The sequence below is a fragment of the Mirounga angustirostris genome, unplaced genomic scaffold (assembly GCF_029215605.1).
Source record: "Mirounga angustirostris isolate CCGP_5_RB_7025 unplaced genomic scaffold, mMirAng1.0.hap1 SCAF_9, whole genome shotgun sequence".
Taxonomy (NCBI): Eukaryota; Metazoa; Chordata; class Mammalia; order Carnivora; family Phocidae; genus Mirounga; species Mirounga angustirostris.
The window spans coordinates 129314565-129891280 of NW_026991717.1; the positions used below are offsets into that span (position 1 = coordinate 129314565).

A 576716-nucleotide genomic window follows, 5' to 3' on the forward strand; every position below is an offset into this window, starting at 1 on the left:
TCTCCATGCAAAGCTACAGATCCTTACAATGTTTATATTGGCAGTGATCCCCAGTCCATCAAACAGAGATGCAGTTGCTTTAGAAATTCTGAGCTTGGGGCGCCTGAGGGGCTTAGTCTGTTAAGTGTCTGCCTTCGGCTCAGGTCATGATCCCAGGGTACTGGGATCGAGCCCCACGTCGGGCTTCCTGCTCAGTGGGAAGATTGCTTCTCACTCTCCCTCTGTCTGCCACTATCTCTCTCTGTCAAATACATAAAATCTAAAAAAAAAAAAAAGAAATTCTGAGCTTACTCCAGTGAGAAAGCTGAATCATAGAATGTAACCATTAGTAGAAGCAACTTCAGAGATCATGTAGTGAGAGCTTTCCAAACTTTCCTGGTAACAAAAAGCAGATTCCATGGTCCACATGCTTCTGGAAATCCTGTTTCAATGGATCTAAGATGGCTGTCAGGGGATTTACTTCTTTAACAAGAGCCCCAGGTGATTCTTTCAGGCAAAGTCTGGGAACCTCCCTGCCCTAGAGCCAGTGAAGTCCTGAAAGGTAAGGTGACTTTCCCAAGGCCAAACAGCTGGTCCGTGACAGAGCCAGGACTGGAATAGAAATATCCTGACAGGCCTCAAGTCTTCATAAAATAGAATAATGTGTTTGAGAGACATTTTCAACCATTGTAGGGGTTGTGGCTTGTGGGGGGGAAAAAAAAGCAAAGGTACATAATCAGAAATTTCAGTTATCTGAAACTCTTTGCTTCAGATGCATTCTGGTTAATTGAGCATTTGTGACACTCTTGTCCTTTATTTCCTGAAAACACATTCCTCCAACCTTTTCTCTGATTGGACCCACATGCCTGCATATGGTTTATGGTATTTTTGTACCTATCATCACACCTGTCTTCTTCATTGCCCTTCTTAAAACTTTTATCAAACCAGATGTGTCTCCCCCGACTCCCACTGCAAAATTCCTTTCCCATATCATTCACTCTATCATCCTTCCATTTTATTGTCTATTTCTGCATCTAACTTTAGTGCATGCTTGTTCATATGATGTTACACTTTTTGCAAAGAGACAACTGTCAGAATGGGAAGGCCACCATGATAGAGATTGGAACTACTAATTTTTAGTCCTAGCTCTGCCATTAATAAGCTGTGTGACCTTGAGCAAGTCACTTAGCCTTTCTGAGCTCTTGTTAATGAATGGGTTAAACTCTGAGATTCTGAGTCCTCTCTTTCTAAGTCTGCCCCATGTCTTTCAGGGAGAAAGGAAATATCTTTTCTAATTTATTTTTCTCTTTGCACTGGGCCTATTTTTATAAAGCTATATAGAGTGCTCACTCATTCAATAAATGCTGACACTTCCTTCCTTGGGCTAGTTTGACTTTCCTCCTCCCATCACAGATGGTGTATGAGCCACATATCTGATGACAGTTGACCTTTGTATTTGGTAAGGACTGAATTTTTTAAAAATAGTACAAACTGTGTATCTTTCCAGTGCCACCATTCCTTTTCATGAAATGGCACATCCTGTTCCTTGGTTCTCCATATTTTCCATTAAAACAAAACATTATTTCCACCTGTCCCTCTTATCTTATAGGTTTTTATTTTATTTTATTTTAAATATAGCACTCCTGGTTTTTTAGTTTATCATACTATTTATTTATATTCCTGATGACCTGGTCTGCTCACCTCTTTCTTTAAAATTTCCATTTGTAATTAGGTCTCTATTCAGCTGTGGCTTGGGTCATGTTCATTTATGTTTGAAGATACTTGGTCTCACAATCAGAACCATAAGCACGTTTATTTGTTTTGGTTATTTTTTTTTTTAAGTAGCTCTTAAAACATATGGCACTCTATCACATGTAAAATTGCTCTATTCAGTCAGCTGATCCACATTCAAATATACTAACCTTAGAAAAACAAACATGAAAGAGGTCATAAAGAAGTATGAAATGATAGAAAGTCACTCAGAGTTCAAAATAATACACAAGGTTTTAGAATAAAAATATGCAAGACTTCAGGACCTTGGACAGTTAAATGTATTCCCACTGTAATCTGGGGCATCACAGCATAAGCAAGCTTGCTGTACACTTGAAAACCTACTGCATCATATCAGACATGGTGCTTTGAAATACCATGAATGATTTTCTATAACTCATATCTTACAAGAAGAAAATAAAGACATCCCTAATGAAAACAATAAAGCCCAGACTATACGCTCAGATACACAAGGATGAACAGTTTCAAGGCTTTGATGGAATGCTAACACCAGGGCATGGTGGTGGGGTCTCTACAAAGCAGTGCAGAGTGGCTCACATGACTCTTTCTTATATAGTTTGCTATTTCTTTTTAAAATGTAAGCAAACACTTTTAATTACACAATTATGAAGAACTACAGGTGAGCAGTATCAGAAACAAAAAAGTTCAACCTCACTACCATCCAAGAAATGCAAATTGAAACAACAATAGGGTACTGTGTTTCATCTCTCAGATTGGCAGAGATTACAAAAATTTCCAGATATGTAGGGAAATGAGCACATTCATGCACTGCTGGTGGGAATGCAAATTGGTACAAGTCTTTGTTTGGGATGATGTGGAAATATGGATCAAAAGCCTAAATAATGATAAAGCTATATATGTAATAAGATGAAAACAGATTCTCAATTCATTGTTAAGTAGAAAAAGCAGGCTACCTAGTTATACAATAGCATACGTATGATATTTAAACACACATTCTGAAAGGATATAACCCAAAATGTCATTATCTTAGAGAGTAAGGTGGGGCGGGGGTGAGAGCATTTACATTTTGTTTACATGTTTTCTAATGTATCGGTTTTCAATATAAATTACTGTTTCTGTTTATAAAACAACAATTTGGGGTACCTCAGTGGCGCAGTCGGTTGAGCGTCTGACTCAGTTTTGGCTCTGGTCACGATCTCAGTCAGGGTTGTGAGATCAAGCCCCATGTCAGCTCTGAACTCAGCATGGAGCCTGCTTGGGATTCTCTCCCTCTCCCTCTGTCCCTTCTGCTCATGAGTCCGCTCTCTCTAAAATAATAAATAAATCAATCTTTTTTAAAAAGTGAATTTATAAACAATAATTTACCCAATTATCAACAGAATTCTAGTGGTCAAGACTGTTTGGTTTCTCCTTTTTAGGAATTTCATTTGGTGGAATTGGCTTTGGCATGTTTAAGGGAAGTCAGGGAGGTAGATAGTCATGAGCAAGAAAGCGAATGTCCCCAAATAAGTGTAGACAAAGAGTTGTGGTCTGAATTACTCCCAGCTTTGAAGTTATGATACAGAGTTTGGATTTTATTCTGGAAGCAATGGACCACCATTTCAGGTACTGAGCAAGGAAGGAACAATGATTAGATCTATGAAGTTTTTATTTTCTTTTGTTTTTAATTACTCTGGCCTCTTCATGAAGAATGGAATGAAGTGAGGCAAGATTAAAAGCCAGGAAGATCACTAAGAAAACCACAGTAAAGGCTATACTTTCAGGGATCATTTCTATAGTAAGAAGACTACTGTAGAATATGGCAGATGCAAGAATAGAAATCATTTAAAAATGAAATAGATTTTATTTAAATTTTGGAAGTAAAAATCATAAAACTTGCCTATGTGGTAAGGTGTAGAAAGGAAGAAACCAGAATACCTCACATATTTGGAATTAGGGAACTCTGACAGTTATTTTTTAAGTAACCTCTACACCCAACATGGGGCTCAAACTTACAACCCCAAGGCACATGCCCTATTGACTGAGCCAGCCAGGCACCATCTGACAGTTATTCTTTAATATCAGATTTAGAAAGACTAAACCACTCCTTTTGGTTATTAGTTTTCAAATCTTCTTATTGAAGTCTGTCATTGTAAGGGGTTGAATGGTGACCACCAAAAAGATACGTTCATGTCCTAATCTTAGTAATTTGTGAATATTACCTTATTTGGGAAAAGAGTGTTTGCAGATGTAATTAAATACCATATGATTTTTACCCCTATGTAGAATTTAAGAAACAAAACAAATGAACAAAGGTGGGGGGGCAGAAAGAGAGAGAGAGAGAGAAGCAAACCAAGAAACAGACTCTTAACTATAAGGAACAAACTGATGGTTGGGGGGATGGGTTGAATAGGTGACGGGGATGAAGGAGGGCACTTCTTGTGATAAGCACCAGGTGTTGTATGGAGCTGTTGAATCACTATATTGTACACATGAAACTAACATTACACTGGCATGTTAACTAACTGAAATTTAAATAAAAACTTTAATAATTAATTAATTAACGATTAACCAGGATTATTTGAGTGGGTCCTAAGTCTAATGATCAGTGTCCTTATAAGAGTGAGACAGAGGGAGATCACAGAAGAGAAGACAGTGTGACCATGGAGGCAGGAGATGGAGTGAGGCAGCTCCAGGTCAAGCTTTGCAAGCACCACCAGAAGCTGGAAGAGGCGAAAATTGGATTCTCCCCTAGAGCCCCTGGAGCGAGCACAGCCCTCCTGAATTTCAGACTTCTAAACTCCAGCACTGTGAGAGCAAACTTTCCTATCATTTTAATCCACCCAGCTTGTGCTAATTTGTTACCGCAGCCACAAGGAGCTAATAAAAACATAGATCCAAAACCTGTACAAATCATAAGTGTACAGTTTAATCAGTGTTCATTACTCTTTCCTATTTAAAAAAAAAAAAACATTTAATTTAGGGAAATCTTCAAACACACATGAAAGCAGAGAGAATAATATAATGAACTTTAATTTTTCCCAAACCCAGTTTCAATAATCGTCAACACACAGCCAATCAGGGGGAGCCTGGGTGGCTCAGTCCGAGAGCCTGCTTCTCCCTCTCCCTCTGCCTGCCACTCTGCCTACTTGTGCTCTCTCTCTATCTCTCTGTCAAATAAATAAATAAAATCTTTAAAAACACACACACACACAGCCAATTGGGTTTCATCTCTACTTTCACCCATCACCGTGGCACTCCATTACTTTGAAGCAGATCCTAATCATCATATTTTCCATCAAAAATACTTCAAAAGATTACTTTTTACTTAACATAACAAAAGGCCATTTTTCACTTAAAAGTTAACATGTCCTTAATAATATCAGATATCTAGTCAGTATTCAAATTTCCCCCCAATTGTCTCATACACAGTTTCTTCTTTCACTTGATTGTTTGAAACAGGATCCAAACAAAATGTGCATTCTGTATTTGGTTCAGACCTATTTTAACTCTCATAATCTATGAGTTCCCTCTCCTTTTCTTTTTCCTTCCAGTTTGCTTATTGAAGAAACCAGCTCAGGCCATTGCATGGTAGAATTTCTGGGATTTTAATCCATCCCTGGGTGTCTTCAATATGCTCCTATCTCCCTTGTTTCCTGTAAACTAGAAATTAGATCTCGAGCAGATTCAGCTTCAATAGTTGGGGCAAAAATACTTCGTAGGTGGGGTTTGGGACTGCACTGCATCGCATTAATGCCTGGATGCCTTTTTGTGTGACACTAAGATTGACCAATGGTTTCAGGAGTTATCAACTTGATCTACCCATTATAAACTTCCCTATTAGCTTGTCCCCTAACCATTTTATGCTCATTCATGATCATTGCCTACAGTCATCGTTTGGGGTTACAAAATGACAATATTCTAATTCTACCACTCTTTTTGGATTTATTAGCTAGAACTTTTGTGGGTTTTTTAAAGATTTTATTTATTTATTTGAGACAGAGAGAGCATGAGCAGGGGAGAGGGGCAGAGGGAGAGGGAGAAGCAGACTCCTCACTGAGCAGGGAGCCTGATGCAGGACTTGATCCTAGGACCCTGGGATCTCGACCTGAGCCAAAGGCAGATGTTCAACCAACTGAGCCACCCAAGTGCCCCTAGCTGGAACTATTGTATAAAGAACTTTCCCTCACAAACTATGTGATCACCTTGATGTAGAGACCATCAGGAAAGACAGGATAGATGCTCAATTCTTTCTCTTTATGTAACAATTTTCACACTAAGAAGTTGTTTCCCTAACATCCTTCAAAGATGACCAATGGGTTTTATTTTGTCTTGTGTCATTAGGAAATAATAGATTTTCCTTTAGTTGTTTTATTTCTTATTTTGGGGGTTCTAGTGCCAGATTTATAAAGTAAGTGATTTTAATAATCATTTATTGAGCACCTGTCCTATCATTTAAGAACCAAGCCTAGAGTCTTTTCACATATAAAACTGTATTTGAAATCAACATGTGGCCTTGAAGTAACCCTTTATATCTATATTATGTTTAGTATATATGGTGTGTATGGTAATAGACTTGAAGGAACTAGAAAATTCCTAGAGAAGACTAAAAATCAGTGTTTTCTCATCTATCATATCAACAGCTAAATAGAAAGTGGAGTTGATGTCTTCTTTGTGGCTCCATACAAATACCTATGTGTGCAAAATACAATGACATATTTTGACTCAGATATCACAGGAAAGACAGCTAGAACGACCTTCTCTTCATTCTCTTCCCCATAAGTGAAGCATCCAGGGAGGGAAGAAGAATACACATACACCTTCACATTTCCAAATCAGTTTGTTTTTATTTCTAGAAAACTCTGATTTAAAAAAAAAAAACAATATTAATATAAGTTCTCACTTTCCTCCACCAACTCCACCACAGCAATCTTCAATCCTTTAGCAGCTACGTTTCTCTAACAGCATCTCTGCATCTCTCCCATCTCTTCCTCTCCTGCCCCTTGTCTTCCCTTGCTTGGTTCCAAATTCTTGGAAGAAGATTGGGCATCAGTGCCCCAGAATTAGTGAGGGAAATCCTGTAATATAGCACTGGTTCCCCAATCTTGGAGTTTGTTTAAAAATATAGATTCTAGGCACCAACCCACATTTAGTGATCCAGATCTTCAGGGGTAGAGAACCAAAATGTGTACTTGCAACAAGCTCCTCAAGGAATTCTGACAGAACAGGTCTAAGGACAGGTGTCTGGGAACCACTCTCGTGAAGCACAATGATTTTTCATGACTATAGACAGGACACACATTTGTCTTTTCCCATCTACCTCTACCCAATGAACCCTAACCAAACATTACCACTATAATAAACTTTTAATTCTATACACAAGTGCTATAAGAAACTTAAAATTCTGGTACCTAAATTTTAAAACTATTACTTGAAATACTTTCCTTTCAGAGAGAAGGCTTTCTTTGTTTAAGACCATATCATCACCTTACTTTGTATAGTACACATAAGATTGAAAACCCCATCTGGGCCAGCTATTTGCTTCAGCAAAGGCTCTTTCAGTCTCAAGTGTCAGAAAAAAACAATCCAACCCATCTTAAGCAGACAAGGAATTTACTGGCTCATACTACTGAAAAGTCCAGATATTACTGGCTTCCATCATGGCTTGATCCAGGGGCTCAAAATATTTTTTCAATTCCATTTCTCTTTATCACTTAGCTTTCCTTCTTCTGGTCTGGCTCTGATTTCAACAGAATATCTCCTCAAGTTTGCAAGATGGTCACAGCAGCTCCACTTCACATCCTCCTAAAGTCAAGTCCAGCAGGGAAGAAGCTTCCTTTCCCTCTGCAGTCCCAGAACTGATCTCAGTATATGTCATTGGCTCTAATGAGTTACATAGCCATCCTGGAACCAATGACTGTGCCATGAGGAATGTGGTACTCATTTGGCCAGGTCTGAGTCAGTGGCCCCTGCTCTCTGCTGAAGCTGGTGGTAGAGTCAACACATACGGACCAACTGTGATCAGGGCAGCTCTCCAAAAAGATACTGGACAGCCAAAAATGACAAATGTCCTTCCAAATATATGATTATTTCAAGACTACTTCGACGAATGTAAGAAACACTGGTAGGTTGCAAAACTGAAACCCAAACCAGAATTTTTAATCTTTCTATGAACTTCATCATAGATACTTCCCAAAATGAGACATCACGGTGTATTTTAACAAAGTCAAAGCAAGATCATTATCCCCTACATTTCAGAGGGGAAGGTGGTCTTTCTTATCTCCATATTCAATTTTTTTTAAGATTTTATTTATTTTTTTTTTGACAGAGACACAGAGAGAGAGGGAACACAAGCAGGGGGAGTGGGAGAGGGAGAAGCAGGCTTCCCGCGGAGCAGGGAGCCCGACGCAGGGCTCGATCCCAGGACCCTGGGATCATGACCCAAGCCGAAGGCAGACGCTTAACGACTGAGCCACCCAGATGCCCCTCCATATTCAATTTTATACAATGAATCAAACAATATGAAAAGCTAAAAATAAAATATAGATCATGAATGTAAAACGTCATTAAATAATAATGATGCATTTCGTGGTAGCTGATTGCATGCAGTACTTTCAATTCTGGAATAAGGTTACTTTTTCCACCTAAGTGTCATTAGAAGCTTTTCAGACCTGAATATACAGTGATCTGAGATGCATATAGAGGCATAGTCTGCATAAACAGAATACCTGAAAACATGAAAAACATACCTAGCATAAACCAAAACACTTAAAATCATATCATACATAAGAAAATATCCAGTCTATATAAAGAACACCTACAAATCAATAAGAAAAAGGTAACCAAGAGAAAATTGGGCAAAGACCCTGAACAGACACGCTTCACAAAAGGAGCTACCCAAATAACCAATACACATATGAAAAGGTGCTCAACTTTCTTTGTCATCAAGGAGATGCAAATTAAAAGCATAATGTGATAGCACTCTATGGCCACTAGAAAATAACAAATGTTGGAAAATATATATGGCAACTAGGATTCTCATCCATCACTGTTGAGAGTGTAAATTGATAACAACCATTTGGAAAACTGGCAGAACCTATTCATGTGGACATGTGTTTATTCTATGCCAGTAATTTCACTCCTAAAAATATACCCAAAAGACATGACCAAGGATGTTCATTAGAAGCACAATTCGTAGCAGTCAAATGCCAAAAACTACCAAAAGGCCCATTAACAGTGTAATGGATCCATAAATGGTGTTAAAGCTGCACAATTGGATACTGTGTAGCTGAATGAACAGCATGGATGAGTCTCACAAACATAAAATTCAATCTAAGAAACCAGCCACAAAAGAGTACATACTGTAGCACTCCACTGATATAAAAATTAAGAACAGACTAAACTAATCTGTGCAATTAGAAGATAAGACACCAGGTAACCTTGGCAGGACGGTGACCAAAAGACTCAGGGGTTTTGTAATACTCTTTTCATGTAGCTGCTAGCTACATGAGTGTGTTAAGTTTGTGAAAATTCAGCCGACACTTACCTACATTTCTCTGAATATATATTACACTTTAAAGGTTAAAAATAGAAAAGGAAGAAATCAGTTAAGTCTCCAGCCTGTCATTTCCAGCCTATCCTTTCTTTCCATTACCAATTCCCTTGCTGTTCTGTAAGTTGCCTTTGTGTTAAAATACTTGCTCTGTTTTAACATGTGGTGGGTGGTTGATGTGATTTTTCTATAAATAGTTTGTAGAGAAATTATTTATAACCACTATAATGGTTTGGGAAGTACAATATTAATGTTAGTTTTAAGCATCTGGGGATGTACACAATATTTTGTTCTCATAAAAATCACATTATTAAGTCATAGTACTTTTACTCAGCTTTATTTTATCTGTGCAGCAAAGCACCCAGAAGCACTCATGACTTCCAGCTGCAGATGACACCACATTTGATTCCTACACAGATCACAGCTATTAGAGACATGAAATCAAGGCAAGAGTCAGAGAAAGCCTTCATGGTTGATCCTGTTGAATCTTGTTTGAGATAATGAAGAAAATCTGAGATTTGCTGCCCTCTTCATTCTATTGCTACTTCCCATCAGTAGCCCTGTATCTAGTACACAAAGAATAATTAATGGTCAGGTTTTCAACAAAATCTTCATTTCTCCAGGCACCTGGATGGCTCAGTCGGTTAAGTTTCCAACTCTTGATTTTGGCTCAGGTCATGATCTCAGGGTCAGAAGATTAAGCCCCACGTTGGCTCTGAGCTTAGCGTGGAGCCTGCTTGAGATTCTCTCTCTGCTGCTCCCTCTGGCCCTCTCCCCCCAACTCATGCTCTCTATCTCTCTAAAATAAATAAATAAAATCTTTTTAAAAAAAAATCTTCATTTCCCTAGCTTTCTCCAAGTGAACCCACATGTCATTGATCCCACCAGAGCTCTTCTCACTGTTGCAACTTCCTCTGTAAATAAAAGCAGAAGAGTTCTGCATAAATAAAAGTAGAGGCTGGGTTAACATTGACAATAAACCAGTGATCCTTATAAGCAACATTCTGTTATTCAGGATAATGGAGTTTGTGGGCTATCTAGCACCATAAAAAAAAAATCAAAAAGAATATAAAAATGTTTTAATTGTGAAACAATGAGTTAATGGGTAGACATTTGGAAACAGACAAAATAACAAAAGGAATGCATCAAGCAGTGAATCATTTTACTGTGAGGTCTCATAACAAATAGGCAGCAGAAGAGAATTCACATCTGTATCCCTTGAGGTCAAATATTAGGAAAATCAAAGCAACTTTTTTTTTTTTTTCTTAAGCTCCACACCCGAAGTGGGGCTTGAACTTACAACCCTGAGATCGAGAGTCTCATGCTCTACAGACTGAGCCAGCCAGGCACCCCAAGGCAACAGCTTTTCTAACCTATAATGTTGAAAATAATAACTACTATCTTTTGGAAGTTGCTATACTTTATTTTTGTTGGTATAATATGAGGACTCAAATCCAAAGATTCTTAGGATATTATCTTTTGAGATTTCTTCTAACTATAGACTGACTTCTAAAGCTGAATGAGACATGAAATTTTACCTAACTCAATGGTCCTCAGATTGTGCCCCTGAGGAGCCCTGGGGCATCCTACCTGATATGTCAAGAGTGCCCAGGAATTGGTTAGATAAGGACCAAGAGAGAAATACTCAGGACTCTCCCAACCCTGGACCAAATTTAACAAGTTGAACTCCACATTTTCCGTTTCCATAATGGGCTTCCACATGTTTTGTTTTGGTTTTTAAGATTTACTTATTTATTAAAGAGAGTGAGGGAGCAAGCAGGGGGAGGGACAGAGAGGAGAGAGAGAATCCTGAAGCAGACTCCCTGCTGAGCACTGAGGCTGACAAGGGGTTCAGATCCAAGGACCCTGAGATCGTGACCTGAGCTGAAATCAAGAATCAGACACCCAACTCACTGAGCCACCCAGGTGCCCCTGGGTTTTATTTGAAGAAAGCATTCAACTATTTAAAAATCAGAAATAGGGGTGCTTGGGTGGCTCAGTCAGTTAAGCGTCTGCCTTCAGCTCAGGTCATGATCCCAGACACCTGGGATCAAGCCCCGCATCGGACTCCCTGCTCAGGGGGGGATTGTGCTTCTCCCTCTGCCCCTCACCCCGCTTGTGCTCTCTCTCTCTTTCTCAAATAAATAAATTTTTTAAAAAAGAAATATTTCTAGGGGCGCCTGGGTGGCTCAGTTGGTTAAGCGACTACCTTCGGCTCAGGTCATGATCCTGGAGTCCCGGGATCGAGGCCCGCATCGGGCTCCCTGCTCGGCAGGGGGTCTGCTTCTCCCTTTGACCCCCCTCCCTCTCATGCTCTCTGTCTCTCATTCTCTCTCTCTCAAATAAGTAAATAAAATCTTTAAAAAAAAAAAGAAATCTTTCTAAAAATATTTTTAAATAATTTAAAAAATAAGAAATAATAAAAATTTTAAAGTAGATAACTTATCTGGTGCAATATCCTCAAAACTGAAGATTTTACAAAAAGGAAAGTGAGGCCCAAACATATTAAGTGACTTGCTCCAGATCCCAGAGCCAGTCAGGGGCAGGACTGGAGCTGGACCTTTTGTTTACTGATTCTGGTTTGAACGGACTTTCCAAACCACCAAGGGCCCATCAAAGAGTTTCCACAGTTCTCAAAAAAGAGGAGTTTTGGAAATCTTAAGGGGAAACTAGCATCTGCTTATTTATCCATCCTTTATAAATTCTTCTATTTTCAGTGTCAAAACCCTTGATACAGGGGCCATTTGCATTTTTTAAATAATGCATAGCATGCCACATGAAATAATACGGACAACAGAAACAAGGATGAGAGTCCACTGTTTACTCCAAAGTGCGATTTGCAAATGGAAAAAGAAATTAGCTGCTAAACATGTTACTCTGGTTATAGTCTGGAATCCTTCAACAGAGTAAAGCTGCCATGGGAACTGACTAGCTGATTTTAAAGCTTAAAACAGGCCTTTTACATTTACATATATATACATATACATATACATATACATCAGGGGTTTTTTTTAAATATCAGGATGTTTGTTCAAAAGTGCTATATAATTAGATGCCGGCCGTCTCTGTATCATGCCAGCTGTATTTTCTAAAGAGAATACACTGCAATTAATTTTTTTATCCAATTTGGTAGCTAACGGGTTAATTAAAGAGATGCCCCTCTATTTTTAGCTGTTACTACAGCAAGACTCCCATTCAATCTAAAAACAGCCATGCCTTCTGCACCATTTTTAACCCTGCAAAGCTGAGACTCATGCTTATCCAAATTAAGGATAAGCTTAAATAGTCCATCCTCAGCCAAAACCATGGCAACCAGTACACGGTACACATCCTCCATCTTGCCCATCTTGCCTGGTAGTCCTTAACATTCTTTCATCACAAGACAGGAAATCTGTTTTGTTTGGTTGTCATTTAAGGACACATTTACACTGTAAGATGGCTAACCCTTTGCTTTTATTTAGGAAAGAAATGGATTGATGATGCTATAAGCCTTATAGTTAGGGAAGGACAGGAATAATTTTCATCATTTATTTATGTGTTTCTATATCCGCTCCCTTATTTCAAAAAGTAACTCCCAAAGGGAAGATGGCGAAAGTGAGAAAAATAACTGGAGTGTGGGCTTTCTATACTTAATGACCATGTACACAACCGGTTCTTACGTGAGGTTAAATAATAAAAATAAAATTGGATTCTGCAGAGTGACACTCCCAACTATCCCGCAGGTACCCACGGATCAAATATGGAGGGAGCCTTACTTTTCTAACTTGTTTCAAACTGAAAATAGCTTTCCGATTTTCTTCTGATAATAAGGTCAGTGCGTGTTCAAGTAGACAATCCACGCATTTGAGAAAGGTATTAAGGAGGAAGTAAAAATCAGCCCAGATCACCCAGAAGCAACAGTTACAATCGTGGTGACCATCCTCCCAACATCTCTCTGTACACAGACACATGCATGCTTTAATAAATGTATATAAATGCAGCCGTACTCCCGCATAAGTACAGTGACCTGCTTTTCCCCTGCTTTTCCAACTCATTGTGAAAATCTTTCCATACCAATTAATATAGAATTGTTATACACTCTACTATGTAGAGGTACTGTAATTTATTTAATTAACCAACTATTAAGGAATAGGAAGAGTGTTTCCAGCATCTTGCTATTATGAACAACACTACAATGAAGATCCTTTTATAAACATATCTTTGTTTAATTGGTCAATTACCTCCACAGGATAAATTCCTAGATGTAAGATTGCTAAGTCAAAGGTGATATATTTTAAAATTGGGGGTCCATATCATCTGCACAGCACCCTGGAAAAGTTGAGTTAATCTAGATACATACTTGTAGGAGATGTGAATAAAGTTTCTCCACACCCTCACCAATATTTGGCATCTCATTCTTTTTTAACTTTTTCTGTCAAGTAGACAAGTTGTCTATGTTTTGATGGTAGTAGGTCTTCTCCCATCAATTCATAACTCCAAGAAAAGGAGCAATATAGTTAAATTAAATGAAATAGTTGAACTACATGATTTTGAAAGGCTCTTCCAGTTTTAACATTCTATAATTCTAGTAGTGCAATTGCTGGATCGTAGGGCATTTCTATTTTTAACTTTTTGAGGAACCTCTATACTGTTTTCCACAGTGGCTACACCAGTTTGCATTCCCACCAACAGTATAAGAGGGTTCCCCTTGCTCTGCATCCTCACCAGCATCTGTTTTTTCTGTTGTTTCCTGTGCTGTTAATTTTAACCATTCTGACTGGTGTGAGGTGATATCTTATTGTAGTTTTGATTTGTATTTCCTTGATGATGAGTGATGTTGAACATCTTTTCATGTGTCTGTTGGCCATCTGTATGTCTTCTTTGGAATTTGAAGGGATACATGAACCCCGATGTTTATAGCAGCATTATCAACAATAGCCAAATTATGGAACTAGCCCAAGTGTCCGTCAACTGATGAATGGATAAAGAAGATGTGGTATATATATACATAATGGAATATTATTTCACCACAAAAAAGAATGAGATCTTGCCATTTGCAATGATGTCGATGGAACTAGAGAGCATTATGCTAAGCAAAATAATTCAATCAGTGAAAGACAAATACCGTATGATCTCACTCATACCTGGAATTTAAGAAACAAAATGACCATAGGTGGAAAAAAGGAGAGGAAAACCAAGAAACACTGCATGTTAACTAACTGGAATTAAATTTAAGAACTTAAAATAATACATACATACATATTACAATTAAAATTTTTAAAAAGATTATTATCATCATTAACATTATTGCTATCAATCACTAAACATAGGTAACTCATATTTTCTATGGTTCAATGTTGGTTTAAAATGGCACTTCTCAACCACTACTATTCTAGCTTAGTTACTGAGTCCTGAGAGCTAGTATATGGTATGAGCAAAAGCCTAGGACTCAAAAGTTACTGAGTTCTGATTGTTTGTGGTCAACAGGTCCAAATGTTGGTGCCGATGTGCATTCACAATATCTAGGATCTAGACTCAACATAACCACTCTTGCAAAGAAATCATATAAGGTGCATAATTTTATATTTCACATAGCTTTTTAATTTGACTTGTGTAAATATATGACAAGCTGCAATTCAACACTTTCTGTAGATGAAATATCTTCAAAAAAACAGCTGGAAAGACATGTACATTTACATCGTAAAATTCCTGTAAACCTCACCTTGTACATGAAGCTGGGCTACATGTCCATAATGACTAAGTATTTCAGGTGCTTTGGGTTAAGCTAAGAAAATGTTTATTTTTTCTTGTATTCAAACAATACATCTTTATTATCTTATGTCACAACTACAACTTTATATTTATTTTTTGAACTTTTTAAAAAAGATTTTATTTATTTATTTGACAGAGAGAGAGAGAGTACAAGCAGGGGGGAGCGGCAGGGAGAAGGAAAAGCAGACTCTCTGCTGAGCAGAGAGCTCAACATGGGGCTCGATCCCAGAACCCTGGGATCATGACCTGAGCTGAAGGCAGACACTTAACCGACTGAGCCATCCAGGTGCCCCAACTTTTTTTTTTTTTAAGTAGGCTCCACACCCAGCATGGAGTCAAATGTGGGACTTGAATTCCCAATCCAGAGATCAAGACCTGAGCTGAGATCAGAAGTCGGACACCTAACCAACTGAGCCACCCAGGCGTCCCTACATTTAGTTTTATGACTTCATTATTAGACTACTAAAGTAGTGTTCTAACTACTCTTTTTGCCTCTGTGTTTTTAAAATACCTGCAATGCCACTACCAACAAAAATGACAGCAGTAATAATAAAAATTATTAATAATTAGTGTTCATAAGGTGCCAGATACTTTTCTAAGTGTTTTATAGAGATTATCCAAGTTGCTCTATACAGTGGCCTTATATGGTAGGTAATATTCATACACCACTTTATAATAAAAGAGATTGAGGCAAAGAGAGATAAAAGAACGTGTCCGAATCATCTATTTGGTAGATGGATGAACATCCAGTTCCCTGCAATAAAGAATTGTCTTCCTAAAATACAGCAAGAAAATGTTTACTTTTATCAACGTCTATGGTTTTTCCAGGCTCTTGGATATGACTGCGGCCTACCTCACTCTAAGACTAGCTTCTCTGTAGGAGAGACAATGGCCATGGGCAAGGATGTTTGGGCCTACAATGACAGCCCATTCTCAGGAAGAAGAGAATCATGCTCTTCCTTCTGATGTGCCATCTTTTTTTTGTTGTTTTCAAACAAATGTGTTATTGCCCAACAACAAAGGGCCTGACAAGATGCCACAGACCTCATACTACCTAGCTACATAAAGGCAGGAGATGATGAATGTTAAGTACGTTCTGGCTTGATTTGATTTAAAGAGATCACTTCCAAGAAACACTTGGAAACAGTACTTGAGGAATCAGAGATGTGCCCTGACAGCTGGGGTTTATTGGAACAAGGGCGGCTTTGTTCTCTTTTATGTCTATTTGTTCACATGCATTTGTGGTCAGTAGCTGCTCATGCACAGGGCAGAGCAGAAGATGACACAACAGAGCACAGCAAAGAAGGGGGAGGTCTTCTCCCACTAATGCTAAGAAGGAGGGATTGGCTGTCACGAGTCTATTTTTAGTAGTTGCTGCCATGGTGCTGAGTACTGAGTCCAGCCTGTCCCTGCAAATGACTTCATGTTTGGATATCAACAGGCATGTGTACAACCAAACCCATAACCTCTTTCTCTTGTGCACATAACTAGACTGTACTTCTCAACCTCCCTGGAGAATAGAGCTAATGGAATGCACGCAGAAGCGATGTGGGCCACTTCTGCCTCTGACCCATTAAGATTTCCATGGGTAGTTCTCCTCTTTCTTCCCTCATCTGCCAACTGGATGTCCATGCCCAGGTCACCATGAAATCATGTTTGACGAATGGAGGAGCCTCCATAGCCAGATCCTTGAATGATTGTGTGAAGCTAAGCTTGCCAGTACCAATACTCCTGTTGTTTGGAATTTATGAAAAGAAAATATAAACATCTAAATATCAGGCTCCTAAAATGTGGATGGGGAGTTGGGGGAAATTTGTCACAGCAGTTAGCCTACCCTGACCAATAGAGCATGCTAAGAGCCCAGGGAAAGAATGGACGACAGTCATTCTGAATGTGCTATAGTTCTGGCTGCCTTTCTCATCACCTCTCCTTTGACCTCCCCCTCTGCTTGCTCCCTGACAACTGACCCTGAGCTGGGGAATGATGAAGGAAAACACACTGGGTCATTACACACAAGCATGTGGTATGACTTTGGAAAAGACTCTGTAAAGATAGTGAAGAACCCACCCTCTTGAGGAAAGAAATGTTATCCCAACGAATGAGTGTTTGTTGGACATTTCCCCTAAAGAAATATTTTTCTAGGTGCTGGGAATACACAGGTGTCAAACTTCACCTCTACCTTGGAATTGAAACAAAACAAAAAAGATACAGTCCTATCCTTCAACAAGCTTGCAAACTGTCTGGGGAAGCATGATTTAAAAGATAGTTGAGGCACCCAAAGAACAAAGAATCCAATCAAGAAATGGGCAGAAGACATGAACAGACATTTTTCCAAAGAAGACATCCAAATGGCCAACAGACACATGAAAAAGTGCTCAATATCGCTCGGCATCAGGGAAATCCAAATCAAAACCTCAATGAGATACCACCTCACACCAGTCAGAATGGCTAAAATTAACAAGTCAGGAAATGACAGATGTTGGCGGGGATGCGGAGAAAGGGGAACCCTCCTACACTGTTGGTGGGAATGCAAGCTGGTGCAGCCACTCTGGAAAACAGTATGGAGGTTCCTCAAAAAGTTGAAAATAGAGCTACCATATGATCCAGCAATTGCACTACTGGGGATTTACCCCAAAGATACAAAGGTAGGGATCCGAAAGGGTACGTGCACCCTGATGTTTATAGCAGCAATGTCCACAATAGCCAAACTGTGGAAAGAGCCAAGATGTCCATCGACAGATGAATGGGTAAAGAAGATGTGGTATATATATACAATGGAATATTACACAGCCATCAAAAGGAATGAGATCTTGCCATTTGCAACAACGTGGATGGAACTGGAGGGTATTATGTTGAGCAAAATAAGTCAAACAGAGAAAGACATGTATCATATGATCTCACTGATATGAGGAATTCGTAATCGCAGGAAACAAACTGAGGGTTGCTGGAGTGGGGGGTGGGGTGGGAGGGATGGGGTGACTGGGTGATAGACACTGGGGAGGGTATGTGCTCTGGTAAGCGCTGTGAATTGTGCAAGACTGTTGAATCTCAGATCTGTACCTCTGAAACAAATAATGCAATATATGTTAAGAAAAAAAAAAAGAAGAAGAAGAAGGTAGCGGGAGGGGAAGAATGAAGCGGGGGAAATCGGAGGGGTAGACGAACCATGAGAGACGATGGACTCTGAAAAACAAACAGGGTTCTGGAGGGGAGGGGGGTGGGAGGATGGGTTAGCCTGGTGGTGGGTATTGAGGAGGGCACATTCTGCATGGAGCACTGGGTGTTATGCACAAACAATGAATCATGGAACACTTCATCTAAAACTAATGATGTAATGTATGGGGATTAACATAAGAATAAAAAAAAGTGAAAAAAAAATGTAAAAGATAGTTGAGGGGTAGGGCGCTTGGGTGGCACAGTCGGTTAAGCCTCCAACTCTTGGTTTCAGCTCAGGTTGTGATCTCTGGGTCCTGGCATGGAGCTCTGAATCGGGCTTCACACTCAGTGAGGAGTGTGCTTGAGATTCTCTCTCTCCCTCTACTTCTGCCCCTAACCCCCTTCACACTCTCTTTCTCTCCTCTCTCTCTAAAATAAATAAATAAATCTTTAAAAATAATAATAAATAAATAAAATCTACCTTCTTACTAGCTGTTTTCTATTTGTTTCATTGTCTCTTTTTTCATTTTCTCCGTCTACTGTCAGTTTCACTGAGTATTTCTTAGAATCCCATTTGATCACTTCTATAGACATTACTTATATCATTTTTTAAAAATGTTTAGTGGAGGGGCACCTGGCTGGCTCAGTTAATAGAGCATCTGACTCTTGATCTCAGGATTGTGAGTTCAAGCCCCACACTGGGCATGGAACCTACTTAAAAAATAAATAAATGAAATAGAATATTTAGTGGATGCCCTAGTTTTACAATATGCATCTTTAGTTAGTGAGAGTCTACCTGCAAATTATACCACTTTACTTGTAGTATAAGGAACTTCTAACAGCTTATCCCCTGCTGTACCTGAGAATCACCAGAGGAGATGTGGAAAAATATACCAATGCCCAAACTTAACCAAAAATAATTTTTTTAAGTGGGCTCTATGCCCAGCATGGAGCCCAGCACAGGGCCTGAACCCATGACCCTGAGATCAAAACCTGAGCCAAGACCAAGAGTTGGACACTCAACCGACTGAGCCACCCAGGCGTTCCCCTCACCCCGAAAATGAATTTAATCAGAATCTGTGGTGGGAGGTTGAGGAGAGAGTACAAGGCATCAGTGTTTTTCCCAAAATTCCCAGGAGATTCTTAATAAGCAGCCAGGTTGGACCACCAATCCCTAATGATCATGTGTTACCACCTACTGCTTATATGCGATGTATAGCCTGGGGATGAGTTTGATTATATCTGTCATTGGAAAGGCAAAGTACATGAGCAGTGCTCACACTCGGTAGCAGTACCAATGACTGAGCACCTATTGTCCTCATACATTTATGTCAGCTGCCCACCCCCAGCAGGCTTTTGTGATTTCTGGTTTAGACTGTAACCATTAGAAGACACTGAATTATGGTGTAAGGAATGTGTAGAAGCATGTTTAATGGAAATGGGTAAAAGAAATTAATTTCTTATAAGTTTGGTATAACATGCCTCACTCCAATCCATCAAGGAAGGACCAGGCAGAATAATTTACTTCCTCACCCTGAAACTCTTCAATTTTTATAGATGGTAATGTCAACAATCCGGAAGTCTGAACATGATTTAAGACCACGAATAATTTTCTAAGAACAAAATATCAGTGAAATCACTAACACTAAATCTGCCATTTTCCATAAGCAGCTTGATAGCATAAGTCCTAATATAAGTCCAAAGTTTAGAGGTTTGGCCTTTCTCAGAACACTAAGGAAAGGCTATCTTTAAAAAAAAAAAAAAACAGTTTTTCACAGAAGAAGGACTAGAAGCAACATTTATCGCATTTTGACCCTTTTATTTTAAAGGTTAGGAAACTGAGGGGCTGCCAGGTGGCTCAGTCGGTTAAGCATCGACTCTTGATTTCGGCTCAGGTCATGATTTCATGGGTGGTGAGATCAAGCCCCTGATCGGGCTCCCGCTCAGCAGGGAATCTACTTAAGATTCTCTCCCTCTGCGCCCCCCCTTCCTTGTACACATGCTCTATCTCTCAAATAAATAAATAAATAAATAAATAAATAAATAAATAAATAAATAAAATCTTTCAAAAAATAAAGGTTAGGAAACAAGCTTGGAAAAGTGCTTTGTTAAAGTTCACACAACTAGTCAAGACCACGCAGCCCAAAGATTCTGATCTCATAAGTCTTCATTCTATAATATTTCCATGATCTCATAAGATAAGCCTTCAGAACTGTTAGAACAGTTATTCTGGATAACCCCAGGAGTAGAGAATACAGTGGGGAAACAGTAACCTTTATATAAAATTTGTATATAGGTTTGATTTATTTCAAGTCAGTTTCCAAATTTCTCTGATTAGATTTTAGAAAATACCCATTTATAACAGTAAAAGTACTATTATATTTTTGTTCTGGCCATTCTGGTAGGCATTTCTGAATTGACTGACTATTCCAAGTGGTCAATAAAGTTACTTTTAGGAGGATCCATTTCTGTAGTGTAGTTTGAGGACTATGAAAATCGTAACTACGATTGGTTAATACCATGTATAACACCGAATAATAGAAAACCCAAAGTTTAATTTTCTCTTTTATAGAAGTCTGACAGAAGATTGGTGTCTACCAGGTCAATTCCAGGATCGCTATGAAACCCAATAGTGTCAGAGACTCATGCTCCTTCTACCTTGTTACTATACTGAGCATTGCCTTCATTCCCAGGACCAGTTCATGGGCTGAGATAGCTGCTCCAGGTCCTGCCATCATATCCACATTCCAGTCAATAGGAAGAAGGAAAGGGGAAAAAGAAGGGCACACTCCCTCTTTTACGGACACATCCCTAATGTTGCATACATCTCTTCTATTTTACACGTTAACAAGAATGTTGTCACCCGTGAATGCTTCTTGCAAAGGAGGATGAGAAATGTTTTGATTCCCGATGGCCCAGCCAAAAATTGGGAGTGCAATTATTTTTTTAAGGGAAAATAGACATTGAGAGCAAGTAGTAGTGTCTATCATAACTTGTGAGAGAATCTTTTGTTTTCTATATATAAGTGAAAACCAACATTCTCAGTTGTTGAGAAAGCAAGATTTTTTTTTTTTTTCTTAATGACCATACTAGTGGTTAATGGTGATGTTCCTTTTTGGAACAGGATCATGGTAAATGTTTAGTGGGATTTTTTTGCTGGGCTCCCTAAATTGTAATCAAGACCCAAAATCAAAACAAAAAGAGATGGGCACTTGCACTGTTATTTCTGAGAAATGCTTGTCTTGAACACAGTCATTGAGAGACATCATTTCAGCAAAAAGGGTCCTACTCCACTGTATTAATTTCCCAGGGCTGCTGTAACAAATTCTGGTAGTTGAGAACAACAAAAGTTTATTCTCCGACAGCTCAGGAGGCCTGAAGTCTGAAATCAATATCACTGGGCCAAAATCAAAATGTCATCAGGTCTTACTCCCTCTGGTAGTTCCAGTGGACAATCCATTCCTTGTCCCTTCTGGTTTCTGGTGGCTGCTGACGATCACTTGGCTTGTGACCACATATTCCAATCTCTGTTTCTATACTCACATCATCTTCTCTTCCATCCCTGTGACCTCCCTCTGCTTCCCTCTTACAAGGACACTTGTGATTGTATTTAAGGCCCACCCAGATAATCCAGGATCACTGTCCCATCTCAAGACCCTTCATTTAACCACCTCTACAGAGATCCCTTTTCCTTATAAAATAATATTTATAGGATCCAAGGATTAGGGCCTGATATCTTTGAGTGGCCATCATTCAGTGTACTACATCTGCCAATAAGAAAATGTGAAGATGACCGGGAAAAATGAAGTCATCACCTTTTGGTGGAGGGCATTTCTTCTAAGGAGAAGTCATTTCCTGCCTCTCTTCTTTGTCATGGGGAAGAGAGCCGCTTCCCCTCCTGGAAACTAAGGGAGGAAGATGCCAAGAGAATCATTCATTGCTGGATTCATAGGTGCCTAGGAAAAGGGGAATTCAGGGGCGCCTGGGTGGCTCAGTCGGTTAAGCGTCTGCCTTCGGCTCAGGTCATGGTCCCAGGGTCCTGGGATCGAGCCCCGCAGCGGGCTCCCTGCTCAGCGGGAAGCCTACTTCTCCCTCTCTCACTCCCCCTGCTTGTGTTCCCTCTCTTGCTGTGTCTCTCTCTGTCAAAAAAAAAAGAAAAGGGGAATTCTGATTCCACTCCCTGGTTACATACATACCTATGTTAGCCAGTGGTTCTGCTCACCTGCCCCAGTGATCCAGGCAGAGGGGAATGAATTAAGGAGACAATGCAAAGTAGAGGGTAGTCCCACAGAGAGGGGCCACTCCCCTTCCCTGCACCACTCCCATGGTTCTAGTTCCCAAAAAGCACAGAAAATGATTCCCCACACACCTGCAAGTCAGTAAGTCTGGGGTCTACAGTCTGGTTGGGGATTGCTAATGCAGGTACCTTAAAGCCGTGGGGAGCAATGCAGACAGTGGGGTTCATTTGGAGTCAAATATTGCAACATATTACCCACAACATCTGCGGAAGCCACTTTTGGCACTGAGACGCCATCAGAAGGGCACTCTTCCACACTGAGTTCACAGACAAAGAGCTAGAAGAACAACGTGGACCGCCCATGGAGAGATATGTAAAGGCATCAAATCAAATAAAGCGCTTGGTCTATCTTATTCCTTCTTCCTCTCCACCTTAGCTACAGAGTATCCAGGACAAGGAGGTAAGGAGAGGGGGGGTGTGAAACCTGATCCCAGGCACCTCCAATACCAGCCAGCAGAACCCAATAGTCTGACCAGTGCTACAGGAGGGAAAGAGAAGAGCTTTAGATCTGACAAAAGGTTACATTTTAAGATAAACATAACTGAGTCTTAAAAACAACCGAAGGTGCTTTTAATTATGGAAAATGACCAAAAAACTAAAGAATCAGGCTGAAGTGTCCTTAAGAGCCCCTATGACCCAGTGGGAGGGGGACTTCATTAGAGCACAGGTGAAAGCAGGGATCTGGAAAAATAAGTGTTCTATGTTTTTACCCCCCACTTGAAACTGAAACTTTCTAATAAACCCATTTTGTCTTTTCATCAAAATCACAACGGAGCATCAGCCTCTGCAAATCTGAGTGTGGCCTTGTCTACCAAGTCCCTCTTTTACCGTCCCCTGCCACCCTGTGGAGGCAATGACACTGTTATACTAAGCTGGTGATTTCCAAACTTCAGTCTTTCAAGTGTCATCTGCATGACATTTGCCATATTGTGATATCAGTAAACGTTATTGTTCCCTTTATAGCTTTCCTTCGAATTTGCTCACTTTTTAAATTAACCATTTTTAAAAGAAAAACTATGCCTCAATTATAACTGGAAGAATGGTAGTAATTGCCATAAGCACCACAAAGATAAAAAAGGATGTCCTCAAATACTATGGCCTGAGACTGAGTTTCAGCCTTTGTTTAAAAAGGAAGATTAGCGGGGCGCCTGGGTGGCTCAGATGGTTAAGCGTCTGCCTTCGGCTCAGGTCGTGATCCTGGAGTCCTGGGATCGAGTCCCGCATTGGGCTCCCTGCTAGGTGGGGAGCCTGCTTCTCCCTCTGCCTCTGCCTCTCTCTCTCTCTCTCTCTGACTCTCATAAATAGATAAATTAAAAAAAAAAGGAAGATTAGCAAAGGTGACAGGGGCTACAGCCATAGTAGGATCATAATGAGACTTCTTGTAATTAGGGGTGAAAGAATTGCAAAGGGAATAACTTTCTCACGGGGTAATCGGAAGTTATTCAACACTGTGACTGAGCAATAAGGTATGAAATGCCAAAACTTCAAATGAGAGGAAGGTTATTCCAGAATATAAAGATACCATCAGGGGCACCTGGGTGGTTCAGTCGGTTTGGCATCTGCCTTCCGCTCAGGTCATGATCCTGGGGTCCTGGGATGGAGCCCCGCATGGGGTTCTCCCCTGCTTCTCCCTCTCCCTCTGCCCCACCCCAGCTCGTGTTCTCTCTCTCTCCCTGAAATAAATAAATAAAATCTTAAAAAAAAAAAAAATACCGTCAGTACGTAGCTGTCTCCACCATCTTGCTAGCAGCTTTTACAACTACTTGGGAATTTACACTGGAAGGTGAGGTGTTAAAAGATGTCCTAGAATTTTAGAGCATGAAACGCTACAAATGTGCCCATTAGGACTCTCCCCTTGCAAGTGAGAGCAAAGAATTTATTGGTTCCTCTAGCTGGTAGGTCTGGTTCAAATACTGCCACCAGAGCTGCACTGGGGGACTCTCCTCTCTCTCCTTCCCTCTGTTTCCCTCTCCCTCCCATCCTCCCTTTCTCTCTCTCTTTCTCTCTCCCTCTGTTTCTGTTTCCCCTTACCTGTCCTACATGTGCTTTCCACAGAGAACAAGGTAGCTGTCAGCAGCACAGCAGAGCTGAGCAAACCCAGCAGAAAGAGTCAGTGCTAATAGCTCTAGCAGCAAGGTCCCGATGAGGATGCTGATAGGGTGGCATGCTGACTAGGTTTCTGTGCCCGTCTTTGAATCGATCCCCATAGCCAGCTGGCTGGACACATTCTGGCCAGGCCAGAGTCACAGTCCCCCTTCCAGTGATAAAGGAGGGGCAGGAGAAGAGAGGGGACTGGGAAGATGGAGACTATCACCCGAAGGACGAGGGCTGTGTTTCCCACAGGAAGACAATGCTGGGCAGACAGAAATAACAGGTATTCACAACAAACGCCTTCTCTGTGCCAGGTGTATGCAATTTGAAAAGAACCTAAAAGGTCACTTAATAATAATAACATTTAAAAATACAACGGGTAAATGTGTGTTGAATGGCTACTGTCTCCACGGGTGTGGACCCTGTCAATGTCCCTTCCTTGCATGCCAATCCCAACTTCAACACTGAGTCCTGCACCTTATCGCCTAGAGCTTTCTCTGAATGCTGAAGCCCACTTCACCTGCCCATTGGGAATTAACCACCCACCCCCGGCGGCCCTTAGACACGGTCTGATGGTAGGTGATGGATAAATACCCCAGCTCCCCAGCCTCAGGTAGGGGAGCTCCAGAGTTCCCTGGAGGGACTGAGCTCCAGTTGTGCACTAATTGATAGAGCACTTTACAGCTTCCTTCCCTTCTCTGTCTCACTTATGTAGTCCCTACTGGTGTTTCCTGGGATGACCTCCTTAATAAACAGCTGTACTTGAATCCTTGTCCCAGGGTCTGCTTCTGGGGAACCCAAACTATAGCAGCCAGGAGGCACTTAGATAAGCTATTTTTTCGTATTGCCTCTGAGCATTCTCACAACAATCACATGGACACTATTATTATGCTATGATATCTTACACACAAAGAAAGGGGGTCCTTGGTCAAGGCCACACAGGAAACAGCAAAGCCAGGATTCAAAAGTAAGTAGATTCCAACACACACTTAATGGCATCCCATGCTACCTGACAGTTTACAATATCTCTATAGCTGTCCAGCTTCCAGGATTACTGTAAATGAACCAGAGAAATTATGGTTATGTCCTGTAGAATCTGAAAGTAAAATGTGATGGGGCGCCTGGTTGGCTCAGTCAATTGGGCGTCTGCCTTTGGCACCCCCATCTCGTGTGCTCTCTCTCTCTCTCAAATGAATAAATAAAATCATAAAATAAATAAATAAATAAATAAGTGGGAAATGTGAGCTGAAGAGTCATGGGTCTTGCACAGAGTAGTTGCTCATCAATGAGTTGGAATAACTCATTACTAAATTAATGGTTGAAATAACAGGTGGCAGTTTTCAGTTTACGGGATGTTATTAATGTTGTTCTTTTCTGCCATCCTTGAAAAAGAGAAGCTGCCCCTTCTCAGAATTAATTCTCCAGCATAAAAATGTTCCTAAACTCAATGTCAGTGACAGTCTCTCTGGATTATGGTAAAGTAATCATCTTCAGGGTGGGAGAAAAACCGGGCTCAACTGAGCTCTATTTCATTTTGGAAGAATAATACATGTTGGTCTTTTGGGGAAAAAAATATGACTTTAAAATATGCATACATTTATCTTAGACAGCTTAGACACAGGTTTGCCTAAGAAAAAGGATTTAGGTAAACTCTCATTTACCCTTTCCATTTTATATGTCTATGATTGCACATGAAAATAATTTTTCCATCATTTTAGGTAGCACGTGCATAAAAGTGCAAACAAGCATAATGAAATGTCACTGAGATAATTGTCTATTTCCTGATTTAGCGGAATGAGCATTAAATCAAGAGTTGTAAAGCTGAGTTGTGGGAGCTACTTATTTATCTTTTCTGTGCTCCAGTAGTCTTTTCTGCAAGATGAGGGCTTTGGTTTAGGGATTACCGGCATCCTTCTAGCCCCCAAATTTTCTGACATGCAAGGAGAAATATTTGTTCACTGCCAGCCTTATTTAAGAAGTAAATTAAGGAGGCTTGGGGAATTACTCACTCTACCTTATTTGTCTATTTATCATACATAAGCATCTGCTTCACATGTTATAAATGACACAAAGGAAGTCCTTCTGTGCCCAGAGCACAACCAAAGTTTCTAGACAGTGTCCTCATTGTGGGAAATGCCTCCTGAATTTACTTCCTGACTCAGAATGTTTTTCTTTAATCTGAGGTTGCCCATAGGTATATACTTCAGTGGACATTTAATGTTACATGGCAAGAAGCTATTTTCATATTGTTGGTCAATTTAGATTTTGTTTAAAAACACGAAACACAATGAGCACTGAATAATTGTTTGCGGGCAAGGAAATGGAAGAACTCAAAGAGGGTAAGGGAAACCTCATATCTGAGCCAAGTCAAGTCAGAAATTGAGCATATCTGAGGGGGTCAGGAAACCCCCCACCCTTATTAGCTAAGCCTACTTGCTCGAATATCCTAAAGAAATAATTAATGAAGTGGAAATCTGCATCTAAGTTTCCAATGGTGCTCTCCAAACATTTTAAGTTATTAAGTCAAACCAAATGGCTCTCTCTCTTCTTTGGTGCAGCCTGCAGGGATGACAGCCATCTCCTACTCAGCATCAGACCTCTGGTGAAGCGCAAGATTGTTAAAAAGAGGACCAAGAAGTTCATTCCGGACCAATCAGACTGATATGTCAAAATTAAGCGCAACTGGCAGAAACTCAGAAGCATTGACAATAGGGTGCTCAGAAGATTCACAGGCTAGATCTTGACACCCAGCATTAGTTACTGGAGCAACAAGGAAACAAAGCACATGCTGCCCAGTGGCTTCTAGAAGTTCCTCGTCCACAACGTCAAGGACCTGGAGGTGTTGCCGATGTGCAACAAATCTCACCGCGCAGATTGCTCACAGTGTCTCCTCCAAGAACCACAAAGCCACTGTGGAAAGAGCAGCCCAGTTGGCCGTCAGAGTCGCGGATCTCAATGCCAGGTTGTGCGGTGAAGAAAATGAATAGACAGCTTATGTGTATGTCATATTTGTGTTCATAAAACCATAAAACTAAAAAAAAAAAAGAAAAAGTGGCATTGTCTGTATTTGACCACTTTTGATTTATAAAAGAGAAATTTTGTGTCATTCAGCCTAATAATTTAAAGTGTTTGAGGAGTATATTGAAGGCAGATATCCTAAAAGACAAAGCACTAAAGGATGCCTGGAGGGGAGATTGAATTCCTAAGGAAAGCTAGATAGGGCATCAATAAAGGATGGTTTTCATTGGTGGCTTACAAAACCCAGTTGTTGTTGTTGTTGTTTTAATTGATCTGTGCGTGGCAGTTTGTGAATCATAGATGTACTTATAAGAGCTTTACTGCAGCATCCCAGAAATCCATTAATTCTTAAAACTCCAAATTCTGCTTTTTTTAAGTGAAACAAATATTACCAGGATAGACTAACAACTTGGTTATGTTTTTTTGGTTTGGTTTTGTTTTTAATGGTGAAGCCACCTGTAAACAAAGAACACATTAGGTGGAGATTATCAAACCTTTAGGCTGAGCATTGCCCCTGATGTATTGTGGCAACTGATTGGCAGGGGAAGAACAGATAAAATGCTCTTCCTAAGCTATGGGGACAGGTTACCTAGTAACCATAGAATGATTAAATTCTGTTCACAGAGCCTTGTTCTCTTAATTGGACAAAAAGATTTAAAGAACACAGCTGGAGAGCAACTGGAGCCATGGAGGACTATCGCAGGTGTCAGTGGGCCTCATATCAGCAGTTCTAGCAGCCTTCACTTAAGGGCCACAGTATGTGATTGAATCCTTTGTTAGTAATAAGCGGCTAAGCTGCCTACAGAGCCAGAATTCTGTGCTCTTCTCACCTATAGGAAAAATGAAGATAAGCTATGGAATGGAACACATTAAATGCAGTGCAAACTCCACATGGCATTATAGTTCTGAGAGTGATCACTTTCTGTGTACAAGATTGTGTTTGTGCTCAGATATCAAAGTTCTATTCCTTACTAGAACGCAGAGTGGTCATTTGGGGTCAGTATATCCTGTTATCGCTCTCTTTTGTCTGTTAGGCACATACTGCTTTATAGAGAATTATGGTCATTCCATTCTCCCCTGCTTTGACAGTAAAACTAAGAAAAACCAAGTTCTAGGTTGACAATGATTAAGATTTTTTTTTTTTATCTGTTAAGGACCTTTAGGTAACACAATAATTTTTTCCTGTGCTCAAAAAAGAACTCAACATGCATGTCACTAACTGTAATTGGAAAAGCTCTACCTGTGAGTCACTTTTAAAAATGTTTTCCATGGGGCACCTAGCTGGCTCAGTCGGTTGAGTGCCCGACTTTTGATTTCGGCTCAGGTCATGATCTTAGGGTTATAAGATTGAGCCCCAGATTGGGCTCTGCGCTAGGCGTGGAGCCTGCTTAAGATTCTCTCTCTCTCCCTCTGCCCCTCCCTTCCCCGCTTGTGCTCTCTCTCTAGGAAAAAAAAAAAAATGTTTTTCAGGTATACCTTATACTCCTTGAGTAAGATTTATAAGTTAATATTACCTCGGTTTGGCAGCTTTCCTAACAGGGATGCAGCTTAAAATTTTCTTAAAGCCCCCCCCTAGTAACAAACAACAAATTAATCCATAACATGCTAATACCTCCAAGCTGCAAGTTCTGTTTTCTCTTTTAGTATTAGATGAATCAATAGCTACAGTACTTTGATTGGAGAATGACTAAGAGATAGTCAATAGCTCACAGTGTCAAGTGCTCTTCAGTCACCAAAACCTAAGGGATTTTGTTTTGAAACTGAAGTCAACACAAAGTGCACACCCATCCTGTAATTCTACCTCTCTTACTCTGCCCTGTTATCTATTTCTTTTAAAAATTTTTTTCCTAAATATTTGTTTTTGTCCTTCAGGGACTTTAGGGATTAAAATATGTTCATAAGAACTCAATGAATAGAAAAAGGTTATCTTGGACTTTTACATCTTGTTGCTTTTATTGCATTTATTGGATAATTTTCACTGTGGTGTTAAGCATGTCCCAACAGACAAACATGAGTTCCAGGAATCCTCTGAATTATGAAACTAAGGGTTATCTATAAATATATAGATTAAATGTATAAATAATAATATAATATGTTTTTAAAAATGTAAAATAAAATGCAATAAACAAACTATGTATTATATGTATTAGACTATATATTATGGTATGTGTGATATATAGTTTATTTTATCATATCTCTAGTTCCAAAGGGTTTAGAGCTCCTCCAATAAAATATAGGTTTAATTGAGCCATTAAAAAAGCCACCTGCCTAAGAAAGGGAATTAGAGATAAATAGAAAAATAGGCTATGAATAATGATTGCAACTGAGCATAAATCTTAGTTTCAAGCTTCCTGTCAGCTAAGACAAAAAGGGAAACCCAATAATAAAAGTAAGCATGCCAATTCATTAGGGAAGAAAAAGATTTTCCATCTAAAATATATAAATTTCTAGATATCAATAAAAAATACATCATTGGAATAATTTAGTAACATGAAATTCATATTTAAAAATACAATAAAAGGTCTTTAGGCATGCCAATTCTCCAAGTCTATTGCACCTGGTAGTGATCCCTCACCAATGGAAGGGTGTTTCTGGGAACTAACTCTACCATAAGCTCATACTGGCTGCATGCATCTGCCTACGATAACAATTGCCTCTTGGGAATAGCAACCAGAAAGGATCCTCTCTCGTTTATACACACCGAGTGAAAGCCAAAGACAAATTAAATTGAACTTATGATAATATGTTCGCTGCTAAAATTGGAGAGAAAAAAGTAAATTCTTGAAAGAATTGGAACAAAATACTTAAATAATGAAAGTAGATGGCTTCAGTTGAAGTTGGATACCAAGCAATGTTGTCTCCAGAACACTCTCCCGGTCTTGGAGATTCTTTCCTAGTCCAAAGCAGTATCTACTTTTCATCCTAAATTTTACTTTCATAAGAGTAGCTGGCATCACCTTTATGTGAATCAAGTCACTGTGTTACCTCTCCCAGGGGTGTTTGCCCTTTAAGCTTTCGCTCTAATTCGATTTAACAGATGCTTACTGGAGGCCTACTATATGCAAGCAAGGTACTTTCCAGATGCTAGTAGTGCAATAAAAGGCTTCATGTTCTTAGATAGGGATTTCAAGCATCAGTGAATAGGTAGGCAAGAGAGTTTTCATTCTCTGGGTAACATCTTACTCTCTGCCCCTGTATCCTTCTAAATGACCTTTGTTGTTGGGGCCACAGAGCCATCACACATACTTACACATTCCTCAAATTTTTAGTCTAATTTTCTCCTTTTCCTAATCTTAGAGAACCAGGAGTTCAGGTGTTACTGTAGCTGAATTTCTGGCTTATTCCCCTTTCCTTGTCATAGGATTCCTGACTTACTCCCTTATGTCTGAATTTTTCTGATACCCCAGTTTTTCCTTAGAAGAGAGAAAAATATTATGTGTTGAAAACTTCATTTTAGGGGTGCCTGGGTGGCTCAGTTAGTGAAGCATCTGCCTTCGGCTCAGGTCATGATTCCAGGGTCCTGGGATCCAGCCCACATAGGGCTCCCTGCTTAGCAGGAAGCCTGCTTCTCCCTCTCCCACTCCCCCTGCCCGTGCTCTCTCTCTTGCTGTGTCTCTCTCTCTACCTCTGTCAATTAAATAAATAAATAAAATCTTTAAAAAAAGAAAAAGAAAACTTCGTTTTATTTTCCAGGCAGTGTACACAGTAATCCCTGCAACTACAATGTTAGTAGCATCATTTACATTTAAAAAAGGAGGGCCTGAGGCTCAGAGAGGTTTCCAAACAAGGACCCAAGCTGGGAGGTGGCAGAAAAGTTCCACATATCTGACTCCAAAGCCAGTTCTTTTTCCATCACAGCAGCCGTTCTCAAAGGGGGTGCAATTTTGCCCCTTCCCCAAGGAAATGTGGCAATATCTGGAGACATTTTTGTCACAACCAGAGGTGGAGTGGTGGGTTACTACTGTCATCTAGTGGGTGGAGGCCATGGATGCTGCTAAACATCCTACTATGTGCAGGGCACCTCCCACAACAAAGAATTATGCACCCAGCCCAAAATGTCCATGGTGCCACTAAGAGAAGCCAGTGCAACATTACAGAATGCTCCCTGCCCTACTCCGATCTTATTTCCAAGGATCCAAAGGTAGGTAACTGCTTCAAAATTAAACAAATTGTAGAAAGCGACAGACCAATCAACGCCTTGTTCATACTACAACTCTCTTCCGGAATAAAGAAAAACAGATTGGAGCCTTAAGATGAAAATGCTGGGTGTGGGGAGAGAAGAGGGGTAGAGCGCAGTAAGCAGAAAGGAAATGCAAACTAGTTATTGAGTTTAAAAATCAGGATGTAAATGTATAGCTTTTTTTCATCCCAGGATTTTCTTTTTTTTCTTTCTTTTTTTTTTTTTAAGATTTTATTTATTTATTTGAGAGAGAGAGAATGAGAGAGAGCACATGAGAGGGGGGAGGGTCGGAGGGAGAAGCAGACTCCCTGCCGAGCAGGGAGCCCGATGCGGGACTTGATCCCGGGACTCCAGGATCATGACCCGAGCCGAAGGCAGTCGCTCAACCGACTGAGCCACCCAGGCGCCCCATCCCCAGGATTTTCAATAATAATCCGAATGTTCACACACTGCTTTGAAATTTAACTATTTGGACCTGGTTAAATTTACCCTGACCTCAACCAACATTTGCGTTTGATTTTTTTTCCGGGACCCAGGGGACGTGGATGCCAGATGAGGCCACCTTGTCTCCTCTTCCCGCAGGGACAAGACCTGCCAGGTGCTGGTGACTTGGCGCCTGACAAGAGCCCGCTCTGTGGACGACTGGCAGGATCCCAGAGCCACAGACGCGTTTGGGACACTTTCCCAGCCCAGGGCCCCTACGCTCAACTGCTCCCGCCCTCCCTCCGGGTACCCCCGGGGGCGGGGCTGCGGGAGAGCACGTCCCTGCGCCGTGACGTCAGAATCCCAGCGCCTTGGCCCCGGCCCTTAGCAACCGGCCTGGCGACGGTCTCCAGCAGCTGCGGCCCCGCGCGGGCTGCTGCGCGGCAATCGTGTGCTGCGGGGCCCGGCCCGGCCCGGCCCGGGGAAGGACCGAAGGGGACCTGACGTGTCCCCACGGCGGCTGCAAGAGAATCTAAGCATGGATGGCAGCCGGAGAGGTAAAGGGAGCTCTCGTGGTGACGGCAGCCTCGCGCCGGCCCTCACTCCGGGCCTGGGGTCCGGGATGCGGGTCGCGGGTGCGCGGGTCCAGGCAGCGCCCAGGGGGCTTCCGGTCGCCTGTTCAGTCGCCACTGTTGATCCAGGTGTTACCCCGCGCACAGGAGGAGGCCCTCCTTGCTCAGAATCTGTGGCCCTGACGCTGGGACCCCGGTCGCCTGAACTCGGGAGCATGCAGCCTTTTTTTTTTACCTCGGTGGCTCCGAGGCAGAGGAACTAAATTTGGTCTTTGGAGTCAGACCTCCCAGAGCCCCAGATCAAGCCCCGCTGCTCTCCGCAAGGGTGACACCCAATTTCCTCATCTCTCGAATGTGGCAGTAAAACATCCATGTCAGAGTTCTTGAAAATTAAATGCAGATAATATATAACTCCTGGCATATTTTAAGTAATCAGTAAATATGAAATCGTCCTTCTGTAATCACCTCCCTCCCCACAAAACAAGTAACCCAGGGATTCTCTAACTTTAATGCGAATAGGAATCCCCTGGGGATCGTGTTAAAATGCAGATTATGGTTCAGTAGGTCTGGTGGGGGCTGGGATTTTGCATTTCTAATAAGCTGCCAAATGATACAGTGTTGCTGGCTACAGTTTTAGTGGCAAAGGACTAATCCATAATCACTGTGTACACCTGCACTTTCCTGAATACTCTCTGGGTCAAGTGGACGTCACGGTGGAACTCTTGGGGCCATATAACTTTAAATCTCTGTGAATTGGCTCAATCCAAATAATTTGCATTTTCACATTTTCTCAGCAAGTGGAGTTCTTGCCTCAAGCCAGATAAAGTAATCTCCAGATCCTCCCCCTCCCAATTATCACTTTTAAAAGTATCTTTAAACCAAGCTGCTGGATGGTTCCTTGCAATAAGTCTTGCTTTGAATATGAGTGTGCCTTTATTATGTAACCATTGGTCAAAATAAGTGCTGTTCTGAATATAGGAGATTACTATCCATTGATAGCAAACTGTATATTCTGACACTCTATCAACCTACACTCCAGAAAAAGCAAACCAACATGCCTTTTTGGTTTTTAGAAATTTTGCAACATAAGCTACCCTTGCTGTGTACCAGAAATATTTCTCAAGCTGTGTCTTGATAGGTATTATCCTCATTTCAAGCAAATAAACTAAGAGATCATAAATAACTTGCCAGGGTCACAGTAAGTGGCAGAACAAGCTTTATATCCAGATGAGGAACGTGAACCCCTAAAGCCATTGTTTTTTTATTTACTATCCCATGGCAGAAGTGGGAGTATGAGAAAGGACGTATGTAAAATTTCAATTATACAGGCATACCTCGGAGATATTGCAGAATCTGTTCTACTGCAATAAAGCAGGTATCTCAATAAAGTGAGTCAAATGAGTATTTTGGTTTCCCAGTGTATATAAAAGTTGTGTTTACCCTACACTGTAGTCTATTAAGTATGCAGTAACATTATGTCTAAAAAACAATGTACATGCCCTCATTTAAAAATACTTTATTGCTAAAAAATGCTAACCATTATCTGAGCTTTCAGCAAGTAGTAATCTTTTTGCTGGTGATGGGTCTTGCATTAATGTTGATGGCTGCTGACTGGTCAGGGTGGTGGTTGCTGACCATTGGCGTGACTGTGGCAATTTCTTAAAATGAAACAACATTGGGGGTGCCTGGCATGCTCAGTGGAGCATGTGACTCTTGATCTCTAGGTCATGAGTTTGAGCCCCACGCTGGGTGTAGAGATTACTTTTAAAAAATGAAATCTTTAGTGCTCGCTTCGGCAGCACATATACTAAAAAATGAAATCTTTAAAAAAAAAAAAGAAGGAAGGAAGGAAAAAGAAGACAACATTGAAGTTTGCCACATCGATTGACCCTTCCTTTCATGAATGATTTCTCTGTAGCATGTGGTATTGTTTGATAGCATTTTACCCACAATAGAGCTTCTTTCAAAACTGGAGTTAATTCTGTCAGCTAAGTTTATGTAGTATCCTAAATCCTTTGTTGTCATTTCAACGATCTTCACAGCATCTTTACCAGGAACAGATTCCATCTCAAGAAGCCACTTTCTTTGCTTGTCTTTAAGAAACAGCTCCTCATCTGTTAAAGTTTTATTGTGAGATTGCAGCAATTCAGTCACATCTTCAGGTTCTACTTCTAATTCCAGTTCTCTTGTTATTTCTGTCACATCTGCAGATACTTCCTCCACTGAAGTCTTGAACCCCTCAGTCATCCATGAGGGTTGGAATCAATTTCTTCCAAATTCATATTAATGTTGATATTATTACTTCTTCCTACAAATCACAAATATTCTTAATGGCATCTAGAATGGTGAATCCTGTCCGGAAGGTTTTCAATTTACTTTGCCCTGATCCATCAGTGGAATGACAGCTCTAGCCTTATGAAATGTATTTCTTAAATAATAAGACTTGAAAGTTGAAATTACTCCTTGATCCATGGGCTGCAGAATGGATATTGTGTTAGCAGACATGAAAACCTTAATCTCATTGTATATCTCCATCAGAGCTTTTGGGTGACCGGGTACATTGTCAGTGAACTTAGTAATATTTTGAAAGGAATCTTTTTCTGAGCAGTAGATCTCAACAGTAAGCCTAAAATAGCCACTGAGGGGCACCTGCGTGGCTCAGTTGTTAAGCGACTGCCTTCGGCTCAGGTCACGATCCCAGGGTCCTGGGATTGAGCCCTGCATCAGACTCCTTGCTCAGCAGGAGCCTGCTTGTCCCTCTTCCTCTCCCCCGGCTTGTGCTCTCTCTCTCTCTTTCTCTCTGTCAAATAAATAAAAATAAAATCTTAAAAAAAAAGAATCCATTGAGCCCACCCAGAGACACCAAAAACAACAACAGCAAAACACCCTATTCATTAAACTGTGTTATAAACAAATGTGCTGTTACATGGGCATTGTTGTTCTATTTATAGAGCACTGACACAGCAGATGTAGCATAATTCTTAAGGGCCCTAGGATTTTCAAAAATGGTAAATGAGCATTGGCTCCAACTTAAAGTCACCAGCTGCATTAATCCCTAACAAGAGAGTCGCCTGTCCTTTGAAGCATTAAAGCCAGGCATGGACTTCTCCTCGGAGACTATGAAAGTCCCGGATGACATCTTCTTCCAATATAAATCTGTTTCATCTACATTGAAAATCTGTTTAGTGTAGCCACCTTTATTAATTATCTTAGCTAGATCTTCTGGATAATTTGCTGCTTCACCTTATACTTTTATGTTATAGAGATGGCTTCTTTTCCTTAAACCTCATGAACTAACCCCTGCTAGCTTCAGACTTTTCTTCTGCAGCTTCCTTACCTCTCTCAGCCTTCATAGAAATAAAGAGAATTGGGGGCTTGCTCTGGATTGGGCTTTGCGTTTTTTGTTTTTGTTCTAGTTTTTGTTTTTTTGGATTAGGCTTTGGTTTAAGGGGATGTTGTAGCTGGTTTAGTCTTTTATCCAGACCACTAAAACTTTCTACATGTCAGCAATAAGGCTATTTCACTTTCTTATCATTTATGTGTTTCCTGGAACAGCACTTTTAATTTCCTTCAAGAACTTTTCTTTTGTATGTATAACTTGGCTAAGTGTTTGACACAAGGGACCTAGATTTGGCATATCTCAGCTTTGAACATGCCTCCCTCACTAAGCTTAATCATTTCTAACTTGATTTAAAGTGAGATGCATGCAACTGTTCCTTTCACTTGAACACTTAGAGGTCATTGTAGGGTTATTAATTGGCCTAATTTCAATGTTGTTGTTTCTCAGGGAATAGAGAGGTCCAAGAAGGAAGAGATGTGGAGGAATGGCTGTTCGATAGAACAGTCAGAACATACAACATTTATCAAGTTCCCCTGGATTCAGATCCAAAATCTGAGTCTATTACACACAATTGTCGTGTAATCTTGGGCAAATTACATGCTTTACCTCTTTGTGCTTCACTGTAAAGTGGGGATAATGATAATACCTATCTCATAGGATTGTTGTAAGGATTAAATGAATTTATAGCTACCAAGTGCTTAGAACAGGACCTGCCTGGCACAGTTAGTATTCAGTATATTAGCTTTTGACTACAAGTGAAGAAACCCAATTCAAACTGGTTTAGAGATTTTCAGCTCCTGTAAAGAAACATCTAGTAACGTCTAGTAATGTCAAACATGGTTAGATTCAGGGACTCAAATGAAATTACTGTCTTCCATTTCTCTCTGTTAGGCTTCATTCTCAGACAGGTTCCCTATATGGTACAAGACAGCCACTAGGAATGCCAGGCTTCTTTGTCTTACGCTGGGCTCCAGCCCAGTAGAGAGAGTATCTCTTTCCTGATAGTTCCAGTAAAAGTCCCAGGATTGTGTGTCATTGGCTGGATTTGGATCACATCCTTATTCCTGATTCACTGAACATAACTGGTCAGATTTGGGTTATATGCCCACCCCTGAGCTGTGGAATAAGCTCTACTTGAATTACTTGGGCTAAAAGTAAGGCAAGAGCGGTTCCCCAAGTACAAGTTGAAGGTCCTATTTCCAGATAAAGGGACATGGGATTCTAGGCAGGCAAAATGTGAGACACTTTGTTTTCCCCCAGAGAAACAAGGTTTTCTGGAGAGGTTTTATTGGTCATTTTGTTTTCTTTGTGTGTTTAGGTCTCAGATTCCCTTCTTTCCTTGTAGAAACAAACTATGCTAATTTCATGACTGTCATTACCAACTCAAATGGTATCACCTTGATCTCTCTTGTTCTAAATAATAAGTTAATTTTTTTCCTTCCTGTCCTCTAGCCTGTGATAGAGAAGGATCTTCTCAGATAATCAGATCTCAAGTATTTTTTATTTTAGTCTGTTCTAGCAGGCTTTGTTCTCTGGTCCTGGATTTTAGTTCTATCTCGATACCTCTCTTTCCATTTTCAATCATCCATATTTCTTCCAGACTTTGTGTCCCTTCCACACCTTAGCTTATAGCAGCCCACCTCATAGCAGACTGACCATTTTACCATCTTAAAAACATATCTTAGGGATACACTATTCTTATTTTGCGTGTTAAATTCCATTAAAATCTATAACTCAGCCTTCTTATCTTGAAGGTTACTCCTCAAAACACAATTCACTTTTAGGGGAGAGAAATTAATTTTGTGATGAGGTATATATCTAATTTTCTGACATTCCATCTTGTCTGAAAGATGAGGCGCTGACTTTTGGGGAGATAGCAAGGATCCAAACAAGAGCGTAAGGGGTTGGACGAGATGAACCTTACATCTTATAATAATTAAGTTCTGATTCTGACATTTTTATACATATATTTTACATAGAGTAACATTGTATAATTTCTAATTTACTAAACTACTTTGTGAGAGGATTACTTTCTTAAAATTATTTTTAAGAACAGACTTACTTATGATTAACTGAAATAGTTAATGTATATGTGTTAACTCAAAATCTCACTTCTATATCTCAGAATCATTAAAAAATCTGGTAGGTCAGTGGTGTACAGAATAAAATTAATATATATCAAATAACATAAGTGAGGTATTTGTCATTTTATCCAGTGAAACTAAAGTCTCAGGGTACAGCTGTTCTGAGAACAACTTATTTTCTTAAAAGAGAAAGCTTTTTATCTTCTACAGCAATAGAATTTTTGTCTGTCTGATGTATCATTGCGATTTAGTATCATGATTGAATAAAATTTTAAACAATTGTGATAGTTAAAATCAAAGATAGTTATTATTTTTAAATATTCAATATTGTTTCTGTACAAGTTGTGTTTGATTTATCCTAATTTATATTTTTTTGTTAAAAGTCAGAGCAACCTCTGTCCTTCCCAGATACGGTCCACCATGCCTATTTAAAGGACACTTGAGCACTAAAAGTAACGGTAAGTGAGGTATTTAAGTGGTAAAAGATTACGTGTTAAAAGGTTGACTGTTTCCTTTATTTGTAAAGTGTAAGACATGATGAAAAATTACTTCATTTAATCAGTATTGAACTTCATATTGTTAATTACAATTAAATATTATAGGAATTCTTGAGATGAGGGAATTTAGGAAGCCATCCTTTCAAAGTAGTGTTGTGCCCAGGATGTGGCCCTGGCCTCTGCCTGCTCCCTCTTGCGGCTCCAGCCCCGCTCTCCTTTGTGCCGGCAGACCTCCCTGGCTTCCGGCATGCCTTCCTTGGTGAAGTGGTGATTAGGGGGTTAGTTAAAGACACTGGCACTAAAAAGGAAAAGTTGTGCAGAGAAAAAGAGCACTTGAAAAATACATTTTGTATCAGGAGTAAACACCTGTGATTTTACTTTTCCAACTGGATTTCTGGATTCTATGAGAAAGAAATCTGTATTTTCTGTATTTTCACATTTTAAAGCCTTTAAATTTTTAATGGGAACTTAAAATATATTTTTATAATGATAGATTCAAAATTTAAACTCTGGGTTTTTTAAGGCAAAATAATTGAAAGTCTTTTTTTCCTTATTTACATGAAAAATCTTTGATACTGGTTCCTCTAAAAGTGAAAGAAGGATCACATTTTCAGTTAACTTATTTCTTGTAATAAAATATATGTACACATAGATCAGAGTCATCAATGTTGAAAAATTATTTTTAACTAAAAATTTAAAACTAGATGTAAAGAATACATACATTAGAAAAGCAGAAGGAACAACAATAAGTAGTTGGCTAACTTTTTTTTTAAGAATATATGTGCAACTACAAAAAAAAGAATATATGTGCAGAACTGGTACAGTTTTAGTGGATCTAAGTAGGGAGGCTGCCTGGGTTCTCGTCAGCTGTGGGACCTTGAAGACCTTACTCACATCTCTCTACCTTAGTTTCCATTTCTATTAAATGGTGATAATAATGACTAAATGAGTGTTTACCTGTTAAGAGCTTAGAACAATGCATGCATGGTACCTAGTCAATAAATTTTAATAGTAGTAATAGTATCAAGCTTATCATTATTGTACATCCTTGTATTATGCATAGAATTTCCCTAGAAGGATGCATAAAGTTAGTAGCAGAGTATACTTCTGGGAAGGGAGGGGAGGGGTCATGGCAGGAAGTTCACTTATTTTTCAATCTTTTTATGCCGTTTTAGCTGTTGACTTTTTAAAACTGTATGTGTGTATTCTCAAAATCAGCTTTTAATGTTTAAAAGTTATGCCTACATTTATTTACATTTTATACATTTATACTTACATAAATTTCTAAGATTTCTTTTAAACAGTTTAGATGAGATTGAGAAGTTTAATGTCATAGAATTTCTATGTGACTGTATTTGTCTTAAGATAGTCCTAATATTTCAAGAAGAGTGCGGTAAACTGATTGTGTTTTCAGGTGTAAAATTAGAAGTTGCCTCTCGGAAAAGAATCTTTGCATAGTATTTGAGTTTCAAATTTGATTTATTCAACTATTAACAATGCTAACATTTTACAATCAGGCAAGTGGCTAAACATTTTTACGAGATTGAGGCCTGTCAATAAGAAACAGTTTTGTAAATACAATGATAGATTATATTCTAGAATCTCTTCCCAAACTCTCAGTCTTAGAAAGGTTTGAACCCAAGTAGTCAATAGCTTGTCAGTTATCAGTGCAAGATTAAGGCTAGGACATATTCAGCATCACAGATACGTCAGTATGTTCATTGGTTAATTTTCAGAACATTTTATAAAAATGAGCTTAATAATCAGTATCTTGTTTATCTCATGATGATTTTTATATTCTAAATACATAATGATTAAATATGTTTTAATTTTTAGCTTTTTGCACTGACTCCTCCTCTCTCAGACTAAGTACTCTCCACCTGGTCAAGAATCACATGGCTGTTCACTATAATAAAATCCTTTCAGCCAAAGGTAAAAATGTGCAAATGTGAACTTTCTATACCCAGTTTAAACCTTAGCTTCCTTTCTAATTAGGGTAAATCTGTAGCAAAAATGAATATATATATAAATGGATTTGTGTTTGGTGTGGTGAGATATCAACTGTTAACTCTAACTTTTATATGTAGAAAATTCAGAATGCCATTTTTATTGACTATATTTGATATCTGTATAATAACTACATTATTTCATTTTACCTGTGTTATCCGTAACACATTTTTGTGGTTAGATATTGATCTTAATATAATAAGTTTGTAATCTGCTTTTTTGTTTTCAAATCTACTATAGAAATCGTACAAAGAGGATGCCAGCTATTACTTTTTTCTTTTTTGTTGCTTTATTGAGATAATAATATACAATAAAATGCACTAATTTTAAGTGTACAGTTAAGTGTTTTGGAACATATATACATTTGTATAATCACCACAACAGTCATCCTATAACAGGGATTGGCTAACTACAGCTCGTAGGCCAAATCCTCCTGCCACTTATTTTTGTACAGCTCTTGAACTAAAAAATGATATTTATATTTGTTATTAAATGGTCAGAAAAAATCAAAAGAACAATATTTCGGGGCACCTGGGTGGCTCAGTTGGTTAAGCGACTGCCTTTGGCTCAGATCATGATCCTGGAGTCCCTGGATCGAGTCCCGCATTGAGTCCCGCATTGCATCGGGCTCCCTGCTCAGCGGGGAGCCTGCTTCTCCCCCTGACCCTCCCCCATCGTGTGCTCTCTCTCATTCTCTCTCTCACAAATAAATAAATAAAATCTTAAAAATATATATATTTCGTAACATGTGAAAGTCACATGAAATTCAAATTTCATTGTCCGTAAGTAAACACAGTCATGTTCATTCTCGGATATATTGTCTGTGGTGGCTTTTGCTCTAATGAGCAGAGTGGACTAGTTGTGACAGAGGCCATAATCACTCTGTAAAGCCTGAAGAATTTACCATCTGTCCCTTTGCAGAAAACATTCACTGACCCCTGATACAGAACATTCCCATCACCCTAAAAAGTTCTCCCTAGTCCTTTGCAATCAGTCTCTTCCCCCAATCCCTGGCAACCACTTATCTGCTTTCTATCACTATAGTTTTGCCTTTTCTAGAATTTCATATAAATGGAATCATACACTGTGTATCATTTTGTGTCTGGCTCCTTTCAATTAGCTAATGTTCTGGAGACTAATCCATGTTGGTATGTACATCTGTAATTCTTCCTTTTTATTGTTAAGTAGTTTTCCATTCAATGAATATACTACAATTTGCTTATGAATTCATCAGTTGGTGGGTATTTGGATTGTTTTGACTCAATTTTGGCCATTAGGAATAAAGCTGCTATAAGCATTCGCATACAATCTTTGAACATGTGCTTCCTTTTCACGCTGATAAATGTATCACTACGAGTGGAATTGTGGGGTAAAATGGTAAGTATGTTTAACTTTATAAGAAACTGCCTGTTTTTCCAGAGTGAGTGCCATTGTGTGTTCTGTCACTTCCACATTCTCACCAGCACTTCCTTTGCCAGCCTTTGGCAGTCCTGCAGCCATTCTAGTTGAGATTTAGGTCGCTCATCAGGGCTTTAGCTTGTATTTCCCTAATGCCTAATGATGTTGAGCAACTTTTCTTGTGCTTATTTGCTATCTGTTCAGATCTTTTGCCCATTTTTAAAAATAAGTTCTTTCTTTTTTTAAAGATTTTATTTATTTGACAGAGAGAGAGCATAAGTAGTGGAAGCAGCACGCAGAGGGAGAGAGAGAAGCAGGCTCCTGCTGAGCAGGGAGCCCGACCTGGGGCTCAATCCCAGGTCCCTGGGATCATGACCTGAGCCAAAGGCAGACACTTAACTGACTGAGCCACCCACGCATCCCAAGTTGTTTGTTTCTTAATGTTAAATTGTGAGAGTTCTTTGTATATTAAATACAGATCCTGTATCAAATACATTTTCTCCCAGTCTGAGACTTATCTTTTCATTTTCTTTTTAAAAATTTTTTTTTTTAAGATTTTATTTATTTATTTGAGAGAGAGAGAATGAGAGACAGAGAGCATGAGAGGCAGGAGGATCAGAGGGAGAAGCAGACTCCCTGCCGAGCAGGGAGCCCGATGCGGGACTCGATCCCGGGACTCCAGGATCATGACCTGAGCCGAAGGCAGTCGCCCAACCAACTGAGCCACCCAGGTGCCCTAAAATTTTTATAATGAAATAATTTTAGACTTATAGAAAAGTTTTGAAAATAATATGGTGTCACAGAAACCCTTCACCCAGCTTTCCCTAATGTTAAAATCTTATATAACCACAGTACAGTTATTAAAACTAGCAAATGAATATTGATAGAATACTATTAAGTACAGATCTTATTTGAATTTCATCAGTTTTTCACAAAGGTCTTCTAAAAATTTTTGTTTTCTCATTTGAAGAGCTAAGTTTATAAATCTTAGTTCGCATTTTATGAAGTTTATATTTTTAAATGACTGAGAAATCTAAAGATAAGTTGTATTTTGTGACATGTGAAATCAAGTTCAGCTTTTCAATTGCTTTAATAGTTTATACTTTCCATATCCTGTTTAAGAAATCTTTTCCTAATCTTAGGTCAGTAAGATTTTCTTATGTGTTTTCTTCTAGAAGTGTAAGTTTTAGCTCCTACGTTTAAGTTTGTGATCCATTTTGAGTGAGTTTTTATATAAAGTATCAGTTTTTTGCCTATGAATATCCAGATATTCCCAGTACCACTTGTTGAAGAGATTGTCCTTTCTGTGTTGAATTGCCTTTGCAGTTTTTGAAAGACAGCTGACCCATATTGGAGGGTAAATTTCTGGACTTCTCGGTTCTGTTCTAGATCTTATATGGGCACCTGGGTGGCTCAGTCGGTTAAGCGCCTGCCTTCAGCTCTGGTCGTGATCTCTGGGTCCTGGGATCAAGCCCCACATCAGGCTCCTTGATCAGCGGGGAGCCTGCTTCTCCCTCTGCCTGCCATTCCTCCTGCTTGTGCTTGCTCTCCCCCCAACCCGCATCAAATAAATAAATAAAATCTTAAAAAAAAAATACCATACTGCCTTAATTACTGTAGCATTACAGTAAGTCTTGAAATCAAGTAGTGTAGAGCCTCTTATTTTGCCTTTTTGGGGGGGGCTTGTTTTGGGACTCCAATTACAGGTATGCTGAGTGCATGATAAAGGTAGGTTAGGTCACTGATGCTCTGTGCATTTATTTTCCAATCTTTATTTACTCTGTTTCATTTTAAGTAGTTTATAATGCTATGTTTTCAAGTTTTCTAATACTTCCTTCTACAGTACCCAGTGAGCTATTAATCCCAACCAGTGTATTTTTTATCAAGGGTATTATATTTCTTATCTCTAGAAGTACCATAAAGATCAAAACAAGGAACTGGAAATTCTGGAACTTTTTGTGCTTTTCACATCTGATATTTGTTCATTTATAACTATTAAGAATATTACTAAACAACTGATTTTTTTTTTCTTTCAGCTGCGGTAGACTGCTCGGTTCCATTAAGCGTGAGTGCCAGCATCAAATGTAAGTTATTTTTCACATACTGACTTTTAAAAACACTAATGGTTAGATGAGTGATGGAGATGAAGGAGGGCACTTGTTGTGATGAGCGCTGCGTGTTATCTGTAAGTGATGAATCACTGACCTCTGCTCCTGAAAGCAGTATTTCACTGTATGTTAAATAAATATTTAAATAAAACATTTTTAAAAACCTTGTGGTAAACTATACATAACATAGAATTTACCATTGTAACCATTTGTAAGTCTAACCATTTTAACCATTTCAGTGGCATTAGCTATGTTCATACTATGGTACAACTGTCACCACTACCCATTTCTAGAACCTTCTTATCTTGCAGAACTGAAACTCGTACCCATTAAACCGTAACTACCTTGTAACTATCATTCTGTTTTCTGTCTCTGACTCTGACAACTCTGGTACCTCATGTAAGTGGAATCATCAGGTAGTTTTCCTTTTGTGACTGGCTTATTTTACCTAGCATAATGTGCTTGAATTTTATCTGTGTTGTAACATATGTCAGAATCTCCTTCCTTTTTAAGGCTTTTTTGTTTATACAATCGTATAGACACTTGGGTTGTTTCCACCTTTTGTTTATTTTTAATAATTCTCCTGTGGAGGGGCGCCTGGGTGGCTCAGTCGTTAAGCGTCTGCCTTCGGCTCAGGTCCTGATCCCAGGGTCCTGGGATCAAGCCCCGCATCGGGCTCCCTGCTCTGCGGGAAGCCTGCTTCTCCCTCTCCCACTCCCCCTGCTTGTGTTCCCTTTCTCGCTGTGTTTCTCTCTGTCAAATAAATAAATAAAATCTTTAAAAAAAAAAAAAAAATTCTCCTGTGGACATGGATGTGCAAATATCTCTTTGAGACCCTGCTTTCCATTCTTTTGGGTATATGCCCAAAAATGGAATTGCTAGATCATACGGTAATTCTATTTTTAATTTTTTGAGAAACCACCATAGTATTTTGTACAGCAGCTGCATCATTTTGCATTTCCACCAATAGTGTGCAAGGCCTCCAGTTTCTCCACATCCTCCCCAACACTTGTTATTTTCTGTGTTTTTGATTGTAGCCATCCTAGTAATGGATGTTGATATATTGCCTTTTGAGGAAGCATTTTCTAACTTTTAAAAATTATCCATAAATAAAAGAAGCTTGTATTTCTAAGTTTAAGAACTTAGAATTGAACCCAGGCTTTGCCACTAAATTGCTGCATAACTTTGGATAAATTATTTAACTTCTCTGGATTTCATTATTCCTACATATAAAAATTTGGATAGTACTAAAAGGCTTGCCAAGGTAAAGTTCTAGGATTCTGTGATTCTAACTTCCCTTGGTTTATTAAGGTTACTGAATGATTCATTAAAACTACCATAACTGGTACTTTTCTTCAGATAAATACTGTCTACTATTTGTATCCTAATAGCTAAACTGATGAACTTGATAGTATCTGGAAATCCATATTGACTGAAGTTTTCTAAATAACCTCTACTAAGGAAATAATCAGACTCCAAAATTTGAAATTCCTATTTTAAAATGTTCTAAAAGATACCATTTGAGGCCTTTGTTTGAGTTCAAGTCAGGAAATACATACTTAAAAATAGCAAAAGGACATAGATATCATAGCCTAAGAGAGGATTTCTATATTAGAAAATAAGTATCAGCCCAACGTGTAGTGCATGCTAAGTGGTGAATGAAAGAGAGAATAGGTAGAGAAATGCCCCTTAGGTGCAGTCTGGGAAAGATCAAAGACAGCAGGATCAGTTGAACCCGATCTCTTCTTATAGACCTTCTTAGTGGAAGAGCTAGGACTTTTAAGCTGAGCCAGTTGCCCCCAGCTGCCATTCAGTGAGCACGGTGTCCTCGTAGGCCCCATGCTTGGCACTTTGTATTCCCCCCTTTTGTTCCTTTATTTGTAACAGGCCCTAGTGTGGGCTCTCATATCTGTGAAGGAATCTTGGAGGTCAAATAATTTTAGAAGAGGGGCAGAGGCATTTTAGGCAAGAGTCCAGACTTAAATATATATATTGAAAGACCAGATTGACCACAGCATAAAAGTTATGTGGGCAAGTCATTTTACCTCTTACCCTCCTTTCTTGTAAAATGAAAGGTAATTAGATAATCTCTAAGGATTCTTCCAGATTTTTAATTTCTGTGGTGTATTCTTTTTCTTCTGTATCATATTAATGATATTTTTATAGCACAAAAAACTGGTTCAGTGTTTACCAACTTAAAAAATCTGAACCATTTGGGGCGCCTGGCTGGTCCATCAGTAGAGCATGTGACTTTTGATCTCAAGGTTCGTGAGTTCGAGCCCTATGTTGAGTGTAGAGATTACTATAAACAAACAAACAATACATAAATAAACAATACATAAATTTAATCTTCAAAAAAAATCTGAATCATGTCAATTAAGATATTTTTACCCTTTGCTGTTAGATTGTTTTGATAAGGAATAAAGGAATTCCTAACTAAAAAAAAAAAAAAATGTTTTTACCCAATTGTATTATCAGATAATCTTCTTTAACTAGGATCACGTCTAAATGGGAAAGTTTTGCTAAATTTTCACACTGATATTAATTTCCTAAACAATAAATATGTAAAATAAGATTATCTCTTTTTTTATTTAGATTGAGTAATAAAAAGCCTGCCTGAATGTATGTATTAATCCTCTTACTGAACCAAACCCTGGGATCTAAGATCCATGTTCACCAATTTAAAATAATGAGGCATTTTGCATAATATTTTGTTTAGTTCACTAGAGTTTATTCATTGATTAATTCAGCAAATATTAGGCACCTACTATGTGCTAGATACTGTTCCAAGGGCCCTTAGAACAAAAGGAGGTGGAGGTGAAAAAAGTACCTGCTTTTATAGAGCTTACATTCTAGTTGAAGGAGACAAATGATGAGAAAATACAAAAAAAAAAAAAAAGTAAATACAGAATATGTCAGAAAGTGACAAATGCAATGGAAAAAAACCAAGCAGGATAAGGGAGATTGAGAGTCGTCTTGGGAGAGAAGGCCTCACTGAGAAAGTGAGCAGAAACCTGAAAGAATTAAGGGAGAGGCAAGTGGGTTAGATGGGGGAAGAAGAACAATCAAGACCAAGGAAATAGCAAGTACAAAAGCCTTGGAATGGCATTGTGATTGGTGTGTTCAGGGAACAGCAAAGAAAGCTATCTAGCTGATGTGAAGTGGGCCAGCTGAAGAGTGTTAGGAGAAGAAGTTATTGAGGTGGGACAGAGAGAACAGACTTGGTGGGCTGTAATCAGTGCAAGTGCTTTGCCTTTGACTCTGCATGGAATTGGAAGCCACTGGAGGGTCTTGAGTAGAAGAGTAATAGAGCCAGTTTAACTTTTAAGAGCATCTCTCTGGCTACTGAGTTGAGAATAGCCTGTAAGGGGCAATGGTAGAAGCAGAATGACTAGTTAGGAGACAGGAATGCAGATAAGAAGTAATGGTGAGTTGGGGCACCCAGCTGACTCAGTCAGAGCATGTGGCTCTTGATCTTGGGGTTATGAGTTCAAGCCCCACTTTGGGCATATGTTACAGGATTTTTGTCCCCTTAGTGCCCACGGTTCTTGGTCCCGCCACTTTGAAGAATGAAGAGGTAGACCAGACAGAGTGGTGGGCAGCAAAACAAAGTTTACTGAACAATAGTAGTACAGAGCTCCCAAAGAGGGAGGGGACCCAAGAGGGGTGCCCTTTGAGCTTCTAAGTGTAGGGGTTTTTATAAACTCATGAAATTATCGTAAGCATCCTGAATGTGGGCCCCTGTGGATTGGCTGCTTAGGTGTGCCAATCAGGGCTTTGATCATGCACCCATCCACCAATCAGGTTATTGTTCACGTGCTGGTCATCTTGTGGGCTGACATTTGGAGACGAAGTGATAGTGACCAATGTTTTATGGTTAATTGTTTTGTTTCAGGATGTTTTGCAAAAGCCATTTTTGCAAAAGCTGCTAGACAGTGTGCTCTTGTAGTCTTGTCTAAGCTGCAAAACAGGTGGTCTTGTCTAAGCTGCAAAACCGCAATAGTGCAGTTTTGTCTTAGCTGTCCCAGCTTTTTGCTTTCTTTTTGGGGACCCTGGCTCTGACTACCTAAGTGTCCAACTAACTCCTAACACATAGAGCTTACTTAAATTAAAAGAGGGAGGGAGGAAAGGAAGGAAGGAAGGAAGAAAGAAAGAGAGAGAAAGAAAGAAAAGAAAGATTTGAGAATTGACAGCATATAGGTTGTATTTAAAGAATTGCTCCTATTTTTTGTTTTTGCAATTTATTTATTTTTTTTTTAAAGATTTTATTTATTTATTTGAGAGAGAGAGAATGAGAGAGAGCACATGAGAGTGGGGAGGGTCAGAGGGAGAAGCAGACTCCCTGCTGAGCAGGGAGCCCGATGAGGGACTCGATCCCGGGACTCCAGGATCATGACCTGAGCCGAAGGCAGTCGCTTAACCAACTGAGCCACCCAGGCACCCTGTTTTTGCAATTTAAATTTAGCTAGTGCTTATTTATCCAGGGTACTGTCTGCTTTCAGTCAGTTGAGACAAGAGGTTTTCTTTTTTTGCCATGTAAATGAAGAAAATTGTGATGGCTAAAAGAATTACAAAGATTGTTATCACCAAACTAAAGTGTAATTAATAATCATTATTCTTGTGTTATAGAGCTGATGTTCATTATAATTAATATAACTAACTTAGAAACAGATTTTATAGACACTTAAAAAAAGAAATCTCTGGGTTTGAGCCATCTGTTTTTATAAGATACTCTTCTAACAGACTACTGACTCAATCATTTCAATCTTCATAGTATCTAAGCTAGAATAGCTCTACATAGTTTATTGAATTGTTTAAATAATGCCATATTCGAGGGGCACCTGTGTGGTTCAGTGGGTTAAGCATCTGACTCTTGGTTTCGGCTCAGGTCATGATCTCAGGGTCTTGGGATTGAGCCCCATGTCGGGCTCTGCGCTCTGCAAGGAGTCAGCTTGAGGATTCTCTCTTTCCCCCTGCCCCTCCCCCAGCTCGTGTGTGCCTGCTCGATCACCCTCTCTCTCTAAAATAATCTTTTTTAAAAATCCCATATTCGAATGCATTAAAAGACTTTACTTTTTATAGCAGTTTTATTGACAAATGATTTGCATACCTCACTATTTTAGGGGCTTCTGGCTGGCTTACGTCGGTAGAGCATGTGACTCTTGATCACAGGGTCATGAGTTGAAACCCCATTGGGCATAGTGCTTCCTTACTTAACTAACTAGATAAATAAGATTCACTGATTTTTACTAAGTTTAAAAATTGTACAGACATCATGACAACCCAATTTTAGAACATTTGTGTCAGCCCAGAAAGATCCCTTATAACCATTTGCAGCTGCTCTCTCTTCCCACCCCTGGCTTCAGGCAATTACTAATCTACCTTTTTTCTCTATAGATTTGCCTTTTCTGGACATTTCATATAAACTGAATATGTGGTTTTTTGCATTACAGTTTTCACTTAGCATAATGTTTTTGAGATTCATCTGTGTCATAATTTGTCAGTACTTCATTCCTTTTAATTGCTAAATAGTATTACATTGTATGGATAATACTACATTTTGTCTATTCATCAATTGATGGATATTTGCATTATTTCTGGGTTTTTTGGCTATTATGAATAGTGCTGCTAAGAACATTCAGGTACTATCTTTTGTGTAGACATAAGTTTTCATTTCTTCTGGGTATATACCTGAGAATGGAACTGCTAAGTCTTATGGGAAAATTATATTTAATTTTTTGAGAAACTACCAAAGTCTTTTCCAAAGGGGCTGTACCATTTTACCGTCTCACCTCCAACATATCCCTGCTAACACTTGTTATTAGCTCCCTTTTTTTTTTTAGTTTATTTTTTTAGTAATCTCTACACCCAGTGTGGGGTTCAAAGTCCTGACCCTGAGATCAACAGTTGCATGCTCTTCCAGCTAAGCCAGCCAGGTGCCCCCCCCATTGACTCCCATTTTGATTTTAGCCATTCTAGTGGGTGTGAAGTGGTATCTCATTATGGATTCAATTTGCATTTTCCTCATGACTAATGATGTAGAGCATTTTTTCGTATGCTTATTGGCCATTTGCATGTTTTTGATAAATATTCAAGTCTTTTGTCCACATTTTTTAGAGGAGGTGGGGGCTGGCAAGAGGGAGAGGGAGAGAGAAAATCTTAAGCAGGCTCCACACCCAGCATGGAGCTTGATGTGGGGCTCAGTCCCACGACGCTGAGATCATGACCTGAGCAGACATCAAGAGTCGGACACTTAACTGACTGAGCCACCAGGCACCCCCGTCCATTTTTTAATTGGGTTGTCTTATTATTTGAGTTGTGTATTATTTATATATTTTACATGGAATCCTTTATTAGCTATATGACTTGCAAGTATTTTTTTCCCCATCTACGGCTTGCCTTTTTATTTTTTTAAGGATGTGTCTTTAGAAAAAGTTTAAAAGGCACCTGGCTGGCTCAGTCTGTAGAGCATGTGACTTTTGATCTCCGGGTTGTGAGTTCGAGCCCCATGTTCAGTGTAGAGATTACTTTAAAATAAAATCTTTTTTAAAAAGTATAAAATTTTTCGGGGCGCCTGGGTGGCTCAGTTGGTTAAGCGACTGCCTTCGGCTCAGGTCATGATCCTGGAGTCCCGGGATCGAGTCCCGCATCGGGCTCCCTGCTCGGCAGGGAGTCTGCTTCTCCCTCTGACCCTCCCCCCTCTCATGTGCTCTCTCTCTCATTCTCTCTCTCTCAAATAAATAAATAAAATCTTTAAAAAAAAAAAAAAGTATAAAATTTTTCATTTTAAGTCTAATTTTTTTTAATTGCTTGTACCTAAGAAACCTTTGCCTCACCCAAAGTCCTAAAGATTTACTCTTCTTTTTCTAAGAGTTTTATAGTTTAAGCTCTCACATTTAAGTCTGTGATACATTTAGAGTTGATTTTTGTGTATGGTATGAAGAGGCATTACTTAAACGAACAGGTTGGACAGATTTGGTAATATGAAAGTATTTAAAAATTGATAGTCTTGAGGACTCTGTTGAGGATTTTTTTACTCACTTGTTTTACCTATAAGTAAGATAATAGATTTTTTTTAATAATTTTGTATTTTTCTACCATTATTTTTTTTAAAAGATTTTATTTATTTGACAGAGAAACAGCAAGAGAGGGAACACAAAGAGGGGGAGTGGGAGTGGGAGAAGCAGACTTCCCGCCGAGCAGGGAGCCCAACGCGGGGCTTGATCCCAGGACCCTGGGACCACGACCTGAGCCAAAGGCAGACGCTTAACTGACTGAGCCAGCCAGGCACCCCAAGATAATAGATCTGACAGAGAAAATTCTATTTAATTCACTCCACAGATATTATCTGTGGTAATGTAGTTAATACATTAACAATAACTAATAATTAATATGTAATATTTTGTATTATATATTACATATATAATAGTTAATAACTAATCAGGCATTTGAGGATAGAATAAGCTGAAAGTAACACAGTTGACACCAACAGTTGACACAGTTGGGGCACCAACCCCCCCACATAGTCAAAAATCCCTGTATAACTTTTGACTCTCCAAAAACTTAACTACTAAGAGCCTACTGTTGACCTTACTGGTAACAGTCATGTAATACATGTCACACACAAAGTATGTATATATGTATATATTGTATTGTTACAATAAATTAAGCTAGAGAAAAAAATGTTATTAAGAAACTCACAAGGGGCACCTGGCAAGCTCCATTGGCAGAATATGGGACACTTGATCTCGGGGTTGTAAGTTAGAGTACCATGTTGGCTGTAGAGAATACTTAAAAATAAAAAATCTTTTTAAAAAAATGGCCAAGTTACTAATTAGGTTTAGAAAAAAAAAATCACAAGGGAGAGAAAATACATTTACAGTACAGTGTTGTAAAAAATCCACATATAAGTAGACCCATGCAGTTGTTCAAGAGTCATCTATATTCAGTCCACCTTTTAAAATAATAAATATATTTACTTTATCATGCTTATTTTTTAATAATTATAGTTCAAACTTTATTAGTTTGTTTTTTAAGCTTATAGTAATTTATATAAATTCTGATTCAAATCAAAGTGATTTGAAACTTTAAATTATCTTGTCCATTAAATTGGGATAAATTCCAATTTTAAAAGTATATGATAAATTTTTAATTTATATGAAAATACAAGTCATTTTGATTATGGTTAACCTTACATTTAACTTTGAAATTTTTTTTTAATTTAATTTAATTTTATGTTATGTTAGTCACCATACATCACTAGTTTTTGATGTAGTGCTCTACAATTCATTGTTTTCGTGTAACACCCAGTGCTCCATGCAGTACGTGCCCTCCTTAATACCCATCACCGAGCTAACCCATCCCCCAACCAACCCCCCCCCTAAAACCCTCAGTTTGTTTCTCACAGTCCATAGTTTCTCATGGTTTGTCTGTCCCTCCAATTCCCCCCCTTCATTTTTCCCTTCCTTCTAATGTCTTCCATGCTATTCCTTATGTTCCACAAACAAGTGAAACCATAGGATAATTGACTTTCTCTGCTTGACTTATTTCACTTAGCATAATCTCCTCCAGTCCCATCCATGTTGATGTAAAAGTTGGGTATTCATCCTTTCTGATGGCTGAGTAATATTCCATTGTATATATGCACCACATCTTCTTTATCCATTCGTCTGTTGAAGGGCATCTTGGCTCTTTCCACAGTTTGGCTATTGCAGACATTGCTGCTATGAACATTGGGGTGCATATGGCCCTTCTTTTCACTACATCTGTGTCTTTGGGGTAAATACCCAGTAGTGCAATTGCTGGGTCATAGGGTAGCTCTATTTTTAATTTTTGGAGGCACCTCCACACTGTTTTCCAAAGTGGCTGTACCAACTTGCATTCCCACCAGCAGTGTAAGAGGGTTCCCCTTTCTCCACGACCTCTCCAACATTTGTTGTTTCTTGCCTTGTCAATTTTTGCCATTCTAACTGGTGTAAGGTGGTATCTTAGTGTGGTTTTGATTTGAATTTCCCTGATGGCTAATGATGATGAACATTTTTTCATGTGTCTCTTAGCCATTTGTATGTCTTCTTTGGAGAAGTGTCTCTTCATGTCTTCTGCCCATTTTTTTGACTTGATTATTTGTTTTTTGGGTGTTGAGTTTGAGTAGTTCTTTATAGATCTTGGAAATCAGTGCTTTGTCTCTGGTGTCATTTGCAAATATCGTCTCCCATTCTGTGGGTTGCCTCTTTGTTTTGTTGACTGTTTCCTTTGCTGTGCAGAAGCTTTTTATCTTGATGAAGTCCCAAAAGTTCATTTTTGCTTTTGTTTCACTAGCCTTTGGAGATGTATCTTGAAAGAAGTTGCTGTGGCTGATGTCAAAGAGGTTACTGCCTATGTTCTCCTGTAGGATTTTGATGGATTCCTGTCTCACATTGAGGTCTTTCATCCATTTTGAGTTTATCTTTGTGTATGGTGTTAGAGAATGGTCGAGTTTCATTCTTCTGTATATAGCTGTCCAATTTTCCCAGCACCATTTATTGAAGAGACTGTCTTTTTTCCATTGCATGTTTTTTCCTACTTTGTCGAACATTATTTGACCATAGAGTTGAGGGTCCATATATGGGTTCTCTGTTCTGTTCCATTGGTCTATATGTCTGTTTTTGTTCCAGTACCATGCTGTCTTGGTGATAACTGCTTTGTAATATAGCTTGAAATCAGACAATGTAATGCCCCCAGCTTTGTTTTTCTTTTTCAACATTTCCTTGGCAATTTGGGGTCTTTTCTGATCCCATACAAATTTCAGGATTGTTTGTTCTAGCACTTTGAAAAAAGTCGTTGGAATTTTGATCGGGATGGCGTTGAAGGTATAGATTGCTCTGGGTAGCATAGACATTTTAGCAATGTTTATTCTTCCAATCCATGAATGTCTTTCCATCTTTTTGTGTCTTCTTCAATTTCTTTCATGAGTGTTCTGTAGTTCCTAGAGTATAGATCTTTTACCTCTTTGGTTAGGTTTATTCCAAGGTATCTCATGGTTTTTGGTGCCATTGTAAATGGAATCGTTTCTCTAATTTCTCTTTCTACAGTTGCATTATTAGTGGATAAGAAAGCAACTGATTTCTGTGCATTGATTTTGTATCCTGCCACATTACTGAATTGCTGGATGAGTTCTAGTAATTGGGGGTGGAGTCTTTTGGATTTTCCACATAAAGTATCATGTCATCTGCAAAGAGAGTTTGACTTCTTTGCCAATTTGAATACCTTTTATTTCTTTTTGTTGTCTGATTGCTGTTACTAGGACTTCTAGTACTATGTTGAACAATAGTGGCTAGACTGGGCATCCTTGTCGTGTTCCTGATCTTAAGGGAAAGCCTCTCAGCTTTTCCCCATTGAGGATGATATTTGCTGTGGGTTTTTCATAGATGGATTTTATGAACTTGAGGATTTTTCCCTCTATCCCTATACTCTGAAGAGTTTTAATCAGGAAAGGATGCTGTATTTTGTCAAATGCCTTTTCTGCATCAATTGAGAGGACCATATGGTTCTTCTCTCTCCTCTTATTAATGTGTTCTATCACATTGATTGATTTGCGAATGTTGAACCACCTTTGCATCCCAGGGATAAATCCCACTTTGGTCGTGGTGGATGATCCTTTTAATGTATTGTTGTATCCTATTAACTAAGATGTTGTTGAGAATTTTGGAATCCATATTTATCAGGGATATCAGTCTGAAATTCTCCTTTTTGATGGGGTCTTTGCCTGGTTTGGGGATCAAGGTCATACTGGCCTCATAGAATGAGTCTGTAGGCTTTCCTTCTGTTTCTATTTTTTGAAACAGCTTCAGGAGAATAGGTATTATTTCTTCTTTGAATGTTTGATAGAATTCCCCAGGGAATCCGTCAGGCCCTGGACTCTTGTTTTTTGGGAGGTTTTTGATCACTGCTTCAATCTCCTTACTGGTTATTGTCCTATTCAGATTGTCCATTTCTTCCTGTTTCAGTCTTGGCAGTTTATAGGTTTCCAGGAAGGCATCCATTTCTTCCAGGTTGCTCAATTTATTGGCATATAGCTGTTGATATTAATTTCTAATAATTGTTTCTATTTCCTTGGTGTTAGTCGTGATCTCTCCCCTTTCATTCATAATTTTATTAATTTGGGTCCTTTCTCTTTTCTTTTGGATAAGTCTGGCCAGTGGTTTATCGATCTTATTCTTTCAAAGAACCAGCTTCTAGTTTCATTGATCTGATCTACTGTGTTTCTGGTTTCTAATTCATTGATCTCTGCTCTAATCTTAATTATTTCTCTTCTAATGCGTGGCTTAGGCATTGCTTGTTGCTTTTTTTCTGGTTCTTTAAGGTGTAAAGTTAGTTGGTGAATTCGGGATTTTTCTATTTTTTTTGAGTGAGGCTTGGATGGCTATGTATTTCCCCCTTAGGACTGCCTTTGCAGTATCCCATAGGTTTTGGACTGATGTATTTTCTTTCTCATTCATTTCCATGAATTGTTTAAGTTCTTTGATTTCTTGGTTGACCCAAACATTATTGAGCAGAGTGGTCTTTAGCTTCCAAGTGTTTGAATTTCTTCCAAATTTTTTCTTGTGATTGGGTTTTAGTTTTAAAGCATTACGGTCGGAGAATATGCAAGAAATAATCTCAGTCTTTTGTATCGGTTGAGACCTGATTTGTGACCCAGTATGTGGTCTATTCTGGAGAAAGTTCCATGTGCACTCGAGAAGAATGAGTATTCTGTTGTTTTAGGGTGGAATGTTCTATATATATCTATGAGGTCCATCTGGTCCAGCGTGTCATTCAGAGCTCTTGTTTCTTTGTTGGTTTTCTGCTTAGATGATCTGTCCATTGCTGAGAGTGGAGTATTGAGGTCTCCTACAACTAACGTATTGTTATCAATATGACTCTTCATTTTAGTTAACAGTTGGCTTATGTAGATGGCTGCTCCCATATTGGGGGTGTAGATATTTACAATTGTTAGATCTTCTCGTTGGATAGACCCTTTAAGAATGATATAGTGTCTTTCTGTGTCTCTAACTACAGTCTTTAGCTTAAAATCTAATTTGTCTGATATAAGAATTGCTACCCCAGCTTTCTTTTGAGGTCCATTGGCATGGAAGATTGATCTCCATCCCTTCACTTTCAGTCTGAATGTATATTTAGGTTCAAAATGAGTCTCTTGTAGACAGCATATGGATGGGTCCTGTCTTTTTATCCAACCTGTAACCCTGTGCTGTTTTATGGGAGCATTACGCTGTTCACGTTGAGAGTGATTATTGAATAATACAAATTTATTGTCATCATGTTGCCTGTGAAGACCCTATTTTTATAGGTTGTCTCTGTAAATTTCTGTTCTATATCACTCTTGGGGTCTTTCTCCTTTTATAGAACCCCCCTTAATATTTCTTGCAGGGCCGGCTTAGTGGTCACATATTCTTTCCGTTTCTGCTGGTCTTGGAAGCTCTGCATCTCTCCATCCATCCTAAATGACAGCCTTGCCAGATAAAGTATTCTTGGCTGCATGTTCTTCTCGTTTAGTACCCTAAATATGTCTTGCCAGCCCTTTTTGGCTTGACAGGTCTCTGTGGATAGGTCTGACGTTATTCTGATGTTCCTTCCTCTGTACATAAGGAATCTCTTCCCCCTAACTGCCCTTAAGCTGGTTTCCTTGGTTCTAAGATTTGCAAGTTTTACTATTACATGCCGGGGCATTGGTCTGTTTTCCTTGATCTTGGAGGGGTCCTCTCTGCCTCTAGGACATGAATGTTTCATTCCCCAGATTAGGGAAGTTCTCAGCTACGATTTGCTCAAATATATCTTCTAGTCCTCTCTCTCTTTCCACCCCCTCAGGGATCCCAATAATTCTGACATTGGAACGTTTCATAGTGTCACTTACTTTTCTGATTCTATTTTCATGGATTTTGAGTTGTTTTTCCCTGGCCTCCTCTTTTTCCTTCTTGTCTATTAATTGGTCTTCTAGATCACTAATTCCTTCTTCTGCCTTGCTTACCCTAGCTGTTAGATTATCTCGATTAGATTGGATCTCATTGATAGCATTTTTAAGTTCTGCCAGTTCAGCTTTCATTCTGCCCTTAGAGACTATGTTGCCATTAATTGATTTCTCCATTCTAGCTATTGTCTTCACAGTTGCTACCCTGAATTCCATCTCTGACATCTTGGTTATCTCTGTATCCATTTGTAAATCTGTGGCAGAAGTCACAGAAGTCTTTCCTATTTTGGGGGTTCCTCCTCCTAGTCATTCTGTTGAGGGGTAGTTGAGGGAATGTAGAGTGTCCAAATTATTGACCAGAACCCAAGCAAGATGCACCTGTTTTCTAGGGACCTTAGGGTTGATGGCCTCTCATTCTCCCAGCCTGTCTTATGGGGGGAGGGGCCTGCCACACTGTTACTCAGGCAACCCTGTTTGGGTAGAGTTGCCTTGCTCCTGTGGCAGGGGATGGGCTCAGTGAAAACCAGTTTTTTGGGGCTTTTGTTCTCTGGTGGCTTTCCCTGGCGGCTTTCCAGGTCTTTTCCAAGAGTCAGAGCAGAAGAGATCGTTTCCAACCCTCTGCCTCAGAGCAGAGAGATCACACTCTGTTCTTCAGTGAGCTCTCCAGGCCACACTATCTCCGTTTCTGTCTGTGGTGCTATAAACTGCAGCGTCCTGGGTTGTGCACCCCTCCGCAGCGCTCCCAGTCCATGCCTCCAGGTCGGGCACGGGGGCTCATCTCTGCCCTTTGTGCTTCTAAAACTGCCAGCCACCCCAAATTTGCTCCCGCAGCCCCGCAGCTCCAGGTTTCAGTCTGGGGGGCTGCCCTAAAGTCCTTTCCCCACGCTGCTGGTCTGTGAGTCTGTGCCCTGTCCCCAGCATGGGAAGCTATCACTCACCGGCAGTGTAGGATCACCACGGCTCCCTCCCCCTTCCATTTATCCTCTGATATCTGCCTGCAGGATCACGGCTTCCCGCTTCGTACCTCAAAACCAACCGCCTGTGATAGTCTGCTTGTAGGGATCCAGATCTGTCTTCTTACATCTCAGGCTGATTTTGTGGGTTTTCAGAGTGGTCTGGTAGATATCCAGCTCAATTCTGGGGACCAGCTGGAATAGGGTCCCCTACTCCCCCACCATCTTTTCCTCTCCTCTTAACTTTGAAATTTGACTAGGTTTCATTTCACCATTTTTAGCCTTCATACAATGATAAATTTTTGATAACTCATACCTGACCTAAAGCATTCTAAAGTGCAAAACCACTTTTTTCATTTACATTTCCAAATGAATAGCAGTTAAGAGAAGTAGAAATCAGTTATCCTAATTGAAAATGTTATCTTTTTAAAGTCTGTAAAACTTAAATTTGAATGACATGTGATATTACTGACAATAATATTGCATTTGGGGGAGAGTGTATGGACTAATTCAGACTCTGCATTTGGTGATGACAGAGTCACAAAAAACACATCAAGCATTTCCCACCTTCAGTATCTCTGAATATCTGCTAGGAATTGCTTTTTTGAGCTCTTAGGCTTAGCCAATTTGTCACATCTTGTTTACGCTCTTTAAATAATGCACTTAAAGTTTCTGTAAATTAAATATATGTTAGCTTCTCTTTATACAGAAAAGTATGTGGATTTTTATTTATATATCAATAGTGTAAACATTTTTAGCAAGAAAAAAAATGTGTTCTTTATTAGGCTTCCAAGACCAAAACCTTAATTTTTCTGTTTTCTTTATTTTAAAAGATTTGTTTTCCCCATCAGATGCAGACCAACAACGAAGAGAGAAACTCAAAAAGGAATTAGCACGAGGTGAAAGGGATTTGAAATTAAATAAAACAGCAATGCAGGCCAATTCTAAAAATAATTCCAAGTCACTATTTAACACTCTACAAAAGGTAAGATAGTATTTTTACCTGTTAAAAGCAGATGTTTCTAAGATATTTCATTAGTGGCACAACCTGACTTTGTGGTAGAATGTTTACTGTAGGTCAGAATCAGTAAACTTCTCGTTTAAAGAGCCAGGTAGTAAATACTTTAAGCTTTTCAGGCCCCACAGTCTCTCACAATTCTTGTGCCCTTGGGCAGTAGCCACAGACAAGATGTAAATGAATGGGCATAGCTGTGTTCCAGTAAAACTATTAAGAAAGACAGTAGGCCAGATTGGCCTCCAAGCTATAGTTTACTGACCCCTGCTCTTGGTGTTTTGTGATACCCTTTAACATCTGATTGAGGACGTTCTCTTACTCTGTTATTCCTAGTTCGCTAAGAGGATTTGTTTTTCCTTTCTCATGAATGGATGTGAATTTTATAAAATGCTTTTTCTGCCTTTTTTTGAAAAGATGGTATCATTTTTCTTTTTAATCTGTGTATGTTGTGAATTATAGTCAAGTTTCTTTTTTTTTTTTTAAGTATTTTTTTTTTAAAGATTTTATTTTTATTTATTTGAGAGAGAGAATGAGAGAGAGCACATGAGAGGGGTTAGGGTCAGAGGGAGAAGCAGACTCCCTGCCGAACAGGGAGCCCGATGCGGGACTCGATCCAGGGACTCCAGGATCATGACCTGAGCCGAAGGCAGTCGCCCAACCAACTGAGCCACCCAGGCGCCCCTCTTTGATTTTTTCCTCACCAGAGATTTGTCAGGTTTTTTTTTTTTTTTTTAATCTTTTTAAAGAGCATTTGTTTTACTTCATTAATCTTCTCTGTTGTATTTTGTTTTCTGTTTTTTAATGTCTGTTCTTATCTTTCTTTTCCCCTTTTGGTTTTCTTTGGGTTTATTTTGTCTTACTTTCCTACTTTTGCTTAGCTTATTTTCAGCCTCACTTCTGGACAGTATAAGCATATTTTAAGGTTATAAATTTTCCTCCACATGCTGCTTTAGCTGTATCCCACAAGATTTGCTATATGGTATTTTTATTATGATTCAATTCAGAGTATTTTCCATTATAATCTCTTTTTTAACCCAAGAGTCATTTAGAAGTATTTCTTAATCTCTGTGTGTATTTTTTTCCCTAGGAGTTTTCTCTTTGTTCCAGATTTCTAGCCTAATCATAGATTTATATGATGCTAATTTCTTGAAATTTGTTGAGAAATTTGCTTTATGGCCCAGTAGGTAGACAAATTTCTTAAAATGCACTGTGTCATTATGTGTTTGGAAAGAAAATATACTATAGTTGTTGTGTATAGTATTTAATACAATGTATTCATTAGATTAAACTTCATATATATTCAAATCTTACTAATTTTTTTTTCTGATCAAGCTATCATTTATTAAGAGAAATCTTCCACATGATTATGTATTTAGCTATTTCTCTAAAAGTTAGTACTACCAATTTTTGTTTTGTAGATTTTGAGTCTATATTATTATTTTATAAATACAGATTTAGAGATAATATATTTTCTTGGTGACTCAAACCTATTGTCACTGCTTTGAGATTCTTTATCTTAATTTTTTTTGTATTAAAGTGTTTTCTGATAGTGATATAGTTAAACCAGTTTTCTTTTGATTAGTACTCCCTTGGTATATCTTTTTCCATTTTTTAATCCTAATGTTTTAGGTAGGTCCTAAAGTTTGGGTTTTGTTTTGGTTTTTTTTTTAAGATTTTTTTTAAAGATTTTATTTATTTGTCAGTGAGAGAGAGAGAGAAAGAGAGCACACAAGGCGGGGGAGCGGCAGGCAGAGGGAGAAGCAGGCTCCCCCTGAGCAAGGAGCCCGATGAGGGACTCGGTCCCAGGACCTGAAGCTAAAGGTAGATGCTTAACCAACTGAGTCACCTGGGTGTCCCTAAAGATTTTATTTTATTTTTTTTTAAGATTTTATTTATTTATTTGACAGAGAGAGAGAGAGCACAAGTAGGCAGAACAGCAGGGAGAGGGAGAGGAAGAAGCATGCTCTCCACTGAGCCTGACGTGGGGCTCAGTCCCAAGACCCTGGGATCATGACCTGAGCTGAAGGCAGTCGCTTAACCAACTGAGCCACCCAGGCGCCCCTAAAGATTTTATTTTTAATGAATCTCTGTACCCAATGTGGGGCTCAAACTCACAACCCCAAGATCAAGACTCACATGCTCTACCGACTAGGCCAGCCAGGTGCCCCGTAGTGATTATACTTTTTAACTGAAAGTTTAAAATATTTTTCTATCATAATATAAATTAATAATTATATTTGGGGATAAAAATGGAGTTTGTTAAAAATATATAATTAAATCTATAAATGTAAGATGTTTTCTTTCATTTTTCCTTTAGCCACTGTAACCTATTCTGCCTCCATAAAGTAGTTCATTTATGTTTTATATGTGTGTGTGTATTATATATTTTTTTAAACTTGCCTACACGTTTTATAAGCCTTGATGATAAATATTTATACAAATTCAGATTCAAATTATTATTTTAGGTATATTTCAATAATTAGGATTTATGGTTAATAGTCACCTATCTTAATTATAATCTGCATTTACTGAAAACTTTGCTACAATTAAAAAGAAAATGCTAACTTTAGGGGCACCTGGGTGACTCAGTTGGTTAAGCATCTGCCTTTAGCTTGGGTCATGATCCCAGGGTCCTGGGATCAAGCCCCATGTCAGGCTCTCTGCTTGGTGGGGAGTCTGCTTCTCTCTCCCTCTGTCTGCCGCTCTGCCTGCTTATGCTCTCTCTCTGTCTGCTAAATAAATAAATAAAATCTTAAAAAAAAAAAAAAGAAAGAAATGCTAACTTTAGCCTCTGAGCATATTAGCCTTTTATATACGTGAGATCATATAATCAAAAACCTTTTCTTATAATTGCCCATACACTCATGCTGTTCTTTCTCTCACACTTTGACTCATCTCAGGGGCCTCCAGTACCTTTCCAGTCTGAACCCTGTAACCTCCACACAATTATTCCCTCACATCACTGGTATAGCACTTACTACATGCTATTAAGATTAATTGAATATGTGGATGTGACCCATATTCCTAATTAAATCTATGAAACATTTTTAAAGTAGTATAAAACCATGAAAAGCAAGAGCTATCAATTTCTTTTATAAAATATAATTTGAAACGTTTTTGCAAAACAAGTGTTAATTGAATTTTTAAATAATTTGTACCCACCCTATTCTGCAATTGAATTGATTCCTCAGCTGCTTTAAAATCTGACAGTTGAAGGAGGTTCTGGTTGAGTGTCCTTTGGGCTCAGGCCATGGTCTCAGGGTCCTGGGGTCAAGCCCTGCATGGGGCCCTGTATGGGGCTCATGCTCTCTCTCAAATAAATAAATAAAATCCTTTAAAAATTAATTAATTAATTATTTTTAAAAATCTGACAGTTGGAAAAATCTTTGTATACTATTTCTTCTGACATTATCCCTGAAAAAGATTTAGTACTCAGTTCTCTGATTATAAACTTTGATGTGTTCTTGACATGAAAACCTTATGAGTATATAAACTATGCAGTCATTATCACTTTACATAAATTCTTAAATCACAGAAACAGTTCACAACAAATTGCATTGAACTGTAAAGCTGACTTAAGAAAGTGAAAGTGGTCAAATTACCACCAGAATTTTTGTTCCATTCACATGTAATTGATAAACCCTTTTCTGATTTTAGAACCTTACAGTTATCTGTTTTTCACATTTTGGTGAATTTACCAGTATGTTACATATTTTCTGTGAAAATTATATCCAAGCTTTCTGATATTCATAGCTATAGGAAACAATAATATAATCTCAAAAAAAGCAGATTGGTACAATTGATTTCATACTATGTTCTACTGGTTTCCAAGGAAACAAGAAGTATAGGATACAAGATAGGAATTATGAGACATAAAAATACAGGAAAGTTTCTTGCTTTTAGTCAATTCAAAAGCAATTTTTCCAGCCCATTTCAGATAGATGAGAGTATATTTCTGTCTTTAAAGACTTTGGTGTTTTATTTTGTTTATTAAATAACCATTATTGATAAGAATTTTCTTACAGGCTGGGCGCCTGGGTGGCTCAGTTGGTTAAGCGACTGCCTTCGGCTCCGGTCATGATCCTGGAGTTCCGGGATCGAGTCCCACATCAGGCTCCCTGCTCAGCAGGGAGTCTGCTTCTCCCTCTGACCCTCCTCCCTCTCATGCTCTCTGTCTCTCATTCTCTCTCTCGCAAATAAATAAAATCTTAAAAAAAAGAATTTTCTTACAGGCAGTCTAATGCCTTGTGCATTTCTGCCTGCTCTGATCTCAGCTTGTACTGTTCCTCTAAGTGTAAATAATTCCTGTGATTATTATTTAATAACCCTGTAGGATTTTTCAGATCCTACTTAGAAATTTTTCTCCCGGGAGCCAAACTTTTGTGGTATATAAGCTACAAGTCTTGTTTGGGAGCACTTTTTAAAACTAATATATTGAAATCATTAAAAAAGTGCCCTAGTGATTCAGAATTTAATGCCAAAATATTTCCTTGCCTTGAGTAATTTTGCCTTGTATTTGAGATCAGCTTAGAAAGTACTTGGAAAGGAAATGGTAGGTGACTTGACCTATTTTAGGCTTTAGTTACAGTATGCAGTCTAAGTAAGTCATCTGCATTTTTCTTACTTAGATGAATCAGTACTTCGATTAGTTGACAGTTTCACCATCAGAAAAAGAGTTAAAATCAGTTTAAAATTCCTCATGGTGTAAAAAATCTAAAATACAGGGACACCTGGCTGGCTCAGTCAGTAGAGCATGCAGCTCTTGATCTTGGAGTCAAGTTTGAGCCCCACATTGAGGGTAGAGTTCACTTAAAAAAAAATCTAAAATATATAATTTTCAGATGCGTCTTCATAATAGACAATATGATGTAATGAAGAGCATAGGCTCAGCCTGGTCTGACTCTGAGACCCTGCACCACCTGAGTTTCTTCATCTATGAAATAAAAGTAGTATTTGTATCATCACCACCCAAAAGTTGATGTGAGGATTAAATGAGTTGTGCATGTAAATTACTTCGAACTATACCTTATACATAGCATAGTAACTTACTAGTAGCAGTGATAGAAGTTCTTAATTGTCCTCTTTTATCCTACTCAGTGGCAAGAACAGTACCTTTCACACAGGAAGCACTCAGCCATTCTCTTACTCAGCTTGTTCATCTTCCTCTTGTTTCTCTCCCCATGAGCTTGGAGGGCAGAGGCAATAGCTAACTCCTAGCCATGTCACCTCAGAATCTGTAACTTCCATGTAACTTCCCTCTACCTAATAAAGTGCCTCAAAGTCCTTTAAAGGATACACAGGTGTTTGGGATGCCTGGGTGGCTCCGTTCGTTAAGCGTCTGCCTTCAGCTCAGGTCAGGATCCCAGGGTCCTGGGATCGAGCCCCGCATCGGGCTCCCTGCTCGGCAGGAAGCCCGCTTCTTCCTCTCCCATTCCCCCTACTTGTGTTCCCTCTCTCACTGTGTCTCTCTCTGTCAAATAAATAAAATCTTTAAAAAAAAAAAAAAAGGATACACAGGTGTCCATAAAGCCTGGAATCATACTCATTGCATCTTGGGCATCTAATCTGTAAAAGAATAAAATATTATCTATGTTTTAAGACTTTGTGGATACCCTGTAGAAATGGTTCTTCCAAAATTAAACCAGAAGGAAATGGAGCAGTCCAAAACGTCTTCCCTTTCAGCTTTCCCCACTCATGAGGAGAAGTTGAGAAGTTCCTTTTCATTTTGCCACCACCAACAGCGTGATTGAGAAGGGGATTGGTGTTCAAGAGTGGTTTGGAAATTTTCAGATAAAACTGAGATCTACCTGATCTCAGTACACAAGTTCAAGACCATAAATGTAGGTAGATGTTAGTAATTATTTTTTTTTAGTTTCAGAAAGAAAAATGATTGCTGGGGCACCTAAGTGGCTTCAGCTCAGGTCGTGATCCCAGGGTGCTAGGATTGAGCCCCGCTTTGGGCTCCCTGCTCAGTGGGGAGTCTGCTTCTCTCTTTCCCTCGGCCCCTACCTCCCACTTGTGTTCTCTCCCACTTTCTGTCTTACTCACTCTCTCAAATAAATAAAATCTTTAAAAAAAAATGATTGCGGGGCGCCTGGGTGGCTCAGTCGGTTAAGCGACGGCCTTCAGCTCAGGTCATGATCCTGGAGTCCCGGGATCAAGTCCCGCATCGGGCTCCCTGCTCGGCGGGGAGCCTGCTTCTCCCTCTGACCCTCCCCCCTCTCATGTGCTCTCTCTCTCTCTCATTCTGTCTCAAATAAATAAATAAAATCTTCTAAAAAAAAATGATTGCTATTACTTATATTTAGAATTATATTTTTATATATTAATAATTCAAAACCGTGAACAGAACTTCATATATAGTGCTAACATCTTCAGGAATATATGATCTCTAAACCCACTAAGGCAACTATTTTTGGTGTATAATGTGGAGATTCCCAATTAGGTGAATTTGTAAACATAATTGATGACAATCAAACCAAACGTTCTTAGCCCTCAGGAGAACCACAAGATGAAGATGTGTTAATTGGAGAAGTGAATGGATTTCCATCCTTTACAAGGTCACCAAGGTCACCAGTAACTTCTTCAGAGAGACTACACCTAAATCTACCTAAATCTGATAAAGTCCTCACAAATGGTACCGAGAAGAACTCCAGTTCCTCCGTGTTCAACATGGATTACACTGCCTCTGGGCCCAGGAGAGCATGCTCTGGAACTTCATACGGCAAAGGGCCCAAGAGCACATTCCCAAATACCCATCGGTTTCAGTTAGTTATTTCAAAAGCACCCAGTGGGGACCTTTTGGATAAACATTCTGAACTCTTTTCCAACAGACATTTGCCATTCACTCCACGCACTTTAAAAACAGAAGCAAAGTCTTTCCTGTCACATTATCGATACTATACGCCTGCCAAAAGAAAAAAGGATTTTACAGACCAGCGGATAGAAGCTGAAACCCAGACTGAATTAAGCAGGTATGGCACATTCACAGCCAGTAGTAAGTCCTTCAGGGTGTTGTAGAATTAAATAATATTTCTTATTTTATATCATGTACCTAATGTGTCAGACTTAAGGTCTGGTAGTGCCCTTTTGAACTGGATGAGATTAATGTCACTTTTCCTTTTGTATGTATCACTAGAACTACCTGAGTAATGGTTGAAAAGTAGTTATTAAACTTGTCAAGCTCCTTATAAACAGGAATATTACATATTTTAATTTATTGTTTCAAACATGGTATATGCTTTTAAATATACTTTCAGAGAATCCTTAAAATATGTCATCAACTAGTATTTGTGTAAATATGTCTATAGATTTGTGTTAAAAACGGCAAAACAATGGGCTATCAAGGAAAAAAACACTGTTTCTCTGACTCTCCCTGGGTTCCCTTCCTGCAAATATTCAAACCCACTCTTACATAGCAACAACTCCCCAGGAATAATTTAGCCAAGTGGGATAATTTCTGGAAATTAAGTATAATTTGCCTCAATAATATTTTCATATTTGATGGTGCCTGACACATAATGAATATTCAGTAAAAGTTTGCCAAATGATTAAAGAAACAAACAAATCTTATAAAGTATTAAGTGTTAACTGATTTGTGATTATTGCTCCTGGTGTTATTTAAACAACTATTTACCTGGTCCTAGGTTTTAGTTATTTTTAAGAAAGCAAAAAAACAATTTAGGACTAGTATTCTTTTCTCTGGGTGTAGATAAGAGGTACAGTAATATCAGATGACTCTGCATTCATTTAATCCCAAGAATTAAGGAATGGGGAGAAGTAAGGAAAGCAAGCATATGGTATCCTTTTCTAATTGTATGTATGATAGCTTTTGAGGATTAATAGTTCCCATTTCCCTAGTCCCATTCTATCCAGTGGAAATCTAGCTGCTATTCAAAAAAAAAAGGAAAAATAAGCTGTGTAATCCAAACCATGTCTATTTCCTGATTATATAATTAGAAATTACACATTTTATAAGAATAGATGGATTTCATCTCTTATGTGTGAGAGGTTTTTTAAGACTGTAAACTTATCAGGGTGTTTGTATTTTGAAGGCTTGACAATTGCTCCTTTTTAAAATATTACAGCTTTAAATCTGATTTTGAGACAGTTGACACCAAGAACTTCACAGATTCAGAAGAGAACACAAAGCAGGTAATAAAAATGAGATCTCTTTGTGTGCCACATTGGAATTACAGCTGCTTTAATTTAATAAAATATATATAGCTGTTTGGACTTGAATAATCTTCTGGTGACACTTCTTGCAGATAATGTAGCCAGTATAGAGAAGGACTACCTATTTATACATGGCTGTAGCTCTCTTTGAGTGGCCAGATGGATCCTGCCCAGTCTGGGAAATCATCTGATGCTAGCACTTTTTCTAGATGGTTGGTTGGCTGGCTAGAGAGATGAATAAATGAATAAAATACCTTAAACGTTGCTTTCAAAGATATAGACTTGGATCACTGAAGGAGCCAGAAAAGCTATACGGAAGTTTTTAGTTTCTGTGCCTGTATTTTTTTTTTATTTGCCACTGATTATTGGAAATTATATAAGAATAGATGGTATCATTCTCTTATATTTGCTTTTACTTTTTTCTAGACCATAAGGCTCTTTTTTTATAGTGTTTATGTTTTGAGTGGTTAGCAGTCATTTCTTTTAAAATATTACAGCTTTAAGTCTGATTTTCATATATTATTTTTATTTTCGGTGTATTAATCATACACTTGTGTCCTATTTTAAATTTATGGTTTATAAAAACAGTTTGTCTATTAAAATATCAAACACAGGGGCACCTGGGTGGCTCATTTGGTTAAGCATCTGACTTCAGCTCAGGTCGTGATCTCAGGGTCCTGGGATCAGGAGTCTGGTTCTCCCTCTGCCTCACCCCCCACTCATGCACACTCTCTCCCTCCCTTTCTCTCTCTCTCATGAATAAATAAAACCTTTTAAAAAGAAGTATTTAATAAAATGTCAAACAGATTTCGGGGATAAAAGAATATAATCACACTGAACTTCTGTCTTCTCTTCTGAATGTGGGTAGAGAATTGTCGGTTTCCATCTCAGCCATAAATACCTGTTTGACATGGGCCCTGCCACTCAAAGCTCAAGGACAAATCGCTTATCCTCTGAGAGCTGAATTTTCACATCTAGAAAAACTACTCAACATGTAGGCTCATTGGAGGCATAGGCATAAAGTGCCTAGCCTGAGAAGGCCTCAGTCATGATGGCTATGACTAGCTTGAGATTTAGGAAGACAGCCAGCTCTCTAGACAACTAAATAAACTGAAGCCGAAGTCCACGTTCATGGCATTGTGATCCAAATGCCGATCCTAACCCTGTAAGACTCCGAAGGCCGTCGCCCAACCAGCTGAGCCCCCCGGGTGCCCTGTATCAGCCCTTTTTCCTATGGGATATCTCCCCTCTGCTTCCTTGACTTTTTTGAAATTTGCTATTTTGCTTTATTTCCGCTTTCATGATGTATTTTTGAAGCAAAGCAAAGATTGAGTCTTCTCATTACATCCCCAGGCATCTAATTGTATGACATATGATATCAGAGGAAAAATAGCTCCTTTACCCTTACAAGGGCATGACTTACCGTGGGATGAGAATAAAGATGGCACTCTTCAGCGTTCCTCACCAAGGTAAGCGGGTTACAGAAGTCGCTACAACTGTCTATTTAACTGCTTTCCTGTGTAACAGACATATAATATTTGCAACATAAGTACTACTCTAATTACATGCACTCCAATCTATTTTAGTGTTACACAGTTCAGCGGCAGTGTTAGTTTCACTAAGGAAATTGTACAAAGTAGGTACTCAAGAAAAGTTTAAATGAATTCATTTTGCTAATTCATTAAGAAAGAAAAAGGCGATACTGGCTTGTATTATTTGCCATTGCTATTCCTATGAAAAAGGATTTTCCTGGAGCACCTGGGTGGCTCAGTTGGTTAAGTGTCCAACTCTTGATTTCAACTCGGGTCATGATCCTGGGGTCATGAGATCAAGCCCCGCATTGGGCTCCGTGCTGGGTGTGGAGACTGCTTAAGATTCTCTCTCTCTCCCTCTGCCCCCCCCCCCCGCCCCCTGTACACTTGCACACTTGGAAGGGAGGGAAGGAGGGGGGGAGAGAGGGAGGGAGGAAGGGAGGGAGGGGGGGAGGGAGAAAGGAAGGGAGGGGAAAAGAAGGAAGGGAGGGAGGGGGAGGGAGGGAAGAAGAAAGGAAGGGGGGGGAGGAAGGAAGGGAGGGAGGGGGAAGGGAGGGAGGGAGGAAGGAAGGGAGGGAGGGGGGAGGAAGGAAGGGAGGGGAAAAGAAGGGAGGGAGGAAGGAAGGAGGGGAGGGAGGAAGGAAGGAAGGGAGGGAGGGGGGAAGGAGGGGGGATGGAAGGAAGGGAGGGGAAAAGAAGGAAGGGAGGGAGGGGGAGGGAGGGAGGAAGGAAGGGAGGGAGGGAGGAAGGGAGGGAGGGAGGAAGGAAGGGAGGGAGGGAGGAAGGAAGGGAGGGAGGAAGGGAGGGAGGGAGGAAGGAAGGGGAAAAGGATTTTCCTGAAGACAAAATCTGTGGCAGAAATAATACTGAGGAACCTCACGATTTGAGGATTCATAATTCATGATTTTGAACATTCACCATATGCTAGTGTTTTATCTGTCACTGCCGTGTACTGGCACTGTTTTTAAAAACTATGCATCATATTTAGTAATTACGGAATACTACACCTAGATAAAAATAATAGGTTAGCAAAAATGCCTCTGGTAGTTTCAGCTGTCAAATGTATGTCCAGTGTCAGAGATTGTATATGAGATGAAGAAGGTGTAAATAAAGGACTAGAGATTAAAAAGAGGGCAAGAATGAGGTGTCATAGAGCAGACCAGAAGGCCAGCACATGTGATCCCTCAGAGCCTGCCCAGGGAGACGGCACCTGGCAGGGCTGTGGGCGGTTCACTGCTAACCTCTCTTGTCTTGAAATTCATGATGCTTCAGTACTCATAACAAGATTTATAAGCTAACTCTTGAGCCACTCTGCAAATGAATATAAAGAATGGCCTAAAGAAAGGAATATTTATCTTTTCTAGTAGTTTCTATCTAAAAGAAGTAAAAATATTTATAATCGAGCATACCTGAATAAAAAGATTGGAATTAACTAATGATGACATAACTAAATATTGACAAAATTTATCATGATGACCAACTTAAAACAGTTTTTCATGGGGAAGTAATCTGTTTCCCCCATTATTTATATGTTAACCTTAGTCAAAGTGAAATTGTGTGTACTAGGTAAGTGCTGTAGTCCAGTTTGGAAAAGGATTGTGGGAGCACCGAGGTGGCCCAGTCAGTTAAGCATCCCACTCTTGATCTCAGCTCAGTTCTTGATCACAGGGTGGTGAGTTCAAGCCCCACACTGGGCGTGGAGCCTAGTAAATACATACATACATACATACATACATACATACATACAGTGAATTTGTAGTCAGAAGACTAATTAAAAATATCTTTGCTACTTACTAACACCTGTCCTTGGCAAGTTAGCCAACCATTCTGCCCCCTGGTGAACTCATCAGTCAGTGGAAAAAATAATACCTACCCAATATACCAGTCGGGGTTGTTCTGAATATTAGATCAGATCATGGATATGAAAGTACTTTAAAAATTCTAAAATACATTATTACTAATATATAATATTATTGAATACTTATTGCATGCCAGTCATTGTTTTGTTCAAATATTGTAATTTTCTCTTTCCAGGGCAGTACGTCAGTATTCCCTGCAGCTTCCTCCAGAGAGAAAACTCCACTCTGAGTAAGATCTTTTTGACCTCTTCATTTTGCTTAGTGGAAATCAAGAATTAAAAATCACACAAACTATTATTAAATAAGTCTGGACTGAATACTGATTTCTCTTACAACTAGCTTTGGAGTTCAATCATATAATATACCCTAAATTTGAGAATGATCAGAATTTTCTGAAGTAGTCATCAATCACTTCATCTTTATGTCCAGGGGAAATTTGTCCCTAAGTTAATAATGCCTGCTGGTTGTTTTTTTATATAATTAGTACCCATAAAAATAAATAAGAATAACAAGAGTTTTAGAGAAATGCAGACTTTGGATAGCTCAGGATACCCTTCCAGGAGTTTCTAACCACCAGGTCTTTACAGATAGCATACTTCTATGTTTTAATGTCGTTTTAGTTAAGGTACACTTTTTCAGGGAATATCATCTATTTTATAGAGTTTCATTTATTCTCAAACTTGCTGCTTAAATATTAGAGCCTGAAAATCAGTTTGAAAGTGTAACTTTTTATATAACATTTTAATCTTCTATTATCTAATTTTCTTAATTCTTCCCCTTACATTTACTTATTGAGTAATTGTGTGGTTGCTTGCTACTTACATTTCTATCAATTCACTGATTTCAGCTAATTAAAATCAAATTTATAATAATGTTCCATTTTCTTGTACTAGTTATTAAAATATAAAGAAATGTGCCCACATAATTAAAAATTATCACTGTATTTATATACATAAATTTCTCTACTATCATATTTTTTTTCCTCTCCATACATTTTGAGAAAAAAAGAATAATTTTTTCTGCTCAATAAATTTCCCAACCTTCAAACAAGATGCTCTTCTAGGAGCAGAAGAGGATTTCATACTTGAAGTTCTTGCTTCTCTGGATGAGTTTCGTCTTTCCCCTCCTCTAAGTGCCATGCACAGGGCTCACACCTCTGCTGCTTGACATGGTCAGGAGTCAGGACCTGTAAAATGCTTGTCAAGAACACACACCCCCAGTGGTTCACATTTGGTTGCCCTTTTGTCCTTGGTTGCTCTGTTTTGTTTTTTGTTTGTTTTGTGTGTGGGGTTTTTTTTAGTTTTTTTTATTGGTTTTTGTTTGTTTGCTGTTTTAATTCCTGCTTGTCTGTTAGTACTGAATGGATGCTATACACATCTATGAAATTTTACTTGATTAGGGAACATTTTCTCATCTTTCTTTGCATAATTTAAGAATGTAGACATAAGGGTTTTTTTTATAACATTCCTCTTAAATGTGAGATAGCAGTATATTTGTCCTAGTAGTGGTAGATACTTTTAATTAGGTACTCGTGTTTCCTATAGTTTTCAGTGTAAGTAGGAAATAATTTTTATGCTGTGTACTGCTTTGTTTTCACAGTGAAGAAGAACTGTTATATCTGAGTTTCATTGAAGATGTAACAGATGAAATTTTGAAACTTGGTTTATTTTCAAACAGGTTAGATTTTTTAAATTATATTATGGTGGTTGAATAGTACATTAAATATTCTTCCTTATCATGTTAATTCCTTTAAGTTATTTCTACATATTAGGAAATGAAAAATTATATTGCTTTCTTGGGGAGGACGTATTTAAAAAAAAAAGATTTATTGGGGCACCTGGGTGGTTCAGTCGGTTGAGTGTCTGCCTTCGGCTCAGGTCATGATCCCAGGGTACTGGATCGAGCCCCACATCGGGTTCCCTGCTCAGTGGAGAGCCTGCTTCTCTCCACTGCCTGCCACTCCCCCTGCTTGTGCACTCTCTCTGTCAAATAAATAAATAAAATATTTTTTAAAAATAAAAAATAAAAGAAGATTTATTTATTTGAGAGAGAGAGCATGCAAGTGGGGGGAGGGGCAGAGGGAGAGGGAGACAAACTTCTCACTGAGCATGGAGCCTGATGTGGGGCTCAATCTCACGACCCTGAGATTGTGATCTGAGCCAAAACCAAAAGTCGGATGCTTAACTGAATGAGTCACCCAGGCGCCCCTTAGGGGGACATATTCTTATAATTGATAGCAAATTATAAAGAATGTTTAATTCTTACCGTATAAGGCAAGTTCACAGTTTGGGGGAGTTACAGAAAAGAACAGATTTTATTCATTTAAATACTGTTATTTCTCTTAGATGCAGAGAACAGATTGGTGGTTGCCAGTGGTGGGGGTAGGCGAAATGGGCAAAGGTAGTCAAAGGGTAAAACTCTCAGTTATAAAATAAATAAGTCATGGGGATGTAACGTATAGAATGGCGACTGTAGTTCATAGTACTCTGTTGCGTATTTGAAAGTACTTTGTGAGAGAGTAGATCTTTTTTTAAAAAAAAAAAAAAAGATTTTATTTATTTATTTGACAGAGACACAGCGAGAGAGGGAACACCAGCAGGGGGAGGGGGAGAGGGAGAAGCAGGCTTCCCCCCGAGCAGGGAGCCCGATGTGGGGCTCGATCCCAGGACCCTGGGATCATGACCTGAGCTGAAGGCAGACGCTTAACGACTGAGCCACCGAGGCACCCCTGTGAGAGAGTACATCTTAGAAGTGCTCATCACAAGAAAAAATTCTGTAACTGTGTGATGATGGATGTTAACTAGACTTATTTGGTGATTATTTTACAGTATAAACAAATATTGAATCATGTTGTATACCTTACACTAATATAAGGTTAGTGTACACCTCAATTTAAAAAATCCATCACGGGGCGCCTCGGTGACACAGACAGTTGGGTGTCTGACTCTTGGTTTCAGTTCAGGTTGTGATAGCAGGGTCGTGGAATCAAGCCCCGTATCAGGCTCCCCACTCGTCATGGAGTCTGCTTGAGATTCTCTCTCTGCCCCTCCAGCTCATGCTCTCTCTCTCTCTAAAAATTAAATAAATAAATCTTCAAAAATCTATCACAAAAAAAAGAAAAGAAGAAAATGAGGGTTGCCTGGGTGGCTCAGTCAGTTAAGCATCCGCCTTTGGCTCAGGTTATGATCCCAGGGTCCTGGGATCCAGCCCCACATCGGGCTCCCTGCTCAGTGGGGAGTCTGCTTCTCCCTCTCCCTCCCTGCTCCCCCTCCTTGTGCTCTCTCTCTCTCTCTGGCAAATAATGAAATAAAATCTTCAAAAAAAAAAAAAGAAGAAAATGATATCCATATTTGAAAGAAAGATGTAAAACTGTCTTTATTCACAGACATTACATCCATGTAAAAATCCCACAGAGCCTACAAAAAAAAAATTATAACTATGCAAAAACAAACACTATATCTCTTAGTTGTAATAGACTGGTGAACCAAATTTTTGCTTATTTGCAAAGATCCATCATCTTATTTTACTATTTGAAACTTGTCATGAGAATCAAAAGCAAGCATTTTTGTTAAAACTGTTACTAGTAAAGTGAGAACAAATTAAAAACTAGGTTTATACACTGTAAGTGAAATGGGAAGTTTGCAAAACCAGATTAGATATTGCATATCTTAAGGAAACTATGTGGTCCTGAATCAGCTTGAACATTATTTATCTAAAGTTCACTGGGCACAAAGGTGCACTTAACATTATGTATCATAGAACTCCATTATTTATACTACATGCTTTCCCTGTTGAAATATGTCAAGTACAACATTTCTAATGAATTATTTCTATTCTTATGTGAAGTTTTTTTTAATTAAACATTTGTATTATTGCTATAAAAAGATACACTAAAAGACCTAAGTTTCGGGGCGCCTGGGTAGCTCAGTCAGTTGAGCGACTGCCTTCGGCTCAGGTCATGATCCCAGGGTCCTGGGATTGAGTCCCACATCGGGCTCCCTGCTCTGCGGGGAGCCTGCTTCTCCTTCTCCCCCTCCCCCTGCTGGTGTTCCCTCTCTCGCTGTGTCTCTCTCTGTCAAATAAATAAATAAAATCTTCAAAAAAAAAAAAAAGACCTAAGTTTCTTGTTTTTTGTTTTGTTTTATTTTTTAAAGATTTTTATTTATTTATTGAGAGAGATAATGATAGAGAGAGATCATGAGAGGGGGGAGAGTCAGAGGCTGAGCAGGGAGCCTGATGCGGGGCTCAATCCCGGGACTCCAGGATCATGACCTGAGCCGAAGGCAGTCGCTTAAACAACTGAGCCACCCAGGAGCCCCTAAGTTTTTTTTTTTATAATAATTCTGTTTACTACTTTTGTTTAAAAAAGGTGGCTAAAAATGTTTTCATAATGGTTATAGAGTTTCAAATTTGCAAGATGAAAAAGTTCTATTGGTCTGTTTCATAACAATGTGAATATATTTAACACTACTTGACATTTTAAAAATTGCTGAATAAAGCAGAACTACTAAATCTAAGATTGGCTTACTTCATTGATAATAACAAATGGTAACAAAGGAGTTGTGTTTCAGCAAAGGTATTGATACATTCATGTGATAACAAGACAAGCATAGTGCAGTTGAAAAATAATTTCTCTGGAGCCAGACACATCTGGGTTAAATTCGCTTAATGGCTTGTGACCTTAGGAGAGAGGAAGTCATCATCTTCGATCATTTTCTCATCTTTAAAATGATCTTTACAATACCTTTCTCTCCAAAAACTGGTCGTGATTAGAGGTATAATGATTGTGTATGTGGCACAGATGTCTGGCCCTTGGTGGTATGTGATGAGTGATGGCTTTTAGGTTATTATGTGGATTTACCATCAGTGGAATTTTTTTTCAAGTATAATTGAGGAAGCATTGTAAAATAACTGTAAGAGAATTTCCTTTAGGGTTTGGTTTGGGGGGTTGTGTATGTGAAAGAGAAGGGGAGGGAGAGGCTTTTGGTGTTTGCATAGATGCGTGAGAGGGAAAACATGCTTTTTGGTGTGTGGCAGGGGTATTGTTGGACCTCTTTTAAAATATTTTCACAGAAATGTAAGTGTTATATAATCTTTCAGAAACAATGGCATCTGTTACAAAAGTTAAACAAAAACAAAAGCCATACTAGCTCCCAAATTGGAGAACTTGACAGAACAGGGAAGGATTAAGTGTTTAGCTTTGGAAAGAAAATACTCTTCAACCTTTAGTAGTTCTGTTGTTGCATGGCTATTTTGTATTTAATTGATTTTCTGATTTTGAGACATTAACATTTCTATTTATCATTTTTAGGTTTTTAGAACACCTATTTGAGCGACACATAAAACAAAATAAACATCATTTGGAAGAGGTTTGTCTTTCTTTAGACATTCATTAGAAAAAATTCTAATATGGAAAGAATTTTAAAGTTTTTCCATAGCCTCAAAAAATGCATTAAAAGCAAGTGCTGTTTTTCCCTTGTACCTTTTGTGTGTATGGTGGGGTGCGGGGGGTGGGTGATGAAAGAAGTATTAACCCTGCTGAGATGAGCAGCACTGCAGACAAAAGTAATTCAATTTGACGAGCCTAATTAATGTAATTATTCCCGTCTTGCTTAATCCTAGGAAAAAATGCGCCATCTGCTGCATGTCCTGAAGGTGGACTTAGGCTGCACATCCAGAGAAAACTCAGTAAAGCTGGATGATACTGATATGCTGAATTTACTTGATTTTGAACAGGCTGAGAATTCAGAAGAAAATGAAGATAAAAGTAAACATGATACCACAATTCAGCAGGAACGTCAAGAATACCAAAAAGCTTTGGATATGTTATTGTCTGTACCAAAGGATGAAAATGAGAGACTGTCTTCACCAAATGAATTTTTCCTACCCATCTATAAATCAAAGTACTCAGAAGGGGTTATAATTCAACAAGTGAATGATGAAACAAACCTTGGACCTTCAGTTTGGGATGACAAAAATCCGAGTGTCTCTGACAGCTTAACGGACCAAGAGACCTCTGTGAATGTCATTGAAGGGGATAGTGACACTGAAAAGGCAGAGACTTCAAATGAATTATGTTGTCTTAGCACAGAACTCTCCCCAGCTCTTCAGCTTCACAGTGTCCAAGATGACAACAGTCATGACATGGCAGGACCGACTCTTAAAATCATGGAAATGAGCATTGAGGACTGACCTTTGGATGTGTGATCTTCATTAATAAATATCCCAAATGGCCAGTAATTCAATATTCCTTTTCCTTTGTTTTATTCTTTCATATATTAAGACTTCTGTATTTGCTTTCTATGCTCTATAATAAAGTACCTTAAATTAGCAGCTTAAAACTACACACATGTATTATTTATCCCACAATTTCTGTGTATCAGGAGTCTGGGCATAACTTAGATGTGTCTGCTCTGGGTCTCAAGGCTACAAGCCAGTGTCATTTGGGGCTACGGTCTCATCTGGAGACTTGACTGGGGCAAGAATCTGCTTCCAAACTCTTTGCAGGTTGTTGGCAGAATTCCTTTCCCTGAGCTGTAGCTCTGAGGGCTTTTTTTTTGCAGGCCATCGGCTGCCCTCAGCTTCTAGAGGCTGCCCACCATTCCCTACCACTTGGTAAGCAGCCACAGCATCGCTGCTTGCTTCTTGAAGGCTAGTGAGATATTACATAATGTAATCACAGGAACGACTTTCCATCACCTTTGCTACCTTTTTTTAGTTAGAGGCAAGTCACAGATCCTGCCCACACTTAAGGAGTAGAGATATTATACAAGGGTATGAATGCCAGAAGGTGAGAATCACGGGGTCCCCCTACGATCTGTTGGCCACGATCTCTAAAGTTGCTTTTCAGGGGACAATACTTTACCCAGACATAAGTGATTTTGTATGCAATGGGAAATGGTTTATGATCTGGCATGGATCTTGAAACATTAAGCCTTATCTGTAGTATCTTTAATTTCTTCTGTCTCACTTTCCTGCAATATCTAAAGCTTCAAGGCCTTTCTAGTTATCAGTGAGCTAGGCAGAGTGTCAGCTCCGAAAAATTGTCCCTTCTTAATGAGGGCAAACATTCTATCAACCCAGTTTGATACTCTCTTGGCCTTGTAGTTCATGAGTGGGATATTTACTATTAAGATATGTCTCAGCAGGGGCGCCTGGGTGGCTTAGTCATTAAGCGTCTGCCTTCGGCTCAGGTCATGATCCCAGGGTCCTGGGATCGAGCCCCACATCAGGCTCCCTGCTCAGTGGGAAGCCTGCTTCTCCCTCTGCCCCTCCCCCTGCTTGTGTTCCCTCTCTCACTGTGTCTCTGTCGACTAAATAAATAAAATCTTTAAAAAAAAAAAGATATGTCTCAGAAGACTTACCTCTATTCATATTTTTTCAACTGCTTACGATAATGGAATATTCGAGTCCCAGTTTCATGCCTAGGGACTATGAAGGATAAAAAGATGAAACAAAATAATGATGATAACCCAGATGTTCTAGAAACTTAGCAATGGCCCCCAAGTATTCCAGTCTTCAACTCAGGCTTTTATCATCCCCTGCCCACACCAGTGTTTCCACAAAGGTAGTGCATACCACTGGAGGTATTAGAGCTGATTTCTGGTGGTATATAGGTGAAGATCTATCTCACTCATGGGAAGCTGACTGTCACCACTGTGTTCAGGATTCAGGCTCAGGGACAACCTGCAAAGTACAGTATAGAGGGGCTGAGCACCCAACCCACTTCTCCCCCAATATCTTAGGCCCCAAGTCACCCTGCTGCAGCCCTTCCTCAGCCCCACCTACCCCTCAGCTCCCACCTGTGGAATTCTCCGCCCCTCCCAACTTTCTGAGCAACCCCCTTCCTTTCCCATCCTACAATCCTCTTCAGTCTCCTAAAAGATCCTCAACCCTATGCTTGGCTCCCAGCCTGGGTCTCCCCATCAGTCACCCCTCTCTTTTTGGGCTCCATCCTTCTCTCAGCCCCCAGGGCTCCTTTCTTCAGTCCCAGCGTCACTTTTCCACAAACCCCTTACCCTATTATCCATGCAACTACCTCAGACTTACTGCCCTGGCTCCGACTTTCCTCCCTTTCCTGGAGCTGCCATCTTGCTTAAGGGGTTCTCAGTAACTGGCTTCTTGCTGGTTCTCCACACTTTGGGCTCAGCCTCAGACCCGCCATTTCCTGCTTTGCCATGTCTGGGACCCCTCTAACTCTGGGTACAGCTTTTTGTCTCTAGGACCATGACCCATCCTCATTTTTGTACCTTTTAGGGTATTTTGTTGTGGTGGTTGTCGTCGTCATCGTTGTCCTCAGGTTTCCCTTTAAAATTCAAGCGTAGATGTGTTGGTTTAAAGAAATATCAAAAGTGGTTCTTGGTTCTGGCAAAAGTGCAAAGGTGGGGTGTGCATGTTAAGTTTGGGAAACACTGGCTTAGAGTCTTCCACAGCGTCTTACTCTCTCCCTCTCCTCCCTCCTCCCGCAGTCCATCCTTCGCTCCGCTCTCTGGAGGCGTGAGGAGTGAGCCTTTGAGACAGACTGCCTGGGTTTGATCCTTGCGAGCTGTGACCGGAAGCTGGGTCACCAGCCTCTGTGGGCGGCCTCGGCTGTTGAATGTGCGTAATTTTCGGAGCCTTCACTGCTGGGCTCTAAGAACTAAATAGGTTGTATGTGAATTAAATATTCACAGCTGCTGTTCTAACGCAGATCATGTCACCACTCCCTTCAAAAACAACCACATTTGAGAGTTTCCTCTTGCTGACAAGATAAAGTCCAGGTCCCTTTCCATTCTTTATTAAGTCATTCTCCTTCCCAGCTCATCTGCCATCCTCCCCCAAACATCCTAATTGTCTAGCACATCGAATTACTTGTTCCTTAAACATGGCAGAGGTCCTCTCTCCCTCTCTCTCTCTCTCTCCACCCCCCACCCCTTCATACTTGCTACCAGCTCAGAATATCGTTTCCCCTGTACCGCCCTCTTGGGCCTTTGCTGACAGCCCAGATTGTAACACCATGAGACCTTGTCTGATTGCCCTAACATTTGTCCCACTTGCTCTGGGATCTGGGATCTCTCAGATCTATAGTATGAATTATAATATTGTTTATGTGCCTAGTTTCTCTCTGGTCTAGACTATGGGCTTCTTAAGATGAAAGACTTATTTCTCTTTGGATCCCAGGTCATTGTCTGCTTGAGAATGAATGCATTTGTTCATGGAGGGAGATAGTTGAAGCTCGAGGAGAGGCTTAGGCACAGGGGAGGTTAGGGGGAAAACACTCAAAGTGCAAATTCCCCCATGGAAGGGAGAATGTAGCAAACTGCTAAATTACAAGAAAATTTCCTCATTTGTTCACATTTTACATGGTATAAAATATAAATTAGCATCTTCCTGAGAAGCCTTACTTTTAAAACTCACATTTTTTTTTCCCCCAGTGAAGCCAACCAGAAAAGATCAGAGCAGCTTTTACAGGGCAAGACAATTTGCCAAGTGGATCAATTAGTTGCGCGGTTGCCTGTGAAATTAATTTACCCTGGGCCCTGGTTTAAGGGTTTGGACTAAATGATCCAAAGATTTTATTTTTTTTAAGATTTTATTTGAGAGAGGAGAGAATGAGCAAGAGAGCACGAGCAGGGGGAGCAGCAGAGGGAGAGAGAGAAGCAGAGACCAACGTGGGGCTCGATGCCCTCACAGCTGGACCAGCGCATGAAGGGTAACCAGCTACTTCTAGATCTTCATTAGCTCAACGATAATTTCTAAAGCCCCTAGGAATTAAGCCAAGGCTAACTTTGGCATATTAAAACTAAAACCTTGGGACACCTGGATGGCTCAGTCGGTTGGGTGTCTGCCTTCGGCTCAGGTCATGATCTACCAGTCCCCCTGCTTATGTTCCCTCTTCGCTGTGTCTCTCTCTGTCAAATAAACAAAATCTTTTCCTGCAAAATCCCTTTTGCCACGTGAGGTGATGTTCACATCTGGCTGTGTAAGGAATCCCAACTTGAGATCTCTGGAACCCCTGTGGCTTTTTAAGTTACGGAAGCAGTGGTTCTCACGCTGAATGCACGTCAGAATCACCTGGAGAACTTGTGAAGGCCGATTTCTGGGCCTCCTCCCCGCTAGCTTTGGATTCGGAATTTTCAGACCTGGGACAACCCTGGAGAATTTGAATTTCTTTTTTAAAATATTTTATTTATTTGAGAGAGAGAGAGAGAGCAAGAGAGCATGAGAGGGGAGAGGGTCAGAGGGAGAAGCAGGCTCCCCACTCAGCGGGGAGCCCGATGTGGGGCTTGATCCTGGGACCCCGGGATCATGACCTGAGCGGAAAGCAGACGCTTAATCCCTAAGCCACCCAGGCACCCCCAAGAGAATTTGAATTTCTAACAAGTTTCCAGTGCTGTTGTTGCTGGTCTAAAAAAAGCTCCACTCCAGGGCTGGGGGTGTGAGGAGTTCTCCTCTCCCCTCCCCTCCTCTTCTCCTCTCTGATTTTATTTATTTGACAGAGCGAGAGAGCACAAGCAGGGGGGAGGAGTAGAACGAGAGGGAGAAGCATGGTCCCCACGGGCTCGATCCCAGGACCCCAGCCGAGGGCAGACGCTTAACCATCTGAGACACCCAGGTGCCCCAGATTATTTAAAATAATCCAGCAGAGGGGATGCCTGGGCAGCTCAGTTGACTTAAGTGCTCAACTCTTGATTTCAGCTCAGGTCATGATCCCAGGGTCGTGAGATGGGGCTCTGTGCTAGGCGTGGAGCCCTGCTTAACATTCTCTCTCTCCCTCTCCCTCTGCCCCTCCTCCCATGTGTGTACCCGTATGCTCACACTCTCGCGCTCTCTCTCATAAATTAATTATTTAATATAAAGAATAATCCAGTGGGGAAATGGGACTAATTATATGCCTCCATGCAATAAGATCTAGAGTGAAAAAAACACAAGCAAAATAGCTTTAATTGTACTAATATATTCACACATGAGTTATATCTTCAATATTTATTTTTATGGCAAAAACTAATACATTCATTTCACATATATTATATACAGTCATTCAAACTTTTTTGCCCATTAAATGTACACAATTTTACAAGCCAATGATGGTTTTTAGAAGAATTAAGTTCTTCTGATTATACATTTTTACATTATTAATCTTCAGACAGCACTTAAAATTTCTTTTTAAACTAGAAAATACTACTAGACAATTCTTTATACTAGCATGTCGAAAGGTAGAATTCCCAGTGCATTGCTTGAATTATAGGGCAACTTTCTAAGAAAATGTAATTCATATAAATTTTCTCCAAATTTTGGGTTTATTAGGCCTGTTAAATCATATCAACTTCTGTTGGAATTTTTACTTAAATAGACTTGCTATCTAGATGTTGATTTTTAAACTATGCTCTGCTAAATTCACTGTGGGTAGGGTTTGTATTGCTTCAGTTTTTAACCAGATCATACAACTCAGAAATATACAACAAATTTCTGGTTTGTTACAGTGTAATTCTTCATCTGAGCCAAACTGCATCTTTATATCTCAGAATATTTCCTCCATTTAAGCACAATAGAATGAAACATTGAGGTGTTTTCATAGGAAAATATTCAACATTTGCATGATAAAAAATGTTTTATATCGTAATATAAAAAATTACATGAGAATACAGTAAAAAAGCAAAAATATATTCCAATGGCCCCGTGCCAATCAATCTGTTGAGTAAGGTAAATATCCAAGCTTTTAAAAAGGCTTGATATACTAATGAATATTTTTATTTTTCCCCTCATTTTGTGTAGCTTAGAAATTGCATATACTTATAATTGCATAATAGCTCAATTCTGTAAGAAATTAAGCTGCTTACTTTAATACAGAATTGAGAAACTCTAATATGGAAGGGTCCACGCTGGTATTAACAGAAAAGTTGCAAAAGCATTAAGAATCATCCCTACACAATAACTACTGCTTCAGTTTCTCTGTCCTGCCATAAAAAACAAAACTATGCACCTAAAACCCATTAGAGCTCTACTGGCCTAAAACTTGTTACAAATTCTAGTTTATTTGTTTTCTTTCACCTTTTAATTCCTGAGGGTTAACCTGAATTTTGTACGATTTTTTAACCTTGTTTTAAAAAAAAATATGTTCTGGAAATAAGTTTGTCACCTCTGGAGAATATTTACTTTCTCAGGCGACTTGGGCTGAACCAGTATTTGCACTGGTTTTATTCCAGTAAAACCGCAAAACCATTAGATCCTTTGGGGATAGTTAACTCTAAGATCAAATTACATTTTGAAAAATAGCAATATAAAATAAGGAAAAAGATCTTGTCTCATTCAGTGGTCCATTAACTTCAAGTGATTTCTAATAAACTTCTAGGACAGTCTCCCAGCACTTATGATCGCATATGACCTATGACATTTGCATTCTTCTAAAAAAATGAGTGACTGAGCTTCTATCCCTCATTCATTTGTTCAGATTTTCTCAGCTGATGAGTGAGCAGGTTGAAACGGAAAGCCAGTCATCATTAATTCCGTACTAGTCTTATCAACCTACCCCCCAAATTGAGGCCAGATTCATGTTCTGGTTAACCCAGATAACCCGACCTTCTGAATTTCTTGCTCCTAGGAGTGAATACTGTAGATTTTTTTCCCCACAAGTTTTTAGAGTGTGACTTTAAAATATACATGCACACTTAAAATGCCCATCGTGTGGACATTTGACAACTTCTGTAGAGTACTGATATTTTTACACAGCTTAAAAACCAACCAGCTCGGTTAAAATTGTAGATTGATTACAGCAGCATCGTGTTCTCCTATAGTGAGTGTGGAGACGCTATATTGTAAGTTCAAAGCCAGGGATTTTAGAGATTTTCAAAGTCTTTTTATATGACACGCCACAAAACTAAAGAAATAACTAAAGAATAATGATCGAGATTTATACAGCTAGTAATTTTCAGAAGTCAACATCCACACTGTTAGTTCCAGTTAGAAGTTCGAAGACAATTATTCCTTTCTTGTCATCCGTCGGTACTTATCGATACTACTGAAGCATAATTTAAAATAAGTGGCTACTGGGGCGCCTGGGTGGCTCAGTTGGTTAAGCAACTGCCTTCGGCTCAGGTCATGATCCTGGAGTCCCGGGATCGAGTCCCGCATCGGGCTCCCTGCTCGGCAGGGAGTCTGCTTCTCCCTCTGACCCTCCTCACTCTCATGCTCTCTGTCTCTCATTCTCTCTCTCAAAAAAAAAAAAAAAAAAAAAAAAGTGGCTACTACCCCTTAATCCATCAACATATTGGGAAAAGTTTATGTTTACTCTAGATTTTTGAAAACTATGTTGATTTCCCAAATACGAGGGGTAATTTAAACATTTTGGAAACACGATGTGTAGCCAGACTGGACGTTCTGTGCGTGTGACCTAGATACCCTCTGCGTGGGAACATTTGCCTTGGGCCTGCAAGGCACTGCGGACCTTGAACCTCCTTCTTGGCCCATCCCCTGCTTCCCATGTGATGCCAGTGCCAGGAAAGGGAGGGTAGTTCAGGGGCGACAGGAAAGGTAAGGGAGTTAGTGCCAACTCACCCTCCTTCACCCCGCCCTGCCTCACGGGTGCTTTCAGAGGAGGCATCCCCGCTCACGTCATCCCACGTCCCGATCCGTCCCCTGGCCTTCCTGAGCCGTTTCTGTAACTCATGATGGGACCTCCCCTGATGCGGAGTTCTCTCAGCAAACGCTGATCTAGTCGACCAACTGCTTGCTGAGCCTCAGTCCCTCCCACCAGGCAGAGAATTCGTTCTCCCACCTCACCACCAGGGTGCAGCAGAGAGAACATTGGCGTATTTTCCAGAGTTCAGATTACCGCGACTTGGTTCTACACCGAACAAGCTTTGGGAGGACAAACCAGGAGCGTTAACACCCACTTGGAATACTGTTTACACGGGGAAGTATTACTGTTTTTCTCAATAATTCCACACACATACATATGAACTTTTAGAGCATAATTTTTATTTGGGAACTGCCTGTAATATACAGAAAACTATGCCACTTTAACCACCCCAGAACCCCTTCAACAGTTTCCTAAAATCCTCTATCCACTCATCCCCACACATGCAAATTTTAAATAACTGGACTTTCGGATTTTTCCTCATTTCTCTATAATTGTAGATACTGGAACGTGAAAAACTCATGTTCTTTTGAGAAATGTTTTTCCAGGCAAATTCCTAATGTACCTATTCCTCTATTTTTGAAATGTCTCTCAGCTCAATAAAGAGCCCCCTCCAATTTAGATCTCTTTTTTAAAACAAACTTTAAACTGGGGGGAAAAAGATAGTTTTAGCTTGCTCCACATGAAATCTTGATGGGAAACAAGTTCCCTAAATTTATATCCTAAAGAGTTCCTTTAAAAAGTCCGATTTTAGGGGCACCTGACTGGCTCAGTCAAAGGAGCATGTGACTCCAGATCTCAGGGTCATGAATTTGAACCCCATGTTGGGTGCAGAGATTGCTTAAAATGAATAAATAAATTAAAACTTTAAAAGTCTGATTTTAAAAACAATTTACAACAAACAGCAATTCTTGCTTCCATTTGTTCATGCAAATCTCAAACCTGTTCCTACAGTGCAGCTGACCTCCAGTTGTACATTTTAAAACATGAGGTTTTATATTATATATATAGTATATACATATATATCTTCTAAATGTTGTGAATATTAACATATAAACCCATCCTAAAGGGGTTGTTTTCTTCTGACGACGAAAGCTTCACAGAAAAGTTGGCCTTGATTGCTGTCATCACTCAGTCCTCCCCACTGACACACTCTTCCTCTGTGTTTCTGCCTAGACCTTGCTCTTTCTGGAAGCTTCAAAGGAAGGACAGGTCCGTCCACCTTCTGTCTTATTTCTGCCAAAGGGTTTTGAAGGCTAAATACTAGGGTTTTCAGAATACTTCACAGTAGGTGTTCCAGAGGGAAGTAATTAATAATGACTGCACTTAACATTCTAAATGAACATTTTTCTGTGCTCAAAACTCTCAGCTAGAATATTTCATCAAAAGACCCCACTAATCAGGAAGACTGATGCCAGAGATGCCAAAATCAATCCATTGGAAAACAGTGGTTTGTAACCTACTTTTTGTGAAAATGTACATTTTGGTAATTTTGCTATGAAATTTAGAATCTCAAGGAACTAAAAAGACATTGAGATAGTGAAGCATTGAATAACTTTGGCAGACAGCAACATTCTCCATTCGGTGGTGGTAAACCTATGAAGCCTAAATGTTGTACAGTTTGCTCTTGAAAATCACATTATTTCAAAGTCCAGTAATGTCGATTTTTATTCAGAAATACTTTCATATTCACTAACTGAAAAAGTTTAAATATTCAAAAGGGACAAAAAAATTACATGGGTCTTAGAAGCTGGTCAAACATGCGACATTTTAAGAATGACATTTAAATAGTGTAATTTAGCCCTCAGAAGTAATCTACTTATAATTATTACAACTGGAACACAAATATACCATATATTACTCTTTAGATTTTTGTTTTACAGTATGTTCTTGTCAATGGAACACTTCAAAATGTTTAAACCTGACAGAAAAGCATTTTTTAAAAAACGTACCATGGAAAGAAAAAAACAAAACAAAACACTGAAAACTCTCCCATCCTTTATTCGGTGTGGAGATGGGAAATATGATCATAAAAATCCTTAACCCATTCTTCTGGGAGCTCTTTCTCAATATTTACACTTGGGTCTACTGTTACTTAAACAGGACTCTTAAAACAATTTCAGGTTTAAAATTAACATCTTGTCCCTAAGTGAGCAATGTGCCCACTTCCAGTAGTCGTTTTCATTACTATCTCCTGAATGACCCTCTTAAGGGTTGGTTTCTGGGTAACCCAGAGATAGGCAGATCCACACCGTATGAAGCAAATCCTGTCTCCCAGCTGACAACACACACTCAGTGGTCACGTTCAACAGTGAGTTAAACTGCCTTCGGAGTGAACGTGGGAATCAGAACCACCCCTTGGACACTGTCATTTGGGGAATAGCCCTGGATGTGGCATTTTGGAAGCTCTGCATTTTAGAGAAGCAGCCTCAGAAGGAAAAATGAGATGGCTCCTCAGTGAAACATACCCAGTAAGTCCTTACCTACTCAAGTCCCTCGTAGCCCTGACCCAAAGGCCACACTCTCCCTCTCCAGCTCAGCCACCGGGATGCGATCAGTGCACGGGAACAGGGTGGGGGCGGGGAGGAACCAAGAAGCTAACACTGACCTCAGGGGTGAAGTTAGGGGATCAGGGAGCTAGAACCCCAGCACCTCTTGAACAGCACAGCGATCTCTGGGGGCCCCACAACTAGTCTGGGCTGCAGTTTTGGGAAATGAGGTGAAACTATTACTAACTCTTCCCTTCTTCCAATCAGAAGAAAATAAAGCCTCTTCAAGGCTTCTTTTCATGGTAATATAAACCTGACTTTATTAGAAAAGAAGAGAGGTTTAGGTATAAGAACTCTAAGGAAACAAAGTGAGTCACGGAGAGTGACGAGAACTTCCCGGGGGTACCTCCCCTCTGGGGGCTCAGCCGCCACCCCCCGGGTCCCCTCTCTCCACCCCAGCCTCTCAGTCTGAGCAGAGTTAATACTGTACTTCTGTCAAAGGCATCCTGCGTTTGCCATCTTGCATTTCCACTGCACTTACTCTCGCCCTGACCACCCCACATACACTTAGCCCTTATCTCTTCCAAACATTTCTGGATACTCACTGTTACGGTCTCATCTATCAAGCAACACATATACTAAAATTCAGATTTGTCTTTAACAACAAAGTGCTTAAAACCAACCTATGCAATTGTTTTTCACTCCACTTTCTACCAATAAGATCAAACTCGTTGAGGTTTACAATACTGAAAAAAAATAGTGACTCTGAGTATTGTCTCACATTTCCAATAATGTGCCTTCATTCCCAACTTTCTCTTACAGTAACTCATTCATTTCAGTACCTTAATGAGCTGAACTCCTGTTTGGAAAATAGAAAAGGTACAAATATATAGAATATTTTAGGATAAAAATTTTCTGAATATAAAAATGCTTCTATGTTTCAAAATAACACTTTTAGATTCTTCTTGTAGTTCTGGGTTTGGTAACTAAGCTGTTAAGGTTTTTTAAAAATAACAAGAGACAGTAGCATGGTTTTTAATACAAACTTACATAGGAACCAATCACACCTGTGGACCATCCCCATGGAAAGTTCAGTTTCTCAACAAGAAAACCCCAAATACTTTAGCCATAAAATAAAATTCCAAGATGTCCAAGATAGAAATCGATACGCCTTATTGATTGCCAGAGCTGCCCAGCACAGCTTCGGTACAACAGAGAACTGTCTGGAAAACAACCTCTACAAAGTGTGCAAGTGCTGCAAATCGGAGAGATGGGAGGGGCCAGGCCCTGGGGACCGCGCGCGTCCCCTTCAGCCCTTCCCCGGCCCCGTGCTCGTGGCCCGCGGCCTCGTGGCCGCAAGGAGGCACGAGTCAGGCGAGCGCTCTTGTCAGCTGTCAACGCGTCACACCATCGGGTCCCCATCACGAGCCGTGGATGCTTATATGAGCCTCGAGCTCTTCAGGAACTGAATGAGAACTCGGTACACGAACGTGTACTGGCAGAGGGTCTGCACCATCATCATCCTCTGCTGCCGCAGCATGTCCAGCACCCGGGGGATGTCCAGCACCTGGATGGAGAGACGGCGATGAGCGGGACGCAGTCCCCTGCAGAGAGGGGAGCAGTCCCAGCAGAGCTCCGGTCAAGACACAGACACTTTCCTACCTTAGCATCTTCTAGAAGCCTCCGGGGAACTTGTTCAGAGAGAACTGGTAGGCCACCAGTTCCTTTCTTCCCCAGCCTCGTGCCCGGCCCGCTTCTCCCCCCGACCAACAAGGACCTCGTACCTCATTGTGTTCCAGACAGGCGATCATGATCTCCGACAAAATGACGACGCCAGTCCTTCCCACCCCAGCACTGCAATGGACCAGCAACGGAGGGTTGGGGCTTCTTGGTTCACTGGTACTATTTGTATGGCGTCGAACAGACTGGATCTCCTCAAGGTATGCTGTGGAGTATCAATGAAACAAAATTATGCAGGGATTAAGGCCCATCAAAGTGATAATTTCCAGATTATCATCACTGATTGGGAGGTCTCTGGATAAAGAGCCCTGGGTGCCAATTAACCACCCCCAACCGCTAACCAACAGTGTGACCGTCACTGCCTCCACCCCCCTACAAAATGAGGTGGAGGAGACAGTCTCTAAGGGTCCTTCTACTCTCCACCAAACCATACTTTAAAAACTTTTTTTCTGTTAAGCCTCCTCTAAACACTTAAAGCCTTTACTTTAAAGCAAGTCCAGCGGCGCCTGGGTGGCTCAAGTCGGTTGAGCGTCTGCCTTCGGCTCGGCTCATGATCCCGGGGTCCTGGGATGGAGCCCCGCATCGGGCTCCCTGCTCAGCCGGGGGGCCTGCTTCTCCCTCTGCCTCTGCCATGCCCCCCCAGCTCACGCTCTCAATCTCTCTCTCTCTCTCTCAAATAAATGAATAAAATCTTAAGAAAAAATAAATAAATAAAGCAAGTCCAAAGCTTCTATGAGACATCATACAGGCAATATTTTCAGGAGCCCAGGTCTTCCTCCATGTGGATGATTTAAGCAGAGGCTGTGCTGGTACGAAGGCACTTACATAAGAAGCCCGTGAGGCCCTCGGGACAGCCGTGCTCGGGCCAGTCTGTGTACTGGAGATGCCAGACAGTCCTCTCCTGCCCCGTGAGCAGGTGCTTCAGCTTCAAGCCCGTGGTGGCGTAGCAGCCGGAGTCGGTGCGGAACCGCGTTGTGATCTTAAACCTCCCGTAGGTGACGGTGTTGTGCCGGGAACCCAGCCGTGGCCAGTACCTGAAGCTCTTCTCCCTTCCGCCCTCCTGCGAAGGACACGTGCGGTCAGAACACACCACCAGACCCAGCCGCGGAGGCCCTTTCATACAGAGCGCACGTCCGAAATGCCAGACCCCAACCCCACCCTGGCCCTCCTCCTTTAAAGGTCAGGAGCCCCCGGACCAACACAAACTGTTCTCAGGCCGAGAAAAGCAGTTAAGGGAAATGAGCACTTACCTCTTCTGCGGTCACCATTGCTATGATGGCAATTCCCTGTTCCCACACCATCTGCCAAAAGTCCTGACAGGTACTCGGTAGTGGCCCCTGTGTGGCAATGTAATCCCACTCAATTCCACTGACAGAGACCTGCAATCAGAAAAGAGTTTTAAAAAAATTAATGTGCGGGGCATCTGGATGGCTCAGCGGGTTGAGCGTCTGACTCTTGATTTCGGCTCAGGTCATGATCTCAGGGTCGTGAGATCGAGCCCCATGTTGGGGGCCGCGCTCAGTGGGGAGTCTGCTGGGGATTCTCTCTCTCTCCTTCTGCCCCTCCTCCCCCGCTCTCTCTAAATACTTTAAATATTAATTATTAATTAATGTGTATGTGTATATACGTATGCATGTATGCACGTATACGCATTTGTTTACAGCAGTACTAAAAGATGAACTGAATTATTCAGAATAAAGAGTTTTCTCTTATCCTTTTTCCTTGTTAATACAATTCCCATTACTACCTATTTATAAACTTACACACTCTGAATTCACATAATATCTGTGTGACCTGGGACAATTTGCTTAACCTCTTTGACTCTCTGCTCTCATCTGTAAAATAAAAATGTCATGTACCCTCATAGGGCTGTCGGCAGAATTAAATGAGGCAATGTATGTGGTGCCTGTACGTAATAGGTTCTCAATAAATAGTTCTTATTGCTGTTGTTATGATTCTTTTTCTTATAAAAATAGTATCAACATAAGAGTATTGCTAAATTTCAAACCCAGTTTCCCCTCATGAAGTATTAAACACACTGGGAGAAGTAGGAACAATTAAGCCAAAACCGAGGTTAAATACCAGATTTCTAGGGCAGAAAAAATATTCCTGCTTAAAGTGGTCTCACCTCTGAACTTGAGTCAAGATCACCCCCCAGAACGGATACTAAGTTTCCACCTGAGGCTGCACCTCCTTGAGAAGGGGCTAAGGTAGCAGAGCGGTCACTGGATCTGTAGTCAGGAGATCTGGGGTAAACCCACGCCTGCTGACATTTGGGGACCACAGTGGCTGCTTCCCAAGGGCCCCGTGCTACTCCGCCCACAGCCGCATCCAAGGCTGTCAGCCCGGAGTCTCGGCTGCATCCCCTCACTGACGGCAGGCTCACTCAGTGGCCAGCCCCGGGTGCTAGCAGCGAACAAGGGAGAGGGCTCTGTGGACAGGCCTGAGGGGAAGGTGTCAGCGCTTTATTCAGAGGAAAGCACAAGGAGGCCCCACGCTGGTAAGCAGTAGGTCTAGGAGTTCTGAGGCTCAGCCGCCTTGCACTGGTCTTCAGTTGGCCCCTGAAGATTCTGCAATACCCACATAGGACGACGACTTTATTCAGTTCTCATCCACCCCATCATGAGACTGGATGAGTTATTCCACCGAAACGTTCGGTTTTTAAATAAATTATACCCATATTAAAAAGCGCATGCACAGATTCCCCAAGACCGCCAAGGGCACCCACGTTTGCAGGAAGACTGCCAGGTCTCTGGAAGCCCCAAGCGTGAACCCGCACTCATCAAATACCACTTGCAAATGAAATAGAATGTGGGAAAGAAGAAAAACTCCTGACCGTGGATACTTCCTCATTCACTCCCAATAAGGAAGCTTCTCCTTCCCAAAATGAACGCACTGGGTCTCCAGCCAGCACACACAAAAGGTACAATGCTGCAGAAGACAAACCACCTGTCTCCTCACCTCCCAGTTGGGGATCAGCATCACCTTTTCCCATCTCACTGGGTGTAACATTACCCCAGTTAAATGGCATGACACTGTCTCCAAGGAAAAAGGGGTACCACTTCTCCAAAGAACAAAACGATGCTGAGAAGTGATCACAGGGAAAAAGCAAAAAGAAGACGTCACCATCCTAAGGAAAAGCTTTGGTGAACACCATTAAAAAACCCAGACGGGGCACCTGGGTGGCTCAGTCGGTTAAGTGTCCCACTCTTGGTTGTGGCTCAGGTCAGGATCTCAGGGTCGTGGGATGGAGGCCCTGGGTCGGGCTCCGCGCTGAGCTGGGAGTCTGCTCTGGACTCTCTCCCTCTCCCTTGCCCCTCCCCTGCTTGCTCTCTAAAATAAACAAACCAACCAACCCAGACCCCTTTGTCACGTAAGAATCAATGCAGGTTATGTGATAACAGAAAACTAGCAATTCTGCCGTTCTGGAGAGAATTTATGCCAGAAAGAGATCTTCAGATTTAGAAGAACAAAGCCCTAACTAAGGTCAGGCAGAAGAGTGCTCCCTGAGTCCTGGCCACAGTGCTGGGGGCAGAGGGGCTTAGCACATGGGAGGGGAAGGCGGCTTCGGCTCTGCTGGTCAACACCTCCTACCCAGCCGCGGCGTACGGGAACGTGAGTTCTCACAAAGGCCCCAACTAGGCTGTGTTTACACTGCAGACAAGAATACAGTTATCACTCTCGTAACTGAACTCGCAACTTCACACCCGTCACGGCCTCACCACTGCTCTTACCTTAATATGTGACGCGTTGATGTAGCCCGTGTTGTTTTCTTTCGTTGGGACCAGCTCCACTCTGGCGTCGTCATAGGGAAGGACATCTTGGAATCGATTTCTTTCTGCGTTTTCAGGGAGTCGTGCTGTTGAGCACTCCCCATCAACTAGCCGTTTTTTAAGAATTTTTTCATATTCTGTGAATACCATTCCCTGTTCTAACCTCTGTTCCAGAATTTTGCACTGTAAAATGGAACACGTGGAATAATGAGTATCGTCACATGTCCAAGCTGCATTCCGATGGCGCATCTGAAATCTTGTTTTCTGCTTCAAGTTTAGCATTATCTAGTACTGAAAACTCTAGATGACATCAAAACTAAATTTTCAACAAGCCGTAACAGTAAGATTAAAATAACAAAATCACCTTGTTGGTGAGAAGCAGAATGGAGAGTTCTGTTTAAGGGTGAAAACTGGCAGACAATAATTTGAATTCATTTTCTCTAAATCTATGGTCAGTTTTGTGACTCCTAAGGAAGAGAAAGTTCTCCTGAAGAACAGTAAACCCTAGAGTAGGAGAATCAGTTCCAGTCTCTATGAACAAATGCTTCAATTTTCTAATCTATGATATACAAAAACTGAAAAAAACAGTAAATATTGAAATTATCTCCAGAATCCTGTTGTAAGCAAATTTTTACTTAGCATTAATTCATGCCTGTCTGATTTTGATATAATAAAACCTCACAGCAAATATATCTTGGTCACAAAGAAAGTCATGAAAAATTCAGTAACTGTTTACACCTGAGATAAATTTTCAATACAATGAAGGCAGTCAATGTCTGCTCTTTGCCGGTTGTACTCATATGGAGTAGAATTCCTTGTAGAATTCCTCTTAACTTAAAGCCACCAAAAATCAAGACTGCTGCAGATGGCCGGAAGAAGGTAAAGAACATTCAGGAACAAAGAAACAAAAAAATCAACATTTACTGTAAAATTACCTATTAACAGATTTGCCCCAATTTTTTACATCCACATTATAAAATGCCTTAACACTCACGATAATTAGACGTATTAGCAAATTCACTAAAATCTGAAGGCATTTTTGTAGCGTGTTAGGGACTGTCCCAGGGAAAGCATACCACTCGCTCCATACGTCTCATACGTACCCTCTCGTCATTGGTGGCTCTGGCAGGCACTTCCTTTCCTTCATCAGGCAGAGGCAGTCGGGATAGGGAGAGTCCATTTAGGGCAGCCAATTTGAGAGGACCAATTTTTTTTGCATCTACCCGGCTCTTTTTCATTCCCTATAAAAATATTTATATGTATATATGAAATATACACAAATACACCCCCCCTGGAAAAGACACTTCAGGGGACTGAGGACTGGAAACAAATGGAAGGAGTGTTCTTCGCCAATACCCACAGGAGAGGTTACAGCCACCCAAGACATTCCTTTCAAGGCCAAAGCCCTGATAAGTCTTGCAGATAGAAGATTTTGAAATGCAATTCAAGTCCCTGCCGTAATGAGAGGTGAGGCTCCAGGCAGACAGCATTCCTTCACAGAACTCCCCAATTTCAAAACATGACACGCACACAAAAATCAGCGGCAGTCCACAGAAAGGGTTTTAAATGCAGTCGCATGACCGCCATAGGCTTTTGTGATTTTTTTTTTTTTTAAAGATTTTTATTTATTTATTTGACAGAGAGAAAGCACAAGTAGGCAGAGAGGCAGGCAGAGAGAGAGGGAGAAGCAGGCTCCCCGCCTAGCAGGGAGCCCGATGCGGGGCTCGATCCCAGGACCCCCAGGGATCATGACCTGAGCCGAAGGCAGACGCTTAACGACTGAGCCACCCAGGCGCCCCGGCTTTTGTGATTTTTTAAAGATATAAACTAGTTCTTTAAGCCGAATTTCTGAAAAAATGCCACGTTTTGGGGGTCGCCCTCTCTATCCTGCCCTACGTTCTGTTGCAGACTGGGGTGACCTGGGTTGGCTCACGACACCTCAGAACTGCCGCATTTTCCACCAGGGACAGACAACAGGACTGAAATCTCCATGGGGACACCAGGACGGCAGGGTACAGGACAGGGTGTGAGTCGCCTGAAAATGTGCGTCTCCTAACGTGACTACGGAAGTAACGATCTTCCCGCCTTCGGCGGACAAGCCCGAGAAGGCGGAGTCTCCTCGGAAGCCACAGTCGCTAGGACAGTGGCCCTTCCTTGTTGGCCAGCAATGGTTTTCTCGGTTCCGACTCACAAATGCAGTCAGCTTCACTCCGGCCCTACCAGCCCGGGCGCGAGAGGCTCAAGCGTCACGATTCTGCCCTGCGCCCAAAACGCCCAAAACGCCCAAAACGCCCGTACGCTGCCGGTTGCCGACCGGCCGGGGAGGGGGGCGGGTGGTGTCCGACGCGCAGGGCTGGCCAGCGGCCCTGGCGCGAATTCTCCCACCACGGCCAATCTCAAGCTGCCAATGTGCCACCAAGCGGCTCACAAGGCGCCTGGAAACTCAAGCCCGCCCTCGCCCCCCAGGACAGGGTCAGGGGGCGGCCGCGCCACGGGCCGGGGCCTAGAGCCCGCGCGGGAGGGCAGGCGCGCCGGGCCGCAGTACCGCCGCCCGAGGACGCGCGGGCTTCAGGGCAGCGCCCCACAGGGATTTACGCGAGCAGCGCCGGCGGGACTAGGGGTGCGCCGGGAACTCTGTACCTCGCTGCGGGAGCACTCCAACCAGCCCACTCTTTTTCGGATAACAGTCAAGTCCCCGGAGGTGGAGAAGGGTGGAGAACTCTAAAATGTTTCTGCTTGTCTGCACTTCAGTTCACTGTTTTTAATACTAAACTCCCATAACCTGGATTCGCATTAGCATGTGAACTCAGTTTGTCTGTGGTAACAGTGAAGGTCATGGCAACCCCATGTCACTATGAAGAGTCCCAGGGGCTTATTAGCAGGGGGTCGAGCTCTTCAGTTCTCGGCAAGTCAGGATGACGCAACCGCACAGTAAGGAGCTACCTCCGTCGGAGCATTTTCTGTGCGCCAGGACCTCACTTACCCTGCCACAACTCTCTGGGGTCGGCTTCCGTTACAACTGAGCGGAGTCAGAGAGATGGGACAGCTTGCCCAAGGTCACACAGCTGTCTCGTTATAAATGGTCATCAGTGTCAAAACAGTAAAACACCTTTCCTTAAAGTCAGCTACGCCCCATCACAGAATTTACAAAGCATTTTTCCTGCCTAACCTTCTGTGGGACTTACCACAGCAGGCAGAGCAGGGGTGACCGTCCCCATGCTACAGACGGAGATGTGGTTCTGGTGCTGCCAGGTCCAGCCCACGGGGCAGAGAACTAATACATGGGAGGGTCTAGCCTCAGACCCAGGTTCTTCCATTCCTAGGTCCTAGACCTTTCCCCCAAGCCCCAGCTGCCATACACATTGGTCAAGCAAGGGGAATCCATTATGCCAAAGAAGGGGATCAAGAGCAAAATCTAATCACAGAATTGTACTAATACTGTGGGTCTTAAAAGTCAGCAAGGGAGAAAACTTGTATTTTTAGAGAACCAAACTGATCAAAAGCCTCAGATTTAGGGGATCTTGCTATATCCCATTCAAAAGGTACAGGGACAATATGCTTGAAATGGTGGACTGTACTCAAAACAAGTATCATTTGGGGAAAAGACTCAGGTCATACATAAAAATGATGGCTAGTTCTGGGACACTCGGGTGGCTCAGTTGGTTAAGCGTCTGACTCTTGATTCCGGCTCAGGTCATGATCTCAGGGTGGGGAAATTGAGCCCCATGTCAGGCTCCATGCGCTTAAGATTCTCTTTCTCCCTCTCTATCTGCCCCTCCCCCTGCTCACACACTTTCTCTCTTTCTAAGAAAACAAAAAACCAAAAAAGATAGTTCTTGATGTGATTAGGGAAAGAGTATTAACTATGAAAAGGACCCTGTCCAGCTGGCTCAGGGGCTCAGGTAGAATTACCTTTCAGAGACCTATTCACACCCTGTTTCTACCCTGAATCATTGATCATGAATCCATACCTTCCACTCCAGCCAACCTAAGACCCTGGTCTTTACTTTTCAGGTAGGTAAGAATGTTACCAAGAATGTCAGGTAGGTAAGAATGTTTACCAAGAAAAAGTAAAAATAAACTTAAAATTCAAAGCCCAAATTCATTAAAAGCAAACACACTTAAATCCACGGCACTGTTGTTAAGTGGTTTCAGTCTACCTCTACCAATCAATTGCATACTCACTGTAAAATTGTGTGAATTTTCTTCCAGTTTTTGAAGATACTACTATACTTGTGATGGGTCCTCAAGTCTGAGTATACAGGCTATCAGAGATGGGGGAGGAGTCCTAGCTGCTAGGGCACTGGGAGTAACTGGGAGACAGAATGGATAGGCTGATTAATCACTTCAGCTCGATCAGAGGGCAGGGCTCCGGGTGTGGAGACATGGGCAATAAGGAGCCAGAAGCCTGAGCAATGCAGCAAGGTGACTTAGAGTGGCCGCGCTTAAATAACAAAGGCATGAACGCATGGCCAGTGCTTGGGGACTCAAAAAGTTTCGGTGGAAAGACAGAAAACAGCAAGGCTTAGACAAGCAATAACTACTTAATAAAATATCATATACAATATACCTCAATGCAGAACAGTGCAGATGATCAGAGAGTAGGCTGCAGAGATAAACGTGGCTTTAAAATTCCAGTTCAGTCACCCACTAGCTGTGTGACCTTGGAAAAGTTACTTAACATCTCAGAGTCTGTTTTCTCTTCTGAAGGAACAATAGGCCTGTTGTAAGCTGGACATGCCTTGGAACGTGGTAAATGCTCCAGGAATGGCAGCTAGAGATGATGTTATGCTTTTATATTTTGCCCCAAATAAATAAGAAGTGTGCAACTCATGGTTATTTATTATAATGAGTATCAAAGAGCTGCGTTTTCTGCAAGGAACTTCTTTGGGCTCTCAGCTCACTTAATCTTTCTTTTAAAGAGACCTGGAGCTCTCGGGTGTTTTGCTTGACAAAGTGCCACCTTCCCAACTCCAGAATCCCTCTGCGGCTCTCAGAGATCCTGGCCAGGCACTTCAAGCTGTATCCACACACTCTGACATCAGCAACTCTTCCCTTCGGGGAATGCTCCTCTCAGACAACACGCGGCAAGCGGAACAACGCAGCCCCAAACCGCGGCACCACCACACGGTGTTTCTAAACCGGTTGCTCAGCAACCGTACCTCAAACCGGAGAACACTTCCCTCCCTCCCTCCCTTCCTTCTTTCATCCATTCCACCCCCATCCACATCCCATTGCATTCCATTCACAGAGCCTCCTGAGTTTACCTTTTCGCTCCCTCTAATTTATTATCTCGCGCAAAACCACTAAAAGTCTAACCGATCCCCCTTATTTCCATAGATAAACTCAAAATGTTCCAAATACGATGGCAATACGGGGGGCGGGGATGGGAAGAGCTCGAAGACACAAAAGCTGCAAGGGCCAGAAAGGAGAGTCAAAGAGGAGACGCACGGAGCGGGCCGGCGCTCCGCACGCGCCGACGACCGGATGCGGGCACAGCCGCACGCTCGCCTTACCCCTAGCGGCGGAAGGCCTTCCACGACGTTCTTCTTCCCCGAGAGGAGATCGGACACCGGCCGCTGCTTCAGGGAGTCCCTCCTGGCTCGGTAGCGCCCCGACGTGGTGAGGTCGGACTCGGACACGGAGGGCGTGAGCAGCCCCTCTCTGCGGGGCCGGGGGGCCTCCGCGAGCGGGAACGCGGGCTCGCGGCCGTGCAGGGGGCCCGGGCCCGGGGCGGCGGCGGTGGGGGCGCAGGGGCCGCGGGAGGGGCCCGCCGGCGGCTCCGGGGAGTGGCGGCCCCGGGGCGTAAGGGCCTGGGGAAAGGGCACCGCCAGCGAGGCGATCTCCTCCTCCAGGTCCTCCTCGTCCTCGCTGCTGTGGATCAGCATGGTGGCGTCGGAGAGAGACTTCTTGTGGCCGTAGCCCAGGCCTCCGCGCTCGTCCGCCTGGTCCCGCTCGGCCCTTTCGGGGCAGCCGCCGGGCTGGGAGCCCGCCGAGACGGGCCTGGGCGGCGGGTCGGCGGCCGACGCGGACAGGGTGCGCTCCTTGAGCCGCAGGCCCTCGAGGCTGTGCGCCAGCCCGGCCACCTCGATGCTGTTCCTCTTGTGCAGGTGCGCGCGCCGGGCGGCCGTGAGCGGCTCGCTGACCTCCTGCAGGGAGTGCGCCACGGGCAGGCTGGCCTCCTGGAACGTCTGCACCGAGTGGTGCACGCGCCTGGTGATGAGGTCGGGGTTGCTGCTGCTTATGGACAGGTGGCGGGACAGGTCCGGGGTGCTGTTGGCCGGCCGCGGGGGCGGGTGGGGCGGGGGCGGGCGATACACCTGCGTCCGCATGATGTTGGGGGCCGGGTAGTCCTGCGCCTGCAGCTGCGCGTTGGTCAGCTCGGGCACACTGACGGCACCCACCACGGGCCGCCGCTCGGCGGGGTGCGGGTACGGGGATGGGCTGTGGAAACTGTAGTTCAGGCTGAACGGGTAGTGGGCCGACTGCGGGGAGGCGAAGGGGGCGTGCTCCCGAATTTCCGGCTGGCTGTAGACCAGCGCGTCGGGCCTGCTGTAGGCGTACGAGTTGCCGATGTTGAGGTTTCGCAGCGAGTGGCTCTGCCTTCCGGCGTGCACCATGCCTCTGTTGAGCTGCTTCATCACCGTCTCGTAATCGGGGGTCGGGCGGTACGACGGGGGGATCAGGGCGCTGTGCCGGTGGGATGGCACGTAGTCGGGTCTCATGACGTCACTCCCCGTGATGCTCGGGTTAGAGGACATGGGGGACGGCTGCAGGTAGGGCTGCGGGTTGTTCAGGGAGTTAGTGCTGTGTGCACTGTAAACACTGCCGTTTCGGATCCGACCACTGAGGTCAACCTGGGCTCGATCCAGACTTGTCAGAGAGTGACAACAGCATCCATTCTGGTTGGTCGCAAAGAGGTTATCTGGGAAACAAACACATTTAATGCATTTTAAAATGAGATTTTAAGATGTGTAAATCCGACCAATTACTCTAGGCAAATCCTGAGGTAGGCCCTGAACGCTGATGACACTTTCAGTGTAGCTTACAAGAATCCATGCAGAAATAACCTGGCTTTACCCAGGCTCCCTGATGACTGTGGGCATATTATCTCCCAGAGTCCTGCATCCTCATCTATAGAAAGGTGACGGCTCACCCACCCTAAAGGTGGTATTCAGGCTTTGGCCCCTAGTAAAGATTAACCAAATCTAAATCCAATATTAAGAGTACAAATGATTATAAAATATTGTCTTTTTCTGAAAACCAAAAACACGTGTTTTGCTAGAATTGAAACAGACTTTCAGGAACTCTGGGTAGCTGGAGGCAGAGATACTTTTTAAGGCATTGCACCACTAACTGCTCTCTCCCCCTGGTGGGAATGTGGGACTCGCTGATGCTGAGCTAGTTCAAGTACCAACCATGTGTAAAAACCTCCTTAAGTGGAATTCTGGGTTTTCTGTATAGGTTCTTCTAGAATGAAGACAAAAACAATAACTCTGCAGGCTCTACTTCTCCAGGTCCAACAATATCATCCGTGGCTGTAAACCTCACCAGGGGCCAGAAGCCATTCACACCTGCCTCCCACCCCCACTCTGGCCCCACACTCCAGGGGGATGGGGATCCACAGGCAGCAGAATCGGGAGTGCCGTCTCATCTACAGCGGCTGCATGTGTGCCTAGTGGGGCTGGAAGGAGGCATGTTTCTTCTGTCTGATCTGTAGTTCACCGGAAACACCATCACTACTGAGGGTGATTTCTGACACTTCAAAGAGTAGCAGTCAGGTCCCTCAGAGAACAGTTGCCTTTCAAAAGTATTCTTTCTGGGATTCAAGAGCCGTGTAATGGTTTAAGTGATTAGTGATTATCAAAGTGAATATATCACCATCTAGTGTGGGGACGTTACTCAGGTGGCGTGCAAGCCAGGACGAAACAGGGCTCAGATGCATCACTGTATTCTTCCTGCTGACACCAAAGCTTCCTGGTCCCTGTACTGCTCCCACACCTGGAATGCTCTGCAGCCTCCGGGTCCCTGGAGCTCCCCTTTCTCACTGCCACCACAGCTCAGGTCCTGACCCAGCCTGTCTGCACAGGCATAAAACCCACCCCTCCTGGCCTCCCTGCCTGCAGGCTCCTCCCTACACCCCACAAACCATCCCTTTGTGAGCCCGTGTGTGTAAAAGACTATGCTGAGAACCGATGGGGGGAAAAGATGACTGGAATCCAGGTGAGTAAAGGGGAGAGATGTAGACAACAACCACAATTCAAGGACACGTTACACTGTGAGACTCAGCGTGACAGGGGTCCACACAGGAGGAGGGTAGGATCACTTCCAGCCTGGGCTGGGTCGATGGGGACAGGGAGGGGAGAATCAAAAACAGCCTCACGGAGGACACAGCATTCAAGCGGCCTGTGGGGGTGGGGAGGGTATGTCCAGCTTCCGGCAGCAGCCGCTGCGCACAGGATTACCCATCTTCACCCCTGGGTGTCTGTCAGGCATGGTCACATGACTAGCAGAGGTCAAGGGAAAGAGAGCAGAGGGTTGAGAGCCAGTTTCCATGCTCCCTCCCCACCACCCCCCAGACCAACATTCCAGATGGAAGAGGCTCCTCTAGCCAGAATGCCTGAGGCAGGCAGACATGGAGCAGAGCCCTCCCGCTGCCCTCCTGCCGCCGGTAACCTGAGCAGAAGTCACTTCTACTGCATAAGCCGCTGGGGTTTCCCACAGCACAATCTAGCGCCACCCCCCCCCCTCCCGCCATGGGACGGGAGCAGGCGGGCAGGAGAGCACACAATGGCGTCATGTAAGGACTAAGGGCATTCTGGGTGACAGGGCAGCACGGGCCAGGCCAGGAGACCACTTCTGGGGGGGCATCCTCAGTTTGGCTGGAGTGTCAGGTAGCTGGAGACGAGTAAGAGAACAGTGGGAAATAAGACTGGGAAAGGAGCGTCGGGAAACATTGCGGAGAGTGTGCAACACCAGGCAAAAGAATGGTCATGGGGGAGCTGAGAGCTGGGCACCCATGTATCCGGTGAGCTGGGGAGGGGAGAGGTGGAAGCTGGCCTCTCGTGTGGAGCCACCAGCTAGTCGGGTGAGGCTGGACTGAACCAGGGGCAGAGGGACAGGGAGACGGAAGGGATATCGTAGGGAGTTAGAGGCCAGAACGTGTGTGATGGACTGGGTGCTGAGGGGGAAAAAAGAAAAGCAAAATTGCATGCAGTTTGGAATCCAGGTAACCAGGAGAGTGACGTCATCGCAAAGAGGAAATAAGGACGAGGGGGAAAGGGATGGGCTTGTGGAGCAGAGCAATGAGCTCAAATGTGACAGTCTCATTCTCAGCAAGCTGTAATAGCTGATATTATAAGCCAAGTCCCCCGCTGAGGGCTTTTGGTGCAGTGGTTCCCTACCCTGTCACCTGTGGGGCAGATGGAGATGCAGGGCTGCAGATGGGAAATACAGATGTGACAGTCACCCCTGCCAAAATCTGAACTGTGGACGGGGCTGCCGTGGGAGCCTGCAAAGGGAGGGAAGAAGGCCACCCCCGGAGACCTTCCCAGACAGCGAACACCACTGACGGCGCAGGAGGAGGAGAGAGAACCAGTGTCCCGACAAGAGGTTTTTCGAGAGGAGAAAAAGCTCAATTTGCCAGTGAGGAGGTGGGGGGCTCCAGGGACTGAGAGGGCAGCTGGGGCAGCAAAGCAAAGTCGGAAGGAATAAACAGGTACCCACCCACACGGGCACTGCTCTCAGAAGCAGCAGGTGGAAAAGGGAAGGGAAAATGAACTCAAACCATAGTTGGAAGAGAGAGGCGAGGAAAAAGTATTAGGGTATCTGCAGACTAGCAATGCAGACAGAAGAGCCTTTACCCAGCGGCGGGTGGGGCTGGGGGCACAGAAGCACACAAGGGGGGGGGGCACAAGGAGCCCGCAGTGAGGGAGAAAACAGCCCCCACCGAGGTGCACCCTCTGGGAATCCATACTCTGAAGCACAGCTTCCCTGCTGCCCACCTGCCTACCTCACTGTGTGGAAATTCTCCTCTGTGCATGGAAGGCCCGGCACACACAACACAGTCACAAACCACCTCTGGTCCCTTCACACGTGGCTTCTCCCAGTTCCAAGTCCAGCCATACCCCTCACCTCCCCAGTGCCCCTTCCTCAGTCTGTGCCATGGTGTGCACTGTCCCCCAAAACCAGGGGCAGCAATCCCCATCAACTGCCCGCCTCCCTCTCTCTAGCTGCCGTCTTTCCAGAAAGCCCTTCTCAGTCTCCCCAACAGAATGAGAGTCTTTCGTCACATAATCGCTTGCTCTCTCTCCTCAAAACAATCATGTTCTCTTTGTGTTTCAGCTATTTGTGTGCTAGTCTTATCCCCCACCAATTAGATCCTAAGCTTCCTAGGATGTGGAACTACTTCTCTGCATTAAATCTCCGTGGCCTCTGTAGGAGAGCCTCGTACACAGAGGAGAGAGTAAATGTCTCCTGAATGAATGCCTGAGGTTCAGCTTGGGAGGCACTGTCTTAAATACAGCTCCCTACACTAACCGAGTGAAAAATAAAAATAAATAAAAATGAAATGCTTAAACCCTTATAATGGGCAGCTCTCGGGCAGGAAAAAAACCAAAACGAGCCTGGGATATCTTATGCTGGAAAGCAAGGAAACACTCAAAGGCTAATGGGAGAGTGTCAGCAGGACAAAGGAGTTGGCTGAAAGGGGCTCCCAAAGGCCAAACTTGGGATCATTTGAGCATCAGAATTTGATACTGAATATTGCTACACATTTTCGAGAAACTGAATCTAATGACTGCTGCTTCTATGAATCCAGGATGGCTATAATCATGAAAACGATTTGGTTGTAACATCAGCCAAAACTATCCTGGTTCCAAGATCTCCAAGTCTTCATAGATATATTCAAATTGTAATCATTTTGTATGGCATTTCAGATATAGCGTACTTTACCTTGGGAGGAAGTGTATGGTTCTGTATAATGTCCATTATAATGCAGCTGGGGTGGGGGAGGCATCACATAGGGCTGGGGCTTAGGCTAAGGAATGGAAAGTTGGAAACAGGGTTAAAACACATTGCTGCCTATGTAATATATGTAAAGTAAGTCTCTGCTGGTTTCTTTCGGTCCATTAAAAAACTTCTAAGGAAGTTAAATATAATATATAGAAAGTAAACATGAAGACCCTACAGCTCTTACCATATCTGTCACTTTCAGTGTCTCCCAGAATGACAATGCCAAGGCCTACGCACTGATACCAGACATCAGAGATCACAAGAAAACAAGCTGTATCCAAAAAGTCTTTAAGAGCAAGAAGGAATAGACAAAGTTCCCTGAATTCTTATGTAAACATATGAATATAAAAAGTTTTTCTGTAGTGTATTTAATCTTATCAGGCAAAATTAGCTAGCATTTTAAATATCTAACTTCTGATTGCTCTTCACTAATAGTCAAAAATTTTAATACTAGGTTGGACCTAATATTTAAATATGTATAATAAAATAAATATTACATAAATATTAGGGTCAGCCTATGGAAAATTGCCATTTCTTTGGTTAAAAACAATGGAATACCAGCACACTTTCGTGGTCCAAATAAAAAATTAATACTATCAAAAGCATCTTTTATTAAGGAAGATGATATCACTAAAAGAAAAAAGGCAATTATATTTTTCCTTCTTTCTTACCAGGGATACCCTTGAAGACGACCTCCTCCTAATTGGGTTCACTGTGACAGTCTGAGTTTGCCTATAAAAATAAGACATGTCATTGAGACATACATACACATAGTTTTCCTAATTCTGCCAAAATAAATTAATAAGAAGGTAAAATAATAAATCTACTAAAGCAAAAAGAAGACAAACTAATCCAGCCATATATCAGAAAAAAGGAGACTCTCTGTCCTCACTTGGGGCCTCCACCCTCTGTGGCTGCCCAGACCCCTCCGCCCACACTCCAGGGTTTGAGAAGCCTCTTCATGCAGCAACATCTGCCTTGACTGTCGGAGGATGGGCAGGTCTATCTTTTCCTGGGCTATCCAGGTAAAACCTCTGGAATGAGCATATGCAGAGAGGAAAAGCAGCAAGGCTTGATCACCCGCAAACATCCCAGGGAAGCAAGACTCAGTGCAAATGCATCTCTCCTGTGGGCCTGGGTCAGCACTGACCACCTCCATTAACAGTCCTGAGGGGTGACCATCAACTGCCAGCCCAGAAGCCTGAAGCAATGGGAGATGCCTCTTAACGACACATTACAAACATAATCAAGAAATAAGTTTATAACTTTGGTAACTTAAGAATCTGGATTTCCCGTAAGGAACTAAGTTAGAGAAAGCAAAAAAGTAGATTTGGTTCAGTGGGCCAATGGTAAACCTATTTACTTTTCTTTGCAAGAAACTTCTCTCAGATTGGTTTTAAATGTATTTTTTAGAAAGCAACGAGGGGTGCGTGGGTGGCTTAGTTGGTCGTGAGTTCAGGTCCCACACTGGGCTCCATGCTGGGTGTGGAGGTGACTTAAACAACAACAACAACAACAACAAAGAAAGCAATGAGAATATTAAGAAGTGTGGACTAACATTTTTCAGAGAAATTGAGATTTTAAACTATTCCCATCAAGTTCCATCTTTGAATAAATAATTACATCAAAAAGGAACAAGAGAAGAAACAACTCGTGTAATTTTACCACTTTTAAACAGAGGCAGGATTTTTTTGTTCTTGTGTGCAGTTTATTGCAGATAAAATCTAGGAACCTAAACACATAGGATTCTTGGCTTTGTTGATGACTTAGGTAATTTTCCCCAAGTGCTTTTTCTCCCCTTTTCTTTTTAAGAGAGTGACAGAGAGAGCATGTGCACGCATGTGCATGGGGTTGGGGGGCGGGGCAGAGGGAGAAGGAAAGAGAATCGCAAGCAGGCTCCAATCTCAACCCAATGCAGAGCTCAATCTCACCACCCTGAGATCATGACCTGAGCCAAAATCAAGAGTGCTCAACCAAAATCAATTAGGTGCTCAACTGACTGAGCCACCCAGGCACCGCCCCCCAAATTTTTTTAAAAGTAAGCTCTATACCCACCACGGGGCGTGAACTTGTGAGTCGCATGCTCTACCGACTGAGCCAGCCAGGCACCCGTCAAAGCACTTCTTAAAAAAAAATCTTTTACTATCTCTTCCTGGCTCATGAGCTTATGTGACACATAAATACTAATTACAAAAATATTTTGTGACTTTTGGTTATAGTATTCTAAGGACTAATTACTAGAAAACTCAGAAGCACAAAGTAAACACTCAACCTGTTTAATCAGCAAATGTAACATAGTATCAATCCGCACATCTCCTAAATTAACATGATTCTTAGCATTCTAAACACTAGTACCTTATTTTTTTTTAAAGATTTTATTTATTTATTTGTCAGAGAGAGAGATGGTGCAGAGCAGGGGGAGGGGCAGAGGGAGAATCAGTCTCCCTGCTGAGCAAGGAGCCCAATGTGGGACTCGATCCTGGGACTCCAGGATCATGACCTGAGCTCAAGGCAGACGCTTAACCAACTGAGCCACCCAGGCATCTCCCACTAGTACCTTATATTCAAAACCTAAAAATTAGCTTATTTTGAGAAGACCTGAGATAAAATAAAACTAGTGCTTATCATTTCTGATTAAAAATGATCACCAAATACTGGGCTTGAATGAAACTAGGTTGGTATTGCCTCAGTAACAGAGTGTTAGAATAAGGGAACATAAGAGCAATCTGAAAAATGGTCTACCCCAGAATAAAAATTGATTATGTGATAAAGGTGATATTCCAGCTCAGCAGAGAGAAGCTAGGTTATTGGTACAATGGACCATTTATAAGAAGTTCAAGTCTCAAAGCCTCATATAAGGCCACATAAGAAAGTGCATAGCAGATGGATTTAAAAATTAAAAATTTAAATATGAAGTCATAAGTGAACTTACAGAAAATACAAGTGAATACTTCTATTATATATCATAGGCTGAAGACATAGCTAAACCCAAAAGTAATAACAGAAATTACAAAGAAAAAAAAAACTGAGTGCGTATCAGGAACTTAACATCAGGTGACTACAATTTGTTTTACTAGGTGACTTTTTTTAATTAAACGCTTTTTGAAACAATTTCCTTTCATCATCAAAATGTGTTGAGGTTGTTGCTAAAGAATAAGTGTCTCTATTCCAAAGAACATTCCATCTCCCAGAACTTATGTTACTCAACAATAACAAAATGGATGATAGTTCTATTAAGCCTGTATCGATCAGTAAAGCTCTATGGGTCCTAATTGAGGCCTCCTTGGTGGTGGGAGGTGGGATGGTGCACCCGGGTACTCTGGTTTTGTTAACTGCTCCTTAACTGTACATTAAAATAGTCATGGGGCGCCTGGGTGGCTCAGTCGGTAAGCGTCTGCCTTCGGCTCAGGTCATGATCCCAGGGTCCTGGGATCGAGCCCCGCATCGGGCTCCCTGCTCAGCCGGAAGCCTGCTTCTCCGTCTCCCACTCCCCCTGCTTGTGTTCCTTCTCTCGCTGTCTCTCTCTGTCAAATAAATAAATAAAAAATCTTTAAAAAATAAAAAAATAAAATAGTCATTAAAATCAGTGTCCGGAATTTGAAGGCATCATTTTGTAGCCTTGAGGTTTACTTTGCTGCTGCTTATTCTCCATCGTCAGAGCTAGGCTGAAGCAAAACCGGGACCTCTGAAATTTACATTTAGTCCAAAAGGACTGAACTTTTAAATTACTAAAATTCAACAGGCGCCTGGGTGGCTCAGTCGGTTGGGCAGCCAACTAATGATTTCAGCTCAGGTCATGATATCAGGATTGTGAGATCGAGCCCCGCACTGGGCTCTGCACTGGGCGGGGAGCCTGCTTAAGAGTCTCTCCTCCACCCTCTAAGCTTCCCTGCCTTGTGCTCGCGTGTGTGCTCTCTCTCTCTAAAAATAAAAAATAAGATACTATATATTCAAAATTCAGAAATGAGAAGGAAGGGCTGCCACAGAGTAATACTCCAACATGTCCAGACTTGCCCAGCCTGGGGCAAAAATAAACTTAAATGTGTCAAACACAGAATCCAAAGATGCAGAGCTTAGAAGCAGAGGCAGTAACTCCCATATGCACTATCTATTTCGGCAGCACCCAGTGCGGGGGCGACACTGTCCACTGCAGAGGCGACTTCTTACTAAACACAAAGCAACACGTCTTTCTCCTGCCAGACGGCTCCACTAGGCAGCCTCGCCATCGGTTCTAATACCCACCTCCTCCTTCTTCCTGCCGCTGTTCTTGTAACTGCAGCTCACGGGGAGACCAGCTAGTCTAATCCTAGCAGACAAGACCAAATGGTCTAACTGCTGGTGGGTGTTTTCCAGACTTTCTGGGCAGTTACTATGTTGATGGGTGCTGCTAAAAACGAGACAGCTGAAGAACTCTTAGGAATAAAATCACTGGAATGTGTGCCTTGGAGAAGACAAAAGGAGTAAAGGCTGCTAGCCCCAGTAAAATAAGTATGACTTCTACTGAAACAGTGCTAAGGACAGAACATGATTATCTCACGGAATCTGAACCCCAACACCAGGAGGGATGCCAGCTACTCTCCTGATTTTACAGAGGAGGAAACTGATAGGTAGGTTAAGGAAACTGCTCTTGGTCACATGACCAGGAAGTAGCAGAACCGGCACTGGAATCAGGCCTGTCCGTCGGATTACCGAGCACATGCTCCTAACAGTCCATTATTTGCTGACCCCTTCCCTGGCCCCAGATGATCTGTAAGCTCCATGGGGACAAAAGGACATAATGGTATCACTGGTGCCCGGCACACAAAGAAGCCTCAAATGTTTGTTGAGCAAACAAGTGACACAGTGAGTGAGGACGGAAGCAGATGCTAATTACTGAGCATTTACAGTGAAGCTATTTCTAAGAGTTGTTTCAATTTTGCTTTGTGGGCTTCTTTTCTCATAGATTTATAGCTAGTGAAGAGGAGATTTTGATGAACAAAAAATGTGTTGGATGGTGGAAATACCTAGAAAACGTTGGTCTCAATGACCTTCTCTGATGGGACAGGGCTATTCTATCTCCTTCCAGGCCTCCTCCAGTCCCTGTATTTTTTTTTTTTAAAGATTTATTTATTTATTTTAGAGAGAGTATGAGTGAGAGAGTGGTTGGGGGAGGGGCAGAGGGAGACAAGCAGACTCCCCACTGAGCGGGGACCCCCCCCCACCCCCAACATGGGGCTCCATCCCAGCACTCTGAGATCATGACCTGAGCCGAAATTGTGAGCCAGATGCTCAACTGATTGAGCCACTCAGGCACCCCTCCTCTGGTCTCTTTAAACCCTGCAGTGGGCCTAGAAGGGGCAGCCCCATCCCCTTCCAGGAAGGGCCTTCTCCAGTCAGTGTTCTGGTCAGAGTCTCCACAACACAAGTGGGCACACACCAGCCCTCTCACCTGCTGGTGACTGAAATTCAGCTCTCCCTCTAGATAAAGTCCCTTGAAACCTTGATCACATGGCTCTGCAGATTCGGGGAATACCCAATACCATACCGTCCTCACCAAGATTCTGTTTCTCTCCCAGTCTTTTTCTTATGTAAATTAGAGAGGCTGATTACAGCAGGACCAATTCTGGGGTTTGGAAGAAGTTATCTGACGACACAGACTGACCTTATCTCCTGTAATTCCTAAGCTAACCCTAAAGGAATATTAACATTCTTCTTCTCACATTTTTAAGGCTTGGGTGACACAAAAAGATGACTTGTTACTTGGAGTACCTTGTTTAGTGCTCACTTCGGCAGCACATATACTAGAGTACCTTGTTTAAAAGTGGAGGGAGGTGGCAAGATTTATGATGGGTCGTGTCATTTTATAAAATCTAAAATATAGTCATCTGGGTCAAGTTTGGGTGAGTCGCACAAGGCCATCCCAAACACCACTGAATTACGTAACAGGACTGAGGGGTGGGGGAGGGGACACTTTAAGAGCAAAGTCCTCCTTCTATACAAGTAGAACATCTCCCTGAGCCACCAGGCGCCCCAGGCTGACCCAGTCGTCCGGAATCCAATGTCCAATTTCAGGCCTGCTACAGTTCCATTAAATGCCCATCACACTGTAAAATGACCCATCCGGACAGTGAGAACAAATCTACCAATACTCTAGGATCGTTGTATTAAATATGACTGAACAGTCTAGGTTGAGAGCCTTAAAAAAAAAAAAGACCATAAAATTTAAAGCTATTTTTAGTTTTATCACCCATCAAAACATTAAAAGCTAAGAATTCATTTACTTCACCCGAGAACAAGTGCTAATGGTGAAATAAATTCGTTTCCCACAGAATGCAGGTGTCCTCCATCATAAATAATTACACAGGAATAGCTCATGGATATGGACTTCCTTAATCTACTGGATGTACAGATTAAAAACAAAATGTAGAAAATAGCCCTTTAAAACTAACTATTTCACTTTTGAAACTCTCATGTTTTCTTTTTTTTAAAGATTTTATTTATTTGAGAGAGAGAGAAAGAGAGCAGAAGCGAGGGCGGGGCGGGGGTGGGGGAGGGAGAGGGAGAAAAGCAGACTCCCCGCTGAACACATGGGGCCAAGTGGGGCTCAATCCCAGGACTCTGAGATCATGACCTGAGTTTAGTCAGCCGCTTAACTGGCAGCCACCCAGGTGCCCCCTGTGTTTTCTTTATATAGACATATGCAACTGAAGACCATAATAATGTAGTTTTATTCCTATTTATCAAGAAACAGTAATATTACAAAGCTTAGATTTCTACAACAAAACTGATTTCTTTTCCATCTGAACTTTAAAATCATTAGTAGGTGGTGATTTGCCAAAAAAAAAAAAAAAACTCCTTTAAAAAAAGGCATTGGGGTGCCTGGGTGGCTCAGTCGTTAGGCGTCTGCCTTCAGCTCAGGTCATGATCCCAGGGTCCTGGGATCGAGCCCCTCATCGAGCTCCCTGCTCAGTGGGAAGCCTGCTTCTCCCTCTCTCTTTCTCCCTCTGCTTCTGCCCCTGCTCATGCTCTCTCTGTCTCTCAAATAAATAAATAAAATCTTTAAAAAAAAAAAAAAAGGCATTAACCACCAGCCAATATGGATGCCTACTGGAAAGAGATGATGTTTTGCAGGCTATTCAAAATGATTGCTGATTCTCCATTATTTTCCAGAAGAGGGATAACTGAGGTCATAAGGGTTCCACGCTATGAAGACCCTCAAACTTATGAAAAGGCTGTGCTCCTCCAGGGTGCATATCTACTGCGTGAATCTCAGAAAACTGCTTCTGCATAAAAATAATGTCACACGTGCTCAGGTAACCAAGCCAGCCCAGGAGAGCCCCAAATGTGACTGGCCTGGACTCCTAGCACCACTGAATCTGGCCACCAGGGGAAGCACGTTCTCACACAAACACGCTCAGACCTGCAAGCTCAGCGCAGCCAGCAGAGAAGTCCTCCCATATCCACAAAGAAAGCGGGGCTCCTCCTCCCCCTCAGGTCAGTTATCGCTTTCTCAAATCCCATCAGCAGACCAGCAGCGGACTCAGAGAAAAGCATGGTTGGGGGTGGGGGGGTGTTACTCAGAGGGGAGAGGAGGACTGGGACCTATGGGCTAATCATTGGCTGGTTCTCCTGTAGGGTCACCCCCAGTCACTTCCTTTTCTTTCATGAGTCTCAAAGATGGGTCTGCCCTTTGCACAGTTATTCCTAACAAGTTTTATTTCACACTTTGGGGTACCTATAAAAAAATAGAAAGCACTTCCATAGACTTTCCTCTTCCTTCTTGGCCTGAAGGGAAAATGTCCTCTTCAGATTTTTTTCTTCCAATTTACAATCAGTGGTAAAAGGAAATCAACAAGGAGCAAACGGGCTCTTTCTTCTCCCTTCTGACGCCCATCACCATCTCATTCAGGCTTCCACCATTCACTAAGCCTTGGGTGCCAGGTGGCCCGCCGGCCACTGGGGTGCCGGCAGACAAGCCGGAAAAGCCGGGTTCCCGTAGGACAGCAGGTCCGAACCACGCCAGAGGCCCAGCCTGGGGGCGGGGTGCTGGGAGTGCTGGCTGTACGGCAGGACCACGACACTGCAGGCCTCTATGTCCCCGCACCTTCATCTACAAAAGGGCAGTAGGAATTGTACCGAACCGGGGTACTGTAAAGATGAAAGGAGATAAAACTCTCTGCATAATGCTTGGCACAGAGAAAGTATCTACCGAATCAGACTCATTGTTATGCAGGTGGTAGGAAACAACCAGTACTTTGAGAATGGTACCAAGGACGAAGCAAACTAAATGTGGGGTGGCCTCCAGGACGGCCGCACTTAAACTGGATCAGGACAAACAACGAAGAGCCTGCCAGAGACGGGGAGAGAAAGCATTCCAGCAAAGCCTGGGGCTGTGAGAGGCTTCAGCGTTGTGAGGACTATGGGCTCTGGGGCCAGGATCAAGGGTCAGCTGGGCAGATGAGCCCAGAGGAGGATCACAGGAGTCCTGCACTTCACGCCGTAGCTAAGAAGGGTGCGGAAAAGCACAGGCTCAAATGTCGTTCTGAGCTATCACTTTGGGTAAAGTGCTACATCTTTTGCTCATCCATCCAGAAAACTGGCTGGAGCCAGGTGAGATGGGGCAGGGGAGCCAGATGGGAGGCAGCTGCAGTGGGCCAGAGGAGAGAGAACAGCTTAAAAGAAGGTTGTGGGGATGGACCGCAAGACTTCCAAGTCTCAGTGCAGAAGCCTTTCCTGGTGTGGCAGTTCTGGGTTAGGAACCCTTCTCCTAAGGGCTCCTACAGCACCACGGACATCCCCAATCAGACCTCTTAACATGCGTTCCTTCAACAAATTCAGAAGGCCTACTGCGGCCCAGCCCCTTGCTCAGCACCAGGAACACAGGAGTGAACCAGTGTCTGCCCTTTGCACTGCTGTGGTGCCTACCTGCTGAGAAGAGATGGAGGCAATAAACAAGTAAGCAAACAAATACACAAAGTCGGTGGGGCCGAGTCCTATGAAAAAGAATAAATCAGGGCAAGGGGATAAAGAGAGACAGGCAATGGGCAGGGAGGGAGTACCCAAGGCAGCCAGGGTACGTCTGATCAGACAACGGATGCAGTGGGAGAAGGAGGCATGGGAAGGAAGAGCATTTCAGGCTGAGGAAGGGGCAAGCACAGCGTCCCTGAGGGCAGAACATGTTCACAGACCAGAAAGGATCCTAGTGTGGCTGGGACAGGGTGAGCAGGAGGAGGGTATAAAGGAAACAAGGTGGGAACCAGGCAAGGACCAGACCTCGGATGGTCTTGTACTTTTTTTTTTTTTTTTTTGTACTTTTAAGCATGATGAAATGCCAGTGCAGGGTTTAAAGGGCTAGAGGATCTGACCCATATTCAACTAAGACCAGTCTGGCTGACATATGGAAAGCAAGGTATAGGCAGGGCAGGCGCGGACATAGGGAGAGCGTTAGAAGGCTCCCGCCACCCTACAGCTGAGAAACACTGGCGGCTTGGCATGAGGTTGTTAGCAGAGGAGGTGGTAAAAGTGGTCAGATTCCAGATACATTTCGAAGGCAGAGCTTGCTGATGAATTGGATGTGGGATGAAAGAAACAGGAATCAAAATGGAATTAAGTAGGCCTGGGGCCTGGGCAACTGTGTGAATATGGAGTGCTGCCATTTATGGAATGGGAAAGAACAGGGAAGAAGCAGATTTGGGGGCAGGCAAAGGAAGAAAGCATCAAGTTTGGGTTTCGACATATCACATCTGAGATGCCTCTTAGGTCCCCAAATGGAGATGTCAATAGGCAGTGTCGGCTGTGCTCAGGGAGAAGACTGAGCTAGAAATAAAACTGGATGCACTATTTGTAAACCTGAATCAATGTGAATGAGGAAGGTGCGGAAGAGGTCTGAGGATTAAACCAGCAAAGCTGACTGAGAAGAAACAGCCTAGAAAGAGGAAAAGCAGGACGGTAGGGTCCTGGCAGATGACGAGCAGCAGGGTGCAGGAAGGGAGGGGTGGCCAGAGGTGTCTGTGTATGACAGCTAGGGGAAGCAGGGTGGGAGGAAGGAGAGAAAGCAAGCATATACGACTCCTATGCAGAAATGTGCCCTAGAGGAGAGCGGAGATAATGGAGCCCTGGCTGGATGGCATGTGGAGTGAAGGACAAGTGTTTCGAGATGGGCAATTTTATTACAGCATGTCTGTATGCTGATGGGAATGATCCAGCACAAGGCGGGAAACCCATGGGGACCAAGAACAATGTACATTAGGAAGAAAAGGTATCAATGCTTCAAACGGCTTGACAAGCTGAATAATCTTTAATTACTCAAGATGCTGATTAAAAAAGAACATTCTCTTTTTAACTTTCAAGAGTTAATGATTTTAGTAAATAGGTAAAGAAAATCTTAGAGGCATATATCTGTAGTTTTTAGAAGTTGTTCTGAAGGAAAAATGAAAATATTTTTGAGAGCTATTTTAACATGAAAAAGCAAAGAGTTTGTGTTAGTAATGTCATAAAACTGTTCTCTTCTACAAAATTTGCCTTTCTAGAGGTTACCATACAGCTCAAGATAAAAATGTCTAACCTCATTATTTTCTACCATTTCCATGAACAGGCTATACTCACAGGCTGCACTGATTTAGTCTGTAGAATTTGTGTCGTGCAACACAGAGTCTCCACACGTACTTTGCGGTTTCCATGTCTTCCTAGCAAATGAAATATTGCACAAAGTAAATGAAAACACATTTACAACTTGATGCAGAGTTTGTCTAAGGACAAGACATAACTGGGGGATATATTACACCAAAGTCACTTTTAACACACTGTTGATTCTTTCATTTTCTAATGCTGTGCCTATCACATGAATGCCATAATTAGGATTTAAATTATGAAGACAAAAACAAAAACAAAAAACACTATTCTAAGGTTGTGACTCTTACACGGAACTGTTTCAAAGTGACGTAGAGATTTTAAAATTATAAAAATATCAACTTTTATTTTGACGAAGATAGGCAAAGACAATTTGAAACAAAACGTTTCAGTGAGTTAATACTGCTTTTATCAAGAGAGCAAAAGTGAGTAACTGTGAAATAGTATTTCTACAGAGCCCTTCCCTTAGCAATGGAAATTAAGATATTAGAACTTACTTTCTCCCCTATTTAGTCCCTTTAGTTTAGTTTAAAAATCATCATACCACATAGTATTTATCCAAGGACTCATTCATTCAACAGCATTTACTGAGCAACTACTTTTTGCCAAGGGCTATTAAGCAAAATGTTATAAAATTTTACGTTTTATATAAGGATTAAGTATTACAATTTTAATGCCACCTCCCTCCCCCAACACACACACAGAAATGCTAACTTATTAACTTTTAGGAAGAACATTCCACGCAGATTCCTAATGTTTACTCACAGTTTGAAACTGGATGGTCTCCTCTTTATTGGCCAGCTCTAATGCAAAGAAGGACTTATTGTGGGACATGTTAGCAATATCATGCCACCTAAAGAACAACAAATAGAAAACAGCAATGTGAGTTCTACCTAGAGGTTAGAATATATGATTTTTCCTTCTCAAGCTTGAGGTATCAAGTTAACATTTGTTAATCATTTTAGAAAGAAAACAGTTGTTTTAATCAGCTGACATGCATCTTCTCATTGAAGTGACAATAGCTAGTCGCAAAAAGTAAATGCATGTAGACTAAGTGAAGGCAAAGAGTACTTAAAAATGTAAGATCTCTTTATCCTCATTTGCCAGATTAGTTGGATCAAAGATCCCTATCTTAGCTGATTGTCAATGCCTCCTTCATTCATTTAACAAACATCTTCAAGGGCACCCATTATTAGCAGTGCCAGAAATTGTGTTAGGTTCCCAGGATACCAAGATCAGTGAGGCACAGTATAGTGCTTCCCTCAAAGGGACACAGTTGGAGGGTGGGTGAGAGAGAAGAGAGAGGCAAGCAAGTATCATTAAGTTTTGCAGGTATACAAGGCAAAAGGGAGGCACAAAGGTGGAGGACGGGGGCTCCGAAAAGCTTCAGGGTGAAGAGTAAGTTCAAATGCCAGGAACCCAAAGAGTGAACAACTCTGGATGAGTTCACTAGGATTCAAACTCCTATCTTATATTTTCTAACTGTATTTGACCACATTTAGATTTTATACATTAATATTTTATTTTATTACATAACTATATAATTTTATGAAGGGGAAAAATGGCCTGAAAGAAAAATTTTACCCCTCTTTATCTTTCTCCATTACATTAGATTTATTTATTTTAAATTTATTTAAATAAATAAAATTAATTTGCAGTGATTCAATGTTCATTGTGGTTTTTTTTTTTTCTTTAAGATTTTATTTTTAAGTAATCTCTACATCCAACATGGGACTCGGACTTACAACCCGGGATCAAGAGTTGCATGCTCTACCGACTGAACCAGCCAGGTGCCACTTAATGTTTAATTGTTAAACCTAACGGTTATTAGCATCATATTGAAGAAAGCAATTTTAAAAATTCCTATCCAGTGAGATAGAAGCTGGCTGGTTGCCTTCAGTTTTCAAGTGGCCCTGTGGCCACCATCAGTGCTGCCCTTCTGGCGCAGTCCAGATCCTTCTCTGCCTCCTGTCCCCCAATTCACATGTTGGGAAGACTTAAATGAGCAGCTTAGGGCCATGAGAGCAACTGCCAAGGAGGAGTACTGCCCAACCCAGGGCAATATGGTCTAGGAGTGGGTGTCTGCTCCCCAAGCCAGGTACACTCTCCATGGTCATAATCGCCATGGAGAATTCAGAGCCCCAAAGGCAGTAGTGAAGCAAAAGAAATAAAGAAGAAATGTCAGCTTAGAAAAAAAAATCTTCAAAGGAAAAACCAGTTCTCAAGAAGAAATAGGATGGTTTTTAGAGGGCTTGAGGAGTGGGGAATTAAATTCCTTTTCATAAAAGAAGCTATTTAACACAGTGATTAAGAGCTACTTGAAGTGGAGAATTGGAGTTCTTGGTTATGCCAGTTAGTAACTGGGTGACCTGAAGCAAATCACTTAATTTTCCAAGTCTCAGTGACCCCATGTGGAAAAGGGTGGTCATAGCGTCTGCTCAAGAGTTGTGAAGATCACATGAGAAAACATACAGAGAGCACTCAGCACAAGCACATGGTAAATACAAAGGAACCCAGAACCAAAAATGGTATAATGTTTTACTGCTCTACAAAAACAATATAAACTTTTAATTTTTCATCAAGAATAGAATCGAAGTAAATAGACTCTCAGAGTAAAATTGGAAATATTTCTATGAAATGACACTTTGGATTTTCTAGGGTATGGACTTTAAGATATGAAAAGGCAGGGATTGAGCAACATCATCCAATTTGCCATCTTTAAGATATAATTTGGAACCCAGAAATTTAAACCACCTGAAATTTCATTGTTTGGGGTTGGCCACTATTAGCATATTGCTATAGATCCTCCTTTTTTTCTCTTTCTCACTACATACATCCTAAGATTTCCACAAATGACTAGTATCACATTTTTACAATCAGGAAAAAAAAAATGAACATTATACAAAAGTATCTGAACTTTGCTTAACCAAAAAGAAAGAAAGGAAAAGAAGAGAAGAGAAAAAAGAAAAGAGAAAAAGAAATTTGCTTAGACTTTGGGATTTTAGGAATTTTGGTACATAACTAGAGTCAGAGAAAGGCCCAGATTTTCAACAAAGAGACAGTCCTAGAAGCTAGAGCTGAAATTAAAAACTCACATCAAAACAAAGAATGGCCTCCATATGGCAAGAAAAAGGTCACACACTTTTAAGCATTTCATAAGCAAGCCATCATTACAAGCATTATTTTCCACACATTTGGTTTTAAAGAAAGTGGCTCATGAAAGAACCACTGTAGTCGGGGGTTATTTTATTCTAGGAAGGGTATCCTTCCATTTCCTACTGAGACCCTGGGAGAGATTTGTGGGCCATATTACTAGTATAGGTACTAAAAACTGTCACCAGGAGGAGCCACCGGAAGTGCACAGGAGGATGTAAGAAAAGTACCTAAATATCACAGGAGGCCTTCCATTCTTGTGTTTCACAAAGATCCCTTCAAGACATGCTCCAATGGATATGTCACTGCCTTGGCTATCCTGGAAGGAGAAAGCACAGAAAGCAGCAGTCCGGCAGTAGGTACGTGAGAGGTGTGACAACCACAGCCAGCTCCCTGGGCTGGTTTCCCAGACAAAAGATGCTCAGAAGATCTACACTGGAGGGCAAAATCTGAACAGTATCAAGGAATCACCTTGTCAATAAGTATGAAAACAGGAAGCGTTGGGCTCCTTAAGGAACTAGACTTCAAGAGCATTTCAGAGAACAAACTGCAAAACAGTAATGTTTTACTGTGAAATTTTGGTCACAGGATCTCCGCTTTCAAGTTTCCAGACTTCCGCACATCTCCCGCCTCTTCACAGCAGGGTATCCCTGGGCCTCCCCGCTGTCCTCTCAGGGCTCCTGACATTAATTTGGAGAACCCCGGCCTCTGCGCCATGCTCACCTTCGCAGGGTAGCTCTCTTCTCCGTAGCCATCCATTCTCTCTACCTCCTGCATGTACAACATTTCCGCATCAGGAGCGGTGAGCCTTCTGCAACCCAAGAGATGGGAGATTGATCACCAAACCAAAAAGGGAAAAAAGAACAAAAGGCTATTCTAAAAAGCTACATATCAATTTGGCATTAGACATTTACAAACATTTCAAGTTCTGAAGCATCTGAAATTCGTTATACCAACCCATCAACATCGACTGAAAACCAGCTACATGCACAGCACTGTGCTAAACCCTGAGGGTTAGTCATAAGGATCCTCTCCCTGTACTTCAGGCAGGCAAGAGGGACACGGGGAATAAAACTCCCTAAAAAAATCTTCACTGAAAGCTGGAATTCTTTCTAAACCATTCAGTAACCGCTCATTATCTAAAATATCAGGCATTACTAAGCATCGTGTGCTAAATGTCAAATGACCGGTGCAGGAAATAAGGGTTAAAAGACTAAATTACGAGGATGGGTAGGAAGGCTGTGCGGGTAAAGAAGGTGCTCAACTGCATGGAGACTCGCCTCCCTGGCCTCATCCTCTGCTGCTCCCCCAAAGCCACAAGGCAGCCCACATTGCAACCAAGCCATGATGTTCCCTCATGCCTCTGGGCCTCTGCGCATGCTCATCCCTCTTCCTGGCACACCTGTCATTCACCCGTGCACCTGATCAATCCCTAACATCCTCGAAGAGTCGGCCTATGTTGTCCTGTGATTGCTCTGAGTGTAAGTCAGATGCCCCTGCTCTGTGCAGACCCACCACATTCTATGCACACCTCCCCCACTGCACTCATCTCACATTGTTAGTTTATAATTACTATCCCAATGGGTCGTCCTGCCTGCCCTTTAGACTCCAAAGCAGGGAATACATTCTTTGATGGCAGGGAAGTGTTCTATTTATCTTCGTGCCACAGCATCCAGCCTCATACACAATAGTAGTACTGAACTATCTTTTTATTTTTTTTAAAGATTTTATTTATTTAAGGATATAATCAGATAGACCTGGGCTCAAATCCCAGCTCTACCACAGGTAACTGTGGACAAGTGATTTAGTCCTTTTGAGCTTGGTTTTTCCAATCTGTAAGAAGAGAATATCATTTACCTTAAAGAGTGGTTATAAGAACGTAATGACATCGAAAGTACTTGGAACTGTGTGGTGCTTGGTTTCGAGGAAGACCCAGCATTCTCTGGGGGAGGATTTTTCTTACAGATGACACATCAGATGCACTACCAAAGAAAGTCATCACCGACCCAGAAGCAGGGGTCAGGGCGATAAGCACCACATGGGGCTCTTGGCACAGATTCCCCCAGAAGACAGAGATGCAGCGTCCAAAGGTGTACGGGGGGGGGGCCTATACGTGCTGCACCGTCAGAGAAAACAAGTCTCCCTGCTCTTGCATTAACCCACACGGCCTACGAACGTTACCACCAAAACCTTTAACAGAGGAGTGAAGAAGTGGCGCCCTTCCCCAACCAGCGGCTTCCACTCTTCTCCGCTTCCTCACTGGTAAACAGGGCTACTAAGTGAGCTGATAGGGGAAGTACCCAGAGCAGCCCCTGGAGCACCATGAGTGCGCCACGCTGCTGGCGACCCGCAGTCGCAGTCCCAGCTACGGCAGCGGTAAAGCGCAAGTGTCACTGTGTCAATACCCAGTTCACAGTCAAACCGGCTTTGCTTCCGTACTCTTGCCATTTCTTATTTCTTAGTGTTACCTGTATTTCTGATGCAGTAAGGCCACTTTCTGGGTTGCTTCTTCCAATACTTTTTCATCTTGTAACCACCCCTGAAGAAAACACACTGCAGTAAGTATGGAAACAAGCCACTGACTGTTAGTGGCTCTTAACACTCTCGGGCAAAATTCAGACTAGTATCGGTATGTGGGAGATTTGTTTAAGTATGTGATCATGATCTTGCTAAGGAATGAAGTAGCTTCTGCTCAGGACCCAAAACACCTGCCCTGCGTTCTCAGTTCATCCCAGAGAAAGTTCCAGCTGAGTTATGTCAGGTCGGTAACACCAGTTACCATCAGCCAGTTCCGAGCCCAGCACATCTTGGGCACTGCCTGGCTGGCTGTGTAGACACTCAGAAGAGCATCGTACCAGCTCTCTTCGTTGTTCCAATGCGGTTTTCCTGTCAATCACATCCGTAGTGACTTTAAAATGCAGACAGCGCTGTCCTTTTGCCCTCTACTTTTTACACTGCTACCGAGAAGCCAAACGCATTCCCACATAACTGTGAGGTTTTGAGCCTTCGGGTAAAAGCAAAACCTCTGTGTGGTTGCTCAGAAGTTGGAAGTGAATCCCTCTCTTAGACTCGGACCCAAACACAAAACAAATCTCTCTGGCTGCAGCCCAGGGACTGCACACCCTTCCTTTTCTGTGGGTTTACAAAGACCAGTGAGACTACAATGAGGGAAGCATTTACATTTGAGTTGTTTATAAGAGGCAATTGATTTTTTTAACACTCTTCCAGCCTAGTAAGTCTACCATATGGACTTCATTTCAGGCGATATTAAGGATATGGAAATAAACTATTTATAAAAAGCCCAAAGTCAAAAGAAGTTCTTACCACAGGAAACAAGGCAAATTTCTGAAGAAAGTCCTGGGACTCATACTGATCAAAGTCACCAAAATCAGCTATACAAAATGACAAATATTCACGTCAATTATATTTAATTGGCACAGGAAAACATGCACAACTAAATTCAATATGCAGTATATAGATGGTATGCTTATGATTTAGGAATCAAATGTGCCTTACAGCTATAAAGTATTTTTTTTAAAGTGTTTTTTTTGTTTGTTTTGTTTTGTTTTTGTTTTAGATTTTTATTTATCCATTTGAGAGAGAGAGCACATGAGAGGGGGAGGGCCAGAGGGAGAAGCAGACTCCCCACTGAGCAGGGAGCCCGATGCGGGACTCAATCCTGGGACTCCAGGATCATGACCTGAGCCGAAGGCAGTCGCTTAACCAACTGAGCCACCCAGGCGCCCTAAAGTGTGTATTTTAAAAAGTCTTTTTATTTATTTATTTTTATTTTATTTTATTTTTTTTAAAGATTTTATTTATTTATTTGACAGAGAGAGACACAGCGAGAGAGGGAACACAAGCAGGGGGAGTGGGAGAGGGAGAAGCAGGCTCCCCGCAGAGCAGGGAGCCCGATGCGGGACTCAATCCCAGGACCCTGGGATCATGACCCAAGCCGAAGGCAGTCGCTTAACCAACTGAGCCACCCAGGCGCCCTAAAAAGTCTTTTTAAAAATATTAATTAGATAGATTCGTGTGTCTTGACTTGGAAAAATGCCTACTAATAAAGTGAAAAAATAAGTTACATAAACTATATGTATTATGATTTCATTTCTAATAATTAACAATGAGACAAAACATACTCTATAATCACGTGTTCTTACTTATGCACAGGAAGATGTCAGGAAGAAACCAAACTGTTCATAGCAGTGATCACCTCTAGGGAATGGAATCAGATCACTTGAAGATGTTATAGCAAAATGTATTTGTTTAGAGATTTTTTGTTGTTTAAAAAAAAATGACAGTTCAGCAAAGACCTTATGAAAAGCTCTTAAAGCCAATGATTCTTCTGATTAAGTTTCAATTTCCAAGATTAAATGCCAGTTATCATTTGAAATAATGCCCCATCAGAAGTCTTCCCAAAGTATATACATACATGTAAATACATATTGACTGGACATGAAAAATAACACAACCAAGTAATTCAAAAATTACTTGTGAAATGCAAAACTTTATCTGTTATGATTGACAATGCTCTATAATCCAGGACAAGTGCGTAAGAAACCAAATAAATGGTGTCCACTCAGAGTGTAAGTGAACATAAGGGCACCTGTGTGGCTCAGTCAGTTAAGTGCCCAACTCTTGATTTCAGGCCGGGTGATGATCTCGGGGTCCTGGGATCAAGCCCTGCATCAGGCTGCACACTCAGCAGGGAGTGTGCTTGAGGATTCTCTCCCTCTGCCCCTCCCCACCCCTCTCTCCACAAAAATAAATAAATCATTAAAGGGAAAAAAAGTGTAAGTAAACATAACTTTATCAACCTCATTGTTTGATCTTTCTTCCTAAAATATTAGTTAGCTATAGATCAAGTACTTGAACTAGAGGAATACATATTATCAAATGTTGTGTGTGTGTGCATGTGTGTGTTTTCTCTAATTTCGGTCTGTTTGCTGTATTGACATATGCTAACATGCTTAACCTTTCGAAGTCTCTTATTTCACAGAAGTAATCCAAATTCATTTCTTCCTACAAGAAAACTAATTTCACTAACACAAACACTGTTATAGAAACAGTAACTTTAAGAATCCCTTGCTGGGGCGCCTGGGTGGCTCAGATGGTTAAGCGTCTGCCTTCGGCTCAGGTCATGATCTCAGGGTCCTGGGATCGAGTCCCGCATCGGGCTCCCTGCTCCGTGGGAAGCCTGCTTCTCCCTCTGCCTCTCTCTGTCTCTAATGAATAAATAAATAAAATCTTTAAAAAAAAAAAAAAGAATCCCTTGCTGTTTTTGTTATAACACACATTTTTTTAAAGATTTTATTTATCCATTTGAGAGAGACAGAGACAGAGAGTAAGGGGGAGAGGGAGAGAGTGAGAGTGCATGAGCGGTGGGGTGGGGTGGGGCAGAGGGACAGGGAAAGGCAGACTCTCTGCTGAGCAGGGAGCCAGATGAGGGGCTCGATCTCCCAGGACTCCAGGATCATGACCTGAACTGAAGGCAGACATTTAAAAGGACTGAGTCACCCTGGTGCCCCCAAACACCTTTTTTTTTTTAAAGATCTTTATTTTATTTATTTATTTTTTAAATGGGGATCATGATTTTATTTATTTATTTATTTATTTATTTATTTATTTACTTTTTAAGATTTTATTTATTCATTTGAGAGACAATGAGATAGAGAGAGAGCATGAGAGGGGGGAAGGTCAGAGGGAGAAGCAGACTCCCCGCCGAGCAGGGACCCCGATGCGGGACTCGATCCCGGGACTCCAGGATCATGACCTGAGCCGAAGGCAGTCGCCCAACCGACTGAGCCACCCAGGCGCCCAAGATCTTTATTTTTTATTTATTTATTTTTTTTTTAAGATCTTTATTTTTTTAAGTAATGTCCACACACAACATGGGGCTCAAGAGATCTGAGATCAAGAGTCGCATGCTCCACCGACTGAGGCAGCCAGGCACCCTTGTTATAACATACATCTTAATCTCATATATGTATTACATTATCAACTGCCATTATTTACCTTGAACAGCTAAGCCTGCTAGCTGAATTGCTTGTTCTAATGTACAAGGAATGTTTCCTTCCAAGATATCCTTCTTCAGCTGCAGATAATACTGATACCTACAAAAACATGTCAGTTTTAAAAAGTCACTATTAATAGTACCTCCCATGGAGACACAATGCATTTTACAGTAATTCGGCAGAGGAGCATAAACTAGTCCAAGAAAACCTCAACCCCAGATGGCTTCAAAGAATGACAAGAACGCCCCGACCATGTCTGCCTCCACACACACACACGGGCACGCGTGTGGGCGCGCGCACACACACACACACACACAATGTAACGAATTTGTTGAGTCCCTTATCCCTAGCTGTAGTTATTTCAAAGCTACAACCACCTAGAAGACAACGACAACTGGCCACCTTTCTAATGCCCTGTAAGACAGTGCCTACGTTTTGTTCTCTTCAGTTGGAGAAACAGAGAATCCATGGCTAATCTTTACTTTAAAAACTCTGACTGGTAACCCGGTAATACAAGACTTTGGTAGAAATTACTTGTTCTGATGGAAGTTCCCTAGCCCTAGAAAGTAAAGCCAAGAGAAAATGCTTCCTGATATTTCAAACCAGGCTTATATTAAAATATTTTTTGATGAACTCTCCAAAAGAACAGCTGCTATGATGCTTTCTTAATATTCTTGTAATGTGGGTTTACTTCTGTTTACACTTTCAACATCTAGGGCATGAGTTACCAGCACAAGCTTTAGTCAAGCAGATCTAGTTAAATTCCAGCTCCCCAATGTAGCATGTTGAATGAACTCGGGGAAATCATAATCTGTGGCTTTAAATGATCACCAGTAAAAGAGGGGTACGATCACCCCTTCACAAGGTGGAACATACTGAGCAGTCAGCAGTGTTTCATCTGTATCTACTCCATTCTGACAAAGCTCTACAGTGACTTAATGCTGCCTTCCTTTTATTCATTCATTTAACCTATAATTACTAGGGCCTGCTATGCATCAAGCATTGTGCTAGATGCTGGGGATACAATGTCGGATGAAGATCCACCACCTCTCTGCCTGTATCGTCGATACAGCCATCCTGAATCCAGGTTCTCTCCCAGGTTTGGCATCTGTGAAGTACAACCTAGTCACCGTTCGTATTTGAATTCCCATTGGAGCCCATCCCTTTCATCATTTCATAGGTTTCCTAACATCATCCTCTTTTATTTTAGCTAGCTCTGAGGTCTCCATTCTTCATTACCCAAAAACCTGACCAAAACACCATCCATTCAGATGAGAACTTAGATCCAACTGATGCCTTCCGCCTGCTAGTAGTGGAACCGATAGATTTCCCTCAGCTGAGAAGCAGGATGCTGGTAGCTCTGGGATCCAGTCAAAGAAGAAAACGTCACACCTTCTACGAGGCAGCTCCTTTCAGAAGCCTATTTAAAGAAGGTTGTATTGAGAGAAGTCTATCTCTTGAACATGCCATCCACATACGCCACTCGAAATATATTCTAGGTTCTTTCCTTAAACCAAATCACTGGAAAGCAACATGCCTGGATCAAATTAACTTAGTCTTCCACAGAAATGTGGTTTTGTTTTGTTTTGTTTTTTTGCTTTGTATTACAATTTTTTATTGTAAGAGTTGATTCCTCCACAGTTGCTCTAAATTGTTCATTGCCTGTTCAATGTCTTTTACATAAATCCCACCTGAAAATTTCCTTTTAAATGATACACCAAGAAAATCTGTCATGTTTGCAAACTGATATGCTTTTTATCAGATAATGGTTGATGGGACTCAGAGTATTCCTTCTTTTGCCTTGACTGCCATGAAGCTCAGAGCTAGAATCCAGGCACAATCACATTGTTTCCCCTCTCGTTACCCTCTTAACCACTGGCTCCACCATATAATAGCAGCCATTTGTACGGAAGAGGCACTGAAGCTCAGACATGAAGTAATATGCTCAAATCCACAAAGGGAGCCTGAGCTGGAGTGTGAATCCAGGTCAGAATGACTGCAAAGAGCATGTGTTTAACTGTCACAGATCTCCAGTTAAAGACTTTTCAGTATTTTTATCCTAGAGTCCATATGAATATAATGGTTGAGAGCAAGGACTCAGGAGTCAGCCTGCTTGAGTTTAAATCCCAGTTCCACTACAGACTGGCAGTGTGACCTTGGGCAAGAGAGTTAGCCTTTCGGTCTTTCGGTGTCTTGGCTTCCTCAACTACAAACTGGACAATAATACCTACTTTGTAGGATTTGTTGTGAGGATTAAATGAATGATTAAGTATAAAGTGCTTGGAACAGTGCCTGACATAGAGTAAGAAAGGGAAGTGGTTGCTTTCCTTATTATCTTTCATTGTATTGTCCCTAAAATCCTTTAGTGGAAGCAAGCAGGGTGTGTGTATATATATACACATGCATATGTATGTATATATGTTTATATACATGTATGTGCATATCCATACGTATATATATATAAATATATATATTTACTTAAAAGGAAAGGGCCAAGAAATTTTACTTCAAAGGTATTATCAGTTTTTTTTAACACTTTTTGCTAAATTATAATATGTTGGTGAGGCTAAGGATGGTTTACAAATATGTTTTTTCAATGTTTATTACAAAAAGAATAATTAAAAAACAACGCAGCAATAAAATGTAACATGCAAACTTTTACTCCTTACCAACAGTTCTGAATTCAAGAAACTGCACATCTTAATTCTAAACAAAAATTTCATAAATTTGCCCAAAGCCAAATGCTGATTAAAACTAAATGGATAAGTTTTATCTAAATCTTACCAACTTATCAACTTTCTAATATAAAATATTTTTACACAAGAAATATTACATTAAATGATTATAATAAATTAGGTTGTCCCATTTTGCCCAACAGAAATTTCAAATAATATATAAAGAGATATAGTCTTTTTCCTTCACTTGTTTTTCTTAGGCTAGTATTAGAAGGCTAATGTGGAGGTATTAGCATTTTTAAGTTTTATTATGGAACTTTTGAAACAGACAGAGAACAAGTCCAGGGAACCCACACATCCTTATCATGCAGCCTCAAACATCAACTTGACCCATGCCCTGTTTCTTCCACCCTCTCTCCTTCCCCACCCAAGGGCTTTACATCAAATCCCAGATATCATAGTACAGCACCTACAAATATTTTAGTATATATCCCTAAAAGGTAAGCTTTAAAAGAACACACACACATTTTTAACATACCCAACAAAATGAGCAATAATGCCCTAATGCTACCCAATACCTGGGCCATGCACAACTGTTGTGATTGCTTCAGAAATGTATTTTTTTAAAAAGATTTTAAGTAATCTCTACAACCAACATGGGGCTTGAACTTACAACCCGAAGAACAAGAGTCACATGTTCTACGGACTGAGCCAGCCAGGAACCCCTCAAAAATGTATTTTTACAGTTTAAAAAAAAAAAAAATCAGGGTCTAAACAAGTTCCACAGAGTACATTCGATTGACATTTCTCTCTTAATTTTAAAAAGAAAAATTCCTCTTCTTTATTTTCATGTTACTTGTATTCAAAATGGTGTGATGGGTCATGTAGAAGTCCCCACATTCTGGATTTGTCTGATTGCACTCTTGTAGGGTCATTTAACATGTTCATCTAGTCTCCAATTCTTTCTGTGAACTGTTAGGTTTAGAGCAGTATTGTCTAACAGAACTTTCTGCAGTGATAAAAGTGATGTCTATCTGTCTTGTCCAATATGGTAGCCATTAGCCACATGCGGCTACTGAGTACTTAAAATGTGGCTAGTGTGACTGAAGAACTGAGAAAGGCCTCTTAAAGGAATGTGACCTTGCTGAGAGTAGAACCCATTTTACCCTTTTGCTGCCTGGAATACGAATGTGATAGCGAGACCTCTAGAATTCTTTGACAATGAGATTCCCTAACAGATGGAAAGAACATGCTGAGGAGAGTAGAACAGTAAGAAAGAGCATGGGTCCCTGAAGACTTTGTGGAGCATGGCTGACCTCTGGACTTCCTTTAAGAAATGAAAGATATTTAGGGTTTTTGGTTATACATAGCCAAACTTAATCCTTACTGGCACAACTTCTCTAACAGGTTCTCTTACACCTCATCGATGTGCACTCCTACTGACTGCATCTACCAGGCCTGTCTCCCTCTCCTTCCTACAGCTAATGCCTTTGTTCAGGTCCACATTCCAGATTAATGTCTAGATTATGGCATATACATTCCTAACTGCTCTCCTGAGTATATATATAGTCTTGCCACCTCTAAGCTGCCTTCCATGATGGGTGAAGTTGGTAAAATACAAATGTCATCTCTCCATTCTGTTAAAATTCGAAAATGTCTTTCCCTGTTGTACCACGACTATGACTAGGACATTCCTATTTTTCAAATCTCCTCTCCCCTCTCCAGGTAATATCTGAAATTTCCGGAAAACATCAGTGACTTTCATTTTCCCCCCACTCTGCACAAGCTACCCCCTCTAACTAGAAAACTCCTAAAGTCAAGTGAAAAGTCAACTTCTTTACCTTCCCTGTTCTTATTCCCCGTGCCCCACCCCTAGGAATCTAGTGCTTTAATGAAAGCACTTATCATCATAATATACTGTAATTGTTTATTTACATGGGCTGTCAGTTCCAGCAGACTCTGAGTAACTCCTCCAGGGTATGATTAAAGCCTACTCACTTGTATATTCATCTCCCACAGTAACAAATGTTCTTACATCATCCTGTTATATCTTCAATGAATGTTTAAATAAATGAGTCAGTGATCAGTTACTATTTTTCCTCCCGGGTTCTACTTCACTCTTCAATATTTTTATCCCAGATCAGTTTTATAGTCAAGGCATATTTATCCCTACTACCTGATTCTTGCTTCTTTGGTTTTCTATCTTCTTCCAGTAATTAACTGGCCAACTCAGTACTCAAAAAGAGTATTACACAAACACAGGGCAGTACCAGGTTCTTACTATCTACAGGGCACTGTGTTAGATATTGTGCAAAAGGTAAAGCTAAGGAAAACAGAGGCTTAAAATCCAAGAAAAAGATAGGATCTGTACACAAATAACTATAAGGAAAGGCTTTAACAGCTTCCATCTTAACACAAGTACAAGCAAACTGTAGGGCAGTCTGGAGAAGGCAAAGGTCATTCCAGCCTAGGGATCACAGAAACTTCAAGGAGGAGGTGCCTTCTGAACTAAAATTCAGAGGAAGAGCAGGATTCCAGTACATAAATAAGAAAGATCTAGGACCCAAAGATGAAAAGGCGTGCGGCATGTTCAGGGCACTGGAAGTAGTCCAGCTTGGCTGAAAAGTAATGTTAAATAGGGTTCAAAAGATAAGGTAATGGTGGATTTGAGAGAACTTGAAAGGCAGACTCCCGGATCCAAATTTTATTCCTAGTTCTGTGTTTTGTCTTCAAGAAAAAAAACAAACAAACATATAGTTCCTCTATCCCACTCCTTAATCTGGTCTTCCCTTTCTTCCCTTCTAAGTGCACTTAGTGGCCTCTTCTTCTACCCTAGACACATTCACCCTCCCACCTATCTACAGAATATACAGCTCCTAGAGCCAGAGAACCGGAAGAACCCTTCTACACATTTCCCTGAGGAATGAACACAGAATCTGCGACTTTTTAAAATCTCCTCTCTCATTTCAGTGTTACAAAGATCAGAAACAAATCAACAAAAAATTTGAAGAGCACATCACTACAAGAAGAGTTCACAGCCCAGAGAAAAACATCACCTTCCCCTTTAATCGCTCCTTTGTGCCTAGTGAAACCATAACTCATGCAACAAGCGGTAAAACACTCTGACATACCACATACCACAACCTCCATGTAATAATGTGGCTGCATATGTGCGCAGGAGGGCCAGTTTAGTCTGATCTCCTGACTCTAACCTTAGTGTCCCTTCTTTCATCTCATCAGATTATTTCCTAAAAACAAAGAGCGTGTTATTTCTCACCTGGTAATCTCCTGCTGCAGCTGTGAAACTGAAGGCACATAAAACACCACTCCAAAATAGACGGTCGGTTCCAATGCATATTTATCCAGCTGCTTCTTGAGAGGTTTTTCCAAATCTACCCACCGGCGCTGATTTTGCTTGTTGTGGTACCAGAGGCTGAAGTAAGTGATCTGGAAAGAGGGAAAAATCACTGAAGAAGGCAGAAATGTACAAGAGAATTTCTATTCTTCTAATTGCTATGATCCACGACCTGGGACCAAGTGACAGCAGTCTCCTATTGTTTCTCTTCTCAAAAAGGGATAATACCAAACCTGAAGAAAAGAGGCAAGACCTCTCTCTCTCTCTCTCTGCAGGAAAAAGAGGTGAAAAGTCAACTACTCTTGCAAATTGTTTCTTGAACGCTGCACAGAAAAATGCATTCATGGCCTAGACATCAGAATGTAGCAGGTGCTACACCATCTTACAGAGTTTTAACAGCAACAACAAAAAACATATACTGAACAAATGTTTAGTTTTAAAATTATCAAAACACTAAATGTATCATAATTGATATTTCGTAAGTATAACTGGGGTTTTATCTAGAATACTGATTAATCCAACTTTTCACTACCCTTGAATTTGGCTTCTACACATAAATTATTTCATGTAAATATTGTAAATTCTAGAAATATAGGTACAACTGCAACTCTTCTTTGCCCCCAAAAGTTTATTAGATACAAATTTAATGCAATCATAACATCACGGAGGTAAATTCTCACACATATACAAAAAGCTCTACATAAAGCAACAGGATAAGTATATCACTTGAAGGTTTAAAAAAATGTCCAGATATTAGCATTTAGATCTCACTTGCTGGTTAATGAAACTGTTCGGGGAAATCGATACTAGCTCTGGGCTTGGTCAACCTGAAAGGTTATTAATGCACTTAAGCACTGAAATGACAGCCTCGGGCCACTGCTAATATTTACCTCAAAAACAGTTTACAGATCAAGGCAACTGGAAAAATTCCCTGCTTTGTTCTGGACCCTAGAGCAACACAGATGAACAGAACTTTCTACGATGATGGAAATATCTGTCTCCAATACAGCAGCCACCAGCTGCCTGTGAGTATCGAGCGCCTGGAATGTGGTTAGTGCAGCTGAGGAACTAAATATTTAATGTTATTTAATTTTAATTGACTTGAATTAAATAGCTGCAAGCATCTAGTGGCACTGTATTGGAAAATATAGCTTTAGAGCAACAATAAAATGAGAAATAATAATATTCAGGCTATAATTTTAATCTGTAATCCTCATTCAAATAAAAAATGAATTTTTAATTTACAGGGAAAAAGTAATTATACAAACATACCTTTAATATTCATTTCATCTTACAATTTTGTTACAAGGGAAGAACTATACCTTTAGAATGAGTCTATTAATCAAATAAACTCAACAAAAGTGAGGAATGTGTCCATTTACCCTTTATACCCAAACAGCCAGAATAGCGCTGGAATTCAGTAAATTTTGTTAAAAAAACGAATATTCTCTTGCTTCTTAGTTGCCACGCAAGCCATCACATACAAATGAAATGTTCTGAACATTTATTATGTACCAGGTTCTGTCCCAAGAATGACAACAATATCAAATATTAAATCACCACAACCATCTTATGAAACGGATATTGTGTGTGTGTGAGTGAAACACTAAAGCCAGTGTTTGTCTAAGGATTGTCCCTGGACCACTTCTACCAGAATTACCTGGAGAGCTTCTTGAGCTCTACAGAGCTATTCAACTCCCAAGTAATTCCTGTGCCCATTCATGGGTGAAAACCATTGCACTACCCGACACTGCCCCTCTAGCCTTATACCAGAGATCGTGTATGAACAACAATCCTCAAAAAGCTGCACAGAGGGCACCTGGGTGGCTCAGTTGGTTAAGCAACTGCCTTCGGCTCAGGTCATGATCCTGGAGTCCCGGGATCGAGTCCCGCATCGGGCTCCCGGCTCGGGGAGGAGCCTGCTTCTCCCTCTAACCCTCCCTGCTCTCATGTACTCTCTCTCTCTCATTCTCGCTCTCTCAAATAAATAGATAAATCTTTAAAAAAAAAAAAAGCTGCACAGAAATCACATTTTTTAAAATCCAAACACACTTTAATATAGCAACAAATCTGAGTCTTATTGTGAATTATTTTCTGAAGTTATAATTATGTTTATAAAATGAATTACATGTTACGTGTAAGGACAGAGTATCACGTTTATAGAAAACAGGTACTAATTCCTTCTTTCTTTTGAGCTGCAGTGTACGAAAAATCCCATTTAACAAAGAAACTGATGCTTAAAGTCTGAAGTCCTGGGTTTAATTTCTGTCACTTGCTGACTGGGAAGTGGAAAAGTCAATCAGACCAATTCCATTTTCTCAAATGTAAAAGAAGGTAATAATAAGTGTTAGTAATACCTCCTTCACACCTCCATCATGGGAACTCAATGCAAAACTTAAATGAATGCATTTTACCACTAGAAAACCACTGTATTTTTTTTTAGATTTTTATTTATTTATTTGAGAGAGAGAGACAGAGACAGCAAGAGAGAGCATGAATGGGGAGGAGAGGGAGAAGCAGGCTCCCTGCTGAGTAGGGAGCCCAACTCGGGGCTCAATCCCAGGACCCTGAGGATCATGACCTGAGCTAAAGGCAGATGCTTAACCGACTGAGCCATCCAAGCGCCCCTAAAAAGATTTGTTTATTTTAGAGGGAGAGAGAGAGGGGGCAGAGGATTAGAGGGAGAGGGAGAGAGAAAATCTCCACCAGACTCCCCGCTGAGCGCAGAGCCAACACAGGACTCATCTCACAACCCTGAGATCACAACCTGAGCTGAAATCAAGACTCAGACATTTAACCAATTGAGCCATTCAGGTGCCCTGAAAATCATTGTTATTTTTAAAAGATTAGTTTGCCCACTCTACTAAACATCAGCAAAATAAATTATACACCCAACTCAAAAATAATTTTCTAGGGGTGCCTGGGTGGCTCAGTCGTTAAGCGTCTGCCTTCAGCTCAGGTCATGATCCCGGGGTCCTGGGATCGAGCCCCGCATCAGGCTCCCTGCTCTGTGGGAGGCCTGCTTCTCCCTCTCCCACTCCGCCTGCTTGTGTTCCCTCTCTAGCTGTGTCTCTGTCTGTCAAATAAATAAATAAAATCTTTAAAAACAATAATAATAATAATTTTCTAATTACTTCCATATATATGGACTTATTACAACACATTTTGTTAATTGTATTTATGTTTTGTTTTTCATCTTAGAATTGGATTGAATGTACAATGTTTTGTCTATAACACATACTACTGCTATGAACTTGATTCTACAAATACTTATTTTTTGCCATAAGCCAGAAAGCTGGGCATCCCTTAGGATCTAAAACTATTTGGGTCATAACAGTATGTCACTTTTTTTTTTTTTTGACAGAGAGAGACACAGCGAGAAAGGGAACACAAGCAGGGGGAATGGGAGAGGAAGAAGCAGGCCTCCCACAGAGCAGGGAGCCCGATGCGGGGCTCAATCCCAGGACCCTGGGATCATGACCTGCACCGAAGGCAGATGCCCAACGACTGAGCCACCCAGGAAGGAGCCCCACAGTATGTCACTTTTAACCAAAATTAAAAGGTCTTAAAAATACTCTTTGTATATATTAATTTTCTCCTAAAATATAGTTGGACTTCAATGCTACAAACACAAATATCTAAATAGTTATAAAACTATAGGTTTACTACAGGGGCACCTGGCTGGTTCAGTTGGTAGAGCATGTGGCTCTTGATCTCAGGGCCATGAGTTCAAGCCCCACGTTGGGCGTGGAGCCTACGTAAAAAACAAAACAAACAAAAAACACTATAGGTTTACTGTATAATTTGTTGTTGTACCTTGTGAAATGGATCATGAGATAATTAAAAGAAAAAAACCTGAATAATCTGCTAGCATTCTAAAAAAGGCACATTCTCAAAGAAACTAATTCTGGGGCACCTGGGTGGCTCAGCTGGTTGAGTGACTGCCTTCGGCTAGGGTCATGATCCTGGAGTCCTGGGATTGAGTCCCGCATCGGGCTCCCTGCTCAGCGGGGAGTCTGCTTCTCCCTCTCCCGCTCCCCCCTCTTGTGCTCTCTCTCTCTCTCACATTCTTTCTCTCAAATAAATAAATAAAATCTTAAAAAAAAAAAGAAACTAATTCTTAAAATATGCTAAGTTTATTTTAGCAATGCATTTATTACTCATGTCACATATAGACAGAAAATCAAAGAGAAAGGGAAATACATTTGTAAAATTACACCATTAGTTTTTTATGAATTATATATCTTATAGAGGAGTAGCAAGGACTTTATCTAATTGTGTAAATGGCTGAAAATAATAGATATAGCAAATTATTTGCTGATCAGCTATTATATTTTTAGGAGAGTCTAAGGTTTTTGACATTTGAACATTAACTGATTATATGTACTAAAGTATTTGCTTTGGTACTTGCCCCTGTGTTCAAGTTCTATCTTATGAAGTAGTTAAGCCTAGCCAAAATCAAGTTTATAACTTGTTAAATACTTCTAAGGAGGTATTATATTTCTAAAATTGCCTCTAGAGGGGTACCTGGGTGGCTCAGTCAGTTAAGTGTCTGCCTTTGGCTCAGGTCATGGTCCCGGGGTCCTGGGATCGAGCCCCACATCAGGCTCTCTGCTCAGTGGTGAGTCTGCATCTCCCTCTCCCTCTGTGATCCTTCTTGCTTTCACTCTCTCTCAAATAAATAAATTCTTTTTAAAAATAATCAATCAATAAGTAAATAAGTAAATAAATAAATAAAATTGCCACTCGAAATGTTTACATACACATGGGTAACTAAAATCTCATAACACTATAATCCTTAGATTCAATGCTTCCTTAGAATTTCTAGACATACATAATGAAATAACAACATCTGATTGCATGAGATTTTATGACTATAATATAGTTTGTTTCTAAGATGGATAGGTAGAGTTTGAGCAACAAAATGTTGTGATTAAATTCTCATCAGGCGGGGTGCCTGGGTGGCTCAGTTGTTAAGCGTCTGCATTCGGCTCAGGTCACGATCCCAGGGTCCTGCCCTGCATCGGGCTCTCTGCTCAGCGGGAAGCCTGCTTCTCCCTCTCCCACTCCCTTGCTTGTGTTCCCTCTCTCGCTGGGTCTCTCTCTGTCAAATAAATAAATAAAATCTTAAAAAAAAAAGATAAAATAAAATAAATTCTCATCTGGCATAAAATTTTTTCTACAAGTCCATTTTGGGGGCTTTGTCTTAGATAACAATCTTGAGCATCTGGATAATTAACTTTCCAAAATAATTTAAAGCCCATCCAAAAAACAAAGTGGGGGGAGCAGGAATCAAAGAAGAGGAGAGAATACTTCCTACCTCCTCTATAGGCCAGCATTATCCTGATACCCAAACCAGACAAAAGACACCATTAGAAAACTATAGAATAATATCTTTTATAAATATAGATGCAATAGACACAAACTGAATCCAATAGCATATCAAAAGGATCATACAAAATCCCATACAAGTGGGATTTATCCCAGAAATGCAAGAGTAGTTCAACATACAAAAGAATCAATATTGTTAATATGAAGGGAAAATACATAATTTTCTGAATTGACACAAAAAAAGCATTTGACAAAATTCAAAACCCTCTCTTGGGAAAAATTCTCAGAAAACTAGGAATACAAAAGAACTTCTCAACATCAAAAGCATTTATGAAGAACCCACAGCTCTCATACTCAATAGTGAAAGATGGAAAGCTTTCCCCCTGAGATCAGGAGCAAGACAAGTATGACCATGTTCACCACTGTTTCAACACTGCACTGGAAATTCTAGCCAGAGCAATTAGGTAAGAAAATGAAATAAAGGCATCTGAACTGAAAAAGGAGTAAGTAAAACTACTTCTATGCACATAAAACATGATCCTATACATTTAAAAAAATCCCAAAAAGCTCCCCCTCTCCAAAAAAAGACTAGAGCTAATAAACTCAGCAAAGTTGTAGGGTACAAGATCAACATGCACAGATCAGTATGGATTCTACCCACCAGGAATGGAAAATTTAAAAGGAATTCAAAAAACAATTTCATTTATAATAGCATCCAAAACAATAAAAAAATCTAGGAATAAATAAAATGAGGTGAAAAATTTGTATCTTGAACAATACAAAACATGGCTGAAAGAAATTACTGCTATTGTTTTTTAAGTAGGCTCCATATCCAACGTGAGGCTTGAGCTCATGACCCTGAGATCAAGAATCGTATGTTCTCCTGACTGAGCCAGCCAAGTGCCCCTTCACTGCTGAAAGAAATTAAATGAAAAGACTTCCAGTGTTCATAAACTGGAACACTTAATATTGTAAGATGGCAATACTATCCAAAGTGATCTACGGATTCAAATGCAATCCCTATCCTTTATTCAGAGAAAGCCAATTCTCGAGTTCATATGGAATTGCAAGGGGCCTCAAGTAGCCAAAACAATAATGAAAAAGAACAAAGCTGGAGGACTCATATTTTCTGTTTTTAAAACTTACCACAAAGCTACCTTAATCAAAAGTGAGGTACTGATGTAAGAAAGACACATAGATAAATGTTATAAAATTGAGCCCAGAAATAAAACTGTGCATCTATGGTCAACAGATTTTCAGCAAGAATGCCAAGACCATTCAGTGGAGAAAGAATAGTCTCTTCAACAAATGGTTCTTTTTTTTTTTTTTAAGATTTTATTTATTTATTTGTCAGAGAGAGAGAGACAGCAAGAGAGGGAACACAAGCAGGGGAAGTGGGAGGGGGAGAAGCAAGCTTCCCACGGAGCAGGGAGCCCGATGAGGGGTTCAATCCCAGGACCCTGGGATCATGACCTGAGCCGAAGGCAGACGCTTAACGACTGAGCCACCCAGGCGCCCTTCAACAAATGGTTCTAAGACAACTGAAGATCAACATGCAAAAGAAAAGGGATGCCTGGGTGGCTCAGTCAGTTGAGCAGCCAACTCTGGATTTAGGCTCAGGTCATGGTCTTGGGGTGATGGGGTCAAGCCCTGCATCGAGCTCCATGCTGGGAATGGAGCCTGCTTGTGAATCTCTCCCTCTCTCTCTGTCCCTTCCCCACTCACATGTACGTATTCTCTCTCTCAAAAACAAACACCATGCAAAACAATAAAGTTAGACCCTACTTCACACAGTATATAAAAATTAATCAAACTGAATCAACAACCTAAATATAAGAACTAAACTGTAAAATTCTTTAGAAGAAAACAGAGGTAAATCTTCATGACCTTGAATTTGGAAATGGATTCTTAGATGACACCAGAAGTATGAGCAAAAAAGGAAAAAACAGATAAATTTGACTTTACCAAAATTTAAAACTGTGTGTATCAAAGGAGCACATCGAGAAAGTAAAAAGACAACTATAGAATGGGAGAAAATATTGGCAAATTATATATTCGATTAAGGGTCTAGTATCTGGATATATGAATAACTCTTACACAATAAAAAGGCAGACAACTCAACTAAAAAACAGACAAAGGACTTGAAAATACTTTTCCAAAGAACATATGCAAATGGCCAATAAGCACATGAAAAGATGCTCAACATTCTTAGTCACTGGGAGATACAGTTCAGAACCACAATAAGATACTATTCCATGCCCATTAGGCTGGCTATAATTTAAAAAATAAAAAGTGCTGGTGAGAATGTGGAGAAATTGGAACCCTTATACATTGCTAGTGGGAATATAAAACGGTTCAGCCACTATGGAAAACAGTTTGGCAGTTCCTCAAAAGTTAAACATACAATCATCATCATCATATGACCCAGCAATCTCACTTCTAGATATATACCCAAAAGAAATGAAAACAGGTACATGGATATTCAGACCAGGAATATATGCAATAGCCAAAAGATGGAAACAACCCAATGTCCACCAGTAGATGAAAGGATAAATGAATTGTGCAACAGACATACAGTGGAATATTATTCAGCCATAAAAAATGAAGTAGATGCATGCTAAAATATGGATAAACCTCAAAAACATTATGTTAAGTGAAAGAAACCAGGCATATAAGGTCACATTGTATGATTCCACTTATTTATTTATTTTTAAAGATGTAGCCTTGTTTTTGTATTTGTTTTTTTTTTAAGTAAACTATGCCTAACATGGGGCTTGAACTCATGAACCTAAGATCGAGTCGCATGCTCTACTGACTGAGCCCGCCAGGCGTCCCACTATATGATTCCATTTAAATGAAATACCCAGAACAGATAAATCCACAGTGATAGAAAGTTAACTAGTGGTTGGTAGAGGGGGAGGGAATTCACTGCTTAAGAGGTTCAGGGTTTCCTTTTAGGGTAATGAAAATGGTTTGAACTAGGTAGAGGTGGTGCTGTGAATGTATAAATGTCACTGAATTGTTTAAAGTGGTGAATTTTGCTATGTGAATTTCAGTTCAAAAAAGTCTTTTTTTAAAGATCAGATATGCTCAATTAAAATCAAGTACAGAATTTTAAAACCTTACTTTTTACATATTTAAATATATCAAATTCATTTCATTTGAAAAAGTCTAAGGAAAAAAATGAGCCAGAAATAGATGGATCTAGCCAGGAGTTAATATTTCCTATTTCCCAATACCGATACTTAGGTCAAGATTTTGTACAGTTAGACAATATCTGGAAATATCAATTCTCTGAACATAACTGAATAACACAGAATAGGCAAAAATGTGTTTGTGTAATGAAAAATGTATGTCAAAGTTATAATAAATGTCCCAATAAAAAAGAAATTTCTATCTTCTTTATGAGCCTTTTTTTCTTATTCCATGCATATTTTTAATGAGTTAAGTGAGCTGGTTATCCAATTCAAAGTAGGTTAAAAGATGACAAATTAAAGGAAAAAGGGGCTTATTAAATAGCATGTTGGCAGCAGCGGGATGATGGGTAATATTTTCTCCAGCAAGAGAGAGCATATACATACTAACAAAAAATCCTTTAAAGAGAAGTTATAAAGAATTATAAAAGTACTGTAGTCTGGAATTATTTCTCAAAGGAACAGATAACTTGTAAACATTAGTCATGTATTTAACCACAACCACGGTTGTTCTTTTAAGAGGAATCGAGAAGTTTATAAATCCTTCCAAAGACTGGCGTTAAAAATAGTTGTTTGGGGGGCACCTGGGTGGCTCAGTCAGCTGGGCAGCTGACTCCATCTCGGCTCAGGTAACGATCTCAGGGTCTTGGGACGGAGCCCTGCGCCAGTCCGCCAGTCCCCGCGCTCAGCAGGGTCTGCTTGAGGATTCTCTTTGCCACCACACCCCCTCTGGCTCCCCGCTCATGCTCTCGCTCTCTCTCCCTCTCTCTCTCAAATAAATAGATAAGTCTTTAAAAAAAAAAAAGTTGTTTGGACAAAATAATAAGTCTTGGTTTTTAGGCAAAGTTATGAAGATTGCTTCCTTTCCCAAAAGTGATTAGAAAAATAACTTATTGTATATACAACTTCACAGTGCTTTAGCCAATTGATTGCGGTTTCATTTCTTCACTTTTAAGTTCAACCACATTTTCCAAAGCCATGACGGAGATTTCAACTTTTGCTGTTTTGGTACCTGCTCTTACTTAGATTTTCTCTAAGCGGCTATGCCTGCAATTCCAATAGCAGCCTTAGCGCCGGGTAACGCCAAGAGCGCTAGACTGACGTCACAGGCTCCGCCTCCTAGTCCTGGCTCCGCCCCTCGCCCGCTCCTGAGTGAGTCGCTGCCTGAGTCTGTTTCTTCATAGGGAAAAGAACATGTACCCTGCCTTCTTAAGAAAGTTGTGGTGAACTTTGTAAGTTATCACTGTGCTGATAAGTTAAAAGCACTCTTGTTATATTTGCTCTGAGTACGTTAATTCACCAGATAGGATCTCTCCAGGTGTGACTGAGAAAATAGCACAAAACTTGAGTCAAGCATGCTTCTTCCTTGAAAATATGACCAATAGTCAAATCTCTTTATCTTTTTTATTTTTTTTTATATTTATCTTCTTTTGTAAAAAATTTCTTTATTTGAGAGAGAGAGAGTGCAAGTACGAGTGGGGGGGGAGGGGCAGAGGGAGAGGGACAGACCAGAAGCAGGGCTCAATCTAACAACCCTGAGATCACGACCTGAGCCAAAGGCAGACACTTAACCAACTGAGCCACCCAGGCCCCCTTCTTCTTTATTTAAAGTTAAGATACACTAGGACCCTTTTTTTTCTTTTTTTTTTTTTTAAAGATTTTATTTATTTATTTGAGAGAGAGAGAATGAGAGACAGAGAGCACGAGAGGAAGAGGGCAGAGGGAGAAGCAGACCCCCCGCCGAGCAGGGAGCCTGATGCGGGACTTGATCCCGGGACTCCAGGATCATGACCTGAGCCGAAGGCAGTGGCCTAACCAACTGAGCCACCCAGGCGCCCCACTAGGACCTTTTCTTAAAAGAAAGAAATATAAAAACCTTGGTACAGACAAGTCCCATGTGCCTTAAATCTCAACTATTATTAACCAATTGTTTCTTGGTCTAGGATACTTTCCCAGAATCATGTCTTCTTTTGAGTCCAAATCTTCTGGGTTATGCATGCACTGCCTTATTTAAAGGCTTGGTTTAATTGTAATAAAAATTTCCCCCATACACCAGTCTTTTTTTTTTTTAAGATTTTTTATTTATTTATTTGACAGAGAGATAGAGAGCACAAGTAGGCAGAGAGGCAGGCAGAGGGAGAGGGAGAAGCAGGCTCTCCGCTGAACAGGGAGCCTGATGCGGGGCTCGATCCCAGGACCCTGGGATCATGACCTGAGCCGAAGGCAGCGGTTTAACCGACTGAGCCACTCAGGCGCCCCTACACCAGTCCTTTTTTTTTTTTTTTTTTAAGATTTTATTTATTTATTCATGACAGAGAGAGAGAGAGAGAGAGAGAGAGAGAGAGGCAGAGGGAGAAGCAGGCTCCCAAGGAGCAGGGAGCCCGATGCGGGACTCGATCCCGGGACCCTGGGATCATGACCTGAGCCGAAGGCAGATGCTTAACCATCTGAGCCACCCAGGCGCCCCCTACACCAGTCTTTTAATTACTGGCTTTTGGTTCATGTCTCCCACCGCTCCTTATCTAACTTCACAGTACCTTTCTCAGATAAGAAACTTTACTTCCACGTGGCTTCTATTTCTCCACAGCTCTGTCTACTCTCACTGGTGAAACAGCAAGCTGACCTGACCTGTGGGAAACTCGTTCCAGTAAAAGTCTCTAAACCACTGAATCTTCTAGTATCTTCTAGATCAATGCTCAATTACCACCAAAAAGATTTTTGTGAAACTTCTCCACTGTCAGATACTTTTACCCTCACCCTTTCTTTCCTATCTTGTTCTGAACATGTCAGTAGTTTTCATAAAGTTATTCAATACTTTCTTCATAGCTACTTAAAAGTTTTCACAGCTACTCCCCTAAAATGATACAGAGACTTGTGCCTGCTGTGTAAACTACAGTAAAGACAAAAGTTACACTTACAAAACTTGCCTTCTTTTCAGACACAATATGGCTGACTCCTTTAAATGAACTAATATTTACCCAGAAAACAAGGTGATTTGATAATTAAGCTTTTTGTTCAGAGGGAAAGACAGTTTACAAATTTTTGAGCTTGGGTAAAAGGTGTCCCCCAAATCACAGTCATCTAAAGAGACACAAACTATTACAAGCAGGTCCACATCTTGTCAGAATGTAAACCCTTTCCTAATCCCCCAGTCATTTCTTGTCTAATTATTTTAAGAGTCTTTTAGTTGTACTATTTTTAAAGCAGAGCAAAGGGACACACAATTTAGCTGGAAGGTTTTTTAAGCCACTGATGCACTGAGTTTGATAAAAGTTAATCCCATATAAAATTGCAACTATAATTTTATCCTGATGCTTTTCTTAGACTAGGCAGAAGTCAGAAGACTTTTCATCAGGAAAGTGATGAGAGAAGATAGATCTAGATAAAGCCTATCCGAGGCAGAGATCATCTAACAAGGGTAGTTAACAAGTATTAACCTAATTCAAGCCCGAAGCTTACCTCTACACTGAGTGTGCCATAAATGAAGCATTGTACCTCTTCCTTTTGACAGAGTATGGTGGTCACAGTGCCTTAAGCAGACAGTGTTTTCTCCCTTGTCTGTTTAATTTTGATCCATTTTCTTCTGTCCTTGGTCAAATAACGTTTTATCTATTTTATTTCATCACTATACTCTAGCACATATGAGGACTAAGAAAACAACAATCAAAAGTACATTTTGGTCTTCTCATTACACTCAAACTTTTATTAAACTGAAGTCCATGTAACTGAACTCCTCAAATGGCCAGATCTTTGTTGTTGTTGCAGCATTTAACTTCTAGGGAAAGAGTCAAATGATAAGCTAATTTCAGGGATATATTGAAAGAAAGTCCAAGGCGTAAAATGGAATCACTACTTACATAGGTGAGCTCTCATATATTTTCTATTTACTATCCTGGACAATAAGATGCTACGAAGAATACAGTGATCCCCAAACACAGTAAGCTCCTTCTTCAAAAAATATGTTATATTGTGGGGCACCTGGCTGGCTCAGTCAGAAGAGCATGCGACTCTTGATCTCAGGGTCCTGAGTTTGAGCCCCATGTTGGGTGCAGTTTACAAAAAGTAAACAAACTTTAAAAAAATATATTATACTGTACTTTCTAAGAAAAATGAACTGTCTTCTTTTTTTTAAGATTTTATTTATTTATTTATTTAAGAGAGAGAGAGAGCATGAGCAGAGGGGGGAGAGGCAGAGGGAGAGGGAGAAGCAGATTCCCTGCTGAGCGGGAGCCCAACGTGGGGCTCGATCCCAGGACCTCATGACCTGAGCTGAAAGCAGACACTTAACTGACTGAGCCACCCAGGTGCCCCGGGAACTCAATTTTAGAACTATAAATGATTATGGGCCTAAATACATTTTAATGAAGAATCAAATCAATGTTCATTTCTATTGCCTGAAAGAATATTATCCAACTATTTTCCACTACCTTAAAAAAAAATAAAAATACAACAGTTCCACTGTTCTTAAATTAGTATTACCATGAAAGATCCGAAGATTATAAAATCAAGAAAATTTTTCTTGTGGTTAAAATCCTAAACAGATACACATGAATAAACTCCAAAGAGTTCTTAAAAACTATACTTGTTTTCTTCATTAATTGAAATTCAAAACTCATGCTTTCATCATACATGAAATAACTGTTTTTTCCACATATTTTACAAGGTGATTTTCCAGTTACAGCAAATATTTCTTCCATATACACAAACGCTCCAAGAGCAAAACTGTTTCCTTTTTTAATATAGAAAATGATTTTTCCCTTTTTTATTTATAAGGTTCCCCTTAACAAAGGCCACACTTAAGGATTTAGTGGATTTCCTTTTAAACTATGTTCTTCATTGAGGACCAAGGCACAAAGGGTACCTAACTAAGTAATGGTGCGCAACTCAGAAATATACACTCAATATTTTTAAATTGTTTAAATACCATAATGCCAGGGGCGCCTGGGTGGCTCAGTCGTTAAGCGTCTGCCTTCGGCTCAGGTCATGATCCCAGGGTCCTGGGATCGAGCCCCGCATCAGGCTCCCTGCTCCACGGGAAGCCTGCTTCTCCCTCTCCCACTCCCCCTGCTTGTGTTCCCTCTCTCGCTGTGTCTCTCTCTGTCAAATAAATAAATAAAAAATCTTTAAAAATAAATAAATAAATAAATAAATAAATAAATACATACCATAATGCCAGTTACATTTTATTCTGAGAAGTGCTATTTAATATGCATAAAATAAGATACTTATGTTATTGTAGAAGAGAATGATCTGGAAATAAATATGTATTTGCTATTAAGGATAATAGGAGTTATCTTCTATTCAATTTATCCCATATCCAATTATTCTATATTCAAGAAATATAAAAGTCTCAATGGACAAACAGACAGTAAAGATAATCATGGCTTGCAGAAGAGTAAAAATGGAGTAAAATGGAGTAACAATTTACAGTGGCCCTGTCTTCATGCTCGGAATTCACAAACAGCTGAGTGGAAACACTTGGGTGGTGTGAAATGCTGTGAACAGTTGGAAACACCCCTGCATGCATGGTGGCTAAATCACAGTGATTCAGCTCCATCCGGGAATGCAGCAAGCACTCCAATGGGCCCACTGGTTCTACCACCTTTTCTTGTTTGGATGCAGATTCAGACTCTAGGAACCCCCAAGTTCAAACAACAGCAGTGCAAGGAGCTACTGCTTTGGAAAATCTCTCAGCAGAGAATTCCCCTGGGATCCATTTCATCAGCCTGATACTTCCAGCTCTGCCAGGCAGCAGGCTCATGGAAGGTTCCCTATCAAACAGCTCCGCCCTCAGCACTTCAGGCATTCCCCATGGTGTCTTGCTGGCCTAATTATGATTTATGTTTGTTCTCACGCTTATCTTTCTGTGCCTCATGCAACTTCAAAAACATATTTTAAGCAAAATAATAAACTGTAGTAATTAAAGTAAACGATAACAAATATCTCAAGAGTACTTAAAACAATCTCCATCAGATTTGGGAGGTTGCACTGTGCCAAGCTGTCCTTAGAGGCACCAACTCCAGGGCAGGCCACCTGTCACCTGCCCAGAGTTACACACTGGGAAGAAAGCTGCTGATCAAAGCGGAGCAAGAACTACTCCAGTTGTACTTTCTGCCCTGGAAGCATGAGCAAAGTTCCTTCACACCTGTGTTACCCATCTGTGAAGTGGACAAGAATGTAATAGTGCCTCCCTCAAAGTATTGCTGGGGACCAAAATAAGCAAAAATATTCAAAGCACTTAAAAAAGTGTCTCACACAAAATAAGTGCTCAAGTAATATTAGCTCCTATTATCACAGTTTTCAAGTCCCCCCCTAAATGGCATAAAATTTCATATTACACCTTCTTTAGTATAGGAAATTCTATACTTAACTATTTCCTTCACTAACCAGGTTTCGTTTTTGGTAACTTTTCTGTTCTTTTCCTTTCTTTCCTTTTAAAATAAATTATTAGAAATAATTTTTAAAAACTTTTAGGGGCGCCTGGGTGGCTCATTCGTGGAGTGCCTGCCTTCGGCTCGGGTCGTGATCCCAGGTTCCTGGGATCGAGCCCCACATCAGGCTCCCTGCTCGGCGGGAAGCCTGCTTCTCCCTCTCCCACTCCCCCTGCTTGTGTTCCCTCTCTCACTGTGTCTCTCTCTGTCAAATAAATAAAGTCTTTAAAAAAAAAAGAAATAATTTTTAAAAACTTTTAAATAAATTATTTCCTTTTTTTTTTTAAGATTTTATTTATTTATTTGCCAGAGAGAGAGCGCGGGAGAGAGCAAGCGAGAGCACAAGCAGGGGGAGTGGGAGAGGGAGAAGCAGGCTCCCCGCTGAGCAAGGAGCCCAATATGGGGCTCGATCCCACCTGGGATCACGACCTGAGCTAAAGGCAGATGCTTAACCACCTGAGCCACCCAGGCACCCCTATTTTCTTTTAAAATAATTAGAAAATACCAACACTAAGGGCTCCTGGGTGGCTCAGCTGGTTAAGCATCTGCCTTTGGCCCAGGTCATGATCCCGGGGTCCTGGGATCTAGCCCTGCACTGGGCTCCCTGCTCAGCGGGGAGCCTGCTTAGCGGGGAGCCTGCTTCTCTCTCTCTCTCCTCCCTCGGCTGCTCCCTCTGTCACTCCCCCTGCTTGTGCTCTCACTCTCTCTCAAATAAATAAATAAATAAAATCTTAAAAAAAAAAGAAAAGAAAATACCAACACGGATTGCTTTTCTTTAGGAAAATGAAAATGGCTCAATGGAAAAGCAGTGTGGTGTTGAGGGGAAAATGCTAAACCGGGAGCGAAGACCTGAATTCTAGTTGGGGGCTGTCACTGCTAGTTGCCCCAGCCAGGGACTAAGACTAGAGTAGTGTACAGTGAAGTCTGCATTCTAGTAGTAGGTGACATATTATACAAATACTGTATAATTTTAGATGCAATCATTATTAAACATGATTCATTTTTCTTTATGTTATCATACTATAATATAGAATTTATGTGTTCTTTTCCTTACATTGTCATTCAAACATAAATTTGACTTCAAAACAGGTACCAGTCATAAAACTAAAGACAAGTCAAATATGTACTTCTCTAAATATTACCTTTGGTGCAAAATAGGAGTGAATGAGAATTAAGGTTATTTTCTAGATAATTCACACCAAACTCTGGGAGGAAGAGAAAGGATGTTATAATGGATATCTTAACTCTCAGAGGGGTAGCTCTGAACTTAATTGGCTGATATGACTTAACATATTAACACCTCAAGTCATATTTCTCCAATCCATTTTCTCCTCGGTAAATTATTTCAACTAATGCGAATTTATATGATGAAAAAGAAAAATGGAAATGACTAGAGAAAAATAACTCTACATTAAAAAACAGTTGTTGGGGCGCCTGGGTGGCTCAGTTGTTAAGCGTCTGCCTTCAGCTCAGGTCATGATCCATCCTGGGATGGAGCCTGCATTGGGCTCCCTGCTCAGCGGGGAGCCTGCTTCTCCCTCTCCCACTCCCCCTGCTTGTGTTCCCTCTCTTGCTGTGTCTCTCTCTCTCAAATAAATAAATAAAATCTTAAAAAAAAAAAGCTCCCAGAGTTGCCAGTTAACAAATGTTCTGCATCAGGACCTCCCCTTGGTCTGGACGCTGTCCATCTTTGGTCCACTCCATCACTGAGATGGTGGGAGAAGGAAGGAAGTCCATTACACTCAGGAATAAACTAAACATAGGTAAAGCACCTAGTACAGTGCTGGCATCTAGTTAGTACCCAGTAAACAGCCATCATTCTTACTATCATGTGCTACCATCTCACACATGGAAGAAACAAAATGCAGAGAAGTTAAGTTGGTTTTCTTGGTTCATACAGGTAGTGTGCAGGGATTTGAACCCAAGTTCATGTGGCACCAAGACTCCACCTTGTTGCCCACATAACCTCGCTTTACCAACTGCAGTTGAATCTAATGGTACAAAGTTCAATTGGCTGAAAATTCACTTGACATCAAAATGAATTTGTCAAGTCAAAGCCTGAGCCAGCTACACAATTGGAACACAACTGAACAAAGGCAAATTGTTTTTATATTCACAAAGAAAATGAGCCACTACCAGGCAGCATGAAATCACTTGGTATATTTTCTTAGCCTGCTCAGTTAAAGCTCATTCAAAATAACGTAATTATGCTGTCCTATTTATAAATCTAAACCCTGCATACCTTTTAGTGATCTCATTTGGGCAATCTACTACAGAAAGGTACACAAACCCTGCATGGAAAAGTTATCCCTAATACACGTTGCTACTTCCCATATAGGATTTGTGACATGCATAGTTTCTTCTAGTGAAATCAGCATCTTAAGCTAAGTCTTGAGAATTTAAATTGCCTCTGAATATTCTGTCAGTGCATTAAAAAATAAATATAAGTGACATTTATGTATGAACAAACTGTGGAGAACCAAACAGGAAGATATTTGCTAAACCAGCATACTGTTAAGAAAGCGGTATGAGGAGGGCCTGGGTGGCTCAGTTGGTTAAGCGTCCGACTCATGACCTCAGCTCAGGTCTTGATCTCAGGGTCAGGAGTTCAAGCCCCGCATTGGGCTCCACACTGGGCATAGAGCTACTTTAAAAAAAAAAAAGGTGATATGAGCAAAGGACTTGTTAACAACAACAAAAAAATAACCACAATGCAGGGTGTGTTTCTGACAAGAAGAATGAAATATAGGGCTCAACAACTGGCCAGTGAATTTGGTTAATGCATAAATGAGTCATCCATTCATTCACTGAAAAATTGTCACACACCATTGCTTAGGTGGGCATAAAGGTGCTGTCTGGTAAGGAAGATTGACGTGGATCAGAGGTGTAATGAAGAAACTCCCACTCACAACCTCCTCTCTTTCCTCCTTGAAAGGAGCTTTTCCCTCAAGAGCAAGATGTCCCTGGAGCACCTGGCTGCTCAGTTGGTAGAGCATGTGACTCTTGATCTTGGGGTTGTAAGTTCAAGCCCCATGTTGGGTGTAGAGATTACCTAAAACCTTCAAAAAAAAAAAGAGAGTAAGATGTCCCAGTGAGGAAACGAATACCTCAAATGTCCTTTCCTGAGATCTGAAGATAAAGACCATTCAAAAAGGACATTTGCGGGTGCAGGTGGGGAGGAATATACTTAAGAGGCAAATTATTCTCCCAAAGATACGAAGGTCTTGAATTGTTCACAAATATTCTATCCTACCAGCACCTCATCTGGAGAAAGAAAGATCAGAGAAGAAAGGTTAAGCTAAGGGGCACCTAGGTGGCTCAGTTGGTTCTATCTCTATCTTTGTCAAATAAGTAAAATCTTTAAAAAAAAAAAAAAAGAGGGCGCCTGGGTGGCTCAGTTGGTTAAGCGACTGCCTTCAGCTCAGGTCATGATCCCAGGGTCCTGGGATCGAGTCCCGCATCGGGCTCCCTGCTCTGTGGGGAGCCTGCTTCTCCCTCTCCCACTCCCCCTGCTTGTGTTCCCTCTCTCGCTGTGTCTCTCTCTGTCAAATAAATAAATAAAATCTTTAAAAAAAAAAGAAAAAGGTTAAGCTGAGAGCAGGGGAAAGACTGCCTCATTTATAAGAGTCTTCTAGGCCCACAGCCTGGCTCATAAATGAATTGGCAGAAGGGGCATCCATGAACCACCTGAAATTCTACGCAAAATTCTGCATTTTTGTCAGATTCTAAAGGGGCCATGATCTCTGTAACTTTAAAAGTCAAAGGTCAAGCATTAGTCTGACAGATACAAACTCAAATTCTGACTCTTCTGCTTATTAGCTGTGTGATCACCCAGATTAGCGGAGCAAATCACCCAATTTTTCAGAACTTCTGTTTCCACATTTTAAAATGGGAAAGTAATGCCTAATTCCACGTGAGGATTAAATGCGATAAGGCATATTAAGCTTCCAGCACAATAATGTTCGTCCACCCAGAAGGAGGGCAGCAGAAAGCCACTAAAACTTTTAGTATTATAAGGAATGAAATCTGAAACTTTATACATCAAAGGCAATGACAGAACTTAGTGAGATCCCCAAAACACCATCAGTTCCCTACGCCCACCATTTTGTAACTCACAAACCTCCGCACATGAATAAATTCATGCTTAATTCCATATGGTGATGAGACTACACGACTGTGGCAGATTGTTGGTGAGAGAGACTCAAGGACCTCCCTAACATCTCTGAAGTGGAAAATCCAATACTGGGAGAAAAACATCTCCCACTATTAGCCCTTAAATTTATTAGAAATTAAGTGATAGTTGAAATTCTGTAATAACTTGTGTGATGTTACTTATATTAAAATGCGTTAACATTTACATGTTTGTATTTATAATTCCTCTACTTATTTATATAGCTGGGTTTTTTATTTTATTTATTTTTTTAGTAATCTCTACACCCAACATGGGGCTCAAACCCACGACCCCAAAATCAAGAGTCACATGTTCTTCCAACTGAGCCAGCCAGGCACCCCTATATGGCTAGTTCTTAATTATCTAGACCAAATGAAAAAAGTAACAGACAATCTGGGGCACTTGAGTAGCTCAGTCTATTAAGCAAGAGACTCTTAATTTCAGCCTGGGTCATGATCTCAGGGTCCCCGAGATTCTCTTTCTCCCTCTGCCACCCCCCCAACTAACTCACATTCTCTTTAAAATAATCTTAAAAAAAAAAAAGTAACAGAAAACCGAAAAATCAAGAAAAATCCTTGCTCATTTTAATCAGTTTTTTACTTTGGAAAGTTTTCTTTTTCTAGGTGGAGAGGCCAATCTAAAATTTACATTTGCTTCAGATGGTCCAATATATCTAACTAAAGATATTTACTGATACTTGTCTATACATCAATTTTATCTGATTTATAACCTATATACCTGAATAAATAAATATTCAGCCCAAAAGGCTGAAAAGTTTGCAGGTGTTATACTTTTTTACCTTACACATATTTCAGTTATTTTTAGAGTCCAACTGAAAACAGCTAGTGCAGAAGGAAATACGCATGAAATTCTTGAGGTCTACTCAGATAACAGTCAAGATAAGGTCAGTGGATATTTGGAATACCTAAGACACTAATTTAAAATAAAACACTCTGATGGCCAAGAACACTTTCTGAAGTTGTGCTTGAGAGTAATGGTTTGCATTATATGCTTGATCCCTCTCTATACCAACAAATCCCTTAGCCAAAAAGTTTCCCCATCAGCCAGAAAGCATTACGGGAACAATCTGTTCAAAAGTAGTTGGCATTGCCTTGATATAGCAATCTTACCTCAGGGAGTCCCTAAAGCCTGATCATTCTCTAAGTGTTTCAGAAGAAGCCACAAAGTGAAAAAGAAATAAAATTCTCAAGAAAAAGGTACTTTTTTACCTGTGTTCAAAGGTTTGTAAATGTTCAACTCTCTCCAGGAAATAAAATCATATAGCAAATAAAGGCTGACTTAACTGAACTACTGCCTATGCTTATCAATGTAAATTCAAAACCAAGACCCTTAATTTTTAAACTAAGTAGACATTTATTCAGCAACCTTGTTCTGTAAGATACAAGCCACTATTACAGACACGGATGACATAACAGTCCTACTCTGATAGAGCTTACAGTCTAAAGAATAAAAATTTGAATACCATTAAATTTTTTTTCTGAAGATCTGTGATAAGCCACCGCAGAGCAACCAAATATCAAAGCCTAATTATAATCTTAAAATGAGAGGCCACAGGAAGAACTTGCAAATTTTGCTTGATTTTTCACCTGATGGCTTAGTATTGATCTCAACTTTAAAACTGTAGTTATGTATGTACACCATATTGTAGTCAGTGAGGATCTCCCTTCACCTATACACACACAAAACACTCAGAAATAGCTGAGTGTTATAAAACTAACACATAATCAATGTATCACAGCAAACATGAAAAAGTCATCTTCAAATGAATTTCAGAAGGGGCTCCTGGCTGGCTCAGTTGGTAGAGCATGTGACTCTTGATCTCAGGGTCATGAGTTCAAGCCCTAATAAAATTTGTGTGTTTTTTTTTTTTTTTTAAAGGCCTCCAGGGTTGGGGCACCTGGCTGGTTTGTTCACTAGGGTAGTATGTGACTCTTGATCTCAGGTCCTCAGTTTGAGCCCCATGTTGGGCATAGAGAGTACTTTAAAAAAAAAAAAAAGCTTCCAGGGTGTTTTAAGTTCCATTTCCTAACTGGACATTTAAAAATCCCACCAACCACATGCGAATTAAGGTGAATAAAGACTTTATGATAAAGGAAGGTACCCTGTACAAGAAATAATAATTTGCAATGAATCTAATTAGAACCCATGACAACATGATAAAAATATGATTATCAAAAGTAATATAAGATTTAAAAAGAATGCTTGGGGCACTCAATTGGTTAAGTGTCCGACTCTTGATCTCAGCTCAGGTCTTGATCTTGGGGTCATGAGACCAAGCCCCGCATTGGTCTCCATGCTGGGCGTGAAGCCTACTTTAAAAAAAATAAAAATAAAAAGAATCCTTGAGAAAGACATACCCTAAAGAAAAAAAAAAAAACTTAATCCAAAATTTCATAAAACTTTTTTTGTTTTTAATCATAGGTTGACAGCAAGAGGGAAGAAACAGGCTAATAGAGAAGTAAAAACCTACTAAAGTTCTGTTGTTTTTGAGGGGGAGGGCAAGAAGGCAGTGACACTGTACAAATTAATTTCCAGTGGCATGAAAAAGAGATTCAAATATGACTGCTATATTAAAATGGTACACTAAAATTTTAAGTTTAGTAACATAAAAAGTGTGATTACCAGTGGCCACTATACTTGTTTTTACTATAAGAACATTTTATGAATAAACACCGCTTTTTCCACTTAGTAAGAGAATACAAGACACTTACAAAAGAATTAATCTGAAGAGAAGTTGATCAGTTACCACAACATGGAAATGGGAGTCACGAATTACAACAGTAATGAAGAGACACCCTTACTGAGAGTTTCTCACATACCAAGCCCTCTGCCAAATGTTTTTCATCTAATACTAAATCCTCACAGCCACCATCAAGTAGATACTACTATTACCGTTATCCCCAATCCACAGATGAAAAACAGTGGACTTGAAAAATTCCAATTCCAAATGTAATTGGACAAAATCACTTTTTAAAAAATGTTTTTATTGTAAAAGTTCCTTTTTCAGTCTCGTGTTGTCTTCTTGCAGATAAAAAATCTCCATCTATGTGAACTGTTATAAATGAAGGAGAGATGTGCATAAAGTGGACAGGACGGTTGATTTATGAATTATGTGACGATGTGGTATATCACTTGGACTGGATCACATAACTAATAGGTCACATAACTAACAAATGGCAGCACTGGGGTCCAAACTCAAGTTTTTCTGATTCAACTTGCAAATGTCTTAACCACTCTATTAAAGAGTCTTCTCAAGAGGCAAATAAAGGCAGTGCCCACGTAAGCATTGCCCAGAAAGGATACCCGGACTCAAAGGAACCTGTCTGGTTCCGGAGGCAGCACCATTCCCCTTATGAAGATAGGGAAGGTTTCAGGGCAGTTTCATTCTCTGGTTCCATCGGGCTCCCTCCTCCGCGGGAAGCCTGCTTCTCCCTCTCTCACTCCCCCTGCTTGTGTTCCCTCTCTCGCTGTGTCTCTCTCTGTCAAATAAATAAATAAAATATTTTTAAAAAATAAAGAAAATAAATAAATAAAAAATAAATAAAATCCTTCACTAATAGGGCACTTGGGTGGCTGAGTCAGAAGAGCATAAGACTCTTGATATCAGGGTTGTGAGTTCAAGCCCCATGTTGGGTGTGAAGATTACTTAAAAATAAATAAAATAATAAATAAAATTAAAAAATAAAATAAAATAAAATCCTTCACTAACTTCCCTACTACTTTCATGACAAACTCAAAGCCTTTAACAAAAACCCAGCATTATGTGGCCCTATTCTCAGCCTTTCCTCTCCCCACCTGAGGCTCCAGGTAGAACACCTGCCTCATGTCTTTGGCCTGCAGTTCCTTTGGTGGAACAGTCTTTCCAGCCTTCAGCAAGTCCACCCTGCACCATCCCTTTCCCCTCTGCTGCCTCTCCCTATTGTCCATAGCACCCTCTACTTTCCCTATCATAGCATGGATCAGCCCATTTTCTTACTGGTGTCAACACTAGCATGAGCTCCTACTACATATGTCCTTGGCACCTAACAGGTCTTTAATATCAAATAATCAAATGATTCTGAATAGTCACCGGGGGCACAGTTTATCTATTCCTAACTTTTTATGAACTACAACAATGGGATTTCCAGTTAGGAATATAACCTGGGCATTTACAGGGAATAACCAGTTTCTCCATCTTTCTCTTACCCCAGAACCAAGCAGCCAAAGACAGGAAGGGTCTTACATTTAATTAGAGCCCTTTTCTTCACAGGCCTTACATAGCATTTTAAATTTAAGACATTATGTGGATCCCTGAGGACTCTACAACTTCCTACAGACGAGATTAGGGGTTTTCCAGGGCAAACGTCCCTATGATAGCTGTAACAGACTGTTGTTACAGCTTTAGCATTGGGGCACCTAGCTGGCTCAGTCGGAAGAGCATGCAACACTTGATCTTGTGGTTGTGGGTTCAAGCCTTACAATGGGTATAGAGATTACTAAAAAAATAACTTAAAAAAAAAAAAAAGGACAAAGTTTAAAAAAAGGGGGGGGGGGGTTGGCTTTACATGCACTTTAAATCACACAACCACTCTTGAGCATTAGGCACCACTGTTATCCCCATGGTTCAGATAAGGGAACTAGATCCCAGAAAGTCACTAACTCATCCAAGGTTAAACAACCAGGTGGTAAAGAAACCAGAATTCAAACTCAGACAATATGTCTTTACAATCTTGGTGTGGCCTGTGCAAAACAGTCAAGGAATGTTGAATGAATGAATGAAATCAGTAAACTGTACTAGGTCAGGATGACGCATTTGGGATTCTATTAGAAAAGGGGAACTTGGGGGGCTCCTGGGTGGTTCATTTGGTTAAGCGTCTGCCTGCAGCTCAGGTCATGATCTCAGGATCCTGGGATCAAGCCAGGGATCATGCTCCCTGCTGAGCAGCGAGTCGGCTCCTCCCTCTCCCTCTGCCCCTCCCCCCTGCTCATGCACACTCTCTCTCTCTCAAATAAATAAAAAAAATCTTTTTTTTTTTTAATATTTTATTTATTTATTTATTTGAGAGAGAGAGGGAGAGAAACAGCATGAGAGGGGAGAGGGTCAGAGGGAGAAGCAGGCTCCCCGCCGAGCCGGGAGCCCGATGTGGGACTCGATCCCAGGACTCCGGGACCATGACCCAAGCCGAAGGCAGTCGCTTAACCAACTGAGCCACCCAGGCGCCCAAATAAAAAAAATCTTAAAAAAAAAAGGAAAAAGGAACTTGGACAATCCTAAACGCATATTGGATTTTGGATTACATTTTATGGGAATAAATATAAGCATTTTCAAAACTCAGCACTATTAGTGATCTTATGGGGCCCACCCAAAGAAAGACCTCTTGCTCTGTATCTATTCCTTCTTCACAGGGAGGGGGGCTTGCAGACTTGGACATCATGGCCAGCGACATACTTGGAGAACACAGAGCCAGCATGCATTAAAATGTCTGGGAAGGAAGAAGGCACAAAACTAGGCTAGCGAAGCCTGCAGCCTTTTTGGGGAGGGGGGGGCAGGGGGGTGGCTCACCTCCCGCAGCTCCAGTCTTTGGGCCACAGCTTCCAGGCTCTCCTGGCCAGTGCTCTCCACAGACAGCGTGAACTCCACAAATTCGTTATTGAGCAGCTGGATGCGGGCAACCAGGCAGCTCTTGCTGGACACGGTGTAGCGCCGGGTGCGTTTTAGCTTCAATCCAAATGGCAGTGGCATCTTCTCGTCCCTTCGAGCGTGGCGGAGAGGTTAAAGAGGGAAAAGCCCCGCCACCAACGCGGAGGTGGTGATGGCGGGAGAAAGCGATCCTCTCCCGACGGGAGGAGTACTGCACAGTCTCCGGCCGCTCACCCGGCAGCGGCTGCCGCCATCAAAAAGCAACTGAGTCCCCAAAGGCCGGGTGAAGGGAGCATCCACGCCCGTGCTGAGGAAAGAGGAATACCAATTACAGGGGCAATAGCAACTTCTGAACGGAGTTTCTATTTTTATCCCCCTCCCCGGCCGCCTCTGAGTTTTTTAAAAAAATAAAAATCATGGGGGCGCCTTGGTGGCTCAGATGGTTAAGCGTCTGCCTTCGGCTCAGGTCATGATTCCAGGTCCTGGGATCGAGCCCCGCATCGGGCTCCCTGCTCGGCGGGAAGCCTGCTTCTCCCTCTCCCACTCCCCCTGCTTGTGTTCCCTCTCTCGCTGTCTCTCTCTCTGTCAAATAAATAAATAAAATCTTAAAAAATAAAAATAAAAATCATGAAAGCTGTATCCAAAGAATAAGCTTTCCGGGCCTCCTGGAAAAAGAAGGCCTGAGCAGGATCTGGGAGGCAGTGAGGAAGTTTATCATCGCACTGCCTTAGCCCCTGGGTCAGACTCCACCCCTCATTGAACCCTACAAATAGCGATAACCACCTACGGCTATCTTCGGGATTAAACCAGACGGTGGCTGGCACTACCGTACCGCCAAATTTAGTAGCCAGCATTAGTATGGTTCTACGTTAAAGTTTTGTTTTTTATAGTTAATTTTTTCGGCTCCCTAAGACGCCAAGTGTCGGGGTTCTTTAGCCCTTATGGGAGATAACAGCAAAACACCTCCAAAAGCCCTCGGTGAAAGTCTAAACCCCATTAGACGAATGAACCCTGAACCCAAAGGGGAGGAATAATCCCCTGTAACATATGGCAACTGGGAGGTTCGAGCGAGGTGAAACGCTTAGCAAGCACTGGTGGGGCCGTTTCTGCTTTATAAACATTTACGTCACCAAATTGACTGACAAGTCATAAAGACCCTACCAATGCTCGTTACCCGATTACCACCAGAAGCGGGGAAGTTCTGAAAACCGTGGCCCCGGCTTCCCAGCAGGTGGGGACGCCCGAGAGGCGGTGGGCCTTCACCGGAGCAGGGCCGCGGCCCCGAAGCCGAGGCGGAAGAGGTCTTAAACGCCATCCTCGATTAACGAGGGGCGGACCCGGCTCAGCAAGCCCCCGAAGCAGGAGGAGCAGCGGAGAACTGCGGCTCCGACTCCCTCCACCGCGTCCTCCCCGCCGAAAAGCCCGCGGCGTTGCCCGGCCAACGCGCAGCCTCAGAAGTGCCGGAACTCTCCGCCCGCCGCCGCGTTTCCAGACGGACGAGCTAACGAAGGACTGGCTCCCGCTGCCCCCGGAGGGAACGTTTAAAGAGCCCAGCTCGAGACCCACAGGAGGTGGAGGGGTCCGGGCGGGGTCCGTTTGGTTCCCTGTTTGGAGCCTCAGGACACCTCCACGCCCCATACGTGATTTACAACGTTTTTAAACACACCGGGTAACTCCTGGGCTGGAGCAAACAGCGTGAGCGGCGGCTGGGGTTTTGTGCACTGCCTGGGTTTTTTCCCCCTAAACGAGTCAACAAAATCCCGGGAGGGTTCCTACCCTTTGGGGGTTTGTTTTTTTCTGAGTAGAGGCTGCCCCAGAAGACGAGTCGTTCAGCGAGGCTCGGCCGTGGCTGTGGCTGGCTACCCTGAACTTGGGCGGGGAACCGCGCGGAGGGGCAGAGTCCGCCCCCAGTCCTCTCATCTGGGAGACACAGAACCCAGGCCTCGAAAGAAGCGACTTTCTCAGCTTCACACGGGGATGGGCTGAGCTGGGAAATGGATCCCAGGTTCCTCATTCCCAGTCTTCTGCTCTTTTCCGCTTTCCTGACTGCGTCTCGGTTTCAGAGGTGATGGGCACACAGGGCTGGAGTATGGCAGAACTAGAGAATAGAGAGTAGCTATTTCGCTAGGCTTTGCCAGAGTTAACATTAAGTAATTCCACTCCACAAAAGTGTATTGCGTCTCTGAGTACAAGGCAGCGTAGTGGGCAGTGTGAGAAATCTAAGACGAACCTTAAGCCGTCGCCGCCCTTACGGAGATTACATGCATGCTATAATTATATACATGGCTGTATCTCTGGTAAGGACCGCACCACGGTTTTCTCTGTTTGTGTTCTTGCTTTTGTTGTTTGTGTTTTGGTTTTTTTGCCTTTGGAGTTCTGGTTATGCCCAGGTAGCCAGAAAAATAAAAGTTAAAAACAAGGACTAGAGGAAGAAGGCCAAAGGAAAAAACCAGGACTACTTAAAGCACTGTTTTTTGCTGAGTACCTTCTATAAGTAAAAGCACCATACTAAGGGGGGTGATATAAATATTATAAAAAGATATGGTCTCCACCTGCAGTTTTCAATGCCCTTTGCTATGTAGGTGTATAAACTAGTTGAGGCAAAATGAAAAAAAAAAAAATCAAGAAATGAGAACTTTAAATAAGCTTTTGACCAGAAAATTGCCTGATAAGCTATCAGTGTTTGTATAATACAAATGTTAAAAGATTATATGTATGTAACATACCACACCACATATACTATTAAATACCTTTCGTGAGATGAGGTGGTGGATTTCAATTTTACATACAAATTATGGTTAACAAAAAACGGGACAGGTTAAGTAGTGTGATGAAGAGACAAGATACTGCATTTATGCAGAGGAAAGATGAGTATTTGTATTGAGTGTTCAAATATGGTAGACTCTTCATTACAAAGATAGACCTAGGCCTTGAAGGCAGTAGGTATTATACTATATAACTTAATTATTAACTTAAGCTCTGATTAAGCAGAGTAAAATTTTCAGTTGTTCCTGGGATTTGAAATGTTTTACTGCATCAGAGATAAAGAAAAGCCAATGTTTTCTCTCAGGTAGATTTTATAATGTAACAGAAAAGATTGAGGGGTGAATGTGGATGTCAGGGTGCATTTTTCCCCAAGATCCATCCACAAGAATAGCTTGCTTTTTGCTTATTTATATAAAACCTACTGTGTTAATACTGTTTAATAATTTAGAAAATTATCAATGATTTACACCTTTTAATTTTCTGTTATATACAGTTTTCACTAGCAAATCATGTCAAAGTTATTAATGTTCAAATGGAGTAGAAATATAAGTTGCTTTTTTGGGGGGGTCTGTTTCAGATGTAAAATAATATGGAATAGCGGCTCCTGGGTGGCTCAGTGTAAAATAATATGCAATAGCGTAGCCTGGGCTGCTCAGTCGGTTAAGCGTCTAACTTCTGCTCAGGTCATGATTGGAGGGTCCTGGGATAGAGCCCCACGTAGGGCTCCCTGCTCAGCGGGAAGCCTGCTTCTCCCTCTCCCTCTGCCTGCCGCTCTGCCTACTTGTGCTCTCTGTCAAATAAATAAAATCTTTTAAAAAAAATATGCAATAATTTGAAAGTTCTGAAATTATAACTTATCTACTAAAGAGATAATTCATAATTTGCTTGTGAAGGAAAAAAAACTAGTAAATACTTTCTCTACAAAACCATCCTGTTATGTAATAAGGGACACATGTTAAGTTCTGTTCCACTTGTCAAAAGGCAGTCTCATATTTGTGAATTCATTTTAATGTTTCCACATTCCCTTTCAAAACTTTCTCAAATACACTGTAACTCTGAATCCTGTCGTTTCCCCCCTTGCTGCCAAGATCCTCCCCACATGTAATTTTGCCACTGATACTGTAATCACAGAATATATGACATCTTTAGAGTAATATATAGATCTATAGTATTAAATCAAACATATTTCTCATGGACAATATGCGTAAATACTCGAGAATAAAATACCCTAGAAACAAAACAACTATTATCAGAGTAAAATTACTGTCATATCCCAAAGTAAAAAAAAAAAATCTGTCAGCAACTAATTAGGCATACAGCGGTTGTCAGAGCACACGGTGTTTTGAATATGTTTGTGAGCATACGCTATTATTATAAGGCTTTCTCAGCATAAAAGAAAAGACGTGCATGCCAAGAGCGGCCAATCTAATCAGGATTTGCAGAAATCACAAGTCGGAATTTGCAGACCCAAGAATTCTTTTTTCCAGAGTAAACACTCTTTACTCCAAAAACAAGTCATCGCCAAACAATCCTTCCCTACTCGCCTTCTCGCCAAAGTTATCTGGCACATTTCTCATTTAATATACCGAGAGGCAAAAATATGCCTAAGACTGTTAAAACCCTGATCCAGAATTAAGCCGCAACAATCAGCCAAGGAGTTCAGAAGAGAAGTTCAAGACCCCTTTTAGAAATGAACTCAACTAGATCACGGAGACCTGGAAAGGGAAGACTTTTCTCTTTGTTAACGCTCCTGCCACGGGTCTGGAAGCCGGGACCCATGCTCCGGGAGGGACTCCAAGGCTGGCCGACGCGCTCCGGGGTCCCCGCTGGCGGACACACCCCACCGCTCGGCCCCAGCGCCCGCCCTTCGGCCGGGGCCCCGCGCCCTCACCTGCTCCCGCTCCCGCATCCTCGGGGCCGCGCGCCCCGCTCAGCGGCCCGCCTCCCGGGGTCCCGCCGCGCGGCAGCCACAGCCGCGCCCGCACGCCAGCCCGCGCCGCGGCGCGCTCATGGGGTTCGCGCGCCTCACTTCCTGTCTCGCAAACCTCGGCCGGCAGACCATTCCCCCGGGCAGAGTCCGGCGGCGGTGACGGGAAAGGCCCGGAGGTGGGACCGGCCGGCCGGGGGCGCCGCACAAAGGAACCGGGCGGGGGCTGGAGTGGCAGGAGGACGGCCGGACGGACGGCCGGACGAACAGACGCGGCCCGGGACGCGCGGCCGGAGCAGCGGAGCGGCCGGGCCGGGCGTCCCTCCCCCTGGGCCGGGCGGGCGGGGCGGATCCGGGGAGGCGGCGGCGGCGGCCCGTGACCTCAGACAGTTGGAATGCGGGCGGCGGGGCGCGGGGGAGGTGCGGACAGCTGCGCCCGGCCGCCGGGGAGGGGGCGCGCCGCTGCTTTTTTTTTAATCATATGACCACTTATTTTAAGAGTTTCCAAATAAAGCAAGGCTTTTAATAAAAATGAGGGGAGGGGGATATTATTTCGGTTCCAGGTAAAGGGTCCGTAGAATGCTATTATTGCTGGAGTTATTCCTTTACTGTTGTACATTTCTGAAAACAATTCAAATATTCTATTTCTTACTTCCATGCTTACGTCTAAAGATATACTCCATAAAAAAGGAAAAACACTTTAGAGTACTGGGTGAGAAAGTCCCCTTCTCCCCCCAAAAAGGTTGATATGCCTCAAATAACATCTCGGTCTCCGAAAGAGCTGGATAAATAAGCAACAGAGTAGAGCTATTAGGGATGGGGACTCCATGGTCAAGTTGTCTAGGTTCAAATTTCAGCACCAACACTTTATAGCTGGGTAAACTTGTGCAAATTTCCTAACCTCTCTGTGCCTGCTTCCTCTCTTCTAAAGTGAGAATAATAATCGCTGTCCAGTAACTTGTGTAAAATACATGTGAAGTGTTTCATTTAACTCTAGACCCCATTAGCAGTGTTTATTATTACACGGTATTGTATTTTTAAGCCGCATTATTGTAACTGAATTACAGCACTTAAGCGGAGGAATAAAACTGTGTGACCCTAACACCATCACAATAGGGTTATTTGATCTTTACCTGGCATGTGGTTTGAGTGATTGGAGCAGGGAAGCTTTTATTTGGCAAATTTTAATTTAAATGATTTTAAAAAAAAACCGTTTCTGGAAAGCTTTTTGGTGTTAGATTTTATTCAAGTCTCATTTTCATCAACAATTAGCAGTACTTACTATGCCTATGTCATGGCCCCTGCACACAGAGGACTTCTGGTCTAGTGGAAGATGCACACACCTACACACCACACATACAATCATAGAGGTATGAGCACTCTGGGAGAACAAAGCTGGCCAAGATTCAAGGCAGGTGATGGAGCTAAAAGCAAGTAAGACTACATGTGTTTCTGATAGAAAAATTAAATTAATTCTCTTTGTAACTGATATTTCAACAGTACACCATGAGGGGGTCAAATTGTGTGTGAGGAAAAAAAACACATGAAAATGAGTCCCTTTTCTGGTCTCCCCAGCTAGAAAAATTGAAATTATGTGAGACCCTTCTCCCTGTCTCATCTCCAGCCTACCATCAAGACCTGGTATTTCCTCCTTTGCAATCTCTCAGGATTTCTTTCTTTCCTCTCTGCCTCCTACCCCCTTCCCGCAATTCTAAACCAAACCATCATTTTACATCCGGATTATTGCAACAAGGATGGTCTTGCATCTGGTTTCTCAGTTCTCTCTCCTTTACAGGCAAATACCAAGCTTACCTCTCTCTCTTGGGTCTATCACTCCCAAGGGACCCCCAAGGCTAGCTTTTCTGCCTGTCCTTTAAGGCCTTTCTAAGTTGCTCTAGCCTCTTTGGCCATTCTCAATTTCTCTCTTCCCCCTGAATGCCCCAGTCAAGCTATTTCTCCTGGCCCATAGCACCTCCTGCCCGCCCGCCCCCTTTCATTTTTCTGAGTCTTGCCTTGCTCTCCAAGCCTCAATTCAAGGCTCTCTGCTTCCAAGACACCCCATTCCACAGTGATCTCCACACTTGGCAAGAGCTTTAAAAACTATTTCATGAAGGCTTCTTTTATATCTCCTAGAATTCCTAGGACAACTACTGGCAGAGAATAAGTACTAAATAAAAACGTGTTAATTGAATCGGGAAGAAAATAAAAGAATTTTAAAAATAGAAAATGATCATAAAACCCAAGCGATATTAGACAACAGATTTGAACTTCCTCCCCCTCACTGCATCAGTGTCATTTGCTGACCAAGTACTTAAACTCTATTTTCTCTCAACCATGTTAATATGACAGTAACTCCCCCGTGATAAGCCACATGAGCAGCCCCTTCAAAGCATCAGACTTGAAATTATTATTGGTTAAGTTTGAATGAAGAGAAATAATTTGTATGGTTCAACCCCAAAAAGTATAAAAAGCTGTCAGTGAAAATCTCCTTCTCACCCTGCCTGCTAGACACCCAGCTCTCCTCTTGCCAGTAACCAGTGTTTACCATAACCTTCTGTATCTATTTAAAGATACTCTGTAGATAAATAAGCCATTACATATCTGTATCTTTACCTCCTCTTGTTACCCAGAAAGTGGCATAGTATAAATACTTATCCACATGAAGATAATTCTTAATAAAATAATTAAGATTTAAGGGGTCCCTGTCTCAGTCGTTGGTAGAGCATGAGACTCTTTATCTTGGGGTTGTTAAGTTCGAGCCCCATGTTGGATGTAGAGATTAGTTAAAAATAATATATTTAAGGGTGCCTGGGTGGCTCAGTCGGTAAGCGTCTGCCTTCGGCTCAGGTCATGATCCCAGGGTCCTGGGATCGAGTCCCACATCGGGCTCCCTGTTCGGCGGGAAGCCTGCTTCTCCCTCTCCCACTCCCCCTGCTTGTGTTCCTGCTCTCGCTATCTCTCTCTGTCAAATAAATAAATAAAATCTTTAAAAAAAATAATAATAATATCTTTAAAAAATAAATAAAATTTAAAAAAGAAAGTCCTGAATTTAAAAAGATAATCAATAAAAAGGAAAGGAAATTGTGGTTTTGGTGGTGCACTGACTAATATTTTCTTAGGAGTTAAGAAATTCAGGGCACGCCTGGTTGGCTCAGTTGGTGGAGCATGTGACCCCATCTCGGGGTTGTGAGATCGAGCCCTGCATTGGGTGTGGAGATTACTTAAAAAAATAAAATCTTAAAAAAGGAAATCTGCTCTGATAGCTTGGAGAGTACCTACTCTACCTCACTATGTAAATTATCATCTTCTGCAAGAATCTAAACTGAATGACTGACCCTCTCCTCCCACCACATAGAGATAATGATTCCCAGAGGGAAGGGGTAGGAAGAGCCAGAAAGACAAATAAGATGTATGGCTCTGTCCTCAAAGACTTAGGAGCGTGCGCGTGCGCACACACATACATGCACTCCAGTACTATATATATGCATATATATTGTAGTAGGGGGATATATTAATGAGAATATATTTTAAGGGGGGTAGTCATGTCTGGTTTATCACTGTGATTAGCTTCTAGCTGAGCCTGGAAGGACAAACAAAAAAGCGCACAAAGAACTCAAGGAAAAGAAGAGAAAAGCATTCCAGGCTGAAGGAAACCACCCCCAAACCCTCCCTCTCTCCCTCCTGCCCCCCCACCCCCCATATACAGGCTTGCAAAGGATGAGCACATGCCCAATGTCCAGCTGGAATGCTGCCCTGAGAGCAGGCTGGAGGTAGGAACAGGCCAGTGTTAGAGGACTCAGGGCACCATGGAGTTGGGCTCAGGCCTCTCTGACTTCAAAACTAACACTCGTTTTGTCATCTTGTCTCTTTAAAAGACAACCCAGAACCCTCTTAGCCTGCATTGTCATTTATTGAAATTTAGTCCTCATTCTATCCCCTATAGCAAAATAGGTCATTCATCCTGAACTGGAGAGCCCTTCCATGCCAGAAAAGAATTCTCTTGGTCTAGCTTAGTCTTTTTCAAGGTAAATACCCTTTGTTCCTTTAAGGGTTTCTCTCTGGTCATCGTCCTCTGGATGTGATATGGTTTATGAAGCTGCATCTTCCAGGGAAGCACCTTGAACAGTGTTGGAACACTGAACACCATCGGTTTAGTGGGTTGCACCCTGTGACACTGTAACTCTTCCTGAGGTCTAAATATGTGGGTTCTTTTTTTTTTAAGACTTTTTTTTTTTAAGATTTTATCTATTTATTTGAGAGAGAGAGAGATAAGGAAAGAGAGCACAAGCTGGAAGAGAGAGCATGAGGAGGGGGCAGAGGGAGTGAATTTTTTTTTTTTTATCTTTAATTTTAAGTGAGCTCTAGGTCCAATGTGGGGCTTGAACTTACTCCCAGAGATCAAGAATCACATGTTCTACTGCCTGAGCCAACCAGGTGCTCCCCCCACTTTTTTTTTTTTTAAGTAAAATCATTTCTTTTCATCTCCTTTTCTTTATTATTATAAATGTGTGCATTCTTAAGCAGCTTTTAAAAGTATTGTTCTGACAGTTAACCCTTTCTTGAATACATTTTTTAAGGATTTATTTATTTGAGAGAGAGAGCACAAGCAGGGGTGGAGGGGAGGGGAGGGCAGCGGGAGAGAGAGAAGCAGTCTCCCTGCCGAGGGTTCCGAGGACTCAATCCTCAGACTCTGGGATCATGAGCTGAGCCAAATGAAGGCAGACGCTTAACTGACTGAGCCACCCAGGCACCCCTTGAATACATTTTAATAAAAGTTTCCCTATTCCAAATACATTTTTTTTAAAAAGATCTTATTTATTTATTTGACAGAGAGAGAGGCAGCGAGAGAGGGAACACAAGCAAGGGGAGTGTGAGAGGGAGAAGCAGGCTTCCCACGGAGCAGGGAGCCCGACGCGGGGCTCGATCCCAGGACCCCTGGATCAGGGCCCGAGCCGAAGGCAGACGCTTAACGACTGAGCCACCCAGGCGCCCCTCCAAATACATTTTAATGAAAACATTTTCTATTCTCTGTAAAATGTTCTTTCAATATTATCTAAATATTGACTAACGATTTTGTAACTGGTAATGGATACAAAAGTGTTTTCATTCTTAGTTCTGAAATCGTGGATAAATAGAAATAATGTACTATCTTTTGGATTGTGAGTGTCATGAAAGCAGGGACTCTGTCTTGCTCATCTTTGTGCTCTGGCTCCCAGCACAGTGTCTGGTTCTGAGAAGGCATTTAATTTTTAATCAACAAACAGTGCTGCTGTGAGCCAAACACAGTTTAAAATGCTTCCCAAATTTTAATTTATTTCATCCTCATAACCCTATGAAGGAGAAACTGCTATCATATGAATGTCACAGGTGAGGAAACTGAGGCACAGAAAGGCTAAGCAACTTGCCTAAGGTTTAGGAGGGAGTAGCAGGGCTGGGATTCAAACCCAGACAGTCTGGCTCCGGTGTCCTTGTTCTCACTTTGCTCTGCTGCTTCTCATCAATGTTGGATGAGGGCAGGATGGTTGGATTAATCCATGAGGAATGCTTTTGTTAATTTAGGTCATTTATTTTATCCTACAAATATTTCATAAGTGCTTCCTATATGTCCAGCATCCTGAAAGAAATTTTGGAGAAATGGAGAACTACAAGAGTTTGTAATTTTGTTAGAGAGGACACATACACAATTAATATTACAGAGGGTATATTAAGTGTCATCCTAGTAGCTCCCACATAGATGCTATAGGAATTCAGAAGGAAAAAAATGATTACATAAGATAAAGGGCCATGTGGCAAACAGACCCTAGGTGGCCCCATGATTCTTGCCCCTGCTGTTTACACCCTGTATAATCCCCTCACCCTGACAGTGGGCAGCACCTGTGACTTGCTTTTAGTTAATGAATATGGCAAAAATAAAGGGGGGGGGATTTTGCAGATGTAATGAGCCCATAAATCACTTGATTCTGGGGTCAGGCCCTGGGTGGCCCTAAGTTACCCAACAGAGTGAGAGCCCCGAGAAGAAGAGGAACTGGGCCTTCCCTGAGCTGAGAGACTGTCTTGGTGGACTTAAGTAAGTAGCCATGTTGAAGAAGCGCATGGCAAGGAAACTGTGGGCAACCTCTATGGCCTCAAGACAAACAGCTAGGAAAAAGCTCGGGCCCTCCCTCGTAAAGTTGCAAGGGAATTAATTTTGCTAACAACACCAGTGAGCTTAAAAGTGGAGTTTTCCTCTGTCAAGCCTCCAAATGAGAACACGGCCTGTGACTGACACCCCAACAGCAGCCTTGTGAGAGCCTGACCAGAGGACTCAGTTAAGCTGTGCTCAGATTCCTGACTCATGAAAACCATGAGATGGTAAATGTGTGTGTTTTAAGCTGCTAAGTTTAGTGTGTGGTCATTTGTTATTAAGCAATGGATAGCTAATAGGGACCACTTCCAGATTTAGTGGATATGGGGGAGAAGGGAGACCTCTCTCTGCTTATTCCTAGATTTTATGATCATGGACAGGGAGAATTAAGCTGTTATTGATAGAAACAGGGACATCAGGAATAGAAACCAATCTGAGTGGGGGACGGGAAAGATAATGAAGACGTAAATTTTGATGTGCTGAATTTGGGGGAAATACAAATGCCTGAAGTCATCTGGAATTTGGGAGTGGAGTTTAGGGGGAAAGTCAGGGCTGACAGAAAATTCGGTTATTCTCAGCATAGAGATGACAGCTGAAATCCTAAGAATAATAGAGTTCTCTAAAGGAAGGGTTTCAGAAAGGAAGGAGCAGGAGAGTGACTGTAAATCTTGGGGAAGGGCCACCGAGTGGGGAGGGGGGAAGGAAGGCAGAAATCGACCCAAGGGAAGCAGTACTTGTGGAATCATTAGAAAGGACTGTATTGGGGTGCTTGGGTGGCTCAGTTGGTTGGGCATTCAGCTCTTGATTTCCTCTCAAGTGGTGATCTCTGGGTGGTGGACTCAAGCTCCACGCCTGCTCCCGGCTCAATGGAGTTGGCTTGAGATTCTCTCTCTCCCTCTCTTTCTGCCCCTCCCCCCGCGCTCTCTCAAATAAATGAATAAATATATAAAATCTTTTATTTTATTTTTAAAATATTTTATAAGATTTTATTTATTTGACAGAAAAAGAGAGAAAAGGAACACAAGCAGGGGGAGTGGGAGAGGGAGAAGCAGGCTTCCTGCTGTGCAGGGAGCCCGACCCAGGCTCGATCCCAGGATGCCGGGATCATGACCGAGCGGAAGGCAGACGCTTAACGACTGAGCCACCTAGGCGCCCCAAATAAAATCTTCTAAAAAAAAGAAAAAAAGAGGACTGTGATTGATTGGTTCTCCTGCGCGGGATAGTCGGTTCCCTCCAAGTGTAATTATAATGCAACCGCTAGGAGGCAGTCTATTTTACAGGTAGGAAAACTAAGGACTTAAAGGTTTAAATCATCTAAACCATTATTATCACATTAAAAGCCAGTGAAAGCTGAATTCTAACTCAGATATCATACCAAAGCCAGGGATCTTTCCGCTGCGTTTAATTCATCTTTATTTTCCAAAGAGCGTAAAATGAGTAAGTGAGGGCGAGGAAAGGGGAGCGCTCTCCAGGTGCCGGGAGCGGCGGAGAGAAACCGAGGGCATCCTCCGGCCGCTGCTCTCCTAGCCGCCAGCAGAGGCCGCCCGAATACAGACCCCGCGGGCCCAGGTGCGCGCAGGCGCAGGCGCAGGCGCAGGCGCGCTCGACTCTGCTCTCCCTGGCGCGCCGGGCCGGTGGGGGCGGGTCACGCAGATCGCGCGGCCGGGAGCTGGTAGCTGGCGGCTGCGGCGGCGGAGCTGCGGGGCCGGGAGCCGGCGCGGGGCTCTGGGGAAGCGAAGCGCCGCGCAGTGCTGAGCCCGCCGCCCGCCGGGAGCCATGGAAATCGGCACCGAGATCAGCCGCAAGATCCGGGTAAGGCCCGCGTCGGGCGGGGGCGGGAAGCCGGGCCTCGGCGGGCGGGCGGGCGCGCGGTTGTCAGGAGTAACGGGGACCGTGGGCCCGGCCTGGACGCCGCGGCCTACTCGCCGCCGGGGGCTCTCGGCGGGCTGCGGGGCCGGCGAACGACTCCTCCTCGGCCTGGGCCGCCTCGGGCCGACGGGCCTCGGAGAGCTCGGCGGGCGAGCGGGGCCGCGGCTGGAGAAAGCCGCCGGGAGCGGAAGGAGGCGTGGAGCGCCGGGCGAGAGACGCGCTCGGCGGCGGCTGGAGGGGCCCGCGGGGACGGGGGAGGGGCCCGGGCGCCTCCCCGCCCCCACCCGGGACCCGGGCGCCGAGCGGGCGGGAGGTGCGCGCAGCTGCCGAGTCGCCTCTGCGTTACGGAGCCGGTGCGTTTCCGCCTTTCTCACACGCGACGTTTGTCTTTCTCTTCTTCCCTCAGAGTGCCATTAAGGGGAAATTGCAAGAATTAGGAGCTTATGTTGGTAAGTTTTTTTGTTGTTGTCAGCGTAATGGAATTTAGGCTTTGCTGCTAACTGAATTTTAGTGAATGCATTTTTTTTTTCCCTTCGTACTGTCGACTTTGGAGAAACCCCTTTTTACTTTCAAATCTGATTCTTTGCGGTTTCTTATTCTTACTGTCTTTTCTTGAAAGCTCTATATGCAACCTTGCTCCCCCCCCCCCAAAAAAAACCCGCCTTTTAATATGGTGCTTTTAAGATTGTTTAGCCTCCTCTGTTGAGGCTGTCTTATTCTCCATGTTTATTTGATTCTGTTTTTCCTGTTCTCTTTGCTTTCCTCTTGATCTTCTTGTTTCAGAACTTACTTTGCATATGAATGTTTTCTGGCCGTTGCCTCTGCCGCGGTTCAGTGAGTTTTATTTTCAAATCTTTCTTTTTTCCTGTCTCTTTTCCTCTTAGCACCCACAGTAATGTTTTCTCTTTTTCTTTATGCTTTTATGATTTATAATTTGAGTGTTTACTTTGGATCAGGCTCTGTGCTTAACCATTGTCTATGCGTTAGGTCATGATAATATCCAGGAGAACACTGGAAGGTAAGTGGTAATACTCCTATGTGTACAAGCAAGGAAACTGAGGCTTTGAGTGTTTACTTGAGCAATGCTTTATGGATTGAGATTTGGGTCTGTTTGGCTCCAAAGCTGGTGCCTCCTGTAAAAGTAATTTAGGACATGGTTCTCAAGGTGTGAGAGATGCCAAGGGTCTCTGAAGTCAAAACTGTTATCTCATTAATACTGAAAGGGTACTTGCCATTTGGATTGTGCAAAAGCATGAGTTAAACTGGTGGTACCTGAATCTGGAGATCTCACCGCAAACTCTGTGAGAAATTCTATCACCCCTCTCTTGGGAATTTTTTTAAAAAGCCGGTTTCACTTAATTAGTGAAGCAGTAAAAATATTTTTTTTAAATCTTGGCCCTTGCCTACGTCTTTTAAATGTGTGATGTGAGAAAATAGGAATTACTCATGAAGTACTTCTGTGTATTAAAACAGGTTGGTTTGTCTAAAGGGAAAGGATTTGTGTGATTGAGTTAGGCACCGTTTTCATGGAACATTATTTTTATCTCCTAACACTGACAAACTAGACATACACTTGGATATTTGGCAGACATATTCTTGAAAGTGAAAAGAGGAAAAGAACTGATACGCTTTTTTATCAATGACAAAAGTTAAGCTTTCAGGTGAAAATAGAATTTTGAAAAGTTTGTTTCTGCCATCATGAACTTGAAAGCTTCCCAGTACTTAAAAGAAGTTCTGATGATATTAACAAATGATTCTTTTGTATCTTGTAATGAATTGTATCAACATGTCAGTGATTTACCCTGAACCAGTAGTTTTTCAAATGATCAGTGCATGATGTTACAAAATTATACAAGGGAAAAAGATTCATTAAAAGTAGAGGATGGATCAGTGGATTTTCATGTAACAAGGTACAAAAAGGTGATTGATAGAGTTTTAGTTTCCATATTGCTGCCTACCTTTAAGAAACTACCACTTGTTGAGTTTTGATGTAGTATCACAGAAGAATGTCCACATTATCTGAAAAGGCTTTTAAAATACAGTTGACCCTTGAACATCTTAGGGGTAGGGCTGCTGGACACTCCCCTCCCTGGCACAGTTGAAAAGATGAGTATAACTTTTGACTCTCTCCAGATTTACCTACTAATAGCCTATTGTTCATCAGAAGTCTTACTGTTAACATAACCAGTCCGTTAACACATATTTTGTATATTATGTGTACTCTATACTTTATTTTTACAGAAAGTAAGCTAGAGAAAAGAAAATATCACAAAAATCATAAGGAAGAGAACATGCGTTTTTGATACATGTATCAAAAAAAATCCAGGTATAATTGGACCCAGGCAGTTCAAACCCATGTTCAAGGGTCAGCTGTACTTTCTTTTCCAACTGTGTATTTGTGAAGCCAGATTTTCGTCATATTCTTCAATTAGAGCAACATATCATAACAGGTTAAATGCAAAAGTGGAAATTGAATCCAGCTGTCTTTTTAAAAACCAGATATTTAAATATAACTAGTTTTATGTTATTTTTTTGGAAAATTTATTTTTTATAAAAATGTTAATTATGTCATATAAATGGGTTTATTAACATGTGATAAGTGTTATTTTAAATAAGATTTTTAAATTCTCAGTTTTTCTAGCATGGTAATTATCAATAGATAATTCACATAAAAGTTCTTTTTGTCGTTGGTAACAGTGTATCAGTTCTTTTTCTCTTTTCACTTTCAAGAATATGTCTGCCAAATATCCAAGTGTATGTCTGGTTTGTCAGTGTTAGGAGATAAAAATAATGTTCCATGAAGAAGGTGGCTAACTCAGTCATGACCTGAGCTGAAATTAAGAGTTGGAAGCTTAACTGACTGACCCACCCTGGGTCATCAGAGCATAAAGCGAACCTGAGACCCAACGGTTTGAGAATTACTAATTTGGGGTGCCTGGGTGGCTCAGTTGGTTAAGCCACTGCCTTCCGCTCGGAACGTGATCCCAGGGTCGTGGGATTGAGCCCCATGTCAGGCTCCCTGCTCGGCAGGGAGCCTGCTTCTCCCTCTCCCTCTGCCTGCTGCTCTGCCTACTTGTGCTCTCTATCTTTCTGTTAAATAAATAAATAAAATCCTTAAAAAAAAAAAAAAAGAATTACTAATTTACCACATGCTGGGCACTTTTTATAAACTATTTGTCAAGATTGTTCTAAGCCTTTAACAGATAAGAGAATTGAAGCTCAGAAGTAAAGATGAAGCTGAACCAGAATTGACTTATTATTTAATTTCTTCAACACTTGATGGATACCAGCTATGTGTCAGGAACTTGTTTGGTTCAAAAAGAAATCTACAGAAAACATCTAGCGTAAACTTTCTTAGTTCTAGCACATGAAAGCACAAACACGTGTTAATTGAGTCTAAGTTCAGTCTTATTGATGATTCCTATCATTTATCAAAAATCTCAAACCAAGAATTTTGAGTCTATTAAAAACTTGGTTTATAAGCTTAATGTTCAATATGAAATGAATTATAGTAAAAATACAAATAGTTTAAAAAATAAAAATAGTTTGATTTTCAGAATATTTTCATATAGTTACATTTGTTCCTGAACACAGTGCTAAGTGGGAATGGCAGGTAGTAGTATTTCTTTTACAACTAAAAAAAAATGGAGGGGCGCCTGGGTGGCTCAGTCAGTTAAGCATCTGCCTTTGGCTCAGGTCATGATTCCAGGGTTCTGGGATCCGGCTCCCTGCTCAGTGGGAAGCCTGCTTCGTCCTCTCTCTCTGCCTGCCGCTCCCCATCCTTTGTGTGTGTGCGCGCGCGCGCGCGCGCTCTCTGTCAAATAAATAAAATCTTTTTTTTAAAAGAAAAAGCACTAAAAAAAGAGTCTTGGGAGTAGCAGAGCTGGTCAGTAGCAGATTTAAGACCAGAGAACTCAGGTCTTCTGTGTCCTTGATACCAGCAAAGGCATAGGAGTCACTCCTGTGTCCTCCTCTGGAATCCACTGAAATCTCTTCCAGTGATTGACACATTAGCATGGCTTCCCAGCTTGTGTCTGTTTCTTGACTGGACATTTCTTGAGGGCAGAGACTTAGTATTTGTGATGTCCCAGTGGCCTAGCAGAGAGTATGATTTTTTTTTTTTAAATAAGTGTTGATTAAGTAGAAAAACAGGGGTTACAGTTACTCTGAAATAAAAGTATACGTTACGAATTTAGGTTTACAGTTAGCTACCTGATTGTATGTTTATACATCATTGTCCTTCTGAAAAGGATGACTTTCTAATCCCTCTCTCTGTAAGAAAGTCCTGGAAACCTTTAAGGTTATGGAAGCAATAGTATTTAACAAATATTTGAGTATTTATTTTCAAGGCGTGGGGTGGCGAACAACTCTTAGGAGTGATAACTTCTTATTTGTGTTTATTTAAAATGGAGCACTTCAGTGGGAAGGCGATTACGGTTCAGAGCAGTCCTTCATTCACATGTTATTTTTTATTTAAAAAAATTCTTTTAGTATCCTTGACAATTTCATTCACATTTTAGAAGCCTGAACTTTGCATAAACCTCCAAAACACTCACTTTTTCCCCAGTAGAGATTTCAAATAAATTTGAGAAATCTGAAATCTGTGGAAATGTATCATGAACATGTTAATTTTTCAACAGATTCTTATTTTCTGTTTTGTATACTGAGGAAACTGTATGATTTTCCAATGGCTTGGTTGAGATATAATTAGTATATTAACATTGGTATATTAAACTGCATATTTAAAGTGTACAATTCGGTAAGTCTTGACAAATACACATGGTAATTAGACTAATGAACATATTCATTACTCCCAGAAGTTCCCTGGGGCTCCTTTTTATCCTTCCTTCCCGCTTTTCCCTGCCTTGACCCTGTACTGGAGCAGCCACGGATCTCACCTAGAATGTTAGAAAATGCAAGCTAATAGTGCCAGGAAAGCACATTTTCTTTCTTTCTTTCTTTTCTTTCTTTCTTTTCTTCTTTCTCTTTCTCTTTCTTTCTTTCTTGATTTTATTTATTTTATTTTATTTTTTTTTTAAGATTTTAATTTATTTATTTGAGAGAGAGAGAATGAGAGACAGAGAGCAGGAGAGGGAGGAGGGTCAGAGGGAGAAGCAGACTCCCTGCCGAGCAGGGAGCCCGATGCGGGACTCGATCCAGGGACTCCAGGATCATGACCTGAGCCGAAGGCAGACGCTTAACCATCTGAGCCACCCAGGCGCCCTCTTGATTTTATTTATTTGACAGAAAGACAGGGCGTGCACCAGCAGGAGGAGCAGCAGGCAGAGGGAGAGGGAGAAGCAGGCTCCCCACTGAGCAGGGAGCCCGATGCAGGACTCGGTCCCAGGACCCTGGGATCATGACCTGAGCTGAAGGCAGACGCTTAACCCACTGAGCCACCCAGGCACCCAGGAAAGCACATTTTCATCATTGGCATTGTGAGGGAGAAAATCTGTGAAGGCTGGCAAAGCATTCTAACTTTTTTTGTTGACCTTTCCTGGGTTACCAATGGTAGTCCATAGGTGGTAGGTGCACTTTGCATAAATAGGTTACCAGGCTTACTTGCTGTAATTGCCAGAAACAGTGGGAACCTTTTGATACTGTGCAAAGAAAATAAATGACTGTCTTCTTGTTCCCACTTATATTCCCTCACATCATATTGCATGATTTCATTAAATATTCAGATTTCTTCAAGAGAACAAAAAGGCAGCCTACTGAATGGGAGAAGATATCTGCGAATGATACATCTGATAAGGGGTTCATATCCAAAATATATAAAAAACTTACACAACTTAACAACCCCCCCCCAAAAAAAATCCATTTAAAAAATGGACAGAGGACCTGAACAGACATTTTTCCAAATAAGACATACAGATGGCCAACGGACACTTGAAAAGATACTAACGTCACTAGTCATCAGGGAAATGCAAATCAAAACCACATATATCACTTTACACCTGTGATAATGGCTGGAATCAAAGAGATAAGAACTTGGCAAGAATGTAGAGGAAAAGGGACCCTCATTCCGTTGGTGGGAATGCAAATTGGTGCAGCCACTATGGAAAACAATAACAATATGGAAGTTCCTCAAAAAAATTAAAAATAGGGGTGCCTGGGTGGTTCAGTCAGTTGAGCATCTGCCTTCAGCTCAGGTTATGATCCCAGGGTCCTGGGATTGAGCCCCACATCGGGCTCTCTCCTCAGCAGGAACCTGCTTCTCCCTCTCCCTGGTGCTCCCCTTACTTGTATTCTGTCTCTCTGTCAAGTAAATAAATAAAATCTTCAAAAAAAATTAAAAATACAAGTATTATATCCAGTAATTCCACTATTGGGTATTTACCCAAAGTAAACAAAACCACTGATTCGAAAAGATAACATGTTTCTCTATGTTATGTTGTAGCGTTATTTACAATAGCCAAGAAATGGAAGCAGCCCAAGTGTCCATTGATAGATGACTGTATAAAGAAGATAAGAGATATATATACGTGTGTATGTGTTTATAATGGAATATTACTCAGCCATTAAAAACAATGGGAACTTGCCATTTACAACAACATGGATGAACCTAGAGGGTATTACACTAAGTGAAATAAGTCACACAGAAAGACAAAACCATATGATTTTCTTATATGTGGAATCTAAAAAACAAAATGGGCACCTGGCTGGTTGAGTCAGTAGAGCATGTGACTCTTGATCTCAGTGTCGTGAGTTCAAGCCCCACGTTGGGTGTAGAGATAAGTTAAGTAAAAAATAAAAAAAAACTAAAACCAACCCTGACTCTTAGATACACATAACAAATTGGTGGTTGCCAGAGGGGAGGTAGGTGAGGGATGGGTGAAGGGGATTAAGAGGTATAAATATCTAGTTATAAAATAAGTCATAGATGAAAAGTACAGCACAGGGAGTATAATCAGTTTTGTAATAACACTGTATGGTGGCACTAACTCTCCAGAGGCAGGGTTGCCACCTAGACTAAAATTTTTTGCAACATTTTTTTTTGTTAGTAAAATTGCAAGAGATCTAAATATCCAGTGACATAAAATGAGTAAATTGTATATTCATACCAATAGAGCAGTAAAAAATTTAGATTTCTCTCTCTCCATTTGTAGATTGGGCTAAGTATATTTGTGCTTTTCTTGAACTGGATTTTTGATGATTCTCCTTGAAACAAATGTTTTATAGTACTTCTTTTTTTGTCTGATAGTACTACTGAAATGAACCTTTCTGCCTACTTAGAAATACGAATCTTTAAGGTATTAAATCTGAAGGAATTTTTTTGGTGGGGATTAGAGTTCTTGATAAATGCCTTTGCTTCCTTATCTTTTTACAGTGGTGGTGGTGTTTTTGGTCCTAGACCTCACCTTCATAATCATTGTGTTAGGAGCATATGAAGTTGAAATTATTTAAATAAATTTTTTAAATGATAATTTTTGGGTGGTTTTAGTTTGTTTGCTGTTGGTGCAAATTGGTTACCCTGAGATAATAGAAATCTGCCTTTACTGAGGATAAAGATGTTCTCTTGAGAAATGAATATCATTTTGAAACAGGTAAACACAAAACTAGACAAAACTCAATTACTATTCTTGAGGGATGTCCATATGCTTTCTGGAAGCTTCTCTGAAATTGAGCATTATTGAAAAGATAAAAAGACAATGAATACACTCTCAAGTTTGATACTGTAATTCACAATATCTAGTTTTATAAGTATTTGTTAGATATTCCTAATTCCCATCCTTCTAGTAATTGAAATACCTATGTAATGAAGAGGGGGAAAAACTATACTTTCTTGTCCAACATAATTCTAGTAGAGCTGAGATATTAATTTTTAGAGCTATATCTATATTTTCAACTATATTGACTTTTAAGTAGAAGACAATATTGAGGAAAACATAAAGTTTTTATATACTTTTCCTTTTAACTAGATGAAGAACTTCCTGATTACATTATGGTGATGGTGGCCAACAAGAAAAGTCAGGACCAAATGACAGAGGACCTGTCCCTGTTTCTAGGGAACAACACAATTCGATTCACCGTATGGTATGTTTCTGAATTTTTACCCCTTAGACCAAAGTTTGGCACAAGTCAGAGTAGGTATTCTGTCTGAAAAGAGGTTCTTGACAGGAGAGTCAGATTCACTGTGGAGAGGGAGGTAGTGAGCCATGAGAGTGCAGCTTCTGGAGCCAGACTCCTGAGGTTGAATCCTGGATCTGCCTCTTGCCTTGGTTTTTCCATTTGTAAAATGGGATTAATAAATCCCCTTTATAGGCCTGTTGTAAGGATTAAATGAAATAATATGTGTAATGTACTTGTAGCTGTGCCTGGCCCATAACAAGTCCTTAGTCTATCTTAACTGCAGTTGTTATGTTTCTTTTGTAAATGTTTGCATCTTATTCCTTTCCCCCAACCAAAACCAGTTTACATGTATTTTGGGGGCTGGATTGACTTCCTAAATTGATTTCTCTAATGAGTTAACCTTTAGGAGGCAAAGTTTTTGGACAGAATTTCAAATCATTTTTAAAAGTTTGGAACTTTCTGAAGTTTGGAATTTTAAAAAGACAATTTTATGTTCAAATATAAATTCATGTTATAATTTTCAGTGTTCTTTTTCAAACCAAATATTGTCTTTAGTTTAGAATAGTGACTAAAGGCATAAGATTCAATTTAAGAAGGCAGGTTTGAGGTGGAGTGAGGGTGGCGGGAGGGTAATGATGTGACTGAGAATAGATCAGGAAGTACTCCTATAAGCGCCCTCACTCTGGGAACCACCAATTACAACACAGGTTGATAATGGAGCAAAAGTTGAGTGAGCCGAGTGGCCTGCTTACTTTGAATGGCAAGAGACTGGGAGAGGTAATAGGAGGCATTAAAGAGGGATATGAAACTGGTTAATTTCTTGCCTTTAAACTAAAGTTTATCTTGAAGGTGTTTTTGCCCCTCTGGGCCACTGTATGCTTTGCAAGTCTTGTGAACTTTTCTTGAAATTTCCCACAGAATTCTCTATGTTAGATTATACAGTTTTGTATGACATTCAGTGCAGTGGTTGATCCTCACATTTTTTGGTACAGCCAACTACTGCAGAGTGGGTGTCCTAACCCACTCATTACACTTAGTCCCCAGAATTTCCCAAAAAAGAGAGCGAGAGAGAGACTGTGGTACTTTTGACTGGGGAAGTTATCATGATTACCTTTTTTTTTTTTTTTAAACTCTTCTGCACCCCAGGTATTTGTTTTGTTTCATATACATGTTTTATGACTTGACTTTTGGTTCAACCTTTGTATCACTTTTTGGGTTTGAGTCCCACTAATATACTATGGAAGATTGACCTAGAGATCCTTTCTTAGATAACTTGATGGAATGCCTGGGACACATTTCTTACATAAAGGACTAAATGAATTTGAATTTAAAATCAAATTAATTCAATTTTCTCATCTTGCCATAAATTCCTTAATATGTACTGATGCAAGTTACGGTATCTCTGTTTGGGCACTTTATTTCCCTGGTTAAGTGTTCATTGACATCAGCCTGAAATGGACTATTAGGATTGTTTGGAGCCCTGCACTAATTGTGTCCAAGGGGACAGTAGCATGTGACTGGGTTCTGGGTGAGACATTATAATGAGATATTTCTGGTATTTTCAGGAGGTACGGCTCTTGGAAGGGATTGTAAGGCAAATTTGCTTTGCACATAACTATTAAAATAGGCTATATTATAAGCAAGGTTGTAACCTGTGCTTGTTTACAGCATTAGTAATGAAGTGATACGTTTTGATACTATTTTTCAGGTTTTTTCACCTCTCCGAATTAAGTTGTTCCAGAAACCATATAAATAGATAAACTTAAACTCTGCTTTGTAGTAATAAGCTATATTACATATTTCTGATATTTTATCTTTTACCATATGCTACACGGAGTCTTTAGTCCTTATAAAACAAAATTACATTCTTTGTAGATCAAGACTGTGGTCAGATAATATCTTTGCCCTTATTGGTATAGAAGATAGATGTTGAAAGTAATGATGAAAAAATAATGATTTTTGATTGGCTTCTATAGTATTCATATAAGCCTTTTTTAAAAATGTGGCATTTTTTTAACTTTGATACTTTTTGTCCATTAATTACCATTTATCAGTATTTATATTTGAAGGTAGATTCTATAATGTCATCAAATTTCAAGTGATAGTTGAAATAAAATCTTGATTGAAGGAAGCTTTAATATTTTTGTTTTTTTTCTTTTAGGCTTCATGGTGTGTTAGATAAACTTCGCTCTGTTACAACTGGTAAGATTCATTCAAACGTTTGGAATTTACTATAGCATTTTCTTTTAAGATCGTATTTATTTGCAAGAGAGAGAGATCACGAGCAGGGAGAGGGGCAGAGGGAAAAACAGACTCCCCGCTGAGCAGGGAGCCCAATGTGGGGCTCGATCCCAGGACCCTGGGATCATGACCTGAGTTGAAAGCAGACACTTAACCAACTGAGGCACCCAGGCGCCCCTAACGTTTTCTTTCTAAAGCCGTTTATACTGCTTTGGAAAAAATTCCATAAATTTGAAAATAATAGTTTCTTGGAACTTTCTTAGTAAGCTCATGAATTATGAATTCAAGAGCAATAAATTTAACATAAAGATAATTTAAACAAGGGAAAGGAAACTATGCAATTTATCCTAAGGAGATAATTGTAAATGTGTGCAGTGTTTTTAGCTTCAGGGGTGTTTTAATATTTTATTTATTTAGTTTTAAAGATTATTTATTTGAAAAAGAGAGAAAGAGCGCACGCACAAGAATGTGGAGGGAGTACAGACGGAGAGAGAGGATCTCAAGCAGACTCTGTGCTAAGCACAGAGCCTGACATGGGGCTCAGTCCCACCGCCCATGAGATCACGACCTGAGCTGAAATCACTAGTCGGTTGCTCAACTGCCTGAGCTACCCAGGCGTCTCGAGGATGTTTTAATATTTTATAATGGAAAATTATTTGAAAGTTCAGTAATAGTAAATTGAATTAATTATTATATTAACTACGTGTGGAGTTAACAATCAGCCATTAAAAATGCTGTGGAAGAACACATTGCTTTTAAATTGGTGATGAAGAAGGGAAAGGTTCAGAGTTAATAAAAACAGCTTAAAAGGACCATGTGTTTCTTTTTCCAGACCCTTCCAGTCTTAAGTCTTCTGATACTAACATCTTTGATAATAACGTGTCTTCAAACAAGAGCTGTTTCAGTCGGGGAGATGAGAGAAGGCATGAAGCTGCAGTGCCACCTCTTGCGGTTGCTAGCACTAGACCTGAAAAAAGAGATTCCAGGGTTTCTACTAGTTCACAGGAGCAAAAAACCACTACTGTCAGGTAAGAGTCCTGTGTAGACCTGCTGTGGGTAGATGGGTATGTGTATGTGACCTTGACATTAGGTTTTAGATCTTTAAATTTTTGTTTTCAGAAATTTTTGGAAATACTGAGGTGGTTGTGAGCAATTTTTTTTTTAATTTTTTATTTATTTATTTTAGATTGAGAGAGAGAGAGAGAGCACAAGAGGGGGGAGCAGGAGAGGGAGAAGCAGACTCCCTGCCGAGCAGGGAGCCCAATGCGGGACTCGATCCCGGGACTCCAGGATCATGACTTGAGCCGAAGGCAATCGCTTAACCAACTGAGCCACCCAGGCGCCCCAAGCAATTTCTTTTTAACAAGATAATGATTAAGACCTATGTATGATTATCTTTTACCTCAAATATAGTAAATCAAAGTTTTAAAAAAGAAAGTAATTTTAAAGTAGTTTTTAATGGAATACGTAAAGGGAGTATCTAAACTTTTTCATTAAAATTTAAGTATTCTTTGAAGATTTGAAGATACTGCTCTTAGTTGGTTAAAATTTTATGTGTATGTTGTTTTTAAAAATAGACAGACTTATGATGATGGAGCTGCAACCCGATTAATGTCAACTGTGAAGCCTCTGAGGGAGCCAGCACCCTCTGAAGATGTGATTGATATTAAGCCAGAACCAGATGATCTCATTGATGAAGACCTCAATTTTGTGCAGGAGAATCCTTTATCTCAGAAAAAACCTACAGTGACACTTGCATATGGTTCTTCTCGCCCTTCTATTGAAATTTATCGACCACCTGCAAGTCGAAATGCAGATAGTGGTGCTCATTTAAACAGGTTGCAATTTCAGCAGCAGCCAAACAGTATTCATGCTGCCAAGCAACCTGATATACAGAACAGCCGGGTATATGAAACAGGACGTTTGTGTGAACCAGAAATGCTTAACAGCTTGGAAGAGACTTACAGTCCTTTTTTCAGAAACAACTCAGAAAAAATGAGTATTGAGGTTTGTGTGTGTGTATATATATATATATATTTATTTATTATTATTATTTTTTTAATTTTTAAAATTCTTTTAGTTTTTTAAGTAGGCTGCATGCCCATCATGGGGCTTGAACTTACAACCCTGAGATCAAGAGTCACATGCTCTACTAACTGATCCAGCTGGGCGCCCCTGCATATGCTTTTTTTTTTTTTTTTTTTTTTTAAAGATTTTATTTATTTATATGACAGAGAGACACAGCAAGAGAGGGAACACAAGCAGGGGGAGCGGGAGAGGGAGAAGCAGGCTTCCCGCGGAGCAGGGAGCCCGATGCGGGGCTCGATCCCAGGACCCTGGGACCATGACCTGAGCCGAAGGCAGACGCGTAACGACTGAGCCACCCAGGCGCCCCCCTGCATATGCTTTTAAATTCTGGCTTCTTAGGCTGAAAATTGACATTTCTTTTTTTTTTTTTTAAAGATTTTATTTATTTATTTGACAGAGAGAGAGACAGCGAGAGCAGGAACACAAGCAGGGGGAGTGGGAGAGGGAGAAGCAGGCTTCCCGCTGAGCAGGGAGCCCAATGTGGGACTCGATCCCAGGACCCTGGGATCATGACCTGAGCCGAAGGCAGATGCTTAACGACTGAGCCACCCAGGCGCCCCTGAAAATTGGCATTTCTTAAAACTGACTGTATCTGAAATAACTAAATGTTATTTGTTGCAAGTTTTCTTTAAACTGATTTCTATGCTATTCAACATACTACACCAGGTTTTCCTCTCCACAGCTGGCTTCTACAGATATGTGACACCTTGTTTACCTTCCTGGGATGCCATCATTTGAGATAACTGTAGCCTTACCTTATAATTTTGGTGGAATTTTAGGTCAGTTTTAGATTTTCCACGGCAGTTACTAGGAAACAACTAAGTAATTCCATTTTATGAGTTTCCTCACCGGTGCTATATTCTACTGTTTATAAATGAATGTAAAGCATTAGTTTTTGTTTTAGCTAACAATTGGCTATTAGGATAATACTTATTTTTATAAGAAACCAGGAAATAGCTTGTGAATTCTTAATATGATTGGCTTTTTCTTGGGGAAAAAAAATATTGTTGTAGAACTTTGTTTTTTCTCTGAGACTAGGTAAGCGTAAATTTATCTGATTGCAGGAAGAAAACTTTCGGAAGAGAAAGTTGCCTGTGGTAAGTTCAGTTGTTAAAGTAAAAAAATTCAATCATGATGGAGAAGAGGAGGAGGAAGATGATGACTGTGGGTCTCGTACAGGAAGCATCTCCAGCAGTGTGTCAGTGCCAGCAAAGCCTGAAAGGAGGTATCTTGACCATTGTCTGTAAATTAATCTTTAATTGCCTGATGGAATCTTCTGGGTTTCTTGAAGGAGGATATCCTGAAAATAAAATTTTAATAGCATGTAAGACTTTTCTTTTGGTTTTTGAGAAACAGATTAATGAAAGAGAAGTTGTTAAAATTGGAGAAGATTGCAGAGAATACTAAAAACTGGAATATGGTGGGGGGAGGGGGTGATCCAGACTCATTATTTAAAAAGTTAAAAGGTTCCAATCTAGTTGACATTTCCTAAAAACTACAACTAGTCTGTACAAAACCTAAGAGAAGACTGTAGCAAAGGCTTAATGGATAGCTAGCATGTAAAGAACTCAGATCTAAAATTTAATCAAAATACTTTTAACTTTTTTTAGACCTTCACTTCCACCTTCTAAACAAGCTAATAAGAATCTAATTTTGAAGGCTATATCTGAAGCTCAAGAATCTGTAACAAAAACAACTAACTATTCTACAGGTAATTTAAATGTATTATGTGTACATTAAGTGAGTTTTCTTTAACTCTTGAGGAAGCTAGAATTGGTTGCTTCCCAAGTTGTGGTATAGTAAAGACACTTGCCAGATGTCAGGACCAAGAAGAGGTTCAAAGAACGGTTTTAAAAGATCACTTTGAGAAGCTTCCAGCTGTCAGTGTAATTTAGTTCTTTGAGCAACTGTGTAATGCCTTTTATTCCCTCTTTCTAGTGTGTGTGAAATATATATTAAAATTTTAGTAGGGAGTTTTGATAAAGGTGGGACTTTTCATATTCATGGCATTGGAGTCAGCATTTGATAGGACTTTATGATCTGTAAAAGGGAGCAGAGTTGGATATTAAGAGGTCAGAGTTAGAGAAATTTGGCTAGTGCATGAGCAGATTGGCTTCTTTGCTTTCAGTAGAACCCATTAAGGAATATAAGGCAGAGAATTGACTCATTTGTGATGTTCCTTCCCCAGTCCTAGTGGAAGTACTAAATTATTTTATGAGAGAATATAAGGGTATTGCATGTTTTTAAAACAAAACAAATAAGTCACGTATAATCTGACCTTACAAAAAGCTTGTTCTGAAATTAAACTAAATCATGGATGCCATATTGCTATAATTCTGTACTCTGCCCCACGTGCTGAAGCCAGTGTGTAAAACTTTCGGTTAATAAAAACTGATGATTGCCCACTCTAAAAATTTTTATTTTATCCTTGCTATGGATTTGATGACTGTTCTTTTAGCATTTTTCTGCTTTTTCATTCTCTTTTGTATCTCTTTTTGTGACCCCTTCCTAAAGTGGAAGTAAATTATGTTACCAGCTTTTGAACCTCATAGGTATCTGTCCTCTTGCTTCTCCTTTCTAACTTAACCTTGAACATAAACAGGTTTTGGCATATATAAGGATTATCAGGCAAAGGCCAAAACTAGACCTAATCTATTTACATTTCATTTCTTTGCCTTTCCACAATTGAGTAGTTTGTTTGTTTTTTTAAGATATTATTTGAGAGAGAGAGAGCATGAGCAGGGGTGGTGGGGAGAGGGAGAAGCAGGCTCCCCGCTGAGCAAGGAGCCCTATGCGGGGCTCGATCCCAGGACCCTGGGATCATGACCTGAGCCAAAATTGAGTCAGATGCTTAACCAGCTCAGCCACCCAGGTGCCCCTCTTTTTATAATAGTGGGAGATTCCCCAAGTATTTTTGAGAAACTAGCATTGAAGTTCATTCTCGACCTGTATTATGTAAATTATAATTTAAAGTTGTTACATGATCATGAAGCAAAGTTTAAACTACATTTGGTTAGGGTGCCTGGGTGGCTCAGTCGTTAAGCATCTGCCTTCAGCTCAGGTCATGATCCCAGAGTCCTGGGATCGAGGCCCACATCGGGCTCTCTGCTCAGTTGGGGAGCCTGCTTCTCCCTCTCCCTCTGCCTGCCGCTCTGCCTACTTGTGCTCTCTCTCTGTCAAATAAATAAATAAAATCTTAAAAAAAAAACTACATTTGATTAAAAATGAATACTTATATGTGGCAGTGTATTTATGGCATGTGCTTTAAAATGTATAGATGAAGCAGGTATCTAAGAAAAAAGGTGTTACCTGTGAACTGTTTCAAATTTTTCATATGTTCTAAACTCAAGGAGGCATTTATGTTTAAGAGGACATATTCACTGCTCAGTTTTGATGTATTACTGCATCTGCATTTCCCATCTTTTTTCCTTTTAAAAAGTCTCACAGAAACAGACACTTCCAGTTGCTCCCAGAACTCGAACTTCTCAAGAAGAATTGCTGGCAGAAATGGTCCAGGGGCAAAGCAGGACCCCCAGAATAAGTACCCCCATTAAAGAAGAGGAAACAAAGGGAGATAATATAGAAAAAAGCCAAGGTAATAATTTAAATAATACGTCATTCTCTACTCTTACACTTTTTCATGAGGCTTTAAACATTTCCCAGTGGGTATTTATGAAATGTTAGTTCTGTGAGAAAACTGGTCATTAGGCCCAAAAATAGGATGAGAAGGCACCATGAGGAAAGTCTAAGCCTACACATTTCAGAATCCTGAAAAGTCTTTTTATTATAGAATTTTTTAATGTTCTTACAAGTGGGAAGAATAGTGCAATGAATTCCCATGAACCCAGTTACCTGGCCTTAATAATTACCAGTATTTTGCTGGTCCTAAGAAAGTTTCTACTTAGAGATACATAGATACTTGCATTTTTTCTTCTTTTTGTTAATCCTACTCCTGTTCTCTTGAACTGGGAATTGCATCTTTAAATCTCCCTTCTTAGCATCCTTTCTTTGACCTGGCCAGTTGTCCCAGTGGCCCTACTTTATTCTTTTGTTGCTGGCAAACTGCAGTTAGCCTCGAGCTGATCTTTCTGCTTCCTTTCTCTCAACCCCCACTAACTCCATCTCCAGTACACTTTGCCTGTCTAAAGTTTGCTCTGATCATGTGACTTCTTCTTGAGAGCGTTATAATGTTTCCATCTCATGCATTGTCTGGGATTGATGCCATCAGCTTGGCCTTTAGGCAGTTTGGCTGTCTGGTCTCTGGGCCTGCCCAGTCATTTTCCACTGCTCTCCGACCTCTTCCTATCAAGAAAGGTCCTAGTTTCCATCTTTTTCTTTTCTATTGAGAGCTAAATTAGAAAACCCCACCAAAACTGAATGCTCGTCATGTTATTTCTGACTTATACTTTTCTAATGCTAGCATGCATTTTTTCATTCCTCCTGAACTGTTCTTGAAACTGTTTCAGGTTCATTTCAAATTTATTTGTTTCATGAGGCCTTAATGATTCCATTCTGTATTTGTCTCTTCATTCTCTCCTTAAAAAAAAAAATCCTTGTATTGTGCATTTTGCCATGTCAGCATTATGTGCAAATCCAATAAATGATGGACCTGAGAACAGGAAAATTCTGAAACAGCCAGTAGGTACTAACTAGAAAGCATAAGTGGGCCAGTTTGTAAAGAGCAACTGGAGAGCATTTGAGCTTCAGTGAGGGTGAGAATTGCAGTGTATTGAAGCCCAACAAACAGGTTTAAATCCAAGATTTCATATATTTTTTTAAAGATTTTATTTATTAGAGCATGAGCAGCAGGGAGGGGTAGAGGGAGAAGCAGACTCCCGCTGAGCAGGGAGTCCGATGTGGGACTCGATCCCAGGACCTGGGATCATGACTTGAGCCGAAGGCACATGCTTAACCGACTGAGCCACCCAGGCACCCCCATGATTTCGTATTTTTTAAAAGTGAATCTTTAATTGGTCACCTTCTAGAGGTATAATAGATACTAATTCATTGTCTTGAAAACTGGATAAATAAAATTATTGAGCATTTATGCTGTCTTTCCGTTAAAGAATGGTATCCCTGTGTAACCAAATAGTATAGGAGTTAACATCTGCTTTTGTAAATGTAGTTTTATTGTACTCATTCATGTATATATTGTTTCTTGCTGTTTTTGTACTATATCCAGAGTTGAATATAGCTGATGAGGAAAGCGCTTTTTTTTTTTTTTAAGATTTTATTTATTTATTTGACAAGGAGACACAGCGAGAGAAGGAACACAAGCAGAGGGGTGGGAGAGGGAGAAGCAGGCTCCGGGGCTCAATCCCAGGACCCTGGGATCATGATCTGAGCCAAAGGCAGACACTTAACGACTGAGCCACCCAGGCGCCCCCCCCCCCTTTTTTTAAGTAAACTCTATGCCCAATGTGGAGCTTGAACTCATGACCCTGAGATCAAGAGTTGCATTCTTCAGACTGAGCCAGCCAGGCACCCCTAGAAAAAGCATTTTTAAAAATTCTTCCAGCTCATAAGTAAAAACAGAATGATAGGATTATAGCTTGTTGGGTTCCCCCCCCCTCAACTCAGTGAATTAATCTAGGCACTGATGATTAATGGCTACTAAAAAAAGCGAAACAGTCATTTCATGCCTCCAGATGAAAGAATAAAACTACCTTAGTCTTGGCAGCAGCTCTTTCTGCCCATAGGTCCTGTCCCCATGGTTTAATAAAGTCACCATTTTTGCACCAAAAAAACAAAACTACCTTAGTCTTGCCAGAGGATTTGAACCTGGGTTATCAGGGCTCTGATCCAGCCGTCAACTTGCAGGAAGTACAGAGGCCCGAGGAATATGTTGGTTGTCACATCATGAATGTGCAACAGGCAAAGAACAGTCTCTGGGACTCCATATAGGTCAAACAGCCTGAGAATTCTAGATTAAAAGACAAAATAACAAGGTGCAAGGTTAAACTGTAGTGTCTAGAGATACACACTTGTGTGCCACAAAGAAATTTTAGGTTACTATAAGGCATAAATGGTTACTTTAGGAGAGGACTGATTGAGATGGAGCAAATACGGAAAGGTTTCTGGGGTGGTTGGCACAGTTTTATTTTTTGGACCTGAATGTTGACTGTAAGGATGTTTTGCCTCATAAAATTCATTAAGCTACTGTTTGTTTTGTGTGGTTCTCTCTGTGTTTTGTTTTAAAGTAAGAGGTCAAAAATTTGAAATGGAATCAAGTACATCTGATGAGGACTTACTACTCTTTCTGAATTGGTTTATTCGCAAGTGCAAAGTGACATTCTGCAAACGGCGATTAATTACTGTGCCTACTCACTGTTTTACAGCTTTGTGACTAAAATCTAAATATGCATACATATATTGGCATGAGTTAGTGTTTTTTCATCTCTCTGGTCTCTGTATTTTTACTAGCCTAACCACCTCACAGTATTCATGTTATTTCTCTTTTTGTCTTGGATTAGTCTGTCACCAGAAGTTTATTGTGTTAATGTGTTCAAAGACTTAACAACAGTAATTCTGGCTTTATCGATTCTCCTTTGATGTCTTGGTTTTCTATTTCTTTGGTTTCTGCTCTTATTTTTAATATATCCACCTATATTTTTAATTATTAATTTTTCTCCGCTTGTCTTTTCCAATGTAAACATTTAAGCTGTAAATTTCTCTTGAGGTGCCATTTCTGTTGTGTATCACAAATTTTGATATATAATGTTTTCATTATCAATCTGAGTTTCTTTAATCCCTATTACGATCTTCATCTTTGACCCATGAGTTATTTGAAAATGTTTGTAATTTATAGTATACAGAGGATTTGTCTTTTAGTCTTTTATTATGTACTCTTGACTTGATTGCATTGTGTCAGTGTGATTTGTGTAATACATATTTTTTGAAAATTGTTAAGACTTAAGACATTAATTTTGCACATCTTCCATGTGCATTTTGAAAGGAAATTGTTGGATTGAGAATTTTGCATTGAGTAGATAAAGCTCTGTGGTTACGTTGTTCAAATCTTCACCTTACTGAGTGTTTGGTTTGCTTGACTTAATGAGAGAAGGTCTTGAGATTGTCCATTATGATGACAAATTTATCTTAATTTCTCTATACTTCTATCATATTTGTTTTCCATGCCTTTGTTGTCAGTCTTCTCTGACCTTCTCTTTAATGCTTTAGGCAAATATATCTCTTAAATATTATAAAGCTAGATTGTTGTTTTGTTTGTTTTGTAAAGATTTTATTCCAGAGAGAGAGAGTGGGAGTAGCAGAGGGAGAGGGACAAGCAGACTTTGTGCTGAGTGTGAAACCCGATGTGGGGCTCGATCCCAGGACCCTGGGATCATGACCTGAGCCAAAGGCAGATGCCTAACTGACTGAGCCACCCAGGCACCCTTCTTTTTTGATTCGTATTGGCCTTTCATTTTTTTTCCTCCCTGTTTGCCTTTAAGATTCATTAGTTACTATTGTTGATTGCCCCAGCTCTGCATTTTTTTTTTTTTTTTTACTAGTTTAAACACTCCATTTCTGTTCATTCAGTGACTAGCACTGAAATTTTACCATGCAAATTTAATTGCATATTCCATAAGTTAATGTTCTGATCCCATTTCCAAAGTAAATGAACTGTAGTTCTAGTCTTTACCCTTCTGGCTTATGTTTCCAGTGTTTCATTTTAGTCATTTTTTAAATGCGTAAGTTGGGCACCATTATTATTTTACCCAGGCAATGTTTACCTACGTGTTTATCAGTTTTTGTTCTCAAATCTTGAATGTTATTAGGGGATATCATCTTCCAATGTTTTGAATTATTTTTGAAGTGTATTCTTTGGCAGTTTCTTTAAGAATGGGTCTATTGCTCTAAATTTGCCAAGAGTCTGTTTATCTTTGTGATTTTTCTTTCCTTGTTCTTGTGCAGTAATTTTGCTGGATAACAACAGTTATTCTCAACACCTTGTATGTATTATTCCGTTGTCTTCTGGCTTCCATTATTGTTGAGTGGACTTCTGTCATTCTAATTGTCTGTCGTTCCTTTGTAGGTGATCTGTCCTTTCTCTGGCTGCTTTCAAGATCTTCTCTTTGTCTTTGATGTTCTGCAGTTTCACTACGATGTGTCTAGGTGTGGATTTCCTTTGGTTTTCCTATTTTGTATATGTTGTATAAAAAACATCTAAATAAAATATTTTACATATGAAATAATGTTTCCCATAGAAAAATTGGAAAAGCAAATCTTTGTAATGTTTGTTGATAGATTAGAAACTAATCAAATAGCGTAGAAAATTTAAAAATAAAAAGCAGTGTTCTTTGCTTCATTCTTCTCCACATAGGTTCTTCCCAGACAGCTACCACTTTTAAATGCTTGTGTTTATGTCTTTAATTTTCTCCATGTCAATAATGTGCTTTACATTCACTAACTATAGGTGGTATCTTTTGTTTTTTTGCCACAATATATCAGGATCTAACTCAAAACTTTTCCCTGCCTTTCAAGCCCATATAGTAAAATCACTGTTTTTGGTTCATTTATTGCTTACTTTTGTCATTTTAAGTAATACATCTAAATATTTTTTGTGTGATTACTATAATTCAGTATGCTTTGTTCTTTTTATTTATTTTTTTAAAGATTTATTTTTTTGACAGAGAGAGAGACAGCAAGAGAGGGAACACAAGCAGGGGGAGTGGGAGAGGAAGAAACAGGCTTCCCGCTGAGCAGGGAGCCCGATGCAGGGCTCGATCCCAGGACCCTGGGATCATGACCTGAGCTGAAGGCAGACGCTTAACAACTGAGCCACCCAGGCACCCCATTTATTTATCTTAGAGAGAAAGCAAGCAGGGGGAGGGGGAGGGACAAGCAGACTCTGCACTGAGCTTGGAGTCCGACATAGGGCTCAATCTCATGACCCTGAGATTATGACATGAGGTGAAATTAACAGTTGGACGCTCAACTAGCTGAGCCACCCAGGCACCCCTATTTCAGTACACTTTGATCTTCCTAAGGATATTTATGCCCCTTTATAAACTCTGATGCATCTTTTCATACCACACCTTCTAAATTCTGTACTTGTTTGTTGGGGGAGGGCAGAGGGAGAGGGAGTGAGAGAATCTTTTTTTTTTTTTTTTTTTTAAAGATTTTATTTATTTATTCATGAGAGATAGAGAGAGGCAGAGGCAGAGGGAGAAGCAGGCTCCCCACAGAGCAGGGAGCCCAATGCGGGACTCAATCCCAGGACCCTGGGATCATGACCTGAGCTGAAGGCAGACGCTTAACCGACTGAGCCACCCAGGCATCCCGGAGTGAGAGAATCTTAAACAGGCTCCACACCCAGCCCAGTGGGGCTCTATCTCATGACCCTGAGATGGTAACCTGAGCCAAAAATCAAGAGTCAGATGCTTAACCAACTGAGCCACCCAGGCGCCCTAAACTCTGTACTTTTATATTGCCGAAGAGGATCAGATACACATTTTGTTTTGTTTTCCTTGTTAAAAGACTATTATGCTTTGTAAGTTGACTCTAAAAGTTGAGAACCAATAAGCAGCGTATTTACATTATTAGGATTATATAAATAGGGGTGCCTGGGTGGCTCAGTTGGTTAAGCGTCAGACTCTGGATTTCCGCTCAGGTCATAATCTAAGGGTCATGAGATCAAGTCCTGCATCAGGCTCCCCGCTAGGCATGAAGCCTGCTTAAGATTTTCTCTTCATCTCCCTCTGCTCCTCACCCTGCTCAAGTGTGAGCATGCACTCTCACTCTCTCTAAATAAATAAAAATCTTTTTTTAAAAAAAAGACTAATTATTCATTAGAGGTCCAGCTTTACATTTTGTCTGCAGCTCTTTGCTAGGGGTTCCTTAGAGTTGTTTTTCTGTTCTTGAACAATTTTTTGTTTTCCTTAGGTTACCCTTCTTGTGTTGCCCATCTTTATTATAGTCTAAAAATCTGTCCTTTTATGCTATTACATCTTTGAGTTCCACTATTTTCTTAGGTACCTCCGTTTTAGAGCCTCTGCCCTCTCTTGCTCATCTGACTGGTTGCTCTCTAGGTCTGCTTCAAGACTGTCGTTCCAGGACTTACTCCTTCCCTGAGTTTGCTCTGCATTTTCTGGATCCCACTGTCTTCTCCGTATGTTTTTCCGTTTTGTCATCACATCATGAGGAAACTTAAGAAAAAGTATGGGAGGTAGATTTTTCTGAGTACTTAGAAATCTTATAATTTTAATTGATACTTCGGATAGGTACGGAATTCTAAGTTGAATTTTTCTCAAAATTTTGAAGGCATGGCTTCATGATCTTGAAGCTTCTAATGTTTATGCTGAGGAGTTGGTTGCCCATATGATTCTTATTCCATTATAGAATACCAGGGATTTATTTCTCTGGAGGGTTTTAGGATTTTCTGTGTGTTCTTGATGTCTGAAATTTACTGTGATAAACATAGGTGCTATAATTAGTCACTTTTGGGCTAGATACTTTGTGTACTTTTTAGATTTGAAAATCCATGCTTTTAAGTCTGGGAAATTTAAATTATTTCTTTAAAATTTTTTCTCTTTTGGAAATTCTGTTAGTTGGATGATAAACTTCCTGCTTTGATTTTCTCGTCATTTTTGTCTTGATCTTATTCTACTTTGGGATATTTTATTGACTTTATTATCTTTAGTCCCCCTGTTTTTGTTTGTTTTTTTAAGGCAAGTGTATTTTAAAATTTCCTCAAGCTTTTTCTTGCTCTATTTATGTATCTTGTTTTGTGGATACAGTATTATTTCAAATTTGTCCAAAGAACATAAGTACAGGGTTGTTTTTTTTCTTTTTAAAGAATTGTATTTTGTACCCTAATTGATGGTTTTCTCCAGAGTCAGTGTTTGGTTTTTTGTTTGTTTTTCCCTTTTATTTGCAGGCTCTTTTCAAAAATGTGTGTAGACATGTGGGTTCCTAGTTTAAGAAAAGGCAGTAAAGAGGCTTACCTAGAATTATGTGGGCTGAGCTTTGCTGTGCGCAGGTTTTGTTTTAAATTAGGCAGACAGGGAGCTGCAGTTGGCCTTGAAATTATAGAGGAGCTTTGTGGAGGTGGTTACATTCCCAGTAGCTATCTAGATTCTCCCCAGATAATTTGCTGAGTTCCTTCTTTTTAAACCATTTAAAAAAAATTTTTTTTAAGAAGGCTTCATGCCCAAAATGGGCCTTGAACTCATGAACTCATGACCCTGCGATCAGGAGACTTATACTCTACTTACTGAGTCGGGCAGGCACCCCAGAACGTTTGAATTTTTAAAAAATGCATGGCTGTCTTATTTGCAAACCCTTGTTTTCTGTTGCACATCCTTTGTAGTCTTCTTTGCTCCTCACTTCTCACAGTTGGATGGCCCTTTATTCCTTTCATCCAGGTTATATATCCACATTGTCAACTCTGAAGTGTGTATCTCCAGCCAAGACTTTGCATCTGAATTCTCCCAACTGCTTATTCTACGTTTCTTCTTGGATATGTAATAAGTAAACTTATCTAAAGCCTAACTACTAACAATCTTTTCTTCCAGTCTGTTTTTCCTGCAGCCTTACTCATTTTAGTTAATGGCACAGCACCACTTTTCCAGTTGATCAGGCCAGAAACCTAAACCTGTTCTTTCTTTCAAACTTAGGGCCATTCTTCCTTGCCTCTCTCTTTTCTTTCCTCTCTCTCTCCTTTTACCTTCCACCTTTAGCAAATCCTGTTCACTATTCCTTATCACCTCTGCCTCTAGCATCCTAATTTAAGCCATCATCCATGACTTGCCTTGATTATTGGAAGAGTGTCCTTACTGGTCTGTCTGCTTTCACACTTGCCCTCCTACAGTCTGTTCCACACAGTAGCGAGTGATCCTTTTAAACTGTAAGTGAGATCATGCTATACTCCCCTTCTCAGAACCCATTGGTGGCTCTCCATTACACTCCAAGTAAAAGTAAGATTCCTCCCTAATCTTTTACCTATTATTACCTTTTCCCTCCCTCCACTTCCCTTCTCCTTGATATCTCCTAGGCATACTTGCTGTGTTTCTCTTTCAGAGCATTCAAAGAAGAGCATGTCTGAGATGCTTTCAGCCTTTCCCTGGTATATTTTTTTTCCGTACGTACACATAACTCACTCAAAAGTCATCTCTGTGAAGCCCTCCCTAGCTCCCTCCACTCCTTAACCCACTTTTCTAAAGCTTTATTTTTTTCATAGCACTTCTTATCATCTAATACATAATTTATGTTTTCATAGTTTAGATATTTTTATCCAGACTCGGGTCATCAACACAAAACATGTTCTGTTTTACATATATTTTGGTGTTTTTTTTTTTTTTTTTGAGCTCCCATCTCCTTCCCCTCCCACCAGAATATAAGTTCTCTGACCAGGGATTTTTGCTTATTCATTGCTGTGATTGAGTGCCCAAAACGGTGCCTGACATATAGTAGGAGCTCATTAAATCCTTTTGTCTTTTTTTTTTTTTTTTTTTTTAAGATTTTATTATTTATTTGAGAGAGAGAGAACACAAGCGAGGAGGAGGAGCAGAAGGAGAGGGAGAAGCAGACTCTTCACTGAGCAGGGAGTCTAACATGGGGCTCGATCCCAGGACCCTGGGATCATGGCCTGAGCAGAAGGCAGATGCCTAACGAACTGAGCCACCCAGGCATCCCTAAATCCTTTTGGCTTAACGAATATGTCACTCTGCCTTGCATCTCACTTGCAGCTTTCCTAGGGTCTCATTTTGGCTTTTCTGCTCTGCCTCACAGTCAGTATTTGTCCATATATTTTCTGTTTTCTAGAGGTTATGGAAAACTCATCTGCTATGATGCCCTTCCTAATCTACACTTCTAAATCAGTGATCTCCTTATATGATTTTTTGTGTACTGGAATCATTTTTTGCTACTACACTCTGTATGTATTTGACTTAAATATATCCACACTATTATTGGTATGTATGTTAGAACGTGTAAAAATAGGACTCTAAGGAGGATAGAGATATAAGTATTTCTAATATAAAATTTCTGGTTATTTTCTTCCTGTCCCTCAGTGGATAATGTTAGAGACCCAGTTTGGAGTCCCTGTTGTATGTGTTAGGAGATTGTCCTTTTTAAGTTCTTTACTTCATTTTTACGAACTCTGCAGAAGCAGCAGCTATAAATGCATATGCTCAGTGTGTCCTGTTGGACTGGAAGCCCTTTGTGAAGGAGTCTTAATAAAGAGAGGATTTTTTGTATTCAGACAAAATGAAAATCTCCCTTTTGTTCTGCCCATTGCCTTCCTCAGAGATAAGCACTATACTTAAAACAGTTTGGTGTAGGGGCACCTGGGTGGCTCAGTGGGTTAAACGTCTGCCTTCGGCTCAGGTCATGATCCCAGAGTCTGGGATCAATCCCCACATTGGGCTCTCTGCTCAGTGGGGAGCCTGCTTCTCCCTCTCCCTCTGCCTGCCGCTCTGCCTACTTGTGCTCTTTCTCTGTCTCTCAAATAAATAAATAAAATCTTTAAAACAAAAACAGTTTGGTGTATATCTGTAGTCTCCTTGGCATTTTTTTCATATGTGTGTACGTGTACATCCTTTCTGTGTAAAGTAGAATTATATTTATATGCACATACCATATATGTCCATATAAAATAGGAATCGCATCACATGAATTTCTCTGTGACGTTTTATTTCACTTAATATGTTATGGGGAAAAGTATAATGGCGTGATTTTGAGTATGGACTGAAGGCGTCAGACTGCTGAGGTGTTAATCCAGGCCATGCCACTTACTGGGTGACCTTAACCTTTTTGTACTCCAGTTTCCTTAAAATCTGTAATTGTCTTCTGCTGAGATACTTCCATTGGAATCCATGGAGGGAACTTATTTTGCATTCTAAAGTGGGTTGGGCACAGTGGGTGTGATAACAGAGGACTCAAATGAGGTTTTTTTAGGCACTTTGTTATACTCCTCCTTGGTTCGACCTCTTCCCTGCTTTTCTCTTCGATGTGTGGTTTGCTGCCCTCTCGTGAAGCAGCTGGTTTTCAGGGGGCGTTTGGCTGAGGATGTGATGCTGCTTGTCACGCTTTATGCCGTCGATACCATCTGTCCCGCCAGGGCTCTTAATTCTGTGTGAATCCAAAACCTTGTAAATTTTGAAAATTATTTTCTGCCTAAAGATTTTAAAAATTAGATTAAATTCACAGATACAGTGGAGAAATGAATAAAGATTCTTAAATAAATTTCAGCACTTTCCTCTGTTACTGTAAACATCTGTTTAACTGGGAACCCAAAGGCTACAGTTCATTGTAAGAATCCTTCTAGGGACTGTTGGGGGTCATGTCCACCATCTTGCATCCTTATATTTTGCAGCTTATTTGTTGCTTGGCTAGTAAACCAAAGTAAAAAAGACCTTTCTTAAATTAAAGCCATAGAAAGAGATCTTTCATGTTCATGGATTGGAAGACTTTAATACTGTTAAGATGGTGATCCTCTCCAAATTCATTTATGAATTCAACTCAATCTATGTTGAAATCCTGCTGGCTTTTTTGCAGAAATTGGCAAGCTGACCCTAAGATTCATGTGGAAATGAAAAGGACATAGAATAGCCAAAACTACTGGAAAATAAAGTTAGAGTACTTACATTTTCTAATTGCAAAACTTACTACAGAGCTATCGTAACTCACTGGCACTAACATAAGGATATACAGACAGATCTGTAAAATGAAATTGAGTATCTGGAAATAAGACAATACATTTATGATAAGTTGGTTTTCAGTAAGGATGCCAAGACAGTTCAGTGGGGAATAAATAGTCTTTTCAACAAATAGTACTGGACAGCTGGATATCCACATGCAAAGAATGAAGTTGGACCCTCACCTTACATAAATTAACTCAAAAAGGGCTACATGTAAGAGCTAATTTCATAAAACTCTTAGGGAAAAAATAGGTGTAAACCTAAATGAGCTTGGATTAGGCAATGGTTTCTCAGATACGACACCAAAAGCACAAGCAACCAAAGAAAAAGATAAATTGGACATTATCTAAATTAAAAATTTGGTGTTTCAAAGGATATTCTGAAAATTAAAAGGTAACCCACACAGTGGGAGAAAATCACTTATCTAATAATAGTCTATCATTGAACCGAGGCCAATTCCTCATTTCTCTATCTGTAAATTCCTACCATACCATATCCATGCAGCTGAACTGCATTATTTCCATATATATTTTAAAGGAGATTTGTCTGTGATTGTGGGTCCGATTATCTTCCCTACCCTCCCCCTAAAAAGAAAGTGCCAAATATCACCCTATACTATTTTCAAGGGTAAATGAAACTCAGGATACTAGATAAAAAAATTTAAAAATAATTTGAAGCCCGAAAATTATGGTTTAATAGATGGACAGTAGTCCATTAAATTCACATCATATCCAGGTATAAGGGACTTAATGTCATTATACTGATTTTTACTTCAGATCTTCAGTGCTCCTTGTCATATGAGGTAAATAATAGGAAATTCTTTGTCACATGTCTGCTTTCAGCCAATCAGAAGCCAGAATTATTTCTTAAGCAATAATAGGGTTCATTGTTTGGAGAGGAGCTTTAAGTAGGACTTACAGGATATAGGGGGCTTCATATTAATTAAGGCTTCTTAGTTGGTGCAAAGAGAACATTGGTCTGGTTTGTTTAGCATTTTCAAATTTACTTTGAGTTCTGACTCCAGAAATGTACAATCCTGTCTTTTTAGTTGTAGGTTTTAAAATGTTATTCACTCTTAATACTTTTTAAAGTAGCAGCCTTATTCTCTGTTTTTATTTTTGATGAAACAATTTAATGGGCTGTGAAGGAAAAATTACCAAATTTTAAGAGGGAGAGAGAATTTTATGAAAATGTCTTCAAGGTTTCCATCACCATCTTTACCGATTTTCTTCTCACCTGGGCCAATTGACTTAGGTTCTGTAACAAGTTCTTCTTCTTCACTGAATGAGCTAGACAATATTTCCCATCTTTTAAGGAAAATATCAACTGATATCAATGAAATTAAGGGAATGAAAGCAGCAATTTTGACCGTGGAAGCAAATCTTTTTGATCTAAATGTTAGAGTGTCACAGAATGAAGCAAAAATTTCATCTTTGGAGGTTAAAATGAATGAATGTTCAACATCAACATCTGAGTGCAATAAACAGTTTGAAGATCTTCAAGAGGAAGTAGATTTTGAATCACAGTCAAGGACTACTGATGTAAAAATAATTGGCTTCCTTAGAAACATTGAGAAAGGTAAATGTTTAGTATTGGATATCTTCTACATAACTCACCCTTGGATCTGTGTCTTTTTATGTAACTTGATTAGTTCTCATATGGAAGCAGCAAGTCAAAAAACTTGAGTTTCTCATGGATCTTTAATGACAAAACTGGAGTCCATATGGTTATCTTAGAAGCCTAGAAGTTACCAGAATTCTCTTTAGTGGATCTCTATAAAATGTTTTGAAGGGAGAGGTGAGCATAGAGAAAACTTGAAATGGGAGAGAATGGTCCTCTTTCGTGTTCTGTCTCGTGAAATTATTTTAAAATGTGTAATTCTTTCATTATTCATTGTGTTAAAAGAGACCTGTTACAGTATTAGAATTGAAAGAGCTTCTTCCAGTAACCATAATATGTATCAGTTACCCAAGCTGTCTTACAGGAGTACAACTTGACCAAATGACCTCTGCATTTCAGGTCAGCTCATTGGGATTTACTGTGTTTTTTTACCATGATAATTTTGGAAGGAATTAACTTTTTTTGACACACCACTTAAGAGTGATATATCTTATATTTTAGAAGAAAATAGCTGATAGAATTTTGAATTGAGCGTTTAAAATTGAAAAACCCCGGACACCTTGCTTGGCTCAGTCGGTGAAGCATGTGACTCTAGATCTTGGGGTCGTATGTTCGAGCCCCACATTGAGTGTAGAGATTACTTAATAAAATCTTTAAAATAAAAGAATTGAAAAACCCCTTTTAATGAAACATGGCAATTGCTTGCCAACTAATGTACTGAGTGAGCAAAGGCTGTCCTTACGAAACTGTTAGTAATAAGTATACTAAAAATTAGTATTCAGGCATCCTACTAATATTTCAGTATTTGGAACCCTATCAATCACATCCCTTTCTACACTGTACCACTTTTTAAAAAATTTTTTAGGGGCGCCTGGGTGGCTCAGTCGTTAAGCGTCTGCCTTCGGCTCAGGTCATGGTCCCAGGGTCCTGGGATCAAGCCCCGCATCGGGCTCCCTGCTCGGCAGGAAGCCTGCTTTTCCCTCTACCACTCCCCCTACTTGTGTTCCCTCTCACTGTGTCTCTCTCTGTCAAATAAATAAATAAAATCTTTAACAAAAATTAAATTTTTTTAAAGATTTATTTTAGAGAGGGAGAGAGCACGAGGAGAGGGAGAGAGAATTCCAAGCAGACTCTGTGCTGAGTGCAGAGCCTGATGTGGGGCTTGAGCTCATGACCCCGAGATAATACTTGAGCCGAAACCAAGAGTTGGACCGACTGTGCTGAGGCATCCCTACTTTTTTAATTTTTATTTATTTTTAATTGAAGTGTAGGTGACAGTACTACATTATATTAGTTTCAGGTGTGCAGTGATTTGACATTTGACATTTATATACACATTATGAAATTCTTACCACAATTAAGTATAGTTAACTATTTGTCACCATACAAAGTTATTAAAATATCATTGACTGTATTACCCATGCTGTACTTTACATCTCTGACTATAACTGGAAGTTTGTTCCTCTTAATCCTCTTTACCTATTTGCTTCTCTCTGCTGCAGCCACTAGTTCTCTGTATTTATGAGTCTGTTTCTGTCTTGTGTTTGTTCATTTGTATTGTTTTTTAGATTGAACATAGAAGTGGAAGTAACAGGGTATTTGATTTTCTCTTTTTTCACGGTAGCATAGTACCCTGCCTCTAAGTCTGTCTGTGTTGTTGCAAATGGCACGATTCATTCTTTTTTATGGCTGAGTAATACTCCTGTGTGTGTGTATATGTATGTGTGTGTATCATATCTTTATCCATTCATCTGTCAGTGCACACTGAGATTGCTTCCGTATCTTGGTTATTGTAAATAATACCATAGTAAACATAAGGGTGCATATATCTTTGCAAATTAGTATTTTCATTTTCTTGGAGCAAATACCCAGAAGTGGAATTATTGAATACCACAGGATCCAGTATTTCTATTTTTAATTTTTTTAGGAACCTCCTTACTGTTTTCCACAGTGGCTGCACCAACTTACATTCCCACCAACAGTGCATGAGGGTTCCGTTTTCTCCACATCCTTGCCAAGACTTGTTATTTTTTGCCTTTTGGATACTAGCCCTTCTTTTTTTTTTCTTTTTTTTTTTTAAGATTTTACTTATTTATTAGAGAGAGAGACACAGTGAGAGAGGGAACACAAGCAGGGGGAGTGGGAGAGGGAGAAGCAGGCTTCGCGCTGAGCTGGGAGCCCGATGCGGGGCTCGATCCCAGGACCCTGGGATCATGACCTGAGCTGAAGGCAGACGCTTAACGGCTGAGCCACCCAGGCGCCCCTGGATACTAGCCCTTCTGACAGGTGTGAAGTGATATCTCATTTTGGTTTTAATTTGCATTTTGAAAAATATTTTCTGTACTTAATTAGAGCAAGCACAAGTTGGGGGAGAGCTAGAGGGGGAAGGGAGCCTTCCCGTTGAGCAGGAAGCCTTATCTAGGGCTCAATCCCAGGACTCCAAGATCATGACCTGAGCTGCTTTGTTATCAGGACTTACTTAATTGACTGAGCCACCCAGGACCTTTAATTTGCATTTTTTGATGAATATTGAACATTTTTTCATGTGTTAGCCATCTCAGTGTCTTCTTTAAAAAAAAGTCAGTGGTGCACTTGGGTGACTCAGTTAAGTGTCTGACTCTTGGTTTTGGCTCAGGTCACAATCTCAGGGTCCTAGGGTCAAGCACCAAGTCAGGCTCTGTACTCAGCATGGAGTCTGCTTGAGATGCTTTCCTCCTCCTGCCCCTGCTCCAGTGCTTCTCCTCTGTTATTGCCCCTGCTTGCGCATGTGTGCTCTCTCTTGCTCGCTCGCTCTCTCTCTCAAATAAATAAAATCTTAAAAATGTGTATTCAGGTCCTCTGCCTTGTTTTTTTTTTTTTTAAAGATTTTATCTCTTTGAGAGAGTGTGTGCCTGGCACAAGGTGGAGGAGGGGGAGGAATCAGCAGATTCCCTGCTGAGTGCAGAGCCTGAAGAGGCGCTTGTCCTGAAGAAGAGCTTGTCCTGGGCCAAAGTCAGACACTTAACCAGCTGAGCCACCCAGGCGCCCCCCCCCACCCATTTTTTAATCAGATTGGGGGGTTTTTGGTGTTTTATGAGTTCTTTTTATATTTTGGATATTAATCCCTTACTGGATATATCATTTGGAAATATCTCCATTCACTAAGTTGCCTTTTTATTTTATTGATGGTTTCCTTCACTGTGCAGAAGATTTTTTAGTTTGACGTAGACCCACTTGCTTTCCTTTTGTTGCTCTTGCCTACAGAGACAAATCCAAAGAAATGTTGCTGAGAGGGATAGCCAAGAATTTACTGCCTATATTTCTGTTGAGGAGTTTTATGATTTCAGGTCTTACACTTTACATTTAATTGAGTTCATTTTTGCATATGGTATGAGAAAGTGGTCCAATTTAATTTTTTCTCTCATGTAGCTGTCCATATTCTCAGCACCATTTATTGAAGAGACTCTCCCCTGCTGTAGATTCTTGCCATTGTATTCTTTAAGATTTTATTCATTTTGACAGACCGCGAGAGAGGGAACACAAGCAGGGGGGTGGGGGAGGGAGAAGCAGGCTTCCCGAGGAGCAGGGAGCCTGACGCAGGGCTCGATCCCAGCACCCTGGGATCATGACCTGAGCCGAAGGCAGACGCTTAACAACTGAGCCACCCAAGCGCCCCTTGCCATTTTTTTTTTAAGTTTTTATTTTTTTAAGTAGACCTTACACCCAACATGGGGCTTGAATCCACAACCTGGAGATCAAGAGTTGTGTGCTCCTCCTACTTAGCCAGCCAGGCGCCCCTCTTGCCTTTTTAATCATAGGTTAATTGGTAAATATGCACATTTTAACAATATTATTTCTTCCAGTCCATGAGCATGTTGTATCTTTCCATTTATTTGTATCCTCTTCAGTTTCTTTTATCTGATAGTTTTCACAGTACAGGTCTTTCACCTCCTTGGTTAAATGTATTTCTAGATATTTTGTTCTTTTTGGTGTAGCTATCAGTGGGATTGTTTTCTTAATTCCTCTTTCTGCTGCTTTGTTATTAGTGTATAGAAACGTAATAGATTTCTGTGTCTTAATTATGTGTCCTGAAACTTGACTGAATTCATTTCTTCTAATAGTTTTTTGGTGGGGTTTTTAGGGTTTTGTGTATATAATATGTCATCTGTTTGTTTGTTTTTTTTCCTATTTCTTAATTTTCTTCCAATTTGGATGCCTTTTATTTCTTGTCTGATTGCTGTGGCTAGGACATCCAGTACTATATTGAATAAAGGGGAGAGAGTGAACGTCCTTGTCTTGTTTTGATTTTATGATGTTATGAGTATGATGTTAGCTGTGGGTTTGTTATATATGGCCTTTATTATGTTGTGGTATGTTCCCTCTAAACCCACTTTGTTGAGAGTTTTTATCATAAATGGATGTTGAATTTTGTCAAACGCTTTTTCTGCATGTATCGAGAGAATCATGATTCTTACTTCGCTTTTTATTTTGTTAATTTGGTGTGCCATGTTGATTGATTTGCGGATATTGAACCATCATTATATCCTTGGAATAAATGCCACTTGATTATGGTGAATAATTATTTTAATGCATTGTTGGTAACACTTAATTTTGTTTTTGATAACACTTTTTTTTTTTAATGAAATGTCTTTTTTTTTTTAAGATTTTATTTATTTATTAGAGAGAGAATGAGACACAGAGAGCATGAGAGGGAAGAGGATCAGAGGGAGAAGCAGACCCCCCGCTGAGCAGGGAGCCCGATGTGGGACTCGATCCCGGGACTCCAGGATCATGACCTGAGTCGAAGGCAGTCGCTTAACCAACGGAGCCACCCAGGCGCCCGATAACACTTGTTTTAAATCTGCAAGTGAGGGGCGCCTGGGTGGCTCCGTTGATTAAGCGTCTGCCTTCAGCTCAGGTCATGATCCCAGGGTCCTGGGATCAGTCCCACATCGGGTTCCCTGCTCAGCGGGGAGTCTCCTTCGTCTCCCTTTGCCCCTTCTCCCTGCTTGTGTTCTCTCTCTCTCTCTCCCTCTCTCTCAAATAAATAAAATCTTAAAAGAAAGAAATCTGCAAGTGAGTACTTACTATCGCCTAAGCACTGTGGAGGGGGGGAGGTTTGGAGAAGTGTGACATCCTCCCAGTCTTCAAATTGAAGATGGAGAAAATCCGTTCTTTGTCACTGCTTTGTTTTATTTTGCAGTGTAACTGAGGAAATTAAGAACTTTTTAAAGAAATCATAAATACTCTAGCTGAGTATCTTTTCTTATAGGAGATTCAGATAATTGTTTAAAAAAAGATTTTATTTATTTATTTGACAGAGAGTGATAGAGCACAGGCAGAAGGAGCAGCAGGGGAGAGGGAGAAGCAGGCTTCCTTCTGAGCAGGGAGCCCAATGCGGGGCTCGATCCCAGGACCCTGGGATCATGACCTGAGCCGAAGGCAGACGCTTAACTGACTGAGCCACCCAGAGGATTGTTTTCATGCTGATGTAGGATCTGGACTCCAGATCTCTTGAATGTCATAATTGTTCATTGTTTTCTTTGTATCAGTCTAAGCTTACAGTTTGTCTTTTGGGAATTCTCTGATCGGATAACTCTGCTGTGTTTTGTTTTACAGTTCTAGGGGTGTGGCGTGAGTTGTAATGGTGAGAGCCCAGGTCATGGAGGGAGAGGTTTCTTATTTTGATCTTGCACTTGGCTGTTGCCTGTCAGTTATGGCTCAAGCTCTGGGTCCACACAGCACCTCCTCCTGGTTTTTCCAGCCTTTACCTTTACTCCCAGGCTTTACCTCGAGTCCAAGAAAACTGGCTTCCAGACAAAGGGAGAACTAGGAAATGTCCTACAATGCCGTTTTTGGTTTAACTCGGAGTACAGATTTTTGTCTTCAGACCTTTGGTCTATAAGTATTATTAAACTGCAGTGTTGAAGCTAATCAATTTTTTTTTTTTTAAAGATTTTATTTATTTATTTATTGGAGAGCAAGCGAAAGAGAAACAGCATGAGAGAGGAGAGGGTCAGAGGGAGAAGCAGGCTCCCTGCTGAGCTGGGAACCTGATGTGGGACTCGATCCCAGGACCCTGGGATCATGACCTGAGCCGAAGGCAGTCGCTTAACCAACTGAGCCACCCAGGCGCCCCACTAATCAATTATTTTTAAGACTTCCAGTTAAAAACCCAGGAAGATTATTTCAGGCTTCATTTCTGGGAAACATACATGCTGGTATTGTTTGTTTTTTAAGCTTAGTAAAGTTTTAAAATTTGTTATTCTAGGAACTCAGCAGAGGCAGTTGTTATCCCGACTGCAAATTGACCCAGTAATGGCAGAAACTCTACAGATCGGTCAAGGTTGGTAATAATCTTAAATTTTCATTGTAATTTAGCATTTTTCAGTTGCTATTTCCATTTCTTGCACCTCATTTAATGTATCTTGTATATCTTAGATCCTGCCCTAAGATGCTATATTTAGATTGTGAAAATATTTTAGGGCCAGGAGACAAGATCTGCATTTTCTTCATGTTTTATGGTGTTTGTATTTTTCATCTCATTCAAAAACTTTCTTGCTTTGGTGCCTTTTCCCCTGAGTCCCTGGAATCTTCTGGCTGTCACTCCCCTCTAGGGACAACTCAAATCCTTACCCTGCTCTCCTTTCTACCCTACTTTTCCAATGTCCTGAGCTGCTTTACTGTCCTGTAGCCTGTTCAACCTTATCCTTACTTTTATTTCTCTTTAGAATCTCCTCACCAGGGCCACACCGAGAACTTGTTGTTCTTAGAGTCCCCGTAGCTTAATTTTTTGCCTGTTCCCCTTCCCCACCCCTCCCCAGCATAGACACGTAAGCCAGGGGCTACCTCAGGACAGGGCCAAGTGCCTTGTTTATCTCTGCATTCTCCAATGCCCAGCCCCTGCCACATGCATGTACAGTCCCCAGGAAATGCTGCCTACATGAAGGGAGCCATTCGACACCTGCAATCTTCAGTTCAGAAACCTCCTTTTTTCTGTTTCCTTCTATTTCCCCTACACCTGCCCATTGTTGGAATCTCTGTTGCCTTGACCCCTCCCCTTGGCTCTTCTTCCCCTTTGGTCAGGCCTCCACAGTCAATAGGTATATTCCCTTACCCCATCCAGCTCTGTCTCAGAAAGAGGAACTTGTTCTCTCTCAGGGTTGCCTTCCACCCAGAAGCCAGATCCTCCCCAGTTGATGAACACTGGAGTGCCCCCACATTCCTGTAGTTTTAGTCTCTGCCTCTCTCCTGGCTTCTCCTTTCTGTCTTGTCTAAGTGTTTAGATACTCTCCATTCTTGATTTTGCCCTGTCATCTCTCCACATTCCATCCTGCTTTCCACGTAAGGGTATTTTCTTTCAAAATGTCTGGCAGCTAAGCTCTGTGTATGTTGTATCCACTTCGTTGGCATTTGCACATTCTTTTTTGTTTCCTTTAATGTTTCTTTTTTTCCCATGGTGCACGTACAGTTTGAAGCATCTAGTTCTCTGAGGCTTATGATTGACTACATTCTTTGCTTACCTCCTGTCATGGTTTTTATTCCTGAGAGCCCTCTTGTTTCTGCATATTCCTTTTATTTATTTTTCACATACTGACTTTGTTTCATGTATGCAACACTCTCTGTTATTTCTAATATCTACATCTAATATCTGAGGATATTAAAGATAGTTTTGGGTATTTTTTCCCCTCCCTTCTTGGTCTTATTTTTTCCAAGTTGTTTGTTTCAATTGCTATCTTTTGTGACAGGTTTTCCTCAGATGTCTGGGGATCCTTGGTTGTCTTATATTTATGAGTGGGACACTCAAAAAGCTGATTGGCATTCTGGGTTCATTAGTCAGGGTGGAGGGCTTGTGACTTTACATCTGAATATAGATCCTGCAGTGGAGAGTCATTTGTCTCTCTAATTTAGGGGCACCGTGAGGTCACCGTCTTTAGGCTTTTCCTCTTGGACTGGTTAGCTTCTCCAAAGAAAGATCTTTCAAAGTAGTGGATTGGCTGTCAAGTGTTCTGGGAGCTAAGTGAGGAAAAGGGGCTGGGGGAGGCACCTCAACTTTAATGACTATGTGATGCTTGCTTAACATCCCCTCCCAGTTTTCAGAATGGTACTTCTTTCAATGTGGCTGGCATCCCTTGGTCCAGAGACTCTCTGTTTTGACCTTTCCAAGAGTCTTAAGCTTCCCTCTTCTCCAAGGGAGAAAATGGTCAAGGGTTATCAGGAAATCTAAATGCTTTTAAAAATTTTAATAGTATACATTTAGCTTATTTTTTTGCAGCACTAATCTGTCAAAGTGGTGATGCTTCATTTATAGGCCACTCCAGTATTGACCATCGGGAAAGCATGTCTCCAGCTATTCCAAAAAACTTGAATATAGAGGTAGGGGAACAGGTGTGATAGGGATCAGAAATGAAGAAAACAAATTCCTAGTTTAGGAAGACATAACTGCTTCTGGAATGGACCTTGAACACACCTGTATTGGCCTTGTCTTCCACCTCTTCCCAAGGTCCCCTGTGCTGCCAGTTACCCAGCCTTTGGAGAATCTTGGGATCCACATTGAATTGTTTCATTATTGGCTTAAGACTCAGCTTTTGAAGATCTTAGTTTTTCACTTTCAAAATGTGGATGTCTCCTTTTACAGTTGTTTTCTTTGTGAGTTTATGTTTCAATGAATTAACCTTTGTTGACATTTTAGTGGGGTTTTAGGAGGAAACCAAATGCATGGGTTCAGCCGGTAGTCTGTACCCAGAAGATGTCATTAACTCTCGCATCTGTCTGCTCCTCTTTGACCCAGGTGATACCGTGAACCTTGTAGAAGTGATAGTGGCTTATGTGGAATGAAAAGCTCTGTGTTCAGTGCTCACTTTTCTAAACTCTGTAGTATGTGACACGTCGTTCCCATGTTTTCTTAAGTCTTTGTTTGGCTTCCAGGACTTCACGATCTAATTCCATGTCATTCTCCTTTATCACCTCCTCTCCTCCCGTACTACCCCTCGAAATGTTCATTTTATCCTGTGTCCTGCCCTTAGCATTATTTTCATCTCTTTATATTCTCCCAAGATGCAAACTGGTAGAACTGCTTTGCCTCGGAAAGGGCTGGGTCGTGAGAAAAAGGGCAGCAGCCTTGGACTAAGTTCTAGACTCTACCTTTGCTAGCTGGGAGCCCTCAGTGAGTCACTGAAGAACAGCGAGTTGCCTCTTGGTCTCCTGTAATGGAGGAGGGAAGTCTCCTGCTCAGGCTCCCCATGAGAGACGGCAGCGCTGAATGTGTGTGCTTTTGATTCAACGCTGCTTTGACCTTCAGTTGGAATGCTGCTTCTCTTATTTCTCTCGCCTCTTATTTCAACTTCTAAACGTCTGAGAGCCCCACAAAGACTTCAAACTAAATAAATCTAAAGTTGAAATTTATCCTGCCCCCTTTTCAGTCTGCTCTTTCTCCTGTCCTCTGTCTCCTGGATCCAGTTTCTCCTTCCGCTGTCCTCCATCTGCCTCTTTACCCTCTCCGGCCCTCGTGGGGGAAGGCAGCTCTGCTTCGTTCCCAGGATGGGAGTTGAACATGCAGCTACTGTGAGGTGCCAGGGCTGCTGAGGTGTGTGCAGTGTGTCTTCTCTCCTTCATGTGTGGGCTCAAATAGGACAAAGATTGAGAATCTTTTAATTGGAGCTTCACTGTGTCTCCTGGGCAACAGCCTAGTCACTGAGCTCTAGGACTTCCTTCCATACTACCTGTTCTTCCAAAAACCAGTTTGATCATATCATTTCCCTCCTTAGAAACCTCTCTTGATTCTTGATGACTTCTAGATCAGAATCCAAACTCATTGACACATACAAGATCCTTTATGCGTCAGCCTTCCCTGCCACTCAGCCCTCCCTGCACACAGCCCTCCATCCACACCACGTTTCTCATCAGGTCTTAGATTCCTTGTGTCTCATGAAAGCCTCTGCCTTCTTCCGTGCGGTCTCCTCTGCCTGCCACGCTCTGTTTATTGTCCAGCTCCTTGCTCCCCACCCTGGTTAGCCTGCTCATTTCCTTTAACATCTGCTTCAAATGTCCATCGTCTGTAGGCTTTGTCTGGATTTCCTAGCTCGAGTAGGTTTCCTGTATTCTACCAAAACTTGGTTCTTACTCCTTTAGGATTAGCTTTTAGGGTATGCTGTTCTGCAATTGTGTGTACATCTGTTTTTTCTTCTTTGTGTACCTAGTACAGTGTTCAGTTCTCAGGTTTTTGGTTTGTTCAGTTGAATGAACATGAATGGACATCCTGTAGATATTGGTCTCTTATTTGCCTATTAACCTTAAGAGAAGTGCAACTCATTAACTTCTGTCAGTTGATGGCATAGCAGTAGGTCAACCATCTCCACTCTGGGCTCTTGGCATATTTTATGAAGTAGTCAGGGTTAAGAAGCATATTATAGATGGCATGAGCTGTGGTTATTTGCACTGATGGTCAGTGTTTCCTTTGCTGTATTTTTTTTTTAAATGCCCATTCATCTTAAAATTCCTTTCCAATATAGTCTTCTTGGTACAACCAGGCAGAAATTATGCCAGGTGAATTCTTTTCATCAGGGCGTGTTCTCTCTCAGTGGTACTGTGCAAAATGAACAAAACATTTTAGAAAAATTTTTAAGCAGCCTTCATATCATAGTTTGAGGGAATATGAGGATTTTTCTTTATAATTTTAGAAGATATTATTGTACTTAGAGTAAGTTTGTATTGTTCATATCCCACTAGATGCTTCACATAAGAACCTTTCTGTACCGTAGGCAGGGAGTGTTGATTAGAAGCCCCAGGTCATGGGCTGTTACGAGGAAAGGAATACTTCCTTGAAAAGGTGTTTGGCACAGAATTGCAGTGCTATTCCTGGGTAGAACCGTTGTGATTTTCCTTTGAAAAAATTACAAATATGTAAAAGATTGACATTCTTCTCACGTGTGTGATGTTGGGAATGCAAGGTATATTCAAAAGTAAACATTTATGGCCAATTTCTTTGGCTCAGATTACTATGACATGGAATCCATGGTCCATGCAGACACGAGATCATTTATTCTGAAGAAGCCAAAGCTGTCTGAGGAAGTAGTAGTGGCACCAAACCAAGAGTCGGGGATGAAGACTGCAGATACCCTTCGGGTACTTTCAGGACACCTTATGCAGACACGGTAGATGGTTTCTTTTTCTTGTGTAGCTTTTTTGTGTTGATTAGATAGTGCAGGTTAATGTGAGTTCCCAGCTTCCCTCTTCCCCATCCCAGCCCCCAGTGTAGAGTGCTTTTATTGAGTCAGCCGGCAGGCCAGGAATAATAGTAAGCCAAAGTCAGTTTTCAGAAATTACAGTTCATCTTTCTTGTTCAGAAATCTGTTAACCTACAAATAAGTCCATGTATGATTTAGCTCTGTAAATAAGATTCTTTCCTTTAAGCGCATCCAGGAAATGAAATTTAAAAGCCAGGTGATCAAAATCAGGAGATCTCTGCAGTTAGATCAGATTGGGGTGATTCCTCCCTTAGAAAATGGACTAAAGATTCTATAAAGTAACAAACATACAGATAATAAAATCAGTGTAAATATAGAACTGCTGGCCACGTGTTCTGAGCATAGATGCTGATTTTTCAGTTTATTTCCATGTGACCCTGTGAAGATCAAATGGACGATGATGTTCAGGGTGGAGGGGAGATTGTCCTTAGTGCAGCCTGGAGGGTCGCTGGCCATGCCGCCACAGCAACTGGCCGTGGCCATGGTGTCGTGGCGGAAGCCACCAGGGCCGTACCTGGAAGTCCTCCTGAGTTTGTTTGGTTTTTTTCCTACTGAAGAGACCACCACCAAGTAAGGGAGCGATAGTTCTGCTGAAGAGCACTGTAGGAGGCTCAGCGTTTTGTGTTTGTTTCCCTAATTCTATGGTATTTTCTATCTGTCTGGCAGAGATCTTGTACAACCAGATAAACCTGCAAGTCCCAAGTTTATAGTGACGCTGGATGGTGTCCCCAGCCCCCCAGGATACATGTCAGATCAAGAGGAGGACATGTGCTTTGAAGGAGTGAAACCTGTAAACCAAACTGCAGCCTCAAACAAGGGACTCAGAGGTCTCCTCCACCCACAGCACTTGCAGTTGATGAGCAGGCAGCTCGATGACCCAAATGGTAGCTTTCCAAATGGTGTGTTGAGAGCTCAGATTTTCCCTTTCCAGGGTGCTGTCATTGTGCAGGAAACCTGGGACCGGCCTCTCTACCTGGAATGAATATTGGTTGGAGGCCTTGCTCTTAATCGTAATTCAGTAGCCGCCTCTTTTCTTCTCTCAGACAAAACAATGAGTTCCATCCGTAGTGGGCACTGCTCCCGGGCTGCCGTGCGCTCAGCCCTGAGAGCCAAAGTACATCTTAACCATGCCTGTGAAAGGATCAGCCTTCGTTCTTGCTACCTTGTTTCCTTTTTTCCTTTAGAAACTATACTTGTTACTGTCCCTTTGTTGTAACATAATAGTCTCTTACAATTAACTTGACAGAAAAATGAATTTGGATTTTGATTCTATTTATACCTCAGTGAAATTCCCTTGAAAGGAGTTTCTCACCTAATTTATCAAGATACTGCTGGGAAGTTTAGCAAAAGCCTTATGTTTAAGTTAATAAATATTGAAGCAAAGTATTTAGTAGACACGAGATGAACTCTGTTCAGATAACAGCCTGCTTTTAGGCAGATGAATCGTTATCACTGGCTGTTCTCTCCCTGGGCCCAGTGTCAGGTGCACAGACTGCTGGACGTTTTCATTTGTGACAAGAGAATGGTAGTTGTGTTCCTTCTGTCTTGTAAGATGTTTAGAAACACCTTTATTGGGAGGGGAGACAATTACTGAAGCTTAAAAATGAATAGTAGTGAAGCAAAGAAAAAACAGTAATGGGTTTCGATACTTTTCCAAGTTAATCCTCTTGGCAGAAACATGAAGATGTATTCAATACCTTTTTCAGTTGCTAAAAATATAATAGCTTTTAGAGGGAGATCATGAGTGAGTGAGGAGATACCACTGTTGAATTGAAAGCTTTTTCGCCTCAGTCAATGATATAATGTCCTAGTTTTGAGTGGTGGAGGGAATTGAAAGTCTGACTGTATCAAAAGGAAGAAAAAATTTTAAATGGTAACAAAGGTGGTTAAGAACTGCCATAGAGATACAGTACAGATTTCCTGAACCTGTGTATTTTGTTTCAAATGAGAGAAAAAGTTAGGGTCTAATTTTGTTTAAATGTAGATATGTCCATGTTAGGCTTTATTGGTGTATATGTCCTAGCAGCGCCCCTCTAAATAACACGTTAGACTTCTTGCCTCGGTTCCACAAGTGCCGTGGCCCTTCTGGAGGCCAGGGGGATGAGCGGCGAGCCTCCTGTGCCATTGCTTTGATCTGGGACTCTCACTGTTTCACTGCTGCTCGAGGATGAAGCTTTGTAATAGTTGGAACATAAGTGAGGCCCAAGAGACTGAATATCAGTCACAGAGAGGCTCTGGTCCTTCTTGCTCTTCCCTTCCAAGCAGGGAATTTGAAACTTGGTGATTGCTTTTGCTGGCTTTTTGTCCAGTGTTTCAAGGGTGCTGTCAACAGCACTCCCCGCCCTCCCCCGCCCCTTGGTTTTATAACTTGCAATAAAAAGTGAATTTGCGGGCGCCTGGGTGGCTCAGATGGTTAAGCGTCTGCCTTCGGCTCAGGTCATGATCCCAGGGTCCTGGGATCGAGTCCCACATCGGGCTCCCTGCTAGGCGTCTCTCTCTCTCTCTCTCTCTCTCTCAGTCTCATGAATAAATAAATAAAACATTAAAAAAAAAAGTGAATTTGCCTAATCTTAAGCAGGAAAATTTTTAATGGCTTATGAGGTTAATGTTGGGGAAAACCAGAATTGAGACCTCTTGTATATATGACCCAACATTTCCATTAGAAAGATAATGTTTCCTTGTATTTAACTAATATTGCCCATGAGTAACTACTTCATTTTCCAGCCAACCTGTTCTTGGGTATTCTGTTAACTTCTTTCATTTGGCCTGGGTTCCCATGTATATACCATAGTCTAAAGTATGTTCTTTAGGAGAAGGGTAGGACACATTTCCTGCAGGCCAGGATATTAGACACACTTAAAATTGGAGAAAACTGCTCTTTCCAGCCATGCAAGATTTTATTGGAGACTAAGAATACCTTTATATCCTGGAGCTAAACAGTGACTTTTACGGTTTTAAAAGTAGCATGGAAAACTATATATCAGACATAGTTGTGGGTTTTTTGTGGCTTTTTTAAAGATTTTATTTATTAGCATGAGCAGAGGGGAGGGGCAGAAGCAGAAGCAGACTCCCCACTAAGCAGGGAACCTGATATGGGGCTCGATCCCAGGACCCTGGGATCATGACCTGAGCCGAAGGCAGACGCTTAACCGACTGAGCCGCCCAGGCGCCCCTAGCATAGTGTTACAGTAGCCCTTTCATGGTACTCCTGTCTAGGCTCCAGGACTGGATTTGTGTGCCTTGTTCTCCTGTAATGAAGACTGAGGTTGAGTCACTAGATCAGTAAGTTCTCAGAATACCAGCTGCTGCACTGTTAGGTTTTGATTGGTCGCCTACTTTGTATTTTTGTTTCCATTCAGTCATAAAACTCTAAGGAAGACATTATTTTCTTTTTGCATAGATAAGGAAACTGAAGTTGAGGTACTAGGTAAGACTTGTCCAAAGTGTCTAGCTCAGCTAAGTTACAGAGCCAGATTTGAACTGCTTGATCTCAGGCAAGAGGAATAGAGCAATGTGGCTGAAATGATGTTTGCTTTTATAGTTACGAATGTGAACCCTAATTTGTAACACCCATGATGCTTTTTTTTTTAAAGCTAGGGTGTTTTGGTCCAGAAGTTGTTGGGTCGTTATGGCCTTTGGGTGTGAATTTTTGGCCTTTTTACATTTTAAATGGGCATTAGTTGCCTGCATTTAAGCTTTGTATGTCATATAAAAAGGTTTTTGGCTTTCTCTGAATCAGGAGACAATCTGGAAGCACAGGCCCACTTTCCCACGCCCTAGTAATTGACATTGTCATTGGACACGACCCCGAGAGGGAGCGGCAGGCAGGCAGTGAGCCCTGTGGATGGTGGTTGCTCTTACCCACCTTTGTTTCCTCCCCACCAAGGCTGTCTGCCACCGATCATCTTCTATCCAGCCAGGCTCACTGCTGGGTGATCTAGCGGGCTCCTGTAGGTAATGACATTTGTGACCCATTTTAAGCAAGAAACTTTTCCTCACATTGATGTGAGTTTATCACCTGGACTTAGAACTGTGTATACCTCAGTGAGTGGGAACACTTTTGTGTATGAACCACTCATAATGTCTGAACGTGAGAATTTGTTCACATTCTTTGTTGTTGTTTTTTTAAAGATTTATTTATTTGAGAGAGCATGAGGACAGGAAGGGGCAGACGGAGAGGGAGAGAGAATCCTCAAGTCGACTCCTTGCTAGGCTTGATCCCAGGACCCCAAGTTCATGACCTGAGCCAAAGTTGGATGCTTAACTGACTGAGCCACCCAGGCACCCCAGTTCATATTCTTTTTCACCTTGTGTTTGCAGTTTTCATTTCATTTTATTGGCTCCCTACTTGGACATCCTTCCCCGCCCCCCCTCATATTTTAATTCAGCTCTGAAATAATATTGAGCAGGGGCTTTGGGGTGAGAGCTTTGGCTCTAGTTGCAGCATCCCTCTCCGGTTTGCTTTTCACAGTGAGAACTGCAGTGTGCTTCCTGGTGACCTTTTTTAGCAGGCTCTTAGCTGTGTTACCCAGAATATTGGACTCCTTTATTTTGTATGATCATAGACATGGAAGAACATAAGATTTTAAGACTGGGTTTTGAGGGAAATGTATTAAAGGTGCCATATACTGAGTTGATCATAATTAATGAGATACTTTTAACTTTTTCCCCTTTTTAGCGGAGATGAGTGAACTGAGTGTGGTCCAGAAACCAGAAAAACTTTTGGAGCGTTGCAAGTACTGGCCTGCCTGTAAAAACGGGGATGAGTGTGCGTACCATCATCCTGTTTCACCTTGCAAGTGAGTAGCAGCAGCAAGCTGACTCTGATCTGCAGGGTAATTTCTAGATCTTAGAGCTGGTTCGGTTTTTCGTTTCTGTGGATGAATTTGACTCGTATAAATGCAGTGACACTTAACCATTGCCCTCCCAGAATAGCATCCTTGTGTAATATGTGTGTGTGTGTGTGTGTGTGTGTGTGTGTGTGAGGGAGTGGGGAGATGGGAGAAGGCTTCTGTACATTGAAGGAGATGGTTATATAACTGCCCTGGTTTGAATGCGTTGTATTCATGTACATAGCCACAGCTTTTAAGGCATTGGGGACACAGTGACAGGTAATGTGACAAAACATTTTGGACGTGGGTGTAATTTTTCCTCACCAGTTGGCTGGTTCAATGGCATGATCTTTGAGAGGTGGCTTTTAGATTTAAAAAAAATACATATTTTGGTCCTAGAGGTGGAATCTCCATGTTTTGACTTAAGAAATGTGGATGTGAGAATAATATGGATGTACATGGAGGGGGAGACCACACCAATGAGTCTTTTTGGAGTGGTGCCTTGCACATATATTATGCTCAATATATTGAGTTCATAAATTACTGTAAACATAGATCTTACAGAGGAAATGGTATAAGGTATGATTCTTAACACAAAAAATCCTTTTGTCTCTCATGGTCATGGCTTGAGTTGAAAATCTTATTACCTTAGGCTTCAGAATAGACTACTGTGTCCTTTTTTGAAATCTGGCCTCATTTTTTTTTTTTAAGATTTTTTAAAAAATGTATTCATTTGAGAAAGAGCACAAACGGGGAAGGGCGGAGGGAGAGGGAGAAGCAGACTCCCCACCTGACTTGGGGCTCGATCCCAGGACCCTGGGATCATGACCTGAGCAAAAGGCAGAAGAAGCTTAACCGCCTGAGCCACCCAGGTGCCCCAGATCTGGCCTCATTTAAAAATTGAGTTTCCCGGGGCATCTGTCTGGCTCAGTTGGTAGAACATGCGACTCTTGATTTCTGGGTTGTGAGTTCAAGCCCCACATTGGGCATAAAGCTTAGTTTAAGAAAAAAATTGAGTTTCCCTTTTTTCTATTCTGTGTTTCTCAAAAAAGTAGTGATGGAATAGAATGAGCCTCTCTACAAAAAAAAAAACAAAAAAAAAAACCTAATGCATTGAGAAGATTAAATGTGAATAATGTTTTTATTTTATAGAGCCTTCCCCAATTGTAAATTTGCTGAAAAATGTTTGTTTGTTCATCCAAATTGTAAATATGATGCAAAATGTACTAAACCAGATTGTCCCTTCACTCATATGAGTAGAAGAATTCCAGTACTGCCTCCAAAACCAGGTTAGTGACACTGTGTACTACTACAGTAGGTAAAAAATGGAAAATGACATTTTGTGATTATCAACTGAGTTTATTTTTTTATTTATTTAATTTCTTCGTTTGACAGAGAAAGACACAGCCTAGAGAGGGAACACAAGCAGGGGGAGTGGGAGAGGGAGAAGCAGGCTTCCCGTGGAGCAGGGAGCCCGATGCGGGGCTCGATCCCAGGACCTTGGGATCATGACCTGGGCCGAAGGCAGACGCCCAACGACTGAGCCACCCAGGCGCCCCATCAACTGAGTTTAAAAGAAAAAAGGAATAGTTTTAGAAATTATCATGCCAGAATCAGTTAACCTAAGCAGTCTTTAAAGAGTAGGTGTGTCTATTCAGTATCATTCTAAAATATTTTATCTAATGAATATATGTCTCATATTTTTAAAATGGGTCCATAAAAACATCAGTAGATTGCATTACAGATGATTTTGCCGAATTTGTTCAATCTTTGCTCTTATTTTTGTCAGCAGTTGCAACACCAGCCTCACCTTCTAGTAGTCAGCTGTGCCGTTATTTCCCTGCTTGTAAGAAAATGGAGTGTCCCTTCTATCATCCAAAAGTAAGAATTTTCATTTTTCCAAAAAATGATTTAGTGACAACTTTTCAATTCTGAGGCCTGGAAGAGCGCTAGCAAATTGATTATCTTGTGTGTCCATGGTCTTCCCCTACCCCCCTCCCCCCACAATTTGTTTTTGTTAAGAGTTAATGTTCTGGTCTTTAAGACCTTGTGGTTCTTGGTCTGAACCAGAGGTTAATGTTCTAGGCTCTCAGAGTGAAGCTTCCCTTTGCTTAGTTTCCATTCCTCTCTGCACCTAAGCATGTGGGTGGGGTTTTTTACCCCCACCTCATGTCAGAAACAGATGATGAAGTCCAGTTGTACTTGTGCAGATGGTTTTAATTTTCTGTGTGCTATAAAGATGGATGTCTCCCCCCTGTTGAGTTGCTCAGAGTGAATGATCTCTCTGGCCGTCACTCCCCACCAACTGCAGTTGGGCATAAATGAGGGTGTCCGGGGCATGAGGGAGAGAAGGGATGTTAGGGTGATTGGAATTTTGTGTCAGGGGGTGGGGAGGGGGGTCATTTGTCAAGGTTTCAGTATTAAAATATTGTTAGATTGTATCTCTTGCCCCATTAAATGTTTCTCTCAAATTGCCTATTTATTTGTATTAGCTTTGCAAATGTTGAGACTGTTGTTTGTGTTTAGCACTGCAGATTTAACACTCAGTGTACAAGACCTGACTGCACATTTTATCATCCCACCATTACTGTGCCACCACGACATGCCTTGAAATGGATTCGACCTCAGACCAGGTAAAGACTTGGGGGAGATGATCACTTTGATTTTTCTCTACTGTTTCAGTTGTACATGGTCCTTGGAAAACGTTTCCAAATTTCGTTTTACCAGTGATTGCTTCTTCACCTAGATATCTCCAGATCAGATTTACTTTCTGCCTATATACTGCTTACAAATCTCACATCAGTTTTCTTGGCATTAGTAATGTAAAACATTGGAAGAAAGTTTTATAAATTTAAATACACATCATTACGTAGTTTTTATATAATTATTTAAAAATCTGATACTTACATTGTAAATCTAGAACAAATACTTGTCGTGTGAAAATACTCCTTAGCTGGGTATGTATGAACGTAAAGCAGTTAATTAAAATTTTTTGTTTACTCAGTGAATGACAGTCCTACTTGGCAGAAGATTGTGGAGTTTCCATCTACTGGCAAAAATATTCTGCAGAACTTGTCAAACCTTTGAAACTTGGAATATATTGGTTTCATAATACGAAGTTTATTGCCTATCTGAAGTGTCTAATTTTTCAAGTTTGTAAGTTTATTAAGTGGTTTTAACATTGGGTATTTTTTGTTGCTTGACTATGAAAAGACCGTTTAAGGAAAAGCTAAATTCTATTAAAGCATTTGAGGCGTGTTTGTACACTGATGTTTCAGGTTAGTGTCAGTACTGGGGCTTCAGTGAAAGTTGGGTTTTGTTCACTTTTCCCAAGGATTAAACAGAAGACTGGCCAAAAGTGTGGAGACAGCTTAAAATAGTCCTTCAGTCCTGCTTTTAAATGAATTTAGTTTGGCTTCTTGGGTTGAGTGCTGCTGTAGTTATACTAACGGTTCTTACCTTCTGGGATAGGGTGGGTCGGGTAGAAACAGAATGGCAAATGCAAAAAAAGATGAACAGTTCCTTAAAATGCTTTCATTTACTATGAACATACACTTTTTAAATAAATATTTTGGGGCTGCATTATCACAAAATTATACAAAAATTTTTTTACAATACTATATACAGAAGGTATCAGAAAACAAACTTCAAACTCACAAGATTATAACTACATACATTAACATTTTCAGAAATAACTCCACAAAAAATTTTTTAAATGTAAAAATTAGATTTAAATAGTATATTTTAAATGACTAATTACAGAAACCAGATGGGTAAACTGCAAAACAGGACTAACCTCTCGGACTACTGAATCCGTACACAAGCTTCTGTGTGTGGTTTTTGAAATAGTTAAGGCAAGAAGTGTCAGATGCTTTAGAATTAAATAACCAACGGATCACTGATCTTAAAGACTTGATGTACAGCAATTTTTAAAAAAATAGACTCACACATTCTCAGGACCAAATTAACTGTAAAAAAAAAAAAAGTTCATTGACTAGTTATATACCCGAGGGATAACAGAATGTGTAAAAGTCCATGTTTAAGAGCATAAAACCAGCAGTCGTTCTGTGGCCATTGCTTTTCCACTGGGAGAAGAAAGAATTAACCAGTTATTAAACCAGCTGTAAGTTGCACTTTGCTGTGCCGATTCCTAAGAAAAACCTTGAAACCGTGGAAGAGGAAAGACCGTGCCCAGGATGGCACAGAGCTCTCACCGAGTTAGGCTGGGGTGACAAGACTCCTGAATTTAAGGCGTTTGCTCATTCCAGTGCTACTTAGATTTTTTCTGCAAAGATGTAAAGCATCTTAAGTTGTATTTCTAGAAATCTAAACAGACTTTTAGTATCACGATTTATAAATGGCATTCAGAATTCCACTACAAAGAACATAAATGGGAAACGGGGCCTAAGTGGTTTGGTTCAGGCATTTCACAAGTCAAGAAAACACTGCCTGGAAACCCCTTTAAGGGTTTAATGTTACCTTCCAGCTGCTGTGTTTTACAGGCAAGCTAAGGTTGACTCTAGACCAAGTTACCCAACAAATGTTTAAAATGAACCACCATCAAAAAGCATCACAACAAGGGAGGGAATCAGGTGGCTAGTGGCGGGGGCGGCAGATGCAGTGTGCTCGGGCGTGCGCTTATGTACGGAAACGGGACTGAAGGGGCCAGAAAGGTCAGGTGACAAATTGAGGAGCTTAGTCAAATACTGCACACAAAAGTAATTTTCTGGGTTAAAAAAATAAACACAGGGCAGAATCTTCATAACCTGTGTGGTTATTCAGTTGATGGCTGGAATACACAAGGTGGTGGTGGGAGAACTAAAATCAACATGAGTTTTAGTCATGAAACTGACAACAGTCATTAAAGCTGGCTTATCAGGCTGGCCACTCGGGGGAACAAAAATGCAGCGGAGGCATTTTTGTCCTAAGTCTTTTACCTAAGGTTATAATTAGCGTTTCTACATGTACTGTAATAGAAATGGAATTTCTCTTTAGTCAAAAGCTGGGAAGCTTTGGCTCAGAAGGAAAATTTGAACAGGCTCAAAGATGGAGGGGGCGAGTGGGGGGGTGGTTCAGGGGAATTTCTTTAATTTATTGAATGGCTCTTTATAATAATATACATGGACAGAAATTTAATATTAGTATATTCTAAAATTGGGCTTAATTTAGGAGAATCCATTGATGTGAATATGATCTTATGTTTCAAGCTTCTTAATGCCTTAATCAGTCCTTGAGACACAGCTACTGTTCAGAGCTTTAAAACTGACCATGTTCAATCACTGGTTAGGCTTTTTGTGATACAGTTCCGCCTACAGTTCTGTTTTCAGTATTTACAAGGTGTTGGGCATACAAAATAGGTATCCGGAATCTTCATGTCTGGTCAAACCAGACTGAGATTTCCAGAAACCTGAAGGGGTCTATTACGCTACAAAGATAATTAACACATTAAAATAAAATTCATAGGACCAATAGAGCATCTTAAACTTTTTCACACTTAGAAAAATATATTTTTAAATAGCAATCTACATAATCTCCCATCTTCAGGAAACTACGGACAGGCTAAACAAATTCCTGAACGGCAAGTACTGATCTTTGGCAGCATTAAAGTGAATAGGGATAAATATCTAAGAGTTAAGCCCTAATCCACCAAAAAGGAATTTTAATGGACAAGTTTTACAAGTGGACCTGTATTCATTCCTTTTGGAGGTCAGCCTATGGGGTGGCATACATCTAATAAATTTTTCCAGTAGAGAAAAAAGCTATAAAAATTTTATTTCAAGAGCTTACTAAATTGTTTGACTTTGTAAATGTGACCTTGAACACTTCAGTCTACATATTAAACAAGTGTTTCTATTATACTACATCTTTAAATATTCGGTATGCTCTCCCAGTTAACTACTACTGCTGTCTAGAACTTTAACCTGTACACCCCTGAAAAGGACTGTTTGTCATACTACTTTTTCATTAATGAGGCTATAATCATGTTTTAATTTTTCAGCTATAGAGATGACTTCCGAACAGAAAAGGATCGACAGCTCAAAAATGAAAACGTAGTGATCATATATTACTAACTTTGGATTTGTTCCTGAATGTAAAACTGCCAGGAAAAAAAATGTCCTTTATAAAAAGAGGTTTACTGATGCTTAAGTAGCATTATCTTCTCCAGTAAAGCTCATGTGTGTGTTTTCTTAGGGAAAGTAATGTTTGCCTTTTAAAAACTGTGATCCTCTAAGGTGATGGTGTGTTTCCTTTCCTTATGTAAACACAAGGATAAAATAAGTCATTAAATAATGAACCTTGAAAATAAAATACAAATTCTAAAAAAGAAAAACCGTTTTGCTAAAGAGAGGAAGAAAATTAAGCAACTTGGGTTTTTAAGGTTTTGTTTTTTGAGAGGCGCTGTCCCCTAAGCCTTCCTAGCAGGTCTGCCAAGTTTGCACACTCCCCCAAACTGGGGGGCTGGCTTTCACCGAGTATTTATTCAATCCTTTCTTAAAGTAATTGTCTGGCAGTGTATGGATTATGGACAGTTATCCAGTGCATACAACAAATATTTTGAACTTATCTGTGTCTTCTGTTTGGATGACTCTGGGCATTTATCCCTGTTAACAATCCTAAGTTAGCACCACTTGCCCATGCAAGGTTTGGTTCTGTTTTTGTTTTGTTGTTGTTAGTTTTTCCTCTTCTGTAATTCTGGTCTCTTCTCAGCATCCATATCTTTCAGTGAGGCATATGTACACATTTCCAGACAAATAAACTGCAATCAGAGACAAAAAAAGCAGTGAGTTCATTATTTTTCTAGATTTTCAGAAGTTTAATGAGCTTTCAAATCAAATGTATAAAATTTTTCATTAACTCCTTTTTTTTCGTCCTGCCCCACCTGCTGCTGTCCTGCCACGGAGCCAGCCGGTTACGCCGCCTTCGTCTGTGGTTGACTCACAGAGTCTGTTACCTAATACAGTGATACCAGGTCTCTTAGGAACTAGCAAGAGAGAAGCTGCTCTTCTTGGGCTGAGAAAGTTACCCACCTGCAGTCATCACCTCCGGCACTAACGACGTGTCGATCACCGCTGGTAAATCGAATATTTGTCACATGAGGTGAATGACCCAAGAACCTTTTGTGCTTTGCCTGAAAAACCATGAAAAACAAAGCTCAGGATGTTGTGTGAGGCACACAAAAATCAGAGGTTCCTGTCAGGAACCCTAGATCTCCATCACAGGGGCTGTGAAGAGAGGTAGGCAGTTTGGACCACAGCCAATGTTACTAATGTTAGCTAATGGATCTGCACCTAACACAAACCAGGTTCTTGGGGCAGGACTCTGAACATTTTCCTCTGAGGAAAAGCATTTGAAACTTCGTAACTGAGTAAAGGCTTGATAAAAAGGCTAATCACAGCGTTATTAGGATAGTTTGCAAAGATGGTGTTACCTGGGGGCATGGGGAGATGATTTCTAAAAGCTTTTACTTCAGAGCAAGGGATTTAGTAAGTTTTGAAAAAATTTTAGGAACATAAAAAGTGTTTCCAAATCAGGAGACGGTAACATATTTAGCTATTAAATTATGGGGGAAGAAGTAGTAATGATCAGATGTCTGAACTGCTAGTAAAATTACATAAAAAGCAAAACCAAACACAAACTTACAAATTTTTCAGGACACGGGAAGTCAAATAACTTAACCATGCCAAAGTCATCTCCTGTTACAAGGCTGATTCCTGAATGAGATACGCAGGCACAGTTGACATTGGCTTTCTCAGTGTGTCGGGACCAGATTCCCGTAACTTCATCCCCTAGAATACTAGAGGGAAGGAATAGAAGAAAATCCATAGCAAACATGTACCACGCTAAAAGTTTTTTGGTAATTAATCTACTTAATTATGTTACTCTAAAATTAAAAGATGCTTATGCTTTAGGAATTTGATAGATTAAAAAGATGACTACTCATGGTTACCTGTTGAAATAGCAAATTTATAAGGTTCCATTTCTAATAACTGCAAGATACCGTTCCTTTAGATAAATAACACAATTGCTTAACAGTACCCAGTATGTGGCTTTATTGCTTGTTATTAAACCTGATGTGTTAAGGAAAATATCAGGGCATCTTTAAAGGCTTTTAACCTTGATAAAGCATTTGGGAATATGTTCAGTGAAGAGGAGTTCCAGCATGAGACTGTATCATCGGCCTCTTTGGAAGAATTCAAGATACGGTAACAAACATAAAACTCAACTACTGTTCCCTAGTGGAACGGCTCTAACTGTTGAGCAATAGGGTTTTCCAGTTTTCCCGGCTGACCTTCAGTCAGTTCTTACCTAGTCCATGTAGCCCAAGTGATCCTGTCCATGGCGGCCTGATCCGTAACAGGTTTTCCTGAAGGCACTTCATAGACATGTCGTTTATAGCAACCAGTGGAGACCTTGCATGGTATTAAAATGGGACAAGAATTCCATTAGGCGAGAGACACATCAGAAGGCTATAGGATACTAGCAAAGGGTGCTATCTGATTTACATTTCTAACAATGACTACAGAAGTCTGTTAGAAAAAATGGAGAGGAGGACTAATAAGAATAGGATATTAATGCAGAAACAGTGAAGAATAAAGTCAAGAGTTCAGAAGCTCTGGAACTCAGGAGTTTTTTTCAGAAAGTTACCGCCCAACGTGTGGCTCGGACTCACAACTCCGAGATCAAGAGTCGTATGCTCTGCTGACTGAGCCAGCCAGGCTCCCCTAAAACTCGGGTTTTGTTTTGTTTTTTAAAGATTATTTATTTATATGACAGAGACAAAGCGAGAGAGGGAACACAAGCAGGGGGAGTGGGAGAGGGAGAAGCAGGCTTCCCACTGAGCAGGGAGCCCGATGCGGGGCTTGATCCCGGGACCCCAGGATCATGACCTGAGCCGAAGGCAGACGCTTAATGACTGAGCCACCCAGGCGCCCCTAAAACTCAGTTTTAAATGCATCCACTAACAGTGTTAGAACAGCTAGTGTAAACTGGGTTTTATAGTATTGGTACCATACCTGGAGATACCTGCTATCTGCAGAGAAGTCCATTTGAATGACAAAGCTGGGAATGTCTCTGCAGTAGCTGATTCTGTTAAGGGTGGGGCCCAATGTTAGGTCGTAAAAATCCACGGAGTTCTCACTAGAACCCACAGCCAGAAACCGGGAATCTGGACTAAATCTGGAGAGGTAATAAAAGACGTGAAAGACACGTTAGACCACATGAAATGTAAACATTTAAGACCAGTGACTTGCTTTGTACCTCTCAAAAATAAGTATGTGTGTGATCGGGCCTCAAGTAGATTTACCCGATAGACACAACTAACTGATCGTGTATACTGAGATTATATTTGTGTTACATGAAACAAAAAGCTTGTATTTCACTTCAGTTTTAAGTGGCTCCTGAATTTTCATCTGATTCCTTTAAAAAGATCTTAAGTTTTGAAAAAGCCACTAACAAATACATAACTCTTAAGTTACATAGTACACCAAATCTACCAAGATAGGATTCTTTCATCTGGAAACATGGTATCTTCACAGCAAAAAACACAGCCCAGATTAATTTGCCTCAGGTTATCAGATGAAGTGACACCACCTGAAGTTTAGAAGTATCTTAACATACAAATACGTGCCTAGAGGTCATGGGAAATCGTATGGGACAATTCAGGTGAGGTTCTTTAGGGAAACGGGGGCCTGCGGGAAGTTTATATATTGAAATTCTGAGGAAGGTTTCATGTGTAAAAGGGTTTTACTAATGAAAAGAATGCAAGCTTTTGACAGAAATGGATTCAAAAATCTTAATCTTGATCACACAGAAGTACTCAGTAAATGGTAGCCACTGTCAAAATAAGCTTACGCACTGGAAATATAAAAGTTCAAGAGAAGTTTAAAGTTTAATTCAGATTCTGGGGCATAGATGTTTGATGAATATTAATTTTTTAAAAAATATTTACTTGAGAGAGAGTTGGGGAAGGGGCAGAGGAAGAGGGAGGAGGAGACTCCGGCTGAGCAGGGACAGAATCCTGAGATCAGGACCTGAGCCAAAGTCAGGTACTCAACCGACTGAGCCACCCAGGTGCCCTGATGAGTACTGATTAATTGATTATATATTCAATTAAGAGGTGGGGTTATAGCTTTAGTTCTCTAGGCTGACAACTCTGAAGGACAGATGGCTCTCTTCTGTACAGTGGAACATAATTCTTGGATGGATCAACTTGCTGGACACATCCAGTGTGATACTTACTCCTCAAACATTCCCTGAGTACATGCTGTTATAAGGCACTGTGGTTGGTGCCAGTGGATTGATAATTTAGCAAGCAGTAAGTATACAAACAGCTACATTTCAGCATACAATTTATGATGTGATTAAATGCTACAGGCACTAAGAACCTGTTTTCAAATGTAACCCAGGTCATTTAAGAATATATATACCAAAAATTCTATTCCATTTGTTGACTAACCTGATATCATGGATTGCACATCGTCTATCTCTCTTCTTTCCCCATATTTTTAGAGAGCTCACCAGTAAAATAATAAATTCTCCATTTTTCATTCCAATAGCCACCATATCCCCTTCAGGGCTGTAACACACGGTACGAGCAGCATGTCCCAAATTCACTTTGTTTAACATCTTCTGCATAAGAACCAAGAGTCGAGAACTATATTAAATAGAGTACTTAAAGTAAACCAATTTCTTTTCAAAATTCTCAATATAATTCTCAAATAGTTAAGTGCTAGCAATTTAGGACTTCCACTGTCCTTAGAAATTGTAACTTTAAGAAAGAAAACTGTACCTACTTTATCAGCAATATCCCAGAGTCTCACTGTCCCATCTTCTGCAGCAGAAAGGAAAAAATCCCGGGAAGGATGTGTCACCAGTCCCCATATGGGTCCATCCACATGGCCATTAACTAAAATATTACATGCTGCATTTTTCTCTCCAACTTCAATGATCTCCGCATTCCTTGTCCCAACTAGGATCTTGCCCTGAAGCACAAATGGGACCAATACATTTAATGCAATTCAACAGTTGCTTTCAATAACTTAAGAAGGACCCTACTGACCTCGTCTCCACGAACGTTCTGCTGTGAGTGCTCTAGGAGCAAGCCAGGCATTAGCTCCTGCGGTTTCCTTTGACTAGAAGCACATCCGCAGGAGCACTGGGCTGGCCTGTCTGGCAGAGTCCGTGCTAAAGACCAGAACTGCACTCTAACATCACAGCACCTGGCTTTGCCAGTCAGAGTTTGGACTTGGGCTCTAGTTTAATCCGAAGAGCTCCAAGGAGGTGTAAGTGCACTGGGATCCAGGAAGAAAGTATTGGATTTTAGTTAAAAGGGAAATTAAACCAATAGATACATGGACTGAGAATAATACATGTATATGACTTATGCTTATTGCAAGTTCATGCACGGTCAAAATTTTTTATAGAAATGGGTGTTTAAAAAAACCGACGGGGCACCTGGCTGGCTCAGTTGGTACAGTGAGTGACTTGATGTTAGGGTCATGAGTTTAAGCCCCACGTGGGGGGGGAGGGGGGAGTACTTTAAAAAAAAAAAAAAACTGCTCTAATCACAGTGAGTCGACTGGCGAGAAACTTCACGCCTGCCTACCACAGCTGAGTTAGCGGACTCAAGAACCTACGGAGGTCGACCTGGAGTACAGAGACAGAAGAGCAGCTCCCTGTGCTCTGGCCGGCCCCGGGAGGCCGAGGACAGCCAGCAAGCAAACTCCTCTTATCTACCACTCGTCAAGTTCCCGAGGGGGAGAGGACCCCACGGAAAAGTGTCCTCTACTTTGTGCCGCCCCGTAATGGCTCGAGGAACAGCTTACTTTGCCTCTGCACACAGAACGAACACAGTCCGTGATTTGTCCGGTCTCGAGCCTGAAGGCGCGGCACCGTCTCAGCTCCTGATCCCACAGTTTGACTGCTCCCCCTTCTTTTGACCTGATAACAACCCAAACCCAAATAAGCATGTTATTAGCTATTCCAATCATTTCTGAAATAAATACTAAATTATAAGCAGAATAGTAAAAAAAAAAAAAAAAAAAAAAAAAGAGGCCCTAATACTTTTTACAGCAATTTTAAGATACACAGTATTTCAGTCATTCTGTTTAAGCAGAATTTACTTTACTTTTACTTCATTTTTCGGACATAAGCATAATCTTATTTAGCTCCCATCCCCCACATAATGTATCCATCCTCTTGATTAAGGAAATGTATAACGTTAAAATGGTAATGAAAAGGTAAGGCTAGATAACCGGATTACAGATGCTATGCTCTAGACGAAATTTTTCTTTGTTCCTCCCAGGACGAAAACACCCGACTGAAAGCACTCAGTGGCTGCCCACGGGCCGAGTCCGTGGCGTGCGGGAAACCCCCGCGTCAGAGTAATACGGGAAAGGCCGCATTTCGTCCATTTACGGTTTTTCGCTTGGGAGAACTGAAAAATGTAGAACTTTATTTTCTGTCTGTGAGATGAATTGCTTGTCTTAGGACAAAAACACGCCCATGTAGGACAACAGTCTTTCTTCATGTGAAAGAAAAGCTACTGCATTTGTGTTTCATACACGTGGCTTCTCTCAATCCTGTCTGGAAATGTACTTACTTCTTGGACACGTAAACACTGCATTTTTATATGAGTACGTCGGCAGAAAATCCGTTCTAAGTATCTGGCTTCTGGGAGGTTTTCAGAGCACTCAGAAAAAGGCCTTTCCTTAGACTTAAGGTTTGAAGCCTTGTATTACACAATTTTATGTCACAGGTTTGCCTCAAGGAAAAGCACCCAAGGCCATTCGTTTCGAGCATCCTCTCCTCTCCTGCTGAGGCAGCCAGCGGTCGGCACCTTGCCCCTGGGTGTCCGTCCGGACAAAGGAGAGAGCAGGCCGGCCAGGTGCACCCGGGGTTTGAGGGCAGAGACTCCCCCACAGGCCCCCCTTACCCAGCAAATAGGGACGCAGGACACAGACGTGACGAAAACCAGCTCTCTACCTGCGTCACAACTACCTCAGAGCAAGTCTCACCCTGACTGCTGGGCGCTAGGCTTCTCTGCAGCACGAAAACAACTGCGAGCGGCCCGAGACCAGAACGTGAGCAGCAACAAGGCGGCAGGTAAGAGGCAACACGGGCGAAGCACAGGAGGAGGACGTGCGGGGGGAGCATGGGCGTGGCCCAGAAGGAACCAGACTGCTGAGCGGCAAGCCGCGGGCCGACCGACGCGCAGGGAGGCCGTGCGGGGGAGCGGGACTCACGGCCTCTCCTTGCCGCCGGTCACGACCAGGCCGTCCCGAAGCGTGGTGTACATGGCGAACACGGGCCCGTTGTGAGCTCTGGCCACGATCCTACACAATATGTGGTCTCTCCACACACACACATCTCCACTGACGGCACCTGTAAACGTCAAGTTATTCTGAAAAGGAGTGGGGAAGGGGGAGATAAACTCATCAAAAGTTCAAAGAGAGACGAAACAGACGCAACTAACTCTCTACGGTAAGGGGGGCCTACCTCGCACACGGCCCAGCGGGGGGAGCCGGGCGCCCCGAGCCAGAAAACCCCAGCTGGCTTTGCCAGGGCCTGCCATGCGGCTCTGCTGCACGTGCCCCGGACTAACCTGGGACCAGACCTGTAACCTCTAGGAGGAGCCGCTTTTTCATGTGTAAAATGAGGGAGTTCGGGCTCCAAGGTCCCTTCCAGGCCTACAACATTATCATTCGGGTTCATATCATCCCTTTGGGCCGCTTCCCTTCAGCTGCCCAAGAAATAACTTGAGGTCATTAGTCACAGAGAGTCAAAGAGGAGCAGGAGTAGGAAGTGAGAATAACTTTTCACTAGGTTGGTAAAGTATTTTGTCACAGAAGGGAAAACTATAGGATTTATAAATAGAGCAAAGCTGTGGGAACTTTTAGGTTTCACTAATTCATGAGTTATATATGAAATTAACGTTTGCCATAACTTCTTAAAATGAAAAGCAAAGTCAATGCAATACAAAATAAGATAAATCTGATAAGGTGCCAAAAGTAATAGCGCTTTAGATCACTGAGAATTGCCATCCTACTGATCTAGTTCATTTATGTGGAGACTGGAGAAATTAAATTCTGCATCATGTGCTATTTTCATCCATTTTAGCTTCACTTCTGGAGCAACTGGTACAAGATCTTTCACCAGAAACAATATGGAGAGAACCAGCAGGAAAATCAATTTTGAATTACAACAAAACAAAGCTTTTCTTTAAGCTTTCTGAGAATACTATATGGTTGGTATGTTTAATTTCCCTACAACAATTTTTTTTTAAGTCATCTCTACCCACAAGGTGCAGCTCGAACTCCCGACCCGGAGATCGAGTCGCCCACTCCACCGACCGAGCCGGCCGGGTGCCCCTCCCAACAACAATTTAATGTGACTTCGCACTCCGCAGCACTTATGCCTCTTCTCTGTACCTTATATTTGGGTAACAATAATTATATTTGTCATTTAGAAGCATCACTAATCCATGCCTTATCTGCAGTTAGAATGTGAATGCGTCAGTACTTTACTTCTCTTGCTTTTACAGCCCCTCGGCAAAGACGACGTTCAAAGAGGCCTAACCTGGACATCAACCCGTCTGGCTACATAACAAAACACTCTGATCGCACTGCTCCTTCAAACGTCAGCCAATTGTGACTAATATTTTAGTCTTCCATTTATTGTCTATCAGGCATGGGCAACTGGCCAAGTAAGAAATTTTATACACGAAGAAAGTTAATCTACACGGACAAATTAAATGCCAGAAGCATTTGAATATGTGAGTTCTTCTTCTAGAAAGGAATTACTGGTCTTCTATAAAGAATGCCCAGAATGTTTAATGGAAGTCTGACATGGTACAACCAACATTTTCAATGGTCTTTTTCTCAAAAACGTGTGCTTAAAGGTTCTAAAAGTATAATTTTCTTCACCTTCCATGCCCACATAAACAGTACAGAAATCCACTTAGGTTTTTGATGCACCCAAGGATTTTTTAAAAAGCCCGGCCAGGGCAAAGGGTATTAAAGGAAAGAGATGCGGATCATGAACCGCCAGCCCAGATGGGATGGGGGAGGGGAGGGAATGGCTCTCTCAAACTCTCTCTGTGAAAGCCAGGAATCGTGCTCTCCTTCCTCCTTGGAGTGAGCTGGGTGAGCGGGGCCAGCGGAGAGGGAGACACCGGCCCAGAGCACTTCCAACTATGTGCTAAGCACTGCCTTACGATGATAGAAAGCAAAGGAAATCCTAAACCCCAGTACCATCTTAAATAGTTGAAAATTACATTTCTTGATTCATCTCTCTGTATTCTGACAAATCTTTAGGAATATGAGGATCTCCTAGGAGGATAGAAATTTTAGGAGTTTTAGGGTGACAATTACAAAATTAATGAAGGCTTTTAAGAATGGCAGTGGCCTAAGGACTCAAACGTTTCATTATAACTTCACCCTCATTAATTTTCCTTCCCACTCCCTCTGATTTCTGAGTCTCAGAGTCTGAAAGGGGAAATGTATGCACTGACCAGGACATCCCTAATGATTAGTGGGTCACAATCCACAGAACAGTGTATGGGGGCTTATCTATCTAAAGTAAGAAAATGCAAAGGAATCCAATTTCTGTAATTCCGAGATACTACTAGCCCACGCATTTTAAGAGACATACTGCACCAAATGCAACAGCAAGCATGGTCTGCATCCGCGCATCCTCCACTGTGCTCAGGAGCCCTTTTTTGCTAAGAAGAGCCCTTCCTGCCAGTGTCCAGAACTTCACGTGTTTGACTCCCACAGAGACAAACTGGGAATCTGAATCTGGTCGGAATTCGGCCACAAAAATACGCTGGTTGTGGCCAGCTCTGCTGGCAATTTTGGTACCTGATACAGAGAGACAACAAAATTAACAAGGTTAACAGTTATTCAGAATATATAGTTCAAAAAACAAATACTTATGAGGGGGCGTGTCCCTCGCACAGCTACCTAGCAATCACAGGACCTGTGCAGAGTCCTTTGGACATATTTTCTCAAGGGATATGTGTATTAATGGGAGCTTTATTATCACTGAAAGGCCATTCCAGATTTTAGAAATCATTCTCTGTGGCTCTGTGAACTTCACTTTTTATAGCAGCTACATAACTGAAAAGTTTTGTCTAAAGTATAAGTAATATTACCCTATTGATGTTCATTGTCACTTACAATATACTTCATTTCCGTTCTTGACTAAGACCCTCCATAACCAACCAGATACCCTGGCAAAGAGACTTACATATGAAAGGAAATAGCAGTGAATCATATATAGTATTAATAACTTTCATTAATTTATGTTTTGTGAGCTGCTTTCACTGAGTTTTTAAAGTGGAACATACCAATAGTAACATCAACTGTGTACTGTATAAGGCTGAAATGAAAAATGATTTCAATCACCAAGTTAAGGCAAATACTAGAGAACTAATATTACCCTAGTATTCTTTTTTTTTTTAATTACAAAAGGAAAAAGAACCCTACCTTCCTGCCATCTCCAAATGGTAATAGTATGTTCTGGGTCCAGTCCCACAGACAGCAAGAGTTTTCCAGTAGCACTGAAGCTGACTGAACACACTCCCTTTGAATGGTAGCATCTCAGGATAGATAAAGTCTGCTTGTTCACCGCATCCCAGATGTGGATGGAAGGAGCTGTAGCTAAATAAAGATAAAATCCAAAAGTTGTAATATGCCTATTGCAAATGTTTCCATTTCTACAGCTGATGCCTATTTTCTGAAACATGGAAAAGTATGTACCAAAGGCTATGTACTTAATAAAAAATAGCTCAAAACGAAGACTAAATTAAAAAAAAAACGAAACGAAACAGACTCATAAATACAAAGAGCTGATGGCTGCCAGAGGGGAGGGTGGTGGGGGATAGACAAGAGGGGGAGGGGGGCACGGGAAGGGAGTGGGAGAGACAGGCTCCGGGTCACAAATAAGCCACGGGGAACAGAGGTGGCCGAACCGTGATGGCAGCGCAAGCATGGTCACACGTGGCAGCCACACTCGTGGCGAACGCAGAACACACACCCTTGTCCAATCACGACGCTGGATGCCTGAAACTCACTTAACATTGTGTGTCAACTATGCTGCAATTAAAAAATTGTGCGCACACACTCTCTCAAATAAATTAAGAAACAGTTTACCATATAATAAAATAGGGTATTTTTGTGTGAAAAACTGAACATAATAAACTTAAGTACTGGACTAAAACTAGAATGTCCCTTATTCAATAAAAGTCAAAGGTTATGAAGAACTGGCAAACTTATTAAGTGTAGCAGCATGAACAGTGGCCTCAGAAACTATGGAAAGAGCCCAAACGTCCATCAACTGATGAATGGATAAAGAAGAGGTGGTGTGCATACACACAATGGAATACTACTCAGCCATCAAAAAGAACAAAATCTTGCCTTATGCAGTGCTGTGGATGGGTCTAAAGAGTATTATGCTTAGCAAAACGTCAGTCAGAGAAAGACAAATACCGTATGATTTCACTCCTGTGTGGAAGTTAAGAAACAAAACAGATGGATATTTGGGAAGGGAAAAAAAAAAAAGAGGGAAGCAAACCGTAATAGACTCTTTTTTTAGTATATGTGCTGCCGAAGCGAGCACCTGTAATAGACACTTAATGACAGAGAACAAACTGAGGGCTGATGGAAGGAGGGGAGGTGGGGGACGGGCTAAACAGGTTATGGGTATTAAGGAGGGCGCTTGTTGGGATGAGCACCCGGTGTCGTATGTAAGTGATGAATCACTAAATTCTACTCCTGAAACCAATATTACACTGTATGTTAACTAGAATTTAAATAAAAATTTGAAAAAAATATATACTATAGATCAGTCTATAATTTTTTGCCAGTAATAAATATTATATAGGTCTTCTATAATATAAAAAACATTTTTACATGTTCACAAAAAGCACCTCTCAGCAATCCATATACTTTATTTGCCTAAATGTGATGAGGTAGATAATGGACTTTCAAGAAACATCACTCAGTTTTGTCTCCAAATTTCATGTCACAAATTACAAAGACTTTCATTTACCTAAAATTTAGCTAGCAAGTAATCTTAAGTTGAATTACTGAACTTTTCAAGCTTTCGTAGAAAGTTAAATGAGATGGTAAGGAGTGTACACCTAAAATTTAGGTTTTAAAGCATACAGGTAGGACCATGTCATGGGATTGCTAATATCAGACTGTTCTGAACTTTTATCAGTAACAGGATTTAAGATTTAAATCACTACAAATTTTCAAGGCCTTTCTAACTTACTGAAGAAAGATTAAATTATGTTCATTAAGTACATTTTATTTTCTCCTATGATTAAAAAATGGTCATTCATGATACTGGAGTAACACAGATCCTGCTCTCACTCTTCCCCTTCCGACGGGCCACCAGCTAATGGGTGCCCATCCTGGGCCAGGCCTGGTACAGGGGACACATCTAGGCCCCAGTTCTAGGCAGATGTACTTTCCCATGAAGTCAGTCAAGCCCTAAGTCACACACACCTCAGAGCTGGCAGAGCCAACAGAGCTGTGCTGTCCTCAGAGTCCATTTCTGTTCTTGCTCCTTCTGTGACATCAAGCTATCTCTGGAAAATCAATCCCACTGTTTTTTTTTTTTAAGATTATTTGAGAGAGGGAGAGAACAAGCGGGGGAAGGAGCAGAGGGAGAAAGAGTGGCAGACTCCCCGCTGAGCAGGGAGCCTGATGTGGGGCTCGATCCCAGGGCCCCGAGAGCATGACCTGAGCCAAACGCTTAACAGAGCCACCCATGCGCCCCTCCCACTTTTTTTTTTTTAAGATTTTATTTATTTATTTGACAGAGAGAGAGCGCGCACAAGCAGGGGGCGTGGCAGGGGGAGAGGCAGGCTCCCCACTGAGCAAGGAAGGAGCCCAATGTAGGGCTTGATCCCAGGTCCCAGGATCATGACCTGAGCCAAAGGCAGATACCCAACCAACTGAGCCACCCAGGCGCCCCTCCCACTGACTTTTTATAAGCATTCTTAAACTCTAAGAATGACTAGAAGGGTCACATGGGAGCTTGTGATAGAAATGTTCTACATATTGATTTGGGTGGTGACTGCACAGTTTTGTACAACAGCCAAAACCTTTTGAACCTCTGCTTTAAACATGAAATAAAAATAGAAAAGATCTGTAAACAATAAATCAATTTAGAAATTAAAAAAAACCTCAAGTCTCTAGTACAGAGATGCCTATAAGGGTCTCTTTCAATTACTAATTGGATCTCCTAAGAATCAAAGTTTTAAAGGATATTCTTTCTCCGTCCTCTACTTTGCCTTTGGTGCAGCTATAAAACTATATTTTAAAACAAAATTTTCACATGGGTCATTAAGTGAGCGAACTGTGAGTGAGTGTCACTCTTCAGTTTCTGTAGTGGACAGCTCTTTGCTGCATACCCACCGTCCATTACCTCCTTTCTTCTTAATATAGCTATACTTCTATGCAGGAATCCATTCCTCCCTATGTAGAGCAAGTGATTCAGGGGAAAGACACTGCTTGCTCAATTGATTAGTCTACTGCTCTTGTGATAACCTCCCCTGCACCCCAACCCCTCAAGCTCCATTCCCCACCATTCCCCACTCCCCACCTCCAGCAAAGTGATTTAGTTCAGTAACCCAGATTTAGCCAATCAGCACATGGTATTCCCCAGGTGTTCTTTTTTTTTTTTTTTTAAGATTTTATTTTTTTATTTATTTGACAGAGAGAGAGAGAGACAGCTAGAGGGAACACAAGCAGGGAGAGTGGGAGAGGGAGAAGCAGGCTCCTGGCGGAGCAGGGAGCCCGATGCGGGGCTCGATCCCAGGACCCTGGGATCATGACCTGAGCCGAAGGCAGACGCTTAACGACTGAGCCACCCAGGCACCCGCCCCCCCCCCCAGGTGTTCTCTTAGTACAGGGTTTGCTTTGGGTCTTAAAAGGACTCAATCAGGCTAAAAGGAAGGAAGCATGAACTTTTAGCTCATGGTTGTGAAAAGGGTTTTTATCTTTTTTCCCACTAAACGAAAGCAAAGCAGCATGTACCTCTAACTGGTACTGGCAGCCCTTTTCTGACCACATGCAACCAATCTTAGGGCTAATAAATTTCCTTACTTTCTGTAACAGAGGGCACAAGGAAGACCGCTAAGGTATTAATGGACAATTGCCTATTGTGACAAATGGTAACTATGATGGGGGGTCGGGGGGCCGGAGAGTTCTCTTTGAATCCCCTTAAGGATCAAAATGTCAAATTCTTAGCACTGTCTTAGGTACACTGAAAAAGCTTTATCAGACAAAAGATGTCTCCTTACTGTCTACCCAGAAGACACGTATTCAAACGGTAATTATACCACATATTTTCTAATATATATTTACTCTCCCACATTCCAAAGTGACAATTTCAAAATTTTACCCCCACCTTCTTCACCACCTCCTCACTCTCAGCTATTGAAATGAAGAAAATAGAGCTTCCTTGTTCCCGCCACCCCCCACCCCCCCACCAGTCTTCTTGCCTTCCCTTCAATCCTTATGTCTGTGAATAGTTTCTTGCTGCCCAACTCTTTCTCCGGAAGTATTCTCCCATCTCACTGAGCCTGCTGCTCAAGCAATAAATTAACAGCCTTGGTTCCTCACTTTCTGTCACACTCACATCCAATTCTTCAGAAAGGATCACTGGCTTTACCTCCAAAATACATCCCATCTTTGTCTAGTTCTCTCCATTTTTATTCCTACCACCCCAGTTAAAAATGTCTTTTGCTTGGACTACTATAACAGCCTCCTAACTTTCTGATTACATCTCTTTCCCCTCTACATCCTTACTAGTGCAGAGTGATTTTCTCAAAGTATAAATTAGATCACCTCACTCCCTTGCTTCACACTCTCCATGATGGATTCTGCACTGAGCATGAATCCAAACTCCTCTCCATGATCTGCAAAGCCCGGTGCAGCTGATTCCTACCCCTCCTTCTCCAAGTTCATCTCAGAGGCCTTACTCCTCCATACTGACCTTCCTGTTTCTTGATTTACCTTTATGGCCTGCACAGGAAAGAGTTAATATAAACAAGCCTGAAGTTACTATCATTAGAAGGGCCTGCTTGCAAGCGTGTAAGAACTTGACTTTTGAAATGGTCCCTCTGTTGATGTAAGGCTGTTTGATCTACCCGGGGCGCTGGACACCTGCTCTCTTCTGGGTACTTCAGTAGTTGTGGCTGGTCTGTGCCTATGTGAGCAGCCCCCAGTAAAAAGCCTGGACTTTAAGGCGGGAGTAGGCTTCCCTGGACAAAACCCTGTTCCCATGCTGCTGCATCTGCTGCTGGTAAATCAGATTTGTGTGTGACCCTGGGGAAGGGTGGTGAGGGAGACAAAGAAAGCTTGCGCCCGTAGCCTCTAGACTCTACCCTGTCTTTTTCCCTTGCTGATTACTGTAAGAAACTATAGCCCTAACTATCTCTGGGCCCTGTGACTCCTTCTAGTGAATTATTGAGCATGGGTGGTCTTGGGACCCACAAACCAGGCCTCAGCCTGGAGTCCCCAGTTCATCCCTTGGCTATCATTTTTTTTGTATCATTCTTGGCCCGGCTGAATGTTACCACCTCTGAGAAAACGAACACCTTGGTTTACTGACATCATCTTGTTGTTTTTATCATATTACCACCTCAGATCATGTTAGTTTTAAAAGTTTACTTATTTATTGCCTGTCTCCCTGTGGAGCTGGAGTCTGCAAACTTTTTCTGTATAGGGTCAGAGACAAAATTGAAGATATTATGCAGGTACTTGTGTAATAAGAGAAAACAAATTTCCATAAAATTTTTAGTGATGAAATTCACTGAGTAAAATTTTTTTTTAATAAAGATGTAATGAGAAAAATGAAATTCTTTTTTGGAGATAACAATGTCACTGAAGTGAGGTTCAAAGTCAGAGTTCTTTATCATTAAAATCAATTTCAAATGTTTGCCCGTAGTAATTTTACACATCGCAACTTTGAAAATGTCTTATGTAGATAGTTACTGACAAATTTGAATATTAATGCACAAGCACATGATCTTAACTGAGCTATCAATCACTAAGAAAGCATTTAGAGCATTCTCTTAGGGTCTTGTCTTGATTATCTGGCTTTTAGCATGTATTACATTGCAGAGTAATTACCATAAACCGAACGTTAGGTGGAAGTTCTTCAGTTTCAGTTAAACCAATTTTTGAAAATGGACATTTTCTCTGCTTTTACATCAAGATCTGAAAAATGCTGTTGGAACTGTAGTTTGAAACTAGAAAATACATTTGCTACAAATGGGACTCTCACTTCTTGTTCTAATGTTTAACAGCATGAGAAGCATATCACGCAGGTTGGTGTTACTTGCAAACACAACATCAGCCACCACCAATGAGCTTCCTGTAGGTGTAAGTTTCACTGCAAGTATAACTGCAGGTTGTTACTGTGATTGTAGTTTCCTTGTAATTTCGGGTGGAATTCATTAGGAAACATTATCAAGTCTGTAGCAGAAACTAATTTCCAAGGCCATTCAGTTTTCCATAATAGAGATGGACAGCACTACTTTTGTCATTCAGAAAAATTAGTCTTGGTTCTGAGCTCCAAAAATTGCAATAATGCTACTATTGCTAAACCACTGAACTGCTGTGGATAGGACAAGTCAGGATATTCAGCTTCTATCTCTAACATAAATTCACAGAACTGATGAGGGTTAACTCTATGAGAACAAAGGACATTAACTGTTGACTCTCAATTACAAACTGTGGTTGTCAATAACACATGATACACTGAAATGTTTTCCACAAACTACCTGATGAATAACACAATGAATAACCATAGCCTTTAAACACCTTAAATTTTCACCAGCTTTGTACACTTACCAACTATCCTTTTCTCTGCTCCAGCTCCACATATATTTCTACCATCAGTTATCAAATATCTTAGCAGATTCCACTTCTTAATGTTTTCTTAACTTCTCTGACAATATTATCTTTTGTAGTTGTTCCACGGAGACTATTCTTAGAGGCCAACTCCTCAGTCACTTCAAAGTTGGCACTGATTCCTCAAGTAAGCCACTGGCAACATCTGTCAATCCATCAAGAGCCAAGGGAAACCATTCCGAATTATTTGCCTTTTGTGGGGTCTTGTTTTTAATTGACTACTGAGTCTGTTCCCAACGTCCTCAACTCTTTCATGATTTAATTAACTCACAGTCAGTAGACAGCTTCTCTTGACTAACAAATAAGCCATTCAGAAACTTTGGTTGCGGGATCATTTTATGTTTTATTTTTGTGAAGAAATTCTGTTGTGATGAGAGATTCTCACACATATTCTTTTAAATTTTCTAATTTTTTTGACTGTTGGTTTCCTGTGAGCTGGAAATACTGTGATAAAGTTTCGTGTGAAAATGTTACCATATATTGTATTCTTTTAGCCCAGCTCTAGCGTCACTGCAGGATAAACACAATGTTTTACCAGGTAATTTGATAACAACACAATCCACATCTCACTGTGCCTTAAAAGTGTGACCTTCGGGTACCTGGGTGGCTCAGTCGGTGAAGCGTCTGCCTTCGGCTAAGGTCATGGTCCCAGGGTCCTGGGATCGAGCCCTGCATCGGGCTCCCTGCTCGGCGGGGAGTGTGCTTCTCCCTCTCACTGTCCCTCTGTGCTCTCTCTCAAATAAATAAATCTTTAAAAAAAAAAAAGTGTGACCTTCAAAGTCCACATTCCTTTTTTGCCTTGTTTTGACATGATGGATATACACTGGTTAGATAACAAAACACAATGCTGTGGTGTAGCTTGCAGCCTGCCACAGTATAAGCGCATCGCTGCACTCCGAGTGTGCCAAGCAGCAGTGAGCAGCGGTGACAAGGGGGTCACGCGTGGTCTCTGGCGCAGCTGCTACACGCCGACGTAGCACAAAAGCCGCCACAAACCATGCGGAACCGGATGAGCGGGCTGGGTCCAAAACTTTTCTATGGATGTTGAAATTTGAATTTCATATTTTCATGTGCTGTGAAATTTTCTTTTGATTTTTCCCAGCTGTCTCACTTAGTAAAAACTATACTTAGCTCATGGGTTATACAAAAACAGGTAGTGGGCCACATGAGGCCCCAGGGCTGCAGTTTGCCAACCCCTGCTCTTGAATGTAACCAAGAAAGCAAAAACACTGCCTGTTGTGTTGGATAAATTTGTAATTAACAACCAAATCACAAAATCATGCTTTATCCTGGAGGAGAGGGAGGTAGATACACATCATGGGGAAATATTGGTATATCAAGCTGCTATTTTTACTATATTATGTAAACTGAAAACTGAATTGAAAAAGCCTGGTGAATACCTAAAAACAATGGACACATTGCTTGGTAGCTTTATAGAGTCACAAAGCTATGGTCAAGATCAATAAGAGAGGGCGCCTGGGTGGCTCAGTTGGTTAAGCAACTGCCTTCGGCTCAGGTCATGATCCTGGAGTCCCGGGATCGAGTCCCGCATCGGGCTCCCTGCTCAGCAGGGAGTCTGCTTCTCCCTCTGACCCTCCTCCCTCTCATGCTCTCTGTCTCTCATTCTCTCTCTCGCAAATAAATAAATAAAATCTTTAAAAAAAAAAAAAAGAAAGAAAAAAAAGATCAATAAGAGAAAGTTATTTTTAAACCTTAAGTGATCTGTTGATCTAGTATGCACAGTAATTGGAATGATATATAAAAATAACAATTAAAATTTTACTTTGAGGCAATATAATTTATTGACTCATATTTAAGATTAATTTTACTCCCACCTCACTCTTAGCAGCTATATGACACTGGCAAGTTAATACCTACCATGAAGGATTCTGGCAATGACTAAATAGGTAATACATGTGAAGTGCTTACAATCGTGCTGGCACACTAAAAAGGTCAAAATATATTAAGTTTTAAAAATAACTCGTATTGCTATTGCACATAGGGTTCAGTATCATGACATTAGAATATATTTTTCATTAAAAAAAATCCCAAATAGGCTCACGCATTGAATTTCTCTATAAAAATTTGGGCTATCATTACTAAACAATATAACTGAAACAGAAAATGATGAATTTTCCTTACCTGACATGTCTGCTAAATCACCTACAATGGAAAAGCAGCAGAAAAATAATTTTCCATAAATAAAAGCAGAATTTATAAAATTATCACAAAATAATTTTTACACAACATAAATCATAAAGTGTCATATGCAAAATGAATTTTATTATGTTAAACTAAGTAAACTGTAAGTGAAGCCATTCATTTCAATTATACATATATATTTACATTTCATGTATATGACCGTTCAATCTTTGGATATATCTTAATTTAGTTTACAAAACGCTCTGTTAATAGACTAAAGTTTTAATGTATCTCTGCTTGGCCCTGAGAGTCCAAGATTCTAGCCAAGGGGGAAAAAAATGAATGTAACTGGCTAAAATACCACAAAGGCAAATATTTCCCCTATGACCTATATGATTTTTAACAAAGAGAGCCATAAACATTTTAGACAGTGTTTTGTGTTTTGCAGGTATTATACAAGCTTGGCAGGCAAAGTAACTACTGATTCAATTCTCTTTGGGTTCAGAACAGAAACAGTCCCTCACTCTTTGGTCTTCTCTTGAGTCTATCTTATACTTTATTAGCCATCAGTAAAAAATTTCTCTATCTATTCTGTGGAAGGGTACAGTGGGGCAAGGCATAGGGCTGCATATATGATCTAAAATTCACCTCTGTACTGCCTGGACTTTGACTTGGAAGGACGGAGATGGGGAGATAATTAGCCATTCCACATTTCCCTACAGTGCTGCCTTTCAAAATAAAAGGAACAAATGCAAATACTGAATCATTAAGTTGTGCACCTGAAACTAATATTACATTAGTAGTATTAGTACATTAGTAACATGTCAATTATGTCTCAATAAAATAGAGAAAGGAAAAGAGGGCCAAATTTCATGAAAGATTATATTTGTGACCACAGCATTTCTTAATCAAAAGAGAAAACCACAGCACTAATATGTTAAGCAAAGCTGCTTAAAAAAGGGAGAGAAGAGGAAAGAAAAGAAGGAGCAAAGCTGGGAAATGGAAGAACCATACCTTCTAGAATTCTATTCACGGTATGCCAATTCCATTAACATAGAGATTTTGTCTTTTTTTTGGTAAGCTGCTTGTATCCCAGCACCTAGAACAATACCTTGTGCATGGTACATGTTCAGTAAGTTTGTTGAATAAATGAATTTAGCTTAATAAAAATTAACTGAGTAACCATATGCCAAGAGGCACTAAACTAGGCTTTCATGACCAAAATGGTAACATTATCTTATTTTCCGTGCAGAGTAAAAATAAGACTTTAATTTTTAAAAATGTAGTGAAAAAAAGGGCCTAGACTCAAAGATTAGAATCTTTTGTATGTAATGCACAAAGTATCAGTCTACTTCTTGTTAAAAATAGAAAAAATTTACAGAAAGGAAGAATACTAAAGTGGTGTAACTGCAGAACTAAGCAACCCAGAGATCAAGTTTCTGATTGATCAATTTAGTATTTGTATGAAAAATGAAGATATTAAAAGCATAAATTAATCTACCCAAAAGAAAAAGACACCTGGAAAGCTGGCTTAGCAACTGAGGCCCACCGAGACCCAACAAACCCAATGACATCATTTTTACAAAGTATACCAGGAGTTATGAAGTTCTGATTGACCAAATCTATTATGTAGTATTCGTAGTGATCACTGATGGCTGGATATGTTCTAAATAGACCTGCTATTATCTCATCATTTTGCTTACAGAGTGATGTCCTTTGAGTTTTTTAAAGAGTTAAAAGAAGACAGAAAGACAGGGGGTTTTAAAACAGTTGGCAACTTAGATCAGTGCCAAAGAAAAAAGGCAGAAAGATTTACCAGCATGGTCACTTGGTTTCTCTCTTCTTTCTACTCAACCCCAGCTGCCACAGATGCTGTGCTCCTGTCAGTCTAGTTACTTCCTGGCTCCCCTTATTGGCCATTTTCTCCTCAAATTCTTCCTTTCTGCTTAATATGCTATATTAAAACCTTTCTGCTGATCAGAAATTGCTGCTAAAGGACTAAAATCCAACTATGTCAATCACCATAAAATAGTTTATTAATTCTGAACTGTCTGCACCAATTAAGATAACCAAAGTGAGAGAAAGGTACCTGGAAACAATTTATGGTAAAACTGGGTGTGTGTTTTATATACAAATTTTGTACATTTTGAACAATACACAAATATATTTTGCTTTTTTTCTCTAGGATATTGAATTAATTTGAACAATACAATTACTTAAAATTGTTTCTTTTTAAAATATAGAAACATACCTACTTGGCCAGTTGCCACTATGTTGATAAATTTGGGATGCTGATTTACAGTGAGGCACAGTATATCATCATTATGTTCCTGATAAAAACTCTGAGTCCCTATAAAAAAAATTTGAGAATTAAATCTGAAAACTTTAAGGTATAACAGCATAATGCATTTATCCAGGACAATGAACTGCTCTGTTTAACTTACTTAATACATTTTTGAGCACTCAATGTGTGCACATCATCATAAGGATGGAAAAATGACTCAGAAGTCTTTAAATGGTTAGAGTCCTGAAACGCATAAACCATGTAACACAAGGCTAAAGACATCAAGTGCCAAAAGAGAGTTAAAGATCCAAAGGCTATGGGAATTCTTATTCTTTTTTAATTTTATTTTATTATGTTACGTTAATCACCATACAATACATCATTAGTTTTTGACGTGGTGATCCACAATTCATTGTTTTCATATAACACCCAGTACTCCACGCAGTACATGGGGAATTCCTCTTATTGTGGGCATTTGGCACTCTTGGACTGACAGGACAGATTTTGTTAATGTGAAGGTGGGTGGGAAAGGGCATTTCAGGAACAGAAATACTTTAAGCAAAGGTACAAAGACCAGAAAGTATTAAGTATGCATATATATGATTCATTTGGTCGAAGTGTGAGGTCAAGAAGAAATCTGAGAAATATGGCTGGAAGGGCAAACTGGAAATAGAATGATAGAGGATTTTGAATGCCAGCCTACTGAACTCTGTATTTATTCTGTAGTCCGTGGTACTCAAGAATTTTGATCAAAAAAGTCATGTGATTTATCTAGTAGCACTGACAGTGAAGACACCTTAGACATTGTCATGTAGGACATGATAAAGGTTTGTTTTGTGTAAGTACAATGGAAAGGTGGGAAATGAGGTCAGGATGATAGGTTGTAGGTTGGGTCCAGATTACAGAGGGCCATCAACACCAGGTCCTCCAAAAAGCGAAGCAACACAAAACAAAACAATTTAACAATGACATTTGCCAGATCTAATAGTTTAAAACTTCTCTTCAAAGTGAAATGTGCTTTATATTTCCCAGAGCTGAGAGTTCAGTGACAATAAACAAGCAATTTTATGTTCTGTTGGCTAAGTTTGAAGAAAATCAGCTAATAGATCAAAACTTCCTAGACTGTAAACATAGCAATGTACCCCAAACTGGAGAGGACAAATAATGACAAGTGGAGAGGTGCCTATCCTCCCTTCTGCTCTCTCTACACCCCACCAGTAGAAAGGTGATTAATTACAAATCAGAAAATTAAAGAAAATTACAAGTATAAACATGAGAGTGTATTTCCATATTCCTTTCTAGATCATCTTTTCTTATTCTCTATTCTCTTTGAAGGATAGGTGAAGCCTCAAAGAGGATCATCTAAGTATTTTTTAAATGACCCAAATTATTAAACTGAAAATCACCACTGATTACTGTGTGATCTTGGTGAATCCTTTTCTTTAGGAAACCAAAATAGGACTATCATATTAATGATTAATACAGAATAGGCATGGGGGATTAGGACTCACATAATCTATTCTTTACCTATTCAGAGTGAAGCTATCAGAGGAAAAAGCCAGGAATGTTTGAACTAAATAATCTCTATTTTTATTCCAACCTTAGACTTTATGAAGTTTATAATTACATATAAGAAAACAATTCAAAATTAGTGAATGTCACTAGTAGGATTATACATCATTGGTCATCAAATCATAAGAGAACTTTATTTGCTTTTCAACAATCCAATCAGTTAAATAAAAATCAAGAAATATTTTCTCACTATGAATCAAACAAAGTATCACCACAGTAGAGCCACAGGGAAACAGCTTTCTTATTATCTTCCTTGGCTTTCCAAGGCCTCAGTAAGAACACTGCCCACTTCACCCCACTCCCCAGCAATCACTCGCCCAACATGCTACTTTTAATCATTACCTAAAAGAGACAACCACTAAACCATCCATTTTCATGTTAAGGTTAGGAAATAAAGTTACAAATGGTTTCATTATAAAACATGGTTTCAATGTATAGTAAACCTTCACTTTACTAATAGAGACCTATGAGTACTTTTCATTATGAAATCCTTTTCTGCTGTGTTATACATTCTTAAGACTATAAGTTTGGTTATTTGAAATATTACTAGAAAAGTCAATAGTATGAAATATATTCTGGACTTATGTAATTTAATTATTTATAGCTTTAACAAAGAAATGTAAGGTTATAAATAAGTGAATTCTAAAGTAAAAAAAGGTGGAAGATGGAGAATCAGAGTTTCCTACCTGTAGCAACATTATGCAAAATTCCAACGGATGCAGTGTGATAAATTATATCATCACCATCATTTAGATAGTGAACATTATTCCTACAGTCTCTTCCTCGATAGCCAAAAACAAGCTCCAACACAAGGTCCTATAACAACAATAAAACCATTATACAATTCCTTATCTCTAAATGTTCACCATTATTTTTGTATATAATATTGGTATCATCAGTCAAAATGGAGGATGCATTTTGATGTTTTACAAACTTCAAATAATACAAAATTAAGTAGACAAACTTCTCCGTAATGTGCTTTGGGCAGCTGAAACACACACTCTATACTTTCCTACATGAAGTTATAGAAAAGGAAAAGAGAATCACAAGGTCATTTGACTTCAAGAATGTGTTGGGGTGCCTGGATGGCTCATTTGGTTAAGCATCTGCCTTCGGCTCAGGTCATGACCTCCAGGTCTTGGGATCGAGCCACATGTTGGGCTCCCAGATCAGCTGGGAGTCTGCGTCTGCCTTTCCCCCTGTTTGTGCTCTCTCTCAAATGAATAAATAAAATCTTAAAAAAAAAAAGAGTTCATGTGTTAAACACTGAGATACTTCTTGTGTCCAAAAGAATTATTATTTTGATTTGTACTGTTAGTAAAAATACGTAATCTGCATATATAACTCAGAATACATTATGTCCAAGTGCTGTACATTTGAGATGCCAAAGAGTATATCAGCGTTGGTGCAGAAAACTAAGTACACCATCTCTGATAACTCATGCTAAAGTTCTAGCAGGTAATCTGCCACTGAAAGTGTCCCTTTTCTTTGACCTTGTGGGCTTCGTGGGGTAATGAGTACAACAATCACTATCCCACAGATTTAGGCCTCATTTTTTATCTGATTTAGCAGTTTGCTTGTGGCTGCTGATACTGGAATTAAGAGCCTGGGAGAACTTTCTTGCTCAATTATTGTGGTAAGTTCCTTTGTTTGAAAGTAGAGCCTTCACTGAACCCTACAGTGAACAGATCACACGGGGTATAAATTTTGACTTATAAATTCAAACCACTAAGTATAAGGCACTGCCAAGGTACCTGCACTTCTATAAGCCATAGATCTTTCACATATATTTATATTTACCAGTTGTCTGAGAGTTCAATTCAGGGTATTATTCATGGAAAACTTTAAAAAAAAAAAAGACTAATATAAATACAAAGAAACGAAGGATATCAATCCAAAACTCAGACTTGACAACTAGGCAATCAAAATTTTATGACCAAACAAAAAAGATTCTCAGGGACACCTGGCTTGCTCAGTCGGTAGAGCATGTAACTTCATCTTGGGGTTCGAGTCCCATGTGGGTGTACAGATTACTTAAAAACAAAATTTTAAAAAAAGATTATTCAGTATGTTTATTTTCATAAAACCTAATGACAAGATTTGGCTGCCTTACAAGAAGGGAATGGAATGAATTCTGAATACATTTTAAAGCACAAGTTAACACTGGGGAAGGGGTTCTCCTTACCTCTATAGGTCTCTTTTTCTTGCCAACATTGTTTGTCTGGAGTTTTTCTGGCCTTGGTGGGGCTCTGCTCACAGGGGGCCTGAAACGGGAAAGTGGGAATGAGGAAAGGCATCCATTATCAGGCGCCTTCACTGAGCCTCCCTCACCTGCCCACTGGACAGAGAGGTCTGACACACCTTCACAAAAATGAACCCAATCTGTGTTCCTCACTAGACCGTGCCCTCTTTATCTTGATATCTTCTAAAGCCAGAAGGTGGAAAGAAGATATTAGAACTTTAATTCATTTTATTTTAACTTCTTTGGTGTATGTTTCATAATGTAAATAACATATTAGCACAAGAGCAGACTGTTTATAGATAAATATACAAATGTTAGTTTAACATACTCAAAAACTTCTTGATGGGATGCATTATAACAAAGCCTAGATTACTGCTCTAAAGTGTCTACCACAGTATCTTGCACATGGCAGGTGTTCAATACATTCATCTTGAATTTTGAAAATATTGTTATGAACTTTCTATACTGTTGGCAATATAAATTATGTCGGAATTCAAATTTGTACTCATTACTTGCTCCACCAGGCCCTTTACCTTCCCTTCTTCCTGAAGTCTCTAGTGAAGTCAAGTCAATCAAACATTTTACAGTTACATAAACTTATAAATCATACAACACTCTCTAAAAGGTAATTATATTACTTACTATTGCCTTCAACTCCTTCTCTTCTTCTCTATTCTCATTATTCACTAAACATTCATCAACTTCACCTAGAGAGTAGCTCTCACATCTAGCCCCCTCTTCTCTGTTTCCACTGCTAGTTCAGGATCTATTTATAATGTCCCATTAGGTGTACAGAGTTCCCATTTTGAATCATTTAAATGTGGAGGCTCTTAAAATGCCTAGGAATAAACTCAACCAAACAGGTGAAGGACTCTGAAAACTATAAAACACTGATGAAAGAAACTGAAGATGACACAAATGGAAAGACATTCCATATTCATGGACTGAAAGCATTAATACTGTTAAAATGTCCATGCTACCCAAAGCAATCTACAGATTCAATGCAATTCTTATCCAGATGCCAACAGCATTTTCCACAAAACTAGAATAATACTAAAATTTGTATGGAACCACAAAAGACCCCAAATAGCCAAAGCAATCTTGAGATAGAAAAACAAAGCTGGAAGTATCACAATTCCAGATTTCAAGCTATATTACAAAGCTACAGTAATCAAAACAATAGGGAACTGGCACAAAAACAGACATCTAGATCAATGGAACAGGATAAAGAACCCAGAAATAAACCTATGGTTATATGGTCAATTAATCAATCTATGAACAAAGGAGGCAAGAATATGCAATGGAGAAAAGACCGTTTTTCAATAAATGATGCTGGGAAAACTAGACAGTTACATGTAAAAGAACTGGACCAATTTTCAACCAATTTCTTTGCCACCAGCCACAGCAACATTTTTCTAGGTATATCTCCTAAGGCAAGGGAAACAAAAGCAAAAATAAACTTTGGGACTACATCAAAATAAAAGGCTTTTACACAGCAAAAGGAACCATCTACAAAACAAAAAGGCAACTTACTGAACGGGAGAAGACATTTGCAAATGATATATATGATAAGGGATTAATATCTAAAATATATAAAGAGTTTATACAACACACCACCAAAAAAACCCCAAAAAACAGAAAAACCCCAATCTGATTAAAAAAATGGACAGAGGCCCTGAATAGACATTTTTTCCAAAGACGACATACAGATGGCCAACAGACACATAAAAAGATGTTCAACATCACTAATCAGCAGGGAAATGTAAATCAAAACCCCAATAAGATATCACCTTACACCTGTTAGAATGGCTCAAGTAAAAAAGACAAGAAATAATAAATGTTGGTGAGGATGTAGAAAAAAAAGGAATCCTTGGACACTGTTGGTGGGAATGTAAATTAGTACAGCCACTATGGAAAACAGCATGGAGGTTCCTCAAAAAATTAAAAATAGAAATACCATATGATCCAACAATTCCACTATTGGATATTAATCCCTTCTAAAAATGAATACACTAATTCAAAAAGATATATGCACTCCTTTGTTTATTGCAGCATTATTTCCAATAGCCAAGATATGGAAGCAACCTGTGTCCAGGGATAGACAAATGGATAAGGCGCGCACACACACACACACACAACTATTATGCAGCCATTAAAAAGGATTGAGATCTTGGGCGCCTGGGTGGCTCAGTTGGTTGAGCGACTGCCTTCGGCTCAGGTCATGATCCTGGAGTCCCTGGATCGAGTCCCGCATCGGGCTCCCTGCTCGGCGAGGAGCCTGCTTCTCCCTCTGACCCTCCCCCCATCTCATGTACTCTCTCTCTCTCAAATAAATAAATAAATCTTTAAAAAAAAAAAAAAAGGATTGAGATCTTGCCATTTGTGACAATGTGGATGGACCTAGAGGGTATTAGGCTAAGTGAAATAAGTCAGACTAAGAAAGACAAATACCATATAATTTCACTCATATGTGGAATATTAAAAAAAAAAATGAATCAACAAACAAAAAGCAGAATCAGACCTATAAATAAGAGAACAAACTGATGGTTGCCAGAGGGGAGGGGTAGGAATGGGCAAAATAGGTGAATGGTAATGGGAGGTACAGGCTTCCAGTTATGGAATGAATAAGTGACAGGAATAAAAGGCACAACATAAGGAATATAGTGGGGGCGCCTGGGTGGCTCAGTTGTTAAGTGTCTGCCTTTGGCTCAGGTCATGATCCCAGGGTCCTGGGACTGAGCCCCGCATTGGGCTCCCCGCTCTGCAGGAAGTCTGCTTCTCCTTCTCCCACTCCTCCTGCTTGTGTTCCCTCTCTCACTGTGTCTCTCTCTGTCAAATAAATAAATAAAATCTTAAAAGAAAAAAAAGGAATATAGTGAATGATACTGTAATAGTATGGTATGGGAACAGATGGTAGCTATACTTTCAGTGAGCAGAGCATAATATATAAACTTGCCAAATCACTATGTTGCATGCCTGAAACTAAAGTAACTTTAAGTGCCAACTATACTCAAAAAAAAAAAAAATGTGGAGGCTCTTTTCCTAAAATCCTTTGTTTAATTAAAAAAACCCATCTCATTTGGTTTATTTTTATCTCAGATAACCATTATTCAAATGTTTAATAACCTGAATACTGGATCTAAATCAATCATGCTATCAACTCCCCTTCCAAAATTTTCTTTTTTTTAAGATTTTATTTATTTATTTGACAGAGAGAGACACAACACAGTGAGAGAGAGAACACAGCAGGGGGAGTGGGAGAGGGAGAAGCAGGCTTCCCGCTGAGCAGGGAGCCCAATGCGGGGCTCCATCCCAGGACCCTGGGATCATGACCTGAGCCGAAGGCAGGTGCTTAACGACTGAGCCACCCAGGCACCCCCCCTTCCAAATTTTAAGTGAATATTCAATTTGTAACAACTAAAGCAGAAAATGACATGAAATGACTTTGCTATGGGAAAAAAAAATCCAATATGTGATTAAGTGCATAAAATTAAAGGATAAAAACATATTTGCATTTTCACAAGGATTTCCAGGTTACACATCTATAAAAGTGGATGAAGTGCTCCATCTTGAACACTCAATATAAAAGAAGTGAATACTTTCATACATGACATGAAGTAGTATGTAGAAGCAAATAACCATGGCTGGTGACATAAAAATTGCATGCACTTAAAAGAATATATAAAGAACTCTTCAAATTACAGAAATTACAAAGGTTTGGTTTCAAGCCTTTTTCATATGTTTTGAATGTAAGTAATAAATATAATTCAATTTATAATATTTAACATTTAAAAATGTTTCTCTTAGGACCTATTTCTTTATTTAGAGAGGGAGAGAATCTCAAGCAGGCTCCACGCACACTCTGATGTGGGGCTTGATCTCTTGACCCTGAGATCATGACCTGAGCCGAAATCAAGAGCCGGTCACTCAACCAACTGAGTCACCCAGGAACCCCTCCTTAGGGCCATTTTAACCCCTCCTTGGCTTTTCTTCTAAGTCAGTTTTGTTGGTGAACTTCATTGAGTGTTATCATCTGACAGCTTTAATTGTAACCCAAGCAAGAAACAGGTAATTTTTATCCATACAAACCTGTGTAACAGTTAAGTGTATTTTAATTTTTTAAAGATAACTTATATATTTTTGTTTAAATAAAGTTATACAACTTAGAAAATTATACAAGTTGAACAAATAAAGCTTTGGTAAAGCAATTACTTATGTAGCAGAAATCCAATAATTAAGATGCTATTTGTTTCAGTGATACTGATTTTAATGGAGAAAAACGTGGAAAACTGTGAACAGAGGTAAAGAACACCAAGTAACACAGCTCATTAATGGTAAATATGAAAGATGATAAAAATACAAAATTAGGTCTCATAAAGTATAACAAAGAGAGAGGATTACCTGGAACCTCTTTTTAGCAGCAAATATAAAAGGGAAAAGATTACAACACAGATTTGAATTTAAAACACTAGTAAAATACTTCTGTAATAAAATATTTTTGTAAGTTTAATGCAGGTAAAACATACTGCATATATTAAAGAGCTATTGTTTTTATTTATTACCGCATAGAAGGCTAAAGTTATTCCATTAATGGCAGGGAAATCAAAAGAAGGCGAAAAAAGAAAAATGAGAATTGAACATGTTCTATGTTGTAAACTTTAAAGCCTACTGTTCTTCTTTTTCTACAGTGCACTCTGAATTTCAAACAAAATACTGAAGCCTATCCTTGTTCTTAAGTGTGGGAGTAAAATGGTAACAACCAAGTTAAAAGGTTGGTCGTACTGGAGATGCTATTAAGGAAACTGTCTAAGGAGGTGAAGCAACCCCTCCTCTAACCCAGGAGGGTTTCTCAGTCAGCCAGTCCAGCCTAGCAGGCAAAGTGAGTCACTCAAGATCATACTAGCTTTGGGATTTTGCTAGTAAAGGAGGTAACTTAAAAGAACCCCTTTAATAACATAATGACCAAAAGAGAATTGGAAGAGATCACAAAGGTGATCTCATCCACCCTCCTACTGAAACCAGGAAACTTCTTTACACGTCTAGAACATCCCTTTGTAGCAGTGACGGACAAATGGTCACCTAAGCTCTTATGAAAACTGCTTATGAAAGGGAGGTCACTTCATAAAATTCACCCACACCCAAGACAACAATTACATCTCCACTTAGCTTTGTTTTCAAACAAAGCTAAAGTGTTTCCCACTGTAAATTGTTAGTGTCCCTTTAAAATCACTCCTGAATAAGCTACTTCAGATCTGACGCTAGATCTGAATGTTTTATTTGTTAAAATAGTCTAAGATATGTGGCCTTTTTGAAGTCACATCACACCCTAGACTCCTATCTTTGTACATATCACCCCTGTTTAAAACAAAAATGAATTTCTGCTGCTGTCTACCAAATAAATTAAGGAGTACCTTATATCTGAGTTTCTGTACAATCTGGTCTTATATCTATTTTTTTCATCCTTATCTCCCAGCATTTACCTATTGGTACCTTTTTTTTTTTTCACTTCTAAAACAGACTTTTTCCACACTGTCCTGTTTCAGAAACTGACTGAAGACATGTTCATCTCACTAAAGCTAGTTGTGAAAAGTGTCCCACAGAGTCCTTTTATGCATATACCATTTTATTGAACATACAAATATCATCATTGCCCTATGTTAATGTTTTTAAATGAAAGTATAAATATACATTAAATGAAGCTAACAGACTTATAAACTGCATAATTTTTCACTGATAAATATGTGTGGCTATTTTTATAAACCTCTGAAACTTAAGGGATAACTAAAACTGTCTGGAGTTTGTTATAAAACCAAGTGATCATAATGAAGAACCTCAGCAGCACCCACATACTGCACATGTAAAATGCAACTTTTCTGTAGGACTTAGTTCACTTTATAATTTTTTCTTGACAAATACAGTTCCATGTTTTATAGGGAAAAAATCAATACCTTAAAATATAATAAAGATCAAAACAGAACAAAGAATAAATAATGGAATAAAATATCTTATTTAATAAAACTTACCTTACTACCCCCTGCCTTTGAAAGGAACAAGGGAAAAAAAGAAACATTGATGATGAATAACATGCAGCAGTTAAGTAAACAGAATAAAGGAAACAGCAACAGAAATCTAAGGAAATACAAAATGCCTAAATTTTATGCTCCACTGTTCTGAGTATTTTTATTAAAAAATATTGGAAGTTTGATTGACAACTACTTTAAATATATACATAAGATTTGCTACAAAAAGAAAAACATAAAATTATTATAGTCATTTAGGAAAAAAGGCCTCACAAAAGTACCAACCAAGTAGAGCAGTTACCAATGTCATCCAAAACCTTTTAAGTGGATGTTTGACAAGCATTTGTTTTCAGTTTATAAAATGTTGTTTCATATTTGATAGCAATATTTTATTTAAAATACAAAAACATTATAGATAGACTATAATATCTCCTCACAAATTATGCAAAGTTGGTAAAAAGAAGTATCTTCATTTTTTTTTTTTTTGCAAGAAGTATCTTCATTTTTTTCTCCTTTGATAAATCTCTCATTTTATGAAAATAAAGACTCCTAGTTCTGAGTCATTTTGGACTCGGCCTCAGCATTTTCAAAAGAATTCAGCAGAGCTGAAATTATAAAATAAACTGAGAACAATGCAAAATAATTTCAAAAATAATTTTGAAAATGTTAGCTGTAAAAAATGCAAGCTAACAGCAAAGATTATGAAAGCATCAAGCATTTTTCACGAGCAGAAAAATACTTCCGTCTGTCAGAATTTGGGTCACTTTATTAATAAAGGAGGAATTTTAAGTGTTTTACCATGAATGACAGACTACAGATTAAAATTTGGTCACATTTTCTGATATACCTAATTTATCTGATATTTTTCTTAAAAAATAAATGAAAAAGATTTATGGGAATGTCTAGAATTTCTTCCTCCCTATAGTACACTTTTCACTTTTCATTATCTGTGAGGTATAATTTAAGTAATTTTAAGCACTATACTGCACATATTCTCACCAGAACATCCACATTTGCAAACTTACATGTATTTCTCTGATTAATAAATATGTAGATATTGTTTACTACTTTGTGGATATTTAATTTCAGAAACTGTTTAAATTTATTTCCCTCAGGTGACTCTCTATTTCATTTGCAGGGAGGGGTGGTAAAGACTTACTACCTAAATTCTTTAATACATTTTGTTTCATTTTATAAAATACTCCATAAGTGAGTGACGGTAAGGCTCATTTAACCTCTAAGGAAACAGAGGCTTAGAGGCAACAAATAGTTTTTCAAGGTGACACAAGAGGAAAATGATAAAAATTAGTATTTTAACCCATTTGTCTGACTCCAAAACCATGTTCTTTGCACTGTAAGATGCTGCCTCCCACTAGATCACTTCAACCTTGAATCTTGATATTTAAATTATGGTATGCTCAGATTTCTTAAAACATCTAATTTATTTTAGTTTATTTTTTAATTTTAATTTTTTATTTTATTTTAAAAAAGATTTTATTATTTGAGAGAGAGAGAGAGCACAAGCAGGGGGAGCAGCAGGGAGAGGGAGAAGCAGGCTCCCCGCTGAGCAAGGAGCCCGATGCAGGACTAGATCCCTGGATCCTGGGATCATGACTTGAGCCAAAGGCAGACGTTTAACCGACTGAGCCACTCAGGTGTCCCAAAACATCTCTCTAATGTAATACTTTGCCTCTTTATACGTGATGACAAAATGGACAACTACCCCCTACCCCCTATCCATAAAGGTGATGCCAGTGCTATTATTTGGGTACTCATCAGCAAATGGGCACCTGGAAGAGGAGCTGTGGAGACATCATAACTCAACACTCCCCTTAGAACTTCTGTGGGAACCTGTGTGGCTAGTCAGTTCAGAGACCCTCTAGATCCCCCTTCTCCATCAGGAATATGCACCTCACCCTTCCAATTTCATTCTTCTCCCTGAATGTTAAGTCCGTAGTGCAAATTCAAACCCCTCTGCCAGTGCTTTCTTGTACTGTCATCTCTATCTAGCTGAGCCCCAGGAGTCTTCAGCACTACTCTCTCTGACTAGACATTCACTCGAATTTTCCACAAATTCTGTTCAGTGTGAGTGAACTCCCTTTCATTTTTAAATTTTCCCTCAAATATTCTTACCAACTTCTCATAACAAAGTTTTCCTCAACACATCTTTGGACAGAAGAGGTCACTGCTGTTCCCACCTCCCACTCCTTCTTGTCTCCTCACTGCAGTTTCTGGATAATCTTTCCTTTATCAATTCTTAAAAATTCTTCACTTCTGAAGTCCATGTCACTCACTGATCCACACACCTCTTTACTGTCTTCCATATTCCCTAATGGTTTTTAAAGCATCACGTGATGTTAACAGTTCCTCTCTTGATCTGTCGTCTAACTCAGAGACTTTATTAAAACAGTTTTCTCTCCTTATAAAATTGCTGTTGGCAGAGCCTTTAATTCTGATGTGCTGCTTCCAGACAAAGACCAGTAATTCCCATTCTCTAATGGAAGCTGGACTTCAATTTGCCTCTTGGAAAAATTTTTGTTTCTCATTACTTTTTAAAGATTTTATTTATTTGACAGAGAGCACAAGAGAGCACAGGCAGGGGGAGCAGTAGGCTGAGAGGGAGAAGCAGACTCCCTGCCGAGCAGGGAGCCCAGTGTGGGCTCGATCCCAGCTGGGATCATGACCTGAGCCGAAGGCAGACGCTCAACCATCTGAGCCACGTAGCCAGTCCTGGTGAAATTTTCTACCCTTGATTAAAGGCACATGGATAAAAATGCCTTTTCAAAATTTAATCCTATCTCTGCTCAGGTGCTTCCTAAAACATACTTGGTATTGGATTCAAATTTTATTATTTCCTACAACCCTATCACATTTATTTATAAAAGTTAGCAAATAATATTCCTTTAATCATAGACACTTTGTATATTCCCTAAACTACTTGAAAGAGACAGTGTCACCACCAAAAAGGATTTAAGGACAAACACGTTTTCTAAGAGGTGCTGGGAGCTGGAAAATGCAAGAGTACCACTGCTACTTAGTTTTTACAAAAATTCATTCAGTTAAACAATTAATTCAATTTTAATACCAATATATTTTTCTTCATCTAGTTTTAAATTTGATTGTTACCTCTCATCAACTGAGGGTTCTTTTTGTTGCAAATGAGGCTTGACTCCAAACATTGGGCGAATATTTGTTGATAAGGCTCTAATGGTGTAACTGATTTCATTCTCCCTTGTAACATCACTGTCATAGCCTGCCATCAAAACATAAGAATTATTCTCTAAGTTGCAACTGAGGAGTTCTATTATGATCCTATAAATTGGATACAAGGATGTTCAACAATATGAAATAAGTTAAATTATGAAATAATTATGAATAATAAATTATGAAATTACAGTCAGTAAAAATTATATAGAATATTTAATATGCAACAATGTTTTTAAAATATTACTAAGAGATAACAGCCTATTAAATATAAATTCAATATATCATTTTTGTTAAAAAATATAATGTATATAAATGCAAATACCCCTGTGGAAATACCTCAATATGTTAACAGACGTTACCTCTGAGTGGTCAAATTATGGATACTGTGTTTATTTTTATTGCAAAATGTATTTCCTAATTTTTCTGTAATGAGCTGGTATTATTTGTATATTAGGAAAAATTAAAATCATTTTAAAATATGAGGTTCAATACCATAACAATTTTTTTTAAAGATTTTATTTATTTGAGAGAGACAGAGCAAGCACGAGTGGGGGGAGAGGCAGAGGGAGAAGCAGACTCCCTGCTGAGCAGGGGGCCCAATGCAGGGCCTGATCCCAGGTCCCTGGGATCATGCCCCGAGTTGAAGGCAGACACCTAACCAACTGAGCCCCCCAGGCACCCCACCATAAAATTTATTTTAACAGTACTTACTTAAAGTAGGATTATCATACATTTGTAGATGAAGAATATTTAAGTCATCAATATATGCTAGTCTGTTATTTTTGAGGCATAAAACCAATTTTGGTGTTAAACAGACCACAAACACTAAAATCACAATTATTCAAACATTATTATTACTTGTTTAACTGCTATAGTTTAAATCAGTTGTGCTAAATTGTGTTTTTATTAAAATATTTTAAAATGACATACCCCCATCTTCTTCCGAATCTGTATCAGATTCTTCACTATCACAAGGCCTTTTTTCTCGATAGCCCTCGATTTCATTTGTCCAAACCATTAAAGACATATCTGCACCTCCTAAGGTAACCAACATGCTGTCATCGTAAGTCCAGCGAACATTTGTGACATGTGTACTATGGGCCACATACCTCTTAAATTTTCCAAATTTTCCCTAAAGATGAAAAAAAAAATTCAGTCTTTCAGAAATGTTACTACTTGAAAATGGTCCTATTCTTCAGGCATCTATACCATCTAGAAAGCTGAAAATGAAGTTTCTGACCAATAAATGCTTTATTGGAACACATTCTTACCAATTAAGGTTCTGCCACTTAAGTGTACCTAAAACAGGGATGTGTGGAGTATTTCCTCAGGTGCCTGGGTTCTCTATGAGAATTTTTAAACTTGTTTTCATTTCAATGCTGATCTAAAAATATAAATATGAGCAGCTACTTAAGATCTATACCATAATATGATTTCGGTGCCCTATTTCAAATTTATGTTTATGTTCATGCCAGATTATAATATACAGCTGACCTTGAACAACACGGGTGTGAACTGCACAGTCCCTTATATGTAGATATTTTTTGATAAACACAGTATAGCACTGTAAATATATTTTCTCTTCCTTATTGTTACAATATTATTTTTGCAATAACATTTTCTTTTCTCTAGCTTGTTATAAGAATACAGTATATAATACATACAACATACAAAATATGTGTTGACTGTTTGTTATTGGTGAGGTTTCCAGTCAACAGTAGGCTATTAGTAAAGTTTTTGGTGAGTCAATGGTTATATGCGGATTTTTGACTGTACAGGGATCGGTATCCCTAACCCCCACATTGTTCAAGCGTCAACTGTATATCTGAATCAGTGACAAGAAATAAATGCATCTGGACTTGATATATGAATTTTATTTTTGTGCTAAATGAAAGCCTAATATTTCCCGGTAGCTTGAATAGAGGAAAGCACTAAGAGAATTCAGTCATCACACAGCTCACCACATGGGCACATAGTACTCCAAAAAGTCTGTGCAGTCTAGTTTCAGCAAAATAACATCATTCATTACATTGAATCAATGCTGTCTATTTTAGTTTTATAGGTATTGTATTTATAGTATTTTGGATCTAATGGTTGAAACATTTTAACCGACTGAGCCACCCAGGCGTCCCATGGTTGAAACATTTTAAACTTAAGGCTGTAAATATAAAGAGTTTGAGTTTACTGTTAATGGTATATATTTAATCAAATGAATACCAAAATTATTTAAGTTAGCATTAGGGATAAAAGAAATGTTTCCTCTAAAAGGGACATTTATATTACTCAATACTGAGAAACACTATACAATATAACTTAAGGCACAGGATCATAAATTATAAGACTACTTCTAAATAAAAGCTATAAATGTCAAAAATAGTATATATAATTCTAAATCCTTCATATTACATACATAATATTCATATTACAACAACAAAATACTATGAAAGAGCATTACCTTAACCATTTTTATAATTATGATCATTAGGGGAGTTAAAGAAAAACACATACTTTTGCAGGATATCTAAATAACTTCACAAATCCCAAATCATCCCCAGTAGCTAGGATCATTTTGTCACTGGTGAGGCAAGAGGCAGTTATGTCTGTGACTTCTCCAATTACTGGCCAAATTCCCTCACAGCATAAACCAAGCACACTTGTCCATGATGCCCAACAAATTTTTTCTACCTAAAAAGAAAAAAAAGGCTGTAAGTTTGTAATATCTAAACCTTAAAAACTGACAACAAAAATCTGAATATTTTTCTTTATAGTTATATATGTCACAAGTAAAATTAAAATTTTAATTATAACAGTTAAATTACTAGTTGTCTTGGTTTTGTAGCTTCCCAAGTCTGCCAATTCCTGTAGAAAATATTTAACATAACATTATTCAAGATGTACTTATTATGTATCCACTGTGTGTTCTAGATGCTGAGGATTCAGTGATAATAAATAAGACCATTTCTGCTCTTAGAATAATCAATCAATCTATACTTCATGTCTAAATTTCTAATACTTTAGAGGCTTGTTTTCCAATTAATCATTACTGGATATTAAGAACCTTTACTTAGAGTCTCTCTTGTCATTAAGCCACTTTCATATTCAATTTGTTTAGCCTCTCTTCCTTAGCCGTATCAAAAAATTTTGCTAATGCTGTCAGTCACAAAAGGAAACACATTTTTTTTTCTTCTCTTTAAACAGGAATTTGCCAACAAGCATCTTAGGCATATAGGTTCCAAAAGATTTGACAGACATGCAGTGCTCCTATCTAAGATAGCATGTCTTCTAATTGCCTCCTATCCTTTGAGGAAAGTAACTGGACTGGAGCATACCTAGATGTAAAAGTTGATTTATTCCCCCCCCCCTTTTTTTTAGAGAGCACGTGCATGTGCATGCAAGTGCAAGTGAGGGTGGGGTGGGGGCGGTGGGTGGGGAGAGGAGAGAGAGAATCTCAAGCAGGCTCCATGCTGGGCCTGACACAGGGCTCCATCTTACCACCCTGACATCATGACCTGAGCCAAAATCAAGAGTCAAATGCTTAACCAACTGAGCCACCGAGGCGCCCCTGTTTTATTCCTTTTCTTATACAGCATCTTTTCCTTTACTCATCTAATAGACTAGGGCAGAAAATAAACTCACAGAAAGAATAGCCATGATTTGAATAATGTGAGGACAGTCTTCATATGTAAATGACAAAAGGTGGCCATCAGTGTTCTAACCACTTAGTCATATCAACAACATTGCAAGCACTATTATCTTCCTACCTCCACACTGGGGATGGTTTGTTTTTTCCCTCTGGGAGCTTCAAAGAATAACTGTTCTTTAGCACCAGTGTTGACCTGTAAAAGCTTTCCTTAAAAAAAAAAATTAAAAATATATACATATATAAAATATATAGTTAATGGGATGTTTAACTTTTTAAAATATTTTCTTTCATAGTTTATTATATTTAAATTGTTTTATAATCATAAAATTAAATTGTTTCATTAATGTAAAATGACAGAGTCAATCCTATTTAAAAGCATTCAGTGAACATTAGTGTTTGTACCACCTTTCTCCCATTAAATTCTTTTTAAAATTCCAGTGCAGATAACAGTGTTATATTAATTTCAGGTGTGCAATATAGTGATTCGACAATTCTATACATTACTCAGTGCTCCTCATGTAAGTGTACTCTTCATCCCCTTTGCCTATTTCACCCATCTTCCCATCCCCCCCTTTTTTAATTTTTAATTAATTAATTAATTTATTTTTTTTTTAAGATTTTTTTTTATTTATTTGACAGAGAAAGACACAGCGAGAGAGGGAACCCAAGCAGGGGGAGTGGGAGAGGGAGAAGCAGGCCTCTGGCGGAGCAGGGAGCCCAATGCGGGGCTCGATCCCAGGACCCTGGGACCATGACCTGAGCTGAAGGCAGACGCTCAACGACTGAGCCACCCAGGCGCCCCCCCCCTTTTTTTAAAGTTTTATTTATTCATTTTAAGTAATCTCTACACCCGACGTGGATCTCAAACTCCCAACACTGAGATCAAGAGTCACATGCTCTACCAACTGAGCCAGCCAGGCACCCCAGTATTTTATTATTTTTGGTGTAATTGTAAGTGGGATCGTTTTCTTAATTTCTTTCTTCTGCCTATTAGAGTATAGAAATGCAACGGATTTCTGTATATTGATTTTGTATCCTATGACCTTACTGAATATGTTTATCAGTTCTAGTAGTTTTTTGGTGGAGTCTTCAAGGTTTTCCATATATTGTATCGTATCCATATCATATCCATGCAAAGAGTAAAGTTCTACTTTTTCCTTAGCAATTTGGATCCTTTTTTCTCTTTTTCTTCTGTCATTGCTGTGGCTAGGACTTCTAATACTATGTTGAATAAAAGTGGTAAGAGTGGACATCCTTGTCTTGTTCCTGACCTTACAGGGAAAGCTCCCAGTTTTTCCCCATTAAGTATGATGTTAGCTGGGGTTTTTCACATATGGTCTTTATTATGTTGAGGTATGTTCCCTCTAAACCTATTCTGTTGAGGGTTTTCATCATGAATGGATATTGTACTTTATCAAATGCTTTTTCTATATTGAAATGATCATAAGGTTTTTATCCTTTCTCTTGCTGATGTAACATCTCATGTTGATTGATCTGCGAATATTAAACCCTGCTTGCATCCTAGGAATAAATTCCATGTGATTGAGAATGATTTTAATTACTGTTGAATTTGGTTTGCTAATATTTTATTGAGGATTACCGCATCTATGTTCATCAGAGATATTGGCCTGTAGTTCTTTTTGTGGTGTCTTTATCTGGTTTTGGTATCAAGGTAATGCTGGCCTCACAGAATGAATTTGGAAGCTTTCTTTCCTCTTCTATTTTTTGGAATAGTTTGAGAAGAACAGGTATTAACTCTTAAGTGTTTGACAGAATTCACCTGTGAAGCTGTCTGGTCCTGGGCTTTTGTTTTTTGGGAGTTTTTGGATTTCTGATTCAGTATCATTGCTGTTAATCAGTCTGTTCAAACTTTCTATTTCTTCCTGTTTCAGTTTTGATAGGTTATATGTTTTTAGGAATTTATCCGTGTCTTCTAGGTTGTCATATTGTTTGGCATATTATTTTTCATACTATTCTCTTACAACCCTTTGTATTTTAATGGTGTCAGTTATCATTTCTCCTCTTTCACTTCTGATTTTGTTTGAGCTCTCATGGTTTTTTTGTTGTTGTTTTTTCCTTTTTGGATGAACTTGGCTAGAGGTTTAGCAATTTTGCTGATCTTTTCAAAGAACTAGCTCCTGATTTTCATTGACGTAGTCGTTTCTTTAGTTTCTCTTTTGTTTATTTCTGCTCTAATCTTATTATTTCCTTCCTTCTGCTGGATTTGGGTTTTGTTTGTTCTTCTTTTTCTATCTTCTTTAGGTGTAGGGTTAGGGTGTTTGAGATTTTTCTTGCTACTTTTAGAACTGCTTTTGCTGCATACCAAAGATTTTGGATTACTGTGTTTTCATTTTCATTGTCTGCATGTATTTTTAAATTTCTTCTTTGATTTCTTGGTTGACCCAATCATTGTTTAGTAGCATGTTATTTAGCCTCCATGTACTAGTATTCTTTCCAGTTTTTTTTTTTTTCTTGCGGTTGATTTCTGGTTTTATGGCATTATGGTCAGAAAAGATGCATGGTATGATTTCAAACTTTTTGAATTATTGAGACTTGTTTTGTGTCCTAATAGGTTATCTATCCTGGAGAATGTTTGATATGCACTTGAAAATAATGTGTATTCTGTTTTAGGATGGAATGATCTCTAAATATATCTGTTAAATCCATCTGGTCCGGTGTCATTCAAAGCCACTGTCTCCTTGTTGATTTCGTTTGGATCTATCCATTGATGTAAGTGGGATGCTAAAGTCCCCCACTATTATTGTATTACTATCAATTACCTCTTTTATGTTTGTTATTGTTTTATGTAGTTAGGTACTCCCATGATGGGTGCAGAAATATTTACAATTGTTATATCTTCTTGTTGGATTGTTCCCTTTATGAATATATACATCCTTCTTTGCCTCTTGTTACAGTTTTTTAAAGTCTATTTTGTCCTGGCTTTCTTTTCACTTCCATTTGCATAAGAAATGGTTTTCCATTCCTTCACTTTCTTTTTTTTTAATTTAAATTCAATTAGCCAACATATAGTACATCATTAGTTTCAGATGTAGTGTTCAATAATTCATCAGTTGCGTATAACACCCAGTGCTCATCACATCACCATTCCTTTTCAAGCTGCATGTGTCCTTAGGTCTGAAATGAGTCTCTTATAGGCAGCATATAGATGGGTCTTGCTTTTTTATCCATTCTGTCACCCTAGTCTTTTGATTGGAGTATTTGTCCACTTATATTCAAAGTAATTATTGATAGGTAGGTACTTACTGCAATTTTGTTACTTGTTTGTGGTTGATTTTGTAGTTCTTTTCTGTTCCTTTCTTCCCTCACTCTGTTTTCTCATGGTTTGCTGGCTTTCTTTAGTGATATACTTGGATTCCCCTCTATTTTTTACATATCTACTAGTGGGTTTTGATTTGCTGTTACCATTAGGTTTGTATATAACATCTTATGCCTACAGCAGTCTATTTTAAGTTGATGGTCGCTTAAGTTTGAACTCATTCTTTACTCCTCTCCCCGCTTCCCTATTTTAGGTATATGGTGTCATACTTTCCCTTCCTTTTCTTTTATAAATCCTTTGACTGATTTTTATAGAAATATTTAATTTTACTGCTTTTGTGCTTCCTACTTTTCTTACTCTAATTTATGGTCTTTTCGTTCCACTCAGAGTCCCCTATAATAATTCATGGAGGGCTGGTTTAGTGGTCATAAATCCCTTTAATTTCTGTTTGTCTGGGAAACTCTTTATCTCTCCTTCTATTCTGAGTGATAGCCTTGCTGGATAGAGTATTCTTGGCTGCAGGTTTTTTTCTTTCAGCACTCTGAATATATTATGCCATTCCCTTCTGGCCTGCAAAATGTCTGCTGAAAAATCAGCTGATAGCCTTATGGGATTTCTCTTGTATGTAAAGGTCATCTTTTCTCTTGCTGCTCTTAAAACATTCTCTTTATCACTCCTTTTTGCCATTTTAATTACTCTGTGTCTTGGTGTGAACCTCCTTGGGTTGGTTTTGCTGGGGGCTTTCTGTGTCTTCTGGATCTGGATTTCTGTTTCCTTTCCCAGATTTGGGAAGCTTGCAGCTATTATTTCTTCAAGTAAATTTTATTCCTTCCTTTCTCTTCTCCTTCTGGGATCCCTGTAATGCAAATGTTATTACTCTTAATGGTGTCACTGAGTTCCCTAAGTCTGTTTTCATTTATTATTACTATTTTTTCTCTCTCCTGTTCAGCTTGATTGCTTTCCATTATTATGTCCTCCAGGTCACAGATCCACACTTCTGCTTTCTCTAGTGTACTATTTATTCCATCTAGTGTATTTTTAATTTCATTTATTGAGCTCTTCATTTCTGATTGGTTCTTTTTTATGTTTTCTATTTCTTCATTAAGGTCCTTATCAAGGTCATCTACTCTTTGTTCAAGTCCATTGTGTATCTTTATGACCATTACTTTAACTTCTCTATCAGGCATGTTCATCATCTCCATTTTGTTTAGTTCTCTTGCTATGATTTTGTCCTCTTCTTTCAACTGGGACATGTTCCTGTCTCCTCATGTTGTCTAATTCTCTGTGTTTCTATGTGTTAGGAAAGTCAGCTACATTTCCTGCTCTTGCAAGTAGTGGCCTTATTGAAAAGAGGTCCTGTGGTGCCCTGTAGCACCATGTGCCCTGTTTACCGGAACCTGGTGTTTCAGAAGTGTCTCCTGTGTGTGTTGTGTGTGTCCTAGTGTTGTTGCTGAGCAGCTTTTGCCTTTAGTCCAGTCATCTGCAATGGCTCTTTGCTGCTTGTGGACAGGTTTATCCCTGTGTTGTTAATAGGCCAGTCTGGGGCCGTCCTGGGCTTGAGTTGAGTCAGACCAGGTTTTTGCCAGAGATGTAGTAGCACCAAACTGTAGGGCACTTTCCCTTGAGAAGCTTTCATAGGTGGGCAGGGCTTGCAGTCAGATGAGATGTCTGCCCCCAGCCCACTGCTGGGGCTGCAGTTGGACTAGCATGTATGGTTATCTTCTTCTCTCCCCAGAGTTAGGAGTCTCTTTGGAGTGGTGCTGGTCCCTGTCAGGGCTGCTTGCACCCTGCCAGAATTGTGGCATTACTCTGGATGGGCTCCTGCCAAGGGTGTATTGGAGGGGGCGTGTCCCCAGGAGCAAGCAGTGGTCGGGTGTATGGTGTGAGCAAGGTTTGTGCGGGTCTGCTGTGGGAGAAGACCTGGAACCCAGGTCTGGCTGGAGAGGATGTGTCTGCAGAATGTAGGGGCGGGGTGCATTGTTAAGCAAGTTAGATGGAAAGTGTTCCTGCTTCACTGATTCTTGTAGGTAATCCTGCGTCTAGGCTAGGGATAGGGGAGGGAAATGGCGTCTGTCCCCTCTTTTGTTCTTAGTTTCCCAACTCACATGCTCTAAGATTAGTAAACAAATTTCCTTTCCACGTACCCCAGGTGTTTTCCAAACTGCTGCTTCTAGGGCTGTTGTTATGCTGTGTCTTTAAGGGTGGAGACTCCATTTCCTCTCACTCTCCTGGCTCTCTCAGAGCCAAACCGGATGATTTTTAAAATTCTAGGTGTAAGCCTAGAACTAATTGTAAGAACTTGTGGAATTCGACCCCTCTGGTTTTCAAAGCCAAATGTTTTATCTCTTCCCTGTGGGCTTCCCACTGTGATTGTCTGTTTCTTTCCCCTCTCCATGCCCGCAGTGTCCCTTCTCCCTCCTGCAGACAGTCCTGTGAATCCATTTAGCTCCCAACTGCATCTCCATTCTTCCTATCCTCTTCATGTGGCCTCTTCTCTACGTTTAGCTGTGGAGAATCTGTTCTGCCAGTCTTCAGGTCATTTTCTGGGTTATTTACACTGATGTGGGTGTTAGTTTTATCTGAGACAAGGTGAGTCTAGCACCCTCCTACTCTGCCATCTTCCCCAGAAGTAGAATGTTTAACTTTTATGGGAAAAATTAAGCTTAAACATAAAAACCATTTTCCTCACAGTCAACCACATAAGTAATTCATAAATGGTTTAATTTTTGTGTATGTATATACATAAAAACTATTTCTGTTGTTACACATATAAAAAAACCCTAGAAATAAATTTGAGGATTTTTTTAAAAAGCTTTTTGTTTAATTATGTTTGGAAAAACTTTAACAATACTAGATTTATGTAAATGAATACATGAAACTATAGAGCATTTAAAATATTTAGCATTTATCTAAATTATTAAACACTGCCATGTGCAATGCATTCTACTGAAAAAACAAAGACACTCATTAAATTCTGTATGTTATACAATTGTGATTATTTTTAAGAAATGCGTTTTATTGAATGATGGGGAGAGGACATTAAAATCCTCATTAATGTATCTATTTTCCAAATTTTCAATTATTATTTATACTAAGCTTATCTGACAAGAGCCACAACAAATGACTAAAAAATTTTACATAATATTTAATTTACTTTACAAATTAAAGAATTTGCCACTTACTGTACTATCCCTTGAATTATATTGGAAGTATTGAAAAATCTAAACTCACAGCATTCACCTTCAGATGTGAAATAAAGGAGTGGAAAGTAATTTTGAGAATGTTTCTCACAATGATTCTGAACTCATCTGTTGAATCACTGTTTCTCTAAAATAGTTATACTAAATCAAATGGGACTTTTACCAAATAGGTTATTTAAATTCTTACCTCTAATGTCCCAATCAACATGGGTTATGTAACTGGTAGCGCCTTTGCATATTCCTACTCGTTTACTACTCATCACATTGTATATATCTATAAAACTGTCATGGGATGCTACTGCAAGGTATTTCCCAGAACCTATAACAGAAACATATTTGCTTGAGATTTTCTATCTTTAGAAATATTTTTTACATTCTACAACTAGAGTTAATTTTCTTAACATTTTTTTGGAGGAACTCTTAGGTGTTTTGTAAATTATAACAAAACCTGTATCAAGTGATAATCTGTATTTTTTCAAGCATATTATGACTAACAAAATAAAATGTTTTCTTTAGTGTAGTGAGACAGTTCAATGGAAAGAAAAGGCCAAAAATTATATATCATATAATACAGTTTGTTTAACTAAAAAAAGTTTTTTAAAAAGCCCTCTAAATTTAGAAAAAATGGAAGTAAACCAACATAAGTAAATTTTGCCTTAATGTTAGTACTTCCCACATTACAGTGGGTTTCTTCAGATATAATACCACAGAAATTGCTAAAGCAAAATTAGTGCAAAATTTCAAAAGTATTAAGAATATAATGAAGACAGTCACCCAATCCTTCTATGTTAGAAATGAGGAAACTGAAACTCAGAACAGTTCCTTGGCTTGAGCCTATTTATTTAGTGACAGAATTGGTATTAAGCTGGATATTTTGCCACTGATCTAATTCAGGAATTTTACCTTTTACCATACTGTCTTTTCTCTCAAAAAATTAAAATTCCAAGATAAAATAATGGTTAATAAAAATTACATATTGATATATTTGCCCACGGCCACCCCAAGTTAATAATCAAATATGATTTCAATGATACCTTACCTGGTGAAAATCGAATATCTGAAATAATATCTTTTCTGTGGTGAAAAGACACAAGATCCTCTAGAGTATCTGCATTTGCCATTAAGAAACTTCCATCATTCAGACCTACAGCTAAAGCTTTACCATCAGGAGAAAAACAGCAACATCTCCCACCTAAAAAGAGAGAGAGAGTATATATCAGGCAATTTTCTTCTATTTAAAAAAATTATGTGCTTAAGGAACCTTTAATTTCAAAGAGAATTCCTGTATTTATTATGGCCTCAAATCAATATTCAAAAGCAGTCAAGGGATGCAGGCAACAAAGTTTTCTACTGAAATCAGTGGTAAGAAATTCTAAGCAATAATTAATACAAACCATTTCCCTCTTCTGAATGTAACAAAAGTACTAATGTTTAAAAACTTAAAAAATCAAGTTGATGAGAAAGAATGAGAGATTTTAACATAAAAAGCCAATGACATGTGGAAATGTCTTTTAGTGGGAGGTTGCTACCTCTGTAGTTTCTATCCAACAAATCAGAAATGTAAGGAATAAGTCCATTTTTATAAAAATGCTTTCAAATTTGAAAAAATATGAAAATATTTTTGATATATATTTTGATATAATATGAAAATTATTAAATCTAGGAAGATCTATCCATGCATGAAAGATCTAACCATGCATGAAGAAATAATGATGCTAATATTATTAATTTTAAAAAATAAGGGTTAATATATATTGGGAAATAAACAAAAATGGGCTTGTCCTGACAGCAAGGGATATGGCAGACATATTCAAAAGCCCTAAGACTTTTGGTGTCTTGCATAAAATTTGGAGAGGGAGGGATGGGGTACAGCTGTCACAGAATGAAAAGTTACAGAATGAATTGAGAACAAGTCATTTATTTATCCTTTAATTATCAAGAACATAATGAAGAAATCTGGAAGTATTTCTGATATTTAAGAGATGATGGCAACCTGGATCAGGGTAGCTGGAGTGGAGGTGATGAGAAAGGTTAGGATTTGGATATTCTGAAGATAGAGCTGGCAGGACTCTGACTAAAGGGAGGAGCGCAGGAGAAAAAGATAAAATCAAGGATATTTTTTTTTTGAATGGTGATGTCATTTACCAAGATGGAAAAAACTAGAGGAGGTCCAAGTGTTCATTTTTTTTTTTTTCAAGTGTTCAGTTTTGTACCCATAAAGTTAAGGATACCTATGAGAAATTCAAGTGAAGACATCAAGAAGGCAGTGTGGTATAATTACACTTCTCTGGAGCTCAAGGGAGAAGACTAGACTAGAGATATAAATATGGGAGACAGTAGCAGTAGTCACAGTCATGAGCTGGATAAAAGCTTGTTATTAATTTATTGCCTCTCAGCTCCAAATTCACCCTTTTCTTTCGGGCTATGTGATACTAGAACTAAGCCCTATAGACATTTTTCCTTTTCCAGCTACTTTGATTTTGTCCAGTAGAGGGTACTGGAAGGTCCTTGCAAGGCCAAAGAAGAAGGAAGGGATTTTTCTTTCTCCTGGTGTGCTGGAACCAGGAGAGCAGATTAACAACAGGGCAAGGGTAGGTATGGGGGCTGGGGCTGGGATGAGATTTTTTTTCTGCCACCATAGCAAAAGATTTCCTAGACTAGCCCTCTGGCAAGTTTCTTTTCTATGGCACTCACATCTCTCCAAAGAGATCTGAATCTCAGCTGGGGAAAGAGGAAGGGGTCCTTCCTTAATCAGCACCCACCAATCTACAGGTGGCAGCTTTCTGCAGTTTGCTTCTATACTCCTTAGAATCCTCTTTACCCCTTTTAGTAATCACCTTTTATTGGTTAACAACACTTATTCAATATTAAATTTTCCCTATTCCAACTTACTAAGGTCGTTTCTGTTTCTTGATTGGTATAGAATTGGTACTGAAGTAGTCACAGGAGACAGATCATTAAAGATGGGATTTTTGGAATTGGTTGAGTCATGCCTTTGGGTTTAAGCACAGTGCTGAGCCCTTGCCAACGGGAAATGGGATGTTAGTAATCCAGGGTATATGTATGGGCATAACAATCAAGTTATCTCCTGCAGTTAATTGAAGTAAAATGCCCTCAGAGTCCAAGAGGCTGTTGCCTTTGACCATCACAAAAAGAATGATGACTGCAAGGACTATGCTGTGCAAAAGATTCCACTGAGTGCATGGAACATTTAACAGAAAGAAGTAACAAACTCAGATCCTTAAACTCTCAGCACGAGTCATGGTCTGACTAGAGACCATGGGCTGATGTTGCTAAAATTAAACACAAAATTTAATTGTGTAGGTTGCAAATTTACAATGTCAGCTGAATTCCTAGTTTCACCAAGTTTCTTATGTGATGGGGCACTGATTGGGAAGGAAGGAACTTTGAACTGTGGAATGGGAGCATCTGGTTAGATTCAGACAAAACTGAAAATCTTGAACTTCTGTGTTTATTCTGAGTCTCACGGCCAGCGCCAAGTTTGCTCTCCTGTGCCTGGGAAGACTGACCTTCTGGGGTAGATGCCTTGCAGGGGATGTTTAGCCTTCTGAAGAACTATCACAACCACTTCTCTGCTGTCACTAGACCCCTACCTTGGATCAAATCTCAGCATGCTCTAGGGCAGAGGTTGGCAACAAACCTTTTCTTAAAGGACCAGAGAGTAAATATTTTCAGCGTTGCAGGCCATATGGTCTCTGTCACTACTACTCAACTCTGCTACTGTAGTACAAAAGCAGACCTAGACAATACATAAATGAATGGACATGGTTGTGTCCCAATAAAATATTATTTACATAATCAGGAGGTGGGCTGGATTTGCTGACCTCTCATATAGAGGAAGGAATCCAAAAGCTTGGGGAGGTAAGAATGTTGAAGTAGATTTCTCATATGCAACCTGTATACTTGCCCACCAACTACATTGCCCCCCAAAGTCTAGAAAACAGTCCCTTTAAAAGCATTGAGAAATACATTAATCAAGGGCAACATCTACATCTTTGAAAAGCTCTGTGATGTCCTCCTATGTAGATCAGGAAAGGGAGATGTTTCCATTAATATGGGCTCCCTGATTCAATAGGGATCATCTAGGAAAAGCAGAAGCCAAGAGCAGCACTTAAAAGACAGAGCAGATTCTTTTACCAAAAAGGGGAGCAGGAATGTCCTAATAATCAGAATGTTTTGGCCTGTGGAGATTTCTGTTGGTGACTAATCAATCATGGCGTCTGCAGGAATGAAATAGATGAGTAGGCTACTAGATTAATGTTTGATCTATATAATAGAAAAAACTCCAGACCTGGTGGCTAAAAAACCTGACTTCAGTTACCATAATGGAAAGTCACAGATTCTTAGCCTGTTTTCAGACCTGAGCCAATTCATCTACTCAGAGCCCCTTGATTAAAGGGAAGGCTAAGTCCCATTGAGAAGGACCCTGTAGCAACGCCACAGTATATTAAGTAAATCTTTCTCCAACAATCAGTGGTCACAAATGGTTCAACTGAAGAAAAGGAAATACTCAAATGTTCAGGAATTAGTAAACAGGGGCTCTGAACTAACACTAATTCTGTGGATTCCATCCAATTCCTGAATTGTAACAGATACACTTGGCAACTTGTAGAATCCACTAATTGGCTCTGTGATCCATGGGATAAGGGTCATTACAACAGGAAGAAATAAGTGCAAACTCCTGGAAATTCCTCTCTCAAGATCATAAATTAGATGCAAAACTGCAAGCCTGAGAATTGCAAAAATTAATGGCATTACCAAAGACTGAAAATATGCACTAGTGAAAACACCTATCACATTTAAACTTGACTGTCTGGTCTATGTGAAATAAGATGGATTTTATTTTAATTTTTTTAAAGATTTATTTTAGAGACAGAGAGTGAGAGAGACCCCCACCACCCTCTCACTTTCTTTCTTTCTCACGGGCAGAGGGAGAGGAAGAGAAGCAGACTCCCTGCTGAGTGTGGAGCCCGATTTGGGGCTTGATCGCAGGACCCTGAGATCATGACCTGAGCTGAAATCAAGAGTTGAATGCTTAACCAACTGAGCTATCCAGGCGCCCCTAAGATGAATTTTAGATACTAACTATGATAATAAATTTAATCAGGTAGCGATGCTAACTGAAGATACTCTTTTAGATCTTTACCAGCACAAACAAACATAGCCCTTAACATTTTGCATGCAGTTATTGCCCTGGTTAAAGCTTTTTTTCTCCACCCCCAATCTGTAAGGACCAGCAGGGTAGTCTGCTTTTACCTGGCTTGTATCTGTGCACACCTTCAAAGCCTTGCCTCAGGGCTATTCAACTCTCCTGTTTTTTGTTTTTTTTTGCCATAGTATAGTCCACAGAGATCCTGATCATCTTGACATTCCACAAAACATCTCAATGGTCCACTACATTGATGACATTATGCAGAATGGATCTGGGGAGCAGGAAGCAACAAGTACTTTAGATGTCTTAGACTGAATCAAGAGAGTGGAAGATAATTACCACAAAAATTAAGGGACCTGCCACTTCAGTGAAGCTTCTGGGGATCCAATGATATGGAATACGTCAAGATATTCCCTTTAAAGTGAAAGGTTGCTACACCTTCCAAAACCTACCACAAACAAAAGGAGTAAAATGTCTGTAATGCCTTTTGGAAGCCTACACATTTGAGTGAGCTGCTTCTACCCCTTTATCAAGTCACTTAAAAGGCTTCCAGGAGACTAGAACAAGAGGAGGCAAGCTAATCTTCCACTTGGGCCTTATAATCTAGCAAATTCAATGATACTCAAAGTGTCTGTGGTAAACAAGGATGCTATATGAAGCCTCTGGAAAGCTAGTAAAGGAGAATTGTACTGCAGATCTCTTAGATTTGGGAGAAAATTCCATACCCTCCTTTACAGATACCTATTTTCCCTTTGAGAAGATGTTTTGGCCTTGCTACTAGGCCTTGGTAGAGAGTAAATGCCTAACTATGGGATATCAGGTGACTATGTGTCCTAAGCAGCAATCTATGATCAAATGGAAATGGTATATAAAAGACCAGTCTTCCACAGATCTGGAAGTCAGAAGTAATTTGCACGAACAAGTGGCTCAGAATCCAACAATAATCCCTGCTACAATACCTCTTCTCTCTCTCAGTCTATACCTATGGCCTCACAGGTATTCATTAACAATCAGTTGACTGAGGAAAAAAAAACTTGAGCCAGATTTACAGATGTTCCTATACAGTATATGTTGGTATCCACCTGAAATCACTACAGCTCCACTCAGGGGTGACCCTGAAAGATAGCAGTAAAGGTAAAATTTCACAATGGGTAGCACTTCAAGCAGTACATTTGGTTTTCCACTTTTGTGGTGAAAGATGACCAGATGGACAGATTTACACTGACTCATTAGCATCTGTTAACTATTTGGATGATCAGTTGAGGACTGGATTCTTTCAGGATTAGAAGATTAGAGACAAGGAAATCTGGAAAATGAAACTTTCAGAAAGGGCAAAGGATATGAAGATTTTTGTGTCCTATGGAATGCCAAACAAAAGTGTCCACTACAGAGGAGACTCTCAATGATCAGGAGGACAAAATACTATGCTCTGTGGACCTCAGAGAAGCGTCTTCTTCTAGCCAGCTAGCACTTACTCAGTGGGCCCGTGGAGGCAAGGACAGTGTTTATGTTTGACTTAGAAAACATGGACCTTCTTTTTCAAGGTTATCTTGCTATCACTACCACTGAGTGTCTAATCTGCTAACAGTAGAGACCAAGTGAACTTCTGCTATAACACCATTCCCCAGGGAGACCAACCAGCCAGCTGGTAGCAAGCTGATTATATTGGACCTCTTCCATTATGGAGGAGGCAAAGATTCATCCTTACTAGAATAGACATGAATTCTGGATTTGCCTTCCCTGACCATTATGATTCTGCTAGCACCACCATCCATGGACACATGGGACGCCTTTTCCACCATCACCAAATTTCATGCTTCTGATCAAGGAACCTATAGCAAAAAATGTCCAGCATTAGACTCATACCCATGGAATTAACTAGTTTTATCACAATTCCCACTACTCAGAAAAAGCTACTAACAGAACAATTAATTAACAGTGGAATGGCTTACTGAAAACTAATTTATGGCATCATCTGGGAAACAATACCGTCAAAGACTGGGATTTTGTCTTACAGGATGCAATATACGCTTTGAATCATAGACCATTACATGGTGCTGTAGACCTCATAGCCTGATTACATGGGTCTGGAAATCAAGAAGTGGAAGTGGGAGTGACTCTTCTCACCATTCAATCTAATAACGAACTTGCACAATTTTGTTTTGCATCTTGGCAACTCTGAGTTCTGCTGATTTAGTCTTATCTCCCAAGAGCAGGGAGAATTCTTTCACCAGGGGACAGAATGCTTCCTCTGAATGAGAAGGTGAGACTGCCACCTGGTCATGTTGGGCTCTTTATGCCAGTGAAACAACAAGAAAAGGGGCTGTTATTCTTCCAGCTGGAGTAACTGATCCCAACTGCAGAGGGGAAACTGAGTTATTGCTACACACTGAGGGCAAAGGGGACTATATCTGGAACCCAGGGGGACTCATTGGGACGTTTCTTAGTCTTCCATAACCAATGGTAAAACTTAATGGAACAGCAACCAGGGAAAAACACAGGTAGAGATACTGAGATTTTGTATCATTTAGCAATACAGGTTTGGGTTACCCCATGAGCCAAATAACTCCAACCACCTGAGGTTCTGGCTAAGGACAAAGAAAATATTGGGGTGCCTGGGTGGCTCAGTTGTTAAGCATCTGCCTTCGGCTCAGGTCATGGTCCCAGAGTCCTGGGATCAAGCTCCCGCATCGGGCTCCCTGCTCAGTGGGGAGTCTGCCTCTCCCTCTCCCACTCCCCCTGCTTGTGTTCCTGCTCTCGCTATCTCTCTGTCAAATAAATAAAATCTTTAAAAAAAAAAAAGGACAAGGGCGCCTGAGTGGCTCAGTCATTAAGCGTTTGCCTTTGGCTCAGGTTACGATCCCAGGGTTCTGGGATTGAGCCCTGCATTGGGCTCCCTGCTCCGCGGGAAGCCTGCTTCTCCCTCTCCCACTCCCTCTGCTTGTGTTCCCTCTCTCGCTGTGTCTCTCTCTGTTAAATAAATTAAATCTTTAAAAAAAAAAAAAGGACAAAGAAAATATGAAATGGGAAATAGAAAAAGGAAGTCAGAGATATCAACCACAGCCCATAACCAGTTATGGAAACAGGGACTATACATAAACGCTTATTATGTGTATACATAAACTATTTACTTCTTTTTCTAAAAATATTTTTTTTGGAAGATTTTATTTATTCACTTGACAGAGAAACACAGCAAGAGAGGGAACACAAGCAGGGGGATTGGGAGAGGGAGAAGCAGGCTTCCCTCTGAGCAGAGAGCCCGATGCAGGGCTCGACCCCAGGACCCTGGGATCATGACCTGAGCTGAAGGCAGACGCTTAACGACTGAGCCACCCAGGTGCCCCTTAAAAAATATTTTATACAAGTTTGTCGGTGGTTAACTTTACAATTTAGTCCTTTTTTTTTTTTAAAGATTTTATTTATTTGAGAGAGAGAGAGACACAGCGAGAGAGGGAACACAAGCAGGGGGAGTGGGAGACGGAGAAGCAGGCTTCCCGCCAAGCAGGGAGCCTGACAAGGGGCTCGATCCCAGGACCCCGGGATCATGACCTGAGCCGAATGCAGACACTTAACCAACTGAGCCACCCAGGCGTCCCTGTATTGTCCTTTTATTGAGTATTACAATCATATCTCAAGGGAAGAGTACACTTTTTTAAGAGTAGACTTTTAAAATTATGCCTGGGAGTAAAGAAAGACATCAGGAAATAGACTTGTGTATGCTCCCTGGGTTCTAGATAGAGGGGAAAAAAATCATACTTGAGGACTCACAAATGTAGGGTGGCTTATACAAATCCTAGATTTCAAGCTATGCTAATTACAGGATTCATGCAATCCTAGTTAAAGAAATCCTTAGTAGTTCTCGATGGTAGCAACTTAGGCACCTGGGAGAAGGACACAAAATCACTCTGGAAGAACACCTTTGATCCAGACCTCGGAGAATCCCTCCAGGTAAAGAAAGCCCAATTAAACATAAACTTACAATCCAAATTTTCAAGCACAAAAGAAAATGGCACACCAGGAGGGAGTCAGCAGAAAAATAACCCCTAAACAGCAGAAAGAAAAAACACAGCATAGTCAGATCCCAAAGAATGTCAGATAACTAGATTTTATATTCTTTATCTGATAGGTAAAGATTAAAGACTTAAGAGAGGAAGGCTAAAACATAAACAAGGAATGATATGTTATAAAAAAAATCTAAGGTGAATTCTCAAAATCAAATACCTAATAGGTAGGTTACACAGCAGATGTGAAAGAGAAAGAGCTGCTAATTATTCAGCCATCAAAAAGAATGAAATCTTGCCATCTGCAACAACATGGATGGAGTTAGACAGTATTGTGCTAAGTGAAATAAGTCAAAGAAAAATACCATCTGATTTCATTCACATGTGGAATTTAAGAAACAAAACAAATAAGCAAAGGGAAATAAAAAGAGAGAGGCAAACCAAGAAACACACTATAGAAGTAAAGTCATGCACAAAATAAAAGTACAGATATGAAAAAAGATATTGTAGGCAAATGGAAACCAAAAGAAATCTGGGCAGCTATACTTTTATCAGACAAAATAGACTTTAAAATAAAGACTGTAATAAGAGACAAGAAGGTCAATACATAATGATAAAGGGGCCAATGCAACAAAAGGATGTAACATTTGTTAGTATTTATGTACCCAACAGAAGAGAACCTAAATACATAAAGCAAATATTAACAGAACTAAAGGGAGAAGTAGACAGCAATACAGTAAGAGTAGGGGTCTTTAATACTCCATTTACATCAATGGATAGATCATCTAGACAGAAAATTAATAAGGAAACACTGACCTTAAATGGCATGTTACACCAGATGGGCTTAACAGATATTTACAGAAGATCCATTCAAAAACAAGAGAATACACATTCTTCTCAAGTACACATGGAACATTTTCAAGGTAGATCAATGTTAGGTCACAAAACAAGTATTAATAAATCTAAGAGGACTAAAATCATATCAAGCATCTATTCCAACCACAACAGTATGAAACCAGAAATTAATTACGTGAAGAAACCTGGAAAATTCACAAATACATGGAGATTAAACAACATGCTACTAAACAACCAATGGGTCAAAGAAGAACTTAAAAGAGAAATAAAAAAAATACTGAGATGGGTATTAAAGAGGGCACTATTGAATGGAGCACAGGGTGTTACACACAAACAATGAATCACGGAACACTACATCAAAAACTAATGATGTAATGTATGGTGATTAACATAACATAATAAAATAAAAAAATACTGAGACAAACAAAAATGAAAATGTAACTTACCAAAATTTATGAGATAGAGCAAAACAGTTCGAAGAGGAAAGTTCATAGTGATAAATGCCTACCTTAAGAAACAAAAAAAATCTGAACTAAATAATCTAACTTTACACCTCAAGGAACTAGGAAGAAAAAAAAAAAGAACTGAAGACCAAAGTTAGTAGAAGAAAGGAAATAAAGATTAGAACAGAAATAAATGAAATAGAGACTAAAAAGACAATAGAAAAATCAATGAAACTAAGAGCTGGTTCTTTGAGAAGACAAATAAAATTGACAAATCTTTAGCTAGACTCACCAAGAAAAAAGAGAGGACTCAAAATCAGAAGTGAAAGAGGAGGTGTTACAACCAATACCACAGAATAAAAGGATCATAAGAGACTACTATGAACAAGTATTTGCCAACAATTGGACAACCCAGAAGAAATGGATTAATTCCTAAAAACATACAACCTGCCAAGACTAAATCATGATGAAATAGAAAATCTGAACAGACTGGTTACTAGCAAGGAGATTAAGTCAGTAATCAAAAATCTCCCAATGAATAAAAGTTCAGGAGCAGATGGTTTCACCAGTGAATTCTACCAAGTACCTAAAGAAGAATTAATACCAATCCTGCTCAAACTCTTCCAAAAAACAGAAGAGGGAGGAACTTTTCCAAACATATTTTACAAGGCCAACATTACCTTAATACCAAAATCAGAAAAGATGCCAGAAAAAAAGAAAATCACAGGTCAATATCTTTGATGAACATAGATGCAAAAATCCTCAACAAAGTATTAGCAAACCTAAATTCAGTAATACATTAAAAGGATCATACAGCATGATCAAGTGGGATTTATTCCAGGGATACAACGATGGTTCAACATATACACATTAGTCAATGTGATACACTACCATTAGCAAAATGAAGGATAGGGGTCCCTGGGTGGCTCAGTCAGTTAACCATCCAATTCTTGATTTCAGCTCAGGTCATGATCTCCAGGTTGTGAGATCAAGCCCCATGCCAGGCTCCATGCTGAGCATGGAGCCTGTTTAAGATTCTCTCTCCCTCTCTCTCCCCCTCCTTCTGCCCCTGCCCCCTCACTCTCTCTTTCAAAAAAAAGAAAGGATAAAATGCATGATCTCATTAGATGCAGAAAGGCATTTGACAAAATTAAACATCTGTTCTTAATAAAAACTCTCAACAAAGTGGGTATAGAAGAAGGCTACCTCAACATAATAAAGGCCACATATGACAAGCCCCCAGCTAACATCATACTCAATGGTGAAAGGCTGAAATGTTTTCCTCTAAGATCAGGAACAAGACAAGGATGTCTACTCTTGCCACTTTTATTCAACATAGTGTTAGAAGTCCTAGCCAGAGCAATCGGGGGTGGGGTGGGGGAGGGGAGAAGAAAAAGAAAAGGCATCCAAATTACAAAGAAAGTAAAACTGTCACTATTTGCAGATGACACATCATATATAGAAAAGCTTATGACTCCATCAAAAACTGTCAGAATAAAATTCAGTAAAGTTGCAGACTACAAAATCAATACACAAAAATCTGTTGCATTTCTTCATAATAACTCTGAGAAAGAGAAATTAAGAAAACAATCCCATTTATAATTGTATTAAAAAAAAAAACCCACCTAGGAATAAATTTAACCAGGGAGGTGAAAGACCTATATATTGAAACCTATTAAGACATTAATGAAATTAAAGACAAAATAAATGAAAAGATATTCTGTGCTCACTGATTGGAAGAATACTATAAAATGTCCATATCACCCAAAGCAAAATATAGATTCAATGCAATCCCTATCAAAATTCCAATGGTACTGAGGTGTCTGGCTGGCTCAGTTGGTAGAGCATGTGACTCTTAATCTCAGGGTAGCAAGTTCAAGCGCCATGCTGGGCATAGAGTCTACTTAAAAAATTCCAATGGTATTTTTCACAGAAATAGAACACTCCTAAAATTTGTATGGAACCACAAAAGACCCTGAGTAGCCAAAGCAATTTTTGAGAAAGAACAAAGCTGGAGGCATCACAAGCTCTGATTTCAAACTATATTATAAAGCTACAGTAACTAAAACAGTATAGTATTGGCATAGAAACAGACACATAGATCAATGGAAATGAATACAAAGCCCAGAAATAAACCCATACATATATGGTCAAATAATTTAAGACAAAGAAGCCAAGATTATACAATGGAGAAAGGATGGTTTCTTCAATAAATGGTGTTAGGAAAACTGGCAGGCACATGCAAAAGAATGAAACTGGACCACTATCTTACACCATTCACAAAAATTAACCTGAAAGAAATGTAAGACCTGAAACCATAAGACTCCTAGAAGAAAACACAGGCAGTAATATGCTTCTTGACACAGGTCTTGCTGATTTTTAAAAACCTAACACCAAAATCAAACACAACAAAAGCAAAAATCAACAAGTGGGACTACAACAAGCTAAAAAGTTTCTGCACAGCAAAGGAAATCAATGAAAAGGGAATCTACCCAACGGGAGAAAATAGCTGCAGATCATATATCTGAGTGGGGGCTATCATTCAAAATATGTAAGGAACTCCTACAACTCAATAGTGAAAAAACAAACAATCCAATTAAAAAATGGGCAGAAGATCTGAATAGATACTTGTCCAAAGAAGACATACAGATGGCCAACAGGTACATGAAAAGATGCTCAACATCATTAATCATCTGGGAAACGCAAATCAAAACCACAATAAGACAGACCTCATACCTATTAGAATGGTTATTATCAAAAAGATAAAAAATAACAAACATTGGCAAGAATGTGGGGAAAAGAGAACCCTCATGCACTGCTGTGGGAATGTAAACTGGTTCAGCCAGTACAAAAAACAGTACAAAAATCAAAAACAGAACTACCATATAATCCAGTAATTCCACTCCTGGGTATTTATCTGAAAAAAATGAAAACAATAATTTGAAGGATATATTCATTCCCATGTTCACTGCTGCATTATTTTCAATAGCAAGGATATGTAATAACCTAAATGTCCACTGATGGATGAAAGGATAAAGAAATTATGGTATACAATGGAATTTAATTCAGCCATAAAAACAAATGAAATCCTGCCATTTCTGACAACATGGATGGACCTCAAGGGTATCAGCTAAGTGAAGTAAGAGACAGACAAATACTATATGATCTTTTTTATATGTGGAATCTAAAACAAAACAAAAACCCAAGCTCACAGATACAAAGAATAGACTGATGGTTACTAGAGTTGAGGAAGGGGTAGGGAGAAAAAAAACAGGGTTTGATTATAATTAAAAGCTAAAGTCAGGGAGTACAAGTTTCTAACAGAAACTTCTAATACATCATTACATCAAAAAGTGTGAAAGGTTAGCAATATTTAGAAAATACTGGCTTGGGCGCCTGGGTGGCTCAGTTGGTTAAGCGACTGCCTTCGGCTCAGGTCACGATCCTGGAGTTCCAGGATCAAGTTCCGCATTGGGCTCCCTGCTCGGCAGGGAGTCTGCTTCTCCCTCTGACCCTCCCCCCTCTCATGTTCTCTCTCTCATTCTCTCTCTCTCTCAAATAAATAAAAATATCTTAAAAAAAAAGAAAATACTTGCTTTATAGATATTAACATCATAGACATTAGTTCATGTTACATATTTATATTTCTGGTTATTCTAGAACTTGTTACTATAAATGAAATTACTTGTTTGGCAAAATTCTCATAGGACAATCTACATTAACTATAATGACCTTTTAAGATTTATTTATTTTAGAGAGAGCGAGCGAGCGTGCGAGCAAGCAAGGGGAGGGGCCAGGGAAGAGGGAAAGAGCATCCTCAAGCAGACTCCCCGCTGAGCATAAGGCCTGACACGGGGCTCATCCCAGATGAGATCATGACCTGAGCTGAAATCAAGGGTCGGATGCTTAACTGAGCCAACCAGGTGCCCCTATGACTTACTTTTATAAAACGTTAAGCCTCAGCATCATAAAAGTTGTATACTCATTTGCTGAAGAAAATAGTATTTGCTTACTGAATGTTTGAAGGAGATAACTATTTCATAATATTTAAACCATTAGGACTTCAGTAATTTTGTAATTAACTCAACCAGTATAAAACCACACATAACCTTTTAAAGTTAAGAAAATCCACCTATTTTCCTTTTTTTAAAGGTTTTTATTTAAATTTCAGTTAACAGGGTAATATTAGTTTCAGGTGTACAATACAGTGATTCAATACTTAACATATAACACCCGGTACTCATCACAAGTGCACTCCTTAATCCCCATCACCTATTTAACCCATTCCCCCACCCACCTCCATTCTGGATCCTCCATCCTCCATCAGTTTGTTCTCTATAGTTAAGAGCCTGTTTCTCGGTTTGCCTCTTTCTTTTTATTTCCCTTTGCTCATTTGTTTCTTAAATTCCACATGTGAGTGGAATCATATGGTATTTATCTTTCTGACTGACTTATTTCACTTATCATAATAACCCTAGCTCCACCCATGTTGTTGCAAATGGTAAGATTTCATTCTTTTTTTCCTATGGCTGAGTAATATTTCATTGTGTGTGTGTGTATGTATGTGTATATATATATACACCACATCTTCTTTATCCATTCATTAGTCAATAGACACTTCAGCTATAATTTGGCTATTGTTGATAATGCTGCTATAAACTTTGGGGTGCATGTATCCCTTTGAATTAGGGTTTTTGTATTCTTTGGGTAAATACCTAGTAGTATAATTGCTGGATCATAAAGTAGTTCTATTTTTTACTTTCTGAGGAACCTCCATACTGCTTTCCACAGTGGCTCCACCAGTTTGCATTCCCACCAACAGTGCAAGAGGGTTCCCCTCACGTATTTTCCTTTTGAATCAATGGTGACAAAAATAAAAGTGAAGAATATTTAAAAACAAACACACAGAATTATGTGTTTTCTCCATAACCTAATACAAAGATCTATTCCTAGGAGCAGCCAATAATACTGGAAGATAATTTTTCAGGTCTGATGCAAGACATAAATCCACAAATTCAGGAAGCACAACAAATCCTAAATAGAATAAGTAAAAAATGAAGCACATGCATAATGTTATTGAAGTACAGAACTACAGAACAAAATAAGAGAACGACAGAAACGAGGGGAATAGTAACTCTCAACCAGAACTCCAGAAGAGGTTAAATTAGCGTTAAAGAATGAGAGTAAAAAAATAAAAACATAATCAGAGTAATAGTATACCAAAGGCAGGGAGGGAGGTGGTAATAATTCACCCAGAGTGGCAAAACCCCATCTATCAAAAATTTTAAAACAATAATAATAAAGCTTAATAAAAATCAGTTTGCTTTTTAAGGAGAGTGGGAGGTACAACCTTCCAGTTATGGAATGAGTAAGTCACAGGGATGAAAACATATGGAATACAGTCAATAGTATTGTAATAGTGTTGTATAATGACAAATGGTAGCTACATCACAGCATGATGTACAGAGAAGCTGAATTGTTATGTTGTATACCTGTAACTAATGTAACTTATGTATGAACTATACAGCAACAACAAAAAACAAACTTGCTTTTTAAGAATTGCAATGTCAGGGGTGCCTGGGTGGCTCAGTTAAGGCCAACTCCTGGTTTCTGCTCAGGTCATGATTTCAGGGTCCTGGATTGGACCCCCATATCAGGCTCTGTACTCAGCAGGGAGTCTGCTTAAGGATTCTCTCTCCCTCTCCCTCTGCCCCTCCCCCTGCTTGTACACGCACGCACATGTTCTTTCTCTCTCAAAATAAATAAATCTTTAAAAAAAAAATTACAATGTCCATGATAAAATACTTTTGCTGCTGCAACAGACCACTCTTACCACCCTATACCTGAAATGACACTGGTTCAGACAAAGAAGTCTTTATTAAAGAAACTCTAAAACTATATGTATTTTTTATTTTTAAGATTTTATTTATTTATTTGAGAGAGAGAGAGAATGAGTCAGAGGCAGAAGGAGAGGGAGAGGGAGAAGCAGACTCCCCGCTGAAGAGGGAGCCTGATGCAGGACTTGATCCCAGGACCCTGGGATCATGATCTGAGCCGAAGGCAGACGCTTAACTGACTGAGCCACCCAGGCCCCCTTCTAAGACTATATTTTAGGAAAAAATGATAAAAGAAAAAATATCTGAGATACAAGAAGAAAATATGAGCAAAGAAATGTATAAGCATAGATAGACCTAAGTAGACACTGACTGCATTAAATAATAACATCCGACTGAAGAGGGGTTAAAAAAACCCCAAATTCTCAAAAATTAAAGATAGAACTACCATATGATGCAGTAATTCCACTCCTGGGTACTAACCTGAAGATAATGAAAACACTTACTCAAAGAAAGATATATGTACTCCCGTGTTTATGGCATCATTATTTACGATAATTAAGATACAGAAACAACCTAAGTGCCCAATGATGGAAGAATGGATAAAGAAATGGTGCGTAAACATACACACACAATGGAATGTTATTCATTCATAAAAATGAATGACAACTTGCTAAATACCATACCATCTGATCAATATGTGGAATCTAAAAAACAAAAACAAAAACAAAAACAGGGTTGCCTGGGTGGCTCAGTTGTTAGGCATCTGCCTTCGGCTCAGGTCATGATCCCAGGGTCCTGGGATTGAGCCCCACATCGGGCTCCCTGCTCCGCGGGATGCCTGCTTCTCCCTCTCCCACTCCCCCTGCTTGTGTTCCCTCTCTCGCTGTCAAATAAATAAAATCTTTAAAAAAAAAACAAAACACAAAACAACAACAACAACAAAAAACAAGCTCATAGATAACAAAGAACAGATTGGTGGTTGCTACTGACAGGTGGGCAAAGTGGGTGAGGGGGTCAAAAGGTACAGACTTCCAGTTATAAAACGAGTAAGTCATGGGGATGTAATGTACATCATGATGACTATAGTTAATAATATTGTATTGTGTATTTGAAAGTTGTTAAAAGAGGAGATCTTAAAAGTTATCATAAAAAGAAAACATTCTGGGCACCTGGGTGGCTCAGATGGTTAAGCGTCTGCCTTCGGCTCAGGTCATGATCCCAGGTCCTGGGATCGAGTTCCGCATTGCGCTCCCTGCTCCTTGGGAACCTGCTTCTCCCTCTGCCCTCCCCCCTCATTCTCTCTTTCATGAATAAATAAATAAAATCTTTAAAAAAAAAACATTTTGTGACTATGTATGGCAATGGATGTTAACTAGATTTATTGTAGTGATCATTTCACAATATATACAAATATTGGATCATTATGCTGTACACCTGAAACTAATATGCTGTATATCAATTATACCTCAATTAAAAAAAGAAAATCTGAGGGGTATTAAAAGCAAGTATGTTCCAAATTTGACTGGTAAGGACCTCCTATGGCCTTGTGAAGAAAAGAATATTTGATACCGTGATTTCCTATGTAGACAAAGGTGTGACTGTGGTTTTGTGATCTTACTGTATGTAAACCTTCACGTGGAAAATTCAATACAGAACCACTGCGATAATATTTGGTAATTTTCTCTAGTTCTCAGGGAGAAAAAACCACCAAAGAATGAAAATGCTGGACATTCATAACTGAGAGAGAGAGAGAGAGACAGGGCAGTGATTGGGGTTCAATTATTCTAGAGATTGTGATTATTTTTAGATTTTTAGTTAAGTACAAATATTAAATACAGTAACACTAGAAGACGAGAATAGACTCTAACTTTTAAGTCAATAGATGGAAATAAAAATAAAGTAACTAAATTACAAATTCATGTTACCTAAGTTCAACTTGGCCTTTATTATGGCCTGACAATCCTTTCCATCATCTGCCGATTCTCATTTCTTATAGTCACAATTTTCAACCTTTTCAACAAGAGCTCCTCCTTCAATGCCTCCATGCTATAACATTCCCTACCAGCTCATTAAGAAATGTGAAGTTATCTGTACATCCTCATTTGCCCTAGGTTAATAATATCTGCCTTGCTCCAAAAATGGAACCCCTTAATCTCTCTATACTGATAGGCTAGCTTCATTTGACTCCTACAAATGTGCTCAGTTCTGTTTCACCCTAAAATGTCCTCCCTTCAATTCTGCTATCCCTTTTTAAATTAAGCCTTCTTTCTTAGTTTCTGATTATGAATTACACGTATTTCATAATCACAAAGGGTGGAAAATTTAGCTTCTGTTTTCTTCTTGTATTCTTGTATTTTTTTCTTTCCAACATAACATTGCAAACTAGCTCAGGATAGGTATGATCAGAGGAGGTCCCATAGCAAAGACTGGGTAAAATTAATTTTCTTTAAGAAGCATCATGAGCAAGTGCACATGGAATGAATATTTAAAGTCTTTTTTATATACCTACTATTGCTTTCTTACATTTGTGAGGGTTAGAAAACTATGACAACTTAATCTATGTTCAAGCCTGAGAGCCTCTTACCCTTTTTCAGTTTCCGGACAGCCAACATACAATGACTAGGAGAGAGATCCCATATTCTTAAGGTTTTATCATCACTTACAGTAGCACAGATGGGCAGGTAAGGATGTGTAGCCAAACCCCACACCTCTCCTTCCATGTGTCCCTACAAAGAAAACACAGTTAAGATCAATTTAACCTAAATATGTGTGTATGTAGAAGAAAACTACAGACAACAACTGACAATATATAATGATAGGATAATGAATAATAGAGTAATCTAATAATAAACTTTTCTCTTTATCTTTGGAATATACCTTAAAATAATTTTGTATCAACTTTATCTTCACAATTACAATATAATCAAGTTACCATCAAAATTAATTTAAAATCCTAAAATTTCACTGAGTGGAGAGAATAGGAATTGGCTGCCTTGGAATGTTAAAAATTACCATACAGGAGGAACTTCCTTTATGAGAGAGTAAGGAGTGCTGCAGACTAGCTCCCCAGTGAAACAGATGAAATTAATAAAAAAAAATTAAGGTTTCTGGAAATGGTTCTAAGGAGTTATGACAAAAGAAACATTTATTCAAAAAATCTGCTAAAATCTGGTAAGAACGATGGGAGTTTTGCAGTATTTGAACTGAGACCCACTCCTTTCCTCCCTCTTTCCAACTCACGGACTTGAAAAGTCCACACCAGTCTGATGTAACCAAGAACACAGGGTGTGGGCACTCTCTCTCCCTCCCCCCTAATATAATGGACTGTCTTCCCAGAAGGGGCAGGTGACTGGCATTTCTCATCCTGCCCCCAGCTACTTGCTAGAGGCTAAATCCTTGATGAGTGCTGCACACAGGTAGGAATTCCCTTCTGCCCACTCCTATTCTGAGAGGGAGGCTCTACATTGGGGGTCATGCCACTAAGAATATTGGGGCTTCAATATCAATTCAAGAAGACCTAGGGCTACTGCTCCCTACTACCCCCACCTTAAACTGAGCACTCAGCTTCTAAAGCAACGGACACTCAGAAAGGAGCACTCCATTGTCCTCACCCTCAACTCCAGAGCCTTGGATCAGAGATTGTGCCTTGGGGAAGAAGCAAGCAGTAAAACAGCTCCTAATCTCTTCTCAAAGGAAATGACTTCATTTATTACACAGTGTAGAAAAGTTCAAGCCTAAAGATGCTCTTGAAAACAATGAAGGTTGTGATGAAAGGTAATTGGAGGTAACTGGTACTTATTAGCTATATAAGCTAAACTGAAGGCCAGTGAGTTTGTCCAACAGAACCAGGGCAATCTCAGCGATACCTGGGAGGAGACTGCTTCAAGTCAGAATAAATCTCAAACACTAATCTAGGGAATGTTGTCCCTTTTAGGGAGCCTGAATTTGATTAGTTTAATCTGTGGAGCAATTTATGCTCTGGGGTAAATGTTGAAAACAGTAGAGCAATCAGCCAGCAACTTAATGGACTTAGTGACTGGGTATGGACAGGGAAAAAGACTATCAAAGAGGAGAGACCACTTCCCAAATCATTTTACGGAGCCAAGATGAGCCTGATACCAAAACCAGATAGACATCACAAGGAAACTATAGACCAATTATCCCTTAAAGACAGTCTGTGGATGCTAAAATCCTCAAAAAGAGCAAACTGATTCCAACACATACAAAAACAATTATAAACCACAACCAACTAGGGATGCAAGATTGGTTTAAAAGGTGAAAACCAATTAATGTAATACACCTTATCAATAGAATAAAATAAAAACCACACTATCATCTCTCAGTAGACAAAGCATTTGACAATGAACATAATCTTTCATGATAAAAACTTGCATCACACTAGGAACAGAAGAGTAATTCTTCAATCTGAAGCATCTGAAAAAAAGTAATTCTTCAATCTGAAAAATCCAGTTAGCATTAAATTTAATGGTAAGGAGTTGTGAGTTCAAGCCCACGTTGGGTGTAGAGATTACTTAAACATAATGGTAAAATATTGGATGCTTCCTCCCTAAAATTAGAAACAAGACAAGGATGCTCTCACTACTTCTATTCTACACTGTACTGAAGATTCCAGCCAGGATAATTAGGCAAGAAAAAGAAATAACAGCCATCCTGACTGGAAAGGGAATATAGTAAAACTATATTTGCAGCTCATGATCTTATATAGAGAAAATCTGAAAAATCCACTAAAAAACTATTAGAATAAATGAGGTCTGTTATTAAAAAAGTAACTGTGAGATCTGTATACTGAAAACCATAAAACTATTGAAAAAAGTTAAAGATCTAAAAAAAAATGGAAAGATCTCATGTTCATGGATATAATTTAATATTGTTAAGAGATGCTACTCCCCAAACTGATCCATAAAATACTGCTACAAAGAATGCTGTACATGGGTTTTTTTATACATCTGAATGTACTTCTGTTGTGTACATACATCTACACACTTTTTTAATTCCAGTGTAGATAATCATATGGTGTTAGTTTCAGGTGATTCAACAGTTCTATATATTACTCAGTGCTTACCAAGATAAGTGTACTCTTAATCCCCTTCATCTATACCACCCATCCCCCAACCACCTCCCCTCTGGTAACCATCAGTTTGTTCTCTGTAGTTAAGGGTCTGTTTTTTGGTCTCTATTTTTTTCCCTTTGTTCATTTGTTTTGTTTCTTAAATTCCACACGTGAGTGAAATCAGATGGTATTTGTATTTCTCTGATTGGTTTATTTTGCTTAGCATTATACTCTTGAGCTCTATCCACGTTGTCATCTTGCAAATGGCAAGATTTCATTCTTTTTCTATGGCCGAATAATATTCCATTGTGTGTGTGCATATATATATACATATATATACATATATACGCACACACATCTATTTTATACATTCATCTACTGACGGACACTTTGGTTGCTTCCATAATTTGGATACTGTAAATAATGCTGCAATAAACACAGAGTGCATGTACCCCTTCAAATTAGTGTTTTTGCATTCTTTAGGTAAATATCCTGTAGTATGATTACTGAATCACAGGGTAGTTCTAGTTTTAATTTTTTGAGGAACCCCCATGCTGTTTTCTAGAGTGGCTGCCCCAGTTTGCATTCCTACCAACAATGCACAAGTGTTCCTTTTTTTCCACATCCTTGCCAATGCTTGTTGTTTCTTGAATTTTTGATTTTAGCCATTATGACAGGTGGGAGGTGATATCTATCTCACTGTGGTTTTGATTTGCATTTCCCTGTATATCTCCACACTTTTAATTATTATAGTTTTTTTTTTTTTTATTCATGAGAGACAGAGAGAGAGAGAGAGAGAGGCAGAGGGAGAAGCAGGCTCCCAAGGAGCAGAGAGCCCAATGCGGGACTCGATCCCAGGACCCTGGGATCATGACCTGAGCCGAAGGCAGATGCTTACTGAGCCACCCAGGCGCCCAATTATTATAGTTTTATATTATCTTATTTCTAGCATGGAGTTTCTAAAAAATTTTTGGACTATTTTTGGGTATTTTTTTCTTCCAAATGATTTTTGAAAACTCTTCCCAGAATTTCTGAAAAATCTCATTTGGATTTGGTTTACGATCATATTGAATTCATAAGTTATTTAGCTCTTTTAGGTCTTTAGTAAACTTTATAGTTTTCTTAACACTGATCTTGCATATTTTTTCCTGGTTCTTGTATAGTTTTCTTTGGGAGTACCACTTTTGTATCATATTTTCTAACTGGTTATTGCTGATTTGAAGAAATGCTATTGATTTTTACATGCTGATTTTGAATTTCACTTTACAGGACTTCATAATTAGTTCTAATAATGTTTCAGTTTATTCTCTTGAAGACCCAAGGTATAGGGTTATAATATCTGCAAATAGTGACAGTCTTATCCATTTGTTTCCAACACTTACACTTTATAATGTTTTTCTAGATTGGCTAAGACCTCTCACACAATGTTGGACAAAAATGGTGAGACATGGTATCCTTGTCTTGTTTCTGATGTTTAGGAGACAGACAGTAGATATTTAAAATCTTACACACTATAATATAAAAAATAATAGGATGTCATTTATCATTTCAAACCTTTTCTTACAATTATAAAATTGTCTTTTTGAAAAGTTCTGTCCGTGGATTCATCTGTAAAAGTGTACTTGTGCTAGTATTTTCTAAGAGATCATAAACATGTTAAACACCATGACTCCATCATCTTTTTACTTAAAAGGAATATTATGTGACTGAAGTTAAAGAGTAAGACACCAACGTTTGACAGGAAATTCAATATAAAACATTTTGTTATTTGCTTACAAATTCTCCTTGGCACATCAGGATTTTATATAAACATTAAAGCATGTGCAGTGTTCTCCTCTATGTGTGCTCTGTGGTGTTTTAACAGAAGTGAGGTGAGGGGGAAGTGGGGTTTGGAGAAAAAATAAGTCTGTAATAAGAAAGAACGTAATTCTTTTTCAGAATAAAAGGTAAACTCAAAATTGGTGTTACTATATAGAGTTGCAGGGGGACACTTTCAATAGGGTAAATCCTACTTCATTTGCTGAGTTTTATAGTATTGATTTGTCTCCCTACTTTCAGAAAAACAATACATATAGGAAATGTAACAGCATTGCTGATAAAAATGTTAAGGATCAGCTGACCCTGCTCTTTCATTTTATATTTTTACCATACAAGTGTTTATATTGCTAGATTTTTATTATTAATATTTTCAGTGATGTTTTCAGCAATAAAATTTTTAGCACACATTCATTTATTTTAGAAACTTAATAATGAAAATAAAGAGTTTCAAAGAAAACAACTGCCTGAGGTTCAACAAATATGCTTCAAAGAAATAAAAATAAATATGAAATAAATTGACTTGGTTAAATTAATTACAACTGTTTTTTCTTTTCACTGGTTTCTTGCTTTACTATAAGAAATTACTTAAAATATTGGCAGTTATTCCACATGATAACATGCATATTTATTTACTGGTATCTATTCATTCAGCTGTAATTAAATTAAAATGTTTTGGTATATGTTATCAAATATTTCCCTAATTAATTTAGCATTATTTTTCACTACTGTTAACCTTTGGCTCTTCGGTATTGAATCAATGGCATACAAAGAGAAAAAAGGTAATATTAACTTTTCAAATTACCTGGACCAGAAGTGTTATTGGGCCACTTTTATCCACTTCTAGTATTTCACCATTCTTTGTGCCAACTAAAATATGACCATGTCCTAATGATATGGCACGTATAGATGGGTTATCTTCCAAGAGAAGACCTGAAATGTTAAATGGAGATGTTCTTCTAGATTTAAAGTTACTAGAATACAAAGATGTACATATTGCCAACGATGCTATTTGGACAGTGAAAATCACATTACAAGGTTGCTTTTCCCTGTATTTTAAGTATTCTAATAAATGCACTGAATTTACTAATCTCAAAACAATCGCTAATCTCAAAACATACTATAATTCTCTATTATCCCAGATCTTTTACTACTATTCTGATGACTGTTTCTTTTCCTCTTATATTTGCCCCTCCTCCTTCACCTCCTTACCTTCTTAGAGCACCTACAATATTCTGGTAATTTTAATTCAATTCAACTTAAGATTGATTCATTTATGTCTACTGTATCCTAGGAAGGCTTCCGAGATGTCTGGTAAACGTAACAGAGACAGCTCCTGCCCTTACAGACCATACAATGAAGAAAACAGACCCTCTGTGAGGAGTGTATTGAAAGAGGGACAATTGTAAGGGAATTTTCCCTTTTTTGAGGGGGTGGAGGGGAGATGGAAGTGTTAGAAATCACCCTATTGAGATCTGAAAAATGAGTGTGCGGTCAGGTAACTGGAGGAGGCAGGAGGGAGGAGAAAGGGCAAATTCTAGGCAAAGTAATAGCATACAGAAAGGCCTGCAGGTCAGAGACAGTGTGATGTAGTACCTTAATACACTGAAAGAAAGGGTAAAAGGGTGGGCATGCAGGGATAGACAGGCAAGGTCAACAAAACAAATGTGAAACAAAATGCCAAGCTTAAAAACAAATTCTTGACTGGTAGTAAGTGTGATGCTCATGTGGCAATTTTCTTTGAAACATTAAAAATGATCAAAATTACCATGAATAATCTTGTACTTGGTTAATATTTTATCATCTGTATCAAAGAAAATAGATTTTTGAAAGGACAGCATGGATTGTGGCTCTAGTTAAATGGCTTCTCCCATTAAATTCTGATGCCTATCTAGTAAAGACGGGAAAAGTAGTCCATGTGTTCCACCTCAGTGACCACACATGTTAATGAGCAATTAATCTTTTATCCTACAAAGGAAATTAAATCTCAAATCACTTATTATTTTTTAAAGATTTTATTTATTTGACAGAATGAGAGAGCATACGTAGGCAGAGCAGCAGGCAGAGGGAGAAGGAGAAGCAGATTCCCCACTGAGCAGAGAGCCCGACGTGGGGCACAATTTCAGGACCCCGGGATCATGACCTGAGCTGAAGGCAGATGTTTAACCGACTGAGCCACCCAGGCGCCCTCAAATCACCTTTAGATCCTGGTGCCAAAGCGGCTCTTTTTATAGCATAGGTCTTGAGACATCTTTCAAAGGAGTCATCCCAAAGAGCTACTACACCATCTTTTCCTCCAGTTACAAATCCCTTTGAAAGTAAAAGCTTCAAGTTAATAAAGATCTAAATATTTTTAAAAATAAGAACCTTCCGTATGCTGAAAAATTCTAGAGGAAAGAACATTAACAGCTAAAAGTTACAGCTTGTGAACAAATCAGCATTAGAATCAATTGGGTTTTTTTATATATCAGCACAGAATCTGCAAAAATATTTACAGGGACACTAAACAATCTACTTTTAGGACTTTAAGAATCAAGGTTTGTAATCTGCAACCATAAGGTAGCTCTAACACTTTCAGTAAGATACATATTTTCTCTTGGAAGCTTCATAACCTCATCCTTCAAAAACAGGATCACGACTAGTTACCTCACAGGATACGGTGATAATAAAGCACTTAAGCAATTGTTGACACAGAAAGAGATTAATAAATATTAAGTTAAACTTTTTCTTTTTTAACAGCAGACCCATTTCACTATCTTCAGGAGTTTGAAAGAGGAATAAAAGAAGGTAGGAAGACTCTGGTTCACAGATTATTAATGGGTGGCTCAGCTAAGCAGAAAGACAATATTCCTTTACCCGTGAAAATGCTCTATAATCCATGATCAAATTATGTTTAACTTAAAAATATCTTCAGAATACTTACTTTTTCCAATGCATGCATACTAAACACTGGCCCATCATGTGCTTTAACTGTTTTCACAAGAAAGACATCTCTCCAGATACACACGTCTCCTGTGGATGTCCCAGAAAAAGCCATCTCTTCTGTCCATCCATACACCGCACACATCATCGTGTCATTTTTCCCCAGTGTGCCTACATAGCCTTTTCTTCCAATCAGTCCTCCCCCTGGTTCATAAAAAATATCAGAGAAGTACCACTTTTGAAAGGTATAAAATTCTAAAGTGATAAAATTTCTTTCCTACTGTAATTGTTTAAATGTGTAACAGTAAGGAAACTTTAAAAGAAAAATGCAGGTCGGGGCGCCTGGGTGGCTCAGTTGGTTAGGCGACTGCCTTCGGCTCAGGTCATGTTCCCAAAGTCCTGGGATCGAGTCCCACGTCAGGCTCCCGGCTCATCGGGAAGTCTGCTTCTCCCTCTGACCCTCTCCCCTGTCATGCTGTTTCTCTCTCTCTCTCTCTCAAATGAATAAAATCTTTAAAAAAAGAAAAATGCAGGTCTCTCAATCAGTAACTTGCCTGGCTGAGACAGCCATATGCATGGCAGCTTTTAGGCCACAGCTCTTTGGATAAAAACATGTACACTAAGTCGGCTTTGATCAATCCTCAGCACTTTTGATTGTTCTTCATAATTTTTATTATGACATATTTAAGAAAACAGAAAGATATAAAAAATACTACAGGAACACATTCCCCTCTCAATCTACACAAAATTACTGAAACAACCAAAGCATGATGTCAATCCCATCTCCCTTCTTCACCCCCTATTATTCTGAATGTGATGTGGATTACTTTCATGCATTCTTTAATACATTTTACTACTATTTGTAAAGTCTTAGGCAAAAATGTCATATTTTTCATGTTTTAAAATTTTCTATAAATATCATCTTACATGTACAGTTGACGCTGCACAACACTGATTTGAACTGCACAAAAGTCCATTTTTTTTTTAAGATTTTATTTATTTATTCATGAGAGACAGAGAGAGAGAGAGAGGCAGAGGGAGAAGCAGGCTCCCAAGGAGCAGGGAGCCCAATGCAGGACTCGATCCCAGGACCCTGAGATCACGACCTGAGCCGAAGGCAGACGCCCAACCATCTGAGCCACCCAGGCGCCCTTTACAAAAGTCCATTTTTGCACATTATTCAACAGAGTACTATAAATGTATTTTCTCTACCTTGTGATTTTCTTAATATTTTCTGTTATAGTTTATTGTAAGATTACACTATATAATAAATATAGCTTACAAAATGTGTGTTAATTGTTTATGTCATTGGTAAGGCTTTGGGTCAACAGTAGGCTATTAGAAGAATTTGGGGAGTCAAAATTTATATGCAGATTTTTGGGGCACCCAGGTGGCTCAGTCAGTTAAGCGTCTGCCTTTAGCTCAGGTCATGATCCCAGGGTCCTGGGATTGAGCTCTGTGTCAGGCTCCCTGCTCAGCAGGGAGTCTGCTTCTCCCTCTTCCTCTTTCCCTGCTTGTGCGTGCTCTCTCACTGTCTCTCAAACAAATAAGTAAAAATATTTTTAAAAAGTTATATGCAGATTTTTGACTGTGCAGGGGGTCAGCGCCCTAACTCCCTGTGTTGTTCAAGGGTCAACTGTATTCCTTTGCAACTTGCTTTTATCACCAATAATCCATTATGAAATTTTATATATGTTGATTTATACCTCTACACTATGCATTTTCATAACTATATAAACATTCCATTACATGAACCTAACAGTCTGTTCATTTTCCTATTAATGGGCACTCAAGTTGTTTCCAAGCATTTGCTATTGAAAACAATGCTTTTTTTTTTTTATGTTAGTCACCATACATTACATCATTAGTTTTTGATGTAGTGTTCCATGATTCATTGTTTGCATATAACACCCAGTGCTCCATGCTGCTTTAAACGTTCCTGTAAAGGTCTCTTCTACACAAGTGCAAGATTCTCTAGGAATGCCTAGGAATGACCACAGTGTATGTGCAGAAGGGAAAGCATATAGATAAGAGGTATCATCTGTTGCCAAACTGTTCTACAAAGTTGATACACCAACTTACACTCCCATTAATAGTGAAAGGAGTTCTTCTTTCCCACCTTTCAGAAATAGTTGGTATTGTCAGACTGGGGGATATGAAATACCAACTGAATTTTATTGTAGTTTTAATGTGCCTTTCTCTGATCATTGATGAGTTTTGTCATATTTTCCAATTTAATTGGCCATTCATTACCTGATGATATCTTTTGCCCATTTTTTTCCAATTGAACTCACTCATTCTTTTATTCAAGAAATATATATGCCAGGCACTATTCAAGGCACTGGGGTAGAGCTACAAACAAAACAGACAACAAAATTCTCTGCTCTGTTTCTGTTCAAGGCAGAGGGATCAGCAACGGCCCCCAAATACAGGAATGTGACATGAACCTTCAAGGAACAGTGTCAGAGGTCAGCATGGTGTAGCAAAGAAAATAAGGGCGGTAGTAATGGGAGATAAGGCCACAGAGGTCAAAGGCAGTATTATAGGCCATCGTAAGGATTTAACTTTTACTCTGCATGAGATGGGAAGTGGTTAGTGGAATTAAACTTTTACTCTGCATGAGATGGGAAGTGGTTAGTGGAATTAAATCTGGCATATCATTTATTAATAGGTTCATTCTGATTTCTGGGTTGAGAGTACATCAGAGAATGGCAAGGAAGAAAAGAGTTAGATGGCTATTTCAATCATCTCAGCAAATGATAAGAGCGGCATGGACCAGGGTGGTAAGCATGGAAGATGATGAAAAGCGGTCATATTCCAAATGTACACAGAAGACTGCCTTTTTTTTTTCTTTAAGATTTTATTTATTTACTTTAGAGACAGAGCATGAATGGGGGAAGGGGCAGAGGGAGAGGAAGAGTCTCAAGCAGACTCTGAGTGCAGAGCCCGACATGAGGCTTGATCTCATGACCCTGAGATCATGACCTGAACCGAAATCAAGAGTCAGATGCTTAATCGACCGAGCCACCCAGACACTCCTGTCTTTTCTTAACATAGCAGCCAGAGTAGTTCATGAACTTGTAAGGGTAACTAAGTAGAGTGGTAAGGGAAAAAAAAAAAAACAACAGGTTAGACTTCTCTCAAGAGAAAGGAGAAGATAAATTGCAAAATGAACATGTAAACAACAGTCTAAAGGTATTATAGTACATATATAAGAAACTGATTAGCAACTTGAGGGTAGAGTTGAAGGAGGGTTTTCATTTGGTTTTATTCATTTAAGATAAAGAAATAACCCCATACTTGTATGCTGAATGGAAAGAGTAAGAGGGAAAAGTGATGATGTAGGGGAGAAAGGGAAGAACTGGATTGATGTTCTTGAGCAGATGAGAAGAGAAAGGATCTAGGACACAAGTGAAGGGACTGGCTTTCCCTAAAGCACAGACCGTCTATCTGGAGCAGGAGAGGCAAACTACAAGCTGTGGGCCAAGCCCTGCCACCACCTGCGTTTGTACAGAGCCCATAAGTTAGCACTCTGAGCTACAGAAGCCATGCCTGTTTCCTCCTCTACTCCCAGAGCCTGCCTCCCTGACATTTGGCTTCCAACTAGCAGCTGCCCAGGGACTAAGCTGGTTGCGATCTACAATTTGAGGACTTTGCTAATGGCAACTGCTGAGCACCTAGCAGTGGAATTATAATCCCCAGGAGTTGCCTTAACTCTGGCTAGCTGCCCAAAGTGAGAAAGTAGGGCTGTCTGGGAGAAGAAGAACACACTAGGACCTATGTGTCATTGGGGCATGACTATGGTTCCTCTGGCCCAAACTGCCAGTCCCTTTCACTGCAGCAAGTTGATCTTGGAGACAATGTCTCCAGTTAATGGCAACTGGGTATAAAGCAGGGAAAGAGTTTTCATTCTTGTTCTGTAAGTACTTACATAATATTTTTTATTGTGTCCTTGGGCCTGGGATGTCTAAAATATTTGCTGTCTCACCATTTACAGAAAGAGTTTGCCACTGCCAGTTTAAATAATCAATTGGGTTTTCTGATAGACAGGGCATAGCATATTCCTATCGTACAAGGTCACATCATCACTGCACTCAAAAACTTTCCGTGGCTGCCTGCCTCTACCAACCATGGAATAGAGTTCAAATTTCTTAGAGGACAGCTTAATAATTTATGAGTTGGAATTCTCAAAGCCTAGTTCTGAGACAGGAGGTAAGAAGTTCCCTTTTAGCCTTAGGCCGAATCCATTTTTACTTAATTTACATCAAGTTATGCATTTAGAGGCTTAGCACTTACTCAGATTAATAAAGAGGTTACTTATTTCTCAGTCTGCTAGTGAACTCCGTGGATCAGAGCCCCAGATGTAAGGAAGGTTGAAAGGCACATCAAAGTTTTAACATTTATCTTTATGGTTCAGTTTCAGGTCTACTATGACTAATCAAACTTAAGAAAAAAAGTCATTCAATTGTAAATCTCTTCATTCTAAGGCTATTTACTTCCATTGGCTCTTATTTCAAAGAAATTTATAGGCTTTTTTTTTTTTTTTCAAGACAGAAATAATAAGCATTACTTGCTTGGTATTTGCAATTCTAGATAAATAAGGTATTCTAAAATTTTATTTAAATATATGGGAATAAAAATGTGAAAATACTTTACTTTGTAAATGTATATACACTGATCTGATGAGTTTGTGATAAAGCATTAAATCCAGTGTGAAAATCAATTCATGTTCTATGTAGTTTACAATTTGAAAGTAACTTGAACTTGGGAAATGTCTTCACTAAAACTATTGTTATTTATGTTTTACTTCTTCCTATATTTGTGTATTTTATCTGAAAGGTTTAAGTATGCTGAGACTTTGATATGAAACTGGTGGAATTTATAAGTGTACTATTTTATTTAGAAAAGAGACATTTTTTATTTTAAAATATGAACTTCCACAGCTCCTAATCTACAGTTACAAATGACTAGTTATACAACATTCCGTTTCTGTATCATTTTATAGCATAAAAGAACTTCTACAAAATTTTTCATTTTCAGTTTATACTAAAAAACATGTCTTTAACAGAAGAAGAAAGGAGTCTGGATATCACTTGATTAATCTCCTAAGTTAAACACTTTTTAAAAAAAGATTTTATTTATTTATTTGAGAGAGGAGGGGGAGTATGCAGGGGGAGGGAGAAGCAGACTCCCTGCTAAGCAGGGAGCCCAAAGCGGGGCTCAATCCCAGGACCCAAGACCATGACCTGAGTTGAAGGCAGATGCTTAACCTACTGAGCCACCCAGGTGCCCCAAGTTAAACCCTTTTGAAAATATGAATACTACATTAATGTAATCAATAAATAACAATAAAATCAACCTTACATTTCTTTAAAATATATCAAGACAGTTGTGAATCACTTGAAAAAACAAATATTTTGGATAATTTTAGATTTTCATAAACAATAAAAAGATAAGAGTATTCTTGTATACTCCTTGCCCAATTCCCCCTAATGTTAACATCCTACATAACTACAGACTAAGAAACCAATATGTTTGGTGCATTTCTATTAACTGAACTCATTTCACCTGTTTTCCACTAATGTCTCCTTTCTGTTCCAGGACCCAATCTAGAATACTGCACTGCACTTAGCTAAATCACTTTTAAAAGTAATAATTTCTTTCAAAGGAGTAAAAAAGAACTTCCTTACCTGCTCTACGCCAAAATTTCACGTGTTTAATTCCAGCTGTAATTAATTTATCAGGCACGTATGGGTTCATCTTTACAACAAAAATCTTATCTTTACTCCCTCTGAAAAAAATACCAAAATGTTTTAACTCTGAAGATAAATCTCTCCTATAATAATCTTTTGCCTAATAATCCATACCCTATTTTTGATTACTCCATTACTGAATCCTTCGCCCACTTATCTCTCAGGTTTGGGCTATGTAATCATGCATTTGTACATTTGTTATTTTGTCATAATTTTAATTTAATTCTTTTTTTTTTTTTAAGATTTTATTTATTTATTCATGAGAGACAGAGAGACAGAGGCAGAGGGAGAAGCAGGCTCCCCGCGGAGCAGGGAGCCTGATGCGGAACTCGATCCCAGGACCCTGGGATCATGACCTGAGCCGAAGGCAGACGCTTAACCGACTGAGCCACCCAGGCGTCCCTAATTTAATTCTTCTCAACGTAATCTCCAAACATAGGAAAGTGAGAACTGAACTTCTTTTGGATAGCACCTACTATAGTACTCTGCATAGGGAATTGTGGCATGAATCAGTTACAGAAAAAATTTTTATAATACTTTTTTACAGCTTAATATAGCCATTCCAAACACAAAGTTCCTCTTAAACTATGTTTTATTTGGCCATTGTCTATGTACTGAAAAAAGCATTTATCTCTATCTTAAAAGTGCTTTAATGTCGCACAATAGGATGTTAAAAAAAATAATCTGACCCTTGACTATTTCCTCCTTTAAAGCAATTGTTAATATTTTTATTATAAAAATAATACATGCTTAGTGGAAAATTTAGAAAATGGAAAATGTGACAGAAAATACACATAATCTATAGCTTCTTTATGATATACATGTGTACGTATCATCTGTCACTCAAATATAAGATTTGAGCATTTCCAATGGCTACATCGTAGTTTACTGTACAGAATTCACTTTCCCTATAAATTAAAAGTTTAGATAACAGCTACTTCCAGTGTCTTATTACAGTAAAAGCAGGTTCACAAGGGATAAACCTACTAATGAATTCTTAAATCATTTGTCTTTTTACCATGATTATACTATTTATTCAATGGTAATAAAGACAGCAGCAATTTAAAAAAAAGGTTACGTTTGTTTGATTTCAAAACTGTTTTAACTGAAAAAACTTTTAAGTAATTTCATTATTTTGCCAGTGTGATATCAAGATTTTTCCCCACCTTGCTACTGAAAGTTTCTCTCCTTTCTTCCAGTCCCACAGCACAATAGTGTGGCTATCATCTATTCCAACTGAAGCCAAGCGTTTCCCATCCGCTATAAAAATTAGAGAGAGAGAGAGAGAGACTGACCATTAACATTCAGAAGATAAAAACCATTCAGTACATATTCTAAAACCACAGCACCATATTTAAAATTGTATAAAATGATGTTAAATGTTAAGCATGCACACACATAGCTATAAAAAGAACCAGAATTTGTAAGCAGGGGAAGAATAATTTCTTAAAGCATCTAAATATTGTCAACATCTTTTTTTGACCTTGTTTTCCTTATTTCTCCATCAGAGTAGAATGGAGGGAAGGAGGAAGGTAAGTGGAAAAAAGAGATTTTAAAATGAGAAGGAAAGGAAAATAAAGAAGGAAAGATTTACTTCAATTAAATTTACTGTAAGAACTCTATTGTGATATAGGACTCAGTGATTATGAAAAGTTAATTGAATGAAAAAAGATGTAGGTTACAACCATGTTTCATCATTAATAGGACTGTTTTCAGTTAAGGTCAATTATATTATTTGTTACTATTATCAAACAAGTAGTGAAGGTGTTGGACAAATGACTGAACTAAGTCAGTCATGCTGACAGCTGTGCACATGTTTACAGGTTGCAAAGGCTCAAACTAAAGTTAAACATTTGCCACTTGGCCACTTTTTGCAAACCTCATTTCGTTATCATTACTAGTGATATTGTTCTTGTTGACTCCTTTAGTATGCCATTAATCTTATTTCTTGATTTTTAGATCCCTAAATGCATATTTATGCTTCCCCCCAATAATTGACTCTCATTTCAGTTAGAGCAGCAGAAAGTACAAATTTACTGTTCCTTAAAATGAAATCCTCTATCAATGGTATTTCTACCCTCTTCCCAATCCACACCCTAGTTTTCACTGTAGCTCTATGTGTATTTGTTAAACTTTTTTTTAAAAAAGATTTTATTGAGAGAGAGGGAGAAAGAGAGAGAGAGAGCACATGAGTGGGGGGGAGAAAGAGAGGGAGAAGCAGACTCCCCAGGACCCTGAGATCACGACCTGAGCTAAAATCAGATGCTTAAGCGACTGAGCTACCCAGGTGCCCCTAAACTTTTAAATACACAGCAAAGAGCTAAAATGGTTTGAAATTATTTTTATAAGATAGCTTGGAATTGTCACTTCGTAGAAATGTTATAAAACACATATTTCAATGTTCACCTCTTTCTTTCTTAGCTTTTACCCTAAAAATTTTCAATTTACTCTGTGGCTGTAAAATATTGTGACGTTGGGGTTTGCCCAAAGTGGGAGATACATACCACTAGTGGGTAATTCAGATGGTTTTAGATGTTATGTAGACATTTTTAAATAGAAACACGTTTGTATTAATGGGTATTAAAAATAATACTCATTAAATTATACGCCAGCCAGCAAACCCACACTCTCTGTTTGGTTAGGACTATACACTTGAAAACAACTGTGAAGGTCATAGCTATGTGACAAGTTTAGGTAACACCAATTTAGACTATAATGCTATATATCACCTCTGCATTTTGGTCATTCTTACTGAGACAGAAAGCATCCTTACCTGAGAAATCAACAGCACAGACACCATATTGGTGGCAGCCTTTTAATACTGACAATGGTTTAATGGTCTCTGTATCCCATATGTGAATTGAGGGATCCCTACCTACCTACAATAGAAAGAATTACAAAAGTCATACAATTACTTTTCTTATCTATTAAAAGGAAATAAAACAGAAGATTTTACAGTCTTTGTCTTATCTGTTACAGGCATTTATCAAATGAAAAATATAAAGCAGATCATATATGTGACTGACATTTCTTTCTTACATTTTTTGAAGTGCTAATGAGGCTAGGCTTACTGTTTCTAAAAATGTGCTATGTGACTCACAAATCTGATCCTATACATCACAATAAAGATAATGCTTACTGAGTGCCTATAATTGGCTGTGTTCCCATGCTAGATACAATGAGCATAAGACATTCAGGAAAATTTTGCAAACTCATTAGGAAAACAAGATATTTTCAGTTAAATTAGAATATCTGATAACATAGGCTTAATGAAGATGAAAAGATTATAAGGAATTGGAAGAGATGATACTTGACCTGGGCCTTCAGAAGCTCAGTCTCAGATAAAAAGAGAAGCAAGTACATTCTAGGCCAGGATAATGGTATAAACAGAGATACAGAGGGGTTAAAGTACCAAGCACATAAATAAGACTGTGAACAGATGCTATCACTTATGTTTTAACTTGGGTTATATGTTCACTAATATACAGGTAAACTATAATTCGTAATTATTCCTTTAGACTCAAGTGATCACTGTCTTTAACTATGAGGATGAAGAGATAGAATAGCTTTGCCTGTAAAGACAACTCCCAAAATAATCAATATAGCTGACAATTATTATTAATTTTGACACTGATTTTATATAAAGACATAACAAACGACAAGACCGCCATCAGCCAATATTTCATTAGGTTTTTCAGCCAAATGTTCCCCATGATTGTTAAGTTTTCTACTGAACTTCTGCAGAGTGTGGTATTTTTTTTTTTTTAAGATTTTATTTATTTATTTGAGAGAGAGAATAAGAGAGAGAGAGCATGAGAGAGGGGAGGGTCAGAGGGAGAAGCAGACTCCCTGCTGAGCAGGGAGCCCAATGCGGGACTCGATCCCAGGACTCCAGGATCACGACCTGAGCCAAAGGCAATCGCTTAACCAACTGAGCCACCCAGATGCCCAAGCATGGTATTTTTGAGAACTTTGCAGTACCATTGTCTCTTGGTTCTCTGATCTCCTGGACTCTTACTACTGAGTTTCCTTTGCAATTTCATCACCTGTCCCTTAAATACAAACTTCCCCAAGATTCTGCCTTTAAAACTCCAATCTTTTCATTCCACATTTTTGTCTTGGGCTATCTCAGTTCCAGTTTCAATGGTTAAATCAACAAATGACTCCCAAACTCTTCTAATCACTGAACTCTTCTGAATTTTTTTATTTTTTATTTTTTTAAAAGATTTTATTTATTTGACAGAGAGACACAGCGAGAGAGGGAACACAAGCAGGGGGAGTGGGAGAGGGAGAAGCAAGCCTCCCGCCGAGCAGGGAGCCCAATGCGGGGCTCGATCCCAGGACCCCGGGATCATGACCTGAGCCGAAGGCAGATGCTTAACGACTGAGCCACCCAGGCGCCCCATTATTTTTTTTTTTTTAAAGATTTTATTTATTCATTTGACAGAGAGAGAGCACAAGCAGGAGGAGCGGCAGGCAGAGGGAGAGGGAGAAGCAGGCTCTCCGCTGCACAGGAGCCTGATGCGGGACTCGATCCCAGGACCCTGGGATCATGATCTGAGCCAAAGGCAGACGCTTAACTGACTGAGCCACGCAGGTGGCCCTCTTCTGAATTTAAGACTTACATTTCCAATTGCCTACTGGACATCTCATATGGAAACAATGATGATGATAACAACAAAGGCTAATATTTATGGAGAACTGACTTATGTCCCAGAAACTTTTCTAAACACTTTACAAGGACTGACTCACTTAACAATCAAAGCAATTCTAGGAGATAGGCACCGATAGTATCCTTATTTTTTTTTTTTTAAAGATTTTATTTATTTGAGAGAGAAAGCACAGAAGAAGAGGGAGAAGCAGACTTTCCAATGAGCAGAGAGGCTGACACAGGGCTTGATCCCAGGACCCCAGGATCATGACCTGAAATGAAGGCACCCGGGCACCCCAGTATCCTTATTTTGAAACAGGCATAGAGAGGCTAGGTAATTTCCCCACAGCTAATACATGAGGAAGCTTGGATAACACCATGTTCAGTGCTGGCGAAAGTAATAACAGAATGAGTGTTTTTAGAGCCTACTTGGGGCATGTCAGTCAGGGATGAGGGGAGAACGGTGAGGTTAGGCAAGTTTTCAGATATGTTACTTAACCTAAGTCTTAAAAGGAGTAGAAATTAGATAAAGTTGGAGGGTTGAACAGAACTGGAGGGTAAGAATTTTCCAGAGGAGGGAACTAAGGAAAAGATGTGAAGCAGTAGTATACATGGACAAATTCTAAATAGCTCAAAAGGTAGGAGCAGAGTTTACAAGGAGGTAACTGGTAAGAGATAAGGAATCTATTGGCCTAGGTTAAATGTCTTGAACTGCATGCTAGTGAGCTTACATATTAGCGTAAAAGCTACTAAGAAGAAGATAATACAGAAGAAAAGAAAGATTATTAGTGGATTGGGGAAATGGTTAGGTGGAAAAATCTGAAGATGTAAGACTAGCTGGTTGGTTATAACAAAAGATTAGAAATCCTGAAGCACAGAATTGCCAGCAGAGATAAGGTAAGATATAAATACAAAATGACAAAGCAGAGATACACTCATGGTAGAGAACTGAACTATATTCAGGGAAAATCTTGGATGTAACTCTGGGACTGACTGGCTATAATGTGTGAGGGAGAACAAGTCAAACTCTAGGGCTTAGGCAACCAGGTTAATACAGCGTCACGTTCTAAGTAGGAAATACAAGGAAAGCTTCACCTCATTTATCTCCATTCTGGACATGCTGAATCTGAGTTACCCATAAGATACCTAAATGAGTATGTTTTTAGTAAATTTTTAGTGAATTGTATATAGACAGTAATTCATCCAACTCATACTAGATTGTGAGCTCTTGACAGTGGCAGCTAATCTGAATTGTGCTTCCCCATGACATTTACTGCTTTTTAAAAAAATTTTTAATTCAATTAACTAACATATAATGTACTATTGGTTTCAGAGGTACAGGTCTATGATTCATCAGTCTTATATAATACTTAGTGCTCATTACATCACATGCCCTCCTTAATGTCCCCCATCACCCAGTTACCCCATCCCTCCACCCCCTTCCCCTCCAGCAACCCTCAGTTTGTTCCCAATGATTAACAGTCTCCCTCTCTGGTTTCATCTTATTTTTTCCTCTCTTCCCCTGTGATCCTCTGTTTTGCACCCCAATGTTTACAGCAGCATGTCCACAATAGCCAAACTATGGAAAGAGCCCAGATGTCCATCGACAGAGGAATGGATAAAGAAGATGTGGTATATTATGTATATAGTTTTTTCAACTTTACAGAGATATAATTGGCATATAACATTGCGTAAGTTTAAGGTGTACAACCTTATTATATATATAACCTTGATTATATAAATTCTCCTTTTACTGGAGACAGACTCAGCCCAGAGACAGCATAAGAGGAATGTGCAAAGAAACCTTACTCTAAGAATTTTGTCCCATATATACCTTCTCACAGTGTGTCGCCCTTGGAAGCCTAAAACTGCTTTCCTTTGTCCTGTCATTTCTCTACCAGTCTACTGTTTTCTATATATGCTGAAATTCTAAGCCACCATTTTTGAGTTACTTGGGTTTAGATTTCTCCAACGTGATGTGCTCTACACCTGTTAATAAACTTTTTGTTTTTCTTTGTTAATTTGTTTTTTTATTAAAGACCCCCGCTGAAAACCTAGGATGTCTAGAGGTAAAGTTTTGCCTCCTCTGCAGTAGGTATCCAGGGATGTCCTGTGGGCATACTTTTTTTTAAATTTTATTATGTTATGTTAATCACCATACATTACATCATTAGTTTTTGATGTAGTGTTCCATGATTCATTGTTTGCGTGTAACACCCAGTGCTCCATGCAGAACGTGCCCTCCTTAGTACCCATCACCAGGCTAACCCATCCCCCCCACCCCCCTCCCCTCTGTGAAGACATTTTCGGTTGTCACAACTGGATGGATGCTGTTACTGACATCTAGTGAGTAGATGCCAGGGATGCTGCTAAACATACTACAATACATAGGGTTGCATTGTACACAACAATGCAATTATCCTCACAACAAAGAATTATCTGGCCCAAGGGATGCCTGGGTGGTGGTTCAGTTAAGCGGCTGCCTTCGGCTCAGGTCATGGTCCCAGGGTCCTGGGATCAAGTCCCGCATCGGGCTCCTTGCTCAGTGGGAGACTGCTTCTCCCTCCACCTGCTTCCCCTGCTGTGCGTGCTCTCTCTCTGACCAATAAATAAATAAAATCTTAAAAAAAAAAAAAAAAAGAATTATCTGGCCCAAGATGTCAGTAGTGCCAACGTTAAGAAGCCCTGCTCTATACTTATAACCTTGTATCATGATTTTTCTTGCATGTATGTCTTCTCCTTCAGAATATGAATGCTTACCATGGCGAGAACATATCTTATTTATCTTTATATTCCCAGCACATTTCCTGGTACACAGCATGTGCTCTATGAATTTTTTCAAGAAATGGAAGAAAGGAGGGAGAAAAAGGAGGGAGGTGAGGAAGGAGAAAGAGAGAGAAAGACCAAGAGGGAGGCACAAACAGAGGGAGGGAAGATGGAAAGAAAAAGGGAAGAGATTTCTCACCTTTCAGGAAAGCTGAATAGAGTAATGCAAGTTGCCCAGCCCTACCTCAATATACCCTAGAAGGTATATTTACACAGTGTTTAAAAAGCCAGACACACTAAGGGAGCTTTAAGCCTTACCATTTATTAGCTGAAAGATCTTTGAGAAAATAATTTCTTCAGACCTAAACTTCCTCATTTGTAAATGGAAATGATTTCACTCTCACAGAGGTGAGGTGAGAGTAAAATACAGTTGTAAAATACAACTGATCTTTGAACAACATGGGGGTTAGGGGTTCCAACCCCTGCACAGTCAAAAATCCACGTATAACTTTTGACTCTCGAAACACTTAACTATTTTTTTTAAAGATTTTACTTATTTATTTGAGAGAGAGAGAGCATGGGCAGGGGGGAGGGTTAGAGGGAGAAGCAGACTCCCCGCTGAGCAGGGAGCTGGACATGGGGCTCAATCCCAGGATCCTGGGATCATGACCTGAGCCAAAGGTAGATGCTTAACCGACTGAGCCACCCAGGCGTCCCTCAAAACACTTAACTATTAATAGCCTAACTGTTGACCTTCAGAAGCCTTACCAATAACATAGTCAGTAAACATAATTTTGTAAGTTACATGTATTATATACTAATTATGATAAAGTAAGCTAGAGAAAAGAAAATGTTAAGAAAATCATAAGGAAAACATTTACAGTACTGTAAAAAATCTACATGTAAGTGGAGCCATGGAGTTCAAACTTATGTTCTTAAGGGTCAATCATATATACTAAGAAACTAGTAAAGTGCTTACATATAGAAAGAATATTTATAAATATCACCCTTTTCCTCCTTCTCTAAAAATATCCATATAGAGAAATAGCAGTTAAGACTTTTCCCAGTGTTTTCTATTTCAACATTTCTACTTTGTACTTTGGTAAACCTGATTAGGTAAATATCATGGCTGTAAAATAAAAAGTCATCCTGTGTGTCACAGAATGTCTGTTAATTTTATTACTTTAGATAATTCAAAGAAACCAGATTTCTAGTCTTTGTTTTCTATGTTTACTCACAAATTTTAAAAAAATATATCCTGACAGAAGACAAGCCAGAGCTCTTAGTTCCAAATAAAAAAAAATAATAATCAAAACAATAAAACTCAAAGGAAAAGTGTAGGAAAAAAGTTGGAATAAATTTTATTTGTAATATGAAAATAAAATCCCATTCTAAAGAATTCATTATTCTTCATTTCCTAGAAAACGAAAGATAGATTTTTTTTTTTTTAAGTGGACTAAACTAACTGTAAATCCAAACAAAGGTCTAACCTACCTGCCCTGTTGCCACATAGTCTTTCAAAGGATGAATGGCCAGGCAGAGAATATCATCATCATGACCCAGGTAAAAGCGCTGTGTGTTCTGCTGTCGATTGTAAATGACACCCACTGCTGCCACATGGTACACAATTTCACCAGTTTGAGTATAAAACAGATTACTTCGACAGTCATAACCTCTGTAACTGAAAATAGAAAACATATCATATAAAATTAACCGTAGCCTTTTATCTGGTAAATACAGACTATACAGAGTAGCAGGTACCTTTTAGGTCATTCAATTTCCAGTTTTACAAGATACTAAACAACTAAAACAAAATACAAGTATCTCGAATTCCATAAACTTTTATGAACTTCTCTGATTGCAAATAGCTAAATCCAAGCTATAATAATGAATGAAAAAAGGTGCAGAAAAGTATATATAGTATACTACTATTTGCATAAGTGTATTATTAAATTTGTACACTATAAAACAAAAATTGATGCTCTTTTACAAATGAAAGGGTATAGAACTGCTCTAGGAGGGTGAAAAATGATGCCTGGGAGGGCAGAGCTGGGAAGATTTTCTTTTCTTTTTTTTTTTGGAAGATATAATTGGTTTTATTAAAAGATTCATGAATCTGGCAGTCTCCCATCTAGCAAGCAGAGGGGAGCTCCCTGGGAGAAGGATATTCAAACTGTATGCTTTTATACGCATTGTTGAACCATGAGAATATATATTCCAAAAATGTTCAAACAACAATTTAAAAATATTATACACATCCAAAAAAAAAAAGCTGAATCTTTTAAAAATGGTCAATACAATTCCATTTGTAGTAACCTTTCTTTGAGCTTCAAAGAAACTCAATGTACAATATGTAACTGCATGGAAATACTGCCTATTTTAACAATGGAGATAAAATATTCTTGCTAAATGAATCCTTTTTTAAATTCCTGAAAGCATTATCAGTCAGGTAAGAAAACGATTACTAGGTAGAAGGGACAGGAAGGGCTGAATTGGAGAATTGTTCTAGGATGAAATGTGAGACTTGTATTGCTGATGTTCTAAGAAAATCCAGAAACCATATTTTACTAAAATTAAAATATAAAAAAAAATACATATAAAAAAAATTAAAATATAAAGACCAAATGCAGGCCCCCAAAAAGGTCACAATATAATTCCAAATCAGAATTATTTAGGGGAGATAATAATCTCTTATATTTTACTTACTTTGTTTAAAGAGATCCATGTCTATAAATATTAATACTAAATTTTCATAAGATAAATTATTATAAACACTCATATAGTGCTTATTATGTGCAGGACAATATTCTAAGTCACCACAAACACTGACTTATTTACTCCTCATCAGAACCCTATGAAGTAGGTACTGTTACCTTCATTTTACAGATGGGGAAAGAGGCACAGAGAGGTAAAGTGACTTGCTCAAAGTCACACAGCTACTAAATGTGAACCAAGATGCAAACACATAAATGAAAAATAGTTGTTTCATACCCGTGAACAAAGTGTAATCGAATACTATTTCCTGGAGCCCGCTCTCTTCTTTTAGAAGTACCACTTTTTTGTTTCTCCTTGTACTGTTCTTTAAGCTGAGGTAGATCTTCTTTGTAAACCTTTAAATAATGTACATAAATAAAAATACTATTAGAATATAAATAAAGGTGTTCACAAATTCCTAATGTAACTTTCAGACACTTGGTTACTATTGGTCACTAAAGTTTTAACACTTATCTTAAATAGGAAGGTATTTTATGAAATTTCCTTCCTTGGAAATAACAAACTTACATTTTCTATGTATCACACTGACAAATATGTATTCAGTGCTTCACAAAATTCTTATACTTCATAAGAAAATATTTTAAAGAGAATAAATGGGAGTGTACTGTGACAAAAAGCTATAGGCAAACAGAATACAGGCATATTTGAAAATCATGTGATGGTAATAATTACCTGCCGACGATAGGTAAGCTGGGTCTCTTGTTCAATTTCAGAATCCAGCTCTGGAACATCAGACAGATCTGAATCTGATTCATCACTATTAGAGTCAGCCAGACTTTCTGCAGTTTTTAAAAAATGAAACATTACTTGTTTGAAGAACATTCATTTTCAAAACAGCACTGTAAAATTAATGATTAAGAGCTGTGCCAACTGACAGGGTGACAAGCCATAAAACAACAAATGAAATTATCTATTCAAGTGACACAGATGTCAGTAAACTGTACTACAGATTACCTCCCTCTTCACTCACTGCAAACTCAACACTACTTTAAGTTCCTTCACTGGCACCCAGTGGCTGCTACATCAAACTTAAATGTTGGTGCAAACATAAGTGAATATAACCTATAGTTAACGTGAAAAATATCTAGAAAATACTATATGCAACAAATGAATTGACATTAATTTTTCTTTGTGAAAAAACCATACATGAAACCTAGATACCTATCTCCCCAAGAATATATTAAATGTTTGTTTTGATAATATAATGGTTTCTTCACTCATTGTTGGGTGGATTAAAATGCATGCAAAAGTACTTTGTATTGCATGCTCTGACATCTGACTCTAAACATATACGCCTAGTATTTTAATTTAAAATTTCCACTAGTAAATTTAAAATTTCCACTATACTGTTAATTATAAGGCTAGATTACACTTCAATAGTAAAATTGTTACTTTGGGGTTAGTGAAGTTTTTTTGACAGAGAAATTCTTTAGGCAGTGTGTACTACTCACCTTGGGGTGCTATGTGAAGAGCATCTTTTAGTTTTCTTTCAGGAATAAATTTCCACTGAAAGACAGAGTGATCTGCTCCACCAATAGAAATAACCCACTGATAGTCATGTGACCACCTGACATTTGTTACGTGAGCCGAATGGCCAATATATTTTTTAAACTTGGCCCCTATAACAAAAATATGCCTTTAAATTGATAAACAAATGCCAACACATGAAAATACCACTTCAAACAACAATTTCTATCCCTGAACCACCAATACATCCTCCCTCCATTATCTTAATTATGATCAAAGGGTAAAAATATTAATTCAAAATTTGTTGAATGAACAAATGAATGAGTCTACATCAAAGGATGTAAATATTTGCTCTACTGATTCACAATATAATTTGGTAGGAACCACCAGGGTAGTGAGGCATTTTCTTACTGCTTTGAGAAAAGCCTGCAGCCACAAAGGCATCAACTATTTCCATATAAGGAAATTTGAATGTTCTGGCCTGAGGCCTTTGGTCCTAAGTGAAACTGAACCAGTCTACTCCACCCCCAGTACTCCTAGTCCTAGCAGCCAGAGGATCCTTTTAAAACTTAAGCCATCAATAAAATACTTTCAAACTTAATACAGCAACATATAAAGAGGAATACACAACATGACCAAAAGGGATTTATGCCAGGAATGCAGGTTGCTTCAATGGTCAAAAATCAATGTAATACACCATATTCATCAAAATAAAATATGCCCAGTTGTCCCAAAAAACTGTCCCTTATAGTAATTCTTTAAATTTATATGTTTTGTATAATGTTCTTCAACGTAAGTTTGTCTAATGTGTTTCTTCATGATTAGATTCAGATGGTGTGTTTTTTGGCATATGTGATATTGTACCCTTTTGGATACATCATTTCAAGGGGCACAGTTCTATCATTAGTGATGTTAAGTTGTATCATTTGGTTAAGGTGGTATACACCAAATTTCTCTAACTGTAAAGGAACTACCTAACTTTGTGGTTAATTTAAAAAAAAAATCTGTGTGATGACAAGAACCATTTTTGTGGTTCTAAGTTCAGAAAATATTCTCTATATCCTGCTGCGATAAACCTGATATTTGGCAACATATACACTCCTCTGTTAGAGTATACTGGATACAGTAATGTTTGGCTTCATTTTGAGAATGTTTTAAATTTTTAAATTAAGTTATAGAAGTCCTGTCAGGATGACGAAGCTCCATCAATCAAAATCTGGAGATAAACTTTCACATTGGCCATGAATTTAGGGATAGCCATCTTAATCAAAGCATAAAAGATTTGACCAAAACTCATCTAAATTACAATTTGCTGCTTAATAGCAATGCTGTTATTTTAGGAACCAATTTTTTTATGCAGCTTAATAGAAGTAACTTTCTAGATGGGTAACTTGCCACAGTTCACCTAGGAAAGTCTAATAAGGTAAGATTTAGTCCCATCCCTCTATATGAGAATGCATTATTTGCCCATGAAGAGGACTTAGGCTATTACTTTCTTTGATGGGGTCTTTTAAGTACTCTTAGCCACCAGAGAGTCTTAAAAGGTAAAGCCAGAGATTCCAGGAAACCAAATTCCAAGTTTTTAAGATGTACTAACATTGTCATGTTTAGGTACATGACAATGTTAAGTATATGAGCCACTATTCGAATTAACCAAACTGGGCAATAGCCCCAAGAGAGGTGTAAATAATCCTAAAAGCCTCTTCCAAATTATATTCTGTGACTTTTTAAAGATCAATCCCTCTCTAAGAAAGAACCAAGGCAGGGCGCCTGGGTGGCTCAGTCGTTAAGCGTCTGCCTCTGGCTCAGGTCAGGATCCCAGGGTCCTGGGATCAAGCCCTGCATCGGGCTCCCTGCTCTGCAGGAGGCCTGCTTCTCCTTTCCCACTCTCCCTGCTTGTGTTCCCTCTCTTGCTGTGTCTCTCTCTGTCAAATAAATAAATAAAAAATCCTTAAAAAAAAAAAAAAAAAGAACCAAGGCAGCTTAACAAAAAAATTGTAGAATAAGTCTAAGGGAAACCAATTATTTCTAATCAAAGGGACTATTTTAATAATTATCTAATAACCAGAACTGCTTAACTATGATAAACAGATATTTTAAAAGTGAACTAAATGTCACATCTTTCATCAAGTGACTCTGACTCACCAAGACCAAGTATATTGTCCTACATGTCTCCAGAACTCCCTGTGATTACACTTATGACACTGAAAAGTAATGGTCTATTTACTTATTAATTCTTGTAATAAACTCTAAGCTCCTTAGGACAGGATGGCATCTTGTTTACTCTATATCCCTAGTGCCTGGTATATAGGAAATATTCATTAAATACCTGAAGAAAGAGAAAGAAAGAAAAAGAAAGACAAAGATTACATTTCCCCTTACTATGCCTGTATAGTTGAGTTGGAATACCAGATTGTAGAGGAGGGAAGAAAAGTAGAGAAGGAAATGAGAGGGCATGAACATGACTCCAACCCTTTTAATTATAAAAGGGGACAAAAGTATGATGTGTAAAGAATATTGGAGTTGAAATAAAAAGACTAGAGCTTAAGTGTCAGCTTGATGGCTTAATAGCACAGAAGCTTGAGCACATCACTTAACCTCTCTTGGACTCCATTTCCATCCTAATATAAATTAGGTTATAAGCTCTCCAAGTCCCTTAACTGTGAAAACTCTGGCCCATGACAGGAAATGATAAAAGAACAGTTAAGGCTTAAAGAGTGTGTCATCAAACAACTGGTATCTCAGAGAGAAGATTTATCAAAGCAAGCTAGAATGGTCATAGAAACTTTCCTAATTTAAAGGAGAAGGGGACGATAATTCTTGGTGAGGGTAAAGCAATATACTGAAATATTTGTTTTGATGATCCCATTTCTTTTCTAATTTGTTTTAAAGTATATTTTAACACAAAATTAATATGAGCTAAATCTCTTCAAAAAATTAGAGCAATATGACAAAAGATTTTTTCCCATTTAACTATGTTTTAATGAACTTAATCCTTTTTTTTTAAGATTTTTTTTAATTTTTTTTATCGCTTCTTGGCCTTTTGGCTAAGATCAAGTAATTTTTTTTTTTTTAAGTAATCTCTACACCCAATGTGGGGCTTGAACTTGCAATCCCAATATCAAGAGTCACATGCTCCTCAGATTGAGCCAGTCAGCCACTCTGACCTTAATACTTCTTTATAAAATATATGAGACTATCTTTCCAACCTTAGTGTAATAATATTTTAAAACACAAAACCGAACTATTCATTAAAAAAAGAGATAAATAGATTCGACTACATTAACAACTGGTCAAGAAAAGACAATAATTATTATAGTAAGTCATTGTGATAATTACAGTAAGTCATAAACTGGGAAAAGACATTTGCAACCCATAAAAATTACAAATCATTTGTATCTAGAGTATTGGAAAAAACTTCAAAAAATTAGTAAAAGAAAACAACTCTATAGAAAAATAGGCAAGAGATATTAACCTGTATTTGACAGAAGAGGAGAGGAAATGCAGAAAACCAAAAAATAATGGGAAAGATGATCAATCTCATTAGTTAGACAAATGTAAATTAAGACCACAAGGTGACATCATTTATACTAATTAGATTTACACAAATTAAAAAGTGTGGCAGTACCAAGTACTGAAAAGGATGTGGATCAACAGGGTTTTTAAAATGGTATAACTACTTTGGGAAAAAAGTTGGCATTTTCTTATAAATTCTCTATGACCCAGCAATTTCACTCCTAAGTGTACATCTTTGAGAAATTTGCATCTAATAGCAAATGTCCACCATAGGAGAATAAATGCATTAATTATATCATATATCCACAACACAGTATTTTATCACCAGGAAGAATACACTAGAACTACATGCAACAATATGAATGAATCTTAGAACACAAGTCCTGAGTAAATCTCCAACATAAATATGTTTTTGTTTGATGTTTGTTTTTCCAATGAATTTTCTTATCAAATCTAAAGAAAGATTTTTATCAAATATAAATTTTCATTTGTCAAGGAGTAGAGAGAAAGTTTTGGCAACTAGTAACAGTGATGGAGGTGTTAGCTTACAGCAACCCTGCCTTCATCTCTCCATCCTCCTCTACTCCCACCTCCTCACCCTTTACCACAGCCCATGTGCTGCTGCCGGGGAAGAGTCTGATTATTTGAGAGAAATTACTGTGAAGAACAAAAGAATTTAGATAGAAAGAGGATAATAATGGGGGAAAAAAGGAGAAGTAATGCTTTGGGCTAGGATTCAAGGGGACTAAATGTGAAAGAGGATCATTCTCATTGAGCTAATCTCATATATTTTGTGTGTGAATTACAATGATTCTACAATATAAGCTACTTCGATTATTTAACTTCCACATTTTTGTAAATGTTGCACTTCTTAGAATGTAATGGATATTACTTAAGTAGATATCTAAGAGGTGCTACTACAGTAGACACACTCTTTTCCCAAACTTAAGTTGGATCAGTAACACAACTTAATGTATGAAAGAATGTACAACATCATAACTAATGTAAAAGGTAATTTTTCTAGTAATACTAACTTTATGCAAGTATGTGAATTCAATAAACACAGAATCTTAAAATATTTCTAATTCTTTAAAGATGCAGTAGTTATATTCTATCTTGTTTTCCCAATTACTTACACAGTTTCAAGCTAACTCACAAGTGCCTAGAAATAAAAACCCTTACCATAAAATAAATTTCTCACAAATATCTAACAAAAAGAAAAATAAGGAAAACAATTTATATTCTTGAAGCAGTGACTGAACAATACTAATTTTTCTGAGACTTCAGTAAAATATTCCCACAATTCAGATTACTACACATTTTAAAAATGAAATAAAATTACTGTGCAAGAAAAATACTGTCAATAAACTGCAAAACATAAAAACTGTCAAAAAATCCCATTCACTTGACTAAGAATGCTCGGAAAATTTGTTTTTGCACAGAGTCAGTATATGAAACACTGAGTAGAAGCAATGTCTAAGATTAAGATCATCGTGATCAATCTTACTGAATCTCACACACTTTCTACTAAGCAAGTCTCATTTTGAGTCCTAATAAAATCTGTTGTGCCTAGTGACTCTCATGTCCTAGCTACATGGTGGGATCCAGAAATAGGGTATTTTAATTATTAGAGAATTATCTAGTCTTTATTAACACACTTAGCATTACATATGGATGCAATTTCACATGCAACTAGGAAGCTGACACCCTGCAAGTAGGAATCAACAACATGGCATTAGGTGGCAATATCTGGAATTTACTACTTTATTGTAAAGGCACAAGAGAAATGCTAGCATAGACTTCTAGGAAAATCAGCCCCTTAAGTTTGACATCAATGAACTACCTATTTAAATACAACTATTCCAGCTATATTCCCATAATCACCTTTTAATGAAATGCAATTTAACATTCATTCAAAAGCTCTTATCAACAACCAGGTAAAAAAATCATTACTACTTTTGCTACAGATGTTAATGCTCTAGTAATACACTCACTGCACCTAATCTAAAGCTCCATACTATAGGAGAGAATTCTTTGAAAACTAAATCTCAGAAAAAACTTTGCTTTCCCAGAACAGTAAAAAAATGCTTTTTAAAAAAAAAACAGCTATGATGAGGAGCGTGCCTGGCTGGCTCGTCAGTAGAACATGCAACTCTTGATCTTAGGGTTGTGAGTTCAAGCCCCATGTTGGGACAAGTTTACTGAAAAAAAATAAAAAATAAAATGTGTGTCAACCATACTTAACAAAGTAAAAAAAAAAAGTTTAAAAAGCTATAATAAAAATTACTTTGTGCCCTGCTTTATTTTATTTCTGGTTTCTAGAAAACTAATTTCCTGATACTAATTTTGTATCCATGTAATTATTTTAGAACTTATGGACTTGTTATAAACTGACTCAAATACTTTATGGAACAAGGCATGGGATAAATAAATAACTAATATAGCATTTCATTTAATTATCCCTAAGTCTATGAACAGAATGATTAATATCATCATTTAAGAAGAGATCCAAGAGAAAAAGGTGATATATAAAATGTGTAGAAAATAACCAATAAGACCCCTTATTTTTCTTTCCTTCTTTTTCAGATTTTTAAATTTATTTATTTGACAGAGAGAGACACAGTGAGAGAGGGAACACAAGTAGGGGGAGTGGGAGAAGGAGAAGCAGGCTTCCCGCTGAGCAGAGAGCCGGATAAGGGGCTTGATCCCAGGACTCTGGGACCATGACCTGAGCCAAAGGCAGCCACTTAACCAACTCAGCCACCCAGGTGCCCCAAGACCCCTTATTTTTCTTACTCTGTCATACAAAGTATACAAATGTCAAAACAATATATGTTAAGGATCTAAGCAAAAAACACACCTGTATAAGAAAACCAACCAACCAACCAACAGGTTCTAAACTGTGACCTGAACTTGTATTTTGAAAGAAAAGATACCTTTTCTCAAACAAGGATATCGGAATAATTTTATAATTCCATAGTCATCAGCTGTAACTAAAACTTGGCCAATATAATTTCCATCTACTGAATTTATGTCATTGATATCTGAATACTTGGGCCAAATTCCATTTACTTCAAGGCCTGAAACACATGTCCATGAAGCCCAATGAACACCTTTTATTTCTTCGTTTGTCACTTCTTTTCCTCCTAAAAAGAAATCATAGTCTTAATTAAGAAGTTATTTAATTTTTTCTCAAATATACTGGTAAGTTATAAATACCTGATAAATTATACTGATAACATGGTGAACTCCAAAATTTAAGTATCTTCCTACTACAGTTAAAGGAGAGTATTATGAATAAGTAGGTAAATATGGTAAGGAGAGAAGAAAGTTAAATGCAAGGAATTAAAAAAAAAAAAGCTACTACCAAAATTATACAGAGACACACACAGATTGGATTCTAATATAGCTCACCAGGTTCACTCATGTGGAGAATAAACAACCCTATTAAAATCATGCTAGATTAGTGACAACAGGTAAGTCAGAAGAACAAGTAAAAGCTATATGAAAGTGGCAAATCAGCTATTAAGTAAGAAACCTAAGAAGATGCATGGGTGGGAAAAAAAACTGAAAAGGACCAAGAGGGATGGATGAGCAAGGAATAATACATTAGGGAACTGGACTTTAGGATTCAGTCACTTTTCATTACAAACAGATTATTAATGAAAAACTGTTGGGCAGATGCATTAATTATGTACCCAGTCTTATTAAGTTGTTGGAAAACAGTGACTAATTCATTAAGTATCATACTAAATGACGTTTTTGACGTTGCTTTTATTCTTTTAAAAAATCTTTGATGGAAACTGTTTTTCAAATTTAGTTTGTTAGCTATATTATGGATACTCGTAAAATTTATTTGAGGTAACCAAAAAAACTTCAATTTGTGGTCAGGCATTTTTAGTAATTATATTTAGTTAATTAGCTCCACCCATAAAAATGGCATTTTGACTTTATAATATACACTAGGACTTTACCAAATACTACTCACTCACATAGCATGGAATTCGACATAAAGTAGGTCTGTCTTGGATCTTCCAAGCAAAGTTTTAATTACAAAGGATTAAAATATAAAGGATTTCAATATAAGAGGACAGCCTTATAGAAAGATCACAATGATTAGCTCAGATCTTCTTTAATTTCCTATAATCAAATGTATTTTACATTCTTCTCCTCAAATTCTAAAATATTTTATATAGGCACTAAAAATCTACAAATTACATACAATTTATTAGAACCTTTTACCTGGCATTCTATAAAAAAGTCTTTTCCCATTTCCATCATTTGTCTGTAAATATCTACTGTCTGAGGACCAGTCCAGATGAGTGATGAAACTAAGTGATCCAACACATTCCCCCAATTTTTTATAACGTTGCGCAACGCCGTAGATATCAACTGAGCTGTCATTACATCCAACAGCAAGGTAAGTTCCATCTGGTGAGTATTTTAACTCATGAATCGCCTCCTTCCTATCTTTAATATGTACAACTTCGGTCATATCTCTGCAAACAAAAAATAATAACACATGAAATCAAGTCATTACAGAATTAGTTCAGTTTCAAATGTGTCTAAAATGGCTGGAAGGCTACATCAAGTATTTATAAATCACAAAGCAAATATACATGAGATAAATATTAATTCAGGAAAAATTACTTTGTTGAACAAAAATATATGAGGACAACATATGCTGAAAGTAAAGGAAAATGCTGAATTTCAGTTCTTTAATTACTTTAAGGTAGTTTAAAGATTCATTCTAAGTTTCCAGAGTCATACAATAAAGGAGATAAAGTCACAGATTTTATGATGAAGCTCCTTGGAAATACTGAGTTTATGAAAAATGTATAATTATAAACAGTGATTTTCAAATAAATTTTTGTAATGAGACAAATGTATAAAATTACATTCAGGAAATAAAGTAAAGAGGAATTGATTTGTATTATTTCAGTAACACATTTGAATGCTTATCTTTATATAGCTACACTATTTTTATTTCAACTTCTTCAACCTTTTTTAATACAAATTCTTCCCAATTAGAGACCATGTCAACAGTAAACACTTTTTCACTGATTCCTTATAATTGAGTTTCCAAAATAATACAGGTATTGGTAACAGTCATACAAATGGATAAACACTTAGTTTAACACCACTGAATTTCCAAAGTTGTGAGGAGTTGGTGGGGAGGAGGAGAAGAAGGAGGCAGTGAAGGAGAAGGGGCAGGAGGAAGTAAGAATTCTTATTTCCAATTAGTGTCAAGAACTTTTTTCCATTTAAATTTTGCATTACCCACCTGAAATGCTCCATGTAGATAATTTCTTTTAAAGTTTAAATGGATATTTCTCAATTTTTAAGGTTTCTAAGTGGACCATTTAAAGCAATCAAACTCAATTTTTTTTTCAGTAACACTAACATTAGTTTTAGTTGTTTTTTAGGCACATGGGATACAAAGACGAACTCATCTTCTGTGAGAGAGGGATAGAAAGTACTGTACTTTACAAGTGATAAAATGTTGTGAGTGCTCAAAAGGTATGTGGGAAATTCTATAAGAAATACTGAAAAGGGCTAAGACTAGACTAAAGGCAGGAAAGGACCAAAGAAGAATGGCATCTATATTTTGAGCATAAAACCTGAGGATCTGGCTAAGAATAAAAGATGAGGAAACGTTTTCTAAGAAGACGACACAGCATGGACATATGCAAGTATAAGGCACATTTGGAGAATAGTAGATACTACAATGTGGATATAAGAGTATGTGGGAAAAGTAGTGACTTGATGGAGTTAAAGAGATAAACTGAAGACAATGTGTGACAGATCTGACGGGTTGCCAAGGAATGTGGGCTCTACCCTGGTGTTAATCATATAAAGTAAGAGATGAAAATCAGCCCCTTAACTACATAAAAGGGGATCAAAACAAGACAAATGAAGAAAAAACCTTTTTTAAAAAAAAGCTTTCCTGCAACAAACTGAGGGTTGCTGGAGTGGTGGGGATTGGGAGGGATGGGGTGGCTGGGTGATAGACATTGGGGAGGGTATGTGCTATGGTGAGCACTGTGAATTGTGTAAGACTGTTGAATCACAGACCTATACCTCTGAAACAAATAATACATTTTATGTTTAAAAAAAAAAAAAAAGAAGATAGTAGGAAGGGAAAAATGAAGGAGGGGAAATCGGAGAGGGAGACGAACCAGGAGAGACTATGAACTCTGAAAAACAAACTGAGGGTTCTAGAAGGGAGGGGGGTGGGGGGGGAGGGGTTAGCCTGGTGATGGGTATTAAAGAGGGCACGTACTGAATGGAGCACTGGGTGTTATACGCAAACAATGAATCATGGAACACTACATCAAAAACTAATGCTGTAATGTATGGTGACTAACATAATAAAAAATGTTAAAAAAGTAAAAATAAAAATAAATAAAAAAAATTTTTAAAAAGCTTTCCTGGTCAACATCACTTTTGCCTTAAACCCTGCAACTTACAAGGTTCTCCACCTAAGCACAGACTTGTGCAGTTACTTCTTCTACCTTTCCCAGTGACCCCTTCCTTTACGTTTTAATAAAGTCCACGCATCTGATTTCCCTTTCTCCATATTTAATCCATCCACCTACCCATCCATATCTACAAAGAACAAAATTTTTAAGAAAACATCTAAGGCACTATTTCATAGCTTTTACTTTTTATGCCTTCTTTATTAAAGATTTTATCATTCTAATTTTGTTCACAAACATTAATTTAAATGTTTCCTGAAAATTCTTCAGAACTATTTTGGTATATACATAGCCTTTTTTCTAGAGACTTAATTGCTCCCAAGTAATGAGAGAAATAAGTGTGGTTTATGTCCTTGTTCACCAACACACACACAGGTGCGCACGCACATGTGAACACACACACAATTCTGATGGACTCTTTTACAGTATGTATTATGCTACTACATCAACATTATGAATTGTGACTATCTTCTCTCATGAAGAAGTTTGACAAACTTATAGGAAAGAAGACTATTAGATGAAAGTGTATTAATTTTTAAAAATTCTCAATTAAGTCTTCTGGTAAACTGATGTGTGAATTCCATGGTTTCTTTAGGAAACAGAGGGAGGCCGTCCAAAGCCTGGGAATATTCATACATTAGCAATTTGTAACACATCACAGAAGTAAAGTACAGTGTTGATCACAGCATAGAACAGACAGTTGTTTGTTAGTGGAGACAGACCAAAGGAAGTAGAATTTAAACTTCATTCTGAGGAATTAATGAGATTTAGCTTAGCAGAAGCCAGGAAATGGGAGGTGAAGGGCCCACGTTCCAACAGAGATGTGAAAGAGCTGACAGCAAGACTGAAGCTCTGCTTGTTGTTAATAAAGTGTAGCTGGACTGACAACAAGCAGAGGGGTTAGAGTGTGAGATGAGTCTGATGAGACAGGCTAAGGGAAAATCATAAAAGGCCTCACAAATCTTAAGATTTTTGGCCTTAATTTATGAGTTTAAGTTAGGGGAGGATGAATCAATTAGATCACTTGTCTGATTTGACAGTAAAAAACAAATCCAGGTAGTATAACAGTAGGATTAAGACTAATTAGAAGGCTATTTATTACAGATGGTGGTTGTTCAGACTTCCGAAAGAAGTGAAATGTTTTAAAATATATAGTATTATAGTCTATACTATACTATAAAATATATAGTATATGTTAAAGATATTGTAATTTTAATCTTACAAACATTAATTAAAATGTTTCTGAAAATGAGGCAAGTAAAATCAACAGAATGTGATGGTGATTGGACATGGTGGGTTAGAGAGAGAGAGGTAACAACCATAATTCCTAGGTTTCCGCTTGGTACAAGAACCTGGAAAATGGTGCCATCCCTAGAACAGGGCCCACAGACAGAAGATCAGCCTGGGAGGGAGGATCAGAAGTTCAGTTTTGGAAATGCTGAATTGCAGATGCCTTTGAGACATCCAAGTGATGTTAAATAAACAAATGGTTATACACAACTGAAGTTCAGTGGAGAGATCAGGGCCAGAACTAGGTATCTGGGACCATCAGGCTACAGGTGGTAACTGAAGCTGGAGGCAGGATGAGATCACCTAGGGGAAAAACAGAAGAACAGAAAGCCCAGGTCTGAGCTTTAAGGCCCTCCAATACTTGCTGATAGGCAGAAGATAAATTAGCCTATAAAGAAAATGGAAGCAGGAGAAGTTAGCTGAAAAGAGAAAGAGAATTAATATCCAAAGCCTGGGAAGAGAATGCTCTGAGAAGGAGCAAGTGGTTAAGGGGGCCATATACTGGTGAGAATCAACCTAGATGCAAGGTGAAAAATGTTTCCTGGCTTTAGTGACAGGGTACTATTAGCAAGAATGTTTCATTGTAAAGATGAAGGCCAAAGCTATACTGCATTGTGGGTATTAAGTCAATAATTGGAAGAAAACAGACAGTAAATTACATAGTTTTTTGAGAATTTTACTGTGAAAGAGTAGAAATGTGATATAACTAGAGGGGATTTAGACTTGAGGTAGGAATTTTAAGACAGGATATACTTGAACATGTTTTTTAATTAATTAATTTTAAGATTTATTTATTCGAGAGAGAGCACGTGAGTGTGGGGGGAGGTGGGAAGAGGGAGAGAGAGAATCTCAAGCAGACTTGCTGCTGAGTGCAGAGCCCGACAAGGGGCTCGATCCCAGAACCCCAAGATCATGACCTGAGCCATTATCAAGAGTCAGATGCTCAACTGACTGAGCCACCCAGCACCCTACTTGAGCATGTTTTGATAGTGCTCTTTCAGGGGAGGGCTACAGAGGGACAAAAACCTTTGATGTGAAAAAATAATGGACATATACAAAGTTACTTTTTAAAGCCAGGAACAACTTTTGGGACTTAATTATTCCCAAGAAATGGAACAGACAAAATGTAAGTAGGTTGAAAAAAGTTTTTAAATGAATGTATAATCACTTAGGGAAAAACTCTCCTAATCCTTTTGCAGTTAATATAATGTGGTAGTGACACTGTCAGAAAGAGACAAATGGCTAGCTGCTGGTAGAATATGAAATGAAAATGCAGGCACCTAGGTGGCTCAGTCGTTAAGCATCTGCCTTCAGCTCAGGTCATGGTCCTGGGGTCCTGGGATCGAGTCCACATCAGGCTCCCTGTTTGGCGGGAAGCCTGCTTCTCCCTCTCCTGCTTCCCCTGCTTGTGTTCCCTCTCTCGCTGTGTCTCTCTTTATCAAATAAATAAAATCTTAAAAAAAAATAAAAAAATAAAATGAAAATGCTTTTACAACTAAAGTCTATCCCATACTCTTCAGGAAACTTTATTCTATCCCCAGGAAATTTACTAATTGTGCTTATCAAGCTCTTCCACTTAAGTCTTCCTACCTACTTATGAGAATAAATGAGTGACTCTGAGGAGTTTGGTGTGGATAATACCATGCAGCCCAATCCCAATACAAGTCAAAGTTTTACATATATGAATCTTTTAATTTGAAAAATATTTGCATTTTTTCATTTGATTCCATGATATGTTTAACACAAAATTGGTAACACTGGCAATTGCACTACTGGGTATTTACCCCAAAGATACAAATGTAGGGATCCGAAGGGGAATGTGCACCCCGATGTTTATAGCAGCAATGTCCACAATAGCCAAACTGTGGAAAGAGCCAAGATGTCCATCGACAGATGAATGGATAAAGAAGATGTGGTATATATATATATATATATATATATATATATATATATATATATATACACACACAATGGAATATTATGCAGCCATCAAAAGGAATGAAATCTTGCCATTTGCAATGATGACGTGGATAGAACTGGAGAGTGTTATGCTGAGCGAAATAAGTCAATCAGAGAAAGACATGTATCATATGACCTCACTGATATGAGGAATTCTTAATCTCAGGAAACAAACTGAGGGTTGCTGGAGTGGTGGGGGGTGGGAGGGATGCGGTGGTTGGGTGATAAACACTGGGGAGGGTATGTGCTATGGTGAACGCTGTGAATTGTGCAAGACTGTTGAATCACAGATCTGTACCTCTGAAACAAATAATACATTATCTGTTTAAAAAAAAAAAAGAAGATAGCAGGAGGGGAAGAATGAAGGGGGGAAATCAGAGGGGGAGATGAACCATGAGAGACGATGGACTCTGAAAAACAAACTAGAGGGGAGGAGGGTGGGAGGATGGGTTAGCCTGGTGATGGGTATTAAAGAGAGTATGTTCTGCATGGAGCACTGGGTGTTATACGCAAATAATGAATCATGGAACACTACATCAAAAACTAATGATGTAATGTATGGTGATTAACGTAATAAAAAACAAAAAAACGAAATAAAATAAAATTGGTAACATTTTTTATCAAAAGGAAGAGATGCTCTAGAAGTTATGTGACTTTGTGTTGGCACATCACCTTGTACCCCAAATTTAGAATCAGTGTGTTAGGATCTGAATCTATTCTATGTTTCTCCAATCACAATGTAACTACTCCTGCGAGGGTACTTTAATACTGCTATACTTATGAAGTCTGCTTCATGATATGAAGAATATGTACTGCAAACCAAGAAGAAACAGTGACCAGGTAAATCTAGGATTAAGAATATTTTGTGAGTTAAAATTTTGTGGTTAAGCTACAAAGGCATTTAATAGGTATAATCACCATTCCAATGGTCCTGTCAAAAATGTTGGACTCAGTTGCTGAAATAATGACTTATTAGAGATAAGAACTTATTCACCCAGTTACTTGCATACAATAATTGAAAAGGCAAGTAAATGTACAATTACCAAAAATAATCACTATTTTTTAATGTATAGAAGCTATATGAGAGGAACTCTTAGGGGTTTTACAATTCTTGTTGCAAAACAGTGTCAATGTACTTATGCCACTGAAGTTTGAAAGATGGTTAAAATGGTAAATTTTATATTATATATATTTTATCACAATTAAAAAAGTAGTACAAGAGAAAAATCTCATATCTCATTGTAAAAATCTGTCCCAAAAAGAGAGTCAGCAACTAGAGAAACTCAGAGGTACAAGAGAACATGATGTATCTGAAGCAGCAAAAGATATTTTATACAGTTGAAAGAAAGAGACTGAGGCAGAAAGAAACAGGCTGGAGAGATGGGTACTACTGGCTATGTTAAGGATTATGAACTTCAACCTAAGGACAGTGTAAAGCTTTTATCATATTTTAGAAAGAGGAGGGCTGCAAACAAATGTGTTTTAAAAGGCATCACTATAACTGTAGAGTAAAAGAAGTCTTGAGGGAAGCCAAACAGGAGGTAAGGAGACCAGCTGCAATGCTATCTCACCAATCCAGTGAGGAGATGGCAGAAGCCTATACAAGAGTACAATGGTGAGAATGGGAGGAAGCAGATTAATTTAAAAGCTCCTTGGGAAGTAGATTCTCCAGAACTCTGTGATTAACTAGACAAGGGAATTAATGGTTTCTGGATTGGGCAACTGAAAGGGTCTTCCCATTCACTAAGCTAGAGAAGAAGGATTTCATAAATACATATGCTTGTGAACACACATGGATCTACAGCAAAGTTTGTTTTTGTTTTTAAGAGAGAGGGTGTAATAATTGGGGTGGGGGGAGTCAAGGGAGAGAGAGAATCTTAAGCAGGCCCTACACCCAACAGAGGTCTGATCTCACGACCCTGAGATCATGACCTGAGCCAAAATCAAGAGTTAGGCACTTAACCACTGAGCCACTCAGGCGCCCCTACAGCAAAGGTTTTTTTTTTTTTTCTTTTCAAGATTTTATTTATTTATTTGACAGAGACAGACACAGTGAGAGAGGGAACACAAGCAGTGGGAGTGAGAGAGGAAGAAGCAGGCTTCCTGCGGAGCATGGAGCCCGATGTGGGGCTCGATCCCAGGACCCTGGGATCATGACCTGAGCCGAAGGCAGACGCTTAACGACTGAGCCACCCAGGCGCCCCCCTACAGCAAAGTTTTTAATAGCTATATAGAATTCAACTGAATGCACCGGACCTGTAATTCAACAGGAGATGCAAACTGCTTTAACAAATTTGTTTAACTTTTCTAATTATGCAAACAAACAAGAAAAGATGCAGGCATTTTTTTTTTCCCCAAAGAATAAAGCTGCAAATAACAACAAAAAACCTTTCACCCATTTTTAACTTCCTCAAAGTCACCACCACCCCCCTCCACCAATGGCAGAGGATCATTACTAAAAATCAATACTACCAAGGAATGGAAGTCAAAACCCAAATTTACAGCTCAAAATTTTAGCCATTAATCCACTAAGCATTCTTAAGCCCCAAAACAAGGTTTTTGAGTTAACAATTTTCCAACAAAGCCACTTTTATATATTTAATATTTAATAAAACTAATATCTGAAATATATGTGTGTGTGTATATATGTTAATATGAAAGGTGGGTGAAAATGAAATGGGTAAAAACAATGAGTATTGCATATTATCACTTAACAGAAATTTACTATCTCTTTCTATTTCTACCCCAATACCATACCTTACTCTAAGTACAGTGAATGAGCCATCCTTCATTCCAAGGGCAAGATGGATTCCATCTACATTTACAGCTGCACAACGAATTGGTTCTTCCATATTACACCTTGCTATTAGTGCATGATCTACTAGGCTCCATATCCTGTAACATTTAATTAAAATAAAAGAGTAATTAACTAATGTATGCTTAAAAATGATGAACTCTATGAAAAGATTTTGGTTAAAATAATAATCTAAGAAAGTAATATAAACCTAGATTTTTAACTATATGCTTTGTGGCAAGGAGTTCTATGAAAACAGGAATACTGTTCACATTTAAAAGACAGGAGTTTATAGAATCTTTTATTTTTTTTAAAGATTTATTTATTTGAGAGAAAAAGAGAGTGTGAGTGGGGAGAGGAACAGAGGCAGAGAATCTCCAAGCCGACTCCCAGCTGAGTGGGGAGCCCAAAATGGGGCTTGATCTCACAACCCGTGAGATCATGACCTGAGCCAAAACTGAGTCGGACACCTAACTGAGCCACCCAGGTGCCCCTGGAATCTTTTATTTTTAAAACAATGTAATGACATCAATAGAGAAGAAGGATTTCATAAATACATATGCTTGTGAACATACGTGGATCTACAGCAAAGTCTGACATCAATTTTTTCCAATCATTTATATGTGTGTGTATGTATAGTATAGGGGTATATATATATAGAGAGAGAGAGAGAGAGAGTCTTTTAAGAGTAACACTTAAGACTATGCAAATTCAGTCTGTTCCACATTCAAATGTTAGAAATCTATAACAGAAAGTAGAAAATGCCAATTGTTTGAAAATTAAGAATTGTACTTCTAAATAATCCAAAGGACAAAGAAAAAAATATTAATGAAAATTAGTTAATATTTTGAAATTATAATAAAAAATTTCATATCAAAACTTGTGGGATTCAGCTGAAACAGTACTTAGGAGGAACTTTAAATACAGATAACATAAAAACAAATGCTACAACTTATAATTTTTTTTTAAGATTTTTTATTTATTTATTTGAGAGAGAGAGAGAGCACATGAGAGGGGGGAGGGTCAGAGGGAGAAGCAGGCTCCCCGCCGAGCAGGGAGCCCGATATGGGACTCGATCCAGGGACTCCAGGATCATGACCTGAGCCGAAGGCAGTCGCTTAACCAACTGAGCCACCCAGGCGCCCCAAATGCTACAACTTAATGAACAGATATCTAGGAAAAGATTGGCAAAACTAGATTTTTAAATGTTTTTATAGCAATATCTTTTTCAAAAAATTCTATTTGTTGATGTTTTATGGGAAAAATGATTTTGTATATTGTGTTTATAGCTAGGAAATTTGTTAAATTATCTTTTTAATTCCAATAATTTCTCTGTATTTTCCTTTTTATTTTCTACATATATAATCATAATATCAGCAAATGAGTTGTTTCTTCCTTTCCAATCCAAATATCTATATATGAATGTATTATACACATATATTTAGCCTTACTGTACTGACAAAGACTTCTATAGCTGAATATAATGATGACAAATACAATGGGGAAAGTGGACATCACGGTCTTCTTTTCATTCCAAAGGAAAATTTTCAATATTTCAACAATAAATATATTTACCAAAGACTTTATGCTCCACTACAGGGGTCAGCAAACCATAGCCTGTGGGCCAAACTGGAACTACTGCCTGTTTTTGTACAGTTTGGAAAGCTGAGAATGGTTTTTACATTTTTATTTTTTTAAAGGAAACTACCCTTTTTTTAAAAAGATTTTATTTATTTCTTTGACAAAGAGAGACACAGCGAGAGAGGGAACACAAGCAGAGGGAGTGGGAGAGGGAGAAGCAGGCTTCCCGCCGAGCAGGGAGCCCGATATGTGGCTCGATCCCAAGACCCTGGGACCATGACCTGAGCCAAAGGCAGACGCTTAAACACCGAGCCACACAGTCGCCCTGATTTTTACATTTTTAAATGGTTGAAAAAAATTAATAACATTTTGAGACATGGGAGAATTACAGGAAATTCAAGTTTCAGTGTCTGTAAATCACGTTTCATGGAAACACAGCCACACTCTTTGTTTACATATTATCTATGACTGCTTTCATACTACAGAGGGAGAGTGGAGTTGTTGCAAAAGGGATGGCAGACAGTATGCAACACTCACATCACTTTGCACTGCTTCTTCCACGCACTACAAATTGCAGGGGCACAGTTGATAGAATTTCAAGTGCTAGGTGTGTTAACCACATACACCCATTGTGTCAAAATGAGAAGAAAAAGAGAAAAGTAAATTTGAAATTTTGCATTTTTAAGGCATAGTGGAGTGTAAATGACAGTTATTGAATTAGACAGTAAAGCACTGTATTTATTATGCAATGACACTATAGTCGCCCTAAAAAATACAGAGATAGATGAACATTACTAGACTAAGGACTCCTTGCAATATCTTTGACTCACAGGAAAGCAATGGTCAGAAAAATCAGAATTTAAAAATTAAAATATGATGTCAACAAAAGTGTTTCTAAGTGGCTTGTTAGCCAAACAAGGAAAGCTATTTATTGGTAATGGATTAATTATATCATTTTAAATTGCAGTGGCTAAAGAAATGTGTCCAGAGAAAATAAATTTAAGATTATCAGCCTTTACAGTGAGAACAGTTTCTCAAAAACTTGAGGGTGTTGGGAAAACCACCAACAGTTAATTAAAAAACAAGACAAATACTGTTGAGTGGTTTCCTTGGATTGTGATGAGTCAACAGATGTTACCAATATTACTCAGTTGTTTATCCGAGGAATCAATGCCAAGTTTGAAGTGATGAAGAATTAGCTTCTATGACTAGTCAGTGTGGAACAACTACAAGCTAGTATGTTTTCAAAGACATAAGTGAGAAAGAACTAAACCAGTACAATGTAGGGTAGAATTAGATGGTGTTGAAAAACATGGATAGAAAAAAAATGGCCTAGGTAAATTTACAAAACCTGTAAAAATGTAAGGTGTTTAAAAAGCCTATGATTATTCATTGCATTATTCTTTAGCAAGTATTTTGCAAAAAAAAAAAAAATTGAATGTGTTTATGAACCAATAATGTTAATGATGAACTTCATTTGGTTTTGGGGATATCATCATTGTTAGTTCGAAGTTTTATCAGGAACAGAAGTTCAAAAACCTGACTTGCTCTACCACATAGCTGTTAATGGCTTAACAGTGGTAAAGTTTTATTGCACTTCGTTGATCTCAAAGTCAAGAATGAAATTTTTCTGAACCAGAACTGCCCTTAACAACTGAGTAGCTTTCGAAATGAGCTTTCAATTAGATTTGATATTGTGTCTTAATGAATTCAGTCTAAAACTATAAGGCAAAAGCAGCACTTACATGTAAAACTTATACTGTGGTAAAGTTATCTGGACAAGAACTAATGCTGTTCATTTTTTTTTTTTAAGATTTTATTTATCCCCCTGACAGAGAGAGAGAGCACAAGCAAGAGAAGCGGCATGCAGAGGGTGAGGGAGAACAGCCCGAGGCAGGGCTTGATCCCAGGATCCTGGAATCATGACCTGAGCCCAAGGCATACCCAGGTGCTCCAGAACTAATGCTGTTTAAATAACATAATTAAGCAGTTTTATACAACTCTTCCTGTGTTACCAAAACTTGAAATAAGATTTCTATTCCCACACAAATTTGCAGGCGATTATTGCCCAATGTTCTAGTAGAGTATGCGGACCTACTCTCCTTGGATGGGCCCTGGGTCTTGACATCTGCCCCCTGGCCCTGGGAGAAAGCCACAAAGTCCAAGTTTAGTCAAAGGAAGAAAAATGCCCCCAGGGCAAAGTGGCACTGGCCCACTGGTGCTCCTAAAGTCCCATTTTCTTTCACAATTTGGCTAGTAGATCCTTAATATCTTGACTGTTCTTTGAAGATTTTACATTCTAACCAGCATTTTTAGTTGTTTTCAATGTGAGTTCCTTCCAAATTACTTGCCACCAAAAACAGAAACAGAAGTCTGATCAATTACTTTTAAAAAGATCAGTTACCTTTTTTTCAACAGCTATGCAGCAACTGGTAATAACAGTACTCCTAAAATGAACTATAAGATAGTTCCAAGCAAAGCACATGGGTAAAGTATAGCCCCACACTAAATTTCCAGGTGGACACAGAGCTATGTGATGTGATTTGGGAAAAAAGAAAAATCTAAAAATTCTCATTAGGAAAGCAACAATTTAAAAAAGGTTGAGAAACACTGAGCTAGATAACCATCAATGGCTGCTAATATGATTTAAAAAAGAGATTACATGTTAGATATCATCAGAGATACACATTACCACCAGGAAATATTCTTGGTGAAAATTCGTAACTGTGTCTCATCAAATCTCTAGATCTACTTATCAGTTTATATAATACAGGGAAGAAAGAATGTATTAAAATATATGGAGTGTGCAATTAGCCAAATCCAGAATGTGGGGAACTCTGGAGGGCAAATACTTAGTTTCTTCAACAAAAAAATTATAAGAATAAAAAAGGGGGAGGGAGGAAGGAAGCTACAGAATACAAAATTTAAAGGACACATCAACAACTGCTCTATATGGACCTTCTTTGGAGCCTAACTCTAAGCCAAAGGAATGCTGTGTGAAGACAGTACTGTGGTGATATTTAAAGTTATCTTTTACACAAAAACATTTACAGATGAAATGGGGGAAAAAAACAATGACAAGGTGGGCAAAATATCTCAACTCATATAACTGACCAGCAGTTCTTAAAATTGGAAGACTTATCAAACCACAAATTGATGAATCGCTGATCCTCGGTCCTGGATAAGGCATGAGAATTTGCATTTCATATAAGGAATACTGATCCTGCTGTTCCAGGAACCACACGGAGAACCACTATCATAGACAATGGGCTAATTTCTTTAAAATGTAGACAGATATTAGATTATATTTTAAAGTAATTAGAGAAAGAACAATAAACTAACAGAAAATAGGCAAAGAGCTTCACCAGACAAGTCAGAGAAAAGGAAATACAAATGTTCTCTAAACATATGTAAACATACTCAACACACCTCAATAGGAGAGGTGCATGTTTTCACAACATAACAGGAAATCACTTCTTACCTTTTGGGATAATAATCAGTGCTGCCAAGGGTATGGGAAAATAGGCACTGCCATGCATTGCTGACAGGTATATAAATTGTTATTACCTTTGTATAAGACATTATCTATCAAAATTTAAAATGAATAAATCATTTGAACACTCAGAAGTTACCATAGAGATATGCATATTTACACATGTATACAATAGCATAGGTAAAAGAATATTCATTGTGGGCACTGTATTTAATAGCACAAAACTGGAAGAACCTAAAGTCTCATCAGTAATGGGCTAGGAAACACCCAAAGAACAAATAATCAAGAAATGGGCAGAAGACATGAACAGACATTTCTGCAAAAAAGACATCCAAATGGCCAACAGACACATGAAAAAGTGCTAACATCACTCAGCCTCAGGGAAATACAAATCAAAACCTCAATGAGATACCACCTCACACCAGTCAGAATGGCTAAAATTAACAAGTCAGGAAACAACAGATGTTGGCAAGGATGCAGAGAAAGGGGAACCCTCCTACACTGTTGGTGGGAATGCAAGCTGGTGCAGCCACTCTGGAAAACAGTATGGAGGTTTCTCAAAAAGTTGAAAATAGAGCTACCCTATGACCCAGCAATAACACTACTATTTACCCCAAAAATACAAATGTAGTGATCCAGAGGGGCACGTGCACCCCAATGTCTCCAGCAGCAATGTTCACAATAGCCAAACTATGGAAAGAGCCTAGATGTCCATCAACAGATGAATGGATAAAGAAGATGTGGTATATATATATACACAATGGAATATTATGCAGCCATCAAAAAATGAAATCTTGCCATTTGCAACGACGTGGATGGAACTAGAGGGTATTATGCTAAGCGAAATAAGTCAATCAGAGAAAAACAATTATCATATGATCTCACTGAAATGAGGAATTTGAAAACCAAGATCATAGGGGAAGGGAGGGAAAAATGAAACAAGAAGAAACCAGAGATGGAGACAAACCATAAGAGACTCTTAATCTCAGGAAACAAACTGAGGGTTGCTGGAGTGGAGGGGGGTAGGAGGGATGGGGTGGCTGGGTGATGGACACTGGGGAGGGTTATGTGCTATGGTGAGTGTTGTGAAGTGTGTAAGACTGATGAATCACAGACCTGTACCCCTGAAACAAATAATACATTATATGTTAATAAAAAAAAATAATAATGGACTAGGAAGATAGTAGAATAGGAGAACTCTGAGTTCACCTCCTCCCATGTATACCTGGAAGCAACAGCTACATATAATGCAAGTCACTCTGAAAATAACCTGAAGATTAGCAGAACAGATCAACTACAGCTAACAACATAAAGTAGCAGCCAAAATGAGAAGGGTTGGAGGACCAGAGACATGGTCAGGTACCACACCCCCAGCATAAGGACCCACAAGCAGGAGGAATATCGCATGTGCGGAGGTCCACCCTGAGGAGCAAAGGGATCAAGCCCCACATTAGGTACCCTAGGCCCTAGGTACCTACACTGGAAAGATGAGCCCCAGTAATGTGTGGCTTTGAAAATAAGTGGGGCTTAACTACAGCAGCTTTGAAAATCAGCAAGACTTAACTCCAGGAGAGCCAGAGGGTTACTGGGAATCAAGACTCTGATCTTAAAGGGACCAGCACACTTTATCACTCGGTCAGAGACCCAGTGAAGCAGCAGCAGTTTGAAAAGCACCTGGTTTACATCTGAAAGAGAATGATTAATTTCAGGGCGCATGCTGGAGGGGCAGGAATCTGTAGGAGCTTTCTTTGGTAATGGAAGTACTAGGAGGTACTATTTTCTTGCCCTCCTTAAGCCTAGCTGACACTTTATATTTATCTTGCTACCACTACTTGCCCTACAGTGGGATTGCCCTATGAACCCACTTCACCCAACCTACCTGCCCTGGCAGGTGCCTCTCCAAAATGACTCCTACTCCACCACACCTGGTGAGCAGCCTCAGTCAGGGCTGATGTCTCCCCAAAGTGACAACCACCCTGCCACACCTGGCAGCCTAGCCCAGACAAGTGCCCCTCCAAAATGATTCTTGCACCAGGAAAGGGGGGCCAGCCCCACCTACCAGCATTCCCACATCAGTTGTGGCCCAATCACAAGAGGGTGCACATAGCCCACAGAGGGGACACACCTGGGGCACCTGGTTCTGGTGACCAGGGGAGGTTAACTACTGGGCTCTGCAGGACACCTTGTACATAAGGCCACTACGTAGACCAGGAAAAACCAGGAAGTGTAGCTGAACTACCTAATATACAGAAATAAACACAGAGAGTCAGACAAAATGAGACAAAGGAATATGAATATGTTCCAAATTAAAGAACAAGACAAAACCTCAGAAAAAGAACTAAACAAAATGGAAGAAAGCAATCTACCAACAGAGAGTCCAAACTAATGGTCATGAAGATGCTCACCAGGCTTGAGAGAAGACTGGATGAACTTATTGAGAATTTCAACAAAGAGAAAATACAAAAAAAAAAACAAACAGAGCTGAAGAATACAGTAACTGCAATAAAAAATACACGAAAAGGAAGCAACAGCAGATCAGAGGATGCAGAAGAAAGGATCAATAATCTGGAAGATCACTAATCTGGGTCATGGAAACCACCCAAGCTGAACAGCAAAAAGAAATGAGTTTTAAAAAAAAAGAAGACAGGTTAAGGGATCCCTACAACATCAAGCATACTAACATTTACATTACAGGGGTTCCAGAAGGAGAAGAAAGAGAGTAAGGGGCAGAGTATTTGAAGAAACAATAGCTGAAAATTCCCTTAACCTGAGTAAAGAAACAGACATCCAGGTCAAGGAAGCACAGAAAGCCCCAAACTCAAGAAGTCCACACCAAGACATATAATAATTAAAATGGTAAAAGTTAAAGAGGGAAGGGCGCCTGGGTGGCTCAGTTGGTTAAGCGACTGCCTTTGGCTCAGGTCATGATCCTGGAGTCACAGGATCGAGTCCCGCATCGGGCTCCCTGCTCGGCAGGGAGTCTGCTTCTCCCTCTGACCCTCCCCCCTCTCATGCTCTCTCTCTCTCTCATTCTCTCTCTCAAATAAATAAATAAAATCTTTAAAAAAAAAAGTTAAAGAGGGAATCTTAAAAGCAGCAAGAGAAAAGCAACTAGTTAAATACAGGAGAAACTCCATTAAGGAAATTAGTTGACTTTTCAGCAGAAACTTTGCAGGCCAGAAGAGAATGGCATGATACATTCAAAGTGCTGAAAGGAAAAAACCTAAAGTCAAGAGTAATCTACCAGGCAAGATTATCATTCAGAAATGAAGAAACAGTTTCCCAGACAAACAAAAGTTAAAGGAGTTCATTAACACTAAGCCAGCCTTACAAGAAAGGTTAAGGGACTTCTTTAAGCAGAAAAGACCATGAGTAGACAAATATTATGAAAGGAAAACTTTTCACTGGTAAAGCAAACACATAGTAAAGGTAGGATATCAATCACTTATAAAGCTACTAATAGGGTTAAAAGATAAAAGTAGTAAAATCAATTATATTTACAAAAATTAGGTAAGGGATACACAAAATAGAAAGATGTAAAATACAACATCATGCGCATAAAATATGGAAGGGGAAATAGCTATGAAGTGCTTTATTTATTTATTTTTTTAAGTAGGCTCCATGCCCAGCCTGGAGCCCAACTCAGAGCTTATCTAACAACCCTGAGATCAAGACCTGAGCTGAGATCAAGAGTCTAACATTTAATCAACTGAGCCACCCAGGTGCCCCTGCAGTGCTTTTAGAATGGGTTTGAACTTAAGGGACCACCAACTTAATATATGCTGCTTTATATTAGGATATTATATTTAAACCTCATGGTAACCACAAACCAAAACCTAAATAGATACACAAAAAATGAAAAAGGAATCTAAGCATAACACTAAAGAAAGTTATCAAACCACATGAGAAGAGAGCAAGAGAAAAAGGGAACAGAGAAGAACTAAAAACAACCAGAAAACAATTAAGAAAATGGCAATAAGTACATACCTATCAATAATTACGTTTTCTTATTTTTTCATTTTTATTTTAATTTCAGTGTAGTTAACACAGTGTTATATTCATTTCAGGTGTACAATACAGTGATTCAACAATTCCCTATATTACTCAGTGCTCATCCAAGGTAAGTGTACTTTTTTTTTTTTTATTAACATAATGTATTATTTGTTTCAGGGGTACGGTCTGTGATTCATCAGTCTTACACAATTCACAGCACTCACCATAGCACATACCCTCTCCAATGTCCATCACCCAGCCACCCCATCCCCCCACCCCCCTCCACTCAAGGTAAATGTACTCTTAATCCCCTTCACCTATTTCACCCAGCCCCCCATCCACCTCCTCTCTGGTAACCATTTGTTCTCTATAATTAAGAGTCTATTTTTGGTTTGTCTTTTTTTTTCTCACTTTGTTAATTTTTTTTTTTTCTTAAATTCCATATATGAGTGAAAGCACATAGTATCTGTCTTTCTCTGACTGGCTTATTTTGCTTAGTATTATAGTCTCTAGATCCATCCATGTTGTTGCAAATGGCAATATCACATTTTTTATGGCTGAATAATATTCCATTGTATGTATATACCACTTCTTCTTTATCCAGTCATCTATTGATAGACACACTTAGGTTGCTTCCATAACTTGGCTATTGTAACTAATGCTACAGTAAACACAGGAGTGCACATATCCCTCTGAATTAGTGTTTTTGCATTCTTTGGGTAAATACCCAGCAGTGCAATTACTAGATGGTAGGGTAATTTATTTTTTTCAGGAACTTCCAAAATGTTTTCCACAGTAGCTGCAGCAGTTTGCATTCCCAGTGCACAAGGGTTTCTATTTCTCCAAATCCTTGTCAACACTTGTTTCTTTCGTTTTTGATTTTAGCATTCTGACAGCTGTGAAATGATATCTCATTGTGGTTTTCATTTGCATTGCCCTGATGATGAGTGATGCTGAGCACCTTCTCATGTGTCTGTTGGCCATCTGGATGTCTTCTTTGGAGAAATACCTGTTCACATCTCTTGCCTACTTTTTAATTGCATTACTTTTTTTTTCATTGATGAGTTGTATGAGTTTTTTGTTTTTTTTTTAAGATTTTATTTATTTGGCAGAGAGAGAGACAGCCAGAGAGGGAACACAAGCAGGGCGAGTGGGAGAGGGAGAAGCAGGCTTCCCGCAGAGCAGGGAGCCCGATGTGGGGCTCAATCCCAAGACCCCGGGATCATGACCTGAGCCGAAGGCAGATGCTTAATGACTGAGCCACCCAGGCGCCCTGTATGAGTTCTTTATATAATATTAGATACTAGCCCTTTACTGAATGTCATTGGCAGATATCTTCTCCCATTCAGTAGGTTGTCTTTTAATTTTGTTGGTTGTTTCCTTTGCTGTGTAGAAGCTTTTTATTTTGATGTAGTCCCAATAGTTTATTTTTGCTTTTGTTTCCCTTGCCTCAGAAGACATATCTAGAAAGATACTGTTGTGGCCAATGTCAGAGAAATTACTGCCTGCACTATCTTCTAGGATTTTTATGGTTTCAGGTCTCACATTTAGGTCTTTAATCTATTTTGAGTTTGTTTTTGTGTGTGGTATAAGAAAGCAGTTTCATTCTGTTACATGTAGCTGTCCAGTTTTCCCAACACCATTTGTTGAAAAGACTTTTTCTCATTGTATATTTGTGCCTCCTTGATCGAAGATAAAATGATCATATAATCGAGGGATTCTGGGCTTTCTATTCTGTTCCACTGATGTGTCTATTTTTGTGCCAGTGCCATACTGTTTTGATTACTATAGCTTTACAATATAATTTGAAGTCCAGAATTGTGATACCTCCAGTTTTCTCTTTTTCAAGATTGCTTTGGGTATTTGGGGTCTTTTGTGGTTCCACAAAAATTTTAGGATTATTTGTGCTAATTCTGTGAAAAATGCTGTTGTTATTTATATAGGGATTGCATTAAATCTGTAGATTAGTTTGGGTGGTATAAACATTTAACAATATTTGTTCTTCTAATCAATGAGCATGGAATGTCCTTCCATTTCTTTGTGTCATCTTCTTCTATCAAAGTTTTATAGTTTTCAGAGTAGAGGTCTCTCACCTCTTTGGTTAAGATTATTCCTAGATATTTTATTATTTTGGGTACTATTGTAAATGGGGTTGTTTTCTTAATTTCTGTTTCTGTTGTTGCAATATTAGTGCAACAGATTTCTATATGTTGATTTTGTAACCTTACTGTATTCATTAATCGGTTCTAGCAGTTTTTTAGCAGAGTATTTACAGTTTTCTATATATAATATCATGTCATCTGCAAAGTGTGAAAATTTTACTTCTTCCTTACCAATATGGATGCCTTTTATTCCTTTCTCTTGTCTGATTCCTGTCTAGGACTTCCAGTTCTATGTTGAATAAAAGTGGTGAGGGTGAACATCCTTGTCTTGTTCCTGACCTTAGGGGAAAAGCTCTGTTTTTCCCAACTGAGTATGATGTTAGCTGTGGGTTTTTCATATATGGTCTTTATTATGTTGATGTATGTTCCCTCTAAGCCTACTTTGTTGAGGGTTTTCACCATGACTGGATGTTGTACTTTGTCAAATGCTTTTTCTGCATCTATTAAAATAGATGTAGATCATATATTATTTATCCTATCTCTTATTGATGTGATTTATCACATTGATTTGCAAATACTGAATCACCCTTGCACCCCAGGAATAAATCCCACCTGACTGTGGAATGATTTTTTTAATGTATTATTGGATTTGGTTTCCTAATATTTTATTCAGGATTATCACATCTATGTTCATCAGAGATATTGGCCTGTCTGTGGTGTCTTTACGTGGTTTTGGTACAAGGGTAATGCTGGCCTCATTGAATGAATTTGGAAGTTTTCTTTCCTCTTCTACTTTTTTGGAAAAGTTTGAGAAGAATAGGTATTAACTCTTCTTTAAGTGTTCGATAAATTCACCTGTGAAGCCTCTAGACTTTTGTTTGTTGGGAGTTTTTGGATTACTAATTCAATTTCACTGCTGGTGATCAGTCTGTTTAAATTTTCTATTTCTTCTGTTTCAGTTTTGGTAGGTTTCATGTTTCCAGGAATTTATCCATTTTTCCTATACTCTCCAGTTTGTTGGCATATTATTTTTCACCCTATTTTCTTATAATCCTTTGCATTTCTGTGGTGTCTGTTGTTACTTCTCCACTTTCATTTCTGATTTTGAGTCCTTTCTCTCTCCCCTTTTTTTTTTTTGATGAGTCTGGCTGGAGGTTTATCAACTTTATTGATCTTTTCAAAGAACCAACTCATGGTTTCACTGATCTGTTCTATTGTTTCTTTAGTTTCTGTATCATTTATTTCTGCTCTAATCTTTGTCATTTCCTTCCTTCTGCTGGATTTGGGTTGTGTTTGTTCTCTTTCTAGGTCCCTTAGGAGTAGTGGTAGGTTGTTTGAGCTTTTTCTTGTTTCTTGAAGTAGGCCTGTATTGTTATAAACTTCCCTCTTATAACTGCTTTTGCTGCATCCCAAAGATTTTAGACCATTGTGTTTTCATTTTCATTTGTCTCCATGTATTTTTTATTTTCCTCTTTGATTTCTTGGCTGACCCAATCATTGTTTTTTTTTCTTTTTACTTCCAAGATTTTATTTAAATTCAAGTTAGTTAACATATAGTGTAGTATTGGTTTCAGCAGAATACAGTGATTCATCACTTACATATAACACCCAGTGCTTATCACAGTGCCCTCCTTAATGCCCATCACCCATATAACCCATCCACTGACCCACCTCCCTTCCAGCAATCCTGTTTGTTCTCTATACTTAAGAGTCTCTTATGGTTTGCTTCCCTCTGTTTTTATTTTATTTTTCCTTCCCTTCCCTTACATTCATCTATTTTGTTTCTTAAATTCCACGTGAGTAAAATCATATGGTATTTGTCTTTCTCTGACTTATTTCACTTATTATAATACACTCTAGTTCCATCCACATTATTGTGAATGGAAAGATTTCATTCTTTTTGATGGCTGAGTATTATTCCATTGTGTGTGTGTGTGTGTGTGTAGATATATATATGTGTATGTGTATGTATACGCACACACACACCCCCCACATCTTTTTTATCCATTCATCAGTCAATGGACATGTGGGCTCTTTCCATAATTTGGCTGTTTTTGATAGTATTGCTATAAACATTGGGGTGCATGTGCCACTTCAAATCAGTATTTTTATATACTCTGGATAAATACCTAATAGGGCAAATGCTGGGTCATAGGGAGGTTTATATTTTTAACTTTTTGAGGAACCTCCATACTGTTTTCCACAGTGACTGCACCAGTTTGCGAGGAATATAGTCAAAATTGTAATAACTTTGTGTGGTGACAGAGGATAACTATACTCATTGTGGAGAGCATTTTGTAAAGTATATAATTGTTGAATCACTATGTTGTACATCTGGAACTACTGTAATACTGTATGTCAACTACAATTTTAAAACATTATTTGGTTGAATATATTACAGTATATCCATGCAATGAAATATTATTTTTAAAAGATTTTATTTATTTTTTGAGAGAGAGTACAAGTGTGTGTGTGGGGGGGCAGATGGAGAAGCAGACTCCCCACTGAGCAGGGAGTCCAACATGGGGCATGATCCCAGGACGCCAGGATCATGACCTGAGCTGACGACAGACACTTAATTGACTGAGCCACCCACGTATCCCATGCAGTGGAATATTATATGGCTATTAAAAAGGCAGAAATAGCTGTGTACATTTTGATATGTAGCTAACTCCAACTTATGTCATTAAGAGAAAAAAAATCTTATAAATTGTTAATTCTACTAAGTACCTATTAATTATGTTCATTTGTTATATTGTAAGCTGTTAATATTTAAATTGAAGTGTTTTTATTAAGTTTTTCTTATGTTTCTCTAAGGATAAATTCCAGCCTATGCAATTACACTTTCCTTTGCTTACCTGACTGAACGATCATCACTTCCAGTCACAGCCAAAGGTTTTGTAGGATGGATGGCAAGTGCCCAAAGTTCACCTTCACAATGCCCTTGCATAATTAGGAAAGGTTTATTTCTTTCATGCACCACAATTTCGAAAATTTCACTGTCCTGTGTTCCAACTAGAATGTGGTCACCTCGCCAACAAACACTCCTCACAGACAAACCTAATCAAAAGTAAATTGTATTTAAGATAAATGCTATTATGATATAATGCCAATCTGCTAAATCAATTTAATTTTTGTACCTTTTATACCTTAGATGTAAGATAAAAGGAATCTGCAAGTCTTTGATCCACACATTTTCTTCAATTATTCATGTTGTTTGCTATATGGAATGATATAACCACATAGCAAATGATATGATATACCTAATTTCTATGCATCCTTCAAGACATACATTATTCTTCCTTACTAGACAACTTCAGTCATAGTCTGACCACTTCTTCAGCCAAAGTCTTATAACAACATAGTCTCCACCATGCAAAAAGTAACTATTCAGAAACTACCTTTAATTGTATTATTTTTTTTCTTATAATAATCTGACTTTTCATGTGTCTATATTTCATTTCTTCCATCTGCTCACAAAATCATTAGAAGGAGAGACTTCTGTTTTTTCCATATATTCCACAGTCCCTTTTGTAACCTCAGGAAAACTAGTGTTTGTTTCCTCATCTGTATAATGTGGCCAACATAAAGGTGCTGTGGACTTCACAATGTTCTTGTGAGGGCCAAATATGAAAAAGTGTCAAATTATTTTGCAAACTTTAAGGTACAATAATGCTTAGCAAAACTAATGAAAATAATAAAACAGTTAACATTTACTGGATGATTATTTTGTGCCAGACACTTTTAAACATTTTACGTATATTAAATTAGCTCATTTAATCCTATGAGATAGTTATTCTCACTTATGGATGAGATTAAATATGTAGCCCAAGGTCACACACCTAGTAACTGACTGAAATAAGGCTTAAACACAGACCTCTGCAACTTCCAATCCTACTCCTATAATACCACACTAGTGAATAATAAGTTTTTTTTAATAGTGATTCTGTTTTATTATATCAATTTTTTAAATCCCCAAAGAAGAAAGTATCTCCCAATTGCTGACAAATTTGGATGAAGGAAAAACACATCTACATGCATTTAAATGATCCTGAACAAAACTTTTCCCAATCCTCAACATACTTTATTTTCAACAGTTTGCTAAACAGTTACATTTAGCATTCTAATAGTAAAATATTTTTAAAATCCAAGGTCACCTAAGCAAGCACTTATCACATCTCTAAGTCCCATTTTAATAAGCATTAGATATACAAAAGAATCCTTGTCATAACAGTAAACCTAGACTGCCTTTAGGCAAATTCACCTCTTCAATAAAAGGAATTCAATTAAATGCACACAGTACAAAGGGGCAAATTTGAGTCTCATTTATATTTACAAAACATACATTTATATTTACTAAAAGAAACAGACAATCTTTGCTAAATTTAGAATTTGCCTAGTAGTGAGACATTTGTTTTGTTATTACCTTTGTATCCCTGGTCTGTTTCCCTGAGATCAATCACAGTAATCGGTTTAAAAGTTAAATCCCAAAGACGAATACAGCCATCTCTGCCACCAGTAGCAAAGCCTTCTTCACAAGCATTCATACTAAAAATTCCTGCCTAGCAGAGAAAATAAATTTAACAATATATACTCTTTAAGAAAAATCTGTGTGTAGGTAGAAATCCACTTTAAAAGATTTTGATATGACATTGGAATAAATGGAATAAATATCAGAAAACACAAATGAAAATCTAGAAATAAATCTCTCTCTCGTGGGTGTTTGTGTGTATGAGCACAATATATGACCAATGATACGGGCATAACATAAAGTTAAACCTACACCACGTATAAAAATGAATTATAGACATAAAATTCTAAATGTAAAAAAATAAGTTAGGAAAGAGTCAGAAGAACATTTATGTAACTTTGAAGTATGAGAGTCCTTTTATGCAAGGCAGGTTACCCACAAGCCACAAAGGAAAACAATTTTTCATAAAGGTATCATAAGCAAAGACAAACAGATTGGGGAAATATCTGCAACGTGCAGGACTGTTTAAGGGTTAACACCCCTTATATACAAGTGAGTAAAGAAAATCCAACAACAAAGGTAACAAAAAAGAGCAAAAGGTAAGAAAAACCAATTAATAGAAAAGGAATTTCAAGTAGCCAATAAATAAATGAAAATTCACAAATAGGAAACAATTAAAACAATAAGTTAGTACTTGCAGCCAGAAAACAACCCAAAATTTTAATGATGGTCACATCCTGTACTGAGGAGTATGAGGAAGAAACTGGTATTTTTATATACTAATGAGGAAAATGTGAGTTGCCACAATCTTTGTGGAAAAGAATCTGGTATTTCTGGTCTTCAGACATTTTGCTCAAAGCAAGTCTTGTTCTAAGTGGTTCTTTAATATATTTAATATGTAATATATTATTTAACAGTGGGTCTTATTAATACATTTAATAACTTCTCTACTTGAGATCTTACTGCTAACCATGTGGCAGCTCTGCGCTCTCTAGTTCCCTTCTCTATGTAAGGGACCCAACTACTAAAAATCCTTAATCAAAAAAAAAAAAAACCCAAACCACTACAAGGTTTTCACAACAGATTTTTTCCCCGATTTGTTAACTTAAAATGTTAAATCTCATGAATTACAAAACTTAAATTCCTTTGCCACTCACTTAATGAAAGAATGATATTAAAATTTAAAAGGTATATTTTTTCTAGAATTGTCCCCAAATTTCCCACTGGTAAATTAGCCATAAGAGTACTAGCTTTATTCTAATGTAGTTAACCTAGAATACTTTTAGGTTGAATTTAACAAGCCTTTATCAACACTATTCTGAGAAAGATACCATATTAGAGCAATGGTTTGAACAAGGTACTAATTATGCTAATTTAATAAATATCCATGTGTCAAATTGCATAATGTTTCTTCATAGTAACTGAATTGACTAGAAAGTCTGCTATATTCTATATCTTTCATTCTAAGACAAGAAGGTAAGTAGTTATCTAAAAGTATTTAAAATATGTAAATATACTTACAGTATGGGCTCCTTGTATTGTCCTTATAAGATTGATTCCTTTCCAAACATATATATCCCCATTAAGTGCACCAGAATATGTTAATTCATCCCTTGCACAGGCCAGGCACAAAATTGTTTGAAGGTCACCAGTCTTACCAAAGACCCCTCGTTTTGGGGTCAGAGCATTTCCACATAAACTCCAGAACTAAAAGGTACACAGTATAATCAAATTACCAAAGAATGTTTATAAATAAAGTAAAATATTTCTAATACTTTGAAGCTACATTAGAGCAGCAGACTAAGAATTACCTAAGAAATCCCCTTATGAAACATTAGCATTCAAATGTTCACCTCCTCATCCTAGTGTTGTCAATAGCTAGATTATAGCAGATAAATCACTGGTTTCAATCCTTACCTATAAGAATAAGGGGGGTGAACTAGATTATTTTTAAAATAGGCTACGCTTCCCTCCTCTGGTCTCTGAAAAAAATCTACCTGAAAGTCAGGCAAGTAAAAGAGTTGGTTATGCATTAGCAATGAAAATGAAGATAAGACACCATACACTAATAGGAAGGAGGACCAAACCTAACGTTCAATCTTTGATGAAGTAAAGATGGGAAAAAAATGTTGCTCTCATTGATATTTTCAAAGCCGAGCAATTCCTTTACTTGTAAAGCTTAAAAATAAGAGAGATACACATTTGGGATAATTTATTCATTTTTAGGAGAAAACGTTAAGTCAAACATAAATCTTCATTACCAGGGGTTTTATTCTTTTATGTGGATTCAGGTAAATTTTAATAGTTTGCAGAAAGAAATAAAGAAACAAAACTGGAACAGGGCAAGGATATACAGAATAGTTTTGCATAAAGAAATTTGGCCCAGAGAATAAACTCAACTTTATAATAAGTAAATTACCACTTAAAGTAACATAATTTGTTAATAATAAAGATCTTACCTCTTTCAGATCTTATTTTAAGACCTAAAAATCTTAAAACCTGAAGCCTCAAAAAACTAAAAATTATGATGCTTATCCATTCAAATAACTAATGAATGCTTTAATCAATGAAACTTCGATTTTTAATTCTAAAAGCTCCATGATTCCTGTGCACAAGGATAGCTAGTTCTCTTCCTTTCAGCAAATCCCTATTTCAGTCTACTATTTTCATCTAGGTGAGTGATTCTCAACTTTGGCTGCACATTAGACTCACCTGAGGGAAATTATAAAACATGGTATGCCTGGGCCCCCACCGAAATAAACTGAGAGAGAATCTCTGGGGAGTCAAACCCAGGTATCCAAATAATTTTCATGTTCAGAGTAAAGGAACTATTGTTTTATAGTCCAGATCAATGCCATCTAATAGAACTTTCTGTGGTGATGAAAATATTCTCTCTGTACATATACTGTCTAATAGAGTAACCACTGGATACAAGTGGACCTTAAGCATTTGAAATGTGACTACTGGGATGACTGAAGAAATGATTAAATTTTATTTAATTTTAATGAACTTAATTTAAATAGCTACATGTGGCTAGTTGCTACTGTACTGGACAAGGAAGTTCTAAATCATCTTTGGGACTTAGTGTCCTCACACGTACTGCCTGCAAAAAGATCTACCCTACTTTTCATTGACTCTACCAAAAGAAAAGAAATTAACTCATAGTAAAAATATAGTTTTTTTTAATTAAAAATATAGTTTAATTCAGAAGAATAGTTTGTTTAAAACCTGATAATGGAACTTTCAGTTTCATTTACAATATAAAACAGTAAGATCTGTTTATTAAGTTGCCAATAATTTAAGTATTTTATATCAAGTACTACATCAAACATCATCTTGTTCATCACAGATGAAAAAGACAAAAATTTCTACCTTCACAGTGCTTATACTATGTACCTGAAACCTAACATAGAGGCTTTTGCTACTGAATATTTGTTCAAAAAATATTTAATACTATTCATTATCAAATCAGTACCAGAATATCAAAACCAGAATTGCAGTGGCAGCTAAAGATGCTTTGGAGAAAATGTGGATGGAAGTGAGCATATCAAAGAAAGAATGTGAACACAGAATCTTACTAGGAATTAACTGTTACAAGGAACTGTTAAATCAGATAATGGAAGAAAAACAAGTATTTCCAATCTGCACCAGGGATTTAACAGTAACTGTAAACATAAGGATGAATATCACCACTGACTATATGGTTTCAAAACCTGAACTATAATTGTAAAACAAAACCCAGAGCTTTCATAAGCAAAATAAACTGTGGCTACCAAAGGCTAAGGTCAAATCAGAGAGTAAATATAGAGGAAAAGACAACACTTTCAGAAAGTTGACCATGTGCTAGGACCTATGACAAGCACTTGAATAAATACTGCCTTATTTAATCCACTTTATAAGCCACAATTCTAAGATGTGAAAAAAGCTCAACGAGGCTACATGACTCATCCCAGGTCAAACAGTGCTAAGTGTAAGTGGTAAAGCCAACTCTGTCCATGCTGCTTCTGCCTCACCATCCTATCTCTGTGAAAGAAACCTCTTACTTTTCTTGGTTTCTGATGCTCACATTTTACTCTGTAAGTGAAACATGAGAAGACAAGATGAACACAGTAAAGCCTACTTCACAAGACTATAAATTCCTTTATGAATAGTATTTTATTCATTCCCTACTCATACCTATATCCCTTACAGTGCCTCACACACTATAATGACACAATAAATACCTGTTAGGTTGAACATCAGAATGTTAAAAACGTTGACATTTAAAAAATAAGTACTGTCAAAATCCTAAGACTACCCTATGTTGTAAATAGTGTGGTATGTACTTGGCAGCAGAGAGTAAGTATACATGACTATCATAAAACAAGATCCTTCTAGTACCTTGATATGTTTTACACCACAGCTGACAAGTTTATTTGGCTGGTACAAATCCCAAGAGATATCAAATATCTGCAAACAAATCAGATTCATGGTTAAAATACTTATTTTCAGAATCATTTAAGAATCCAACCAAAAGGCCAAAACCCCCAAAACCCTACCTATCATAAAACAATATTCCTAAGTAATAATCAGAATCCCACACTTCACAATCTTATGAGAAATAAATATGTAAATGATATGAACAAAAACTATTTCTTAGCTTCTATGAACTTTACAAAACAACTAGTGAAGTGAAAATTAATACCTCTATTTTTAATTTTTTAAAAAATTTGGTCCATAAGTAACAAGAATAGTTCACCAGAACTAGGGCATGAGGCAGGTACCTACATAATTTTTACAGAGGCAAGATACTGAATGGAATGTACATTTAACACTTATACAGCTAGAAATAGAGAACTTTAAGTAACTGAAATAGAGTACATTTTTATAGTCTTCTATCATACAGAACTACTGACATAAATAATCATAATATTTATTTCACAGTATAAATTCTGCTTTTATTTTTTAGCTTTGTTGTTTATGGGTCAAACAAAACTAACCTATACTTAAGTTTTGGAGATCCCAGACTTTGTTCTTGTCTAAAACTCCCAAAACTCTAAATACATACAAACCATTTTTGTTGTAAGAGCAAACAATAAAAAATCCAGCTGAAATAAAATATACATTAGACTCATGCACTTTAATAAAAGAAAAACTAACATTTGAAAAATAATTTCATAGAAGAAAAAACCATTGTTAGTCTTTACCATGTTTCTTTGACACCTACCTGCATAATCACCTAACATGCTTATTACCTTTAAATATGTACAAAATTATTCTCTTCAGTGATAATAAAGAATATGTCTTATAAATTAATGTTTAACAACTCACCATTACACAGATTATATGAAAACCGTATTGTGCAACTTTAAAATACTAACCACCAAAATAAAAATTCTGACAGTACCATTTTTCATAATAATCAATTTACTAAATCCAAAGTGTGAAATGCTTTGATCTAAGTCAGAATACACAATTGTCTAATAAAATATACCTAACACTTTAATGATCTAAATTGTGTTTGTGAGTGTGTAACAGGCCCCTTTGAGAATCTGCTAAAAGACAAGTGTATTTACCAAAATGCAAATACACACAAAATTTTCTATAACTTTTATAGATTCACAGATTCCACTTCCCCCACCCAGAATTAATGACTACATCTCCTGTGCTGATTCAGATTAGAATTTTACTACACACACAAAAAAAATGAGAGATTTTTAAGGGTTTATGATAAAGTTTTTGATGTATGTTTATAATAGTAGTATAATATTTAATTAAAAAGCTGACTACAAAGTATTTTCTATATTAACTTAAACAGCTTAGAATAAGGAATATACTTTTAATAAGTTTCCAAAGTAAAAAATGTTAGGTCTCTGAAATTTTTTAATAATATATAATTTCAAATTCACACACAATATCATGTTTCACTTTAATTACGATATGTACATAATAAACCAGTGATAAACAAAACTACATAGACCCTAGGCATGAGCCGTTCACTTTTTAAATGGGGGTCTGAATAACTTAAAATTCATCATTTTCACTGAAGCAAACAATGGTTAAAAGTTTTGTGCTAACACTTCACATATTGAGTCATATTTTTGAGTACTACTACATATATACAGTTCTAAAATTTTATGAGTATTTGCAATTGTACTTTAAATTTTTAATTACATATGAACTATCTGGCAATAACAAAGCATGGAAACATAGAATCCCCTGGCTCTCCTCTTTTTCCCATCCAATACCCAGTATAAACCCCAAAGGAGAATACTTACTCTATCTGTGTGACCAGGGGCCATAGATAACATTTTTCCCCTCTTCCAATCCCAAACACAAACTGCATTCTTTGAATCAAGTCCAACTGAAACCAAGCGCTGAATTAGATCCAAGAAGTCCATGAGGGAATAAAAAGGCAAACAAATAAAAAAGGAACCAAATTATAAATGGCAAACAAATTATACTCATGGGTACTATAAACTTACACATCAAAACTTACACATTTATATTATATAGACTTCACAGAGAAAGGCTGGATGTATTTCATCTTGTTAATATTCACATACGTGTAGTTCTTCACAATAAGGAACAGAAGAGACTTCCATTCTAACAGTAGGACTGACAAAATACCCTAAACATCTCTCCTGCTAAAAACTAAAAATGCTGGATAAAATGTAAAAACATCTTTTTAAATGCACTGCTGAATTATGTCAAGGAATTATGAAATCTGGAACAAAAACAGATTTCAGACAGGAATCCTGGAGGATAAGAGAGCTCCCACAACCACTTTATTCTAAAGGTACCAGCTAACTCCTGGTAAGCCTGGTTTTTGTTCTATAGGCTGGACAAAAATAGGAGATAAAGTTTAGGGCCAGTCCAAGGTGTAGATTTGAACTTCAGACTTCTGACTAAAGCAGTGAACTCCTCAGAATAAGGGAAAACAAGAAACCACTCCTTTAAAAAAAAAGGGGGGGGGCACGGCAATGCATGAAGGGGAAGACAATCCTCCCTGAAAACTGATAGTCAAAAGCAGCTTTCACACTGTCATAGGGCCTAACTCCACGTTAATTATGAACCCCTCAAGTGGAAAATTTCAGAGTGGTCCTGAGGGTTTCAGTCTTCAGGCATTTTCAACAGTGTAGCACAAATATAAATCCTACCTGGAGAACTGACACTTCAATCCATCCCTCAAAGAATTCCTACAGGTAGCAATTCAATAAACATAAAAATAAACACCCCCAACCGCCATAACCATAGGAAATAAGGGACTATGAGTAAGAATCAGCAAGACAAATAGCAAAATCAGTTCTAGAAAACATCAGACATTGGAATTATGAGGGGAAGAGAGAAATAAAATTAAGGTTTCAAAGTATCTTCATATGAGCAAAGAATAGGAGACTGTAAAAAGTATTCAAGCAGATCTGAAGAAGCAAATGGAATTTTTAGAAATGAAATTTAAAACACAGTGGAAAAGTTAAATAGGCAATTAGAGGGAGATGAAAATACAGAGTTAAGGAGACAATGAGATGGAAAGTGTGAGAGGGGTTAAGAAACACAAAATATGGACTTCCAGCCATGAAGGAGTATCAGGGTCTGAACTTGCCCCCATGATAAACAACCAGAAAACTATAAAATGTATGAAACAAATGCTTTCAGACATTCATAACAGGAAGTGAAGCACTGTGAGCTCTGAAAGAGGGAGAAACAAGGTGCAGGTACTTGCCCCAGCCTTCATCTAGGAGACAACTTGCAGATTATAGCATGGAAAGGTAGAATCCAAACAGAGCCCAGCAGACTTGCTGATTTGAGAAGACAGAGCCTGGAATTCAGAGAGGTCAAGATGGCTAGAATTTGCAGAGCACAGAAAGAGCTCCAGAAAATTTGTTTATGGGTCCCCTTGAGAACACCAATCTTTGCATGCTTAGGGTGAAATCCATGAGGCCATGCAAAGAACAAATTCTGGAGGAAAAAAAAAAAAAAAGCAATTACTGGGGAGCTGAAGCCAAAAAATTCCCAGAGATCACAAAGGGTCAAGATCCCTTGAGTTCCCAATAACCAGAATGTAGATATTTCTTTGAATTCACTAGGTATTCAATGGGGACCCCAGAAGGGTCACAACTTAGTGGTGAAATTAAACCAACAGTTCTGGAGGAAGAGCTCCTTTAGCCCTGTCCCCCAAAAGTGTGAAAGCAAGCTTTCACAAGGATCAAACTGATCCACAAGGAACTTAACTACCTGCCAGAACAATGTCCAAAATACTTTAAAGGAATACAACAAAATCTAGAATTCAGAATGTAACACATAATGTCCAGCATCCAATAAAAAATTATTGGACATGTGAACAAAGAGGAAAATGTGATGAATAATCAGGACAAAAATCAGTTAATAGAAACAGACCTAAGAACCACAGAAATTATTAAAATTGAGACATTAGCTATTAAAATGAAAATGTTCAAGATGCTCAAGAATTATTTTAAGATTTTGTTTTTAAGTAATCTCTACACCCAACGTGGGGCTCAATCCCAAAACCCCAAGATCAAGAGTTGCATGCTCCACTGACTGAGCCAGCCCAGAGCTTTACTCAAAAATTATTTTAGAGCAGAGGCTGCTGGGAAGATGGCAGAGTAGGACGTCCCTGGGCTGACCTCTTGCCACCTGGCCGCCTAGAGAGCACCCACGTCGGCATAAATAACCCAGAAAGCAGCCCGAAAACTGGCAGAACGGACTCTCTGCAGCCCAGCTAGACAAGAGGCCACAGTGAAGCAGATCCACCCCCTCCCATCGCTTTTGGCAAGATCCCATCAAAGCAGTGCCACAAGCCTGGCAGTGTGCATGTGGCCCAGACAAGGGTCAGCACCACTCCAAAGTGAGTCCTACCCCAGGGAGAGGGGAAGATAACCACACACCTGTCTGACTGTGACCCCAGCAGTGGGCTGGGGTCAGGCAGTGGGTCTGACTGCAGGCCCTACCCACCAACAAAAGCTTCTCTGGGGACGACACAGGGACAGTGCCTGCAGTTTGGTGCTATTGCATCTCTGGCAAACGCCTGGTCTGACTCAACTCAAGCCCTAGGCAGCCTCGGAGCAGTCCACTAACACCACGGGCACCCGACTCTGCCCACACAGGCAGAGAGCCATCGCAGACAACAGGACTGAAGGCAAACACATCCTAGCCACAATGGTAGGACACCCCTGGAGCAACACACATAGGAGACACCCCCTGAAGCACCAGGTTCTGGGGAATAGACATTGCACTGCAGGACCTCTTCTTCATAAAGCCACTACTTTCAAGTGCAGGAGATGTAGCTGACTTTCCTAACACAGAAAAACAGACAACGCAAGAGACAGAATGAGGAGACAGAGGAATATGTCCCAAATCAAAGAACAGGACAAAATCAGAGCAAGAGACCTAAACGAAACGGAGGTAATATGTCTGATAGTGAATTTAAAGTAATGCTCATAAAGATACTTGCTAGAATTGAGGAAGGACTGCAGGACCTCCATGAGACCCTCCACCAAGAGATATGAGACATAAAAAAGAACCAATTAGAGCTACTGGACTCACTAAATGGAAATAAAAATAGACCATCTGGAATAAATAGCAAGCAAGAGGAAGTAGAAGAAAGGAACAGCCACCTGGAGGACAGAGTCATGGAAAGCAATCAAGCCGAGCAGATGAGAGTGGGGAAAAAATACGCAAAATGAAAACAGACCCAGGGAACTCAGCAACACTGTCAGGTATACAGTCACATGATAGGGATCCCAGAAAGAGAAGAGTGAGAAAAGGGGGCAGAAGATTTGTCTGAAGAAATAATAGCTGAAAACTTCCTGAATCTGGGGAAGGAAAGAGAAATCCAGATCCAGGAGGCACAGAGAGCCCCCAACACAGCCAACCCAAAGAGGTCTGCACCAAGACACAAAGTAAATAAGATGGCCAAAAGTAGTGATAAAGAGAGAATTTTAAAAGCAGCAAGAGAAAGGAAAGCAGGTACATACAAGGGAAACCCCATACGGCGATCAGTGGGTTTTTCAGCAGAAACTCTGCAGGCTAGAAGAAAGTGGCATGATAAATTCCAACTGCTAAAAGGAAAAAATCTGTAGCCAAGAATACTCTATCCAGCAAGGCTTTCATTTAGAATAGAGGGAGAGATCAAGTTTCCCAGAAAAACAAAAATTAAAAGCAAAACCAGCCACGTCCCTGTCACACACAAAGCCATTGGCCTGTGGGTCCCAAATTCACAGTCCAACCGCCCTCCTGCCCAAGTCAGTATGCACGGTCTGCCACCTGCTAAATGCCAAGTCAACATGCCTTCACCTCAGATTGCCAAGGGCTCAAATTGACACTCTTCCCCTCAAATTTCAGCCCCTGTGCTCAAGTTTGTGCACAAAAAGTAGGAATAATTATAACAGCAGAATGAAGCAACCCAAACATCTATTTCTGTGGAATATAGAATGGATAAAAGGAGTGTGCTAGGCTGAGAACATCTCCAAAAAGCACATCAAAGAACAATACATACAGCAAGATTCTGGTTAGTAAAAAAAAAAAAAAAAAAACCTGGGAAGAATAAAACAAGATGAAACCAGAGAGGGAGACAAACCATAAGAGACTTCTTAAGCATAGGAAAGAAACTGAGGCTTGCTGGAGGGGAGGTGTGGGGGGATGGGGTAACTGGGTGGTGGGCATGAAGGAGGGAACGTGATGGAATGAGCACTGGGTGTTGTATGCAACTGATGAATCACTGAACTCTACCTCTGAAACTAATACACTATATTGTTAATTAATTGAAATTAAAATTTAAAAAAAGGAACCCCCCCAAAAAGAATTATTTTAAAACATACAAGGAATAAAATGAGAAATAAAAGATATAAAAGAACATGTAGAACTTGTAAAAATAAATGTTAAGTTATGTGAAATAAAAATTCACTCCATAGGATTAATAGCAGCTTAGAGCATTAAGAAAAGATACGAGTCTGTTATCCTTCTCCCTCTGGTCCTCCCCTGCTCGCACTTTCCAATCTCTCTCTCTTTCTCTCTCTCTCTCTCAAATACATAAAATCTTTAAAATGCTGAGGGGGAATAAGGTAACATAGAATAGTATACCTAGCAAAATTATCTTTTGAAAATTGGGTCACAATGTTTTTCAAGTAAACAGAAGATGAGAAAATACACCATTGACAAACCTGCACTAGAAGATATGATAATGGAAATTTCTTCAGGCAGACAGAAATGATACACTTGTGAATGAAGAATGCCCAAATGGCAAATATGTAAATAAGGCTTTTCTTGTTTTTAATTTTCTTTTAAAACTGTTTAAAGCAAAAATAAGTTATGAAATTTACAAAATATGTGTAAGTAAAATGAATAATAGCACAGTAAACAGAAGGAGAAAGGAAACAGCATAATACATATATTTTTCCACATTCTTTCCAAGTGCATATGAGCTTCATGAAGATCACAAAATAAGCCTAAATAAATTTTAAAAATCAAAATACAGACTATGTTGTCTGACAAAAACAGAAATTAGAATAACAGGAAATTGTACAGAAAATCCTCCAAATGGGTGGAAATTAACAATACACTTCTAAGTAACTGAAGGGTTAAAGAAGAAATCATAAAGATCAACCCACAACACATAATTTGAAAAACACTGGTTTAGAAGCAGGGGTCAGCAAATTACAACCCTCAGGCCAAATCCTGCCTGCACCCTGTTTTTGTAAATAAAATTATATTAGAGCACAGCCATACCCTTTCTTTTACAAGCTGTCTATGACTGGTTTCCCACTACAATGTAGAGCTGAGTAGTTGAGCCAGAGACAGTATGGTCTACAAAGCTTAAATATTTCCCGACTTGTTACAGAAAGTTTATGAATCTCTGATTTAAAGCATAGTTGCTGATACCAGACTGCCTAGGTTTGAACACTAGCTCCATTTCTCACTAATTGGATTACTTTTAGCAGTTATGCAGCCTCTCTGTAGCTTAGTTTCCTCATCTATTAAGTGGGGATAATAAAAGTGTTTCATAGGGTTAACATGGAAATTAATATATATATGAGAGTTACTATATGATTAATGTTATATAAATGTTTGCTATCATTATTAGTTTACCATAACCTTAATTAGCTTTAAGAACCTATGCCCTCAGGGCATTTGGGTGGCTCAGTTGAGTGTCTAACTCTTGGTTTCAGCTCAGGTCATGATCTCATGGATTGTGAGATCGAGCCCTGAGTTGGGCTCCGTGCTCAGTAGAGAGTCAGCTTGAAGATTATCTCCCTCTGCCCCTCCCCACACTCACACACACGCGCGCGTGCTTTCTCTCAAATAATTAAATCTTTAAAAAAAGAAAGAAAAGAACCTATGCCTTCTTCCTGTCCGAATGAGAAATGCCATCTAGTACCCCGTTAGAAACAGATTTCTGCAAAGTAGAATTACTATTTAAATCCTCAAATGGGTGGAAAGAATGGCTCCCATGAAAAAGATACAGTATATACATAGTATATATGGCTCTCCATCAAATCATGCTGGCAGAAATCTCAAGGGAACAAGAGGAGAGGATTTGCTTTCTTGAGAGTCTTTAATAGTTGGGAACTATAAGGTATCAGTATCTAGCTAAAAGAGGGGCGCCTGGGTGGCTTAGTGGTTAAGCATCTGCCTTCGGCTCAGGTCATGATCCCAGGGTCCTGGAATCTTGCCCCGTACTGGGCTTCCTTCTCTGCCGGAAGCCTGCTTCTCCCTCTCCCACTCCCCCTGCTTGTGTTCCCTCTCTCGCTGTGTCTCTCTCTGTCAAATAAACAAATAAAATCTTAAAAAAGAGATCTTTACCTACTGTGTTGAGATTAAAATTTCACAAGTATCAAGTGAGGGACAGTTAGAGGGGCACTGTCCTTTCTCTCTGACTTGGCTCATCATATACACACAGCAAACCACACTTGGTCAAAAGCTTTAAAACTCCATGTATCTCTATAGAACCTCCAAACATCCAGCTCAGTATAGGCAGTAACAAAAGAGATCTGGGAGCACTTCCTCTGTAGCCCTGATAAACTTACATAGCCAAAATCAACCTCCCTCAGCATAGGTTAAGCAACAGCAGAGAGGATAAGGTAGAAATAACCAAGCCAATACTACTTCCTCTCCTAGCTTTCTGTCATTTTTTACTTTATCACTTTTTCTCACATTTAACCCAGCCTATGTAGATGAGGAAGAAGATTAGGTCTTCCAGTAAAAGTAATGCTTTAGGGGTGCCTGGGTGGCTCAGTCAGTTGGGCATGGGGCACTCCTCCCCCTCCCTGCCCCATGAGCGCTCTCTGTGTCTCAAATAAATAAAAATAATTTTAATTAATGCTTTAACTGTATCCTGGGAGACTGAGCAAGATCTGGGTAGAAAAGTACGAGAAAGTGTTTCAGACCAGAGGACACCAAGATTACAGAGATGACGGTGCTGTCAGGAAAAAGCCTAATTCAGGGTGGCTGAGGGGAGGACTGCCACCTGGAAAGTGGCAGGAGACAAAGTTGGAAAGGTAGGCCAGAGAAAGAATAAACTTTTTGTTTTAATAGAGTTGGACAAAGAGAGATTCACTTTTAAATGTGTAATATATGGTGTATTTGTATGACACTCAAGGGACGGGATATCTAGAGTTAAGGAGAGAAGCTGGGGCAACTGTTAGCTGACGTGGGCATTAAAATCATGGCTCTAAATGATCACCTAGAGAGAATAAGTAAAAAGAAAAGAAGGCTACAGACTCCTAAAGAACACTGACATTTAAGAAGCAGACAGAAGGAAAAGCTAAAGTCAGAGAGGGAGAAAGAAAGCCAGATAAAGAAGCCTCTATTCATCTTCCCAAATTCCTCCTTGATCTTAGTCCCAAAGAAAATCTTGGTTCTGTCCATTAATTGAATTGGAAATATTTATTAAAAAGTTCTAGCACACTAAATACTCAAATAAGAAAAATATCCCAATAGACACAACTAGATGATCCCATAAGTTCCTGCAACTGTGAAACATATTCAAATAAGGAACAATCATACTTAAAAGATTTTAGTAGGGGGGTCCCTGTGATCTGTGTTCATTACATAAGAACTAATTGTCATAATGTTACAAAGTAAAATCACAAATTTTGCAAAAGATGCAGGGCTTAAGGGAGCAAATACTGGTAAAATTATAAATAAAGCCATCAGAAATTAGGATCTGGCAAAGAAATAGAAAAAGACTCAAGAATAATACATTAGGCACTTGAGATATGTCCTGATATCAAGAGATTGCTAAAAGGCACTTGAAAAAACCAGTGAACTCCATTATTTTTACAAAAATTACTCTCTTCATAATCATGTGCCAACAGTCAAAGGTAAACTAAAGCATTTTATTTTATAACTGACAAAATTAAGTTAAAAAAATAACACTATTCTTATTTATACTGCAAATCACCAGAGCTTTAACTATAGCTTAGATTAAAAACATGAGAAATGTTTTTACAACGTATTGTATTTTCAAGACAAAGTACCACTCAAATTTTCCTTCTTTCCACTAAGAAATCTGAGTCCCTGTTTGGTGTGCATTTAAATAAGTAGACTTTTCAGGTTCTAATTATTCTCAATAAGGCAGACTTCTGGTATTAGAGTGGATATTCAGTCCATTTAGAAGAAAGCCTCTGGGAAAATAACATTCAGCATTACTACCAACAGGGAAACTCATTCATTGGATAAATCTTAACAGAGCCCTTACAGTTTCAAATCTAGTAGAAATGCAAAAATCACACAATATTTCCCAGTTGATATCTCATGAACAGTTTATAGATATTAGTGAATAGATATGTTCTCAAATATATTTTTTAACTAAAGCATTTTCTCATTAGTATAATTTCAGAGATACTCTTCTTAACTTAATCTTCAATTGGCAGCAGTTCCTTATAAGCTTTAACTATATTTAAGATGGATGAGTTCCTTCTGAAATATCAATCACTACCTCCTAAGTTCCATGTTTGGGAGGCAGGAGAGTACTGCGGTTAAAAACACGAGCTTTGGAGTGTGACTGACCTGGGTTTCCGCTCTGGCTCCATTTACTAGCTGTGTAACCTGGGGCAAGTTATTTAACCTCTCTAAGTCTCAGTTTCTTTATCTGTAAAATAGAGATAATAATAATATCTATTTCATAGGGTTGTTGTGAGGATTAAATAAGATAAGCTTAGCACAATGCTTGGTACTTAGTATGTGCTCAATAACTTTTAGCTGTTATGTTTTTTTATAAGCTTAAATTTTTAAGTAACACTTTTTCATGAAGATCTGTGATAATAAAATACATGTACCCAAGGCTTTTCTTATAAGTTACTTAAAATAAGCAAAATTAAAGGCCTTTCAACTAGGAAAAGCTATAGGCATGACTTCCTTGTCTATATTAAAGAAGTTCCTCAACAATGCAATATCTTACATTTAGAAAGAGCAATTCCAAAATTAGGAAGAAAACATTTGTGTTTAAAGTATACAGAAGCTTATTATAGTTAATACATCTTGGACTTCATAACACTTTTGGTAAATGATTAAAAAAAAACTGTGGAGGTTTGTTTCATAAAATTTAATCCCCTGTGAGGTAGGTAAAAAGTATTAATCTCTTCCTTTTTTTTTTTTTTTTAAAGATTTTATTTATTTATTTGAGAGAGAGAGAATGAGAGACAGAGAGCATGAGAGGGAGGAGGGTCAGAGGGAGAAGCAGACTCCCTGCCGAGCAGGGAGCCCAATGCGGGACTCGATCCCGGGACTCCAGGATCATGACCTGAGCCGAAGGCAGTCGCTTAACCAACTGAGCCACCCAGGCACCCCAGTCTCTTCCTTTTAAAAAAACAAAATAGGGGGGCGCCTGGGTGGCTCAGTCGTTAAGCGTCTGCCTTCGGCTCAGGTCATGATCCCAGGGTCCTGGGATCGAGCTCCGCATTGGGCTCCCTGCTCTGCCAGGAGCCTGCTTCTCCCTCTCCCACTCCCTCTGCTTGTGTTCCCTCTCTCTCTGTGTCTCTCTCTGTCAAATAAATAAATAAAATCTTTAAAAATAAAAAAATATATATAAAAAAACAAAATAGGGGCGTCTGAGTGGCTCAGTCGTTAAGCATCTGCCTTTGGCTCAGGTCATGATCCTGGTGTCCTGGGACCGAGCCCCGCATCGGGCTCCCCGCTCCACGGGAAGCCCGCTTCTCCCTCTCCCACTCCCCCTGCTTGTGTTCCTGTTCTCACTATCTCTCTCTCTGTCAAATAAATAAAATCTTTTATAAAAAAAAGAAAATAAAATTGATATGAGGACAGTAAGGGACTTGAAAAACAATAGCAAAAATGGGACACGAATTAAGGTTCTATAATTGCCAATCACTGCTACATAGTGATATTAAACCTAGAAGCACATTTTTCCCCAAATGAAAGGTTCCAGTTAAGTCTTTAAAGATCTCTTACCAGACTCTTAAGTCATATTAATCTATGCTACTCAAATAAGCTATTCCTCAGAGTTATAGATAAAATATCTACTTATCATTTTCAAGGGAACACAATGTAATCTGTTTCTGTAAAATCTCAACCTATAAAATTAATTTTATGAACTGAAAAGCAGGTAACTAAAATTTTTCTAAAAATTAAAATGATTTTTAAAGTCTAATTTTAACATAAAAATTTAAAGACTATAAATTAACCACATCTGCAAAATTCAACTTCTTACTACTTCTTAAATATGTGTTAGGTATAACAAGTTCCATGACAGCACCACAAAAAAGTTCTTGGCATGTTTAATTTTTTTTAACCATCATTAACTAGAAGTAGATAATAATTTGGGAACTGATAAGTAAATGGAATGATAATTATATCCTTTGTTTTCAACTTTGATTTTGTATAAAAATAGCTCATATTATAGGAGTTGCCTCTATTTTCAATAAAAAATGTAATTTTAACAGAAACCTTTAAAATAACTGAAAATTAAAATGTATACAGCTCTACTTTGAGAAACCTAGTTTTCCTAAGATGTCTCCCATCTGTCTTATCAACGTACACTACCTGGAAAAGAGTTATTTATATGTAAAATTTTCTAGGACAACCAGGTATTATTCTACTGAGTCAGAATCTCTTTGGCTTTCATAATAGCATTAATTAAAAAGTTCCTGATACATGAAATAAAGACTCCTTATTGTTCTTATTTTTCTTATGTTCACTATCCACCCAACCTACCTACCTCTACCCTTGAACAAACAGGTACTTTTCATCTATTGCTTTCCAATTTAATATTTATAAATATATAATCATTTCCTATGGTACACACTTTTAAGATATAGTTAGGAAAAGAGAAAAAATATCACATACCTGTCCATCTAAGTCGAATGCTAAACAGGCTATACCATGTGTATGAACATCCTTTAGAACTGATATGGTCTGCACAGTGTATGAATCCCAAACACAGATATAAGGCTCTTTCCCAACTTGTCCTGTTGCTACTAATACTCGTTCAGGATGCAATGCAAGGCTGCAAAATAAATAAACAAATAAATTGACTTAAATTGCTTATAGAGCTTTTATAATATTTGATATATGTAAACTTTATATATACCAATGCAAAAATTAGATGTTATCCATTTAAAGTAATATGGATTTAAAATAACTTCTACAGGGGCGCCTGGGTGGCTCAGTCATTAAGCGTCTGTCTGCCTCCAGCTCGGGTCATGATCCCGGGGTCCTGGGATCGAGCCCCGCATCGGGCTCCCTGCTCAGCAGGAAGCCTGCTTCTCCCTCTCCCACTCCCCCTGCTTGTGTTCCCTCTCTCGCTGTGTCTCTGTCAAATAAATAAATAAAATCTTAAAAAAAAAAAAAACTTCTACAAAAATCCATGCTAAGAGTTATTACTTGACTAGTATATGTGATAAGCAGTTTGATGATAGACTTCATAATCTCTGTAATATGATACAGTGTAAACTTTACAAGAAAAGAATTCTCACAAGGGATCAACTGCACCACAGCAACAAATTAGTAGCAACCTCACCATATGCCATTTTCCCATTTGGTATTCATCTGTTTTTAAGCCCTCTCTCTCATTTTACTCTTTTATTGGGTAGCGTTAGACCAAATCTTAGTGTCCAAAAATAGTATTTAGCAGCACTCCTACAGTAATACTTTAATTACAAATCCCATTCTTAATTGAAGTAAAACTGGTATGTAACATTATATAAGTTTCAGGTATACAATATTATAACTAAATATCTGTATTAATCTCAAAATGATCACCTCCAAAAGTCTGGTTACCATTTATCACCATACAATTGACTTCCTTCACCCATTTCGCCCGCCCCTCAACCACCTACCCTTGTAGTAACCCTTATAGTACCACCACTACCCTTGTGATAACCACCAATCTGTTTTCTGTGTATGAGTTTGTTTTTGTTTTATTTGTTCTGTTTTTTTTTAGATTCACATATGACTGAGATTACATTTCTTACTTTCTTCTTCTGACTTAGTTCACTTAATACCTTCAAGGTCCATCCATGTTGTTGCCATCTGATTTCACTCTTTTTATGGCTGAGTAGTAGTCCATTGTGTATATATAACATATATATGTATATATAAATCCTAAATAAATATATATAGATTATATAGATTATAAGACAATGTGTATATTACCCATTCATCCACTGGTGCACATTTAGATTGTTTCCATATGGTGGCTATTGTAAATGATGCTGTAATTAACAACAGGATGCATATATCTTTTCGCATTAATGTTTTCATGTTCTTTAGATAAATGCCCAGAAGTGGAATTGCTGGATAGTATGGCAGTTCTTTTGTCAACTTTTTAAGGAATAGCCAGTGTTTTACATAGCAGATGCACTAATTTACATTCCCAGGGTTTTATTTACAAGTGTTCCCATTTCTCCACATCTTCTCCAACACTTGTTTTTTCTTGTCTTTTTGATGATAGCCAATCTACCCTTGTGAGGTGGTATCTCATTGTGGTTTTGATTTGCATTTTCCTAATAATTAGTGATGTTGAACATCTTTTCATGTGCCTGTTGGCCACCGATTTATCTTCTTTGGAAAAATGTCTATGCAGATCCTCTGCTCATTTTTTAAATCAGATTTTTTGTTAAGTTGTATGAGTTCTTTATATATTTTGGATATTAATCCCTTGCCAGATATGTAATTTTGGCAAATATCTCCTCCCATTCAGTAGGTTGCCTTTTCCTTTTGATGATGGTTTCTTTCACCATGCAGAAGCTTTTTAGTTTGATATAGTTCAATTTGTTTACTATTGCTTTGGTTTCCCTTGTCTTTGAAGTCACATCCACAACTACACTGCTAAGACTGATGTCAAGGAGCTTACCAACCTGTTTTCTTTTAGGAGTTTTATTGTTTCAGGTTTTACATTAAAGTTTTTAATCCATTTTCAGTTGATTTTTGTGTACAGTATAAGATAGTGGTCAAGTTTCATTCTTTTGCTCTCCAGTTTTCCCAACACCATTTATTAAAGATACTGTCCTTCCTCCATTTTATGTTCTTGGCTCCTCTGTCGTAAATTGTCCATATATGTGTAGGTTTATTCCTGGGCTCTCAATTCTGTTTCATTGATCTATGTGTCTGTTTTTTGGTTTTCTTTTTAAAGATTTTATTTATTTATTTGACAGAGAGAGACACAGTGAGAGAGGGAACACAAGCAGGGGGAGTGGGAGAGGGAGAAGCAGGTTCCCCGCAGAGCAGGGAGCCCGATGTGGGGCTCGATCCTGGGACCCTGGGATCATGACCCGAGCCGAAGGCAGATGCTTAATGACTGAGCCACCCAGGCGCCCCTGTGTGTCTGTTTTTATGCCAATACCATATAGTTTTGGTTACTATAACACAAATCTCATTTCAAGAAACAGAAAAGTCACCCATAGTTCACAGAAAATAATCTGAGTCTTTAAAAACAAGACAAAGACCTAACAGCTGGTAATGGTTTATGTACATCAGCAGAAGGCAGAGAGTGAATAAAAATTTCTCCATAAATTTTTCTACAAGTAGATTTAGATTATGAGATTCACCTTTGGGAGGAAAAAAATCACTCCTGGCATCAGAGTGAAGGAGGAGTTCAAAGTGGGAAAAGTTAGGAGCATATTAAGACAGAATCAACTGGGGACTCCTGGATGGCTCAGTTGGTTAAGCATCTGCCTTTGGCTCAAGTCATGATCCCAGGGTCCTGGGATCAAGTCTTACATCAGGCTCCTTGCTCAGCAGGGAGCCTGCTTCTCCTTCTGCCTGCAGCTCCCCCTGCTTGCTCAGTCTCTCTCTCTCTCTCTCTGACAAATAAATAAATAAAATCTTAAAAAAAAAAAAAAAGACAGAATCAACTGATTGGATGTAGTGAGTAAGGTAAAGGGAAGGGTCTAAGATGACTCTAGGATTTCTGGCTTGGGCATCTGAATGGCTTAGATGGTATTCATCAAGTCAGGGAATACTAAATGAGTAACCAGTGGGAGGGAAGATAAGTGGGAATGGAAGGCCGGTTCAACATATAAAAACAAACCAATATAATATATTAAGAGAATAAAGGTCAATCCTAAAATAAATAAATAAATAAAGGTTAAAAAAAAAACCTCACATACTTTCATCTCAACAGACAGAAGATGCATATGACAAAAATCCAACCTCTTTTGTGATAAAAATACACAACAAACTATGAATTAAAGAGAACGTTCTCAATCTGATAAAGGGCATCTATGAAAACCCACAGCTGTTACCACATTTAATGGTGAAAGCCTGAAAGTTTCCCCTCTAAGTATAGGAACAAAACAAGGATGTCAGCTTTTGTCACTTCCATCCAACACAGTACTGGATATTCTAGCCAGGACAATTAGGCAAGAAAAAGAAACAAAAGGGAGAAGTAAAACTGTATCTACTTGCAGATGACATTATCTTGTATACAGGAAATCCTAAGGAATCACAAACAATAATAAAATAAATCCCAAGTAAAGCTAATAAATGAGTTCAGCAATGTGGTAGGATACAGATCAATATAAAATATCAGTTATATTTCTGTACAATAGCAATGAACAATCTGAAAATTACATCAAGAAAACAATTTCACTTATATTAGCATAAAAAAGAAGAAAACACTTAAGAATAAACTTAACAAAAAAGTACAAGACGTAGGGGCGCCTGGGTTGCTCAGTTGTTAAGCGTCTGCCTTCGGCTCAGGTCATGATCCCAGGGTCCTGGGATCGAGCCCAACATCGGGCTCTCTGCTCAGCAGGAAGCCTGCTTCTCCTTCTCCCACTCCCCCTGCTTGTGTTCCCTCTCTCGCTGTGTCTCTGTCAAATAAACAAAATCTTAAAAAAAAAAAGTACAAGACTTGTACACAGAAAAGTACAAAATACCATTAAACAAAATTTAAAAGATCTAAATAAATGGAAAGATACATCATATTCCAAGCCTGTGATATAGTTAAAACGGCAATACTTCCTAAATTGATCTAGAGTTAAAACCAATCCATGCCAAAATACCAGTTGCTTGTCATGAAGACATTCACAAGCTGATTCAAAAACTGAGAACCAAGCTAAAACAATCTTGAAAAAGAACAAAATTGGAAGATTCAGACTTCCAATTTCAAAACTTACTTACTATAAAACTAGAGTAATCAACACAGCATGGTACTGGCATAACAGAGGTGCAGATCGTGAAACAAAACTGAGAGTCCAGAATTAAATCAATACATTCATGGTCAACTGACTTCCATTGAAGGGTGGTGCCAAGATAATTCAAAGGAGGAAGATGGTGTTGGGACATCTGAATATCCACAATGCAAAACAAAGAATCTGGACCCATACCTTAAACCATATACAAAAATCAATTCAAAATGTGAGAGCTAAAATAATAAAATTCTTAGAAGAAAACACAGGCATAAATCTTACTGACCTCAGATAAAATAAGGGTTTCTTAGATAGAAATGACAAAAGAAAAAATAAAATGGGCTTCATCAAAATTAAAAACTTTTTTTAAAAAGATTTTTATTTATTTATTTGAGAGAGAGAGAACGACCAAGAGAGCACAAGCAGGGGGAGCAGCAGAGGGACAGGGAGAAGCCCTGCTGAGCAGGGGGTGATGCAGGGCTTGATCCCAGGACCCTGGGACCATGACCCAAACAGAAGGCAGACACTTAACCGACTGAGCCACCCAGATGCCTCCAAAATTAAAAACTTTTATGTTTCAAAGGACAACTATCAAAAATAAGAAAACAAAACACACAAAATGGGAGAACATAACAGCAAATATTTGATAAGGGACTTATATCTATAATATATAAAGAACTCAACAATAAAAACACAAATAACCCCATTTTTTAAATGGACAAAGGATTTGAATAAACATCTCCCCAAGGAAGATAGACAAAAAGCACATGAAAAGATGCTCAACATCATTAGCCAGTAGGAAAATGCAAACCTAAATCTCAATGATATACCACTTCCATGATAAAAAAAAAAAAAGTATGGATGTGTGTGTGTGTATACACATACACATATGTACACACATATATATGTAAATGTAAAATATATGTAATTTATATTATTATATGAAGTACTAGCAAGGATGTGGAGAAAACGTAACTTTCAAATATTGCTGTGGGACTGTAAATTCTACTCCTAAATTCCCAAGAAATAGAAACATATGTCTACAAAAAACTTATACACAAATGTTCACAGCAGCATTACTCATAATAGCCAAAAAGTGCAAACAACCAAAAAGTTCCTCAACTGAAGAATGGATAAAATGTGGCATATTTCCATGCAATATTACTTGGCAATAAAAAGGAATAAAGTCCTGATATACATTACAACATGAACATACCCTGAAAGCATTTACATTAAATTAGATATATAAGGGCCACATATTGTATGAATCCATTTTGATGAAATGTACAGAATAAGCAAATCCATAAAGACAGAAATGAGGATAGGGTAGGTGCGTGTTTAGATTTACAAGAAACCACCAATTTCCTGAAGTGCTTGGGCCATGTTATACTCCCAAAAGGTATGCAATTTCTTTCTTTTTTTTTTTTTTAAGACTTATTTATTTGACAGAGAGAAAGATAGCGAGAGAGGACATACAAGCAGGGGGAGTGGGAGAGGAAGAAGCAGGATTCCTGCGGAGTAGGGAGCCCGATGCGGGACTCGATCCCAGGACCTCGGGATCATGACTTGAGCCGGCAGACGCTTAAGGACTAAGCCACCCAGGTGCCCAGGTATGCAATTTCCAGTTGCACCATATTCTCATTAATACTTGGGGTCATCAATCTTTCTTATTTGAGTTTTCCTGATGAATAATATTGACTAATGTTTCTTATAATCTGCTCAAGTCTTAGCCATCTTAATTGGGTTGTCTTCATAGTTTTGAGCTTTGAAACTATTTTATGTATTCTCAATACAAGTCCCTTTGTCCAATGTGTGATTTGCAAATATTTTCTCTCAGGCTGCAGCTTTTCTTTTCATTCTCATAACAGTTTCTTTCATAGAGCAAACATTTTTTTTTTATTTTTATGAAGTCTATTTCATCAATTTCTTTTTGTTTTATAGACCATGCTTTTGCACAACTAAAGGTAACAAAGATTTGCTCTTAAGCTTCCTTCTAAAATCTTTATAGTTTTATGTTTTACATTTAAATCTATCATCCAGGGGTGCCCGGGTGGCTCAGTTGTTAAGTGTCTGCCTTCGGCTCAGGTCATGATCCCAGGGTCCTGGGATTGAGCCCTGCATCGGGCTCCCTGCTTAGCAGAAAGCCTGCTTCTCCCTCTCCCCCCCACCCTCCCGCTTGTGTTCCCTCTCTCGCTGTGTCTCCGTCAAATAAATAAGTAAAAAATCTTTAAAAAAAATAATAAATCTATCATCCATTTTGAGTCAATTTTGTATAAGATGTAATATAGATTGGCTTTTGCTTATTTTTTCATATGGATGTCCAATTTGTTCCAGCACCATTTATTGAAAATACTATCTTTGGGGCGCCTGGGTGGCTCAGTCGTTAAGCGTCTGCCTTCGGCTCAGCTCATGATCCCAGGGTCCTGGGATCGAGCCCCGCATCGGGCTCCCTGCTCTGCGGGGAGCCTGTTTCTCCCTCTCCCCCTGCTTGTGATCCTGCTCTCACTGTGTCTCTCTCTGTCAAATAAATAAATAAAATCTTAAAAAAAAAAAAAAGAAAATACTATCTTTTCTCCATTGAATTGTCCATTTTATCAAAAAATCAATTGACTATGTTAATTTGTCACAAACTGTACTTTATAAATTTGTTCCACTAATCGATGTATCTATCATTTCACTAATACCACACAGTCAAATTACTGTTGCTTTATAATAATCCTTAAAATTGAGTACTGTGAGTCCTCCACCTTCCTGTCTTTTCAAAATTGTTCTGGATATTCTAATTGCTTTATCTTCCCTATAAGTTTAGAATCAGTTCGTATATCCTAAATACCCTGTTGGGACTGTGATTAAATAAACTCTATAGATCTGAGAAGAATGGCCATCTTTACTACATTAAGTCGGCCAATCCATGAACATTATATATACTCCATTTTTAAGTTCTTTACTTTGTTTTTCCAGCTTCATTTTATAGTTTTTAGTATACAAATACTGCATAGATTTTGTTAAATTTATGCAAGATTGTTTCTGAGTTCTTATAAATGGTATTGTTTTAAAATTTCAGTTTCCATTTGTTAATTGCTGGTATGTAGAGATGTGATTGATTTATGCACATTGACCTTATATCTTATGACCTTGGTAAATTCACTTACTAGTTTTAGGAGTAGTGTGTGTATGCTGTAGATTATTTGGAAATTTCTATGTAGGCAATCAAATTATCTTTTTCTTCCCTTCCTCCAGGTCTTTTATTTCTATTTCTTGCCTTATTACACTGGCTAGATCTTCTCATACGATGTTGAATTAGGAGAGGAAAGAAAGGAATTATCTTTTTCCTGGTCTTATAAGGAAAACATTCAGTCTCTCACTATTAAGCATAATGTTAGCTGTAGGTTTTTTATAGATGCTTGTGCAGTTAAGGAAGTAGCCTTCTATTCTTAGTTTGCTACTCATTTTAAAATACATGAACAGATGCTGAGTTTTGTCAAATTCTTTTCCTGCATTTATTGAGATGATCATGATCTTCCTTCTTTAGTCTCTTAATACAGTGAATTACCTTGATTAGTTTTCAAATATTGAACTCACCCTGTATTCCTGAAATGAACCCCTTGATCATGATGTATTATTCTATTGATGGATTTTATTTGATTAGTTTACTGAGAATTTTTACATCTATGTTAATGAGGAATAGTGGTCTGTAATTTCCTTTTCTTTTTATGTCTTTGTCTGGACTTCATATTAAAGTAATGCCAGTCTCATAAAATGAGTTGGAAGTATTCTCTCCTCATCTATTGTCAGTAAGAGCTGTGTGGAATTGGTATTATTCCCTCTTTAAATGTTTGGCAGAATTACCAGTGAGATCATTTGTACCTGGGGCTTTCTTTTTTGAAATGTTTCAAACTACAAATCCAATTACTTTAATAGATAAAGGGTTATTCATGTTATCTATTCTGCTTGGTAAGTTATGATAGCTTGAATCTTTCAAAGGAATAGTCCATTTCATCTAAGTTGTCAAATATCTCTGTGTATAGTTGTTCATAGTATTCCTTTATTACCCTTTTAATGTCTTTAGGTCTGCAGTGATAGCTTAATGAATATTGGTAATTTCCATCTCCTTTTTGTTCTTGGTAGTCTAGCTGGAAATTTATCAATTTAATCAGTCTTTTCAAAAAACTAGCTTTTTGGGGCTCCTGGGTGGTTCAGTTGGTTAAGCAGCTGATTCTTGATCTCACCTCAGGTCTTGATCTCAAGGTCGGGAGTTTAAGGCCCACACTGAAAAAACAAAAACAAAAAAACACAAAACTATCTTTGGTTTGATTTTTCCCTACTGTTTTGCTGTCTTCATTGCTTTCTGCTCTTTATTATTTCCTTCTGTTTGCTTTTGAGTTTAGTTTGCTCTTCTTTTTCTAGTTCTAAAGGTGAAATCTTAGATTACTGATCTTCAACCTTTTTCCTTTTTAAATATATGCATTTAACACTATAAATACCCCCCTGAAACAATGCTGTAGCTGATTTTCACACATTTTAATATGTTTTCATTTTCATCCACTTTAAAATATTTTGATTTTCCTGTTTTCTCTGAGTTAGTGATTTTTATTTCATTAAGTTTAGAGAACACATTTTGTATGATTTCAATTCTTTTAAGTTTGTTGAGGTTCATTTTATAGGATATGACCTATACTGTTGGTAAAACTTCCAATGGCATGTGAAAAGAATGTATATTCTGTTATTACTGACCCAGGAATTTCATGACTATGCTGACACCCAAGAAACAATAAAAGTCTAACTTATCAGTTTGTAAAAAGGGTGAAAATATATTCCATACTGTTTCCTATGCTGCTATAACATATTACCACAAGTTGAGCATCTTGACATAACACAAATTATCTAAAGTTCTGCAGGGCAGAAATCCAGTTATAGCTGGTTCTCTGCTTAAGAGTCTCACCAGGCTGGTGCGCCTGGGTGGCTCAGTCATTGGGCATCTGCCTTCGGCTCAGCTCATGATCCCAGGGTCCTGGGATCGAGCCCCGCACTGGGCTCCATGCTCAGCAGGAAGCCTGCTTCTCCCTCTCCCACTCCCCCTGCTTGTGTTCCCTCTCTTGCTGTCTCTCTGTCAAATAAATAAATAAAATCTTAAAAAAGAAGAGTCTCACCAGGACAAAACCAAGGTATCAACGCAGCTTCATTCCTTTCTGGAGTCTCTGAGGATGAATCAGCTTCCAAGTTCAGAGTGTTGGCTGAATTCAATTCCCTGTGGTAAAAGGACTGAAGCCTTTGTTTTCCTGCTGGCTGTCAGCTGAGAACTTCAACCTCCCTAAGGCTGCCTGCATTTTTCATTATATTGCCGCCTGCATCTTCAAACCAGCAATGGCACAATGAGTCCCTCTTTTCAAGTTTGGAATCTTTCTGACTTCTACTACATCTCTTCTGATTCCGGCTGGAGAAAGCTATCTATTTTTAAGGGTTCACATGATTAAATTAGGCCCATCTGGATAATTCAGGACACTCTCTTAAGGTCCATACCTTAATTATATCTTCAAAGTCATGTTTGGCATTTAACAACATATTCACAAATTCCAGGGATTAGGGAATGGAAACCGGGGGGGGGGGGGGGGGGGGGGCTGGGCGTGAGGTGGGGATGGGCACAATCTGGCTACCACACACTCAAGATACTGAGTTCACTAGGGAATTCTTCATTTCCATTTTAATATTTTTCAGTTCTAAATATTCCATTTTTCTACAGCTTCTACTTCTTTACTGAGAACTTGTAACATTTGTTTCACGAGCATTCCCCTTTACTTCACCGAATATAGTTGTAACAACTGCTCTAAATTCTTTGATAATTCCAACATTTACATCATCTTGGGGCTGACAACTGTTGTCTAAGTTAAGAGAATTTCCTAATTTATTGTGTGATACTTTTGGATTATGTCCTGGACATTTTGAATATTGTGTTATAAACGCTGAGCCCTGTTAAAATCCTCTAGAGACTGATGATTTTTTTTGGTTTTTTTTTTTTGTGTTTCATCTGGCAAGCAATCCAGTTAAGTTCAGGGTACATGTCCCAGTTCTCCTTCTGTGATTCCAATGTTAGAATTTTTAAAGCCTTTGTAGTAGTACCAGATGTACACACCACAGGGGCCAATCTGAAATCTGGATGATTGTAATTTAGTTCTCAAAGCCTTGGGTATGTTGTTTCAAATTAGTTTCAACCACATGCAGTGTAAGATTGAGTCTGGGACATCAACTGTAACTCTTTAAGATCCCTTCTTGAACTCCCTGCTCTCTATAAACTTCCCCTTCTCTCCATCTCCCAGGGGCTCTTCTTCATTGTACTATGACTAGAAGTCCAGAGTATGAGCCTCTGTACATTGTCATGCACTTCCTACAACTGGGTCTGACTCTGGGCAAAAAGCACCTGGCTTATGTTTTAACTGGTTTGTTATCATATTCCTGCATTGTAAGAGTTCTTGATATATTCTGGATACAATTCTTCTCTCAAATATATGTTTTGTAAATGTGTTTCCCAGTTTGTGGATTGTCTTTTCATTTTCTTAGTGGTATTTTTTAAAGAGCAGAAGATTTTAATTTTTTAAAAAAACTTTATTTTGGACTTATTTTAGATTCATAAAAAAGTTGCAAAAATAGTACAAACAGTTCTCTTATATCCCTCACCCCACTGTCCTAATATAAACATCTTATATACCCCTGGTATGATGACCAGAAAGAGGAAATTAACATTAGTACTATACCACCCTCTAAACTACTTATTCAAAATTCACCAGTTTTCTCACTAAGGTTTTTTCCTGTTTCAAGATCCTATCTAGGATCCTAGGCTGCATTTAGTTGTTATTTCTCATTAGCAACTTCAGTCTCTGTAACAGTTCCTTTGACTTTCCTTGTCTTTCATGATGGTCACTTTTGAAGAATACTAATCAATTATTTTGTAAACTGTCCCTCGATTTGAACCTGTAACATGTTTTCCCATGATTGGAGTGAGATTATGCATTTCTCGCAAGTATACCACCAAATTTTTATTTGTTCTTCTTAGTGCATCACATCAAGGAGTTCAATTAAGGATGTCAATATGTATTATTACTGATGATGTTTACCTCAATTCCTTGGATAAGTTGGTGCCTGCAGGGTTTCTTCACTGTAAAGTTACTACAAAGTTTCTTGTAATCAAAATGTATTTTAGGAGAGATGCTTTGAGGTTACACAAATCCTGTTTCTCCTCAAACTTTCATTAATTTAATTTTATTTTTTTAAATTTATTTTTAAAGATTTTATTTATTTATTTGAGACAGAGAGAATGAGAGACAGAGAGCAGGAGAGGGAGGAGGGTCAGAGGGAGAAGCAGATTCCCCGCCAAGCAAGGAGCCCGATGTGGGACTCGATCCAGGGACTCCAGGATCATGACCTGAGCCGAAGGCAGTCGCTTAACCAACTGAGCCACCCAGGCGCCCTAATTTTATTCTTTTTTAAAGATTTTTTAAATTTATTCATCTGAGACAGAGAGCTAGCGAGTGAGAGCATGAGCAGGGGAGAGCGGCAGAGGGAGAGGGAGAAGCAGGCTCTCCGCCGAGCAGGGAGACCAATGTGGGACTCGATTACAGGACCCTGGGATCATGACCTGAGCCAAAGGCAGACACTCAACCAACTGAGCCAACCAGGTGTCCCAACCTTTCATTAATTTTAGCATCTATTACTAGACCTTGCCTGAAATCGTTACTACCGTACTATTCAACTTACGTGATCCTCTTAGTTCCCTCTTTTCTCCTACATTTATTAATTGGAATTCTACCATGAGGAAGAAATACCTTTTTAAATTTTTTTTAAAGATTTTATTTATTTATCTGAGAGAGAGAGAGAGAGAACGAGCAAGGGAGGGGCAGAGGGAGAAATAGAGAAACAGACTCACTGCTGAGCACAGAGCCCAATAAGGGGCTCGATCCCAGGACCCCAGGATCATGACCTGAGCCGAAGGCAAACACCTAACCAACTGAGCCACCCAGGTGCCCCTATCTTTTTAATTTTTTTTTTTTTTAAATTTGAGTATACTTAACACACAATGTTACATTAGTTTCAAGTGTACAACATAGTTTTTCAACTTCTCTCTCTGTTATGGTATGCTCACCATAAGTGTAGCTGCCATTTGTCACCATACAACACTATTACAATATTAATATTATGCTGTCTTTTATTCCCGTGACTTATTTAGTCCATAACTGGAAACCTGTATCCCTCATTCCCCCTCACCTATTTTGTCCATCCCTCTACCTCTTTTCCCTCTGGCAAATATCAGTTTGTTCTTGTATTTTTAGTTTGATTCTATTTGTTTGTTTTTTAGATTCCATATGAGTCAAGTCATATGGTATTTGTTTTATTTCACCCTCTAGATCCATCCATGTTGTTGCAAATGGCAAGATCTCATCCTTTTTTATGGATGTGTAATATTCCTGTGTGTGTGTGTGTAAATATACCGCATCTTCCCTATTTATTCATCTATCAATGGACACTTAGGTTGCTTCTATACTGGCTATTGTAAATAATGCTGCAATAAACATAGGGTTTCATATACCCTTTAGAATTAGCATTTTTGTTTTCTTTGGGTAAATACCTACTAGGAATTCTTGAATCATACAGTACTTCTATTTTTAATTTTTTGAGGAACTTCTATACTGTTTCCACAGTGGCTGTACTAATTTATATTCCCACCAACAGTGCACAAGGGTTCCTTTTTCTCCACATCCTCACCAACGCTTGTTATTTCTTGTCTTATTTTAGCCATAGGAAGAACTATCTTTTCTCTCTTATTTAGTTAATCCATTGTTTAGATCAGTTGAATTCATGGATATTTTAATTCAAGGGTCAATAACAAACTTTTTCTGTAAAGTGACAGATAGTAAATATTTTGGGCTTTGCATGCCATACAACCTCTATTACACCTACTCAACTCTGCTGTTACAATGTCAAATCAGCCACTGACAATACGTAAGCCATGCAATCTCATTGGGAGCAATATCACTTCCATGAGGTTTTGTAAAAATTGGTCCTTGTGTGAAGGTCTTACTATTTTTATGAATAAAGCATAGATACATATAAGGTGCATACATTGATATACAGTATATCTGTGGTAATAGAATTTTGTGGTGAGTTGGGGCAATTAAGAAAAAAAAAAAACACCTAAAAGGGCTTCTTAGAGGAACTATTAAAAAAAGATTGCAAAAACAGTGGCGCCTAGGTGGCTCAGCTGGTTAGGTGTCGGACTCCTGATTTCAGCTCAGGTTGTGATCTTAGGGTTGTGGGATCAAGCCCCGAGTCAGGCTCCACGCTCAGCGGGGAGTTTGCTTGAGATTCTCTCTCCCTCTCCCACTGCCCCTCCCTGCATACACACACTCTCTCTCTCTCTCTCTCTCAAATAAATCTTTAAAAAAAAAAAGTTGCAGAAACAAATAGTCGTGTTTGTTTTCCAATAAAATTTTTACAAAAATAGGTGGCAGGCCATATTTGGCCCACAGTATGTTTTTTGACAATTCCTGTTTTATTCTATGGGTTAAAATTCAATACTATCATTATTTATCTTATAGCTCAAATTGTTCTTTGACCTTCAGGAGATCCTTCAGGTTGGCTCCCTTATTTTTTCAACAAGCCACTATCTCTTTTGCATTTACCTACTTTGAGACACCACAATATATTCAAGGCTCATCCAGTATTTTTCCTGCTCCATCCTATAATTAACTACTTCTCTAGGAAGCCCTAGTTCCATTTATTGGAGAATGGTATTTAGAGAACAAGATCCGGGCAGTCAATGTGGTCATTGTTATGGAGTGTTATTCCTTCTAGGCCATAGACAGAACTAGGAAATATATGTATATATACTAACCCATGTATATACATATATCTATATTCTGTATTTATGTGTGTATATATCTAAAAACCATAAATTCATATTGATACCTCTGATTCTAATCCAAAACCACTTCATTGAGAACTTCTCCCTTTATGTATAACTTCTTCCTCCAAGAGTGAGAAATTAACCTTTCATAATCTAAAGTCCATTTAAGTGTAATATATCCAAAGTTGTTTCAGCATGAGAAACAATTTGACTAACTAGATTATACCATTATCTATAGTTCTTTTCTGTCTTTATCCTTACAGTGTTCAGTCAAGATATTGTTTTCACAGTTTTTAGGTTAAGTTGCTCCCTGCAAAGCTCAGTGATAGAGAGGAAAGAGCTTGCAAAACTGTAGGTAGAGGGGCGCCTGGATGGCTCAGTTGTTAAGCCTCTGCCTTCTGCTCAGGTCATGATCCCAGGGTCCTGGGATCGAGCCCCGCATCGGGCTCCCTGCTCGAGAAGCCTGCTTCTCCCTCTCCCACTCCCCCTGCTTTGTTCCCTCTCTCACTGTGTCTGTCAAATAAATATTAAAAAAAAAAAAAAAAAACTGTAGGTAGAATTTCTTTTTCTCTTTTTACTTACAGTTATTTTATTTTACAGTCTTGGTATTCTCTGTTTAAGTAATGGTAAGGCTAGGGCTTTGCATAGAAATTTCATACTTGTGAAGTGATTATGCATTGTTTGGGGAAGAGATTTTGGAAGGCTACTTACTACACATCCACCACTGTCTTCAGTTACCTGGAAGTTTGAAAAGTTTTAATTTTATTGCAGTTCAATTTATAATTTTATTTTTAAGTCATCCATTTTATGCCCTATTTCCTATACTTTTCTTGTAAAAATGTTATTGTGTTATCTTTGATGTTTAAGACATATGACCCAATTTGAGTTAAATTTTGTATATGGTGAGATATAGTTGAGGTTCATTTTCGCCCCCTTGGATATTTGGTTACTTTAACATCATTTCCTGAAACGGCTGTCTTTTCAGCATATTTTATATGTTAACAGGAACCATCTAGAAGTATCATCAAAATACTGATATAGGTGAATTAGGAGAATCTCTGGAGCAGGCAAAAAAGGGCAGGATCTCATGCACAGGTGGAGGGATTAATATAAGACAGGAGCTGGATGTACTACTGAAATCTGAAAGTTCTGATGGCTCCAATATTCTTTTTTTCTTTTTAAGTGACAATGTAGATTCATTCTGGACTATCTACCATACTCACAACTCCTATTTCTACCAGCTAACACTTCCATAAGTAGTTAAACCTTGGACTAAAATTAAAAATGGTGCATCCTTAATTCACTGTTTATATATTGACTTCCAAGTAATCAAATTCATCAGCATTACTAAGCAACTAAAATTTCCCTTCCTCACAAAGACTTATTGACTTGAGTGTAGCATTAAGGAACAGACTCTGTAAATGACAAAATACTCAAAATGTATTTCTACTCATGACTGTAGGCACTTTCATCTCAGACCAAATAATGTAGGAACTGACAGAAGTCTGAACTACCTTCTTTGTTACTAGAAGCCTATATTGAGATAAAGCCACCCCAATGAGCGAGTCTGTTTGCCAGGGCTGGCTGGGCTTGGAGCTGAGCTGGGCACACGGGGTAAGCAGATGAAAACATATGACTCCACTGTGCTAATGTTCTTTGACCCAGGCTGCACAACTGCCAACAAATAGTGTGAACTTGTAGCAAGTTCTCCAACTTCAGTATCTTCTGGTTAACGTTTCCCTCTAGTTAATCACAGTCAGGACTGGAACCCAGGCTGTCCAACTCCCAATTCAGTGTTCTTTCTCTGCTAGGATATCCTTGTCAGGGATCTGAAAAGGGATGTTGGAAATATATAGTTCCATTGGTGGAAACATCTGAATGCAAGAGCTGTAGTAGGCCTTGTAACTTATTTTGCTGCTACATTACACCCTGGGCATCTGGATTCTGAGTCCAGGATGGTTCCAATTTTCTTAATGAGAAAGAAAGCATGAGTGTTTTTCTAGTTATTCTTGGAATCAATATTACAATTAAGCTGTATTCCACATATTGCCTAGTATATTGCTGAACATATAGAACTCAACACTTACAGATGAGAGGGCTCAGAAATAGACCCCCATAAATATAATCAACTGATATTTGACAAAGGAGCAAAAGCAATACAAAGATAGTCTCCTCTTCAGCAAATAGTGCTAGAACCAGAAAACTACATGCAAAAAAGTGAATCTAAACACAGACCTTGGGGCGCCTGGGTGGCTCAGATGGTTAAGCATCTGCCTTCGGCTCGGGTCATGATCCCAGAGTCCTGGGATCAAGCCCCGCATCCGGCTCCTGGCTCAGCGGGGAGCCTGCTTCTCCCTCTGCCTCTCCCCCTGTTCATGTTCTCTCTCTCTGTATCTCTGTCTCTCAAATGAATAAATAAAATCTTTAAAAAAATAAAATAAAATAAAAATAAACACAGACCTTACCACCCTTCACAAAAATTAACTCCAAATGGATAATAGACCTAAAGATAAAATATACAACTATAAAATTCCTAAAAGACCAACATAGGAAAATACCTAGGTATGGTGGTGCCTTTTTAGATACAACACCAAATACATGATACATGAAAGAAATAATTAATAAACTGGACTTCATTAAAATAAAAAACTTCCACTCTGTGAAAGACAACATCAAGAACATTTGAAGACAAGTCAAAACCTGGGAGAAAACATTTGCAAAAGACATCTGATAAAGAACTGTTATCCAAAACATACAAAGACCTCTTAAAACTCAACAATAAGAAAACAACCCAATTACAAATTAGGCCAAAGACCCTAACAGACCCCCTCATCAAAGAAGATATACAGATGGCAAATAAGCATATGACTAGATGCTTCACATCATATGACATCAGGGAAATGCAAATCACAACAAGATACTATTACATGATTAGAATGGCCAAAATTCAGAACACTGACAATGCCAAATGCTGATGAGGATGAGCAAAAGAGACTTTCATACATTGCTGGTGGGAATGCAAAATGGTACAGCCACTTTGGAAGACAGTTTGGTGGTTTCTTACAAAACTAAATACACTGTTACCATACAATCCAGTGATTGTGGTCCTTAATATTTACCCAAAGGAGTTAAAAAATTCTGTCTACCCAAAAACCTGCACATAGATGTTTACAGGAGCCTTATTCATTATTGCCAAAACTTGGAAGCAACCAAGATGTCCTTCAGTAGGTGAATGGATAAATGAACTTAGTACATCCAGACAAGGGAATATCATTTAGCACTAAAAGGAAATGAGCTATCAAGCCAAGAAAACACATGGTGGAAACTTAAATGCATATTACTAAGTGAAAGAAGTCCATTTGGAAAGGTTACTACTGTATGATTCCAACTGTATGACATTCTGGAAAAGGCAAAACTATAGAGACAGTAGGAACAACAACTGATTGTGGGGCTAGTTAGGGAGTATACGGGCAGAGCACAGAGGATTTTTAGGTCAGCAAAAATACTCTGTATAATGACGGACATATGTCACTGCCCATTTGTCCAAACCCAAAGAATGTATAACACCAAGAGTGAATCCTAAGGTAAACTATGGATTTTGAGTGATTATGATGTTAATGTAGGCTCATCCTTGGTAAAAAGTGTACCATTCTGGTGAGTCATACTGATAATGGGCTATATATGTGTGGGGTAAGGGGGTATATGGGAAACCTGTACCTTCCTCTCAATTTTGGTGTAAACCTAAAACTGCTCTAAAAAAAAAAAAAAAAGGCTTAAAGGGAGGGGCCCCTGGCTGGGTCAGTCAGTAGAGCATGTGACTCATGATCTCAGGGTCATGAGTTTAAGCCCCACATTGAGCACAGAGCTTACTTTAAATAAAAAAAAAAAAAAGACTTAAAAGGAAATCTCTAAAACACAATAGTAGTATCTCCAGATTGCAAGATCATGGGTAAATATTTTTCTACAGCTTTCAATTTTCTATAATTGTATCCTATAATATATAGCACTAATTTAAAAAATATAATAACTACCCTTTGAGGGGGAGGCCTATGAAGCCTCTCATACTCATTACGTCAACCTCAGACTCCTATGCAGTCTCTTTATGGTTGCAAAAATTGCCCTTTGCAAGTGCATGTCATCTGAATGTAACATCCAGGTCACAGGTAACATTCCTTACCATGCTAGCAGAGCCATCTTCTGTAGTGTTTTATGTGTTAAATACATTGTCCACAGATTAATAATTAGAAAAGTCACACTGCAACCAAGTAATGATGACTGTCTGTAGACTCTGTAGTTAGTTATCACCTATGTTGTAAGACTTAGAATGGCCTTTCACTTTCCATTCCTGGTTGGGAATTATGCCCTGCTCCCTGATCAACCATCTATAAAGATAGGGACTCTGCGGTGGTTAAACTTGATTACATTATCACCTTGTGGCTAATTTAAATAACACCATGAGCAACATTATACCAAGTAAAAACTGCAAATTCTTTACAGTAACTGCTTGTGGCAACTGTAATTACGCTCCATAGGCTGAAATGAATACATAATGAGAGCTTCCACACCAGAGGCAGTAGTGGCCAGTACTGTATCTCCTGACCAAGAAAGTCAGTCCTACCCACAGTGAGGAAAAGAGATTCCAATGGATTGGGGGCCGAGAATGGATGTCCTCTACACTGGGAGGTGAAGTAGGTACGTGATTCACAGGAAGAGCAGCAGGATTTCCTTGACAAGGTGACTGTGCATCTCAGTTCGTCTAAGTGATTTGGGGAATGGGCTATGTACACTTCTCTTGCCATCGATTTATATTGGGTCTTTAATTTCAATTAGGTGCTCCCTGTTATGCCACATCCCATGCTTCTAGCATCCATGACAATGACCACTCACTTTCTTGGGTTCCATCAAAAGGCTGACACCATCCATACCATGGCAAATTTAATACAACCCAGAATTCTCACTTCACATCCAACTTGTCTCTCTGCTTTATCCCTATATTCCCCAGCTTCTGAATTAAAGTAAAATCAGGTATTCTCCCCCCAGTTGTGAAGAACAAAGTAATTTTTAGAGTGAAATCTGAGTTAACAACTCCTACAATCACAACCTCTTGTTTGCCAATCCAGCATTATAAGCTGCCCATCCCAGAAGAAAAAAAATTAAGAATTTTGTGGTGTTATGAATTGAGCCTGACTATAGACTCCAAAACAGCTAGATCCGGTGTGCAATGTCCATCTTTGGTCCCATGCCTATCTCCTCATTCTAGCAATCAACCAACACCAAGGAGTCAGTGTTTTTCCCTATGCTTACTACTTCAGATAGATATACATGCCAGTGTCATAAGATGGGCACTATATTCACATGTCCATTTAATAATTGAATCCACCTTTAAATAACATTGGCCAACAGAAGGTAATACTTTAGAAAGGAAATCCAGACACTATTAAGGTCTTTGTAATAGTTCTTGGTGTCTTTGGCCAATATGGTGATGCCATGTGCCACTTATAATTAGAATAGATACCACTGTAGCCTAAGCAACTTGTTTATGCTGGTTAGGTGTAACCCCTTGCCAGTGCTACGCTGTCTCAGAATACTGATCCATGTTGAAACACAAGTTCTCCAGCAAGGAGAACTTGCTGGTCTTTAGGACTGAAGCGACTTGGCCTGCTGTTAGTGGCTGCTTTATGCTTGGGTAGTGGCAACACGTAGTCTCAAGCCCTACAAAACACATCATCCCAGCTACCTTCTCTGACTGGACATGAACCTAGTGTGTTATTTGAACTGTCTATGCAAGTACATCCACTTTAGAATTTCATAGGGTGGAGATGATCTGTCCTTTTGATGTATTCATGTTGCTTATCAAATATTAACATATTTGGTCTATCTCTGAGTGCAGACTCTGGCTCCAAAATGGAATTTATTAATGGACAATCTTGGGCTTTCCATGGTCCAAAGTACTCAGGCAAACCCACTGCAACTGTTTTGAGTCTGTTGAAATCATCACTTGGGGCACTGAGTTACACCTCACTTGATACCATCCAGGATGCACATAGTTTTGCACATTAAGTGAACTTTCCAGGTCCCCAGTGAGTAAGCATTTTTCTGGATTGATGATGCATGATATCTATCAGTGTTTTTTTTTTTTTTTAAAGATTTTATTTATTTATTTAACAGAGAGAAACACAGCGAGAGAGGGAACACAAGCAGGGGGAGTGGGAGAGGGAGAAGCAGGCTTCCCACTGAGCAGGGAGCCCGATGTGGGGCTCGATCCCAGAACCCTGGGATCATGACCTGAGCCGAAGGCAGCCGCTTAACCATTTGAGCCACCCAGGCACCCTCTATCAGTGTTTTAAGTCCCTGATGATACTGAACAAATCCATCAGCAGAAGACCATACTGAGGATTGCTTTTTTTTTTTGGTAATAAATCTTCAAACACAGAGATTTATGCTATCCAGCATGGGGGGACCTTAGGCAAGGTCTGAAGTTTGTTTTTTAAGATTTTATTTATTTATTTGACAGAGAGAGACACAGCAAGAGAGGGAACACAAGCAGGGGGAGTGGGAGAGAGAGCAGCAGGGTTCCCGCTGAGCAGGGAGCCTGACGCAGGGCTCGATCCCAGAACCCTGGGATCATGACCTGAGCCGAAGGCAGCTGCTTAATGACTGAGCCACTCAGGCGCCCCAAGAGGTCTGAAGTGTTTTTTTTTTTTTTTTTTTAAGATTTTATTTATTTATTTGAGACAGAGAGAATGAGAGAGACAGAGAGCACATGAGAGGGGGGAGGGTCAGAGGGAGAAGCAGGCTCCCTGCCGAGCAGGGAGCCTGATGCGGGACTCGATCCAGGGACTCCAGGACCATGACCTGAGCCAAAGGCAGTCGCTTAACCAACTGAGCCACCCAGGCGCCCGAAGTCTGAAGTTTTTAAAGGGATTTCAATACTTAGCAAATTATCCACATCATTATATAATGCATAAATTAAGTGAATAAATTTGACCAGGCTCTGAATTTTTTTCAGGTTGACTTCCTAGCCTAGCAGCTAAACATGGATTACTACTATATTTACAACAGTGGTTTTTCAACCCTGGCTGCATTAGAACAATCTAGTAAGCTTAAAATTTTAAAACAGAAGCAAACACCAACAAAGAAACTATACTCAAGACCTACCCTAAACAAATTAAATCAGAATTTCCAGGAATGAGATTCAGCCATTGGCAGTTTTATTATGTTTGCTTTGTTTTTTAACCGTCCAAGTGATTCTAATATGTAGCTAGGGTTGAGAATCAGGAATCTAGAGCAGTGGTTTTCAAACTTTAGGCTACATCAGCATCACCTGAAGGTGATCAAAATGGATTGCTGGGTCTTGCCTATATCTACAGTTCCTGATTAGGTCTGGGGGGAAGCCTAAGAATTAGTAGGTTTCCAGGTGATACTATGCTGCTGGTTCAAGGACCACACTTTGAAAACCATTGATCTAGAGCATGTTTTTCAAATTTTAATGTTTACAAATTATCTGAGACTATTAAAATAGCCTAATTCACTAGGTCTGGGGTGGAGTTTGAGATATGCATTTTTTTTTAAAGATTTATTTATTTGGGGGGCGCCTGGGTGGCTCAGTCAGTTAAGCGTCTGCCTTGGGCTCAGGTCATGATCCCAGGGTCCTGGGATTGAGCCCTACATCTGGCTCCGTGCTCAGCAAAGAGCCTGCTTCTCCCTCTCCCTCTGCCTGCCTGTCTGCCTACTTGTGATCTCTCTCTCTCTCTGTCAAATAAATAAATAAAATCTTAAAAAAAAGATTTGAGAGGGAGAGAGCGCGTGCATGCATGCGTCCAAGTGTACGTGCGGGGGAGGCCAGAGGGAGAGAGAGGGAGAGAAGCAGACTTCCCGCTGAGCGCAGAACCCCAACACAGGGCTCAATCCCATGACCCCGAGATCATGACCTTAGCTGAAATCAAGAGTTGGACGCTTAACCGACTGAGCCACCCAGGCACCTTGAGATCTGCATTTCTAATCAGCTCCCAGGTAATGCTGAAGCTCCTATGAGGCCCATACCTTTGAGTAGCAAGGAGCTAGAACTGAGAGTCATGTGCCATCTATCACACAAACTAAAAGCTGCTGGAAAAATCCTGAAGAAGGCCAGTTTTGTATACTAATAAAGAAGTGACTCATTTTGACCTCCTGCTCATCCCTGTTCCAGCAATCACCTGGACATAGTCTCCTGGAAAGTCTTGTGATTATAATGTAATTATTGTAAAACAGCTAGCATCTCCACTAAGGTGAAGCATTCCTCACTTTACTTGATATAGCTGATCACTTCCTTCTCTTGAAATACTCTTTTCATTTGACTTCCATGACCCCACACTCTTTGGTTTTCCTCCTGCCTCTCTGGTCACATTTTTTTTTTTTTTTAATCAGTTCTTTTTCAAGTTATACATTTAAATGTTGGAGTGCCACAGGAATCCATTTTTTTAGATCTTTTCTCCATCTATACTTAATCCCTCAGTGATCTCATTCAGGTTCATGGCTTTATTAAACATTACCTATATACTAATAACACCTAAATTTATAGCAGCCTAGACTGCTCCCCTGAATTATAGACACATATGTTCAACTGCCTAATTTACAACTCCATTTGACTGTCTATTAGTATCTCATATGTAACACTTATAAAACAGAGCTCATGATCTTTCTTTTCTCCCAAAACAGAAAATTTGCCCTTCCCACAGTCTCTCCCAATTCAGTAATTAGAAATTTCATTCTTTCAGTTGTTTCAGCCAAAAACATGATTATCACTGACATTTGTTCTGCTGTCACAAGTTGTATCTGATCCATCAGCAAATCATATTGCCTCTATCTTTGAAATATATCTGACCCTTTCTCACTACTTGCACTGTTACCACTCTGGCCCAAGCCACCCATATCTCTTGACTAGATTATTGCAACAGTCTCCTAAATGGTCTTTCTTCTTCCATCCTGCCCCTCTCCCTCAGTCTGTTCTGAACCTCGGAGCCAGAGTGACCTTGTTAAACCATTAAGGCAAATATGTCACTAACTTGATTCAAGTGTTCCAATAACTTCTGGCCTCAAATAGGAAGGCTAAAATAAAATCCTCTCAGCCCAGGAAGTCCTATGCAATCTGCCCCACCACCATCACTTCAGCAGACTCATTTCTTACTAATATCACCCAAATTCACTACACTCCAGCCACACTAGCTTTCTTACTTTGCCTCACACACGAGGCATTCCACTTCAGGGCTTTTGCACATGATAGTTCCTTTGCTTGAAATGTCCTTCCTTTAAAATACCCACACAGCAGCACATTCCTTTATCTCCAAGTCTCTACTCAAGTGTTATACTTTACAGTGAGGCCTTCTTGACTACACTATCTAAACTCTTCCCTGTAGTCTCTAGTCCCTACCTCACTTTCCGGTTTTTGTTTGTTTTTTTTAGCCCTTATATACAATATACACAGTTGGCCCTTGAACACGGATCCACTTATATGCAGATTCTTTTTTCAATCAATATACTACAGGGCTGTATTTTCTCTTCCTTAGGATTTTTTAAATATATTTTTTAAAGATTTTATTTATCTGAGAGAGAGAGACAGACAGATGTGGGGACCAATCCCAGGATTCTGAGATCATGACCCAAGCCAAAGGCAGACACAACCAACTGAGCCATCCAGGCTCCCCTTCCTTAGGATTTTCTTAAAAACCTTTTCTCTTAGCTTACTTTATTGTAAGAATATAGTATAAAATACATACGACATACAAAATATGTATTAAGCAACTGTTTATGGTATTGCTAAGGCTTCTGGTCAATAATAGGCTATTGGTAGTTAATTTTTGAGGGAGTTAAGTTACATGCAGGTTTTCAACTGCATGGGGGGAGTCAGTGCCCCAACCCCTGCATTGTTCAAAAGTCCATCCCGACCTTTGAACAATGAGTCACTTCTTTATATATATAAACACCATATATTATATACTACACAAACTATATATGTATATAACATATATGTATATAGTATATATATGGTATATATATGAAAAAATATATATACACCAGATAATATACTTCTTGTTTATTCTGTATCTTCCCCCAGTAGATATAAACTCCATGAGGGTAGAGAATTTCATCTCTTTGGTTCACTGCTGTATCTCTAATGCTAAGAATAGCCCCTGGTAAATAATAGGTACTCAATAAATATTTGCTGACAGAATAAGAAATACACATTTCCATGCTAAGATGTGTCCCAAATGCCACTGAAGAAAGTGTTTTAAGGGGGCGCCTGGGTGGCTCAGTCGTTAAGCGTCTGCCTTCGGCTCAGATCATGATCCCAGGATTCTGGGATCGAGTCCCACATCGGGCTCCCTGCTCGGCGGGAAGCCTGCTTCTCCCTCTCCCGCTCCCGCTCCCGCTCCCCCTGCTTGTGTTCCCTCTCTCGCTGTGTCTCTCTGTCAATAAATAAAATCTTTAAAAAAAAAAAAAGAAAGAAAGTGTTTTAAGAAGGTGAGAGTGACCAACTGTGGCAAATGATGATGATAAATCAAAAAAGATGAGAACAGAGAGTTGATCAATGGATATGGCAACGTGGAGATCATTGATGATGACCTTGACAAGGGCTGCTATGGTGAAACAAAGACTGAAGGGACAGAAACAGAAAGGACTAAATGGGAGAAAAAGAACTGAAGGGGCACCTGGGTGGCCCAGTCAGTTGAGCTTCTGATTCTTGGTTTCAGCTTGGGTCGTGATCTTGGAAACGTGAGACTGAACCCTGAACTGAGCTCTGCACTCAGCGCGGAGTCTGCTTGAGATTCTCTCTCCCTCTCCCTCCATCCCTCCCACTCTCTCTCTCTCTCTAAAATGGATAAATCCTTAAAAAAAAAAAAAACTGAAGAGAGTGAGTATAAATAACTCTTCCAAATATTCTCTCTTAACATGAGACCACTGCATATGATGCTATACCTTCCCAGGATGCTATACTTTCGCTCATTTCTTTTGATGACATTTCCTCCTGTTTTCCTTAAAGACAGTTAAAGTACTATATTCACTAAGAAACATCATTTTGAATGTTACGTCCCCATGTACATACCAGATTACAGGTATACAAGTGCTATCCCTAGTACACATAGTATCCTAAGTAATTCTTTACTGGACTGATTGTGTCTTTAAACTCAGAATATCTTCAGGCAGGATCCTTACACAAAGTTAATGCTCAATAAATACAGGTATCTCCCGTTTTTTTTGAAAGTTCACGTTACGCCACCTGCTTCACAAAAGGCCTACATTAGAACCTGTTTTCACTAACTGAAAGGAATCAGAGAAGGAATTTAGCTTTTACAAAAAAAGGCGAAAAGCAAAAATAGCGTTTGCTTTACTACTGCAAGCTGTACCCCAAGCAGGGAGAGTGGCCCCAGCAAATACCCCAAGCAGGGAGAGTGGCCCCAGCAAAACTCCTTGCTTGGATCTACATTCAGCGTCCCAGCATCAAGCCATCATAGCTTTGAACTGTGTCTGTGAGCATGTGTGCTTTATATCTCAATTTAGTTTGTGCATCCATTAGCAAGATGTGTCCTAAGGTATCAGAAAAGCTAAGAGAAGTTATTTTGGGGGTCTAGGAATGCACAAAAATTTTTCCATATAAATTAATGGTAATTGCTTCTTTGCTTTATACCACTGTGGCTTAAAAAAGTCTCATGGGAACATGCTACTTTCAGATAGTGAGGAAACCTGTATTTCTTTGAGGTGTGAAAAGGCCTTGAACAGTAAGTTCTTAATGGTTCTAAGAATTTATTATTCTATGTTTTCCTTCATTTATATCCAAAATATGTTGTTAGTTCCCTGCATATTCAATTAGACCTTATAAAACAATAGTAATTATAATGCAAATCTAAAAATTTGACTTTTCCCTTAATAAAGATACATTTTATATTTATGATAACTTGAATTATTCCAGATAATTCCTTCCTTTCCCTGAAAACATCTTTTAATTTTATCCCTTAAACTATGCAGTATTTATAAAACAAATAACAATAAATATTTTGATATCCAAACACATAAGAATACAATACAATAAGAATATAGAATACAATCATTATATAGTTTGTGAAAGTTAAGCTCACCAAATTCTAGTAACTTAAACATAGGGACATTTTACTAAATCTGTATATATTCTAATATATTTGGAAGTACTGCTTCTAGGTATTACACAGTGCTTAAGAAAATTATGGTATTAGGTTTCAAGGGAGGGTTTATATCCATTTCTCAAACTGCTTATGTTAAAAATTCTAAGCATGCATGTTTTGGGATACAGACTGGCAGTGAGCTTCCCAAACAATCATCTGGGACACTTCAAAAAAAAAAAAAAAAAAAAAAGATTTCTGGACTCCAACCCTAGAGGAATCTTAGTTCACCTGAGGAAAAGTCTAGAAAATTGGCAAAAAACACTTTAAATGATTCTGATGATCAGCCAGGTATAGGAAATATTGCCCATATATCTGAAAACATAAGTAGACAACAAGTAGATTTGTAGTAATTCCTTCCAGACCTTAAAAAGTTGCACCTTGAACCCATATAAACACAAAAAAATATTAATCCACCATAAATCAACAGACATTCTGAATTGCTTTTCCAACTACAATTTGACTTGTATTATTCAATTCCTATACCATAAATAGAGCTGTTAAAAACCACTTTTACTAGATTACAGTGAAGCTTGATCAGTTTTTTGTTTTCTTCTTTCTTTTCTTTTTCCCCACCGAATCCATCAGAGTCCAGTGCTTGGCCACCGCTGGGGAGGGAAAGCCATGAGGTCAGGCTTCTCCTCACTGACCAGGTTCTTACTGGTCAGTTGATTAGCTTTCTTTCTCAAGAACACCACCTACCACAATTGAAGAAAAGAGCTACTATACTTTTCATTTTGTCTAAAGAAAAAAAAAGTCCCATCCAGAAGGAATGAATAATTATCATCATTCTAACCTGCAACCATATAATATGGTATGCTCCCCAAAGTATCTCAGATGCATTATGTAATTTAGGCTCAACACTAATTTGTGAGATACTTTCACTATGTTTAGAAAAAAAGGGGAAGGGTCCTGGGTGGTTCAGTTGGTTAGGATAAGTGTCTGACTCTTGATCTCAGCTCAGGTCTTGATCTCAGGGTCCCGGGATGGAGCCCCCCCTCGGGTTCCCTGTTCAGCAGGGAGTCTGCCTGTCCCTCTCTCTCTGCCCTCCCCCTACTCACGCATGCGAGTGCTCTCTCTCTCAAAACAAACAAACAAACAAAACACAAAAACACTTCAATTCTATACCTAGAAAATACAGAAACAATGGGCACAGGCCGTTCAATATGGAGGTTCACTTGCATAAGAAAACCAGAATCAAGTACCAAAATGCACCAAGCTAACAACAGTCCATCAGTGGTCTTCACTGGTGATAAATAATTTGAAAATGGCCAATAATATTCACCACTTCAAGAACGAACTTGACAAAAAGGTGTTGGGAAGTAACTAGAAAAATAAATTTTAGGGGTGCCTGGGTGGCTCAGTTGGTCAAGTGTCTGACTCTTGATCTCAGCTCAGGTCTTGATCTCAGGGTTTTGAGTTCAAGCCCAATGCTGGCCTCCATCCTGGGCGTGGAGCTTACTTTAAAAAAAGAAAAAAGAAAAAACAAAACCTGAAGTTATTGGGAAAAGTTTCAAAATATAGACCACGCTATAGATGTGCATCTTGTGCTAAAACTAGTAGCCTAGAATTTTACAATTTTATAATTTAAACCTGTAACAAACACTTAACAGCTGGAGAATTTTATCAATAACTTGAAACACACACACACACACACACAAAAGAAAGAAAAATTGACCCCAAGATTCCTGTATTATTCCTGACAGTGAAATGAATTTCTACATGATTCTGTAGTATTGAAATAAATATAACTAAAGGATAAATTACTAGAGAAGTATATACAGATACATGGCAAAAAGAAGACAACTACAAGCAACACAGATAAAATGGTAAGACAAGTCAGGTGGCACCACTATTGGCCATACGAGATGTAGTAAGATAGGAGAACTGTAAGCAAATGACAGTCTTTACAATCAATATAGCACCTACATTTTCAAAACCTAAGGACAACAATCTGCTCATTCTGGAATAATCTTAGCTCCAGACTAAGTCATATTTGACCAATAAATTCTACGTAAGTTTCAACCAAATATGGAACAAAACATGAAAAAACAGTATTGACTTTTTATTACTAAAGCTAACATTACAGCAACATTGTTTTCCAGCATGTATCACATTTATGAGTATTACATTTTTTGTTGTGACATAATTGCAAAGTTACTAGAGTAGTTTCTATACTTACATTTCAAACACTACATTGAAAAAAACTGAAAGGTTTGAAAATTTGATTTCACAAACAAGAATGATCTGTGTCATTACTGTTTGAATTAAAATTTCCAGAGCTCTTTCACTGATTTTTAAGTTATAATCTCAGTACTGTATTCAATACATGCCACCAATTTCAAGACGCTACATGATTCAGATTTCACTACCCCATTGCAATTTTGGGGGAAACCTTTTTGTTATCAATTATTTCAAGGATGAATCATTTGCATAAAATCATAAGCATGTATCCAATTACGGCAAAAATTAGAGTAGTTTGTCATTTTGAGATATATGTAAGGGCTGTGCAACTCTATATACCAAAAAAAGACAAATGCATTACCGTCCTTACAGTTTACTGAAACACAATTATAAAAATTCAAGCAGTGTGACATATAGCTTTAACTGCTGCTGGAAGAATAAACAAAACATAATTTAACCCATCAAATAAATCATATCTAGTTTCAGAAAGCCTTAGTACTACACTGCTCTCAACTACCAAGGAGCAAAAACAAGAGAAGTGCACCGTGAGAAGACTTCAAAATCCTTCACACGTACCCCACCTACTGAATTCAACCCAACAGACAGTATCTGGAAGAGGGCTTCAGTCAGGGCTGCTTTAACTAAGTAAAACTACCCTCTCCTGTGGGGAGACCTAACTTCAGGAAAAGAAGAGAGAAACTGTAAATGACTGGGGTGAAAAAGACAAAGGACTGGGGTAAATTCTACGCCTGGGGTGAATACCAACCAACGAGCAAAAACACCACTTCATTCCCTATTCCATAATTTCAGTTTTTGCCCTCTCCTTATCTTTAGTCCATCTTGCTCTGCCTTTAGGTCTCCTTTTCCCTTTTAAAGATCACAGTTGTACAGAGACACCACAGACTAGAACAACTTTGTTATTTACAGAATGTAAGTACCAGAGCATCTTGCCTACAAGATATCAAACAAAGATACTGGACCTGAAATGCCCAATTAAATCCTGTGAAACATAAATAAAGGAGTAAAACCGAGCAACCGAGTCAAATCGTGGGATCTCTTTTAAAAACGAGGAAGCAGCACACAAACACAAAATTCTCAAAATGTTTTTAAATATCTCCTCCTGTCAAGGACAAAAATGTTGTGCCTGAAGCATAATCAATGGCCTAGAGTCATTTCTGCAGCTTTTAACTTTGTCAAAAAAGTTCCGCTGAGACACTGATTGGAAATTAAGTTTCAAATATACCGCTCCCTAAAATGTCAACAAGCACTCACAATTTTAACACCCAAAGAACACTTAAAATGGGGGGAAAGGTGATTCAAGTAAAAAGCACAAAACTGAACTTATTTAGGAGTCCTTCAGAGAAAACGAGGATCGGAAATCAGTGGAATCATTTTCGGCTGCTCCTTCGAATTAACCGCTACCAAGGTGCCCTGAGGCGTGCAAATTTTTAATTTCCAATGAATCACCCGAAGGCTGCCGGGGTCTCTTTTCTACCTGCTGATAACAGTCGGCAGGGAAACCTGAACTCATTATTACGGCCACGAGGTGAGTGCCCTCCGGGATGCCACCTGCGCGCGCATCCCAGGTCCTACGTTTTAGAGCGTACAGCTTGCGGTGCTTCTTTCAGTTTCCTATTAGGTAAAGATTTCCCCCTCGGCTCTTCAAGCACTCGTGTAATAAGAAATCTGTGGCGGGATTTAAAGGAATACACTGCCTATCAAAATAACCGTTTCTGCAGTTTTCATAAATTTGAAGGAGGGAGGAGGGCACAAAGCCATAAAACCGAACGCCCGGGTGTCACCGCACCGACCCGAGGGAGAGACTCCACAACACGGAGATGGGGAAAGGCGTCTGTCGGGTGTCACCAGGTCCGGGACAAAACCCTGGCGGGCTTGGCGGGTTTCCGTCTGCGGCGATGCTCCCTGCAGGAGCCGGTCACGGCAGGCGCCCAGAACGACGCGCAAGTGCCCACTCCGCGAGCGCTGCTCCGCGGCGCTGACGGCCGCCCCCGCCCCCCGTACCTGATGATGTCGTCGCTGTGTCCCCGGTAGAACTTCTGCCGGTGCTCCCGCGGGCTGTACACCACGCCGACGCCCGCCACGAAGTACACGATCTCCTTGGCCGCCGTGTAGTAGAGGTTGTTGCGGCACTGGTGGCCCCGGTAGCCGTACACCCACTCGAGCCGCAGGTGGCAGTTCGGGGCGCTCCGGGCCGCCATGTCGGGGCGCCCACCCCGCCGCTCCGGCTCGGGCCCGCGGCGGCGGCAGGCGGCCGCGGCCCGGCGAAGAAAGCCCTGCCGCTGGCGGCCGGGACTTCCCGCCTGCCGCGTCCTCTAAGCCGCGCCGGGCAGGTGCATGTCGCTTCTTGTGGCCGCCGCCGCCTTAGCCCACGGGCGGGAGGAGAACCCTCGCCTCGCGGAACATGCTGAGGGCCGCGGGCGCCGCCGGCCGTCAAGTGGGGCGCCGCGCGCCCTGCGCCCGCCTCGGCTCGTCTCCGCGGCCCGCGGCGCCCAGGCGGCGAGCCGAGCCGAGCGAGGCCCCGCCCCCCGCCTCCACGCTTCAGCCGCCGCCCGCGCCGCCGGCTCCCCGCGCGGCTCGCCCGCGGCGTTCGCGCCCGGCCGCGACCTCGTCCCTCAGCCCGGCGGGCCCGCGCCGCGCGCCCCCGAGCCGAGGAAAGCGGCGGCGCGGCCTCGCGCGGCCCCGCCCCCAGCCGCCGCCGCCGCCGACAGCGCCCGCGCCCGTTTCGCCCCGCCCTTGCCCGCGGGGGACCGTGAGGGCGACCGCCGTCGGCCCGCGGCGATTGCGTCCCTACCCCTCACGCTTACCCCGGCCGGGCCGGGTGTCGCCTGCCGGTCTCAGGCGCTGAGCCCCTCACTGAGCCCCTCAGACCCCTGGCGGACCCTCGGCGATCCCCCGCCTCCTGCTGCTGGGAAACGGGGAAGCGCCGCTGTCTGGAAAGGCCCCTGCCCGACCCGGGCTGCGTCTGTGCCTGGGAGAATTAACACCGGGATGCTAATCTCATTTTTTTCCTGGTACTTCCCGTGTGTGTGTGTTTCTTGCTGCTTCATACTGCTCACTAACCCGACTTTCTAAGTGTAGGTTTTCTTCTTTGTGCGGGTGACCTTAAAGCAGACAGTAGGATGTGGATCATAAAATGACACTCTAGGTCCGGTTTCTTAATAAATAGCCGTGGTACCTGCATTTATTCTTTTAAATTACTATTTCGAATACCAATAAACTGTTGATATTTCTTGCATTGTAGTAATGGTGAAGTAAGATGGCTTGAGTATTGTGATCCTGGAGAATGTTCCAGAAACAAAATTACTGGGAGCAGTGAATTCCTCACTATGTCCGTTCAGCTCCTACTCCGTTTTCTAAGCCCCCTTTCTCACGGGATTATGCAAAGATTTACCAATACCTGTAAAAGTAATTAGAAATCTATATTTTAATTTTTATTTTTTTATGTAGGCTCCATGCCCAGCATGGAGTACAATGCGGGGCCTGAACTCAGGCCCCTAGGTCAGGATCTGAGCTGAGCTAAGAGACATTCAACGGACTGAGCCACCCGGGTGCCCCTGAAATCTATACTTTTAAAGGTTTTAAGTGCAGGATGATAGCCACAAGCAAATACTAACCCATAAAATACTGAGAACTCCATGTCTAAAAAATCGGTTTTGGTTTCCCTGGAAAATACCCAAACTTGGAAATCTGACAAAAACTAGAATAAACTTGTATCCTTTCAAGAAATGTGTCTGCACAAAAGTGTGCTTTCTATAGGATACCCATACTTAGGAATGGATGTTACCCAGTCTCTATTTCCTCAAAGATGTAAATTACCAACTTGAGTCCAGAGGATAGCTTTCTACCTCTTGATTGTGACTTCTAGTCTACAGGAAGTGAAGGGTCATCTCAAAGCAAGGAATTTACATAAATGTCATGAAAAGTAAACTCCAAAGGTGCAAGCAGATTTGGTGAACTCCACCAGAAAGGCTGAAGTAAAAATCAAATCCACTGTACTTCCCAGTATGTGATCATCTAAACAGGGTAGTGAGGAACTATGATGCAGGAAAAACTGCGTGTAAGGACTTCATATAGTTTCTAAGCTTTCAGATGTCCTCAAGCTTATTATTTTTGCTATTTCCAGAGTGATTAGCTGTAAAACTTTTGTAATGAAAAGGGCCCTTGTCCTAATTTCCAGGAGCAGCCAAGACTTAGAAGGGGGTGGTGAGCAAGACTGGGGGAAACGTGCCCCACTCCACAGCTTGTCTTTGACTAGGGATAACAACAATCTCAGGAGAAAAGAGGGGTTCAGATTGAGCACTTGCTGAAGAAAAAAGAGAACCCAGACCTGAGAAGTGGCTCTAAGCCATAAAAAGGTTCTCTGGACAAAGGCACATACAATTTCTCTTTGAGGCCTGTATTTGTTTTTTTGTCTTTTTCTTAAGAATATGTTTGCTAGGGTGCCTGGGTGGCTCAGATGGTTAAGCGTCTGCCTTCGGCTCAGGTCATGATCCCAGGGTCCTGGGATCGAGTCCCGCATCGGGCTCTCTGCTCCTTGGGAGCCTGCTTCTCCCTCTGCCTCTCTGTCTCTCATGAATGAATAAATAAAATCTTTAAAAAAAAAAAAAAAGAATATGTTTGCTAAATCACTCTAGTGAGTTCCCTGAAAACCCCTGGTGAGAAAAAGAAAAACTTATTATTTAAATTTAAGCCATGAACTTAGAAAAGATGAAATATTTTGTTGCCATATATTTGTGGTACACTAATTCCTAGTTACATGTAATTTTTTATGATGTAGGATGGTGAGGAATAAGAAATACTCTTTTCCGTTTCAGATTTTTCAGTACAATGTCTTATGAATCCCATGATACATATTTAAATACTCATATTAATAAGAGATTTAAATAATTTATTTTTCCATTATCATATTTTCTGTTACAATTTTTAATGACCCAAGGGTGAGTGTGAAGTAAAAACATGCTTAATTAAAGCATCCTCAACTGACAACTAAAGACCAAAAGAGACAGCTGAGACAGCTGGCTGAAAAATGAAGCATTCATGAATGCTACCAGAGAGAAAAATAAACCTGATTAGTTCTTCCCCCTACAATTTTATTTTTATTTTTTTAAAGATTTTTATTTATTTATTTATTGAGATAGAGAATGATAGAGAGAGGGCATGAGAGGGAGGAGGGTCAGAGGGAGAAGCAGACTCCCTGCTGGGCAGGGACTCCATCCTGGGACTCCAGGATCATGACCTGAGCCAAAGGCAGTCACTTAACCAACTGAGCCACCCAGGCGCCCCCCTACAATTTTATATAATCTGCTATTACTAACATCATATCAGAGAGTTTAATCAAACTTTTATTACTAGATGAGATTGCACCATCAGTAACCTTTGAAAATAGTGCAAATAAGGATGCAGGAGAAAGACCCCCCAAATTCTATACATCAACAGGTGGACATTTGTGAGACATTTTAAATAAAAGCTCTAATACCCTTTGGTAATCTATATCATGAAACTCAAGTTCCTAGTATGGATTTTTATATTCCAGACATCTGAAATATTTCTAAAATTCGACTAAATAACATTATTTGCTGGCCACTGATTTTGGTTAGCCTCAGCTCTGCAAAAGAAATATAAGGCAAAGTATATAAAAGATAAAAGCCAAAACTCATGATAATAATTCTAGCTAGCGGGGCGCCTGGGTGGCTCAGTTGGTTAAGCGGCTGCCTTCGGCTCAGGTCATGATCCTGGAGTCCCAGGATCGAGTCCCGCATTGGGCTCCCTGCTAGGCAGGGAGTCTGCTTCTCCCTCTGACCCTTCCCCTCTCACGCTCTCTCTCTATCTCATTCTCTCTCTCAAATAAATAAAAAATCTTTAAAAAAAAAAAATTCTAGCTAGCTAATTCAGCCAATTTATAAATTGTAGTGGTATTTTAACAAGCTGTCTGTAAATATATTTCTTTAACTATACCTTTAATTAACCTGTTTTATATGCAGAGCCTAACACAGGGCCTGGCACTACAGAAGGTATTCCATACACACTTGTTGGCCACTAAATATAAAAGAGAATACATGTGTAGTCACAGTAGGATTCCTTTTAGTTTTATCTTTTTTTTTTTTTAAGAGAGAGAGCATGAGGGAGGGGGGTGTGGGGGTGCGAGGACCAGAGGGAAAGGGAGAGAGAACTTAAGCAGGCTCCATGCTGAGCTGGACTCTATCCCACGACCCTGAGATCACAACCTGAGCTGAAATCAAGAGTCGGTTGCTCAACCACCGACTGAGGCACCTGGGCACCCCCTCTTAGTTTTTTCTTAAATAGTTGAAACTTTTGAAAAGTGGAACATTTTTCTGATCCCCCATACTGTATTAGTCAGGACTTCTTTGGTTGTACATGACAGAAACCCATTCAAAATGGCTTAAGATAAAAAGGGAATTTTAATGCCACATAGGATTGAAACCTAGAACTGGCATCCTAGGACTCAAGTGAGGTTTTCAGAACCAGGTCATCAGTTCTATTTTCCTTTGGGTTGACTCCATTGGCAGACAAGAAAACTAGCTGCCAACATCTTCAATTCTACATCATATTCCCTTGGCAAATCCCTACGGAAAGAGCTTGGTTTTTGTTTGTTTGTTTGTTTGTTTTTGTCTCAGCAGTTCCATTGGAAACTCCTAGACTTCAGCCCCATTGGCTCTGATTGGCTGAGTTTAGATATGAACCCACCCTTGGATCCATAGGGTAGTGCCAGGTGACTAAAACCCAGGAAGGGAGAGTGGGAAAGAGGTGATGCTCCCAAGGAAAACTGAAGTGGTATTACCAGAATAAGAAGGAATGGAAGCCAGCAGTGTCTACCCAGTGACTTGGATGCTTTAGTACTACCCAACCTCCTTTTACATAACTGAATACACATGCAATCTCAGCTTTTGAAAAATAACAGGTGTTTGCTAAATAAATGCAGCTTTAAGACAAAACTTCTAACCAGATTGCCACCCAAATACCCTCCTCTGAAAAAATATTCTAAAGCTAGCCCCAGATGCCAGGCAGACCAAAGCAACAGATGCTGTCCATCAGTAACCATATTTTCAAGTACCTGTTAGATTTCACCTAAAGCCTCTAAAAACTGGTATATGATTTAAGTAAAAGAAGTCTCAAACCAAGTTGTCATCCACACTTCTACATACCTCGCCATTTTCTTTTTCCATATTAACAGCATCAGTATTCCTCCATGTAGGCAGGTTGGAAAGCTAGGCAGTTGTCTTTGGTTCTTTGCTGTTTCCCACCTTCCATATCCAGTTACCAACTCTGTTTGACTCCATTTTAGAAATATTCCTAAACTCCATCCCCATCTCTACATCCACACCTTCTCAATATCCATTGCCATAGCTTAGTTCAAATTCTAATGATCCAGTCCCTAGATTCTGCAGCCCGAGTTATCTATAAAAATCACGGATGCCTCTCCCATTTCAAGAAATTTTTCTAGAAGCAGTTTAGCCATCTTGCACCTTGAAAGTTCTTATCTGAATAGCCAGGGGAATTTTGAAAAAGGAAACCAAAGGTGGGGGCATCACAATGCCCGACTTCAAGCTGTATTACAAAGCTGTGATCATCAAGACAGTATGATACTGGCACAAAAACAGACATCCTAGAGGAGAACACAGGCAGTAACCTCTTCAACCTCAGCCGCAGCAACTTCTTGAAAGACACGACTCTAAAGGCAAGGGAAACAAAAGCAAAAATGAACTATCGGGAGTTCATCAAGATAAAAAGCTTCTGCATGGCAAAGGATACAGTCAACAAAACTAAAAGGCAGCTTATGGAATGGTAGAAGATATTTGCAAATGACATAACAGATAAAGGGCTGGTATCCAAGATCTATAAAGAACTTCTCAAACTCAACACCCCCAAAACAAAAAAATCCAGTCAAGAAATGAGCAGAAGACATGAACAGACATTTCTCCAAAGAAGACATATAAGTGGCCAACAGACACATGAAAAAATGTTCCACATCACTAGCCATCAGGGAAATACAAATCAAAACCTTAATGAGATAACACCTTACACCAGTTAGAATGGCAAAAATTAACAAGATAGGAAACAATTGTTGGTGAGGATGTGGAGAAAGGGGAACCCTCTTACACTGTTGGTGGGAATGCAAACTGGTACAGCCACTCTGGAAAACAGTATGGAGGTTCCTCAAGACGTTAAAAATAGAACTACCCTACGACCCAGCAATTGCATTACTGGGTAGTTATCCCTAAGATTACAGATGTAGTAAAAAGAAGGGGGATATGCACCCCAATGTTCATAGCAGCAATGTCCACAATAGCCAAACTATGGAAGGAGCCAAGATGTCCATCAACAGATGAATGATTAGAGAAGATGTGGTTCATATATACAATGGAATATTACTCAGCCATCAGAAAGGATGAATACCTACCATTTGCATCAACATGGATAGAACTGGAGGGTATTATGCTAAGTGAAATAAGTCAATCAGAGAAAGACAATTATCATATGGTTTCACTCATATGTGGAATATAAGAACTAGTGCAGAGGACCATAAGGGAAGGGAGGGAAAACTGAATGGGAAGAAATCAGAGAGGGAGATAGACCATGAGAGACTCTGGACTCCAGAAAACAAACAGAGTTACAGAAGGGAGGGAGGTGGGGGGATGGGGTAACTGGGTGATGGACATTAAGAAGGGCACATGATCTGATGACCACTGGGTGTTATACGCAACTAATGAATCGTTGAACACTACATCAAAAACTAATGATGTACTATATGTAGGCTAATTAAATTTTAAAAAAAGGAAATGATCTTATCTTTGACTCACTAATTTCTCATCTAGTTACCTGTCATAGTGTAATAATAAAAAAATGCAAATCAAGACACATGTACCAGAATATTTACTATGGCATAATTTAGAACAATAAAATTAAGGAAACCTAACCATCCAACAATAGATAAAACTTTAAGTAAACAGATTCAGCCCATATGAAAAATATTATAAAACCAAGAAGATGAAGTTTTCAAGTAAATTTTGGCAACATTAGAAATTTCCCATAATAGGATATTAAAATTTTTTTAAAATCAGTATTTAAAAAATGTAGAAGAAAGAGGAAGAAGGGAGGATTTATTTGTCCAGCTCCATCCTCTCCCGTTGGTTAAAGTTTACCTCTTGGGGAATTGGACTTAATGCCCACACTTCCAGGTTGCATCATCCAGCTTCTTCTGTGATCTCTGGGCCATGGGCTCCTGGAGCCCCAATTCCCAGGGGAGTAACGCAAAGAGTCCCAGATGGTAATTACACACACAGTGAGTTTCATTAAGGAAAGGAATTTCAACCAAGGTCAAAGAACCTAAATCTTTTATAATGGGCAGTAAGCTTCTTTGACTCTTGTCCACAAGGGAGGCATCATCTTTATTCTACTGGACAATAAATAAACCTGCTTTTTGTTCCAGAGGGAGACACTATCTTTGTCTTCCAAGGTTGTTCCAACATCCTTGAGAAGATAGTCTGAAACAAAGGCAGTCAGTGCTTCTGCAAACAAGATGTGCAGAAACACAGGAGACCCATGGAACATTGTCTCCTAACATAGATCCAACCTGCAGCAGCCAAGTGCTTACTTCCTGAGTGCAATACGTGATCAACACATATAATATATTTCTGCAGCAACTGAAAATATTGACTTAAGCTGGTAGTGCAACATATTATTGTCAAAGACAAAGCTATACACTTATTCTGAGGACAGATTTTATTCAGTAATACTATTGCAATAGGGAAGAGGGTCCAGTGGTCATTGAACTCATCTTCCCTGAAACAAAAGGATGGAGATTTTTTAAAGGCTGGATGTGCTAAGGAAAAGGCAGGGTGTTAAGAGGCAATTAGTCCATATGACTAGGACACCTGGGTCTGTTAACTGAAGATTATCTGGAGGAGAAATAAACTCAACCTTTGTGGCAGGAGTCAGTGGTGCACGTTGAAGCAAGGCAGTCACCAAAGTTAGGTCCTTATCCTCCATTTAGCACTTATCATATTGAATTTTAGGAAATTGTTTATTTATGCAGATGCAGGGACAGAGGGTGAGAGTTACCTCCCTGAAGGTTTGCATTTCAAAGAGACAGCTTTCCAGTCCTTCAGGAAAAATTTTAGGTGATAGATTTATATCTCAAAGGGCAGAAAACAGATTTATAATTGCAAGCTTTCTAAAGTAACTGCTCTAAGAGGGAGTTCACAGCCCTCTTACAAGGTTTTGGATGGAACAAATGGTAAATTCTGCTGGCAGCACTGATCTTTCTCAGGCAGGCATTTTAAGGGAGCTGGGATAATTCTAGGATCATGGCCTTTAGCTACTAAAGTTATGCTAGAATTTGTCGAGTCTCTTAGTGCAGAGGTTTAGATGGAGTTATTACATGCCAAGCATTCTGTGGTCCTCAGTACAGCGGTGTATAACTAGCTACCAGTAGGAAGTAAGAAATATATCTTAACATCAGTCTAATAAAGAAAAAATGAGACAATTTTGTTCAATGAACTTTTAATAGAACACCTTCAAGGCCATAAGATGCTTGCACAAATACTGGAAGATGTTATTTTATACTGTAGTAGTGATTCCTCTGTAATTATTGTTGACTTGTTTCAAGCTGCTTCATGTTTATAATGCCTTCAAATAGATCACCAAAGCTTCTACTATTTGAAAGCATGCGACAGAAAGAAGAAGGTTAAGAACCACCACCATAATCATTCCTAAACATAAATTGAATGCCCACATGTGAATCACTGGGGTTGGTACTATGGAGGAGTAATCAAGGAAAATGAACCTGCAGTCTGTGCTTTGAAAAATTTATGTTCGAAAGAAGAAAACAAGATAAAGATATAGCTCCCCAGCAGCTATAAGCTCCTCGAGGACTTTCACAATAAAGAAATCAGAGCAAGGGCAGAGCAGGAAAACGGAGAATGGCCCCCTTCATGGTGTAGGCACACAGGCTTGCTCAGTGATCCCCTGCTTCTGGGGGACAGGCAGAGAACTCTGCCCACTTACGTGGACAGTAGGATTCAGATAAGTACTTTTAAAAACAAGTGAAAATATATATAAACAAGTGAATTAAATATAAATATATACACACATTTTAATAGAACTAAACACCATATCTTAAAAATTACAAAATAATTATAGAGTAAACATGCTCATATCAAGAGACTTTTTGGAATTCTATTGATCATTAACACCTACTATATTTTTTAAAAATAATGTAGGAAAGATAAGAGACAAAAGTAGATTTACTATAGGTTGTGCAAAAAATTATAAACTTAGGTAAAAGTATTTATGAAAAGATAAGTCTTAAGCTGATTTTGATGTAGGAGGCTAATTCCTGGAGATGCAACCACAGTCTAGTTGTAGATAGTACAGTTCCAGAAAAAGGAGATATGATAATTGGAGCTAAAAGAAGATAAAGCCAGGATATATAAAAGACAAGACAGTAGTAAAATACCATATATATTTCAAAGTCACAGACTTTACTATCCTAGGAAAGTATTTTAATCAACAAATAAAACACTATCTCTAAACAATATCTTTACATTTTGTTATTTTTATTTTTATTTTGTCCTATGCACCCTATGAGCATTCAACAAATATCTGATTTACATATTTTGTAGCCCTTTAAAAATAAATATACTTGTAATAAATGTTCCTGAATACAGATTTACTCATAATTTATTTTGCAACATAATGCCATGTATTTAAATGTAACTAAATAAGTTAATTTAAAATTTCTTTTGAATTACAACTTCTATCCATCTAATACAGTGTAGACAGGTCACTTGCTAATAAATACAAAATATTGGCGTTATCACTGAGTAATTCAAATGTTATTTACTCTCTTATGTGTGGTTCCTTCTGGTACAGTCTGGTTTATCTTCAAGAACTTAAAGGCTTTAATATGCTAACATAATAAAATTAAAAAAAAATAAATTAAAAAAATACAAACATTGTAGGATCTCAACTGTATGTTGCTTAAATATTATTCTTTGCAAATCAAGTTATAGTTACTCCCCCTACCACCACCAACACTAGAAATTCTCCAGCAGCTTCCCACTGCTTAAAATTAAGAGTAAATCCTTAACCAGGCCAAGAAGCCCAGCGTGGTCTGGCTCCTGTCTCTCCACCTTTATTTCTCTTCCAGCTCACTCGGCCTCCTGCCACCCTGGTCTTCTTGTTTTCTTTTGTTTCCTAGAACATGCCCTATTACCCTGCCATGGGGACTCTTTATATGTTGATCCTCATGTGCTGGGAGCGTGGCCTTCCTCTAGGCCCTTTAGCAGATTGACTGGTACTCTGTCGCCATTCTTGAGTCAATCCTTCTTGAAGAGGCTACGCTTCTCGTACCCTCTTATAACACCGGGTGTCTCTTTCTTAATACTTATCAAAGTTGTAATTTTATATCTCCCTGCATAATTCATTTATGTCGGTCTCCCCAGCAGCTATAAGATCCTCAAGGACTTTCATGATAAAGAAATCAGAGCAAAGGCAGAGCAGGAAAACGGAGAATGGCCCCCTTCGTGGTGTAGGCACACAGGCTTGCTCAGTGATCCCCTGCTTCTGGGGGACAGGCAGAGAACTCTGCCCACTTTCGTGGACAGTAGGATTCAGACAAGATCCAGTGCTGAGTTACAAAAATCCATTAGTCCTTAGGGAGGGCCTGGGAATCCTCTTGGGCCCAGGAATACCATATAAATACCAACACAAAGCAGAGGTCTGATGCTGCTGGGCTGGGAACAGAAAACTACCCCCAGAAAGACCACACAGAGATACAAGGTAGCATTTGACTGTCACAGGGAGAGGGCAAGAGTGCGAAAAAAGCCTTAACTGCCCAGGCCCAGACTCACAGACCTGCCTAAGCTCCAGAGGCTGGACAAAAAGGACCAAGAACATCTTTCCATTCCCACCACAAGTTTAAGAGTAACAAGCTTCAGTGGTTGACTGGGGCAAGGGCAAGAACATAGAGAGAGACCCCGCCTGATCTATTACAGTCCTGCAGGGTCTACTGAAAACAGAGGGTGAAGCAGGAGCAAATTAACATTGATATAGTACCATTATTGAATCTACAAACCTTATTCAAATGTTGCCTTTGTCCAATTAATATCCTTTATAGGAAATATTTTAAAATTTCAAGATATGATCCAGGATTCCATTCGTATATTACATTTTAGTTTCTATGTCTCTTTTCATCTGGAAGTTTCTGGGTCTCTCTTTATCTTCCATCATTTTGACATTTTGAAGAATGCAGATTATTTTGTAGAATGTTCTTCAGTTGGGTTTGTCTGATGTTTTTCCTCACTACTAGATTCATGTTATACGTTGTTGGTAGGAGTACAAAAAGCAATGTTGCGTCTGTCTCAGTACATCAGATCCAGAGGCAGATGATATCTATTTGTTCCATTATTGGTTATGTGAACTTTGGTCACTCAGTTAAGTTGGTGCCTACCAGGTTTCTCCACTATAAAGTTATAATTAATTAATTACTATCTTGTGGGGAATTAATCAGAAAATTCTAACATAAAATCTTGATTCATAAGCATTGAAAAATAAATTGATAATTAATATTTGCAGTTTGGTTCACATAATCTTTTAAGGTATGCTGTTCATGAAAGGTGTTTAAGGGATAATAAAAAGATTATAACCTGCTGATTTAGAAATATCACTATTTTGACCTCTGATTGATAAAAATACATGTGACAATATTTTTAGTTTGTTCATGATGTTCATTACAGTCTGTAGAGAATTTTCTATGAATGCTTAGAATAAAAACCTCATTTTTTTTTTTTTTTTTTTTTGCGAGAGAGAGAATGAGAGACAGAGAGCATGAGAGGGAGGAGGGTCAGAGGGAGAAGCAGACTCCCTGCTGAGCAGGGAGCCTGATGTGGGACTCGATCCTGGGACTGCAGGATCATGACCTGAGCCGAAGGCAGTCGCTTAACCAACTGAGCCACCCAGGCACCCTAAAAACCTCATTCTTAAGAGTAATTGGCTTTGTTCAAAGGACAGTCACTAATTTATTATGCACTGAAAAAAATTTTAAAGGTCACAATGAGGCATTTTGAACATTGGCACATCTTTTTTTTTTTTTAAAGATTTGTTCATTTATTTTAGAGAGAGAGAGAGTAGGGGGAGGGGCAGAAGCAGAGCAAGAGAGAATCCTCAAGCAGACTTCACACTGAGCACAGAGCCTGATGCTGGGCTCATGACCCCAAGATTATTATCTTTTTTTTTTTTAAGATTTTATTTATTTATTTGACAGAGAAAGAGAGAGAGAGAGCACAAACAGGAGGAACAGCAGAGGGAGATGGAGAAGCAGGCTCTCTGCTGAGCAGGGAGCCCGATGGGGGGCTCGATCCCAGGAGCCTGGGATCACCACCTGAGCCGAAGGCAGACACTTAACCGACTGAGCCACCCAGACGCCCCTCATGACCCCAAGATTATGACCTGTGCTGAAATCAAGAGTCGGACGCTTAAACAACTGAGCCACTCAGGTGCCCCTGAGTAATAGCATATCTGAATGCATATTCTTTCCTCCAAATTAACTTTTGTTGTTGAAATTTTTTATCCTTTTCTATTAAATTTTAAATATCAGCTAATACACAGTCCCATAAATAAAAATCTAATTATGGAAAGCAAACATTATGAATATTTTATAATTTATGTTGATCCATGTTCTAACAGGGTTGACACAATGACAGGACTCTTGGAAGACTTCAAGAGAAATAGGCTCATTTAAATCATTATTCAAAGAGTTATTTGAGTTCTTTCCTCTTTCCTCCTGAGCAAGACTGGGGAAAAAAGTTAAAATTAAAACTTCAATAAATGTGAACAATAATGTAGAGCATTAGCCTAAAAGTAGAGAAACAAGCAGAAACTAGACAGAAGGGGGAAAACTCTTAACAATTATGAAATTAGATTCTAAAATTTATCTGTAAGAAAAGCAGTGTTAACATTATAACATTGCTGCAGAAAGTAAGTAGTCAATTAAGAAGGCACATATGCAATATGCTCATTTCACAAGAGTTGTGGACTGGGGTGCCTAGGTAGCTTAGTGGTTGAGCATCTGCCTTCAGCTCAGGTCATGATCCCAGGGTCCTGGGATTGAGCTCTACATCGGGCTCCCTGCTCAGCGGAGAGTCTGCTTCTCTCCCTCCTTCTCCCTCTGTGTGTGCTCTCTCTCTCTCTCAAATAAATAAATCTTAAAAAAAAAAAAAAAGAGTTGTGGAATAGTCCCCCAAAAAGCAATCATTTGGCTAACTAATAATCCTTCTCAAAACAGGAATTAAATGAAAAAAGGATTTAATTAAAATACTTCAGTAATTCAATGGCATTGATTGATTTCTTTGTTAGACAGTAAGTGAACTTTAATTGGGTTCCAGTGAACTGGAAGATCAAAAAGAAGACCAGCATCTCCAAAGGTATTATATAATACTTATTATTACATTGTTGTGGTTGTTTTTATCAGATGTGAAGAGTAAAGATTGTTTTAAACAATGTCACACACAATGGTAATACATCTGCAGGAAAATCTGTGCCACAGAAGGAAAGTTCATATTGGTTACACATAACCATGGGATTGGCCTTCTGGAATAACAATAATGAACAAATAAAAAATGGGATGGGTTAAGTACGGATTTCAGAAAAAGTGTCAGAAATAAAATATTCTGTGGTAGGAGGAAAACATGGGAAGGCTCTCAACTCTGTAATTATAAATTAAGGGGTTTATAGCCTTTGAACACAATACACCTTTAAGAAAGATTAGGAAGGGGTGCCTGGGTGGCTCAGTTGGTTAAGCAACTGCCTTCGGCTCAGGTCATGATCCTGGAGTCCCGGATCGAGTCCCACATCGGGCTCCCTGCTCAGCGAGGAGCCTGTTTCTCCCTCTGACCCTCCCCCGTCTCATGTACTCTCTCTCATTCTCGCTCTCTCAAATAAATAAATAAATCTTTAAAAAAAAAAAAAGGAAGATTAGGAAGTATACTGTTAAATCATTGACATCATCTCATACAAATTTTGAACATCATTATTTTTCTAATACTTATTGCTTCATATCTTGTGAAATATTGTGTAGACAAATTATAAAGGAGATAGAAACAACACGATCATAGAGAGTGTCTTACTGCATGTAACAGAAATATAAAAGTAGTTTTATGTTTATGTTTTATATAAATAAAAATTAGTTGTCTTCCTTTTGTGTCAGTGGCTTAATGTACAGTTGATGAAGCGATAGAAAAATATGTGTTAGCTTTGAACCTTTCCAAATGTTGAATGTTGTAATGCTCTGTTGTTTTGAAATTCCAATAACAAAAAACCCTGCATTTTCATTTTGCACTGGGGAAATTATGTAACTAGTTTTGGTGGTCAGGAATGATCACTCTAATAACATTTGATGTGGAACATGAAGGAAGAGAGGAAGCAATTCACATGGACATCTGGGAAAAGAGTCTTCCTGCTAGAAAAAAGAGTAAGTGCAAATAACCTGATATGGGACCGTGTGTGGTCCATTCAAGGAATAGCATAGAAGCCCATGTGACTTGGGTACAATGAGCCAATGTAAGGGGGCATTAGATAAGTTTAATCTTATCTAATGAGGTGGGTGAGGGGGGTCTTATGAGTTAGCGTTCAGAACTTTGGCTTTTAAATCTGAATGAGATGGCCAACACTGGAGGGGTTTTGAGGAAAGAAGTGACATGATCTGACTTAGGATATTTTGAAAGAATCACTTTGGCTGCTGGGTTGAGTAGTGTCAATAAAGGGACAAAGACTAACGCAAAGCTCCCAGGAGCCTAAAGCAGTGATTGATATAAGAGATAAGGATAGTTGGGGCAAAGTGGTTTGGTAGAGGTGGATTCTGGATCTATTTTTGAGGTAGAACCAACACTGGGTTTGCTAATGAATTTGCATGGGTATGTTTGAGAAAGAGAAGATAAGCATATATGTAAGGCTTTTGGTCTAAGCAACTGGAAGGATGGATGTACCATTTTCTGAGATTGGAATGACTTCAGAAAGAACAGGTTGGGTAGTGTAGGGAGGAAATACCATGTTTATGATATGCTAAATCATCACATATGTGTAGCCATTTCTGGCTTTTCTATTCTATTCCATCAATCTACTTTGTGAACCTATTCTGGTACACCTTGTTTTGATTATGTAGCTTCAGTGTACGTTTTTGATATCTTGTAGGGCAAGACTGTCCTTATCATTATTCTTTCTCAAATTTTGGGGGGGCTGTTCTTCCTGATGACTGTCAGATTCAACTATTCTAGTTATTGAAAATACACTGAATTTATAGGTTAATTTGAAGAGAACTGAAACTTTCCACTATATAATCTCCCTATCTAGGAACATGATATTTGTTTATTTTTTTTTATATGCCCTTCAGTAAAATTAGTAGTGTTCTTCATGTGGGACTTCTTCACATCTTGTTAATTTTGTAGAAATGGATATTTGAATTCTTATTATGGGAGAAAAAGGATGAGTATGAAGATATTAGCTTTGCTGCAATAAATGATCCAAGCATCTCAGTAGCTTACAATAACCAACATTTCTTTCCCATTCACATTATTTGAGGCAATTGTAGGTCAGCTACTGTGATGTGGCTTAGCTGTACTTTGCTTTACACCTCTTCTCATTCTAGGTCTCAGGCTGAAGGAGCAGAGGGAAAAGAGCAAAGCCAACCACAGAAAGGCACTTAAAGTTTTAGAACATGTAGCATACTTTTTCTGCTCATAACCCACTGGTCACAGCAAGTCATATAGCCAGGTTCAATGTCAATGGGGGCCAACTCAATGTCAAGTCACATGGCAACAATGGGTGAGGATGTTTAATCTTCTTGCAGGGGAGGAGTGAATGAATAACCGGGGATAATAATACAGTCTGCCACAATATCCTGAAGGAAAAGGAGTCATGTAATGGAATTCAACAGCCTACAAATGCTTAGAATTTTAGAACTTCCAGAGTGGGGGCACCTGGGTGGCTCAGTCGGTTAAATGTCTGCATTCGGCTGAGGTTATGATCCCAGAGTCCTGCTCAGTGGGGAGTCTGCTTCTCCCTCGCCCTCTGGTCCCCACCCCCCACCAGCTTGTGCTCTCTCTCTCTCAAATGAATAAATAAAATCTTTAAAAAAAAAACAACTTCAGTGTGAAGTGGACAATTTTTTCAAGATATTGAGGAAGAGAAGGGGAGTGCTAGTAAGTGTGAATATGACACTTTCACAAGAAGACAAAATACGTTCCACCATGCAGCTCTAGACATTCTCCTCTTCTCAGAGCCAGTGCGGGGTCAGGGATGGGTGGTCAGGATGTAAGTGAGAGGAGGCAGTCTGCTGGGCAGATGACTCTTCTGGACTCATTCTTCATCGCGTCTGTGCTAAATTTGTCTAGTAATGAATACCATGAGGGTAGCACTCTGCTATTGACCCTAACAGCAAAGAGAGGGCTGAGGCCAGAGATTATGAATAGAATGGGACAAAGACGCAGAAGTTCTTGAGATGACAATTTTCTGTTTGGTTTTATGAGAAGTATAGATATTATGTTCAATTAAATAATCCTTACTACCAAGTGTCAATATTTATCAAAATGCTAATCAATAGTTGGATCGTTAAACTCAAATAGTAACCTACAACTTGTATTATTTAGTACAGTATTATTGGAAAGAAAGCGATTCATTCAGCAAATATTTTTTTGAGGGCATATTATGTGCCAAACGCTATTCTAGGCACTGGGGATACAGCAAAGTGTCACCTCTTGGTGCTTGCGTTCTGGGGCAGAGAAGGTAGGGGCAGACAGAGATGATAATGTGTAGGTGCATACTTACGAAATTTGTTAAGGGTAGGTACTACAGAGAAAAAAGTGGCAGGGAAATGAGATGGGCTGGTTTGTAGGGAGGACCTCTTTAATGAATAACATTTCAGTGGGGATCTTCCTGAAGTGACAGAGTGAAGGGAACTCTTCATTAAGTGACAGAGTGGATATGTGGAGGAAGAATGTGGCTGTCAGCAAAGACTAAGAGCAAAATCGCCTTGCTAAGCCCAGTCAAAGACCAGCAAGGGGCCAGTGTCGCATGAGTGGAGTAAGCAAGTTGATAAGGGGATGAGACACTGTCAGAGAAGTAGCCAGGAGCTACAGGACTGTTGAGTCTTTTTTTTTTTTTAAAGATTTTATTTTTTTTTTAACAGTGAGAGAGACAGTGAGAGAGGGAACACAAGCAGGGAGAGTGGGAGAGGGAGAAGCAGGCTTCCCGCTGAGCAGGGAGCCTGATGTGGGGCTCAATCCCAGGACCCTGGGATCATAACCTGAGCTGAAGGCAGACGCTTAATGACTGAGCCACCCAGGTGCCCCCTGGACTTTTAAGTCTTGCTGCGGAGTTTGGATGGTGGTGTTAGAGCATTTCTGGAACTTAATTTTTTTAAAAATGAGCAGTACTCTAGCCAAATCAAAGACACTTGCCCTCCTCCCATACATGTATGTAACTGACCTTGTGGCAGATCAGAGTAGAAGGCAGCGATGTATTAATACAGCATGTACCACATTTCTAAAATCTGTACTTTTATTTTGTATTTTTAAAATTTGAAGTATATTGAAGTATAGTTGACACACAATGTTGCATTAGTTTCAAGTGTACAACGTACTGATTTGATAACTCTATGTTACACTATGCTTACAAGTTTAACTACCATTCATCACCATACAACACTATTACAATACCATTGACTTGATTCCCTATGCTGTACCTTTCACCCCTGTGACTTATTCATTCCATAACTGGAAGCCTGTATCTCCCACTCTCCTTCACCCATTTTGCACATCCCCCTACCCTTGCCCCTCTGGCAACCATCCATTTGTTCTCTGTATTTATGAGTCTGATCCAGCTTTTTATTTGTTTGTTTTGTTTTTTTTTTAGCTTCCACATATAAGTGAAATCACATGGTATTTGTCTTTATCTGACTGACTTATTTTATTTAGCATAATATCTTCTAGGTCCATCCATGTTGCTGCAAATGGCAAGATCTCATTCTTTTTAATGGTTGAGTAATATTCCAACATATCTACACATATTATATGTACACATACACACACACCCCCACACATCTTCTTTATCCATTCATCTATAGATGGACACTTAGGTCACTTCCATATCTTGGCCATTGTAAATAATGCTGCAGTAAAATAGGAGTGCATGTATCTATTCAAATTACTGTTTTTGTTTTCTTTGAAATATCCAGTAGTGGAATGACTGGATTATACGGTATTTCTATTTTTTATTTTTTTGAGGAAACGTCATACTGTTTTCCACAGTGGCTGTAGCAATTTACTGTACTTTTATTTTATATTTTAAATATTTATACTAGGATTCTCTATATGTAAATGTCATATGATAGGTAGATTTTTGTTTTGATCCTTGTCATTTTTTTCAGTGAAAAGAATCTAGGTCTATTTTTCTTTTTTTTTAAAGATTTTAAAGAATCTGGATGACCCCTTACCAGTGAATAGAAATAAGGTACTCTTTCATATCATGTCCAACTGCATGAGGACAAGATGGAGTCAGAAGTGGTTGTCTGTCACGTAAATAGAATTTACACCAACAGAGGTCTAAGCCTATTTCAATTGTTAAGAATTAACTCATTTTTCAGACTTCAGAATCTGATTTTCAGAGTACAAGAAGCTTGATGGGAAAAGCAATTGAATGTAATCAGGCTCTCTTTATGTGCTTGGTTTAAAATTGTTTAGGCTGTCATATGTGATATGAATCAAAGGGAATTGATAAATATTTCTAAGAACACCTAGATGGCTCACCTGAGTGGATGCATAATTGCTTGTGAAATTCAGACCGAAACAAGCAAATTTAGAATAAAAGGGAATGTTTAATAATTGTATTTTCACTTTCTTAAAGCCTTGGCCAAAATAACAGGTAATAGCTTCATTCAAGAGCCACAAGAAGAAAATAGATCCTGGCAGATGGTCAGTAATTTGAGGTTAATGGAGGGCAGCTCAGGTGCAGAAACTGAGAAGCATTATCTTTATTTTCAAGGAAGTCACTGGTTTTATAGGGCTTTTTTGATTTGGGGTTTACTATAGTAGCAGCAGAGTATTAAGAGAATATTTCGTAGTAGGTTAGGAAAAATTATGGTTCAAGCATTTGAAACATCAGTAATATTGGAGTGTGACTACCTTTATAGCATAAAATAGCTTTTCTATGAATAAAGGCTCACATAAGTTTGAAGACTTGGAAAAGATGTGTGAAGACTGTGAAAAAAAGATTTGTAAATAGAGCTACAGAAATTAAAACTGTGCTATACTTTCAAAAAATATTGACCTCATGTCAATGACCCTGAACAGACCACCCAGAAACAGTATTCCTTCTATTCTAGAATTTATCATATAATGAAGGTAGCATTCCAAGGCACTGATTCAGAGTGTGCAATAAGTTACAGAACATGAAATATTAAAAAAACAAGAACTTTACAAATAACAAAATTTCCTAGAAAGACAACTATCTGCAACTGGCAAACAACAACATTTTGGCTCTGCCTTTCCAATAGCCAAACTTCTTTGTTCATTGCATTGACTATAATTTTCTGAACAACATTAAATAATAGTAGTGCTAGCTGTCTTATTCCAGATTTTACTGGGAATGTTTCTAAGGGTGTATCGTTGAGTTGAGTATCATGATGTTGGCCATGGTTTAGGATAGGTATATTAGTAGTTTACCAATAGTTGTAATCTCTTCTCCCATCCATGATAGGACAGAGCTCTAATAATCACTGTACCCATAGCTTAGAAAGTGTCTGGCACAGGTAGGCATTCAATAAATGCTTGGTGAATAACAAATTATCAAGGGGATTGTATCAGAAGCTATGTGAAGTGTCAAAGAAGTCTGAAAAAAATAAAAAAGCTTATTTGAGATTTTAAGAAAAATTTATCTAGCAAGATTGGAATTACACATATAGAAAAGGATTAGAAAAAATACCCACTAGCTTAAAACAAACGAACTTTTTGATAATTTGTACTATACATATATATTAAAATATGTAAAAATCTTTGAATTGATCATTTTAGAAAGTAAAGACCAAAAATCAGTTTGATACTTTTAACCCTTTAAGGATTATCCCTTTTTAATTCTTTTTGAAAAGAATCTTCAACTTGCTTTAGGTAGACTATATTTATATAGACTGATCTTCAAAGGCTTTGGCATTTTAACGAAAACAAGTTGTATAGCACTACGTTTTGACACCGTCAAAATTAGTTCCCTAAGCATTTAGATAGATGTCAAAATGCATATTCAAACATTACTATTTATTTCAAAATATAACTGTCAATTTTGAATTTGGTAGAAAAGTATAGTATTCACTGAACTTCATTCAACGAAAATCTATGAGATGTCTATTATCATGCATCCACATGTGCTAGGCTTTTGGGAAGGTATGGATAACATTAAAGTTTACTAGGGACAGAGATATTAAAATGTAGCACAACAGGTTTTATATAAGAGGAGTATTGAGAGTATCCTGTAGACAGGTCTTTGGAGAATCGGTAGAGTTCTAAAGAGAGTTGAATTGTGGCTTGGATCTATGCCAACCAGACAAAAGAGATGGGGGAAGGAGATAAGACACTGCAGCTATGGGACATCATGTGCAAAAGCAAGGAAGGCTGAAAGTACATGAAGTGTAGAGGGAATAGGAGAAATTCGGTGTGGCTAGAGCATCTTGTACACTTGAAAAAATACAAGTTGCACATTTGGTGGAGGGTGTGGGATCTTGACTAAATATGAGGTCAAATCTTGGTTCCGCCACAAACTAGCAGGATGACTCAGCAAACAACTAAGTCTAAGTTTCCGTTCTTTCTTTGTAGAATGGGGACAATAATAGTACCAAGCTTGCAGGGTTGGGGGGCGAGTTAAGAGCATGTATAGAACCTTATATTGTGTCCAACCCACCCAGAGTGAGAGTTCAATAAGTGATAGCCATTGTTATATTGGTAAATAGATACATCTGTTAGTGACTACTCTATTTTTTAAAAAAGATTTTACTTACTTATTTGAGAGAGTGTGAGAGAGACAGAGAGTGAGAGAGTGAGCGAGCATGATCGGGCAGGGGTCGGGGGAGGGCAGAGGGAGAGGGAGAAGCAGACTACCCTCTGAGCAGGAGCCTGATGTGGGGTTCAATCCCAGGACTCCAGGATCATGACCTCAGCCGAAGGCAGATGCTTAACTGACTAAGCCATGCAGGCACCCCAGTGACTCCTACTTTAATACTGAGTAGCATTTGCTTATATATTGCTGAGAATTGTTCTAGACTCCATGGCTTTTTTTTTTTTAACTTAAAAAGTAGAATAAGTACCATCCTGGTGCTAATAATGAGCTCACTTTTTCAGTAGAGTCCAGGAGTATAAAAATATCACTTCTCCCTGAGCAAAAAGAGGGTAAACATGTTACTTCAGATCATATCCATTTTAGAGAAAAATTTCTACTGCAGAATCTAGTACGATATATGCAACTATCAGTAGTAGAATCCTATAGCTTAAAAAATATCTTACAGTATCTATTATATGGTGAAACATCGTAAAGTATAAACTTCTATTCATTCAAGCATATGCATGTGGCTTTGCAAGTATTTTAAAATCATTTGCATGAGTGACTGTTCCTTGAAAGGAATAACCAATATTCCCGTGTCTATTTCTTAGGTCTGATTCTCACCTCAGCCAATTGCACTCAGATTTCTTTGCCTGTTCTCTCTTGACTCCACTGAGGTATCACTGAGAAATATTGTAAATAGATGACTAATGGCCAAATCTGGTAATTTTTTTTTTTTTTTTTTTTTTTTAGTTTCCATCATCTCTTGCCAGAATTTAACATGGTTGAATTGCTTCTTCTTTTTTGAAATTCTCTCTGTACTTTGGCTTCATGATGCCACACTATCTGGTTTTCTTATATCTGGTTTCTTACATGTCTGATCGTTTCTTCTTGGTATGTTTTATCTTTCCTCTTTCATTACCTGTCTGTTTTTCCCTTTTTAAAAAAAAATTAGTTTCAGAGGTAGACTTTAGGGATTTATCAGTTGCATGTAACACCCAGTGCTCATTACATCCAGTGCCCTCCTTAATGCCCATCACCCAATTATCCCTTCCCCCCACCTACCTCCCCTCCAGCAACCCTCAGTTTGTTTCCTAGAGTTCAACATCTCTTATGGTTTGCCTCCATCTCAATTTTCATCTTATTTTTCCTTTCCTTCCCCTATGTTCTTCTGTTTTGTTTCTTAAATTTCACATGAGTGAGATCACATGGTATTTGTCTTTCTCTGACTGACTTATTTTGCTTAGCATAATACCCTCTAGTTCCATCCACGTCATTGCAAATGGCAAGATTTCATTCTTTTGATGGCCGAGTAATATTCCATTGTATATATAGACCATATCTTCTTTATGCATTCCTCTGTCGATGGACATCTGCATTACCTGTCTCTTAATTTTGGTAATCTGCAGCGTTCTGTCTTTGGTTCTTTTCTTTTCTCATTCTACTAACTCTCTATGGGGGGTAATCTCATCCTCTCCATTGCCTTCAATGAGTAGATACAAAATTATATGAGTCTCAAATTTTATCTCCATCCCCGACCTCTTTCCATGGCCTCTTACATGCATCTATTTCCAGTTACTAACAGAGTATCTCCATCTGGCTGTCCCAGAGACAATAAAATCATTATGCCCCAGACTGAATTTAGTATCTTTTTTTTTTTTCTCAACCCATTCCTTCCCCTTCACTCTAATCCTGATGACTGGCCCCCCATCCATACACTCACAACCTAGAAAACTGGGAGTTAGACTAGCTTTCTCTCTTTCCTTAGCCAAATACCCTCCACCTATCCAATCAGTGTCCAGGTCCTGCTGATTTTATTTCTTTAACTTTTTTTTTTTTTTTGCCTCTTCTGTCCATGCCCATTATTTCCAGAATCTTGTACCTTAACTATTGCAATAGTATCCTAAGTGATCTTTCTGCCTTTACTATAAGTCAGTCAAGTTGCTTTTATTTCCTGATAAAATTTTCCTGGTGGCTTTTCATTGAATGTGCAAACTCCATTATGTGATATTCCACACTCTTTTATTTTTTTAAAGATTTTATTTATTTATTCAACAGAGAGCCATATATAGAGAGAAAGCACAAGCAGGGGGAGCGGCAGGCAGAGGGAGAGGGAGATGCAGGCTCCCTGAGAACAGGGAGTCGGAGTCTGATGTGGGGCTTGATCCCAGGACCCTGGGATCATGACCTGAGCCAAAGGCAGATGCTTAACCGACTAAGCCACCCAGGTGCCCCCATAAATTTCAACCTCCAATTTCTTTGGTATTGTCTCAAAGTACTCTTTCTCTGGCATGTAATAAATGTGTCTGACTGAAAATTGAGGTGATCCCTGGTTACATACATTGTTGGTTTCCATCCCAATGTGTTTCTGTGTTCTTTGAAAAGGTGATGTAATTATGCCTTACCTAAATTAAATTGGCTTGATCTCTATAACCATCCCATAAGATAGTCACTACGTCATCATCATCGTTGTTGTAGTCATCATCGTCCCCATTTTATATGTAGTGGAGAAATGCCATGGTGGCCTCTAAGTACAGAAACTTGTAGGCTAGCCCAGAAGTCCTGGAATTGAAAGGTTCATAGACCAAATTAAAATGCTCAAACCAGCTAGTTTGTTGAATCAACTTAAAATCTACAGCATAAAGCAAAGGGAAAGGTTAAGAGTTTAGCGCAAATAGGTGGAAGGACCACATTGCCTGTGGGTCGCTCAAAGTTCCTATGTTCTGATTCTCTTTGCACCACTTTCCTTTACTGCAGATGGTGTGGTTACAAGGAGCAGAGTTAAGGGCAGGCAAGAAAGTTTAAAGATGGAAGAAGCTTTGTGGTGCCAATACATGCTTGCTCTGTTGGAGAGATGAAGAGGCTTCTAAAATATGCATGGCTATGGCTGTAGCTCTGTGATAACCCGGTGAGCAGCAGTATGTATTTTAAGCAGAGGGCAAGTGTGCTAGAATGTGTGATGCCAATGGGTAGCCAATTTGAGTTGATAAAGCTGATCCATGCTTTATGAATATTTAAGGTTTATTTTGCTTTCCATCTCTTTCTATCCACAAGTAACACTTTCATTTTTTTCATCCTTTCAATGCGTTTAACACATAAATGTCTATTCTATGTTTAACATGTCCTATAGGTCTATAATATACTTACTATCTATAGTTAACATTTCTTATGAGTTTCATCCATCCTGTTTGTTTTCCTTGTCCTTTAATGCAGAATCAAAAATTCTTAAAGAACGCAGCAAACACACATCATATTATAGATGAAGCACATACGTGCGGCACAGGACTACTATACCACTTGCCCAAGATCCCCACATTTAATGTCTGGGAGAGTCAGGAGTTCAAATATAGGAAATGCCGCTCCACAGCCCACTTCTTAACCAGCATCCTATATTGATTCCTAATTTGCCTGAGAAAACACAGCTAGTAAGTCTGACCTCAAATCCAATGCTCTTTCCGCTAAGTACCCTTGGGGCTGGAGGCCCCCCTCCTTTTTTTTTTTTAAAGATTTTATTTATTTATTTGAGAGAGAGAATGAGAGAGAGCACATGAGAGTCGGGGAGGGTCAGAGGGAGAAGCAGACTCCCCGCCGAGCAGGGAGCACGATGTGGGACTGGATCCCGGGACTCCAGGATCATGACCTGAGCCGAAGGCAGTCGCTCAACTGACTGAGCCACCCAGGCACCCTGGAGGCCCCTTTTTTTAATCTCTGTGTTCTTTTCACCAAGCATAGGGCCTACGCAAATACTTGTTGACCAAGAGAAGATCCCATTTTAACTTTGCTTTTCTTTTGGGTTAAGTTTAAATGGCCCGAATAATACCCGTTTAAGATTGAAGAAAATTTAAACTTTGGTGTTTAAAGTTACATTATCTTTGGCATTTGACTTTAAACCGAATTAACCTAAAGAGATACCTAGTTGCTGGAGAGCAAAAGATAAGGATCCATTAACTGAGATCTAGCTCTGATTGTGAAACTGACCCTTTCAAAGGGATTAAGGTATCTCTCTGCTTCATTTTCTTCAGTACGAAAATGGCTCTAGTAATTCCTATCTACCGCTTTCACTAGGAACTGTTATATTTGCTATTCTTCCCGCTAGTTGCATGCCATTTAAAAAAATGGCTTCTGCATTATGGATTAGAAATTATAAAAAATGTAATAAAGTCTATCTATACATTCATACAATTGATTAACATATTTACATGATTAAAAAATAACAAATGTTTATAACCTTTTAAAGGCACAGTTTATGCTACATTTGGACATGTTTCACATCCAGCAGTTTCCTAGTAATCCACAATTTTCCTCATCCATTTGACTTCTCTAAAAGAAAAACAAATAGCAGACTTCTGAAAGAAGCTAAGATGAATCATTAAGGCTCTAAAATATTTTTAATGCCTCTTTTTAAATTCCATACTTATTTATATATTTATGTATGTATGTATGTATTTATTTATTTTCCCACTTACAAAAACCTCGTTCCTGTGTAGGAAGTTGGCAATAATCTCAATATATGCAAGACCATGTAGAACTCAACATGGTGTTCAACACTGGCTGCCTATTAGGATTGACTGGGAAACTTAAAAAAAAAAAACAACTGATGCTTTAGCTCTATATCAAACCATTTATTTATTTATTTAACATCAAACCATTTAAATCAGAATCTCTAAGGATGGAAATCAGGCATCTGTTTTTAAAAGATTTCCAGACATTCTACAAAATACTTGACCAGTACTCTTCAAAACTGTCAAGTTTATTATAAACAAGGTCTGAGAAACTGTCACAGACCAGAAGAGGGAAGGGAGACGTAATAACTAAATGTAATAACGTATCTAAAGTAGGATCCTGGAATGGAAAAAGGATATCAGGGAAAACCTACTGAAATCCAAATAAACTGTGGAGTTAATAGCAGTGTGCCAATATTGGTTCCTTTGTTGTGATTTTATGTACCATAGTAATATAAAATGTTAACAATGTTAACAATAGGGGAACTCTAAAATAAAAAATTTATTTTAAAAATCTAATATGGAGCTGGAGTTGAGAATTACTTATATAGCATCTGCTTATACTGTATCAGAAAACAAAAAGTCCCTTTGAAATATTGAGCTCAAGTGCAATTGGCAGCATGTGTGGTCCTAAAACCTGACTCCCAGAAACAAGAGGCTGCTTAAATACATTTCTAGAGGCACTTTGAGGGAAACAAAAATGGACTAATTACCATAAACATAACTATTTGCTTCTGAGATGCAAAAATTCAAGAAAGACTGCTTAGTAAAGGAGAAAAAAAAAAAACCCCACCCTCAACCCATTTCTCAGGTTAGAAAGGTAGTTTTATTTTGATATCTATGAAAGATATAAATGTCTGGATTAAATATAATGTCTGCATTATGGTACCCTAGTAGTTTGAGAAAATTGTGAGTGATTTATCTTTGCTAAGAGTTGTTGTTTCTTATCTATAAAGGAGATTTAGACCTGACCAGAAAGTTCTTCAGTATTAAGTTAATTTTTCCTCTGTTGCCTCTCCCGCTGTGGTAGGAAGGAGGCAAGGAAAAAAGATCTGCCAGTCCTCAATAATGAAGTCTACGTGGATTTAGCCCGGTCACACTTCTTTTTTCATAACCATTAAAGATATTTGTCATCTGTGTAAATCTCTAGAGGGAAGTCAGAATTGTGCCTAAAGAAATCATTCTGCACAAGTAAGCATTTGACAAACAGCAATTGTTTGGAGATGGCGTTTCAAAAAGCTCCCTTTTAACTTTTTGTGTTGCATTATTTTGTTTGCAAAAACGTCACCAATTTGTGATCCAGAATCTGTATGCATCGTTGAATAAACGGTATTAACAGCCTGTAGCCAGATCACAGGCCAGCTCCCTAAATTCATGCGACTTCAGGTAAATAATTGCTCTTCTCTGAGCCCATCTGTTTCTCACCTGTAAAATGCGTCGGTTGGACTAAGCAGTATTCAATGCCCCCTTCTATTCGAACACAGATTTTTTTGAGGACTTGAAACAAACTGGAGAGTTTTAGGATGTAGGTCTTTGGGTTCTGGTGGGCAGTACGGTATTGAAGAAACTGTTCTCATGCTTGTGTGTCTAGAGTCTGAACGGTAAATGACAGGGGCAAGGACGCGCACACGGGAAGAGTAGGACAGTGACCCGTATGAGGGTCAACTCCTGAGAATCTTAGATTCGCTAAGTAAGCAGAGCGTCCGGCTGCTAGGCAACCGCTCCTCCTTTGCGAGAGTGGAGGACCCCAGTCGGAGGTGTCTAAGTCACTACCTCTTAATTTAGCCATGGTGCCTTCTTCTCGAAATTAATGAAATATGTATCCTTTAAAAGCACACCCTTTTTGCAATCAAGGTTTGACAAGCCTTGTAGCTGAGTGCTGCTCGTGCCGGGTTTTCTTTTTCCTGTTCTCAGGCGCGAGGCGGACACCTCTCAGGCAAGGCCCTTGCCGCCGAGCGTTGCCCGGCAGAGCTGGACGCCTCCCGCTCCCCGACCCCGCCCTCCCTGGCCCGGGCCCTGGTCCTTCGTGGGCCGCGCTCCGCCGCCATGGGCTCGGAGATGGAGCCGCTGCTCCTGGCCTGGAGCTATTTTAGGCGCAGGAAGTTCCAGCTCTGCGCAGATCTGTGCACGCAGATGCTGGAGAAGTCCCCTTATGACCAGGTACCAGCCGGACCCCGTCAGCCCTGTGGATCCCAGCGAGAGGCAGAGGACACTGGGGGTGCCGGGTGGGGGCTCCAGGGAAGGAAGGCCCAGGGCGAAGTTGACCGTGTGGTCAGCACAGGCATCTGGAACGAGACCCCCTAGGGCCGTGGCCGGCTCGTCCCTGTCGGCGGCGTCCCCGAGTCCCCGCGGGACCCTCGAGTGCTGTGTCTTGGCCGCCCCCTCCTCAAACTTCAGCAGCCCCTTTCCTTTACGGGTCCCTTAAAGGAACACTTAAAAAGTCACCGAATTTTACTTGGGTGCAGAACTTTGATAATTCATTTATACTTGCATATGGATGGACTCGGAAGCTCGCTGCGTGTGCGTTATTAATTTCTAACACAATGATGTATAAACAAAGATCTGTAACTTCTCATCTCGTTGGAATAGCTAGGTTTTTTTTTTTGTTTTTTGTTTTTGATCAAACGTTGTGATCTCTCCACTTCATTTTTTTTTTTTTTTAAGATTTTATTTATTTGACAGAGAGAGACACAGCGAGAGAGGGAACACAAGCAGGGGGAGTGGGAGAGCGAGAAGCAGGCTTCCCGCAGAGCAGGGAGCCCGATGTGGGGCTCGATGTGGGGCTCGATTGTGGGGCTCAATGTAGGGCTCGATTGTGGGGCTCGATTGTGGGGCTCGATCCCAGACCCTGGGATCATGACCTGAGCCAAAGGCAGACGCTTAACGGCTGAGCCACCCAGGCGCCCCTCTCCACTTCATCTTAAGATTGTTGTCCCAAGAGTGAAGGAGGCTTTGATTCTGGGACATGAGTGCATTTTGAGGCAAATAATACAAGTTAGAGAAATGCGAATCTAGGAGGGGAAGAGATACATTTACTATTAGGAGTGGGGAATGGGGGGGAAAAAGACCCCCTAAAGGAATGATGACAATGGTTTTAAGAAAACTTAAACTTTTACTGTACTACAATAGTAAGATAAATTAAGATATTAAAGAGAGAATGGTCATATACTCCCGTGGTAGGTAGTTCCTGGAAGAGGCAAAAAGGAGAAAAAAGGAGGATAAGAGCATAGCTGTGGCAGTTTGTCAGTGCTTCCAGTAAAAACTGGTTCTCCACCTTTTCCTCTAGTGGTGTTGCCTTGGAGATGTTAGGAAAAAGGGGCAATTGAGGGGAGTTACATAAGTGGAGGCATATGTGTGAACACTGTTACTAGGCTCTGCCTTTGTTCCCAGCAAGTGGATGGAGGATAACCTGTTGAGGTGAACGTTTTGACTTTCAGATAGAACAATCCACGTTAGTGGGAATACTAAGCTAGATTCTTTTTTTGTGTTAGCTCATGTTAGTTAATAGGACTGCGTTTTTGTTGGAGAAGCTCTTTTTTTTTAAATTTTTTTAATTTAAGATTTATTTCAGAGAGAGAAAGTGAGAACATGCGGGGGGGGGGGGGGTGCAGACAGAATCCTCAAGCCGACTTCCTGATGAGCGGGAGCCTGATGCCTGGCTGGGTCCCAGGACCCTGACCATGACCCCAGCAGAAATCAAGAGTTGGTGCTTAACCAACTGAGCCACCCAGCTGCCCCAGGAAGCATTTTTCTAAGTGTGTTTCTTGCCACAGTAGTCCCACAGATGCTGCTCAAAAAAAAAACCAAAAAAAAAAAAAAAAAAAATTCCACAATCAAATATGTCTGGGAATGTTACAAAATCTTGACCCCTTTACATTTGTACAACAAAAGTTTGTTAAAACTCTATGTGATGTACCAGACATTGTTCTAGGCACAATGGTTTGCAATGTACATGCTGTACAATGTAAAGTACAATGTAAAGTACATGCTATTTCTGTTTTTCCATTGATTTAGGGCAGTTTCCATTCTGTGTTCCACAGAGCAATAGTCCCAAGAACTGTTTTTCAGTGAAAGGAAGTTTCCTCATTCAATGCATTTGGGAACTGTATATTCCCTACTGAGAGATTCAAGATTCATACTAAAGGCCCTGGGTTCTGAAGAAAAGAAACTTAATTTTGCCTAATTTTGATTAATACAATAGTTCTGAAACTTATTTTTGGTAGTGGGCAAGGGTCAGATATCTTCATTGTTATCATACTAGGGAGACATAGTCTCCTGGGGAAACACTGTTATAGGCAAAGCAGTACTGTTTTTATTAATGGTTAAGATCCTATAATCTTGGGGCACCTGGGTGGCTCAGTAGGTTAAGCGTCTGCCTTCGGCTCAGGTCATGATCCCAGGATCCTGGGATCAGCCCCACTCGGGCTCCCTGCTCAGCGGGAAGCCTGCTTCTCCCTCTCCCTCTGCCTGCCACTCCCCCTGCTTGTGCTCTCTCGCCCTCTCTTTCTCTCTCAAATAAATAAAAAAATCTTTAAATAAAAAGATCCTATAATCTTAGTAACATAATCATAGTGCATTCAGTATAGTACTGTGCCTGTGAATCCAGATTTAGTTTGTGCTAGGCACTGTGATCAGAATTTTATATGTGTTCAATTAAATGATCTTTTGTTGAGTGCTTATTACTTGCCAGGCATGAGTTGTGTGAATTATATGGATTTCAATGCTTAGAATAACGTTGCAAAGTAGGTGACAAAAATAATAGCTAACATTTATTATTTACTCTGTGTCAGGCTTGGTTCAGAGGGTTTTATAAGTCATCTCATTTAATCCTCAGCCATCTTAGGAAGTTGGTACTATTTCCCCCATTTTACAGATTGAGTACACTGGGGCACAAGGTGAAGTAATTTGTCCCAAATTACAAAGCTGGTACACCCGTTCTCTTTATCTATATTATGCTGCCTCTTTGGCCCTTACGTAGCCAGATTTTTCAAAATGGTGTGTTTCTCAACTTTTCCCAGTACATTTTCCCATCTACTGTGCCTTTTTCCAGATTTTAGCTAAATGGTAAAGAATTTTGACATATTTGTGTATTGTATTAAAGGCTCTGGAAAGTCCTGAAGGAAGGAAACCTAACCAATTTTGATTGAGACAGTATTCTGAAACTTATGTGATCTCTGGTGCCTTTTTTGGAGGCAGAGGGACAGATCTCTCCCTTATTATCTTGGAGAGATCATTTTGGAAAGTGCAGGGCAAAGCAGCAGTGTTTTCATTAATGGTTTAGATGGGGCTGTAGAGATCTTCTTGCTCCTTTTTATCTAGGAAGAGTAAGATAAACAGATTAAGGACTTTGTCTACAACTCCTGAATTAGCAGCTAAATAAGGTAAGGGCTTGGGTCTTTTTATTTGGTTTCTTGTACAGCTATCATTAGGCCTTATGGGCCCTCTTGGCAGATTAAAGACTTGTTACAAGGTATGTTTGGTGGAACTGTGATTTTGATAATGATAATGAAGAAAAAGACACAGGTTTATATAGGGAAATACTGCTGTTGGCATTGGTTAACCATTTTACATGGTTAAGATCATTAGGGTAGTAGGTCTTGTTAGGTCCTGGCCTATTCTATTGGCTTATTTGTTGTGGATTTCAAAGAATAGTCTATAATGTGATACATAGTTAATGTCTAATACCATAGACATTAAAAAATCTTATTCTTTGTTAGTATTTTCTTGTTATGAGCAGGGGTTGATAAGTTTAGCTCCTCTAAATATCAGAGTAAGCCTAGGAGAATCAGTACCAGATCTAGAAGAAATTTATGATATTCTTTTCCTTTCTAGTCCTTTTTATTTGTTTTGCTGAGGTAGTTAAGTAGGAACTATATATATTGCCAGAATAATGCAGTATTTTGTCAGGAATAGAAGTTTAACTTGAGTTACCTTACCAAACTGGGCTTTTGATAGCTGGATAGGGCTGCTGAAAAGTTTATAGGGTTCATTCATGTTAGTTATTTAAAAAAATTTTTTTAAAGATTTTATTTATTTATTTGACAGAGAGAGAGCAAAAGCAGGGGGAGCAGCAGGCAGAGGGAGAGGGAGAAGCAGGCTCCCCGCTGAGCAGGGAGTGGATGCAGGGCTCGATCCCAGGACCCTGGGATCATGACCTGAGCTGAAGGCAGACGCTTAACCGACTGAGCCACCCAGGCGCCCCTTATGTTAGTTATTTTTTGACTCAACCTTTAAACACTATGCTTTTCCACTGTGTGCTTTTCTTTTTTAAGTAATTATTTTTAATTTTTTAATATGAGTATAGTCGGCACACAACGTTACATTAGTTTCAGGTGTACAACATAGTGATTCAACTTCTCTATAATATGCTGTGCTCACCCCAAGTGTAGCTACCATCTGTCACCATACCGTGCTATTACAATATCACTGACCATATTCCCTATGCTGTACCTTTTATTCCCATGACTTATTTATTTCATAACTAGAAGCCTATATCTCGCACTCCCTGTCACCCATTTTGCCCACTCCCTGCACCCCTTCCCTCTGGCAACCATCAGTTTATTCTCTTTATTTGAGTCTGTTTCTGTTTTCTGTTTGTTTGTTTTGTTTTAAATGAAATCATATGGTATTTGTCTTTTTCTGACTTATTTCACTTAGCATAGGGCCCATCCATGTTGTTGCAAATGGCAAGATCTCATTCTTTTTTATGGCTGTGTAATATTCCATTGTACATATATACCATATATACCACATCTTCTTTATCCATGGATATGGTTGGTTCTATATCATGGGAATTATTTTTTTTTATAATTTTATTTTTTTAGAAGATTTTATTTATTTATTTGACAGAGAGAGAGACAGGGAGAGAGGGAACACAAGCAGGGGGAGTGGGAGACGGAGAAGCACTGGCTTCACGCTGAGCAGGGAGCCCGATGTGGGGCTCGATCCCAGGACCCTGGGATCATGACCTGAGCCAAAGGCTGACGCTTAACCAACTGAACCACCCAGGTGCCCCTATATCATGGGAATTGTAAATAATGCTGCAGGAAACATCAGGGGTGCAAATATCTTTTCAAATTAGTGTTTTCGTTTTCTTGGGTAAATACCCAGAAGTGGAATTACTGGATCATATAGTATTTCTATTTTTAATTTTCTGAGGAACCTCTATACTGTTTTCCACAGTGGCTGTTCCAACTTACATTCCCACCAACAGTGCATGAGAGTTCCTTCACTGTGTGCTTTTCTTATCACAAATTTGTGTATTTTGTACCCATATGTTATTTCATTTTGGAAATATTTCCTGGTATGATCTCCCCCGGCATGTAGAAATCTTCCCTTTTTCTTATTTAATTAAAACATTTAAAAATATTTATGTTGGAGTGATGATACAACTAATGAAGAGCCTTAGGAAGCTTAAGAAGTTTCCTTTGATTAAAAACTTGAAAATTCTCTTTCCTTTCCTTACAACATGAATCCAGGATGGCGTATCTGTCTGGCTATGGCACAGAGACTGGTACACAGGGGCTCTCATTAAGTATCTGCCGAATGAGTGTATTGATTGTATTAGTGTTTATGTGTGTGTGTGTGTGTTTTAAAGATTTTATTGTTAAGTAATCTCACGCCCAATGCGGGGCTCGAACCTACAACCCCGAGATTAAGAGTTGCATGCTCTTCTGACTGAGCCAGCCAGGCACCCCTTTGTGTTTTGATGGCATTATCCATGTGTACCACCTTCCCTCCCGTTTACAAAGATCATCTTAGTTGCCTGAGGACCTTTGTGTCCTTCCACCCGCATAGGTTCGTATACATATATTTACCTTTTCAAATAAATGTAATTGCATTATGGACATTCTTAACTCATTTCTTGATTTGAGGGTCAGTTTTTTGTTTTTGTTTTTATTATTCCCACTACAAAATAGAAATGATAATTATGTGATGTGCTAGAGGTGCAAACTATCACCATAATGGCAATCTTCTTACAATATATAAATATAGCAAGTGAACATGCTGTACACCTTATTATTATTATTTTTAAAGATTTTATTGATTTATTTGAGAGGGAGAGAAAGCATGAGCAGGGTGGGGGTGGAGGGGGCAGAGGGAGACAGAGAAAGAAGCAGGGAGCCCGACGTGGGCTCGATCCCAGGACCCTGAGATCATGACCTGAGCCAAAGGCAGATGCCCAACCAACTGAACCACCCAGGCGCCCCCACCTATTGTTTTTTAATCAGTTAAGAAAATTCTTCCTAGATTCCTCCAAGAGAGTGTTTCTGATAGTAGTTATCATCACTGGCATTTCTTATGATACTCTCATTGTTTCAGTGGAGGAAGTTAAATGATGGTGAGACTCCCAATCTATGAAAAGCTAACAGAAATGTGATCAGAGAAGAAGCAGATGGTCCTCAGCTCTGCAGTTAGCTGATTTATCTTCACATGCTCCTTTAGCCTCATGGGCTGTTTTTTTTGAGGCTTCCACATTTTAGAGTATTTTTTCCCCACTTTGAATTACCATTCCTGTGCCACCAAACTGATTTTAGTACAAATGAATTACTTTGAGGCACTGTCTGGACACACGGAAGAGCAAGGAAGTTAAAATATTTTTATGTGTGCCAAATGGATTCAGTTTTGCTCTCCCAAGACAAAAATAGCTTTTGTTTTGGATGTTATTTTTCACTTTTGGTTTTGCTTATTTTTGTCCCAGGTGAGGAGAACCTCTCTAAAGTGATTTGTTATTTGTTAATCTTTCTTTAAGCTGGTCCAGGGAGCTTCTCAACCCATTTTGGTTCTGATACATCAGGCTTTTAGGATAAGCCCACCTCTGAGACTATTCCTTTTACATTTATTTCTCCTTTAAGAGATACAATTTTGGTATACTATCATCAAAAATATTTAAGTTGTGCCTTGTACTTTCCATTAGGACATCTGGATTTTATTCAGTTCTGATTCTTGCCAAAGTCAGGGTGGTTAGGCTAGTCAGGGAGGTATACTATGGAATAGCATGTTTCCTTAGAGTAATACATTTTAATTTGGACACAAAAGGACTGAAGGATAGGTTGACTGTAATAACATGGTATTTGGTAATGGGGAAAGGTTCTTGAAGAAGATGGACTGTGAACTGTTTTTCCCAGGTGCAGAGTAGTGAGAAATAAGAAGGCAGGGTCTGTAAGCATGACTTTTAGGTTCTGATCTCTTGAGAAAAAAGAAAGAAAGATAACTGGTTAATTTATTGTAGCCTCCCTGCTTGATAAAATACAGTAAGAGCAAGAAATTCATAGAGAGGCATTGTCTTTTTTCAAAGTGTTCTTTAAATCGTGATTGAAAAAGTGGTTATAAGTTGTAAGATATAAAAGGGAGAAATGCAAAATGGTCTTCTTTCCACACAGCAATGTGACCTAGAGGGAATGCTTGCTGTTATAGCTCATGTCCATCATCCTGATTAGTTCCTTAATCTGATTACTGTTCTTTGTGTTCCATATGTCAGATGCGTGGCTTTAAAACCAGCCCCAGTTTTTTTTAGCTCCATTATAATTAAACAGTTCATAAAACATGCAGGTTTTTCAGGCAGTGAGGTTTTTAAAAGACAGTATGCTTTTATTATAGGGTAGATTTCTGATAGATTTTCAAATTATTAAAATCAGTGATTCTGGGAGTGGGAGTGTTGGCTGTATATCAGAATGGGAATTCACACTCTCCTCCCCAATCTCTGCTTATAATGAGAGATGTTACAGAGAGGAGGGGATTGTTATTGTAAATGATTTGAAGATAGAGAAAAGGCTGAAAGCCACTGGCTTAGAGGAAAGACATGGAACCAGGGGTCCCCAGTGAGCTACATCTTAGCAGTTGATTGAGACAATGATCTGGTGCTCCAAGCCTAACAAAACAAAACAAAACCATCTTTCTGTATAATTATCTAATTTATTTCCTCTTTGGGGCCATGGAGACAGCCAAACTTAATCTTTTGATTCTTATACTCTGTGGAGCACTTCATTTAATGAATTTGTATTCCCGCTGAATTATAGTTTACATTCCTACTTGGCTACTTGGTCCCTAGATCTCCCTAAACCTTCTGACATCCATCCATTTCTCTGTTCTCTTACATTTTTTTTTTCCTTCTTGTTACTGTTAACTTCTGAATGTCTCAGTGGTTTCAGAGCAAAGCCGGGTCAGACTCATTAGCCAGAGTAAGTATTGGTGGCAATTAAGAAGTCACATTCAGAATTATCTAGAGATTTGATTCCCTGAAGTAATAGCAACAACCTAAGAGAGAGAGCCTTACCCTGGGGAGGAAGGAAGGAAGCAAACTGATGTGATGCTAATTAGTATTTGCTGGTTCTAGGCAGTGTCACTCCACTCCCTGTCCTCTCACTCACTCACTTTGAAGCAGAGTCAAAGGGAAGTCTTAATTTGATGTGCCACGACTGGGAGTTAGTTCTGAGTTCTGAGAAGGGAAGTAATAGCGAATTTGGTGCTTTTCTGTTCGTTATAGGATTGTTTTTATAAAGAAATTCTATGTGACTGATACTTCTTATTGAAAGTGATAGCACCTTACTTTTCTTTAACTATGATAGCATATGTGAAAAGACTCTGAAAATTATGAAGTATTCTTAAAAATGCAAGGTTTTCTTTTTAAAACTATCCTATAGACACTATTGCTCCAATTTGAGAGGAGGACTAGTTTACAGAGGTTGTATGATTTGTTCAGGGTCATGCAGCTAAGTGACTCCCTGAGGATCAAGCCTAGCTCTTCTGACTCTAGGGCTAGGCCTGGTGCTTCCTTTTTTCTTTTTTCTTTTTTTTTTAAAGATTTTATTTATTTATTTGACAGAGAGTGAGAGAGCACAAGCAGGGGAAGCAGCAGGCAGAGGGAGAGGGAGAAGCAGGCTCCCTGCTGAACAGAGAGCCCGATGCGGGGCTCGATCCCAGGACCCTGGGATTATGACCTGAGCTGAAGGCAGCCGCTTAACGACTGAGCCACCCAGGCACCCCCCCCTTTTTTTTTAAGAGGGAGAGAGAGAGAGAAAGTTGTTGGGGGAGGGGGAGAGGAGGGAGGGGGAATCTTAAGCAAGCTTTAGCAGGCACTAGCATGGAGCCTGACACCGGGAGCCTGGCACAGGGCTTGATCTCACAACCCTGACCTGAGGCAAAATCAAGAGTTGGACACTTAACCAACTGAGCCACCCAGGCTCCCCTAGGTTCAAGTGTGTTGATACCCATGGAAATAATCTGCTAGACCAAATGAACCTAACTTGTGATTCCCTATTTGGGTGGATTAATTTAAATAACAGACTATAATTGAGAGACCCAAAGATGAAAGTCCCAGTGATTAAAAAAAAAAAAAAAAGTTTTGCCCTATCTCTAAATTAAAACATCCTGACTTTTCCTTCTTAGTCCTGCTACTCCTGATGGATCTCCAGTCCAGACCAGCCATACCCAGCCTTGGTCTCCCTCACCATATAGTAGCCAGCTTTCATGCCTTGCTATGATCTCACATACTCAGCCAAGTGCAGGCTCTTGACCCGGAGTGTCTGGGTTCAAACACTGCCTGTACACCTTGACCTCAGGGTTTCCTCATCTGTAAAATGGGGATAATAATATGCCTCAAAGGGTTGTTGTAAGCGTTAAGTTCAGTAAGTGATCACAAATGTTAGCTGCTATTTTCTCTATATAGCTAGAGATATTTGCAAGTAGGATTCTGTCATTGGTATTTTTCTGAAAGGATTGTTGGTAATCTGGGAAGCATCTGTGAGGAAAATGTTCAGTGAAATTGATGATAAAGTGATGTTGAATATAGTTCATAGATCCCTGGCACTCAGTAATTTCCAGAATAATCTCCTTCCCTTTTCTCTGACTCCCTTATCTCCCATGTATTCCGTTTTTCCCCTCTCCCTCTAAGTCATCTATAACTGGCCCCTAATTTGAATATAGCATCTGATACATTGTATTGAAATTTATATAATTCTGTGCCTTCCTCATAGAATGTTTTAAGCACCTTGCGAGGTGCCAGGGATGTCAGGGGCATGTTGCGGAACTAACGTGTTCTCTGCCTCACTCCTGGTTCCAAGCCTTTCTCCTTCTTCCATCTAAGCAACTTCACCTGTCTCTCCACCTTCCCATCCTCTGGGCCTCTCATTGTCTTCTCTGACCTTCTCATTGCTTATCATTTCCCCGCATGCTCTTTACCTGCCTGGTAAATCACAAATGTGTTCCTGTGGGGCAGAACCACCACATGGAGCACAAAGACCTTTATCAGTGAACGGAACACTGAGGCTGAGCCGGCAGTTTGAGTTTGGGCCACTGGAAGCACCTTCTTGCCCTTGGCAGGATAACAGGCTTCCAGCTTTTACTTACGATTAGAGGCTTCTAGCTCTTATACCTGTTTTGTGTTCCTTTTCAAGTACTGTCTAGTCAATGTTTTTTTCCCTTTCTGTATGGAACTTATCTTGTACCTCTCCTACACTTTATGCTTCAATCCTGCCTTATTATGTCCAGCTCATTTTTTAATCTCCAAGATGCACTGGCAAGGAAGAGCTCTGGCTTCTTTGTGTGACCTTGAGCAAATTATATGACCTCTCTGAGCTGGTTTCCTCATCTGTCAAATGGGTAAGAACACTGACCTGCCTCCCTCCAGTGGTTGTCTCGAGACTCAAATGAGAGACATGTCTCATACAGACATGACTACAAATAGAGGAAAGAATAGACAGGTTATTTCTTCTGTCATCTCATTGCCTGTATCAGTATGTTTAAGTATGGACTGTGGGTTCTAGGCAATCTGTACTTTTCCAGATCTTCCTTATACACACTGGAATTGAAAACCTCCAGTTGCCACGTATTCTTGGCTGCTGTTTTGTGTTTGGTTCAGCTGCTTGCCAAATATTCTCTAAATCCCACCCTCTGAGGCCTTCACTTTTTCTAGCCTAGCTTAGCCTTTGCCTCTCATGTTCCTACTGTGTGTTTTGCTACAGAAGTTGCTTATCATTGTATGGTGACCAGATGGCTTACACATTTCTTGTGCACATAATATATTCTTAAACAAATATTTAGGGTATTCTTCTTGGGTTTTAGAGCTGTAGAAAGCAAGGCAAGGAAGGATTTTTTTTTTCTTTCTCTGTTTTGTTTCTTAGTAGCTTCCCTAATAAAACATGCTGCCAATTAAGTGTTCAATGCAGGTTGCTAACCATAGATATATAAATGTAGATGTTTTGTAAATAAATTTGTTACAAGTCTGACTTTTTCCTAGTGGATTTCTATTTAATTTGGACAGAAAAAAACGCTGAGCTTATTAGCACCTGACGCTAATATATATGACGTAGTCTATTTATAAACATTTCTCAGAGTACATTACAGTCAGAATTAATTTTTTATCTTCAGCCACTAATCCCATTATATATGTGTGGAGCAGAAAGGTTTATAGTATGTGGATTTTCTTCCTCCTCCCCAAGTGATTAAAGTCTGAATGTTTTAACCACCATGAACTTATTTTTGAGTATAAAGAAATGTTTCCTTGGTATAGTTGTAAAATTATTTTAATTTCTGAGATTTTGTGTCTTCATTAAACAAGTAGTTAAGATAACTTCTCTGTGCTTTATTTTTTATTTTTAAAGATTTTATTTATTTATTTGAGAGAGAGAGAATGAGAGACAGAGAGCACGAGAGGGAAGAGGGCAGAGGGAGAAGCAGACTCCCTGCCGAGCAGGGAGCCCGATGTGGGACTCAATCCCGGGACTCCAGGATCATGACCTGAGCCGAAGGCAGTCCCTTAACCAACTGAGCCACCCAGGCGCCCTTCTCTGTGCTTTAAATGAGGTTAGAGTAATTAGAATTTCCTACGTGTAGAAAATCCAGCACTCTTCAGTGTATATTAGTTTTACACTAATACCAATATTAGTATTAGTATATCTCAAACTTGAAAGCAGTTGTGGAGAAAGATTAAAGTTAATATTTGGATTTTTATTGAATGAGTTTGATTCCACCTACACATACCTAATTCGTCACTAAGACTTTTTATTGTAGAAACTGTATTTCTTAAAAATGTTTACTACCTTCTTAATGCTTTCCAGGAACCAGATCCTGAATTGCCAGTGTCTCAGGTAAAGGTTTAGCTGCAACCTTTAGTTTAGAGAATACTATAGTTCCAATTGCTTACTTATTCCTGTAGATTAGAAAGCTTGCTGCATATCTATTAATGCCATTATAAAAGTAGCCATCTCTACAAGACATTCTGTACCTTTTTATGTAAAGTATTATATTTCCAATATTTTTATGTCTATGGATGAGTAGTCTTATGTTCTTAGGACTTGGAGCTTAAATAGAAATGACCAATATTGACCAGAGGATGAGAAAAATAGAGGAGGAGGCAAGGGGAACCAGGAGCTTAGAAAGGGAGCCAAGAAGTCAGCAGAGCCCCAAGTGTCCAAGAAGTCCGTGATGGATAGGACAATATGTTTTGAGTAAAGAGTGGGCTGACTCTGCTTGGGAAGGGCTTGGTTTTAGACAGTGGTGCCCGCCACCACGAGGAAGAAAGGAAGGGACACTGGCCAGATAGCCATGTCTACTAAATCATTGTGGTTAGAGATAGGAGGCGGCCACAGAGACCTGCTAACTGGATAAGACACAGTGAATGAGTCTGGAGGGAACCCAAGGAGAGGAGGTGAATCTTTTAACTCAAGAGGGTTTCCAGTAAGTCTGGGAATAAGGCAAAGGGATGAAAGTGCTACAAATCAGAGAGCTTAAATATTGACAGGTGTTTGCCCTGCCACATAAGAGAGAATTGTAACAGTGGTTTTTAGGTAAATAAACAGTTTGGAACCTCATATGTGGTTCATATGAGTAAGCATCCAACCTTTTAGAAGAAAGCAAGATACAAGGTACTCTGATAGAGGTCTTTGTGGCATTAAACAGGCACCGTAAATAGGTTAAAATGTAGCACTCTGTTCTTGAAAAGGATTTAAACATTGTCTACAATGTTCATAATCATGATTTCCAAATTGATAGATGGTACAAAGCTGTTTTTTGCATAATATATGTACAATTCGTTTCAGAAGGACCTAAATTATAAATAGAGTAAGTAATGTGCTTTTTGTTTTCAGTAATTTTGGAAGATTTTGTTAAAATTAAATTAAAACACCAATAATTGCATTGTTGGTATGGTTTTAAAACTGTAAATGGCGTTTGAAAGTTTCCATCCAGCACAGGGACTTGATGAAGGATCTGTATTTAGTATTACTTTCCTGTTCTGTTAAAGTAGACTGAATTATCTACTGGATAGTGATGTAAAAGAATAAAAAGGGAACAAGTCTGACAGGATTCTTTTGAGCTCATTATTTACACATTTTGCCTTCCTCCTTTGCACATTTTTACAATTTCAAAATAAATGATGCTTTACAGTAACAATTCAATATTTTGTGTCTAAGTTTTCATTTTCATAGAGCAGGCAGAGTGTCACATGTTACTGATTCTTATGATGGCTCAATCCGGTTAGACAGGCTGTTCTTTGGCGGCCTTATTCTAATAATAACCTAACAAAATTGTTTCTTTTATGTCTTAAACTAGTGGCCTCAAATTCTGTCTTAAAAGGAACAGGACAATTTAAACGTGTTTTGCTCAGTCACTAGAGTTTTTACCTTTTCATATATTTATTTTCAAAAATTGGATCAACCTCACAGAAGATAGTACAAGCAAGGCATTATATCCCTGATGATATTGCCTCAAGAGTAATGTCATGTAGACTGCCTCAGTAGGTGAAGGAGATGGGATTATGTTTCACAGACGAAGAAGGACATAATTGACATGATGATTACTCACTTAGATGAGGAGAATCTATGCTTTCCCTTTAGAAAAGTTCCTACACTTCTATGATTTTTGTTGATTTCACTAGACTTCCAATGGATAGGTATTCAAATGTATTTACTACATGACCCTGTCATTTAGTAACAACTTAAACATATCTGATAGCACCAATTTATATTTTTATTCAGATGCAAGGGGCAGTTTGGGATCATCCATTGTGCCTTGTTATGCATTTTACTCTAATCACTGATTAGTTTTGAACTTTTTTTTTTTTTAATTTAAACAGAGGATTTTAGGGCTGTAAAACATACTTGGCTTGTTTCCAAAATAAAATAAAAAACTTTTTTTAAAAAAAGCCAAAGCCCCATCTGCTGTTTTCATCAAAATCCTAAGAATTGTTCACATTGCCAAGAGCAGTTCTTGAATACAGTCTGATGTTTAATCAGGCAGTGATATGTGATTTTCAAGGTCAGCTTTGTTAGGACAGAAGGAAAATCAGGAAGATTAATATTCTCAAATACTGATGAAATTTAAAATTAAGTAATGGTTTAAGTAGATTTTACTATAGATCTTTAAATATACAAGATTCCCACCATTATTTCTACTTCTGAAGAATTAGGTTCTAGAAACTGAAATAAATATAGATCTATTTACCTTTTTGGAAAAGTGAATTCTTATTTTAAAAAGATGTGAAGCATTATTCATTTGGTGGGTAGGGAACAGTGAATTTACTTTGTTTTGCTTAGCCTAATATTAAAAAAAAAAGTTGTACCTTCTTAATATTTGAGAGGTTAGTAGGCAGATGGATGTCAGGAAGCATGATGGAGTGGACTATAACAGTAGATACATGCAAATTGTTAAAAAGAGATGTGCAGGGATAATTAATGCCCAGCTATATTAAATGATACTATAATAATAAAAACTTGGCTTTTAAAAAGTCGATTTAACTAGAATTCCAAGTCATAGTTTTGAAGCTTCATGAGCTCCTCCTCATCAGGATGAAAGTCCATATATCTCACTGTGGCGTACAGGGTCCCTCATCCGCCCTTTGCCTTTTTCTCCAGCTTCTTCTCTGATTGCTGCCTCAGCTGAACCTGATTCAGCCATACTCAACTGATTTGGATTCGCCAAACTTGCCACCAGCCTTCAAGCTAGCCTGCTCTAGTCCCATTGCTTTGCCTAGTAAACGCTTTCCAGTCTTGGCCATTAGCAAACTCTTTTCTCCTACCTTTCTTCCACCCCCCCCCACCCCCACCCCAGGCAGTTGGGTGCGTCTTTCTCTCTTCCCATAGTATGCTCCAGACTTTTATTATTGCGCTTTTCCTACAACACTGAAATTCGTGTGAGCTAGAAGACCTGTGGCTTACTCATCTCTGTTCCCAGGACCTGGCATGTATGTAGCAGGTGCTCCCTGGTAATATGGGAGTGAACCAGCGGAGCCCACATCCTGCTTTACTGTTTCAAAGCAAATGCTGCAGGTCCTTCCTGTCCACCAGACTGCTGAACAAGGAACACCCTTTTGAGAAATGAAAGCCCTCAGATCCTTGCAGGGCAGTCTGAGCTGTGGGGACTCAAGATAAATCAGGATTACTTATTTCCATCTTTGAAGTTAAATTAAACCATTAGTTCAAGCCAGGGATGACTTCCCTGACCCCTGAGCATACTTGTATAGATCTGCCAACCTTCCTGATCTTTGAGGATTGAAAACCTCCAATTGTTTCCACACTTTAGTGGATCCCATAATTAGATGCAGTTCCAATTGGAATTGATTTTTTTTTTACAAATTAAGTCTTTGATTCCATATTCTGTTCATTCAATTGTGTTAAATCCACACAGTTGAAATATTTTATTACCCAGGAAAGTATAAGCTAAAAAACCCAATCATCTAACCAAATATAATTTCATTTTAGGAACCTAAGGATGCAATGAAGGCAGCCTTCTTTATTCCCATTAAAGTGAAAGTATGAAGAGTTTCTTCTTTCCTTACAAATTTTTGTCTAATATATGCATTCCAATTATTTTAGCCCACAAAAAGATCTCTCCTTTTTAATTCCTATAAAACTATTTTCTATACCACACACCTGTCACCTATCATGCACTGCTTTGCCTTGTCACTTAATTCAAGTAGGTGATGTGTTCAGGGAAATTAGAATCCCAAGTTTTAATCTTCTCATGTCTCCTTTTTAGAACTAGCCCAGTGCTATGTAACTAGGAGGTGCTCAATAGATATGGACTGACTGACTGAATGCATCTCGGGTTCTTTACATGAGGACTTATTTGTTCTCTGCTTCTAGTCTCTAGTGAAGCAGAAAGGTAAACATTTCTGATAAGGCTGTTTTAAATGTTTAACAAGATATGTAACGTGCAGACCTTGACATCTAATTTCTCAAGGTAGAGCAAAGCTGATATCCAGATTCCTTCTTTATGTTTTCCATTCCCCCTCCCCCCATAGCAGTTTTTCTACTGACTAGATCACAAAGCAACCAAGATTGTGTTGATTAGTTACTGGGAATTGGGAGAAATTGATCTTAGTTCAATTCACCATTTTTGGAATACCTAATGTGTGCAAAAACCATAGGTGTTATGGAAAATTCAGAACTGAACAAGGTAAAAAGGCTTGTGTTCTGGGGAAGGGAGGGCTAACCTGTGCCCAATAATTACAGAGTTTCTCGAAAATGGTAAGTACATATAATAGAAGTGTAAAGAGAATGCTCTAGGACAAAGACAAGAGGTAAGTAGGTTTAGTAGGTTTAGTAGGTTTCCCCATCAGGGAAGTCTTCATGATTGACTTCTGGTCCTGAAGGCAGAAAGAGCACTGTGGTCGAAGCTTAATTAATTTGTTTTCAAATTACTATTCCAGTAAAATTTTCTCTAGAGATCTTCTTTTACTTATAAAAAGGCATGTTAGAAGACTACCAGGTAATACCACACTTTTATTTACTAGGTAATTGATCTAATGGGTATTTCTTGATTAGTAATGACCTTGCCTTCCTGTCTTAGTTTCTTGACATAGTCCTTTAAATTAGTATAATGCACTAAGTGGTAAACATGCCCAATACAAAGTTAGACAATAATAAAGCTTCTATAGGCAGAACTTCTTCTTTTTTTTTTTTTTAAGATTTTATTTATTTATTTGACAGAGACACAGTGAGAGAGAGAACACAGCAGGGGGAGTGGGAGAGGGAGAAGCAGGCTTCCCGCTGAGCAGGGAGCCCAATGTGGGGCTCGATCCCAGGACCCTGAGATCATGACCCGAGCTGAAGGCAGTCGCTTAACTGACTGAGCCACCCAGGCGCCCCTATAGGCAGTACTTCTAATACTACTTAATATATGCTTTATTTTATCCATGCTTATAGGCAGCTTGGATTTTAAAGGCACGAGCACTAACCGAAATGGTGTACGTAGATGAAATTGATGTAGATCAGGAAGGAATTGCAGAAATGATGCTGGATGAAAATGCTATTGCTCAAGTTCCACGTAAGTATTGGGTTTTCCCTTAAGTAAATGAAATGCCCTTAGGAGGAAGAATACTATTTGTATATAAAAGAAACACAAGACATATACATGAAAAAACATTGTATCAAGTAAATGGTCTCTATCCTGCCATATAGTACAAAGACTTTCCTTCCCCAATTCAATTATATTATCTTAAACTTAAGATGTGAGATTGCTGTATAAAGCCATTTTTTAATAAAAGCCATATTATGCATTTGAAAATATTTTATATTTAAAATGCATTCTAGCTGAACTGCTTATCTAAGTATATCAGAAGATTGTTTATCTGAGAGTTGCAACCCAGGAAGCACCCAAACAACAGAAGTGTTCTAAAGGATTTAAAAAAAAAAAAAAAGATCACTGGAAAACATCACTTCACTGTAATAATTGAAGGTGATTTGCTCTAATGCTTGATGTGAGGTGACGGGGTGATATGCTGGCCTGTGAATGCTGTTGGGATTGTCACAGAAGCCCAGTCCCCAGCTTGCAGATGTGCTGGTGCAAATGGTATTTAGTGATTACCATGACATTTGGTGGTCTTGCTAGTATTTGATAGTTATAACAGTTATCAGTCATTTATATGTTTTGAAAGATAACTTTAAAGCTTCAAATGAAAATTGAGAAAAAAAAATACATATGGTTCATGTTAAAATTCTTTTTTCCCCATCATTTTGCTCTTTTGGAGCTAAAATATCTCAATTCTAGATTTTATATCAGAAATAAACTATGAGTATAGAGCCATCTTTTGGTGCTTTGGAGCTTGCTAGCCTTGAGTTTGAACCCCAGCTCTACTAACAGGTTGACCTCTTTGCTTAACCCTCTAAGCCTTTGCTAAACGAGTGAATACTACCTACCTTACAGACTTAGTGTGAGGATTACATGTGATAACATAAAATAACATGATAGATACTCAATAAATACCAGTCTCAAACACATTTCCCTAAAATACATTTCCTGTTATTAATGTCCTTTGCACCAGGCCGGCGCATTTCTGAAAATTACGTTAGCTGACAGTTTTTACAGATTAACAACTAATATATTAATTGAATTTGCCATCTCATCTCACAGGCCCTGGCACATCTTTGAAACTCCCTGGAACTAATCAGACGGGAGGGCCTAGTCCAGCTATCAGGTATGTACTTCTGTTTCTTTTCTTTTTTTTTTTTTAAAGATTTTATTTATTTATTTGACAGAGACACAGCGAGAGAGGGAACACAAGCAGGGGGAGTGGAGAGGGAGAAGCAGGCTTCCCATGGAGCAGGGAGCCCGATGCGGGGCTCGATCCCAGGACCCTGGGATCATGACCTGGACTGAAGGCAGACGCTTAATGACTGAGCCACCCAGGCACCCCTGTACTTCTGTTTCATACCCTCTGTCCTTAAATAGTGACCAGACTGTAGAAGAATCTTCCTTTATTGACCTTCTTTGTATTTTCACAATGTACACTTTTCACAGGCCAGTCACTCAAGCTGGAAGACCCATTACAGGTTTCCTTAGACCTGGCACACAGAGTGGAAGGCCTGGCACCATGGAGCAGGCCATCAGAACTCCCAGAACTGCCTACACAGCTCGCCCTATCACCAGCTCATCTGGAAGATTTGTCAGGCTGGGAACGGTAAATTCTGTCAGCTTTACCATAGTTTGTATTACCAAAGTAACTTTATGTTATATCATTTTTTTGCTATTGTTATAGTGGAAAGTTATATGGAAGATTTTTTACAGGTGATTCTTTTTTACTTATGTTGCCTTTATAATTTTTCTGCTCATTAAGCTCAATTTATGTTTTAAGAGAAAGTCTCAGATCTCTTGTTCTGTCATTTTTCCCCATAGGCTTCCATGCTTACAAGTCCTGATGGACCTTTTATAAACTTATCTAGACTGAATTTAACAAAATATGCCCAGAAACCTAAATTGGCAAAGGTATGTACTTAAAATGATTGTATGTTATGAAGTAATGTTAGACGTATTATCATAACAACATTGTAGAAAATAGAAAAAAAGTTATGAAGAAAAGGTGATGTCTTGATTGAAATGGAAATGTTTAATTACTGAACTATGTAAAATTTCTCTTAGTCTTTTGAGTTAAGGAAAGTCAATCAGAAATAAAGTCTATATACCATTATTATAGGAAATTCTTTTTCCTCTGATAAACAACAGCAACTTTAAAAAAAATTTAAATTCTAGTTAGTTAACATATAGTGCAATATTGGTTTCTGGAATGGAATTCAGTGATTCATCACTTACATACAACACCCAGTGCTCATCCCAACAAGTGCCCTCCTTAATCCCTGTCACCCATCTAGCGCATCCCCCATCCATCTCCCTCCATCAACCCTCAGTTTGTTCTCTACCGTTAAGGGTCTCTTATGGTTTGTTTCCCTGTCTTCTTTTCTTTTTCTTTCCCCCTTCCCATATGTTCATCTGTTTTCTTTCTTAAATTCCACATATGAGTGAGTTCATACGGTATTTGTCTTTCTCTGACTGATTTGTTTCACTTAGCGTAACACTCTCTAGCTCTATCCATGTCATTGCAAATGGCAAGATTTCATTCTTTTTGATGGCTGAGTAATATTCTATTGTGTATATATACCACATCTTTTTTATCCATTCATCAGTTATTGGACATTGGGGCTCTCTCCATAGTTTGTCTATTGTTGATAAAGGAATAGCAACTTATAACAAAGAAAGCAGATATGCAGCATCATCTTTGTGGAAGGAAGCTTAGAAGGTCATCACTGTGTGTGTGTGTTTTCCTTTTTCATCTTGGACAACTCTCAAAAATAATTTTCTATCCTTGTAGAATTTTAGGACTGTCAAAAAGGAAGATAAAAAAATATGTACTTCTAATTAGTAATGAGGCAGGCATCTCCCTATCACTGACTGGCTTGAGTGATCCTTATTGAGAATTACGTTAATAATTCTAACTACTCAAAGACTAGTTGCTTGGGGCACCTGGGTGACTCAGTCAGTTGAGCGTCCGACTTTTCCTTTAGGTTCGGGTCATGATCTCAGGGTCATGAGATCGAGCCCTGCATCTGGCTCTGCACTCAGCAGGGAGTCTGCTTGAAGATTTCCTCCCTCTGCCCCTCCCCCCACTCGCATGCACATGCACGCTCTCTCCCTCTCTCTCTCAAATAAATAAATCAATCTTTAAAAAGATGAGATTTTCCTTTAAACTAAAGAGAGAAAGTGAAAGTAAGTGTGTGTATGCGTGGTGAGAGAGAATGAGAAAGACAGAGAGAAAGAGCCTGAAAGGTCCATAACCTTTTCAGTGTAAAGATAAACTTGGAGTTGAGCTTGGAATAGTTCAGAGACATGAGCACTTAGCTGGTGCTGAAACTGGTCTAAGCCTAGCCCAGGTTCGTAGCTATAAGCTCTGTGAATTCTGTGCATGAGTGCTGAGTTCATTCTGAATCTTAGTTCTAATGGTGTTTAACATATTTATTAAATGTCAGACACTAAGGAATATAAGAATGGATGCTAGCCATACAGAGTTGAAATTAAAATCAGAAAAAGAAATGTCAGTTGATAGGGAATTAGCCTATAATAACACTGATGACATTTTTCTTAATTTCTTATTTGACAGCAATCTGGTCAACTTCATTTTACTAGAATTGTCAAGCTATACTTATTTCCCTAACCTTTGTGAGAATGGAGTATTAACAGCAACTCATATGGAATATCTGGTTCCCCTGCCTTTTTAGGCCATTTACTTGAGGTAGCTGGATGGCTAGTTGGTACCATTGCTGTTTTCTTTTTTAAAGATTTATTTATTTGAGAGAGAGAGAGAGAGAGGAGGTGGGGTGGTGCAGAGGAAGAGGGAGAGAGAGAAACTTCAGCAGACTCTGAGCTCAGCGTGGAGCCTGACATAGGGCTCGATCCCATGATCCTGAGATCACGACCTGAGCTGAACCCAAGAGTCAATCGCTTAACTGACTGCGCCCCTCAGGCGCCCCACCCCCCCATTGCTATTTTCTGTCAGGGGAGTGCAGTCTGAAGGCATCTCCCTCAAACTAAGATGCTTCTAGAACAGACCTGGTCTGTGGTAATAGATTTAAACTGAACTAGACTTTGTGTTTTAGTGTGTTGTGGAAATCATGCCCACCTTTTCTGTCTTTGGCTTCCAATTCGCCTTTACTCATCAGGACTCATTTCTCATAAAGATTGCTTGAGTTGTCTGTGGTAACTTTTCACAGCAATGGTAGCACCAACTGCACTCTTACCTTTTCTTCTTTATAACACAACAAGTGGAGGTGTAGTATAGTTTTTAAAAGAAGGGCCTTGTCCTGATTTCTTTCTTTCTTTCTTTGGTTGCCTCTTAAGCCTTCTCTGGTAATAACCCTGATACGCTAGCCTCTTTGCAAGTGTTCAGTAATGGCTTTACGGACAAACGTGATACCACCAAGGGGTAGTTCAGGAAATATTTATTTATCCAGATGAGTTGAGTGAAGTCATCTACACCTCCCATTTTACACTTAAGCTCTACTTTGTTTCAAAAGGAACTTCCAGATTTTCCCCATGTCTAACGTGTCATTATCCATATCATAATCACTATATCATATATGTAGAGTGTGTGAAAGAATGGGCTGAATCTGTTTTAGGATAATTCCAAAGTTGGTCTTTTCATTTGTCTCTTTCTAGTAAAATAGTATGTGTAATATGAAAAACACTGTTTAGTTCTTTGAGTTTTCCAGTTTGTATTCTATAAAAACAGGAATCAGGTATAAATTGCTGTATTTTAAAATGGTGATTGTAACAGATAATGGATAGACCATTTACTTATAAAGGTACTTTGAAAGTACCTTCTTATTTTGGTTCAACCCAGCTGCTGTCAAAATGGTCTCTCAGTTTTGATATAACAATAGAGTGCTTTTGTTAAAATAAAATCTAATGTATTTTTGGCATTTTTTTTCTTCATAGGCTTTGTTTGAATATATCTTTCATCATGAAAATGATGTTAAGACTGTAAGTTTTGAATTCATGCTGTTTTCTCTTGTTGTGATTTTCCTGACTTTGGGGATTTTGATTCTGAAATGTTCTATTTCTTACCTTATAAACAGAGGGAATTATTAAAAATTGGAGCATTACTAATACTTTCAAATCCACTGTCAGTTTCAATAGGAAAATTTGTTATAAATATAGAAGTGGTAAGGACTGTGCCTGGTCCATAGAGTATGTAGATATCCATTGAAGAGCAAGATACAGATAATTGAGAATATTGCATAATGTGCTTGTGCTACAGGTTATTTTTCATCCTAATAATTGGCATTGTTGATCCATTGCTTTCCTGTAGTCTAATAGCGTATTATTATAGGTTTACTCATATGAGTATTTCTGGTTTCTTTGTAATGCCCTCCTTCCCCCTCCTTCAACATTTTATGATAGAAAAATTCAAACACACACAAGTAGAGAGAATGATATAAAGTGCCAGTATCACCCATCACCCAGCTTCAGTAATATTCAATCATTTTGGTAGCTTCTTGGCAGAGTTTTAAGGGTATATGCATATGACTTCATTTGTTTCACTTTTTACATGCAATATGCAAATGACCAGTTACCTCACAAATTCTGTCAAATTGAACGTAGTTAATTCTGCAGTGTCTGATGATAGTATTTTTCCTCATTTTCTTATTAGTTTAGGGAAAAAGCTTTATAACCATATGTTAAATATTCAGGAAAATAAAAACGTTTTCCTCAGTTGTGTTTTCTATGTGTCAACCACTGTGCTATGTGCTAGGACAACTAATAAAAATATTTTTTTTTCCTGACTCTATAAGCCATGCAATCTAGCTGAGAAAATAAAATTGGCATAATGAAACAAAGCAGCAATTGCCAAGCTGTGAAATTGTCAACAGGTAGCAAAGGGAAAAAAACCCAAAGGGGTGATATTAGTAAAGAGCCACAAAGTCAGTCAGATTTTTGGGGGGAAGGAGGGAAAATAAATGTAAAAAAGTGTAAAAACATGAGCAAGGTATGAAGTGAGAAATAAATTGTCCATCTACTAAGAAATGGGAGCATCAAAGAGACATTTTATTTTTATTTATTTATTTATTTATTTTTTAAAGATTTTATTCATTCATTTGAGACACAGAGATACAGGAGAGAGAGCATGAGCAGGGAGAGAGGCAGAGGGAGAAGGAGAAGCAGACTCCCCGCTGAGCCAGGAGCCCGATGTGGGGCTCGATCCCAGGACCCCGGAATCATGACCTGAGCCGAAGGCAGATGCTTAACCATCTGAGCCACCCAGACACTCCCAAAGAGACATTTTAAAGAACAAAGTGGTGGGGGCGCCTGGGTGGCTCAGTTGGTTAAGCAACTGCCTTCGGCTCAGGTCATGATCCTGGAGTCCCGGGATCGAGTCCCGCATCGGGCTCCCTGCTCGGCGGAGAGTCTGCTTCTCCCTCTGATCCTCCCCCTCTCATGCTCTCTGTCTCCCATTCTCTCTCTCAGATAAATTAAAAAAAAATCTAAAGAACAAAGTGGTGGAACATGATGATAGATTAGATGTGGAGGACAGAGAAAGGACACACATTAAATCTGCCTCCTAAAGGTGCTATGAGAAGGATTGTTTTACTAACAGAAATGGGATAATTAAGGAAGGAAGTAGTCAGTTTCTACGGAAGCTGGGTAATTCACTTGAAGGCATTTTGAGTTTGAAATTGTGACAGACTATCCAAGTGGAAATACCACTGCACGTCTTGGAAGATGTGGTACTAACTGTTGGTGAGAGCCTGCACCCCATACACACAATGTGGAAGTTGTCTGTCACGAAGTGCTAGTGCATGTGGCCATGTAGGGAAGAGAGGAAACCCAGGTTGGAGCAGAAATCATGCCTATTTCTGTAAGTAAGTGGGTTTAGGCCATTTTCACTTAATATAAAGGTGGGCAGAGGCTTTCAATGTGACATGTAAAATCATGTAGTTAAACTGTCCTTATAAAGAAACATCCAAATAAAGGAGTCAATCTCTACATAGCATAAAGCTGTATCTTGACTTTTTTTTTATTATGTTATGTTAATCACCATACATTACATCATTAGTTTTTGATGTAGTATTCCATGATTCATTGTTTGCATATAACACCCAGTGCTCCATGCAGAATGTGCCCTCTTCATGTATCTTGACTTTTTGAGGATTAGTTCATTTATTGAAGAGACATGTATTCTTTCATCTAAAAATGTCTGAGCCAAGACAGTGTGCCAGCCACTGTTCTAAGGCCTTGAGATCACAGAGTGAAGCAGGCAGACAAAATCTCTGCCCTTTTGGAGATCATATCCTGGTTGTGCAAGGAATAGAGACAACTAGCAAATTTAGAAACACATCACGTGTCATGGGATAATAAGTACTATGAGAGCAACAGAGCAGGAAACCAGGCAGGGGATTGGACAGTGCTACAGGGGAAGATGCTATTTTGGATGGGGTGGAAGGTGGTCAGCGAAATCCACTCCGAAAAGACACTTAAACAGAGACCTAACAAAGGGGGGCGGACCCTACAGTCTCGTGTAGGAAGAATATGTAAGTCAGAGAGAACTTTAACTGCAAAGGCCCTGAGTGGAGGCACGCTTGGATTGCTCAAGAAACAGTAAGGAGGCCAGGGTGGCTGGAATGAGGTCTGTGAGGGGAGGAGTTGCAGACAATGGGTTCAGAAAGTAGACAGATTGTACACTGTTTGTAGATCATGGTGATGGTGTCTTTATCAATAGATTCATCTTGAGGATGTCGCTCTACATCGTGGCATTGATATAATGGGGTTGAGGAATAGGAACCACATTGAAATAAAATAGGATTTATTCTCTGCACTAACTGAACTTATATACTAAAGATTCTAAGGACTCTAAAGAGTCTAACAGACTTTAACCTTTACGTATTATGTGAGTATTTTAGAATGCTTTCACTGTTCTTCGTATTCATTGATTGAAAAAAATATGTGAACATCTTAAAATCTTAAAATTTGAAAACGTTAAACAAATAGAGCAGTGACTTTCAAATTTTTTCTTTAAGCAGCACAACCTTTCTCTTCAAATGACATCTCATGCAGACCCTGCTGTATAAAACAGACAAAAGCAGGGCTGCTTGAATTTAAGCAGATGTAGCAGACCAAGAACACACCCACCAGGACTCCTCCTTACTCCTCCACCACGTGAGCTTCAGCCCCTCAAAGCCTAGGGCTCTTGAGTAGTTCCTAAATCCTACTGTTTCTGCATCACCTGGTGAATTTTAAAATAATGGATTTCTGGATCCGTGCTTGACTTCCTGAGTCAGAATCCCCATGGGTATGTCTGGTAAATCTGTTGTTAATAAAAGCTCCACAGGCAATGTGAGTTTTCAGCCAGGATTGGGAACTACTGCTGAAGAATATGGTTTGAAAGGCAATGATTAATAGAAGGCTGGAATGCTAGGCCTTCTAATGTAGGAAAATAGAGCTGGGAGCATGAACAGGACTTGAAGGCCAGAGCTGTGTGTAACAAATGAATAGGAGGGAGTGTGTCTCCTGGCTTAATGGAGGAAGTCCACAAATTAAGAGAAAAGGCACAGCAAAAATGATTGTCAAATAGATCTCAGTAGCAAGGAAGTGATACAAAATTCTGTTTGAGAGCTAAAGTCCCCACCTACAAATTTTATATTTTTATTCTTAGGAACAGTGAAAGACTCTTTAATACTCCAAAACCAGGCAACATTGTTTGCAATTTTTGACTCTTCTTGAAATAGATCCTTATGCTTCATTAAACAACACTGTTGAGAAGATTTGTTTAAAGACTTTCTTACAGACATTTGATTAGTGAAGAATTTTTAAAAAAATTAAACCAGTAAGCAATAGAATAGTTCACAGATTTGGTTGCATTTATGAAGCAATCACAAAGGATAAAGACTTATTGATTCATATATATCTCTGCACAGTGAACAGAAACAAAACAAAACGAAACATAGAAGGACAACGGAAGGGTGAATTATGTACATGAGCACGATTTAAAAACGTTAGTGTTTGTTAAATAGGAAAAAGCTTATCTGACTTTGTCAGGAAATGTTTTATGGAAATGGAAATGATCCAGTAACAGAAAATTTACACTAGAGAAAATGCCAGTAAACAAGCACATTAGAGATGCACTTTCTAACAGAAAAATGTAAACGAAAGAAATTTTGGACTTGCAATTTTGCATTTATGAAATTTAGGGAGAATGCCGGGAGAGAGTAGAGTAATTGTTATACTGATATATTTTAGATGATATTTTAAATGGTATAATATTTTGGAAAAGAGTATGATAATATAAAACAGATAGCTATAAACATACTTATTCCATTTGTTTCTGTAATTTCCCTTCTCAAGAAATTTCACAAACAAGTGCTATATTTGCAAAGATGTTCACTGTAGCATTGGTCATAGTAGCAAAGCAAACTGGACGATAACCTATATGTTCAATGACAGAACACGAGCTTAGTAAATTATAATACGCTGCATGCCGGGCTTTTATGCAGCCATTAAAAATCATAATTATAAAAATTAGGCAGAAACAGAAAAGTGTTTATAATGTTAAGCCAACAAAGTATACCCTTTAGCACGTACGTTAAATTGAATTATCACATGTACTAGAAGGTATTACCAACAAACGGAAATAAAAATATTACAGGGTTGACATCTATTAATTCTACAAATATTTGTTAAATGCCTACATCCTGCCAACAGCTTACATTACAACAGTAAATAAAAAAGCTATTCTTCATGGCACTAATGGAAATTATCCAATTTTACCAAAATTTTATCCATTTTTTCCCAAAATTTTCAATAATGTTATAGCAACTTTTCATTTATAAGTTTAGCTACGGATTAGGAGCAGTGATAAATTTAAATGTTTGTAATTGTATGCTTCTTGTTGTTTTCATCTGCTTACACATATTTTATAGAACATGAAATTAAGCAATTTTTGTTTTTATTTAGTAAAAAGCACGAATTGTTCATTCCTCTGTTTTCCTTTTATTAATTTATTGATTGGCTTATTCTTTAAACAAGGAATTATTGAGCGCCTGTGTATTGGTGCTGTGATGGATGTGAGCAGTATCGAGTAGGACAGATGCCCTGTATCTGTTTTTTTACTCTGTTATGGGCTCATCACATTAAAGTTCTATTATGGATCAGCTTGTTCCATTAAGATGTCATTTTAGATTTTTACCACAAATGTTATTTTCTCAATGGAAGAAGGATTTAGGTAATGAGCAGAAAGCGTGCATTTGTGCATTTTTTATACCTTTTTTTCCAAACTATGTTTTACAACTGTAGCTGGAAAAGAAAAGAGAAATTGTCTTTTTAACATGTTGAAGAAATCAGAGGTAATTTGTATTAGTTACGTGGCCTCCAAATTTCTTTTTCAATAAACTATTTCACACAGATACAGAGAATATTATTGACAAATAGGGAGGGTACTGTGAAGTCGTACTTAAATGTTAAGAATGAAATTGATCTTCCATGGAAAACTATACTTCTGTCTTTCCATTCCTAATGCTTTTTCCATTTGTGTGGGCAATATTAACAAAACTAAGTGCCATGTGGGGTGGTGATTCTGTATTTGTCTACCGACAAATCTGGAGGATACTGTAGGTAACTAGAGAGAATATTCTGAAGTGATAAGTAAAGTTAATTTATGGAAAACTGTACTTCTGCCTTTGAGTTCTTATTAACTCTCTTCCCTCCTCACTTGTGCCTTTTGGGGTGATATTGGCAACACTGGCAAAATTGAAGTGGCATGTGGGCTGATTCTGGGATCTTCATTTCCATACGCTCCTTAATCATCCTAAAGTTGTTGCAGCTATAACAACAGCTAAAGGATGGCTGGTTTTTAAAAAATATTAGTGGTGGGAGCACTGATACTTAGAAATACACTGGGACACTCGGTTGGGTGTATTCACAAACATTATGTAGTCTAGATCTGCCAAGGTCCCCTCTCCTTATGGACTTTTGTAAACTTATGGCTTTTATATGACATTCTAGGCCTTCATTAATATCTAGATATTAGATTGATTAAATCATTCAAAGATTCTTAAATATTATGTAGTCATTTATTTTTAAACATTGGAAAAGACTTTAAAGAAATATACATCTGTCATTACTTTAACATTTTAAAATGTTAATAGCTTTTCATTATGAATCTTATTACTATGACAGTTTTGTTTGGCTCTTAAGTTATTTTCAATATAAGTCAGAAATAAGGAGTAGAATTAATTCAATCAACACATCATTCCTGAGTGCCTCTTAACAGCATAGATACATATCAGAACAACAGAGATGTGTAAGAAGGGGTGCCTGTCCTCAGGGAACTTAAGGCCCATTTGAAATGGTCACAAATAGTTTTGTCTAGTGAATCCTCAGTGTTCATATGATGAATGATCACTAAAATGTATATCTTTTTTTACAATTTTTATTCTATATCAACAATTCATGGTAATTTCCTTAATCAGTTCAGCACAAACATAGCGTCTTACGTAGGAAGACTTGTTTTAGGACCATAAGCAAAATCGGCAGCCTGTAATAAGTGCTAAATCTAACCTTGGGCAATTAGAATATGTGACAAATTTAGAGTGACATATTTTTCTGAAAACTAGAAGGTCTGTTATATTAAATAGGAGAGTGAATATGATCTATCTGCTGGAAGAGTTCTTTATAAATATTAAGTTAAAATTAATATGTTCAGATATTTACAATGCAGTCCTGAATTGAGCTGTTCGAAAATATGGTTTTCCAGTATTTTCAGATATAATGCTAATGAAAGTTATACTTTTTCCCCGCATTTTTTTGCTTCCACTTTTATTTCTGGCTTGGGGAAAAAGGAAAATAAGCATATGAAAGTAGTGTGTGGCTTGTTTTTAATTCCCATAGCTTTCAAATAGAGGTGTTGATTTTTTCAGGTCCATTAGAACATCAGTGTGGTGACATCACCTCTTTATAAGGAGTTTGCATATTTAGAAGTCTCCCCTGGAGCAAGAAGAGATGGGGAAACACAAGGAAAAGTTATTAATTCTGCAGTAGGAGATTGAAGGAACTCATCTGGCTTGCATTTCAGGAAAGAGTTCATATTAAGACATGGACAGTAATATGGGATATATTCTGAGCTAATAGAACTGAAATCTGAGAGTTACTTTAACTATTGGATATCATGGTTATACTAACATTGGCTAAAAAATAAGAGCTTTCTAACCTTGAGAGAAAGAATAAATATAATAAAACATGAGAATTCTCTTTTAACTAATAACCCGAGTTTTTATTCACCAGATCTTCACCTGAACTTCAAATTTGTGTAAAGATGGATTGCTTTCCTTTTTGTCCAAAAGGTTTCCACTTCTTCTGTATAAAATCCTAATTCCTATTTAGTCATCTCATGTCTGATCTCGAATAAACACTAGAAAGAACAGACTAGAAGACATTAGAGAGAAAGGGATAAACACATGTAAAATAAGAAAGCAGCTCAGAAGATCTTTTTCAGTCTGCAGCAAAGGCGAGTCTGACCCTCAGCATCACTAGATGTGAGCTGGGGTCAGAATGATAGAATAGTGGTGGTGGAAGACAATGGATATCCAAGTGCCTTTGCTCTTTTGACGCTTCATGATCCTGTTCTCTAGACCTCCTTCTCTCTGCTTACTTGCTCTTTCTCTATTTCTCTACATCTGTCTTCAAGTGGGGCCTGCAGTTGTTCCTGGCTGACACACCAAAGGCTTGGCTGCCACTGAGTTTAGAGGCACTTTGAATCATTGGACGGTAGATAAAGGGTGGGGAGAGCATACAACTTAGGGGATTTTTTAATATCCATTTTGGGCCTTGTATATTAAAATTGTATTCTAATATATTGTACATCTGCTTTTCTTTGATCCGTTTTTACTATTCATCTGCTGCCAGCCCTCTGGTCTGGAACTGATTATTTAGGGAAAATTGGTGGAGCCATCTGGAAACATGAGCAACTTGAGTTTCTGTCTGATTTCTAATGCATGTTTTGATTGATGCTAATTATACGGTTTATTTCATTATTTATTGTTTCTGTTCATTGTTCGAAAAGAAAATCCTAATCCAAAATGAATTGTTTTCAAAGGCTTTGGACTTGGCTGCCCTTTCCACAGAGCACTCTCAGTACAAGGACTGGTGGTGGAAAGTGCAGATTGGAAAATGTTACTACAGGTAAAATTTTGAGTATTTGTGAAGGGCTTAGACATGGTGGCATATTTTAGAGTCTCAACCCTGATCGTTACTTTTTTTCTGGGTCGATTTCCTTGGGAAGAAATGAGAACTATGTCTTTGATTTAGGTGAGAAAGCATTTAAACATGGTAGCACTAAGAACTGATACCTTTGGAATAATAAAATGGTAGTGCTGGGCATAGGAAACTCTGAGACCATCAGATCCAACACCCCTTTTCAGATGAGGAAGCTGAGGCCAGAGAGAGCCTGGGATTTGCATCAGGAACTACTTAGTGAAAGACTAGTTAGTAACGGACCTGTTGGATCTGAGTCTGTTGACTCCCATTCCTCTTCTCCAGCTCTCAAGTCTTTTTATGTCCCCTGATGCCTCCCATCCGTAAAGTGCTTCCCAGCTGAGAGCTTCCTTGTCCACATGTTACATTGTCTCACTTAAATCTCATAGCACCTGGAGGTAGTTGCTATTATCATTAGCTCTTTGTCCAGATGAGAAAAATTGAGCCTCAGAAAGATAAAGTGACTAGTCCAAAGTCACACAGCCTGTAAGTGGCAGAACAAGAATTTGAGCTCAGCTTTCTGATGCCAGTTCTCTTACTACTTACACAATTCTAGTGTTTCTCTAGGATCTGAATATTCTTATATTAATTCACTTAATGTTTAAACACATTTTTTTGGAGGTAGGGAGAGTGCACACGCAAGCGGGGGTGGGGCAGAGGGTGAGACTCTTCAAGTAGATTTCCCACTGAGCATGGAGCCCCACACAGGGCTCGATCTCATGACCCTGAGACCATGACCTGAGCTGAAATCAAGAGTCAGATGCCTAACTGACTGAGCCACCCAGGCGCCCTTAAACACATTTTTAAGCAAATTAATTGAGAGGTCAGAAAAGTTGTAATTAATTTTATGAATATTATACAGCAACTAGTAAATGAGATCTAAAACGTGTTGCCTGGTATTGAAATGCATTTGGAGCATTTGAAAAATAGAGACAAATGGGCAATTGTATTTTATAAATATAAATACATCTTTTAGTATTCAAAACAAGGTAGACCAGTTACTGTCAGCATCCTTTAGTACTTATGAACTTTACTTATCAAACACTGTGAGGAAAAGGAAATATATAAATGGAATGAAAAGGATGCTTATTCTTTTTTGGTTGAAATTAAGACTACTTTCCACTTAGATATTTTACATAGAACTTAAGTGTTTTTTCTGTTAGGCTGAGGAAGTAGTTTCTACTAAAAGGTAATTTTATAGCATTATACCATTAAACTTTTATGAATATAATTTCTGAAGGCAAGCTTGAAATCTGAGCTTCTAAACAAATCTTAAGAAATCTTTAATAATTAAAGAAAAGCACAATTTGCATTCCTTCTGCCATCTGTATAAGATGGCATTTAAATGAGTGTACCTTGCCATATTAATCACTGTTCTCCTCTGTCCCTTAATAGCCACTCATCTTTAGTATGTGCTCAGCACTCCTGCATTCACTGACTCACTAAACTATTTAACGAGCCAGGCACAGGGGTTACAAATATTTATTAGATAGTCCTTCCTTCATATGGTTTACAGTCCAATGGGGGAGAGAGGACAGTAAACCATCATAAGCATGGCTCCCACTGTGATAGAAGCAAGTGCAGGAAGCTCAGAGAAAGAGCTCCTAACTTGGACTGGAGAGGTCAAGGATGGAGCCCCAATTGACTTGTGTCTCTTGCTCCTGACTGGTAAATCCTGCCAGTTCTTTGTCTACAGTAGCTCCCTACTGCCCCATTCCCACTCCAATGCCTGAATTCTGACTTTCGGTTTTTTTGAATTGTGAATTGTTCCATTAGCTTCTTATCTGGGTTCTCTGCCCCCCTCCCAAATCCTTCTTATATACTACCATCAGAATAACTGTTATGAAAAAACAGCTCCTGTTGAATTCTTTGACTAATCTCCACTACCTCTAGGATAAAGTCTGCATTTTAAGTGTGGCATGTCTGATCTTGTCCCAGTCCATGCTTGCCCCTCTCACTCCCTTCTCCCATTACTTATTGTGTCCTTCTTTCCAGTTAAACCAAACAACTCAGCATTCCCCTCCCATGCTGTGCACTCTGCTGTGTGTCTGTGCAGATAGTTTGCTTCCATCTGAGATGTACACCCCCCACCCCACCCTGTCTAGCTCTCAAAATCTTGCCTGTCACTTCCTCCCTGAAACTATCTTGGTTCACTCCTCCTCTGTGCTCTCAAAGCACTTTTTTTTTTCTTATTAGCCATAATATGTTTCCATTTATTTGTGAACATGTTTTGTTCCATTCTTATTGGTGCCTTTAGGACATGTTTGTGATCTTCATTTTTGCTTCATGAAATGTGCATGCGTTGGTGCTTGACGATATTTACTGAATTAAATTGGAGAGAAAAAGTTGGCAGTCGGTGGGGTTATCTTGGGACTTTGACTCTCTGATATTGGCTTGTATTCATGAACTTGACTGATATTTTCCTTATTCCTAGACTTTCTTTGTACGTGGCCCACTTAATTCCTTTGCAGAAGAACCCATGTGGTTATTCCTTTTTGATAGTATTAGAAGAAGTTATCTCTTGAGGATGCAGTAATAAAAAAATGTATGACCCATCCTTCCTTCCTTTGGTTTCCAGGGTAGCTAAATGGCTTTGATTGCTCTTTTTTGTTTTTTTAATTTGTTTATCTTTCCATCACCATTGTTTAAAAAAATCTATTTGTTTTCATATTATTGTTTTATATGTATCTTATAGGATTATATTGTAATCCCTTTTAAATCATTTTTGGGAAGAGACATCATAGTAGATAAAAATACACAGACTCTCATGGATAATTAAGTGTGGCTGAACTTCAGCCACATGCTTAAGATTTGAATGCTCAGTTGAAGCTTTATATAGAACTATGCTGTTTTTCAGAACTTGAGAGTTCTTTGATAACATTTTGTGAGTACTCCTGGTAAAAGTTGTGGGAGCTTTGGCGGGGGGGGCTTCTGCCATTTCACACATTCTAACTTTAGGGTAGTTTGGGGGGTCCCTTTTAACCCCATTAATCCTACATCTCCCTACAGCTGCTCGGGTGTCGCCACACCAGTGCTCGAGGCTTAGACAACCAGCTAGAAGGTCAGAGTTCTTCTGTCAAGTCTCCGAATGAAAGTAGCACAGTGGAACATCCTGTGAAATACTCATTTCACAAAATGAAAGCATCATCAAGTGCCTAAGCAGCTCTTAGCTGGCTAGGGATGAGTAGTTAGGAGAAAACCCGACAGATCTAGAACAGGCTGACGTGTGCTTTAATGACTGACTGAGCTTTAATGCTCTAATGATTGAATCAGTAGTAATAAAATGGTCCCTGGGCAGAAGAAATGGGGCTGATATCAGGACAGTTGTAGTTAGGCAAGGAACAACTCTCAAATCTGTAGACTAGGACAGTCTGTATCAGATACGAAGATAAAAAAGGAAAAGAAAATGTTTCTAGAATCATAAAATGGTAAAACTATATCACCCAAGAAGCAATTACTACTTACATCGAAACTGTTTAAAAAGGGCTTTAAAAATGGGCCTTTGTTGGGGCGCCTGGGTGGCTCAGTCGTTAAGCGTCTGCCTTCGGCTCAGGTCATGATCTCAGGGTCCTGGGATCGAGTCCTGCATCAGGCTCCCTGCTCATCGGGAAACCTGCTTCTCCCTCTCCCTCTCTCCCCTGCTTGTGTTCCCTCTCTCGCTGTCTCTCTCTCTCTGTCAAATAAATAAAATGTTTTAAAAAAAAAATGGGCCTTTGTCTCAGAGTAAATGATGTTTTCAAAGAAATGCCATCCCTAAGTTCTTCCAAGAAAATGGAGACCCAGAGTGTTTACTCAGGTCACCTGTTGTATGTCCAGCTGATTATAAGCTCTTTGGGTGGTAAACTGATGCGCCCTGGCTCGATGGCAGCTCTCTTAGTCCTGCTGTGTCCAGGCTGCAGACAGACTTGTGACACACCACTGGAGGCTTACATGGACAGTGAACATGGGAAATAGGCAACTTTGTGCTCAACTAGATCAACATGATGCTGATAATAATTTCTATGTGTGTATGACATTAGCTTCTTTAGTACATGCTTACTCTTGGAGATAGAAATGTGATTTGTCTCTATTCATATCCTCAGTGTGTGAATAAGTGCTGTAGTATTTATTTTTAAGTTGAATGTCTCATTTTTAAAATGGCTGTTCTTAGGTTAGGAATGTATCGTGAAGCAGAAAAACAGTTTAAATCAGCCCTGAAGCAGCAGGAAATGGTAGATACATTTCTCTACTTGGCAAAAGTAAGTAAGTATTCTTGCCTGGAGTGAAATCTGTCTTCTCAAAATAAATGTTCAAATTCTGGCCAATATATACGGAGAGTCGCCAGTTTCTTCAGGAATAGTTGGCAAGTTAATGTGCTCAGACTTATTTTTCTTTATAGCGAGTGGAAAAGTGAGAACATATGGAGGGTAACTGTCTCAGGAGAAATTGATTGCCACGAAAAAGAAGAAAACCCCTTTGAAAGATTGCCCATTAGAGCAGAAGAAACTGCCACGGGCTTATTACCATCCCCGTGGGTAACGGGCCCCAGAGAGGCCTTCTTTTCTACAGCATGCCTGTCTCCCACCTAAGCAGACTGTAGAGAACCGGAGTTGTTTTTATGTAGGTCTTTGGCTTCTTGGCTCTGCCATAATAACAAAGACAGTATTTCCCCTTGATTGAACACCTATTCAGGAGAAGGTATTATATCCGGTCTGTTCTACCCACAGGTGAATTTAAGCCTCATAGCCACCCCGCAAGGTAGATTTGTTACATTTCCTTTGTACTCTTAGGACAGTGGAGACTTAAAGAGGCTAAGTAGGATTTTCAGGGTCACTTGGCTGTTCAGAGCCAGCACTCCAACGCAGGTCTTCCTCCTCACTGTCCCATACTGCCCCCCACAACCACAGCGGAAGTGAAGGGCCACCAGAATTTTCAGAAAAAGTTACTTCTTGGCCCTCGCCAGGGCTACCTGAAGCATCTGATGAAGTGCTGGTTAGGACATCATATTGCTGTATCTTGACTAATTTTTCAAAATTAAAAAGTGTGCGAAAGGGGGTTGAAAAGAAGAGCTATAAACAGAAATGCCACTACTTCCTAAATATGGCTTTATTAAGAATTTGCACACTAAAAAAGAAACAAAATGAAAGTTACACTCTATAAACTTACGGTGCTAAATAATCTTGATCTGTTTACCGTAGTTTTCCATCTTCTGTACATTATATATAAAACCTAAAATTCTTAAAGAAGTTTCTAAGCATCACAGTAGATTTTTAAACTTTTCAGATACCTTGAAATTAAAACTCAGGTCACACTATTTGACTGTCATCTTCTTAACTGATAATCGCCAGGTGTTTTAAAAAAATGTGCTTTTTAACTATTTCGTTGAATACATGGTTTGACATATTTTTCCATAAATTGATTTTCTTAAACCTATTATTGCCTACATGACTGTCTCAAAGTAAAATTTGCTTATTTTCTTTAATATATGAAAGAATAATTGCTATGAAATAGAGATCAATCTGATTGAGGAACAGTATTATTTCTGAAAATATTGGATTAATTTTTTAAAAATTAAATGTTTTATATTACTTGATATATTTTGTTGTATTTTAAAAAGCAGTTCAATGGTGTATAAAGTAAAAGTTGAAATATTTTCATCCATACCTCTCCCTTTAATCTCATACTTTAGCATTAAACACTGTAAACAGTTTTTCTGTGGATCCATTTGGGCCTTCTTCAAAGCACAGTCTATTTGAAAAGAAATAGAGGATCCAAGATCATGAAGAAAAAATGTCATAATCTTATGTTTCCATGCGTAAAACTGTAATTCCCTATTTTAGAAATTCCCATGAAGTATATGATTTATTTATGCTAATGTTCTAATTGCTAATTAAGTGGAAGCCATCAAGTGCTAACTTTCTCAACCCCCTGGCCCCATTCCTCACAAATCTGTTCCTCCTCTATTTCCGAGGGCGCTTTTCCAAAACCAGCTTCTCCACGGGCTCTCCACTGCTGCTCTTTCTCAGACCTTCTTGTTCGTTGGTCCTCCCCTCCTTCTCCTATGTCTCCAACTTCGATCTCCTAATTGGTTTCTTTGGGCCCGCTTATAGACATACTCCCGTCTGTTCTATCCTAAACAGATTTTCCCTCATTCCTTTCTTATTGAGTTACTGCTCAATCTCTAAGGCGATAGCAAGCCTACAATGAGCGTTTATTGAAGGAATAAATGAGTGGATGCTTCATATATGACATGTGAAGATAAAACTAACATCACTATTGAAAATCCACGTTTCTGAAAACTTTTTACTTGTCATATCTAGGAGATAGTCTGTTACTAAGCAATAATTACAAACTTGTCATAACAAATACTGTTATTTTAAGAACCAGTACTTTTATTGAAGTGTATCTTGGTTTTAGGTTTATATCTCATTGGATCAACCAGTGACAGCTTTAAATCTTTTCAAACAAGGCTTAGATAAGTTTCCAGGAGAAGTAACCCTACTTTGTGGAATTGCCAGGATCTATGAGGTAAGACTTATATTATTCAAAAAGTTGGTGTGAAATTGAGGTTATATGCAACTTAAGTAAGTTCATAGGCCCTTGGGATCCTAGCAAGGAGAACAGTTTGTAAAATTATGATAACTGGCCTGTGGTTTACTAACAGAGTAAGAGATTTTAGTGTATGCATTTAGTCAAACTAAGTTTTTATTATGATGTATTTCAAACATACAGAAGAGTAAGGAGCATGGTATGAGATAGGGATTTAAATGAGTTTCCCACTACAGATAGCTATTTGTCTGGGGTGCCTGGGTGGCTCAGTCAGTTGAGCATCTGCCTTCCGCTCGGGTCATGATCCTGGGGTCCTGGGATCGAGCCCCGTGTCGGGCTCCCTGCTTAGTGGGGAGCCTGCTTCTCCCTCTCCCCAACCCCACCCTCTGCTTGTGCTCTATTTCTCTCTCTCAAATAAATAAAATCTTAAAAAAAAAAAAAGATAGCTATTTGTCCAGCACATCTATTGATCCTTCTCCCAAGGTCTGTAATGTCAAATATCAACTTTTTTTTTTCTATATATAGTCAATATGTTTTGGGGGCTTTCTATTCTTTTGGTCTGTTTGTCTATCCTTGTACCAGTATTATACCATCTTAATTACTACAGTCTCACATACTACCTGGTATGGTTCTTTATCAAGAATGTTTTGTCTATTTTGGGCTTTTACCTATTCTTACAAATTTTAGAATCATGTTGTCAAATTCCATGGAGAGCCCCATTGAGGTACCCTTCCCACTGCCTAATTACTATAGCTTTACAGTAATTCCTGATCTCAAGTTGGACAAATTCTACCACCTACTTTTCTTCACAGCTGGTTATTTTTGGCCCTTTGCTCTTCCATATTGATTTTAGGATTGACTTATCATGAACCATTAAAAATCAAAACAATTCCTACAGGCATATTGATTGGAATTGCATTGAATATATGAATGATGGGGGTGGGAGGGCTGCCTTTCTTCCCACTCTTCATCATGGTAAAATTCTCCATTTATTTAGGTCTTCTTCAGTGAATATTTTATAATTATCTCCATGAAGATGTTATATTGGGGGTCCCCAAAACCACCCTGCGTTTCAATGATTAGAAGGACTCAGGACTCAGCATTCAGTCATCCTCACAGCTAAGATTTATACCAAAAGGCTATAAAGCAAACTCAGTAAAGGGAAAAGGTACATGGGTCAAAGTTCAGAGGAAATCAGGCACACAAGCTTCTAGGAGTTGTCCCCTAGTGGAATCACACAGGACACACTTTAGACTTCTTCCAACAAGTTGTGACAACATGTGTGAAGCACTTTCCATCAGGGAAGCTCATGAAAGACTTGGTACTCAAGGTGATTCCTAGGGGTTGGTCATATGGGCACCTTCTGCCTACCATGTACCCAAATCCCAGACTCCGAGACATAAAGCAGGTATTCAGGCACCACATCAGCTTTTCGCACCACACAAAAAGTTTAGGTGTGTGAGCCCCTCTTATCATTTGAGGGAAGTTTTTCTTTTTTAATTAACATATATATGTATTACTTGTTTCAGGGGTACAGGTCTGTGATTCATCAGTCTTACACAATTCACTGCACTCACCATAGCACATACCCTCCCCAGTGTATATCACCCAGCCACCTCATCTCTCCCACCCCCCTCCACTCCAGCAGGAAGTTTTATATCAATATAGGGAACCCACCAATTTCTCAGATGCCAGCCAGCGACCAACCTTACAAGCAGGCCTTTCTAAGAATAGCAGTTTTCGGTCTGTTACACACTTTCCTGCAGAGATCCATCCCGAGGTTTAACTGTGGATGGAATCCTTTTTTTCTATCGTATTTTCTATTTGACTATTTCTGGTAAGTAGGAATACATTAATTTTTTATTATTATTATTATTTTTTAAAGATTTTATTTACTTATTTGACAGAGAGAGACACAGCAAGAGAGGGAACATAAGCAGGGGGAGTGGGAGAGGGAGAAGCAGGCTTCCCGCTGAGCAGGGAGCCTGATGCGGGGCTTGCTCCCAGGATCCTGGGATCATGACCTGAGCCGAAGGCAGACGCTTAACTGACTGAGCCACCCAGGCGCCCCCACGTTAATTTTTTAAAGTTCATTTGATACTAGAAAACAGGCCTAATACTGGGGTGCCTGGGTGGCTCTCTGACCTTTAAGCTCCACCTTCTGCCCATTTCAGTCCTTCTTCTCAGGCAGAAAGCACTGGCAGAAAGAGCTAGACATCTATGGAATCTTTGATGGTTGCTGGTTGGAAGAATTCCTGCCAACCTTCTGTTATAGTCACTCTGGCTGAGACAGGGAGTAGACCCTTAAAAGCTCCCTTCATCCTTCCGTGCTCAGGGTCTGACCAGGACTTGAAGGACCATATCCTTTTAGAAGTCTACAGGGGAAGGTTTGGGGAGAAAAGTAGAATTGGAGTTGGCTCTCAAAGTGGAGAAGAAAGCATCCAAGTTGTGGGAACAATTTATCATCCACAGAAAGCATGATCAAGGACTAAGTGCAAATTTAAAGTAGTGAGACGCAGTATTTCCCCTTGAACCTAACTGCTAATTTCCCTTGTGCCAAAGTTTACCATACGAAGACAGATTTCCAGTGTATTCCTTTTCTCTTTATGTGACAGTAAATTTGGAGTTACTTAGTAAAGTTTGTCCCTTAGCATTGCAGCCTACAATACATATATGCCTTAGGGATTTTTGTATGTACATCAGACTTCCCTGGAGGGAGCCTCTTCCTTTATGTTCTTTTTTATTTATCACATTCATTTTGATCTTATATCTTTTCAGTGTTTTCCCGTTTTAAAACGAACATGTTGTCCTGCCTAATGTGCATTACTTATTGTTTAAAATGATTTATTCTTGCTAAATTTGGTGGTGGTTTTAATTGTTCTTGAGGAATTCTGTTTATCCATTCAAAAGGCAGGTCTCTGAACTGTTCTTTGTTGAAGATATTTGAAATTAGAAATGTTACCCTAGAAGAGATTATTCTAGTAGTCCTTAAAGTTTCCTGTGTGTTCAAGTAACTTTAGGAAAGGTTGAGAAGGGTGGCCTGTCCTCTGCCTACTGAATCAGATATCCTGGAAGGCAGGACTCAGGCAATTATTTGTATGTTTGAGCTCACTAGGCGTTTCTCACATATAACAGAGTTTGAGAACCACTGCAACATTCACCTCAAGCTATTTGCAGTTTTATTTTAAATAACTTAAATTATAGTGTTTTGTGAATTTGTTCCAAAATAACCACTATCAACATCACTTAAATGATACCATAGTTATTTATATACTTGAGGTGACATTTATAGATTTGAAAATATTTTTTAAATCTACATTAACAAAATTTATTCTAGAGTTACTATAATTTAAACAATTCTGATGCAGGAATGGATTAAAGGAGCAAAATAGAGTCTATGTATGTTCATACATATGACAATTTACAATGTTCTAAAGACTGCCTATTTAACCAATTGGATTATTAGATTATTTAAAAAAAATAGAGCTGGAGGAATAATGATTTCTTATACTAAAAGAGTCTATTACTGCCAGATGGCTCACAGATTTAAAACCATGAAAGTTCCAGAAAAAAGACACAGATGAATTATTTGTATAAACTTGGAATAGGAAGACCTTTCTAAGTGTGATAAAAAGTCGAAAGCCATAATAGAAAAGACTGAATTTGAGAAGATAAAAGTTAAATTTTCTATAGAGTTAAATAAGTGTTCTATAAAGTTAAATTTTCAATAAAAACAAATAGAAATAAAACCAAAACAAACAGTATAAAAATTTCCAACGGGGAAAATATTTGCCATACCTGAGACAGACAAAAGAGTACTTTTAATTTCCTCAATCTATACATTGCTTAAAAGTTGCTGAATTTCAGGTGGTTTCCAGGTTGTGGGAGAATTACACACACACACACACACACACAAATGTGCATGAACACAAACATACAGGTTCTCATTTAGTCAAGATTGTAAACACTTATGGAAACAAGGTGTTTCCTCAGAGCAGTTGTGGGTCGAAATCGTGGTGTGGCTTTTGCATTAGCCCTTGTTTTCCTACTGGCCTGCAGTGTGGCTGCTGATCCTCTTCACGCAAGTAAAATCACCCCAGAGATGAGACAACAGCCAATTCCAGCTACACCATGGCTACACCACTGCCTTTCATACTGGGGCTCGGTAAGACCCATCTGGAAGACCTTAAACCATCTATACTTTTCCTCTGAAGGAAATGTTTATAAACACCAGGACTGCCTGGATTTTGAACTTAAGTCACATCAGCAGACTTGTTTAATCTGGAAGGAGAAAACAGAGTCAGTGCCCAGGGATCTCTGAGGCACACGTCTGCCCCCAGCTCTCCTGTACCCAGGAGGGCAGTTTCCAACCCAAGCCCCCATAACACAAGCCAATAGTAAAAGAACAAAAGATAGGATAGAAAAATGGGCAAAGGACATGAATCGGCAGTTCACAGAAAAGGAAATATAAATAGGTGTGTATTAAATGCCTAACCTCAGTCATAATTGAAGAAATAAAAACTAAAATAATGAGATGCCTTTTTTGACGTAATCAGGTTGACACAGATGGAGAAGTTCCAGGACATGTAGGGTTGTCAAGGTTGTGAGGAACACACCTCACATATGAACACTGATGCTGGGAGTGTATGTTGGCACAACCCATTTGGAGGCTGTTTGCGATTACTGATGAGATTTCCAAGCGTGCATACTCTTTGGCCCAGCAATTTCATTTGTAGGAATTTTCCTTAAGGATGCTTTCATACAAGTTCAGAAAATATGAACAAGGATGATTTTATAGTATTTTTTTATAGCAAAAAAAAAATGAATGCTTCATCAAAAGGGGGCTGGTTAAATAAACTATGGTCTATGTATTGATAGAAAACTATGCAGAAATAAAAAAGTAACGGGGTAGAACCCTTTGTGCTGATATGGAAAGAGTCAAGACACTGAGAGTAAAAACAATGAACCATGTATCAAAATGTGTAGAATGATTATGTTATGGTAAAAACTTGCATACATGTATGTCTACACATATATGAACAAAGTTTCTTGAAAAATACTCAAACTATTCCAGAACTTCTGACTGGATTTGGAGAGGGGACTATTACTTTTCATTTTATAACCTTTTTCAGTGTTTAAATTTATTTAGCATAAGCACATATTTTACAATAACACGTTTAAAAAACTACATATGGGGTTGCCAAAAACACAAATTAGCTTCAGTCTAAAATTCCTCAAGATTACATAATTATGTGCCCATCATTCAAGTATACAAACATTCCAAGGTAATTTTATAGAACTGAAAGCCTTGAAACAATTATCCATTCAGGCTGGAGTCTTTTTGCATTGGGCTGAATCGTGTTCCTCCCAAATTAATATGTTGAAGCCCTAACCCCCAGTGTGATGGTATTTAGAGATGAGGCATTTCGAGATAATTACGTTTAGATGTGGTCATGAGGGTGGGGCCCTCATGGTGGGATTAATGCCCTTAATAGAAGAGACACCAGGGTGTGCTTGTGCTCGCTCTGCCTTTTGAGGACACAGTGAGAAGGTGACCCTTTGTAAGCCTGTAAGAGAGTCCTCACAAGATCCCCGCCATGCTGGCACTTGACCTTGGACTTACAGCCTCCAAAACTGTGGGAAAATAAAGTTCTGTTGTTTAAGCCACAGTCTGTGGTATTTTGGTGTAGGAACCCGAGCAGACTAAGACACCAACTTGGACAACAGTAATACTGAAGCCTTGCACTATAGGATGTTGTTGCCCTGGAAACCAGAAAAGTCATGTTCATGGGGACCCAGGCGGCTCAGGGCCATTATGTTCAGTGGTCAGGTTGCTGCCTAGGTGTGGAGATTATTCTTTGGAAGGACAATATCTTAGTCTTCTCAGGCTGCTGTAACAAAATACCATAAACTGGGAGGCTTAAAGGACATAAAATTTATTTCCATAATTCTGAAGGCTGGGAAGTCTAAGATCAAGGTGGTGGACAATTCATTTCTGAGTGAGGGCCCTTTTCCTGGTCTGTAGACAGACACCTTCTATCTATACCCTCATATGGTAGAGAGAGAGAGAGCATCTCTCTGGTCTCTCTCTCTCCCTCTTTTTTTTAAGATTTTATTTTTTTTGAGGGGGGGGCAGAGAGAGAGAGAGAGAGAGCATGCACGAGAACAAGCAGGGGGATGGGCAGAGGGAGAAGCAGGCTTCCAGCTCAGCGGGGGCTCGATCCCAGGACTCTGGGATCATGACCTGAGTGGAAGGCAGACGCTTAACCGACTGAGCCACCCAGGCACCCCTCTCCTTGCCTTTCTTCATATGTTATATTTGCCTGACATTATATTACCTATTTGTTCATTCGCTTGTCTTCCTTACCAGCTGTACCCTCCTTGAGGATAGCAGCTTTGTCTTTTTGTTCGTATTGTGTCCTCAGGGCCTAGAACACAGTCTGGCACATGGTAGGCTCTCAATATTTGTTGAATGAATGAACATAAATCAGCCAGAAGAAAAATAATTTCCTGGCACTGAAGTGCTGCTCTTCTGTCTTATTGGAGAATAGGAAATGAACAATATTTCATCAGCAGCGGAATACTACAGAGAAGTTCTGAAACAGGACAATACTCATGTGGAAGCCATTGCGTGCATTGGAAGCAACCACTTTTATTCTGATCAGCCAGAAATAGCTCTTCGGTTTTACAGGTGTGCTTTACACTCTCTGCATAGAACTTTCCTGTGAAATATTGGTGCAGCATCAGTAATGATGGTGTGAAAATGTAGACACATAATATATAGGCCATGTCTATAGGAGACTAACCATTCAAGCACCCAGAGGTTTTATGAGCATTCAAGTGACATCTAAGAATTTGAAAATGTGCAGATATTTGGCATCTTGCAGAAACATACCTGGATAATTGCGTTTTTAATGCCACGTCATTGTATGAGTTAGCCATTTTTTTGTCAATGAATAACTGTTTAATAGTTCCTGGAAACACTTCTCCCCATCACTGCTTCCCTTAATACCACCACATGGCCTATAAAGACCCCGAAGCTGAAACAGTGACGAGATTTGCAAAGAGCAGTGGGTCCCAGGTTCCAAGCCCTGTTGAGGACCTGAAACAGGTTCCCCTGTTCTGTGAAGTATTGTCAACTCTTGTCCAAATAAGTTTTCAAAGCCTAAATAAGTTCTGGTCTCTGGTTCTCTTTTGAGCACATTCTTATTTCATCTTACAGATGGCTTCTGAGATTAATTTTTAAATTTTGATTTCCTCTTCTGCCCTTAGGTAATATACAAGGAGATAACTGGCTGCTGATGAGAGTTCTTTCCAAATATATGTCGGCAGCATAAAATATGATAAAATGAGTGTTGTTTTAGGCACAGGCAGTTGCCTCTGCTCTCCCACCCTGAAAATGGGTCATGGGTTCCTCAGGGCTGCTGAAGTGGATTTTCATTTGCTTATGTGAATGGTCTTGTCCTTTGGGATTAATGATGCATAGAAACAAATGGGTTTTTTGAGCTCTAGCATGAGAGCTGAGTGGATAAGGTAGGGATCGCACTGATGGTCTTGTCTTCCTTGGTGGAAGCTCACTGGAGGTCAGTAGACACAGCTAAACCACAAAATACTACAGATAACCAAAACCAAGATTTAATTTAGCTGAGAACTTGAAGGTAAATCCTAAACACAGCCCTCAAATTAGATTAGAAGGTCTCGGGGGGTTACTGCTTGACACCAAACCTTTATGAAGCAAAATGTTGTGGGTTTTACTTTATGTGACACTTTTGTAGCTTGATTTTCTCTAGCAGAATTTTTTTGGGGAAAAGAACTTACGCAAGTTGATTCTGACCTTGCCTCTGGACACATTACCCATGACCAGTACCCTTAAAAAAGACATGCTTTTGTGTTTGCTTTGACATTTTTTTCCATTTCCTGTAATACCTTCTATTCTTTGGGGATGTTAAAAATTATAAAACATTTCTAACTTTATAAAAAAAATAGGTCTTAATATTTATCAGGTTGGTCTGACACCAAAATATGTGTTCTCCTTTTCAAAAAGGCGACTCCTGCAGATGGGTGTTTACAACTGTCAGCTCTTTAACAATCTGGGGCTCTGCTGCTTCTATGCCCAGCAGTATGATATGACTCTGACCTCGTTCGAACGTGCCCTTGCTCTGGCTGAAAATGAAGAAGAGGCAGCCGATGTCTGGTACAACCTGGGCCACGTAGCTGTGGTAGGTTGTTTCTCTCATGCAATTTCTGGTATAGAAAAGGTAGCCACAAGTTTGAAGGAATGTTCGGGTATCGTAAATCCAGGTTTGGTTAGTTATGGTCTTCTGTAGCGATTGAGCGATTTCTGAGAGTCACCCTAGAATGTATTGTCTCAGGTTAACTCCTTGTATATACAATTCACACTTGATTATGATCAGTACTTGTTGCTTGGTAGCAGAAAAGACATACTCGAGGAAAGAAGGGAGGAGATGGCGGGCGGAAGTGTATGGATCTGTGTGTGCGAATACATGCTTTTCTGTTCAAGGGCATAGGGGATATGAACTTGGCCCATCAGTGCTTCAGGCTCACTCTGGTCAACAACAACCACCACGCCGAGGCCTACAACAACCTGGCCGTGCTGGAGATGCGGAAGGGCCACGTCGAGCAGGTCAGTGAACTACTTGGCACAGTGGACAATCTGCTTTCTTCAAAGAGGGGCTGTCAGGTGTAGCTGTCTTTACATGCTGCAGTTTATTTTTAAAAGATTTCTTTGAGAGAGAGAGAACACAAGTGGGAGGGGCAGAGGGAGAGAGAGAGAGAGAGAGAATCCCAAGCAGACTCCCTGCTGAGCACAGAGCCTGGGCTTGATCCCAGGACCCTGAGATCAGGACCTGAGCCAAAATCAAGAGCCGGTCGCTTAACCCACTGAGCCACCCAGGCCCCCCTTACATGCTGCAGTTGAAAAATGAGCTCTAGAGTCTGACTGGCTAGATTTGAATCCCGGTTCTGGCACATATTAGTGATGTGACATTGGACAAGTTACTTAATCTTTCTGTTTTCTCTTACCCTTTGGTTTTATCAGGACAAATCTGTACCTCCCTGGTCCTCCCTCCCTTAGTGAGCTGTTGCACCGTTCCCAGTCCCCCATCCACCAGCTGGGTGCTCCAGCCAAAGTCCTAGGAGCCCCACTTGAAACCTCTCTGTCCCAGCTGCCTCGTGTGGCCACCCCACACCCCATCGCATTCGGCAGGCCCTGGCCGCTTTACCCCACCTCTGCCACCCTTCTCCAGACCCCTCTCCTCTCTTGCCTGGACTCTACGACAACGGTCTCCTCACTGGTTTTTGTCTCCACTTAGGTCAGCAAGTAATTGTACCCTGTAACACGTCCTCCTCTCAACAGCGGAAGGGATTTTTTAAAAAAACAAGAATGATTTATCACTGCTTTGCTCGGCATCCTCCAAAGTCTTTCCTTTTCATTTGGAATGAAATGTGGATTCAAATCTTGGCCTACAGGGTCCCACATAATCCGGCCTCTAGCTCCCCCTCAGACCACATCTTTCATCACTTCTCCCTTCACACCGACTTCCGGACACATCAGCTGCCTCCCTGCTCTGCAAATATGCTGTGCCCGTTCTTACTTTACAGCTTTTGGAATGTTCTTCTTTCAGATCCCGCAGTGACTTTTCTTCTTGTCAGTCGGGTCTTAGCTTAATCACCACCTCCTTAGAAAGGTCATCTCAAACATCTGTCTAAAGGAGCCCTCAGGCACTATCACATCTCTGACTATATTTTTTCTTCACCATACTTATTTTATCAGATATGTTCATATTTATATGTAGAATGGAGCATGGCAGCCACGTGAAAATAGGGACCTTCTTTGTCTTCCAACTGCTGTATTTTCAGCATCAAAAACAGTGCCTGGCATGTGATGGGTAGTGGGTCCGTATTTGTGAAGTGAACAGACAGCATATAAAGTGAGGTAACAGCAAGACCTGAAAGTGTTCTGTGAGGATAAGCAGATTATGCATGAAAAGCGCTGGACATGGTAGCCTAGGACTGAGCACACGGTAGATGCTTAACAAATTATATTATTATTAATAAGTTATATTATTATATATTTATAATAATAAATTCTGTTACTAAAAAGTTTAAAACGCTAAATATACTCCTACAATATTACTGACAATCAAGGATAGATAAGTGCTACATTCTAGACTTTAAAGATGAAGAAACAGGGACTCAAGGAAGGTAAGTAACTTTACCTGCAGAAGTTACCTTCTAACTTTATTTAAAAAATAGGTCTTAATATTTATCAGGTTGGTCTGATAAATATTAAGGGATATATAGCGTTAAATATAACACTAAATATAGTGTTAACCTCCCGCCTGGTCTCCTAAGCACCGTGATGAACTTGTAACACAACAAGAAAAGAAACATCCTTGGATGTTGCCTTTATTTCAGAAATTCCCCCCAAAAAAGATGGGTTTGTATTTTGTCAACAAAAACTAACTACAGAGGACTCTTGACCAACACAGGATTAGGGGTGCTGACCTCCCATGTGGTTGAAAATTCAAGTATTACTTTTGAACCCCCCAAACTTAACTACTAAGAACCCACTGTTGACTAGAAGCCTTACCAAGAACGTACACAATTAACACATTTTGTGTCATACGTACTATGTACTGTATTCTACAGTAAATTAAGCTAGAGAAAATAAGATGTGATTAAGAAAATCATAAGAAAGAGAAAATACATTTATAGTACTGTATTTATTGAAAAAATCCACACCTAAGTGGACCCATGCAATTCAAACCCGTGTTGTTGAGTAACTGTAGTCTAAAATGGGAACTTGTTCTGTGATGGAACTTTACCTATGTCCATATGAAACAAGTGCTTTTGCGATCTTCTCTGTTCCCATGTTGGTACTTTTGTTTCCTACTTGTTACAGTTTCTCTACTAAGCTGATTTGAAAGGTTTTGGTGAAAGTTTTCATGCTACTAACCTCTATTTTATTACTAAAAATTATACCTCGATTAAAAGAAAAATAGCTATTCATAAAACAAAAATCAGTATCTACCATCCCATTGGTTATTTTCCATTAAAAAAAAAATACACACATTTGTCCACAGGTCATGGGTGGAGGTTTTGGATTTAGTTAGAAATTGGAGGGGTGGTCAGCAGCTTGGAATGGTGAGTTTGTGGTCCTAAGGATCCTTTGAGCCTGTAGGGGATGCCAACTTTGTTTTTTGAGTACTTGAGAGAACAGAAGGCTTGTCCTTTTCAGTTGCATTCACATGTTATTTTGAGGTCAGCATTGTAATAAATGCTTATCACAGTCTTCTAGCACAGAACTTGGAGCTTGGAAATTTATTATTATTTTTTTTTATTGTTTTTGTCGTAGCATTAGAGAACAGGTAATTAGAAGCCTAAGAAACCAATCAATAGCAATAAAAATGAGGTTAATAAGGCTTTTTTTTTTTTTTAGCATTGAAAGGATTATATTTTGATTTGTCATATTGAAATACAAACTTTACAAGATCCGTGGTTCTCGACTTTAAATCTACTCTTAAGTTTCTTCATATTTTGAAGCGTTTTTATCATTAATTTTGGGAAGCTGTAAGTATTAATTGTATTTCAGTAAGTCATATTTCACAAGGAATGTCATCTGTATCTATCACAGGATCATGTTTATTAAGGTCCTGTATCTTGGGTAAAGGATTCTTTTACCAAAAAAAAAAAAAAAAAAACCCCACAAAAAATACCAAATCACATACACACACACACAAGTCACAAATATCGTGCTGATAGATGCTCATATACCTTTGGTTTTCTCCCCCCCTTTTTTTTAATACAGGCAAGAGCACTGCTACAAACTGCATCATCTTTAGCACCCCATATGTATGAGCCACATTTTAATTTTGCAACGGTCTCTGATAAGGTATTCTCTTTATCAGTTCATCATCCGATCTGTTTCTTTTTCTTTCCTGGTTTTAAAAAAAGTACAGCTAAATAAGGAAAGATACATAAGGAAATTCTAGTAATGTTTTGAAAGAAATGGTTTTATAAATATTGTATCCATCTGTCCTTCACTTCAGGGGACAGTTCAATAAACCTTAAAGAAATTTATCACTGAATATGGGCTAAATATTACAGATTGCATTATAGATTATTGCAGAATATCAATTGCAGAATGATTTTATTTTTGAAATAGGACATTTAGTCATGAAAAAAATACTCATCGGGCGCCTGAATGGCTCAGATGGTTGAGCGTCTGCCTTCGGCTCGGGTCATGATCCCGGGGTCCTGGGATCGAGTCCCGCATCAGGCTCCCTGCTCAGCGAGGAGCCTGCTTCTCCCTCTGCCTCTCTCTCTCTCTCTCCTCTCTGTCTCTCATGAATAAATAAATAAATAAAATCTTTAAAAAAAAAAAAAGAAAAAATACTCATTAAGTAATTCCTGGTTGAGGAAGGATTTAGTAATTGGCTTTTAGAGCCAAGAAGTCTTGTATTTTATTGTAGACCTTGATGCTGCTGTCAAGGTTCTGGCGTAATTGCTCTAAAATTAGGGATATGAGAGGAAGCTATTTTAGCTGTGAACAATGTGGGCAAAATAGAACCGTTAATACTGTGTTACGAGTCAGTTAATATCCAAGCGCTAAAAGGAATCATGCCATTTTCAATAAGAACAACAAATAAAAGGTATCCAATAACTAACTTTTACTGAGAAATCTTCCTTTAACATGGAAAGTGAGTTTGAAGGCTAAGGAGATGGCTAAAAGTGTTTGCTGATGTAAAGACTCTTGCTAGACCAGAAGACATTATGAAAATGTCACTTTTCAAAGCACAAACACGAAGCCATCCTCACTTTCATTTCTGCTTTGGAACTAAGCTGTCATTCCTACGCTGTCATTTCTGAGGACTTGTCAGGTGCCAGCCACTGTCCCTGGGGCTCTACACACCCTCTCTGATTCTCCCAACAACCTGTCGCGTAGGTTTCCCTCACCTTCCTGACTCCTCTCTTCATACAACTGATGTTTCATTTATGGAGCCTCTGCTGTGTACCTGGCACTGTTGTTGGCACAGAGGATGTCAGCAGTGACTAAAACAAAACCTCTACCTCATGCAGCTTACATTCGACTGGAACCCAAGGCTGGTCGAGCTTAAAAGAACCCCCTAGAGTCCCCTAGGGTCACATGGCCGTGGCGGGGTCGGAATTTATACCCAGCACCCAACGATGCCCATGTGTTTTCCACTGCTCTGTGCTGCCATTTCCTTAAACCACTTTCAGTTTATCACACTTTAATAATACCTAACTCAAAGGAGATTTTTTTTAAGCAAAGGTTATATTTTCCATAAAAGAAAATGGTATCTTAAAAGGAAATGCTATGGGTTTTAAAAAAGGAAATGTTTTTAATATGTATTACATGTTTCCAAAAAAACCCAAAAACCTGCCAGAATTGAATTATCTAGGTTTTTTGTGTCCATGCACACACTAAAAAGCTCTTGGTTTTTATAAATGTATGCACGAATCCAGATCTATTCAGATGGATCCAGATACCGTGTGCTTTTCTTTGGGACTGGACTTTAATACCAGCTTTATTGAAAATCAGAGATACCCTTAATAAACTTCTAAAGCCAGATATCTTCCCCCAAATTACTCTGCTAGCTCCATTTAAAACCTCCCTGAGCATGTTATTGTATCTTTTTTTTCTTTAAAGATTTTATTTATTAGAGAGAGAGAGAGCAAGAGAGCACAAGTGGGAGGGGAGAGCAGCAGAGGGAGAAGGAGAAGCAGACCCCCTGCTGAGCAGGGAGCCCGATGCGGGACTCGATCCCAGGACCCTGGGATCATGACCAGAGCTGAAAGCAGACGCTTAACTGACTGAGCCACCCAGGCGCCCCACATGTTATTGTATCTTATATATAATCATTTTTGCTTGAATTTTCTGTCTAAAAGATAATGCCCTAACCAAAAAATCTTTATGGTACATTACAAATAGTTGTCCTAAGGCTTTTGGAAACTATAAAGAGCTGGCTGTTGTAGTATGCCAATGTTATTTTATTTTTATAATACTACCTGTGACAGGAAAAGAAAACAAGGTTTATGAATTCATAACTAGACAGCCGTAATGGAGCAGAAATTATTTGTATAATTGGTTATTTTATTTTTCTCATATTTTTCAAGATTGAATTGTAACCTAAGTGAAAGAATTCTAAAATCAAAGTGGCATAATCAAACGCTTTACCCTTAAAAACCTTTGATTTTCTACAGTACAGATATTATATCCTTTTTTTTCTTTTTACTTTCTTACTCTTTTTTCCTGATCTCACTCTGTGGTCTTATTCTGGTATTTCTTACAGATTGGAGATCTACAGAGAAGCTATGTTGCTGCTCAGAAGTCGGAAGCAGCATTTCCAGATCATGTGGATACTCAACATTTAATTAAGCAGCTAAAGCAGCATTTTGCTATGCTCTGATTGCCCCACAGACCAAGTATATCCTTATGAGGGGGCATTACACAAGGGAAAAAGTAGTGTGTTTATATATATATATATATATGATATACAAACCTGTGCTTGATATTAGTGAAGAGGACGTAAGGGAGTTTACATAAGAATTTATAATGCAAACATTATAATAACTTGTATAATATTATAAAAGATAGGATTTAATATTTGTAAGTAGATCGTGAAAACTCCGATATTTTATGATAGATGTTTATAAATGTTTACAAAACATGTTCATGAATTTCCTCAAATTTTTATAAATGCATATTTTTAATGTCGTTAATTTGCCCATTAGCTAACATGTAGCTTCAGAGGTCTGAAATCTGCCATTAAAATTGCACTTTTATGGCTAGAAGGGTGTGTATTCATCCCAATTAGAGCTTAAAAATTGTACTTAAAACTATTTATCAAATGCTTTTTAAGACACTGTACCTTTTCTTATATATTATGCTTTAAAATAAATCAGTGTATAATACACCATCATTCTGTCATTTTTCATGAGTTTTAATTTTAGGCATCTCAGATAAAGCAAGTTTTTCAGAAGTCCCATGACCTTAGAAATCTAATCATAATTTTACTTGATGTAGCACCAATTTTGTATTTTCCCGAGAAGCTATTTATGGAATATCACATTGTCAATGTAAGAGTATCAGGATTAGAAATGGAGTCACAGGCCCAGAGACTCACCGGCGGTCAGCCCTGAGGTTAGGCCAGATCCCAGGACTGTGCATTGCAAAATCCTGGAAAGGCTCTTGAACTCGTCTCTCCCATATTTAGTGGAATTCGCATCAATGTGTTCACACAAGGAAATGTGTCCAAGGGACAAAGGCACCCCAAATTGGAGTTTGGACTTTGGGACCCCTCCAGGTTATTTTTTCCAGTTTTTAATGTCGTGAAAACTATTTTACAGATACTTATTTCTGTTCAGATTCGTGTAAGTAGTACTACTTGGCTGACAACAGAAAGATGGGAATTCGAGGAATTAGAGCACATTAGAGGCTGGCAGGGACTTCAGAGGATGTGTAGACGAAGGTCTTTGCGGCACAGATGACCAAAGCAAGGCCTGGGGTCCCACTGCTGGGTGGTGGTACAGTGACAACTAGAACCCAAGACCTTGTTCTTGTGCTTTACCTTTTTCGGCTTCTACAGCATATGCGAGTGCTAGCTTTTGAGCTCATGAGAATTTCCTCAAGCGGGATCCAATGTCCTAATACTGTATTCAGTATTTAGGTTGAAATTTTGTAATGTAAATCATTTTCTTAGTTAATCTAAAATAAAAGCCAACAGCTTGCATCTATGGAGGATGTTGTATGTGTCCAGCACTGTCCTAAGCGCTTGATGGGGATTAATCCTTTGATTCCCGCTCCAGTCCTATAAGGTGCTGTTATTCCCATTTTACTTAGGAGAAAAATGAGGCACAGAGAAGTCAAGTAACTTGCTCACGGTTATAAAGCGAGTAAGTGGCAGAGCTGGGATTCAAATGCAGGCAGTGTGGGCCCCAGGATGTACTCTTACCCCTCAAGGGAAATCACCTCAGGGTTTCTCCTGTCAGTAAAGCTACTCCCATTTAAAATGAATGTTCTACGCATTAGTAAAATTGGATAATAAGGGAATATTAACACAGCAAAAAATAAATGAGTCCGTATTCCTAAGGTAATTTGGAGATATTTTTGTCTTGAGTTTATGTTAATTCGATGTGAACACCAGTGCAAAGAATGAGTCAGATGGCTCCAGGCGTAAAGATGGCAGAAAAGAACACTGTGCAGCCGAAGCTACATACATCTTTGTAACAAAATTATGTCTGGACTGCGTCGCTGGCTTTAGTGCCGACATTTCCACAGAAGGAAGGCTAACGATGGTCTGCTACCCTGGCTAAAAAGGTGTTCAATCCATATACAGATTGTTCGACCAAAATAACGTCACTGAGCTTCCCACTGATGAGAAGACCACTGCCCCCACAGTAATTGTTGGGGCTGGTAGTTCTTCCTTCCCAATAGGTCACATCTGAACCAGTCCCCAGTGGTACTCATTGTTGTGTTACATTTCTGAATGGCATGTCCCAGCATCAGAGCACCCAACATAATTTATGGCCTAGAGACAAGAAAATTCATAAAGATAGCACAGCCCTACACTTTTAATATGGTTTCCACCACTAACTCTTAACATGAGGGATTTCTATCAAGAGCTTTCAACTGGGGTTGAGTTTAAGCATTCCGAAAAACCACAAAGATTTTCGAAATACAGTGGTAGGACCCAACACCGGAAAATAACGAACCCAGAAATGGAGTTTAGTTAAAAAGCCATTACTGGACAGTTTCAAGTTCTAGGGAATAAATGGGAATGGTCTGCGGATATGCTCCAGACTCCCAAAGTGGTTATCTAGGCTCAGATATTGGGGGAAAAAATTTGATTTAGCAATTTGAAAACAACTGCAGTTTTACATCCTTCCACATAGATGGCATTAGTCCTATTTTTGGCTGACTAAACACTTAATGTTTTTGAGAGATGCTGTGATTTTATGTCCTTGATATTAAAGCCAAATTCTTGAGATGAAAGAATAAGGATTAATAAAGGTTAAATTATAATCCTTGGGGACTATACTGTTTCCTGCACCGTGATTCTTCTCCTTCCCTGAATCCTGACCTATCAGGAGTAATTTGTTAGTGAAGTGTAAAGGACGGAAAGTCTTGGAGAAAGCAACCACGTTATCTTAGGGAAGAGAGGGCCAAACCTAGATAGATTTGAGGAAGAAAGATTTTTTTCGTATTTAAATAAAGTGGACCCTTTTCTGGTGTTTGGAACTCAAGTTTCTGTGGGCTCCGACACTTTACAACTGCCCCTGCCTCACACCTCACATGCTGCTCTGATCTAATAGCTTCAATTTCTTTCTTTACAGGATTGTTTCTCTCTTTTTTTTTTTTAAATCACAGTCCCTTTAAACCTTCTCCCTTTCAAGCACTACCCTATCTCCTTTGTCACAACATTTTGAAAAGGCAGGTAGTGTTTGTTGCTTACTTCATTTATTCCTTGACCCTCTTCAGTCTGGCTTCAACTCCAATCACTACTGGAATTCCTCCTACTGAGGTCATTAATAACTCCCAATTAGCAAATCCAGAGGATTTTTTGTTTTGTTTTGACATAACAGCTTTTTTTGATATTATTTATATACCATACAATTCTCTTTTAAAGTGTACCATTTGATGGTTTTTAATATACTTACAGTTGGGCAACCATCATTATAATCAATTTTAAAAGACCTGTATGCTGAAACTATAAGAAAACTACAAGACATTCATGAAAGACACCGAAGATGTAAATAAGTGGAAAGATATTTTGTGCTCATGAATTGGAATACTGTTAAAATACCCAGGCTACCCAAAGCAATCTACAAATTCAATGCAATCCCTATCAAATTTCCAGTGACTTTTTTTTTCACAGAAATAGAAAAAACAATCCTAATATTTGGAACCAAAAAGAGCCCAAAAAGTTAAATCAATCTGGAGAAAGAACAACAAAACTGTAAGTATAATGCATCCTTGACTTCAAACTATATCACAAAACTGTAATCAAAACAATATGTTTTGGCATAAAAACTGGTACACAGATGAATGGAAAGGAATAAGGAGCCCAGAAATAACCCACACATATATGATCAATTTAGGACGAAGCAGCCAACAATATGCGATGAGAAAAGGACCGTGTCTTTAACAAATGGTGCTGGGAAAACTAGACAGCCGCATGCATGAATGGAACTGGAACACTTTAATACCCGCATGCATGAATGGAACTGGAACACTTTAATACCTTGCACAAAAATCAAGTCAAAACAGAATACTTGACTATAATACCTGAAACCATAAAACTTCTAGAAGAAAAACAGAGGCGGTAAGCAACTTGACATTGGTTTTGGCCATTTTTTGGATCGGACACCCAAAGCATAGGCAACAAAAGCAAAAAATAAACCAGTGGGACTACATGAAACTAAAAAGCTTCCTCACAGCAAAGAAAACCATCAACAAAATGAAAAAGCAACCTACTGAACAGGAGAAAATATTTGCAAATCATGTATATAATAAGGGGTTAATTTTCAAAATATATAAAGAACTCATACAACACAATAGCAAAAAAATCTGATTAAAAAATGGGCAGAGAATCTGAAGAGACATTTTTGCATGGAAGACATACAGGTGGCCAATAGGTACACGAAAAGGTACTCAACATCACTAATCATCAGGGCAATGCAAATCAAAACCACAGTGAGATATCACCCCATACACGTTAGAATGGATATTATTATATGACGAGAAATAATAAGGGTTGATGAGGATGTGGAGAAAAGGGAACCCTCATGCACTGTTGGTAGGAATGTAAATTGGTACAACCAGTATGGAAAACAGTATGGAGGTTCCTCAAAAATTTAAAAATAGAACTACCCTACGATCCAGTCATTCCACTTCTGGGTATTTATCTGAGGGAAGCAAAAATACTAACTTGGAAAGTTATCTGTACCCCCATGTTCACTGCAGCATTATTTATAGTAGCCAAGACATGGAAGGAAACTAAGTGTCCACTGATGGATGAATGGATAAAGAAAATGTGGTGTCTGTATACAATGGAACATTATTCAGCTATTAAAAAAAAAAAAAAAAAGAAATCCTGCCATTTGCAACAACATGGATGAACCTTGAGTGAATTATGCTAGGTGAACTAAGTCAGAGAAAGGCAAATACTATATATCATTTACATGGAGAATCTAACACCTGCCCTCCCCCAAAACCCCCTGAACTCATAGATACAAAGAACAGGTTGGGGGTTACCAGAGATGGGGATGGAAGGTGGGCAAAATGGGGGAAGATGATCAAAAGCTACAAACTTCCAATTATAAAATAAGTCCTAGGGATGCAATGTAAAGCATGGTGACTATAGTTAATAATGCTGTGTTGTATATTTGAAAGTTACTAAGAATAGATCTTAAAACTCTTCACTGAAAAAAAAAAATGTTACTATGTGAGGTGATAAATGTTAACTCCTTATTGTGATCATTTTGTAACATATACATATATCAAATCACCACGTTTTATGTTTGAAACTAATATGTTCTATGTCAGTTATATCTCAATTAAATTTTTAAAAAATTTAATGGAAGTTTTAAAGTTTTGTATTATGAAATGATGACTTTTTGCCTTTTAAAAGGCTATCCTACCAGATCAGACACGTGGACATTTTTCCTATAGGAAGTGCTTAGTTATTCTCACTAGTTTTATATCTTAGAGCTACCTACTTTATTGTATTTTGACTTTTTCTTTTCTGTGGAAAACAGGTGTAGGTAAAACCCAGATGCAAGTAAGAATTTTGGATGGCATTGGCAGAGTAAGTACAGGAAAAGTTAGAGAAGCACTTTTTCTTCCCCAAGAAAAGACTTTTTTCAAAGTTATGTGTTGGCTGAGTTATTAATTTCCAAAAATTCCAAGAACTATATATAGCACTTAAAGGCAAATGGCTTTTGTTATAAATTGAATTCTCTCAGCTCTTTGCATCCTCCCGGCATCAGGTTCAAACCTGCTTGGAATTCCGCAATTTTCACGCCTTCCCTATATGCCACCTGTGCTCCAACCAAACACAATTAATAGTTTTCAGCATATTCGGTGCATTTGAGGTTTGGGGGTATGGTTTTTTCTCAGCCTTGAATGCTCCTAACCTCAACCTCTGCCTGTCCAAAGCTTAGGATGCCTTCAGATGCAGCTCCCTCAGAAGTGCACCCTGATCGAGTGGAATGAACATCCCTTACCTCTGAAGTCCCACAACAGCATGTCTGTACCATGCAGGTAACAAAGGAAGACGATAAAGAGGGACAGGGGAACAAAGAAGAGACAGTGCAAACTGAAAACAAACAGTACGGTAGATTTAAACTGAACAACATCAATAATCGTATTAAATGTAAATGGCCTGTCTTAGCGCGGATGGCCACAATAAGCCCACCACAGACGGGGTGGCTTAAACAAGAGAAATTTATTTTCTTACAGTTCTGGAGCCTGGGAAGTCCACGATCAAGGTGTGAATCAATTCCGTTCCTGGTGAGAGCTCGCTTCCTGGCTTGTAGATGGCTGCCTTCTTGCTGTGTCCTGGCGTGACAGAGAGAGAGAGTTCAGGGTGTCTTTCTCTTTTTATAAGGGCAACGGGTGTATTGAATGAAGGTCTCAACCTTATGAGCTCATTTAACCTTCATTACCTCTTTAAAGCCCAATCTCCGAATGTAGTCCTACCAGGGATTAGGGCTTCACGGATGAATTTGGGCAGGCACAATTCAGTCCATAGCCTGGTCTAAATTAAATGCAGTTATCCCCAGTTAAAAGGCAGAGATTTTTGGATTGGACAAAAAAGAAAGACCCAGATACATACTACCTACAAAAAACACACATTAAATGTGAAGACATGAATAGGTTACAAGTATAAGAAAGGATACACCAGGGATGCCTTGGGGGACTCAGTTGTTAAGCTTCTGCCTTCGGCTCAGGTCATGATCCCAGGGTCCTATATTAATTAATAGTCAGGTGAAGAAGGTTTCTGAGCAGCCCGAGGAGAGAGCGGCTAGGGAGGGGCCTTTCAGGTAATGCTAATGAGCGAACATATTTGGGGGCCTCTAAAATATGAATTTGTCTGGGTGAGAGCTGGGCAGTAGCCACAGGAGTAGGCTAGGCATGAGAGCAAAATTTGGAGGCACAGGGAGAACTGGAACACAGAAGGTTTTGAATCCGTAGTTAAGGAGTTCAAGCTTTACCTGAGTTCAGGTTGATGAGGAGGCAGGTGTTTTGTAAGAACTGATCTGGACGCAATGTTTAGGCTCAGCTGGAGAATATAAAGCTGGATATAAATTTTAAATTAAGTTTTCTGGGAAGAGTGTGAAAATGGATACACTTATACTAGATAATAAATAAAAATTTCTCAGCTGCATAGTACATGCAACCAATCAGATATGCCACACTTCTGTGTGGTTTCACCCTTTTGTCCTCCCATTTGCACTCGAAAGCATAAAAATGGCCTAGATAGCCCCAACTCATGAAAAGAACACTGAATATCACAGATGGTGCTTCATTAATCATGGTTTGCAACAATAGTTTTCTTAGCAAGATTGCTGTCTTTTCATAAATGCAGGGCTACTAGTTATGTGATACTTTTGTATTTCATGAAACAGGAATCTGGGGGAAATAGAAACAGTAATACTTCCTTCCCCCAGGCTACAGTTTTTTTCCATTATGATATTTGTTACAACATTAGAATTAGTGTCTAGAGGGAGGCTGTGGTTACTCTGATGTATTCTAAAGTTTGAGAACCAATTTGCTAGGTGGTTTTTGTTTTGTTTTGTTTTTAAGATTTATTTATTTATTTTGGCAGGGAGAGAGTATGGGGAGAGAGGGGTAGAGGGAGAGGGAGAATCTCAAGCAGACTCCCCACTGAGTGCAGACCCCTGACATGGGATTGGACGCCAGGCTCGATCTCATGACCCTGAGATCATGAACTCAACCAAAATCAAGAGTTAGATGCTTAACTGACTAAGCCACCAAGGTGCCCTGCTAGGTGGTTTCTAAGAGCACCTTTACCTTTAAATTCCTCAAAAGACACAAACTATTCAAGTTCCCTCAAGAAGAAATAGATAATCTAAATAGGCCTATATCTATTAAAGAATCTACCTATTACCACAATTCGAATGAGAGGTGTCCAGTAGAGGTCCAGTGGGAGGTGTCCCAGCTTCCTTTAGAGAGAGGACTTCAAGCTGAAGGATCCAGACTACCCTTCGAGACCCTCATGAAATACTTGTGATCAGGGGTAGGGAGAAGGAACATCATAAAGAGAGGTAATTACTACGAATTAGGTGCCCACTGCTTGTAATCTTTACGACTCTACAAATTAACTGTCATGATTCCCATTTTCCCGGTGATAACCTCAGAGGGGTTACATATCGTGCCCAAGGTCACCTAGATAGTAAAACGCAGAGTTGGGGGGAGGGGCGCCTGGAGGGCTCAGTCGGTTGAGTGGCTGACTTTTGATTTTGGCTCAGGTCATGATCTCAGGGTCCTGGGATTGAGCCCCAAGTCAGGCTCCATGCTCAGTGGGGAATCTGCTTGAGGTTCTCTCTCTCCCTTTCCCTCTGCCCCTCCCCCTGCTCTCTCAAGACATGAGGGTACAAATTGTTCACACACGATGAGAGGTCTCCCATCAGAACATGTCCTGATATTTCCATGAGTTCTATAGGTCACAAAGTGCCTTTATGATCTTCTCTGACACTCTCAGCAACCCTGTGGGCCTGGCCGTCCAGCAATTCAGATCCCCATCTTACAGATGAGAAACAGAAAGTTCAGAGACATAAAATGGTCCCCCCACAGCCACACAGCTGGTAAGAGACTGAAAGAGGACTTAAATACGTCTATTCCCCACTATACCAGTACTTTTCCACTTTCCCAACCATGCAGCCTGCTAAGAATGTAGATACTAACTGGAAGGCAAAGCAGAATGTATTCAACTTCCCAGGCTAGGGAGTCCTGTGATTGGAAATGGTCACCTCAAACACCACTGAGCACGTCTTAGTTCCTTTACAGTGAATAAGCATGGACGATGTTCATTCATTCGAAAGGAAGTGGGAGAAAATCCCAAATGACTCTGACAGAAACGGGATGCAGTACACCCCCTCCATGCTGACCTGCCAGGCTTACAGGGAGCTTATTTTGGTTTTATAGCCCCCGATAGGATGTCAATCGGAAAAAAATTTCTCAGGAACTTCCATTGAAAAGAACACGATTTCTCATGACTGCACCGTGTTCTTGATTTCCCAGGACAAGTCTCCTTAGTTTCATGTCCTTGAAGCTCTTTAGCCAGTAGCTTTTCCAGGTGCACGATGACAGTCACTAACAGGGGCTGGCGAGATGGCAGAGCTGAGAAAGTCACCCCAAGAGGTCCCCAGTGAGCATGACATTTGAGGCTGGAGCCTTCTGGTTTGTTCTCTTTGAAATAGCCACGTGGATCTTGCAACTAACCCCCAAGCATATCTGTATTTGTTTTAATACAAAAATAACATATCCCTCACATTTTCACACAAAGCAGCTGTTCCAGGGCGAAGGTCTATAATTTAGCCTGTAGCTTCTCCAGCAGTACCCACACTATCCTTCTATTTTCTCAGCTTGAGGTAGAAGAATTAAGTGGGTGGAGATTGCCCTGTTTAGTGCCTCCCTCCCCTCCCCCTCCCCCTCTGGCTCACCCAGCCTCCTTTCCTGCTGCTCAGGTCTCGAAGTTCTGCCCTACCCTGCCCAGCGGCATCTCCTGTTCTAGAACTTTGTACCCCTTCCCCAATATTTGCCAGTTCTGTCTTCTTCCCCCAAGATGATGCCAAAATTGCTCTTAATGTTGGCCGCTTGATGCGTTTCTCTCTTCCAAGTAAAATACTTGTAATTTTTACGTGGGACTTCAGGCATCATGGCAGAATGATATGAGAGACATTTGGGGGCTGGAGGAGCCCCACGGCATCCCTAAGCTCACACCATGAAAGCAGCCACCTTGCAGGGGCACTGCTCTTGCAGATCCCCAGCCTGGGAGGGCGGCTGGTGACGTTATCACAGCAAAGAGCCAGAAAGCTTCAGGTTCTATCTATTCAAATAGCTTTTCTGGGCTTTCACCATGTTATTGCTTGGAGCTGTACTCAGTGCAGTTTAATTTTCTTTTAAAGATTATTTATTTATTTATTTATTTGAGAGAGCGAGAATGAGAGAGAGAGAGAGCATGAAAGGGGGGAGGGTCGGAGGGAGAAGCAGACTCCCCGCCGAGCAGGGAGCCCGATGTGGGACTCGATCCCGGGACTCCAGGATCATGACCTGAGCCGAAGGCAGTCGCTTAACCAACTGAGCCACCCAGGTGCCCCAGTTTAATTTTCAAATGGGATACAGGGATAGGACAACGATGACAGCAAGATTCAAAGAAAGGTTGACCTAAGCCCATGTTTCTAGGAGACCAGAAAATGGTGGCTCTACTTGGTTTATCCTTCAGGTGAACCATTGCTCATTGAGATTTGAATCTGTTTCTCGTATATCCTGTTAAAAAAAATCTCAGGGCCTACTCTCCCATGAATAAAAGTGTTAATTACATTTTCAAAGCTGTAAACTCAACGCAATGTGTTTGGAAGGGGGTAGGAGGATGAATAAGTGTTTGGAGACACTTTCTGGGCTGGCTTTGCTCGCACATCCATTTCTGCCCACATGGTGCCACACAGATTACACTCTTGGGGTTCTGCCGGGTATTTTCTTGGTGTATCTGTGTGTGTGTGTGTGTGTGTGTAGGTATAGGTGTATATATGGTGGAGGAGATCATATTCTTTTTTTTTTTAATTGCAAGTTAATCTGAAGATCCTAGAAGTTACTATGTAGATACCATTTGGGAAATCAAAGTCTAATATTTGGTTGTTTTTTTTTTACAAAAAGATTTATTTATTTATTTATTTATTTATTTATTTATTTATTTATTTATTTATTTAAGAGAGAGGGAGGACGCACGTGCGTGCATGAGTTGGGGGAGGGCTAGAGGGACAAGCAGACTCCCCACTCACTCAGTGAGGATCCCAGGACCCTGAGGTCATGACCTGAGCAGAAGTGAGATGCTTAACTGACTGAGCCACCCAGGTGCCCCATTCTAGTAGTTTTAAATACAGAAACAATCTTTATAGCCTCATATTAGCTGCATCAATCTATCACATGGAATAAACATATTTTTATGGTGCCTGCAGAGCCCATGATGGCCCTTGGAAGTATCTGCTCCTTATCTGCAGACATGCTTTAAACAACACGTCCCTGTTCCCACCCCTCTGTCATAGCCAGTGGGAGTGAGTAGCAAATTCCTTGACCAGGAGCACTAGTCTGGTTCTCCCACGTGCTGTTGGTGCTAGATCTGAAAGGCAGCGAGGAGTTGAGGTGGCCCTGGAGGAGAGCCAGAAAATATTCCTTTTCTTTCTTTCTTTTTAAAGATTTTATCCATTCATCTGAGAAAGAGAGAGAGAGAACACGCCGGAGCAGAGGGGAGGAGCAGAGGGAGAGGGAGAATCACGCTCCCTGCCGAGCAGGGAACACGACATGGGGCTTGAGCCCAGGCCCCTGCAATCATGACCTGAGCCCAAGGCAGACGCTTAACTGACTGAGCCACCCAGGCACCCAGAGAATATTCCTTTTATCATCTCTCTACTGATTTGGAAGTTTTACAAGCTCTTTCTGTGTCTTTTTAGTAGTTCTTCTTCTTTTTTTAATATTTATTCATTTATTTTAGAGAGAGAGTGCATGTGCATGTGAACATGGGGAAGGACAGAGAGAGAAGGAGACAAGCAGACTCACCCCACCCCTCACAGGGATTGATTCCAAGACCCCGAGATCATGACCTGAGCCAAAACCAAGAGTTGGATGGTCAGCCAACTGTGCCACCCAGGCGCCTCCATAGTTATTCTTAATATTAAAAGGCATCTTCAACTTAAGCCTCTATTTAATATTTCCAATCTTTTCCTATGTATTTCAAACCCCTCCAATCTGACATGGTAACATCTAGCTCAGTGTTCTACTTCATCTTCTCCTTCCTTCTCCCTCACTCCCCTTCCCATAATGGTCCAAGCCTTTGTTGACCTACAATGTCATGGCACAAAATCCAGAACCATGTTATCTTATCTTAATATACTTTTATTTGGGGGAATCCCACATTGCAGGAAGAAGTCCCAAATCAAGCTATCAGCAAGGTTCTGCTGCCTCTGAAAGCTTCTTCCTCGGTGGCCAGCAATCCTTGGCATTCTTTGGTTTGTTGCTGCGTCACTCCAGATTTCACCTTTACTATTACATGGCCTCCTTCCCTGTGTGTCTGTATGTGTCCACTCTCCTCTTATAAGGACATCAGTTATTGGATTTAGATTCCACTTTAATATGACCTCATCTTAACTAATTACATCTGCAAAGGCCCTATTTCCACATAAGCCATATTCTGAAGTTCTGGGTGGACATGAATATTTGGAAGACGCTAGTCAACCCACTACAGGGGATCATGTGTACAGGGTTGAATGGTCTCATTCTCTGAATGAAATCTGTCCTTTCCCATCACCTTTACTGGGGCCAGGCCTCTCTGAAAGAGGGTGTTCGGGTCATCTTGGGAACAAAAGTCTTGCTGGATTGTGTAGGTAGAACGCTGCTCTGGGCACAGTGGGTCAGGATGGGGAAGTGCTCTTATAAAAGAGAGACTGAAGTTCCCTTCTGCAAATTGGAAAAGCATGGGCTGCACGCCCCGCAGGGCCTGGAAAAATAAACCACATCCTCCCCCTCTTTTTTGTGTCCTTGATAAAGGGCTCTGACTCAGAGGAAAAATACACAGGCCGCCAGGGGCCATGTTTACACTGAAGTCCACACAGGAGTAACAGAAGCCTGCTGGGAGGAATTAGGGCTGTTATGTGTGTGGCAGAATCAGTGTGAACAGTGGCCCATGCCTTTGTATGTGCTGAACACGTGGGCTCAGAGTTCTGGGCCATGGCTGGCACGTGAAGGGACATTAGCAGGCAGTGAGGAAAGGTTTGTCTTGGGAAGAATATTTATTTATTTAGAGTGTGCACATGCACGTGTGCGGGGGGCAGGGGAGGGGCAGAAGGAGAGGGAGAGAGAGAATCTTAAGCAGACTCCTGCTGAGCGCGGAGCCCCATGCCCGGCTGGATCTCACAACCCAGAGATCATGACCTGAGCTGAAGTCAAGAGTCGGATGTTTAACCGACTGAGCTGCCCAGGAGCCCCTGTCTTGGGGAGAATATGTAGATGGCAGCTATTTATTTATTCAACAAACCCTTACTGAAGTCCCATTATGTACCAGGCACTGTCTTATATTGTGTCTCTTTTTCAGTATAACTCAAAGACTATGTAGAGGCATATTTCCTATGGTTAAATCCTCAAAATGTGTAGAAAAGCTCATGTGAAGATGACACAGCTTTGCTTCAAGTGGTGTTAACTAAAGCACAGGATGTTGATATAAAATAACTAGGCATTGGGCTCCGAGTTAAATGGGAAATGTCAGAGTTTGTATGAGGCTCAAAAGAGTCGGATGAAATCAACATGAAGTACAGAGCAGATGACACTGAAATCTACTAACCTAAGATGATCCCTTAGCCAGGGTTGCATTATGTGCTGTGGAAAAGCCTAGAAAAAGGAAACAGTGAACTTTATCATATATTCAGGAAAATGTGTTGCTTTTTGGGTTTATGTAAAAGGAATTGCTAAAAGGAAAAAAGTTTTAACATCTTCCACTAAAACAGCTTTGCTCATATACCTTAACAATGTGCTTCTCAGCTGGATAATTTTCCTTTCTTTTTTTTTTTTTAATGCTTCCATTTACAATTGCTTCAAATATTTTTAAAAAGATTTTATTTATTTATTTATTTGACAGAGAGAGAGAGCACATGTGGGGAAGGGCAGAGGGGGAGGGAGAGGGACAAGCAGACCCTACAAGCAGCCTGATGCGGGGCTCCATTTCAGGGCCCTGAGATCACGATCTGAGCCGAAACCAAGAGTCAGACGCCCAATCGACTGAGCACCCCAGGTGCCCCTGGATTATTTCTTTTATCTCAAAAGTGTGAATTTTGATACAGGCTCTGGATGCTCGTGGAGGCCCAGGGATTTCTTTCTCTTTATGGGCACCTAATCCATGTAATCATTCATTCACGCATGTTTTTGGAGTGACTACCAAGGGCCAGGTTCTAGCTGCTCATGGAGTCATAGCATTTTGCAGCCAGAAGACCTTGCACAAAGTGTTTAGTCCCTCCCCTTTATGTCTCAGAGAAGGACATTGCTCACAATGTTGAAAGGCCTGCCTCAAAACCACCATCGCCCGGGGGACCAGGTCTGCTGAGCCATCTTGAATGCTTTCTTTTTTTTTTTTTTTAAGATTTTATTTATTTGAGAGAGAGAGAGAATGCGAGCATGAGGTGGAGGGGCAGAGGGAGAGGGAGAAGCAGGCTTCCCGCGAAGCAGGGAGCCCGATGAGGGGCTCGATCCCAGGACCCTGAGATCATGACCTGAGCCAAAGGCAGACGCTTAACTGACTGAACCACCCTGGTGCCCCCATGTTGAACGCTTTTTGTGCAAGGCCATTGTTATGGACTGAATGTTTGTTCTCCCCCCCAAATTCATATGTGGAAGCCCTAACCACCCAATATGGTGGTATCTGGAGGTGGGGCATTTGGGAGGTGACTAGGTTAAATGAGGTCATGAGGATGGAACCCCCATAATGGGATTAGTGCCCTTATAGGAAGAACAAGAGACATTAACACACACTCTCTCAGCCATGTGAACACACAGTGCGAAGGCATGCTTATGTGCCAGGAGGAGGGCCCTCGCCATTAATGGAATCTGCCAGCACCTTAATTTTGTACTTCCCAACCTCAAGAACTGTAGGAAATAAATACCCATTCTTTAAGCCACCTAGTGTATGTATTTTGTTATAGCAGCAGAGCTAATCTTGCCTTATTATCCCCTATGTTTTTTTTTTTTCCTAAAGTCCTGGTATCAGCTTGTTTTTCTGTTACTTCAAACAACTCCCTCCATCTGACCCCATTCTCTAAAGCAAACCAAACAAGATAGCAAAACAGGGTTTGAAATGTACTTGTAGAAGTCAAATCCAAATACTGAAAAATGAAGAAGCAACAAACAAAGTCTAAATGACAAAGATAGTGGACCCATTTCAAATTATTATCAGCATGGTAAAACCCAGAACAATGCAAGAATTCAGGTGGTGCTGAGAATTTTGCCCAGGTGTGACAATCAAAATCTGTGAGTGTAAATAATTGGAATGAAGCATCTCTTAGGGCTTTTCCAACCTAAAATTCTGTGATCCAATTTTTTCTTTTCTTTTTAAAACCAGTAATTTTGTCTATATGATATAACTGACCCACAGGTTGCTCTTTTTCAAGGGATAATTAGCAACAGGTTTAATTAAATTCCAACAATTAATTCAATTCCATCCACTACTCTGCAGCCCAATATACCATATACGTAATGATTTTATGTCTTTCACCCAAGATACACACGTATGTATGTACCCTTATGGCAAAGTAACAAAAGTTTCCATAAAACCTATATGACTTCTTATTACAGCAGCTCTGGAGATGTCAAGAGAGAAAATCCATTTTTTATGCAATCTCAGCATCTCAAGGAGATTGGGCTTTCTTTTCACACAAGAATGGGAATCTTCTCTCCCAAATCATTATTACAAGGTTTTTGCAAAAGTAATGTCTATTTTAATATGAGCCCGTCTGGAATTAACTTTGTCTGCTTGTGCCTATGTTTGATATTCAGGGTGTAGTAATTTCGTATCAGCATTCCAGATCTGTAACTAGCTCAAGAGCACCCAGTTAGGTAGCAGACCCTAGTGCAGCCACATTTTCCTACCCCAAGTCAGCTGAGACTCATTGGCATATCACCGAACCTGTACTCACACACTTCCTATAAGAGCTTAACCTTACTCGTGGGGAAAGCTTCCGGCTGCACTGTATTTCTTATAGTGTGGTGTGAAGCCCACCTGAATGAGAATCTCCCTGGGGAGGGTGTGCTTTTTATTTTTTTAAAGATTTTATTTATTTATCTGAGAGAGAGAATGGGAGACAGAGAGCATGAGAAGGGAAGGGTCAGAGGGAGAAGCAGACTCCCTGCCGAGCAGGGAGCCCGATGCGGGACTCGATCCAGGGACTCCAGGATCATGACCTGAGCCGAAGGCAGTCACCTAACCAACTGAGCCACCCAGGCGCCCGAGGGTGTGCTTTTTAAAAACCATATGAGACTCCTGACTCTGGGAAACCAACTGAAGGTGGCAGAAAGGGAGGTGGGTAGGGGGATGGGGTAATGGGTGATGGGCACTAAGGAGGGCACGTGATGTGATGAGCACTGGGTGTTATACGCAACTAATGAATCATTGAACATTTTATCAAAAACTAAAGATATACTAAACGTTGGCTAATTGAATTTAAATTTAAAAAAATTTAAAAAACCCCGCGATTCCTAGGCCCTATATCCATCTCTACTGAATCAGGTCCTGGGGAAGGTCCCAGGCATAAACATTGTAGGCATGCTCTGTGGTTGATGCTGAGGCTTATTAAGGTATTAGGACTGTTTTTAGAAGGGACATTGATTCGTAGCAGGGTGATCACCATAGCAACCTAGGAACCCATCACCTGAACTGTATTCCACATGATTTCATGTTTACTGTCTTCTACTTTAAATGATAGATCAGAGAGAAATAAAACCCACAAGGATCTGGGCAAGTCATCATTTATTCATTAACACAAGTCCATGTCCAGAAGCAGCCTGACATGACAACTTCTCTAACCAGACAACAGAATGACAGGGTCGTGGATCCCCTTCAACAGACCAGAGATGTGCTTGCTCTATTGTGGCCTCTTCGGGGACACATTGTCATTCTGCCAGCCTTCCAACGTGCGACATGGCAGGGTGACCGCCGAGGGAACTGCTGTGTGCTCATTCTATCCCAATCCCTCACCTCATCAAGTGCAAGGATCCATGAATCAGACCACAAATCAGAGATGGAAATAAAAAGGCATTCAGAATAATTTTAGGAAGAGACAGGATGGGCCACTTTTAGAGCTCCGGTACCAAAACACAAGAAAGGATGAGAAAGAGAGCGAGAGGATGAATTTGCCGTCTTCCATTTTCTGAGCTTGGGTGCAACAATTCACTCCTCATAAAGCAGTTTGAATAAAGCTCAGGTGATGGGCCTTCGGTTGCCATGGCAATTACTCGGCTGTGGGCAGCCACCTAATGCTTCTCTAATTTCCCTGCAGAAATGCACCCAAGGTCAGCAGAGAAAACACAGTGCCTGTCCCAGACTCCCGGGGACAAAGTTGGACTCTGCCTGGCGCGTGACCAAACTGTCTTTGAAATCCATTCCATTCCTTGAAATATCAGTAATCATTTTGACATGACACAAAACGAGGCAGGTTGGAGCTTTGGCGTGCAGGAAATAGAATTTTATTTTTACAGAACTCAAATTTCCATCTTTATCCCAATGGGGTGGCGGGAAAATCCAATCAGTCTTTAGGGATCACTGCACATTCTCGGGGTTATGTGAAGGTGTCGGTGGGGGGCGATTACAGACGACCCGTGTGGGGAGGGGACATCTGGGCACAAAGGCTGCTGCTGAGACCTCTCTCCTCCTGTCCGCGGGGCTGTCCTCAGTCCCGCACCTCTCTCTGCTGCTCCAGCCCCTCCTGGGTATGTACCTCTCGGAGAGGCTGTTTTTCATCCCCTCTGCACAGATGCAGCACCGGGCATCCCCCATCAGGGGTCTTGAGGTTTCCCTGGGACTCTGCCCATGAGGCAAAACGAAGGGTTCACTCTCTAGAACTCACCAAACTCAGCTTTCATCAGTTTCCTTCAATCCCCTCAGATGTTTTTCTAGTATGTGGGTAGGGAAGAATCCTTCCCCCTTTCAAGTTTCTCCCATGCATTTTGTCTACACCCTGTCCTTTCTCTTGCCAGTGGGCTTAGAGTTTCAAAAACTCGGGAAGACTGTTTTCTGCCCAGCTGTACTTCGCCCCTGAGACATTTAGTCAATAAATGTTTATTGAGCATCCACTAAATGCTAAGTACTGATCTAGGCTATGGAGACGTAGTATTGGGAAAAATACGTGAAAATCCTTGTGATTATGGGGCTTAGGTTCTAGCAGGAGAGACAGACAATAGTCAATAAATGTAGCAACAAAGGAGAAGTGTGGAAGGGAAGCAGCAAGTTGCAATTTTAAATAGAGAGGATGGGATAGGCCTTGTGGAGGAGGTGACATTTGAGCACAGACTTCGGGAAGCTTGAGGGAGTCAGCTAAGTGGGTGTCCTAGGGAAGAGTGTTCCAGGCAGAGGGAACAGCTCAGGCGAAGACCTTAAGACAGGAACATGCTTGGTGTTGTTCAAGGGCAGCAAGCAGACCAGTCTGGCTGAAGTGAGTGAGGGGAAGAGTAGCTCAAGGTGAGGCCAAAGATGCATGTGCACGTGTGTAGGAGAGTGGAGGCTGATGATGACACATCATAGGGTCTTGTACAAGCCACTGCAAGGGCTTTTCTGCGTGGGGGGGCGGGGGGAGGCATCATTGCAGAGTTCTCCTTAGGAACATAATTAGGACTTCAGTTTTAAAAGGATCACTCTAGCTGCTGTGACGAGAATAGACCCTAAAGAGGGAAAATAAGGAGACAGAAAGCCATTGCAGAGACCCCAGGTGTGAGATGGCGCTGGAGGAGATGAGAAGTGGTCAGATTCTGGGGTTCCGACCCTCCTCCACCTCCACCTCCACCAGATTTTTTTATCACGGTCTCTAAGTTTCTTCTTTTCCCCCACGGCTGGGTGGTCGGCACAAAGCGGTGTTTTATAGATAACATGTGATCGGTCTTCCCGCAGCTTTGCTTCCTGACAAGCGGAACGCCCTTCAGGGATCACGCAGGCTGTCCTTTGTACCATAGCCCTTCCTGGTAACATGAGTCATTTTCAAAAATGCTGTCTAGAAACTTGATTTGCAGATGACCTCACCATATGAGTCCTATGATCTACATTTCTTTAAATCCAGGAGGATATGTCCTATTACATGCTGTATCAATTAAGCAGTTTCTTTCAATAAAATAGTTTGACTTCCATGTTCTGTAGCAATTTGTCTCTCTTAACTGGTATATAACAGCCCAACTATTATCTCTGAGGGCCTTCTATGACTTTCGAACCAAATCTCAGCTATTTGCTGGGCACATATCGGTATCTATCCTATGCATGACTTGGAGATTGTTCCTCTGGTTTAAACCACAGGAATATCGGGGGTGGTGGGGCAGGAGGGACTGGCATCTTACTATTACTTCAGCACTTTTTGGTAACATTCATTCAGAATGTAGCAGTTTCTGCTTGGGAGCCAGTTAAAATGCAGTTGCGGGGCGTCTGGGTGGCTCAGTCATTTGAGCATCTGACTCTTGATCCTGGCTCAGGTCATGATCTCAGGGTCCTGAGATCGAGCCCGGTGCTGGGCTCTGTGCTCAGCAGAGTCTGCTTGAGATTCTCTCTCTCCCTCTCCCTCTGCCCTTCCCCCACCCCCACACCCTGTACTCTGTCCCTGAAAAAAAAAGTAGGTTGCAACTACTGTATACTCAGAAGAAAGCTTATCTGTCTGTCTTCACTACTTCAAAATCCTCAAGTAACAATCCAAATATCTTGGTTTCATTCATTTGTTTTTGTTCTGGGTCTCCTTTCCTAAGTCTCTTCAGTTTATTAGGTGTTGAGCCAGTCAGGGTTCCTGGCTGTGAACAATAGAAATCAAGCCTGGCTAACTCGAGTGAGGGTGAGTCACAAGGATGTGAGATGCAGCCTGGAAATGATGAGATGGCTGGAGAACCAACCTCGAAGGACAGGCAGGGGCTGGCGGGGAAAGGGATGGTCAAGGCCACTGCGATGCACCGGATTTTTGTGTTCCCTCCAAATTCATATGTTGAATGCCAATGTGATGGTATGAGGATGTGGGGTATGCGGGAGGTAATTAGTTCATGAGAATTAGCTCATGAGTCGGATTAGCGCCCTTATAAGAGACCCCCTAGAGCTCTGTAGCTCTCTTCCCACCATGTGAGAATACAGCCAGGACACAGCAGTCTGCAGTCGAGAAGAGGGCTCTCACGGAAACCCGACCATTTCCTTGGACCCCCACAGCCAATCTATCACCAAGTCCTACTGAGTCTTTAAAATGTCTCTTGGCTCCTTATTGGTCATTGTTAATTATGCCATCTTTGTCGACACCCTAGTGATCCGTAAAACTCTTTTAAGTATTCTCCTTGAGTCTAGTTCCTCCCTGCCCCAATGCATCCACGCCACCCGATGCGGCATTTGCCAAACCCAGATAACCACCTGGCTTTCTTAAAAAGTCTGCAGCAGACCCAACACAAGGTCTTTAGCCTGCCATTAAGTGCCTCTCTCTCCCTCATCTTCATCCCTGCAGCTTTAGTCTGCACACGTCGTGCTCCCGCCTCAGTATACTTCCACCTGTGGTTAGAACCTTGCAATCACCCCCTCGCTCCCTGCAGGAATGAGTTCCCCTCTGTGGCACAGCACGTGGGGGTCTCCTCGCCTGTGCCTGCCTACGGTTGGCCTCTCCTGCGCAGTCCCAAGCTGTTTTTATTCCTCAGTGCCTCTTCTGTTCTCTCAGACTAGGATGCCTGCCCATATTTTTCTTCTTTACAAACTCTTATTTATCCTTAAAGATTTAACTCATTCCTTTAGTCCATAATTACTGAGGACCTAATGTATGTCACATATTGTCCTGGGTGTGGTGAGCGAGTCAGACAGGATTTCTGCTCACGGATCTTATGTTTTGGGAGGAGAAGACCAACAATTAATTGGAAACAAATAAATGAGGTAGCTGATGATAATGGTAACGATGCTTAAAGAAATAAAACAAGATGTGCTGGAGAGCAGAGGGAGGCGTGTGGCCTTTACCCTTGTGTTTAGAGAAGGCTCTCTTAGAGAAGGTGCCATTTTATCTGAGACCTGAATGAGAGAAGGAACTAGCATGCAAAGTTCAGGGGAGAAGCTCATTCCAGGTCGAGGGAACAACACGTGCTAAGGCCCTAAGGCAGGAAAACTAGCTACATTGGAGCAACAGAGAGGAGGCCAGGGGGCTGAATGAAGGGAAGAATAACAGAAATGAGCCCAGAGAATTCGTAAGGGTCAGGTCATACAATGTCTTATAATGCATTGAAGGAGTCTGGATTTTTTGCTTTCTCCAATGAACCTTCCCTGACCTTCTTTCACTAATTTAAGCACCACTTTTTATCCTAATTGACTCTACTACTGAGAACACCTAGCTGGCCACCAGCATTCTCATCTCAACTTTCTTTGTGGATCTCTGGTCATTGTTTCATGTATTCTTAGAAAATGAAGCAAACTGTTTCTTTGTTTTAAAACGGCACTAGATTAAGAGAAAATATAAATGAAAATTGAAAAGGCAGTGAGGATATGCATAGGAAACATGTCAGAACAGGATGTTCAGTGAACACATTATATGTATTTGCAAATTTGGGGACTCCAAAGTCTCCAGAGACTGTCCTCCTGAATGTCTAAAGGTCTACTCAGCCATGACTTACCAACTTTGGTTATAATCTAGTGGTCTATTTTTTCTTTTTTCAACTAAATTATAACATCCTTCCAATGTAGTTCCATGTTTGAAATTGCTATACATATGAACTTCCACACAGCACCAAACACACTTCTGGTTTCACTGTAGATGCTTCCTAAGTATCTAAATAATTCTACTTCAGAAATCTTTGCTTACACTGACAGAGGGATGGTGTAAAGATAGCGTATAGTAAATGATGGTGGGGGGTTATGACCATCCAGCATTTGGGGGAGAATGTCCTAAAATATAAATCCCTCCCCCCACAGGCCAAATAGAAGCCATCCTTCCTTTTCCACCTGCCCTTGCAGGTAGGGTGCAGACACGTGACCTTGACTTCTCCAATCCGATGTGCCCACGTGACACTTTAATTTGGAAGAAAGCAATGGGAGGAAACAGCTGTTTCCCAGAATCCAGTTTTCAGATGACAGGGCAATGAAGGAATCCAGCTTTCAAAAAGCTGGAGGGAGCAGGAGGGAGAGGTCTGGCATCCAGAACCTGGGGTAAGATGTGGCAGCCATACATAGTCTCTGTATCTAGTGATAGGGACCACGTCCTTGCCTGAGCTGCCCTGCAGCCCGGCTCCCATGTTCATCGACTCTTATTTAGCCTGACTCTAGCCCTCCGGGAATTTCTGTAAGCAATCTCATCTCCTTTAATAAATTCCATTTCTGTGTAAACCGCTGGTATACCTTCTGTTTTTCTCAACTCAGAACTCTGGTTGCAGGCAGGGTAGAGTTAGCAGGGAGACTTTCAATTAAGCATTAGGGTCAAAAACGAATCAGGAATTAAAAACAAAAACCTCCACAAGTTATCATTTAAGCCAGTGGGGGCACGGTAGCTGATTTATAAAAATTCAATTTGCTCACTGCTTCTTAGAGAGCGAAACTATTGAAGTCGCATTGCTTTAAAATGGAAGGCGGGTATGTGGCAACTGGAAACTCGTAAAGACATTTTAACTGTACAGGACCCCAGTGGGATGGATGCATAGACAGAATAAGGCTACTCTCTCACTTACTTACACTGGCTCGCTGCTTGATGGTATTACATCCTTTTCCAACACGAGCTGTTTCTCCTCACCTGCAGACCCCCGAGCATGTGAGTGTTTCTATATTGAATTCCTGGCAACTGAAGGGGAGGTTTTGAACTCCTTGGCAGAGCTGGTATTCTTGTATTGTAAATGGTTCAGGGTTACCCCCACCCCCTGCCCCCGGACTGTTTTCATAACCTGTTCTTCATTTTTTATGTAATCACAGTACTAGGTATGATTAGTTCCAGGAATAAAAGCCAGCATCAGTCTTGGGCTAAACCCTGAGCTAGAATCAATCCTTACTTACGTCTATCAATAACCCTATAAAGGGGGCGTTATTTCTCCTACTTTCCAGATGGGAAGGGAGACTCAGGAAACTGGCGTTTCTTGCCCAAGTACTTGGGTTGTGGAATCAATATAGTAGTAGGTCACCATCGTCATCTGTTGAGGCTGCTAGAATAAATTAGCAAACTCGAGGTGGTTTAAACAACAGAAATTTGTCTCTCACATTTCCAGAGGCTGGAATTCTGAGATCAGGGTGCCTGCGCAGTTGGGTTCTGGTGAGGCTCTTCGACTGGGTTGCAGACTGCTGACTTAGCATGTCCTCACATGGTGCAAAGAGACTGGGAGAACTGCCTGGGGTCTCTTTATAAGGGCACTCACCCTGTTCACGAGGGCTCCACCCACGTGATCCAATCACCAGCAAGACTCTACCTCCAAACACCATCACATTAGGGGTTAAGATTTCAACATGTGAACTTTGGGGGAAGTCACGCATTCAGTCCGTAGTAATTTCCAAGAGTGTTTAAAAAAATAAACAGAACATCAGAGTACATCATGCTTCTCCAGCGTCTTATTTTATGAAACCCTAGTCTTAGTTTTTTTTATATCCATGCAGATGTAAGTACTGGGTAGTGATGTAAAATATATTTCTTATCGCGAGTTGCAGCAAAAGCTGTTTGAAAGCTAATGGTTGTAGTCTAAAGTCTTCAAGTTACAGGGGAAGGAACGGAGGCATAGAAAGATGAACTAAATTGGCCAAAATTACTCAGTTGTTAAGAAGAAAAGATAGACCCAGCCATGAGGCTCCTGCTAGTCCGTTTTTCTATCCCCATACAAAAATGTTCACTATAATCCCTGTCTTTTCAACCTTACAGAATTGTTATAGAATTTAAATAAGATAATTCAAAAGATTTTTTTTTTTAAACCACAAACCATGAAACAAATACAAGGTACAATTTGTATCAGTCAGGGTTATCAGTCCAAAGACAGACACCGCTCTAGGTCTTCTGGCCGAGAGGAATTTAAATAGGATTTAGGTCACAGAGTTATTGGAAAGGCAGGGGGAGCAGAGAGCAGGGAAGGATGATGGTATCTAGAGCCCAGAAAGCGCAGAAACAGGCTGCCCGCCCCGCAGGGTCCCATGGTCTCCGTGCTTGCTGGGTGACCGCTGACAGAGGCAGAAGAATGGTTTCTGCTCTCTTCCTCCCTTCCAACCTGGTCCGTGCTTCTTGGCAGCAGCACCTAACAGAATTGTTCTGCTTGTTGGGGTACAGGAGACCAAGTCAGGAATGTGGTTGCAGACCACAGAGGATGCCCAGCATAATGTTTAATCCAAATTTGCTCTTCGCAAAAACAAATAGTATTTCTCTGCCCCCTCCACAGTTAACGGGGGCTTCAGCTCTCACTAAGATACCCTCCTGCTATTCCTATGGGTCCTGTGGGGTGTCTCTGAGTGCTGGTGAACACTATGTGTCGCTGACCCGGTCTTCTCTGGAGCCCCGGTTCGTGGTATCTGCTGCTGGTGAATTTCGTGGTATCTGCTGCTGGCCAATTTCGTGGTATCTGCTGCTGGCCAATTTCATGGTATCTCCTGCTGGTGAGTTTCCAGGCTGGTGTGGCTGTGGCTCTCCCACGGGCCCCACCACTAAAGGGTCCGCACCCACTAAAGCTCAGGGGCTGCCAGGTGTGCTTGTGCCCATCACCTGGGGTGCCACTACCACCATCTGTAGGAGGCGTCAGCGCCTCCATGATCTGCCAGCTGAAAACAACAGCATCAGCTGCTAAGGCCATCTGACCCACGGCTCTGCCCCCGCAAGGCTCTGCTCCTGCCATCTGCTAAGTCTGCGCGTTATCCTGGGGCCAGCTCACCACCCAGCCTTACCACTCGTGGCCGCGTCCAGCAGCAGGTTCTGTGGATGTCACGGGAGCCGTCTTGTACCCATTCCACACTCCACTGCTTTGTTCTGGAGACAGCTGTTTTCGTTGCCCTGGATGTATTGTCACATGTGACTCTGCTACCGTATGTCACAGTTTTTGTTTGAAAAAGTGATCTTTGGGTACTCTTTGTTTTTAAGCTCATTGCTCATTTTTCTCTGAGAACAGGACCATGGGAGCCTGGGCTCAGAACCGTACACCCATGCCTTTGGGTCAACAAATAGTTGTTGAGACCTGGCATTGCCAGCCCCATTCTAGGCTCTGGAGGTAAAGTAGCGAACAGAACAAAGTTCTGGCTCTTGTGGAACTTACAGTCAGATTGGAGGTTGACAATAAAGGCAGACCATAAACAATTTTATAATATATCGGGGGGTAATGAACTGTCATGTATCCCAATGGGAAATCGAGAAAAAGAGAAGGGGGGGAGAGATTTTAGCAGTGGTTAGGGAAGACCTCCATGATAAGGTGACACCTGAGCTCTATTTTTGCTAGGGACTAAATTTTTGTGTACCCCCACCCCCAGCAAATACATATGTTGAAACCTAATCCCTAATCCCCAATATGATGGTGTTAGGAGATGGGACTTCTGGGAGGTGATTAGATCATAAGGATGGAGACCTCATGAGTAGGATTGATGCCCTTATAAAAGAGACCTTGGAAAGATGATCTCTCTCTCAGCCATATGAGGACACATCAAGAAAGCAGCTGTCTGCAAATCAGAAAGGGGGCTCTCATCAGACGCTGAATCTGTGGTATCTTGATCTTGGATTTCCCAGCCTCTAGAACTATGAGAAATAAATGTTTGTTGTGTAAGCCACCCAATCTGTGGGATTTTTGTGATAGTGGCCAAAGCCGACTGAGATAGCTCTCTATCTATTGGCTCTTGCCATTTACGCTGTTTCTGTCCACATCCAATTATCTCAGTGATCCTCCAGCAGCCAATCCTCAGGGATACTTGGGGCACAATATCCGCTGGTCAAAGAGAATATTAGACGACCACAACAACCACAATCACAACTCCAACGGCTAAGATATTTTAAGCATCTCTTATGTGCCAGACACCGTCCTAAGTGCTTTGCATATATGATCTAATTCAATGCTTATCTCCATTCTATGAAGAAAGTAACATTGTTATTTCCACTTCATGATAGGAAAATGGAAACATAGAAAGAGGGAATTCCTCACTCAAAGTCAAACACAGACAGTCTGGCTTCAGAACCTATGATTAGGGGTTGTCCTGTATGACATGAAGGCTGACAGAATGAGCTGTGGGAATATCCAGGTGAAGGAGGTTCAGATAAAGAGAACAGCAAAAACCCTGGGAGGTAAGGCTTGGCATCCTGGAGAAACAACTGGAGGCCAGTGTGGCTGGAGGGGAGTGATAGAGGTGTTCTGGGCTGAGTTGCGATCCCCCCCAAATCCATGTCGAAGCCCTAACCCCCAGTACCTCAGAATGTAACTGTATATGGAGATAAGGTCTTTAAAGAGGTAGTTAAGTTAAATGAGGTCTCTAGGGTGGACCCTGATCCAATACGACTGGCGTCTTTGTAAGAAGAGGGCATTTGGAAAACAGACATGCACACGCATAGAGAGACAACCAGGTGAAGATACAGGGAGAAGGTGCCATTTGCAGGCCAAGGAGAGAGGCCTCAGAAGAAACCAACCCGGCTGACACCTTGATGCTGGACTTGCAGCCTCCACAACTGTGAGAAAATAAATGTCTGTTGTTTTAGCTGCCAGTCTGTGGTATTTTGTTAAAGCAACACAAGCAAACTGAGATAGGAGGGGGAGAGTGGAATGAGGTAAGGACAGGGGGCCCCAGCGCAGATCCCTCAAGGCCTTGGTGGCCATGGTGAAGACCTTAGATTCTGCTAGTATCCAAAATCTATAAAGAACTTATCAAACTCAACACCCAAAGAATAAATGATCCAATCAAGAAATGGGCAGAAGAAATGAACAGACATTTCTGCAAAGAAGACATCCAAATGGCCAACAGACACATGAAAAAGTGCCCAACATCACTTGGCATCAGGGAAATCCAAATCAAAACCTCAAAGAGATACCACCTCACACCAGTCAGAATGGCTAAAATTAACAAGTCAGGCAACGACAGATGTTGACGAGGATGTGGAGAAAGGGGAACCCTCCTACATTGTTGGTGGGAATGCAAGCTGGTGCAGCCACTCTGGAAAACAGTATGGTGGTTCCTCAAAAAGTTGAAAATAGAGCTACCCTACGACCCAGCAATTATACTACTGGGTATTTATCCTAAAGATACAAATGTAGTGATCCAAAGGGGTACATGCACCCCAATGTTTATAGCAGCAATGTCCACAATAGCCAAACTATGGAAAGAGCCTAGATGTCCATCAACAGATGAATGGATAAAGAAGATGTGGTACACACACACACACACACACACACACACACACAATGGAATATTACTCAGCCATCAAAAAAATGAAATCTTGCCATTTGCAATGACATGGATGGAACTAGAGGGTATTATGCTAAGTGAAATAAGTCAATCAGAGAAAGATAATTATCATATGATCTCACTGATACGTGAAATTTGAGAAACAAGACAGAGGATCATAAGGGAAGGGAGGGAAAAATGAAACAAGAAGAAACCAGAGAGGGAGACAAACCATAAGAGACTCTTAATCTTAGGAAACAAACTGAGAGTTGCTGGAGTGGAGGGGGGTGGGAGGGATGGGGTGGCTGGGTGATGGACATTGGGGAGGGTATGTGCTATGGTGAGCGCTGTGAATTGTGTAAGACTGATGAATCACAGATCTGTACCCCTGAAACAAATAATACATTATATATTAATAAAAAGAAAAGAAAAGACCTTAGATTCTATCTGAGAGAGGCAGAAAGTGATCTGGGGGTTTTGAGAAGAGGAACGACACAGTCTAACCTGAGTTAAAGTCTCACCCTGCCTGTCAGAGGCCAAAGGGGGAATCACAGGGTGGAGGACAACGATCGGGGTGAGAGATGGTGGTGGCTGGGATCAAGGCCGTAGCCATGGACTGAGGGAGGGGTGAGCAGATGCTGGATTATTTTTGGAAGTGGACCTGCCAGGATTTGCTGGTGGATCAGATGTAGAGAGTGAGAGAAAGGAATTACAGATGCCTCTGTGGCTTTTTGGTCTCAGCAATTGAGACATCTGATGGAGGGGAGACATCAAGAGTGAACTGTTGGTCATCCAAATGGAGACGTTGAGGAGGCAGCTGGACACAAGAGTTGGGGTTTGGGCTGGAACATGTGGGGGTCCTTAGTGGATAGATGGTACTTAACGCCATCAGATTGAGATTTCCTGGAGATCCTCTAAGAAATGCATGTAGCTAGAGACAAGATGTCCAGTGACGGTATCCTCCATACTCTGGGGATGGGAAAGCCATGGGGATGTGGCAAGAGAGGCTGAGGAGTCGCCAGTGAGTAAGAAGGAAAGAAGAGAGCGAACGGTGGAGACTAGCGAAGTGTGTCTCAGCGAGGAAGGTGTTCGGCAGGGTAACATGAGTCTACTGACGCAGTAAGAGGAGAGCTGAGATAGACCACTGCATTGAGAACCCTTTCACTGGCGGGTAGTGATGAAAATCTGACCTGAAGGGATTCACGAAAGACTGGAAGGAGCCAGCGAGTCTATTTCTGTAAAAGGGAGAAAGAAAGGGGCCGTACTGGGATTGGAGATAGGAGGTCAGTGGAGGTTTTCGCTTCCATGTTTTGTTTTGCTTTGCTTGTATTTCATGTTCGTACACTGATGGGAACGGTCCAGTGGAGAGGGGGATCTTGGTGAGGCAGGAAAGAGAGGGGTCACTGCAAGAGGAGAGAGGGAAAGTGTTGCAGGGAAGGGTTTAGCTTTAGATGAAGTGTAGAGTTCTATCCATAGTAACTGGAGGGAAGACAGAGCTCAAGGGCCTTAGACACTGCCACCTGGACAGATGTGTTGGTAGGAGCATATGACTTTTCCCTCTACTTGCTCCTATTCTTTCAGGGAAATGTTTATTTCCTAGGTTAGGGTCCTCGGCTGATAGTAAGGAGAAGAGAGGAGATATTGGAGGTTTGAGGAAAGAGGAAAAGGTGTGATTATCCAGGTGAACGCAAGATGGGATTGTCAACTGGCAGTGAGAGACCCTGTGGGGACAGATGAGGCCTTGAATGTGAAAACAGACAGCGTGGCCACGGGCTTCTCTCCCGCCACAGTCACTGGTTTGGGTGCAGGTGCAGAGCAGGTAGAGGAGTGGGCTTTTGTGAGGAAAGAGAAAGAGAGAATGGCAAAGGCAAGACAGTGACCATGATGCGCTGTTGGATTTCAGCCTGGAGTGACAATAGGCGGGTCACCGGTGAGGGACAGTGGGAGAGAGGTAGGACCAATGGGCTGGGGGGCCAGTGAGTTTGAAGGGAGGGGATAACAATACATAGGTCATCTTCCATCCATTATGGGGGCCAGGTGACTGGACCAACCTTATGATCCAGATTTTTGTTGCTGTATTCCTGAGAGACTGAGACCCCTCATACAAACAGGATTCTGACATTCCCTCCCCTCCACACACAGGGTGCATTTGGGCTATCTGCTCCATATTTTGAACTCTGTATATCCAACTTGGAATTTCTCGTTAACACGCTATGTCTGGATCTACCTTTAAGTGGGCCACTTATAAAGATGTTTTTCCCCCTGTAGCCCTAAATACCTCCTTACAAGCAGGTATTCATCTGAGTTGGCTGTCTTATTTAATCAAGCCATTAAAAACCAAACTGCAGTGTGAAAAAGGACAGGCTCAATTTAGGTGCCAACTCATTGAAAAATTGGCCCTTATAGGCTATAATTAGGAGAGAAAGAGCCCGCAATTGATCCAAGTGGAATAAAGGATCAGGAGAGGGACCTGAGGGCCCAGGGGACAGGGAAGTGCCATCTGTGGATGCTACCCTTCACTGAGGTGCTTCTTTTCCTTCTCTCCTCATCGTCTCTGCCAGCGACCACCCCAACCCCCCAGGAGCTGCCTCTATCTTTGTAGCCCCTCCGCTGAAGCCTGAGGGTGCAGGGGACGGTTAGGGCAGAACCTAACATCCAGGCAGAACCTAAGCAAGGGCTGGTGTGAGTGGAGTGAGCCTGGGGCCCTGCTGAAACCACAGGATAAATCACTGGGGAGCCTCCCCTGCTCTCTGTTCCTCTCCCCTTCCAATACTTTGATCCAAAGCAAAAGAGGCTTCACTGACCGTCAGGGTCAACCTTCAGAGGAAAGAGACACAGAAAGTGCAAAAACAGCAGGGGTGGAGGTAGGAGTTTTGTAGGAGGCCCTGCCCACTGCAGTCCTGTAGAGCTGGCTCTAGTCCCCGACCCTGGAAAGAGAAAACCCCAGGGGGCTGCCTTCCTTGGAGCTCCTTTCAAGTCCCCCAAATGATTTTCACACCATTGTACTGAATTCCCCACCCCCAGCCACAGCACTGAGCAAAGGTGACTGTCACCTAGTTCTTGGTGATCCCTCACTGCCATGGTGGTTACAGCAAACTCAGGATGGTTGTGAGAGGCAAAAGGCAAGCCCACTTTTCCTTTACCCCCTCTGCACATCTTTGGTTCTTAATAGTCACAGAGGAAAATGAATTCAGCTGGTTTGATCACCAAACAGAATGAAACACACCTCTAAGCAAGCGAGTATCAGGTGCAGCCTACCAATAGGTGGGGTGTCCATGGAGGCGGGGGGGGCGTTGGTTCATGTCGCACTGTCTTTCTGATGTTTCTCCTACACTGGGGCCCGCTCTGTCTTAAGTCATGGAATGGCGTCTGAATTGCCAAAGTGGTCTCTCCTCCTGTGTATTGCAGGGAAGGTCTCCTCGGAGAAATGAAGCAAGTTTCCCAGGTCAGACCTCATAGTAGAAAATGGAGGGCGCCTGGGTGGCTCAGTTGGTTAAGCGACTGCTTTCGGCTCAGGTCATGATCCTGGAGTCCCTGGATCGAGTCCCGCATCGGGCTCCCTGCTCGGCAGGGAGTCTGCTTCTCCCTCTGACCCTCCTCCCTCTCATGCTCTCTGTCTCTCATTCTCTCTCTCTCAAATAAATAAAAATAAAATCTTTAAAAAAAAAAAAGAAAAAAAAGAAAATGGAGAGGAAAAAGCATTCTGGGGCTGCAAATGAGAGTCCTCCAAATAAATTCGGAATTACACTGAGTACCATATCCTCTCCCCTGCAGTTCCTATACCCAATGGTATGTTAGTAAATGTTTAACAATTGGCCCTCTGGGGGGTGAAGGGGAGGATTTACAGTCCGTGCTGATTGCTGTGGTATAAATCCTCCCACCACGGCCACTTCCAGACTTTCCCACGGGAGGTCACTGGATGCAAAGTTGGGAAGAGATGCGCACCGTTGGCTCCTGAGAGTCACTCTGAGGCTGTAGCACCTAGTGTTTTGTTGGCGACAATGTGAGGGCAGGCAGGCTTCATCTCTGGCTTTAACTAAAGCTGCGGTAGGACCCAGAGAAGCAAGTGGTATAGCGATGTCAGCCTGGAGAAGGAGTTGGGCAATAATGTGATTCTGAACCCAATTCCAACATGGGATGGGAGGGTTTCCTCACACCACCAAGCAATGCTCCAGACACCAGCTGGGTGTCTTATAACTGAACTCAATTCTGACACTACCTACCTATCTATCCAGAGATACCATCAGATTCCCCAGATTAAGGGCTCAGTCTCAAAGACTGTCCCCTGCCCCAATTCAGATGTCAGTTGCAAGCCCTGGTTGTCAACCTGTACTTCTGACCAAATGAGTATAAACCAGCAGTTGCAACAACCCCCTCCTTGGGTTTGATTAATTTGCTAGGGCAGTTCCCAGAGCTCAGGAACCCCATTTACTCATCAGATTACTGGTTTATTATAAGATGATAGAACTCAGGAGCAGCCAGAAGGAAGAGATGCATGGGGCGAGGTGCGGGGAAGAGCACAGAGCTCCCGTGAATGGTGCTCAGCACACACTGTTTGAGTGTTGCTGAGGGGCTAACACCTCTCTAGTGCTCCAACCCAGCACAGCCCAATAGAATGTTCTGTAATGATGGAAATGTTCTACATATGTGCTATCTGAAAATGGTAGCCACTAGCCACAGGTGGTTACTGAACACTTGAAATATGGCTATTGCAATCAACCAAGTGGATTATACGTTTTATTTAATTTTAATAATTTAAATCTAAATGGCCCCACATGACCGGCGGCTACCATAAAGGATGGTACAGCAAATAGCTTGCAACTCAGTTACGACCTATGAACCAGCAGCTATGGCATTAGTGTCTGCAAAGCACAATGACACAAAATGCAGTAAAACAGGGCATGCTGGGGGGCGCCTGGGTGGCTCAGTTGTTAAGCGTCTGCCTTCGGCTCAGGTCATGATCCCAGGATCCTGGGATCGAGCCCCGCATCGGGCTCCCTGCTCTGCGGGAAGCCTGCTTCTCCCTCTCCCACTCCCCCTGCTTGTGTTCCCTCTCTCGCTGTGTCTCTCTCTGTCAAATAAATAAATAAAATCTTTAAAAAACAATAATTAAAAAAAAAAAAAAAAAACCAGGGCATGCTGGTACCTGGGAGCCTGCGAGACATTCAGATTCTCAGGCTCGACCTCTGACCTACAGAATCAGAATCTGTGTTCCATTCCCATATGTTTGTGTACACATCAATGCTGGACGAGCTCTGATCTAAAAAAATGGTAGCACTTTCACAAACTTTATTTCACCTGATCCTCATATAAAAAAAATCCACATTGTGGTTATGACACTTCCCATTTTAGACATGAGGTCATTAAGCCTCTGGAAGGTTATGTGATCTGCTCAAAATCACTAAAGGGGAAGGAGAGACTGAAACTCCAAGCCCAGCATTGCTTCTGCTATGGCACATAGTAGAAACTGTCTAGTCCCAGGCAATTTTTTCACCACTGTTTCTTCCAGTACTGTTTTAAAGATTTTATTTATTTATTTATTGGGGGGGAGGGGCAGAGGGAAAGAATCTCAAGCAGATTCCTGGCTGAGCATGGAGCCCTCAGTGGGGCTCAATCCCAAGACCCTGAGATCATGATCTGAGCTGAAACCAAGAGTTGCACACTTAACTGACTGAGCCACCCAGATGCCCCTCTTCCAGTACTGTCTTAAATGGAAGACAATCACAGCACTTTGCTGCTGGAATCATGAGCTATAGATGTGATAGTGGAGATGGATTGTGGAATGAGATAGAATTGGAGGGGCAGGTAGGGAATCAGCCATGAGTTCCAGTCTCTTCAACAAGTACATTGAGTGAGGAGGAATGAAGACAGGGCTACCGGTAATGTCAGGCTGGCTTTTAATCAGAAAAGGAGGTCATTTTGCTGCCCAGGTTCTATTTAGATGCATAAGTCAAGCTGCAGCTCCTTTTTTCTTTTGTTAGTTCATCATGTGAAAGGGTTACAGAGATTTTTAACAATTTGGAAATTAAATATTGATTGGCTTGGTTAAGAATTTCCTCTGGGAAGTCCCAGGAATGAAGGGTGAGAGTGCTTCCCCCAGAATGGCTGAAGGTGAGGTAAAATGACAGAGAAGAATGAACAGTGGTTTCACATATGAACCCCATGCCTGGCTGGCAGTCAGTAGAACATGCAACTCTTGATCTCAGAGTTGTGAGTTCAAGCCCCACATTGGGTGTAGAGATTATAAATAAATAAACTTAAAAAAAAAAAAACCTGGAAACCCCAAATATGGACCCCAAATCAAAAGGTCACGAAGACTGAGACTCTAAATCATAAGACTTTTTTTTTTTTTTTTTTTTTGCTGTACAGCAGGGTCTCATGGAGGCATCTCTCTGAAGGAAGCTCCAGGTTCATATTAAATAAATACATAAATGTATTTAATGTTGATAAGTGAGTCTCCCAAGCAAAATAAAGAAGTCTGCAATATGTATGTGTTGGTCAGTTACTGAGTTTTCTTTTTTTTTTTTTTAATTTTTTTTTTTTAAGATTTTATTTATTTGCGAGAGAGAGAATGAGAGACAGAGAGCATGAGAGGGAGGAGGGTCAGAGGGAGAAGCAAACTCCCTGCTGAGCAGGGAGCCTGACGTGGGACTCGATCCCGGGACTCCGGGATCATGACCTGAGCCGAAGGCAGCCGCTTAACCGACTGAGCCACCCAGGCGCCCAGTTACTGAGTTTTCTTTGTGGTCACTTTCTTCTTCAGAGGAACACACTCCCTGATCAGCTTCACACTATTTCATCAACCCTGTCTTTATAGAACTCACACCCTTAAGTGAAGAGCTAGGTTACAAATAATAACAGCTAAAGCTAGGGGTATGTAGTCCTGGTTTGCAAACCAGTAGTGAGAGAGCAAGCAAGAGAACAAGTAAGTAAACAAAGAGGAAAAAAATGAAAATAATAAGATTCAGTTATCAACCAAGCCCTGAAATGACAGGCATCACTTCCCTGTGACCCACCTACCCCATGACCTGCTTACTTTTGCTCTGTTCCCCTTGCATGGAGAATGGCACCCGAGTTCAGAGCCCTGTGGTCACTATGGATTCATCTCTGTAGGCATTCTTGACTCATCTCTCCTGCACTTTTCACATGTAATTGATCATCAAGTCTGGCCAGCTCTCGCTTTTAAATAACTCTATTATGTCATTTCTATTCTTAGGGTCATAGTTTAGGTCTTTATCATTTTACCTGGAATTCTGCCTCCTAACTACCCCCTCCCTACTCCATCTTTAATCTCATCCCTTAATCATCCATCATTTCTGGAAAAACAGAAAGCTAAGTACCAAGGATAAACAATCATCTATATTTCCATCATCCATAATTGTCATATTGCATTAAGTCATTTATAAAATGATATAACAGTCTAGATAACATCCCCTTTATTCACTAACTCCTGTTTGCTTTCCCCTTCTTGCTCCTCCAGAGGCAATTACCATCATAAGTTTGGTGTGTGTGGCAGATCGAATTACTTTTTTCACAGTAATTTGTTGCCTCCTCATCCTGTTGTTCTCCCTGGAGGCAGAGTATAAACCCACCATAGTCCAACAGAGCCTGGCAGAGCTGAGCAGAGCCATGGCCAACCCATAGCCTTCATGTAATGTGAATTAAAATAAATATTTGTTATTATAATCCACTAAGATACTGAAGTTATTTGTTACCCAGCAAAAGCTAACTAATTCAAAATATTTATGTATGTGAAGGTTACAGAATGAACACAAATGTATCTATTGTGTTCATTTTGTGTATTTTGATATACATGTGTTCATTTTGTATATCTTGATATACATACATATGTATCTGCCAGCAGTATATGGTTCTGTTTGGTATGTGTTCCAAGTTTTACACAAATGGTTACATTCTCTGTGTATTTTTCTATATCTTTTTTTTTAGAGGCAGGGGAGGGGCTGGGAGAGGGAGAGAGAATCTCTAGCAGACTGCCCACTGAGCGAGGAGCCTGACATGAGGCTCCATCCCATGACCCTGAGATCATGACCTGAGCCTAACTCAAGAGTCGGACACTTGACAGACGGAGCCACCCAGGCGCCCCTATATTTTTCTGCATCTTGATTTTTACCTTCAAGATTTGTTTTGGGGCGCCTGGGTGGCTCAGTCGTTAAGCGTCTACCTTCGGCTCAGGTCATGATCCCAGGGTCCTGGGATCGAGCCCCACACCGGGCTCCCTGCTCAGCGGGAAGCCTGCTTCTCCCTCTCCCACTCCCCCTGCTTGGGTTCCTGCTCTCGCTGTCTCTCCCTCTGTCAAATAAATAAATAAAATCTTTAAAAAAAAAAAAAAGATTTGTTTTGGATATCTCTCCATGTGGATGTGTATGGATCTAGATCATTCCCTTCAACAGCTGTCAGAGAAATCTTTCCAAATCACAAATTTAGTTCTGTCAGTTCTCTGCTATGAAGAATGACAGCTGAAGGCAGTCACCAACAACACTCCCAGCAGTGGGGCAACAAGCCTTTCCTGAAAGTGATCTAGGTGATACCTCCCAGCCCCACCACAGTCCACCCTTTGTAGCTAGATCCACTCTCATGTGCATTCTGGAAGCAGCTCCTTCCAGGGTCCAGGGGGCCTCTTTCCAGGGGGAAACTCAGAAAAGGAAGGTTTGTAAGAAGAGCTAGAATCCCTGGTCTGCATCTGGTCTTAGAACCACAACCGATACTCATCATCTCTCTCCTCTACCGTCCATTCTATTCCTCCACCACCCATCTTCACACCGCCAGCCAGCATCTCTGCTGATCTTGAGGGCTTACTCAGCAGTGTGACCCAGATTTGCATCCCTGAGGGGTCTGTGCCCCTGGTCACCATGCCCTTCTCAGGCTGGGCTTGCTGCCCTTGTGCACTCACTGTTAAAATGGTGCACATACCAAAAGGCGCTCAAGTGGATTGGCTGGGTGCCAAACATATTCCTCCTTGCCCCCATCACATGGTGGCAATCCAAGTAGGTTTTGCACAGAAAAAAGTGAGTAAAACCCAGGAAACTAATACTAAATCATTTCCTAACTCCATCCTCTGGTAACCAGTCCATTATTTTGATTTCCTCTCCATTGTTCAAACTAGGCTTATTTTAAAATTCTGATAATTATATGTAGGTGTGTATAAAAGTATACATATATGTGTATGTCTATATATCAGAGGCTTTAGAAAAATATAGGGACACCATAAAAATCACCCAGGACACCACCATCCAGAAGGAAATACTATTATCCTTTTGTTATCTTTCTTTGCGATCTCTTTCTCTATGTACTTAATTTTTCTAAAATGAAAAACTACACATAAAAATTAGTCTCCTGGGGCGCCTGGGTGGCTCAGTCGTTAAGTGTCTGCCTTCGGCTCAGGTCATGATCCCAGGGTCCTGGGATCGAGCCCCGCATCAGGCTCCCTGCTCTGTGGAAAGCCTGCTTCTCCCTCTCCCACTCCCCCTGCTTGTGTTCCCTCTCTAGCTCTCCCTCTCTGTCAAATAAATAAATAAAATCTTTAAAAAAAAAATTAGTCTCCTGCCTCTTTTTCAAAAATGTGGCAATATATTGTGACTACTTCTCAAACCCTCTATCTTTATACTGTATTCAAAGGGCAAAAGAATCAGGCTGATTGTGGTTACTTCCAAACAGCATCCCTTAAAGTAATCTTTGTGATAAGAATTGATTGACTTTGAAGAACTACACAATGTTATTTCAATTTGGAAGGCCAAAAAGTAGCATATACAGTACGGAGCATAATACAATAATAACTACCATAATAATAGGTGCATTATCTCATGTAAGTCAGCAGCTACATTATGAGTTCCGTGTATGTTATTACTGTTACTGTAGATGAGAACTGAAGTGTAGAGAGATTAAATCACCTGCCATGGGCACACAATTAGAACCCAGAACTGAAGTTCAAATCCAGATTTCCTGCCCTTAAATCCCACACTCATAACTACTAAAGGAGGTTAAGACGAATTTGCTGGGGGGGGGGGGGAGACAGAAGCCCAGGGGACACAGCTACCAGGGATGGAAGAAGTCCGTGGTATCGAGTGAAGACAGGGACGTGCCAAAGAGCTGGCAGGGAGGTTAGGTGTCTGATTTCGGGGGCTTCCTGAGGGCCCAGGAACTCTGACCTGTAGGTCGGTGGAAGGGACATGGCAGCACGCTGGCACAGCAGTTGGAGCCCCGGGGGGCAGGGGCATCAGCAGGAAGGCAGCCGGGGGCTGGGGTGGGTCAGAATGCCAGGTGTGAGGGAGCCGGTGGAGGAAGGTGGCTGGGAATGCAGGAAGGTGGGAGCTAGAAGTCAGGCCATCAGAATGTCCTCTTCCTTCTCTTTTCCTTTTTTTTTTTTTTTTTTAAAGATTTTATTTATTTATTTGAGAGAGAGAGAATGAGAGACAGAGAGCAGGAGAGGGAGGAGGGTCAGAGGGAGGAGAAGCAGACTCCCCACCGAGCAGGGAGCCCGATGCGGGACTCGATCCCGGGACTCCAGGATCATGACCTGAGCCGAAGGCAGACGCTTAACCATCTGAGCCACCCAGGCGCCCCCTTCTCTTTTCCTACCCACCACCCACTCTGGGTTACCCTGCCTCACTGTGACAAGGGGAAGGACCCTTGGCAGAAAAGAGGGAAGACAAACCGGCGGCACAGAACAAGACCGATGACACACCTTTACCAGAAGACATGTACCAGAAGGTTCCAAAAGCACCATTCAATATAGCCCCAAACCAGAAACTATTCAGATATCCCTCCAATAGGATGCATAAACAAATGGTGGTATGATCACACAATGGAATACTACACAGCAATGAGCCTGAACAAACTACAACCACATGTGCCAATAAAACAGATGAACCTCACAAACATCACGTTCAGTGAAAACAGACCCGAAACCATACATTTGTAAGATTCCATTCATTCCATTCCATATCAGAACAGTCAGAACTATTCTAGACCCTTGAAGTAAGGTCACGCTTGGGGGTAGGGGGTACACAGAAGGGGTCATGACGGGGCTTCTAGGGGACTTGTAATGTTCTTTTAAAAAATTTTGGGTGCAGGTTGCAGTTGTGCATGCTATTTTATCTAAAACTCCAACAAAGATTTATTTGATTAAAAATGAGAAAAGAAGTAGGAGAAAGAAAAGGAATGAACAAGGGCAGCACTGATAACAGACAGAAAAACTTAAATCATTATGATGAAAACATCAAATTTCTTTTTTTTTTTTTTAAGATTTTATTTATTTATATGACAGAGAGAGACAGCGAGAACAGGAACACAAGTAGGGGGAGTGGGAGAGGGAGAAGCATGCTTCCCGCTGAGCAGGGAGCCCGATGTGGGGCTCGATCCCAGGACCCTGGGATCATGACCTGAGCCGAAGGCAGACGCTTAACCGACTGAGCCACCCAGGCGCCCTGAAAACTTCAAATTTCACTCCACTTCCATCTATGGGTAGAAAATTGCACTTTTTCGGCCACCTGTTTCTATACAGTTACCCCAAAAAGTGTCCTAGCCCAGCGATCATAAGAGATCAGCAAGGGAGGGCGCCTGGGTGGCTCAGTTGGTTAAGCGACTGCCTTCGGCTCAGGTCATGATCCTGGAGTCCCGGGATCCAGTCCCACATCAGGCTCCCTGCTCGGCGGGGAGGCTGCTTCTCCCTCTGACCCTCCCCCCCTCTCATGTGCTCTCTGTCTCTCTCATTCTCTCTGTCTCAAATAAATAAATAAAATCTTTAAAAAAAAAGAGATCAGCAAGGGAGAAGTTTCGTGTAGTTAAATAATTTACAAATGTTCCAGCCCACTCTGGAAGGTTCAGAGCTATGGGCTGCAGGGCACAGTTCCAAGTAGCTTTGAAGTCCTATTACATTATTTCTATGTAATGCAAATTGACAAGGTCTCTCAATTAGGCAACTAACTAGAAAATGAGGTCTGAAAGCCAGCTTTATTAGCAGCTAGGAGTCTGGTCGGAGAGACTTCCCTGTTTGTGGCCAGGGCATGGGTGGGGAGTACATTTTCCATGCAGGGAATCGGGATGAGAGCAACAAGGAGGAGAAGATCAAATGGAGAGGCCAGAGAATAAACCTGGGGGTTGATAATCTTTCTGGGTTTTACTTAACAAATATTTGTAGAGTGGTTTCTATGTGCCAAGCACTAAGTACTCACTCTATAAATAGTCATTTAATCCTTCCAACAAACCTATGAGGTGGGTGCTATGACCATCGCTCTCATTTTAAAGGCCACACAGCTGCTAAGTGGCAGAACCAGAATCCAAATCCAGTTAGATTCCCGTGTCCTCGTTCTCACCTCTGAGCTCTGCGGCTTCACCCAGCAAGATGGCAGCATGACTCTGAGGATGAGGACCTTGGTTTTTCTTGCCGACTTCCCCACTGGCAGACTCTGGTGGTGGATCTGGCATCTGCCTGCATGCTGTGATGAAAGATTGCTAAGAAGACTGCCACCCCACCTCCCGAAACATATCTTCCATGTTGTACTATTACTAATGCCTGAACTTCCATCGCTGATATTTATTCTTTTGGGTTAGTGCTCTGTTGCCCCCAGGCAACCTGGGGCACCCCAGGAACCCCAGGGTTCCTGATAAAAGTGCAGATAGCCCTGCAAAATGTCTGGGAATCAACATCTGAGTGTAAAACTTCACCTAGTTTTCGGGAAGGGATGAAAGAGAACACTGAAGGCCCAGCAGGCTAGGAAGATACCCAAACTGGTGGCAGGGCCTCACTGTTCTGGCTCAGCAAAGTGGGTCAATGGCATTTCTTCATCCATCCACTCAGCTCCTGCATTTGAGTCCTTAAATAGATGCCAGATCTCCTTCTAGGTGTCACGTGGGACACGACGGCTTCACAACCCTCATTATCCTTTACGTGCTGCCTATTTAATTCACAAAACCCTTTCTCATGCGATCCTCCAGGGTACTTCTTCTTATTCCCAATTATCCGTGAAGAAAGTTAGGTTCACAAAATTTTCGTGAACTTCCCAGGGTCACTTGGTTTCTGAACAGCTGCTCTGGGATTAGGATCCATGTCTGCGACATCTCAGGGGAGTAGCTGGGGAAGGAAAGGGGAAACCATTCAACCAACCAGGGGTGGGTTTTTGGTTTTGTTAATTTGTTTTTACTGTGGTAAAATACACATAACATAAAATTTGCCAACCCAATCATGTTGGAGCATACAGTTCAGTAGTGTTCGTGGCTTTACACTGTTGTGTAACCCATCTCGAGAACTCTTTTGATCTTGCAGAATGGTAACTACACCCACTGAATAACAACTCCCCATTCCCCTTTGCTCCGCAGTCCCTGGAAACCATCATTTCAGTTCTGTTTCTCGGAATTTGACTACTCCAGGGACCTCACATAAGTGGAATCATATACTATCGGTCTTTTGGTGACTGGCTTCTTTCACTTAGCATCACGCCCTTGAGGCTCATCCATGTGGTAGCTTGTGAAGGCTGAACAGCATCCCCATTGTGTGTATGTAGCACCTTTTGCTTAACCTTCTCTCTGCTGATGGGCACTTGGATCATTTTACATCTTGGCTGTTGGGGATAATGCCACTATGAAAGGACAAATGTTTTTAAGATCAAGTATTAACATGAAGATGATCAAGCCTGGGATGAGACCTTAGAAAAGGCGATGGGAAAGCCAAGGTCAGTCTGAGGAGTAAGTGACTGAGTCTTTAGGGGTCAGATCACGAGACTTCCGGGGAAGCAGTCAGAGTGAGGCGCCTTCCTGCATTCTGTGCTGGGGTCCTCCCCCTCCCGCACTGCAGTCCCCGCCCCTGGACTCTCTTCTCTTCATGGGAGGACTGACCAGGGCCTCCAACACCTAGTTCAGTTGAGCAACTTGTCCGTTTGGAGATACGGTCCAGGATGCCACGGGTTGCCCTGAACTTCTCAGAAGACTAATTCTTGATTGTCTGTTTTCAGGCCCCCGTGGCTGGCCCATCACCTCCAGCTTGACCCCAGCCACCACAGCTGGGGTCACGGCAGGTGACAGTCCCTCCATAAAGACACCCCACAGCTCAGGCTCCACACTGGCAGCACCAAAGGACCACCATCCACATCCAAGTGAACATTACAGTATGACAGAATGTCCAATAAAACTAGCTCTTAAAATTCCAAGAGGAAGAGAAAGAAAATAATGACTTTACCTAACTCTCTATTCTCTATAACGGGCAAACTTTAAGACTCCCATTAGACACGTTGTGTTTCAAACACAAGCTGTTTGTGGTGTAAATGAGCCAAAGTCACATTTCCCATTTCTGCCTTGGCCACTTAGCTTGGCAGGGAGGAACATGCCTTTTTCACCACCACAGAGTTAACAGGCAAGCTGGGATCCTCCAAGGAGCAGGCTGGCCACGGGACGGACGGAGAGGGAGGAGTGTGGATGGCCCCAAGCACACATTCTCCCGAAAGCCAAGGATGCCTCTGTGACCTTACGAATGCCTTCCACTCACTTGCTTGGACAGGTGAGTGTGGGCTAGCTTGGGAAGAAGGCAGGGCTCACACCCATGTGTCTTATTTCACTGTGGGCACATTTTTTCATCTTATCTCATGACAAGATCCATCTTTGTAGCATCTCAACATGGCAAGCGGCCTCCAAAAGGACAGTCCATAGACCGTTTCCCTTTCGGGTCAGAAGTCCCAGGCAATCCGTCAGTGGCCTGGTCTTTGCTGTACACAGGCTACAGAATTTTGACCAATACTCTACATTTCCTTTCCTTGGATCCTCAAGACCGCTCTGCAGGCAAAGGAAAGCACTCGACAAGGACAAGGAACCAGGGAGGGGGAATTGCCTAGTTACAGCTCTGGAATGAGGGTGCAAGCCTCCGTCCTGCATCAGGGGTTTTGGCTGTGGACCCTCCACTTGGCTCTTCGTCTCTCTGACTCTTCTTTGTGTGGTGGAAATACAGTTCTTTGGAATCAGCAGATGGAATAATGGGCCCGAGAAACATCGGTGGCATCTGTGCTGTAGAAAGGTGACCGTGAACCCCTCCCTGAGAAATCACCGGGGTTGTTTTTCGGCCCTGAGTCTGCAGCTCTGATTAGCCCTCTCCGTGAGCACTTGGACGGGCCCAGAGTGTGCATTGCCACCGTCTCTTCCAAAGCGAGCCCAAAGTACCCTTTGGGTCAAACAGAGATGGGGCTTCTGCAGAAGGTGAGATTTAAAGAAAAAGCAGAAATAGACACTTGGAGAAAGGGCACTTTATTTTTAGAAAAGAAAAGGAATTAGGAGATTAATGGTTGCTATGGCAACAGCAGAGAACTGCATATATTCTATAGGCCCCACTTTCACCAGGATTCAGGAAACAAAACGGCTTCCCTGGCAACTTCCTGAGAAAATATAGATGACAATAAAAAGGCCGCCCAGAAACAGTCTCTGCCGTTAGTTCAAGTGCCATTTCCCTGCCACCTTTCGAGCTCCATGCTCCGCAGCCCTGCCTTCCCTTAAAAACCCATTTTAAGGTTTGGCACAGAATCCATGGTCAAGGAATGTCTTCGGGTTTTTTTCTCTTCTGTGTTCCCAATTGTGCTTTCAAAATTGAACGGGGGGCAGCAGACCGAGGAGCAGGGCTTGGAAACCAGTGGTTCTCAATCTAAACGGGGAGATGATGTGGGCAGCGTCCGCAAGCCTCTTCATTAACTGAGAAGGATACACACACGGATTGGTTGCTAACATTTAAACAGATGCAGGTCGCACATAAAAATTCACATTTCTGTCCTTTCTTGAAGATTTAGAAAAGCTGACCCTCCTGGATCTTCCTTTTCACGTAGCAAGAACCAGCCGCAGCTCACTCATGTCTTGATCACAATCCCTTCTGTTTCTTACCCTTGGTACTGCCTGGTCTCTGTGGGCATTCCATTTGGAACCCCCACCTAGTTACAGCCAAAGTCCCCCCTTCAAGGCTTCTCAAACTTTAGTACACATCTGAGTTACCTGGAGGGCTTGTGAAAACAAATTGCTGGATCCCACCCCTAGAGTTTCTGTTTCTGTGGTTTTGGGGTGAGGCCTGAGAATCTGTGTTTCTTCCTTTTTTTTTTTTTTGGTGGGAATGAGGACCCTCCTCCAGGCTACAGACGGCTGGCTTCTCGTTGTATCTTCACATGGTGAGAGCAGAGAGGGAAGCAAGCCCCCAAGGGCACAGATCCCATCGTTGAGGGCTCCACCCTCATGAGCTCATCTAATCCCATTTACTTCCCAAAGGCCCCTCCTCCTAATCCAGCTCCGCATAGGGTCTCAACAACAAATGAATTGTCAGGGGACACCAACATTCATAGCGGTTCTCTTCAACCACCCACCTCGCCAGGGCCTCAGGCTTTTGGAAACCAAAGCCAGGGGGAGGCTCCTGGGTCGTTGTCACTGGGAAGGCCTGGCTGCTTGAATGAGAAGGGCAGTGAAAGAAAATAGCAGGATAAACAAAGTTATTATTAAAACAAAATGCTCCTGCCCCACATCTCTCAGCTTATAGCAAGCTGCTCCTCTGGGACACCTCGTCTTTTCATGGGAGGTCAGAGTATCAACTCTATTATCATTTGGAACCTATTATTTTCAATGACCTAAAATAAATTTAGAATATTAGATGAAGCAATCATTCTTTTTCTTTTTTAAAAAAGATTTTATTTTAGAGAGAGTGCACGCAGGCATGGGGAGAGGGGCAGGAGAGGGAGAGAATCTCAAGCGGACTCCCTGCTCAGTGAGGAGCCCAGTGTAGGACTCGATCTCATGACCCTGAGATCATGACCTGAGCCGAAATCAAGAGTCGGATGCTCAACCGACTGAGCCACTCAGACGCCCCTTAAGCAATCTTTCATTCAGATAATAATTATCAAATTATTTTATCTACAGGCTTTACAGCTTTGAGTTTATAATAAAATTAACATGACTTGAATTCTTACTCATTTTCAACATTGTATAGGGATGCAGAACAGAACTCAAAAATTTTCTGAACATCAACATATTTATTGTGAAAATTGAAATGTGTACCAAAACATCACAAACCTCAGAGGGGAAGAAGCTTGTCTGAATTCTCTACTGCTTCCTTTTTTCTTCCCTTTTTTTTTTTTATTGGATTAAAATACACATAACATGAAATTGACTGTCCTAGCCGTTTCTTAGGTGTACAATGTACAGTAGGTACATTCACACAGGTGTGCCACCATCACCACCATCCATCCCCAGGACTCTTGCATCTTGTGAAGCTGAAACTGTACCTATTAAAGAATAACACCCCAGGGCGCCTGGGTGGCTCAGTTGGTTAAGCGACTGCCTTCGGCTCAGGTCATGATCCTGGAGTCCCGGGATCGAGTCCCACATCGGGCTCCCTGCTCGGCGGGGAGCCTGCTTCTCCCTCTGGCCCTCCCCCCTCTCATGTGCTCTCTCTCATTCTCTCTGTCTCAAATAAATAAATAAAATCTTTAAAAAAAAAAAAAAAAAGAATAACACCCCAGACTCCCCTCCCTCCCCAGCCCCTGGCAACTCTCATTCTACTTTCTGTCTTTGTGACCTTGACTACTGTAGGTACTTCATGTAAGTGGAATCCTTATCTGCCCTATTGTGACCAGCTTATTTCATTTAGCATACTGTCCTTAAGATTAATCCATATTGTAGCACATACCCTCCTTTTTAAGGCTCAATAATATTCCATTGTGTGTATATACCATATTTTGTTTATTCATTTATCCATAGATGGACACTGGGGTTGCTTCCACATTTTGGCTGTGAATAATGCTGCTATGACCATGGGTGTACAGATATCTCTCTGAGACCCTGTTTTCTTTTCTTTTTTTTTAAGATTTTATTTATTTATTTATTTGACAGAGAGAGAGAGAGAGAGAGCAGGAACACAAGCAGGGGGAGTAGGAGAGGGAGAAGCAGACTTCCTGCCGAGCAGGGAGCCCGATGTGGGGCTCGATCCCAGGACCCTGGGATCATGACCTGAGCCGAAGGCAGACGCTTAACGACTGAGCCACCCAGGCGCCCACTGAGACCCTGTTTTCAATTCTTTTCAGTATATACCTAGAAGTGGAATTGCTGGGTCATATGGTAATTCTATTTATAATTTTTTTGAGGAAACTTCATACTCTTTTCCATAGCAGCTACACCATTTTACATTCCCACCAACAGTGCACAAGAAGAACTCAATCTGGTCCAACAGAATCATACTGCTCACCTACTGTAAGTCTGGGATCAGGGCTAGACATGGTGGGGGCCAAAGAAATGGAGAGCATGCTGCCTTTATCCTAAAGAGTATGCAAATTTATATTGCTAATTAGATTGAGAGGAGTTAGTTTAAATACTTACTGCATGTTAAAAGATTAAGTTTTTAGATAAAATACGCAATTAAAATACTTTTTGGAGAAAATAAACGGAGTATGACCATCTGGTTGTCTGCTTCCCCCAATCAGGGAGGCAATAACCCAGCCCTCTAGGATGCCTTCTGAGAGAGAAACCTAGAATATTTTGCTATTTCTTCTCCCATCTTCAGCAGCCAGCTGAGACAGGTGATATTTCAGAACAGGAGATGCAGACAAGTGCTATGTTCATCCCTCGAGATTCTAAGTGCTAATTTGGACCAGGTCAGACTACCTGGGGTGCATACTCATACCTCATTAATTTTGCCCTTGCACAAAGGTCTTCACAGAGTTGAAAGAACATTAGGAATGTTTTTGGAGGTGGACAGATTGGGGCTCCCATTCTAGCTGCTTTGCCTAATGGCTGTATAATCTTGGGTAAAGAACCCATACCTCTTTTTTTTTTTTAACTTTTTTTTTTATTATGTTATGTTAATGACCATACATTACATCATTAGTTTTTGATGTAGTGTTCCATGATTCATTGTTTGTGTATAACACCCAGTGCTCCATGCAGAATGTGCCCTCTTTAACACCCATCACCAGGCTAACCCATCTCCCCACCCCCTCCCCTCTAGAACCCTTATAAAAGCATCCCTGAGTCCTGTCTCTGCTGGAAATGAATCATCCCCTCCTCTCTGGTACCCCACAATACAAACTTCTATTACTGTAACACTTGCATCTTACCATGCCTGTTCATTTGATCACTGGCTTGTCTTCTCCTAGCACCTTGGCATCAGGGAGCATGGCTGCATTGTACCTGTATCCCCAAGATACTGCACAGAGCCTGGTACATAGTGGAGGTGTTAGGAGGCACACCTACAGCTGACGCTATGCAGAAACTGCCACACCTATTAGGTAACACTGTTAGGGACCCACTTAACTCAAACTGTGACATGGCCTCTGATAGTATCATCCAGTATTGCAGAGATCAAAGTAATGAGAACTCACAAAGCAGAACCAGATTCTAGCCTCAAAGCCATTATTCTGAGAGCTGCTTTGTATCTATCTTTCTCTAGCTCACTGTGATGTGATTCTCAGTTCTGGTCCCTATACAGTTCCTCCAAGGAGAAGGCAGTCCTGGAAGGGAGTCAACCTGGGCACCAAAGGACTACAGAAATCAGAAATTCACTTTTTATTGTCTTCTCCTATATCTTATCAGTGGAAGAATTCTAGAAGTCTGGAGGCAGGGGCTCTTGGCAGTTTGGTTTGTGTGAGGCTGAGTATGTCCTATTTTTAAGGTTCACAGGTTCTAGGCTCATTCTCTAAAGAGTAGGTGCTATTCTTCACATCCCCATCCACATTCATTCTGTCTAGCCCCCAAATTACTCTTTAAGTGTTCTAGATCAGAACCCAACCTCTCCACAGTGGACTGAAAGGTAGTACCCCAAAAAGATATGTCCATGTCCCAATCCCAAGAACCTGTGTAACCTTATTTGAAAAATGGATCTTTGCAGATTAAACTAAGTTACGGATCATGAGATCATCCTGAATTACCTGGATGGACTCTAAATCCAATGACAAGTGTCCTTGGAAGAGAAGGAGAGAAGACACACAGAGGACAAAGTGGTACAAAGATGGAGGCAGAGAATGGAAGGATGGAGCCACCCCAGAAGCTGGACAAGGCAAGGAATGGATTCTCCCCTAGAGCCTTTGGAGGGATTACAGCCTTGCCAACACCTTAATTTTGGACTTAATGGCCTTCAGAACTCTAAGAGAATACATTTCTGTTGTGTTAAGCAACTAAGTTTGTTTTAAGCCACTAAGTTATGGCAGCCCTAGCAAATAAATACACTTTGCAAGTTCCAGTTTCCTTAGCTGCAAGATGAAATAATAATCTTTCCCACCAGATTTGTTATATGGATTTAATGAGAAACTATAAGTCAAATTGCCCATATCAATGGTCCACATAGTAGGTCCTCAATAAATGGTAGCCACTAGAGTCTTATGCTCCTGACATTTATGGAAGCTCATTTGAAAACCATACTTGGGGATTTCACTACAATGCACCCACAAGACCTTGGATTGCCCTCTCAGAGTTAACCTGGGACAGAAACACTTGATGAAGAAGGGCAAAGAGGTGAAAGGTCACCCAAAAGAGACAAAGCCTTCTCAGATAAGCAGGATATCATTAAAGAGTGCTGTGACCCCAGAGAGGTTTGGGCAACCATGAGGGCTTAAAAAAAGAAGAGTAAAGGGGCAAATATTGGCCATTCCTATTCAGACTGTGTTTAGGAAAGAAGGGTCTCAGCCAAAAGGTTTCTATGATTTCCAATCTCTAGGTAAAACTATCCCATCTATATGGTAATAGATGGTCTTGATACCATTAAATATTTAAATATTAAATATTTCAAAGCAACCTTTGGATTTCCATGTAGATCTGCTTATGAGGAAAATGAATTAATTGTTGGGAGCTTTGAGTAATCCTTACCCCTGTGATATAGATTTTTCATGACAGATCCAAAGTGTGGCTTTGGATGGAGATTTGGCTTCCCAAGTATCTTAACTGGAGAGAATACACAGATGGTGTCAGCGAAGGCACTCTTAGTCTTCGTGACAACTATTTTACTTACTGTTGGTTCTTGTCCCCATTTCATATGCATTTCAGTTAGGCTGAGCTAGTCTTCCAGGATTTGATCACACCTGGCATCATTGAGGCCCCGGGGCCTGGCATGGATCACACCACTATGACATTTCTGGTCCATCCTTTCCTCTGATTCCCACAGAGCCACTTTTCACACCCCCTGCAAAACTCATCAAGAACATTCAATTGTGCCTTTCACTGTTTCCAACATCCATAGTGACCATGTTTTCTTTCTTTTTTTTTTTTTAAAGATTTTATTTATTTATTTGAGACAGAGAGAATGAGAGAGAGAGAGCACACGAGAGGGGGGAGGGTCAGAGGGAGAAGCAGGCTCCCCGCCGAGCAGGGAGCCCGATGCGGGACTCGATCCAGGGACTCCAGGATCATGACCTGAGCCGAAGGCAGTCGCCCAACCAACTGAGCCACCCAGGCGCCCGTGACCATGTTTTCTAAGACAGAGATTGGACATGCACGGCTGAGTATATGTATGGAGAACAATGGGATAGAATATTTAATAATGAAAGTAATTGAAAATGCAGAACAGGTAGCCATTATTCTTATATGTGGTGCTAGCGAGAGAAACATTATAGAATTCAATTCCAATATACATTTTGCTTCTACTGAAGAATTGACATATTTGCTTCTTTGGTAAAAATAATGCTTTATTTTCTGTGGGCTATCAAGTAGCTCAATATTAAAGCTGTTAATCATCGTAACTGCATGAATTCTTTTACTTTCCTTGTCCTTAATTTTCTAGTTCTCCCCCTCAGATTATACCACAATTTTAGCCACTCAGATGGCTGGCTGGCTATCTATTCATGGCAGAGACTGACTGGTTCCACCCCACATCCGTTCTCCTGTTCTTCCTTATTAACAAAAGCTCCCTTTCAGCCATGTGTGGCCATGTGACTAAGTTTGGGCCAATGAACTCTAAGTGTAAGTTTTGTGTGGGATTTCCAGGAAGGCTGCTTATAGGGTGCAGAGCCGTTGGAGAGGGAGTCTTTTGTCTTTCCTACCTGTTGACTGGGTTGTATCCCTGGCACACCAGCAGCTATCCTGGACCACGAGGTGTCCCAAAGGATAGAAGCCAGCACTGGGATGATGGAACAGAAAGGTGGGTGCTGAGTCACTGACACCCAGAAGGTCATCCTATCAGCTCTGGCCACCTAGCTAGAGGTTTCTCTTAGGTGAATCAGAAATAAACTTTGACTTTTTTGAAGTCATTCTTATTTTGGGTTTACCCATAAAACTGCTCCACTATTATTTTACAGCATTACCCAGAACTCTATCAAAAATTAATTTCAGATTCACCCCATTTTTTAAGACAGACCACTCCAAAAATATTCTCCAAATTTAATGAAAATCTGGTGTAATATTTTTGTGTGACGTGGTAATCAGACAAACATTTAATTTTATCTATATAGATGTGCCCTCTGTTATAGGCTGATTCAGACACTTTCTGGAAGGGGGCAGAGTATAAATAAACAAACAACAGTAATAGTAAGTAGGAAAGTATTTCAAGAGGTAGCCTCCATCCATCTTCTTTAATGAATATATGAAAAATCTTGAAATTAGCATAGTACTTGTATGTAAAAGAAAGTGTCTAATGAATATTCTATCGAGGATATAGAATAACCCCTTAAGACTTATTGATATCATTCACCTGCAGAGAAAAGTCACTTTTTCATAGATTAAACCAAGATAAATACCAGCTCACTGTCTGTCCAAAGTGTTATAAATTTTGTATTACTGAACTAATGAGATTTAATAAAATCCAAATTAAGTCTTATAATACTTTGGAAAGAATCTTTCTTTCCTCTCAACCCTAGGTCTTCCCACTCATCTTCAAAGGAAGCATTAATGAGAAGCAATAAATCCCAGCATGATTGTGATTAAATTTCATGAATTAAACAGAGGTAATTTTGCAAAATGGTAAATTCAATCAGTAGAACAGACACTTTTCTTTCTCAGCCAAACAGAAGGCCAAATGTGTCTCCAGATCTTGGCATAAATGATGACATTTTTATTCTTCCTATAAGTGAGTATAATGCTTTTAAATACCTTCCAGAGTAAATTGCAAAACTGTAATTAGTGCCTTTAAAAATATAGCTTAGCACTTTTTCCTTCCCTACCTTTTCCCCCCTACCTCCATTCCCACCCTCCAACACATATAATACAAATTTGGTGGCTATCTGGGCAACACTGAAGAATAATCATGACTCTGATTATAGAATGCAGCTTTAAAATTCTGGATTCTCTGTTTTAAGTGAGAAGCACCAGCTCAGAAATAATTGCTCCTAATCACTATAGGTTTTCCAGCGTCTTGGCAGTTAAGAAACACCAGCTTGCTGACAGCATTTAAATGACCTATATTTGTGTGAAAGCCATGTGGTCCAGCCCAGCAGGATTAGAGACGGGAGAAGATGCTCTTGGCACTGATTGCTTATCAGGAGAAGCCGACTCCAGACCCTTCCTGCTTGGTTTCTCCATCTCACCATCTGCATAACTGCTGATTCATTAGGCAGGTGTCTCTCCTGCTGCTGGAAGGGACATTTGTTCCCTATAATTTGCCACTTTTCCAAATGGTGAAGGGAAATTGGACTCACGGCTGGATACTGCGAGTGATGTGGATGACTAATGCCAGCACTTTCTGCATGTAAATGTCATTCGTAGAATCAAGGCTCAAATGGCTAATGGCTTCCCAGCTAACCTGGAGTGGACACCTACAGGAGAAACCAGCAACCATCATGACATTTTGGGAACAAGCCTAATTTAAATGTTGCATCCTGTTGTCCCCACATTTATCAGACTGTGCACTTGAATTTTGGTTTGGAAATCTTGCCTAGAGTGTGTGTCTTATAAACATGTCCAAATCACTGCAGAAGGCAGGAGATTGAAGGGGACAATGCCCACACATACCCAAGGAGAGTTCAGGGCTGAGAATACTTTACATTCAGCAGGGCGAGAGAAACATTATAGAATTCAATTCCAATATACCAGACTACATCTTAGTGCTGTTTGCCCTTAATTTTGGCCAAAGTTCTTCTCTTTGCCCATAGCTTTTTTCTGTCCTACTGTTGGTTCTGTATCTCCTCCCATCCCCAGACACAGGCGCATGACTCAAGATGAGATCATCATAGTTCCTCAAACCCCTGGACACAGTGATTAGACTCAGAGGTGGGCAAATTGAGACAGAGTCCTTGCCTTTTGCATGAAAAAGCCATTCATCCATTCATAAAATTTTTACAAAGCCTCCACTCAAAGAGAAGCATTATTTAGGGTGCTGGGGAAGTAGCAATAAACAAGACAGATGTAATTCCATGGAGTTTACACGGTAGGGCATGGAGCAGGGAGGCAGACAATAAACAAGTATATGAACAAGATGATTCGTGAAAGTATTGCATTAAGGAGGATGTAAAAAGCAAGAATGACAGGGAACAGGACTAACACCCACAGAAAAGTGGAAACTGGAGGGGAAGGAGGCCCTAGGGGTGCTCAGGTGTTGGCTCTAGCTGTCTTTTTTTTTTTAATTTTAAAGATTTTTATTTATTTATTTGAGAGAGAGAGCATGCGAGCACAAGCAGGGGGAGTGTCAGGCAGAGGGAGAAGCAGGCTCACTGCTGAGCAAGGAGCCCAATGGAGGACTCGATCCCAGGACCCTGGGATCATGACCTGAGCCAAAGGCAGATGCCTAACCGACTGAGTGACCCAGGCATCCCAAGCTCTGGCTGACTCTTAAGGCCAGTTTCACCCCTGCTCTTCCTGGGTTTTTAGATCATGAGCCAACATGATAAAGCCAGCTCAATCTCCACTATACATCCCTTACCCACTCTTTGATGCCAAGGTCTTGACTTGAGAATGGTCATTCAGTCAGCAAGTCTGTGCTGACAGCCTGGTGCTGGGTATTGGGGGGAGGGTTTCAAAGAGGAGCAGGTCATGCATGTTCCCCTTAAGCAGTTTTCCATTAAGTATGGGCTGGGGAGTGGGCACAGATGCACCTGGACAATATCAAACTGTGATTGTGCCACCAATCTATTCCTCCCTACCTTTCTTTCTCAGCAACTAGTTCCATCTACCAGGCTGCTCAAGCCAGAAAAGCTCAGAGTCCTTGATTCATCTCTCTTTCTCTCACCTCCCATTTCCAATCCACCAAAATTACTTCTTGAGTCCATCTGCATGGACACCATCCTGGCCTAATACCACCTCTTCCATGGGCTGTGGCAATACCATCTGCACTCTTCTGGAGAAGAGACAGCTTCCTTGGAATCAAGTGAATCTCCAAATGGAAATTGGCTGCAATAGGAGAGGGGATGATGGCAGCCAGGAAGGCTTCCATTATTGACCCCAGGAAGCCACAAATTCTAATGCATTCCTAGACCAAACAGAAACAATGCTCGGATCTTCCAAGGCATTTGATAATTCGTGATGGGACTCTCATGAGCACAGGTATGAGAATACTTGATGAAATGTTAGCACTGGAAATCACTTTTTTTTCCAAGATTTTTTATTTATTTGTCAGAGAGAGAGAGAGTGAGTGTGCACACAAGCAGGGGAAGCGTCAGGCAGAGAGAGAAGCAGGCTCCCTGCTGAGCAAGGAGCCTGACCTGGGACTCGATCCCAGGCCACTGGGATCATGACCTGAGCTGAAGGTAGACACTTAACCGACTGAGCCACCCAGGCGTCCCTGGAAATCACCTTGAAGTCACCCAGACCAACTACCTCCTGGTACCAGTGGGGAAACTGAGGTGCAAAGAGGTTAAATGTCTTATCTGAAATCACCATAATTACTTAATTATATATACAATGTCTCATTCCAAAACAGATTTAAGATACCTTATCTGTGATTTAAAAGACTGTAGGCACAGTACTTCTTCAAGACATCATCACAAACATTATTTGTACAAACTGGGCTTTTGATAAGAATCAGGTAGCAAGGGTGCAAGGATATGTCTGATGAGTACTGGGGAACATGTACTATGGGATGGATTAAGTGCTGAGACATAAGCCAACTCTTGAGACGGTCTACACCCTTTTATGAAAATGCAGCCATCCCACCTCCTCACAACTCACTGTTAAGTGCGTGCCCCTGGATATGGCCAAGATTTCCATTAGAAAACATCTCTGGTCCCACACTATGCTGGCCAAATAAATGATTGAGGGCCTCAGTTTTCTGCTAGAGAAAACGGCTATGGTCATTTTAACTTAAGAATTTTAGGGGCGCCTAGGAGGCTCAGTTGTTTAAGCCACTGCCTTTGGCTCAGGTCATGACCTCAAGTTCCTGGGATCGAGCTCAGCGGGGAGCCTCCTCCTCCCTCTCCTTCTGCCCCTCCCCCCAGCTCTTGCTCTCACGCACTTTAAATAAAATCTTTAAAAAAGAAAAAAAAAAGGAATGTTCAAATTAGTACCAACTTGGCCATAAAAATAAAGTATCCACTGAATATCCAATATTATGCAGTTAAATCCTGCAAGATAAACGAACTGCAAAGTTTGCAAATGTGCAAATAAATGAACTGACTTTCTATTTGAAGTGGAGAGCTATAAAACAACTAAAGGTTGGGGGAGATCTACTCCAATGAGATTTTTTATTTTGGAGTGGTTATTTGATGTCATTATCTTCCACTTATTTGTCTGTGGGACAAATAATTGACCTAAGCCTCAGTTTACTCTCTCTGTACAGCTGGCCAGTAACATTACTCATGTTCCAGAGTTGTTGGAACAGATGAGATAATTCATGTAAAAGGTTTAGCATAGCTTTCGATAAATGTTAACACTGTATTATGAAAGGGCTATATTAAGGTCAATCTTCATCCATGACAATAAAAATCGAGTAATCAGTATACAGAAGCTTGAGACAAGGGGCTGGGAATGTATCCAGGTCATGCTAAAACAGTCTAGGCACTGAGCAAGCTCTAGACAAAGTCAAGATGAAAGCTAATTATCTGCACAATGCAGGACATCTGTCATCAGTTCAGCAAAACTGGGATGACAAAGTTGAGTAGGACATCATCCCTGCTTTTGGTGTCCTCCCACGTAGAAGGAAGGTAATAGATTAGTAATGGAGGTCTTTCCGTACAGAGAGAGTTTTCATAATTGAATTAGATATTGACCATAAGGTCAGTGAATTAAGAAACACAATTTACATTACCCTGATTGCCATTGGAACAACAGGCTTGTCCCTGGGGATCTGTCCTTGATGAGGACGATGACAGGTAAGAGGAACAGAGCATGAGGACACACACTGCAGTGTGCGTGCTTCTTCCTTTCTACACCAGTTCATCGCTGTGGTTCTTTCACTTACTGTGTTATGAATTGTGATGTCAGCAAAGTTGCAAGGTCAAGGCCAAGATGACTGAGGTTTGGAAGGCTCTTGGGTGTGTGGCTTACGAGTCAAATGAGATGTTTGGGTTCATTTTTGTCTTTCTTGATCAAGCAATTTGATATTTTAGCTTGTAATGAAATGCTGTGATTGCTATAAGTCACCTTTATTACTGAAAATCCTGCAGGAGAGCTAACTTTGTTATTGTAAGCCTTGAACACACTAACTGCAACCCCTTTTATCTCTCACCAAATCAATTGGTTTTTAATTCAATTTCGATCAAGTCAATTTTCTTAGGAACCCAATTATCTTTTTATAGCGTATCAGACTATATAAATACTCAACGTGGGAACGGCTACGGCAGTGGAATGCATAAAAGAGGAGGGTAACCCAAAATAATTCTGCCTTGGGGTGTGTGGGCGTGTGAAGGGAGTGTCAGGGGAGGCTCTGGAAAAGAGCTGACATTTGAGTTGGAGGCCTGGAATAAGTACCTGCTTCCCTGGCAGATGGGATGGGAAAGGCTATTCCTGGCAAAGGGAAGGGCTTGAATGTACGAAGCCTGGAGAAGTGTAAATGCATGCCAACTACAGGAGATGGGGACTGGCCTGGCTGGTTAGCATCTGCTGGACAAATGTAACTGAATGCATAGCAGGTGCTGTGTTCTGCAAAGGCCACTGACTGCAAAGAACAGAGATGATGCGGGAAGGCAGGCTGGAGCCAGGAGATGGCTGGGAGGCTTTGTGCTTCTTGCTTTGAGGTTTGTACTCCTGAAGACAGTGTGGTTTTTAAAGCAGGGGAATGGTGGCATGAGAACCCAATGCAGAAGAGCAGGACCAGGACTGTAAAGAATGGATGGAAGAGGAGTGGCCAGACGGATATGCAGTAGTCCAGGCTGGTGTAGTTGGGGGCAGCAGTGACGTGTGATTTGGGGGAGCCCCACTGACATATGCAGCCCTCTTTCCTGCTGCCCACAGGACCCACTTCCCCAGATTTGCAGCTCTTCTAGCACCTGTTCTAATTTGCAAGCAATTAAAAAAAAACAAAACAAAAAAACCCCAACCTAGAATGCTAAATTGGACTCTGGCTCTCTCAGAGCTGAAATTACTTTAGCAAACATAATGGCTTCTTTTAGTTTGTAGGGTTTCGTCTTCTCTTCTAAAGGTTAAAAATAGAAAACAGATTAAAATCCTGAGTATGAATCCTAAAAAGGATTTCTACTCCCTCCCTGTGGGGTGATAAATTTAAAGGGCTATGGGATCTAGAAACTGCCTGAGAGACGCTCTTTTGCTTGATGCGTTCTTTTTTTAGTCAAAGAGCTGGCCATGTGCTCTTGTACAGAATTGGTCATCATCCGTGCAGGTTTATTCTGTTTTGCATAGCAGACCTTCTCCTAATCACTTCTGCTCTTATTTCAGGTTAGGTGGGGGGGCAGGGGGTGTGTAGTGAGAAAGGAGAAGAGGGAAGCCTATTTTAGCCTTTGCTTCAAAAATTAACTTGGCTTCCAATGAAGATGTCTCCTCTATTAGCTTCATTCCCTTGGGGCATGCCCAGAACTGCAGCATCTCCTTTCCACTCCCTCAAATGCTCCTCTGTCCCAGAATTGCAACCCACTTTGTGCCGCTGTCCTCTCCCAGGATGACCACTCAGGAGCCCCTGATTGGGGGGCGGGGCTCTAAGTGGGCCTTTAGGCTCACATTGGGTGAGCCAACTAATCCAGCCTGGAAATAATGAAACTCATCTAAAAATCTCTCTTAATCCCTCTTAGCCCTGAAACCATGGATATTAACTGCAGGGAGGGGTAGGGGAGTGGAGGGAGAGGGGGCATCAGAGGCTCTGGGCAATTTAGCCTCAGTGGTTATGTAAATCAGAAAGTGAATCCTAGCACATTCCGTTGCTGGGGGAAGGGAAAAGGGGTGGGGGAGAAGGTGGGTGGCTGGCAGCCCTGGTTCCTTGACATCCCCCTGAGAAAGATCACCCTATGCTACAGATGACAAGGCACACGTCAGCATGCTTAAAGCCTCCTTCATCCTTCCTGAAATTTCTGATAAAATCAGAAGTTGTTATTGTCTGTTATCTCAGGAAGGCGTTATTTTAAAAATAAGCTGCCACTGACTTAACTTTCCAAAACTCCTCTGCAATATTATTATTCTTTTATTTAAGCCCAGAAACCATTTTTTTTTTTTTTAAATCTATGCCCTTCGGGCCAAGGATTTTTTAGAGTCAGAAACAGTCTACTTGGGATTGCAATGAGTCTGTTTTTTCCTACTTGGCACACCACCCTGTCTCTTGTAGTAATTGATCCCTAACTTTCTCTTAGAAAACCAATCTATGCTCCCCAATACCCTTATTCTTGATCCCTAAGGCAATTTTCAGGCCTTCCTTGCTAACAAATCTCAGTTCTGTTTGGGGAACAATGGACAAAAAGACTAGCTTCCACAACTTCCCTTCCAGCTAGCAGTGACCATGAGATACAATTCTGGCCAGTGAGATCTACATAGAAGCTTGAGGAGGGCTTCTGGGAAGGCTTCTGCCTTTCGTGATAAAAGGGGGACAGATCCACTGAAGCAGTCCCTCCACCTTCTTCTTCCCTCAGATGCAGATGTGAGTGGCAACACCCCGTCTGTTGGAAAAGGCCAATAAAATCACAGTTCATTGGTCCTTGATTTAATTTCATGCTGGTGACTGCTTGCCTCTGGATATATTATTGTATGAGAAAAATAAATTTATGCTTGTTTCAACCACTGTTAGCCAGGCATTCTGTTCCTTGCCGATGACTGCATCACTGAGACACTTGAACTTACGCTAACAGGAAACCAGCTGCTAAAGCACTGCATTCCCAGAAGGGCAATTCACCCCAAAGTCCATCTCTCCTATGTTGATGGAAAGCATCAAGGAGAACAAAACCCAGGGCAGCTGGCCTGGCTGGTCAAGGGGCTCATTCCACTATCAGTGCAGGGAGCTTCCCCATCCCCCCTCCAACAGGATACAGTCTAAACCACGGACTAATCACCGCTGTTTTCTGTTTCCCTTTGTCAAATGAATGTTTTAATAGCACTTACCCTGTTTTTTTCCTTGCTAGTGTTATTGGGTGGGCGGGGGAAAAATGTCATTTATTCAAAGGCTATAGGACTTGAAGAACCACACTCAACCTGATGGAGAAGATCATGCGTCATCATGAAAGCCTGGAGGGGCGCCTGGCGGGCTCAGTCAGAAGAGCATGTGACTCTTGATCTCGGGGTTGTGAGTTTGAGCCCTACGTTGAGTGTAGAGATTACTTAAAAATAAAATCTTAGGGCGCCTGGGTGGCTCAGTCGGTTGAGCAACTGCCTTCGGCTCAGGTCATGATCCCGGAGTCCCGGGATCGAGTCCCACATCGGGCTCCCTGCTCGGCAGGTAGCCTGCTTCTCCCTCTGACCTTCCCCCCTCTCATGTGCTCTCTCTCTCTCATTCTCTCTCTCTCAAATAAATAAAATCTTAAAAAAAAAATTACTCTTCAAAAAAATAAATAAATAAAATAAAATCTTAAAAAAAAAAAAGAGGGAAGTCTGGGTGGCTCAGTCAGTTAGGCATCTGCCTTTGGCTCACGTCATGATCTCAGGGTCCTGGGATCGAGTCCTGCATCGGGCTCCTTGCTCAGTGGAGAGCCTGCTTCTCCCTCTGCCGGCCGCTCCCCCTGCTTGTGCTCACTCTCCCTCTGACAAATAAATAAATAAAATCTTAAAAAAAAAAAAAGAAAGAAAGAAAGTCTGGAAGTACATGGATACGGTACCCAGACAAAACTTCAGGCTATGTCTTTTTAGAGAACGAGATGATGGTGTTTAGTGTTGTACACAGAGCAGCTACATTATGTTTGGCGGGGCATTGTGAAGCTGGGTTTATAGGAAGACTGTTGTATGGGAAGATTATCAAGAGGTGGACTGTAGTAGGATCCAGGATTTTTGCATTCTCAGAATGCACTGGCCCTTCCTCTGAGAGCAGTACCCAGACTTTTCTTTAGATAACTATTTCTCCACTTTCTGCCAATGCATTTTGGTGGGGCTAGCCATATCCCCAGCTCCAGGGGTGGGCATGTGATAAAAATCTAGACAAATCAGAATATTTATTCTTCTGGCCACTTTGGCTGCTTTGGGGATGAGCTCATGCCTCGGTGCAGCCTAATGAGAGTCCGCATGGAGAGTTTTGCTGACATTATTAGGAAAGAAGGTAGTTATTGGTAGCCAATTATTACTGATGATCATCTGAGCTCCTGAATCCAGCTGACCTGGACTCTAACCTTGGACTTTTTAGTCATATAATGTAATAAACTCTCTTTTTTGTCATTTGTTATCAGAAAGTACTCTAATTAAAGAATTATCTAGTTTCACTGCCTTATTTTATAGATGGGGAGTACAAAACTTTATGCAGGGTAAATGACTTGTGAAAGGTCACGTAGCTATGCAGTGGAAGAGCCCAGACTAGGATCCACGCCTCTGACTTGTGGACCACAAGCTCTTTTCCCGCCAGCAATCAGCAAGTGGACCAGAACTATGGGCATTCACAGGAGGGGACAGGCGATTTCCAATTGAGATGAGCAGGAAATATTTCACAGAGGAAAGAATATGGAAACCAGGAAGGCCTCTGACGTTTTAGATCAGTGGGAAAAAGGGGAAGGCACGCTAGGAGAAGGGGATGGTGTGAGGACATGTGTGGAGATGAGAAAGCCGAAGGAACATTTAGGGAGGAGCAAATACCAGTTTTCCTGGATGAGAGTTTGTAGCGGGGAGCTGTTTATTGTCTCAAATAGGAAAGAGTGAGAGAGACCAAAAGGGGAAAAGAAAAGGCAAGAGAAGGGAGAAAGGAGAGGGCGAGGGGAGAGGGGAAAAAAAAAAAGGAAAAAGAAATAAAGTGAAGCAAGAGAGACAAGAGAACTAAATTATGTATTTATGCACCTATTCCGTGTTCCAGAAACCACATGAAGTCCTTTAGGTCTGGCTTTCAATGCTCCCAAACCTTAAAGGAGTGTTTCTAGTCCTCATCTTACTGATGGTGAGCTGTTACACAGAAGCCCCATGCTAGAAGGCCAGAATGCCAACCCAGACCCCCTGCTCACAAAGCCCCCCTCCTGCATCACTGGGGTCTTTAGCCACACAGCTCAGGGCGAGGAAAGAGCAGTGACATCCCAGTCAATTCCACAAGGACAGAAGCACTGTGAACAGAGTCAGCCCAGGCTGGTGACTCCAATCCACTTGATTCACCAGATTTGCCCCTTTTAGAAGCCAGCAGAGTCATTGCTTTTAGTCTCAGGAGCATCCATAATTTATTACTTTAACACAGCAACCAGTCTCCCTCTGCCTATGGAAACTGATGCTCTTACCTTCCAAGCAGAAGACACATCTGCTGATAAGGGACTTCCCTGTCATAGGTCTGCAGTTTGGTCTCAGAATGCTGAAAACTGTGTTTCCATTTGCAGCTGTCCTGGGAGAGCTCCGGCAAGCAGGACCGCCGCATTTTCTTGGGGTCACTAAGGATCCATGCTCTCCTCTCCTTGCTATGGAGGACTGCTACCTCCTGAAGGTTTGCATCTCCCCAAAACTCATTTATGGAAACCTCATCTCCAGGGTGATGATATTTGGAGGAGGGGCCTTTGTGGAGAGGGCCTTAGGTCAGGAGAGTGAAGCCCCCATGAACGAATGATATTAATGCCCTTATGAAGGGAGTGCCCTTGCCTCTTCCCCCATAGGAGGGCACGGCAAAAAGACGGCCATCTGTGAACTATGACGCAGCTCTCACCAGAGTCCAAAATCTGCTGGCACCTTGGTCTCGGACTTCCCAGGCTCCAGATCTGTACGAAATAAGTTTCTGTTGTTTATAAGCCCTCCAGTCTATGCTATTCCGTTACAGAAGCTCAGACAGACTAAGACGAGAACTAAAGTTGCCACACCATCTTTGACATTCCTCCCACTGAGAGGTGGGTCCGTCTTCTTTTCCCTTTACCAACAGAATAAGCAAAGTAAGTGCTGTTGCAGTAGTTTCCAGGCCTGAAGGGATGACGTCTCCTACTTTCTGTCTCTGGGAACAAGTCCTTTTGGAGCTCTGTGCTATGACTTCTGCTAGAGAGGCCACGGGAGAGGTCCTAGGACGACATGGGAAGACAGGAATCCAGCTGTGCCCACCAGGCCCCAGATGTGTGAGCGAAGACCTCCTGGACCCTCCAGGCCAAACCATGCACCAGCTCAATGCCACGTGCAGCAGAACTACCCAGCTGGGGCTCACCCACATTTCCCCCATAGATCGCGAACATAACAAAACGATCAAGTAATTGTTATTTAAGCCATTTGGGGCTTTGGCTACACAGCAGTTGACAACCCGAAGAGAACATCACCAGACAACGAAGGCTTGCATGGAGAGAGGGGCGGAGAGGGGGCTTCTGAGGAGGGTCCTCCTTTGAGAGGAGGATGTCAACAAGGTTCCACTCCTCCTTGAAATCGTCACAGAACCAAAAGACTGCAAGAAAGGTGTAATTAGAGGCCTCTCCCCGCTCCCACCCAGCAATACAGAGTAATCTGGAGAGCAGGAAGCTAACTGCAGGTGTCCTGGAAATGAGCATGTCAGCATGTGGGTTGCGTGAACCTCTTCTGTCATTTTGAAAAGGCCTTCTCATCTAGTGCCAAAGAGTGGCTGGCCGGGACACCACGCTGAGGCTTCTGCCATCCTATGGGTTGAGCCCTTAATTGCCCATCTGAAAAACAGGGTGTATATGCTCTGGAGCCACTGGAACCTGCAGCAAGGATGCTTAGGGGTTGGCGGGAGAAGGTTCTGGGAGAACTGGATGAAGCTTGGCATACACAAGAAGAGAAATCCTCTGCCCCGAGAGGATGTGGATTTTGATGTACAAGGTGCTCTGGAATCCTAGGCAAATGTGACAAGGGAATATTCGTCCTACAAGGTTGTTAAAATGCATAATTATTCCTTCCTTCCTTCCACAGGTAAGTGGGGAGCCAGGACAGGGACTTAGTAGCTCCCAAGCCATTATTATTATTATTATTATTATTATTATTATTATTATTATTATTATTATTATTATTATTATTATTATTTTGTAAGGATTCCTGATACAGATACAAGCTGAAATAAGTTTGGATGAAATGATAGGCTATTTCAAATTTGCTTCAAAATAATTCTGGGTTGGGGGAATATAGACGCTGTAAGATTTGCCATGAATTGACTAGTTAGTCTGACCAGGAGATGGATACGTGGGCCTTCAGTAAACTCTACTTGTGTATATGTTTGCAATTTTCCATATTAAAATTAACATCAAAGCTCTGAGCAAGGTGCACGTGGTTCCTACGTGCCACCTGGAAGGGCCAGGAGACTTCGAATGATGGCCAAATTGGGTTCCAGCCCCCCCCGCCGCCCCCCTTATCTAAAGGGCTCCCTATGTCCACCCTGGGCCGCTCAAACCCATTCTCCAAGGGAAGCTGGAGTGGGATCTTCAGACGACACATCCAATCGTACCCCAGCTCTTCACCTAGGGAAGACCAAGGCCAAAGTCCTCTCCAAGGCTGTGGAAGCCCCGTCCCTCCCTGCTCTGCAGCCTGCTGTCTCGCCTTCCCCTCCTACCATCTGTACTCCAGCCAAAGCCAGTACTAGTTTCTTAAAGACTCTTCAGCTTGTCACCCTCCCTCCTGCCTCAGGACACCTGCTCATACGGTTTCCTCTTGGGGAATGCTTTCGCACACTCCCTCACTCCCTTCACTCAATTAACTCCCTCTTCTTCCATTTATGGGTCAGAGGTCAATTCTTTGGGGTGGTAAGCAGAACCATGCCCTCCCTCCCCACACAGATGTCCATGTTCTAATCTCCTGACCCTAGGACTGTGTCACCTTCCATCACAAAAAGTACTTTGCAGATCTGACTGAGGTATAGACCTTTTGATGGGGAGAGAGATGATCCTGGATTATCTGGGGAGGCCTAAAGTAATCACAAGGGTCCTTTTTAAAATGCAGCGAGGAGAGTCAGAGTCAGGCGAGAGGAGACCATGGAAGCCACCCAGGTCAGAGCAATGCAAATGCTGGGTTTGAAGATGGAAGGGGCCGTGAGCCAAGGAACACAGGTGGCCTCGAGACACTGCGAAGGCACAGCACACTTTCTCCCCTAGGGCCTTCAGAAGGAACACAGCCATGTGGACAGCTTGATTTTAGCCCAGGGAAGCCCACTTGGGGCCTCTGACTTCCGGAACTATGAGAGAATATATGTGTGTTGTTTTAAGTTACTAAGTTGGTGTTGATTTGTTACGGCAGCAATAGGAAATTAACGCAGTTGAGGAAACTTTCTCTGACCCCGCCTCCTGCCCCTACTATCACATCAGGCACCCCTCTCACACAGTCATGCCTCCCTGCGGCTTGTCGGTATTTCCATGAGTGATTTTTGTGTGGCATCTTTTAACCCCACTAGACTGGAGCTTTCAGAGGCAAGGACGGTGGTGGTGTGTTCACCCTTGAGTGTCCAGAGCAAAGCCCTTGCTCCATCAAGGGAGGCTGGGGGTTGGCTGTGACCAGCCTCACTGATGGGCCAGCTGAGCCCCAGGCCCCAGCTCTGGCCATTGCGCTTTTCTTGTGTTTCTTCAAGTTTTGGTCCCATATGCACCCAATCCTCCCAGGCTGAAGTCACGTCAGTGTCTTCTCCACGACCCCTACGCTTTCCACATCCTATTCCTGTGGCTGGGGCCACAATCCTAAGAGGCTTTGGGGTCATATCAGCCTGGTTTGGGTTATGGCTTTGTCACTTACAAGCTGTGTGACCTTGGAGTTTTTTACCCTTCGGAGCCTCAGTCCCTTCATCTATATAATGGGGACACAATACCTCTTATGTGAATTAAATAAGAAAACAGAAGTAAAGTATTTAGCACAGAACCTGAGCGGAAGAGCTAAACCAGGGTGTCAGTTCCTCCCCCTTTTCCTGTTGCTGGGCTCTGTTCATCCACAAGGACTATCGTCTGCTGCCCATTGTGGTCATTTCTGATGACTCCCATCTTCCCCACTTGCCCCAGTCACCTATCCAATCCAACCACAGCCTTCCCTTATTCCTCCAGGACCCAGGCCCTGCTAGAGGCCTGGAACCAAAAACAGTTTCCATGATGTGGGGAACAGCATTAAATTCTAAGGCCCCAACCTAAGGGAGCCCTAGAGCAAAGGGTCTCCTAGCCCCTCAGGCTCACTTCCCAGGTACATGCACTCACTGGTTTGCTTTTGTCCAAAATGTCCCTTGAAACAATAGGGAGGAGAAGAAGGACAGCCTTCCTAAAGTGACTGGTATTTTGATATTGGGCCCTAGGATCCCAGAGTCAGCCCTAGCATCCATGTCAGTTCTCATCTGTCCTTGAACACACTCAGCCACATCAGCTGCCTTTGACTTCTGGGATCAGAAACAATGGAGATATATAAGTCCCTGGGGATACTCCCACCTACTGAGGAGAGGCAGCATCTGATTAAGCAAAGAGTGTGGACCTAGGAGTCAAGGACAGGATCACAAAGCTGAAGTGGAAGAGGGTCTGTCAATACATTTTTCAGTTGTGGGACATGAGGCCTGCAGAGAAGAAATAGGATCCAGCTGGTTACTAGGAGACACTATGTCACCGATTTCCCAGGGCAGGGCTGTATTCTATCGCAACTCTTTAGGCTTCTTTACAAATGTAGGAAATTGTTGGCTTACAAGAGTGAATTCCTAGGTGAAATTGGCTTCAGGCATGATGGGATCCAGGAGTTCAATTCATGTTCTAAATCTCTGTCACTCAGTATATTGACTCTGCTATCTCTTTTTCTCTTTGTACATAGGCCTCATCCTCTCCTGCCTTAAATGGAACCTTTTCCCAGAGCTCTTTGGGGCATGGCCCAGAGATAGCTCTTCCTGGAGGCCTCTTCACCTGGGGAGGCCATTGTCCCATGAGGCCTGGGGAGGTTGTGCTTCCCAAGAAGATCCTGGGATGGAGGAGGGTGATGGTACAAGCAGGAGAGAGTATATATCAAATTACTATTCTCCACATTCTTAGCATAAGGTTGCTAGTGTTATTTTTAAAAACGTGACCATGTATTTCACGTTTTTAAAATCAATTACATAAAAGAGGGCACCTGGGTGGCTCAGTTGATTAAGCAGCTGCCCTTGGCTCAGGTCATGATCTCAGGGTCCTGGGATTGAGCCCCATATTGGGCTCCCTGCTCAGCGGGGAGCCTGCTTCTCCCTCTTCCTCTGCTCCCTCCTCTTGTGCTCTCTCTCGCTCTCTCTCTCAAATAATTAAATAAAATCTTTAAAAAATCAATTACTTAAAAGTATTGCATGTACTGATTTTTTTTTAAAGATTTTATTTATTTATTTGAGAGAGAGAGAATGAGAGACAGAGAGCATGAGAGGGAGGAGGGTCAGAGGGAGAAGCAGACTCCCTGCCGAGCAGGGAGCCCGATGCGGGACTCAATCCCGGGACTCCAGGATCATGACCTGAGCCGAAAGCAGTCACTCAACTGACTGAGCCACCCAGGCGCCGGCATGTACTGATTTTTTTAAAGAATCAAATAGTATAGGATGATATAAGAGAAAAATGAAAATTCTCTTCCCCTTGCCACTTAATTCCCTATCTTCACTCCCTAGACATGACACTGTTAACAGTTTCCCACTTATTTTGCCAGAAAATTTTCTACAAATAAATGTACGTCTGTTTTTTAAAAAATACAAATGGGATCATACTATATATATTAGCCCCAATTTAACTATGTTTAAGCCATTGTTTGCTAAACTTATCTGCATAGAAAATTTTTATTAACATCTCTATTAACATCCTAAAAAGCAGTTTGGAAAGCACCAAACTTATTTATTAAACAAACAACATCTACTCCGTGCTAGATGGTAGAAAATAAATAGGATATTTGTTCCTATTCATAGATTTGCTATGTACTAGGGGAATCAGAAGTAAATACATGGAGACTATACAATGTAATATGTTAGAATATAAATATACACTATGGACAAGATTCTAGAGATTGACTGACTCTGCCTGGGAGGGAATGCAAGAGGCTTCAAGGAGGAGAGGCCATTCGTCATTGGGTCCTAAAGGATGAATAGGAGTTCAACCAGCTGGCCACCAGGGTGGGCATTCTAGGAAGAGGGAGCTTGTGCAAGAGGATAGAGTCCAATGTGGTTTCAGAATAAGAGCCTGGGGAGATGAGGCAGGGTATGAACTCAGAAAGAAAGTCTGAGGTCAAGGGTTGAGACACCTGCAGGAATTTGGGATTTAGCAAGCCTTGGGTGATATGAAGTCACTGTTTTTTTTTCCCCCAAGTATAGAAGACATGACTGGATTTGTATTTTTTTTTTTTCTTAAAGATTTTATTTATTTATTTGAGAGAGAGAGAATGAGAGACAGATAGCAAGAGAGGGAAGAGGGTCAGAGGGAGAAGCAGACCCCCGCTGAGCTGGGAGCCCGATGTGGGACTCGATCCCGGGACTCCAGGATCATGACCTGAGCTGAAGGCAGTCACTTAACCAACTGAGCCACCCAGGCGCCCCTGGATTTGTATTTTAGAAAGACTAACCAGGCCCCAGGATGGAGCTGGATTGGAGGTGGGATGAGCCCAAGGACAGGGAGAGCAGTTGGAAGGCCATCGTAATGGTCTAGGCCTGAAATGGTAATACTGTTTAACCAAGGAGTTGCTAATGGACGGGAACAGGCTGGGACATGTGGGGAGCCTGTTAAAATGTTCAATCAGTAGAACTTGGCAACTGACTTGAAATGGGGTTTCTGACAGTAACAAGTGAATGGTGACTCCATGAGCAGAGGCTCAGGAGCTCTGGTTCTCTATTGACCTTTTGTTTCTCTTGGCTGCTGGGGGAGTCTCCTGGATGATGAGTCCCATGAAGGCAAGTATCATTCCTTTCTCATCTTTGTAGATCTTCCACATTAGCCAAGGCAGGACACATGTACAGAGTTGCTGTTTAGAATTTGCTTAATAAATGATGGGCCATGGCATCCTTCTTTGCTAACAGGAAGAACGAATGGACCAGGATGACACGGCTGGAATGAACTGTTGCTTCTGCCATCAAGGCTGGGTGTGACCTGGCCCTGGCCTCCCTCGCTGACATCATCTCCTACTGCCACCCTCCTTGATGAACACATTCCAGCCAGTCTCTTGCTCTTCTTCAACCATCAAATTTATTCCCTCATCAAGGCCTTTGAAATTACTGTTCCCTCACATCCTTCCCTTAATATTTTCAAAGAGCTTGCTCCTTCACTTAATTAAATTCTTCAGTGAAGCCTTCTCTGGCTCTAAAATAGCTCCTCAAACCCACCACAACTCTATCCCCTGAACATGCTCTATTTTATCCATAGCACTAATCAATCTGGAGAGTCTATCTTATGTTAATATATAATTATATATTAACCATAATTAACATGTTATAAATTATATATATTGGGTATGTTACCTATATTATAGAATACATATTTTGTATTAATACAATATACTATATATTGATAATATGTTAGTATCTTATATTATGTCACTCTCTCTAGTTTATGAGCCCCATGAGAACAAGGACCTCACCGCTCTTATCCCCTGCTGTATTTCCAGGGCTGGACCAGAAGGAGCTCAATAAGACTGTTGACTGACGAGTGAGAGAAAAGATTGACCTCTTGGAGATGGTGGTTTCAAAGACTCCTTTCAAGAGTCTTTTCCCTTTATTTTTTTCATGCTTCCCCCAGTGCCTTGCACCCAGGAGGTCTTCGTATATTTCTAAAGTTGACTGAAGGCTAAATTCTGGGTATTAAATTTTTTTAATAAAATGTATAAGTTTGTTTTAGATTACTGCATGGCTTTTGCTGGATTTTATTTACTTATTTTTATTCCCAAATAGTATCCTCTTGACTCTGCATGAAGTGCCTTAAGAATTTATCAGAGAGAGCCTGGTTGAGCTGCCTTGCATTCCAGGGAGCCCCTGGGTGGGGGCTAAGGAAGGTGGGCTGTCTGCCTGGACTTAGCACTGTTTGCTGGCTGTTAGTCCAGGCCTCAAACAGCTGCGGCCGGGTGTTTGTCTTAAAATTCATGCTCATGTCAACACTGTTGCCATCCTTCTCAAACTCTCATTACCATTTTCATGATCTTCCCTGCTCTGCATCAACATTTGACCTTTTCTGACCTATCTCAGTCTGCAGATCTACCCTGAGGGTTGTAGACTGGCTTATCATTCCAGCTGACTCCCAATTTTGTCAAACTTCAGGCAAGAGCTTGGCAGCAATTCCTTGTACAATTTCTCTATTAAACAGATTTCATTTCGAGTAAAGGCACCAAGAGATCACAATGTGGACTTTGGGGTCAGCCAGACTTGAATGGGAATCCTGACTCCACTTTCTAACTGTGTGAGTTTGGCCAAATACAATGTCCTCTCTCATTTCAGTTCTTGTCAAATGTAATTTTTAAAAGCATGATTCTTATACAAGGACACAGTGAACATATGTACAAGATTTATTTAACCCATTGTGATAGTTAATTTTATGCATCAACTCAACTGGATCGTGGGACACCCAGATATATGTTTAAACATTATTTTGGGTTGTGTCTGTGAGAAGTTTCTCAGAGAGATTATCATTTGAATCAGTAGACTGAGTAAAGCAGACTGGCCTCCCCAGTGTAGGTGGGCCTCCTTCAATCTGTTGAGGGCTTGAATAGAATAAAAAGGTAGAGGAAGAGATTTGTTCTTTCTCTGCCTGTCTGAGCTGACACATGGATCTTCTCCTGCCCTCAGCACTCCTGGTTCTCAGGCCTTCAAACTGCACCATCAGCTTCCTTGAGTCTCCAGCTTGCAGATGATACACCATAGGACTTCTCAGTCTCCATAGTCACATGAGCCAGTTCCTCATAACAAATTTTATTCTCTCTCTCTCTCTATATATATATACTATTGGTTCTGTCTCTCAGGAGAACTCTAATACACTCATTAAGGAGGGAATCTGCAGGATGGTGAAGCTGGCTCAAAGAGCATTCAAAACAGATATTTATTCAAGATATTTGGAAACATATTTAGTTTGTCAGGAAAGGAATGCTGACATAAAACTGCTATGTTAGATATAAAAATGTTGAATATTCTACAGAGAAACATATCTAATCTTTGGGGTTATCTTTTCTACTGGAATAAGAAATACAGGAATAATTTGCATCTCTACTGAACAAAATATTTGCAGCTTATCAGTCTTTCTCAAGCTAAGATAGAACTTTGGACAGTACAGACTCTAATTAATAGTAAATAGTAAATGAAACAAAGATACATTTTCCTAGAGTTAGATAATCCTTGGGAGTAGCTGCTGCTAGACAATGCCCCAGTATGACATTAAAGGACATGCAACAGGGGTGCCTGGGTAGCTCAGTCAGTTAGGTATCTGTCTTCAGCTCAGGTTGTGATCCTGGGGTCCTGGGATCGAGCCCCATGTGGGGCTCCCTGCTCAGCGGGGAGGCTGCTTCTCCCTCTCCCTCTGCCCCTCCCCCTGCTCATGCTCTCTCTCTCTCTCTCAATAATAAAATCTTAAAAAAAATAAAGGACATGCAATATTCTTTGTCTTTTTCCATGTTTTGAATCATTTTAAGTTTCCTAATATAAAATAGGGTACTCTGAGATACATTTCATAGTATATTGAGCCACATATGAGGCCCTTCTTGGTCAACTGGACTGATGGCTTACCAAGCCACTGCCAGTTATTAATTCCTTATTATGTATTAATAGCATCATGGGGCAGAGAGGTGTCCCTCTTCCAACCTTTGAGGTTCTGAAGACCCCAACCTCTCCCCTTTGTTCCTCCAGCCCTAGGGGTTAGTAGCTTCTTCCTGCCATTACTATTCTCTCTAAGTTACTTCAGTGGTCCCTTTTAGCTTTATCCTTCCTTTGCCCTCTGCTTAATAAATCCACAATGTTCTCTGTTAAAATAACTAGTATGGTTTCTGTTTTCCTGACCCAACCCTGTTACAGGGAGAGCAGAAACATGTATTTCCTCCATTTTCTGGTGACAAGGAAATGTCCTATTAAAAACCTGATGACTCCTAAAATTACATTAATTATTACATTCAGAACTGTTAATTTTTCTACTTCTGGAAAGCCTTTGTTGATTTTTTTATAAACAACACACTCTCAAAGCACTTTGCATATATTTTCTCATTTAATCCTCAAAGCAATCCTATAAGCTATTTATTACTCTTAGCCTCACTCTAAAGATGGAGAAACTGAAGTCCAGAGAGGCCAGGTAGGCCCCACCAAGATCCCACTAGCAAATGTGTGAGTGGGAATTCAAACCCAGGCTGTCTGAAGACACTCTCCTTCATAAATTATGACATGTGACTCATAGGTTCTATTTCTGTTGTGACAGTGTAAAAAGGGCAAACTCCTCATCAAGATAAAACAACAACAACAACAACAACAACAAAGAAAACCTATAAGCAGTGGAGGCATTTGAAAAGAATCACTGGGGACTCAGAGACAGAAGACACAATGTCGCCACAAGCAGTGATTGTTCAGGACCACGGACAGTGGCTGCGGTGTTTTCCCCATATGGCCATGCCCATGCACCCACTTGGCAATGCAAACACATTTCTTGCTGTGCAGTCTGCTGTGTATCACTCTGTAGGTTGTATCCTGCATGGGAGTGCCTGGCTAAGGGGATGAATGTGGGCTCATTAAGATGTTTGAGGAGAAATGAGAGTAAATAAGTGAAAGCAACCTCCTCAGATGTGACGATTTTGCCCAAGGCTGGCCCCAACCTTTGCTTTGAGACAGCAAAGGGAGACAAGACTTGGAATCAAAAGACCTGGTGAACAGCACACACTTTTTCTTAATAAACGCTTATTAATCTTTAAAAAAAAATCTCAGCAATCTAGGAAGAGAAGATTAACTTCCTTAATCTGATAAAAGGCATCTACTAAAAATAAATAAATAAATAAAAAAAGACGGGTTAAATTCTAATCATTAGACTTTGAACTTGAAGGCAGAAGTTGCATTTAATTCATTTTTTACTTTTTAGCTCTGAGCACAACATGAAAGGTGATTGTGTATTAAACCAAACTATCTACAGATTCTATGAAATCTCAGGCCAATCCTTCTAGAAATGTCTAAGATTGTCTCCTCACCTACAAAATAGGGTCCTGTTTATTCACAGAGTTATTGTGAGGATCAAATGAAATAGCTGTTGTATAGTTTTAATGGTACAATTGACGGGCCCTGTTTTTATTTATGCAGGGTAGAATATAATGTGGAATCCACTGGAAAGCATTTTGGGAAATGGTAGCAGATTTAAAAGGGTGCCACTATAAATGCTGTATGAAAACCAGAATTCTATACTGAAAGAGAAGGATTCATGAGATATTTTCGTTATTAAAATGGTGTAAACACATTCCACTTCAAAAAACCTTTATTCAACTTGGTAAATGCAACCTCTACACCTTCTGAAGGGAAGTTTTCTCCTCCTAATTTTTTATTGGTTTGAAAAGTCATTATCTGACACTTTGTTAAGGTCCAGAATTCAAAACAAACCCACCAGGGAAACTCCACCAGGAGATGTAACCTCTTGCTCTCCAAATCCAGACCAAAATATTAACAAGTTGCAGAAATTATTTCAAAACCATGTAGTAATGATAAGACCATGGCAGGTGGTAAGAAAGTGAAGGAGACGAGGAGGAAAGGGAGAGAGACAGGAAAAAGACCAAAGCTTCCTGGGCCCAAGCAAATTTAGGAGCTTTTCCACATCAGGACACCTGCTGTTTAAGACTAAAATATCCACTTGGAGGCTTTAAATAGATGAGCACCAAAGTGACACCATTGATGTCATTCTGGAAAACACTGATCCATTAGGGTGATTTTTCACAACATTCTCTCCAAAGATGTAAATGTTATGTTTCAAATGAGGAAGGGAACAACACCAGTCCAAGTCACACTTCCCCAACTATTCTTTTTACAGCATAAATTAATGATCTCACGGTTTGCACTGACAGATACTCAGAGGTGTTTAATCAGCTGTCTCTGACAAAACATGGCATTTTTAAGGCTGGCACATTTACAAATAAAGAAAAAACAGTCTGTAATCCCTCATAAAGTGGAGCCATGGTTCAGCTCCATTTGATGAAATGACATTATCTTGAGCACTTGCTCATGAATGCATAAACAGGGCACAGCTTGGGAAGTTTAGGTACGTGCAGAGCATAAATATTGCATGGGATACATTAGCCAAGGCCCACAAGGAAGAACATCTCAACCTTCCTATCCCAGGTAAAATGAGGAAGGGGGAAATGGTACAGCCAAATCAAGAGATCACCTATTACCTTCCAATGAGTTTGGGTCATGCAGAGAAAAAGCCTTCACCCCCACAGAGGAAGCAGGGGTGGGAGAATGGAGGTAATGGAGATAGACATTTTCTTGCAGGGGAGAATCTGTGCATGCAAGAGACAGATAATTGTTATCTGCCCTGATTGCTGCCTCATTGGAAGCAAAAGGATGAAAGTGTTCAAGTGTATAATGTCTCCCGGAGTTGGGCCTGGACATTGTCGGTAGTCTATGCACAGATGCAACAATGCTGCATGCTCACTACTGAGCTCACTGAATGTTCACTACATGCTGGGACTGTGGATACAAAGGCAATGAAGATACTCCTGCTGTTGAGGAGCTCACAGTCTCAACAGGGAAAAACATAGTCAGGGCTCTTAGTGGCAACCGAACTCAGTTCTGGCTACGTTAAGCAGAAAAGGAATTTATTAAAAGAATATTGAGAGGCTTAAAGACTGGGGCAGAGCATAGGACCAAAGCTTGAAAGTGCCCCAGCTTGCACTGCTGGTACCACCAACACAGGACGCCTGTTGTGGCCACTGGAACAGCTGCCACTGCTGTAGCCATCCTCATCAGCATAGGGTCCCCATCTCTCTGTAATATAAATTTCTGGGTCAAGCCAAGAGAAGGGTATATACTGGAGGAGACAAGTCAGGAGCCCTCGCTTTAGTGAAAGGAAGATTGGGTGAATGTGTATCTGGCATTTTCTGATTCTGTAGTAGGAATTAGGGCTTATAGGAAATGGGGGATGCACCAAGTATCAGAAGAGGGTTCAGATGCTAGGTGGCCAAAAGGAAATACAAATGTCCACTACAGATCAATAAAATATATATTTCACATTATGGAAAGTGCTCAATAGAGGCACACACAGGGAGTTTTAGGAGTACTAAGTAGGGAGGAGGAGAACTTGGCCAACTAGTGCTGGAGGGAATGATGCAGAGTCTGGATGAGGAGTAATAGTAACCCAATGAATACAGGAGAACGGGCATTGTAAACAGAGAAGAACACAGGCAGTTCAGTTTCCACAGTAGAGAGGGTACAGTGGAGACAGAGGAGCTAGAGCCTTACAAAGGAGTGCAGAGAGGACCTTGCATGCCATGGTGGGAGCTTAAAGATATGGTACAAATTTGTACTCTAGAAGGACAATTTTGGCAGCAACATGGAAAGGGGAACAAGGCAAGCAAACTTAAAGGCAGGAAGGCCAGTAGGATATTGCTGCAATTGCTAAGTGTGGGTGATAAAGGCCTGAGCTAGAGCGGAAAGGACTGGGTAGATTTGGAGAATATCTGTGAAGCCAAAGGAGCAAGAATTAATTTTTGAGTAGTTGTAGAGGGTGAGGGAAGATCCATGATAACTTTTAAGTCCAGGGTGGGTGACTGGGAAGGTGGTGGTGTCACTAGCCAACAGAGAGAAGAAGTAGAGGAAGAAGAGACAGTTTCATAAAGGAGAAAGAGGTTCAGTTTTGGACAGATTGAGTGGGAGGTGTCCATGGGATGTCCAAGATGTCAAGTCAGCAGTTGGATACGTAAGTCAGAGTTCAGGAAAAAGATTAGAGTAAAAGTATGATTTGGCATGCCATCCTGGTGGTCAAGATTAAAAGGGGACCATTGGCTTGTCCAAGTCAAGCATGTAGAGGAAGAAGGACAAGAACAGAATCCTTGAGCACAACACCCATGTTTAAAGAGTGGACACTGGAGTCAAGGAAGGAGCCAGAACATAAGCTGGAGAGGTGGGCCATTCCAATGACATGTGGTCCTAAGTGTTAGCTATAGCTGAGAGAACAAGCAGGAACTGGACTGGAAAACCCCTCTTTGGGTTTAAAACTATGGAGGCAATGGATAAGTCTAGTAAAAGCAGTTTCAGCAGAACGGTGACAATGAAAGCCAGATTTCAGGGGGCTGTGGAGGAAATGAGAAGTAAGGAAGTAAAGACAGTAAGCATCAACTACTTTATAAGAATCTTTGTCAAGGGCGCCTGGGTGGCTCAGTTGGTTGAGCGACTGCCTTCAGCTCAGGTCATGATCCTGGAGTCCCTGGATCGAGTCCCGCATCGGGCTCCCCGCTCGGCGGGGAGTCTGCTTCTCCCTGTGACCTTCCCCCCTCTCATGTGCTCTCACTCTCTCAAATAAATGAATAAATAAAATCTTTAAAAAAAAAAAAAAAAAAAAAAAACAAAAAAAAAAAAAAAAAAAAAAAAGAATCTTTGTCAAGAAGCAATGGGGAGAGAGAGAAGATTATTGGTAGAAGGGATAGGAGGGCCACAGAAGGTTTTCTTTGAGGTGTGAGCAATGTGATAGAATGTGCAGGTTGAAGGAACACAGCTAATAGAAAGAGAACATGTAGGGATTTAGAAGAGAGATGAAAGACTTGCTGAAGCAAAGCCTTTTGGTAAATGGAGAAGCATACTGGGGAGGGGGTGGGAATTAACCTTGGCAAATAGAAACGCATGTCAACATCTGACACTGGTGAGGAGGCAATCAAGGGTACAGATAAATGAGTAGATGAGTAGGTAATAAGGCTAAGCTGCTATAACAAAGAGACCCCAGAATTTAGTGGCTCAAATAAGACAGCACTTTATTTTTCTCTCATGCAATGGTCCAGGAAGAGTAAGCAGACTCTGCATCACAAAATCACCCAGAGACCCAGGCCAGCAACGTAACCTGCCATCTTCAACATGTGGCTATTCCCAGCCCATGGGAAGAAAATGGATGAGCAAGTCTAGGGTGAGATCTTTAAGGAAACAACTTATACACATTGCTTTTGCTCAACACCTATTACAGAGAACTTAGTCACACGGTTGCCCTTACCTGCAAGGAAGCTGGGAAATGCGGTCTCTAACTGCACAGCCAACTGTCCAGAAAAACATGGAAAATAGATCTAGGGGGATGACAGTAGAGGAGGAGAGAATAGGGATGGACAGGTGATTTGAAGGGAATGGGGAAGGTATGGCATAGCCGGTGAGGGAGACAGAAGGACAACTAACAGACTGTTGAGTGATCCTAACATTCCACTTGGCTGGTGTGGTGCCATGTGGGGGTGCCCATCTGTGTCAGTACAGCTTTGGCAGAGGCCAGATGGCAGCACTGATTCAGATGTGGAGTTTGATAGCAAGGAATAGATTTCAATTCTATAGAATCCCAGCAGGAAGTAGAATTGAAGGTCAATGCAGCATTGAGACTTCCTAACAGACTGTACAATGGGCATGTATCATGCCTATTGTATTAGTGTATATCCAGTGGGGATAAATGGTGTATAGGCTAGTGTTTCAGGCTAGAGGGAGAAGCATGCCAGGCTAGGGATGGGTGTGAGAAAATAGAGTAATCAAGCTACTATGGATTTCTTGGAGGTCAAAATGTACACATATTTAGGTTCTAAGAAGGGGAAGGACAAGAGACTGTGTTCAGAGTGAGGGATTCTGAGTTTTAGGCTTTGGAAGCAGTTCAAGAAATAACAAGGTCTGGGGGAGAGAAAGGGGAGAGTGGCTTAAGTAGAGGGAGGTGGAGGTTATTAAGATTGAGGCCAGGGTATTAAGTAGTTAATGGCAACAGAAGACACGAAGATGAGCAAGCTCTTCAAAGCAAGCAGTGTTGGAAGACTGGCCATACCTCTTGGTCTAGAGGCACCCCCTGAGATCTCCCCCACCCTCCACATCCTCTGTTTCTATAACTTCTGCCCCTGTACCCCACTCCAGGGGTGCACTGTGTCCTATCTCAGGCACATTTGTAAACCACACTAAACAGATTCTTAAACCTCTCCCTGTCTTCTCTTAGCAGAACTAGGTTGAACTAAAATAGCAACTAGAATCTTTAAAAAAAGAGAAAATACTCATATTACAGATTTAGCCAGATAGCTATTGCATGAATGAATTAATCCTTTCAGACATTCCCTGCCCCTCTTTGAGTGATTGCTGAAGCATTATTTTACCCCTTTCCCTCAGAGATGAAATTATTTCTACCTTTACTTTATCAAGAAAGGGAAGTTCTGCCCTCAAGCATCAGAGCACTTCTATATATGTACTCACACTGATTTACATGTGAACCCAGCCTTGCTGTCCTTCTTGCCTCTGGTTACAGAGAAGGGGGAGTTCTTTTGTCCTTGAATTCACCCCTCTGCCTAAACTCTTGACTCATCCCCTCTGTATTCTAAATTCCCTGACCCTTGTTCTCTGTTTGTGCTACTGATGAAGACAGAAAATATAAGAGGCTGAGAGTGGGGGAAAAATTGAGTTCAATTTGAAGTCCTTGAGTTTGAGGTATTTATGGGTCAACTATGTAGAGATGTCCACTAGGTAGCTGGCTATCCTGGAGTTTAGGAGGGAGGTCATATAGTGGTCTTCTGGTAAACCTGCTCTCTGAAGGAAAAAAACCCCACAATATGTAGCATTCGCCAATTTCTGTGGTGTCAATTCAGCTACCATGGCTGATTTTCAGGTCACCAATGGCTTAAAAGCCAGTTTGCAAATTTCCTAAATATTAATAATCAATCCTTGTGAGTGCATCCAAGCCAGCTCCAGCACCCCACTGGAAGTTGAGATTAGAGATAGAGATTTTAGAGACAAAGATGGCCAATAAAACCCTGAAGTATTTAAAATGGAAAGCACATGGCATAAATGATGAGGAAGGTCAAAGCCCCAATCCCATAATATCCAGCACTTCCCTACACCTTCCTGGGGCAAAGAACCACCTCCACATCAAAAGAATGAAAACAGCTGCATGGGATCTTATATTCAGTATGCAGAACCCCTATCGGTTCATAGGGGAAAAATAATTCAATCTCTAAGAATGAATGTTCTAAAAGCCAGTATCAAACAAGGTAACAGCCACCTGCAGAAGATGCCCCACCTCAAGGCACAGTCTATAAATGCACTGCCCTGGAGGCCTGAAAACCATCAGTCCAAGTGGGGCAGCCTGGGAGAGTTCTCAGGACCTACAAATCATTGGAGCAGAATGACACTCAACAGGTAGACGGCACCTGGGCAGGCTGAAGGAAGGATGCTGTCATGGAAGGACAGTGTCTCCAGAAGGCCTAGAACTAAGCAGTAAGGAAAGGGCCTTAGCCAGTCTGTCCACCACTGGCTGGTCAGCACCCATATCCTGATATCCCTTCAATGGAGTTGGTAGCTTTGGGCTATGAAGTGGCTTTTCATCATTCCCCTTAAAGATCCGCTGATCCTCTGTGCATGGATTGCACACCCACTGAGCTCCCGTACAGATTTACAGGATTCCCTGCAGTGGTAAAGATGCTGCAGGACTTGAATATTCTATACTATCTGGCAGACATATTTCCTATCTTCAGCACTCCAGTTTGTCAATTGGTCAGTGTCTTATGAGTTAGGTGGAATCAGTCCTGCTTGAATTTAATACACTCTGGATTAACTACCGCTATCATCATTATGACTTCTACCTTAGCTCAGCATTGTCTAGCACAGGTAGTCCCAGGCACTGGGCAAGCACTTGGCATACATGATCTCAATTTTTCCTTAGGACAGTCTTACCAGGTATGAATTGCTAACCCCATTTGCAGATTAGGAAAGTGAGGCTCAGAGACTTTAAATAACTTGGATTCTCTGAAAATGCAATCCTGAGGGTGAGACCCTGGGCCGTGAGACTCCACCAAGGTCAACCCAAGGTCTTGCCAGAGCAGCCAGCAAAGCTAAAGCTCCTGCCCCTTCATAACCACATTTTATTTTATTATTATTTTTTTTAAGATTTTATTTATTTGACAGAGACACAGCGAAAGAGGGAACACAAGCAGAGGGAGTGGGAGAGGGAGAAACAGGCTTCCCACAGAGCAGGGAGCCCGATGCGGGGCTCGATCCCAGGACCCTGGGATCATGACCTGAGCCGAAAGCAGACGCTTAACGACTGAGCCACCCAGGCGCCCCTCATAACCACATTTTAAAGCAGCAGGTGCTATTACTCTGGGCCCCGGGCAGGTGGTTGTGTTGCCTCCCTCAAGGAGAACACTCATTAGAGATAAATGAAGAAGTAGCTAAGGAGCAACAAGTGAGGAGATTCTAGCAAACAAAAGGGTTACTTGATTGCCACGGCTACTCTGTGTTTAGGCAGAGCCCTCTAGCTATCTTTATTTAACTGTGACAGAGTAGGCTGGCTGTTTCCCAAATAGTCTGAGACCTGTTATTGTATTAGGCTTCACTTGGACATTACAACCATTGTCAGGGCATCTGGCTTTCCTCAGGGCTAAAATATACTGACATCCTGGCAGGAGGGAACAGAATTAACCACAACATTTGCAGTAGGCCTGGTCCTAGGAAGAGCTGGGTATAGCAATAATAATAATGGTGGTAAGGATGGCAACAGCAATGGTGGGAAGAAGGAGGAACAGATGTAATTTGTGGAACACACACGAAGTGTCAGCTTCTGTGGGGGGCTCTGTCGACAGTCACTGAGCAGACAGCTCATTCAGGAAGTTATGGGCACCTGGGATGTCCCAAATGGGGCAGGAAAAGTACTGAAGTCAGTGGTTCTTTTTCTTTATGAGTTGTGATCTTCTTCAGCTGATTATCAGAGGAATTTTCCTCTCAGGCAGGCAAAGTGCCAAGGGTGAGCTGCGGACATTCAGGGAGGGCACCAAGGGGTCATCTGGAGGGCACTGCAGCCAGTGAGTCAGAGAGGAGGTGGGTGGCGAGGCACCAGCTTGTGCCTGACTGCATCAACACCTGGGCCCAGTTCACACCCCACTTGTGTGGAGGGCCAAGAATGAAAAGGCCTGACTGAATTTCAATCAAGATGATGCCTTCCACCTCCTCGTGACAAGACCAGAAGACAACGTGAACCCCAATCCGTCCTCCCTCCTACCCAGAAGGCCATTAATTGCTCTCAAGGACAGCTCACACTGGTCAAGAAACACTCATGCATGCAGTGCACATGCACTGAATTCCCAGCCTAATGGAGCTTCCTGACCCCTGGCCAACAGTGACCTTTGCCTGACAGAGCCCATTCCACTAACCTTTGTGCCCTCCCCACCTATAAGCCCAGTTGGTATGCTGGTAAACCATTCCAAATAGAAGGGTAGTAGTAGGGAGAAGGGACATCCTACCTAGTTGGTAAGTAGCTTGATCCTTCTTTATTTAACCTATTTTATCTTCTTTTTTTTTTTTTTTTAATTAAAGGGTCAGATGGTAAAGTCTGTGCTTTGGATTGGATCTGAGCCCACTTTCTTTTTTTTTTTTTAATGTTTTATTTATTTATTCATGAGAGTCAGAGAGAGAGAGAGAGAGAAGCAGGCTCCCCGCCTAGCAGGGAGCCCGATGTGGGACTCGATCCCAGGACCCTGGCATCATGACCTGAGCTGAAGGCAGACGCTTAACCATCTGAGCCACCCAGGCGCCCTAACCTATTTTATCTTCTTAATGGAACCTCGAGGTCCCCACCTGTCCCAAGAGTTACTCTTTCTCTGGTATACTGAGGGGAAGGGGTCTGTCTCACATCCACTACCAAGTCGGGTCTGTATCTCCATTACTTCTCTCCCACACTATATCTCATGGGGGGACTCTGTTTGTCTGGCTGAAGCCAACCTCTGTCCCTTCCCAGTGACACCAAGACTCAAGGCTGAGCGAGCACCTGCTGTACTGACTACTTGGGGAGCATTCCAGGGGCTTTTGCTGTAGCAGACACAGCAGATACCTGAACCACCGTCCATTAGAATTCTTTCCTAAAAGGTGCCTGGCCCCCGCTGCCAGGAACCCCCGTCCTTTCTCTGCCTGGCCCTGCAGTCTCAATCAGTACTGTGGCCCTCCCAACCCAACCCATCCAACCTATTCTTCCCCAGTGCTCTCCACTTTTTTTTTTTTTAGTATGAAGAGGAATTTTAGTTCTCTTTATGCCATGCTTTTTGAGGTTGCATGCTGAAGACTGTTTTTTCACCACCAAAGGCTCACCGAGAAATGTGCTGAATAAAAGCCCTTCTAGTCTGGAGGAAAATCTCCCTTAAGGAAGCAGATGTGGCCACAGGCAATTGTGGTTGGAGACTTCTGTACTAAATCACTCTTTCCTGAAAGGTAGTGAAATTGGTGCATGGGGATATCCCCAGTAAATATTCATTCATGTGAACCTCCTTGCTGTCATTGTTCTCAGATCTCTCTGGCTGAGTAACAGCTGAGGTACTTGTGTGTCTATCCATCTTAGGCAGGCCTCTGCTGAACAAAGAGCTTCCCCTATGTCAGTTACTCAATGTAGTAAGTTACTTCTTATTAACATACAGTTCCAGTGTGGAGCAGGTAGGGGGCATTCTACTCTACACTGTCTTCCAGGGAACCAGGTTCCTTCCATCTTGTGGCTCCCTCCAGCTCTGGGGTCTCAGAGTCCTCTCCATTCAGCAGGTAGATGGGGAAGAAGAGCAAGGATTGCTTAGGGAAAGTTTATATGGGTAATGCCTGAAAGCCATGGTCATCATTTCAGCTTACATATCTTTTTTTTTTTTTAAGATTTTATTTATTTATTTGACAGAGAGAGAGAGAGAGAGCGAGAGTGAGCACACAAGCAAGGGGAAGCAGCAGAGGTAGAGGGAGAAGCAGGCTTTCCACTGAGCAGGGAGCCCGATGTGGGACTCGATCCCAGGACCGTGGGATCATGACCTGAGCCAAAGGCAGAAGCTTAACCAACTGAGCCACCCAGGTGCCCCTCAGCTTACATACCTTTTCCCAGAATTTAATTACATGGTCACCCTAACTCCAAGGGCGATGGGAAATGCAGCATAGCTGTCCAGAAAGAAGTTTAGATGTGGGTGTTGATGGGCTAGAGCAGTCCCTGCCACTATCCTTCTGGGGTAGCATCCCTCTATCCAAGTGGGAGCTCCCACTGAATTTTTTTCTGGATAACTCCACTGCAGTCAGAGCAAAGGTGTGGACAGAGGGCAAGTCTCCTATGGTTAGAAGGAAGACCACTGAGAATTTTGATAATTTGGCAACTTACTCCTTCCTGTTTTCCTCCAAACACAGGAGAGAAACAGTCATTCTTCTTTTCTCTTTGCTCTCCTATGCCTGGAAGTCTTACCTTCAGAACTTCAGGAGGGACTATGTTCACCCCAAGATAAAAACAAAAATAAAAAAACCCTAGTGAAATCATAGCAACTTAGTGGGAGGAGAATGAAATGTTCTCAGCTCTCTCTTGCTCCTAAAGATGTGAAAGGAATATAAATAAATGTAGACAGTACAATTTACTTTGCTGATGCACAAAAATTATAGGGTTTCAATCTGCAGAAAGAGAATGAAGTTTTCTGACACTAGGTAAGTACATTGTGTACAGCTGACTACTGATTCTCCCAGGAATGAAACTCCCTGGAGAGAAGGCTTGAAGTCCAGAGAGAAAGGGGAGAAGGAAGGTAACCATTCATTCCAGTATGCCCAGGACAGTTGTAGATCATGCCTATTCTCTCACTGTAGTCACTTAGAACCCCTTTGCTCTCAAAAGTGTCCCAGCTGGATGATAAATCATATGGTCACATGGGGGCATTTGAATACAGGGTAAATCTGTTTACACCGAACACCACTATGGTAAAACTACACTTATAAACAACATCAGGAAAATGGTTAAATAAATCATGGTTTATCACTAAGGAGACAGCCATCAAATCGTGACTATGTGCAAAACTTTGGACCCACAGTATTGCCATGACCTTCTAACTGATTTCCTTGTCTCCAGTGTTGCCCCTTCTCATGTGTTCAGTTGTATACTGCACAACTCTAAAAGGGACTATTCCTGCAGAACAGGATAGAAATGATACTTACACTAGAGTTGTGTACTACCCAGCCTGCCCAACTGTACAAGGCAGTCCTGAATGTGTCTCCTACCCTGCAGCTTCAATGATGGTTCTTAAAATGAATAATAGTAACATAGGGGGTTAGGACTTCCATGTGTGATTTTGGGGCTGGGACACAATTCAGTCCCTAAGAGAGTCTAAGCTCCCACACACGCTGAATTACTCTCATATCATGTTCCTCAAACACCATGCACTTGCTCATGTTGGGTCTTGCCCTTGCCAGGAAAAACCCTTCCTTGTACAGAAACCATGACTCCCATTCCTCCCAAATCCCTGCCATATACTCTTATTCACTTATCATATTGCACGGTCTTCACTGCCTGTCACTGCCTGTCTTGTACTCCATTGAACCCATATCATCTACCACTCAGTCTGGTGCCGTAATACATACACAATAAATACTTCTTAAATTTAAGTTGAAAAAGCAGAATAAAAATAGCATGCATATGGGGCACCTGGGTGGCTCAGTCAGTTAAGTGTCCGACTCTTGGTTTTAGCTCAGGTCATGATCTCAGGGTCGTGAGATCGAGCCCACATGGGGCTCCATGCCCAGCAGGGAGTCTGCTGGAGATCCTCTCCCTCTGCCCCTCTATCCATGCGCTTGTATGCATGCTAGTAAATTTTAAAATCTTAAAAAATAAAAATAAAAAAATTAGTATGCATACTATAACTATGTAAAAACACTTGAACAAAGGAAAAACATGAAGGAGTTGCACCAAAATGACAATAGTGGTTGTGTTTGTGTGGTGGAATTATTGGCAGGTTTGTCTTTTCCCTATCCCAAGTTTTCTCTAACGTGATTACTTTATAACTTTAAAAGGCATCATAGTTTAAAAGTACACACAGCATGACATTTAAAATCTCAGCCTGAAGCTGGCTTGTTTCAGGATATATTCCAAAAGAGCTGATTTCCTTCTAACAAAAGATTCTGAAAGATGCCCTGGAGTTGCCCCTAACAGGATTTGACATATACGTTGTTAATTGGGGGGTGTGACCTCCCCGGATAATGGTTCATTACTCCTCTGCGGGGTTTCAATAATGAGCACAATAGTCACCCTGGCAGGTGGGAATTCTCCAGATGGTGAGCCTGTCCTGGGGATATTCATTACTTAGATGTCCTAAAGCTCCAATGCTGGAAGACCAGGGAGGTCTGGATATTTTTTATTGAGGTTAAGCTACCTGGCATTACTGCCTAGTTCTTAGATTCACCTAAAGGGAGAGAGAAAGCCAAATACCTGGGGATATTTATAGCCCAGCATAAAGGCCTCTCTGGGTCTAAAGAGTCACGCACCCACTGGTGTTCAGTAGCTGAGCATCCATACTGTATATGTGCTCTTGGGAGAGGGGTCAGTTGGAGACAGAAGTTAGAATTACTGAAGGTAAACAGATGATGTGGTGGGTTGGTTATGGTGGGATACGAGGATAAAGAGCAAGAACAACTAACATGTATTAAGCTCTGTGTGTGGCAAGCACAGTGCTGTGTCCTTTGATAGACCTCTTTGTAGCCTTCCTAACATCCCTTACCATCCCCTCCTTCCCGGCTGCACAACCACCTGCCATTGAAAGGCTGAAAATGCCAGAAATCTGATTCCTTAGGCTCTCCTTCAGCTAGAACATGTGATCCTCAGTTTGGCCAATGAGGCCCAAGGAGAAGACTGCTGAGGGCTTCTAGGAAGATTTTCCTTCCCAGTAAAATGTGACAAATAGGAGAGAGTGTTTCTTTCATCAAGCATTGCCATGTCTACATGCAATGACTGGAACTGTGGCAGCCATATTGTGAGGATGAGGGAGCAAACCTAAGTCCAGAGTCAAAAGACCCCAAAGATGTCAGAACAGAAATGTGGAAAGAGCCTGAGCCCTTAACGCTATTGTTGAGCTAATGAACCAATGCTGGAATGGCCCTACCCCTGAAATTCTAGCCATGTTAAATAAACCCTTTTTACTTGGATATTCTGTGACTTACAGCATCCTGTCCTCCTCTGATCTTCAGAAGAACCCTATGATGATTGTGTTCTTGTCCCCATGTTACAGGCAGTATAAATCTCTCATTCTCAGGCACTCCAGACCCCACCTTGTGCCTGATCTGCTCCCCTGCCCTCCTCCTCCCACCAAGTGTGCATTCCTTGCTGGTCTGCACCAGAACTCCCTCCAGAAATCTGGAACACAGCTTACTTCTCCCTTGGCCTGAGCCTACCTTCTGGACCTGGCCTTGGCCTGACCAGCATCTAAGGGGAGCCTCTGGTCAGCACATGTCCCTGCACATCCAATGATGGGGGTTTGGCCACCCCCATCTCAGCATTGTTGGCTCATGGCAGAACCAAGCTGCTACCCCTTGCCTTGGTGATCCAAAAAGATCACTCCTGATAAACATGATGTATCTCATGATTCATAGAAACACCTGATTTCCTGACCCCTGCTTGGCAAGACTTTATAGATATTGAACTCATTAATCCTCATTACATCACTAGAGAGGGGAGGTTATTTATAACCTTACATAGATACAAACTCAGACACATGGGTCCCATAGGTATTTTACTGCTTGGATGGGCACACTGCTATTTTAAGAACCAGCCTCCAGGTCTACAAAAACAGACAGGCATTCCAGGTTCTACTAATTACCTCTTAGGAAGCTGGATAGGGGAGATTTCACAATATTGGGAAAATCACAGGGGTCAGAACTAGAAGGAATGTTAAGGATCATTTATGCTAACTCCCTATAGACTACTTAAGCCAAGAACTTCTGTTTTATGCATCTCCATAGGCCCTGTGCTTAGCACTGAAAAGTACCTGGGACATGAGCTGTCCCAGGGAAGCCAGGTACACTGTCCAAGCCCATAGCAGGTGAGAGTGGGTGGCGACCATCACCAGGACTCCTGGCCTCCAGGTCAGGGCCCTGCCTGGGATGCTGGTCTCCCTCTACAATAAAATCAGTGCTCTGTTGGACAGGATAGAAACCTTCAAGAGGCATTCTATTGCAAAGATGACTCTAATCCACATGCAGCCCTAACTGTTAGATCCCCCGGCAGGATGGCCTTAGGCTGTAAGCCTAGCAGAATGAGAGACTGGCACTAGAGGTCGTCATTCATTCAAAAAGCATTGACCTAAGTTGTTTTTCACTGTGAGGTGGGACTTGCAAAGACCTTGTTAAAATTTTTGTCCAGGACCTATGGGAGGTATCTGAGAGGTAAGAGGGTTTAGAGGTCTCATCTGTTTCCAAGGCCATCCAAGGATACAGTGTTCAGTGGATGCTCAGCATGGCTGATCCAGGCAGAAGGTGATAAGGGAGGGCCCTTCAAGAAGCCAACTCCATTATTATCCACAGCTTTGCCTCCAAAATGTGCCCCAAATCTGACCGCTTTTCTCTATTGTCCTCAACCTAATCCAAGCCACCACTACCTCTCATCTGGATGACTTAGGAGCCTCCTCCGTGGTCTACCTTCTCCCATTCTCAACTTTCTTCCATTCTTGCCTCACATAGCTTCCCACCTCCCTTCAGCTGAATTCAAACCTACTTCCCATGGCCTGTGAGGCCAAACATGAGCCGGCTCCTGCTACCTCCTGTTGCCTCCTCTCCTGTCACCTCTCCCTGGCTCTCTGTCTTCCAGCTACACTGTCCTTGTTTACAACTCTGGAAACCTACTGGTTTTCCTCTGCCCAAAGAACTCTTCCTCCAGATCTCCCTCTGGCTGCCTCCAGCTTGTCATTCAGGTGTCACACCAACACTACTTCTCCCACCCCCTCAACCCCTGACATACATTGTTAGAACTTATTGCCATCAGATCTTATCTAGTTTCAGACTTGGTTATATCATTTTTGTACTAGAAGCTCTATGGGGTGAGGGTCCTTATCTGATCAACATTATCCTTGTCTCCCACACCTAGAACAGTATCAGCTCATTGTAAGTATTTAACGAATAGCTGTTGAATGAGTGAATTATCTGGGGATTCGGTCATATTGCAGCTCAAATGTATTCTCCAAATTTCATGCAGTAAAACTCATACGGAACCTATAATGTTAATAATGATGATGATGATAATACGTATGGCAGAGACTCATTAAACATTTTACCCCTAACATTCCCCAGGCTCCCTAGCATTCAGTAGACAGATTCTGAAAAATGAAACATATTAGAAATCACATGTGTCACTTCTGAGTGGGTTTCTACTATCTCTTATTCTACTGTTGCATAGTCCTCTCGGCGTAGCTACCAAGTGGTGGGTCCCTGCATGGCTATGTGCAACACAGACCCCTCTTCCTCCTTCCTCCACTGACCCATGGTGGGGGCTTGGCTTGAATAAGAAATGAAGTTCATTGAGTAAAGCCACCAGGCTTCGGCAGCTAACACAGCATAAGCTCCTTCTGCACACTGGTTCCTGTGCATATATTATCTCATTTACTCTTCAACGTACCTTATAAAGTAGATATGGTTATTATTGTCATTTTACAGATGAGGAAACGAAGAGACAGAGAGATGGAATAACTTGCCCAAAGTCATAGTCATACAGTTAGAAAGTGATAGAGCTGTGATTTGAATCCAGGTAGTCTGACCCCAGAGCCCAGGCTTTTCATCACTGAAACTACACTTGTAACCTGTAGTTTCACTGAAACTACACTTGACTCCATAAGATGGAGTCAAGTTTTGCAACAGCAAAGGTAAAACATAAAATCCTTTGCCATTAAGAAGTCTCTCCCTGATGGTCATGATAAGAATATATCTTTGCGATGAAACAAATTTAAGGAGATGTGATTCCTGACATGCTTCTCTTTGTCTTGTAATGAGCAGTAATTGAATGATGCTGCCAAGCAGATCTGCCTTATGGAGCCAGTCTGCTATTACACCGACTAATTTTAAAATGTATGGAGCTTCCTGCTTCGGACCCGAGGCCATATTGATTCTGGAATATGCACCACTAATTGCTGAGAGCCTGCTGCTAGGAAGAAAATAAAAGAAAAAAGCTCTCATGTCAATATTTGTTACTAACCTTGACAAATAAACATTTTAAGTGATGGTGACTTTTTCCTCTTTTAAGGCTTTAATTACTGGCTTGCACACACTGCAATCATTTTGTTCTTGTTTGTGTTTAATAGTCTGTAATCCATTTTAATTACATTCTTTGCTTATCAAGATTAGACTCCTGAACAAGGATAGAACAGAATTTAACTTCTGCCTCTCCCCCTCCCCCTCTTCCTTGTCCAGTGCCTGAGAAATGTTCTGGGATGTGACAACATCTTAAAGATAAAACTTATTCTTTAAGTTTACAGCCAACAAACAAAACCATTAAGAGAAAGTTTCTCTCTACCTTTTCCACTCTGTCAGTCCATTGACTAAAGGGGTTGGACAAATCTGCTTCCTGTACTAAATTTAGAATGTGAGACTTGTCAAGCATTTTGAGAAGGGATGTATGGTGGGGGGAAGGCAGGGGACATCTAGGGTGAGAACATTTTTTTTTCCTTGACCTGGATGGTGAGTACAGCAGTGTTTTGCTTTGTAGTAATTCGTTGATCTTATGCATTTATATTCTGGGCACCTTTCCACATATGTGTTGCATTTTTATGAAATGTTATTTAAAACACTGAACATAGCTGGGTTTTCAGGGTTGTTTGAGCTTTTAAGAGCCACCACTTGAAGAGAGTTGCCATACACGGAATGTTTGTGTCCTCCCAAAATTCCCATGTTGAAACCTAAATCCCCACTGTGATGGTATTTGGAGGTGAGGCCTTTGGGAGGTGATTAGATCATGAAGGTAGAGCCCTCATCAATGGAATTCGTGGCCTAATAAAAGAGACCCCAGAGAGACCCCTTGTCCCCTCTCCCATATGAGGACACAACTTGAAGACAGCGATCTATGAACTAGGTAATGGACCCTCACCAGACGCATCTTCTGGCACCTTGATCTTGGACTCCCAGGCTCCAGAGCCGTGAGAGAGACATTTCTGTTGTTTATGCAAACACTCAGTCTACGGTATTCTGTTGTAGCAGCATGAACTAAAACAACAGTCAAGCTCTTTCTAAAACTACTTCCAATATTTCCACTTTTAAGATCTGTATTTACCAGAGTAGGAATTATAAGGAAGTATGCTGGCAATGCAGAAAGATACCACCAAAGATACTTTTTTTTTTTTTGCTTACCTAACAGTCCAATGTGGGTGCTCCTGGTCAGCGGAAGGACCTTCTACACAGTGATTCAGGGATCAGGCCTCACACCTCACAGCACATCTGACAAAGTCTCAGCCAACTCGACAAGGAGAGCCAGAGCAATGAGTGCCCATTGGAAGCCTCTTGTGTTGGGGAGAAATGGCCATGCTCATTGGCTGGGGGATGCCCTGGAAGCACGTAGCTTTAGCTCCAAAGCTAACCATACTCCTTGCAGCTAAATGGCAGTTCTTTAAGATAGGAGTGATACACCCCCAGGACTGGCACACTCTGCAATGGAAAGGGAAACATATATATGCGTACATATTAGGTGACCAGTAAGCCTCTCTGTCACAGTAGTGCAAGCCAATCTGAATCGGACTCCAGAACCATGTTGGCCTAACTCTCCTAATGTGCTCAGCTTCCTTCTACTGCTCCTGAGATGTCCCATGGCCTCATTGTCTCTGGACCATTGTGGGGCTGTTTACTTTTATTCCCCAGTACTCATTCCCCTGTTTTCTGATGAAAGTCCCAATTTTTGTGTGGAGATCCAAAGCTCTCTAACTCTTAATCCATGTGGTTTGGTTGGGTCTCCTCATCTACACCACCCCAGCTCCATAGTTAGACAAATGCTGTAGGCCTGAGCCTGTCAATCAGTCCTACTCTGGCCACCGTAAAGGTTTCAGGGTTGGACACAAGATCTAACCAGAGACTTCTGCTAGGTGTGCTGGACTAGAAGAGGAGGGCTCTGAGAGGATGAGGGGCGGGCGCTGTGTGCAGCCATCTTGCCACCATGAGGGGAGAGCGTGAAGTTAGAACCATCTTGGGGAGTGTGAGGCGGAAGCCAGCATGACGGAAGGCGGAGTCGGAGACAAAGGCGGATAAAAACTGAGTCTTGATGAATGTATCTGAACATCTGCCAATAAACTCCTTTTCTACTCAAGCTAGTTTGAGTTGGTTTCAGTCCTTTTAAAAGTGTCCTAACTAAAGTCCAACCATCAGACTCAAAATAAACTCAATTTGGAAATATTTTCATTTTATTTACCAAAGTCTCTAGATTCAACCATCCGATCAGTCCTAGATGCTTAATAAACATCAACCAAGTGCTTTCAAAATAAAAAGCAGAATTTTTGTTTTAATTAAATCCATGCAGCAGTCAGGTTCTGCCTCTTATCCACCTCCCACCCCACACCTAACATTTCAGAACTTCCACCTACATGGTTAGTAGCTGAGGTCTCCCTTGGAAAACATGCTGAGTGACTGAACTGTTTATTAACTCTGTTTCCCAAATGGACTCTGACTCCTTAAGGGCAGAGCTTGGAGCATCTCATATTCCCAGAGCCCAGCACAGAGCCTGACAGGAAGTGGTGGTTCAATCAGTTAGATCAAATGATGCCCAGTCCATCCCCAGCCTTGAAACGGAAAGGCAGATGCCCTCCCACACCCTGTCCAGTGGTGTGTATGACTCATCAAGTTCCTGCAGAGAGGGTCATCCAGGGCCTACCTGGAAGTGAGTCAGCAACATGACTGACAATCTAAGGCTACCTGGTGTGGACCACCAGCCTCCTCAGCCATATGCCCCTCTCCTCCATTATCTGTCCCCTCTTTTTCTTTCTGACTCCTTTTTCCCTCCTCAATTCCTTTTCTTTCTCCTTTCCAAGACCCTCTGACCCTGCTCCATGCTTCTGCCACAAATGCAGAAGTGCTCCCACAGACCTTGTCCTCAGGGCTCTGCTATAACCAGTGCCCCACAAGTCAAGACACATGACACAGGAATTCCCAGGAGGGTACTCCCCTGTGTGAAGACAGATTTCATAAGCAAGCACTCTATAATCTGGGAAACAAAGGCTAAAAAGGGACTTGCATGGAAGTTTGGTAGGTCAATCATTCCCTATCGCTATGAAACTACGCCAGAAATTAATAGTTTAAAACAACAATATTTATTATCTCTCATTTGGGGTTGGGTTCATGAATTGGGACAGGGCACAAGGGGACAGTCTGTCTCTTATCCATCATATCTGGGGCCTCAGCTGGAAAACTCCAAAGATGATGGCTAGAATCCTCTAAAGGCTTGTCTACTCACATGGCTGGTGGTTGATGCTGGCTGTTGGCAGCGTCCTTAGCTGGGGCAATTGGCTGGAGCACCTGATAGGTCTTCTCCAAGTGGCTTGAGCTTCCTCACAACATGGTGGTTAGGTTTCCAGGGCAAGTATCCTGAGAGAGAGAGAGGGAGAGAGAGAATCAGAGAGGAAGTAATGTAGGACAAAAGCTGTATCCTTTTTCTAACCTAGCCCAGATGTCAAACAGCATCATTTCTGCCATGCTGGTCAGAACAGTTGCAAGTGTCCACCCAGATTCAAGGGGAAAGGCACAGACTCTCAGTGGGCAGAGTGACATGGTCTGAAAAGCATGGAAGTCCAGAAATACTGTTGTATTCTAGGAAATATAGTTTCATTCTAGGAAAATACAGTATGTCACAGGTATTAACATACAGATCTTGCACAAATGTCCTCAAAAATGGTGAAACACTCTAATAAAAGCTAACTTTAATTGAGCACTTATTATAGGTCAAGAACTGTGTTAAGCACTTTATTGGTAGTGGCTCATTTAACCCTCCCATCAACCCACTGGGTTGGGTGCTATTTTTAGGTCAAATTCACAGGTGAGAAAACTGAAGTTCAGAGAGATTAAGTGATTTCCCAAGGTCGCAGAACTAGTTGGCTGCAGAGCCAGGCTTTGAATCCAGGTTGCAAAGAAAAAGCACCTTCATAAAGGTCAGAGTTACAGGGACAGGTTGAAGGAGCTAAGGAGCCACTGTGTATCCGTCCAGACAGGTACTTCCAGACATTTTTTAGGCACTCTACCGCAGATGCCTCATGCTTAGTGGTCTCACTCCGACTACCACTGAGAGGATTAGCTCTCCAGAGACACCAGCCAGCTTCACATAGGGGGCCACCTGACAACATCCCACTCAAGCCCATGCCTCCCACTTCCTGAGCTATGCCCTTTTCACTGGTGCTTAGGGTCCTTGCAAGCACAGGCTTGGAAGCACAGGGGAGTTCATGTCCATGGCCCAACCTCTGACTCATGGTGGGGAGGCAGAATGGATATAGCCATCTTTGCTCCCCCCAGCTAGTCCCGGAGATGCAGGTCACGTGACTTCTCAGGCACCAGTAGGGGAAGCCAGTCACCTTTTCTGCATTCTTGCTTTGCATCTTCATCCTCCCTGTTTCTCCGTCTCCCGTTCTTCACTTCTACCCTGGACTCTCACTATCTACACCAAGTCCTCATGCAGACCTGCCTTTGGGGGAGTTCAAAAAAACACTGACCTTAGGAAATGCAAATTCCCAAGAGGTGCTACCGACTAAAGTTGGACACCAAAGTCGAGACTATTGCAAACAAACATCACTTTGGAGGTCCTCTAAAGCAGGGATGGGAAAGCGCCACCAAGCAACGATGTGCTGGAGCTTGTGAGAGTCAAGAGTGCACATGATTCCAACAGTGGGTTTGGAGACTCTGGGACAGAAGCTGGAAATCAGCCAGGGTGGGAGTACTGGCACCACAGAAATGGGCAAACACAGCAAACGAGGACTTTTTTCCACAGAGAGCCTGTTGTTGAACACTTAGCAGCACAACAATGCAGTCAATCCACCTGCAACGCTGATGCATAATGGCCACCTGGAGCAGTGCCCTGGGAAGAGTCCCAAGGCTATTAACAATGTCTGTTTGCCATCTCTTGTCCAAACCACGGCTCTCATTTTTACACCTGAGATATAGAGGCCCAGAGACTTGCTTAAGCTTACCCAAAAGTGACAGAATCAGCCTAGGAGCCAGGCGTTTTTTCACTTCATATGCAAGGTATGTCTGTGGAGACTAGGTCTGTTACCTGGCTTCGGGCACAGCTCTCATCCCTTGGGATGAGAAGTTTGAGACGCACCCCTCATCCTGAGTCAACAACATTCCTATGCTTGGGTCCTTGTTCTTGCTCATGGTGGTATCTCTCCACCTTCCTGACTATCTGATGGGGACTGGATCACTGGCAGAAGCCACGGTGGCTAGGTCATCTTCACTCACGTGCCAAAAAAAGACAAAGAAAAAAGAGGGAGACTTAATTTCTTTTAAAACATTAGCAGTAGCCATGGTCCGTCTCATTTTTTGAAAAATGAGCTTGAAATCTGTCTCCTGCTCTGGGAGAGTAGGAACATGAATCATTTACCTTTGCTGAAGTACAGAGACAATGAAATCACCAACAAAATATTAAATTACCCATCTCATGTTCAATATTTTAAATGGCACCATAAGCATCAGTTTGTTCACTCGAGCCAGCCAGACCCACTTCTCCTCCCCCAGCTTCCTGCAGTGGCCAAAAGCCCGCACCAGCCACGCGAAAGCCTCCTGCCTGCTTGTGAAGGTCTTGCTTGCGAGTGTCTCCACTCGGTGCTGCTGGCACCTTATGGTCCCCGTCCCACAGCCCAGCCAGAAGTTTCCTGCAGCCCCGCTGACAAAACACTCAGGTCCCCAAGAAGCCGAGCCCCTGAAGCCAGGTCCAGAGTGGGGACCGTGAAGTTACTGAGGTGGTCGGAGCCACAGAACCGGGACTGGAATCTGGGTTCTCTTTCCCAGCTCTGTGACTTGGGGACATTCATTCCACTTCTCCTCGGTTTCCTCATCTGTAAAACAGGGGTGGTGACTAGAATGCTTTTCTTGTCGTGAGCACTAAAGGGGTTATGGATATAAAAGCACTTTGGAAATGGTAAAGCACTACATAAAAGCTGGCTATTATTCATTTTCCATTAATCATATAAAATAATGAATTACAGTATCTAATTAAGGGGTAGGAAAAAATGACTAACGTGTGATTATTCCCAGATTTCTTCTCCTCTATTTGCCTATTAAGCCCTGAATTTGCTCACTATCTTCCTAAAAAGGAAGTATTATTTCATGATAGGAGAGAGAATATGCTAATTTCATATTAAGGAGATGGAAAGGGATGCTGGGGGACACAGAGAGAGAGAAACCACACGGGAGTACTGGGGGTATGGAGAGAGAGAAGTTTACAAAGTATTGTGATACATTATGATGGAACTAAGCCTTTGATGTTCTCTAACAGATGCATATATAGGATTTTAGTTACAATTTTAATTACTCCTGTTTGTTAGATTAGGAATGTAACACTGTTCCTAGCCTGGACCACATGGGTCTCCAAACGTATAGGGAAATGATCATAATAGCCAGGAGTGGTTGGTAAATTCTGTCTCTGAGCTCAGGATGTTCAAGGTCAAATCTACAACAAAATGAGATGAATTACCCAGAACCAAATGACAGTCACTGGGAGTTTTGTAGAGTGGAATTGTGGGACCGGTGACTCTGCATGGCTGAGGAGAAATCTCCAATCTCTACCTCCATCCAGGACCTTCCACTGTCCATGAGAACTCTCAAGGTCATGTTCAAACAAAATCAGTTTGCACTTGTTTGCATAATCAATTTTATGGCAATGACGGAAAATTCTGAAGGGGAAACAAACTCACAATCCTCCTGACCAGTTTTTATTTTTCATCTGTGATTCAGCTCAAGAGGATATTTTTAACCTCTTCTTGCCACTATGAGCAAAAACTGGAAAGGTTTTCTCACAGTTGGACCAAGGATTAAGGTCTGGATGTTTTCAGACCAAAGGACTATGCTTGGGGAAAAGAAAAGAAATGGCCGAATATTTCCCCAGCCTCGGGGAGAGGCGCTCCTAACCCTGCAGGGCTTCTGTCACTGTCCTCCACGTGTCAAGTAAGGACACAACCCAGCCTCACTTGGGCATAAATCGTGAGTTACAGGAGCCCGAGCTCCAGAAAGGTAAAGAAGTTATTCCCCAAGATTGAATTTTAATTGTGCTGTCTGAGCTGTTAGACATTAGATCACACTCCAAGAGGCAACAGTATTTTGATTAAGCATCTTTACCACTTTGGTAAATTCTTTAGTTCTTTGTCTTTAATTTTATATGCAGACCTCAAGTTTCTCACTGCTGGGGGCTGCTCAGACTCACACTGGATGCTCTGAATTGACATTCTTCCTCTGGAATCTGCCCTTCTTTCTGGGGCCTCCCTCCTGCTCAGTGGTACCTGGCAAATCCTCCAGTCAGTGCCTATTTATTCTCCACTCCAGCCCACCTGCTGCCGAGTTTCGTGCTCCTACCTATACAAGAGCCCCCACATCCAGCCCTACCTTTCCATCCTCACAGCTCGGGTTCAGGCCTGTGCCCATCTCACTGGGGCTCTCCCAAGTCTCCCAAATGATTTCCCACTCAATTCCCAAGGCCATCTTTTTCCAGGCACAGATGTCACTGTGGAGAAGATCAGGTCTTACCCACCCTCCCATCTCAATCCCCTCAGCTCCTGCTCCTGGTAGGAAGGCTCTGCTTGTCCTGGTCCAGTGTCCTTCTGCCCCTGTCCTCCCTCTAACTGTATCCCATGTAGTGTCTCAAACATGCATTTAAATCCCCACCTTATTACCGTTGATCTTACTTTTCCCATCACCCAGGATGCTTTCCGTGCCCCCCACCCCATGCTGGGGCGTTTATTTCCTTCCTCCACCCATGCCAATCAATATTACAATGTCCAGCTTCAAAACTACCTGCTACACAAACTCCTCTCATTGCGGCTGGAATGAATCTCCCCTTGTTCTAGGATTCCAAAAGTCCTCTGTTGGTATTCCTCACTCACTGGCAATTGGTAATTTAAGCATGGATAGAACTTTGGAGCTTACAGGACATTTCCAAATAACTCATCTTATTTCACTGTAACACAGTGAGACACATTTTACAAATAAGAAACCGAACAGGGGTGGAGGGCTGGGAGTGGGTTGGTAGGAAGAATGTGCCAGAGACTGCTACTGATGCACTTTTCCTTCCTGTGATGATAGACTGTGTCAGGTGGGAACATGACCACTAAGCTAAGAACTAATTTCTCAGACTTCTCTGCAGTCAAGTGTGCCCATAAGACTAAGTTCTACGCCATGGGATTAGAATGGGAGTGATGAGTAGAACTTCTGAGTCCAGCCCTTGAAGGGCAGACTTCCCATCCCTCATTCTTCCTCTTTGCAGGCTGGAATGTAGACACAAGAGGAACCAGAGCACCTGATCTGGGCAAGCTGGAAGCCCCGATTAAGGATGGCAGAGCAGTAGGACAGAAGGAGCCTGGGTCCCTGATGATTGTAGAGACACCACACCAGCCCAAGACGACCTCTTAGGGCTTTTTAAAAAAGATTTATTGGGGTGCCTGGGTCGCTCAGTCGTTAAGCATCTGCCTTCGGCTCAGGTCATGATCCCAGGGTCCTGGGATCGAGCCCTGCATCGGGCTCCCTGCTCTGCAGGAAGCCTGCTTCTCCCTCTACCAGTCCCCCTGCTTGCGTTCCCTCTCTTGCTGTGTCTCTCTCTGTCAAATAAAATCTTTAAAAATAAATAAATCTTAGAGAGAGAGGGAGTGCACTTGTGCGTGTGCACATACATGTGAGGTGGGGAAGGGCAGAGTGAGAGGGAGAGAAGCAGACTCCCTGCTGAGTGCAAAGCCTGACACGGGGCTCGATCCCACCACCCTGAGACGATGACCTGAGCCAAAACCAAGAGTCAGACGCTTAACTGACTGAGCCCCTCAGCTGCCCCCCTCTTAGGACTTCTAAGTGAGAGAAATAAATGACTGTATTGTTTAAGCTGTGACTGTTGTGGCCTGTTGTTATAGCAGCTAAAGTGATGTTAGCAAATACAAATAACTTGTCAACACTTATTGGGGAGTTAATGGTAGAATGAGTATGACGCTAGAACCTGTGATCTTTCCAGTAGGTGACACTGCACACATTTATCACAGGTCATTTTTGTCCCGGATGCACATCCCTTCTTTCTCTTCACTGCTCCATCTTTACCTCATTGTAAGCACCTTGCTCATTTGTTAAAGGAACATTTACTGAGGACCTAGAATGTTTGAGACACTGTTTCAGGAGTTGGGGATAAACGTGAATTCTATCCCATTCTTGGGGAGCTTACATTTTAGTGGAAGAAGAAAGACTACAAACAAATACACAACATGTCAGGTGAGGGTCTCAGCCAAGACCACTCCAGGCAGAGGGAACAGTAAGAGCCAAGGTCCTGAGGCAGGAATATAAGTGGTTTTCTGTCAGAGCTGTGAAAAGACAAGAACCTTTAGATACCCTCGCACAGTGTCCTGCATATAGCAGGTGTTCAGTGTTACTGATGGTCAAGTGAATGCATTGGACAGGACAAATCTCTCAAGCTTGACACCTAGACCTCTTTCCCAGCTGTGTTCTAGAGCACAGTGGGATTGGACTTGCCCAGAATTTTCGGGGGCCTGGCCTCTGCTGCTCACTTTCTTACCACAGCTCCAATGGCCTGAGGTAGAAGTTTCCATCTTCAGCTGGAAAACTTCCAATGCATAGCAAGTCATGGGGACCTGTTCTATCCCCTTCAGAGGCCTTTGGATTTTTTATCTCAGCCTAGCTATCGGTTATTTCTACAAATATGCTATGTAACAAACCACCCCAAAACTCAGTGGTTCGCTACAGGTGTTTGTTTTCTTGCTTTACTGCTCTGCAGGTCAGCTGTGGCTCTGCTGGGCTTGCCGGGGATTTTTGAGGCTTTGACTCAGGCTAGCTTCAAATCTGCTACTCTACAGTCAAATCCACAAAGACCCAGAGAGATGTGTTGCTGGTGAGATCATGTAGCTGGTTGTGATAGAACCAGTTCTCATCACTTCCAGATGACCCTTCAAACTAGGAACAAACTGATAAACACTGAGAAAAGGCATCTCATTAATTCCCACCATCTTGGGATGAGTGGCTAACCAGGACAAGTTTCCTTATGACATGTAACAAACACACAATAACATAAGCACATTTAAGGCCTCTGCTCATGTCACATCTACTAACGTGCCATCAGACAAGTCATATGGCCAAGTCCAGTGTCAATGAGGCAGCAGTATATCCCTCCCCCACAGGAAGGGGGAGGAGCACGATGTTTGTTCACCAGGAATCCAGTCTATCACAGCATATATGCTATTTGGCTCTGCTCAGATTTGGAAGTTTAATCTTTAGCCAGAGATCTCCCCAAATCCCATGCTTCTCCATGGAGACTTTCTCCACTCTCTGGAAGGGGAAAAAAAAAAAAAAAAGCCTTCACTTGAGGGACTGGTTGTTGGGACATTAGAGGCTGTGCAGTGACATTCTCCTTGGGTGGGGAGGGTGTGTTCCTTTCCAGGCCACCAAACCCCACTCCCACTTGGAGCCCAAAGCTCAGAGATCCCTTTCAAGGCATATATAAAAACAAGTAAGACATTGATGGTAAGCAAGGCCATGGGGAGATGGGGAGCAACTCTTCATCAGCTGCTGAGGGGACCTCAGAGGCATACAAAAAATAGCTTTCCAGAATAAACTATAAAGACCAGACCCACATTATGCTAAATGAAATAAATCAGAGACAGACAAATACTGTATGATCTCACTTATATGTAGAACCTAAAAAAGCTGAACTCAGAAACAGACAGTCCAGCAGTGGCTGCCAGGGGCTGGGGGGTGGGAGAAATGGGGAGATGTCGGTCAGAAGGCACAAACTTCCAGTTGTAAGATTTATAAGTTCTGGGGACCTAGGCATAGCATGGTGATTATAGCTAATAATTCCATATTATATACTTAAAAGCTGTTAAGGGAATAGATCTTAAACATTCTCACCACAAGATAAAATATAATTATGTGATGGGATGGAGGTGCTGGCTAAGGCTACGGTGGTAATAATGTTGCAATATATAAGTGTATCAACTCAACACATTGCACATCTTAAATTTGTACAATGTTATATCTCAATTATATCTCAATAGCTGGGGATAAAAAAAAAAAAAGGCCATCCCTAAATGGGGCAATTTACAAATTGTGGCACTCAAGAGGATAGCCAACACCTGCCTGTTGGTGGCAGGGACTTGAGGCTGTATTGGTTAATATTGGCCATTGGATCTGGTCTGCCAGATCACTAAGGATCTGGAGATAAATGTGTTGTTACAGCAAAGTAAGTGAGTGAACTGTAGTGAAGGTGAATCACACGCTCTACTAGGCAGCTTTATGGAAATATGGATGGGGAAGAATGGTCAGTAAATATCAGGAGGGAAATTGATGTGCTCTCTTTCTTGGCATTTGTTCTCTCAGTTTGCTCTTAATTTGAAGGCTCATTTGGGAGTGAGAACACCTGGTTATACTAGGCTTTGACCTAACTAACTGTGTGATCTCACTGAATTCAGGTCTCCTTTCTGGACCTTAGTGGGTTTACATAGTAGATGTTCCCAATCTGGGGTCCCCAAGTCCCAGCAACAAAGGAATCTCTGCAAGTGCCCCTAGAGGGGCTGCAGTCTTGCGTGACTGATCCGGAAGGACTCGCCAGAGAAGAAATTATTGGAGCTGGTTCAGAAAAAAATGGAGGAGTTCTCATTTTGAGGGAAAGAGAAGGCAAAACAAAGATCTTGTTCTGAGCATCTATCATATGTTAGGCAATGCTAGAGGTTTAATATATATGACCAGATACTAGAACAATACTATTCCAGCATGAATTTTAAGTGATAAGCCCATAGGATGGATGCCAAGAGTTCAAAGGGATGTGAGAATGATACCTCTCATAGTGTGACTTGCTAACCTATCATGATAATCTGTTCCTGGATCCCTCAACAGACCAGGGATTTAAATTAAAGTGAGGGAAAAGGTGAGAGGATTTCTTAGTTGCCTCACTGAGTCTCCAATGGGAGGGATACAGGTATCGCCTTCTGATCCCAAGACCAGGGCTTTGAACTGCTGGAGGCCCAGAGGACTGGGGCCTGGCTCACACCCGAGGAATCTTACATGGACCTAGGTGGAGGATGGTGTTCACCCCACTCAGGATGAATGCTGATTAAATGCTCTGGTGGGGCTGCAGGACAAGACTGCCATGTTGGATTTGCCATCTCCACAGGAATGGCCAGAGCAGGGGTGAGAGAGTGCTTCCCCCCACCAGAAGCAGCCATGCTAGAGAGTCACCAGAATAGCAGAGCACAAAGTCAAGGCCATCAGTGGATTACTTTATTTCTAAAGCTTCACTGTCTTCTGAAGGGAAGGCACGGTATACGGAGCTGCCTGCTGCATGTCAGTGGGCTAGGAGGGATTCCTCAGAACACAGACGTTCCAGCCTGAGCCAAGGGGACTGCAGGAGTCGAGGCTCAGCAGGACCTCTCAGAAGAGACCAGAAAGGTACCTGCAAGTAAGAGCCAGCCTTGACCATCACCAAGCCCAGAGGGAGCAGAGTCACCCAGAAGAGTATGGGCTGTCCTCTCCCATAGCTCTCCTCCCTCCCCCAGGAAAAGTCCAAACTGTGGTAAAGAGTGGATGAGGAGCTGAGAAGCAAGCCAGGGGGAGGAGGAAACAACAGTGACCCCTTCCCCAGTGTGGGGGACAGCTTGAAGCATGCCTGAGCTCAGTTGAATAGCTTAGACAGAGCATTCTAATTCCTGAACTTGGACTCAGACTCAACATCATCACAGCACTGGATTATTCAAAGGTGAGCAGAAAAGTCAAGTGACTTGCTAGAAGAGGTAGGGGAAGTTACCCCTACTGAATAAAGTTCAAGGGATGTGGGAGACAAAAAATAAAGGTGTGTTTTGTTAGATCAGCAGTCATGCTTATTCAACATTGCAGGTGCATGTGTGTTAGCTCATTTGGTCCTCACTTTTCTTTAAGATGAGGTTCCCAGGGGTGTTTAGGAGAACCCTCCCTGGGCAGGTTAATGGTGTGCTGGGAAATAAAGGTCTTCCCCTGAGGAAATGAGCTTGATCATTTAAACAAAATTAAACTGGCTTCTTTATCACAGGACTTCTTAGAAACTTTAATATGCTAATATGCAATTTGGACCTACAAGAGGTATACTTCATAGCATTTCTCATGCTCATCTCATCACACATTGTTTTTACTATATGCATGGAGAGGCTTCAGTGAAGGGATTGGAAAATGCTGCCCCATAACACCGAATACCATGTCTATTTGGTAGATGAAAGATGTTTTGTTTGCATCTTTTATTTTCCAAGAATAGAGACATATATCCAGGTCACCTTAGGAGAGGATGATTTATTAATAGGAGGATAAACATGGAAATAAGGAAGTCGAAAATCTCAAGCAGAGGGTCAGGCCCCACAGGGACCAGGACAAAATTTGGGAATTGGAAGGTCATTCAAAAGACAATATAGCTCTTTGTCAATAATTTCTTGCATAGGACACTAAGAGGAGAGGCAATAAGAGAAGAAATGGACAAACTGGACTACATCAAAATTTCAAACTTCTGCATCAAAAGACACAATCAGCAGAATGAAAAGGAACCCATGGAATGGGAGAAAATATTTACAAATCTTATCTGATAAGGGGATACTATCCAGAATATATAAAGAACTCCTACAACTCAACAACAAAAAGTAAATAACCCAATTTTAAAAATGGGCAAAGGACTTGAAAAGACATTTTTCCAAAGAAGATATGCAAATGTCCAATAAGTACAGGAATCAGCGCTCAGTCATGATCCAATCAGCCCAGGCAAGGGTGGTGCTATTATATGGTATAGCGAATAGCTAGGATGTACTATGGCAGAAATGGCTAGTTTCCAGGTAAGATTATTCTTTACCCAGTGAGTTTTCAAAAAATAGTGCTGGAACAACTCGATATCCAGATGCAAAAGAATTAAGTTGGACCTATACCTCATACCTTATACAAAAATTAACTCAAAATAGATAATAGACCTAAATGTAAGAGCAGAAACTAAAATCTCTTAAATGAAAACAAAGGCATAAATATTTGTGACCTTGGATTAGACAATGGTTTTTTCTATATAACATCAAAAGCACAAGACACAAAAGGAAAAATACATCACCTGGACTTCATCAAAATTAAAAACTTTTAGGTTTCAAGGGACAACCATCAAGAAAGTGAAGACCCACAAAAATGGGAGAAAATATTTACCAAATCACATATCTAATAACAGACTTGTACCTAGAATATACAAAGAACACTTACAATTCAACAATGAGAAGACAAATGACCCAATTAAAAAATGGTCAAAAGATCCAAACAGACGTTTCTCCAGAGAAGATAAACAAATGACTAATCTGCTAAGATGTTCAACATCATTGGTCATCAAGGGGATGCAAATAAAAACTCCAATACTACTTCGCATCCACTAGCATGGCTAGCATAAAAAGCGCAGAAAATAACAAGCACTGGCAAGGACAGGGAGGAAATCAGAACCCTCATACACTGCGGGTAGGAATGGAAGATGAGGCAGCTCCTTTAGAAAAGTCTGACAATTTCCCAAAAGATTAAGCAGAGAGTTACCAATGACCCAGCAATTCCACTCCTTGGTATACACCCAAGAGAAATGAAAATACATCCACACAAAAACTTGTACACAAATTTCCACAGCATTATTCATAATATCCCAAAAGTAGAAACAGCCCAAATGTCCATAAGTAAATAAACAAATGTAGTACACCCAGACAATGGAATAGTACTGGACGAGGCAAAGGAACCAAGTACTGGTCCATGTTACGACGTGGATGAACTTTGAAAAGATCATGCTAAGTGGAAGAAGCCAGTCACAGAGGACCTCATATTGTAGGATTCCACTTAGAGGAAATGTTCAGAATAGGCCATTCTCTAGAGAAGGAAAGTAGATCAGTGATTGCCTGGGGGCTGGGGAGGCTGGAAGGGAGGGAGTGAGCAATGGATAACACTCATTGGGGTTCCCTTTCTGTGAGGACTGGAGAGGTTCTAAGATTGATAGTGGGGATGGATGCACAGCTATGTGAATAGTTTGGAAGGCAAGACTGCCTAAAATAAAAAGCTCCTCTGGGAATGAAGGGGAGAGGATACAGGAGGGACGAGCGGGGAACAGACTGTGGAGGCTGAGCAGTTGAGGAGGCTATGCTTTGTTCTGCAGGTAAAAAGCCGTGAAATACCAGGATGAAAGGAATACTTGGGAAAGATGAATCTGTATGTACATTGTGCTGCGTGGTTAAGGCAAGCTAAATTTGCCCAGTGGGAGAGGAGAGAACAAATAAAATCATGAGCTCAGACATTAACTATTCCAGCTACATAGATTGTCACAAACAAACTGTCCTCAAGTTGACTCTGAGAATCCTCAAAGAGGCCAATAAGAGCAAGATGCATTTATTTACACAAATGTGGAGAGAAGCGGGTGTTTTCATTAGACAAAATGATCCCTCCGCTCAGCCCATCCCCATCACTGCCTCGTGGGAGACGAATGGCTTACCATCCATCTATCGTCTGTCCTAGAACATACTCATCCCATCATAGGTTTCTGGCTGACTCTTTGCTGGTCTCAGAAGGAATCCATGTTACAGCCAGAAACTGGCCCCCATACACTGATCATCTAAAAGAAAAGCTGGACAGGGACGCCTGGGTGGCTCAGTCGGTTAAACATCTGCCTTCGGCTCAGGTCATGATCCCAGGGTTCTGGAATTGAGCCCCACTTCCAGCTCCCTGCTCAGCGGGGAGCCTGCTTCTCCCTCTCCCTTTACCTGCAGCTCCCCCTGCTTATGCTCTCGCTCATGAGCATGTGCGCTCTCTTACAGTGTGCCAAATAAATAAGTAAATAAATGTAAAGCTGGATTTTTCTATTACCACTCTTTTTCAAGGACTTCAAAACTTTTATTAAGCCATTGGTTTCTTAGAACTTTTCCGGAAAGTGAGTGGAGCTACAGGGTATCCCCATTTCTCCGTTGGTGAAACTGAAGCATGGTGCTTAACCTGATTCTTTGGCACGGCCTAGAATAAAATCCAGGTCTCCTGAACCTCTGACTAGGACAATTGCACCGCAGTGCCTTCTTCCTATTCCGTAACAATTCAACTTTGCCCTCGATGGTGGATCCTCAGGTGCCAGGGTGCTCCAATTTGGCTTCTGCCTCCTTATCCTCTCAGGGTCGAGTCTCCACCCCTCCTCTGCACTGCTTATAAAGTTTGTCCTCTTTCTTAAGCCCTTCTTGAGCCCATCATGAAGGGTATTAGATTACCCAGTACACTGAATTTATACGGTTTTTTTAAAAATAATTGGGGTGATCCTAGGGTTAAGTGTGAGCTCTGACATCAAACCAGTATGACAGGTCAGCTTGGGGACTCCTTGTGCCCCAGCTTCCTCACTTATAAAATGGATGTAAAAATGCCACCTACATCACAGTTTGTTGGGTGGATTAAGTGAGCATAAACATATCAAGCAGTTAGCACAGCACTAGACCAAGTACGTGTTCAATAAATATTAACTAAGAACACAAAAGCAGTCTTCCAATATTTAAATGGCTACAGAAGGTGAGGCAAATTTCATGTGCCAGAACTAAGACAAACAAGCAGATTTATCCTCCCAATAAAGCGCACTATAACTACCAGAGATGGTTAGCAATGGAATCAGCCAGCCAGAGAGTAAGCTCCCCATCCCTTGAAGTATTTATGCGGAGGTCCTGAATAGGGACTTCGGTTTCAAATGGACAACTGGACCAGGTAAATTCCAAGGATTTTTCTTCCAGAAAGCTTCCAAAGGCTTTTGCTCCCTCCTCCCAGTTTAGATGGTCTATGAAATATATGGGCAGAGAAAGGGGAGAAAATCCAGAAAGGAAAGGTTCTCTTCGAAGCTTACAGAAGGCCAGAAAAGCGAAAAGAGCAAGTTTTCAAGCCTCTGGTTAGACATTCTAGCGGAGTCTGCCCCAGTGCAGCCAAACCTGGGGAAGACCAGGACTAGGGAAGACAGGCCCGGGAAGGGTTGCAGGTGAACAAGGCAATGGCTGAGGGGGTGGGCTGCCCCTTCCTCCCTGTGTTTATCAGCTCCTGCCCAAGGAGCCCCCAGCCATTGCCATCCTCCAGAAAGGAGAATTACTTCTGATCAATGAGGTCTCTATTCCCCTTCACCAGCACCAAACCCCGAGAATGGGGAAACGGAAGCAGCTTCCCACACATTCAGAACCTTCCCTGAATTACAGTCCTATCACCCGCAACCAAAACATATGAATTTTGAGAGGGCGCAAACATTCAGACCATAGAAGTCTTTTTCATAGTGCTGTTGAAAGAGAATGTCAGGTTAACCTAGGGCTGAGGAGACTTTTGGTGAAGGTAAATAATAAACACAGAAACTTGTTTGGTCTTCTCTCATTCTCACTAGTTACCTATGATCAGAATGACTGAAAAAAAAAATCAGATTCTAGCCCATGTTAGGTGCAAACTAGGTCTCTCACATCACATAACTGAGCTAATTTTGAAGGCATAGGCTCTCCTCAATTCTTAAAATAAAAAGCCCCCACACTCCTTGTCAGTCATGCAGCCAATTAAGAGGCCTCGAAGTGACAAGCCACCGGATTGTCAAAGTAGATTAAAGACACAGAAGAAGTTTCTGAGGGTTGGGATAATTAGACTGTCATCCTGTTGCATGGCCTGATCCACTTGCCTGGGAGGGAGATGTGGAGGAGCCCAGGATTATTCTAACAGGTGGCTTAGAGAACAGACTCCCCTCTAAGCCTCACCTGCTCAGCCCAGAGCTGTAATTGGTAAGCCAGAATCAGGGAATGAGTAGGGGGAGGGAGGAAGGGGAGGGATATTCCTGACAACTAAAAACGGACAAGGTGGGGGGCGTCAGTCAGTTAAGTGACCAACTCTTGATCTCAGCTCAGGTCTTGATCTCAGGGTCATGACTTCAAGCCCCACGTTGGGCTCCACGCAGGGCATAGAGCCTACTTAAAAAAAAAAAAAAAAGACAAAGCGTACTTCATATCAAGCATCTACTTGCAAATCACAGGCACCAAAAGGCTGTGTCTGAGAAAGGATTTATTTGCCCTACAATTTACTTCCTTCCCTTCCCTCAGGGAGCTCTCACAGCCAGATTTGAGCCTTTGAGTGCATGTATCAAACTTCAGAGCGGATTCCTCCCAGCCCCCAGGTCACAGATACCCCCCTGAACATTGGCTGCTTACCTCACCTCAAGGACCAGGAGAGCCCCAACTCAAAGAGACCTTGCAGCCTCCGGAGACCAAATAGCCACGCGGTCCCGAAGTTATATCCAATTATGGGTCCCTCCCCGCCAATTGCTTTGCAGCAGGGAGTCGCAAAGCTGGTGCTGTAAAAATCCCAAGTTTAGGTGCAGCTGAGGTCCCCAAGGGCAAATCTGTAGGGGTTACTGGAATCGAAGGAGGGTGGAGAAAATGGTATTTGTCCATATCTTCTCAGTGAGCTCTGTGGGTGGTGGGAGGAAATATTTTAACATGCTGTTTGCAACAGACGTTAGCTTAAGCCACCTTCCCTGGAGTGGGACTAATAAGCAGCCAGGCTCTGAGCAGACTCTGCTGGGGCAAGGGTTACAGGCCAGGGGCCAGAGGGGAATTGTCTTGGCCCATCGAGCAGGGAGCAAGGAGTGGGTGTGCTGGGCGGCAGGGAACAGCAACCCTTCTTTTGCCCCTCCCCCCGATAGCACTAAAGCCTTCCCTCCTGTATTAGCTACCTGTTGTTGCTATAACAAATAAAACAGAATTTTTTTCTCTCACAGTTCTCGACTGCAAGAAGTCCAAAATGGTTTTACTGGGCTAAAATCAAGGTGTTGGCAGATTACTGCTCCCTCTAGAGCTTCTGGGGGAGACTCTCTTTCTATACCGTGTCCAAATTCTCCAGCTGCCTCCCTTGGTTCAAGGCCACTTCCTCAGTCTTCAAAGCCAGCAATGTGGCATTTTCTCTCTCTGCCTCCTTCTGCTTCCATTACATGATCTCTTTCATCGGTAATCTAATCTCCAGGTCCCTCGTATAAGGACGGTGATTACATTGGATCCACCTGGCTAATTTCCTGGATCATTTCCCCTTCTCAAAGTTCCTAATTCAATCACACCTGCAAAGACCCTTATTCCATATTATGTAACTTTTTACAGGATCCAGGGATTAGGACCTGATGTATTTAAGGGGTCATTATTCAGCCCACAATACTTTCTAATACAGATGGGAAAATTATGTCACACTGAGGGGAAGCAGGCATTCTCAGAGCGTGGTGATAGGAGTTCGGATTGATGCATGACAGACAATCTGGCAATCTCTATCAGGAGTAAAATAGCCTTTCTCTTGCATTCAGCAGTTTCTTCATCAATTCAGCATCTAGGAATTCATCAAATGAACACACAAGGATTTTTTTTCCCGCATTGTTTATAACAGCTTAAATTTGTAAACAACCTAAATGACCCCAGCAATGGGGCTGGTTCGATAAATTAAGGAACATCCATAGGATAGCATACTGTGCAATTGTAACAGAATGAAGATAATGAGATAGAGCTATGTGAGCTAATACGAAAGAGCCTTCAAGATAGGGGAATAAAATGAGGTATAAGACAGGGTACAGAGTATGTTTCCATTTGTAAAAATAAAAGACAAGAAGTGTGTGTTTGTATATATCTAGAATGTTCCTGAGGGAGATACAGGACAGACTGTCCTCTCTTGAGAGCATCTGGGGGGGTAGAAGCATGGGGAGAAATAGTTTAAACTTTTTTACCATGAACATTTATTACTTTTTCAATTGAAAACAAAGCAGTTAATGAAAAAAAGAGAATGAGGACACTGGTTTGAAAGAGTTGACAAATTATTAGCCTGTTCAAGGCACCTACACTTTTTGATCCTGTCCCCCCAACTCCCCTGCCCTCATCACCAAGGACAAGGTACCACCTATCTCTTCCACACACAACCCACAGGTTTGTATTGCCCACTCATGTCTCCCTTCTTCCTCAAGGCCCTCATGGGTGTCCTTTGAAGCCAAATTAATTTCACTAGGTTACAAATGGGGATGGGAGGGCCGGTGAAGATGTGGGGGTGGACCATAAGTAATTTTCTCCTGTCACAAACCAAGGGGAAATAGGGGTGGGCAGAAAAAGAATCTCAGCCTAGAGTCTAACATTCCAAGGTTCAAATCCTGGTTATGTATGTGACCTTGAGCAAGTCACCAAGCCACTCTGAGCCTCAGTTTCCTCATCCAAAAAAAAGGAATAACACTATAAACTCAGGATTATAATGAGAATCAAAATGAAAAATGAGAATAAAGAGGATGGTGCTTTGGAAACTTGACAGCACCCCCTAAGTTAATGCCCTCCTCAGGGAAGGTCCTGACCCCACACTCAGACCTCACTGGTAGGTAGATGACATAGATGTGAGTAGAGTAATTCCCACAGGGTTATAGTATAGGATCTTGAGGGCTGTGGCTGCTAGGTTACCCAGAATGAGACACATGGCCTCTGCACTTGGGTTTCTAGCCCATAAATTAGAGAATTCATAAACCATAAAGTTACTAGACAAGGCAGTACATGGTTTAATTAACTTCACAGTACACCAGGAACCTCTTTAAATTAAAAAAAAAAAAAGTCTATTAGGAACCCATGGCCTCTTGACTATTGATACTGAATGAACAGAACCGCTCCAACTCAAACACAACCAATCCTTTTTGGGCTCGCACACCGAAACCATTGCGAAATTGGGTGCCCAGAATCAGAGGGAAAATAAATATGGAAGACAGTCATGAGGTATAAAAAACCAGTCTGGGGGCGCCTGGGTGGCTCAGTCGGTTAAGCGACTGCCTTCGGCTCAGGTCATGATCCTGGAGTCCCGGGATCGAGTCCCGCATCGGGCTCCCTGCTCGGCGGGGAGCCTGCTTCTCCCTCTGACCCTCCCCCGTCTCATGAGCTCTCTCTCTCTCTCATTCTGTCTCAAATAAATAAATAAAATCTTAAAAAAAAAAAACCAGTCTGGCTGATGGTCCCAGGGGTCGGGTAAGTGAATTGGAGATAAAGCCACAGCCACATGGGACAACCAACTCTGCCCCAGGCCTGTGGATAGGTTCAGAGCTTCCCATGTCTGCTGCTGCTGGGTCCTGTGAGCACAGGCCTGGGATGCCTGGCTCCGCACAGCACTACATTGTCCACGTCCTGGACCCCATGCCAGAGCAGGCAGAGATGCCTGCCTGGGCTCCAAAGGACAGCCTCTCTCAGAAGCTCCCTGAGTCCACTGTCCGTATTCAAACAGCACTCCACCAAGCTTTTCATAGGGTCAACACTATTCCGTTTCCTTTGCCTAAATGTAAGGTGAAGAAATCACTGTCCCTGGAGGTGACATTACAATGGTTGTCCTGCACCCAAGTGCTGACCTCGATACTTACTAACGAGATAATGTTGAGCAAATTATTAAACTCTCTAGGACTTACTTTCCTCATCTATGAAATGGGTATATTGTAAAGTTTTCTCAATTCCAAGATGGCACTTTGCAACATTTCTGAAATCATGTTGCATCTTCTGATTAAAGAATGTATTTAATTTGTTAGTTATTTTTATTCCCCAAGATCCTTGTAATATCACTGATAACTTTTTTTTCGACAGCTTCATTAACATTAGCTTTATTCATGTACCATACTATTCACAATTTTAAATTGAATAGTTTAGGGGTGCCTTGGGTGGCTCTGTCAGTTAAGTGTCTGCTTTCACCTCAGGTCATGATCCCAGGGTCCTGGGATTGAGCCCTGCATTGGGCTCCTTGCTCAGTAGGCAGCCTGTTCCTCCATCTTCCTCTGCCCCTTCCCACTGCTTGTGTGCTTGCTCTCTCTCTCTGTTAAGTGAATAAAATCTTTAAAAAAATTTTGAAACAATCAAACAGTTCACTGGTTTTGGTAAATTCACAGAGTTATGCAACCATCACCAAAGTCAATTTTACCACCCCAAAAAGAACACCTGTACTCTTCAGCTGTCATTTCCCACTCTTTCTGTCTACAGATTTGCCTATTCTGGATATTTCATAAAAACAGTGTCGTACAACTGGTCTTTTATAACTTTTCCCCTTAGCATGTGTTCAACGTACATCCATGTTATGGTAGCATGTATGAGTACTTGATTCCTTTTTCATTGTCCAATAACATTCCATTATATGAATATGCTACTTTTCTTTTTTTAAAGATTTTATTTATTTATTTGACAGAGAGAGAGACAGCCAGAGAGGGAACACAAGCAGGGGGAGTGGGAGAGGGAGAAGCAGGCTTCCTGCCGAGCAGGGAGCCCGATGTGGGACTCGATTCCAGCACCCTGGGATCATGACCTGAGCCGAAGGCAGATGCCCAACGACTGAGCCACCCAGGCACCCGAATATGCTACATTTTTAAAAAGATTGATTGATTGATTGATTGATTTGACAGAGAGAGACGCAGTGAGAACAGGAACACAAGCTGGGGGAGTGGGAGAGGAGAGGGAGAAGCAGGCTTCCCGCTGAGCAGGGAGCCCGATGCAGGGCTCTATCCCAGGACCCTGGGATCATGACCTGAGCTGAAGGCAGATTCTTAACCGAATGAGCCACCCAGGGGCCCTGAATATGCTACATTTTATTTATCCACTCATTAGTTGGTTATTTCCATTTTTTGGTTTTTATATAAATAATACTGCTATGAACATTCACATATAACTTTTTGTGGACACATGTTTTCATTTCTTTGGGGTATATAGGTAGAAGCGGTGTTGCTGGGTCATACAGTAACTCTATGTTTAGCTTCTGAGACACTGCCAGACTATTTTCCAAAAAGGCTGCACCATTTTATATTTCCACCAGCCATCTATGAAGTCCCAGTTTCTCCACATCTTTGCCACCATTTGTTATTTTCTGTGTTTTTTATTATAGCCCACCTAGCGGGTGTGAAGTGGTGTCTCACTGTGGTTTTGATTTGAATTTTCCCAGTGCCTAATAGCATTGTTGCTTATTGGTCATTTCTATAACTTCCTTGCATATCTTTTGCCCATTTTTTAAATTGGGTTGTCTTTTTATTATTGAGTTGTTGGAGTTCTTCATATATTCAAGATACAAATCCCTTCAGATATATAATTGTAAAAATTTTCTCCCATTCTGGGGGTTGTCTTTTCACTTTCTTGATGGTGTCCTTTGACTTCTTTTTTTTTTATTCTTATGTTAATCCCCATACATTACATCATTAGTTTTAGATGAAGTGTTCCATGATTCATTGTTTGTGCATAACACCCAGTGCTCCATGCAGAATGTGCCCTCCTCAATACCCACCACCAGGCTAACCCATCCTCCCACCCCCCTCCCCTCTAGAACCCTGTTTGTTTTTCAGAGTCCATCGTCTCTCATGGTTCGTCTACCCCTCTGATTTCCCCCGCTTCATTCTTCCCCTCCCGCTACCTTCTTCTTCTTCTTTTTTTTTTCTTAACATATATTGCATTATTTGTTTCAGAGGTACAGATCTGAGATTCAACAGTCTTGCACAATTCACAGCGCTTACCAGAGCACATACCCTCCCCAGTGTCTATCACCCAGTCACCCCATCCCTCCCACCCCACCCCCCACTCCAGCAACCCTCAGTTTGTTTCCTACGATTAAGAATTCCTCATATCAGTGAGATCATATGATACATGTCTTTCTCTGTTTGACTTATTTCACTCAACATAATACCCTCCAGTTCCATCCACGTCGTTGCAAATGGCAAGATCTCATTCCTTTTGATGGCTGCATAATATTCCATTGTATATATATACCACATCTTCTTTATCCATTCATCTGCCGATGGACATCTTGGCTCTTTCCACAGTTTGGCTATTGTGGACATTGCTGCTATAAACATCGGGGTGCACGTACCCCTTCGGATCCCTACTTTTGTATCTTTGGGGTAAATACCCAGTAGTGCAATTGCTGGATCATATGGTAGCTCTATTTTCAACTTTTTGAGGAACCTCCATACAGTTTTCCAGAGTGGCTGCACCAGCTTGCATTCCCACCAACAGTGTAGGAGGGTTCCCCTTTCTCTGCATCCCCGCCAACATCTGTCGTTTCCTGACTTGTTAATTTTAGCCATTCTGACTGGTGGTATCTCATTGAGGTTTTGATTTGGATTTCCCTGATGCCGAGCGATATTGACCACTTTTTCATGTGTCTGTTGGCCATTTGGATGTCTTCTTTGGGAAAATGTCTGTTCATGTCTTCTGCCCATTTCTTGATTGGATTCTTTGTTCTTTGGGTGTTCAGTTTGATGAGTTCTTTATAGATTTTGGATACTAGCCCTTTATCTGATATGTCATTTGCAAATATCTTCTCCCATTCTGTCGGTTGTCTTTTGGTTTTGTTGACTGTTTCCTTTGCTTTGCAAAAGCTTTTTATCTTGATGAAGTCCCAATAGTTCATTTTTGCCCTTGCTTCCCTTGCCTTTGGTGATGTTTCTAGGAAGAAGTTGCTTTGGCTGAGGTCAAAGAGGTTGCTGCCTGTGTTCTCCTTTAGGATTTTGATGAACTCCTGTCTCACATTGAGGTCTTTCAACCATTTTGAGTCTATTTTTGTGTGTGGTGTAAGGAAATGGTCCAGTTTAATTCTTCTGCATGTGGCTATTTGATGGTGTCCTTTGATGCAAAAAAAAAAGTTTTTAATTTTGATGAAGTCTGATTTATTTTTCTGATTGTCACTTGTGTTTTTGGTGTCATGTCTTTTTCCTTTGCTTTCTGGATACATTTACTTCTTTTTCTTTCCTAATTGCCCCTACTAGAACCTTCAGGACAATGTTGAATAGAAGCGGCAGGAGTTGACATCCTTCTCTTGTTCTTGATCTTAAGGGGAAGGCAATCAGTCTTTCACCATTACATATGATGTTAGCTATGGATGTCCTTTATCAGATTGAGGAATTTCCCTTCTATACTGAGTAGTTTGGAGGAGTTTTTTTTTTTAGCACTTTTATCATGAAAGGGTGTTGGATTTTGTCAAATGCTTTTTCTGTAGAGAAAATGACATAGTTTCCTAGAGCTCTCTCCAGTGTTTTGCTTGGGATAGTTGTTTGGACCACTTAATAACTTTAGCACCAAGAAGGAACACCTAAATCCTGCCTAGCTGCTGACCGTCTGAGAGGAGATAAGAAACCCTTTCTCATTATACCTTTAATTCTGGTTAACTTGGACCCTACTTGAACTTCTAGGAGCTTAAATGAAGTTTAAGGGCTCCTGTCACCATGGATGACTGGGGCCTGGAAGATCAAGATTGAGTTTCATGAGATCAGATCAGATTCTTCTTTGCCTTCGGAGGAGGAGATGGGGTTAAGAATGGGAAGTTGTGCTTTTTTTCCCTCCATCTCGACCCATGTCTAATGGGCACTTGAATCTGGGTATAAGACATACTCTCCATTGTTTTGTAAGTTTTTCATAGGTCTTTCTTTTGTCCCTGCAGTCAGGCAGTAAACTCTTTGAGGGCAAAGACCAAACCTTAGATTTCCCTTGAAGCTTTCACAGAACCAGGTAAAATATCTGTCACCTAGCACAGATTTGATACACACTAGGAATCTCTGCCTTTCAGCAAAACTGTCGGAGCTGAGACTTGGCCTATCCACCACCTAGTGTATGGTGGATGCGAGCAGACAGATCCTGAGACAAGAAGCTGAGACACAGAGCCCTGGGGTCACCCAAGCCACTGGTTTCAGCTGCCCTCATGTGGCTTTGCAGCTTCCTAGGCACAACATCACAGGAGGCCTTAAAGGAGTGAACTGAATGTGGTGTCGAAAGAAACCGCGCCATGCCAACATTCTTTCAAAACTGCCTGAGAAAAGCAAGCCTGAGAAAAGAGACTTTGTCGGTATCTAATGTCACAATGCAGATCAGTCCAAACCATATTGCCTGTCACTCCTGAAGAAGTTTGAAAAGAGATATTGACAAAGCATGGCATGATGGCATCATTAAGTGGCACTGCAACACTTGCCCCCCAGGATATGACAAATGCCACCCTGGGCTCAGAGAAGCTACATTGCTGGGAGTGTTCTCACCAGCTGATGGTAACATGACAAAGCTTTTGAATGGAAAATTCCTCTTCTCTCCTCCAACCCTCCCCGACAAAGTCTGATTTGGGCCATCCCCAACATAGAAACCAGAACACACTGCTCACCGAAAAACAGAAAAGGAATGGTTCCTTCTATTTTGTGAAGATTAAATCCATGTCTATGACTTGGCCCAGTTCCTGGCCTGTATTAAATACCCAATGCACAGTCATTCTGATTCTATTAGCATGACTCTTATGGGGCTTTCAGGGTATCTTTGAATCCCAGTTCTCAAGTCAGACAGTCCTTCAAGTTTCCTTGGTGAAGATGACAAGGGATTTCTTGCTTTTGTTTTAGAGAAATCATCGGGATGTCTGTGAGCCATTTTGCATGGGCGGTGCCCTGTGCAGACAGGTGAAATGAATTAGTCCCCAGAGTTCATGGGCAGGTATGTAGCTCAGGGACTGAGCAAGGCAGATGCTAATCAGTATTCATTTCTGAAAAGCCAAGGTGCCCATAACACGTCAG

The 576716-nt window shown here is 40.3% G+C and overlaps 5 protein-coding genes across 20 annotated transcripts; 3 read left to right on the forward strand and 2 right to left on the reverse strand.

Annotated features, from left to right (window-relative positions):
• Positions 1-32552: 32552 nt before the first annotated feature.
• Positions 32553-77764, forward strand: SPATA7 (spermatogenesis associated 7). Of its 4 annotated transcripts, none has more exons than XM_064571457.1 (12): positions 32553-32735; positions 38558-38632; positions 40508-40603; positions 44113-44160; positions 58914-59065; positions 65588-66069; positions 67183-67249; positions 68624-68739; positions 70837-70890; positions 72261-72338; positions 75973-76030; positions 76284-77764. In XM_064571457.1, exons 1-12 carry the CDS (start codon positions 32717-32719, stop codon positions 76851-76853), a joined length of 1815 nt encoding a protein of 604 aa, XP_064427527.1. In that variant the 5' UTR covers positions 32553-32716; the 3' UTR covers positions 76854-77764. The 4 variants fall into 4 exon arrangements, with proteins under 4 accessions (XP_064427527.1, XP_064427528.1, XP_064427529.1 ...); XM_064571458.1 differs by having other exon boundaries at positions 58932-59065; XM_064571459.1 differs by lacking the exon at positions 40508-40603.
• A 6575-nt stretch (positions 77765-84339) lies between these two features.
• On the reverse strand, positions 84340-158890 carry PTPN21 (protein tyrosine phosphatase non-receptor type 21). 3 transcript variants are annotated; one of them, XM_045901368.3, is made up of 19 exons: positions 158679-158890; positions 153790-154174; positions 129022-129191; positions 123071-123168; positions 120377-120444; positions 119521-119591; positions 117776-117863; positions 117283-117371; positions 114665-114752; positions 113876-113955; positions 103963-104023; positions 103232-103316; positions 97795-99203; positions 93382-93519; positions 92240-92461; positions 89756-89884; positions 89331-89565; positions 88550-88710; positions 84340-88332 (listed from the first exon to the last, which is right to left on the reverse strand). In XM_045901368.3, exons 2-19 carry the CDS (start codon positions 153967-153969, stop codon positions 88204-88206), a joined length of 3501 nt encoding a protein of 1166 aa, XP_045757324.1. In that variant the 5' UTR covers positions 153970-154174; positions 158679-158890; the 3' UTR covers positions 84340-88203. The 3 variants fall into 3 exon arrangements, with proteins under 3 accessions (XP_045757324.1, XP_045757323.1, XP_045757326.1); XM_045901367.3 differs by having other exon boundaries at positions 158525-158890; XM_045901370.3 differs by lacking the exon at positions 158679-158890 and adding an exon at positions 155050-155433.
• Positions 158891-166294: 7404 nt separating this feature from the next.
• Positions 166295-217198, forward strand: ZC3H14 (zinc finger CCCH-type containing 14). 8 transcript variants are annotated; one of them, XM_045901374.3, is made up of 17 exons: positions 166295-166496; positions 166960-167002; positions 174476-174590; positions 176788-176828; positions 177700-177895; positions 178445-178874; positions 180020-180180; positions 180566-180666; positions 182395-182550; positions 201468-201542; positions 206190-206349; positions 207109-207341; positions 211121-211241; positions 212427-212563; positions 213067-213155; positions 213801-213907; positions 214279-217198. In XM_045901374.3, the coding sequence occupies exons 1-17, from the start codon at positions 166461-166463 to the stop codon at positions 214283-214285; spliced, it is 2208 nt and encodes a 735-aa protein (XP_045757330.1). In that variant the 5' UTR covers positions 166295-166460; the 3' UTR covers positions 214286-217198. The 8 variants fall into 8 exon arrangements, with proteins under 8 accessions (XP_045757330.1, XP_045757331.1, XP_045757332.1 ...); XM_045901375.3 differs by having other exon boundaries at positions 207109-207326; positions 213064-213155; XM_045901376.3 differs by having other exon boundaries at positions 207109-207326.
• A 478-nt stretch (positions 217199-217676) lies between these two features.
• Positions 217677-385457, reverse strand: EML5 (EMAP like 5). Its single transcript, XM_054513829.2, has 42 exons — positions 384858-385457; positions 354298-354457; positions 343257-343355; positions 341380-341448; positions 338521-338706; positions 336955-337090; positions 335387-335588; positions 321323-321460; positions 313080-313336; positions 311774-311983; positions 305306-305473; positions 304527-304633; positions 304071-304189; positions 302570-302760; positions 296436-296537; positions 294829-294922; positions 293600-293700; positions 287911-288113; positions 287186-287297; positions 285793-285920; positions 280686-280827; positions 262832-262984; positions 261980-262111; positions 255434-255522; positions 254181-254357; positions 252603-252804; positions 251592-251718; positions 242389-242467; positions 240890-241019; positions 238599-238697; positions 236348-236368; positions 227762-227935; positions 226926-227134; positions 224519-224676; positions 223100-223214; positions 222068-222256; positions 221731-221903; positions 220289-220451; positions 219582-219685; positions 218916-219069; positions 218303-218403; positions 217677-218031 (listed from the first exon to the last, which is right to left on the reverse strand). The coding sequence occupies exons 1-42, from the start codon at positions 385052-385054 to the stop codon at positions 217995-217997; spliced, it is 5907 nt and encodes a 1968-aa protein (XP_054369804.1). The 5' UTR covers positions 385055-385457; the 3' UTR covers positions 217677-217994.
• Positions 385458-412461: 27004 nt separating this feature from the next.
• Positions 412462-464448, forward strand: TTC8 (tetratricopeptide repeat domain 8). Of its 4 annotated transcripts, XM_045901384.2 has the most exons (15): positions 412462-412612; positions 429595-429715; positions 430802-430865; positions 431189-431348; positions 431564-431653; positions 434654-434698; positions 437436-437507; positions 442797-442888; positions 447111-447198; positions 449357-449467; positions 456040-456179; positions 457533-457707; positions 458010-458132; positions 461319-461402; positions 463825-464448. In XM_045901384.2, exons 1-15 carry the CDS (start codon positions 412499-412501, stop codon positions 463939-463941), a joined length of 1596 nt encoding a protein of 531 aa, XP_045757340.1. In that variant the 5' UTR covers positions 412462-412498; the 3' UTR covers positions 463942-464448. The 4 variants fall into 4 exon arrangements, with proteins under 4 accessions (XP_045757340.1, XP_045757338.1, XP_064427532.1 ...); XM_045901382.2 differs by lacking the exon at positions 437436-437507 and having other exon boundaries at positions 442803-442888; XM_064571462.1 differs by lacking the exons at positions 437436-437507; positions 461319-461402 and having other exon boundaries at positions 442803-442888.
• Positions 464449-576716: the final 112268 nt, after the last annotated feature.

What these genes read in the sequence shown, in the direction of transcription:
- PTPN21 (XM_045901368.3), bottom strand. Translation starts at nt 153,969, where the DNA reads ATGCCACTGCCATTTGGATTGAAGCTAAAACGCACCCGGCGCTACACC. An exon ending in AAGAGAGCTACCCTGCGAAG is followed by an intron (nt 117,372 to 117,775) that starts GTGAGCATGGCG and finishes TTCTCCTTCCAG; the next exon opens with GATAGCCAAGGCAGTGACAT. An exon ending in GAGCCACCAATGACGAGAGG is followed by an intron (nt 92,462 to 93,381) that starts GTACGTATGAGA and finishes TCCATTTTACAG; the next exon opens with TGCAAAATTCTGGAACAGAG.
- ZC3H14 (XM_045901373.3), top strand. Translation starts at nt 166,461, where the DNA reads ATGGAAATCGGCACCGAGATCAGCCGCAAGATCCGG. An exon ending in AACAACTAACTATTCTACAG is followed by an intron (nt 180,667 to 182,394) that starts GTAATTTAAATG and finishes CCTTTTAAAAAG; the next exon opens with TCTCACAGAAACAGACACTT. An exon ending in CATCCTGTTTCACCTTGCAA is followed by an intron (nt 211,242 to 212,426) that starts GTGAGTAGCAGC and finishes TTTATTTTATAG; the next exon opens with AGCCTTCCCCAATTGTAAAT.
- SPATA7 (XM_064571457.1), top strand. An exon ending in CGTGAGTGCCAGCATCAAAT is followed by an intron (nt 44,161 to 58,913) that starts GTAAGTTATTTT and finishes TTATTTTAAAAG; the next exon opens with ATTTGTTTTCCCCATCAGAT. An exon ending in TATTTAACACTCTACAAAAG is followed by an intron (nt 59,066 to 65,587) that starts GTAAGATAGTAT and finishes AAACGTTCTTAG; the next exon opens with CCCTCAGGAGAACCACAAGA.
- EML5 (XM_054513829.2), bottom strand. Translation starts at nt 385,054, where the DNA reads ATGGCGGCCCGGAGCGCCCCGAACTGCCACCTGCGGCTCGAGTGGGTG. An exon ending in GAGAAACTTTCAGTAGCAAG is followed by an intron (nt 293,701 to 294,828) that starts GTGGGGAAAAAT and finishes TATTTTTTTCAG; the next exon opens with AGGGAGTAAAGATAAGATTT. An exon ending in TTGCTGTTGCATTTGGTGCA is followed by an intron (nt 224,677 to 226,925) that starts GTATGTCTCTTA and finishes ACTCCTTTTCAG; the next exon opens with AATAACTTGACGTTTACAGG.
- TTC8 (XM_045901384.2), top strand. Translation starts at nt 412,499, where the DNA reads ATGGGCTCGGAGATGGAGCCGCTGCTCCTGGCCTGGAGCTATTTTAGG. An exon ending in AGAAGTCCCCTTATGACCAG is followed by an intron (nt 412,613 to 429,594) that starts GTACCAGCCGGA and finishes CCATGCTTATAG; the next exon opens with GCAGCTTGGATTTTAAAGGC. An exon ending in GGAAGGGCCACGTCGAGCAG is followed by an intron (nt 458,133 to 461,318) that starts GTCAGTGAACTA and finishes TTTTTAATACAG; the next exon opens with GCAAGAGCACTGCTACAAAC.